Source organism: Hemitrygon akajei, chromosome 5, assembly GCF_048418815.1.
Source record: "Hemitrygon akajei chromosome 5, sHemAka1.3, whole genome shotgun sequence".
Taxonomy (NCBI): domain Eukaryota; kingdom Metazoa; phylum Chordata; class Chondrichthyes; order Myliobatiformes; family Dasyatidae; genus Hemitrygon; species Hemitrygon akajei.
Genome location: NC_133128.1, coordinates 138,262,141 through 138,838,856, shown reverse-complemented (window position 1 = coordinate 138,838,856; position 576,716 = coordinate 138,262,141). Strand labels below are relative to the sequence as shown.

General features: G+C 40.8%; 3 protein-coding genes across 7 annotated transcripts; 1 reads left to right on the top strand and 2 right to left on the bottom strand.

Annotated features, from left to right (window-relative positions):
- Positions 1-48,418: 48,418 nt before the first annotated feature.
- On the bottom strand, positions 48,419-102,280 carry ube2g2 (ubiquitin-conjugating enzyme E2G 2 (UBC7 homolog, yeast)). 3 transcript variants are annotated; one of them, XM_073046637.1, is made up of 6 exons: positions 102,169-102,280; positions 79,630-79,665; positions 74,578-74,623; positions 52,685-52,803; positions 52,358-52,498; positions 48,419-50,195 (listed from the first exon to the last, which is right to left on the bottom strand). In XM_073046637.1, the coding sequence occupies exons 1-6, from the start codon at positions 102,209-102,211 to the stop codon at positions 50,083-50,085; spliced, it is 498 nt and encodes a 165-aa protein (XP_072902738.1). In that variant the 5' UTR covers positions 102,212-102,280; the 3' UTR covers positions 48,419-50,082. The 3 variants fall into 3 exon arrangements, with proteins under 3 accessions (XP_072902738.1, XP_072902739.1, XP_072902740.1); XM_073046638.1 differs by lacking the exon at positions 102,169-102,280 and adding an exon at positions 92,150-92,238; XM_073046639.1 differs by lacking the exon at positions 102,169-102,280 and adding an exon at positions 73,029-73,084.
- On the top strand, positions 102,281-135,150 carry pofut2 (protein O-fucosyltransferase 2). Its single transcript, XM_073046636.1, has 9 exons — positions 102,281-102,496; positions 106,999-107,249; positions 108,090-108,234; positions 111,210-111,320; positions 115,955-116,021; positions 122,303-122,428; positions 129,423-129,603; positions 132,293-132,416; positions 133,413-135,150. Exons 1-9 carry the CDS (start codon positions 102,339-102,341, stop codon positions 133,564-133,566), a joined length of 1,317 nt encoding a protein of 438 aa, XP_072902737.1. The 5' UTR covers positions 102,281-102,338; the 3' UTR covers positions 133,567-135,150.
- Positions 135,151-218,073: 82,923 nt separating this feature from the next.
- On the bottom strand, positions 218,074-550,564 carry LOC140728217 (double-stranded RNA-specific editase 1-like). 3 transcript variants are annotated; one of them, XM_073046635.1, is made up of 12 exons: positions 550,460-550,484; positions 432,517-432,561; positions 337,965-338,050; positions 327,922-328,005; positions 315,077-316,017; positions 278,854-278,968; positions 266,345-266,513; positions 261,022-261,173; positions 258,428-258,596; positions 240,196-240,377; positions 225,992-226,170; positions 218,074-223,811 (listed from the first exon to the last, which is right to left on the bottom strand). In XM_073046635.1, the coding sequence occupies exons 4-12, from the start codon at positions 327,923-327,925 to the stop codon at positions 223,635-223,637; spliced, it is 2,088 nt and encodes a 695-aa protein (XP_072902736.1). In that variant the 5' UTR covers positions 327,926-328,005; positions 337,965-338,050; positions 432,517-432,561; positions 550,460-550,484; the 3' UTR covers positions 218,074-223,634. The 3 variants fall into 3 exon arrangements, with proteins under 3 accessions (XP_072902736.1, XP_072902734.1, XP_072902735.1); XM_073046633.1 differs by lacking the exon at positions 337,965-338,050 and having other exon boundaries at positions 550,460-550,564; XM_073046634.1 differs by lacking the exons at positions 337,965-338,050; positions 432,517-432,561 and having other exon boundaries at positions 550,460-550,525.
- Positions 550,565-576,716: the final 26,152 nt, after the last annotated feature.

Genomic DNA, 576,716 nt, shown 5'->3' with positions numbered 1-576,716 from the left:
GGATCAGTGTGCATGGATCAATTCCACACTTCAGGCCAGGGGATGTTCCACAATGGCACAGTGATCTGTGATGACCGCGACAACCGCAAGGCTGTAGGTTGAGTATCAGAGTTTTCCTTCTCCTAGACAGACTGCCTGGCAAGGCTAACGTGTCCCATCTACCCGGGTTTGGAATCGGAGTTGCCCTTCTCCAAGGCTGATGAGCCCAGCCTGTCTGCCCAGTTGTACCGCTGGACACTCAGTCGTACCATGACATAGCAAACTTCTAAGAACAGGGACGCCACATGAAGGTGTTGCTATGGGCACTGCAGTGTAGGAGAGGCCACATGCAAGTGACCTCCTGCATGGCAAGCTGAGCAGTGGTCCCGCAGCGATCATTACATCTGGGAAGGAGAGGTTATGGAAGACACTCCACCTTCCTTAGAAGAGCAGGGTGTCCAGCCCAGGAATCACCTGTCCTCATGAACACTCAAAAAGGTCCAGAGGCACATATAAAACAGTTTTGGAACTAACTTCAACACAAGAATTTCCGCAGATGCTGGAAATCTTGAGCAGATTTTCACCTAGGCTATCAATTTAGAAGCATTTCTTTGAATTGTATTCTGGTTGTTATGGAAGTTAATTTCCGTTTATAATATGGAAATTTTTAAAAATGTGTAATCTGATCATTCATAATGATGACTGTAAAAATAACAGGTATGTGGTAAACACACACAAAATGCTGAAGGAACTTAGCAAGTCAGGCAGCATCTATAGATGGGATTAAACAATTGATGTTTTGGACCCAAGGGTCTCAGTCTGAAACCCCTCCGTAGATGTACTTAGATGTACCTAGCTTGCTGCGTTCCTCCAACATTTTGTGTGTGTTGCTTTGGAATAAACCTGTCAATTTGAAGAGAGTAATCAAATAAATCTATGTCAGCCCCAGACGTCACGCGAATAAGCAGACACAAGGCAAATATTCAAAGAAAGATCTTATTAGCCTGTCACAGCCAATGTTGCCCATTTCCTAATTAATTATCTACTATAGATGGTATCTGCTCAAAGATCAAACACTTGTCATCATAAACTACCTGCATCTGAAGCTCCAGGCATTGGTGGATGTGACTATGTCAGATGATAGACATTAACCTTGTTATGAATATTGACTCCCTCACCTGTGACAGTCACAAGAGTTAATGAAAGAAAAACTGATTGTAAATTTAAAATTTTAAAAACTTGAGGGTTTCGGCCTGAAACGTCATTATTACCTCCTCCCATAGATGCTGTCTGGCCTGCTGAGATCTGCCAGCATTTTGTGTTTTTATTTATTTCCAGCATCTGCAGATTCACTGTTGCCACAATATGAAGTACATGGTTTTAATTTTTAATTGCTCCTTTCTCTGAAATTGAAATTAAATGTATACAGTGCCGTACCCAACCGTACTTTGCCAGCCAATAGAGATTGTTTGAAATGCCGTTACTATACTTTGTAATACAGGGATCGCAGCTGTTAATTTTAACAAAGCAAGATCTGACAAATAACAATGCGAATGAGGAGTTAGATGGAGACAGGAGAGACTGCAAATGGTAGAAATAAGGAGCAAAAACAAGGGGCTACTGGAGGAACCAGAGGGTCAGGCAGCATCTGCAGAAGAAAACAGACAGTTGATGCATTGAGTTGAAACCCTTCATTTGGGCTGACAGTAATTTGTTTCTTGCTGGAGTAGTTTTTGAAATGTAGTCACTGATTTACAATGTGAAAGGCATGAACTGTTTAGTCCAGAGCAAACTTTTCACTAATAGTTACTAGATAATCTGCATTGAAATGTTACAGGTAATGCTGGAAATACTCAGCAAGCCAGGCAGTATCCATGGAGGGAGAAACAGCTAACAATTCAGCCTGGTGACCTTTCCATTAAGGATTGTGCTCTGGGCTTGATAGATTTGGAAGCATTAATCGTCACTATATTTCACAACCGCTAACCGCTACACTGCCACCCTCAAGGCTCCCTCCCATAGATGCTGTCAGAATCATTGACTTCAGTTAATTGTTGAACAGCTGGTGTTAACATAGTATGCTCACAATGCCAGGAACTTGCTCTCAAAGCTGAGTTGGATCTACAGTCTGTAAAATCAGAGTCACAGCTGACATCTTGGATTATCTTTTACAATGACAGTACTATCCAAGTGGTTCCAAGGTTGTCAAGCCGAGGAGTGGTGGTGGGGACAAGCTCCCACAACCTAAAAGTGTTCCTCACGGCGTGCACCTCAAATAGGTTCTGACAACCAAGTCCAGCTCCTGGCCTTCTCGTGTGGCTTAGCCTCTAAGCCCGGCAGAACTGTTTTTACTGACAGGAGAAGGGGCAAAGACGGGTCCTGGCGTCTTAAAACCAGTGCTTCGGGTAGATGGAGCTTGTCAGCCTGGGAAGGCAGTCCATCTAAGAGAGGGAAAACTCTGATTTCAAACCTCTGCTGCCTTGCACCCATGGGAAAGGCTTCGGGAGTAAACCCTGAGGACAAATCCGGAGCTGGAGTCCCTAAGGCAGTCCGACGTTGTCTTCAACCTCGTTCTGGCAACTCCTGCGACGACACTGGTGCCAAGCTGTATCGACCCTTGCCCTTCCCTTGGACAACATCGGTGGCGTGGAGAGGGGAGACTCACTGCATGGGCAACTGCCAGTCTTCCATACAACCCTACCCAGGCCTGCGCCCTGGAGAGGACACTTCAAGAATCTCTGGGTGCAGATCCATGGTCTGGCAAGACTAATGGATGCCACACACACACTATCCAAGTGCAACCTTGTTATGACCTTGCACCTTATTGTCTACCTGCACTGTACTTCCAGAAACAGAATCAAATTTACTATCCACATATGTCGTGAAATTTGTTGTTTAGCAGCAGTAGTGCAGTGTAATACACATGCGATACCCATGGTTTAAGACCACGCTTTACAATATTTTATTAATATAGTTATGCTGTTGGGTACTTTATTTTCTGCCGGTTTTCTCAAAGTGCAATATGCTCCTTTAATTATATAATACAATCAAATAATTCAGTTGATTGATAAGTTAAGCTTGTTGAAATTGCCAGTTGGATTTGATTTATTAACATTTGGCCAATAAGATGCCCTGGAATATTCTGGAGGGATTGGGGGTATTCTGGAGAGAGAGTGTAGGAGTTTTGGAGGAAGGAGGAACATAACAGAAGAACACAAACTCGTTTGGAAGGACAGATACTGTTGTCAGAAAATCCTCATGCAGGTAACTTTTAGTTAGCTAGTTATTCTGAAAAGAGCAGGGAAATAATAGCTGGCATCCTGGCAATGTGTGAGTTTCACTTTGCTGATTGTGGAGCCTTCTTGCGTTCATATTGTCTGCTGCATTTCCTACATGATATGAAAAGTGCATTGTGGTGGCCTGAGCTGAGGAAAGGGAGGTACAAGTGTAACAACATCTGTCACCAGTATTTGGCATTCAAGGTGCTTGGAATCATTTATTCATCAGTTTCAGTGATTATTCAGTAGAAACTGAATAACTGTTCAAATCCCCTTCCCATTAATTTCTGCCTCCTCCTCCATTGATATGACACCCTTGTGCTTTGCCAACTATACAACACGGCACTAGACAGTGAATGCCCGCAAGATATTCATCTCTCGATATAATGGAGGGCATTGTAGGACTTTTAAAGTTGGCAATACCAAATAATGTTGTGATCTGCCTCCAGCACATCCTTAGGTTGTGTTGGTTGTTAATGTAAATGACACCTTCCATGGTATGTCTCTGTGGTGAACTACATATACCTGTCTGGACACGCCCCCCTGCTGACTGCTCCTGTGGCTCCTCCCACAGACCCCTGTATAAAGGCGATTGGAGGCACTGCTCCCCCCTCAGTCTCCAGGATGTTGTGTGATGGTCTCTTGCTGCTGACAGTGCTTTCTTCCAGCTAATAAAAGCCTATCTCTCGCCTCACGTCTCCGAGAGTTATTGATGGTGCATCAGTTTCTACGTACATGAATCTGAATCTAATAGTAAGGAACACTACCCATGCCTCTCCTTAGTTTGGGGTGACAGAAAACAGCTTTAGAATACTAGGTGTGAGTACAATAAAGATCCGTGAGGTTAACACAGACCACAAGTTAAACACAGGACCTTCCAAAGCATTTAACACTTACCCACTGCAACAACAGCAACTTACAATTACATAACATGAGAATAATCAGAGATTCTTATAGAGTGTGGGTGGAACAGACCTTGTACATGGCCACAAAATGACTTGATCGTGCTGCTTCAAAGGGATTTTTTTCCATCCCTGGGGCTAGATGGGGCCTCTGCTGAACACTACATCCAACAAAGCAGAGCTTCAGATTATGCAGCTTTCCTCAGAACGGCCTGGAGTGGTATCACAACAGCAACCTTGACTCAACGTCAGTGAGAGCAAGGAATTGTTTGTGGACTTCAGGAAGGGGAGGTCAATGGATCACACACCAGTCCTCATCGAAGTGGAATGGGTGAGTGGTTTCAAGTTCCTGGGTGTCAACATCTCTGAAGATCTATTACAAAGAAGGCATGTATGTCATCAGCTATATTTCATTAGGAATTTGAGGAGATTTAGTATGTCACCAAAGACTATGGTAGATTTTTATATTTATACAGTGGAGAACATTCTTACTGGTTGCATCACTGACTGATGTGGAGAGGCCACTGCACAGGATGGGAAAAGGCTGCAGAAGCTTATAAACTCAGCCAGCTCCATCATAGGCACTAGCCTCCCCACAGCTCCATCATAGGCACTGGCCTCCCCACAGCTCCATCATAGGCACTGGCCTCCCCACAGCTCCATCATTAAGGACCACCCACTACCCAGAACATGTCCTCTTCTCATTATTTCCATTAGGGAGGAGGTACAAGAGCCTAAAGACATACACTTAACATTTTAGGAACAGCTACTTCCTCTCCGATGGACAATAAACCCACGAACACTACCTCACTATTTTTGCTCTCTCTTTTCACTACTTTTTAAATTTTATATGTATGTAGTGAATTTAATATTTCAGTAATATTTGAGTAATCTTATATATACAGTGCCTCTTGGCAGTTTTCATGTTGTATTATTTTTCAACACTGAATCACAATGGATTTAATTTGGCTTTTTTTGACATTGATCAACAGAAAAGACTCTTGTGTCAAAGTGAAAACAGATCTCTACAAAGTGATCGAAATTAATTACAATTTTTTTTGTGTGCCATACTCTACCAGAGCCTCGGCGACCACTTATTTTTTCAAGTGGTTGTCTTGGAGGAAAGATTCTGTGAGTGGTCCCTCACGTCCTTCTCACAGCGCAGTGTTTGTTTTTAATGAGGCCGAGTTGCGAGCTCGACACTCAACCTGGCACGGATGGAAAGCGTGTCCGGGAGCGGCCCGACTGGGTTTGAACTCGGGAACCTTCGTTCCAGAGTCCGGTGCTGATGGCACTGCGCTACAAGTATAGAACACAAAATAATTGATCGCATAAGTATTCACCCAGTTTCAGTAACACACACCAGATCATCACTGGTGCAGCTAATTGGCTTTAGAAGTCATATAGTTAGTGAAATGGAGATCATCTGTGTGCAGTCAAGGTGTTTCAATTGTCTGTAGTAAAATACACCTGAATCTGGAAGGTCCAACTGCTGGTGAGTCAGTGTCCTGGTAAAAATTACACCATGAAGACAAAAGAACACTCCAAGAAACTCTGCAAAAAGCTTATTGAAAAGCACAAGTAGGGAGATGGAACAAGAAAGTTTCCAAGTCACTGAATATTCCTTGGAATACAGTTAAGTCAATCATCAAGAAATGGAAAGAATATGGCACCGCTGTAAATCTGCCTAGAGTAGGCCGCCCTCAAAAACTGATTGACCAGGCAAGGAGGGGACGAGTGAGGGAGGTGTGGTGAACTACATATACCTGTCTGGACACGCCCCCCCGCTGACTGCTCCTGTGGCTCCTCCCACTGACCCCGGTATAAAGGTGATTGGAGGCACTGCTCCTCCCTCAGTCTCCAGGATGTTGTGGGATGGTCTCTTGCTGCTAACGGTGCTTTCTTCCAGCTAATAAAAGCCTGTCTCGACTCACGTCTCCGAGAGTTATTGATGGTGCATCAATTTTATTAGCTGGAATTTTAAAACATGGAAAATATTTTACGTCCAGAAAAATTGGACATTGATCCTCAAGCCCCAGAAGCAGCTATTGCCGTTGAACTCTGGCTTGCATGCTTCCAATCATACTTGGAAGAGATTCCCATGACTGAGCCTGCTATCATGCACAAAATCCTCCTCTCCAAGGTCAGTCCGAAGGTATACTCCCTTATCAGGAACCTGCCGACCTACCAAGGGGCACTGGACGCCCTCAAAAGACAATAGCTGTGGCCGGTGAACACCGTCTACATAAGACATCGCTTAGCGATGCGGCGGCAGTGGGCCGGACAATCGAGCGCTGAGTTTGTCCGGGCCCTACAGACACTCGTGCGGGCCTGTGACTGCAGGGGACTGACGGTGGAACAGCATGCAGAGCTCCTGGTACGAGACGCCTTCGTTACGGGGATCAGGTCAGTGTACGTGCGCCAGCGTCTGCTGGAAAACACCGATCTTACCTTACGCTCGGCGATCGAGCTGGCTGACACGCTGGAGGCTGCTCTGCACAACACTGACGCTGTCCAGCCGCGCGATCTCCTCCCAGCCCCATGGACGCTGCAGACCCCGCCACCCGCTGGCGAATCAACCACAGCTGCTGCCACTCACAAGTCCGTGAACTCCCCGCAACCGTCCGGCGAATCGACCACAGCTGCTGCCAGTCGCGAGCCCGTGAAGTCCCCACAACCCTCCAGGGAATCGACCACAGCTGCTGCCATTCGCGAGCCCATGAAATCCCCGCAATCGACCACAGCTCTGCCAGTCGCAAGTCCGCGCAGTGTTACTTCTGCGGACTCGAAAAGCACCCCTGAAAACGCTGCCCAGCCTGAGAAGCTACCTGCTCCAGCTGCGGAAAGAAGGACCATTTCGCAAAGGCCTGTAAGTCCAAACTGTGAGTGGGGTCGAGCAGCGCTGCGTGCGAGGCATGGAGGGTCGCCACCATCTTGCCTGCCCGCCTCGTGCGAGGCATGGGGGCGGCCATCTTTGTCGGCGCCACCTCACCCTGCCTCCAACCCACGGGTGCTTACCGGGCACCAAGACGGCGATTCAACTCTGGCCTCCGTAATCCTTGACCAAAGCGCCCCACCCCAGCTCGCAAGGTCAATGATGGACATCCTGGTGGAGGGGCACAGGACTAGCTGCCTGTTTGACACGGGCAGCACTGAGAGTTTTATTGACCCGGACACGGTGCAACGCTGTGGATTCGTGACACGGCCGGTAAGCCAGAGGGTCACCATGGCTTCTGGATCGCATTCCACAGACATCCAGGGGGGTTGTGTAGCGACATTGGTGGTGCAGGGCACAGAATATCGGAACTTTGCGCTACTGGTCATGCCTCAACTGTGCGCACCTGTGCTATTGGGGCTGGACTTCCAGAGCCACCTCGAAAGTGTGACTATGGCATATGACGGGCCCCTCCCACCACTCACTGTCAGGAATCCTCAGTTTTGTGGGACTTCGTCATATACCCCGCTACTGACCACACACACACACCGACCCACACGTCCCACCCAGCACCATGCCAACAGCTGCGCTACTGACACCACTTGCAGCCTCTCCACCCTCAAGATCCCTCCCCCACCGCTGTTCGCCAACCTGACCCCCGACTGTAAACCTGTGGCAACTAAAAGCAGGAGGTACAGCGCAGGGGACAGGGCCTTCATTCAGTCGGAGGTGCAGCAGCTGCTCAGGGAGGGGATCATTGAGCCAAGCACAAGTCCTTGGAGGGCCCAGGTGGTTGTTGTTCGGACCGGGCAGAAAAATAGGATGGTCGTGGACTATAGCCAGACCATCAATAGGTTCACACAGCTTGACGCGTACCCCCTACCCCGCATCGCGGATATGGTCAACCAGATAGCTCAGTACAAGGTGTACTTGACCATAGATCTGAAATCCGCTTACCACCAGCTCCCCATCCGCCTGGAGGACCGCCCCTACACCGCCTTTGAGGCGGGCAGCAGGCTCTATCACTTCCTGCGCGTCCCCTTCGGTGTCACGAATGGTGTCTCTGTCTTCCAGAGGGAAATGGACCGGATGGTGGACCAGTGCCAACTGAAGGCCACATTTCCATATCTGGATAACATCACCATCTGTGGTCACGACTGGCCGGATCACAACACCAACCTCCAACGATTTTTCCAAGTGGCCAAAGCTCTGAACCTTACCTATAACAGGGACAAGTGTGTGTTCGGAACCACCCGACTCGCCATCCTTGGGTATGTCGTGGAGAACGGGGTCATTGGCCCTGATCCTGACCGTATACGCCCCCAGTTGGAACTCCCTCTTCCCACCACCCTCAGAGCCCTCAAACGGTGCCTGGGCTTCTTTTCCTATTACGCCCAATGGGTCCCTCACTACGCAGACAAGGCCCGCCCCCTGGTCAAGTCCACCGCATTTCCCCTCTCAGCCGAGGCCCACGCGGCCTTCAGCTGCATTAAAGGGGACATTGCCAAAGCAACGATGCATGCGGTGGACGAGACCATTCCCTTCCAAGTGGAGAGTGATGCCTCCGACTTCGCGCTGGCTGCTACCCTCAATCAGGCAGGCAGGCCAGTAGCATTCTTCTCTCATACCCTTCAAGGCCCTGAAATTCGGCACTCCGCGGTGGAGAAAGAAGCCCAGGCCATAGTGGAAGCTATTAGGCACTGGAGGCACTATCTCGCCAGCAAAAGGTTCACCTTGCTGACCGACCAGCGCTCAGTTGCGTTCATGTTCAGCAACCAACAGTGGGGCAAAATCAAAAATGATAAAATTTTGCGGTAAAATTTTGCGATAAAATTCTCCACCTACAACTATGATATCCTGTATTGGCCTGGAAGGCTCAATGAGCCCCCTGATGCCCTATCCCGGGGAGCATGTGCCAGCGCACAGCCTGACCAGCTATACGCTCTCCATGCAGATCTTTGCCACCCGGGGGTCACCCGATTTTACCATTTCGTGAAGGTCCGGAACCTGCCTTACTCCCTGGAGGACATCAGGACGATGACCAGGGACTGCCAAGTCTGCACTGAGTGCAAACCGCACTTCTACTGTCCTGAAAAGGCGCAACTTATCAAGGCCACCCGCCCCTTTGAGCGACTGAGTGTCGACTTTAAGGGCCCCCTTCCCTCCACCGACTGTAATGTCTACTTCCTCAACATTATTGACGAGTACTTGCAGTTCCCCTTTGCCATCCCCTGCCCCGACACCACTGCCACGTCCATCATAAAAGCCCTGTGCCAGCTCTTCACTCTGTTCGGATATCCCTGCTATATCCACAGTGATAGAGGGTCCTCCTTTATGAGTGACGAGCTGCGCCAGTACCTGCTGGCTAGGGGTATTGCTACTAGTAGGACCACGAGTTATAATCCCCGGGGAAATGGACAGGTGGAGAGGGAGAATGCCACAGTGTGGAAGGCCACACTTTTAGCCCTTAAGTCAAAAGGGTTGCTGGTCTCTCGATGGCAGGAGGTCCTCCCCGAGGCACTCCACTCTATCCGCTCCCTGTTATGTACATCCATCAATGCCACCCCTCACGATCGCCTATTCTCTTTTCCCAGGAAGTCTGCCACTGGGACCACCCTACCAGCTTGGCTGATGTCCCCAGGGCCAGTGCTGCTACGTAAACATGCGTGGAGCAATAAATACTCCCCGCTGGTCGAGAGGGTTAATCTACTACATGCAAACCCCCAGTATGCCTACGTGGTCTTACCTGATGGGCGGGAGGATACAGTCTCCATCCGCAACCTGGCGCCCGCAGGAGCAGCAGACCACTACCCCGAACACTCCACGGTAACTATGAACCCTGTACCCGAGGTGACACCGCGCACTCCGAGCCCTACACAGACTCCTCACGACACTCCCATACCAGGCACCTCGCACGCGCATGAGGGATCACTGACACCTAGTGGGCTGACACCTCCAGTCAGGCCGGAACCAGCACAACCACCATCTCCGGTGCAATCACCACCAGCACCTGTGCAATCACCACCACCGGCACCTGTGCAATCACCACCAGCACCTGTGCAATCACCACCACCGGCACCTGTGCAATCACCACCAGCACCTGTGCAATCACCACCGGCACCTGTGCAATCACCACCACCAACACCTGTGCAATCACCACCACCGGCACCTGTGCAATCACCACCAGCACCTGTGCAATCACTACTGGCACCTGTGCAATCACAGCCGGAGCTACGTAGATCGCAGTGACAGATTCGACCACCTGATAGACTTAACCTGTAAATATACTTGTAAGAAACTTCGCCCCATGTGGACTCTCTTTTAAAACAAAAGGGGGGGGGGGTGAATGTGGTGAACTACATATACCTGTCTGGACACGCCCCCCTGCTGACTGCTCCTGTGGCTCCTCCCACAGACCCCTGTATAAAGGCAATTGGAGGCACTGCTCCTCCCTCAGTCTCTAGGATGTTGTGTGATGGTCTCTTGCTGCTGACGGTGCTTTCTTCCAGCTAATAAAAGCCTATCTCGCCTCACGTCTCCGAGAGTTATTGATGGTGCATCAGGATGCCACCAAGAGACCTATGACAGCTCTGGAGGAGTTACAAGCTTCAGTGGCTGAGATGGGAGAGACTGTGCATACAACAACAGGAGCTTCACCAGTCACAGCTTTATGGGAGTGTGGCAAAGAGAAAGCCACTATGGGGGGGGGGGAGGAAACTCCCATGAAATCTCAGCTAGAGTTTGCCAGAAGGCATGTGGGAGACTCTGAAGTCAGCTGGAAGGAGGTTCTGTGGTCTGATCAAACCAAAATTGAGCTTCTTGGCCATCAGACTAAATGTGTGTTTGGCATAAGCCAAACAGTGCACATCATCAGAAACACACCATCCCTGCTGTGAACCGTGGTGGTGGCTGCATCGTGCTGGGGGGACAGTTCACTGCAACAGGCCCTGGAAGGCTTGCGAAGGTAGAGGGTAAAATGAATGCAGAAAAATACAGAGAAATCCTGGAGAAAAACCTGATGCAGTCTGCAAGAGAACTGCAACTTGGGAAAAGATTTGTTTTCCAGCAAGACAATTATCTCAAGCACAAAGACAAAGTCACACAGGAATGGCTTAAAAACAACAAAGTTAATGTGCTGGTGTGGCTAAGTCAGAGTCCAGACCTCAATTCAATTGAGAATTCACGGCTGGATTTGAAAAGGTCTAAATCCCATGCACTGTGACAGAGCTTCAGCAGTTTTGTAAATAACAATTGGAGAAAATTGCAATGTCCAGATGTTCAAAGCTGATAGAGACCTATCCACACAGACTCAAGGCTGAAATTGCTGCCAAAGGTTCATCTGCTAAATACTGTCTTGAAGAGGGTACGTAATTATGCAATCAATTATTTTGTGTTTATATTTGTAATTTATTTAAATCACTTTGTAGAGATCTGTTTTCACTTTGACATGAAAGATTCTTTTACTGTTGATCAGTGTCAAAAAAGCCAAATAAAATCCACTGTCATTCAATGTTGTAAAACAATAAAACATGAAAACTTCTGGAGGGAGGGGTGGGGATGAATATTTTTTATAGGCACTGTACCACTTTGGACCCTGTTGTAGGGGGGGTGACCTAGCAGGAGGAAGTCACAGCGGTCAGGTCTCTAGCTCTGAGACTCAGAAGGGAAGGGGTAGAAGAGGTGAGCTGTGCTGAAAGTGGACTCATTAGTTAGGGGAACAGAAAGGCGATTCTGTGGATGAAAATGAGATCCTGGATGGCATTTTGCCTCCCAGATGCCAGAGTCTGGGATATCTCGGATCGAGTCCTCAGCATTTGAAATTGGGAGGGTGAGCAGCCGGATCTCATGGTCCATGTAGGTACCATTGACATGAGTGACAAGGTTTTGCAAAGTCAGTGCAGGGAGTTAGGTGCTAAGTTAAAGGGTAAAACCTCCCCGGATTGCTACCTGTGCCACGTGCTAGTGAAGCCAGAAATAGAAAGATCATGCACATGGCATGGTGCAATGGATGTCCCAAGCTGCATATATTTCAATGTATGAAGTATTATAGTAAAGGCAAGTGAGCTCAGGGCATGGATCAACACATGGAATTATGATATTTTCTCTATCCATGACCATGATTGTTCTTGGCCAATTTTCTACAGAAGTGGTTTGTCATTGTCATCTTTTGGGCAGTGTCTTTAAAAGACAGGTGACTCCAGCCACTATCAGTACTAGAGTCATAGAAAGGTACAACACAGAAACAACCTCTTAAACTCATCTACCCATGCCAGACCAATTAAATTGCCTACTCCCATTGGTCACAGACATCCATAGGGGAGAGTCTGCTGCTGCACCCAGAGTATTACCCAGCTTTTTTCTGCATTCTGGGTTTGGCCTTTGGACTAAAGACTTTTTTTTCCGGTCTTGTAGTTTTTTTATATTCTGTGTTTTTTCACCCGCTCTTCTCATTTTTTTGTGCAGGAGGAGGGATTTGGGGGCAGGGTGCGATGTGCCTGATCCATTTTGTTCATTTTTTTTGTGAGGAGGAAGGGATTTGCTGTTCAATGTGCCTTTTTCATTTTTTTTCAGGGAGCTGGGATTTGGGAGGTGATGATCATGGTGCCTTTCTTTTCCTCCTTGGTTTCATGGCTACCCAGAGAAATAAAGAATTTCAGAGTTGTATACTTCGATAATAAATGAACCTTTGAACCTTTTGAATATCTGTAATTAATTTAGATCACTCTGTAGAGATCCGTTTTCACTTTGACATGAGTCTTATTCTGTTGGTTAGTGTCAAAAAAGCCAAATTAAGTCCACTGTGATTCAATATTGTAAAACAATAAAACATGAAAACTTCCAAGGGGGTCAGTACTTTTTATAGGCACTGTATCTCTGTTAGGGCACCAGCAATTTCTGCACTTGCCATTTGTCAGGCCCTGGTGATTTAACTACCCTAAATTGCCTCAAGAAGTAGATGCCTCCTCCTCCGTAATCTGTATTGAAACCATGAAGTTAATACCATTTTGCTTTACTTCCATAGATCCTGCGTAAATACAGATGCAAAAAATCCATTTAAGATCTCTTCCAACTCATTTGGCTCCAAGCATAGATTACCATTCTGATCTTCCCGAGGACCAATATTGTCTCTTGCAATCTTTCTGCTCTTAATATATCTGTTAGAATGCTTTGGGATTCTTCTTCATCTTGTCTATAAGGCAACTTCTAGCTTTATTTTAGCCCTCATGATACCTCTTGAGTATTATTTTGTATTTCTTATACTTCATATGTTCCTACCTGTTGATACACCTTTTTTATAACCTGGGCCTCAGTATGTCTTGAAACCAAGATTCCTTACACCTGTTATCTTTACTTTTTATTCTGACAGGCACATACAAGCTTTGTACTCTCAAAATATCACCTTTTGAAGGCCTCCCACTTGCTAAGTACACCTTTGCCAGAAAACAGCCTCTCCCAATCCACACTTGATACAATAAAAGCTGGCCTTTCTCCTATTTAAAATCCCAAACTGCAGAGCTGACCTATCTTTTTGCATATTTACTTTGTATTCACTAGATGCAAAGTGGTCACCCACACAAACCTCTGTCATCTGTCCTGTGTCATTCCCTAACAACAGACCAAGTATTGCACACCCTCACATTACAACTTCTATTTACAGATTAAGAAAAATTTCCTGAACCTATTTGACAAACTCTATCCTATCTAGTCCATTTATAGTATGGGAAAGTTCAATATGTGGAAAGTTCAAATCATCTACTATAACAACCTTAAGTTTATTGCAACAGTCTATGATCTCTCTCCAAATTTGAATCTCTAATCCCTCGGACTGTTGGGTGGTCTGTGATATAGCCCATTAACATGGTATTATTACTCAGTTCCACCCATAAAGCCTCACTAGATGAGCCCTCTAGTCTGTCCTGACTGAGCACTGCTGTGACACTTTCCTTGATTAGTAATGCTATCCCTCTTCCTTTAATCCCTCCCTCCCTGTCGCATCTAAAGCAATGGAACTCAGGTTGGAGGAACAACACCTTATATACCGGCTGGGTAGCCTCCAACCTGATGGCATGAACATTGACTTCTCTAACTTCCGTTAATGCCCCTCCTCCCCTTCTTACCTCATCCCTGACATATTTAGTTGTTTGTTTTTTTTCTCTCTCTCTCTGCTCATCACTCTGCCTGTCTTCCATCTCCCTTTGGTGCTCCCCCCCTCCCCCTTTCTTTCTCCCGAGGCCTCCCGTCCCATGATTCTTTCCCTTCTCCAGCTCTGTATCACTTTCACCAATCACCTTTCCAGCTCTTAGCTTCATCTCACCTCCTCCGGTCTTCTCCTATCATTTCGCATTTCCCCCTCCCCCCACTATACTTTCAAATTTCTTAGTATCTTTCCTTTCAGTTAGTCCTGACTAAGGGTCTCGGCCCAAAACATCAACAGTGCTTCTCCTTATAGATGCTGCCTGGCCTGCTGTGTTCCACCAGCATTTTGTGTGTGTTGTTGTTTGAATTTCCAGCATCTGCAGATTTCCTCGTGTTTGAATCCCAGAATATTGAGCTGTGAATCCAGTCCTTCCAAGTCTCAATAATGGTTACAATATCATAATTCCAGGTGTTGATTCATGTCCTGAGCTGATCTGCCTTTCCCACGATACTTCTTGCACTGAAATATAAACAGCTCAGGGCATTAGTCGCACCATGCTCAACTTTTGATTCCTGACTTTGTCTGAGGTCTTAACAACATCTGTCTCCACAACCTCTCCACTATCTGTTCACGTACTCTTGATCCCACCCCCTGCAACTCCAGTTTAAACAATGCCCCCCTGGTGCAGCACTAGTAAACCTCCCCACAGGGATATTAGTCCCTTATTATTATGATTATCATTATTTCTTTTTGTATTTGCATAATTTGTTGCTGTTGTCTGTTAGGTATGGTCCTTTGTTGATTAATTGTGTATCTTGTATTTACTGTGATTGTCCGTAAGAAAATGATTCTCAGGGTTGTTTATGGTGATATGTACTGTATGTGCTTTGATAATAAATTTACTTTGAACTTTTGAAAGGCTGAGCTGAATCACGTAAAAATATTAAACTTGTGTCACTCTGGTTAAGGATATTAAATTCCTGTCAACCTGCTAGGGGATATTAAAATCCTGTCAGTCTATGGATAATATCAATTTGTGTCTGTCACCTGGAGAGTTCTCTGCTTCTGCACTGAGAGGAAATGTCAAACTGCAAACAATCTTAGCAGAAAACTTGTCCATTCTGATGGACTGTCTTCGCCCTGTATCCTGATGGCAACTAACGAGACCCTGCTAATCAAGTGAGGAGAATATTACTTTCACAGACATGCAGCAATCTGATGTTCCTGGCAATCTAGTTGCCCCTGAAGGATTGGGCAAGTTTGAAAGATGCACATTCACAGCATTCTGCACGGTAAAACCATACAATTGCTGAAGCCATACTAAAAACATACATGCCCAATCCTGTTCTGCAAAGCTACTTTTTAAAGATAAAGACAGCTGTATTTCTCACATGTCCATTGAAACATACAGTGAAATGTGTCACATTCACATTTCAATAACAAACACAGTGTGTGGATTTTGCTGTGGCAGCCTACAAGTTATGAAGGACAATAGAATTGATCTTTGATCATGACAACATGGATACTGAGTTCATGTGAGAATTCCTCTAACTTGCGATGGTTACTTAGTTCTACGTTGAGCCTAAGGCCTGAATGCCTCTACTTTCTTAGAAGATTCAAACATTCAGCATGTCATCCAAATCTTCTATAGTTGTGTGGAGGACCGTATATTGACTGGTTGCATTATGGCCTAGTATAGAAATATCAATGCCTTGAAAGGAAAAGCCTACAAACAGTAGTGGACGTGGTCCAGTCCATCATAGATAAAGCACCCCCCCCCCCCCCCCCCCACCGCCATTGAGCACATCTCCTCCAAATGCTGTTGCAGAAAAGCAACAATCATCATCAAGGACCCCCACCATCCAGGACATGCTCTCTTCTCACTGTTGCCGTCAGGAAGAAGTTACAGTAGCCTCAGGACCCCCACCATCCAGGACATGCTCTCTTCTCACTGTTGCCGTCAGGAAGAAGTTACAGGAGCCTCAGGACCCCCACCATCCAGGACATGCTCTCTTCTCACTGTTGCCGTCAGGAAGAAGTTACAGGAGCCTCAGGACCCCCACCATCCAGGACATGCTCTCTTCTCACTGTTGCCGTCAGGAAGAAGTTACAGGAGCCTCAGGACCCCCACCATCCAGGACATGCTCTCTTCTCACTGTTGCCATCAAGAAGAAGTTACAGGAGACTCAGGACCCACACCTCCAGGTTTAGAAATGGTTATTACTCCTAAATCATCAGGCCCTTGAACCAGAGGGAATAACTTCACTCACCACCCCGTCACTGAACCGTTTGCACAACCAATCCCGGAATCCTTTCAAGGAGTCTTCATCTTGTTCTAGATATTTATTTATTATTATTCCTTTTTTATTTTTGTATTTGCACAGTTGTCATCCTTAACATATTGAATGTCCATCCTACTGGGACCAGCTTTCATTGATTCTTGTGTGTTTCTTGTATTTACTGTGAATGCCCACAAGAAAATTAATCTTGGGGTTGTGTATGGTGACATGTACTTTGATAATAAATTTACTTTGAACGTCGATGAAGCATTTCTTCTCGGAAAGAATTCTTAATGTTGTGAGTTGATTCACTTGGACTTAACGTTGGGCACCACAGTAGCGTAGTGGTTGGGTGTCGGAGTTCAAACCTGATATCCTCTTTAAGGAGCTTGTGTTTTCTCTGGGTGCTCTGGTTTCCTCCCACAGTCCAAAGACATACTGGTTAGTAGGTTAACTGGTCATTGTAAATTGTCCCGTAATTAGGCTAGGATTAAGTTGAGGGTTGTCGCAGGGTGGTGCAGCTTGATAGGTCAGAAAGGCCTATTCTGCACTGTATCTCTAAAATAAAATATCTGAATGCTACTGATGTGATGTTTTCCTTGGTGGGGGGGGGGAATGGCCGGAAATGTACCCTGCGTGTAGGAAGGTGGCTATGACTGCAGAACATCAATCATCCCAGCCCCTAGGCAACACTGCAGGAGTTCCCTGCGTCTTTGGACAAAACATCATCAGCTGCTTTATCAGTGACTTTCCTTCCATCATCAGAAGTGGAGAAGTTAACTGATAATTTATAATATTCAAATATAATTGCATAATATTCAGTTCCATTTGTAAGCACGTGTGTAATGAAATAGGTCAGGCAATGACCAGTGAGACCTAGACATCAATCAGGCTTGGATGTTATATGTCAAGTAATACTTGCACTACAAAATTGCCAGACAATGACCAGCTCTGCAAGAATGACTTTAACCATCCTTCCTTTATATTCAATGCAACCCCAATGCATTCTCATCATTGAGCCAACACTCACTCACCAGCAACATCCTGACAACTGCCACTGAAGAGAAACTCCCTTCCACACAAGTAACTAACTTCTTGCCCTCCCAAAACCTTTCCACTATCTACAGGCTACAAACCAGAAACACGGTGGAATATCCTCCATTCAAATGGGTGAGATAAGCTCTAACAACACTTGGGAAGCTCGACCCCCACCAGGGCAAAACAGCTTTGTGGTTTGCCATCAACCAAACAATGTTGGTACCTCAATCAGCATTGATCTTCACCACCAGCAGCACACCAGAACTGCAGCATGTACCATATGCAAAATTACTTGCCCTGCTGACTTTGGAAACACATCCCCCACTGTGGTGAACTACATATACCTGTCTGGACACGCCCCCCCGCTGACTGCTCCTGTGGCTCCTCCCACGGACCCCGGTATAAAGGCGATTGGGGACTCCGCCCCGGCCTCAGTCTCCAGGATGCAGTGTGGTGTTCAATTACTGCTTGTTCTTTCTTCCAGCCAATAAAAGCTGATATCTCGCCTCACGTCTGAGAGAGTTATTGATGGTGCATCACCCACCCCCTTACTACTTGGGTCCGTATTTTGGCCACTCAAGGAACTAAAGCATAAGGTGTTCGTTGACTGTCAAAAATAAGAGCCTGAAGAGGCAGTATACATCAGTCAGTTCATTTTTTTATCATTCTTCTTTTTCCCATTATTAAAGTTACCTACTCATAAACACTCTAAATGTTTTCCATTCCCTGACAGCTTCTGCTTTACTGTGATGGAACTCCCTGTCTTTGCTAATGATACCAATATCCCAAGTATGAGAAAGGCAGAAGATGATGCAATATATGTATAATGCTTCATCATAGTAAAGCACTCAGGATATTAACAGCAAAATTGCATTTCGTTCCTGCTGTTGCTCAACTGCTCAGTTACTACTTAATACATCTACTTGTCAGATTTAAAATTGAATGTCCTATTATGGTAAAATAATAATTAATGGTGACTTGTGCCAAAAAACAATATAGTCTGTGCACCCAAAGTATATTAAATTAAAACTTTATCTCCACTCATTAATTTTACCCATAAATTTTGACCTTCAAAGTAAATTGTTGTAAGGTATTTATTTTTAAACTAGGAAAAAAGAATACAAACATTATTTGAATTGTTAATGAACTTGGGTGAGACCATTCATTGTGCATTCCGGATGGCTGATTTTCTCTTAAATTAAAATGATGTCCAGGTAAAGTGCATGAAAAGAGTTCTCTGGCTGCTAAAGATACCAACGTAGATTCCCAAGCTATTTTTGAATGTCAATGTGCTCTCTGTTATCAGTGCTTCTCCTGCAGACTCTAAAATAGGACAGCATTGTCAAAGGTGTGAACTTTCAGATTCAACTTTAAGTTGAGGCCCACATGCCCTTTCTGATGGACGTAGAAGCTCCCGTGACAGTATTTTAGGCAGGCACATGAGCAAGCAGGGTATGTAGGGGTATGACCATGTGTCGGCAGATGGGATTAGTTTACTTTGGCATCATGGTCAACGTAGACATTGTGAGCTGAAGGACCTGTCACTGTGCTGTCCCAAGAGCAGGGAGGTTATTGCCAATCTCTCGGCTAGCATTAGTGCCAGCCAAAATAACTGACGTCAGATTTCACTGGCATTGTTTATTGCTGTTTGTGGGATCTTGGGTTGTGACTAGGCTGCTGTGTTTCATAGCAATGACTATATGTCATAAAGATATTCTATTGACAGGACAGCCCCCTACAGAGGTACAAATTCTGGTCATATCTCAAACAGATAAAAAAAGGCTGTGCTTGTATCCTGCATTTTTTTTAAACTTTAGCCGCATCTTCCTCCTTCATAAGCTCTCAAATGGGAACACGAAAGAGGCATAGCATTGCAACAATGGGCTGTGATATCCTGGATGGTTTTCAGATCTCTGGGGGTGTCACTCAGGCCCACGTGAAATGTTCTGTCCAGTTTTCAGATACCAGAAACTATCTGGGGACTCACAAGAGCCACTTTTGGCAGAAGACCTGCAGAGAGAGAGAGAGAGCGCGCGCACACACACACACACACACACGTAGTTCAAAAGTGGGCTCCTGAAGGGAAGCTAGGGATTGACAACAAATGCTGGATCTTCAGTGTATCTCCTATTTTGCAATCATCCCTTCAATGGACATCGCACAGCTTCTTCCATGCTCCGCATTCCTCAGTGCTTCCCTCACCTCCCAGTTCATGGATCCTCAGTTATAAACAAAAAAAAACTTTATGGTAGTGTAACAGTTAGCACGACACCATTACAGCTTGGGGCATCAGAGTCTGGAGTACGTCCTGGAGTACGTCTGGAGTCTGGAGTACGTCCTCCCAGTGAAATGTGTGGCTTTTCTCTGGGTGCTCCAATTTCCAATGACAGTCCAAAGACGTACCGATTAATAGGCTAACTGGTCATTGTAAATTGTCTCATGATTAGGTTGTGATTAAATCGGGAGAAGACCAACTGGGCTGAGCATGACTATCAAAAATATGCCACCAAAACTTTGAAATACTTTAATATAAATTCAAACATAATAAAAAAAAGTAGCATTATTTGTCACATCTACATCAAAACATACAGTGAAATGCACAGTTCATGCCAACAACCAAAGCAGTCAGAAGATACGCTGGGAGCAGCCTCCAAGTGCTGCCATGCGCTCAGCACCAATGTAGCACGCCCACAAATTATTAACCCGAACCCATTCATCTTTGGAATGTGGGAGGAAAACATAGCAGCTAGAGGAAGCCGACAGTGTCACAGGGAGTATGTGCAAACTCCTTACAGCAGCAGCAATTGAACCCGGGTCACTGTCACTGTAAACCATTATGCTAGCCACTACACTACTGAGCTACCTCATGGAAGTGAAATTTGGCCTGCTTATCTCTGTGAAATGAATTGCTCACACTAAATGTTGAACACGTACTGCAGCTGAACAAGAGATTGTCCACCATTGCTGCTTTCATTTGATGAAAACCTGGCACTCTGGGGCTTCGGATCATGGTTGGACCACCATTAAAATAAATCGGCTTTATCTGGATTCTAATTTCTAGCTACAATAATAAATATTTTAAAACAAAGCAGGCAAATCTTTTCAAAGCTTTATAGAGCAACGTCACTGAAAGGCACCAGAAGAAAATGAGGGTTTCAGGGACCGCTGAAGGGAATCTGTTGAAGACTCGCTCCTGTTTTACCATATTTTACTGTAAGAGAATTTACTCCATTATTAAATGGAAATAAAGCCACAGATCTCGGTTTAATACGTGACCACGGGGAGCCATTGTATTATGATTCCGCCAACGTCAGGTTACATCTTAAAATTATACAGTAAATTTTGGTCAATAGCCAACAGCTAAACATACTTGGTCAGCGATTTCAAGAAGCACTTGCTAGGTATCAGCCAGTCTATGAATGTTTCTGTGAGGTACACAAGATTGGAACTGCACGTTTACATTCAGATCCCCTTTTAGCCAGACAGACTCGGGCAAAGGTTAGCAATACCTCATTACTGGCGTGAGACAGACAAGCTGTAAGGTCAGTAATATCTGGTTGTTGGCATGACCTAATGTTAGCTAGCACAAGCAAGACCGTCTGTCTTTTATTCTGTCACCCTCATGACCCAAATCTTGAGCAATACTTAGCTAGTCAAGCTTGACAACAAAATTTAATTCAAAATTTAATTTTCTTCCACAGAGTCATAGTTAAAATTCCTCCTGTCACATTAAGACAAGTTGTTTTGTGAATAAATGAGAATTATTCTGATCAATTGCTCATAAATTAATCTTTAGCGGCCATCACATTACATCAAAGATTTTCTACATAATTATACGAAAGTTAAAAATAATTCAGAAGCTCCTCACTCTGCAATTTAACATGACAGTCTATGCAGAATCATTATATATGTAAACACAATATACACAGTGTTGTTTCTATATGTGATTCAGTCAGTAGGATATAGTTGTGAGATCTAAGATTGACTGGCAAGGTCACATTACAACACTGGAAGCTGTCTAGTGTAATGTAAAATTTCTGGGAGGAAGACAAGTGGTTTTTAGGGCTGGAACCTTCTAGATTTTGTCTCCAAGGCAAACGTGTAATTGCTCAGCCAAGACCTGATATAAGTGATAGGGCACAAAATACGTAAAGCCCTGCTTAGCCCAGACAATCTCCATTGGTGCACAAGCTGAAGTGATGTGGTTAGCTATTGTTACACAAGGAAAATATCAATCAGCATGTCTGATCCCAGTTGAGTACAGGATTGTGTGAATAACCAAGGTGACCATAGAATCAAAATAAACCCTAAAGGTTAAATAAATGCCATCACCGTCTACTTAGCTTAGAGAGTCGCTAACCTTGGTTCAGTAATGACGCTCTTCCCTCTGACTCACAAAATTCTGGTTCAAGCCTAAACCCAGATGCTGTTGGAAATCCTGAAGAAGCACTTTACTGTTATGCGTACATTTCAGATTCTGTGTTGAACTAATACTTTCTTTTCCCTCGCAGCTAGAAGGAAATAACCCATGAGGTCACTTCAAGTTGTTCTGGCTGACATTTATCCCTTGACCAGCATTGTTAGAACCAGATTAGCTGGTCATTATTACATTTCTATTTGAAGGGGCTGTCGCTATGTGAACTGTTTGCTGGAGTTCCTTCGAGACTGTACTGCTGTCATAACTCAATGGTTGTTAAAGCCTTAAAAGTGGGGAAACGTGTTAAGTAAATGCAATTAATTCTATAAGCACTTGGCACATTTGATAATTCATGTGATCAAGCATGTACTCAACAAGGCCTTCAAAGTCCAAGTAATTTGTTATATCATCAGCATAGGAGAAGTATTAGGTGTTAACAGCTTTAGGCAGACCACTGTTACTGAGAACATGTGCTCTGTTTGTCAGTCAAGCTATTACAACAAAATCTGAACAGTTCAAACAGAATAAAAATATAGAAATGACTTTCAGCTGTTTATACATCATTTACATCTTTTAATTCACCTACTAAAAACAAATGAACACCTATTATTACCGGTAAAAGAATACAAAATTCTTGTACTTAATTATTTAGAAGTACAAAATTACTTCTAAAATGACTTTTTATTTCAAGTAAAATACTTGGACATGTCCAGATCTGTCCTGAAATGCATTTTTTCCTATAAACTAAACAAGGCAAGTTTGTAACTGATGTTTATATTTCGTAAGGAATGTAGTTTATTCCAGTCATGCAGTTTCCTATTTGGTAACTGCAATCAGTTATGCAGATAGGACGCAAGTTAGAAATTTTGGGGTTTAATTCAGTTTCCAGCGCAGACAATTTAAGATGACTCTTAAGTGTAGCAGTGAGGGAGGGCAGCTCTTTCAGAAATTCCATCCTTTAGTCAAGATATTAATCTGAGTGTCAGTCTGTGCTCTCAGGTAGATGTAAACAATCTCATTTTCCCATTAAAGAAATGCAGGTGAGCTTTCCAAGGGCCATTCCCAAATGTATCTCCCAACCCATGTTATTAAGAGATTATTTCTTGTCAGTGGAAAGTAGTGGACACAGCCCAGTCCAGCACAGATAAAACCATCCCCGCCATTGAGCACAGTTACCAGGAGTACTGCACAAGGAAGCAGGATGGTCTTGATGAACCTTATCAAGAACCCCCAGCGTGCCCTCTTCTTGCTACCCCCATCAGGCAGGATGTACCTGAGCCTCGGCTCACATACCACCAGGTTCAGGAACAGTTACGTCCATCAGGTTCCTGAACCAACTTCACTCACCTGAATTCGGAACTGATTCCACAACCTATAGTCTCACTTTCAAGGACTCCACGGCCCCTGCTTTGCAGGATTAGTTATTCTCAATTTGTTGTCTTCCTTTGCACAGGTTGCTTCTCAGTCTTTGGTTTTCATAAATTCTATTGTATTTCTTTGTTTTCCTGAGAATGCCTGCAGGAAAATGAATCTCAGGGCAGTACTTAGTGACATATGCATACTTTGTTAGTAAATTTACTTTGATTTTGATCACATTTTCATTTGTGGAAACTTGCTGTGCACAAATTCACTACCACACTTTCTACTTTACAACAGTGACTGTACCTCAGAAGTACTTTATTAGTGTAGGGGAATTCCGACATATCATGAAACCAAAGCTCAAAATAAAATTTATTATCAGAGTACATACAAGCCACCATATATATCCCTGAGATTCTTTTCCTGCCGGCATACTTAGCAAATCTATAGAACAGTAACTGTAAACAGGACCAATGAACAACAAACTGAGCAAATGCAGATAAAAATAAAAAGCAATAAATAATGGGCATGAAATAACAAGATAAAAGAGTCCTTAAATGAGTGTAGTTATCCCCTTTTGTTCAAGAGCCTGATGGTTGAGGGGTAGTAACTATTCTCAAACCTGGTGGTGCGAGTCCTGAGGCTCTTGTACCATCTACCTGAGAGCAGCAGTGAGAAAAGAGCATGGTCAGGGGTGCGGATTTTTGATAAGGGATGCTGTTTTTCTGCGGCAATGTTCCATGTGGATATGCTCAATGGTTCAGAGGGCTTTACCCATGATGTACTGGGCCGAATCCATTACCTTAAGTAGGATTTTCCACTCAAAGGCATTGGTGTTCCTATAACAGACCATATGGTACCAGTCAGCACACTTTCCACCACACATCTATAGAGGTTTGCCAAGGTTTTTAATGACCTGCTGAATCCCACAGACTCCTGAGGAAGCAGAGGCTCTGTCGTGTACTCCCCACCATTATATTGGATGGATGGATCCAGGACAGGTCTGAGATAGTGATAACCCAGGAACTTAAAGTTATTGACCTTCCCCATCTCCGATCCTCCAATGATCCTCTGGTTTCCCTCTCCTGAAGTTCACTATCAGCTCCTTGGATCAGATGCTTTCCTTGGATTCACTCTCTTGACGGCAGCCTGTATTGTCACCTTCAGATACTGAGACCAAAGGATCACCAGGAGACATGGGGGTGCGTGTTCGTTCCTCATTATTCTGGTGATCAAAGAGAGTACAGAGGGCATTGAGCTCATCTGGAAGTGAAACTCTGCTGTCCCCTCCGTCAAAGATTTAACTTTGTAGGAGGTTATGGCATTCAAACCCTGCCATAACTGTCAAGCATCTCTCATTGATTTCAATCTAGTCCGGAATCTTTTGTTAATTCCAGTCTAGTCACTTCGCCAGTGATATGGTTTTCAGGAGGTCATATCTGCACCTCTTGTAGCATCCTATATGACTGCAACATTCTACATAAAATGAGTGAGAGGTTGCTGTTATCACACCATTCAACCAAATTTTCAATCTCCCTCCTGTATGCTGATTCATCGCCACCTTTGATACAGCCCACCACAGTAGTGTTACCAGCAAACTTGTGTATGGTATTGTATCTGTACTTACCACACAGTCACAGGTGGAAAGCGAACTGAGCAGGGGTCTAAGTATACATCCTCGCAGTGCTCCTGTGCTGGTAGAGATTGAGGAGGAGGTGTTTTTGCCAATCCGGACTAACTGGGGTCTAGAAGTGAAGAAATCGAAGGGATATGGAGGCCCTGGTTTTGGAGTTTAGTGATTGGTTTTGAAGGGATGATGATCTTAAATGTTGAGCTTAATTGATAAAGAGCATCCTGATGTATGCATCTTTGCTGACCAAATGTTCCAGGATTGTGTGAAGAGCCAATGAGATGGCATCTGTTGTGACCTCTTGCTTTGGTGGGCAAATTAGAGCAGATCCAAGTTGCGACTCAGGCCAGAGCTGATGTGTTTCAACACCAGCTTCTCAAAACACTTCATCACTGTGGATGTAAGTGCCACTTGGCAATTGTCACTGAGGCAGGTTACCACGTTCTTCTCGGGTGCCAGTATGATTGAAGCCTGCCTGAAGCAGGTGGGTACCACACACTGCTGGAGCGAGAGATTGAAGATATCCGTGAATATATCAGCCAGGTGCTCAGCTCAGTCTTCAGTACTCAGCCGGGTACTCCGTCCGGACTGGATGCTTTCCTTGGATTCACTTTCCCGAAGGTAGCCCGCACATCATCTTCAGATACTGAGACCAAAGGACCATCAGGAGACCTGGGGGTGCATGATGTTCAGGTGATCAAAGTAAGAATAGAAGGCATTGAGCTCATCTGGAAGCGAAGCTCTGCTGTCCCCTCTGTTGCAAGTTTTAACTTTGTAGGAGATTATAGCATCTCAAACCCTGTCACAACTGTCAAGCATCCCTCATTGATTCCAATCTAGACCAGAATCTCCACTTCGACCGTGAGATGGCTTTTCAGAGATCATACCTGCACATCTTGTAGCATTCTATGGAAACTCAGTATAGGAATTCGACATTCTATAAGAATTCAACATTCTCTTTGCATTGAACCTACTCTGTGAATTCAAGTTCTTTCTATCAACGTGGCCTAACCATTTCTCTATCAGCAAGTTAGATTAAGTGCTGACAGCTATTTTCAATTCTTGCTCAACAATACTGACCTTTCAAAGAGGTTCAAGATTAGCATGATTATTATGTGCCTAACCTCATGTGAATGTTTACCAGAATTGGCTGCCACAGACATCTTCTTCTCAATGACATTTCTGCTTCACGCTCCACAGGATGTGAGATCATTTCTACCTCCCCTCACTAAATTACATTTGTTCCAATACCATCTGTGAACAAACTGAAAAAAAATTCATGTCAGAAATGAACAAAAATTCAACCTGTACCAGGAAAGGGAAAGAAGTTTTAATTATTTATAACATATAAGAGCACAAGAAATGTGAGCAGAATTAGCCTCAGAATTGGGTACCATGGTGATGTAATGGTTAGCATGACACTATTACAGTTTCGGAGTTCAGGGTTCTATTCAGGTGCCATCTGTAAGGAGTCTGTACAACCTTTCCATGGAATACACACGTTTTCCCCAGGTGCTCCGCTTTCCTCCCACAGTCCAAGCACACAGTGGGTAGGTTAATTGGCCATTGTATATTGTCCCATGATTAGCTTAAAGCTTATCAGGTTTGTCAGGGGTTGCTGGGGCAGCATGACTTAAAGGGCAGGAAGGGCCTCCTCCGTGTTCTGTCACTAACTAAATAAATAAGGCTAATCTGCCTATCGAATCTGCTCCGTCATTTAATATTGGCTGATTTATTGTTCCTCTCAGTCCCGTTCTCGTGCCCTCTACCTGTAATCTTTGACACACTCACGAATCAAGAAATGATCAACTTATGTTTTAAAAATCCCCAATGACTTGGCCTCCACAGCTATTTATGGCAATGAATTCCACAGATTTGCCATCCTCTGGCTAAAGGAATTCCTCTTCATTTCCGTTTTAAAGCGACATCCTTATATTCTGAAGGTGTGCCCCCATTCCTAAACTCCAGTATTGGACACGGACTCTCCATGTCCACTCTATCTAGGCCTTTCATTATTCGACAGGTTTCAATGAGATGCCCCCCTCATTCGTTTAAACTCCAGTGGCTACAGATCCAGACCATCAAACGCTCCTGTACCATAATCCTTTCATTTCCAGGACCATTCTCCTGAACCTTCTGTAGGCCTTCTCCAATGCCAGCACATCTTTTCTTAGAACTGCTCACAATACTCCAAGACTTATAAAGACTCAGCATTACATCTTTGTTTCTATATTGGATAAAATGAATGCTAACATTGCACTTGTTTTCCTTACTACTGACTCAACCTGCAAGGTGAGCTTTATTGCTGGCACTCAGCAGCTTTGATCTGGTCAGAAGGGTACAGTAAGATTCCACTGCTTTGCACAGAGTATCAGCTGTTTGCATAATACAATCAAAATCAACAAGTCATCCACAGAATGAGATTCATGCAGAGCTTGTAAAGGAAATTTGAACAATATTTCCAAAATCACTTTCTCACAGGTTCATCAAGATTGAATTCAGTGCACATTGAAAAGGGCTGAGTTTTGTTTTAACCACTCATGCTAAGCCATGAAAGAAAACATACACTCAGTAAATTACAAGTTTTTAAACAGAACTGGAAAGAAAAACATGGTTTTAATTAGTAACATTTGCTGAGAGAGACAGAAAACTCAACTTAGACAAAATCTGTGCAGGGTTAACTGCATTCTATTCCAGTACTTGCAGCAATAGTCAAACAACTCTCCACATCACAACAATAACCATAAGATTACAACAGTTTTAGACTTCAGGGGAACATAGACAAACATGCAGTGAATGAACATTAGTAAACACAAGTGCAAAGTGATTTTCTAGGAAGAATGAGGACAAGTTATATAATCTCAAGTGCAGAGATCTAGAGAGTTTCAGACACAAGTTACATGAGCATAAAATATAGGACAAATTGGCAAAACATTTGGGGAAAAAAAATCAATGGGGTCCTGGGCATGAATAATAAAAGCAGAAAGATCAAGAGTAAGGAGCTTCTGTAAAGTTATCAGTTTGATGATGACTAGGGCATTTTTCATTATATCAGATATGAAAGCCTTAAAGGAGGTGCTGAAAAGATTTACTACAATGCTTGCAGGGAAGAGAGACTTCAGTTACTTTGATAAACCACAAAAGCTGTTCTCTTTACAGGAAGGTTAAGCGGAAATTTAATTCAAGTGTCCAAGATAATGGAGAACACGAACCAATGAACAAGAAGCTGTTTCATTGGTGGAAAGTTGGAGAACCAGAGATTGAAGATATATCAAAAAAGTACCAATGGAGACACAAAGAAAAGTAATTTTTAATGGAGTGAGTAGTTGTAATCTGGAATCCATTGCCTGAAATAGTAAAAGAAGATGCAAACGACATGTTCAGATAGAAATTAGATAAATTCTTAAAGGAAGAGAATTGGGAAGCCACATGCAAAGTACGGGGGAAGGGGATTGAATGATCCCAAATAAAGCTGACAGAAATATAATGGGTTGAAGGGATTTTTCTGTTCTGTAATAATTTTTTTAAATTTTGAGACTTCTAACTTTAAGTATGTTTCGAAGCTGACTGTAAGGAATGACGATGTTATGAGGGACCATGTAATAACTTCAAACATTTCTCTTCTCTTTCCAAACCAGCTAATAATAATGATATGGCTTCTTTCAGTTGTTGCAACTGATATGAATTTAGGCAGAGTTTTCAATCCAGTCCCATTTTTTTTGCCAAAACTACACACTCCTCCTATTCAGTTGAGTTCTTGGAACAGAGGATGAATAGCTTCTATTCCAATTCAGTGGGTTTCAAGGTGGCTGACTGGGTCCAGTGTGGAACCTGGAGAGTCTGCCTCAGGTATGGCGAGAGGCATTGGAACCAATTAAGTGTGAATTGAACCTCAATGGTGAGAATACTGGCTTTGCTCGTTCTCTTGTTCAGAATCAGAATCGAGTTTGTCACCAGCATGTGACATGAAATTCATTAACTTAGCGGCAGCAGTTCAATGTAATACATAATCTAGCAGAGAGAAAAAATAATAAATAAAATTTAAAAATAATAATAAATAGACAAGTAAATCAATTACATATATTGAATAGATTTCTAAAACGTGCAAAAACAGAAATACTGTATTTTTTTAAAAAGCGAGATAGTGTCCAAAGATTCAATGTCCATTTAGGAATCAGATGGCAGAGGAGAATAAGCTGTTCCTGAATCGCTGAGTGTGTGCCTTCAGGCTTCTGTACCTCCTACCTGATGGTAACAGTGAGAAAAGGGCATGCCCTGGGTGCTGGAGGTCCTTAATAATGGAGTTGCCTTTCTGAGATACTGCTTCCTAAAGATGTCCTGAGTACTTTGTAGGCTAGTGGCCAGGATGGAGCTGACTAGATTTACAACCTTCAGCAGCTTCTTTCAGTCCTGTGCAGTTGCCCCCTCCCCCCCCCCCCCCCCATACCAGACAGTGATGCAGCCTGTCAGAATGTTCTCCACGGTACAACTATAGAAGTTTTTGAGTGTATTTGTTGACATGCCAAATCTCTTCAAACTCCTAATAAAGTACAGCCGCTGTCTTGCCTTCTTTATAACTAGATTAATATGTTGGGACCAGGTTAGATCCTCAGAGATCTTGATGCCCAGGAACTTGAAGCTGCTCACTCTCTCCACTTCTCATTCCTCTATGAGGATTGGTATGTGTTCCTTCGTCTTACCCTTCCTGAAGTCCACAATCAGCTCTTTCATCTTACTGACGTTGAGTGCCAGATTGTTGCTGCAACACCACTCCACTAGTTGGCATATCTCACTCCTGTACGCCCTCTTGTCATCACCTGAGATTCTACCAACAATGGTTGTATTGTCAATAAATTTATAGATGGTATTTGATCTATGCCCAGCCTCACAGTCTGTGTATATAGAGAGTAGAGCAGTGGGCTAAGCACACATCCGAGGTGTTAATTGTCAGTGAGGAGGATATGTTATCACCAATCTGCACAGATTGTGGTCTTCCAGTTAGGAAGTCGAGGATCCAATTGCAGAGGGAGGTACAGAAGCCCAGGTTCTGCAAATTCTCAGTCAGGATTGTGGGAATGATGGTATTAAATGCTGAGCTACAGTCAATAAACAGCATCCTGACGTAGGTGTTTGTGTTGTTGAGATGGTCTAAAGCCTTGTGGAGAGCCGTTGAGACTGCATCTGCCATTGACCTATTGTGGCGATAGGCAAATTGCAATGGGTCCAGGTCCTTGCTGAGGCAGGAGTTCAGTCTAGTCATGACCGATCTCTCAAAGCATTTCATCACTGTTGATGTGTGCTACCAGGTGATAGTCATTAAGGCAGCTCACATTATTCTTCTTAGGCACTGTTGTTGCCCTTTTGAAGCAAGTGGGAACTTCTGCCCGTAGCAGTGAGAGGTTGAAAATGTCCTTGAATAGTCCCGCTGGTTGGTTGGCACAGGTTTTCAGAGCCTTTCCAGGTATTCCATCGGGAGCTTCCGCCTTGCGAGGGTTCACTTGTTTTGCTGGCACATCTCAGCAATTATAGTATCTGAAATCTTCAAGGGGGAAGGGTTCATTGCTGCCCTGTAGACTAGGAGCTTCATACTAAGTTTAACGTACTAATCTTCAAACTCTCTTTTCTTTAAAAGGCTAAAGGGTTTGCTCATGAGTCACTACTTACAACCTATTAAGTACCTTTGAAATATAGTTAGTTTTATAATTCTCAAAAACATAAAATGGTTACATAAGAAGCCAGAACCTTTAAAGAAACAGGAAAAGGGATTAGGGGATTAAGTGATCCTACATAAACCTGACAGGAATACATGTAGCCTTAAAATTATCTTCATTTAGTTCTACTTGCATTGAGTCAACCCCTGGAATATGGGAAGGGATCCATCCTTTTCAAGGTCTTGAGGACTTTTATTGTTGTTAGTTGGGGTTGTGTGGGTGGGGGGGGGGGGGCAGATCTGTACTTGTATCCCATCCAAAGATTCAAGGGTCCTTTCAAATGGAGGAGTGTCCTTGCATGTTGTTTTGATTTGGTATATACTGTAATTTGTGTTTTGGATGTGCTTTCATCTGCAATGGAGAAACCAAACACACACTGAATGACTGCTCTTCCCGCCACCTGTTACTTTAATCCCATTCTAACCTGCTGTTAAACTGTCATTGATAGTTTAATAAGCGCAATCAGAATAATTGCAAAAGCAATGAAAAATCTGTGAAGTATGCATGGATGTAGGATGCCCTGTTATAATAGGCTCAATGTAAAATGTCAGAACAATTCTTCAACTTCCATCTGAGCACTCAATCTTTAATTAAACAATTTCAGGTAATCTGATTTCTCTACATCAGGACTGCTTATTCTGCTGTGGGCTACCTATCTAACATTGACTCTGTTTCTCCTGTCTTCACTAGCATGATCTAACTTGTTGGGTATTTCCTATATCTACACATTTTTACATCTTTGTCATTCCCTTCACATTCTCTGCAACTACCTTCATTAACCTGTTAATCTGATGGTTTAATCAACACCTTATTATTGCAGGTAAGCCTCGCCTCACCTTTTTAGAGATATTCCCTTTGTTTCCATCCCTCTCTGAAGCTTCTGAAACCTGAATATAATGTTTTCTTGTTCCCAGTTCTAATTGTGAGTGTGCGTGTGTGTTCATTCATTATATTTTAATGTCAATTTCATTATCTTAACCCTTAAGGGGCTCCTGCAAGAGATTTCGCAAAGTTTTTCCATCTCCCTGGAAGGCTAACATTTAATTATACGAAGTTCAAAACATTGAGAGGTGTGGTTGATCTTTTTGGTTTTATAATTGGCTTTTCTGAGACCTATAAATACTTATGGCACATGTTTGACTTTTATAAATAAGTATAGGCCTGGATCATCACAATAACCTGAGAAATGAGCAAGATTAGCTTTTCAGTTGCAAGTTTTGATTGGTTTAACTAGTTATTGACAGAGGAAGAGGGGAGAAGAAAGTATGTCCATTATGGGAGGGGTGTTTGACTGTGCTGTTTTACTGTGGTAGTGAGAAGTGCAGACAGAGTCCTTGGAAGGGGGTTTGGTTTCCATGATGTACTGTGCTGCATCCACAACTCTCTGCAGTTTATTGCGGCTATAAGCAGAGTAGTTACCACATCAAGCTGTGATGAATCCAGAGAGGATGCTTTCTATAACGTTTTCTATAATGCAACGATAAAAATTGACAGGGACAACATGGCAAATTGCCTTAGCCTCCTGAGGAAGTAGAGGAACTAGTGAGTTTTCTTGACTGTATCATCAATGTGTTTGTACCAGACTACACAGTCATGAGTGTACAGGGAGTACAGTAGAGACTCGAGGACATAACCTTATGGAGCACCACTATTTAGAATAATGGTGGCAGGGTGCTGCTGCCAATCCATATTAATTGCAGTCTGTTGGTCAGAATGATGGCATACAGGTGAGTGAGAGCAGCCCTGAGAATTGTCAACACTGATTCCAGACCCCATTAAGTCTCATGGCATCAGGCCAAACGTGCACAAGGGAAGCTCCTCTACGTCCTGTTATTTCTCAGCCGAGGCATCACTGCTGCTCCACATTGAATAGGAAGTATTGATAGCAGAAGGGACGCAGAATGTACTCCAGATAGGGGTGTTCTGGGTATCTGAAAGCTTGACATCGATAATGAAATTCACAGTCGCTTTAGATGTATCCATTGAAAGAAAAGGATCAAGAAGATCAAGACCTCAAACTGTGGCAAAAAGCTCCTGGTCTACCAAGCTTGCAGTGACTACTGTCACTGTGTGTGCACCTGAGATTTGGAATACCCATGAGCTGGTGGAGATTTTACATAATTCTGAAGAGGCACTGAGATTTTCAAAGATGTTTGAGAACATACCTCCTCTGTCCATCTGATTTTCTTTCTCCCCCCCCCCCCCCACCCCCTGCCTGAGACTCAGGATAGAATCTCTTCAGAAGTCTGTGTAGGATATATGAATTAAATGCTCTACCTTATGGAATTAACTTAATTAGGGCCTCAGTGCTGAGGATGTTAGCCTGCCATATGACATTGATGTTGTTTTGCTTGTCCTGCCAGCAGGTATCAAGGCACTGGGAAGATACCACCAACACCGTCTGCAAAATTGGGTGCCGCAATAGCATAGCAGTTAGAGTGATGATATTGCTCCTCATGGGAGTTTTGGAGTTTGGAGTTCAATTCCAGCACTGTCCTATAAGGAGTTTATACGTTTGTCCTGTGGAATATCCAGGTGCCCCCACCTGCTCCGGGTTCCCCTCACAGTCCAAAGAAGTACCGGTTAGTAGGTTAATGGGTCATTCTAAATTGTCCCATGATTAGCTTAGGGTTAATCGGGTTTGTCGGGGTTTGCTGGGGGGGGGGGGGGGCATGGCTGGAAGGGCTGCACCATACTGTAACGCTAAAGAAATAAAATACAACTCTCTAAATTTGCTGGCCAAAGAGCATGTGCGTTTGAAAGCCTCTGGCTAGGATCAGGAGCACACAGAATTCCAGCACAAAGGGCAGGCAGAAGGACTGCATCACCAAAATAAACTTTCCCAGCAGTTTGTCCCCCAAACACCTCCTCTCCCACATGTGGAAGAATCTGCAAGTCCCTCACCAGCTTATGAATATTCCAGGTCTCAAAAGCCCACTTCAGAGCCCACAAAATCTGGGTAGAAGTCAAACTTGACCTGTGTAAAAGCAAAAGGATATTAGAAATACACCCAGATGCTTATGAAACGTGTTTATCTACTAGCACCTTACAGACTCAATTCCCACTTGTTACATACACCTGTTGGGTGCATTCTCCAGATACCTTTTGAGGTAACCGTAGCCTTCAGCCAGGAGCAGATACCACCAGGCGGTTCCCAATCTTCACAGAGTGTTTCAACCCTAAACTACGACATTCTCCAGTTGGTGGGCCGGCAGTGGTGGCCAAATCACTACCCATCTGCTCCTGGCTTCCAGCTTCCCTCCTCTCTCCTACTCCAAATCCAACAAGTTCTGCCTCTTCCCCCATCCTACGAGCTGCTTGTCTTTCACCCTGTTCATCCAGGCCCACAGCTGACAACAACCACCATGCTGATTTGGCTTGGAAACCTCTGCAGCCGATCTCCACAGGGAACAACCACATCTGTCATCCCTTGTCTTTGCACTCCTGCACTAAGGGCTGGTACTTCCCATCCCTCCTCCCACGGCACCGTCAGCTCAACCAGAATTATTTTCCGGTCTTCAGTTGACCACAATACAATGTCCGGATGGAGAGTTGTGTGCACCACCTCCGGGGACTGCGGCCTCCTTCCCACATTGGCCCTCATCTCCCAGGACCCGGCCGTTAGCAGCAGATTTGGCTTTGGTGGTTTGGTTACGAAAGGCCTGGCTCCCTCTTTGATGAAGGTGATGGCCTTCCTCAGATCTGTGCCAGCCGTCCTCTTCTTGCATCTCTCTCGCTCTAGTGTGTCAGCAAGAGCCAGCAGCACCTTATCACGGCGCCACCTATACCACACCTGGATTAGACCCGGACAGTATATGAGCCAGTGTCCCCTTTTGATGTAATGGCGAAGGAAGGGTGTCATACACGGATCGCAAGAGGAAGGAAATACGGAGGAGCTCCAGTCTCCATAACTCTGCCCATGAGATCTTGTGCTTGGGCAGATCCCATTTTGTCCAGGCACCCTGGGACACTTGTTCCACTGCCTTTGACATCCGCTTCTCTTCCTCAAGGATCCGTACTTCTGCCTGTACCATGTCTCACCTGTTCCTTGTGGTTGCATTTCCCCACTGCTGGAAGTGAACTGAGCCGAGGCCTTGCCGCCCGACACGGGGGTTGCCGATGATATCTCGCAGCTTCAGAGAACACACTGCCTGCTCTACTGCTGCATTGCCTGCCCACTTGTGCCCAGACCTGGTTGTAATGCCTGCTTGCTTTACCTAACTTCGAAACATCTGCTCTTTATTCCTCTCCATAGTTGCTGCCTGACCTGCTGAGTCCCTCCAGCACTCTGTGTGCTACTCTAACTCAACAAAGATCTTGCACTACTATTGAACCATTTCTTTTTAATCTGGCACCCTCAGGAAAATTTGGAAGGTACAAATTTGGAAACTGCAATCAAAAGCATCAGAAAACAATCAGTGACTTCATTGTTAATTAAAGAACATCATGTCACTGTATCGTTGACAGTTTCTTGGCCACTGGTTGAAAGGCTGATTCATACACAGCCCTGCCAACAATTACATTCAATCTAAGCTCTTAAATACATCAAATCTTAAATTTGAAAGGGAACGCAAGATTGCCACAGCCTGGAAACAGAATCACAAAATTCAATTTGGTGCAGGGGCAGATATACACGCGAGTAAAATAAGCCATTAATGGTGGCATTCCCTTAAAAGGGTCAGGACCTGGGACCACATTTTCACAAGGGGTAGTGCAACCTGTTGTCATGGCAACAATTTAGTTCCATTCTGAGCCAGGAAAACCTGTTATCAGATGCTGCCTGACCCACCGAGTTCCTCCAGCATCTGTGTTACTGCAGATTGTAGCATCTGCAGGGTCTTGTGTCTCCAAACTTATTACAGCTGTCCTAGTGACCAATTAGCTCAACAGTTACCACATTCATAGCTGTGAAAATCTGGCACTGTCATCAAGGCAACAACTCAAGATCTGTTGTTTCTATTCACACACAGCAATTGTCTGCAAGAGTCTCCATTGTACAAGCTACAAGGAAAGCAGAAATTCTCCAAATGTTCAGCTACCATGGGTGAAAATCTACAAGACAAGCAAAGTGAAATACTCCACTCAACTTCCAATTAGTTGAGGGCTGCACAGAACTCCTTGTTGTCTTCAGGAGAACTTGGACAACTCACACCCATATAACCATATAACAATTACAGCACGGAAACAGGCCATCTCAGCCCTTCTAGTCTGTACCGAATGCTTATTCTCACCCCTCTATGAATCAGCTTGCAATTTCCATTGCTGCACTGCCGATGTAAACACCTGGGAGTGCACATCTCACAAAACCTCTTATGGCCCTAGAACACATCCTACACAATTAAGACAGCTCACCAACACCTTTCCTTGCTGAGGAAGCTGAAGAGAGCTGGATTATGCACATCAATACTCACAACCTTTTACAGGTGTACAGCAGAAGCATCCTAACATGCTGCAACACTGCATGGTAGTCAAAACTGCCCAACACATCATCAGCAAAAGCCTACCTGCCATCAAGGACACATATATAGAAAGGTGCCAGAAAAGGCCAACAATATCATGAAAAATACCTCCCACCCTGCTCACGGACCTTGTCTCACTCCCATTAGAGAGAAGGCTATGTAACATCAACACCAGGAGCACTAGACTCAAAAACAGTAAGGCTGATCAACACCTCTACTCACTAACCCACCCCACTACACCCCCCCCCCCCCACCATTGCTTCAAAGTTCAATGCTCAAAGGAAATTTATTATCAAAGTACATATATGTCACCATTTACAATCATGAGATTCATTTTCTTGCGAGCATTCATAGTAAATGCAAAGCACAATAGAATCAATGAAAAAAATCTGCACAGAAGTTGGACAAACAATCCATGTGCAAAATACAACAAACTGTGCAAATACAAAACATAATAGAATAAGCAATAAACATCGAGAAGCTAAGATGAGGAGTCATTGAAATTGAGCCCATAGGGTATGGAAACAGCTCAGAGTTGGGGTGAGTGAAGTTATCCCCTCTGGTTCAAGAGTCTGATAATGGAAGGGTAATACGGGTCCTGAGCCTACTGACCTCCTTCCTGATGGCAGTAGTGAGAAGGGAGCATGGATGGTAGAGGTCCTTGATAATGAATGCTGCTTTCACATGACCCTGCTCCTTGTCGATGTGCTCAATGATGGGGAGGGTTTTGATGGGACTGAATTGTATCCATGATTGTAGGCTTTTCCATTCAAGGGCACTGGTGTTTCCATACCAGACCATAATGCAACCAGTCAGTATACATTCCACCTCACCTCTTTAGAAGTTTGTCAAGGTTTCAGATGACATGCCAAATCTTTGCGAACTTCTAAGAAAATGGATTGTTGCCATGCTTTCTTTGTAATGGCATTTATGTGCTGGACCCAAGACAAATCCTCTGAAATGGAAACATCAAGGAATTTAAAGTTGCTGACCCTCTCCACTTCTCATCCCCCTGTGAGGACTGGCTCATGAACCTCGGGTTTCCTCCTCCTGTATTCAATAATCAGCTCCTTGGTCTTGCTGACATTGAATGAGAGGATGGTGTTGTGGCACCGCAGTGGTGTCATTAGCAAACTTAAATATGGCATTGGAGCTGTGCTTTGCCTAACAGTCACAAGTATAAAGTGAGTAGACTGGGGCTAAGCACACAGCCTTGTGGTGCACCTGTCCCAATAGCGATTGTGGAGATGTTGTCGTCAATCTGAACCGACTGGGGTCTGCAAGTGAGGAAATCGAGGATCCAGTTGTACAAGGAGGTATTGGGGCTTATTGATTAGTTTTGAGGGGGTGACCATATAGAATGCAGAGCTGTAGTCAGTGAATAGCATCTTCGTCATTGCCTGTCACTTAAAATGCAACTAATTACAACTGAGATACTCTAATCCAGGCAATATGCCAGCGAGTCTCCTCTGCACCCTCTTCAGTGCAATCACAATGTTAGGTCACTGAAGTATATGAAACAGGAAGTAACTTAATGAACTTGGCAGCAGTTTCAGGATGCTGAACATGGGCCATTTGCTACAAGGACAGAATATCAAATATCCACAATGGGGTGGCAAGCTAAGTCACAAACTCACAAATGCATCTTCTCAAATATCTGCAGTGTCACCTGGTGGAAGAACAAGCTGGACCAGGATAACTTAGCATTAATCTACAGTCATCCCACTCAGGGACTTGAGGACTATATTTTTTTTCCTCTTTGTGACTGCATGTTTTTCTGAAATTATAACCATATGTTTTATTTGTGCTATGTTGGTAGTATGTTTTGCACCTTGGGCCTGGAAGAGCACTGTTTTATTTGGCCATATTCTTGTGGTGTTGAATGATAATTAATCTTGAACTTGGAAGATGTAAAAAACATAACTTGATTACGTTATAGAAGATACCTAGCAGAACTATATAAACTAGATTTACACCACGTGTACCATTTAGGGTTGAGGTCAAAAAGTTCCACTTTAGTCTCATCTAACCAGAATACCTACTTCCATATGTTTACAGTACCTTCTAAATGACATTTGTGAAGTTTCTATGGGCAAGGATATGCTTTTTTTAAAAAAAAATGCTACCTGTGGCGTAGACCTAATACTGCATATCAGTCAGGTGACACCATACCTACTGTAAAGTATGGTGGAGGTAGAATGCTATGGAAATGCTTTTCAGTTGCAGAGACTGGAAATCTGGTCGGGATTGATGGGGAGATGAATGCTGTTAAATACAGTGAGATCCTGGATAAAAACCAACTAGCCTCTGCCAGAAAGCTTAAACTAGGGAGGAAGTTCATCTTTCAGCAGGATAATGACCCAGCTCAATAAAAATTGAAGATAAGCAAATTTGCAGTACTTTGGGGAGTAAGGTGGGACCAGCTAGATTCCTCTACAGAGAGCTAGCATGGCCTCAGTAGGCAGAATGGCCTTCTTTTGAGCTGCAATGATTGCTATGATTCAATGCATTAGTGAAATCAGTGACAGTCCTTTCCTTTAGGTGGTATTTTGTTATTACACAGCAGAGACATCATCCTGGAGCTACCTCCAATTCCCCAGAGAAGTGCACTCCTCCCTAAGACATTGTTAAGCCAGAAATATTGTTGTTATTGTTCCTTATCCAGCTGTCATAAAGTGTGTGCCATCATATAATGGCAACAGTTCAGACAGCATCACCCTTGAATAACTTTAATAATGCAAACAATTCATAAAACCAGATTGAAATAACTTATTCAGCTGTCAAACTGCTCCTAAAAATGATCTTGCTCATTGTTACTGGCTGAGGAGTAGAGGTGTTGCCCAATTTTTATGTTTACTCTTTGAACTCTTTATCCAAACATCTTGTTTAAGGTCTGCTGGTTTCTACTTCCAACACTTTCAACTTCCTGCCCTTCAACCAGTAACAAGCCCTGAGGCTGGGGGAAGAACACAGGCAAAGAAACCTGTACAGGTGAAGAAATTAGATACGAACCTTACTTCATACTTCCATCCAATTTATGGATTACTTGTAAAGTATCCCTGCTACTTGCCTCATTTCCTCTCAGTTGTGGTCAGTGAAAAGGGCAGAAGAAAAAATTTGTAACTTTCATGATCATTCAAATTATTAGTGGTTTAAACCAATGAAGTTTAGTTATTAATATAATGTAGGAAAAATGAATGCTTATTTGTGCAATACAAGAACATGATTTGTAGAAAAGATGATTAGGAAAATATTCATCATGACACCACAGATAACTTGAAACAGAACAACAGAATCCTTTGCTGCCACACCAGAAGACTCATGCAAAGGATGCCACTTTCAACAACGCAACCCTCTCCCAGCACCGTAAAAGATTAGGTTCTGCTCAGGTTGCTGAAATGGACCTTGAATTCAGACTCTGATTCCCCAGGCAAGCACATCAACTGAGCGTCAAACATTGATACTCATCACGTGTTCGTTAGGATACCTGTGGTGATGGCAGATTAGACCAATCTGGGCTTCAAAGTTGCTTTCACAAAGACGACAGGTGAAGGGATATTGTAGCGTCAGCAATTCTTGATTTTAGAGATTCTCTTTTCCATCTTGCTTCATATAACAGACTATAGAACAAAATTGCGGCCAGATGATCAACAGGCTACAAAACTGCAGCTAGCAGGGTGAGTATCAGTGTGTTAGGTATGCAGACTCAAAAAAGGCAGCAAATGCAGTACTCAAAGTGTTATATCTCAATACATGGAATATAAAAAATAAAGTGGATGATCCTGTTGCACATTTACAAATTGTTGGATATGATGCTGTGGCCATCACTGAATCGTGAATAAAGGATGGTTATAGTTGGGAGCCGAATGTCCAAGATTACACATTAACCATATAACAATCACAGCACGGAAACAGGGCATCTCGGCCCTCCTAGTCCGTGCCGAACTCTTAATCTCACCTAGTCCCACCTACCCGCACTCAGCCCATAACCCTCCACTCCTTTCCTGTCCATATACCTTTCCAATTTTACCTTAAATGACACAACTGAACTGGCCTCTACTTCTTCTACAGGAAGCTCATTCCACACAGCTATCACTCTCTGAGTAAAGAAATACCCCCTCGTGTTTCCCTTAAACTTTTGCCCCCTAACTCTCAAATCATGTCATTAGATCGAAGGGATAGGAAAGTAGGCAGAGGGGGTGGTGTGGCTCTGCTGGTAAAGAATGGCATCAACTCATTAGAAAGCTGCGACATAGGATCAGATGTTGATTCCTTGTGGGTTGAGTTAAGAAACGGCAAGGATAAAAGAACTCTGATGCAGTTATACACAGGCCTCCAAACAGTAATTGGTATGTGGACTACAGACTACAGTGGGAAATAAAAAAAGGCGTGTCAAAAGGGCAATGTTATGTTACTGATGGGACATTTTAACATGGAGGTAGATTGGGAAAAATCAAGTTGGTAAAGAATTTCAAGAGAGTGAATTTGTTGGAATGCCTGTGAGGTGGCTTTTTAGAGCAGTTTGTCATTGAGCCTACCAGAGGATTGGGTATACAGGATTGGGTGTTATGTAATGAACCAAAGGAGATTAGGGAGCTTAAGATAAAGGAACATTTAGGAGAGAGGGATCACAATATGATTGAGCTGATGAAACAGTATTTCAGTGGAGTAAAGGAAACTACAGTGGTATGAGAGAGGAGTTGGCCAAAGTAAATTGGAAGGAGATGCTGGCAGCAGTGACAGCAGAGCAGCAATGGCTTGAGTTTCTGGGATAAATGAGGAAGGTGCAGGATGGATGTATTCTAAAAAATAAGAAATACTCAAATGACAAAATAGTACAACCACAGCTGATAAGGGAAGTCAAAGCTATTGTAAAAGCAAAAGAGAGGGCATACAACAAAGCAAAACTTAGCAGAAAGATAGAGGATTGAGAAACATTTAAAAACCTACAGAAAATAACAAAGAATCATGAGGAGGGAAAAGATGAAATATGAAAGCAAGCTAACAAACAATATCAAGGTGGATAGAAAAAGCTTTTTCAAGTATATAAAAAAATAAAAGAGAGATGAGAGTGGATATACCTCTAGAAAATGAGGCCAGAGAAATAACAACAGGGGACAAGGAGAAGGCAGATGAACTAAATGAGTATTTTTGCATCAGTCTTCACTGCAGAAGACACCAGCAGTGTAGCAGATGTTGAAGGGTGTGAGGGAAGAGAAGTAAGTGCAGTTACAACTTACAAGGGAGAAGGTGCTCAAAAGCTGAAAAATGTAAAAGTACCTAAGTCACACGGACCAGATGAACTGTACCCCAGGGTTCTGAAATAGGTAGCAGTAGAGATTGTGGAGGCATTAGTAATGATCTTTCAAGAACCATTGGACTGTGGCATGGTTCCGGAGGACTGAACAATTGAAAATGTCGCTCCACTCTTTAAGGAAGGATGGGAGGCAGCAGAAAGGAAATTATAGACCAGTTAGCCTGAACTCTGTGGTTGGGAGAAGTTGGTGTCAATTGTTAAGGATGAGGTTTATGGAGTACTTGGTGACACAGGACAAAATAGGACAAAGTCAGTATGGTTTCCTTGAGGGAAAATCTTGCCCAACAAACCTGTTGGGATTCTTTGAGGAGATTACAAGTAAGATAGATAAAGGGGATGCAATGGATATTTGGATTTTCAGAAGGCTTATGACAAGGTGCCACACATGAGGCTGCTTACCCAGTTAAAAGCCCAGGGTATTACAGAAAAATTACTAGCATGGTTAGAACATTAGCTGATTGGTAGGAAGCAGCAAATGGGAATAAAGAATCCTTTTTTGGTTGGCTGCCAGTGACTAGTGGTGTTCCACAGGGGTCAGTGTTGGGACCACTTCTTTTTGTGCTCTTTGTGAATGATTTTGATGATGGAATAGATGGCTTTATTGCCAAATTTGCAGATGATATCAAGATTGGTGAAAGGGCAGGTTGTGTTGAGGAAACAGGAAGGCTCTAGAAGGACTTAGACAGATTAGAAGAATGGACAAGGAAGTGGCAAGTGAAATACAATGTTGGAAAATGCATGGTCATGCACTTTAGTAGAAGAAATAAATGTGGAGATTATATTCTAAACTGAAAATCCATTTAAAACAGAGATTTGGAGAAATAGTCAGAGGGTGGTGAATTTGTGACCACAGGGAGTTGTGGAGGCCAGGTCGTTGGGTGTATTTAAGGTGGAGATTGATAAGTTCTTGACTGGCCACAACATCAAAGGTTATGGGGAGAAGGCCCTGGGGAGTGGGGCTGTGCAGGGGAAAAGAGCATCAGCCATGATTAAATGGTGGAGCAGACTCAACAGGCCAAATGGTCTAATCCTGTTCCTATGTCTTATGATCTAACATTCAGAGGGAAAACAGTGAACTGGATGAAAAGACGCTGGTTCCTCTAATTCACTAAATCACTGAGGCCTAGAGATAGTTCTGGCTTTTTAATAGAGGAATCTAGCAGCATTTCCCTGTTCCTCCCTTCTCCCCACAAACAAAACTATTTTTTTAACCCGCAAAAATTTTTCCCACCTGTTCATTTTTCTAGATCTGTGTGCTGCTGATAATGCCAGTATTTATTGCACTTCTCCGAATGCCCTTGATAAGGTGATGGTATGTCAGCACCTTGAGTTGCAGCAGTTCTTCTGGCCATGATACTCCCATCGTGCTCTTGGTTAGGGAGCTCCATGATTTACACCTGGCAATGATGAATGAATGGCAATATACTTACAAGTCAGGCTGGTGTGCAACTTAACAGGGAACATACTATTGGCGGTGTTCCCATGCAACCCAATACCTTGCTCTTTGTAGCAGTAGAGATCATGGGTGTGGGAAGTGCTGTTGAGGCAACTTAAACAAATGACTGCATTGCATTTATAAATTGTACACAGTACACCCAAGCAACACACACACACACACAGTGCTGGAGAAACTCAGCAGGCCAGGCAGCATCTATGGAAAAAAGTACAGTTGACATTTTTCCATAGATACTGCCTAGCCTGCTGAAGTTCCTCCAGCATCTTGTGTGTGCTGTTTGGATTTTCAGCATCCGCAGATTTTCTTTTGTTTGGCACTGCGCCCATTGTATGCTAGTTAGTAATGGTAACAAATATTTAGGATTATGAATAGGATATCAAGCATAATTCATACATCAGACAATAGAACAATAAGAACAAGTCAAGTCAACTCAAGTTTATTGTCATTTAACTATATACAGTACCTGTATACTGTCAAACCACATTTCTCTACCAGGATGTAAAGCACACATAACACATACAGTATACCACACAGTAACTTGGGAAAATAACCATTAAATCTACAAATTAATTATGCATAAACAAAGTAAAGTGCATTAATTAAATATTGTAGGGTACAGTATAAATTATCTGGTGATACTTCAAGTGTGACGTGGCGGGAATTCAGAAGCCTAATGGCCTGAGGGAGGAAACGGTTTCCCATTCTGACTAATCTTGTCTTAATGCATTGGAGTCTCCTGCATGATGGCAGTAAGTCAAAGACAATGCTCGATGGATGGGTGAGATCCTTAATGCTAAGAGTTCTGGGTATGCAGTGCTTCTGATAAATATCCCCTATGGATGGTAGAGAGACCCCTATGATCCTCTCTGTTGTTCTCACAGTCCTTTGTATGGTCTTCTCGTCTGATGCTCTGTTGCTCCCATACCAGATGGAGATGCAGTTTGTCAGGATGCTGTCAATGGTGCTACTGCAAAATTCCGTTAAGATGAGGAATGGGGGGGTGGGGTGGAAGAGATCTCACTTGCCTCAATCTCCTCAGGAAGTAGAGGTGCTACTGTGCCTTCTTATTCAGGGAGGTGATATTGAGGAACCAGGTGAGGTAGTCCGTGATGCCAACTCCCAGGAACTTGGTGCATTTAACTCTCTCATTTCCTTGGTTCAGACTGAGGTTGTTCCAGCTGCTCCACTTCCTCTCTGTATCCGACTCATAACCGTTATTGATGAGGCTTGCCACTGTTGGGTCATCTGCAAACTTGATGGTACGGCATGAGCTGACTCCTGCGACACAGTCATGCATCAGCGACAGGCTGAGCTCACAACCTGGGGAGCACCAATGCTCAGTATAATGCGACTAGAGACTTTGCTGGCCACACATTCTGACTGTGGCCTTTCTGTTAATAAGTCCAGGATCTAGTTACAGAGAGAGGCACTGACCTAGCGAGGACAATTTCCCCACCAGTTTCCGGGGTATGACGTTAAACACCGGACTTAAGTCTATGAACAGCAACCCGACATATGAGACCCCATTTTCGAGGTGGGACTAGACAGAGTGGAGGGCAAAGGCTATGGCATCATCAGTAGTTCGATCTGAGTGATAAGCAAACTGGTAGGGGTCCTACGTAGCCGAGGGAAAGGCTTTATTACACCCCATGACAAGCACTCAAAGCATTTCATAATAGTTGATGTTAATGCCACAGGACAATTGTCATTTAGGTAGGTTACTGTCACCTTCTCTGGCACTGCAATGATGGTCGCTGCCTTGTAAACCAAGGGGACAATCACCTGTTCTAGAGAGATGTTGAATATATCATCAGCACCTCAGTTAGCTGGGCTGCAGTTTTTCAGAACTCGATCTGGTATGTTATCGGACTCCATAGCTTTGCATGGGTTGATTGTGGCCAAGGTCTTCCTCACCTCAGTTTCAGCCAGCTGGATGGTCTGTCTGCTCCCCTGGGGGTGGGGGTGGGAAGGGGTGCCTTCCTCGCCAGCACTGTTCTGTGCATCAAACCGGGTGTCAGGGACATTCAGCCTGTTGGTGAGTGAGACACCCTGGTTGCTAACAGGCAGGGTAGACTTGTAGTCTGTAATCCTCTGAATTCTCTGCTATATGTGCCTTGTGTCTCTGATGTCGCAGAGACAGGACAATGGTTGTAAGTTCTCTGAGAATGCTCCCATTTTGCCTTCCTGATGGAGTGGGAAAACACAGTTCCTGCTTCCCTGAAACTTACTTGATATTAATAGCACTTTTACATAACATGGAATAACATCAAAACATTTTGATGTTATGTATTTCAAAGTTCAAAGTACACTTATTCATCAAAACACATGTGTCACCATATACTATGCTAATATTTAGTTTCTTGCAGGCATTCACAGTAAATACAAAGAAACACAATGGAATCAATGAAAAACTGCACACAAAGACGGACAACCAATGTGCGAAGAACAGCAAATTGTGTAAATACAAAAAGAAATAATAATAAACAAACAGATAAATAATACTTGAGAGGATGAGCTGTTGTGTTCTTGAAAGTGAGTCCACAGGTTGTGGACTCAGTTCAGTGTTGGGGTGAGTGAAGCTCTCCACTCTGGTTGGCCAGTGAATTTATTATTAATTTGTTTTGTGTGAGCTCGGCATTAAATAATTTTGCCTTTCTCCTGTTATTTCAGTAAATTTCGACTTTGGATGAATTTCTTCAGCAGTGCGTCATGATATAAAACATAGAACACTACAGCACATTACAGACCCTTTGAACCATGATTTTGTACCAACCTTTTAACAAACTCTAAGATCATTCTAATGCTTTCCTCCCTCATATCCCTCCATCTTTTCATCCATGTGTCTACCTAAGCGTCTCTCAAATGTGTCTCTATCCCCAACCCTGGCTGCACATTCCACACAACCACAAATCTGTGTAAAAAACTCTACCTCCAACACTCCCCCCTATGCTTTCCACCAATCTCCTTAAAATTATGCCCCCTTCATATAAGCCATTTCCATCTTGGGGAAAAAGTCTCTGTCTGTCCACTCTAACTATGCCTCTTACCATTTTATACATCTGTTTCAAGCCACTTCTCATCCTCCTTCACTCAAAGTTCAGAGTACAAAGTAAACTGTATTTATCAAAATACATAAATATCACCATATACAACCCTGAGATTTATTTTCTTATGGGCATACTCAACAAATCTACAGAATAGTAACTACAGGAAAACCAATGAAAGACCGCTGAACTTGAGCATTCAACCAGAGTCAAACTGTGGAAGTGTAAATATAAATAAATAGCAATAAATATCAATAACATGAAATGAAGGGTCCTTGAAAGTGGGAGCCTTTCAATGATGGTGCAAGTAAAGTTATTCCTTTTTGTTCAAGAGCCTGATGGTTGAAGGGTAGTAACTGTTCCTCAGCCTGGTAGTGCAAGTCCTGAGGCTCTTGTACCTTTGTCTCAATGGCAGCAGCGAGAAGAGAGCACGTCCTGTGTGGTGGGACCGCTGCTGATGGATGCTGCTTTCCTATGACAGCATTTCATGTAGATGTGCTCAATGGTTGACAGGGCTTTACCCATGACAAACTGTGCCGAAACCACTACTTTTTGTAGGATTTTCCAAAGAAAGTCAAACTTCAAGGCAGCAGAGTAAAGGGTTAATGGTAGGATTCTTAGCAGTTTGGGGGATCAGAATGATCTTGGGGTCCACATTCATAGATCCCTCAAAGTTGCCATACGAGTTGATATGGTGGTTACGTAGCTTATGGTGTTTTGGCCTTCATTAGTTAGGGAATTGAGTTCAAGACTTGCAAGATGATGCAGTGGAAGTTGGCCTGGGAAAGAATACAGAAGTTGATTTGCATATCCTTCTAGTGAATTTGAGAGGTTTTGGTAGAGACTTGGAGACACTGGAGGTAATTTTCCAGTGCCTTGACGTGTCTGCTATGCATAATCCACATCTCAGAAATACATAAGACATAAATCCTTGAGCTCACTGTACTGTGCATTTTGTGCCACATCTGAAGCCCTGGTCTTCAGATTTCCTTTTCCTGAAATCAACCAAAGGCTGTTGCCAATTTGAAGCAATGGTGAATTTAGATCTCTGACGTCCATTGTCATTGAAAGGTGGCTTCAGAGATATGGAAGTGGTCCACGTTTTCAGAGGACTTGTTTCTGTGAAACAAGAAGTCAAGCACGAAGGTAATAACATATAATGTAGCCCACTGAACACCTGGAATTTGTAGTGGAGAACCTTTTTTTGTTGGAACTATACAAAGCCAGCTTGCATCAATACTCTTTAATTCCATCAACTGACCTGAATAAAGGTTCCAGAATATATCAAGCATAACTGTAGAGATCCACTTATTAATCCTAAAAAAAACATTACAACTTGGATCAGTCACAGAACTATGGAGAGCAAAATGTAATCACAATCCTAAACCATTAAATCTGCAGATTCAAATGCCTGTTCCATCAATCTATGCTATGAATCTCAGTCTACAGGTTGCAGCTGTTAATGTTATTCCAAGTAATTATCAGCATCATTGAAGCTGAGCTGTAAATTGTGGTCATTCTATTACTTTCTGATACTGGAATTCCGACAATGATTGCCTGATATTTCAATCTCTGAATCGCATACCACTTGTGCATTCATTATTTTTCAACTGCTCAGCCAAGTAAGCCCAAGTGCTGCCTAAGTGGCCTCTGAAAATAAGAAAAGAGTAAAAGCTTTAAATGTCAGCACCGACACAAAATAATTATTGCTATGATGTTTTAGGTCATCAAGGGCACAGATTTCACTACCAGAGAAATAGAAGACATACAGATCTGAAATAATGAGACAGTTAAGTTGCAGAATGAAGCTCACTTCATTCAGGTTCAGCGTGCCTTAGGCCAACTGCAGAATGTCATGGCACACTAATTATAACAAGAATTTCCTTTATCCAAAATGGACAACATGCTATCTTATGCAGTTGAGAAGAGGAGCACAGTTGCATTTAATTAAGTTGTACATGAATTTGCAGGACATGATCATCAGAAGGCTATAGGGAGAGATGAAATATGAAGGGCCGCGATGTGTTAATGCTACAACCTACCTGTAATTCTATACAACTTGTGTTGGGAGTCAGATTGGGGATTGGAGAGTGGTCCCATACCTACCAGTCACTTGTACGTTAGATAATTCAGAACCAGCATCAGCACTGCCTGGAAGCTATTCCAAGCACATGACGGCATGCTTGTTGCCTTTGCTTTTAAAACAAAAGTCTTTTACCTCTAAAGACCCAGTGTTAGAGTAAAATAGTTACTCCATCTTTCTATTACAGGCTGCTCTAATGGAACAAATGGTACACTACCAAATGACCACAGTATACACATCAAATGGAAGAAACATACAGAAAAAATCTAGGTATTCAGAATTAGTTGTGGTTTGTGAAGAGAGTATCAAAACAATTTGCTATCGAATTGAGAAAGTGACAGTGAGGCACATCTTCTCAAAAATGAGATTCGGAATACAACCAACAACATTCAGTTATCCAATGAAACTTCTTTATTACGTAGTAAGGTAGGCATGTTGTTACTTCTAGGAGGAAGTGGGAAACAGCATTAAGCAATTTTCTAAAATGCATTTTTCACAATGTGGGCCTTAGTGGCAAGGCCATCATTCCCCTTGAGAAAGATTCATCTTCTCAACCATTGTAGTCCCTCTAGGCAAGATACTCCCACTATGTTGTTAGGGTAGAAATTCCAGTTTGACTCAGAGATGATGGAATGGCTTAATACTTCTGAGAGGACAGCGTGCAGTTTGGAGGGGAACCTGCAGGTGATGACATTCCTATGTGTCTGCTCCCATTGGTGGAGTACTATTGAGCAATTTGAATAAGCAACACAGCATTTTAAAGATGGTGTGTGTCATTGTGCACAACTAATGGAAGGAAGGAATGTTTGGGGTGGTGGACGCGGTGTGAATCTGTGGGCTGCTCTATCAAGCTACTTCAGCTTTGTAACTACCACCATCCAAGTAGAGTGCATTTCATCTTGGTTCCAAATTGCATCTTAAAGATGGCCAAAATAATTTGGGGTGTTGGCCAAGTCTATCAGTATAGGATATGAGCCTCTGACTTGTAGTCAGGATTTCAGTTCTAGTCCAGTGCAGTTTCTGGTTAATGGTCACTTCAGGATGTTGATGGTAGACATTCAGTAATGCCACACTGAATGGTTACATTCTCCGATTGTGTGGTACTTCTGTGACATGAATGGGACTTGCCTGAGTATTGTCTAAGTCTTGTCAAGGATATGAAGTAGAAGCACAGTTGTTTCATGCAGAGCATAATATTCATTAAACACATCAGAATGCATGTGTATGTGTGCGCACACACACGCACGCACTTACATCGTCCACACCCAGTGGAAGCAGATACCTCCACATCATCAGATTTCTCTGCTGGTAGTAAAAGAAGTACTAGAAATGGCATTGGTGTTTTTAGGGGATTTACACCAAATATTTGCTGTTTCATGTAGTTTCATGCGTTTAATTTCATAAAGCTCTCTTGCGCAAATATATTTTTCACCATGAAAAGATCCATCTTAAAAACCACTAGACGGTTTAACTTTTTGTGCAAATTCTGGATGGGAACAGGAGAATAGAATCATCACATGGGGTAAATTATATCCCATTGCTACTAATGTCAAACCATACCTCACTCATCACTAACAGGCAAGAGAAACTTGAAGTCTTCCTTCATATGAGGAAACAAATCCAGTTTGTTCCTACATCTGAAATTGCCTGCATTCAGATTAATCAAACAGTAGGAAGCAAATTGGTTCCCATCACTGTCTCCAGGATTGAGCAGAGGTGTCCAACAGAAATATCATACCTTCTCCATTTACAGCAATATTTAGGAGAAACAAAACTCATGTTACCAATTTTTTTTTTGCAGCAGTTATTTTTACCTCCAGTTCAAAGTAAATTCAAACTACCTGCATCCAAAATGGAAGACAAAACAACACTATTTCAGGAATAAAAGCTACTCAGTTTCGTGAAGTTTTAACAGGAGGCCAAGTAAGTCCTAACACCAAAGAAAAAAGGATGATCTTAACTTTATCCTCTGATATGCATAGCAGAAAATAAACTGCATTGTGCAAAGAACCATTAAATATTGCAGACGATCCCCAGACAATTGAAGGTCTTTCTAATCACAGTCCAAGGGATTTTCGCACAGTTTGCTGGGCAATTTTGCAGAACTGTACCCGGTCATCTCGCCACATCTTCGAAGCATCCACATTGGCCCCACTTTCATCATTCGGCTCTGTGTGGGTGGGGGGGGGGGGGGGGAAGAAAGGTTAGAAGTAATGTAAAATGAATAAAATTATAACAATTGCACATCTAGAAAGGTGACTGTATAGTATACAAAAAACAAAGAAACAAGTATATCTTTATACTGTCAATAGAGATCAAAGCTGAGGTGTTGCATTGTTTTGATCACCTGACTTTAGGAAAGATGACATAGCATGACATTGCATAGTGTAGGGGGGAGATCTAGTTGCAAAATGGCCATGAAGAGATTTAACAGACTTACTTAAACTCATTTTCAGGTTAAAAAAAAAGAATTTCAGGTTGTATATATTGTATAAACAAGCCGGATGAACTCAGCAGGTCGGACAGCATCCGTTGACTGCTCGCTTGTTTGTAAGTTCATCCAGCTTGTTTGTACGTGTTGATTTGACCACAGCATCTGCAGTGTAGTTTGTGTTTTGTATATTGTATACATTTCTCTGACATTAAATATACCTATTGAAACTCATGAATGGGTTTGATAGAGGGCACTAACAGTCTATGGAAGGGTTGGTAGTGAGCTAGTTGTGATCCGGAATATACTGATAACTGAAAGGATGAAAGAAGTAGGTTCAGTAATAACTTTGAATTGAAAATTGGATACATACTTGAAAAGTCAAGTTTGCATGGGTACTGGACAAACAGAGTGGAGAGGGAGGAAAAGGAGGAAAACAAACTTGGGACTAACAGTTCAAAGGGCCAGTGCAAGCATATCTGGACAGCAAATATGCATACATTAGGATGCTCTTTACTATCATCCTCTCAAAACTAATCAATAGGATCCAAAATCTTGACCTCAATACTTCCTTGTGCAATTGGATCTTCAATTTCCTCACATGCAGACCCCAGTCATTTTGGATTGGCAACAGCATCTCCTCCACAATCTCCATCAGCTCAGGCTATGTGCTAAGCACAGCTCCAATGGTTGGTCAAATTCAAGTCTGCTAATTTCACCACTGTCATAGGCCGAATCGAAGGGGGTGATGAATTTTAGCATATAGCAGGGAGATTGAAAATCAGGTGAGTGGTGCCATAACAATAACTTCTTACTCAATGTCAGTAAGACCAAGGAGCTGATTATTGACTTCAGGAGGAAGAAACCAGAGGTCTATGAGCCAGTCCTCATCAGAGGATCAGAGGTAGAGAGGGCCATCAACTTTAAATTCCACGGTATTATTTCAGAGAACTTGTTCTGGGCCCAGCATGCAAGTGCAATCACGAAGAAAGCATGACAGCACCTCTACTTCATTAGGATTTTGCAAAGATTCAGCATGATATCTAAAATTTTGACAAACTTCTATAGATACGTGGTGGAGAGTATATAGACTAGCTGCATCACAGCCTGGTACAGAAACACTAATGCCATCGAACGGAAAATCCTACAAAGAGTATTGGAAACAGCCCAGTCCATCACGGGTAAAATCCTCCCCGTCACTGAACATAGCTACACCAAATGCTGTCACAGAAAAGCAGCATACATCATCAAAGATCCTCACCACCCAGGTCATGCTCTCTCTCACTGCTGCCATCAAGGTGGTGGTACAGGAATCTCAGGACTCATGCCACCAGGCTCAGGAACAGTTATTACCTCAATCATCAGGATCTTAACCCAAAGGGGATAACTTCACTAGCCCCATCACTAAAACGTTCCCACAATAATGAACATGACTCTTCATCTCATGTTCATGATACTTATTGCTTATTTATTTATATATTATTTTTATTATTTCTTCATTTTTTTTGGTATTAGCAGAGTTTGTTGTCTTTTGCACATTGGTTGAACACCAATGTTGATGTAGTCTGCTATGGTTATTATTCTATTATGGATTTACTGAATATGCCCACATGAAAATGAATCTCAGGGTTGTATATGGTGACATGTATGTGTTTTGTTAATAAATTTAATTTGAACTTTATTCAAGGATTTGGGAGAGGTAATGGAGGACAGAGATGGCTGAAAGTTTCCAAGGAAAAAAGGCTGGCAAAGGACAGCTAAATTATAATGCTAGATATGAAGAAGAGATTGACATCTGAGGAGAAAATCATTTTATAAATTCAAAATCACATAAATTATCTAGAAACAACGTGTGATGCTCTCTCTGATCACGTTTAATACCGTAGCCACTAGAGCTCTACCTGCCAGCATGCTGACAACAGACAGGAGAATCTTCTCAACACTCTGAACAGGACTCCATCGCTCTGCACTGCTTTCATATCCCATAGGGTCGTCACCCGGCGCATGTAGAATTGAGATGCAAACTCTTCCATCGGGGTAAACTGTAGCAATAAATCAATGATCAAATATAAAAGGAAGCCTCTTTGAAAAAATCCACAGCATACATGAATGTCCTAATTTATTAAATCGTCCCATTGCATAGATTCCTGCTTAAACAAGAAAGAGTTCAGTGAACTTTTCCTAGTAATAAGCAGAAGCCATTGGATCATGTAAAAACAATTGCTTACCATTTGGATGAAACATTTCTCCTGTGAAACGCATTTTTGGTGGACTCAGTGGGTAATCATGTGGAAAACTTAGTATCGCTGGAAACACACCACCTTCGAAACATGTGTCCTCAGGACCCCTATTGAACAAATAGGCAGTCAGATTAATGGCATATGAATCATTCACGTGGATCATATCCATTCCTACTATTCCGCCCTTATTTAAAGCTACTGGGAGTCAACCACAATGGGATAACGTTTTAATAGAACAAGATCATGCTTAGTCTCCTTGAGGTTCAGAAGATCATTAGAGCAAAATGTCAAAAGAGTGACCCTATCTCTCAGAATTATTCAATTTAAGGACCTATACAATCTCTCACTCCTGTTTTAAGGAGAACATTGTCTTTTGTTTTTCATTTGAAATTGCCATTCACAAATTGTATTAATAACCTCAATGGTTTCCAACCCTCTTCCAGCTTGATCTAGATCCAGTTCTGAACCTGGAGTTACTTGGTTAAGTATTATAACTGAATGGTCTCCAGATCTTTTACTTTAGTAGGCTTGCAGGAGAGACCATGAAAGAATGGTGAAAACGCAAATTGTGATACTATATTCTGCATTCTGTTTTCTTTTTCCCTCATACTACCTCAATGTAATGATGTGATAAAAAAAAATCAGTATGGATGGCATTCAAAACAAAGTTTGTCACTGTACCTCAGTACATGTGATAATAAACAAATTTACCAAATTAAAGCACCTATACGTGAACAGAGAAGCAATGCACAGGACAGACAAAGGAAGAACACAAATAAAACTCAAGTATTTCATTTAACAGGACTAATAGAAAAGCACAAGTATTTCATTACAACCTTTCAAAATACCAAAATATCACTATTTAGTTAAGAATATCATGTTTTTGTCATTTTGAAGACAGAATATTAGCAAAATGCTGCGAAAACCAACAATCGTGTACAGTTACGTTCAAGCTTTGCATTAAAAAAATTCAGTCCAGAGAAATTTTCATTTCTTACAATATACAGCACAAAGGCATTTGACACCAATACTTCAAGGTGGTATTTATGATCAACAAACTTAACCCCATTCTTCAACTATTAGCACAACGCTGTCCTGCCTATCTAGATTCCTCTTCCATGTATCTACTCTAATTACTTCAACTTAATGATTTACATATTCTCATAACTTTATGGATAAATAAATTCCCTTGGACTCTCCTATTCTTGCTGATTATCAATCTAATTTTGTTCTTTCCCACAAATGGAAACTATATGCTCACAATGTTTTGATTTTTGAAAGATATCTATCTCTTAGCTTTCAGGTGAACGTTCATCCTTTCTTGATAAGTATTTCATTACAGTTGTGATATTTGTCAATCTTTTTTTGAATCACTCCATCATCGCAATAATTTCTATAAAGTATCAGTACTCCCAGGTGGTTGTATTCCCAATAAAGTATCAGTACTCCCAATTTTTTGCTCTCCCAATGGAAAATTTCATACTTTTACAATTATTTTTGCAACTAAACAGGGAGAGCCACTTAGATATCCTACTGTGGGGGCTATTACAGAGACTATGTCCACATTCAACACGTTGTCCAGTAGTAAGCCTCTAATTAGTTTCAGAAACAGAACCGCCACTGTAATGCCCATGATCCTCAGTATTAGTTTGAAGTAGCATTCTCAATGGAACTTCAAAGTACTGTAGTGTTGGAGAGGCAATTCTTATGAGATAATGAGTCATGATTAATATCCTTCCAAAAACTGAGAGGCAAAAACAGCATAATATTGTTCCGAGGGCATTGTAAGAAATTTTGGCATATTATATATTTACACCTCAAACATCATCAGAAGCTTATTTATCTAAAGTTCTGTTTGATCATAACTGTATTAACATTGACCACCATGATGGTCGAAGAAATGTGAATTTCTGAAGCACCCTTCACTGCCATGCCCAAGCAACCTACACCCAATGAAGCATTTGTTTGAAAACACGAGAGACTACAGATGCTGGAATCTGGAGCAAAAATCAAAATGCTTAAGGAACTCAGTGGATCTCATGGCACTTGTGGAGGGAAATGGGCTTCAGGTCGAAACCTTCATCTGGACTGACAGCATTTTGTTTTCTGCTCAAGCATTTTTAGAATGTAGTCACTGATTTACCAAAGGAGAGCAAAATCTATTTTGCTCACAGTGACATCTCAGGAGCAATAATTAATTGTTAGTATAGATTACACAAAATGCTGGAAATACTTAGCAAGTTCAGGCAGTCTAAAAAATACTGTGCATAAGTCTTAGGCACATATACATAGGTAGGGTGCCCAAGACTTGTGCACAGTACTGTAGTAATTTTATGTGATGCACTATGCTGTTGCCACAAAAAAATGAGTCTCTACTGTGGACAGAGAGTGGAAAGGAGGCAGGGAGAGGGGAGTAATGGTTGGGACAAGAGGAAGGGAAAGGGGAGAGAACGGGGAGCACCAGAGGGACATTTTGTAATGATCAATTAATCAATTGTTTGGAATTAAATGACCTTGCCTGGTGTCTTAGGGCTGGGTGAGTTTGCACCCATGCCACCCCCTTCCCCCACCCTGGCACTCCTCTGCCACCTTCCCACAACCTTCCCGTGGCACTCTATCCTTGCCATTCCCAATATTCTTTGCTCCTGCCAGGTAGGTGGGTGGGAGTGGGGAGAGGGGAGAAGGGAGAAGAAATGAGCAAGAGAAACCCAAAATAGCAGCTTGATGATCTTTCACTTCTGGATTGCACTCTGCAAGCCCCGGACTTGATAGATTTGAAAGCACAAATTGTCGCAACATTTCACAGCTAAACAATCTAGTCACATTGAGAATTACACTGGACGGGAAAGCAGTTACCTCCAAAGCCCTCCAATAGCAAGGATTGGTATGAGACCAGAGACCACCATCCCCCACCATTGACTTTAGTCATATTCTAGCTTAGAAGGCAAAAGGGAAACAAATTTTACTTCCAAATTATTTTGTTTTCATTTAACATTTATTAAGCTCCCTCATGTTTTTAATTAATCATAATTACTTTTTTTTAAAAGATATCTCCATATTCTCAGTTACTACTTCCTTAATAATGGATTCCAGTATTTTCCTAATGAAAGATCAGGCTAACTGGTCTATAATTTCTTGTTTTTAATCTCCTAATCTTTCTTCAAGTAAAACAAGATAGTTTTGTTATCTGCTGTGATTTACCAAAATCCAATGCACCTAATTTCTGTAGCCATTGATTTCAAGATCTTTGGGTGTAGATGATTAGGTCAAGGGAAAATGGCAAGATATTAGGAAAAAAGGGAAGTCTGGATTCACAGCTTGAATTAGCTTGCATTGTGTTAATGCAACACCGTCCTACAGCTTTCTAGAACAGCAGCAGCATGTTTATTTCCAATGGAAGAATTATTATTAATGAGGGTTGTATAAAATATAATTTGAACTTTTGTATTTAGAATGACTGCCAGGACAAATGATCAATTGCTAAGTAAACATCTGCCACAAGTATAAGTGAAGTACACAAATACTCCCGGCTAGTCCACATGTACACAGGCAAATGCAGTTCAATGCATGTACACCATTCAATTTACCCCTGCACTCCACAGGATTAAGAACATGGCATTCATTCTTTCACCCCTATTCTGCCTGTATTTATTTATAATGTGAACATTTGATAAAAAATCTGTGCATTTACACTGGCCTATATTTGGTGGCACATCTTTTCTACTCAAACATGGCCATTCAGCACAAGCCCCTCAATTAAATCATGGCTCACTGTATCTTAACCCCACCCACTAGTCTTCAAGGTCTCCATACTTTCACCCAGGAACACTCAATTAATTTCACTTGCAGAATTGTACAATGACCCCCAACAACAACAACTGTATTTTTGGAAAAAGTAAGTTAAGTTCTGTGAAGATATTTCCAGCCATCACCAGAGTAGCCAGCTCCCTTTTATAGTTATGCTTATTCTGGACTTACCCACAAGACAAAATAATTTCCATCAATCTTGCCATATCCTTTAAATGTGCAAAACATCCCATTCAGACTATCCAGGAAAAGTGCTTTCATAATTTAATCTTTAGGCTTTGGAGTAATTCTGGTCAATTTGCACTGAATTTCCTCCAACACACTATCCAGAAATGAGCACAGTATTCTAAATGGAGCCTAATCGGAGTTCATTACAGGAAAGCCTTCCCACTCTTACAGAGACACATACTTCAAACATCTCAAATTACTATTACTGTAAATAAAGCTCACTTTAAAAGCTAACCATGGGTTTAACAAGCTTAACCAGTGCCTTTGATATTCATTTTGTTTAAGAACCAAGTACACTCTCTTATTAACTGCATTCTTTCCACTCAGTCATCTCAGACACCCCTTTACTCCAATTGCAGACAACAGTTCTAATTTCAAGAATAACTGAAAACAGTTCTCTCCTATTCAAATTATTATGATTTTTTTTTGTTCATAGAAAGTCAAACCGAATTTCTTTTCAAGGAAATTCACCCATTTTAATTTTACCTCCCATTCCAATTTCGAACTGCGCCACATTGAGTTTGCACTGAAGACGCCCCAGGCAGGAGCGAGATATACCAGCTAGTTGAGTGGTGTCGCAGCAATAACCTTGCACCTAACGTCAGTAAAACCAAAGAACTGATTGTGGACTTCGGAAAGGATAGGATGAGGGAACATGAACTAATTTCAGAGAGGGATTAGAAGTGGAAAGAATGAGCAATTTCAAGCTCCTGGGCGTCAAGCTATCTGAGGATCTAACCTGGTCCCAACATATCGATTCAGCTATAAAGAAGGCAAGACAGCAGCTATGTCTCATTAAGAGCTTGAGAAGATTTGTTTGTCACCTAAAGCACTCAAAACACTTCTACAGATGTACTGTGGTGAATATTCTGATAAGCTACATCACCGTCTGGTATGGTGGTGGGGGGTTGCTATTGCACATGATCAAAAAGAAGCAACAGAATGTTGTAAAATTAGTCAGCTCCATCATGGATACTAGTCTCCATAATATCCAAGACATCTTCAAGGAGCAATGCCTCAGAAAGGCAGCATCCATTATTCAGGACCCCCATCACCCAGGACATGTCTTTTTCTCATTGTTACCATCAGGAAGGAGGTACAGAAGCCTGAAGGCTCACACTCAGCAATTCAGATATACAGGTATAGCTTCTTGCTCTCTGCCATTTGATTTCTAAATGGACATCAAACCCATGAACACTACCTCACTTTATCATTTCTGTTTTTGCACTATTTTTAACTATTCAGTATAGTGTGTGAGTGTATGTGTGTGTGTGTGTCTGTACACACATACACACACATGCACATACATACATACACACACACACACACACACACACACACACACACACACACACACACACACACACACACACACACACACACACACACACACACACACAGAGAATCAGGTTTAATATCACCATCTTATGTCATGAAATTTGTACATACCCACACTTACTGTAATTGATATACTTATTTTTCCCTATATTATCATGCATTGCATTGAACTACTGCTGCTAAGTTAACAAATTTCACGACGTATGCCGGTGATATGAAACCTGATTCTGATTCTGACATTTCAGTACATAGCTTCCTCCACTGCCACAGTGAGGACACACTCAGGTTGGGGGAGCAACACTTCATATTCCTTCAACATTCAACCTGATAGCAAGAACATCAATTTCTCCAGTTTCCAGTAATTTCTCTCCCCTCCCTCTTCTCTCTTTTACCATTCTAGCTCTGCTATTACCCCTTCTTTTCTCCCCACCTGTCCACCACCTCCCTCTGGTGCCCCTCCTCCTTCCCTTTATCCCATGGTCCACACTCCTGTCAGATTCTCCTTTCTTCAGCCCTTTAACTTTTCCACCTATCACCTCCCAGCTTCTTACTTCATCTCCCCTCCCCTGCCCACCCACATTCCCCCTTATCTGGTTTTACCTATCACCTGCCAGCATGTACTACTGCTCTGTTTATTCCTCTCAACAGATGCTGCCTGACCTGCTGAGTTCCTCCGGCATTTTGTGTCTTGCAAAAACTCAGCCTGGGTCACTCAAAGTAGCCAAGATCAACTGGAATGCTACTAGAGTTTCAAATTAGAACCTGGAATCAGACCAGGAACTCTAGATATTTGTCTAATTAAACACAAGGAAACCAAATTCGTAGAATCAGGTAAACAGCCTTTGACGAGGCTGCAGAATGGATAATTGCATATTCATCTACCTTAACCCCTCATTTATGTTTGTAATAACAGAGTTGAAAATTATTAATCATCCACAGTCTCAAATGTGAGCCAAATAGCTGGGGAATTCCACAAGTTCAATTCATTTTATGCATGTAAATTGCAGTATTATAACATTATATGAAGATAACTTGCTCCCTTTTACAACAGCACAAGGAAATAGTAAGCCACTAAGCCCTCAGTCATGCCCTACCATTCAATATGGTCACGGCTGATCTATGCTGGCCTCAACTACTCTTTTGTGCCAATTGCCCATAACTCTCCATTCATAGATCTTTCAAATATTTATCTAAACCCACTTTAAGTATAAGTTATGGCATGACTGGGGGAGGAGGGAATGGAGGTGAGGTGGGGCAGGTGAGAAAGGGAATTCTAGAAATTCACTATCTTTTGAGAAAAAAAAGACCAACCCCTTACTTGGTAGCCCGTTTCCTTTGATCGTGACTCTCCCAGCAGTGGAAATACCTCAGCATCTATTCTGTCAATCCCCTTGAGATTTTTTACATTTGAATAGGGTAATTTCTCATTCTTCTAAACTCCAAAAAATGCAGCCCTACACTGTCTAGTCTCTTTCAACAAGACAACACTCTCATCCTGGGATTTTTTCTTGTGAACTTCTTTTAGACTGCTTTCAATGCTGCTTCCTTTCCTTTGAATAGAAAAGACTAGATCTGTGTACAGTATTTCAGGTGTAATGTCACCAACACTCCACACAATTGTTATTAAAATTCCCTAGTTTTAAAATCTAACCCCTTTGCAATAAAGACCAAAATGCTGTTTGCCTTAACTACTTAATGAATTTGTCTTTTTGACATTCATGCACTTGAACACCGAAATCTCTCTGAACTTTGTAACCTTCTTTTTAATGCCTCTAATCAAAGCACAAAACCTCTCACTCCTCCATATTAAACTTAAATTGCCAGGTTTAGTTTAAACTTTTTTTATTTAATTGAGATAAAAGTACTTTAATTCAGATAAAATTAATTAGGATTAAACTTTAGTTTAATCACTCAAATTATCTATATCCTATTGTGCAAATTAATGCCCTGATCAGAACATGCGCTCCACTATTTCATAATATCAGCAGCACACTTGGAAACCTTACATTTTATTCCCCCCCACTAAGAAATTAAATTCAAAGTTCAAAGTAAATGTATTATTGAAGTATGTATACGTCACCACATACTACGGCTGAGATTCATTTTCTTTCAGGCATTAAACAATCGAGAGCCAAGAACTGATCCTTACACTTGTTACACCCTCCAGCAACTGTTTTTCGACCCATGCTAACACACTTCCTCCAATATCTTGGGCTTTTATGAATCAGCCTCTTGTCAAGTAACTTACATCACATCTACAGGTTTCCCTCCATCAAATATTCCTGCCTCATTCTTAAAGAATTTGAGCATATATTTCATAAAACCATATTGACAAGGTTGATTATATTGAGCTTTCCTATATGATTAGCAACTCCCTTTGATTGATGACTCTCTCATCTTGCTAACAAAAGACATTAAACTGGCCCCTCATTCCCCACCTTCTGTCTTCCTCTGTTTTTGAACAGGAGAATCCCACTGGCCATTTTCCAGTCTTCTGCAACCCTCCCAAAATTTCCACAAAGGGCCAATGGGATTTTCTTGTGTGTGTGTGTGTGTGGGGGGGTGGGGGGGGGGGGGTTGAGGGAAATAAAAGAGCACTGAAGTTTGGTAAAGATCAAAATGTCTGGTTTAGCCAGGCTGTGCCACCTGCCCATTCTTCATGCAATAAAACTTCCACAATGCTGAGGTGTCATATGACAATCAATTCTATTTTATAACAAATCAAAATAAATGATCAGAGAAAGTTTATGCCCTTAGGACAAATACAACGAACCACTAAATCTATCTAATCCAATTCATTCCATCTGCAAGCATACAAAAGAGAGATTTGCAGAACAATTTCAAACAAAATAAACCATTGCCTTTGGTCAGGCTTATTGGCACTGATCCTGTCTGCTTTGCAGAGTCTAACCTGAAGGTGATATATGGTTTATGACTTGTCTGCCTAAGTTGATGCTGAAACAAGTGAAACTCTAAAAGGGTAGTTCAAAATGGAAATGGAGGTAGTTTCTGATCAATTAAAGATGGGAGGAAAACAATTAGCATTTTTATATTTTTTAAATATAGGCTCAGATCACTCAAAATTATTTACATTCAAAAGGAAGGTTCCAGAAACAGCAACATGAAGTCAAGACAAGTTGCTTTTTATTGTTGTTTCGACCATAACTGCTGGTACAGTACACAGTAAAAACGAGACAATGTTTTTCAAGTCCGTGGTGCTACATGAACAATACAAAAACTACACTGAACCACGTAAACCAACACAAAAACTACACTAGACTACAGACCTACCCAGGACTGCATAAAGTACACAGAACAGTGCAGGCATTACAATAAATAATAAACGAAACAATAGGCACAGCAGAGGTCAGTAGGTTGGTAGTCCGATGGCTTGGGGGAAAATCTGTTACATAAATAATCAGCTGAATGGCGGCGCCCGGAATTCTGCCTGTTTCTGTACTACCACCGAGTATTTTGTTGTCACAGATGTAGTCCAATTTAATGTCCATTTGAGAGCAGAATGGATGGGAGGGCCGGCCGGCTAGGGCTTGATTTTTTTTCCTGGCATGGACTCCTGCCCGCTCGCCTCGCTTCCGCTTCCTAGCACACCATCCCCAACTCTGGCCACCCGTATCAAACGACTCCAAGGACTGCAGGCCCAATTCCCTCAGCAAGCCGAGGCCGTGTGATGTACCCAGCAGATTTTCATGAAGGTTTGTTTTTGGGCGAACTCTGTATTGTAGCAGTAGATAGTCACTCTGTTATCCATTGCCCTAAACCCTAATTGTGCCTTAAAATTAAATTTTAATTTAAGATTAAACTTAAAATACTAAATTAATGTAGCACCAGATCCGAAAAAGCCGCTGCTGTCGTGTGCCGCGCCGCCTACTGGAAGATGAGCAGATAATACTTTTTTAAAATAAATATTGACCAGAATACCAAGGTTAACTTCTTACGGCCACTAGAGAGATCACTTTGTGCCTTGGAGTCTGATTCTCTCTCTCCCTCTCGCCCCTTTAACATACTACTCTGACAAAATGTCAACATTAAGCATGCCTTTATAAATGAAAAGTTTACAAAAAGCCCAATTAGTAGAGCTACTGTCACACAGCTCCAGCAACAGTGGTTCAATACTGTTCGCTGGTGCTTTCTATGTGCAGTTTTCATCCTGTCCTTTGACTGGATGGAATTTATCTAGGTGCTCAGCTTTCTTCCTATAGTGTTGTACGTTCATCCCAAAGACATGTGTGTTAGGAGACAAACTGTCTCTAGTTTGTAGGTGAGCAATAGAATTGGGGAAGGGGTTAACCCCAAAGGAATGAGTATGAAACTCCTGAATCTGAGGGGAAAATGGAGAAAATAAAATGGGATTAACATAAATGGGTACTCAATAGTCAATGTGAGCCAATGACCAATCTGCAGGCTCTTTAGCACAGCTTTACTGCCATCTTGAGAGCTGGCAACTTGCTGGAAGCCACCAATATAAGGTAAGTGGCAGAACAGTGATTTGTTGAAAACATATTGTGAAGCGTTATGACTCACTATCTGAAGTGGAATCAGTTTCAATAAAACAAACATTTTCAGCAAAATCTTCAGGGATTGCAGAACAGCAAAGGAAAAAGGCAAAATACTAATTACTTTCCATATATGATTCCCAATAGCTTTCTTTTGCCAAACTAATCATGTAGGCTTCATATCTCATGTCACCATGATTCTCTTGACATGATTTTTGGTGAAACACTGCACCAAAGCACAAATGTTGCCAATGAATGGAAAAGATTCTGTGGCATTATTTGTAGATCGAAGGTGACTGGCACCTTGAAGATAAAGAAGGACAAAAGTTATCTCAAAAGGAATGAGTATTAAGCTCCTGTAATGTACCATCTGATACGGTTCAAAGTAAATGTATTATCGAAGTACAAATACGTCACTATATTAAAAACCTGAGATTGTTACAGATTATAAATGTCACTCCACTCTTCAAGAAGGGAGAGAGGCAGAAGAAAGGAAACTACAGGTCAATTAGTCTGACCTCAGTGGCTGGGAAGATGTTGGAGTTGATTATTAAGGATGAGGTCTCAGGGTACTTGGAGGCACATAATAAAATAAGCAATAGTCAGCATGGTTTTCTCAAGTGAAAATCTTGCCTGACATATCTGCTGGAATTCTTTGAAGAAGAAACAAGCAATATAGACAAAGGACAATCGGTTGAAGTGTACTTGGATTTTCAGAAGGCCTTTGACAAGGTGCCACACATGAAGCTACTTAACAAGCTCCAGGCCCATGGTGTTACAGGAAAGATTCTAGCATGGACAAAGCAGTGGCTGATTGGCAGGAGGCAGAGTGGGAATAAAGGGAGCCTTTTCTGACTGGCTGCCGGTGACTAGTGGTGTTGCACAGGGGTCTGTGTAGGGACTGATGGATTTAGATTAGGAGAATGGGCAAGGAAACAACAGATGGAATACAGTGTCAGAAAGTCTATGGTCATGCACTTTGGTAGAAGAAATTAAAGGGTTGACTATTCTCTAAATGGAGAGAAAATACAAAAATCTGAGATGCAAAGGGGACTTGGGAGTCCTTGTGCAGGATTCCCTAAAGGTTAATTTACAGGTTGAGTCTGTGGTGAGGAAGGCAAATGCAGTGTTAGCATTCATTCCAAGAAGAATGTCATATATAAGCAAGGATGTAATGTTGAGACTTTATAAAGCTCTAGTGAGTCCTCATTTGGAGTATTGCGAGCAACTTTGGGATATTTATCTTAGAAAGGATGTGCTGAAACTGGAGAGGGTTCAAAGGAGGTTCATGAAAGTGATTTCGGGATTGAATGGCTTGTCACATGAAGAGCGTTTGATGGCTCTGGACCTGTACTCACTGGAATTCAGAAGAATGAGGGGTGCCCTCACTGAAACCTATTGCATGTTGAAAGGCTTTGATAAAGTGGATGTGAAGAAAATGTTTCCTGAGGTGGGAGAGTGTAAGACTAGAGGACACAGCCTCAGAATAGAGGGGCACCCTTTAAGGACGGAGATGAGGAGGAATTTATTTAGTCAGAGAGTGGTGAACCTGTGGAGTTCTTTGCCACAGGCAGCTATGGGGACAAAGTCTTTATATATATTTAAAGCAGAGGTTGATAGATTCTTGATTGGTCAGGGCATGAAGGGACACAGGGAGAAGGCAGGAGATTGGGGCTGAGAGGAAAACTGGATCTGCTGTGATGAAATGGTGGAGCAGACCCAATGGGCCAGTATCTTATGGTCTTATTAATTTCCTTGGGGGAATAAAATCCAATAACCATAATAGGATCAATGTAAGACTGCACCAACTGAGTGTATAAAAGACAATAAATTGTGCAAGTAGAAAAAGTAAGAAATAATAATAATGATAATGATAAATAATGGGTGTTGAGGATCTATGATGGTATACACTGCTTTCCTACGACAGTATTTCATGTATATGTGCTCAATGATGGGGAGGGTTTAACCCGTAACAGACTGGGCCATATCCAATACTTTTTGTAGGATTTTCTTTTCAAGAGCATTGGTGTTTCCATACCAAGCTGTGATACAGCCGATCAACATACTCTCCACCAGTCAGCTACAGAAGTTTGTCTAAGTTTTAGGTACTGTATCATGTTGAATCTTCACAAACCCCTAAGGAAATAGAGGTGCTACCATGCTTTCTTTGTAATTGGTCATACGTACAGGGCATAGGACAGGACCTCTGAAATAACACCACCATGGAGGACCACCAAGTTATTGATCCTCTCCACCTCTGATACTCTGAGGAGTAGCCTCTGGACCACTGGATTCCTCCTCCTGAATAACCAGCTCCTTGTTCTTGCTGACCCCCTTACTCAATGTCAGCTGAGGCACTACTCAGCCAGATTTTCAATCTCCCTCCTATCTGCTGATTCGTTACCACCTTTTAATATCAACAAACACTGGAGCTGTGTTCAGCCACACAGTCATAAGTGTAAAGAGAGTAGAGAAGGGGGCTAAGTACACTGACTTCAGGTGCACCTGTACTGATGGAGATTGCAGAGATGTTGTTGTCAATTTGAAATGACTGGAGTCTGCAAGTGAAGAAATCAAGGATCAATTGCATAAGGAGGTATTGAGAAGCTTATTGATTAGTTTTGAGAAGACAATGGTGTCAAATGCTGTAGTCAATAAAGAGCATCCTGATTTATGCATCTTTGCTGTCCAGATGTTCCAAGGTTGAGTGAAGAACAAATGAGATGGCATCAGCTATTGAATTCTTGTGCTGGTAGGCAAATAGGAACAGATCAAAGTCACTTCTCAGGCAGGAATTGATATGCTTCATCACCAACCTCTCAAAACACTTCAACACTTCATCACAGTGCTACTGGATGATAGTCATTGGCTGGTTACCACCTTCTTCTTAGGCACCTGTCAGTATAATTGAAAGTTGCTTGAAGCAAGTGGGTGCCTCATACTGTCAAAGTGAGAGGTTAAAAGTCTCAGTAAACACTCCAGCCAGTTGATCAGCACAAGTCTTGAGGACTCAGCCAGGTACACCATCTGGGCCAGATGGCTTCTCGTGAGTTCACCCTCCTGAAGGATGCGTGCACGTCAGCCTCAGAGACTGAAATCACAGGATCATTGGGGGCAGAGGGAGCTTGTGATGATTCCTCCATGTTTTGACAGTCAATGCCAGCATTGAACTCATCTGGAAACGAAGCCCTGTCACAACTGTCGAGCATCCCTCACTGATTCAAGTTTAGTCCCGAATTGCCACATTGTCTGTGAGATGGCTTTCTGGAGATCATACCTGGACCTCCTGTAACTTTCTCAATCACCAGACTTGAGTGCCTCTGATCTGGCCCTCAGCAGATTGTGGATCTCTTGATTCATCCAGGGTTTCTGATTGGGGAAGACTCTGAATGATTTTGTGGGGACACACTTGTCTACAACTGTTTTTACAAAGTCCATTACAACTATAGTGTACTCAATCAGACCTGAGATGAGTCCTTGAATACCGCCCAGTCCACCGACTCAAAGCAAACCCGTAGCCACTCCTGTCTCCGCCAACCACCTCTTTATTGTCCTAATCTCTGGAGCTTTGCTCTTTAGCTTCCATTGTGTGCTGCGTCTGTGAGGCTGAGTCGGGCGGCGCCGTGGAAGTCCATAGCGGGGGTACTCCCTTCTGCCGCCGGCGTGGGATGGCGAGTCTGTCAGGACCCTGGGGACTTGTGGAAACTGTGGTGATTTCTTTTGAACTTGCAGTCCTTTAACATCTTGGACTATTTTTACTGTGCCCATAGTCTGTTTTTTTTTTATCAATTATGCTATTGTTTGCACTGTTGTAACTATTATGGTTTTGTGCAGATCTTGTAGCTTTAGTTTTTGGTCTTGTTTTTATCTGATGGATTTGGAGCTCCTTTTCGGGGAACACGCTAGACGGTAGCGCGATATTAATACGCAGCAGCCTCTCCGGACTCTGGATTGAGGATTGCCAAACGTTACGTTGATTTTCTGGTGTAGTCTGTTTTGTCATATGCTTTTGTGATATCATTCTGGGGAACATTGTCTCATTTTTTAACTGCATTGCATTTGTGGTTTCTAAATGACAATAAACTGAATCTGAATCTGATATGCAGGTAGGAGAAAGACAGCCAAGTGATCAGATTTCCCAAAATGTGGTTTGGGCATGGAATGGTAGGCATTCCTTATTTTAGTATGACAGTGGGACCTCTGGTGCTACAGATTCTATGCTGACTGTAATTGGGCATGGATTTCTTCAAACAAGTCTGATTGGAATCCCTGGGGATTGGAATCCTCGAAGCGGACTGTTTCTTGTTTGGTGACGGTATCATGCGGTATCTCAAGCACTTGATTATAGTTGGCCAATGGTGGTATGTACACTGCAGTCAGGATCATGAAGGAGAATCCCCTTGGTAAATAGAACCGATGACATTTGATCATTAGGTGTTCAAGGTCGGGGGAACAGGAGTTTGACAAAATGCCACAATGGAGCACCACAGAGAGGTTATTATGAAGCACACACCTTTTCCGAATCAGCAGTTTGGTCCATCCTATATATACTTAGGGGCAACTCGAGTAGCTGCAGTACCCTCAATGGATACGTTAAATATTCTCGTTTCAGCCTGATACAGCTAAAAAGCACAACTGCTTCCAAGGTCAGTACAGTCAACAAAGAAGTCTTCATGTGTTTAAATGAACTATCCCTGCTTAAAACTGATGGAAACAACTCTGATCGTGGATGGAAGCACCCATGGAGGAAGCATGTCTGTAGATCGGGGTTACAAGTGCGTTTAAGAGTTTTAAACTCCTGGCAAACGTGCAGTCTCTGATGAATAAAATCGATGATCTCAGAGCTAGGGTGCTGAATCAAAGGGACATTAGGACCATGTGTGTCCTTTGTTTCACGGAATCCTGGTTAACTCCTTCCGTACCAGATGCAGCGATTTAGAACTACAGGTTTACTATACACCATCAGGATAGATCTATAGAGTCGCTCAAAAGCAGAGGTGGAGGAGTATGCCTCATGATCAACTCTTCTTGGAGCACAAGTGTATCAGTGCTGTCCCAATTCTGCTCACCAGACTTGGAACATCTAGCAGTTAAGTGCCATTATTTTTACCTACCACAGGAGTTCTCCAGGGTTATTTTATTAGCAGTATACATTCCACCTTACGCCAATGTCAATCAGGCTTTAGATGATCTGAGCAATAGGATCAACATGCACGAAACAGCGCATCCTAACACCTTCACCATTGTTTTGGGAGATTTTAACCAGGCTAGTCTGAAAAAAATCACTAAGCAATTACCATCAACAGATCATTTGCAATACCCGAGGAAACAACACACTGAACCATTGCTATACCACCATCAAAAATGCCTACCGTGCTATTCCACGCCTCACTTCGGGAAGTCTGATCAGCTGGCTGTATTTCTACTCCCTGAGTATAGGCACAGACTAAAGACTGCAGCACCAAGAAGGTATTACAAGGGAAGCACAGGAGCGCCTACAGGACTGCTTTGAATCGGTGGACTGAACTGTATTCAGGGATCCATCTTTGAACCTGGATTAGTATGCTGCAGTTGTTACTGAATTCATTAAAACTTGTGTGGATGAGTGTGTGCCTACAAAAACTTACTGCACATTCTCAAACCAAAATCCGTGGATGAACCAGGAGGTACGTCATCTGTTGAAAGCTAGATCTGTGGCACTCAAGTCTGGCAACCCAGGCCTATACCAGAAAACCAGGTACGATTTGTGAAGGACTATTTCAAGGGCGAAGAGACAATTTCAAATGAGGTTGAGGCGACATCAGATGCACAAACATCACTTCCTACAAAGCAAAACCCAATAGCATGAATGGCAGTGATGATTCATTACCAGAGGAACTCAATGCCTTCTATGCTGCTTTGAAAGGGAGAATACAACTACAGTTGTGAAGATCCCTGCTGCATCTGATGACCCTATGATCTCTATCTCAGAGACCGATGTGAGGCCATCATTAAAGAGAGTGAGCCCTCACAAGGAGAAGGTCCCGACGGAGTACCTGGTAAGGGTCTGAAAACTTGTGCCAACCAACTGGTGTGAGTATTCAAGGACACTTCAACCTCTCACTGCTATGGGTGGAAGTTCCCACTTGCTTCAAAAAGGCGACAATTATACCAGTGCTTAAGAAGAATAATGTGAGCTGCCTTAATGACTATCACCTGGTAGCATTCACATCTACAGTGATGAAATGCTTTGACAGGTTGGTCATGACTAGACTGAATTCCTGCCTCAGCAAGGACCTGGACCCGTTGCAATTTGCCTATCACCACAATAGGTCAACAGTAGACGCAATCTCAAAGGCTCTCCACAAGGCTTTAGACCATCTCAACAACACAAACACCTACATCAACTATACACCAGCATTTAATACCATCATTCCCACAATCCTGATTGAGAAGTTGCAGAACCTGGGCCTCTGTACCTCCCTCTGCAATTCGATGCTTGACTTCCTAACCAGAAGAACACAATCTGTGTGGATTGATGATAACATCTCCTCCTCACTGACGATCAACACTGGTGCACCTCAGGGGTGTGTGATTAGCCCTTTGCTCTACTCTTTATATCCCCATGACTGTGTGGCTAGGCATAGCTCAAATACCATCTATAAATTTGCTGATGATACAACCATTGTTGGTAGAATCTCAGATGGTGACAAGAGGGCGTACAGGAGTGAGATATGCCAACTAGTGGAGTGGTGCCGCTGCAACAACCTGGCACTCAACATAAGATGAAAGAGCTGATTGATGGCTTCTGGAAGGGTAAGACGAAGGAACACATACCAATCATCATAAAGGGATCAGAAGTGGAGAGAGTAAGCAGCTTCAGGTTCCTGGGTGTCAAGATCACCGAGAATCTAACATGGTCCCAAAGTATCAATGCAGTTATAAAGAAGGCAAGACAGCAACTATATTTTATTAGGAGTTTGAAGAGATTTGGCATGTCAACAAATACATTTAAAAAGCTCTATAGATACACCGTGGAGAGCATTCTGACAGGCTGCATCACTGTGTGGTATAGGGAGGGGTGCTACTGCACTGGACCGGAAGAAGCTACAGAAGGTTGTAAATCTAGTCAGCTCTATCTTGGGTACTAACCAACAAAGTACCCAGGACATCTTCAAGGAGCGATGCCTCAGAAAGGCAGTGTCCATTATTAAGGACCTCCAGCACCCAGGGCATGCCCTTTTCTCACTGTTACCATCAGGTAGGAGGTACAGAAGCCTGAAGGCATACACTCAGCAATTCAGGAACAGCTTCTTCCACTCTGTCATCTGATTCCTAATTGGACATTGAACCCTTGGGCAGTACCTCATATTTTTAATATATATTATTTTAGTTTTAATCTTTTCAATATATGTATACTGTATAAAGTATACTGAATAAGATTTACTTGTTTATTTATTTATTTATTCTTCTGTATTATGTATTGCATTGAACTGCTGCTGCTAAGTTAACAAATTTCATGTCACATGCCGGTGGTAATAAACTTGATTCTGATTCTGAGAAGCCTTCAGGTCTGATGACCATATCTGGTGTGCTGGGAGTGAGTAAAACACAAAGCACAACAATTTCACATTTCACTTTGACACACTAATCTTGCCCTCAGGTCCTTGATGTTGTTCTCCAGCAACTGCACATATGCTAACAAGATGCTGGGTACAATAGTGTAGTGGTTAGCTCATTCCTGAGTTTCAGCCTGGCTTGGATTCCCCTGCTCTTGACTCGCTTCCAGCCATGACAATGAGCCCTCGTCCACTTAAAGTTGCAGTGCCAGTTTGCTTGTTTGTTAAGTCCGTCGAGTCTTTCTGAAGATCATGAAATCTGTAGTTCATTAAGTCAATTTAAAAGTACATTGGTTGAAGGGAAATTTCTTGCTGCAGGTTGCAGTGGGAGTAATTCAAAAAAAGAAGTATATTTAGAAGTATTGTAAGTAGCCCACAGAACATCGCTGTGGCTCACTGGCGCCATCTTGCACCAGAGTGGAAGGTTCATTTTCAATTGTGGTTTTCAAAATGGGTCATTAGAGCAGGACTTTAAAAAGGAAAAAAACTGAACACCTGGTGAAACAAACTACATTGCTTTTGCAAAGTAGAGACATAAACTCTATACAACAGTTCCATGCTACTGTATAAGTAGAAGTGGTAATCAGGCAGATCTAAGTGGCAGGGGCTTAAAGGTCACACAACCTAATCTAACTTTTTATTATGTGCACCAAAATAAGAAGTCAATATCTTACTCACAGAAATTCCTATTATTCTGTCTGTTCAGCTTTCTACATGCAGTCACTCAGCAGCTGAAGCTTTAAAAACATATCACATACATGTATTGTCAAACTTTATTTTACAATTTCATACTTGTGTACTTATTCCAATTTATTATGAAATGACATTGCACAAAGATTGGCGATCACTCTTGAACTATTTATTTATTTATTGAGATGCAGCGTGGAATAGGACCTTGTGGCACTTAGAGCCTCACTGCCCTGGCCTAATCACGAGACTATTTACAATGACCTATTTACCCATCAAACATACATCGCTGGACCGTGGGAAGAAACTGGATAACCCGGAGGAAACCCACGTGGTCACAGGGAAAGCATACAAACTCTTTACACAGCGGTGGGAGATGAACCCAGGTCGCTGGTACTGTAAAACGTTGTGCTAACCACTATGCTACTGAGCTGCACCTTTTCTACTCATCATACCACAGCCACTTCACCTGTTAGGAGATAGTTTTTTCTCACAGCACAGGTTGAATTCCATTTTTTCCAACATGTTCTATTCCATCTGGACAAGCTTGCTAAAATCGGCATCATTAGCAAACAGATTTGTTAAATCACGTATATATGAACATTCAATTAATTATAAACCGCATAAGATATGGATTTTCACTGTGAACTATAACAAAATTTGTAGAATAGATAAATCTGTCCATCAACCATACCAAATGGCAATGTAGAAAACATATTTGTTTTCTATCCAGTATACTAAATTTGTGTATAAGTAAAAAAAATTGTTTTTATAGCACAGCTGTTTCAGGATGTACCATGGTAATGTAAAGTCAGTTACATAGCAAGGAAAAAGGCCCTTCTGCCCAACTCATCCATGCAGACCAAAGTGCCTACCTTAGCTAGTCCCATTTGCCCCATATCCCCCTAAATCTTTCCTAACCATGTATCTGTCCAATTAAAAAAAAATTAAACACCGTAATTGTACCTGTCTCTACTACTTCCTCTGGTAACCCATTCAATATATCTATCATGTTTGGAAAAACTTGTTCCTGATGTCCTCTCATTTTTTCCCCTCTTAGCTTAAGCACATTCTTTTCATATAAACAAACATATGATAATGGCCAAATATCCTGATTTAGTGATGTTAATTGAGGAGTGATTAACATTAGATTTAATTGACTTCATTTTAAAATGCAGATCAATGGTTATGATTTTCTTTGAAGTTTTATTTAAGAAAAACATTTGTCTAATTTGTAACCACTGTTGAATGTGGGCACAATTTCAAGTCTTTTAGTTAAGTACAGCAATTTAATCTTGTCCCATGGCTTCTACAGCTATTAAATCATTTCTGTGAGACAGACAATTATAAGGGGCGTACACAATTAAAATCAATCTCTTCAAAATCTCATGCCAGGGGTCCCACTCAAGGACAAGAACGGGCTGTGAATGATAGCTGCAGGCAACAGTAATATCTTAAGAAACAATCAGCAGTGCACTAACTTCCAGCACAAAATATCAGGGGTGGCCTCATGTACTTTTTTCCCTCCTCAAATAGTTTCACTATTAAAAAGACAAGAGCAATTAAACACAAATTCAGCTGCACAGACTACATCTGTGAAGAGGTCAAAGATCTTTCATCAGAGTGCGAAATGTTAGAGCTAACTTTTAAGTAACAGATGAGATGGAGAGGCCTGAAAAGAATAAAATTGGAGGATCCTCATTGCAGTAATAGAAAGTGGACAATAGAGAATGAATACTATGTGATGATGGAGCAGGATGAAACAGAAATAGCAAACACCAATAAATAACAAAAATGGAGTAAAAAGCTGAATACAAATTGCATCAGAAATTACAAGGACAAAATGGACACTGAATGAGCTGGAAACGCAAGATACATACTAATTAAAGTTACTGAATTTACTTTTGAGTCATGATAGCTATAATGTGCCTAGCCAGAAAATGCTTTTATGCTTACAGTGAGCTTCATTGGAATGTCTTCTTACACAGTTCAAGATTGCTGTAAGACATCCACTCCAGTTCAGAGTGTTCAATGCATGGACTGAATTCTTAAGAGTGGGGTAATAATTGCATACAACCATCATTTTGACTAGATTCGATGGCAAAGCGGACTAAAATGATTTAAGACCAAGCTGTTATTCGCACATACAGATGCACAAACCTTCTTCTTGGCTCCTACTACAGGAACGCGTTTTGAAGTTGTAATTTTTCATCAATCTGCCATTAAACGAAAGATACTTAGTATTGTATCTGTTCATTTACAGAAATTGCAATTCCAACACCAGTTATTTTTAAGTTAAAGTCAGTTTTTTTTAAACAAGCACAATATTAAATACATACATTTTAGTGAGGCATTATTCCAGTCGCTAAGTACCAACCTTGCTCATTATTATTGTTATTTGCTCTCTAAATAAATAAGTACAAATCAAAGATTAATTCAATTGCATATGATTAAAAAGATTAAATCATTTATTGAGTAAAATGACAGCTTTTAGCAGCAGAAGCCCCAACTAGTTGGTTGAGAGAAAATAATAGTTTAGCATAGCTCTACCTTTTAAATAATTTAACCTAGGCACTTCAAAATCAGATGTAATAGCACCAATATATATATGTTTTTGGTGATGGAGGTACTTAATGATGGATGCTGCCTTTTTGACGCATAGCTCCTTGAAGATGTCCAAGGTGCTGGGGAGGCTCGTGCCCACGATGTAGCTGAGTTTACAACTTTCCGCAGCTTATGCTCTTCACAGTACATCTGCAGAAATCTGCAAGTGTCTTTGGTGACGCACCAAATCTCCTCAAACTCCTAATGAAATACAGCCACTGTTGTGCCTTCTTTGTAGTTGCATTATTATATTTGGTCCAGGAAAGATCCTCAGAGATGTTGTCACCCAGAAACTTGAGATTGCTCACTCTTTCCTCTTCTGATTCCCTCTATGAAGACTGGTATGTGTTCCCTCATCTTACCCTTCCTGAAGTCCATAATTAATTCTTTGGCCTTACTGACACTGAGTACAAGGTTGTTGCTGCAACACTACTCAACCAGCTGATCTATCTCGCTCTTGTGCGCCTTGTCACCATCTAAAATTCTGCCAACAATAGTGATGTTGTCAGCAAATTGATAAATAGCATTTGAGTTGTGCCTAGCCATGAAGTACTGTCAAACTTCATTTTACAAGTTCATACTTATCTATTTATTCCAATTTATTATTAAATTACACTGCACAAAGATTGGCAAATCACGGTTCCTCAGGTCCTCTAATTATTCCCCTCTTAGCTTAAGCACAGTCTTTTATGAGAAGTTCATATAAACAAAAATGTGATAATGGCCAAATACATGCACTAAATTGACTTATTACATTTGCTATATATGTGCCACTGAACAGAACACACTTTTGTACGGAATAACAACACATCAATAATCACCTAGCTGCATGTGTACGAATAAGGTAGTAAATGTCCAGATAAATGAATTAACTGAGTAGTAAATTCAGGATTAATTTAATCAGTTTGTGAGAAGATTGTGTGATTGGAGAGATCAATTTAGACCTGTGGTCAACAATGGCTTTGTACTGCTGGTTGCTAAGCCTGTTAGTTCCTGAAAGACATCATACGAGTTTCACATTGTTCATGCATACTTTTCAAGATGCTGCTTAAACCACCAACTGACATCCACAAAAATTGGGCATACTATAAACTTATAACCTTACATGATTAAGGCCTCCCATTCAAAAAAGTTCTCCTCGCTGATTGGTCCTGTGAACAGCAATAGAGAAAATTAAGATTAAACCCAACTTAAGTATACAAGATGCTTGAAAGATTTCTTAAGTGTACCTACACAGCTTAGATCTGTGCCAGGTACATCGAGATGTAGCTCCTTAGAGACCGTGTTAGGAAACTGGAGCTGCAGCTCGATGACCTTTGGCTTATTAGGGAAAGTGAAGCAGAGAGAGATGGGAGCTACAATGAGGTAGTCACCTCAAGGCTAAAGGAGACAGATAAATGGATGACTATCATGAGGGAAAGGAGTACGTCAGATAGAGAACACCCCTGTGGCCATTCCTCTCAACAATAAGTACTCCATTTTGAGTACTGTTTGGGGGGAATGACTTACATGGGGGAAGCAACAGCAGCCATGTCTCTGGCACTGAGTCTAGCTCAGAAAAGGTAGGGAACTGAAGAGGATGGCAGCAGTAATAGGGGACTCTATAGTTAGGGGAACAGATACGTGATTCTAGGCTTGTGAAAAGGAAACACGGATGGTAGTTTGCCTCCTAGGTGCCAGGGTCCATGATGTTTCTAGACTCCTCCACCATATCCTGAAAAGGGAGGGTGAGCAGCCAGAAGTTGTGGTACACATTGGTACCAATGACATAAGAAGAAAAAGGGAGGAGGTCCTGAAAAAAAAATACTGAAAGTTTGGAAGGAAGCTGAGAAGCAGGATCTCAAAGGTAGTAATCTGGGGAGTGCTACCTGTGTCACATGACAGTAAGGACAGGAATAAAAATGAAGTGGCAGATAAATGCTTGGCTGAAGAATTGGAGCAAGGGGCAGTGGGCTTCAGAGTGCTGGATAATTGAGACCTCTTCTGGGGTAGGTAGGACCTGTATTAAAGGGACAGGTTGCACTTGAATCTGAGGGGGACTGATATTCTTGCAGACAAATTTACTACAGCTGTTGAGAATGGAGAGTGGTTTAAGCAAACATGGCTTGGGATTGCAACCTGTATGATAGACCGAGGATGAGTCAGCAAGTTTACAAGTAGATGATGAGCGCAACATGAATGTAAGGAAGGATAAGCTAATGATTGGGTACAAGTGCCGACAGAGCAAAAAGCTAAATTGTACCACAGATACAAAATTCAAAATGGGTGAAGAATGCAGGACTGAAGGTGTTGCATTTAAATGCGTCTAGCATGCAGAATAAGGTGGACGAACTTGTGGCACAATTTGAGATTGGTCAGTATGATGCTATGGGCAACACCGAATCATGGCTGAAAGAAGGCCAGAGTTGGGAGCTTAAAATCAAAGGATATGCATTGTATCAAAAGGACAGGCAGGAAGGCATAGGGAGTGGTGTAGCTCTGTTGCTAAGAGATGGCATTACATCTTTAGAAAGAAGTGACATAGGGTCAGAGAATGTTGAATCTTTGTGGGTGGAGTTAAGAAATTGCAAGGGTAAGACAAAATTATGGGAATCATATATAGGCCTCCAGATAGTAGCCAAGATATGGGGTTGAGATTGCAAAGGGAGCTGGAAAAGGCATGTAATAAGGGAAATGGCACAATTGTAATGGGGGACTTCAATATGTAAGGGATTGGAAAAACCAGGTTGGTGTTGGGTTGCAAGACAGGAAATTTATTGAATGCCTACAATATGGCTTTTTAGAGCAGCTTGTGCCTGAGCCTACTTGGGGAAAGGCTATCTTAGATTGGGTATTGTGTAATAACCCAGATCTTATTTGGGAGCTTAATGTAAAGGAACCCTTAGGAGGCAGTGATCATAATATGATTGAATTCATAGAAATTTGAGAGGGAGAAGCATAACTCACATGTATCAGTATCAATGGAACAAAGTAAATTACAGAGGCATGAGAGAGAAGCTTGCCGAAGTGTATTGGAGGGGAATACTGGTGGTGGTGAGGGCACAGCAGATATGCCCCACAGAGGAAGATGTTCTCAGCTGGCAGGAGCAGGCAACTGTGACTGACAAGGGAAGTCATGGACTGCATAAAAGCCAAGGAAAGGGTATATAAGATAGCAAAAGTAAGTGGGAAGTTGGATGACTGGGAAGCTTTTAAAATTCAACAAAAGGCAACTAAAAATGCTAAAAGAAAGGAAAAGATGAAACATGAGGGGAGACTAGCCAATAAAATAAAGCAGGATACCAAAAGTTTTTTTCAGTCATATAAAGAGTAAAAAGGAGATGAGAGCTGATATTATACCACCGGAAAATGATGCTGGTGAGGTTGTAATGGGGGACTAAGAAATAGCAGGTGAACTTAATAGGGATTTTGCATCTGTCTTCTCTGTGGAAGACACTAGCAGTGTGCCAGAGTTCCATGAGTGTAAGGGAACAGGAGTGTGCCATTGCTATTACAAACGAAAAAGAGCCAAGTAAACTCAAAGGTCTTAATGTGGATTTCAGATGGACTACATCTCAGAGCCCTGAGAGAGTTTGCTGAAGAGATAATAGATGCATTGGTCATGATCTTTCAAGAATTACTTGATTCTTGTATGGTCCAGAAGACCATAAGACATAGGAGCAGAATTAGGCCATTCAGCCCATTGAGTCTGCTCCAGCATTCCATCATGGCTGATCCCGGATCCCACTCAACCCCATACACCTGCCTTCTCGCCATATCCTCTGATGTCCCAACCAATCAAGAAACGATCAACTTCCGCCTTAAATATATACACAGATTTGGCCTCCACCGCAGTCTGTGGCAGCACAGATTTACTGCTCTCTGGCTAAAAAAAATTCCTCCTTACCTCTGTTCTAAACGATCACCCCTCAATTTTGAGGCTGTGCCCTCTAATTCTGGATAGCCCCACCACAGGAAACATCCTCTCCACATCCACCTGATCTAGTCCTTTCAACATTCAGTAGGTTTCAATGAGATCTCCCCTGCATTTTTCTAACTTCCAATGAGTACAGGCCCAAAGCTGCCGAACGCTCCTCTGATGGTAACCCTTTCATTCCCAGAATCATCCTCATGAACCTCCTCTGGACTCTCTCCAATGAGAACACATCCTTAATGAGATAAGGGACTTAGATCTGTTGACAATACTCTTAAATACGGCCTGACTAGTGTCTTATAAAGGCTCAGCATTATCTCCTTGCTTTTATATTCTATTCCCCTTCAAATAAATGCCAACATTGCATTTGCTTTCTTTACCAGACTCAACCTATAAATTAACCTTCTGGGAGTCTTGCACAAGGACTCCTAAATCCCTCTGCACCTCTGATGTTTGAACCTTCTCCCCATTTAGATAATATTGTTATCCGCACTATTGTTGCTTTTACTAAAATGCATTATCATACATTTCCCAACACTGTATTCCATCTGCTACTTTTTTTCCCATTCTTCCAATTTGTCTAAGTCCTGCTGCAATCGCATTACTTCCTCAGCACTACCTACCCCTCCACTCATCTTCATATTATCCACAAACTTTGCCACAAAACCATTAATTCCATTATTTAAATCATTGACAAACAATGTGAAAAACAGTAGTCCCAATACTGACCACTGAGGAACACTACTGGTCACCAGCAGCCAACCAGAAAAGGCCCCTTTTATTCCCGCTCATTGCCTCCTGTCAGCCATCCCGCTCTCCATGCCAGTATCTTTCCTGTAACACCATAGGATTTTATCTTGTTAAGTAGCCTCATATGTGGCACCTTATCAAATGCCTTCTGAAAATCCAAGCAAATGAGATCCACTGCCTCTCCTTTGTCTACCCTGCTTTTTACTTCTTCAACAAATTCCGACAGATTTGTCAGAACAGGTTTTCCTTCACAGAAACCATGCTAACTTGGATCATTAGTCTCCAAGGACCTCAAAACTTTTTCCTTAATAATACTTTCCCAACCCTTGAGGTTAGGCCTTCCTTTCTTTAGCCTTCCTCCCTTCTTAAAGAGAGGAGTGACATTTACAATCTTCCAGTCCTCCAGGACTCCATACCTGAATCAAGTGATTCTTGAAAGATCATAACTAATGCATCTGTTATCTTTTCAGCAACCTCTCAAGACTCTGGGATGTAGTCCATCTGATAAGGAAAGGTATCAGCATGGATAGCAGAATGGGTGACAGGCAAAAGGCAGCGAGTGGGAATAAAAGGGACCTTTTCTGGTTGGCTGCTGGTGACCAGTAGTGTTCCTCAGAGGTCAGTATTGGGACTGCTACTTTTCAAATTATTTGTCAGTGATTTGGGTAATGGAATTGATGGTTTTGTGGCAAAGGCTGCAGACGATACAAAAATAGGTGGAGGGGTAGGTACTGTACAGGAATCTCACTGAAACCTACCAAAGGTTGAAAGGACTAGATAGGATAGATGTGGAGAGGATGTTTCCTACGGTGTGCCCAGAATTAGAGGGCACAGCCTCAAAATTGAGGGTCAAACATTTAGAACAGAGATAAGGAGGATGTTTTTTAGCCAGAGGGTAGTAAATCTGTGGAATGCTCTGCCACAGGCTGCAGTGGAGACCAAGTCCGTGCGTATATTTAAAGTGGAGTTTGATCATTTTCTGATTGGTTGGGACATTAAAGGATATGGCAAGAAGGCAGATGTATGGGATTGAGTGGGATCTGGATCAGCCATGATAGAATGGCGGAGAAGACTCAATGGGCTGAATGGACTAATTTTGCTCTTATGTCTCATGGTCTTATTCCATATGCTAGTCACCACTGGTCAGGAGCTTGACTGAAGAGGCTATATAAGTAACTTAGCTGAAGGATCAGATCAAGAGCTGGGTATCCTGCAGCAAGAGGCACATCTCTTGATACTGCAACACCTGGCTACTATTTACACAAGTCAGAAGAGTAATGGAATGCTCTCCACTTGTCTGGCACAGTATCTGCAGCGTGTCTATCCACAAAATGACATGCAGTTACTTATCCAGGCTTCTATAAAAGCACCCGTCAAAGCCACGACTTCTACTGTTGAGGAGGACAACAGTCAATTGATTTCCAAATATCTTTTTCATACTTATGGGGGGGGGGGAGGGGAATATTGAAAGCTGTATAATGTGGGATTACTTACCTGCAACAATTCCTTCAGGAGGATTCAGTGTTAATTCTGCAAAGAAACATAGATGGATTACTTATAGAATCACTGTGCTAACAAAGGTACTACACAATATTATAAGTTACACTCTGAGGACTAAAGAAAAATGAGAGACTAGGCACATTGCATAAAATAGAAGCCCATAAGCAGGTTCCCACCGTATTGCAAGTCAGAGGCTGAATGCAACGTACCACCTACAATATCTGCAAATGAAAAATTATTTTTATGTGGCATTTTCATCCAGTCTGAAGCTCATTACAAATCAGTGATGGTCTAACACTGTCACTGATGTTTTATTCGTTTTACAGGGAGGATGGGGGTAGAGACCTTCATTTATATCACAATGCATTTGTTTCATTCCGACACTATGAATGGTCTGAGTATGCTATTAACTTGCATAACAATCATTCTGCATCAATTTCCCAGTAAAGCTTTGTCATTTGTCACGTTGGTTGGAGGAGGAATGTCTATCAGGGGAGCCACCTGCTTTGCTTCAATATTCACTTATTTAGACAGTCAGTGTGGTTACAGGTCCTTCTGGCCCAAGTAGCCTGCACCTCCCAATTACAGCCAAGTGACCAATTAACCTACTAACCTAAAATCTTTGAAAGGAGGAAACCCACGCAGTCACGGGGAGAATGTACAAACTCCTCACCGACAGCTGTGGGAACTGAACTCAGGTTTCTGGCACTGTATCAACTTTACACCAACCACTATGCTACCATGCCATCTTCCTTTCAAACGTAAACTCCTTTGGAATGTCCTGGTGTAATGAAAGGTGCTATGAGCTGATTCTGAGGTCAAATCATTCCATCAGCATCCAACCAAACCATAGGAGACAAAAGAACACTGTTTTCTTCAAATCATCAACTTGAAACATGAACACTGCCTCTCTGCCCAAAGAAACTGCCTGCCCTGTTGAGCAGTACCAGCTTTTTGGTTTTTTTTAATTTTGGTATTTCCAGCATCTGCAAACTTTTTGATTTTCCAATAGATTGTCAGTTGTTCTTGCAGCAGTTGCCTGCAACTTTTGAGGCAAATACTTCCCACCACTTCTCAGCCAATACCTGAAAGGCATGGAAGAATTCATCTGTCCAATGTCCTGTGTATGTTACTAAAAAGGGCTTCTTTGGTTTGTTACGAGTAGGGATGTTTCTTTGTCTGTTAAATGTTTCTCTCGCCGTTGTTTCGCTTTAGAATGGCTGATATGGTAATTGTATTCATTTGTTAATCAATAGGGAATGTTATTGTGTTTTGTGAGGCTGGGAACTTGGGGGAGGGGTTGCGCGGGCTTGGGGGTGAGGGGAGTCGGGAGGGAGACGCCGAGGAAGGTGGACGTGCGCTCGGAAGACCATCGGGGAGTCCGAGGTGGAAGACGTGGAAGTCGGAGGCAAGCGACGAGGGGTCGAATGGTTCGCTGGTTGAGCTCCAATGAGTGCACTAACTGACTGAACTTTGATAAGTTGGCGCCTTTTGTTTTTTTCTTGTATATATATATTGTATTGCCTAATACTCTTAATTTTAGTAAACTCTTTAAAGTGTATTTCATACCGGTATTTGTTGTGGGTTTGATACTGTTGACGGGCGCGAGGCATAAATGCGATTCTCACAGCACCTGCGTGTACGGGAGGCGGAGTTGGTGAGTGGCTGGATCTCCTTTTCCCCTAGACATATACCAGCCTTTTGGGTAAGTGTTACACACCTATCATAAAGTTCTGATAAAAATTAATATTGTTCAATTACTAATGAAAATCCCCACTTCAGATATCATGATGCAAAGTCACCAGAGGAGCTGGGACGTCAGACATTCTACAATCACAACCATATTCTCACATGCCAGATATGACTCTAACTTTCAGAGTATTCTCTTCTGGTGTCCCACTGACTTTATTTTTACCAGGGCTTCTTATTGCCCTACACCCAATGAAATACGGCCTTTATGATACAGCAGTTATTCCCTGTCATTTGTGGAATACTGCCCTTTACATACTTATGGAATACTCTGCCATGGTAGAAGAGTAGTTAGCACAATGCTATTACAGCTTGGCGTGTTGGAGTTTAGAGCTCCTTTTTAATAGTTTAATTGCTCAATGATGTAATAGATCTTCAAAGTGTGCAAGGAACAACAGCCTTGACAACGAAAGCCTTGCAGCCCTGGTATTATTGATTGTGAAACCGGATTCATCTTAACCCACTCACATGAACATAGGACAAAGTCCACCATGGCACAGCACAGGAACAGGTCGTTTGGCCTTGTATGTGCCAAACATACCAATTTATATCACACATCTGCCTGTACGTGGTCCACATCCCCCCATTCCTCATCTGTTCACTTATCTGTCTAATTGTCACTTAAACATTGCTATTGTATCTATTTCCACCACTTCCCCCAGCAGCAAGTTCCACACATCTTCCACTCTGTGCTTACTTATGTGAACATGATTTCAACTGTACTTCCTACATAACAGATCCAACCATAGAACACTACAGCACAGTACAGGCCCTTCAGCCCTCCATGTTGTACCGACCCATATAATCCTTAAAAAAAGTACTAAACCCACACTACACCATAACCCTCCATTTTGCTTTCATCCATGTGCCTGTCCGAGAGGCTCTTAAATACCCTTAATGTTTTAGCCTCCACCACCATCCCTGGCAAGTCATTCCAGGCATTCACAACCCTCTGTGTAAAAAACTTACCCCTGATGTCTCCCCTAAACTTCCCTCCCTTAATTTTGTACATATGCCTTCTGGTGTTTGCTATTGGTGCTCTGGGAAACAGGTACTGACTATCCACCCTATCTATGCCTCTCATAATCTTGTAGACCTCTATCAAGTCCCCTCTCATTCTTTTGCACTCCAAAGAGAAAAGTCCCAGCTCTGCTAACCTTGCTTCATATGACTTGTTCTCCAAACCAGGCAACATCCTGGTAAATTTCCTCTGCACCCTCTCCATAGCTTTCACATCCTTCCTATAATGAGGTGACCAGAATTGAACACAATACTCTAGGTGTAGTCTCACCAGAGATTTGTAGAGTTGCAACATGACCTCTCTACTCTTGAACTCAATCCTCATTAATGAAGCCTAGCATCCCATAGGCCTTCTTAACTACCCTATCAACCTGTGCAGCAACCTTGAGGGACGTATGGATTTGAACCCCAAGGTCCCTTTGTTCATCCACACTCTTAAGTAACTGACCATTAATCCTGTACTCAGTCTTCTGGTTTGTCCTTCCAAAATGCGTCACCTCACACTTGTCCGGATTGAACTCCATCTGCCATTTTTCTGCCCAACTCTACAGCCTGTCTATATCCTCTTGTAACCTTCAACAACCTACATCTCCATCCACAACTCCTCCAATTTTTGTGTCATCTGCAAACTTACTCACCCATCCTTCTGCCTCTAAGGTCATTTATAAAAATCACAAATAGCAGGGGTCCCAGGACAGATCCCTGCGGCACTCCACTAGTCACTGACCTCCAGGCAGAATACTTTCCTTCCACAACTACCCTCTGCTTTCTTCCTTTAAGCCAATTTTTTATCCAAACAGCCAAGGTTCCACTGATCCCATGCCTCATGACTTTCCAGATGAGTCTCTCATGAGGGACCTTGTCAAATGCTTTGCTAAAGTCCATGTAGACCACATCCACTGCCTTACCCTCATCAATTTCTTTTGTTACCTCTTCAAAAAACTCAATCAGGCTCGTGAGGCACGATCTTCCCTTCACAAAACCATGTTGACTATCCATGAGTAGACTGTACTTCTCCAAATGCTTGTAGATGCTATCCTTAAGAATCCTTTCCAGTAGTTTGCAGACCACCGACGTAAGACTCGCCGGTCTATAGTTCCCAGGTTTCTCCCTATTACCTTTTTTAAACAAGAAAACTACATTTGCCATTCTCCAGTCCTCCGGCACTTCCCCTGCAGCCAAAGAGGATTCAAAGATCATAGCTAATACTCCTGTGATCTCTTCTCTCAATTCCCACAACAACCTGGGGTGTATCATATCCGGTCCTGGGGATTTATCAATCTTAATGCTTTTAAGAAGATCCAGCACTTCTTCTTCCTTAATTTCCACACTGACCAGCACAATGTGATCCTACAGCAAAACCATTTTGCAACTTCTGTACGTAGCTTAAGAGGTTACTTTTCTATTTGGACAAAGTAATGGCTACTTTATGAAGTTCCAGCGAGCTAAGCTGCAGTGAAATAAGGCAAGAATGGAAACAAGATTAGAAAGACAGTTCAGAATCAGATTTACTATCACTGGCATATGTCGGGAGATTCATTGCTTTGCGATACATAATAGAAAAAACTACAAATTAAAATACAGGTGCACCCGTTTTTCGAACGTTCGCTTTACGTCAACTCGCTGTTACGAAAGACCTACATTAGTTACCTGTTTTCACTAACAGAAGGTGTTTTCACTGTTATGAAAAAAGGCAGCACACGCTGAGCAGCCAAACTCTTCCCCAGGAACTGCATGCCTGTCAGCATCTGTGCTTTATGTTGATTTATTTTGTGCATCCGTTAGCAAGATGAGTTCTAAGGTATCGGAAAAGCCTAAAAGAGCGCATAAGGGTGTTACACTTAGCGTAAAACTAGACATAATTAAGCGTTTCAATCGTGGTGAACAAAGTAAGGACATAGTGAGTTTGGCTAAGGGTTTGTGGAAGTTGACGAAGATGATGTTGAAGAGGTTTCAGCATCCCATGACCAAGAACTGAGAGATGAAGAGCTGATGAAGAGGAAAGGATAACAATTCAAGCTGAACGCAGTAGCGAATGGCCCAAAAGTGAAGTCGTCCAGGAACTGAACGGGAAGCAATTGCGTGAGATTTTCGCTGCGATTGACAACACTGCAATGATTGCAGAAAAGTATGACTTTAATTTTGAAAGGGTACACAGGTTTAGGGCATATTTGCAGGATGGTTTGAGTGCTTACAAAGAACTGTATGATAGAAAAATGCATGAGGCTAAGCAGTCAAGCATACTGTCGTTTTTCAAGCCATCCACATCAGATGACAAAACTCGACCTTCAACATCGAGGCAGGCAGACATAGAAGGTGACCTGCCTGCCCTGATGGAAACAGACAACGATGAGAAGACACCCCAGTATCCTCTACCTCCCACCACCCCAGCCTCCGACCACTCAGCCTAACACACCATCATCAGTGTCCTCACTGTCTTCACGATTCCGGTAAGTGAAACTACACTGGGTGTACATTATTTCTACTTTATATAGGCTGTGTATTTTTATGTGTTATTTGGTAGCTTCATAGCTTAAAGGTTACGGGAAAGAGTGCTTCTGCCGGGAGCGCTTGTGCCGTGTGTTTCTGCCGGGAGCGCTTGCGCCATGTGTTTCTGTCAGGAACGCTTGCGCCATGTGTTTCTGCCAGGAGCGCTTGTGCCGTGTGTTTCTGCCGGGAGCGCTTGCACCGTGTGTTTCTGCCCGGAGCGCTTGTGCCGTGTGTTTCTGCCAGGAGCGCTTGCGCCATGTGTTTCTGCCGGGAGTGCTTGCGTGAGATTTTCGCTGGAGTGGACAGTGCTGCAATAATTGCAGAGAAGTATTCCTACTTTATATAGGCTGTGTATTTATCACATCATTCCTGCTTTTACTATATGTTACTGTTATTTTAGGTTTTATGTGTTATTTGGCATGATTTGGTAGGTTATTTTTTGGGTCTGCGAACGCTCACAAATTGTTCCCATATAAATAAATGGTAACTGCTTCTTCACTTTATGACATTCCGGCTTATGAACCATTTCATAGGTACGCTGTACCATCGAATAGCGGGGGAAACCTGTATATATATCTTACTGTAATTTGTAGATATATACAAATACATACACACACACAGATTATAGTGCTATAAAAAGAGAATGAAAAGAAAAAGAAAAAAAAAGAAAAAAAAGTCAATCAGTACAGGCTTTGTTGGGTGCCACAGTGTTTTTTTGGTTCTAGATAAACTGGGAGCTGGTTCTACTAGATCTATTTCTTGCACCTTTTTCAAGTTCTCAAGTTCAAGTATATCAAAAGGTTAAACAAAAATCATTGTACACACTATGCACAATTAATAAGAGGGGAATAAGAGATTAACATTTCAGTTTGATAACCTTTCAACAGAATTTGGAAGAGATAAGTAACAAGATGCAGAGAACAGAAGAGGGAGGAAAGAATAAATGAGAAAAGGAGTGATGAACGTCAAAGCAAGTGGCAAAGGCATCTATGAACAATAGATGGCAGGTCAAGGAAATGTAACGTACAAGGAATTGTGAGTACAAATACTAGAACTGACAGCACATGGAATACAAAGTGGCCATGCAGCCCCTCATGCTTGTTCTGCTCTTCAATAAGACTATGCTATATATTTCAGAGCCACTTTCATGCACTGAACCCATATCACTAGATTCCCTTCATATCTGAACAGCTTTTGACTTCAGTCCCAATTATACTGAACGATGGAACTTACACAGCTCTCCTGACCAGAGAATTACAATGATTCACTATTCTCCCATGGGAAGGAGTAATAAAAACCACAGGAGGAACTTGGGGGACAAAACTGCATCTATAGATGGAAAAGGAGAGCAATGCTTCATTCATGTCAAGGCACTTCATCTCAGTCCAGAGATGACTCCCTTTCAGATTTCCAGGATTTATAATACTTTGTTTTTGGATATCAAATCATAAATATTGTACTCAGAACTTATGAATTTTAAGGCACCCTTCTCAAAACAAACTCAATTTACAATGCAATCAAAAAGATATTGATGAGAAAAGATGACCTGTGCTTAATATTTTCACAATTTCAAAATACTAAAACCATCATAATCAATAGAAACTTTATATCTTTTCACTTTGTGAGGCATAACTCTCTGCAACCTTCAAGGCACTTTAAGCTGATGCGTAACTGTTGACCTGGTCACAGGTAAAATGGTCTGGGAATTAACGGAAATGGTTATTGGAAGAGGGTGATGGAGGCAGAAAGTAAGTTCTTTCTGACAAAATTGCTGCTAGAAGATTACTATCCAGCCTGTTTAAGCAAGTACCTCTGGCGTAGGAGAGAGGAGGTCAGGCCAGATGTCTAATATTGTTAAAAATTCAAAGGGAAGAAATATACCAGGTCCCAGAACATGTATAGACGACTCACGTGCAACTATTCCAAAGTATGGAGAGAAAGAGAGAGATACAGTGAAATCTGCAAATTCTCACATGGTTTGCCAATTCATACCTCTCTGCTGTTTCTTGGGAACAGCATCTCACCTTCTTCTCCATTAGTTCCAAAAGACTGCTTATTTCATACTGTAATTATTAATTAATCTCACTACAAGAGGGCTAGGATCAATATTTAACAATGCAAGAATCTATTTAATAATGAGATTTAAGTTCTTTTTAAGCCATTTTCTTGCTCTGCCCAGAAGGGAAAAAAATTAAAATGCTGGAGCTTTGTCACTACAGGCAGCAAGTTATTCTTAAATTAAGTCACATCATTTCTTCACTTTAAAGGATGGGAGAGAAATAACTAACCTGTTACGTACACGTTCCGGAAAACTCTGATTATTATTACTTTTCACATGCAAATGGAATAGGAAATAAATGGAATTGTGAAAACCAGATGAGAAATTTTTCAGTATATAGTTACAACAAAAAGTTTGAGAACCCTTTACAATTACCTGGTTTTCTGCATTAATTACTCATAAAACCTGGTCTGATTTGTCACAATAATCTGCCTAAACTAATAACAAACAAACAATTGTACTTCTTCTCATCAATACTGAGTACATCATTTTAACAATCACAGTCTGGGTTCAAAAAAGTATGTGAACCGCTTGGGTAATGCCTTCGACAAAAGCTATTTGGAGTCAGGTGTTCCAGTCAATGGAGATGTGGGCTGTAGAGACAACGTCAGGTTACTGACAGAGCTTGCTCTTCAAGAAAAATCTGTTTTATGTTTATGTCTATGTTGATCAAAACAACTTTCAGAGGACCTTAGAAGAAATGTAGATGAATGAAGCTGGAAAAGGTTACAAAAGCATTTCTGAAGATCTGAGTGTTCATCAGTCCACAGTAAGAGAAATTGTCTACAAATCGAGGAAATTCAGTACTGTTGCTACTCTCCTGAGGAGTGGACATCCTGCAAAAATCACACTAACAGCACCAAGTGCAATGCTGAAGGTGGTGAAAAAGACCCCAAGGATAAAAGTAAAAGACCTGCAGAAATCTCTAAAACTTGCTAAAGTTTCTGTTCATGTGTCCACTATATTAAAAAAAACCTGAACAAGAATAGTGTTCATGGAAGGACACCACGGAGGAAACATTGCTCTCCAAAAAAAAATTGCTGCACATCTTAAGTTTTTGAAAGGTCACCTGGATGTTCCACAACACTTCTAGACAATGTTCTGCAGAGATTAGACAAAAGTTGAACTTTTTTGGCAGAAATGCACAGCACTATGTTTGGAGGAAAAAGGGCAATGCACACCAACACCAAAACCTCATCCCAACTGTGAGCATGGTGGAAGGAGCATCATGGTTTGGGGCTGCTTTGCTGCCTCAGGACCTGGTCAGTTTGCAATCGAGGGAATAATGAGTTCAAAAATTGTATCAAGATATTTTACAGGTTAATGTCAGGGTAGCCAGAAGCTTAATAGAAGTTGGATGTTACAAGGCAATGATCCGAAACACAAGAGTAAATAGACAACAGAATAGCTTTAAAAGAAGAAAATGTGTGTTTTGGAATGACCAAGACAGAGCCCACACCTTAACCCAACTGAGATGCTGTAACATGACCTGAAGAGGCCTGTTCACGCACATATCCCAGAAATATTGATGAACTGAAACAATTTTTTATGGAGTAATGATCTAAAATTCCTACTCGTCATTGTGCAAGTCTGATCAGAAGCCACAGGAAACATTTAGTGGAGATTATTGCTGCTAAAGGAAGTTCTTCCAGTTATTAAAGATAAGAGTTCACATACTTTTTCCAGCCTGGATGATAAATGATTAAACAATGTGTTGATATAAGACAAGAAAAGTACAAGTGTTTGTGTATTATTAGTTTAGGCAGGTTGTGTTTGCCTATTATTGTGACTTAGATGAAGTTCAGACCACCTTTAATGAGTAATTAATGCAGAAAATCAGATAATTGCAAAGGGGTCACAATTTATTTTTCTTACAACTGTATATCCTTCAAAATACAGTAAGCTGACAGTGCCTGAATCTTCAGTAAGGTCTGTGCAGACTGTGAACAACCTATTCAACTTCCAGTCCCAAGTTATAATGATAGTCAATCGAAAACAAAATGTGTCATTAAATTGCTCCATCCATTTTCAGATGCACAACATCCTTTTCAGTTACTTAATTTTATCATAAAGTCAAAAGGGGAAAGAGTACATAAATAGCTGTCACAATGAGGATTTGATGAATCCGGGACAGAGGAACAATTTGTCCAGTTGGAAAACATTCAAACCATTGAATGCAGAATGTATTGTGTTGCAGAGCTCCGAATGTACACATTTCAACTATTCTAGAAAATGAAGATTTTTCCAGTATAATTTATTTAAAAATTGTTAATTATTCAACCAATCTAGAAAGTACTAAAAACTCATTATGCCACTCCGATCATTTCAATTTCCAGTATATTTCACTTCAAATTAACAAAAATACAGAAAAGATAAATGAAGTAATAATGATCAAGTCTGGCATCTCTTATAGCTCACAAGTACCACAAATTTAGACAAACACGCAAATTTACACAAGATTGTAAATCATCTGTAATGAATAAAAATCAACAGAAACCTGAAATAAAACAGAAAATGCTGAAAGTATACAGCAGGTTAGGCAGCTTATATGGAGTGAGAAGGTGAGTTTAATTGCTTCACACCCATAACCTTTCATTCAGAACCCAGAGAAGCTAGGAAGTGGTATGTTACATTGCAGGGAAAGATGAAAGATAGAAAGAACAAAGGGAACTTTGTGGCTATCAAGAGAACAGATTACACAAACAGGTCAATTAGAACAGTGACAGGGGCAAAGAAAGATCAGAGTGGGAGTGGGATGGAGAACTGAAATGATAGTCAACTGGAAACTCAAGATTACCCTTGCAGAGGTGTCACACAACCTGCATCAGGTTTCTTCACGGTAGAGCAGCATTGCTGCTTCACCTGTAAGAAATGTTTGGGACTTTTCTATTTACATCTCCTTGAGGCAATTAACAAACCTTCTCCATTTTCTCTCAGCTAATACCAGCAGTTTGTATTCATCTCCATCCAACTAACTGCAAACTTGCTCGCTTTCTAACCTTTCCTTGATGTGTTGAAAGATTACTGATGTGAAACGTTAACTGTTTTTCTCTCTATGATTTAAGCACCTGGTCTATAATGTATATCAAGAATCTTCTCAAAGGAAATAAATTTAGTATGAAATTAATGACATTACTGATGTTTATGCAAATTGATTACAATCAATCATTCTCTATGTTTAAGCAACGACAATATCTGTATTAAATCCAGTGTTTTAAGCAATGTCAATGCTGGCAAAATATTTCTAACTATACGGTGTTTTTCTCACAGCCATAACTTGGAACCGGTATTCCATTACCACAAGATCTTTTGCAAAACCGAAGCCTATGACTACTGGAGACTGTATGGTTCTCAGGAGTTCCAAGAAGCAATCTGTCAGCATTCACAGCGAAGATGAAACTTTATCTGAGCAATCAGTATAATAGCTAAACTAGCAGTGTGGGATTGGGAATCAAACTCCAGTCTCAAATTGTGGTATTGCTCATTAAATGGTTGCTAAAATATAGGCAGGCCACACTGTGGGAAAAAGCAAGTCAGCTGGTCTATTGCCAACTAAGTCAAGGAATTCTGCCATGATAGCAAAAAATATAATGCTCCGAACACAAACGTTTGAAGCACAGATGCTGCACTGAAATCTCACACGATTCCTTCGTTGCTGTTGTTCAAACAATGTAATTTGTTACCTATCAGCAACATAGAAGCAAGTTCAGAATAGCACCTCAACCGCATCTACCTCTGACATCTCCCCTAACCTTTCTCCCACTCACTTTAAACACGTCCTCTGGTATTGACCATTACCACCCTGGGAAAATGGTGCTGGCTGTCCACTCTATCTTTTGTAGATATGCCTTTTGTAATTGTATACACCCTCTCAATTTGCCCTCATCCTTCTTCACTCCAAACAGAAGAGCTCTTGCTGGCTCAACCTTTCCTCATAAGACATGTTCTTTAATTCAGGCAGTGTCCTGGTAAATCTCTGTACCCTCTCTAAAGCTTCCACATCCTTTCATGAGGTGCATGAACACCATACTCCAAGTACTATCTAACTGAGTTTTACAGAGCAGCAAAACTACGAGGCTCTTGAACTCAGTCCCCCTTCTAATGACAGCTAATGCAACATACACCTATCACTCCACCCTATCAACATGAGCAGCAACTTTGAGATCTATGGACTTGGTCTCCACACTGTTCCTCCATACTGCCAAGAATCTTGCCATTAACCTTGTGCTCTGCCTTCCAGTTCAATCTGCCAAAGTTTATCAGTTCACACTTTTCCAGATGGAACTCCATCTGTCACTTCTCTGCTCAACTCTGTATCCTGTCTACATCCTTTTGTAAACTACAACAACCTTCTACACTGTCCACAACACCTCCGACCTTTTGTGATAACTGAAAACTTACTGACCTGCCTTCCACTTTACCCAAGTCATTTATAAAATTTACAACGAGCAGGGGTACCAGAACTGATCCCTGTAGAACACCACTGGTCACCAATCTCCAGGCAGAATAACATCCATCTACTACTACCCTGTTTTCTGTGGGCAAGCCAATTCTAAATCCATGCAGCCAAGTTTCCATGGACCCCATGCCTCATGACTTTCTGGATGAGCTTTCAATGGCAAACCTCATCAAACACAAACCAAGGCAGCTAGGCCAACCTTGACACTTATGACCTGCTCCTTTCAACAACAGCTGTGAGAGATAGGGAAGGATGTCTTACTCTCTCACATTTGCAAGTTTAATATAATTTCTATCTGATAGCAAGTAACTTTACAGGCCCAGCTGCCTCAATAATAAGAAGCACAATTGGTTAGAATTTAAAAGAAGGATAGTGCAACATGTTACAAATGGGTTTCACCTAAAGGAAAATACAAAAGATGCTTTATATCAATAGCAACCTTGACATGGTAAGCACCATACCAAAATAAGTACAACACCACCCTCTGGTGATAGAAAGTTCTTACCACAAGAATGACATGCACTAGGATTATCCACTCCATCTTCCACATAAACTGATCATTCCTGTTCTTTGCTTGACACAGTTTCTGCAGGGCAGATTCCCATAGGAAATAAACTAATCACACAGTACAGGTTGAGAGGCAGCTGGTGGCGTAGTGGCATCAGCGCTGGAGGTCCTGAGTTCAAATCCAGCTGGCTCCCGTTAAGAGCTGGTGATCTCTTTAAAAAAACACTCACCCAGCAGAAGGCAATGGCAAACCACTGCTGTAACTTGCCTAGTACGCGATTTCCCACTACATCAGAGCGGCGTGTAAGGAAATCACATCTGATAGTTCTGAGAAGTGACCTAACGAAAAATAGAAAATCACTGCATAAAATGAAAAATGAAGCTCTTGATCATGTATTGAAAGAGCGGATTCATCAGCATCACAGTGAACATATATCGCTTAATGGTATGTTGATCATGAAAAAAGCAAAGGTCTATCACAACAACCTGAAAATTGAAGGTAATTGCTCTGTGCAGAAAATTATTAAAATATAGAAAACTGTAGAAAATATAGAAAAGGAGTAAGGATCTGGATGGTTTAGGTTGATTATTAGTTGAAATGGCAGGGCAAGTTAAGAGAATATGGAATCCTGGGATTTATATACAGAAGAAAGAACACAAGGAAGTCATGACAAACCTATATAAAACTCTGGTTCTGCCATAACTGGATTATTGTCCAGTTCTAGCCTCACACATTTGGAAACACACAAAAAACTTTAGAGAGCATACAGAAAATATTTGCTCAACCAATTCTATCGATGGGGGACACCAGTTACAAGGATGTCATGGAGAAGCCAAGGCTACTCTTCTGGAGTAGAAAAGTTGGCAAAGAGATCTGATGGAGTACTTATTAATGGAAGGTTTAGACAGTAGTTTAAGTGAAGCTGTTCCCATTGGTAACAGGGCGACACTGAATGAAGATGATTGACCAAAGACCATTTTTATACACAAATAGTGAGTGGTTGGGTCTGGAATGCGTTGCCAGGTGAATATGGCAGATTTAGGCATATTCACAAGAGAGATGGATGATTATATGAAGGGAAAGATATTCAAAGCTGTGGAAAGGAGATGAGTGGGAGTAGTTTGCTTTTACATAGAGCTACAGCACCAATATGTCAAATGCCCTCTTATGCAATAACCATTTTTATCTTTCCTCATCTAAATTTATTAGTTTAATTCTGGTCCCTTCTCCTTCACTGCAGCCCATCCTTCCTTTAAATGCAACTGTACTATTTATTTATTTCGCTCACACTGGCAAGAATGTGGAACTTGCTATGGCACTCTTGGGTTCTATAAACATCTTCAAAATTCTTTTCAATATAATCATTAATGATAGCCTCTGATCCCCTCAAATGGAACATGCTCTCTGCATTCATTGACAAAACATTTAACTTAAGACATTCAAAGACATTTAATAGACCAACTATTAGCCTTCATTTGTCAAGGGTAAAACGTCCCAATCTGTTCACGCTTCCTGATATGCATATTCCAGCATTTCTAGTATCATCTTCCCTATACAGGTGTCCCCCATATTTCGAATGTTCACTCTACAACTCACTGTTACAAAAGACCTACATTAGTTATCTGTTTTCGCTAACAGGAGGTGTTTTCACTGTTACGAAAAAAGGCAGCGCGTGAAAAAGGTAGCATGCACGCCGAGCAGCCAAGCTCCTCCCCCGGAACTGCATTCCAGCCGCCATTGCTTAAACACATGCCTGTGAGCATCTGTGCTTTATGTCGATTTATTCTGTGCATCCGTTAGCAAGATGAGTTCTAAGATATCGGAAAAGCCTAAAAGAGCACTTAAGGGTGTTACATTTAGCGTAAAACTAGACATAATAAAGCGTTTCAATTGTGGTGAACAAAGTAAGGATATAGTGAGTTTGGCGTTTGGCTAAGGAGGTGGTTTGTGGAAGTTGACGAAGATGATGTTGAAGAGGTTTCGGCATCCCATGACCAAGAACTGAGAGATGGAGAGCTGATGAAGAGGAAAGGATAACAATGAAACCGAACGCAGTAGTGAACAGCCCGAAAGTGAAGTCGTCCAGGAACTGAATGGGAAGTAATTGCGTGAGATTTTCGCTGCGAATGACAATGTTTCAATGATTGCAGAAAAGTATGACTTTAATTTTGAAAGGGTACATAGGTTTAGGGCATATTTGCAGGATGGTTTGAGTGTTTACAGAGAACTGTATGATAGAAAAATGCGCGAGGCTAAGCAGTCAAGCATACTCTCGTTTTTCAAGTCTTCCACATCAGCCACAGCAGACGATGAAACTCGACCTTCGACATCGAGGCAAGCAGACATAGAGAAGGTGACCTGCCTGCCCTGATGGAAACAGACGACAATGAGATGACACCCCAGTCTCCTCTACCTCCCACCACCCCAACCTCTGACCACTCAGCCTAACACACCATCATCAGTGTCCGGACTGTCTTCCCGATTCCAGAAGTGAAACTACACAGTATGTACATTATTTCTACTTTATATAGGCTGTGTATTTTTATGTGTTATTTGGTAGCTTCATAGCTTAAAGGTTACTGGAAAGAGTGCTTCTGCCGGGAGTGCTGCCAAGAGCGCTTGCGTGAGATTTTCGCTGCAATGGTGGACAGTGCTGCAATGATTGCAGAAAAGCATTCCTACTTTATATAAGCTGTGTATTTATCAGACCATTCCTGCTTTTACTATATGTTACTGTTATTTTAGGTTTTATGTGTTATTTGGCATGATTTAGTAGGTTATTTTTTGGGTCTGCGAACAGTCACAAATTTTTCCCATATAAATAAATGGTAATTGCTTCTTCACTTTATGACATTCCAGCTTACGAACTGTTTCATAGGAACGCTGTACCTTCGAATAGTGGGGGAACCTGTACTCCTTTGATAGCCTTAGTATTCCTTTATAATTAATACAATTTCTCAGATTATCCCTATATTCTACAAAGCTTTTTTCTCCCAAAATTTATTTTCATTAATTTTCTAAATGTCACACAATTGAGTTTGCTTCAATCACCCTTTCAGCAAGTGAATTTATCATGAAACATTCTGACCGAGCTGACCACCTCACTAGTCATCCTCAATAATATTCAAAATAACATTATCTCTCATTGTGAGTGATATTTCATACAGTCACCAGGTCACGTAAGAGGGCTCTGATCATAAGAACTGTTCGTAAGACAATTCCACTGCAAATGAGAAATGTTTTTTTCTAGTGACCCACATCACATTGCTCTATATATTTTGACAAAATTCTTTCATTTCAGTTAATAACCCCCAAAACTACACATAAGTAAACCAATGGAATAATATATTGCATCAAGTCATAAATTAACAGCATGAAACCTTTTACCCAGAAATACACTTAAAAATATGGGTGAACTTGCATAAAGTTGGATTTTCCACAAGTCAGGTCACCAATAACCTACAAAGTCCCTGTAGATACCAGTTTCCATCTTGCACTCTGGCAGGTTGAGCACTTATTCCACCTCACCAACTAACAATGTACAGTTTTTCAAGTACAATATTATAATCTGCAGTGCCAGTTTTACAAGCAGTAGCCAAGTCAGAAATGCTTCATTTGAGACTAAAGTAGATAATCCAGATAGTTAGTTCATCATTTAACCAAAATAGTTTAACTTGTAGTCCCATTTAAGAAAATAAAAAGGAAATTTCCAGTGTAGAGAATTCTTCACTACGTCATGGCCAGACCATTCTTCTCATTAATTGATGCACCGATCCAGCACATGATGCTGAAAGCTCGAAACCAGGCATCTATGAGCTGTCAGGAATACTATCTTTTTGCAGTAGGAGCAGCTTGCTACGTTACACAATGAGAACAAACACAAATTAACATAAACTTAAATTAACATACATTAGACATAACTTATACAGGTTTCAGACTTTAGATGACCATTTCTTTGAGGTTGCTGACCCACTGAGTGTTTCCAACATTTCCCTTTTTTTTAAATTTCAGGTAGTAAATTGGATTAGACTGGTGCTAGGTATACATGGTGAGGTAGTAAATTGGATTAGACATTGGCTCAATGGGAGAAGTCAGAGTGGTAGTGGAGGATTGCTTCTCTGAGTGGAGGCCTGTGACTAGTGGTATGCCACTGGGATCAGTGCTGGGTCCATTGTTATTTGTCATCTGTATCAATGATCTGGATGATAATGTGATAAATTGGATCAGCAAATTTGCTGATGATACAAAGATTGGAGGTGTAGTGGACAGAGAGGAAGGTTTTCAAAGCTTGCAGAGGGATCTGGACCAGCTGGAAAAATGGGCTGAAAAATGGCAGATGGAGTTTAATACAGACAAGTGTGAGGTATTGCACTTTGGACGGACAAACCAAGGTAGAACATACAAGGTAAATGGTAGGGCACTGAGGAGTGCAGTAGAACAGAGGGATCTAGGAATACAGATACAAAATTCCCTAAAAGTGATGTCACAGGTAGATAGGGTAGTAAAGAGAACTTTTGGTACATTGGCCTTTATAAATCAAAGTACTGAGTATAAGAGTTGGAATGTTATGGTGAGGTTGTATAAGGCATTGGTGAGGCCGAATTTGGAGTATTGTGTACAGTTTTGGTCACTGAATTACAGAAAGGATATTAATAAGGTTGAAAGAGTGCAGAGAAGATTTACAAGGATGTTGCCAGGACTTGAGAAACTGAGTTACAGAGAAAGGTTGAATAGGTTAGGACTTTATTCCATGGAGCATAGAAGAATGAGGGGAGACTTGATAGAGGTATATAAAATTATGATGGGTATAGATAGAGTGAATGCAAGCAGGCTTTTTCCACTGAGGCTAGGGGAGAAAAAAGTTTGGAATGAGCTGCCAGATGAAGTTGTAAATGCAGGCTCCTTTTTAACATTTAAGAAAAACTTGGACAGGTACATGGATGAGAAGTGTATGGAGGGATATGGTCCAGGTGCAGGTCAGTGGGACTTAGCAGAAAAATGGTTCGGCACAGCCATGGGCCAAAAGGCCTGTTTCTGTGCTGTAATGTTCTATGGTTCTATTGAGCCCAATAAAACCCTATGAATCAGACTTCCAGCAACAATGCTACAGTTGATTATTATCCTGTATTACTGCCACTGAACCAATTTTGGATTCAATTTGTTGCTGTCCTTTATATTCCAAAGGCTTTCAAGAGGGTTACTCACCACTCTGACACATGGAATCTTGTCAAAGATTCAAAATCAATTGCACTATCAAGGACACACTTCAAAATATACTCAATCATTAGTCATGCAATATCTTTGTAGTTGGCCATGCTGATTGTCCTTAATGAGTTTTTCCAAAAGATCTGTACTGACCCTGAGAATTGTTAATAATAATTTTCCCACCATTGATGTTAGTGTTGATGTCTCTGCCTATCCCTTTTTCTCTGTTTCAACAGCATGCAAAATTTGTGACCTTCCAAGTCCTCAGAGAATGGTCAAAACCATATATAAACCATATAACCATATAACAATTACAGCACGGAAACAGGCCATCTCGGCCCTTCTAGTCCATGCTGAATGCTTACTCTCACCTAGTCCCACTGGCCCGCACTTAGCCCATAACCCTCCATTCCTTTCCTGTCCATATACCTATCCAATTTTACTTTAAATGACAATACTGAACCTGTCTCCACCACTTCTACTGGAAGCTCATTCCACACAGCTACCACTCTCTGAGTAAAGAAATTCCCCCTCGTGTTACCCTTAAACTTTTGCCCCCTAACTCTCAACTCAAAACCTTTGCTATTTCCTTCTGTTGCTTCCTCTTAACAACTTGGGTTGAATTCTATCCTAGCCCTGGAACCTACTTTTAAACATGCTAAACCCCTTAGTATCTTCTCGCTCGCAAAATTTCTCCAATCCAATATCTGACACATCCTCCTTAACTATCACGTTTGCATCAACTTTTTGAGTTTGATTATCGTATATTTGATAATTTTCTTTGGTTATTTTCTTGATTTTTACACATTTGTAAAACAATTCAGGGTATTTTTTCATCCTTTTTTTCAAGCAGTCTTTCAACTTTTCCAGTCTCCATCTTACTTTCATTTCTGCACTTTCTATACACTATTTCTGCATTAATGAACTCTAGATATTGCACATATCCAATATTTTTTCTTATTTTCCATTTAACCTCCACAAACATGGTTAGGGTTTTAGATTCAGAAATAACATGCTTCTTTCTTGTGATGAGATATTTTGGTCAAAATCTCAATATGCCTACAGCACTTTTATGTCTGTCTAACCTTATAACTGCATTTTAGCTCAGTAAAACTGGACAATTTTAAGACTCTTTATCCATTTCTATGCATAATTTAATTTCTGAACACTACTACCAAAATGCTCTCCCAATAGTATTCTGGTTTTATTCCTTAAAACCGGAACTGCACACCAACAAACAAAACCCACAATCATCAATTTACTAAAAGGAATTATGTGGATACTGTCATCGGTAAGATCACCTTCAATTTCACTTTACAGCAAACTAGTTATTCAGCCTTGACATCACTCCCTACAAAAGGAAATCACAAAGGCTAAAGGCCAATTACGAAACAGCAAGGCCTTGGGAAAAGATAGTATGACTGCTGAAATTCTCAAACTTGGTGTTGAGGTGCTTCAGTCACAAATTCACAAGCTTATTTTTTGTATCTGCAAGTTGTACATGCCAAGGGACTACAACCATTGCAATTTTCTCTGGACTCATTAAGATCACAACTTGCAGTACTTGAGTGTTCCACACTCCCTCTTGAATGAAGGAGTTAAAAGGTTTCAGAAGGTTTGAAAAAGACGTACATCCTGAATTTCTCAAGCTGATGCCCGATGAAAATCATGATCATTGTGACTAGGGGAGCAGCTAGAAAGCATTCGTGAAGCACCCTAGTAATGACTTTCCCAGTACCTGATAATAAGGTGACCCGTCTGTAGTTACCAGAGTTGTATTTGTCTCCTTCCTTGATGATGGTCATGATTATAGTCCACTGGCAAAATCCTCTACCAACCTACATTCAGCATCTACGCCGTCCTCCAAAAGAAAAGTGGACAGCAACCAGCTGTTGGTAGCCATCTCTTGGAAGATTTTACTGACGAAATTCTCCTTCAAAGTTCCCAAACAGCCTTTGGCTGACTGAGTAAAATGGCATTTGAAATCAAGCTCTTAAATACAGCAGTGATCCCTATCATCTTTTATGCTTTCTGGCCTCAGGCACTGGAAACATGGTCTCCATAAAATCCTAATTCACTGGAAGGACACATTAAGCCAATAGTGTCTCGAAAGCCAATATCCCTGGCATCAATCAACTTTGTTATACGGGACATGTTGTTCACATGCCCAACACCTAGCACCTGACTCCTGAAACTTTTTCAAGCATGTCATGGGAAGAGATCAAAGGAAAAGATTCCATAATGGTCTCAAAGCTCCCTTGTAAAAGATAACACACATCTCTATAGTGAATACTATAGAGAGAATGGCATGGCAGTGAGGAAATCCACCACCCCTACAAATGACCAGGTGTTGTGTCTCACCGTGGCCAATGTGAGAAGAACCCTGTGCAGGGTCAACCCACGGAAGGCTGCTGGACCAGACAACATTCCTGGTAGAGTGCTCAGAGGATGTGCAGACCAGCTAGCAGATGTTCTCACTGACATCTTCAACATCTCCCTGAGCAGCACCACCGTTCCAGCGGGCTTCAAGGCCGCCACCATCGTCCCCGTGCCAAAGAAGTCTTCAGTGTCCTACCGAAATGACCACCGTCCCGTTGCACTCACATCCATCATCATGAAGTATTTCAAGAGGCTCGTCATGAGGCATATCAAGACCCTGCTGCCCCCCTAACTGGATCCCCTGCAGTTTGCGTACCGTCCCAACCGCTCAACAGACGATGCCATTGCAATCACCCTCCACCTGGCCCTAACCCACCTGGACAAAAAAGACACATACGTTCGGATGCTGTTCATAGACTTCAGTTCAGCATTCAACACAATCACCCCTCAGAAACTGATTGGAAAGCTGAGCCTACTGGGCCTGAACACCTCCCTCTGCAACTGGATCCTAGACTTCCTGACTGGGAGACCTCAGTCAGTTCGGATCGGGAGCAGCATCTCCAACACCATCACACTGAGCACGGGGGCTCCCCAGGGTTGCGTGCTCAGTCCACTGCTGTTCACTCTGCTGACCCACGACTGTGCTGCAACACACAGCTTGAACCACATCATCAAGTTCGCTGATGACACGACTGTGGTGGGTCTCATCAGCAAGAATGACGAGTCAGCTTACAGAGAGGAGGTGCAGCGGCTAACGGACTGGTGCAGAGCCAACAACTTGTCTCTGAATGTGAACAAAAGAGATGGTTGTTGACTTCAGGAGGGCACCGAGCAACCACTCTCCACTGAACATCAACAACTCCTCGGTAGAGATCGTTAAGAGCACCAAATTTCTTGGTGTTCACCTGGCGGAGAATCTCACCTGGTCCCTCAACACCAGCTCCATAGCAAAGAAAGCCCAGCAGCGTCTCATCTTTCTGCGAAGGTTGAGGAAAGTCCATCTCCCACCTCCCCATCCTCATCACATTCTACAGGGGTTGTATTGAGAGCATCCTGACCAGCTGCATCACTGCCTGGTTCGGAAATTGCACCATCTCGGATCGCAAGACCCTGCAGCGGATAGTGAGAGCAGCTGAGAAGATCACTGGGGTCTCTCTACCGGCCATTACAGACATGTACACCACACGCTGTATCTGCAAAGCAAACAGCATTATGAAGGACCCCAGGGACCCCTCATACAAACTCTTCTCCCTACTGCCATCTGGGAAAAGACACCGAAGCATTCAACCTCTCACAACCAGACTTTGTAACAGTTTCTTCCCCCAAGCCATCAGACTCCTCAATACCCAGAGTCTGGACTGACACCAACTTACTGCCCTCTACTGTGCCTATTGTCTTGTTTATTATTTATTGTAATGTCTGCACTGTTTTGTGCACTTTATGCAGTCCTGGGTAGGTCTGTAGTCTAGTGTAGTTTTTGTGTTGCTTTACGTAGTTCAGTGTAGTTTTTGTATTGTTTTATGTAGCACCATGGTCCTGAAAAACATTGTCTCATTTTTACTGTGTACTGTACCAGCAGTTATGGTCGAAATGACAATAAAAAGTGACTTGACTTGACTTGAGTGCAGAGAACATTTACAAGGATGTTGCCTGGATTGGAGGGTGCACCTTATGAGAATAGGTTGAATGTACTTGGCCTTTTCTCCTTGGAGCAATGGAGGATGACAGGTGGCTTGATCGAGGTGTATAAGATAATGAGGGGCACTGATCATGTGCATAGCCAGAGGCTTTTTTCCCCAGGGCTGAAATGGCTAACACGAGGGGGCATAGTTTTAAGGTGCTTGGAAATAGGTACTGAGGGAATGTCAGGTGTAAGTTTTTCACACAGAGAGTGGTGAGTGTGTGGAATGGGCTGCCGGTAACAGTGGTGGAAGCGGATACAATACAGTATTCTAAGAGCCTCTTAGATAGGTACATGGGAGCTTAGAAAAATAGAGGGCTGTGTGGTAGGGAAATTCTAGGCAGTCTCTAGAGAAGGATACATGGTCGGCACAACATTGTGGGCCAAATGGCCTGTAATGTGCTGTAAATTTCTATGTTCTCTACTGAGACGTGGGAATTCCCAGTATAGGCGCACCACTTGGTGTGGTATTGAGAACCTCATTCTCATGAATTGGATGTATATACAAGCCCCAGCAAAAACAGTAAACAACTCACAAAAATACCCATCTGCCCATCTAATCTCTTACGAAACCCGTCACAGCGTTTTTAGGTATGACGTTAACTTCAACTGTCATCTCAGGACCGGAGTGGAAACGAGCTACACTTGACCCATCGGGGGAAAAAAATTGTTGGATCTTGTGTGCAAATCAACAGCCACGTCTCCTAGTCTGTCTCAGCTAAATACTGTACAACACCAAGAACCCAAAACACATCCAGTACCAGGACTTGAAAGAGTAGGAGAAACCGTGAAGTAACGAGGCAGAGGTAGGGATGCGGATGGTTGGGGCTTCCGCACCGCAGCGATGGGCCCGAGTCAGGCCCTAGCAACATTACCCCTCAACTACTAAAGCCTCGCCTCTGGCAACGGAGCTTTGAATGGTGGTGGCCTATGCCTGTGTGCATTTCCCACTCACTATCCTAACACCTTCTTTCACTACTCACGCTTGTACTCGGCCATCAGCCGCTTCAGCGCTGTTCCTGCCATCACCAACAACGGTCCCTTACTGCGCCACAGTGGGGACCAATTACACCGACACACCGTTGCCACTTCCGGTTTGGGCGCCGCTGGGGAGGATGATCAATGGTGCACAGCTGAGTCCCTCATCACCACAATGGCGGGACTGCTGCTGTTGCTTTCCTCTCGTCACATCTGGCTCATCTGTTTACTGGGTGTTGCGCTGCTTGGTCGTGCTCAACTGGCGGAGGATGGAGGAGTCTTCAACCCCGGACAGACAGCTCCTGGAGACGTGTCTGCAGCCCAGCAGCGCAGGTAATAGAGGAGATGCAGGTCCCCCAGGCCCGGCTGTAGCTTCTTGTTGCTCAATTGAAACAGTGCGGAACAATCCGAAAGAATTTGTCTAATTCCCTCGTAGTTGCACTTTCTCCTCTTCTGAGCTTTGTCTCAATCCCCCTAGCATTTCTCTGACCTCCCTCTGCTCTGAGTCTCTGGCCCCAAGATTTTCAACCCGTAAGTTGCCCCCGTCATCCAAACTTGTAGGTTTTGTTAGCTTTTCTACTACGATCGGAATCATTAAGCGTTTCTGATAGTTATCTTGATTCGTTCTCCTCCCCACGCATTCTCTTCGACTTTTTTTTCTTGTGTCTTAGAAAAATTGTCAACTTTAAAACTGCAATCAGGCTCAACATGATGTTTTTGTAACTACAGATCTGCAAAATCAACAAAATTCAACAAAATGAGTGTAGGATTAGTGTAAGTAGGGCTCAATGGTTAGCACAGACTTATTGTGCCAAAGGGTCTGCTTTTGTGCTGAATTTTTCTGTGAGTGTAAGAAATGGGAACACAAGTAGAAAAAAATTACCCCTCAAATCTGTTCGACCATTTAAAATCATTTCGTTTGATCTGATCTTGACTGATTTATATACCCTTTAACATTCCATTTCATGGTACAAATTATGTTGAGCTCAATCTTAAAGATGTTCAATAATGCAGCATTCCAAAGATTTGTGATTGAGAGAATAAACTCGTATGTTATCTGTCTCAATTTAAATTGGCAATTTAAACTGATAGGCACTTGAATTACAACAAAAGTCAAGAGACATGGAGGTAGAGCAGGAAGGTAGAGTTGAGGCCAAGATTAGGTCAGCCATGATGCTTTGAAGTGGGGAGAGAATACTCAAGGAGCCAATGGCTTACTTCTATTTTTGAAAATATACCCTTGAGTCTTAGATTCCTGCCTGAGGGAAATACCCTGTTAAGCCTTCTCAGTATCTTATTTGTTTCATTCAGATCACACCTCATGTTCCCAAAATCGAATGAATATCAATGCAAATTGCCCATCTTTTTGTCATAAGCCAACTGTCTCATCCCTGATATCCAAGACAATTGTATCCCTCTCGAAACAAGGAGGCCAAAACTATACTCTAGATCAAATAAACAGCATTTTTTAAATTTTTGACCCAAACTCCTTTAGTGTTCTTGTCTCTAAAACCACTGTCCCTCTTCCCCCTCCTCACATGTCACCTGCCTGTTTTTGTCACAGAACGCTTCCTATCCCCACTCTCTCATGTCCAAGGTATGCAAATTTGAATGATTTGCAATACATTTGTAAACCATCATTTCCCAGATTTGGATGGACCATAGGATCAGTGTTTTTTTATTATCCACTGCTAAAACTATTAGTTAAGGTTGTCCAGGAATGTAAGGCTCTAATCGTCTTCTCTTCACCATAAGGAGTTTTATGGTGAATCTGTTTGTACATGTACTTGTGCATATGATAATAAACCTGACTTTGACTTTAAATTGGTATCTTGCCTCTTCCACCAAATACGATGTGCTCATATTAACCAGAAAGATTGAGCCCTGGACTTTCTACCCATCACTGGACTTGGTTACCTAGAACTATTTCCTGCTGCCTTGGTCCTGGACATTTTCTCAAAACTACATCACTTCTCTTGCCTTGTTTTCTCTAATCTCATTTTGTCCAAATCCATCTCCTCTTTGTTTCATTCTACTTTGACCACTTAGATTTTAACAAGCCACTTGTTAGATATTTTCACCTTCAGACTCGAGCTTACAAATCTCTCCTGACCAACCTTCCATCTTCTACACAGAAATGTACTTCTTCAAACTTTGATATTGCTAAGAGCAATATCACACAGTTTGATGAAAATAATAGCGATCTGCATCCTTAGAAATGTGCAAACTGTTTGCTACTATCAAATTTGCAAAGTAAGTCTTTTGATTTTGATGAAAATTTTTTCAGTGTTAGATTGAGAAGTTAAATTCAATGGGCTGATCCATACTGACTGCTATTTTGTGAATTCTTCAGTTTTCACAACCCTTTTAAGTTTTTCTTCTACCCCCAACCCTAATCTCTGCAGAAACCTCTAATTATTCCATCTTTCAGTGTCTCAGTAGTCTATCGTTTTATCTCGCACTTTTGAAATCTTCATTGCTTCATGTTTTGTGGCTGTAGCTTCATCTTCTTTGATTGTAAGCTTTCAAGTTCCTTCCTTGAATCCTTCTACCATGTTCTCACCCTCTAGATACATCAACCTCTTATCAGTGTTTTGGTGTCTATATTTGTTCAAATTTTGAGCATTTTCTTTAAGACCCGTGGGATATTTTGTTGGTTTTGACAGCCTCATTTTTCCTTGCAGGATTTTACGTTGTCATTTCAGGCCATACCAGCTTCTGCTGTAATAATTTATAGGTGTCTAACCTGCCAAGTTTATACAGTGGCATGCAAAAGTTTGGGCACCCTGGCCAAAATTTATGTTACTGTGTATAGGTAAGCGAGTAAAAGATTACCTGATTTCCAAAAGGCATAAAGTTAAAGGTGACACATTTCTTTAATATTTTAAGCAAGATTACTTTTTTTATTTCCATCTTTCAAAGTAGCAAAAAAGGAAAAAGGCGTGAAGCAAAAGTTTGGGCACACTGCATTGTCAATACTTAGTAACATCCCCTTTGGCAAATATCACAGTTTGTAAACGCTTTCTGTAGCCAGCTAAGAGTCCTTCAATTCTTGTTTGGGGGATTTTCACCCATTCTTCCTTGCAAAAGGCTTCCAGTTCTGTGAGATTCTTGGGCCGTCTTGCATGCACTGCTCTTTTGAGGTCTATCCACAGATTTTCAATGATGTTTAGGTCGGGGGACCGTGAGGGCCATGGCAAAACCTTCAGCTTGTGCCTCTTGAGGTAGTCCATTGTGGATTTAGAGGTGTGTTTACGATCATTATCCTGTTGTAGAAGCCATCCTCTTTTCATCTTCAGCTTTTTTACAGACGGTGTGATGTTTGCTTCCAGAATTTGCTGATATTTAATTGAATTCATTCTTCTCTCTACCAGTAAATATTCCCCATGCCACTGGCTGCAACACAAGCCCAAAGCATGATCGATCCCCCCCCCCCCCCCCATGCTTAACAGTTGGTGAGGTGTTCGTTTCATGAAATTCTGCTCCCTTTTTTCTCCAAACATACCTTTGCTCATTGCAGCCAAAAAGTTCTATTATAACTTAATCAGTCCACAGGGCTTGTTTAGATGTTCCTTTGCAAACTTCTGATGCTGAATTTTGTGGTGAGGATGCAGGAAAGGTTTTCTTCTGATGACTCTTCCATGAAGGTCATATTTGTGCAGGTGTCACTGCACAGTAGAACAGTGCACCACCACTCCAGAGTCTACTAAATCTTCCTGAAGGTCTTTTGCAATCAAACAGGAGTTTCAATTTGCCTTTCTAGCAATCCTACGAGCAGTTCTCTCGGAAAGTTTTCTTGGTCTTCCAGACCTCAACTTGACCGCCACCGTTCCTGTTAGCTGCCATTTTTAATTACTTTACAAACTGAGGAAATGACTACCTGAAAATGCTTTGCTATCTTCTTATAGCCTTCTCCTGCTTTTCAGAGTGCTAGGCAGCTACTTAGAGGAGCCCATGGCTGCTGACCAGTGGGACAAGGTTTGAGGAGTCAGGGTATTTGTAAAGCTTTGAAATTTGCATCACTTGGCCTTTCCTAACGATGACTGAACAAGCCATAGCCCTAACACGTAATTAAGGTCTGAGACCTTGGTAAAAGTTATCTGAGAGCTCAAATCTCTTGGGGTGCCCAAATTTTGCATGGTGCTCCTTTCCTTTTTTTCACTCAAATTGCACAAAACAAAAATAATACATTAATCTTGTATATAAAATATTATCTTGTATATAAATATAAAAGAAATGTGTCATCTTTAGATTTATGATTTTGGGAGATCAGTTTATCTTGTACTCACTTAACTATTCACAGTAACAGAAATTTTGACCAGGGGTGCCCAAACTTTTGCATGCCACTGTACTCCCAAGTCATCTGGGACCACCTGCTTTAAGAGCCACCAACCCATCTCAGCAAAACAATCAGAGACCAACAACATGTGTTATCCAGTTGTGATATTGGAAAGGAAAGCTGTAAAAAGAAATGACACAAACTTGTGGTAACTTTCACTACTTTGGATGCCTCAGATAGTTTTACAGTCAATGTAGAATTTTATTTGTGACAAAGGAAATGCAGCAACCGATTTGCCCACACGTTCCACAAATAGCAATGTAATAGTGACCAGATATCTGTTAGACCAATGAATATTACCCAGTACAGGGGGGCTGTGCCTCGAGGTAATGCCCTAAGATCTTTTGCATCCAACCAAGTAGCAGGCGGGACCTTGGTTAGTATCTCAATGGGATGAAGTCAGTTTTATTCTTTTTTGCCCTTGCACCCATTTTCAGAGAGTGGGTACAAAAAAGTATGGAGTGCAGAATGTCATAGAAACATTTTGTGTCCCTAGGTATTTGTTATATGATGTGAATCCACCTGAAGGATTTAATCTTCGACGAGACGTTTATCTACGCATGGCATCCTTGATGAAGAGTCTGCTAAAGAGTGAAGCTTGGGTACTGGTTCTTCCTCCCTGGGGGCATCTCTACCATTGGCAAAGCACAGATCTTGAACAAGTCCGCATTCCATGGAGTGCATTCTTTGATGTGCCTAGCCTAAGCAAGAACATCCCTGTTATTGAATATGAAGAGTTCATTGCAGGTATCTGGAATCTTAATGAATCTCAAGGAATTCTACTTGTCTATTGGTTTGGTTCTAAACACACACAAGGAACATAATTTCACTTAAATGAGAGCTTTCTAATCCATTCTTGGCTTGTTTTATTCAATAAGAGCCTTCGGGTAGCCTAAATTATGATGCACTGTCATCTTTATTAACACTTCTCTATTTTTTTAAAGACTTCAGTTTGATCACTTTTTCGTTTCAATCATTCATTCATTCATTCTTGACAAAGAAAAATTCTCAGTTCTAAACTAATACTTAGAAATTCTTGTCACATCCACTCAACTTCAAGATCTTTTTCAAGATAAAGTAACAAAATCTCTAAAACATCCTCTCAAGTAAAGCCTAACTAATTTTGACACAATTTCCCTACCTGCCAATTTTCCCCTTCTATAAATGAAGCTCAATGTCATGGTCTGTTAAAATCTATCACCACTTTATTCCTTATTTATTTGTGCACCCTTTATTCTTCCTGTCCACTCAAATTCTTATTTCTGACTACTTTTTTCCAATGGCTTTTTGTTTGCTAAAATAGAATAGTGCTTACATGTGTAGAAGTTCATTGTCAATTATTTTTCCATTTTGCAAATTTAATAATATATTGTAATTGATGCAAACCACACATCAGATTGGAATAATCCTGTCAAATTTGTTGTCATAAATGAAATTATTTTAATTAAGAAAACAAGAAATAGTGGATTTTCTTTTATTACACTCACATCTGTGATATGTTTTTAATTAAAAGCATGCAAAAGTCCTAGATTACTAATTTTAAAAGTTGAATTTCTCTTTAATAATTAATCTCTCTGTTGCTCACAGAGTCAGGAGGACCATTTATACAGCAGATTTACGTTCTGCAAGGATATGCAGAAGGCTGGACAGAGGGCCAATGGGAAGAAAAGGTGGATGAGCGGCCTTGTATTGAATCTCTTACATATGTGAACGACAAACAAGGATTTTATAGGTATTTGATTGGCATACTTGTAACTTGTATTTAAAGTTGTGTTTCCTTTTTATTAGAAGTAATGTTGTAAAAGAGCTACCTTGCTGTGCTTAATAGGGCTTATAATATTAATGCACAGATAGAGACCGTCCACCCAATTGCACCTGTACCAGATGGAGCCATAGAAGAAGACTCTTTGGCTCACCACAACTATCCCACCTGTATTTGTTCTGTATCCCTCTAAGCCTTGTTCATCCAGATTCCTCTTAAATGTTGTTACTTCTCCTGGCTCCCTCACCTGATAACAGTGAAAATTATATCCCTCAGATCCCTTTTAAACCTTCTCTCTGTCATCTTTAACCCATACTCTCCAGTTTGAGACGTCCCTACCATGGGAAACAAACACAAGTTAGATATAGATCTTTGCAAGAGTTAACCAATAAGTTCTACCTCCATTCTCTTGCTTTATAGTTTTCTCCTCAGGACTGTAACAAACTCCATTTTGAAATGTTCAAAAGAGCTAAATGAAATTGAAGAAGAGAATAGAAGCAGTTCAATTCCATTTGGCTAGTCTTCTATGGAAGCTACTTATGTTGTTTGTTGACTATTTGTTGGCATCCATTTCTGGAATGTTTACACTTGGATAATTTCTCATCATAGTAAGCACATTTAAAAATGAGAGGACTGGGTCACATCTGTTACAATAAGTGCCTTGGGAGAAGGAAATATGACCTTCAGGTATCATCAAGGTTTGCAGCCAACTTGGCCATTCCCTTTTATCTCTCCTACATCACAGGAGACGATACAAGAGCTTGGAACCCTGGCTGACCAGACTCAATATCTGTTTCTTTCCCACTGCTCTCAGACATATGAACCAATTGCGTCTTTCTCGTCCCCTTCCCTGCAGTGCTGCCACGTTCTCAACCTTTAGTACTACCTCTTCTGTGTCTGTCATTTCAGCAGATAGCACTACCCTGCACCATTCCGTTGTTCTGCGCTTGATGCTGTACTTGTTGCATTTATTGCCATGTATACTATTTATTTTGTGAGCTACACATGAACATGAAATTTCATATGACAGTAAGACACTAATCGAATCAAGATTGCACCACCATTTGATAAAATCATAGTTATTCGTCTTCATCAGCTTCACTTTGTTGCCTGATTTCCCCAGAACTCCAATTAAGTGGTCTCATCCTTGACTCACTGACCGACCATCCACAATTTTCTGGTAGAAGTTTCAACAAATTTCACAGCCTGAAGAAGTGTGAAGATATTTTTCTTGACTTGAATCCTCAATGTTTGACTCCTTGTCACTAAAAGCTGTTGATTACCAAATCCATGTAGGTAAAAAGCATTCTTAATTATTGTAATAATCAATTATCAGCATAAACTGTTAACTTAATATTTTCTGGGTTTTTTTAGTTTCACATTTGCAGTGTTTTGCTTTGTTTTGTAATTAATCATTAGACTGTTTTTGCGAAGTAGATGGAGCTGATAGACAGACAGTGATTATTCGTCCTCATTTTTGAAACCAGTTTTTTAAATTTATTGCCCAAATAAATAAGGTTCTTGTTCAATGAACTTAAAGTATCAAAGATTTATTAATTATATAGTACATGTAATAGTGCACAATTATATTTATAGTCAGACCAGAAGATAGTTTGAAAACCAAAATGGGATACAGTTCAGAGCTTTTATTTTGTTCTGTTCTTGTACATTTCTCATACCACCTCTGTATGGCAGTCCATGCAGTTCCACATTATATAGCTGTATAAAAAAAGATCAAAATAGGGAAATTTTAATAAACATCACATATAATCTTAATTTTATCATGTTATTCTTGTGATTGGGTTTATATTAATTTGAGATTTGATTGATTAAGTTTCATTGTTTAGAATTTATATTCTATCATGAAATTTTTAGTTGCATTTGAGTCTTTATTTAATAATAGTTTGTACCAGGTTTTTCTCTTATTTTCTGGGCTTGATAGAAAATTTATACACTGAATAGCTATTTTGACTATTTTGGACACTGAGAGCAGAAATTAATAAAACTGCATAATTAAATCATTTTATTACTTCCTCTCTGCTCAGATTGTTTTAAATAATATTATTCTTCACATTTCAGTACATCTCTCTTAGTCTAGTCAAAAGACAGCATCCTCGCTTACTAGAAACTACTTAGAAAATTTCAGCCCCCTTAGGGGAACGCCAAGTAATTACAGTTCGGCTCACAGATTTTTATGGCACCATTTGGATGTTCCTAGTTTGCACCACTATTGATCTCATTTTATGCCATAATAATTCTAACGTTTAGCCTTTGCAGGTTAAGCTGGAAAGATGGACAATTAATATCTCTGTCCCTCCATCCATGGCAGAGTTAGTCATTTAAGTAGACTTCCATAAAACACATGCCAAGGTGTACCATTGGCTCTTGTTTTTTTTTTTCACTCCCTCAACACATCTTTATAGCTGAAGAAGTACTTTTAAAATGTAGCCTGTTGCAATGTAGGAATTGTGACAGCCTATTTGCAATGTAGAAAAGTTCCACTAATACCAATGTTAAAATGAATGGATTTTCTATTAAAGATTTGAGCATGTGACCTGCTGAGGCATTGTGACATACTGAGGCAAGGTTGGTAACAATAACAATCCAGTGTGGTCTCTGCCCATTACTTACAAATATTAGAGAATGTTACAACAATGGGATTTTGAGTTTAAAATGTTTAATGCTATTTAACTAAGAGTTATATGAAACTTGCTGCATTTCAATTAATATAACAGTGGCCACACTTCTAAATATATCAATACCCACAATCAGCTTTGGGGTCCCTTGAAGAGTATTGCCTAAGTTCTAGCCATTCTTTCTCCCTGCTCATCTGTAAGATACGGAACCAGTCACTAAAGAAATCTGTGTGGATAAAGAGATCAGCAACTGTGGAAAGTGAGCATTTTGTGTGTTCCTAACTGATGTACATTTCCTTTCTGTGACAGAGGTTGGTTTTGGGGTTACAAGGAGACAAGAGGCCTCAGTGTCGCCTGTGTGTCTGTTCAAGGTTCAGCCTCCATCATGGTACCAGTTTTGCTGCAAAACACCACAGCACAGTGAGTGAGTGACCTGAACATAAGAATTGCATGATATATCTTTGCATTCGTGATTTTCACAATGTAAGAAAATTGACATGTTGCCATAGGATAATTTGCCTGCTAAATAATTGGGGGACCGCTTCGTCGAGCACCTACGCGTCCGTCACTATAGACAGGACCTCCCGGTTGCCACCCACTTCAACTCTGCCTCTCATTCCCATCTAGATATGTCCATACATGGCCTCCTCTACTGCCATGATGAGGCCAAACTCAGGTTGGAGGAGCAACACCTCATCTACCGTCTAGGTAGCCTCCAGCCTGGTGGCATGAACATTGAATTCTCCAATTTCTGGTAATTCCCCCCCCCCCCCCCCCCCCGCCTTCCCCCTATCCCAGGTCCCTCTCTGCCTCTCTCCCCTTTCAACTTTCTGCTTCTTTATCTCTACAGTTCTTTCATGCTTATCCCCTCCCCCTCCCCCCTTTATCTTTCCTCTGATTGGTTTTTCACCTGGCGCCTCTAGGCCCTACCCCCTCCCCTATCTCTATTACTGGGCTTCGGCCCTCTCTTCCCCCCCCCACCCCCCCCATTCCTGATGAAGGGTCTCGGCCCAAAACGTTGGCTACTCTTTTCTCACGGATGCTGCCTGACCTGCTGAGTTCTTCCAGTGTTGTGTACGTATTCTCAAATAATATCCTCTCCTTCAGGTAAAACTTGTGTACAATATGGGATCTGATAGAAAAAGAAGCAATAGTAGCTATGGAGCCAATCAAAGAGGCTGCTTTAGATTAGATAATGCTTCATAAGACTGAATTAATTACCAATCCTGTTTTTAAAAAAAGAAAGAATCCTCTGTGGAAGAGTGATAATCACATGATAGAATTTTCCATTTTGTTTGAGAGTTTATTACTTATTATTTCCACATCTTTGCTAACTCCTTTAAACTTTCTAAGCCTCTCTAGATTTTTTGTGCCCTATTCAGAGTTTGCATGCCAATTTGTATCAGGATACATTCATCCAATTCATTAATATAGGTTCAAATACGTGAGGCCTCACATTTGATCATTGTAAAGTCCACATAATAGCTCGCCCACCTGTAAATGACCCGGTTATTCATAAGATTTCTGTCATTTAATCTAAATTATATCTCTACAAATATATTACTCCCAGTCCTGTAAGCCCTTATTGTATGTAGCCATCTTGCCTGTAAAACTACATAAAATGCCTTTTTTCAAAAAATGGTTCAGAGACAAAATTACTTTCTGTGGAATATCAACATTAGTATTGGTTCTTTGTAATCCACCAATCCTATGGAGCACTATTCTGCTTTATCCTTCTTCCATCTTTGTGTAGGCTTCAACATAGTTAATCTTACTGTCCTCATCCTTTATATCACTTCCATTGTCCATCTGGTTAGGATATCTGGTGGTCATATGCAATGTCTTTTTTTCCCCATTATTTCTGGTCATCCCAAAGGATCCATGCTTAACTCCACATTTTTTCTCAGTTAAATGTTGGCCTTTGATGATGTCTCCTGAAAACATAAATCTCAGGTACTTTGTGTATGTTGCCAGTCCTGACTTGTAACCCTCCTTTATTTTATCTCACTGCTTGCTTGATATTTTGTATTAGTTGAGTGCAAAGTCTTCTATTTAAAATGAGGACAAAGGTCCAATTTATTTTTCTGAGTTATTGCAGATATAGATTGTATCTTTGCTACATTGCCTTTCTATTATTATTTTGACATCACTGTTGTAGAGACATGCAAAATGTCTCAAACAGCAGTGGTCATGTCAATTTTGATGGCTCTGCTTCTTTGCTCTTTGTGTATCTATGTCTCTTCAGGTGTCTTTCTATTTTCTAGATCTGCAACAAGGGCCTTAGTTTAGTTTATCCATTCCCGCAATTTTCACTGTTATTTAATTCCCTGGAAAGCAATCCCCCTACAAGAGTTGAAAGCCTGATCTGTGGTACAGCACTGTATGTAGTTTATTGTGTGACAGAATTATCCTGCTTTTGACTTCAAAACTCAATGGATTGAATTTTAAAAGTATTTTATCCTATTTTTATTAATTACTGTAGATACTCTACTGCTGAAAACCTTTTCATCAATTTCAATGTGTTTTGCACATTTTCCTCATTTGTATTCAAATTGCATCTCCTCATGCATTCTCAGTCTTGCTGCAGCTCTCAATGTCAGAAACTTTGGCCTGTTTCAGCAATTCATTTTACAGTCTGTCAAACCTAATTACTTTTTCTTGGTTAACTTCTGTTTTAATTTTACTCTCATAAACCAGAACTCAGAACCAATGAGATGAGGATGGAGTTTCTGCCATCACTTTCCACCACACTATGAATCTCCAATCTCAAATAATTGCTGACAAAGGGAGAAATGTGAGATAATTCTTGGGAAAGTTGCTCTTAGGCTCTAGAAGTCATTAGTATCTCTCTTACCTGAATCATCATCACACTTAATATTTGTTCCCATAACCACAACACACTGTGGCAGAAGTGTGCGTCATCTTTAAAGACATTTCAGTAACTCAGACAGGCTATTAGGCTCCTTCTTAACTCTAGGCTTCTACCTTCAAGAACAAAAGGAGTAGACACATGGGGAAATCACTAAGTGTTGTTTCTGCACCAAGTTACTCTCCATCATGATTTGAAAATATATTGCCAGTTCTGTTTTCTCCTAATTCGTAGAGTGGTGTATTTTTACCAGCAGCTCAAGAAAGTAGTTCATTGACACTTTCTCAAGAACATTTAATGTTAGGCAATAAATTGTGGCCTTGCTAGCAACATGTATGTTCTAGAAAATAAAATGTATTTTTTAAAAAGTAACACAAAATGCTAGAGGAACTCAGCAGGTCAGACAACATCTACATAAATGAATAAACAGTTGATGTTTTGTGCCGAGACCCTTCTTTAGAATTGGAAAGGAAGGGGGAAGACGCCAGAATGAAAAGGTGGAGGCTGGGGAAGGAGGATAGCTAGCTGATGAAAGATGAAGCCAGGTGGATAGGAAAAGTAAAGGGTCGTAGAGGAAAGAATCTGGTAAGAGAGGAGAGTGCAACATGGGAGAAGGGAAGAAAGAGGGCCACCCAGGTGAGATGATAGGCAGGTGGGTTAAAGTAAGAGGCCAGTGAGAATAGAAGAGGGAAGGAGAAGGGGAAAATAATTATCATAAGGCAAAATTGATATTTATGCCATTAGGTTGGAAACTATCCAGATGGAATAAGAGGTGTTGCTCCTCCACCCTGTGAGTCTTCATCACGGACTGACATGTCGGAACGGGAATGGAAATAAAAGTTGTTGGCCACCAGGAAATTCCACTTTTGGTAGATGGAGCAGAGGCACTCAACAAAGTAGTCCCCCAATTTATGACTGGTCTCACCAATGTAGAGGAGGCCTCATTGGGAGCACCAGATACAATAGATGACCCCAACAGATCTGCAGGTGAGGTGTTACCTCACCTAGAAGAACAGTTTGTGGCTCTGAATGGAGGTGAGGGAGGAGGTGAAAGGGCAGGTGTAGCACTTAGGCCATTTGCAAGGTTAAGTGCCAGGTAGAGTATTAATGGGAAAGGATGAATGGACAAGGGAATCAAGGAGGGAGTAATTCCTATGGAATGCAGAGAGTGGGTGGGATGAAGATGTGTTTGTTGGTAGGATCTCTTTAGAGATGGTGGAAGTTGCAGAAAATAATGTGTTGGATGCAGTGTCTCATGGGATAGTAGGTTAGGACAAAAGGAACCCTATCCCTGTTAAGGCAACAGGAAAATCAGGTGAATATGGATGTCCGGAAAATGGATGAAATACGGGTAAGGGCAGCATGGTGGAAGAAGGGAAATCCCTGTTCTTTGAAGGATGAAGACATCTCTGATGCTCTGAAAATGAAAGCCTCATCCTTGGAACAGGTACGGTGGAGTTGAAGGAACTGAGAAAAGGGATTAACATTTTTACAGGAGACAGGGTGGGAAGAGATATAGTCAAATTAGCCTTGGGAATTGGTAGGTTTATATTTTTTTTTAAAAAGTCAATGTCTAGTTGTGGACTTAACTCTTAAACCTAAACTCTTAAACTCCAGTGCGGTAATGAAGGTGTATTGGAATGTAGAAGATGTTGTCCTCAACTGAGATGTTAAACACAAGCTCATTTCTCCTTTCTTTAGAATTTAAAATTCTTTTAGCATTATTCAAAGAAGCTTCAATGTTGTCTTTTTTTTCCTTGACAACATCTAACGGCAAATCATCTGGTCATTTATTTCATTGCTGTATGTGGGGACTTGCTGTGCTACAATTTCCACGTTCCCACACTCTGAATAATTCAGATGAGTTACATTGGCTGGAATCAAGTTGGGATGTCCTGAGATTGGGAAAGATACTTTCCGAATTCTGGTGTTCTTTAAATGTATCAATCTGCTAAATTTGGGCATGATGACTTTGAAGTGGGGCCATCTGAGTGCAACATTCATTGTGCTGGAGGAACACAGCAGGTTGAGCAGTATCTTTGCTTGGGGGGAGAGGGGGAATTTTTTTCTGAGTTCTTCCAGCATTTTGTTTATTGTTCAAGACTTAAGCATCTGCAATGTCTAATGTCACTGTTGGATTTTTTGTGGTCAAGGATTCCTGAAGAAGTTTCCGATTTTGTCCTAGGTCTGTAATGATAGACAGAGCTGAGAACCTGCTTCATGACCACTATGCAGGGAAAAGTTACTGGGATGTGAGTACTATATTGATTGAGAACATAGAATAGTACAATGTTTGGGCAATGTTATGCCAATCTTAATGCCAATTTGTACTAATTGTCCTATAGTACTGTCCTGTGTGTCATCTATATCCTTTTGTATTCATGTGTCTGTCTAAAAGTCTCTTAAATTTCACCAAAGTGCCTGTTTCTACTACTACCCCAGTAACCCATTCTGGGCACCAAACACGGTATAAAAAATACTTGCCCTTCATGCCATCTTTAAACTCCCTGCACCCCTCTAACCTTAAAAGTATGTCCTGTGGCATTTAAGATTTTTACCCTAGGGAAAAGATTTTGACTGTCAACCTTATCTATGCCTCTCAATTTTAAAAACCTCTATCAAGGCTCCCTTCAGCCTCCAACACTAGGAAATTGGAACAACACAAGTTTGTCCAACCTTTCTTTATACTGTAGTTTATACCCTCTAATCGAGGCAGTGTCATGGTAAACCTTTTATGCACTTTCTTTATAGTCTCCACATCTGTCTTATAATGGGACAACCAGAACTGCACGCAGTACTGAGTGTGGTGTGACTAAAGTTTTTTATATAGTTGTTGCATGATTTTCTTACTCTTGTACTCAACGCCCCTGACATTGAAGGCAAGCTCACAAACAAGAGGCCTCAGCACCAATCCCTGTGGAACACTACTGGATACAGCCATCTGCCCCTACACTTTTCTATGGACAAGCCAGGGTTGAATCAAAACTTGCAATTCACTCTGGAACCCATACATCTTTATCTTCTAAATCAACCAACCATGAAGGATTGTTTTTATTGAAAGGCATACTAAAGTCCATGGAGATAACAAGCACGACTTTCTCCACATGAAGCTCCATCAAGTTTGTGCAGCATGAGCTCTCCCACGCAAAGCCATGCCATTCAAAATGCACATAAACCCTATCTCCAAGCTGCCTCTCCAGTAGCTTCCCTACCACTGACATGAAGCTCACTGGCCTATAATTACCTAGATTATCCCTATTTCCTTTCATGAACAAGGGCACAACATTTGCTGCTCTACAATCCTCTGAGACCTCACTTGTTGCTAGTGAGCATCCAACTGTCTTGGTAATCTCTTCACTTGCTTCTTTCAATATTCTGGGAGATATGGTTAATCCCTGGGGACTTATACACCTTGCTTCTTTTTATTAGCAAAGGCCAATAAAAAAAAGTTCAAAGTAAACTTAAGATCAAAGTACATATATGTCACCATACACAACCCTGAGATTCATTTTCTTGCAGGCAATCACAGTAAATATAAGAAACAGAATAGAATCGATGAAAGACCACACCTAACAGGACAGACAAACGATCAATGTGCAAAAGGTAACTAACAGAGCAAATGTAAAAGGAAAAAAGGTAAATAAATAAGCAATAAATAGCGAGAACATGAGATGAAGAGTCCTCAGAAGTGAATCCATAGGTTGTGGGAACAGTTCAGTACTGGGATGAGTGAAGTTATCCCCTCTGATTCAGGTGTCTAGTGATTAATTACTGTTCCTGAACCTGGCAGGGTGGATCCAAGGCTCCTGTTCCAGCTTCCTGAGAGAAAAGAACATGGCCTGGATGGTGGGGGTCTTTGACGATGGATGCTGCTTTCCAGCGACAGCGCTGTGTGTAGATGTGCTCAATGGTGGGGAGGGCTTTACCCATAATGGACTGTGCCATATCCACTATTTTTTTGTAGGCTTTTTTTGTTCAAGGGCATTGGAATTTCCATCCCAGGCCGTGATGCAACCAATCAGTTATACTCTCCACCACATAAATATAGAAGTTTCTCAAAGTTTTAGATGATATGTCAGATCTTCGCAAACTTCTAAGAAAGTAGAGATGTTGCCATGCTTTCTTCATAATGGCATTTACATGCTAGACCCAGGACAGATCCTCTGAAATGATAACATTGAGGAATGTAATGTTGCTGAATCTCTCCAGCTCTGATCTCCCAGTGAGGACTGGCTCATGGACCTCTGGTTTCCTCCTTCTGAACTTTGTAATCAGCTGCTTGGTCTTGCTGGCATTGAGTGAGAGGTTGATGTTGTGGCACCACTCAGCCAAGTTTTCAATCTCCCTCCTATATGCTGATTCATCACCGCTTTTGATTCGGCCAACAACAGTGGTGCCATCTGCAAACTTAAGAATGGCATTGAAGCCACACAGTCATAAGCATAAAGCTAGTAGAGCAGGGGGCTAAGCACACACAGCCTTGTGATGCACCTGTGCTGATGAAGATTGTTGGGGGGGAGATGCTGTTGCCAATCTGAATTGACTGAGGACTGCAAGTGAGGAAATCGAAGATCCAATTGCACAAGGAGGTATTGAGGCCAAGATCTTGAAGCTTATTTATAATTTTTGAGGGGATGATAGTATTGAATGATAAGCTGTAGTTGATGAAGGTCACCCTGATGCATGCACGTTTGCTGTCCAGATGTTCCAGGGATAAGTTTAGAGCCAATGAAATGGCATTTGCTGTTGACCTGTTGTGAAGGTAGGCAAATTAAAGTGGATCCATGTCGTTCCTCAGGCAGGAGTTGATGTCTTTCATCACCTGCCTCTCAAAGCACTTCATCATAGTTGACATAAGTGCTACTGGATGATAGTCATTGAGACTGGTCACCAATTTCTTCGTAGGCAATGGTATAAGTGAAGTCTGCTTGAAGCAGGTAAGTACCTCAGACTGCCTAAGTGAGAGATTAAGGTTATTGGTGAACACTCCAGCTAGTTGATCAGCACAGGTCTTTAGTACTCAGCCAGGTACCTCTTCTGGGCCAAATACTTTCCGTGGGTTCATCCTCCTGAAGGATGGTCATACATCTGCCTCAGACTGAAATCACAGTCATCAGGGGGAGTTTGAAGGTGTCTCCATGTGTTGATGGTCAAAGTGAGCTTAAAAGGCATTGAGCTCATCTGTGTGCAAAGCCTTGTTGTCACCTCTATCAATTGGTTTCACTTTGTAAGACATGATAGCATTTAATCCCTGTTACAGCTGTTTAGTCTGGAATTGCCACTTTGCATGTCAGATGGCTTTCCAGAGATCGTACCTGGGCCCCTTGTATTTCACTTGGTCACCTGACCTGAATGCCACTGATCTGGCCCTTGGTAGATTGCAAATCTCATGGTTCGTCCAGGGCGTCTGGTTGGGGATGGCTGAATGATTTTGTGGGGGGACATTTGTCTGTGACTGTTTTTATAAAGTCTGACAACCGTGGTGTATCCCACAACAACCTCTTTTTTTGTCCTTATCTCTGGAGTTTCACTCTCTAGCCTCTGCTAAAGTGGTGTACTTAGTACTGAGGGGGAACAGCCACAGGGGTGCGCTGAGGGGGGGACTCCAAGCCAAGCACAGACAAAAGGACATGAAACTTCCTCTACCCTCATCCTGTTAGCAAATGTACAGGAATATGCAGCCAGTGCAGAGTACCCCTGTGGCTGTTCCCCTCAATACGTAGGTATACCGCTTTGAATACCGTTAGTAGGGGCGAGAAGGATGCCACAGAAGCCGAGTCTCAAGCACTGAGTCTGGCTCTGTGCTCAGGGGGGAGAAGAGGAGTCCAGTAGAGATAGAAGATTCATTTGTTTGAAGAGCAGACAGGAGGTTCTGTGGACATGAAAAAGACACCCAGATGGTATGTTACCTCCTAGATACCAGGTCAGGGCTGTCTTGGATCAAATACACGGCATTCTAAAGGGAGAGGGTGAGCAGCCAGGAGTCATGGTACATATTGGTACCACTGACATAGGTTTTTTTTAAAAAGGGAGGAGGTCCTGAAGAGAGAATATAGGGAGTTGAGTAGAAAGCTGAAAAGCAGGATCTCCATGGTTGTAATATCTGGATTGCTGCCTGTGCCACATGTCACTAAGGAAAAAAATGGGATGATTTGGAGAGAAATACGAGGTTGAGGAATTGTTTGCAGAGAGCAGGGTTTCAGATTTCTGGATCATTTCTGGGATGGGGTAGGTAGCATGGGGTACACCTGAATCCAAGTGGGACCAATATTCATACAGGCAGTTTGTTCAGGCTGGCTGGGGAAGAGGATGGAATCGAAGTGATAGGGCTGAGGATGGGGCAGTTGGTATACAAGTAGATGCAGGGTGTAATGAGACTTTGACAGATGACAGGCCGATGATAGGGTGACATTGCTGTCAGTGGGATGAGCTAAAGAGTAAAATGGGGGCAAAATCAAAAACGGTGATGAATACAGGACTGAAGGTGTTATATTTCAATGCACACAGTATATGGAATAAGACAGATGATCTTGTAGCGCAGTTAGAAATTGGCAGGTATGATGTAGTGGGCATCACTGAGTCATGACCAAGTTTGCAGATGGTACAAAGACAGGTGGAGAGGCATGTTGTGTTGAGGAAGCAGGGAGTCTGCAGAAGGATTTAGACAAACTAGGAGAACGGTCAAAGAAGTGGCATCTCAATATAGTATAGGGAAGTGCACGGTCCTGTACTTTGGTAGAAGGAATAAAGGCATACACTGTTTTCTAAATATAGAGAAAATTCAAAAATTTGAGGTTCAAAGGGATTTGGAAATCCTCGTGCAGGGTTCCTTAAAGGTTAACTTGTAGGTTGAGTTGGTGGTGGGGAAGGCAAATGCAGTGTTAGTATTCACTTTGAGAGGACTAGAATTTAAAAGCAAGGATGTAATTCTGTGGCTTTATAAGGCATTCAGCAAACTGCACTTGGGAGTATTGTGAGCAGTTTTGGGCCCCTTATCTAAGAAAAGATGTGCTGGCGTTGGAGAGGGTCCAGAGGAGGTTCACAAGAATGATTCCAGGAATGAAAGGTAAACAATATGAGCATTTGATCTCTCTGGGGTTGTACTCAGTAGAGCTTATAAGAATGAGGGGGATTTCTTGAAAACTAATGAATATTGAAAGGCCTAGATAGAGTGGAAGTGGAGAGGATGTTTCCTATAGTAGGGGAGTATAGGACACAGGCTCATAATAGAGCGACATCCATTTAGAACGGAGATGAGGAGTTTCTTTAGCCAGAGGTAGTGAATCTGTGGAATTCATTACCACAGATGGCTGTGGAGGCCAAGTCATTGGGTATATTTAAAGTGCACGCTGATAGGTTCTTTATTAGTCCGAACATCAAAGCTTACAGGGAGAAGGCAGGAGAATAGGGTTGTGAAAGAGAATACATCAGCCATGATGGAATGGCAGAGCATACTAAATGGACCAAATTGCCCGATTCTCCTCCCATGTCTTACGGTCTTAGTGCTTTTCAAAAGACCCAGCAGTACCTTCTATTTATTCTCAAGGTGTTCTAGCATATTAGCAGGCTCCATTCTCTTTCACTATCCTTCAGATTCTCCTCCTTGACACAATGGTGCAATCAACTTAGCCACTTGCTGACTCCAAAGGTAACTGCCTTCCTCTGGCCTTGAGTTGGGCTATCCTTTCCTTATCCTCTTTTTCATAATATAAGCACTTGCTTACTATCTTTATCATTCCACAAGGGCCCTGTTTGACTTCAGCTTCCTGACTAAATTTACGACCTCTCAGGTCATCCCAAGATTTCCTTACCTTAGTGGAACATGCTGACCCTGAACTCTGATCAGTTGGTCTTTAAAAAACTTCCACATGTTAGATGTGGGCTTGTCTAACAGCAGCTGATTCCAGTCAACACCAAATTGTTCATAATTTGCTCTCTCCCAATTTCATACCTTTCTGCAAGATATGATTTTCTCCATAAATGTCTTAAAACATACGAGTTTTGGTCACTATTCCCAATGTGTTCATCCCTATCAGGTCTGTTACCTGGCTGGTGCATGAACTTAAAAATGTCTGTGTACACCCTTGATTATTTCACTCCCCAGTGAGAGGTGTCATCAGCAGCATTGAGTTTGCAATTACAACTGCTCCGCGATCCTCTGCTGGGTTTTCTCCTTCAGTACATTTTTTAATAAGGATCCCCTTCACCTTTCCTAATATGCTCAGTCTAAAACATTATCCAGCATGCTTCTTTGGGGTGCCTTTTACTCTATTAAAGATGATGTGTAAAAAGTATATTGCTCTTGTTTCAAAATGATTTAAAGCCTCTGATCCATACCACTTACCCTATCAACTCCTACCCCACCTCGGGTGTTCCATTGTCTCCACAAATATATTGCCATCAGAAAGCTACATAATAATATTTTACATATTTTTGTAAAAAATGTAAAATAATAATATTTTACATATCTTTGTAAAAAATTGTAAAAGGAGCTTCGTGGATATAAGTTTTCTATTTTTCCTGCCATTCACAGGCTCGGAGAAGCATGGTTTTTGCCAAACATCTACGTGTAGTTGGGGATGAATTCAGGGCTAAGTATCTAAACTCTACAGATGAATTGGACAACACTGTGTACAATGAGGATTGGACTAAGATGAAGGTAGGTTGTGACCAGCTACAGAGAGAAGTATATGAATGTAGAATGATATTTGCATTATTTTTTTTATCTCTGAGATCAGTGGATGTCAGTTTTAAAAAGGAGTGGAGGTGCTTACATAGAGCATTATGGCATAGTACTACCCCTTTGGCCCATGGTGCATGACACCATGGTATGAGAGGGAAAGCAACCAGAAGTTATGATACATGTAGGTACCAACGACATAGGCAGGAAGAGTGATGAGGTCCTGAAGTGTGAGTTTCGGGAACTAGGCAGAAGGCTGAAGAACAGGACCTCAAGGGTGGCATTGTCAGGATTGCTGCCAGTGCTACGTGATAGTTATGGTAAGAATTGGAGGAGATGGCAGTTGAATGCATGGCTGAGGAGTTGGTGCAGGGGGCAGGATTTTAGATTTTTGGATCATTGGGATCTCTTCCGGGGAAGGTGGGATCTGTACAGATTGGATGGGTTGCACCTGAACTCGAGGGGGAGCAATATCCTTGCAGGTAGGTTTGCTAGCATGGTTCAGGAGGGTTTAAACTGATTTGCAAGGGGGATGGGACCCGGAGCGATAGAGCAGTGAAAGAAGTGCATGGAGTAAAGCCAGATCTAACATATGGAGAGGCTTTGAGGAAAGAGAAGCAGAATAAAAGGTGTAAAGGTAGTAAGGTAGAAGGGCTAAAGTGTGTGTACTTCAATGCAAGAAGCATCAGGAACAAAGGTGATGAACTGAGAGCTTGGATACATACATGGAATTATGATGTAGTGGCCATTACAGAGTCTTGGCTGGCACCAGGGCAGGAATGGATTCACAATATTCCTGGATTTCAGTGCTTTAAAAGGGATAGAGAGGGGGGAAAAAGGGGGAGGAGGGGTGGCATTACTGGTCAGGGATACTATTACAGCTACAGAAAGGGTGGGTAATGTAGCAGGATCCTCTTTTGAGTCAGTATGGGTGGAAGTCAGGAACAGGAAGGGAGCAGTTACTCTATTGGGGGTATTCTATAGGCCCCAGGTAGCAGCAGAGATACCGAGAAGCAGATTGGGAGGTGGATTTTGGAAAGGTGCAAAAATAACAGGGTTGTTATCATGGGTGACTTTTTAACTTCCCTAATATTGACTGGCACCTGATTAGTTCCAAGGGTTTGGATGGGGCAGAGTTTAAGTGTGTCCAGGATGGATTCCTGTCACAGTATGTTGACAGGCCGACTGGGGGAATGCCATACTAGATCTAGTATTAGGTAATGAACCAGGTCAGGTCACAGATCTGTCAGTGGGTGAGCATCTGGGGGACAGTGATCACTGCTCCCTGGCCTTTAGCATTATCATGGAAAAGGTAGAATCAGAGAGGACAGGAAAATTTTTAATTGGGAAGGGCATATTATGAGGCTATAAGGCTAGAACTTGCGGGTGTGAATTGGGATGATGTTTTTGCAGGGAAATGTACTATGGACACGTGGTCGATGTTTAAGGATCTCTTGCAGGATATTAGGGATAAATTTGTCCCGGTGAGGAAGATAAAGAATGGTAGGGTGAAGGAACCATGGGTGACAAGTGAGGTGGAAAATCTAGTCAGGTGGAAGAAGGCAGCATACATGAGGTTTAGGAAGCAAGGATCAGATGGGTCTATTGAGGAATATCGGGTAGCAAGCAAGAAAGGAGCTTAAGAAGTGGCTGGGAAGAGCAAGAAGGGGGCATGAGAAGGTCCTGGTGAGTAGGGTAAAGGAAAACCCCAAGGCATTCTTCAATTATGTAAAGAACAAAAGGATGACAGGAGTGAAGGTAGGACCGATTAGAGATAAAAGTAGGAAGATGTGGAAGTGAGCGAGGTCCTCAATGAATACTTCTCTTCGGTATTCACCAATGAGAGGGAACTTGATGATGGTGAGGACAATATGAGTGAGGTTGATGTTCTGGAGCATGTTGATATTAAGGAGGTGTTGGAGTTGTTAAAATACATTAGCACGGATAAGTCCCTGGGGCCTGACGGAATATTCCCCAGGCTGCTCCACGAGGCAAGGGAAGAGATTGCTGAGCCTCTGGCTAGGATCTTTATGTCCTCGTTGTCCACGGGAATGGTACTGGAGGATTGGAGGGAGGCGAATGTTGCCCCCTTTTTCAAAAAAAGGTAGTAGGGATAGTCCGGGTAATTATAGACCAGTGAGCCTTATGTCTGTGGTGGGAAAGCTGTTGGAAAAGATTCTTAGAGATAGGATCTATGGGCATTTAGAGAATCATGGACTGATCAGGGACTGTCAGCATGGCTTTGTGAAGGGCAGATCATGTCTAACAAGCCTGATAGAGTTCTTTGAGGAGGTGACCAGGCATATAGATGAGGGTAGTGCAGTGGATGTGACCTACATGGATTTTAGTAAGGCATTTGACAAGGTTCCACACGGTAGGCTTATTCAGAAAGGCAGAAGGCATGGGATCCAGGGAAGTTTGGCCAGGTGGATTCAGAATTGGCTTGCCTGCAGACGACAGAGGGTCATGGTAGAGGGAGTACATTCAGATTTGAGGGTTGTGACTAGTGGTGTCCCACAAGGATCTGTTCTGGGGCCTCTACTTTTCGTGATTTTTATTAACAACCTGGATGTGGGGGTAGAAGAGTGGGTTGGCAAGTTTGCAGACGACACAAAGGTTGGTGGTGTTGTAGATAGTGTAGAGGATTGTCAAAGATTGCAGAGAGACATTGATAGGATGCAGAAGTGGGCTGAGAAGTGGCAGATGGAGTTCAACCCAGAGAAGTGTGAGGTGGTACACTTTGGAAGGACAAACTCCAAGGCAGAATACAAAGTAAATGGCAGGATACTTGGTAGTGTGGAGGAGCAGAGGGATCTGGGGGTACATGTCCACAGATCCCTGAAAGTTGCCTCACAGGTAGATAGGGTAGTTAAGAAAGCATATGGGGTGTTAGCTTTCATAAGTCGAGGGATAGACTTTAAGAGTTGCGATGTAATGATGCAGCTCTATAAAACTCTGGTTAGGCCTCACTTGGAGTACTGTGTCCAGTTCTGGTCGCATCACTATAGGAAGGATGTGGAAGCATTGGAAAGGGTACAGAGGAGATTTACCAGGATACTGCCTGGTTTAGAGAGTATGCATTATGATCAGAGATTAAGGGAGCTAGGGCTTTATTCTTTGGAGAGAAGGAGGATGAGAGGAAACATGATAGAGGTGTACAAGATATTAAGAGGAATAGATAGAGTGGATAGCCAGCGCCTCTTCCCCAGGGCACCACTGCTCAGTACAAGAGGACATGGCTTTAAGGTAAGGGGAGGGAAGTTCAAGGGGGATATTAGAGGAAGGTTTTTTACTCAGAGAGTGGTTGGTGCGTGGAATGCACTGCCTGAGTCAGTGGTGGAGGTAGATACACTAGTGAAGTTTAAGAGACTACTGGACAGGTATATGGAGGAATTTAAGGTGGAGGGTTATATGTGAGGCAGGGTTTGAGGGTTGGCACAACATTGTGTGCCGAAGGGCCTGTAATGTGCTGTACTATTCTATGTTCTATGGTGTTGTGTCAACTTTTTAACCTACTATAAGATCAATCAATCTAACCCTTCCCTCCTTTGTAGCCCTTCATTTATCTATCTAAGTTTCTTAAATATCCCTAATGAATCTCTGACAATACCACCATCTTTGGCAGGGTATTCCATGCACTCACCATTCTCTGTGTTTAAAAATACCTCACCTCTGCCATTCCCCCCTAAGTTTCTCCCTGCTCTTTCAGGCGCATTGGGCAGCAACCTTGCCATTTTTTTAGCGTTTGTCTGTTTTAAGAAGCCAAGATACCAGCTTGACACTCAACCTGGCATAGGGTGTATTTGTGCAAGCAGCCAGCCGGATTCAAACCCAGGACCTCTTGCTCCAAAGTCTGGGTGCGGATACCACTACACCACTAGCACAGACGATCCCCCCAAACTCTCCTCCAATTACCTTAAAATTATGCCCTCTTGTATTGGCCAATTTTGCCCTGGGAAAATACAAATACATACCAAACAATTTATTTCATTTCAGGACCTTTGCTAAATTTCTTGCATTATGTCTTTCCCAATGGTTCAGTTGGTTCCTCATTGCCTGTCAGTATCCTTTTTTATTTGTTGCGGAAGTCATTATACAATGCAAGGCTTTTATTTTAAAGTATTGTGTTTAAGAACCAGAGACTTCTGCAGTTCAAGTTGAGATCAATGCCTTCTATGCTCACTTTGACTGTCAAGGTATGAAGGAACCATTACAAACTCACATAGCCCTTGATGATCCTATGATTTAAATCTCTTGAGGCCAGTGTGCAAATAGCCTTCAGGAGGGTGAACCCATGAAAACCGTCCAGCCCAGACAGTGTACGCTAGCCAAGTACTAAAGACCTGTGCTGATCAACTGGCTGGAGTGTTCACTGAGATATTTAACCTCTCATTTCAGCAGTCTGAGGTTCAATTATACCACTACCTAAGAAGAACGTGGTAACCTGCTCAATTATCATCCTGAAGCATTTGCATCCACAATGAAGAAGTGTAATGTTTTGAGAGGTTGGTGATGAAACCTATCACAACTGCTGATAAGCAACTTGGATCTGCTCCAATTTGCCTACCAGAGTCACAGGTCTACCACATGTACCATCTCATCGGCTCTTCACACACCCTGGAACATCTGGACAGTAAAGATACATCAAGATATTCTTTATTGACTGTAGCTCAGCATTCAGTACCATCATCCCCTCAAAACTAATCAATAAGCTCATAGACCTTGGCCTCAATATCTCCTTGTGCAATCGAATGTTCAATTTCCTTACTTGCTAACCCCAGTCAGTTTGGATTAGCAACATCTCCTCCATGATCTCCATCAACACAGGTGCACCACAAGGTTGGGTGCTTAACCCTCTGCTCTAATCACCTTATACTTAATGATTGTGTGGCTAAGCACAGATCCAATGTCATATTCAAGTTTGCTGATGACACCACTGTCATACGCCGAATCACAAATAAACATATGGAGCAAGATTGAAAATCTGGCTTAGTAGTGCCATATCAACAACCTCTTCCTCAATGTCAGCAAGAACAAGGAGCTGATTATTGACTTCAGGAGGAGGAAGCCAGAGGGCCATGAGTCAGTCCTCATTGGAGGATCAGAGGTGGAGAGGGTCAGCAGCTTTAAATCCCTCAGTGTTATCATTTGAGAGGACCTGGCCTGGGCTCAGCATGTAAATGCAGTTACGAAGAAAGCATGTCAGTGCCTCTACTTCCTTAGGAGTTTGTGAAGATTTGGCATGACATCTTAATCTTTGACAAACTTTTTTCGATGTGTAGTGAAGAGTATATTGACTGGCTGCACTACAGCTTGGTGTGGAAACACCAATCCCCTTGAATGGAAAATTTTGCAATAAACAGTGGATACAGCCCAGTCCATCATGGGTAAAGCCCAAAACATCTACACAAAATGTTGTTACAGGAAAGTAACATCCATCATCAGGGACTGCCATCACCCCAAACATGCTCGCTTCTCGCTGCTGCCAAACATTACCCCTCAACCATCAGGCTCTTGAACTGAAAGGGATAATTTCACTGAACTTCACTTGCCCTATCAATGAAATGATCCCACAACCTGTGGCCTCACTTTCAAGGACTCTTCATTTCATGTTCTTCATATTCATTGCATATCTATTTATCATTATTATTGTTATTTATTTCTTTCTGTATTTGCGCAGTTTATTGTCTTTTGCACACTGGTTGAACGCCCAAGTTTGTGCGGTCTTACATTGCTTCGACTTCAGTTGTTATTCTAGTATGGATTTATTGATTATGCCCACAAGAAAATGAATCTTGGGGTTGTATATGGTAGTATAATGTACTTTGATAATAAATTTACTTTGAACTTTTTGAGATACAAGGGTTGGCAGATGCTGGAATTTAGAGCTCTATATGAAAAGCTGGTGAAAATGAGTGTGAAAGAAATTTTGTTACTAGCTAGATAAGAGGTTTTTTTTTTACAGCAGCCTTAAACTGCTCCTGCAGGACTGCTGTAAAGGACTAACTAGCTTATTAGAGGTAATCAAAGCATTATCCCATCATGTTCTGTTTTTTCTATAGTTGAACTGTGTAATTGTCCTTGCTTCAAGGCTGCAGGCAGAAGTAGCTTCAAATAGATAAAGAAAATAGTAACCTGATTATATATTTTTTTACTGTGCTAAGACATGATTATTGAGCAAAGGAATTACCTGCTTGCATGTTGTATTTCACAGACATGCTTGGAAGCTTTTGGTAACATACACTATGTCTATATAATGAGAAAAGTCTGTGTACTCGGGGAGAGTCTCAAGAATTCTTCTATAAGAGGTTGAACTCTCCATGATATGTATCATGTTATAGTAAAGACTTTCAAAAGCGATCTCCCTTCGTGTCCATGTAATACCTTTTCTGCAACAATGAGTAGGTCAGGAAACATCTCTGGAGAGAAATGGACAGTTGATGTTTCGGGTGATAGAGACTTCTAGCACAGAAACAGGCCCATCTAGTCTGTGCCAAACTATTATTCTGCTAAGTCCCATCAACCTACACCTGGACCATAGCCCTCTGCGCCCCTCAGTTGAGACCCTTCATCCAGACTGGAAACAGCCAGTATAAAAAGCTAGAGGGAAGGAGTGGAGCAAGAGATGACAGACGGTAGGTGGATCAAGGTGAGGTGGGGGAAGAATAGGCAGATGGGGGAGGGACAAGAATGGGAATAGCAGTAGAAGTGGGAGGCAATCAGTGGTAGTGACAAAGGGCTGAAGTTGATGGAATCTAGTGGGAGAGGGAAGGTGGAGAATGGACCCAAAGGAGGGAGGTGGGGAGAACAGGTAGGAACCCCCCACTACTCCTATCTGCCCTTCCAATCGCCCTCCCTCTGGATACTGCCTGACCCACTGATTTATCCCAGGTTTGTGTGTGCTGACGGTCTAACTGCCTGCTGTATAGTATTTTCATGATATATCTTACCACATTTGATCCTTCTGCTACAGGTGAAGTTGGGCACTGCCAAAGGAGGCCCCTACTTGGCTGTGCATTTGAGGAGGAAGGACTTTATCTGGGGCCACAGAAAGGATGTCCCAAGCATCAAAGGAGCTGCGAAGAAGATCCACAGCCTAATGAAAGAACTAAAGCTGGACAATGTGTTTGTAGCCACAGATGCTGCTGAGGAAGGTAATAATTCCTGTACAGTCCCATGTGATCTGGTCTGCAACAGTCAAAAATTTCCTGTTCAAAGATCTATCTACTCCAGATGCATAGAGGAGCACCAACATTCAGTACAAGTCCTGCCCAGGTTACGAGCACCCAAATTATGTACAGTCCATATATACAAATTTAGCTTAGATAAACATGAGATTTTATAAACTAGGTTTAAATATGCATTCAAACAAACGTTTAGGATACCAGCAGAATGGATTCTTTGGTGGCTGCAGGGATCTTGTGCCACATGGGTGCTTAGGTTTGTTGTCCTGGGTTGGCCAATGTTTTTATTGAACTGTATTGCTGGGCAACTACACTTCTGACTTGTGAACTGTTTGGGTTGCAAATGGTTCTCAGGAACAGAAATGTGTTTTAACCCGGAGATGACATGTAGTTTGTAATGGATCTGTACCTTCACTTTTTGCTGTCTTGTTTCTATGTCCTTGTCATAGTCTAACCTTCTCATCTCAGGAATCAATCTGGTGAGCCTCCTTTGCACTGCCTCCAAAACCAGTATATCCTTCCTCAAGTAAGGAGACCAGAACTGCACAGAGTACTCCAGATGCAGCCTCACCAGTACCCTATATAGTTGCAGCATATCCTCCCTGCTCTTAAATTCAATCCCTCTAGCACTGAAGGCCAACATTCTATTTGCCTTCTTGATAGCCTGCTGCACCTGCAAACCAACCTTTTGTGATTCATGCACTAGCACTCCCAACTCCTTCTGCACAGCAGCATGCTGCAATTTTAACATTTAAATAATAATCTGGTTTTCCATTTTTCTTTCCAAAGAGGATGTCCTCACATTAACCAACATCTGCCAGACCCTTGCCCCCTCACTTAGCCAATCTATATCTCTTTACGTACTCACAGTATCCTCTGCACAATTTGCTTTTCCACCCAGTTTACCCCCAGGTTGAGTCGGTTGTGAAGAAGGCGAATGCAATGTTGGCATTCATTTCTAGAGGTATAGAATATAAGAGCAGGGATGTGATGTTGAGGCTCTATAAGGCACTCATGAGACCACACTTGGAGTATTATGTGCAGTTTTGGGCTCCTTATTTTAGAAAGGATATACTGACATTGGAGAGGATTCAGAGAAGATTCACAAGAATGATTCCAGGAATGAAAGGGTTACCATATGAGGAACCTCTGGCAGCTCTTTGGCTGTATTCCCTGGAGTTCAGGAGAATGAGCGTCTCATAGAAACGTTCCTAATGTTAAAAGGCCTGAACAGATTAGATATAGGAAAGTTATTTCCCATGGTAGGGGATTCTAGGACTAGAGGGCATGATTTCAGAATTGAAGGACGTTCATTTAGAACAGAGAAGCAGAGAAATTACTTTAGTCAGAGGGTGGTAGATCTGTGGAATTTGTTGCCACAAGTGGCTGTGGAGGCCGTCATTGGATGCATTTAAGGCAGAGATAGATAGGTTCTTGATTAGCCAGGACATCAAAGGGTATGGGGAGAAGGCAGGGGAGTGGGGATTACTGGAAGAATTGGAGCAGCCATGATTTAGTGGTGGAGCAGACTCAGTGGGCTGAATCGCCTACTTCTGCTCCTATATCTTATGGTCTAATTTAGTGTCATCATCAAACTTAGATACACTATATTCAGTCCCCTCTTCCAGATCGTTAATGTATAGTTGTGAGCCCAGCGGCACACCACTCACCACTGATTGCCAACCAGAGAAACACCCATATATCCCAACTCTCTGCTTTCTATTGGTTAACCAATTCTCTCTCCATGCTAATACATCACCCCCAACTCTATGCATCCTTATCTAATGGATAATTCTTTTATTGAATGCCTTCTGGAAATCCAAGTAAATAATGTCCATCTGTTCCCCTCAATCCACTGAACTGGTTATATCCTCAAAGAACTCCAGTAAGTTTGTCAAACAGGACTTGCCTTTGTTGAATCCATGCTGCATCTGCCTGCTGGATCCATTTCTTTCCAGCTGCCTTGCTATTTCTTCTCTAATGATAGCTTCAAGCATTTTCCCAACTACAGATGTTAAACTAACTGGCCTATTTTTATCTACCTTTTGTCTATATCCTTTTTTGTACAGTGGTGTGGCATTCATTTTCTCCCAAACTACTGGGACCTGCCCAGAGTCCAAGAGAATTTTGGTAAAGTTATCACCAAAGCCTCAACTACAACCTCTGCCATTTCTTTCAGTACCCTGGGATGCATTAATAGAGTGGTTCATTCCATATTTGATATATTCTGTCTTTTACACTAATTCCATTTTGCCTCCATTCTATTGGGTGAAACAATTCAGCAACATAATGGTGAAGAGGAGAGGGATGACAGAAAATAATAAAGCAGGCAAATTACTTTATGAGAGTGGCAAACTAAAGCATTTATTGAGGAACTCAAGAGATTCTACAGATACTGGAATTCTCAAGGAACTCGATAGTTCAGGCAGCATCAATAGAAAGAAATAAAGAATCGACACTTCAGGCTGAGATGCTTCTACGGGACTAGAAAGTAAAGGGGAAGAACTTTTATTGTTGTTTTGCAAAGAAAAGCCAGTTTGAGATGTCACAAACTGATTTTGTCCACTTGGACAAACATTGGATGGAGTACAAATACCTTTTTTAAAAATATATAAATGGTTTTAACCAAGTTTACATTTTTTGTATATTTTTCTTTTAGAGTTGATGGAGCTGAAAAGCTTTCTCCCAAAGATGATTCGGTTTGAACCAACACAAGCAGAGCTTCAATTATACAAAGATGGAGGCGTGGCCATCATTGACCAGTGGATCTGTGCTCATGCCAGGTAGAAACAGGGGTTGACTAGAAATAACAAGAACAGAAAGTTGGGAAAACTCAACCAAGTTAAGCAGCTGATTTAAGGATTAACTTTATTTGTCACATACATCAAAACAAACAGTGAACTGCATTATTTGTGTCAAATCAGATCAGCGAAGATCTGATGCCATGGGAGCAGCCTACAAGTGAAGCCACTTTTCCTGCATCAGTGTAGTATGCCCACACTTTACTAACCCTAACCCATACATCTTTGAAATGTGGCAGGAAACCAGATCACAAAGGAAACCCACTTGGTCAAGGAGAGATTATACAAACCCACAGGCAGCAGTAGGAGTTGAACCCCAGTCTTACAGCTAGCACTGTAATAGTGTTACACTGACTGCTACATTATTGTACTGCGACCATTAATGCAGGAAAGGGGAAGAAGTGACTGGTGAAAAGGGGGGGGTGAAATAGCAGGGGAACTCCCTTTGGAAAGAGCAAATGGGCGGTTGAGAGCTGCATCTGTTATGGCAGAGGGGAAGCCATGTACTGGCAAGGAGGAATTTAAGAAGCACCAAAGCAGAACTCATTATTGGAACAAATGCAGCAGAGATGAAGAACCTGAAAGCAGGAATGGTGTTCTTATGGGAGACTAGATCTGAGGGTATATAGACAAGGTAGGTGCAGAAATCTAAGAGTTTGAAAAAGATATTGGTGGCTAGTTTACCCTTTGAAATGGGCCTTTGAAATATGAGAGCGGAGTGGAATTTTTATTCCTTCGCTGATGTTAACAAAGGCTTGGGGGAGCTAGCTACTGAACTGGAAGCTCCCAGATATCATGTACACCATATCTGCTCAAGCATCAAGGAGCTGTGAGGTGAGTTCCTCCAGCATTTTGTGTGTATCACCATCCCTCATTTGCTCTTCACTTTCAATAGAGTATCTTTTATTGGAAGTTGTGGTTCTAAAAGTTCCCTTCACCTGAACACCCACCTAATTTGGCTTTCTGCTTTCCTTACAGATTTTTCATTGGAACTTCAGTGTCAACCTTTTCCTTCCGTATCCATGAGGAGCGCGAGATTCTGGGCTTTCAGCCAAAAACTACTTACAACAGGCTGTGTGGTGACCAAGAGAAGGAATGTGAGCAGCCAACGCATTGGAAGATAGTCTACTGAATGGGATAATGTTGTAATGCCACTCAATTACCTCAACTGATCCAAATTATCCAGTTACAGGAGAATCAGGCACATTGTTTACAAGAGGCCTTTTACATCATTTGCACGCAGCCTTCTGGTAATGTTAACCCAACTCTGTTCATGGCATCAATCCCTTTTGTGGTCCACTGAGTCACCAGGAGAAATCTCTTGCCAAGCAGTTCTGGGTAATTCCACACGCATGCAGAAGCAGCTTGATGTCTCCTCTCTTCAGATCCTGTGTAAAGATTGTGTAAATCAATCATGATTTTCATTGGAGCATTAATTATTGCCAGCTTGCACTTTACCTGTAAGAAAATGCCTTCCAACTCATTATCATTCCATCTCTAAGTAGTTAAAAAAATCTTTAACTCTGCTTTACATAATTTAGGTTCACAAGTAGGCTGTAAAGATGTAAAGGAGATATTTACAAATATCAGCCTAGCTGCATAATATTAAGATCTCTGAAAGTTCCTACTAATGTAATTTGCTTGAAAACACTTAAGATTGAGTAATGAAATTCAAACCTCAAGTGCCTGCTCTGATTTTATCAGAATCTACCAGTCTCCAAAGCCTAATTGTGTAAACGCTAATCAGGAAACAGCAACATCTAAGCATTTGATTAATCAGTCAATGTTGTCCCAAGGAAAACAGAGTTCCCATTGTTCAAGTTTGAATACGTTACAGATGCTAGAACAATTTCTCCATGAATTCCTCTCTAGCACATTCCTAAATCAGTTCCATTTCATGCTCATATTGTTATTTATCTCAAACATTGAATTCAGAACATTAACAACAGAGCATGAAGAAGTTAGCTATTTCTGAGTGGAGGTAAACCTGGGTGACAGAGGACTCATTTCTTGGAACAGTTGAACTAAAGATCTGCAGACAATCACCAGAAAGAATTGAAGTTCAGATCTGCCAAAATCTAAACTGGATAACCTGGCCTATATAGTTGTTAAACCTAAAGTATTATATACTTTCATCTGTGAATCATAGGACATTATACCATTTTATATTGTAGAATTAATATAAAATTTGCAGTCCTTCATTAGAGTTTTAGGTGAATTCCACTCATTTGTATTGAACCAACTTTTAGATGTTTCATGAAACCTTGAGATAGCTGAGGTTGCAACATGTTCTGTGGAGAAGTTTTATTGTAGGTACAAACACCATTGAAACATGTTTTTAGAGTCCAGCTAGATAACTGGATCTCTCCCTTTGAAATATCAGTATTCACTTGGCTGCTTTAAAACTCAAACACATCATACACTAATACGTACTTCAGATGATCTGTTCATCTCTTACTTTCTTCTTGGACATCTCTATCTTTTGTTTCATGTCTTGGTTTATCACATTTGGTCAATTTACATTTGATTCCTCACCAGTGTTCACATCAAGAACTGTAAGCTTTGAAACCGTTCCAATTCACAAGAAGCTTAAAAGTTCTCAGTGCATTGAGCAGTTTGACTTGACTCTTGATTTAGTATTGATCGCCAACTATTTATTAAAAGCAGTTTGTATACTATTTTTGAAATAAAAAGCTCCACAATCTAATTATTTCAATTACGGCTTGCTAATTGCAACAGAGTTTTCAGGGACCACGTGAAGAAACCTCCACTTCAGCACTGGTCAGTTATCTTGCATGGAACTTCTGTTACTAGTCATATCATCATCTTTGAGTTCTACTCATTAGCAAATTCAACTTTGGAAGGCCTGCTTCTGCAAAAAAAATTGGAGACAGTGACTTCTTTCTCTGAAAAGGAGGCAGTAGAGGTGACCTGGTGTTCAATGCAATTTCAAGTCAATTTTGTTGTCATACAAGGGAAAAAAATGCTTGCAGCAGTAAGACAAGCACAATGAAATGGACAAAACAATATAAATTATACAAGACAGTTAAGGGACAGAAGGAAAAATGGTGCAAAAGTAAGATCTTGGTGCAAAAAAAAGACAAGTTCAAGATACACAATCAGAGAACATAGTTTACACAGCGTTGTTGGAATGTGGAAGTGGCTATACCACAGCTAACCAGTAAAACAAATTGATGCATTTACCAGGAAGCTGGGTAAGCACAAGGAAGAGAGCTGAAGTGAATGGATGACCAAAGACCACATGGAAAATAGACCAAAAGGCCATGTAATTGCCTGCACAAACTATTGAAATCACATAATTGGTTCTCCAAAATGATGTGGTGGAATAGATTTCCAAAAATTGACCCAAATAAAAGAGAGGAAATGACATAAGTTTTTCTTTTTTTTTGGTGCCTTTTAGGATCAGACTTAACCACTTGCTGCAGTGGAAAGTCCACCTGATGCTCTCTGGTAGAAGTTTGCCCACCACCAACCAGTGTGCTGAGCAGAAAGATTCTGACAATAATCACCACAACACTGATTTGACACCAGCACTGTCTTATTCTTAATATCGCCTTTGCACTTCTCAGCTTGATTAAGTTGAATGCAGTGACACAACGAATGAATTCCAATTTCTTCTCATGGACCATGCTTTTAGGTTGACTTGGTTTTCATACTGATGGTTCACATGTTAATCTGTTTGCACTAACCTAAACTTTTAGTACTGTCCTGCACATTGTAGAGTAGGGGAGCTGTGGGGGGGGAGAGAGAGAGATTGCCTTTTTAGAAAGCAGGCCACATCACAATTTTCCATTACAAAAATGTTATCTGCACACATCAAAGTTAAAAAAGAAAATTTGCACTGATATGTTTTTGACATAATTTTTTTTGAGGAATTTTCTTCAGTATCTGAAGTTTTTGGGTAGTAAGTTGTGAATTCTATAGGGGTGAATTTCCCTAATCCAAAAGGCCATAATGTGGCAGAGGCCTGAACTAAAATATTTTTGTTAATTTCAAAGCTGTACTGAGGCGTTCTTTTTGGTTATGAGTGGGTTGATTAAACACCAGGAATTAAGCATAACTAGGCAAATAAAGAGGGAGATATTTAGAGAATTGCAAACATCAAGGAAGTGTGGGGTAGGGAAGCCACATTCATTGAATGATTTGCTCGTGTCTACAGCAAGGGTAAGTGCTCAGGACACCAGAGCTGCGATGAGATCGTGAATGAAATCTGCCAACTCTCGGAAGCACCAACAACAGCACTTCATAGACTGCACAATCCACGGCTGTCAATGGATGTTCTTATGTCGTGTCTAACGATCTTTTGCTGGAAATAAAACCGACATGACACCACAGGAAGTTCATGTAGGAGATTGCCCATTATCCCAGCAGCAGCAACCCGCCTTCATTAAACCACCGAAGCAAGTCCGAGTCGCGTTGTAGGACAACCATTTCAATCCAAGACATGCCTCATTGTTCCGGAAATGGAGCTTTTGCCCACAGTGAAACCCATGCTGCCACAAAGAGCATTGCTGAAGACTGAAGTGGTGAAGCAAAGCAGTGCTCCCACAAACAGGAAGAGCCTTGCATGAGGTAAAAAGAGCTCGGCAATTGATGGTGCAGCTTGGGGGGAGTGACAGGCGCAGAGTACAAGAGTTAGCAGGAGGAGGATAGTTTCTACTAGCAAGAATACAGTACTTCAGCCTGGGCTCCACCGAGGCTGGGTGATGTACTGCTGAGCAATCATGACCGTCTCCCACTCAATCCCTTCCAATCTCTTAAACCACACCACCTCTCTACACCTTAACCATTCTGAACTATCAGCAGGGAAGGTTCAGATCTTAAGTTAGCTGTGGGACTCTCGATCCTGAGATTGGAGTTAATCTTCACTGGGGGCGTGCTGGTCATGGGTCAGTTTGGTTAGACATTGCCCCTGTAGTTTAGTCCTGTCACCTATCAAGGACACAAAAGAGATTTACAATGGTAATCACGATCTGGATCATGTTACTTTGCAGAAGGAAAATCCTGCAATATTTCAAGAGTTAAATCTTAAAACATCAAACTTCGTTAAGTTTGAATTGCCTGTTATTGCTTGGCTGAAACACCAGGTGGCACCCCATGTCAACGAGATGGGACTCTCACCCAGGACTGCTGTTAGGTCCTAAATGAACCAAAACAAGGCTCCCACAAGCAGGAAGAGGCTTGCTTGAGATATCTGACAGGCACATCCATATCATGTCCACACAACCATGTCACTATCCACTATCTTTAATTGTTGAAATAAATCAGAAGTTTATAAAATTATGATTTCCTTAAATACTTATTTCATTGGCTTTTTTCAGGCCACAGAATATTTTAACAGTTAGAATATAAGATTAGCGAATAAAGATCCTTATTTGTCACACGTACATTGAAATGCACTGTTTGTATCAATGACCAACAGTCCAAGGAGCTGCTTCAGGCACCAACATAGCAAAGTTCAGAGCAACTTTATTATCAAAGTATATATATCCTGCTAAAGACAACAAACTGTGCAAATACAAAAAAGGAGAAATAATAAATAAATAAACAAACAATAAATATCAAGAGCACGAGATGAATAGTTCTTGATATTGAGTCCATAGATTATGGGAACAGTTCAGTGATGAGCCTGATGGTTGAGGGGTAATATCTGTTCCTGAACCTGGTGGTGTGGGTCCTGACGCTCCTGTACCTTCTTCCTGATGGCAGAAGTGAGAAGAGGGCACGTCCTGGGGGCTGCTGATCCTCGATGATGGATGCTGCTTTCCTGCCACAGCACTCCACTCAGAGGTGGAGAGGGCTTTACCCGAGATGGAATGGGCTGCATCCACTGCTTTTTCTTGGCTTTCCCATTCAAGGACATGCCTAAAATTTATTAACTATCACTAACCCATACATCTTTGGAATGTGAGAGGAAGCAGGTGCACGCAGAGGAAACCCACATCATCACAGGGAGAATGTACCTTACAGTCAGAGGTGGGATTTGAACCCTGAATGCTGGTACTGTTATGTGCTATGCTAGATACTATGCTATTGTGCTGTACCATATAACATTCTTGTATTGCCCTCTCTTATTTTCTCATAGCCTGACTGCTGTCCTACCATTTAAAATCTGGGGCAAACCAGTAGCTGAAACATATGCAGGACTCTTTCCACTGGCAATATGGGTGAAGAGAGGTATCTCTAGATCTCAAGTAATAAAATGATTGGTAATTGTTTTATCATTGCTACATGTACCAAGATACAGTGAAAAAGTTTGTTGTGCGTGCCATTCAGACAAATCATTCCAAACACAAGTACATCGAGGGAGCATAAAAGGAATGCAGAATATAGAAGCGGAGTAGAATAGAGAGGGTACACAGGAGATTTAACAGGATGCTGCCGGGATTAGAGATCATGTCTTATGAGGGTAGGTTGAGTGAGCTAGGGCTTTTCTCTTTGGAATGAAGGAGGGTGACTTGATAGAGGTGTACAAGATGGAAAAGTTCAAAGTAAATTTATTATCAAAGTATTTATATGTCACTACATACAGCCCTGAGATTAATTTTCTTTCGGGCATATTCAACAAACCCAATAACCGTAATAGAACCTTTGAAAGACCTCACCGACAGCAGACAACCAGTGTGCAAAGACAAGAAACTGCAAATACAAGCAAGAGAAAAAAATAAATAATAATAAATAAACAGTAAATACTGAGAACATGAGTTGGAGTCCTTGAAAGTCAGCTCATAGGTTGTGTGAACAACTCTGTGATGGTGCAAGGGAAGCTGAGTGAAGCTATCCCCTCTGATTCAGGACCCTGATGGTTCCAAGAGACATAGATTGAGTGGATAGGCAGAGGCTTTTTTCAAGGTGGAAATAGCTAATTACCAATTTTAAGGTGATTGGAGAAAAATATAGGGTGGGGGGAATGTCAGTGATGTGCTTTTTTTTTGCACGGTGAGCGGTAGGTGCGTGGAACACGCTACGAGCAATGGTGGTAGAGGCAGAAATATAGAATAATAGAAAACCTACAGCACGATACAGGCCCTTCGGCCCACAAAGCTGTGCCGAGCATATCCTTATCTTAGAAATTACCTAGGCTTACCCATAGCCCTCTATTTTTCTGAGCTCCATGTACCTCTCCAGGAGTCTCTTAAAAGACCCTATTGTGTCCGCCTCCACCACCGTCGCCGGCAGCCTATTGCACGCATTCACCACTCCGTGTAAAAAACTTACCCCTGACATCTCCTCTGTACCTATTTCCAAGCACCTTAAAACAATGCCCTCTCGTGCTAGCCACTGCAACCCTGGGGAAAAGCCTTTGACTATCCACATGATCAACACCTCTCATCATCTTGTACACCTCTATCAGGTCACCTCGCATCCGCCATTGCTCCAAGGAGAAAAGGCCGAGTTCACTCAACCTATTCTCATAAGGCATGCTCCCCGATCCAGGCAACATCCTGGTAAATCTCCTCTGCACCCTTTCTATGGTTTCTGTGTGGGGAGAGTTAAGAAAATCTTAGATAGGCACATGGATGATAGAAAAATACAGTGTTATGTAGGAGGGAAGGGTTTGATTGATCTTCAAGAAGATTAAAAGGTCGGCACAACATCATGGGCCAGAGGGCCTGTATTGTGTGGTAATCTATGGTTTTAGAATAGTGCTACTGCTACAGCAAAAGAGCGGTGCCATTAGATAAATAGTTAGCAAGGGCTGTGACAAGGTAGATTGAGAAATCAACAGTTCATTTTTTTCCCCCATACAAGATGTCCATTTAAGATCCTTATGACAAGCTGGTCCATGAGCCTGCTTGTGTATGTTTCCAAATAGATCAAAGCAGTGACATACTGTAAATGTGAGAGGCTATCTTGATTCTAGTGATCAAAAGGAACATGGAAATGTTAGTGCAAGAGCAGATGGCACTTTGGATTAGGACAGGTTTCAGAAGTTGCCTAGTGTCAGAAAGGGCACCGCCATCCATGCTCATAGTGTCCAACACACCGTCAAGAAACTCTGTTGTGATCAGAGCCCAAAACACTTAGTGACATATTACAGAATTTCTCTTCTGTAACACCCATTAAAACAGCTGTAGATGAGTGTGTCTGCACAAAATCGTTCGGGGTTCATAACCAGGACATTACGCAGGGTTTTGTGAATAGCCAGTGAGATGGCATCTGCTGTAGACCTGTTGCTTTCGTGAGCAAAATGGAGAGGATCTGAGTCGCCACTAAGACAGGAGCTGATATGCTTCAACACAAGCTTCTCAAAACACTTCATCACTGTGGATGCAAGTGCCACTGGGTGGAAGTTATTGAGACAGTACTCTTCTTGGGCACCGGTACGATTGAAGCCTGTTTGAAGCAGGTGGGTACCACGCACTGCTGGAGCAAGAAGTTGAAGTTATTTGTGAACGCACCAGCCAGTTGGTCAGCTCAGTCTTCAGTACTCAGCCAGATACTCTGGCCGGACCGGATGCTTTCCTTGGATTCACTCTCCTGAAGGCATGTCATTTTCAGATACTGAGACCAAAGGATCACTGGGAGACATGGGGGTGCGCGAAGTTCCCTCCCATTCTGGTGATCGAAGTAAGCATCAAAGGTATTGTGCACATCTGGAAGCGAAGTAGGAGGTTGTGGCATTCAAACCCCGCCACAGCTGTCCAGCATCCCTTGTAGATTCCAGTCCAGACAGAATCTCCTCTTTGCCTGTGAGATGGCTTTTCAGAGATCATACCAACACCTCTTGTAGCTTTCTTGATCTCCTGACTCAAATGCCTCTGATCTGGCTCTCAGCAAATTCCGGATTTCATGGTTCATCCAGGGCTTCTGATTGGGTAAACCCTGAACCCTTAAAACATAATTTTAAGGTGATTGGAGAAAAATATAGGGTGGGGGGAATGTCAGTGATGTGCTTTTTTTTTGCACGGTGAGCGGTAGGTGCGTGGAACACGCTACGAGCAATGGTGGTAGAGGCAGATATATAGGATAATAGAAAACCTACAGCACGATACAGGCCCTTCAGCCCACAAAGCTGTGCTGAGCATATCCTTATCTTAGAAATTACCTAGACTTACCCATAGCCCTCTATTTTTCTGAGCTCCATGTACTTGTTCAGGAGTCTCTTAAAAGACCCTATTGTGTCCGCCTCCACCACCGTCGCCGGCAGCCTATTGCACACACTCACCACTCCGAGTAAAAAAAATTTATCCCTGACATCTCCTCTGTACCTATTTCCAAGCACCTTAAAACAATGTCCTCTCATGCTAGCCACTGCAACCCTGGGGAAAAGCCTTTGACTATCCACATGATCAACACCTCTCATCATCTTGTACACCTCTATCAGGTCACCTCGCATCCGCCATTGCTCCAAGGAGAAAAAGCCAAGTTCACTCAACCTATTCTCATAAGGCATACTCCCCAATCCAGGCAACATCCTGGTAAATCTCCTCTGCACCCTTTCTATGGTTTCTGCGTTGGGGAGAGTTAAGAAAATCTTAGATAGGCACATGGATGATAGAAAAATACAGTGTTACGTAGGAGGGAAGGGTTTGATTGATCTTCAAGAAGATTAAAAGGTCGGCACAACATCATGGGCCAGAGGGCCTGTATTGTGTGGTAATGTTCTATGGTTTTAGAAGAGTGCTACTGCTACAGCAAAAGAGCGGTGCCATTAGATAAATAGTTAGCAAGGACTGTGACAAGGTAGATTGAGAAACCAACCCTGGCAAACTTCAATAGAGGTGTTGTGGGAAGTGTGCTGACTGGCTGCATTATGGCCTGGTCTGGGAACTCCAATCCTATAAAAGGTAGTGGATTCAGCCCAGCACATCCTGGGTAAAACCCTCCCAATCATTGAGCACATCTACATGAAACTTCACCATAGAAAACCAGTATCCTTCATGAAAGATCCTCACCACCCAGACCATTCTCTTTACTCACTGCTGCCATCAGGTAGGAGGTACAGGTGTCTCAGGGCTCGCACCACCAGGTTCCATGACAGTTACTACCCCTCAACCATCAGGCTCTTGAACAACGGAGGATGACTACACTCATTCATTTTCCGTGTTCCCACAACTGATGGTCTCACTTTAAGGATTATTTACCTTATTTCACGTTCTTGTTGTTTATTGCTATTAATTCATATTTGCATTTGCACAGTTTGTTGTTCGTTGATCCTGTTCTATAAATTTGCTAAGTTTGCCGGTAGGAAAAGAATCTGAGTTGCATGTAGTGACATATATGTACTCTGATAATAAACTTTACTTTGAACTCTGAAATAGTGTATATTCACCTTAAAAAGGTTGCTGGGCATGGGTGAGAGAGCACAGGTTAGGGTATTTTTAGCTTTCTTAAGGGGTACAGGGGCTTTTTTTATAGGATATGCTGGATAAACAGGAATAGGGTACTAAGATGGCCAAAGATAGGTGGATAACGTGTAGATTGGGTGAAGAGATTTAGAATGTGAGTCTATTGCACACTCCAGAGCAGAAGGTGGCGGTAATCCACCATTAAGCTGGGTGCCAACCACCGTAAAACAAGACATAGAGAGAGATAGTGTATAAATTTACACAAAACATCTACATAAAGGAGCAAATTTGCAAGGAGATAGCAGATATTTGTAGTAAGCACAGGGTTCTGATTGTGGGAGATTTTTAATTTTCCACACATAGACTGGGAAGCCCATTCTGTAAAAGGGATGGATGGTTTGGAGTTTGTAAAATGTGTGCAGGATAGTTTTTTGCAGCAATACATAGAGGTACCAACTAGAGAAGGGGCAGTGTTGGATCTTCTGTTAGGAAATGAAATAGGTCAGATGACGGAGGTATGTGTTGGGGAGCACTTCGGGTCCAGTGATCACAATGCCATTAGTTTCAATATAATTATGGAGCAGGACAGGACTGGACCCAGGGTTGAGATTTTTGATTGGAGAAAGGCTAACTTTGAGGCGATGTGAAAGGATTTAGAAGGAGTGGATTGGGACAATTTGTTTTATGGGAAGGATGTAATAGAGAAATGGCGGTCATTTAAAGGTGAAATTTTGAGGGTACAGAATCTTTATGTTCCTGTTAGGTTGAAAGGAAAGGTTAAAAGTTTGAGAGAGCCATGGTTTTCAAGGGATATTGGAAACTTGGTTAGGAAAAAGAGAGACATCTACAATAAATATAGGTAGCATGGAGCAAATGAGGTGCTCGAGGAATATAAAGAATGTAAGAAGAATCTTAAGAAATTAGAAAAGCTAAAAGAAGTTACAAGGTTGCTTTGGCAGGTAAGGTGAAAATAAATCCAAAGGGTTTCTACAGTTATATTAATAGCAAAAGGATAATGAGGGATAAAATTGGTCCCTTAGTGAATCAGAATGGACAGCTATGTGTGGAGCCGAAAGAGATGGGGGAGATTTTGAACAATTTCTTTTCTTCGGTATTCACTAAGGAGAAGGATATTAAATTGTGTAAGGTAAGGAAAACAAGTAGGGAAGTTATGGAAACTATGACAATTAAAGAGGAGGAAGTACTGGTGCATTTAAGGAATATAAAAGTGGATAAATCTCCGGGTCCTGACAAGATATTCCCTAGGACCTTGAGGGAGGTTGGTGTAGAAATAGCAGGGGCTCTGACAGAAATATTTCAAATGTCATTAGAAACAGGGATGGTACCGGAGGATTGGCGTATTGCTCATGTGGTTCCATTGTTTAAAAAGGGTTCTAAGAGTAAACCTAGCAATTATAGGCCTGTCAGTTTGATGTCAGTGGTGGGTAAATTAATGGAAGGTATTCCTAGAGTTAATATATATAATTATCTGGATAGACAGGGTCTGATTAGGAACAGTCAACATGGATTTGTGCATGGAAGGTCACATTTGACAAATCTTATTGAATGTATTGAAGAGGTTACGAGGAAAGTTGACGAGGGTAAAGAAATTGATGTTGTCTATATGGACTTCAATAAGGTCTTTGACAAGGTTCCACACGGAAGGTTAGTTAGGAAGGTTCAGTCATTAGGTATTAATATTGAAGTAGTAAAATGGATTCAACAGTGGCTGGATGGGAGATGCCAGAGAGTAGTGGTGGATAACTGTTTGTCAGGTTGGAGGCCGGTGACTAGTGGTGTGCCTCAGGGATCTGTACTGGGTCCAATATTGTTTGTCATATACATTAATGATCTGGATGATGGGGTGGTAAATTGGATTAGTAAATATGCAGATGATACTAAGATAGGTGGCGTTGTGGATAATGAAGTAGGTTTTCAAAGTTTGCAGAGAGATTTAGGCCAGTTAGAAGAGTGGGCTGAGCGATGGCAGATGGAGTTTAATGCTGATAAGTGTGAGGTGCTACATTTTGGTAGGAATAATCCAAATAGGACATACATGGTAAATGGTAGGGCATTGAAGAATGCAGTAGAACAGAGTGATCTAGGAATAATGGTGCATAGTTCTCTGAAGGTGGAATCTCATGTGGATAGGGTGGTAAAGAAAGCTTTTGGTATGTTGGCCTTTATAAATCAGAGCATTGAGTATAGGAGTTGGGATGTAATGTTAAAATTGTACAAGGTATTGGTAAGGCTGAATTTGGAGTATTGTGTACAGTTCTGGTCACCGAATTATAGGAAAGATATCAACAAAATAGAGTACAGAGAAGATTTACTAGAATGTTACCTGGGTTTCAGCACCTAAATTACAGAGAAAGGCTGAACAAGTTAAGTCTTTATTCTTTGGAGTGTAGAAGGTTGAGGGGGGACTTGATAGAGGTATTTAAAATTATGAGGGGGATAGATAGGGTTGACGTGGATAGGCTTTTTCCATTGAGAGTAGGGGAGATTCAAACAAGAGGACATGAGTTGAGACTTAGGGGGCAAAAGTTTAAGGGTAACACGAGGGGGAATTTCTTTACTCAGAGAGTGATAGCTGTGTGGAATGAGCTTCCAGCAGAAGTGGTAGAGGCAGGTTCCTTTCTGTCATTTAAAGCAAAATTGGATAGGTATATGGACAGGAAAGGAATGGAGGGTTATGGGCTGAGTGCGGGTCGGTGGGACTAGGTGAGAGTAAGCATTCGGCACGGACTAGAAGGGCCGAGATGGTCTGTTTCCGTGCTGTAATTGTTAAATGGTTATAAAGATCTACTGAGCTGGACAGAATCGTGAGGAGGTTTGTCTCACCCGGTTGACCTTGGCAAGTACAGACAGAGTGAAGATGTACTGGAATGATGCAGACTTTCCAGCCCAAGCTGTTTTGCTGTTAAGGATCAAGCTGATGCAACATCAATAACTCTCGGAGACGTGAGGCGAGATATAGGCTTTTATTGGCTGGAAGAAAGAACAAGCAGCAAGTGACCACCACACAACATCCTGGAGACTGAGGCCGGGGTTGTGTCTCCAATCGCCTTTATACCAGGGTCCGTGGGAGGAGCCACAGGAGCAGTCAGCAGGGGGGCGTGTCCAGACAGGTATATGTAGTTCAGCACATTCACCCCCCCCCCTTTGTTTTAAAAGAGAGTCCCCATGGGGCGAAGTTTCTTACAAGTATATTTACAGGTTAAGTCTATCAGGTGGTCGAATCTGATAGACATTGCCAAAGCAACGATGCATGCGGTGGACGAGACCATTCCCTTCCAAGTAGAGAGTGACGCCTCCGATTTCGCGCTGGCTGCTACCCTCAATCAGGCAGGAAGGCCGGTAGCATTCTTCTCTCGTACCCTTCAAGGCCCTGAAATTCGGCACTCCGTGGTAGAGAAAGAAGCCCAGGCCATAGTGGAAGCTATTAGGCATTGGAGGCACTATCTCGCCGGCAAAAGGTTCACCTTGCTGACCGACCAGCGCTCAGTTGCGTTCATGTTCAGCAACCAACAGCGGGGCAAAATCAAAAATGATAAAATTTTGCGGTGGAGAATAGAACTCTCCACCTACAACTATGATATCCTGTACCGGCCTGGAAGGCTCAATGAGCCCCCTGATGCCCTATCCCGGGGAGCATGTGCCAGCACGCAGCTCGACCAGCTATACGACCTCCATGCAGATCTTTGCCACCCGGGGGTCACCCGATTTTACCATTTTGTGAAAGCCCGGAACCTGCCTTACTCCCTTGAGGACATCAGGACGATGGCCAGGGACTGCCAAGTCTGCGCTGAGTGCAAACCGCACTTCTGCCGTCCTGAAAAGGCGCAACTTATCAAGGTCACCCACCCCTTTGAGCGACTGAATGTTGACTTTAAGGGCCCCCTTCCCTCCACCAACCGCAATGTCTACTTTCTCAACATTATCGACAAGTACTCGCGGTTCCCCTTTGCCATCCCCTGCCCCGACACCACTGCACGTCCGTCATAAAAGCCCTGCGCCAGCTCTTCACTCTGTTCGGATATCCCTGCTATATCCACAGTGATAGAGGGTCCTCCTTTATGAGTGACGAGCTGCGCCAGTACCTGCTGGCTAGGGGTATTGCTACTAGTCGGACCACGAGTTATAATCCCCGGGGAAATGGACAGGTGGAGAGAGAGAATGCCACAGGAGCAGTCAGCGGGGGGCGTGTCCAGACAGGTATATGTAGTTCACTACACATGCAGAGGTTGAAGATCACGGTGGAGTGGTACCCAGGCTGGGGACTAGTAGCAGGCTCAGAAGCTCAGCCAAGATGGGTGGATTTGAGACCATAAGGGTTTGGGTTAGGGAGAGTGACGGGAACATCATCAGCTGGTGATGGTGGGCGGGGGAAGCAAAAGAAGACCAAAAGCGAAGGTTAAATGTAGACCCTGAAGGAAAGCTGCCCAGAGGTGGTTTCAGACAGCACTCTCAACATCCTTGTACCTTGATATCCGGCCAAAACCAGCCTCCTGCACGGAGGATGCCTTCTCCTGTCCAAGTGGACCGCACCAGCTGTGCCTCTGTAGCAGTCGAAAAGCTGCTGCCCTTGTGTGAGCGATACCACACATACCCAGGTGTGCAAGCACCTCACACAGCCAGCAATGTGCCGCTATTCCAGAACCACACCATGAGGAGCTGATCCCTGAGTCGTTTCCCGATTGGAATATCCTGGCCAAATCTCCGTAAGCATTGTGGTTGTCTGGGCTGAGGAGTTAATAGAGGTGGAAGCAGAGACTGGTCATCAATAATCTTCAGTAGATTGTAAAATTACAGAATACTACAAAAAATTCCACATCAAATTTCAAGTTATCATAAGTGAAAACCAGCTAAGAGGAATTATGGAATGCAAAAAAACAAAATTCTCAACACTCCCTGGAGTCCTGGTCACTATTTATCACCCAAACAACATCACTAAGGAAGAGTTCTTTATGCAAAACTTGGCTCCCACATTTGGTAATCGCTGGTTGCGATGGTAACCACTCCTTATTGACTGTAAAGGAAATGCTTAAGCTGTGGAAGAGCTGTACAAATCCAAGCCCTTTTGCACAAAGCCTTTGTTCCTCAGCACGCTGTGCAACTTTTATTTTCTGAAGCAAGCCCGTGCTAGCAACATTCTTGGATGAAGAATCAAATAAATAGCAATTACGGACATTATCGCCTTCAGCCAAACAGTTTAATTTCATAAAATTTTAGCTCCAAAATCAAACCACCACCTAGGTACTGAACTCCTAAGTTCACTGTCAACGTCATGTATCTATGCTTTACAGTTCCGAGATCCTGACTAAAAAATGTCATTGGATTTAACCCCATTATCTCCGCCCTTCGGACAAAGGGTGGTACTTACCTCTGACCGTGTACCTCAGGGCCATCATACAAAATGCAAAGTAAATTTATTATCAAAGTACATGTACGTCACTATGTACAACCCTGAAATCCATTTTCTTGCGGGCATACTCAATAATAGAACAACAACTGTAATAGTATCGATGAAAATCTATACTAACTTGGGCTTACGACCCGTGTATAAAAACAAACTCTGCAAATTCAAAAAGTAATAATAATAATAATAATAATAATAATAATAATAATAATAATAATAATAAATAAATAAGCAAGGTATTGAGAACGTGAGATGAAGGATCCTTGAAAGTGAGTTCATAGGTCATGGGAACAGTTCAATGATGGGAGAAGTGAAGTTGAGTGACGTTTTCCCCTTTGGTTCAAAAATCTGATGGTTGAGGGGTAATAACTGTTCCTGAACTTGGTGGTGAGTCCTGAGGATCCTGTGCTTCTTCATATAGCTGTGCTCAATGGTGGGGAGGGCTTTGCCTGTGATGGACTGGGCCGTATCCACTACAATACGACAGATCACAGCATGAAGTACAATCCAGAACGTGCAAAATTTCTACTTTTCGTGATTTTTATTAACAACCTGGATGTGGGGGTAGAAGAGTGGGTTGGCAAGTTTGCAGATGACACAAAGGTTGGTGGTGTTGTAGATAGTGTAGAGGATTGTCAAAGATTGCAGAGAGACATTGATAGGATGCAGAAGTGGGCTGAGAAGTGGCAGATGGAGTTCAACCCAGAGAAGTGTGAGGTGGTACACTTTGGAAGGACAAACTCCAAGGCAGAGTACAAAGTAAATGGCAGGATACTTGGTAGTGTGGAGGAGCAGAGGGATCCGGGGGTACATGTCCACAGATCCCTGAAAGTTGCTTCATAGGTAGATAGGGTAGTTAAGAAAGCTTATGAGGTGTTAGCTTTCATAAGTCGGATAGAGTTTAAGAGTCGCGAGGTAATGATGCAGCTCTATAAAACTCTAGTTAGGCCACACTTGGAGTACTGTGTCCAGTTCTGGTCGCCTCAGTATAGGAAGGATGTGGAAGCATTGGAAAGGGTACAGAGGAGATTTACCAGGGTGCTGCCTGGTTTAGAGAGTATGCATTATGATCAGAGATTAAGGGAGCTAGGGCTTTACTCTTTGGAGAGAAGGAGGATGAGAGGAGACATGATAGAGGTGTACAAGATATTAAGAAGAATAGACAGAGTGGACAGTCAGCACCTCTTCCCCAGGGCACCACTGCTCAGTGCAAGAGGACATGGCTTTAAGGTAAGGGGAGAGAAGTTCAAGGGGAATATTAAAGGAAGGTTTTTCACTCAGAGAGTGGTTGATGCGTGGAATGCACTGCCTGAGTCAGTGGTGGAGGCAGATACACTAGTGAAGTTTAAGAGACTACTGGACAGGTATATGGAGGAATTTAAGGTGGAGGGTTATATGTGAGGCAGGGTTTGAGGGTCGGCACAACATTGTGGGCCAAAAGGCCTGTAATGTGCTGTACTATTCTATGTTCTATGTTTAAAATGACTATAGTCCAGACACAGAACTAAGGGCAATAAGAAATAAATTAATAAACTGACTAAGTAACAGTTTAGCCACATTAAGCAGCAATATGATGTCATATATTTCTCTCCACAGTCTAACAAAGGGTATAATCTGTATTAAAAATATTATGAGAAATTACACTTATTTCAGACAATTTCTCATTACAAAAACACAAACTATACCTACAGTCCAAATAATAAATGTATCTGAGTAGCTCCTTGCTGGGGCCCCTATCTGGCTAATAACACTTTCTCTTAATCGAGGTTTATCAAGATTGACAGTTGCTAATCCAGTCCCTGATACCTGCCACAAAATGGATTTAACATTGGAATTAATCAACCAGCTGAAATATTCACTTGTTTAAAAGATGAATCGATGCTCTTCAGCAAATCAAGCAGAGCAGAATTTAACCCAGAAAATGAGACAAAACTTTGGATTTCTCCATCAAGGGAAATAACTGAGTTCCAAGTAAATTCAGGAAAGGCTGGTGAAACACAGCAGGTACACACAACTGAGAGAATGGATGATAAGCTTTGTCTCAGGGAGACGACAAGCCTGCTGGTCTGACTCCTTACTTCATAGTTTTGCTCATATCCTGTATTTCTATGCAACATTAAATGAGGCTATTCAGCCCTTCATCTATAGCAGCTCACAGCACAATCTCATTCCCCTGAATTTTGTCTGTAATCCATCGTTGTCATATTTCTATCAATTCTGCCCTTTACCCACATCCAAGGTATTTTCTGAACAAATGTATCACTTCTAAATTTTCAAACTTTGCAAAAGAAGGGAAGCATTTGGGAGACCAAGAGCCTTGATTAAAAATGCATCCAGCAAGTAATGCTGAGATACTTCCCTTCGGCAGATTGGCAAAATCTATTCGTCTTGTCTTGTGCCTGCAGTTACTGAGGCACCTTTATCAAACCACAAAACAAATAGGTGTAAAGGAAAGAATAAACACTAGGGAAAAAAAATTTAAAACCAGAAAACAACAACACTTCCAGTAAGCGATGCTTTACCTGGATGGTAGTGAGCCCGGAGTTACAGCTCTGCACACCCAGGTAGTCTGAGTGCAAGTGCCTCCACTATAGCTGGGACATGCAAGGGACAGGACTGCAAGCAGGAGCCCACACTCAGTTAATAGAGTGACCTCGCAGAGCAGAACACACAGAGGCATTTTATAAACACCTTGAATTTGGACTTCTTGATCTAACAGTGCTATTATACTTCTAATAAAATCTTATCTTCAGTGCTGTTTGATTATATTTTTTAATCATCTCTAAAAATATATGAAGTTCCAAAACAATTACTTGCTGGTTTTGATTATCACTTTAAAATATTTTTTAAAAAAACATTTTTCTGATAAACTATTCATTAGTCAATTTTGTTTTCTCCAAAATAGACATTTTGGTAATATTACTGTTAATTTTTTAAAATATTCTTGGTTGCTGGCTAGTTAAATGCTCAGAGATATTTAAAGAACTCTTTGACTCCCCCATACCTTTTTCTTAAACTGAGGCCTTCATTTAATTAAAAAAATCTCTGACCCAATATTTAAGAATAGATGGTGTCATGCTTTGGTGGAAAGGGATGCAGAAAACAAATACATTGACAGAGACAGACAGCTGGTTAAGTTTTGAAATAGAAAATGTAAGGATAGAAAATTATTCTGCTACAGAAGCAGTAATTCAGGTAGAGCAAACACGAGGAAATCTGCAGATGCTGGAAATTCAAACAACCACACACACAAAATGCAGGACTAATGCAGTCCTGACGAAGGGTCTCGGCCCGAAACGTCGACGGTGCTTCTCCTTATAGATGCTGCCTGGCCTGCTGCGTTCCACCAGCATTTTGTATGTGTTGTAGTAATTCAGGTAGAGCTGGTTTAAGGTTAACTTCTCAGAATTCCTGTCTTTTTCCCCTAAATTACATAGATTTCAGGAAGAATTTTTAAATTGTAAGAAAATTGTATCGCAGAAAGAAAAAAATAATAAATATAAATAACAGATTACAATCACAATGTGGCAGAAAGGTAGGACAGCGGTCAGCATAACACTGTTACAGAGTTCAGTTCCACTGTTGTCTGTAAGGAATTTGTATGTTCTCCCCGGTTCGCATGTGCTTCCTCCTCCATTTAATGGGTTAATGGTCACGTGGGTGGTGTGGCTTATTGGGCCAGAAGGAATTATCCAGCAAATGCACTTCTCTCCTGTAAGCAAAGCTCAAACCAGAACAAAATCTAAGCACTGAGTAAAGTCTGCGCTGGGTTACTGCTGATTTCAGTAGGAAGATGTGGCAACAGCTTAAAACATCACTGACTGAGGTTCTGTAGCTCTCCCCGATTGTTACAGTCCGTGCTCAGCAGTCAGCAGCTCCCAATTGTGCCTGTACCTCTCAAACCTTTCTGCCAGGAATGATTAATGCTCCTTCTGTGGCAGAAGCAAAGAAAAATTAGCCCTTTATAAACGTTCAATGTCAGCATGTGAATGCCAGCTACTATAATTACCATGGAAAAGCAGCCCCCGATATCCGTGGCCAGTTGTCCTGTTCATAAGACAACAACAGTCCATACACGTGGCCTCGGGGAGCTTTGGATCACATCTGAGACTGAGTGGGCAGCGGCTGGAGCCAAAGTCCACTTTGCTAATTAATGCGTACTGCTCACGTTCATTGTAAGTGCTTGCATCTCATAAAGAAAGCAATTACTTATGATACAAACACGAGGAAATCTGCTGATGCTGGAAATTCAAACAACAACACACACAAAATGCTGGTGGAACACAGCAGGCCAGGCAGCACCTATAGGGAGAAGCGCTGTCGATGTTTCGGGCCGATACCCTTCGTCAGGACTACTTATGATAAGCATTTTTTTTTAATATCAGATTGGTGTCCAAGCAGTACTTGTGTCCATGTTGCATGCATTCTGAACCAGCCACTTAACACTGACAAATGCAGGGTTCAGCAATACTTAGGTAAACTAAATAGAAAGGAGGTAAACTACAAAAGAATTGTGGAGCCACAGCACCTCCAGACCCAGAATCATCGGCCATTGTTCAAAATCAGTGGCCACCTACCCTTAGGCCGTGTATTTTGCTCCAGCGTGGTTCCCAGCACTCCGATACGATAAACGTCACCCCCACACTGAGAGCACCTTTGACATTCGGGATGGGAGAATCATCCCAAAGGTATGCAACTCAGTAGGGCTAAACAGCCCCAAATGTGCAGGTGAGAATGTGGGCAAGACAGCAGTGTGGCAGTTAACGTAACACTATTTCAGCACCAACAACCCAGGTTCGATTCCAGCCACTGTCTGGAAGGAGTTTGCATGTTCTCCCCATTGGCTTCGGCTGGGGGCTCTGGTTTCCTCCCACAAACATGTAGCTTACAACGGGCAAGTTCAGTGGACAGATGGGCGTAAGTGGGCGGCGTGGGCTCGTTTAGGGCCTGACACTGTGCTGTTAATCTAAAAAAATAAGCAGTGATCAATGCGAGTGGGTGGCTGATGACTGGTGCAGACACTGAGGAGCTGAAACCTCTGTTACGACTCTGTCACCCTTTGGTGCCGAAAAACTATGTAAAAACTTCCTTTCCATATTTATTTTGTTTCCTTTTAAAATGTTTTGAACACTAGTTGGGCCACACTTTGTATGTCATTCCAGTCAGCACATCAACAGCAGAAGATGTGGTTGCATCAGAAAAAAATGCAGTCAAGATTCACCAGGGTATGACCTGGAGTGGAGGGATTTTAGTTATGGAGGACATTGGAAAGGTCAGGCCTGGTTTCCCTGCAGCAATGGAGGCCGAAGCAGTAGACGCACATTGTGAGAGACAGTAAATAGGGTACAAAGTCAAAATGGTTTCCCTGTGATGGGGGTATCAAAAATAAGAGGACTAAGGAAAAAGGAAGGAGTCATGGAGTGAATCTGAAGAGTAAGTACTCTTTAGGACAGAATGGTTGATAAGTGGAAATGCACTGACATGAGACAGCAGACCAGATATAATCATTACCACGAAACAGCAAACAGGCACTTAAATCAGCAAAGGCCTGTTACTGAAGGTCAATTGGACGTCCCAAAATCGAGGTCCAATGGTCAGCAAGTCTGCTGGGGAAGACAGAGGTCTGATGTCTGCCAGACCAAGTCCATTGGAGGCCTGAAGACAGCCTGTCCTGTGGTTAGAGGGCGTGTGCGTGTGTGAGAGAGCAAGAGCATGTGTTTGTGGGTCACTTGTGGGCTGCTTCCAGCACATCTTAGGTTGTGTTGGTTTTAACGCCAAAAGGGCACGTCACTGTGTGTTTCGATGTACATGTGATAAATTAACAGACTGAATATGAGAGGCGCAGAAGGATATGGCAAATGGAATTAGTGTAGACAGGCAAAAACATCAGCATGGATGTGGTGAGCTAGGGGACCTATTTCTGTCCATACAACTCTGTGACTAAAGGCTTTGGACAGAAAACATTGAATCTGAACTGGCGCAGGATCTGTGGTGCTTACACCAGGTCTGACCTGGGCCAGACTCGGTTTCCACGGGAGCGGAGCTGAGTGATGGAGGTAAGTGGACAGAATGGGTGCCTGATGGTCAGTGTGGGCTCACAGCCGGAAGGGCCCGTTTCTGTGCTATGGCGACTATTGCATGCTGCACGGAGCAGGAAATTCTTCCAGTGAGCTGAGCAATCGGCATATCATCAACTTCAGCTCATTTTCCTTTAGAAGACACAAGCCCTTCGGTCCATGATGTTGCACCAACCTATATAAATCTACTCCACAATCAGTCTAACCCCTCCTATACAGCCTATAACCCTCCATTCTTCTTTCACCTATGTACCTATCGAAGTATTGTGTGAATGTCCCTAATGTATCCGCCTCTACCACAACCCCCCACCCCCAGCAGTGTTCCAGGCACCTGCCACTCTGTGTAAAAAAACAATCTCTGATACCCCCACTCCCCTTAAAAAGATGTCCTCTCAATGGCTTCTAACCCAGTTTCTGTGAATGCTGTGGGGTATTCCGGGGCCGGGAAGTGAATTTGTTCAACTCAAGACCCACACTTAACGTTTTAGGAACAACTTCTTCCAGTTCGCTGTCAGATTTTCAAACGGTCCATGAACTCCACCTCACTTTATGTCTCTGCTTGCATTTCTTATTATTTTATATTATTGTAACTTTTAATTTCATTGTAGTTATTCAGAGACACAGCGCAGTAATAGGCCAATCCCGCCAACAGGCCACCCACGTGACCGGTTAACTAGTACATCTTTGGACTGTGGGAGGAAACCAGAGCACCCGGAGGAGATCTGTGCGGTGACGGGGAGAACGTACAGACAGCGGCAGGAATTGAACCCCCGATCGCTGGCGCTGTAATCACATCACATGAACTGCTATCCACCTTACAGTAATTGTGTCAGGATCACTCTGTACTGCTGCGGCAAAGCAACAAATCTCAGTGACAAGAAACCTGATTCTGATCCCAATTAATTTTGTTTTTCCTCCCTGGATGGCCATGTGGGGAAATAGAAATGGCAATACTTCTGTAAGTAAAGCACAGGGGTTACAGTCTCTGAGGCTGACGCAGGATCTTTGCCTACGCTGCCCTCTCCCCCTTTAAAACTGAGTACATGCGTGATGGGGTATCTACAGTGTGTTTGCTTCCCCCCCCCTCCCCAGTTGTCAAACCACTGCCCGGTCCACACTCACATCGGGGCCTCGTCACCTCCAGTAAGGAACAGCTAACTTGACCTTTCAGAGTTTCAATCGGATCGATCAACAGCAGAAACCTTGGAGCCTGTATTTATACACTCCTTACAAGTTACCAAGTGACTAAAACATAGTTACAGAGCAGAATCTGCCTCAGGTGACCCAAGCAATGTTACTCAGACACTCCATTAGCTGTCACAGATTATAAGTATGATAAGGACGACAGAATCAATGGGAACTATTGACTGACTTGCTCTAGGAAATATACTGCCCTCCCTGCTGTCGTCTCTCACGTTTATGAATATATGTGACAACCTGCTGGCGGAGGAGCAACACCTCATATTCTGTCTGGGTAGTCTCCAACCTAATGGTATGAATATCAATTTCTTCTCCTAATAAAAAAAGATTCCCTTCCCTTCCCCCCTTCTTCTATTCCTGACTCTGGCCTCTTACCTCTTCTGACCTGCCTATGACTTCCCCGATGCCCCTCCTCCTTCCCTTCCCCCTATGGTCCACTCTCCTCTCCTATCAGATTCCTTCCTCTCCAGCCTTTGTCTTTCCAACCCCCCTGGCTTCACCTATCACCTTCTAGCCATCCTCCACCCTCTCCCTACCTTTTCAGTCTGGAGTCTTCCCCCTTCCTTTCCAGTCCTGAAGGAGGTTCTTGGACTGAAACGTCGACTGTTTATTCATTTCCATAGACACTGTCTGACCTGCTGAGTTCCTCCAGCATTTTGTGGGTGTTACTCTGACCATAGACACTGTCTGACCTGCTGAGTTCCTCCAGCATTTTGTGGGTGTTGCTTTGTATTTCCAGCGTCTGCAGACTTTGTGTTCATGATTTGCTACCCCATCAGCATCCAAGTCCTACAAAACAATTTGGAAAGTATTACAACGGGATTGTAACCATTGTGAGGAATGAAACCTGCTGATAACGGGGACTAAGAGGGTAAAAAAAAGTCAAAAAAGTGACTTGCAGTGTTTTGTGTTGCTCTGGATTCCAGCATGGGTAGAATCTCGTTTCTAATTTGCTGCTTCACTGCAGTCTCTGCAAGGTATGCCTACCCTGGTGAAGTCTTCACTTCCACGGGAGTCCAGTGAGGCCCTCTCTCGCTTCCCCGTCATTTCTACTGCTCACCAACTCCTCCCCCTTATTCTGATGTCTTCACCCTTCCTTTCCAGTACCGAAGAAGAGTGTTGGCACAAAACGTCAACTGCTTATACCCTTCCATAGGTGCTGCCTGACTTGCTGAGCTCTTCCAGCATTTTGTTCATTACTCTGGATTTCCAGCATCTGCAGAACCTACAGTCGGATCGCCCAGCACATCAAATTCCCACCAAAATGAATTTTAGCTGGAACATCAGATTCTACCACTGAGCTACACACGAAGGGTAATTTACAGCATCCAGTTTACCTGCCCATGTGAGGATTTGGAACATGAGGGGGACCCACAAGGTCATAAGGTGAATGCACAAACTCCACACTCAGACAGGAGCGGAGGTCAGGACTGAACCCAGATTCCCCGGCTGCATCTCTGAGAACCTGTTTCCCTGCCACCTGCTCCCTCCCCCACCAGCCACCGGAACCAGGGACCGGCATCAGCAGCACTACCCATAATGTTGTCCTCTAGAACTACGTGACCAAGAGACTGGACACACAGGCTCCTCTGCCAAGAATGTACATCATTACTTCCTTCCTTCAAGCTGATTACAAAGCCAGGCTTAATCATAAATCAGACACAGGACATACAACACTACAGCACAGAACAGGCCCTTCGACCCACAATGTTGTCCCAAGATCAGTCTAACCCTTCCCTCCTACATTGCCCTCCATGTGCCTACCAAAGAGTCTCTGAAGTGTCTGCCTCTACCAGCACGTTCCATACACCTGCCACTTTGTGTAAAAGACTTAACTCTGACATCCCCCCCAAACTTTCCTTCAATCTCCTTAGAATGATGCCCCTTTATATGAGCTATCTCTGCCCTAGTAAGAAGTCTCTGGCTCTCCACTCTATCTGTGCCTCTTATCGCCTCTATTAATTCACCTTTCATCCTCCTCCACTACAATAAGAAAAGGCCTGGTTACTCAGCCTTTCCTCATAAGGCATGTCCTCCAGACCAGGCAGTATCTTGGTGAATCTCCTCTGCACGCACTCTAAAGCTTCCACATCCTTCCTATAATGACTCAACCAGAACGGAACTTGTATCATAAATTTCCATAAGTTTTAGCCATGGTCTAAGTTGTGGATAGACCAAGCTTGAGGAGCTAAAAGGACAACTTTGTCCTTCTATGTTTTTGCCTCCCATGCTACAGAAACAGACAAAAACAAGTGAGAGAGAGAAAACGGGTGGGGAGTTGCAAATGCAGACAGTAAGGAAAAGGATGTCAAAACTAAACTAAAGGCAGCCTAAAAAGCAGACAGGTGAAGCTGAGGACCATGCTGATACCCCAAAAATATATATTTTTTGGCTGAATAAAGAAAGGAAAGGCACCCGATGTGATAATGAAACTCCACCATCGGAGAGCTTTCAGCAGACACCATTACTGCGCTCCACAACGTCGCTGGAGCTGGCCAACACGGACTGCTTCAGCAGTTTCCTTGTAGCACTTGCACAGAAAGAAATTGGATACTAATAAAAACGACATTACCCTGAAAAATGAGCGCAGCCAAGCCATACATTCAGAAACCGCACTCCATTATCGCAGGATGTGTTCTGTCATGTGGAGTCCTCAGCTGAAGATTTATGGAAGGTCCTGACCAGTGCTGAACTAATTGTAATATGTTATGGATGGTTTGCAGCAAATGGGTCACACTGTTGATATTGCTGCTGTTCATATATTTTTGAGGGGTATAAATTGAAGCTCCATCACATTCACTTCTGCTATAGTGACAGACCGGTTTGGACTAACATGCTCAGCATTGCCATCAGGGAATCTATTATTTTAGAAAATATTCCAATGACTTCAAACACATTGTGAATTCACAAATCATCGCCACCACGTCCAAACTAAGGTCTTCACAGACACTTTACTGAAATAACCAGGAGGGTCTCAACTGGCAATCACCCAGTTAGTAGTCCTGAGCAAATTGTTGGAGTCAAGCACTAAAAAGTCGTTAGGACCTGATTGCCTTCATCCCAGGCTGCTAGAAAAAATAGTGGTGAGATGACTGATGCATTGCCTTTCAATTTTTCCAAAAATTCCCCAAGTTCCATTAGATTAGAAAACAACATTTTATTTTATGTATTTTTTACTTTGAGATATAACACGTTAACAGGCTCTTCCAGCCCAACAGGATCTCAGCCTGAAACATTGACTCCCTGTTCCTCTCCATAGATGCTGCCTGACCTGCTGAGTTGTGTGCGTTACGCTGGATTTCTTGCATCTGCAGAATCTCTGGTGTTCAATGAGCTGTTTACTGGTTAGCAAGATGGAATGATATGAGGTGCTGGGACATCAGCTTCACACGGCCGATATTAATGACGTGGACGAGAACATGGAGGTAGAAGTGTGAAAGTTGGGAAGTAAGTCTGGAAGTAAGGAAGAAGGTTATGGAGGGATAGGAACAGTCTAGATGAAAGGTCTCGACCCAGAACATGGACTGTTCATTTCTCTCCACTAGTGCTGAGTTCCACCAGCTCCAGATTCCAGCATCCATAGTCTTGTGTGCTCTGTAAAGGGATAGAGACAGTGGCGGTATAGAGGGAGTGGTCTGCCAGTGGAGTATATGAGGAAAAACCTGAAATAGTCCATTCAGGTGGGAGAAATCTCAATGGGGGGGGGGGGGGTGGTGATTGCAGAGCTCTGAGATACATAAGAATTTGGATGGCCCAGTGATGCATGATACATAAACATACACTTCACTTCCCATACCATCCACCTGCGGCAGAGTCTGCAGTCATTGGCTACCTCTAGAGCCCACACCTCAGACCAACCTTAGTCTGCCTCACCAAAGAAACCTCCCCTTCAATTCGACCATCCTAATTGGATAGCACACATTGCTCCTCATCTCTTATCTTCAACAATGACCCAAACTTATGCTGAAAACAAGCAGCTCTCACAGAACTGCCATCATGAAGTACATAGAGCATAACAGTAAAAATATGAACCAGGCCATTACACAGCGAATTGTATGATACACCAGAGTACAGAGCCAAACCAGCAGACAACGTTATAAAACACATTGTATTAGACATCACACACAAAATGCTGGTGGAACACAGCAGGCCAGGCAGACGAAGGATCTCGGCCCGAAGTGTCGACAGTGCTTCTCCTTATAGACGCTGCCTGGCCTGCTGTGTTCCACCAGCATTTTGAGTGTGTTGCTTGAATTTCCAGCATCTGCAGATTTCCTCGTGTTGCTCTTGTATTAGACATTCTTACTTCACCATTTCATACATAATCAAACGATGAGCTAAAAAGATCAAAGAAGTACTGAAGAAACAAATAGTTTAACAATAATGAACGTATTTTTTGCACTTTGCACCATAGGTTAAACCCCTGCTGAGGTAGAGTTCTCATGAACAGAATGCAGGTGTCCCCCACTTTACGAATGTTCGCTTTACATCACTTCGCTTTTACAAAAGACCTTCATTAGTGACCTGTTTTCGCATTACAAAGAGGATTTTCACTTTTAAGAAAATTTTTCCCATATAAATTAATGGTTCTTCACTTTACGCCATTTCGACTTAAGAAATTTGTAAGGGGGGGGGGGGGAAGCACCTGTATTCACAACACAGTTGAGCCAAGTTCAGGCAACATGAGGGGAAAGTGTAAGGCAAGATATAAGGCAGAAACATGATTATGGAACATTACAGCACAAGAACAATGTTGTGCCAAACCAGCTAAAAAAGCAGATTAAAAGCACCCAAACACCTACACAATGTCCATCTCCCTCCATCTTCTTTACATCCATGTGCCCTTCCAAACATCTATTAAAAGCTTCTAATCTATTTGCCTCTACAACCATACCAAGCAGAACTTTCCAGGTATCCATAAGTCTGAGTAAAAAAAAGTCACCCCTCACATCCCCTTTGAACCTACACCCTCTCATGCTCAATGCATGCCCTCTGGTATTAGACATCACGATTCAAGCAGCGGAGAGAAACGTTAGACAATTCGATTGAGGTTGTACGTTAGCACCACCTAATAAATATGTGGAAACGCGACACTGGAGTGAAAGTTGAAGTTTGTGAGTGGAAGATAAATCTTGTGAAAATGGGAGATAGAAGTAGAAGGGTGCATGCAAGTCACTTAATTCTTACAAAGCAGCTACAAGAGGACATGGAAGAACTTTGTGACCATCAGGAGATGGAAGTGTAATGCCCTGCTTCATATTTTTGACTGTTATGCTGTATGTATTTCATTTTGTGTAGCTCTGTAAGTGCTGTTTGTTCTGCTTTGGGTTGTTGTTGAAGATGAGGGATGATTGGAACGTGTGCCATCCAATTAGCGGGAGGTTTTTCTTGGTGAGGGAGAATAAGGTTGGTCTTGGGATTTTGTTTGAGAGGAGATGAAGAGAGAAGACACTGGGGAGAACCGGTCGTAGCATACAATCCAGTGGGAGACCCATTTGTTCGAGATGGATTGTGAGGGATGTTCGGAATGTGGTGTGTGCTTTCACGTTGACCGAGGGCCCAGTGTGTGAGTGACAGAGAAGTTCAAGATGAGCTCCAACTTGTGCACATTTGACTGTTTAATTAGAATGGGCCCTTTTCTTTTTGTTGTTCTTTACTAACCCTTTAGTTAAGATTCATAAATATAATTCCTTTAATCGTATGCAGTGTACTGTCTGTTATTTTGTGACATTAATTTGTAACAGCGTAGTAAATGACACAGCATCCATCCACACAAACCGGGGTTTGGGGTGGGATCCAGTGTGCCTCAATCTCATGGGTTTGGCAGGGCCAGATGTTGTCTTCCCTAGGCCTATGTAGCCAAGGAAACGCAGTGTTTCAGAAGTAACAATACAAAAATTCTATTGCACTGAATCAAGAAGTGAGATCTTCTCCATTCACGTAGTAGATATTCCAATGACACAAGTTCCTTTGACAATGTCTGTCATTGGGAATGGACCCAAATGCAAGACACAGACAATGAAGTACTAGGGACAGGACTAGGTACGTCCAGAAAGCAAGGGAAGTGGGGAAGAAACGACGCTGCACAAGACACAGGCCCTGGACGAGACTAGGATACAGGGCCTGGGCTAGGACTAGACTAGGAAAGCAGGACCTGGACAAGGAACTAGGAACTTGGAACCTGAACAAGGACTCCGAGCCAGAGCCTGGACCGGGACCCAGAACCTGGGTCTTGACTCAGGCACAGACTCCGGATCCAGGTGAGGACAAGGCGTGGCAAGGCAACAGGACTGGATGTGGGGGCAGGACACAGGACTCCTGGACTGGATGCAGGACCAGAGCTGGATGAGGACATAAAGCTCAGACTAGGTCTCGGAAGACAAGAATGCGGAGCGCGGAGCCTCGGTCTCAGGAGACAGGAACGCGGAGCACAGAGCCAGGACCCCTCCTTGGGAACAGGACGTAGGGCCGGGACTCATACACAGAAAGCTGACCACAAGACAGTTCCCAACACTAGGTAGCAGCAAACGGTTAGCGAAGGCGAGGACACCAAAAGACAGTTCCTTATCTGGACACAGCAAGGCTCTGGTCTTGCTCCGGCCGGTAGAACCTGACGGCGAGGACACAGGCGAGGCTCCAGCTAAGGGCTACAGAAAGAAGGGGAAAGGAAGGGAACAGTCCAGCCTCCGGATAACAGCAAAGACAGCCTGGCTTACCCAACAGAGGCAAGGACAGGATACTGACAAGACAAACCAGCACCCACACTCGATCCCAGGGCCACTTTATTCCAGCCTCAAATGAGCATCAGGTGCCTGTGATTAAGCCCAACTGAAACAAGGGACAGCCGGAAGACCCGGAGTCCACGGACCGGACCGTGAACCGGAACGTGGATATCACGGACCGGACCGGACCATGACAAATGTCACCTTGTCTCCAGTGAGATCTTCTCTAGTCAAGTAGTAAAAAAATCAATGACACAAGTTCCTTTGAGGAGATCTCAATTCTTGTAGGATGGATGGCTAAATCAGTAAATAACATTTATTAGCCACTTGTCTTGAAAAAGGGGAAAGCAAGAGATAACTGAGTGATGTTCCGAGGTCAATGCTTCTACTCACATAGAACATAGAACAGTATAGCACTGTACAGGCCCTTCAGCCCACAACATTGTGCTAACCCTTTAACCTACATCAAGATTAGTCTAACCCTTCCATCCAACAGAGCCCTCCATTTTTCCGTCTTTCAGGTGCCTATCTAAGAGTCTGTTAAATGTCCCTAATGCATCTGCCTGTACCACCACCCCTGGCCTCTGTATAAAGAGCCTGCCTCTAACGCCCACCTAATACTTTCTTCCCAAAACCATGAAGTTATCCCCCCTTGTATTAGCCATTTCCACCCTGGGAAAAAGTCTCTGACTGTCCAGTCAATCTACGCCTTTTATCATTTTGTACATGTCAATCAAGTCACCTCTCATTCTCCTTCGATCCAGAGAAGAAAGCCCTACCTCACTCAACCCATCCTCAGAAGACAAGCTCTTTGATCCAGGCATCATCTGGTGAATCTCCTCTGCACCCTCTCTAAAGCTTCCACATCCTTCCCATAATGAATTGACCAGCACAGGACACAATACTCCAAGTCTGGTCGAACCAGACTGCAACGTTAGCCAAACTGAATCCATGCAACCAAATTTTCCCGAATTGATTGCCTCCTGACTTTCTCAATGAGCTTACCGTGGGGACCCTTGTCAAAACCCTATACACTAAAACCCTATACACTAAAACCCCATACACTAAAACCCCATACACTACATACATTGCTCTTCCTATCTAGTGTGGAACAAACAAAATGCAAGTGTTTAAGCAGTTCTCTATATCTCTTAGTTTATCATTATGTTCCTGGATCACACCTATGCAGGTTCTTAATTCAGTTTAACTTCTACTGTGAAATATTTGTCACTTTTTTTGGAGTCGTATTCTTACAGATTCCAAATGGTTAGGAATCTATCAGGTTGCCTGCAATTTGCAGGCAGCTCCACCGCCAATCCTTCTGCTAACTTGGCCTGAGACAGAAATTGCAGACTTTTTAAACAATTCTTACCCTTTTCCTGATTCTTGCTAAAATTGGTCCACAGTGGATATCTGCCTACATTTCAGATGGGACAAAATTGAAATGAGAGAAGGCAGGCAAAACAGAATAGGAACTACCGTAAGAGGGGCTGGCAGACTTCAGCAGAGAGCACAAAGCACCATGCAAGAGGACACCCAAGGTTCTTGTCAGAGAATAAGATCGAAGGTGAAAATGGTAGACTTCTGTTAAAAGACAGACAGATAAGGATAGCAAATGAAACAAGAGGCTGTAAAGTTGGAGATGAAGGACAGAAACGACACAGTACCACGGATTGGAGGCAAACTAGCAAATCGCAGTGTCAAGTACGGAATGCATGACTTAGCATAAACATGAAATGTTAACTCAGCTTCTCTTTCCATAAATGCAGTTTGACCTGCTGAACTTCTGCTTTTATTGAGGGATTTAATATCAGCTTACCAAAGAAAATAGGATCGATTTTTAAAGGGGAGAATTTTTGCAGTTTAATGGGGAAGTCAAGGCAGTTGGACAAATCAGAAAAGCCTACCAAAGGGCTAGCATAGACACAATGGACTGAATGACCTCCCTCTGTTCTGTAAGGTTCAATGAATTTCTTCTAGCTTATCATGTAGGGAAACTATCTAAATCAACTGGCAGCTGATGATGACGTTATCTAGCTCTCATGCTAATCGTCGAGCATGTCCATGCATACCAGACAGAGATCTAATCAGCCTGAGTGACAAGTGACCTTCTCCCTGACATTTTCCAATATAGTTAGTTAAAAAATACTTTCCAACACTCTTATGAGTCTCTCAGAACAGTTAATTTAAATAAGTTTCACAATGTAGTACATTCAATAATTTGAGAAAAATCCCTGGTTTAGAATGATTCCTCTGTACTTGTCCCCTTAAAGAACTCTGCACGTCCTTTAATGGGAAACAACCTTTCGAATGTGACATGAAAAGCAATCCTCAGTTTCCGTGATTAGCTCCTGAGGTAAAGAATAGTCTTCAGCATTGTCTTTGACCAGTTTAGAATGAATTCAGCCTTGCCAAACACAGAGTCATTGAGATCATGCCACAGAAACTGTGCACACCAACCATCACGCACCCATTTTTACCCTTGTCCCACCATATTCTCCACACTGTCAGTGTTCAGTGGTTGTCAGCTATGGCTGTGATGATGGGTCACTGAGTCAGGAGCCTGTGGGTTCAAAGACCACTCCATGGCTCTTCTATGAAGCCAGATAATTGAGTGCAGTAGAGAGAGAGAGTGCTGCACTATTGGAGCTTCAGAATGAAACAAGCTGTCTTCCCTTTCAACTGAGCATTTTGGGAGCATCATCGTTGGGACTAGACAAACACACCTACAAGTAAAATTACTAAAACAGAAGGTACCACCAAAGCAGTGTGTTAGGATTAAGGTGCTGAATGCTTACAGCAAAAGGGAGGCAAAGAGTGTTAGAAACATTAAGACTGGAAGCAACAAAGGCAAAGATGAGTTTTCAGCAGCAGTTGAACAGAGGCAGAGGTGGAATCTATGTGGAAATAGATGGTCTTACTGTTGGTATGGATACCAAGTCCCAAATTTATTTGTTGTCTAACAAGACATCTGATGCACCATCAATAACTCATGCTGAGACTTAGGAAGTGAGATATCGGTTTTTATTGACTGAAGAACAACACTACATCCTGGGAAAATGAGGGAGAGCAGCAGACCACAGTCGCCTTTATACAGGGGTCTGTGGGAGGAGCCACAGGAGCAGTCAGACAGGTATATCTAGTTCACCACAACATCAGAGGTGTGAACAATCTGATTTACCCTCACAAAGAAGCCAGCGGGTATTCACTGATAAAGAACAGGGTCTGCTAGGGATTAAAGAAGCAGTTGAACAGGAGTCATTTGAATTCCTTTGCTAAACCACAATGTTGCTTCCAATGCCTTCACAATCCCTTCATATCTGAATTGCTGATTGTTTTTCATCTAAATTACCAGTGAGGCTTCCCACTAAAGTATATCATCCCATGTTATCGTTGTTAGTTGATTTCACACTTACCTGTGTTTTTTTTATTAATAACTTCCTTAACATTACAATTTTTTAGAATGGCCACCTGCAAAGCTAAGCATTCGGATTTACCTAATTCCTTGCAAGTTGTGAATAGTCTTTCAATGGGTAGCACGGTTGTGTCGTGTTAGTGCAGTCATTCTACTGTGCCAATGGTCAGAGCCAAGTTCAATTCCTACCACTGTCTGTAAGGAATCTGTATGTTCGCTGTGAGTTTCCTCTGGGTGCTCCGGTTTCCTCCCACAGTTCGGGTTAGGAGCAGTGAGTGGAGGGACTACTACACTGGTGCTGGGTGAATGGTCACACTTGTGGGCTGCCCAGCACAACCTTTGAACTCAGTGGTCATTGACCGAAACAATGCAATTCACTGTACGTGTGACAAATAAAGCTAGTTTTTTATCTTTACAACATTCTCTGCAACCCTGTTTGATTGTGGATGTAGATGTGATCACCTGACGTGGGTAAAACTCCATATTCCTGAAGTTCTATGGATGCGAACTGTGCTCTGCCATTGGTGAAGAGCCCTTTCTACCACTCACCTACACTCCAGAGGAAATTCACAGGGCTCAATTAACCTACCCACCAGCATGGCTTTGGAATGTAGGGGGAAGCTGGAACACCCAGAAGAAGGCCACACTGTCCCAGGGAGACTGTGTAAACCCCAGAGGTCAGGATCGAACCTGGGTCCTCTAATTCGGCTGTGATAGCTCCAATAACCTCCATTTCTGCAATAATCCTGTGGCAGCGTTTCCATCCCACATTTTGAGAGCTTGTACTGGTGACTAAAGAACCTGACATTGAAATGCTCACGTAAGGCATGTGGACTCAGCACAAAAACAAATCAAAACCTGTTCTATTTTTATTGCAGTTTGCTCAGACTTGAGAAGAAGTCTAGTCTAACTAATGGAAAATGACATTCAGACATAAGGGATCACTGGGTTCAGCCAACTAAATGACAAAACAATATAGGGCCGGCTAAATTTTCCCACAACTTTCAAAGCAAACGGCTCCTGGCTCTTCACAAAATTAAAGTGAATATTGCTTTAAATGATCAGGTTCACCCAGTGCTTTTGCAGTAACAACTCTACTGAAGAAAAACTGGCCATTATATATGTACAAGCTCAATGCACTGTTGCAATGAATGGGTTGCAAGACGTTTTTCACTGTTCCTCGTTACATGTGATAACAATAAACCAATTTATCACTTTTACCAAGTAAGTACCCTTGAAGAACTCAAATGATGCGTATTGAAAATTCTGACAATCCAGCTCTCTCAGGAATTTGGTGGTGACAGATTTGCAGATTTTCCAGACTATTGGATGTTATTTTTTAATAATACCCCAAAGACATCTTCAATTGACTTTTTTTTAAAAGATTCTCTACAGTATTACTTTAAACTTCTAGGAGAACCTGGTAAGTTGAAAGGAAACTTGGACAGGACCCTGATCATTTTAAAGAGAAGGCAGGAACTGAGTCCCAAGATGGAAAGGGCAATGGGAACTGGGTCCCAGTGATGGAGGCGAGGAAACAGACCCGGAAATGAAATGGGAAATTGGAAATGGGTCCCAAAAATGGAAAGGTCAATAGAAACTGTGTTCCTGTGCTGGAAAGGACAACGGAGTTGGGTCCCAGAGCTGGAAAGGACAACAGGAACTGGGTCCAAGAGATACCGGAGAGGGATCTGGGTCCCGGAGATGGCAGAGAGGGATCTGGGTTCCGGAGATAGCAGAGAGGGATCGGGGTCCTGATAGCAGAGAGGGATCTGGGTACTGGAGATAGCAGAGAGGGATCTGGGTTCCGGAGATGGCAGAGAGGGATCTGGGTACTGGAGATGGCAGAGAGGGATCTGGATCCCGGAGATGGCAGAGAGGGATCTGGGTTCCAGAGATGGCAGAGAGGGATCTGGGTCCCGGAGATGGCAGAGAGGGATCTGGGTCCCGGAGATGGCAGAGAGGGATCTGGGTTCCAGAGATGGCAGAGAGGGATCTGGATCCCGGAGATAGCAGAGAGGGATCTGGGTTCCGGAGATGGCAGAGAGGGATCTGGGTCCCGGAGATGGCAGAGAGGGATCTGGATCCCGGAGATAGCAGAGAGGGATCTGGGTCCCGGAGATGGCAGAGAGGGATCTGGATCCCGGAGATGGCAGAGAGGGATCTGGGTTCCAGAGATGGCAGAGAGGGATCTGGGTCCCGGAGATGGCAGAGAGGGATCTGGGTTCCGGAGATGGCAGAGAGGGATCTGGGTCCCGGAGATGGCAGAGAGGGATCTGGATCCCGGAGATAGCAGAGAGGGATCTGGGTCCCAGAGATGGCAGAGAGGGATCTGGGTCCCGGAGATGGCAGAGAGGGATCTGGGTCCCGGAGATGGCAGAGAGGGATCTGGGTTCCAGAGATGGCAGAGAGGGATCTGGATCCCGGAGATAGCAGAGAGGGATCTGGGTTCCGGAGATGGCAGAGAGGGATCTGGGTCCCGGAGATGGCAGAGAGGGATCTGGATCCCGGAGATAGCAGAGAGGGATCTGGGTTCCGGAGATGGCAGAGAGGGATCTGGATCCCGGAGATAGCAGAGAGGGATCTGGGTTCCAGAGATGGCAGAGAGGGATCTGGGTCCCGGAGATGGCAGAGAGGGATCTGGGTTCCAGAGATGACAGAGAGGGATCTGGGTCCCGGAGATGGCAGAGAGGGATCTGGATCCCGGAGATAGCAGAGAGGGATCTGGGTTCCGGAGATGGCAGAGAGGGATCTGGATCCCGGAGATGGCAGAGAGGGATCTGGGTCCCGGAGATGGCAGAGAGGGATCTGGGTCCCGGAGATGGCAGAGAGGGATCTGGGTTCCGGAGATAGCAGAGAGGGATCGGGGTCCTGATAGCAGAGAGGGATCTGGGTACTGGAGATAGCAGAGAGGGATCTGGGTACTGGAGATAGCAGAGAGGGATCTGGGTACTGGAGATGGCAGAGAGGGATCTGGATCCCGGAGATAGCAGAGAGGGATCTGGGTTCCAGAGATGGCAGAGAGGGATCTGGGTCCCGGAGATGGCAGAGAGGGATCTGGGTCCCGGAGATGGCAGAGAGGGATCTGGCTTCCAGAGATGGCAGAGAGGGATCTGGATCCCGGAGATAGCAGAGAGGGATCTGGGTTCCGGAGATGGCAGAGAGGGATCTGGGTCCCGGAGATGGCAGAGAGGGATCTGGATCCCGGAGATAGCAGAGAGGGATCTGGGTCCCGGAGATGGCAGAGAGGGATCTGGATCCCGGAGATAGCAGAGAGGGATCTGGGTTCCAGAGATGGCAGAGAGGGATCTGGGTCCCGGAGATGGCAGAGAGGGATCTGGGTTCCGGAGATGGCAGAGAGGGATCTGGGTCCCGGAGATGGCAGAGAGGGATCTGGATCCCGGAGATAGCAGAGAGGGATCTGGGTTCCGGAGATGGCAGAGAGGGATCTGGATCCCGGAGATGGCAGAGAGGGATCTGGGTCCCGGAGATGGCAGAGAGGGATCTGGGTTCCGGAGATAGCAGAGAGGGATCGGGGTCCTGATAGCAGGGAGAGATCTGGGTACTGGAGATAGCAGAGAGGGATCTGGGTACTGGAGATGGCAGAGAGGGATCTGGGTTCCGGAGATGGCAGAGAGGGATCTGGGTACTGGAGATAGCAGAGAGGGATCTGGGTTCCGGAGATGGCAGAGAGGGATCTGGGTCCTGGAGATGGCAGAGAGGGATCTGGGTCCCGGAGATAGCAGAGAGGGATCTGGTTTCCGGAGATGGCAGAGAGGGATCTGGGTCCTGGAGATGGCAGAAAGGGATCTGGGTTCCGGAGATAGCAGAGAGGGATCTGGGTTCCGGAGATGGCAGAGAGGGATCTGGGTCCTGGAGATGGCAGAGAGGGATCTGGGTTCCGGAGATAGCAGAGAGGGATCGGGGTCCTGATAGCAGAGAGGGATCTGGGTCCCGGAGATAGCAGAGAGGGATCTGGGTTCCGGAGATAGCAGAGAGGGATCTGGGTCCTGGAGATGGCAGAGAGGGATCTGGATCCCAGAGACAGCAGAGATTGATCTGGGTCCCGGAGACGGAAGAGAAAGAATTACGTTCCGGTGATGAAAGGGAAGGAACTGGGTTCTGGTGATAGGAGTTATGAGAGAGAAGCTCGTTGACCTGAAAGGGAGTCGGATTGCAGGAAACTTCAGCTGGTGAGCCAGATGACAAAATATTGCCCAGTGGCTGGATAGTGGATTATCAGTTTCAGAGTGATTTGCAGCTTCCTCTGGTAGGAACCTCATGATTTTTGGATATTCCTGTTGCTGCTCCCAACATGAATGAGGATAGATCCCCTTGTTTGGTAGCAATGATAGAGTGAGGGATCTGCCGGGCCTTTAGATTGCCGACTCTGTTGGGATATATTTTGCTGATGATGTTGACGGCACACATCTTTTTGATGCCCAGACCTGAGCTGCCGGCTCCGTTCTGAGCCTCTGATATTGAGCACATTTAAAGGCTCGTACAACATATTGGAAGGTGTGTTTGGTGCGATGGCAGGACTGTGGGATGGTCACTCCTACCACTGCCCCTGTGGACAGATGCAGCACCCATGGGTAGAATAGTGAGGACAAGGTATGTAGGTTCACTCCTCACATCTTCACCAGTTACCTGCAACACATCCCATCTGTCAGCTTTGGTCAGCACCGAATCACTGGTGACAACAGAGAGGGAGGCTCCCTACAATCTGGGATGTGCACTCACAACTCTGGGAAAATAGGTCACCGTTGTACTCGCCCCTCCAACTCGCATCCTTTTCCAAAGGCTCTCTGTCCGGAATAGAGCACTGCCCGTGAGCTGCTCTCCCGGTAACTTTGCCGTGACCGTGGATCTTAGCTTTTGAACACAAAGTGCAATGTGTGCCTCTCCGCTGATTGTTTATTTAGCCTCCCACGCTGAAACAAGCCTGTGCAGAAGCACCTGATGGATATCAAACGAGCTCCCTCCACCCCTCTCGCTCTTTCTCAGTACGTGTGAGTCAGCGGAGTAAAAGAGACGAGCAAAAATCTGGGGTGGCACTGCTTTCACTACTCTCAGGCTCAGAAGATCCGGAAAGTCTGAGACACTGACCATTTCCTTCAACCGGCCTTCCTTAACGTTGTACATGGTGACCTCCGTACTTTTGCTTTGAACTTTCAACATTGTGACATGGAGTTTCTGGAGACCGACAGGCCAAGAGCCGTTGTTTCAGACATGCACTGATTTGCCTGCTCAAAGAACACCGATGGATATGCCCAGGTGTTGGCAACTACTTACCAGATGTACAAAGCTCTCATGACACACAGTTTCACCCTGAATCACTAAAAGAAAACACTTGTACATTATTTTAAAAAAATAACACAACATCCCCAGGAGAAGATAACATGTAATCTGCTTGAATTGGATGAACTAGATTTTTTCCACTCCGAACTTTGTAACCATGAGACTGACGAAAATGAGAAAATTGTCCTTGTGAAGACAAAAACTACGTACTGTGCACCGGATTATCAAATGAAGGAGACAAAGGAGGATCCGCCTCATTCCATCAGCTGAGGTGCCCGGAATTAGGCGGCCTGATAGAATTGCAGAGAGTACATGCCCGGGCAGGAAAGCCTCCCGTGCCACACTCCAGCAGAGCAGCTCACCAAGGGTAGCACATCACCCGAAAACAAGCTGAGATCAGGATCGGAGCCTGGTATCAGATGTATCAACAATTGTGGTTTAAAATAAAGATGTAGAATTACTTGTCTGAATTCAAGCAAGCGGCTAAAAGGACATAGAAGATTTTGGGAGTAGAAAAATGAAAATGGGGAAGAATGTGAGAGATCAGCAACAGAACTGTCAGTTATTATGACTTGTGTCCACTTCTGTACTTCACAAAACGTCTGGACTTATCCAACAAGTTCACAGGAAACAAAATATCTAGAAAGACTTGCAAGTCAATATCTCTATTCAGAGGCTGAGGACTTTGTGACCATTATATATAGAATTATATACTTTAAAAAGGCCACATCGCAAGCTCCAAACATAATAGACCAGGTTGGAGGAGGTGCACGTGAAACTCTTCCTCAACTGGATGAGTGGTTTAGGTCCCTGGGAGGGAGGGTAGAGAAGAGACAAGTGTTGCACCCCCACCCCCCTCCGTGGTTGCAGGGGAAGTGTCAGGGGGTAGGGAGGGATGGACCAGGGAATGGCAGAATGGTTCCCGTAGAGAGCAGGTGGTGTGACTGGCAGCGGAATCCTATTGGACTGGGAGAAATGGTGGAGGATGATATGCTGCATATGGAGTTAAGGTGAAGACTAGGGATTCTAACTCTGGGAAGGGTGGGGGAGTGCAAACATGCTGGAAGTAGAGATAACATTTTTAACTTCTTGGGCAAATCAATGTCTGGAGGCCTTTCATGCTCAGGTCACAGATTAACCTATCTAAACAAACACCCTCCAGCATTACAGCAATTTCCCAGTCCTCTCCATAACAAAATGAGAAATTGCAAATAGTAGCCAATGTAACATCTAGGGAAAGCTACAAACAGGAGCTTACCCATACCATTAAGACTACAGTTACACTGAAACTTTCTTCATTTTGCAGACTTCAGCAGAGTGGCTATTGATTGCCCTGCAGCAACCCCACACATGGCAGAGAGCACGAGGAGCAAGGCTACCCTTGTCCCCTGCAATTCCACAGAACCAACCAGTGGCATGTGCCCTGGGCGCCACTTGAAGGGGGGGGGGGGTGCCACTGAGCAGTATCTATTAAAGTTAGACAAGCCATCCTCAAATAGTGAAAAAAGAATTTTCTTCAGATGTATGATCTGTCTTTGATTATCATGGGTGAGAAGCACTAGGATGGCCTTATTTTGGAGTGTTGTGTAAGAAGACCATGAAACGTTTCTTCACAAAGAAGAAGGAAAGTGGAGCTGAAGGACGGAAGAGACGGAAGTTGGAGGTGGAGGAAGCCAAGAAGTCGAGCAAGTTCTTCATGCCCTTCTTTGAAAATCCCGAAACAAGTAGTTGGACACGTTCCATGGAGTCGCCTGCACCTGCTACAAGTTTGTTAGAATCCGAAGGTGGATCAAGTACAAATGCATCACAAGCCAAGGAGGAAGTCAAGTCAGATAAATCCAAGTATGACGCGATTAAGAGTGAGGCTGCCACAGAGAATGTGGACATGACAGGGGGGGAAGACGATGGTGGTGATGGTGATGTTGAGTTTATTGACAAGACTGAACCTGACGACACTGAACCTAGAGCACTGGATGGTGTCAAAGAGCCTTGAACTGTTATACCAGAAGTGATCAAACAGCATGACTTTGGACTTCTGAAGTTTGACAAGGATACTGAAAAAGCAATTCTGCCTGACACATTGAGAACAGAAATAATAAAGCTGGGTTTGAAGTATTTCCAGAACAGTGAGGGGCCTTTCCTACCAACAAATAACCGTTCAATGAAGAAAACTTGGTTCAAGAGGAAATTGGGAAATGGTCATAGTGAGGAAATGACTCACTCATGACTGGTCTATTCCCCTTCTAAAAAGTCTGCATTTTGTATCTGTTGTCTTCTCTATTCCCATCCATCAATCCTGATTGGAGCAGGGAAGTGAATTCAACCTGTGGAAAGCACCTGAAAGGATTAGTGTTCATGAAAATGCCAAGAATCATCGGGAATGCTTCACACAGCGGAAAGAAATGGGAAGAAATTTAGCTGGAAACAGAGGAGTTATTGACGTGGTATTTCAGTCACAGATTGAGAAGGAAAAGCATAAGTGGTGTGATATCTTGACGAGAAGCCTTCATTGCATAACATTCCTTGCGACTCAGAACCTGGCTTTGCGAGGACACAGGGAGTCACTTCAGCTAGACGATGACTCCAATGTGGGAAATTTCCTTGGCTTACTGAAACTACTGGCCATCTTTGTCCCTGTCTTAAAAGAACACCTCACTCATTTGGAAAGTCATCCTGGATCCACATCTTATCTTTCACCGGGTGTCCAGAACGAATTCATCCACATGATGGCATCCACTGTTCACCAGAGTTTACTGAGAAGCATTCGTAAAGCCAAGTACTATGGTCTCATGTTCGACTAAACTCCTGATCAGGCACAGTAGTGCGGTATGTGGAAGTTGATTTTGAGAGGAAGTCAGTCCATCTTAGAGAGTCCTTCCTTTGGTTTCATCCAGATAAGCCAGACGGATGCTGAGAGCTTGGTTGAAGACATCTTGAAACAGCTAGAGAAGGACGAAATGGAGCTACAAGATTGTCAGTCACAGTGCTATGGCAACGCTGCTGTGATGGCTGGACACGGAAGTGGTGTTCATCAAAGAATAAGTGAGAAAAACAACTTGGCAGTCAGTCACTCACTCAACTGGGTGGGTGTACATGCAGCCAAGCAGGACACAATGATGGTCACGTTTTTTGGAACCATCGAAGCTCTCTACATGTTTTTCTCTCGTTCTACACAGCGCTGGGAAAAACTCAAAAACGCCGTGCCTGTGGCTGTTAGGTCGGAGTCCGAAACCAGGTGGAGTGCAAGGACAGAAGCTGTGAAGCCCATCAACAAGTACCTTGAGGAGATACTTCAAGTTTTCCAGGACATGATAGACAATGAAAACGACACCAGTGAAACAAGAAGTGACGCAAGGCAGCTGTACAACTGCGTGTTGAGTTACGATTTTCTGATTTTGCTAGGATTTTGGAACAAAGTACTCATTCGCATTGACCGTATTCAAAAGAGGCTGCAGGATCCTAGCGTGAACTTCCATGATGCTGCCCTGGATTTGAAAGCCCTCCGAGATCATTTTTATGATGAAAGAGGTGTTGGTCAGTGAGTCTCTCGAAGAAGGAGTCGGTCTCTGTCAAGAATGGAATATTGAAGTTGAAAGACATCACCTAGATGGGGCCAGTTGTGCTGTGAGGATTACATTCCTTGACTTCTCTAGTGCCTTTAACGCCATCCAGCCCAAGATCTTAAGGCACAAACTAACGGAGATGGGAGTAGACTCTCACATGGTGGATTGGATAGTGGACTACTTGACAGATAGACCTCAGTATGTGCGGTTGGGAGACTGTAGGTCTGACACGGTGGTCAGCAGCACAGGAGCGCCGCAGGGAACCGTACTCTCTCCGGTCCTGTTCACCCTGTACACATCAGACTTCCAATATAACTCGGAGTCCTGCCATGTGCAGAAGTTCGCTGATGACACGGCCATAGTGGGGTGTGTCAGGAATGGACAGGAGGAGGAGTATAGGAAACTGATACAGGACTTTGTGATATGGTGCAACTCAAACTACCTGCGTCTCAGTATCACCAAGACCAAGGAGATGGTGGTGGACTTTAGGAGATCTAGGCCTCATATGGAGCCAGTGATCATTAATGGAGAATGTGTGGAGCAGGTTAAGACCTACAAGTATCTGGGAGTACAGTTAGACAAGAAGCTAGACTGGACTGCCAACACAGATGCCTTGTGCAGGAAGGCACAGAGTCGACTGTACTTCCTTAGAAGGTTGGCGTCATTCAATGTCTGTAGTGAGATGCTGAAGATGTTCTATAGGTCAGTTGTGGAGAGCGCCCTCTTCTTCGTGGTGGCGTGTTGGGGAGGAAGCATTAAGAAGAGGGACGCCTCACGTCTTAATAAGCTGGTAAGGAAGGCGGGCTCTGTCGTGGGCAAAGTACTGGAGAGTTTAACATCGGTAGCTGAGCGAAGGGCGCTGAGTAGGCTACGGTCAATTATGGAAAACTCTGAACATCCTGTACATAGCACCATCCAGAGACAGAGAAGCAGTTTCAGCGACAGGTTACTATCGATGCAATGCTCCTCAGACGGGATGAAGAGGTCAATACTCCCCAATGCCATTAGGCTTTACAATTCAACCGCCAGGACTTAAGAACTTTTTAAAAGCTATTATTAATGCTTTTTGAGATAGTGATTTAGATGCATATCATATTTTTTTACTGAGTTAAGTATTGTATGTTATTAGTTTTGCTACAACAAGTGTATGGGACATTGGAAAAAAAAAAGTTGAATTTCCCCATGGGGATGAATAAAGTATCTATCTATCTATCTATCTATCTATCTATCAGAGACGAAAGAAACAAATGGCCGATGAGAACTCGAGAGATGCTGGGTTAACAGCTAAGGAGGAAATGGAAAGAGTCATGAAGGAAACACTCGACCATCTTCACAGAGAAATGGACGAAAGTTTTGCTCGTTCGCAGGACACTGACGCCAAGTTTGGGTTCCTTCTCGATGTCGAGGGACTGTGTTACAGCGCCAACAGTAACGACCTAAAGAAGTGTGAAAATTTGGGCGAATTGTACAGCTCTGATGTTGATGGACAGCAGATTTATGAAGAAATTTTGGATTGCAGAATGTTGCTATCAAGGCGGGTCAACGTGAAAATATCAAGACCTGAAGAGTTTCTTGAATTTATTGTTCAGTGTGGAGATGAGAGCATCTTCCCCAATCTTCACATTGCTATTCAGATAATGCTAACCATCGCAGTTTCTATCACCAGCTGTGAGAGATCATTCAGCAAGTTAAAACTAATACTTTGGTATTTGAGAGCCTCCATGGGTCAAGGCAGACTCTGTGATCTTGCTCTGCTGAGTGTAGAAAGAGAAGAAAGTGAAAAAACTGACTTTGATCACATCATAGACCAATTTGCATCAGTGAAAACAAGAAAGGTGCAGTTATAATTTTCATGTGTGCCATAATTTGCTAATTAAAAGATTAACGAGCTTGACTTGTATTTTTGAGCTGATATTATGGTAAGGTTATCTAAAAAATGGGTGTCAGATGTTTGGACAGGGGCGCAATTTCAGTGCTTGCCATAGGCGCTATTTTCTGTAGATACGCCCCTGGAACCAACACAGTTCCTGGCCCTGCGGGGCAATGCCATGCATGTTATGCAGAGCTACAGCTCTGTGTGTACTCCAGCAGCTCTGACCCTGCCTTCATATACTCTACTCACAAAGACTGTCCCTAAATTGTTTAAATAAATCTTGGCCATCTTTTACATATGGATTAATTTGGATTAGTGTTTAATCGTTGGTCAGCGGGCTTCATTTGACATTCACCACATGATTTTCTATTCTTTCCTATTTTTGTTCTGTCGATACCCAGCATCATCACTGTTTGATTTCTAGCTAAACGGTGGTTCCCTTTGAGATTCAGCTAAGTGCTGGAAACAATTATTCAGGTTGAGTCAATACTGCACAAAGGAACCACATTTCCAGTAATACTGATGACTCTGATTCAACGAGTACAGTTCATACTGTCCCCATGCAGAGCTGTCTTCCCACGTCTGACCTTCACAGTGACTCCCTGTAACTGGATTCAGGAACGGTGTCTTTCACATAGATTCATCCACTCGGTTAACAATGAGCATCCAATTAACGGCAGCAGTGGTGACAAAGCCATTTGCATGCATGCTTTTTACGTACCATAGAAGTGCGAAGGCAATTTAAGTAACAAAAATTATTTGATCAAAAAATGATCACAAGGATGTAACAAAGGCGTTTCAAGATGCAATTCAGGAACATTTAATTAAGGTTCAAATATCTCATTTATTGAATTGGAATTAAATCTACTGTAACAAGTTTATGTTCTGGCTTTAGAGATCTCTTGGATAAAACTGCTATTTTCAGGGTTGTGCGTTATATTTAGGGGTGTATAGGGGCTCAGAAGCTTCAGGAGCCCATTCAGCCACCAGAGGTGAAAACCAGAGCAAACACCCCTTTGGAAACACTGTCATAGGGAACTACAGCTCAGAAACAGGCCCTTCAGCCCATCTAGTCCATGCCGAACTATTATTCTGCCTAGTCCCATTGACCTGTATCTGGAGCATAGGCCTGCATACCCCTCCCATCCAGGTACAGATCCAAACTTCTCTTAATTGGACTCGCATTCGCCACTCCTGCAGAGCCCGGTGAAAGCTGTTACAGAGACAAACGACACATGATAAGTGGGAGGCACTTTCGAAGGAGCGATGGTAAGGGTAAGAAGCAAAATTGATAAGACTGGACAAATCCTGCCCTTTGCACTCCATGTACCCAAAACATGCTTTTATCTCTCCCCTTACTCTCCATCTGCTCCCTCCTCCCTGATAAATATCGACGGGAGTTTTCATTTAGCAACCCGTTCATTTCCTCCAGCTGATGCTCGGCACAGTATTGTGGGCCGAAGGGGCCCAAATTGTGCTGTAGGTTTTCTATGTTTCTAATCAATCAGAAATAAGACAGAAGCATTGGTCAGATATAGGAATTTGCTATTGAGCAAGTCCCTGGAGGTTTGTAGGGGGATGTGTGAGAAACTTTGAGGAAGAGAATGGAGGCGGATATGAAATAGCCATGGCAAGCAGGATGAAGGAGAATCCCAAAACCTTGTGTGAATGCATTGGAAGCACGTGGCCGTTGGGAGTGTCTGGGGAGGACTCCTCTGGTTAAGGGGCTCGTCATCCATTCTGGCACAGTTCACTTATCTTTTGTCCCCTTCAGACACTCAGCTCTCGCCAGTGGCTCCAAGTTGCCGTTGACATGCGACAGTTGCCACAGCCCAGTGCCCTGTTGTGATGGGCGTGCTAAACCAGGTGTGGGTAGCCAGCGGGCCTCGTACCCTGGTGAGATAGGAGCATTCCTGACCTAGCACCCAAAGTCAGTTCTGGCCTTCCTCACCACTTTTAGAGGATTCCAAGACCACACCAACTGCCGGGCTTGGAGCTGAATGGCCTCCTCCCACTCTCTGCATTGCCTCGTTTGTTCACCTCCTTCACCCTGGCAAGACTCACAATACTTCGTTCATTTCGCGTTACAGTGCGGAGCTGGCCTTTTGTGCCAGACTGCCCCAGCAACCCCCCACAACCCTGATTAACCCTGGGACAATTTATAATGGCCAATGACCCTACCCGATACTTCTTTGGACAGTGGGAGGAAACCGGAGCACCCGGACAAACCCATGCATTCCACGGGGACGACATACACAGACTGCTTGCAGGACGTGTCCGAATTGAACTCCAAACTCCGGAATGCCCCACCCTGGAATGGCATCGTGCTAACTGCAGCACTACTGTGGCTTGGGCCATGAAGGACCTGGAATGTAACCAAATAAACGCCAGAAAATATACACATTTTGGGATAAATCTTTACAGGTCTGCAGGGAAGCTAATTTAGTGCAGAAGCAAAAAGCAACACAGATTGAAGCTCTAGTCTGGCACTCTTGAGAGATGATTGGTGCCAGATCACAAAAAAATCCAGACTGGGAATCAGACCCCCGATCATCTTCAGTGTTGAGAAGAATAATAAATTGCTCATGATGGACTGGTGGAGCAAACCTGATGGACCGAATGGCCTAATTCTGCTCCCATGTCTTAAAGAACTGTTCTTTAAGTAAGACGCTCCCCGGGTCATAGAATGCACCTGTGAACTCACTAAGACGTAACTACTGTCGGCTACGATTGCAGTGTTGCACTGGTGGGTTCATTGGTTATAGGATGGTACAGATCTTAGTTTAATTTTTAGAACTCAAGAGTTAGATAATTAGTACAGATCTGAACGACAGATTCAAAACGTGTTAGAGTCCAAGAGCTGTCTGACCACAAGATGTCAGATGAGAGAGTTTTAACCTCTGTAGAAGGGTACACTGTCAGGACAAAGTGCAGGGGCAGGAAGAGGAGGGCAGGAATGTCAGACGAGAGAGTTTTAACCTCTGTAGAAGGGTACACTGTCAGGACAAAGTGCAGGGGCAGGAAGAGGAGGGCAGGAATGTCAGACGAGAGAGTTTTAACCTCTGTAGAAGGGTACACTGTCAGGACAAAGTGCAGGGGCAGGAAGAGGAGAAGCCAGAATTACCGAAGTACGATTCTTACTGTAAAGTAGATAATGACAGGTCAGGCCATATCTGTGGGAGGAGAAAGAAAAGTTAACATTTCAGATCAAAGACCAATCATCAGATCAGGGAAATAGAAGAAAAAACAAGTTTTTTAAGCTGCAGGGAGAATGGAGGAGGGGGGACATCTCTGATAGGTGACCAAGGAAATAAGCTACAAACAAGGTTATCTGGTCAATGGGTGAATGGTGTAGTTTGGGGGAGGGGCGGTGTTGGGTAATGTGAGAGAGTCAGGGTGACAAAAGAATGTAGACAAACTGCTAAAGATTTCCAGCTTCTACAATTTCTTTGATTTCTAAATCTCATCATGACACCACGGAATTAAAATGTAATTAATTTGTGAGTGGCCAGCTAGAAACCTGGCGTCTGTAATGAAGTTGAAGCCACCTTTGAAAAAAGCAGCTGATGACGTCAGTGTCCTTTAGAGAAGGAAATGCACCATCTCTCCCCGTTGGCCTCTGTGAAACCAGGCACAGAACAATGCAGGTGCTTTCGCTTCCCTTTGAAACGGATCAGGGAAGGTAACTGCAGCCGCTGGAGTATTGTGTGCCGTTCCAGCTCTAAGAAGCATGCAACTAAGCTGGAGAGGGTGCAGAAAAGATTCACAAGGATGTTTCCTGGAATGGAGGGATGAGTTGTAAGGGGAGATTGGATATGCAGTGCCTGTTTTTCCCAGAGCTAAGGAAGCTGAGAGCTGACACCATAGAGGTAAATAAAATTAAGAGGCAGTCCAGAATTTAGTTCAAAGTCAAATTTATTATCGAGGTACCTTCTACTACCTTGAGATACATTTTCTTGCAGGCTTTTAGAGAAAAATAAATATACAATATTATATATAGTTTGACAAATAACGAATGTGCAAAAGAAGACAAATTGTGAGATAAAAAGACCAAGAACGTAAGTTGTGAAGAGCCTTGAAAGTGAGTCTGCAGGTTGTAGAACCACTTGGGAGCTGTGGAGAGTGAAGTTTTCCGTGCCAGTCCAGGGTAATAATGGTTCCTGAACCTGGTGGTGTGGGTCTACCTGCCCGTTAGTAGTAATGATAAGAGAGCATTTTCTGCAGTAGGGATGTTGAAAACTAGAGGGCACAAGTTTAAGGTGAGAGGGGGAGTGTTTAAAGGGGTTCTGAGCAATAAAGTTTTCGCACAAAGAGTAGTGGGCATCTGGAATGAGTTGCTAGAGAAGGTGGGGGAGGCAGGAACAGTAGAAATAGTTAAGAGGACTGGTTCTTGATTGAGCAGGGCATGGAGGGAGATGGAATTACTGCAGGCAATGGGATGGTGTAGGTAGGCATTATGGTCACCAGGGACCTGGTGGGCTGAAGGGCTTGTTTCTGTTCTGTACTCCTGTGCTTTTATCTTTTGGTAACCATGCCCGTGTCCTGAGAATGCATGGAACAGAAGCACGGACCGACTGCTTCCACTCGCAGTTAGTTTCATTATTTAGAACTATTGCACATAAGCAATGCTGGAAGAGTCCAGTGTTGCAAAGCATGCCGGGTTTCTAGAACACATGGTACACGTGAAGGTAACGACAAAAACACGCCCATTTGCAAGAGGCTCACTGTTGAGACAGTGCTGCCCCTGAGCATCCGAAACTTTCAAAGACAGGCAGTCAATGTCAGAAGATGAACTGGAAGAGGAAAGACAAACTTGATTGTCTGCAGCTACTTTTGTCTCACATGGTAAAGATGTGGGATATGAAGAAAGACATGCTTTAAGCAGAGCTAATATTCCAGAACTCCACCTTAGTGGAACTCTGGGGACTTCTGCTAAATGAAACTTCATGGGGACTAGAACAAACTGAATAAAAAGACAGGTATGCTTGATGAATTCACATCACATCAGAACGGACCCACATCAGTCCTCTGAAGAATTCCTGGAATACTGTTTGAGGTAATTGGCTATGTCTTATGTGCTGGAACAAATTGACCCATTTAATTGCAGGAAATGTTTGAAGTTCCTTGCCTGTAAAAAATCTGAACTGTCAGAAAGGCATCAAAATGAAAGCATTTATCTAGTTCTCAGAGGCAGACAGCAGCAGGCCTAATGGAATAATTAGAGCATTAACATTTCTCCTTGTTCACCAGCACATAATAAAGAGACAATTTGATTTTTGACCTTTTGAATTCAATAGGGACCCTGCATTATTTCAAAGACATGCATAGCATAGGTGACAAGAACAGGACAATGCTCTCCAATCAAAGATAAAACCATCACAAGAAGTTTGTAAAAATAAAGGGCACTGCATCACGAAAGAAAGGTTCATCAACAAAATGGAATGGAAACCCTTAATTGGACAGAATTTTTCAAACCAATCCCCTCACTTAAGGCATTCTTCCTCCATTTGCAAAATACCACAAGATATTATCCATTATAAGCACATTTTCTCTCAGTAAGTCATTTCGTACATGCATAATCACTGGTTACCACAAGAAAGACAGACCCTTTAGGGATCACAATGTGTCTGAAGTCAAAGTCAAGCTTATTACCATAGGCACAGGTACAGATATGCCCAGGTGTAATGGGAAAAACTATTTTCAGTAGCTTCAGGATTCTACATTCAAAATCATGGAACGTAATTTCTAATGCACAAATGTAAAGGAGAATGAAATAATTGTTACTCCAGCATTAAAACATCACTACAAGATAACACGGTCATTAAAAAACATGATAAATATAAATACATAAGATAGCTTCTGTAACTTAGATTGATCGTATAAATGCAAAAGGGGCGAGGCCTCTCTCATTCATATGTACTGGTTTTGTCCTAGCTTGGAGAAATTTTGGAAAGATGTCTTCATAACATTATCGTATATTCTGAATCACCACCTAGAAACTAACCCTTTAATTGCTTTGTTCGGTTTCTGGCGTGAGACAGATTTACGTCTGAGTTCAACTAAGTGTCGAATATTATCTTTTGCCTCTCTCCTGGCTAGACGTTTAATCCTCCTTAGATGGAGAGATGTTGCCCCGCCCACTCATGCTCAATGGCTTAATGATATTATGGCCTGCTTAGACCTTGAAAAAATTCATTATTCAGTTCTTAATTCGGATTTAAAGTTCCATAAGGTCTGGGGACCTTTTATTGAGTACTTTCATAACCTTCCTCTTAACTAAGGTTTTTTTTCGGTCCCTTGCTTTCAGCTCCTTTTTTGTTGGTAGTAGGCATTAATATCTTCTGTTGCTAAGTGTATTTACAGTTTTGGGGGTTTGATTGTCCTGATTTATATTCCCTATATTGTGTTGTGGTTGGTCTGGAGTTTTGTTTTGTTTGTTGTGGGGCTTGGGGAGGATACTAATTTTACATGTCCTCAATTTGGGTGCTTTCTCAATTATCTTTCTTTGTATCATATTATTATTGTCTGTTTATTTTTGCACTGTATCAATGTTCTTCATTTTGATCTGGGGTTTTTTAATCTGTAGCTATGTAGAAAATGTATAAAAAAACTAATTAAAAAAACAATTAAAAATCTACCATTAGAATCTGAAAAAAAAAGATTGATCGTATGTCCATTAAGTGATGCTAGGCATTGGAGTGTCTGTACTGACAGGAAATGGTAAAGTATTGGTGGCTGGGGGTGTGGAGGGGTGGGTTAGTGGGTGGAGGTGTTGATCAGCCTTACTGCTTGGGGAGAATAACTGTCTTTGAGTTTGGTGGTCCTGGTGTGGATGCTACGTAACTTCCTCCCTGATGGGAGTGGGACAAACAGTCTATGAGCAGGGTGGGTGGCATCCTTCGTGATACCATCGGCCCTTTTCCAGTACCTTTCTGTATGTACATATTTGATGGTGGGTAGGCTGGTGTTGGTGATGCATTGGGCAGTTTTGACTGCCCGTTGTAGAGCCATCCTGTCCTGCAGTGGAGGCTCTGTACCAAGTGGGTAAGGATGCTCTCTACTGTGCTTCTGTAGAATGGCCTGGTACAGAGTGCACAGCCCAGTTCACTTCAGCCTCCTCAGACTTTGGTGAGCTTTCCTGATTGAGGAACATCACATCAGATAAGTTACATCCACAAGAAAAACATAAATTAACCATAAATTATTCAAAATAATACATGAAAGAACCTAATTATAACATTAAAAACAAAGTGGCCATGGTGTAACGATGCTGATGGGTGATTAGGGTTGTGCAGACTGGTTCAAGAACCAAATGGTTGAAGGGAGGTTGCTGTTCTTGAACCAGGTGGTGTGGAACTTCAGGCTTCTGTACCTCCTGCCTGATGGTAACTATGAAAAGATGGCATGGCCCAAATAGTGGGGACCTCTGACGAAGCATCTCTTGTAGATACTACCAGTGGTGTGGAGGGATGTAACAGTGATGTATTAGGCAGAGACTGCTCTCCACAGATTCTTATGTTCCTATGTATTCATATTGCCAAATCATGGTGCAAACAGTCACAATATTTCAAAACTATTTCTGTAGAAAATGGTTAGAGTGTTTATTGGCATGCTGAACCCCTGTTCCCTCCTGGAACAAGTAAACACACTAGACCACCTTCTCATGATTGTATCTACATGCTGGGCCCAGGATAGGTCATCCAATTTATCAATAGCCAGGAACTTAAAGCTGCTGGCTCTCTCCACTGCCAACACATCATGTAGGTTGATGTATATACGCCCTCCTTCCCCTTCCTGAAGTCAACAGTCAGCTGTTCAGTTTTAGTGATGTTGAGTGAGAGGATTTGGTTAAGCACCACTCAATCTGATTGGACGGACAGACAGGGGTATATACACCTCTGAAATAGACATGCCTAGGCATCATCCCTGATGAAGATGGCGAAGTTTGTCATCGAAACATCAGTTAAAATTGATACCTGTACCCAGCTGGAAATCCGAGAAGAGTTTATTCGTCATATACGCCGGGAAAGCACTGGATCTTTTCTCACCAAGGTGTGCTGAAGAGGAAGGCAGGTATCCAGTTGCAGCGGGAAGTGAAGAGGCCCAGGTCATAAAGCTCGATGAGGAGTTTGGATAAGGTGATTGTGTTGAATGCTGAGCTGTAGTCAAGGAACCGGAGTGTGGCATACAAATTCCTGTTGCCCAGATCAATGGCTCTTAATGTGGGCCATATGACCCCAGAGAGGGCCACAGGTAAAAAACAAGAAACCGGGGGCCACGGGAGTTTCTGAATGGGCCACAATACGTTTCTATTTTAATGAAATATTACTAAAATATATAAATAAAAATGAATATATGTAATTTAATTGGGAACTCAATGAAATGAATGGGAAAATATAGTAGATGATGCAAATGAGGCAGCAAAACAGGTGTGAGTGAGTGAGTGTGAGAGAGAGAGTGAGAGATAGCGAGAAAGAGAGAGAGTGAGAGTGAGAGAGAGAGAGTGAGAGTGAGAGAGAGAGTGAGTGAGTGTGAGAGAGAGAGTGAGAGATAGCGAGAAAGAGAGAGAGTGAGAGTGAGAGAGAGAGAGTGAGTGAGAGAGAGAGTGAGAGTGAGAGATAGCGAGAGAGAGAGTGAGAGAGAGAAATAGAGAGTGAGAGTGAGAGAGAGTGAGAGAGAGAGAGAGAGAGAGAGAGAGAGAGAGAGAGAGAGAGAGAGAGAGAGAGAGAGAGAGAGAGAGAGAGAGAGAGTGAGAGAGAGATATCAGTCATTATCTTTGCTCCTGCTTGGTCACTCAGGGTGGCCCGCTGACACCCACTCCCCCAAATTACAAACTGCAGGGGCTGTCTGTAGCCAGGGCAACCAGTGAGTACGCAGCTGGAGGCTGGTTCTCTTTGCCTTCCACTGGCCCCTGCATGTTATAACACTTACAAAACGTGACATGAAGGCTGCAGTTACTGTAGTGGGGTCAGCTGCCAGAAACAGCTAAACTACAGAGGGGCGAGAACTCTTGACGTCTACCACTGCATCACTATCTACCACTGCTACTTCCATTAAACTCCTGATACCTGGCATATTTTGAAAGGAGGTTCAATTCACTTTTATTGGTGAGTACCTGCCCCTTATTGCCACATAGAATTTGAATACATAATAGCATTCAAAACATTTTGCCTAAAAATTAAATTCAGATTGGGTGGCTACCTCTGAGGCAGGATTTGATTTGTGACAAAACTGACCTCTTGAAGCACTTCATTACAGTTGGCGTAAGACCTGAGGCAGGTCACCGTGCTCTTCCTGGGCATCTGTAAATTAGATGCCTTTTGGAAGCAGGTGGGAACCTGATCGCCGGAGCGGGAGGTCGAATATGTAAGTAATCCAACAGGCTGGTCTGCACGGATTCTGTCTGGACCAAAGACCTTCCATGGATTCAGCCTTTTGATGCAGCTTCGGAGAGCAGGGTTCATCGGAGATGCAGAAGCTCTTTTGGGCGCACCCTGGTTCTCCCCAGAGAATCGTGCAGAAAGTCATTGAGCTTGCCTGGCACCAATAGGCCAGTCCCATTAATGCCAATAAATCTCATCTTAGAGCAGGTAATACTGTGCCAGCCTGTTGCAACTGTTGAGTGTCCGTCAACAGTTCCAATCTAACCCAAAAGAGCCTCTTTGTGCTTGCAATAGCCTTCCAGAGATCATTCCCGTGAGGTGAGAGTGGGATAATGTGTCCTTCAGAGCGTGACGCACTTTACAGTTTATATGCATGAGAGAAGGCGAGTTGTTCCCTGTCTTTTGCGAGCATCACTTCACATAATTGGGAAATCCTGTTCTGCATGGTAATTCACAGAGGAAGCTTGGATCTCTGAGGTCACAACAAGTATAGGACATCAGATAAAGGATCATTAGATAGAACACAGAGTCAGTTGTTTGTGTAATGCCCTGGTTCATATTTTTACTGTTACGCTGTATGTATTTCATTTAGCAGTTCTGTGAGAGCAGTCTGCTCTGTTTTCATGAGTTTGGCGGGACTGGAGAGTGTGTTCCCTAGACCTACACAGCCAAGTAAACCAGCTGGTTTCATCTACATGCACAACACGTGGAAAAGTATTAAATCAGCAAGGATTTTGCTGGGCCATGTCATCGTGCTTCTGACGCTATCGTAGCATGCCCACAATTCACTAACCCTCACCCCTCAAGTCTTTGGAATGCGGGAGGAAACCCACGTGGTGACAGGGAGAGAACATACAAACTCCTCACAGACCAGAGCAGGAATCGAACCCCAGTTTTACAGGCAGCACTGAGAAGTGATTGTGCTAACCACTACGCTTCCAAGCACAGGAGGAAAGAGCAGTGGTGAAGTAGAAAACCTTAATAAAGGCCCTGAAGTATAGGGCCTTGTCAGCCTCCAAAAGCAGAGTGATTAAGATCAGGTATATACAAGAACTGGAGTTCTAAGTGTCCTTAACGTTTCTCTTTCCACAGAGACTACCATCAGGGAGGAGGTACAGGAGCCTGAGGTTATCATTGTCTGAACCCTTAGTGCCTATAGGTGGCACATGGGGCCTCACAGGAGTCTGAAGACCCATCCTCAATGTTTTAAGAGCAGTTTCTTCCTCTCTGCCATCGGATTTCTGAATAGTCCATCAACACTGCCAGGTTATTCATCTTTTGCGCTAATTGTTTACCTTTGCAACTAATTTTTGTCTTGCATTGTACCAGTGATGCAAAGCATCAAATTTCCTGACATACGCCAGTGATAATAAACCTGATTCTGACTCTGAGACCTGTCTGACCAGTTGAGTGCTTCCAGCATTTCCTGTTTTTATTTCGGGTTTCCAACATCTGCTGTTTTGTTTTTGATTTTCATTTTCTCTCTGGAGCCTGATTGACTGTATAAACCTCTTCTCCATTCTTCCCCTCTCTTCCTCCCAGTGTCTCAGCATGTACCCCATACACCCATTTGCCTCCAGCACCACATGACCACAGAAATCTACAAAGTTATCTTGCTCCTTTTAGAAAGACTGATTTCACCTCAGTCGAGCCCTTTGGCAATGTAAAATAATTTATTCATTCACAATAAATAACAGGAATCGGCAGAGATTTTGGAAATTGAGCAAAAGAGGTATGAAATTCTCAGTGTGTGCCAGCCCAAATCAGTCTCACTAAAATCGAATCAATCTCTATGCTACGCTTATGCACCTTGACATATTCCCATCTCTTCAATTCATCTTCCAGATCAAACTCAACAAGAACAACTTCCAATTTTGCTTGGAAGAATCTAGCTAAATTTGCCCACTTGGCTCCCTGTGTTGTTAAGAACTTCAGGTCTACCAGAACTGCATTCTGTGCCGTGGTTACACAGGGTCAGCGTACAGGTGGATGGGACTAAACGGAAGAACAGGCTGGCACGGACTAGGTGAGCCAAAGGACCAGTTTCTGTTCTACAGCTCTGTCTCTAAGGCGCCTTTCTAGATCCCAGCATGTATCAAAGTATTTCACAGACAATAATATACTTTTGAATAGCCATTGACAACCAAGTCCAGCTCCTGGTCTTCACGTGTGGCTTAGCGACTAAGCCTGGCGGAACCATTTCTACTGACAAGAAAAGGGGCAAAGGTGGGTTACTGGCACCTTAAAATCAGCCGCTTTGGGCAGATGGGGCTTGTTAGCCATGGTTAGCAGTTCATCTACGGGAAAAAAACTCTGATCTCAAACCTCTGCTGCCTTGCGGCTATACCCACTCACGGGGAAGGCTTCGGGAGTGAACCCTGAGGGAAAAATCTGGAGTTGGAGACCCTGAGGCAGCTCTGGGTTGACTGGCATCTCCTGCGACACTGATGGTGCCAAACTGTATCTGTCTCTGCCGCTCCTTTGGTTGATCAGGTTCGTGGACGGGGGAGCCTGCTACATGAGCAACAGCTTGCCCTCCATATCGTACTGCCCCGGCTTGCGTGTGTAGACAGCTAGGGCGCAATATCCATGGTCAACTCTGACCGATGAAGCTCTCAACAACTCAACGTAGCTGAACATTTGTATGTAGCAAGTTTCCAAAATTAGTAATCCAAAAGCGAAGAAGTGTTTGTTCCTGCCGTGCTAGCTGAGGAACAAATAAGGGTAGATATTAGGGAGGTGGAAAAACCTGTGCTGTTCCTGAAAATATTGTCTTGAGATCGTGTTGGACCATTCAGGCTGACAGGCAGCTCCTGATGACCAGTGCAACTCTCCTCCACTAGCTATGCCAGCCTTCATTTTGAGCTCCAGTGTCCGGAGTGGGACCTGAGCCCGTGACTTTGCGTGTCAGAGGAAAGAACGTAAATGCCAGTTGACATATAAGGTAACGAGGTTATAATCCAGAACTCAACAAACCCCAGTCCTCCCACCACACTCTCATATACTTTATTTTTATTTATTAAGAGATACAGAGAGGTTGCCCAACCTCCAGGCCCAATGAACTCATGCCACACGGCTACATGCATGTGACCAATTAACCCCCCCAGCACCTACATCTTTGGGATGTGGAAGGATACCAAAGCACCCAGAGGAAACGCGTGCGATCACAGGGGGAAAGTACAAACTGCTTTACAGACAGAGGCGGAATTGAACCGGGGTTGCTCGAGCTGAGGTAACATCAGGCCAGCTGCGACACTGCTGTCCAGCCCAAGTCAGTGGCAGACGTGAGCTTGGGTTGCTGGTACTGTAACAGTGATACAATTGCTACTGGAAGCTAAAAAGCCAGGCAGTCAGACGGCGTTGCTGATCAGCAACTCATGCAACTTGGAGAGCCTTTTCCTTTAACTGTCAGGCCTGGGGTGCGGGATGTGCCGGAATACTTAATTCAGATGTGGAAGTAGCAATTTGGAAGGAGGACGGATATTAATGGGAAGTGATTGCATGGTAATCTTGTGCAGTCTCTCAGGGCTTGCTTGATACCGAGCGTCACTCGCTTGACACACTTTCCAGACCGAATGCTAAAAGCGGCCTGTTTAGTTTCTGGTCTCAGGGTATTTTCTACTCGGCTGGCTAGGGGCAGAAGGATCTATTTGAGCAGGTTCCTGGACAGTGCGCCATTGTAATCACATAAACATGTACTCACAAATGCTGCAATGTTTGCTCTGCTCCAGAAATTAAAAATCGAGGTTTGCCCTCAAGCTATTCACCTGACTCCAAATCGAAGTCCTGTTTTTCTCCGAGTTCCAACATTTTCACATTCAAGCTCCATTTGGGGATTACAATGCTCACATTTCTACATTATCTGAAATTGAAACATGTTCTGTACTTTTAAAGCTGAAGTATACTTTGAATTCTGAGGAACAGAATTTTCATAATCCAAAAATGCACAATAAAAGTAGAGACCTTGGCTGCAGACAGGATCTGATGAGTGATGAAGACTGGCTGTGGACTGAAGCTCAGCTTGAACAGTGTGGGCAAACAATGCCAGTGGACAATCACTGCACATTTGGAACTGTCAGATCAATTGTGAGCCTTTCCTGCGCATTTTTACCCCCGCTATCTGCCTCTGTGTGTGTATGTCAGCCTCCTGAAGTGCTTTACTGCCCCTCCACCCTTTGTGTCTCCCAGAAATTTTGAAATAGGCTCAGGTGGACAGAGTGTCACGGTACAAATGTCAAGAAAAGCAGTGTCCATGTACTGACCTCTGGGAAACCACTTTACACCTAATCTTAATCTCACCATTAAGCTCGCAGATAAAGGGGGTGATGTAGTAGTAGTCTGACTCATAGACCTTGCTGAGGCCTGGCGACAGCTCTCAGACACCTCCTCTTATTTACCCCTCGAACAGGATCCCACTAAGGAGCACCAGGCCATTGTCTCCCGCACCATCACCAATCTTATTATCTCTGGAGATCTCCCATCCACTGCCACCAACCTCATAATTCCCGCACCTCCCATTTCTACCTCCTACCCATTTGTCCCGGTAGACCCATTGTTTCAGCTTATTCTTACCCCACTGAACTCATATCTGCAAATCTTGACTCTGTTTTATCGCCCCTATTTCAGTCCCTTCCTACCCATATCCGTGACACTTCACACGCTCTGGATCATTCAATTTCTCTGTCCCTCATTATCTTATTTTCACTATGGATGTCTAGTCCCTATACACCTCTTTTTTAAAAAATCGTCCTGCCAAAGGATCTCGGTTGGAAACGTCGACTGTACTTTTTTTCCATAAATGCTGCCTGGCCTGCTGAGTTCCTCCAGCACTGTGTGTTACCTCCTTACATCTTCCCCCTTTCCAAAAAACACCTCTGCTCCTGCGAGTATGTTTCTATCCCTGAGCCAATCTGCTGGTGCTTCAGACTTCAATTATCTTAGCAAACTTGTGAAGTATGAATTTATCAAATGCCCCTTTGGTCATTCATACAGATTAATCAAAAAGCTAATTCAACAGTTAAAGATGATTTTCCACAAGCTAACCAATGATCATTAAATAAACTTGTTCAAGCGATGGTTAATTTTGTTCTGGAGTTAATTATTCCCTGCATCTTTTCCAGTGCATTTGCTGAGAACATCTTTATTAAAGATTGTGGGGATTAGAAGTAGGGAGAAAGGCCATTTGGTCCTTCAGCCATGATTTGCCATTTGTCTAAATCTGATTGACCTCAGTACCATTTTTTCTCACCCTTCTCTATTTCATACAATTCTCTTAACATCCATAAATGTTTTGAATGAGGTTCCACAGCCCTCTGGGTTGGGGATTGGGTTTTCTAAAGTTTCTCCATGTTCAACATAAAAAAAATCTCCTGAATTCAGGCCTAAATTGACAACTTCTCATTCTGAAATTGTGACTCCTGAGTTGAGGGCAATATCTTCCCTGAATCCAGTCTGTAAAGAGCTTTACAATTTCTGGTCCACTGGCACCATACCCCACCCTCCCCCTCTGCAGACCCATATCCAAGGAAGATCCAGGTAGATTAGGAAGGATATCTTGGTTGTACTATGTAACAAGCCATCTGCTGGAAGAAGTCAGCAGGCCAAGAAGCATCTGTGGGAGAAAAGGGGTGGTCCTGTTGCAGGGTTCTGACCTGAAAAATTGGCGTCATTCCTTTCCTTCCACAGATTCTGCCTGACCCGTTGAGTTCTTCCAGCAGATTGTTTGTGCTCCGGATTCCAGCATTTGCAATCATGTCTCCCCATTGCGGTTGGGGAGAAGCTCAGACAGTTAAATTCCCATTTCTGAAATAGATAAGTAAGTCACAATACAAAGTTTCAATACAATTTTGGTTGAGAGAGAAGGTGGGGAGTGGTGAGGAGAGGGAGAGAGAGGGGAAGTTTGGAAGAGGGAGGGGAGGAGGGAGAAGGAGAGGGAGGAAGGGCAGGGCAGGGAGGGAGAGTTAATTGTTACATATAGGGAGCAGCAAAGTGGCACACCTGGTAGAGCCACTACCTCAATGCTCCAGAGAAACAGGTTCAGTCCCGACCTCGGATGTTGTCTGTGTGGAGGGTACACATTCTCCCTATGAATTGTAGGTTTCCCCTCACATCCCAATGACACGCTGACGGGTAGGTTAATTGGCTTCTGCAAGCCGCGTCTCATGTAGGTGTGTAGTGGAATTGATTGGAGTACAGGAGAGTATGTTACTGAGAAATCTAGTGGGGGAATTGGATTGCTCTTTGAGCTGGCATACACTGGGCTTAGTCAGGTTGAAGATGAAGTATTATCTCTAAGTGCCGATATGTTTGGTGACTGAACCCAGTTGAGCTCAGCTACACTATTAACCACATTGTTTGACAGAGGTTTGGCTCTGGAGAGGTGTTGAGTTTCTACTGAGCTGTAGGGTTTCATCAAGCTATTCTTAACTGGTCCAACATCAGACAATATCTTTGATGGCACAGGTACAGTAGGTGGTCACGGTCTTTTTCCCAGATAGAGGAGTTCAAATCTAGAGGGATTTAAGGCAAGAGGGAAAAGATTCAAAGGGGATCCATGACTCTATATAGTAAACAGCAGCCATCTTGGGCAACGTAACTCTTTGAAATGTCCCTGCATACAGCTGGGATGTAGACGTGTTGAAGTGACTGAACTTCCCTGGTTGAGACCGAGGGACAGAAGGCTCTGGCCTCACAAGTGAACTTGTTCTGTCCGGGTTCTCTTCCAGTCCCTGGCTTCCACTGACGCATGGAGAGTCACACTAGGACGTAGCTCTTCATGTACACATCCAAGTTCTGCTTTCATTTCAGGCAGTGGCTGCATGAAAACATTCTCCTCATCTCCCATCCAATCAATCACTTTACATCTCTGGCTTTACACCCCTCTGCTAATGGGAACGAGCCTTGCCTTTTTGGTTCTCTTTATTTATTTCTCTTCGCTCACCACAGTTACGTGTTTTGTTCCTCTGCCAAGTTTATTTGGGAAATCTCTGTTCTGCTGCCTCTTAATGAAAATGGCTTCCTTTAATTGGTTACATATTCTTTGTAATAGTTTATGCTCATTAACTAACCAATGAAGTCACAACAGCTAACGGCCCAGAGACAGATGATACTCTGGTAGATGCTGAAAACCACTCTTGGGGAAACTATTATCTGTTTGCTGATCAAGTTACAGACACTATTCTTTTACATTCCTTAGTACTTAACTCTTTGCTCTTTGTTTCTTGAACATATCCTCCTATTTTGAGTTACAAACTTGCCATCCCCTGAAGACATGAAGAATCATGAAGGTCATGATTCTATTGGTGTGTCAGGTCACAATATATCTTTTATTTCCATTTATTTATTTGCTTATTGGTTAGAGATACAGCATGGAATAGACCCTTCTGACCCTTTAAGCCATACTGCCCAGCAACCCCTACAAAACCTGATTTAACCCTAACCTAGTCACGGGACAATTTGCAATGACCAATTAACCTACACAGTACATCTTTGGGCTGTGGTAGGAAATGGAGGACCTGAGAAAAATCCATGTATTACATTGGGGAGGACGTACAGAGACTCCTCACAGAGGGTGCTGAGATTGAACTCTGAACTCTGATGCCCGAGCTGTAAAGGCATCACGCTAACCACTACGCTACAGTGGCACCAACGTCCTCATATAGGACGCGGTGACTCTTGCAGAAATGGCTGCTCTAAGTTACAGGAAGGCTTACTTTTCCAAAGTTGCTCTTCCTGACTTCTCAGAGCACTTGGAGGCAACAAGGAAGCACTTACTGCAATGGAGCATCTCCAGGTGCTCACAGTTCAGTACTACAAACAACAATGAGATTATCTGTTAAAAATTACATCCATTAACTTTGAGCAACATCTACAATATTACAAGTGTTTTTTTTGCCATTAGTTAATCATCTTAGAACCACAACATATCAATAATGGAGGAAGGTAAAGAATGGTTTTAAAAAGGAGCTGCTGTTACACGCTCCTGACGCCATAAAGAATCACTGGAAGCTGACGTGCATTGACAGTGAGACACCAGACTTGCACGGTGGCTGCGTTGTGTTGGCACCGGAATGTGTGGTGGAACTTGCACTCCCTTGGTTGCTGATGCTGACAGTGCATTTCACCATATGCTTCAACGTACTTGCGATAAATAGTCTGGAATCATAGATGTACTGACCCTCAGTGTTAAAGTTCTCCTTGCCAGTTCATATTTGAATGGCCGCCTTTGACGAATTGCGTGACAGCATTCAGCATTCACCCAGTGACATCATAGCCCATAGATGAGAAGGAAAATGAGAATGAATTTGGGTAAAGTTGATTTCCAAGGTCTGTAAATAAATTCATTGCAAGCCTTAAAATCATAAAGAATCATAGAGAAATACAGCATGAAACAGGCCCTTTAGCCCACAAGGTCAATGCTAACTATCAACCACCTCTTTACACTAACCCAAAGTTCAAAGTAAATTTATGTCACCAACTACAACCCCGAGATTCACTTATTCCAATATTTATTCCAGTTTTTATATTTTCCCCTCATTTGCATCTACCACTGACTCATACGTTAAAGGCAATTTGCTGTGGAGGATTGGCCGACAGTCTGCACACCTTTGGGACCAGAGAGGAAACAAGAGCTCCTGGAGGAAACGCCACACAACAGGTTTAAATCCAGCTCACTGCTGCTGTGAGGCTCTTCAGAAGTGGGAGTTGGGTCACCGATTTGGGAAAATACCATTCCCACTTTCATGCTCCTTTCTCTTTCAAAACAAAACTTGATGAACCTTTGATTAATGCTTCAACATCCAGCTGATAAACGATCACAAACCTCGCATCTTTATCTTGTTCAACAGGAATTGATCTGAACAGCCCAGCTGGAGAAATTCAGGAAGTCAAGCAGCATCTGTGGGGCAAAGTAATGGTCAAAGTTTTGGATTAAGTTCTGCACTTGTCCTTCAGTTTGAGCAGCTTCAAGTTCTTGGGTGACACCATCTCAGAGGATCTGTTCTGGGCCCCAACACATTGATGCAATCATAAAGAAAGCACATGCCAGCTGAACTCCGTTAGGAGTTTGAGGAGATTTGGTATGTTGCCAAATTCCTGCAGATGTACCATGGAGAACATTCTGACCGGTTGCATCACAGCCAGGGATGGAGCCTCCATTGTACAGGATCACAGGAGACCGCAGATGGTTGTAGACTCAGTCAACTCCATCACAGGCACAACCCTCCCCATCATCGAGGACATCTTCGAGAGGCCGTCCTTCAAAAAGGCTGCATCCATTATTAGAATTCTTGCTATCCAGGACATGCCCTCTTCTCATTACCATCAGGGAGAATGTAAAGGTGCTCAAACAATGTTTTAAGATCAGTCTTCCCTTCCAACATCAGAGTTCTGAATGATTCCTGAACCCCTAAACACCTCCTTGTTATTCATCTTTTGTAGGATTTATTTATTTTGTAATTTTTATGTCTTGCACTGTACTGCTGCTGTGAAACAATAAATTTCACGACTTACATCAGTGATAATAAACCCGATTCTGACTGACCCACTGAGCTCCTCCAGCAGGTTCTTTTTTGAACTGGTGAATTCCTTTAACATTGAGGCAGTTACTTTATTTGCAAATTAGCACTCGCTTTTACAGACGGTAGCAAAATACCAGCACAGAAGCCTGTCGTAGATAGGCACAGACCTTCTTTAGTTTTGGATTAACCTTTTTCAAAAAAATCATCATTCAAATAATCCTAAAGCTACACCACATTAAAAAGACAAGAGATTTTCTCCCTAATGATTTCAGTTATGCATTTTGGCTTAGTCTGCCACCCTCTAGCAGGACAACATTTATGTAAGCATCATTCTTGAAACTCTGTTTCAATTGTTTCACTCCATTCACATTGTTGGTATCTCATCACAGACATGATGTACCTTTCCTTTCACTGTCAACTTCGGCTCAGTGGGTAGTAGTGGCAGGAGATCTCATGCACCCTCACTCCAGAATGTGGGCATGTACTGAAGGTTATTTTCTCAGTGTGCTAATGTCACCAAAGTCTTACTCTGCAAAAACAAAACAAGTTAGTCAAATGCCTCAGCCTTTACTGCCTCACAGTCTTCGCTTGAGATTATTACCTACATTTAAATGGTTTCATGGTCAGCAGGAAACTTGGAGCTTACAAAGTTTCTGGTAACTTGATCTTTTGATGAAAGCCAACGATGTGGAAAGGTGACAAAGGAAATCTGAAGTCTAGGCCTTCGCTCTGCACTTGAAGGCCAACGGTGCGTATGGGTGAATTTGCGGATGATACAAAGATAGGTGGAAGGTGGCAGATGGAATATAGTGTAAGAAGGTGAAAAGTCATGCACTTTGGTGGATGGAATAAAAGCATAGACTGTTTTCAAAATAGGGAGAAAATCCAAAAATCAGAGGTGCCAGGGGAGTCGGGAGTCCTCATGTGAGATTCCCTAAAGGGTAGTTTGCAGATTGAGTTGGTGGTGAGGAAGGCAAATACAATGTTTGTTAGCATTCATTTTGGGAAGACTAGAATATAAAAAGCAAGGGTATAATGCTGAGACATTGGAGCATTGTGAGCAGTTTGAGCCCCTTTTCTCAGAAAAGATGCATTGGCATTGGAGAGAGTTCAGACGAGGTCCATGAGGATGATTCTGGAAATGAAAATGGTTAACATATGAGGAGTGTTTGATGGCTCTCGGCCAGTAACTGGAGTTTATAAAAATGGTGGTGGGGGGCGGGGGGTGGAGGATCTCATTGAAATCGACTGAATATTCAAAGGCCTAGGTAGAGTGGATGTGTTTCGTAGGAGGACACAGCCTCAGAATAGAGGGGCGTCCATTTAGAACAGAGATGAGGGGAATTTCTTTAGTCAAAGGGTGATGAATTGGTGGAATTCATTACCACAGATGGTTGTGGAGGCTAAGTCATTGGGTATACTTAAAACAGAGGCTGATAGGTTCGTAATTAGTTAGGGTGTTAAAAATTATGGGGAGAAGGGAGGGGAATGGGGTTGAGAGGGATGATAAGTCGAGCCATGATGGAATGCTGGAGCAAACTCAATGGGCTGAATAACCCAATTCTGCTCCTATGACTTATGCATTATGGACAGTCTATGTGTGGGTGGGTGGAAGGCCAAAGACGAGCTTATTTGCTGCTTTTCTTTTGAAGTTGGTTGTTCTCTCTTTTTAGTGTTCTGTGTTGTTCTGCCAAGCACAGTGGGTGTGCTATGTTGGCAGTGGAATGTGTGGTGACACTTGCAGGATGCCCCAGCACACACTTGGGTGTGTTGGTTGTTAACACAATCAATGCACTTCACCATATGTTTCAATGTACATGTGATAATTAAAACTTGACCCTGAACTTGCAGCTCGTCTCCCCCACTCCACTCCTTGCCCCATCGTTTGCTGTTGCCTTTCCAGTTGCCCAGGCCCCACGTTCTGGCATTCCTTACTTAACCATGCCCAGCTCCCTCCCTTCCCCTCCTGCACTGGCTCTCCAGTGAGTTTTACCTTGATTGCACCTTTCCGCAGCTTTTCGGCATTAAGATTGTGAATGCAGTTACTTCAGTGCAACTTCACACTTCTAACTTCTGTTCCCATATCTCAAAGTGTCAATGTAGTAACTGCCATCTGTTCAGCCCCAAGATGAACACCTGGCTAAGTGTGCAAACATTCCCTCTATCAATTAAACAGATTATAAAATATTTGGCAATTTACTTTATGTCTGTTTCAGGATTAATTTAATCTCATCAAGCCTTTCTCCACAGATAAGAAGCCTGAGGCTGTGAGATAGAATTTCATCTCCCAATCACATAGCTCCTTGACTTTGTAAAATGGAAATTCCTGATTGGCAAATGACTAACTTCATGTCTTTTCTTGATCCTTAATTCCCAGTAAACGGCAATCACCTTAAAACCACATGTTTGTCGCATGAGCTGAGAATTCTGTGGGCCTTTGCATTACATCTTACTTATCAGGAAGCTGGTAGCAGACCATGTCCTCTGGTCTCAGAGATTCTGGGACCTGGCGGGGAAGAATCCTTTCTGAAACAAAGGGCTTCCAACCCAGGGAGTGCCTATCAACATATTTAATTAAATAGAAAATGTGTGCAGAAATTGGTCATTATAAATTGTCAGGTGATGAGGCCAGGGTTACATAGACTGGTTGTTGGGTGCAGTGGCCCACTGGGCCGGAATGGCCTGTTCTGCACGGTATCGCAAAATAAATAACTAATAAAACAAATTAGAAAGGAAATGAAAGATGGGATTGAAGGAAAGAGGGCACATTAAGAGAGACAGAAAGTAAAAGTACAGAAGATTTTATATTTAATATTTTATTTCTGTTAAAATTGCAACACCAATTAAAACCTGAAGGAGTAAGAGCTTATATTTGTAAATTATCAGTAACAAAGAGGTTGTCAAGCTACTTAAAACTTGGTTTTTGTAAACTTAGAGTTGAATGTACATGCCTGACTTTTCCTGGTGTGCTTGGCACATCATGATCACTGATTCTCTGACTGAACCATTGTTAAATCAAAGGCTGAGAAGGAACAGTGAACTAGGTTAAGATTAACATAACACTAAATTGAGAGGCAAGTAAGGAAATAAAAATAACAAAAGCAACAGGAGATGTAGAGTCAGTATGGATAGAACTGAGAATTTGTAAGGGCAAAAAGACCCTAATGGGAGTTATCTACAGGCCCCCAAACAGTAGCCTGGATATAGCGTACAAGTTGAATCAAGAGTTAAAATTGGCATGTCGCAAAGGTAATGCTACAGTTGTCATGGGGGATTTCAACATGCAGGTAGACTGGGAGAATCAGGTTGGTACTGGACCCCAAGAAAGGGAGTTTGTGGAGTGCCTCCGAGATGGATTCTTAGAACAGTTTGTACTGGAGCCTACCAAAGAGAAGGCAATTCTGGATTTAGTGTTGTGCAATGAACCGGATTTGATAAGGGTATTCGAGGTAAAGGAGCCATTAGGAAGTAGTGACCATAATATGATAAGTTTTAATCTACAATTTGAGAGGGAGAAGGGAAAATCGGAAGTGTCAGTATTACAGTTGAACAAAGGGGACTATGGAGCCATGAGGGAGAAGCTGGCCAAAGTTGACTAGAAAGATACCCTAGTAGGGATGACAGTGGAACAACAGTGGCAGGTATTTCTGGGAATAATACAGAAGGTGCAGTATCAGTTCATTTCAAAGAGGAAGAAAGATTCTAAGGGGAGAAGGGGACGTCCGTGGCTGACAAGGGAAGTCAAGGACAGTATAAAAATAAAAGAGAAGTATAATATAGCAAAGATGAGTGGGAAGCCAGAGGATTGGGAAACTTTTAAAGAGCAACAGAAGACAACTAAAAAGGCAATACGGGGAGAAAAGATGAGATACGAATGTAAGCTAGTCAAGAACATAAAGGAGGATAGTAAAAGCTTCTTTAGGTATGTGAAGAGGAAAAAATTAGTTAAGACCAAAGAAGGGCCCTTGAAGACAGAAACGGCTGAATTTATTATGGGGAACAAGGAAATGGCAGACGAGTTGAACAGGTACTTTGGATCTGTCTTCTCTAGGGAAGACACAAACAATCTCGCAGATGTAATAGTGGCCAGAGGACCTAGGGTAACGGAGGAACTGAAGGAAATTCACGTTAGGCAGAGAATGGTGTTGGGTAGACTGATGGGACTGAAAGCTGATAAATCCCCAGGGCCTGATGGTCTGCATCCCAGGGTACTTAAGGAGGTGGCTCTAGAAATCGTGGACGCATTGGTAATCATTTTCCAATGTTCTATAGATTCAGGATCAGTTCCTGTGGATTGGAGGGTAGCTAATGTTATCCCACTTTTTAAGAAAGGAGGGAAGAGAGAAAACAGGGAACTATAGACCATTTAAAAACACAAAATGCTGGCAGAACTCAGCAGGCCAGACAGCATCTATGGGAGGAGGTAGTGACGATGTTTCGGGCCGAAACCCTTCATCGGGAGTGAAGTGACCATTTAGCCTGACATCAGTGATGGGGAAGATGCTGGAGTCAATTATAAAAGATGAAAAACGTTACTGCTAAACATTTGGTTAGCAGTAACAGGATTGGTCCGAGTCAGCATGGATTTACGAAGGGAAAATCATGCTTGATTAACCTTCTGGAATTTTTTGAGGATGTAACTATGAAAATGGACAAGGGAGAGCCAGTAGATGTAGTGTACCTGGACTTTCAGAAAGCCTTTGATAAGGTTCCATATAGGAGATTAGTGGGCAAAATTAGAGCACATGGTATTGGGGGTAGGGTAGTGATATGGATAGAAAATTGGTTGGCAGACAGGAAACGAGGAGTAGGGATTAACAGGTCCCTTTCAGAATGGCAGGCTGTGACCAGTGGGGTACCGCAAGGTTCGGTGCTGGGACTGCAGCTATTTACAATATACATTAATGATTTAGCTGAAGGGATTAAAAGTAACATTAGCAAATTTGCAGATGACACAAAGCTGGGTAGTAGTGTGAAATATGAGGAGGATGTTATGAGAATGCAGGATGACTTGGACAAGAGTGGGCAGATGCAGTTTAATGTGGATAACTGTGAGGTTATCCACTTTGGTGGCAAGAACAGGAAGCCAGATTACTATCTGAATGGAGTCAAGTTGGGAAAAGGGGAAGTACAATGAGATCTAGGTGTCCTTGTTCATCAGTCACTGAAAAGTAAGCATGCAGGTACAGCAGGCAGTGAAGAAAGCTAATGGCATGTTGGCCTTCATAACAAGGGGAGTTGAGTATAGGAGTAAAGAGGTCTTTCTGCAGTTCTACAGGGCCCTGGTGAGACCACATCTACAGTATTGTGTGCAGTTTTGGTCTCCAAATTTGAGGAAGGACATTCTTGCTATTGAGGGAGTGCAGCGTAGGTTCATGAGGTTAATTCCAGGGTTGGCGGGACTGTCATATGTTGAAAGATTGGAGTGATTGGGCTTGTATACACTGGAATTTAGAAGGATGAGAGGGGATCTGATTGAAGCATATAAGATTATTAAGAGATTGGACATGCTAGAGGCAGGAAACATGTTCCCGATGTTGGGTGAGTCCAGAACCAGAGGCCACAGTTTAAGAATAAGGGGTAGGCCATTTAGAACGGAGTTGAAGAAGAAGTTTTTCACCCAGAGAGTTGTGGATCTGTGGAATGATCTGCCCCAGATGGCAGTGGAGGCCAAGTCTCTGGATGCTTTCAAGAAAGAGTTAGATAGAGCTCTTATAGATAGCAGAGTCGAGAGATATGGGGAGAAGGCAGGAAAGGGGTACTGATTGTGGATGATCGGCCATGATCACAGTGAATGGTGGTGCTGGCTCGAAGGGTTGAATGGCCTACTCCTGCACCTATTGTCTATTGTCAACAGCTATGGTAGGAAGTGGAAAAGGAAAAAATCATTGAAGCCAAAATACTGAACTGATAATTACTGCACCACACCAAAGGATAAGATTCTGAGCTATCTCAGCACGGTAGTATATTGGTTAGCACAACGTGTTACAGTACCAGCGACCCGGGTTCAATTTTGCTGTTTGTAAGGAACCAGTATATTCTCCCCGAGGTTGCATGGGTTTCCTCTGAAAGGTCCAGTTTCCTCCCACATTGCAAAGATTTAGAGGTGAGTAGTTTAATTGGTCACATGGGTGTAAATGGGCAGCAACGACTCAAAGGGCTGGAAAGGTCTGTTACCATGCTGCTTTCATAAAATTTCAAACATTGATTTCTGGATGATGGGTAAAGGTTAAGAATATCAAATGATCATAGTAGAATTAATAAGGTTAAAGAACACGGACCAGAGTTAACAAAGTCTTAGATATGAACCACCCAGGGATGTGTACAGTACGATGATATAATCTCAAACAGTAGGTACCAGAGCAGAACTGTAATTACTGCTTGTAATGCAATGACTGGTGACTACAGACAAACAAGTGGAGTGGTACAGTATGTATCACACTGCTGTGGTTGTCCGTATGGTAAGATGTGCTTCCCTGGGGTACCGGCCAGTTTCTCATAGTCATGTAGCATAGAAGCATGCCCTTTGGCCCATCAAATCTGTACTGATCATTAGGCACCAATCTCATTTTATTTCTCCCCACATTCTTGTCAACTCCCACCAACCTTCCCCCTCCCCAGATTCTGCCAGTCAAGGGGAAATATAGAGGGGGCAATAAACCTAACACCTTACACGTCTTTGGGATGTTTGAGAAAACTGGAACAGCCAACAGAAATTCACACTGTCACAGGGAGAGCAACTAACCTTCACAGATAGGTCAGGATTGTGGAGCTGTGTGGTAGCAACTCTACCAGCGTCACTGTACTGCCTGCTTTACCTTGCAGCTGGTGAACAGTTAAAACTCCTTGATGTTTGATTAAGAGTTGTTGAGTTGACAATGGTGTAGAATACTCCACCACACAGGACAAATTCCATATTTAATTCCACACACAGGGACTCTGAGATATGCCATATATAATAATGATGACTGTCGATTCCTCTACCTTCATCAATATGTAAACTTTGGACCATATATTAACGTGCACAACTTCTGTACAGGGTATTAGTGTGGTCTGAGCTCACCAATTGTTTACATCCACCTTGCTGTTCAGTATGGGAAGGGTTAAAAATTGTCCAGCCAGTCAAACTTTGTGATGAGGATCATATGATAAAACTTGGTAAAGTCAAATATGTGACCAAATAAGTAGGATTAAACGAAAGTGGGAAAACTCTGAAATTAGCACTTCAAGCCAAAAGGAGACGTGTTGAAACCAAATTCTGTCCAAAGCTTGCAGGTCCATATTAATGCTTGTTTAATAACAGATCTGGAAGACTTCTAAACTATTCATGCAATGTTGCATTAAGTGTACATGGCCTCGATATGTTGGAAACAAGTTAACCAGCACCAGCATCTCAGTCAGAATTTATTACAGATTCTGCTTCATATTTTGACTAAATTTAAATATCCTGGAAGCTGAACAATTCAAAGTATAGCATTTCAAAATAATTTGGAGGCTGTCTCAAGGAAATAACCTTCTAGTAAGTAGGCTGCTAAATTACATGGTATGTACAATAACCTTGGATTTGTTTTTAAAACAGGGCAATTAAGACTGGAAGTTCAGCGATGTACAATCAACCTCACTCATAGATTTCTAATACAGAATGATCACATGGTGAAGACTTACAGGATTATACAGATTCAGATAGTTAAATTATTTTAAAGTTAGTGAATTGTATGCATGCTAAGTTGTCACTGGAAGTGTGGTGACGCTTGTGGGCTGCCCAACAAAATCCTCGCTGATTTGATTTTATGCAAATAATGTCTTTCACAGAATACTTTTATGTGCATGTGACAAATAAAACTAATCCTTATCCCTTTATCTTTATTTCATTCAATATTTGAGAAAAATATGTCAATGAACTAAAAGAGGTGAGGCACATCTTTTTAGAGTTCCAATTATTCAGTAGTTTGTTCAATTAACATTTTTCTCTCTGTATCATGCACATCAGTTTATTTATCCATTATGATGAGACGGTTCAGGATGCAGCAGGTAGGCCTATTAAGCTTGATGACATTGGTGAGGAAAGGATGGGTAACTGCTGAAAGATTGCAGGTCAGTCAATAGACAGTAAACCATTGTCACAGTCACATAGGAGGTCAACCTTTGTTTAACCATCACTCCTGTGAAGCACTTTGGAACATTTTGTGACATTGTTGATGCTACAAACACTTACTTATTCAGATTGTGGTGATCATAACCCCAAAATTCTGTGGATAAATTCCAGCTGATCCCAGAGCCCTCAGCAGTGCCTTCTGGGCTCCCCTGTCTACACAATGAAGTGCAGAATGTGCTGGAGGTCAGAAACAGGCAGAACAGAACATTTGACATCTTACTCCCACTACGCCCCTGGACTTAGCACCAAGTCACAGTGATTTACTGAGCCAAAGACTACGATGCTCTTCACGTCTGTCACCTGACAATCACACTGAGCTCCCTCCACTGATACACTGAATTATGCTCCACCCCGGTGAGTGAGATGCCAGCCTTCAATAATCAGTTCGGAATCAGAATCAGGCATATTATCACTGACATATGTCCTGAAATTTGTTGCTCTGGGAATAAGTAATTTTGTCAGTGCAGTGTAATACATAAGATGATAAATCATAATATTATATACATATATTAAATTAAAAAAATATATGCATAAAATAAGTAGTGCAAAAAGAGCAAAAGTAATGAAGTAATGTTCATGGGTTCATAGTCAATTCAGAAATCTGATGGTGGATGAAAGAAGCTGTTCCTAAACTGTCAAGTGTGTCTCTTCAGACTCTTGTAGCCCCTTCCAGATAGTAGCTATGATTATAGTAATGGGTAATCCTTGCATTATAAGGGTAAATTTGTTGATATTTGGTATAAACAATGCATTTCACTGTTTTTTGATGTACATGTGACAAATAAAAGTTATTGTTATCTTTTAAAATCTTTATTTGAGCAGACCTCTGCATGCTTGCTGCTATAACCTCAATGCATATGAATGTACAGGGGCCAGCTGTTTAATAATCTTGCCTTTGCAAATCAAATAAATAAATCTGCAGATGCTGGAAACCTAAAATTAAAAAAAGAAAAAAATTCTGGAAAAGTTCAGCAGGTCTGGCAACATCGGTGGAGAGAGAAGCAGTTCACCTTTCTGGTTAAAAACTTTGCATCACAACTGAGAAAGATATAGAACAAGCTAGGCAGCAAAAAGGGTCGGGTATGGCAATGTATAGGACAGAGGATGCAATATGGAGCCATTCATTGGGCAATGAAGTTTTTTGCCCATTAACGTGTTGCTAATATTGTTCTGAGTTCAAATACACTTGCCTGTGTTTAGTACAAGTGTCGAACCATAAATTTCTTCCCTTATTGTTATTTTTTTAAAAAATTTTATTTATTAAATTTTAGAAATTACAAAGAATAAATGTGATAATAAAATAGTAAGAAAAATAATGTTGACCCTCCCCCTCCCCTTAACCCTTATCTAAAGAAAGGGAAAACAAAGAAAGAAGAAAAAGATTGCCTGGATATCGGAGGACCCCCACATGCTCCATGGAGTTCAAAATAATTTTAATATTTATTTTTACTTTCCCCAGTTACTATGATTTTATCTTCAAAGGACCTGTGTTTTTAATCCTATCTTTTGTAAGTATGGGAGCCAAATTTTCAAAAATATATCATATTCATTTCTTAGATTATACGTAATTTTTTCAAATGGAATACAACTATGTATTTCATTATTCCAATGATCCATAGTTAAATATAAGTTAGATTTCCAACTAACTGTGATAACTTTTTTGGCTACTGCCAATGCAATTTTTATAAATTTTTTCTGATACTTGTTCAATTTAAGTTTTGGTATTGTCCCCTCAATGTCTCCTAGTAAAAATAATAATGGACTCTGTGGGAGTTGTACTCCAATAATTTGTTCCAATAAAAGTCTTAAATTTATCCAAAATGTTGAATTTTAAAACAGGACCAGGTAGAATGTAAAAAAGTACCAATTTCTTGACCACATCGAAAACATTGGTCAGACATATTTAAATTAAATCTATTTATTTTCTGTGGTGTTATATATAATTGATGTAAAAATTATATTGTATTAATCTAAGTCGAACATTTATTGTATTTCTCATACTGTCAAAACATAGTCTTGACCAATTTTTTCCATCAATTTTAACATTCAGATCAGATTCCCATTTTTGTCTTGATTTATGAATTCCTAACTTAATTGTTTGCTTTTGAATCAAATTATACATACAAGATATAAATTTTTTAATTTTTCCTTTCTGAATTAATATTTCTACTTCACCAGGTTTTGGCATCAACATTGTTTGTCCCAGCTTTTCTCATAAATAGGCTTTTAATTGAAAATAACAAAAAAGAGTATTATTTGATATTTTATATTTATTTTTTAATTGATCAAATGACATCAATATACCTCCTTCAAAATAATCACCTATATATTTAATCCCCTTTTGGAACCAATTATGTAAAAGTTTATTATCCATTGTAAAAGGAATAAGCCTATTTTGAATTAAAGTTCTTTTTGCTAATAAAGATTTCTTTATCTCATCGTCCATATTTACCTTATTCCATAAATCAATCAAGTGTCTTAATATAGGAGATTCTTTTTTTTCCCGTATCCATTTGGATTCCCATTTATATATAAAATCCTCTGGTATATTTTCTCCTATCTTATCTAATTCTATTTTAATCCATGCCCTTATTGTTATTTTCTGACCTGTGAAGACAGCATTTTGAACTACAGCACTGGATGAAATGCAATTTGAAACAATGCACTGAGATTGGTATATATTGGCACAACTTTATTGGTGGTTAGTAATAATTATTGTTTCATTTCAACCTACTAAACAATCCCAATAACAATTAAGAATGCTTGGGACTGGAGAGTTACATATCAAAAGGAAATTCATAACCCTGTAATTATTCCCTTTAAAAAATCCAACATTATATTAAACCCTTTTAAATGGAAATTTCCTATCTTAGGGGTTCTGGCATTTTCCTCAATACGTTGTTAAATGTCCTCCTATTAAAACCTATCAAACAGATTTGGAAAATAATGATGGAGAAAACAGTGTAGATTAGGCAGGTATATTTGTGTAGCAGACATTTGTTTCCAGGCGTTCTATTAAGTGTTATCTGGACAACCCCTTTGTTTCTTTTTCCGGGCTGCATTTGTGATATGACAGTCCATCATATCAGCTCACAACACCTGGTCGGTCTGAAAAGCAGCAATAATCAAAGAGCAGATCACCAGTTCCAACTTCTATCAGACACCGGAGAAACTGTCATCTGCAAAACGACATGTCAGCAACAAAGGTCCACTCAGTTGATGGCTTCATCTCCAGCTGCCTATCTCTATTCAATAAATCCATTGACTGAGGTCCCTTCCTTCCCCAGCCTGCCTCAACATTGCATTAACCTAATTTTTGAATCTGCTGCTCAAGATTCCATGCTGCTGAGGAGTCACAACAAGGTCAGGGGAGATTAGCCAAGAGCTCAGCGTGTTTGGGTCTGCTGCCTGCTCTTTTTTGTTAAGAATGCAGACACACAGTGCAGTATTTTTTTTTTTGAAATGTGCTTTTTCATTATTTCCTAACTTGCAACTCTTTCAGGGAAAAATAATGTACTATTCTAAACCAGACACTGCTTCAAAGCAGCCATTGTAACGCATGCTCCACTGGTAAATACTTCCAACTGATACAATTATCTGTAAAACAGGCTAAAGCTTAGTACAACACACAAAAAGAGAGCAGTTCTTGGCTGCATGAACACCCATCATTTAATTATAAAATGCAAGCAAGAACAGACATCAAAGAGTATTGGTCCTAGTTCCCTCTTGGCTCACAAATTTCCTGAATAACTATGCCACATCAATTCTGTTAGTGGCAGGAATAATGAAGCTTGCTGGCGGAGGGATCGGGGACAGGACAGGGGAATGTAGATGGGAACTAGCTTCAGGCTGGGGGTTAGATCGTGTACAACAGAACTACGAAGTTCTGGATCAGGTTGGGTCTGGGTTGAGGGGTGGGGATAGCCATTCAAGATTGGCCTCTTCAGTTTGGTTTGGGTAACCTCCAGGTGTGGGGGCTTGGTTGAAGGGTAGGCTGGTGATTGAACAGGGTAGTGGCTGTGGGGTGCCCAAATCTGTTGTGCTAATAAGATCATAATGTTCTGCTCTGCATGAGAAATGGTCCAAGAATAATGTTGCTCAACTTCTTGAAACAGGATCAAGTCTTGTTTCCATAAGCTACACACTCATTTTCAAGAACTCTACAACACATGTTTTCAGTTTTTAATTTGCATAATTTGTCTTCTGTTGCACATTGGTCATTATGCTTGTACAGAAATATGATAACATACATATTTTGATAATATAATTAATCTGTCTTTGACATGCAGAAATCACATCTGAGTGACCAACACAAGGAACACCCATGCAAATTTTGGGGTGATACAAAAATGACGTGAAAATGATCCTGTTAGTATTTCACTCTCCTCCAAGACCACGATCTTGTCGTGGTTTGGAGACTTGTGTGCCTCAAAGATCCAGAAAGCTATGCTGGCTGGAGACAGGGCTTTATGCTTTGACTCTTGGTAGGGTCACCCATGCCAAACAGGTCAAAGGATAGAGGACAGAGTAAGAGTGGTCCTCCAGATTCAGTTCAGGGCTAACAACCCTGACTGGTAAAACAAAATTGTTATAGAAAAGGCAATGAAGAATCCTTCTACATCTGACCTCGATGGTATTTCTGAGAATTCACTTGGGACTGAGTGAAAACTGAGAGGAAGCTACTGACATGATGAAGGAAGCCCTGAATACTGCTAGAGATGGAGTACCTTCATTGCTGCTCTAATCACCAGCAATGTAATGGGCACTAAGTATTTCACTCCGGATAAATAAAAACTAGCAATTTTCGATTGAATAGCATTGAAATAAAATGCGCAATTTAATTTCTCTGCAAATAAATTCTACCTTAACTTAACATTTCTACATACTACTCAAGTGAGTGCTTTCTTCAGGAATTCAGGGGAGAGAAGAGGAAATTGTTGTTAAGGTGGTGAGAACTCTATTCTTTTCCAGATCAGACCATCAAATTAAAATCCACACTGTCTCAAGGAGGAGGGGATTTTGCAGGCAAGTGTGTTTGAAATTCAGAGTACCTATTGACAACTCAAAGATAGCTGCTGAAGCTAAGGCAGAATGTTTGACTGAGCAATGCAGAAAACAATGTTCTCAGAAAACAGTGTTTAGATACTACAACTTCTGAGAAAAAAATGTAGCAATTTCTCCAATAAAAGCTAATTCATCCAAAAAAAGTGTGGAAGCTAATTACAGGAAAAAACACGTTGACAAAATCATCTCCTTCACTAACAGCTATTAGGTTCCAAACTGATGGACAAGATATACACTGTCTTCTCCATTTTGGCCAGGTGTAGTGACACAGCTAACTTGACCCAGTGGATATGAAAAGTAAAAAACTCACTTCTCATTTATAGGAAAAAATGACTACAAGGAAATCTTCAACTTATTTTGCAAGAGCTTCTGTCGAAAGGCATAGAAATATGCAGGCAGAAAGCCATTCAACCCCATGCTGCATCTTTGAAAGAACTATGTAATTAGTCCAACTCTACTCTGTTTTCTTAAACAATTACACTGACACAGCATTACTACTGTGTCAAAGTCCCCTATGAAAGTAGCTAACGTTCAACCACACTTTTAGGCTGTGGATTCCATGCCGCAACATAATACTTGCAAGGACATTTCTCATCATCCTGTGCTGATTACTGTACCCTATATGTTATTAACTTCTCTGGCAGCAGAAATGTATTTACATCATTGGTGTGCAACCACCTCATCGTTTGAACACTTGAATTAAGCCTCTCCTAATTTTCACCGGCTCTAAAGAAAACAGCCCAAGTCTCTCTGTCACCACCAAACTTATGTTATTGATCCTGAAAGCATTATAGTACACTTTCTGCACAGAAAGTTCCTACTTCAAAGCTTTGATGATTTTCCTGAACTGTGATGCTCAGAACTGGACAGCAAATTCGAACTGAGGCTTAACTAGTGATTTATAGAAGTTTAGCATAATACCTGTGTTCTTCCACTCACTATATCTATTGATAATCTTAAAGGTAACAAATCTTTTTTAAAAAGGTATAAACTCGTCCTGTGACCTTCAGATTTATTTCTATCAATACCATAGCAATTTAGCATCTTTTTTCTCAAGTCTTCCTTCCAAAATTAATCATGTCACATTCTATGCTGCTCTGCATTAAAAGTTCTTCTGTAAATTGCTTTCTTAATATGGCTGTAATTCCTAATCAGAAATAAATACCTATATATTATCAATATATCCATCATATGGACAAATCACATTTCAACTTTCTATTTTTCCAAGTTAACACTGTCTCTTTAATCCTATGGATAATATCCTTTTTATTTAAATACATCAAGCACATTTAAGAACTCCTTTGCCTCACCCTCAGCAAACCTCTCTATAACAAAACAATCTGATCTTGTTTCTTTGCCACAATTTGCCTTTAATAAATTTGTTCAACTAGTGATCCAATGTGATGATCATTAGGCTGCAATAGATTTAAAATATATATCAGACCTTAAGGAATCAAGAAGTATGTGTTTAGTGCAGGAAAGTGGCTGTAAGGTTAAGTATAAATTATTAAATGGCAAAATGCCTCCTTCTGCCTTTCGTTTTCCTTGAAATGTTCCTCGCCTAGAATTCCATTCAGTCAGCCCCTTGGCTAGGAGCTCGTATTAATATTAGTTTTTCAGAACACGAATCTAAGTGGCTTTATTAAACTTAAAAGTTAAAACTAAACCCAGAGAATGATAAAAGTTTACAAGGTAATGGCACTAAAAAAAGGAGCAAAGTATTATTTAAATCCAGTGGTCTGGTAGATCATGAAACCTGTGTTACACAAGCCTTAAACCCTCTCTCTAGATTGACATGTCATTGCCCAATGGGTTCATGAATACATTTTTTTCTTCTTCATGTACCTCTTCAATAATTTACCCACGTAGGCACTGAATCAAATAATTTTGCTCAAATCTTTATTCTTGACTTCCAAATTGTAACCTTGTACCTTTTGCTATTTGAAATCTGTCAAGATAAATAATGTGCCTGAGCCATTCTCATTAATGTTCCTTGATCGTAATATTTAAAATTAGATCACCTTGAAATCTATATTCTGTAAGTGTGAACCAGTTTTTTCAGTTTAAACTCCAGATTAACAAGGATGAGTTTGGTCTGGTGGGACAGGCTTGAGGGGTCTGGTTACCTGCAAGTGCTCCAGTTTTCTTGTGTTTTATTAATGTTATGATCAGGTACACAAAGCGTCACGTACCTGACCATAACTGCATTGAAAGCAGCATCACAGGTAGACAGAGTTGAGAAAAAGGTGCTTAGCACACTGGCCTTCATCAGTCAGAACACTGAGTATTGGAGTTCAGGCATTATATTGCAGTTGTTCAAGTCGTTCATCAGGCTTCACTTGGAGAACTGTGTATAGTTTTGGTCACTCTGTTATAGGAATGTGCATAAACTGAGGGCAGAAAAGATTACAAAGATGATGCCAGGACTGCAAAGCCTGAGTTAAAGACCAGGCTCGGTCTTTACTCCTTGGAATGTAGGAGAATGATGGGTGATGTTTAAAAATGAGCAGTGAGTTGGTTGGTGGTGGATGTGAGTTGATGTAGAAGATTGGAAGTGGCATTGTGGGGAGAGATGGCAGCAGGCAGAGTGTGAGGGTTCGGGATCCATGGTCACCTCCTCGCTTCACTATCAGGATAGGCACTGGTATAACTACTGGTGAAACTTCCCTGCTGTCTGACTGAGAAAGACCACCTCTCACCATCAGTGCCAATAATCTGGGCACTGTGTCAAACAAGGACGCTGTTCCTGCACACCTTCAGCAAAACTGCATGCTAGAAAACTTAGAGAAATTATATTATGTTTAGTAATATCACTTCAGTCTTTTGGCCTCAGGCCAGCTCAGTTCTACAGAGTGATGGCTTGAGAGTCAGTGGAGGCCACTCACTGTAAAACCATATTTGACAGTCTCCCTAAGCTTTACCTACAAGTACTGACACTTTTCCCGTAGTTCCTTTCTCTGGATACTGACAATGGCTGGAACAGGTGCTTAATGAAAATCTGATATTGTAAATACTGACACTCTCCTCCCCAACCCTGCCTACAGTCCTTACTGCAGATACCAACACCAAATATTCTCAGCCTCTTCCCCCCACCCCATAGTCCTTACTATAAAGACAAGTGCAAGTTGGATGGTTCCTAAAGGTACTGAAAACACAAGTGGGTTTATATGGCAATATAGGAAAACAAAAATTAACAGTCCCCTTTTCCATTTCTTAAATCCTGCTGTTTTTCTACTTGCTTATAAATGACCATATTTATGAAAGAATTGCAAAAGTACACTTAGTTACTGCAATCCATTGAATGACCAGAGTGTGACAAGCCTTTTGGGGACATTTCCATGATAAACATTTGCAGCTGGAGTCTCTAAGGCAGTTCTATGTTGAGTTCAATGCTGGCAACTCCTGCAATGCCACTGGTGCCAAACTGTATCAGTCTCTAATGTTCCTTTAGATTCATTACCCTCAGGGGGAGCCTGCTTCATGGGAACAGCTTGCCCTCCACATCATATTGCCCTGGCTTGCATTTCGATTAAACATAGACAAGTAGGAGGGAACATTAATGGTTGACCCCAACCAACAGACAGCCTCAAGCCATAATATTAAATGACAAAATTGACCTGTCCTGAACTGTACATTAAGTGGCAAGGATACACCTTTAACAATGCGTTAATATAGAAGATGAATGGTCTTGACCTGAAACAGCGACTGCATTCTCTTCCATAAATGCTGCCTGGTCTGCTGAGTTCCTCCAGCATTTTGTGCGTTGCTTGGATTTCCAGCATCTGCAGATCTTCTCTTGCTTGTTAATACAGAAGATGGTCACTTAATGTCCTCTCTGATCTCATCTCAAAGTTTTCAATGAGCACCAATTGATATGAACGTTCATCTGAACCAACACATTAAAAATGCTGGAAGAACTCAGCAGGTCAGGCAGTCATCTGTAGAGGGAAACAGTGAATGTTTCAGGTCAAGACCCTTTATCAGAACTGGAAAGGAAGAAGGGGAAAGAGAATAAAAGGTGAAGGCAAGTTGGTGGGTGAATTCAGGTAATTAGAGGAAGGTGGGGAAGGAGAGAGAAGTGGAAGTGATGAGAGAAGCTGGGAAGTCACAGGCAAAGGGCTGAAGAGAAAGGAATCTGATTGGAGAGCAGACCATGGAATAAAAGGAAGGATGTGGGGAACCAGAGGGAGGAAGGTCAAGAGTATGGGGGAGGGGAGAGGGTAAAGGAGCCACAGAGATAAAGGAAATCAAAGATAGGGTAGGACAGAAGTCTGGTTACTGGAAGTTAGCGAAAACAATGTTGATGCCATCATTCATCAATTGTCTTTCCCTGTGTAGTTTAAATGGTACAGTCAGAGAATGTCCCACACCCAATGATTAGTTTCAGTAGCCTTAAAGTATCAGTTGAAATAAATTTGTGAACAGAGTTTTTATTTCCTGAAGACTAGTTCTGTAGTTTCGTGTCTTCATTTTAATTAATATTTCTTATCTATAATTTCATAACTTCAGAATAATCTCTGCAGCCTGTTCAAGATGAATTGTTCTGTTCTGATCAAAGATCTTGCAAGGGAGAGATGAAACATTTGGCAAACACCTTTCCCTCTAAAATGGAACCAGGCATAAATGAAGGTTTGGGATGTAAGTAAGATATGGTCTAGAAATTTTAAAGGCCAAATGAATCCTCAGGGTTTGAAGTTATTCCAGATCACGTGGAAGAGGTTTGCAGAGTACAGACTTTCATTACTAAAGACATGCACCAATAGATTAGAAAAGAACTAATGTGCTGCCTGTTTAAACAGTTACAAAAGACAACGATAATTCAATGTAAACTAATTCAGTTAATAGGAGATAGAATTTACAGAACAGTTGTCAAAAAGGCATTAGGTAAAGAAGATGCTGCATGACTAAACTCCTTGATTTGGGGAAATGATAATCAAAATATTGTAATTTCCATAAACTGTGTTCTTGGGCATTTAGTGAGGTTCTACAAAAAACAGTAGTAATGAATGTCAAAGTCTGGAGATTCAGATCAAATAGAAGGAATGGTTTAGTGATGAAAATACAAAAGGTGTTGGATAGAAAAATATTGTCAAAAATTATATGGAATCGATAACCTTACTGTTCACAGCTGGGATCACCATCATTTCAAATTTGTGGATATAACTTGGGATTCTGAAAACACATGAAATCTGGTTAAACTGATAATTTAACACTGAACTTTTGGTCTTAGAAAGGAACACTAAACTTGTTATTACTTCATAAATTGCATTGGAAAGCTAAAGGTAAATTTCAAAACAGAACAGCTTTAGCTGACTCAGTAAAGGCATTTGTCAAAGCCCACTGAGTATTTTAAGTTGACTGTCAAAACAGAACACATCAAAAATTATGATCAATTGGAACAAAACACATTTGGATAGTCAGTCTGGCTGTTGAGAAATGGAGGAGCTAATCAGCTGCTGATGGTGAAGAGCAGCAGAGATCCAAAACATCAGAGATCTGGGTTATGAGGCAAGTTTGGGACAATCAATCTTTCATCCTGAAATGAACCTGAATGATAATAGCATGAATAATGTTAATCCCAAATATTATTTTTAAACACTAGAGAGGAAGAGGTTCAAAATTGTAATTGACAAATTGAGGACTCATTAATCCTCTTCGCATAGAGTTACAAACATTTGGAATAGCCTTCCAGGCATTATGTGGCCTCAATGTATAATTTTGAAGAGAGAGTTCTCCTTATTGCCTTTATCTATCCTTTTATTAACATTTAGCTGATGCGTATTTTGAGTTAAAACATGACTGCATTTATAAAGTATTCACTTGTCTGTCAAATAATTTGGGAGGTTCCTAGATTATTTGGGGATCTCAAATTATTTTGTATACCATTAATCAAAAGTATTACTTAGCTAGTTCTTTCTTGTGCTGGAATGAGTAAGTGGCCACTGATCAGGGTAGTCTTTTGAGAACTTAAGCACTATTTCTTATTTATAAATAGATTGTCATCACACCAAGTGTAGAAGAATGGGCAACAAAAGTCTGTAAGTGCTGAAAAGGGGATCTGAGTAATAGAAAACAGAATACTTCCAAAAAGTATAGTTATACAGGTCAAGTGTGATGGAACGTTCAACTGTTCATACCACTTCCTGTGCCTGTATACTTGCTGACACTTAACTTTTGAAAACAGTCTATTTGGACATCAAAGAATATTTACTAACTAGTGTGGGAATACCAGATTGAGGACTTCAGTTTCTTCTAGTTAGTATACTGCAGAGTTTCTTTGCATGTAAAGCCCACATACAGCACATATAGCCTGTAGATTTATGTACTACACAATAAACAAAAATACAGAACATACACACACAAAACAGAATGCAATACATTAACCCAAGCTTTAAAGGCATGCAGAATGTCAATAAACACAACTACTGGTGTTTAATGCAACAAGCTTTATACAGTATGTGTGCAACATTCCCTAAAAACGACACCAAACATTTATGCTAAAAGTCAGATGTAAATTTATTTTTATTTCATTTCTACATGTAACAGAGAATCATGCTGGGATTGTTAATGTGAAGTGGTACAGTATTAGTGCTGGCATTCATGCAGTGATTACAGTAGAACCTGCTCATTACACAGTGGAACGTTATCATAAAGTCTTAAGGTGAACAATCTCCTAAACACAACTTGTACAGTTTTGATCATCTCTACCATTTCTTTTGTCACCTCCCTCTTTTCCTGTATGCCACAGAATATTTTACGAAAATGATGCTTCATTTTAGTTACTTATATCCAAATAAAAAAGTTATAATTTTCCCTCCATAGCTTTGCCTTGGTTTACTTTTTATCGCTATATTATGGAGGACCGTTTGATTATAAAATTCACAAAAACTATCAAATGAGAAAGCTGGATGTTGACCTGTTCAACTTCAGGTAGTGTCAATCAGTTCAATTTTAAAAAGGATGGATAGCTACATAATCACAATGGGATGTGAACACTGACTTAAAATTGAACTCTCATATAAGCCTGGACAATTCTTTCAAACTTCAGGACTGTACATGGATTTTCAATGTTGTCTACTGTTGGTCAACATTGCCATAATGGAGTATTGTCCATAAGGAGGATGATATATGAAAAATATCCATGCCAAATTCAATGTTTCGCTACTTGTGGAATTTACAATTACTGAAATAAATACCTCTGCCCAAGTACCCACTACTCTTTCAGATGTTGCTAAATGGAACCGTTGCTTTTGACAATAGACAGAATTCAACTCATTTGCAGACAGGATAAAACATGGAGTCCCAAATTTCAGTCAATTTAAGGAACAATGTACAAGGAAAGCAGAATTAGACAAAAGCAATATTATGAAAATCCAAAAATCATATTCAAAACTTTTAGCATTTTCCTCATGATTCATAACATCTGTAAGATGGAGACTATACACTAAATGCAGATAGGAAAAGTTATACATCTTCACATATCATCTTATTTACTTAGTTCTTTACCCCAATGCATTGCTATAAAAGGTTAAAATAACAGTATTTCCAATTTTAATCATACTTACAAATATGATTCAGAACATAGCTGCATTATCAGATCAGAATATTAAATAATCCTTTCATATGTCTAAATCAGATATTCAACCCAACTTCCTTTTTTGATCCATCCATGCCTCAAGATAATATATTGCTTGTCTGCCAAAGAATGCAGAGTGACTGGAAATTTTCCGTAATTGCACATTAAATTGATAAAACTGCCTTCTATCACTTGTATATACTCATTATCCTCATCCCTCAGCCCTGACTACTTTGAAATAGAATCCAACTATCACGATTTTGGTGTCATATCAGTAACTCTGTCATCACAATTTCAGCTTTTCTTATCATGTGCTTAACTTATCTGTTGCTAGAAATCTTATTAATATGAGTGCTCCAGCACAGACTATTTCTTAAGTGACCTAGCTCTACAATTTTTGCTCTCTTGATCACCATCATATGTAATTGCTCCACTACTGGTTATGAAGGTTTTAATTGTGGAATACTCTTTCTCCCTAAACTCTTCATTTCTCTTTGTCTTTTAAGGTATTCCTTAAAACTCCTTTTTGGACCAAATTCATCTCCCATAATGTTTCCTCAAGTGACCTGCATGCATTTTTGCTTGACAGTGTTCTTGTCAATCATTTTGGATGCTTTCTCATGTTAACCGAGTTGATTGCTAGTAGTTCACATTCAAAACATATATTGCACTTCTAATTTGGATGCCTGATATAGCAAGAAATTTTGCAGCAAATATTAAAATTTATAACACCATACAAATATTATTTATAACATTAGCTCCAATTATTCCTGCTTGCACCCTGAGAGTGTCAAATGCTGAGATATAATAATGCAAGCTGAGGAAGGTTACAACAGTTAGATGCTCAATTCAATGAGCTATCTATTAATGTAAAAATAGCACATTTTGGCCAGTTATTCCTGGAAGTACTGCAATGTTCAACTTGAAGATCACATCACTATTTTTCTCCTTTAGCTGCCTTATAGCCTCTCACTGTTCATATTCTCTACCTTCATCAGCAATTAATGCATTTTAAAAACTTAATTCACCACATGAAGGTTCAGAAGTTTTGATGAAATCATCAAAGAATGCTTTGTTTTCAAAATCATCTGTATAATAAAGTTGGGCCAGATGGCAGAAAACCATAAAATGTAACAGCAGATCACCATTCATGACTGCACAGCTTGGAGAAATGATTCTCCATTAATCTTCTCTGACCCTACTGCTGATTTTAAAATGGCACAAACAGGCCAGATTTGGACTGCACTTTCACCATCCTGGAATGGAACAGTATTTTGTGAGGGGCATCTTTCATTCTTTAGAGAGTTGGACCCTGAAGAATTGGACATTATTCTGGTATACATTTTCTTTCAAACTCTTTTATATTATACTCTGAACGACATCTATGGATTTCCAACCCATAGGTTACTTTTGATATGATCTGCAGAGAAAGAAGTGCCAGGACACAATGCTTCCATGAGTATTTTGTCATTAAGCTAAAACGTTGATGCTAATTTCCCAACAAAATGTGTTTACAAGGTCTAATGGCCAAACTACTAAATTTGCTTAATAATAGATTTTTCTTTCCAAACACATTTGATTATATATTGTAGATGTCTTCCTTGAAGTTAATTGGAACTCTATCCATTGATTAACATGTTCTTTCCTGTTCACTTTCTTTCCAGTGGTGTTGATCTTCCCTTTCCCCTAACACAGACAGCTGGCTAGACTCAAAAATACTGACAGGGAGTAAGAACTGAGACTCAACAATTGTCAAATCTAGCAGTGCATTCTGGATCTTTAAATATTGTGAATGTCTCTTACGTTCACAAATATTCAATAGCAATAGGACCCAAAACAAAGATATATTAAAATTAGTAGAGAAAACATTACATTTAAAGAAATAAATTTAAAATCTCAGCACACACTGAATATCAAATGAAATAATTAAACCTAAAATGAACAATAAAAACACAACTATTACAACACGATGGAGGAACTCAGCAGTCGAGCAGCATCCGTGGAAACGTGTAGTCAACGTTTCGGACCTAGACCCTTTGTCAGGACTTGGCCCAAAACATTGACTGCTTGTTTCCACGGATGCTGCTCGACCTGCTGAGTTCCTCCAGCGTGTTGTACGTGTTGGTTTGACCACAGCATCTGCAGTGTACTTTGTGTTTAATAAAAACACAACTATTTATCTTCCTCTTGGGAATTGATGTCTTCTATTCATTTGAATAGGGAGAACTGTGAACCAGGGTCAAGCTGACGCAGGTTTGATGCAATTGTTTTTGCCTCTGAGTGCAAAGTCTTCAGGGGATTCAACTGCTTTGGTAGACTCCATAAGACAGGATAACAAGGAACATGAGGGTGGAAAACCCCCTCCCTGATTTAGACCAGAACCACAAGCTGAGGTGTCTTTAGGGTTAGTCACAATACTAGTGTTTTTTTCCAGGTGTTAGATCTGATCCAATGCTTCTCCCCCACAATGGATTACATGATTGACACTGAACAAATGGCTGACTATGCGCCAACCAAAAAAACGCTCAGTTTCTTTTCACTAATCTGTAAGCATGGTGTAAATTATACTGTAGCAAAAACTGGTGAACTGATAAATGTATCAAAAAGTTCCTGAGATGACGAAATGGAAATGTAAGTAGAAAGCACAGCCATAAGGTATCACCTCTCCTAAAGTGAACAGGCCAAAATATCCAGCAAAAGTTATTAGTGCTTTAACTATTTTATCCAACTGCCACTTTGACAACATGTACTACAGCAATTTGAACACCTGCACACACTAAAAAATCCAATCTTTTTATAGCCGTCAAGTTTTATTTAGCATTTTTTATCTTTGCAATGTTATTGATTATTAAAAGGTATAAAAACTAAATGGGATTCACTTATTAAATACAAGGTGCATTAAACATTGTATTCACTGATGTGCTTCCAAAGCCCAAGTACAAATTATATTACACAAGACAGTGAAAGTTGTGTTTAAGCGATTGTTCCTTTTAAATATAAAAGTAACAAATGTATGCTTACAAAAAAGGACATTTACACTATAATTCCTTGTTGAAGCAATGAAGAACAAGTCACCCTTCCATTACCACTGATGTGCAAGGGTTAGATACTTGACAATACATTCCCATAGTGCAAGATAATTCATCACCTTAATAATAATAAGATATTACAGTACTGAATAGCTATGATGACAAAGTACATAGTTGATGATACCCTTAGTGTGGATAGGGTTCACCACGGGATAACAGATCTATTGCAAGAGACAACACAAAAATACTGCTTTTCTACTATTGGAGATAAATATTCTAGCTAATTACAGTAAATTACAATGCAAATACTGCCTTTTCTTGAATGTATTGATGCATTTTTGCTAACTATATGGTACTAAGTTCCACATTTTCAATTCTCTCTAGGTAGTTTCTCAATTTGTCATCAGAATTATTAATTACAGATCCTAATTTGATTTGTGACCTCTGGTTTTTCAACTCTACAAAAGTGGTAAATGAAGTAAATGAATTTGCAACTCAAGAAACTAATGTGGTATTGCACACAAAGGCACATGAGTTGGGATGCCAGTGGAACAGTGAATTGCTGCAGGTTTGAAATTCCTTGCTATTTCAAAAAGTGCAGCAAAGTTCTTTTTAGCTGAAATTAGCAGGTTATAGCAGGAGATTCCTATCAGATACCTATTTATTTATCAAAATAATCTAAGCATTAAAATTAATGTTACATCCTCTAACATTGGAATATTGCCTTTACTACTTAAAATTATTTCACAGTCAAATCCATCCATTATTCTTTTGTTCTTTCTTTTCTAAGGCAAGACAAAAATATTATCAAGTCCACCAACACCACTGTACAATTTAGTTAATGTAAGTCAAAATCTGCATTTCTACCTGTGGACAAGGTTAAATAGAAAATTGATGTGGTAACCCTTTGTTCATCCAAGATCAAATGTTGGATGGGTTCAAGTGTCAAAGGTCATAGAAAGATTCTCAATTCCTGCAGACCTGCTGTTCTGTTCTTCAGCTGGGTGGGATCGTCACTGCCTTTCTAGCTACCCTGAAAGAATCAAGTTCATTATCCAATTCATGAAGTATATCCTACATTTGCTTATAAGGTTAAACACATCAAACATAAATTTCATTAAAATTTAATATCCATCTTTAACTTTGGTTTGGAGAGCTAATTACTTAGTTATTTCAGTTCCTTACTCATTTATATATGCCTAAAAATATTATCAATAAAAAGATAGATGAAATCTGAGCTGGTTTGCCCCATCTTCCACTCCGCATTTTTTTTTCATGGAATAATCTGCATGGATTAAATTTTTAAAATCAATCTAGAAAAAGAGGGTGGAAATCCAGTGTGAGGGATCTCATTGTGTGGGTTATCAATATTGCCTTTATCAATACCGCCTTTATCATAAGCAAGCTGATGGAACTTTTAGTCATTTCTTCACTGTGTTATAACTACCGGTAGATAGGCACAATTTCTTGGGATACAGGGCACCAATTCTAATGATAAAAAACTACAGTTAGCTAAGTAAGAAGGTACTCAACATATACGACCTGAAGTACATAATCTTTCATCTAAGAAGAAACCCTCATAATTTAAGGGACATTTGTACAAGTATTTGGGTAGAAAATGTTTAAAGTGGTACAGGCCGAATAGGACTAACTTAGGTGGGTACCTTGGTTAGCATTGACAAATTGGGCCAAAGGACCTGTTTCCATGCTGTATTGCTTTATGACTCAATAAACAAAAATATTTCAATAAACAGCTAGCTAGATACTGTTGAATTGTTGGTTTCAGCAGGATTAACTGAATATATTAAGCAGTGTGTTAATAAGCAAGTGACTGGTTATGTTATGAGTGAACATGTGGGCAAGTATCAGACAAGGCATTGAACAATTCTGCACCTCATGAAATGACTTTGGATGATCTAGTTTTAATCGTTGCGCCAAACGTGACTGATGAGATAGTTCTTGGCTGACTTCAAAATAATTAGAATAGGGTCTCTTATTGCAGCAATGGTGCCTCCAGTTAAGCAAAGCTCTAAGTTAAAATCATGTAAGGAAAAACAATTTGAGCTTGTCTGAGTACTGTCAATAATGGACAGACACATCATATCTCTGCAGAGAATTCATTCAAAAAGACTTAAACTTCAGAAATCCCACAGAACAGAAACTTTACATTACCTTGGGTCTTACAGACTGGTGTTGACGTAAACATATTCTATTCTGGCGGCTAAGCACAAAGCCAATTTCACATGTCAACATGCTAATCTACTTGGGTATTTCAACCAAATTTTACATGCCCGAACTGACATGATAACAGTATTTATCAGTGTAATACAGACTACAATTAGAATCCACTATTTAAACAAAAAGAAAGGTTTGAAATCTGACATGATTTAAAACACTTGTGGATGTACAGAAGGATGGGCATTCCCCTTAAGCTGGACCACAATATATATACAAAGATTATATGATAACCCCTCTTCTACATCTGATTTATTCAGGTAAAAGGCTCAAGATATATGTTCAAGATATTCTCTGTGTATCACCAGCAGAATTTTCTAATTGTGCAACTGCCTTGGAATGAAAACATACCCATTTATTAAACTTATAACCAGGATTTTTAAACAGTGGAAACAACAAACATAAAGCTTTCAAAAACAGGTTAAAGACCTTGAATGCTCAAAAACCATGCCAGTTCCAGAATTGAAGCATATAATTAAGAATAATCTTACTTGCAATTCAGTACATTTTCAATGATTTAATCACTGCTACATGCATTCCCCTTTTTTCTGCAATGCATGAAGTCATTTCATGGGATAAAATTAACTGCTGTACTGTTAAGTAAAAATGTGACCCTTTACACTCATGATTACTTTCATTCAGTTGCAATGTTTAACATAAGGAACATTTGCAGTAAAACATAAGCTATTCCAGTTTACACAGAAGAAAATAAGCACATTAATGGCCGTGCATGAAGAATGAGCAGGAAAAAGCAGCAGGCACAGATATAGACAATTTTCATTCCTTTCCTGGCCAGGCTAGGTTGTAATTTAAATTTTGCTGAAAAGTACTTGAATCTTCAACTAAAATTTCAGAACAATTTATTTTTTTGGATTTTGATCTTTTATGCTGATACTTACAGAACAATAAATAAAATACAGATGTGCTAAATTTACCAAAATCCAATCAAAAATTACCTCAGTTGAATGAATTGCATCCCTTTGGATAAGATGGACTTGTGAGAACAGTGTACTCATGTTCATAAATAAAAATTACAGTGTTTTATTTTGAATACAAACAAATGCTGCAGCTCATTGAATTAATGATATTTCCAAATCTGGTGAATAATTGCAGTAGGTGACTGTATAGAATCGGTAATACTTCTGTTTTACAGAATTTTCATATTTTTCTAGTCTAAGGAGGTGAGTAGATTTTCTCCTTCATTTGAATTTTATGGGAACTCCCATTAAATTAGAGATTTAATCTATTAACTTTTTAATAAAGAAAACACCGTGGGAAAAATTAATCATTTAATGTTACTGATGCCAAGCTTCATAAAATGATAGTAGATTGTGCTACAGATATACATACAAAATTTCAGCTGGACGATAACCAGAGTATTGCGAATAGCTCTGGACACGAGTGCAGCTTGGATTTACCAGAGTTACTGTATGTTTCAATCCCAAGGGCTGGATAATGAGGAGAGATTATACTAATTTGAGCTGCTTTCCCTAAAATTTAGGTTAAGGGTGGGGGTGGTGTTGATTTAGTTATCAAGGTGTGAAGGAAACTGGTGGGGAGACAGAAGGAAATAATTTCTGCAGGTTGGAGAGTTTTAGAAAGAGGATAAAATTAGAACCAGGTATTTAAGCGTGGTTAAAGAAAAGATACTGCACAGGAGAAAATTGGAATTCCCTTTCTCAACTGGCAATTAATGTAAGGTCAGGTCATTTTAAATCATTGTTGATATATTTTTGATAAGCATGGCTATTGTGGTGTAAAGCAAAACAGATGAACCATCATTTTACTGATGGGCAGATAAATGCTCAAGGGTAAAAGGTTTTTCAATGATTCTATGCCTAGGTTAGCATATCCAATCTGTAACTTGATTTGTCTGAGCACACCATATATTAGGACAGTAACTCTTGTATCTGAATTCACAAAATATGCTCCATTGCTTTTTAGGATACCATGTGCAAGGAGAGCTAAATTTGACAAAAACGACCAATTAAAACAAATACAAAATGCTAAAATTTATGGGAACTGCTTTCTGCATAGTTTTTTTTTACAGAAACTGAAGTAAACACTAGTCTTCAAAAAACTTGTATATTTGATTTTAAAAAAGTGTACTGCACAATTAAATGAAGATATAATTGCTGACATCACCTTTCAGTACAGAAGCCAATTAGAAGTATTCTGTATATAATCTTTTGTGCTACTTCAAAAATCTAGCCAGTAGCCAAGAAAAGGGACATGTCCTTATTTTAGAAATACAAAATAAAAACATTAGTTTAAAGTTACAAGTTAATAAATACATCTGACATATGGAATTCCAGCAGCTTTCAATTCCTAAAAATCCCAACACTTCTCTGGGTTCAGACAGACAGAACAAATTGATCCTGTTCAATGGGCTTCTTCACCCACATGCCTAATCCACTCTTCTGGAACTCTTTGATCAGGCTCTCCTTGGCAGCTTGATATTCAACAGCAGCCTGCTTTGCTTCATAGTAAGAACTGGACTTCTCGTGCTTGGATTGAAGCAAGCATGGCAACTATAGAAATAGGAAAAAAATATGTTGAGTGAGGAACGGGAGAAGAATGGGTTACATCCATCAATGGATATAAATGAAAATAGTGTTGAAATAAAGTAATTCAGAATAAAATCTTCATTACATATTTTCCCATGAGACATTGCTCATTGTAGGAAATGGAAGTAACATAAAATATCAGGATTGCAAGTGAATTTTTTGCCATTTATATTCTGCTACTCTAATAGTGAATGTTTCTTTCATTGGCAATTAATGCCTCTTCAAAAATACCTAAATGCAGCTGTGGTAGTTGCTATACCGACTGCAGAGTTTAACAAGTTATCATTCAATCCAATTAGCTAACAAAATAACATCATCTAGTGAAGGGAACTCAACATTCCTATACCTAGATAGTTTTATATGGGATTCTAACCTAATGACTTCTGAAATAGCCTAACCACTCCATTTACAAATAACAATAAATAGTACTCAACCTTAGCTTTTCATTTGTAGAAGTGATCGATGTGAAGGAAGTGTGAATATTATCTTCATATCAGAGGTAATTTCACTGTATCATGTAGCATATAACTGCTGTGCTATATGGGTGAAATGAAGGACAGATCTTGAAGAACAAAAATGTATAAACCCTTTTGCGATTTCAACACTGTTCAGAATACTAGGGCTAACTCATGAGCTGCTTAGAAGCTATTATTTACAGGTCCACTTGCATATCTATATTAGTTCATGTACCTCTTGCTGAGCCGGTTCCCAAATGAACAGAAACAATTAAGTTTCCAATACTATATACCATCAGAATACAAATAACATGACTTGACGTAAACCACACAAATTCATGAACATGCCATATTCCTTTTGAAAGTCTTTACTCATCCTTTCATTTCAGACAGGACATTCCAGATCATCATTTCCACACAAAACCAATCTCTTTAGATTTAGCAGGCTCCTGATGAAGGGTTTCCGCCCGAAACGTAGTTATTACCTCCTCCCATAGATGCTGTCTGGCCTGCTGAGTTCTGCCAGCATTTTGTGTTTTTCCTCTCTAGATAATATTAACTCTAGAACATAGAAAACCTACAGCACAATACAGGCCCTTCGGCCCACAAAGCTGTGCCAAACATGTCCTTACCTTAGAATTTACCTAGACTTACCCATAACCCTCTACTTTTCTAAGCTCCGTATACCTATCCAGGAGTCTCTTAAAAGACCCTACCATTTTCGCCTCCGTTGCTGCTGCTGGCCACCCATTCCACACACTCACCACTCTCTGCATAAAAAACTTAACCCTGACATTTCCTCTGTACCTACTTCCAAGCACCTTAAAACTATGCCCTCTCATACTAGCCATTTCAGCCCTGGGAAAAAGCCTCTGACTATCCACACGATCAACACCTCTCATTATCTTATACAACTCTATCAGGTCACCTCTCATCCTCCGTTGCTCCAAGGAGAAAAGGCCGAGTTCACTCAACCTGTTCTCATAAGAGATGCTCACTAATCCAGGCAACATCCTTGTAAATCTCCTCTGCACCCTTTCTATGGTATGAATGTGTTTCATATTTATTAATTCTTCCCATTCCACACAATTTTTGAGTGCAATATTTTAGCTTGTGAATCATTTGTTACAAGTTATTATGTACTGTAGTTCAAAGGCAAACACACTTGTGTAAACCACTGAATGGATGACACTAACAGCTAATGGACACATAACTGCTGTTTTGAGCATTATTTTCCAAAAAGAACCAACAGCTTCACAGGAAATAATGTATAGAATGTACTAAAAATCTAGAAGCAGTAAGAATGGGCAATCAAACAGCTTAAGCTCCAGCTGCCTCTTATACACAATTTACAGAATATATACAACTAATGCATCAATCTCCATGTAATGACTTAAAGGTTTTGAAGTAATATCAGTTTGGCTAGGTTTGGGACTATTCACGTGAGTAAGAATCAAGGGCAGAAATGTCTAGCAGAACAGGCTTAAGGTGGCTGTGTGGGAAACTGAGTTTTAATATGCAGCTGACCAGGGAGTATTTAACAGAACATAAAAGAAGTTTACTATATCAGACTCTTAGAAGATGCGGTTTTGAATGCCTTAGAGAAAGTTAAAATGGTAAATCTGCTGGAATGAAAAACTATTCAGAAATTTTAAGCTGTTTGAGAGAGAAATTCTTCCTTGATCTTACCTTGGCATGCAAGCGCAACCAGCGACTGTACAGAGCATGTTTACACAGCCGAGAAGGTCGCCCCATGTCATCTTTTCCTGTCATGGCATTAATGATTTCCAAGGCAGAATCCTCTACAGCCCAATTGACGCTGAAATTCGGTGCTTTGCCTGGCTGACGTGATTCAGTGTTACTTATACCTGAAAACAAACAAGTTCAGCAAAGATCTATAGTCAGATGTTGAAACAATGAAATGGAGTGTAGTATCACAAATCTCTTTGAAGGGAATAAAATAGAATTTTTATATTTTCATGTATGTAGTTCAGCTTATGGCCTGGCAATATCTGTGGAATGACTGAAAGTTAGGAGAAAAATGGCATCACTATTGCAATGAGTTTTAAGGCCTGCTAAATTTATTTCTACTTGGTGTGGATCCAAGGGCAACATTGTAGTTATGCAATTTGATTGTAACCAATTTTTGACACTTCATATCAGAGCCGGGATATTGAACAGATTGGCCTCATTGGTTAGGAAACATGGGCTCAATTGAAAATCTTTAGCATTGATTGGCATCATTTTTAATATTCTTCCAAAGGTAAAATTTAACCTTCATAAGCTCTAATTCTGCATGAATGAAATGTATAGTCTTTTTAGGCTGTAGCTTCTAGGTACCATATCTGAGTGAACACGGTTAGGATTTAGACAATAGACAATAGGTGCAGAAGTAGACCATTCGGCCCTTCGAGCCTGCACTGCCATTTTGAGATCATGGCTGATCAATTACTATCAATACCCGGTTCCTGCCTTGTCCCCATATCCCTTGATTCCCCTATCCATAAGATAGCTATCTAGCTCCTTCTTGAAAGCATCCAGAGAATTGGCCTCCACTACCTTCCGAGGCAGTGCATTCCAGACCCCCACAACTCTCTGGGAGAAGAAGTTTTTCCTTAACTCTGTCCTAAATGACCTACCCCTTATTCTCAAACCATGCCCTCTGGTACTGGACTCTCCCAGCATCTGGAACATATTTCCTGCCTCTATCTTGTCCAATCCCTTAATAATCTTATATGTTTCAATCAGATCCCCTCTCAAATAATTCCAGCGTGTACAAGCCCAGTCTCTCTAACCTCTCTGCGTAAGACAGTCCAGACATCCCAGGAATTAACCTCGTGAATCTACGCTGCACTTCCTCTACAGCCAGGATGTCCTTCCTTAACCCTGGAGACCAAAACTGTACACAATACTCCAGGTGTGGTCTCACCAGGGCTCTGTACAAATGCAAGAGGATTTCCTTGCTCTTGGACTCAATTCCCTTTGTAATAAAGGCCAACATTCCATTAGCCTTCTTCACTGCCTGCTGCACCTGCTCATTCACCTTCAGTGACTGATGAACAAGGACTCCTAGATCTCTTTGTATTTCTCCCTTACCCAACTCTACACCGTTCAGATAATAATCTGCCTTCCTGTTCTTACTCCCAAAGTGGATAACCTCACACTTATTCACATTAAACGCCATCTGCCAAGTATCTGCCCACTCACCCAGCCTATCCAAGTCACCCTGAATTCTCCTAACATCCTCATCACATGTCACACTGCCACCCAGCTTAGTATCATCAGCAAATTTGCTGATGTTATTTTCTATGACTTCATCCAAATCGTTAACGTAAATGGTAAACAGCTGTGGTCCCAAGACCAAGCCCTGTGGCACCCCACTAGTCACCACCTGCCATTCCGAGAAACACCCATTCACCGCTACCCTTTGCTTTCTATCTGCCAACCAGTTTTCTATCCATGTCAATGCCTTCCCCCCGATGCCCTGAGCTTTGATTTTACCCACCAATCTTCTATGTGGGACCTTATCAAATGCCTTCTGAAAATCAAGGTACACTACATCCACTGGATCTCCCCTGTCTAACTTCCTGGTTACATCCTCGAAAAAGTCCAACAGATTAGTCAAGCATGATTTACCCTTGGTAAATCCATGCTGGCTCAGCCCAATCCTATCACTGTTATCTAGATATAACACTATTTCATCCTTAATAATGGACTCTAGCATCTTTCCCACCACTGATGTCAGGCTGACAGGTTGATAGTTCTCTGTTTTCTCCCTCCCTCCTTTCTTAAAAAGTGGTATAACATTAGCCATTCTCCAATCCTCAGGAACTGATCCTGAATCTAAGGATCACTTTTGGTTCTCTCCACTCCCCACTTCCATCAGGCAGAAAATACAAAAGCTTGAAAACATATACCAGGCTTAATGATAGCTTGTATCCTAATTTTAAGAGTCTTGAATGAACCACTTGTATGATAAGATATACTCTTGATCTGTTTACCTCGTCATGGCTCTTACACCAAAATAAGGTCTTCTTACACTTTCTCTGCAACTGTAATGTTTCATATTCTACACTGTTTCTTTTCCCTTTGCAGTTCACTGATCCACTTACTGTATGTTTGGAGTAGCATGTCTGAATGGAATGCCAACCGAAGTTTGTCACGTCACTATCTCAGAATGTGACAATAATAAACCAATTACCAACTAATTGCACCTATGAAATAATTCAATAACACACTTTGTGTAATTCAAATTAATTTGGAATCTTTTAGTTATTATGACCTGGGCCCTTTACAACTTTTCAGGTATGTAGTATCAATAACCATGTGAAATATTAATCATCCTTGCCTCCAAATCAGAAGGCTGTGGATTCGAGTACCATTCCACTAATGTGCACAATAATCAGCACAGAGGAACTCCTGCAGAGGTACTATATTCATAACGAGACAATAAACTGAACCGCATTTTCCCTAAGTGGATGGAAAAGATCCTAGGACAATCTTAAAGGAGGAGGATGCTTATGCAGTGTCAAGGCCAGTGCCTTTCTCCTCATCCAGTGTCAACAAAAACAAATCTGCATCAGACCAACAACTTGCATTTATACAGCTTTTTGTAAATCAATGAAACACCAAGATACTTGGTAGCAGTACTATCATACAAAACTTCACAGTAAATGTTTGATCAAGGTGTGAGGATTTAAGAACTTTTAGAGGAGGAAGAAGGGACAGACATCTGTTCCAGAAAAGGAAAGAAATTAGGACATGAACATTGAGAGTACCTTTGGTGTACTGATCAAAACCATAGGTATGCAAGAGCTTGGCAAAAGCTGCATTGATTGAATGAAGGAGAAAATGATGGAGTGCACAGAGCTAATTGAAAACAAGGGCGAAGATTTCAAAACTGACTAATTCTTAGGATGGGAGACAGTTCAGGTCTATTACCACAGTGCAGCATAATGAGTAAATGACATGTTTTCTTACCCAATCCTTCCTGCCTGTACCTTTTAACACAGACACACAAGACCATAGACACTGGAGCAGAATTAGGCCAATTAATCCATTGAAACTGTTCCGCCATTCCATCTTGGCTGATTTATTATCTCTTTCAACTCCATTCTCCTGCTTTCTCTCAGTAATTTTTGATATCCTTATTAATCAAGAGCCTATCAACCTCCACTCTAAATATACCCAATGATTTGACTTCCACAGCCATCTATAGCAATGAATTCCATAGATTCACTACTACCAGGCTAAACAAAATTTCTCCTCATCTCTGTTCTAAAAGGACATCTTTCTATTCTGAAGCTGTGCCCTCAGGTCCTAGACACCTCCACTATAGGAAATATCCTCTCCATGTCTACTCTATCTAAGACTTTCAATATTTGATAGGTTTCAATGAGACCCCCCCATTTTTCTAAACAACAGCAAACAAAGGCCCACAGCCATTGAACACCCTTCATATATTAATCCTTTTAATATCCCAGGATCATTCCTATGAACATCCTCTGGACAATCTCCAATGCCAGCACACCCTTTCTTATACAAACCCCATTTCCAGAAAAGTTGGGATATTTTCCAAAATGCAATAAAAACGAAAATCTGTGATATGTTAATTCACGTGAACCTTTATTTAACTGACAAAAGTACAAAGAAAAGATTTTCAATAGTTTTACTGACCAACTTAATTGTATTTTGTAAATATACACAAATTTAGAATTTGATGGCTGCAACACACAACAAAAGTTGGGACAGAGGCATGTTTACCATTGTGTTACAAAACCTTTCCTTTTAATAACACTTTTTAATCGTTTTGGAACTGAGGATACTAATTGTAGTAGTTTTGCAATTGGAAATTTTGTCCATTCTTGCTTGATATAAGACTTCAGCTGCTCAAGAGTCCGTGGTCTCCGTTGTCTGATTCTCCTCTTCATGATGTGCCATACATTTTCAATAGGAGATAGATCTGGACTGGCAGTAGGCCAGTCAAGCACACGCACTCTGTGTCTACAAAGCCACGCTGTTGTAGCCCGTGCAGAATGTGGTCTGGCATTGTCCTGCTGAAATAAGCATGGACGTCCCGGGAAGAGATGTCGCCTTGATGGCAACATATGTCTCTCTAAAATCCTAATATACGCCTCAGAGTCAATGGTACCTTCACATACATGCAACTCACCCATGCACTGATGCACTAATGCACCCCCATACCATCACAGATGCTGGCTTTTGTACCTTTCACTGATAACAATCAGGATGGTCGTTTTCATCTTTGGCACGGAGAACTCGATGCCCGTTTTTTCCAAAAACTAGCTGAAATGTGGACTCATCTGACCACAGCACACGGTTCCACAGTCTTTCGGTCCATCTCAGATGAGCTCGGGCCCAGAGAACTCACCGGTGTTTTTGCATAGAGTTGATGTATGGCTTCCTCCTTGCGTAATACAGTTTCAAGCTGCATGTCTGGATGCAGTGACGGACTGTGTTAAGTGACAATGGTTTTCTGAAGTACTCCCGAGCCCAGGTGGCTGTAATTGTCACAGTAGCATGACGGTTTCTTAGGCAGTGCTGCCTGATGGCTCAAAGATCACACGCATTCAACATTTCCGATCTTGCCCTTTACGCACTGAGATGTCTCTGAATTCTCTGAACCTTTTCACAATATTATGCACTGTAGATGTTGAAAGACCTAAATTCTCTGCAATCTTACGTTGAGAAATGTTCCTTTTGAACTGACTAACAATTCTCTCACGAATTTTGGCACAAAGGGGTAAGCCACGACCCATCCTTGCTTGCAAAGACTGAGCCTTTGATGGATGCTACTTTTATACCCAGTCATGATCTCTCACCTGCTACCAATTAGCCTGCTTAATGCGGAGTCTTCCAAACGGGTGTTACTTGAATATTCTGTGCACTTTTCAATCTTATTTTAACTCTGTCCCGACTTTTGTTGAGTGTGTTGCAGCCATCAAATTCTAAATTTGTGTATATTTACAAAATACAATTAAGTTGGTCAATAAAACTATTGAAAATCTTTTCTTTGTACTTTTGTCAGTTAAATAAAGGTTCATGTGAATTAACATATCACAGATTTTTGTTTTTATTGCGTTTTGGAAAATATCTCAACTTTTCTGGAAATGGGGTTTGTATAAGGAGCCCAAAACTGCTCACAATACTCCAAGTGCAATCGGAAACTTGTCTCATATTGCCTCAGCATTACATCCTTGCTCTTATATTCTACTCTCGAAATGAATGTTAACCATACATTTGCTTTCCTCCAACGCAACCTGCAAATTAATCTTCAGGAAATGCTGCACAAAGACCTCCCTTTGCACCTGATTTCAGAATTTTCTCCCTTATTTAGAAAATAGCTTATGCCTTTATTCCTTCTACCAAAATGCATGACCATTCTCTTCCTTAAACCATATTCCATCTGCCACTTCTTTGTCTATTCTCCTAATCTGTCTAAGTCCTCTGCAGACTCCTTGAGTTCCTCAACACTACTTGCTCCTCCAGCTATCTTAGTATCTTCTGCAAATTTGGCCACAAAACCAACAATTTTGTCATCCAAATAACTGACTTATAATACAGGCAGGAGGAATTGGATATGTAAAACTTTTAGTTGGGTAGAACCTTGAAGGCTAACTAGGGAGGATTAGAATTGTCAAATACACAGGTAACAGACAAGGGAAAAAGTTTAGTAACACATTAGCTGAAGCAAAGGGGGGGGCAGAACAGAGGGGCAGTTTTATTAGTATTAAAAATATGTAGACAAAAAACCAGCATTGTCAAATAAAAAAGCAAGATTTCATTATGTTATTTCTGTATGTCTGTTTGAGGAAGATTACTTTGCACAGTTTTCCCATCGCCTTTCTAAATTACCATGGTGCCTACATCCATTTCAAAGCTACCTTAGAGGCTGTAAAGCATGCTGAAATGACCAGAAGGTGAGAAATACAAATGTTCTTATTTTCTAAATTATCCTATCGAAGGTCCAATCCATTATCGCAAACAAATAGCAGTTCTAGGTTGTCAAGGATTTCAAAAGACTGGTTAGAAGGGCACAATAGTGGCAGATGGAACTCAGTTGAGAGAAATACAAGGTAAAACATTTGAGGAGGTCAAACAGATTAGTGATACAGAAAGATCTTGTAGTGCATGTGCACTAAGCCTGAGGTTCTTAGTACAAGTAGATGTGGTCAGAGGAATTCAGGATATTTTCTTTTGTCAAATGAAGCACTTAAAATACATAAAAGGTCATGCTAAAACTGTACAGAAGGTTACCAAACTATGCAAGGCTGTTACAGTATTAGAAAAACATCTGAAGATGTTGCTAGGGCCAACATGTAGATACTCCTAAATTTCTGATGCTGTTCATTTCTAAGGGATAGAAGTCAAATCTGAGTTACTTCAGTGCATTAAAGATGTTAAACATTGCAGTAATGGTGTTTACCTCCTGGATGACAGTGCTGGCACTGCACTTATCCTAGCAAGTAAACAATGCAGATGCTATAAAACCATGACCAGAAGCAGAGTAACCTGTCACAATATCCAGTGAAAAGTGTTTACCTTCATTTCCAATTACCCCATATCTTACTGACCATACTTGACTAAATATAACAAATCACAGAGTGTGAGTCTGATTCCCAAAGAATATTACCAAGGTAGCTCTCTCTCTTGTTCTGCACGACTATCTCAGGAACTTGAAGTCCAGCTAGCTGAATACAAGATACACAGCTGTAAGGTTGTGGATCTGTCATGGTTAAAATACCCGAGTTCCTTATCTAATTATCACAGGCTTTGATAACTTCTTCAATCAATTCCATCAAAATAGCAGTTCCCTATGGGCAGCTGATTCAAACACTGATGCTCCTATCCAGTGGAATACTCTGAGCACATACAATCTGCGCACATTGGATTTCTCTCCCAGAGGTTATAATTTTGAAAGTCTGGGTAAATTGTTTGTAACCTCTTAACATCTGAATGAACAATGAGCAAGTTCAGTAAGTGTTTGACATTCCTGAAGATATAGCAAGTAGAAGTTAAATCAATTAGTATGGAAGTTATGAAATGAAATAAATCTCCTCTTCCTAAATCTTACCTTATCGTATTCATTGTTAGATTGTTGTCAACTTTTATAGATTATATGTAGTAGCAATCATTTCAAAGCTAACATTTTAGTTTATACACGGTCGAAAATAAAAGATTTGAGTCGCAAAACTGTACACATACGAACAAAAACACAGAAACTGCAAAACATGAGAAAACTTATTCCAGAAAGTGTTCCACAAAAATTTGATACTGTACATTTTCCACAAAATATGGACAGACCTCTTCCCTATGCAGACATTTAGTGAATTGTTTACATTGTTACACTGCTTCCAACCCCAATAAAAAGAGTGGAAATAAAGGAGAAATATGGGTGTGGAAAATCTAAAACAAGAAAAGCTGGAAACTTCAAAATACTTTTGAAAACATATATGGCTTCTTTTTAATCATTTTGACAACAACTGTCAAATAAAATTATCACTGTTTAATTTCTGAGAAACTTCCACACTTCCCACATTCTACTTCTAAGAAGAAATGTTAACAGTAGTAAGAGAAATATAACCAATTTCTGAACTGGCTCCTGGCTAACATATATAATTTAATTCAACACCTTCAAACTCCATATTTTTGTCCAATGTAGCAAGTTTCTTTTCAAATTGTCAGTCTTCTTGTTTGGTATTCTTGTCACACCTTATGAGCTGACAAATCAGACTATTTTCAGACATGATATTTGACCTATCTGCAAAATCTGGCTTTTATATTCTGAGAAAGATGGATTATCTTTTCCAATCTCTCATTATCTAACCATGCAGATTAAATAAATCTTATTTCTGACCACAGAAAAGTTCAAGGGTCATTACTTCACAAGTATTATACTCCAAATGGAACAGAGTAAAAATATTAAGCTTTAGATAAAAGTTCAGAACAAAGAACAGTTTAAATAGGACAAGGCAAATCAATTCTTATACAAAGTCAAATAGAAAATTTATTGCCTCAATATCAGAATCCTTGTTCAGTCCAAGTATGGTAACAGTTTCCAAAGAATACACTCCACTTGCAACACAAATTGACATATTTTGGACAGTTATGTAATATCATCTATTGCTACATTCACCGCACTACTTGTGACGTAAAATAAAAATTATAAATATGCAAGGTCAGACAGACTTATTATAGCACATTCATTCTTCTTAGTCTTTGAATTAGTGTTTAAAAGTGAATGATTAGTCAAGACTCTGGGAGTAGAGGTGACTGGAGTTCGAAATGGTGGCAATTCAACGGACAAGGCTTGCAATTTAACCAGCTAATTTTTTCCCGGTTACAACTAATTAACCCAGTTAGAATTAAAAAGATTTAAACTAGTTTTATTCATCAGCAAAGAGTGGTTAAGAAACAGGATCATCCTCACGGGACTGTTCGTTTCTTGACAACTATTAAAAGCTGCTTCTTATCTCAATGCTTCATTCCTTTGATAAATGTGACACATCTGAATAAAATTTGGTTGGAATTATAGGTGCATTGAATAGCAAGTTTTCAGATAACACAAAAATTTTAGAGTTGTGGATACAGAGGAAGGTTGTTGGAAGGACTCAGAAGGTTGAAGGCCAGTTGGAAATGTGAGCAAGGATATGGCGGATGGAGTTTAATATGAATAATTTTGAAATGGTGCACTTTGATATGTCAAACGTAACAGTAAATGGCAGGATTTTCAGGGGCATTGATATACAGAGGGATATTGGCATATAAGTCTACAGGTTTCTGAAAGTGGCAACACCAGTAGATAGGGTGGTAAAGATGGTGCACAACATGCTTGCCTGCATCACTCAGTGACAAGTATAAAAGTTGGGAAGTCACGTTTCAGCTGTATAAAACTTCAGTTTGGCCACTCCTGGAAGTATTATATTTAGTTACTATGTTGAAGATGTGGAAGCTTTGAAGAGAATTCATAAGAGGTTAATTGGGATGTTGCTTTGATTACAGAGTGTTATAGAGGAAAGGTGGACAATGCCCTTAGATGGAAAACCCTACAAAGAGCAGAGGATAAAGCCCAGTCCATAATGGATAAAGCCCTCTCCACCACTGAGCTCATCTGCAAGGAGTGCTGTCACAGGAAAGCAGCATCCACCAAAATGGACCCCACCATCCAGGATGTGCTCTCTTCTTGCTGTTGCCATAAGGAAGCAGGTAATAGGAGCCTCAGGAACCACAACATGAAGCTCAGGAACAGTTATTACCCTTCAACTATTAGGTTCTTGAATCTGAGGGAATAACTTCACTCAGCCCAACACTGAACTGTTCCCACAACCTATGGACTAATTTTCAAGGACTCTTCATTTCATGTTTGATATATATTGCCTATTTGTTTATTATTATTATTTTTGCTTTTTTGTATTTGCGCAGGTTTTTTGCACATTGGTCGCTTGTCCATCTTACTTGTGGTTTTTCATTGATTCCATTGCATTTTGTTGTATTTACTGTGAATGCCCCCAAGAAGATGAATGGCAGGGTAGTATAGAGCGACATACATGTACTTTGATAATAACTTTACTTTGAACAAACTTAGATTGTTTTCTCTGGAGCTTCAGAAAAAAAGGATCATGTGATTCAAAATAAAAATTCTCAGATAAACTGCTCAAAATACCTGGTTGTAATACTCATTTATGTGAACAAAAGAGATGGGAAGCTGAATACTTTCACAAGGCACTGTAGGATGATCATGAAATAAAACACTGTATATATCTGTAAGGCTCTATCTCTGAGGGTTGTAGGGGCAGAGTACATTGAAAAGGAGGAATGGTACCTTGGAGCATTTGAAAACTAGGATAAGAATGCTTCAGCAGGAGTCAATATGTCAGTGAGCATCAGTGTGAAGGGTGATAGGTTCTAAGCAGCAGAGGAATACCTCATGGCATTCGAATGTAAAATGTGGCACTTGGACCATGTTTGTCTGGGATCAATCATCTAAGGGTAACAATGCCATGGATGAGAGTTTCAGGGAGGGATTCGCTTCCAGATGAGCTCAATGCCTTCTAAGCTCATTTCAACCACCAAAACATGGAGGAACCATCAAAAACTCCCACAGCTATCAATAATTCTGTGATTTCAGACTCTGAGGCTGACATGCAAACCGCCTTCAGGAGGGTGAACCTACGAAAAGCATCCGGCCCAGACTATGCTGATTAACTAGCTGGAGTGTTCACTGAGATCTTTAACCTCTTGCTTCAGCGGTCTGAGGACAAACATCTTAACATTTACACAAATGTCCACTTTCTTCTTCCATTCAAGTCATGTAACAGTGATCTAGGCCAGAGGTTACTAGCAATTAGTCCAGTACAGAGTGATCTATACCACTGCTCTTTGTTAAGAAATCAAATCAGTCATGAAGCTTCTGGAGCAGAAGCTCCTCAAACCTTTGCTTTCTGCAGAAGAGGGATCTTATCATGGACCTGTCCAGACAGCTGGTTGAGGTCTTGAAGTGTCTGGAAAGACTTGGATGACTCTTCCCACGATCCATGAGTTTTAAGGCACTGAATCATCAACGATAAGCACAATGTCTCCTGGGAAACTGCATTTCATACCTACCATTTCCGACATCCCTGCAACTGTGACCCATCACTTCCAAAACAAGTTTGATATGTATAGGACCTGCTTCCAACTACAATGAGCATAAATGTCTTCCTTTTAGAACTCTCCTAGTGGTAAGGATGCTGAGGTCTTCAGAAACAACAGATGGTTCGGGTGTTAGTACTTCCAAATCATTAGGATTGGAGAATGCTTGAGTAATTGTATGACCATAGCCTCTATTTCACAAAAGACTGTGTGGAAATCCTCGTTGTCAATATTCTGTACCTTCATGGTGGAACTGATGAACTTTTGTACAGGCCTGATCAATCTCTCCCATGTTCCTTCATTTAAAAAAACACTTAATTCCTTTTTGAAGAAGCACATTACTAGTCTGTGAATGATTCCACTTCTCAATGGCTTCTTGGAACTCACACTCAGCTCCAACAAAGTTTTTCACATTATCAGAGAACAGTTCACAAACCTGTCCTTACCTTGCTATAAAGCATCAAAGTCCATCAACAAAGTAATCTGTCTAAAGAATATAACATTTCAATGTGAACTCCTTGTACAGCTAGACAGGTAAATATGACCCCATACCTCATTGTATTCCTTCTGCTCTTCACTTTAGAAGGTCCAAAGTAGTCCACTCCTATATGTGTAAACAGATGTTCATCTGGAGAGACCCTGTCCAGAGGTAGATCTGCCATGCACTGGCATTCTGGAGCTGGTTGCAACCGTTGACAAACAACACACTTAGACAGGATTCTTCTTAAAACTGCTAGCACTGTTTTGGCACTACCTGGATAAAGTGTGGTTACAGCCACCATGTCCCTCTTTGATGTACATGCCTCAGAATGATGTTTGAGATATGAAGATCCTTCACCAGTACAACAGGATGCTTAAACTCTTTGGGCATGGCTGCCTGACAAAGATGTCCACCAACTCTCAAGACACCATCTTCAAGTACTGGACTGAGTTTGAAAATATGGGAGTGGTGCAAACAGCCCAGCACATCTATAGATGTGAACTTCCCACTATTCAGGACATTTGCAGAGGTGTGAAAAAAGATCATTTTCTCAATGAAGGATCATTTGAGACCCGAGTCACCCCAACCACAAACTGTTCCAGCTGCTACCATCCGGGAAACCGCATCACAGCATAAACGCCAGGACTAACAGGCTCCAGGACAGCTTCTTCCACCAGGCCATCAGACTGCTTAATTCACGCTGACGCAACTGTATTTCTATGTTATATCGACTACTGTGTTGTACATAATATTTATTATAAATTACTGTAATTGCACATTTAGATGGAGGCATAATGTAAAGATGTTTACTCCTCATGTATACGAAGGATATAAGTAATAAAGTCAAATCAGTTCAATTCAATTGTGTCTGTAAAATGGTGTAACTGTGTAGAAGTAACTTCTCTAAGATACGGGGGTTTCAGACATCTAACAACCTTGAAGTCTTCCAACTGGCAGAGTTTTTCAGCCAGCTTGTTCACTCATGAGCAGTGATGTTGGTATAAAATCATCCCAGCCAAGCCCTTTCTTACATAGATCTTGTAGGATTTTCTTAGTAGATAGCACCTCTGAGCTGAAGATCCCTAAAGGATCATAAATGGAACTGACTGTGGAGAAGGTCCCCCTTCTGCTGAGTGGTCTATCTTGGATCGTGATCTTAAGCTTGAAAGCATCAGACTGAATGTACCATTGCACATCCAGTACTCTGTCCACTGAAGGTGTATCTTGATTCAAATCCAAATCGTTCATGCCTTTAGCTCTTTGCCCTTCTGGTATTACAGCTAACACACCATATCTGTTGCTTATCCTCTTTGTGAATCATAAGCTGTCTCTAGCACAAGTGGATTCAAGGTCATGAGAGAAAGAGACACTGCTTATTCCTCAAGGCAATCATCAACATTAGAAGCAATACAGAAGCTTAATCACAGTCTCAGAGCTGAACTGTTCTTTGATGTTTTCTACACATTTCTTGCCCCAACTCACCCTCCCTCAAATAGACTAACTAACTAAACGTGAATACATAACTATACTTATTTGCTTCTACCATGTCCCAACTCATGAGACATATTGCCATAATAAACATGCCACAAAATACAATATAGGCAGAAAATAAATAGATTTTCAATAGCTCCAATGGACAGAAAATAAGATACATGGCTCCTACATCATCATCCCCTCAAAACTAATCAATAAGCTTCAAAACTTTGGTCTCAATACCTTCTTGTGCAATTGGATCCTCGATGTCCTTACTTGCAGATTCCAGTCAGTTTGGATTGGCAATATACCTTTCACTATTTCTATGAGGACAGGTGCACCACAAGGCTGTATGCTTAGTCCCCTACTCTATTTGCTTTACACTATGACTGTGTAGCTAAGCACAACTCCAATGCTTTATTCAAGTTGCTGACGGCACCACTGTTGTAGGCTGTATCAAAGGTGGTGACAAATCAGCATATAGGAGAGTGATTGAAAATTTGGCTGAGCAGGCTAGAACAACAGTGCTTACTCAAGACAATGCTTACAATGTCCCCAAGAACTGTAAATGTTTTAGGTTGAAACTCAATCACGTAGATGCTGCTTGACTCGCTGAATTCCTCCAGAAGTTTGTTTGTGGCTCTTTATTCAGTTACCTGCAATCTCTTGATTCTCTCAAATATCTATTAGCTTTGTTTAAATGTGAGTACAACTAAAATATTAGCTTCTGTATTCTTCAGTCATTGGAAGTTCCTAATTGCTTCCGAATGAATAAATACTCTTCATCTTGCAATTAGATATTCAGTACTAACTTTCAGAAGTTTATGTAGGCTAAAATGCTGTTTCATCTTGTTCTAGGCAGGAATACTTTATCTGTATATAAAACATTTGCAAATTTGACCATGACCAATATTTTCTCACAGTTGAGAGACAAATCATTCAGCAGATCTATTGGGCTAGCAACTGTAGCACTCAAGCAGAAATTCCTCAGTTTTATAACTGCTGCTACCATCTGTGAAAGGAAAACGGGCCATTCTATTTTAAACATTATTATATCATCTCATCTACTCTTAATCCTGTGACAGATTCACAAAAATTGCTTATAGGAAGATTACATAAGCTGTAACATATTCTTTGAAGGGAAACTAGACAGTGAAACAAACTTGATGCTCGCAATATGCCACATAATTTCCCATAAATATGAATTAGGTACTCAAAGGTCAGTCTTAATCCCATAAGAATGATTAGATCAGCTCTGTCAATACTATGAAAAAAAGAATGAACTTACCACTAAGCAGAGGCCTGTTAAGAGTATAAATGCTTGGGAGGTTTTCAATATCAGTAAGTCGCTGGTAGACTGCACGAGATAAGTGATCAGCATGGTATAAACTACCCAGGATAATGCTTGCAAAATAGATAGGCTCCATAAAGTGGCTCAACAGAGCTCCTTGCACTCCAAGCACATTCCATCTGAAATTAGAGAACATTATTGTGTCATGAAATAAGCAGGAATCTATCATCAAGCTACATCAGCACAAATACTGAAAACCTTTTCTCCATGAGTAATACATTATACACTGCTGTTCTAAACTAGAGTTCCTGGATAACTTGATATAACCACAGATAGCTTAAATAGAGACACTGAGCAATAGATTTAAATTTTCATGGACAATATGAATGGCACATTTCTTGTATTTTTCTTTCACTCTTATAGCACAATATTAGTTTCAGTGCAGTTGCAAAATGTGCATACTGGGTCTGCACAGCTCTGCTTAGGATTGCAGATGGTACATCAAATTAGGCAAGTAAAACAACCTTGAGCAGTAAAAAAAAATGGCTAAGCAATTTAAAGAACCTTGACATATTAAATTATACCTTTAACAGCAAAAGCAGCTTGTGTCCATAACTGTAACCACACCACAACCCACCTCAGAAAGAAATCCACAGTGGCATCTACTATTAAATCATGAATTATATTAAAACTAAACTGAAAATGTGAAAATTAAAACAATTTTATACAAATTAAATTCAAAAAATAAATACACTGTCAGATGTGGATTAATTCACAAGATGTAGTACCACAATGGTAGAATTTGGCTTCCATTATCATCTAGTCAGAGATGAATTTATTAAGCACCTTATTTTTAATTTTAACTTATAATTTCTCCAATCACATCCACATTACTCATATTGCACATATCATTTGTTTACCTAAGCAACATATGCTCAGTTGACCTAAAAGGATCAAATCAGGTTTACTATCTCTGGCATATGTCGTGAAATGTGTTGTTTTGCAGCAGCAATACAGTGCAAGATATAAAGTTACAAAAAACCTGCAAAGATGAATATAAAGGTAGTATTCATGGTCCATCTAGAAATCTGATGGCAGCAGGGAAGAAGCTGTTCTTAAAACACTGAGTGCCCATCTTCAGACTCCTGCATCTCCTCCCCAATGGTAGTAACATGAAGAGGGCATGTCCCAGCTGGTGAGGTAATTTTATGATGGATGTTGCCTTCTTGAGGCATCACTCCAGTAAGATGTTCTCGATGGCCAGGAGGGTAGGGCCCAGGATGGAAAAGGGTAGTCTACAAACCTCTGCAACCTTTTGCGATCCTGTGCATTGGAGGCTCTGTACCAGGCTGTGATACACACAGTCAAAATGTTCACCACTATACATCTTTAAAATTTGCTAGAGTTTTTGATGGCATATAAATCTCCTCAGCAGAGCCACTGGTGTGCCTTCCTCATGATTGACATCTGAGAAATCCTACTGACTCCATAAACAGAAAGGAAGGCAAAAGCACTACATGTTTAACATTCTTCCAATCATGGTGACAGTAAATTGATCCAATAACAGCATTCAGGTCAGTAGCTATCTGTACTAGTTTTTCTAAACCATGAGCAAAGCCCACACACCTTGACACAACCAGTACAGGCTTGCCTGACAATGAGTGAACCATATTGACCAGTCAAAAACTCCATTCCTTCAGCTGGCTATGAACCTGTCAAAGTGCAGCAAACAACGTTGATAGATGGCTCTAATTTGATCACAAAAGTTAAATAACAAGACTGAACACTTGGTCTCATTAAAGTTTGTTTTATCAATAAGATTAATCTTGAGGAAACACATTAAAGAGAACTACCAATCTGAGCAATCAGCTCTAACAGTGCTAAATGCAGCAAGAAGACATGAAATAACTTCTTCAGTTCAGCATCAACAAATTCAGTAACTATTATGTGTGAACACAGGACCATTTGTGATTAGTGAAGATTCTCGTCAGTTTTTTGGATTAAATTGCAGAATATGGCAATGTCTCCTCATCTTTTTCACCTGGCAAGCAAATTCAGGCATGCCATATTTGGAAACAAGTTAATTTCAGCCTCAAGTACATAGCCAAGACTCTGAGGCTACATAGAATGCTGAATCAGGGTTATAATGAGATCAGTAACAATCTTATTAAATGGAGGAGCTAGCTTAAGGGTTTGAGTGGTCTACTCCTGCATTTCATCATCAATGAGTCCTCAGAGAGATCTAAACTGAAGGATTTCTACAAGAATTAATGCTACCTCTTTCTAAGGGTGATCCTGGGGATATTTCTACAACTGCATTATTATATGCTGGTATAGTGGGGGAGAAAGAGTGGAAGTTTGTGGGACCTATATGCCTCTCCCCTATCTTCCATAATGTGGCTCACCCAGTTGACACATCCAGTCCACATAATCCTTGTCTTCTCCACCATGCAAAAGTTGATAGTTACTTCTCTGTCATACTTGACCAGCAATTTCAACAGGTGGGAATCCAGCCTTATTATTTGGGAGCACACACAAAATGCTGGAGGAACTCAGCAGGCCAGGCAGCATCTATGGAAAAGAGTACAGTCTACGTTTCAGGCTGAGACCCTCCAACAGAACTGGAGAGAAAAAGATGAGGAGTAAACACAAGATGATAGATGAAACCAGGAGGGAGTGAAGTGAAGTATAGTGTTGGGAAGTTAATTGGTGAAAGAGATACAGGGCAGAAGAAGGGGGAATCTGATAGGAGAAGACAGAAGGCCATGGAAGAAAGAAAAAGGGGGAAGGAGCACCAGAGGGAGGCAATAGTCAGGCAAGGAGATACGGTGAGAGGGGGAAAAGGGAAAGTGGAATGGTGAAGTGGGGGGGGGGGGGGGGGCCATTATCAGAAATTTGAGAAATCCATGTTCATACCATCAGGTAGGAAACTACTCAGACGGAATACAAGGTGCTGTTCCCTTTTCCCTCTCTCACTGTATTTCCTTGCCTGCCCATCGCCTCCCTCTGGTGCTCCTCCCCCTTTTTCTTTCCTATTATATTCTCCCTTCTTCAGCCCTGTATTTCTTCCACCAATCAACTTCCCAGTTCTTTATTTCACCCCTCACCCTCCCAATTTCACCTATCACTTTGTGTTTCTCCCTCCCTGCCACCTTTTGACTCTACTGCCGATTTTCTTGTTTTCCAGTCCTGTTGAAGGGTCTCAGCCTGAAACGTAGACTGTACTCTTCTCCATAGACACTGCCTGGTCTGCTGAGTTCCTCCAGCATTTTGTGTGTTACTTGGATTTCCAGCATCTGCAGATTTTCTTGTTTCTGTTTATCTGGGAGTTTATTTTTGAGCAGTCTTGCAATGACAAATAACTCAACTGGAATTCTGGCTTGCTAACCTGAGCATCAGATGCCTTCTTGTCAACATCCCTGTTCAAACCGGTTTGATTGCAGACAATGTCTACCTTCCTTCTAATTCATTACTCAGTTACAGAAATCTGGCCCCTGCATGTTTCTAGTCTAAACTCTAGGCATAAAACTACACACTGGCAACCTGTGCTAAGTTACACGTATATTGAATATAGTTTGGTAACTGAACATAAACAGGTGACAACTAAAGTCAAAGTAATCATAAAAACTTCAGTGACAGCAGGACTACTGTTCTTCATCAAAAGTGATTACTCACACTTTTTCAAGGGGGTAAAACAGTAAATGTCCTTAAAATTCAATAACAAATAGCTTTGGCTCTAGCTAGAAATGGCAACATCATGGTTTGAGTGGCGACAGTCTGGGAAGGCAGTCTTAGCAGTACATGCAAGGGTACTGTCAGAGGGCCAGTGGTTGATGGGCAGCTGCTGACAACCTGAGAGGGTGCAGAACATACATCCATTTGTACTCTCCCAGGATGGGTATCTAACAAGTTGCAATCTGCCATTAAATTATATTACATCACTGTGACTAACACACATTAAAAATGCCCCAGCTTCAATTTTCTGCCTATTCCCTATAAATATTAACTATCCTTTAAGGCAAAAAGCTCCTGGACCAGCTTCATTTCCCTCAGCACCGAACTGACTCCATAGCTTGTGTGGACTCAGTAGCTCATGTTCTATGTGTTAACTGTTTACTTTTTAAAAATTATTTGCTTGATGTGCCCTCTTTTGCAGATTGGATGTTTGTTGGTTGTTGTTATGTGTCTTTATTTTAGTGCATTCTAATGTGTTTCTTTGTTTTGTAGGTATCTGCAAGAAGACGAATCTCAAGGTTGTATATGGTTGATAATACATTTGAACGTTGAACTAAGAAATTTGAAAACAGGACCATCTTGTTCATGAATATATCCAATGATTCAGTCCAATATGTCCCTCGAGTAGAGAATTCAAAAGATTAACAACTCTCAGAGAGGAAATTCCTCCTCATCACCATCTTAAATAGGAAACCCCTTATCCAGACTTTGAGACTCTCCAATAAGGGAAACAACCTTTCAGCACTTATCACGCCAGAATAAGAATCCAGATATCATCAGAAAACGTCTCATTCTTCTAAACTTCATGGAACAGAGACTTAACTTAGCCAAACGTTCCCTTGTAAAACAACTCTTCCAAATGCTACCAAAGCTAGTATATCCCTCCTGCAATAAGGAGAACACCGCTGAAAGCACTGCTCTGGATGTGGTATCACCAACATCCTGTATAGATGCAGAAAAATTCCATACTTGCGTTTGCATCCCTTTTATAAAAGGGTTGATATTGTATTTGTCATCTAACTGCTGAATCTGGCATCATATTCCTGTGTTTCATGTGCAAAGAAAATCCAGATCTCTCTGCTTTAGTGATCAGTTAGCTTCCAATGGCCACCTGATTAATGAGTGCAAGATGAAGTCCACATATACCTGGTGTTCATTTAATGAAAAGCAATTACTGGATGATATTAGGTAAAACAAAGTATTCAAGGTTCAAAGAAAATATTTTATTATCAAAGTACATACATGTCAATATGCAAACCTGAGATCCTTTTTCCTGCAGGCAAATCTATAGAACAGTAACTGTAAACAAGATCAATGAACAACAGAACTGTGCAAATGCAAATATAAATAAATACCAATAAATAATGAGTATGAAATAACAAGATAAAGAGTACTTAAAGAAAGACCATCGGTTGTAGGAACGCTAGAAACAGGAGTGCAGTTATCCCCTTTTGTTCAAGAGTGTGATGGTTGAGGGGTAATAACTGTTCTTGAACCTGGTGGTGTGAAATTAACATTCTAACATTCCTATGCCCTTCAAAATGGTTTCGAAAGTTACAACAAAAATATAAAAAAGTGTTATGGATTTGCAACGGGATCACATATGAAAACCCAGAGCCAGCAACATTGGAATGGGATGGCATAATGCTGCATGGTTCAAGTGACTTATGTTCAAGTTAGACTTTAGATGCTGTCTGTATTGTATCCCTCTGATTGCTCCTAGATGTTCTAGTTTCCTTTCACAACATAAAGATATGTTGATAGATTTAATGGCTGCTGTAAACTGCCCTAGTACATGGATGGCAGAAGAATCAGGGAAAAGTTGATGAACACCTGAGGGAAATTGGGTTTATTACTGGGAATAAGACTGATGGGAATGCTGAATGCTGGCATAAACTCAATTGGCCAAATGCTTCCTAGTTCTTAAAAAATGTGAGAAGCATGACATCTGAGAAACTGGTGCACGTAACTCATACACTTTCAGTTTTTTTAAATGAAGAGTTTGCTACAATATTCAATAAGATATTGTTTTGCTGTTGGAATAGAGCTATATGCTACAATGATTTGGAACATTAAAAACAGCCGTTTTATAACAATAAAATTGTTCAAATGACGATAGATTAATATCAACAATGCAAAATTAGCTCTATAATGTAACCATTTATATGTTCACCTATTTTTAAGTTCAACATTGTCAAATTACTACCTATTATACCAATTCTGTCATTTCATTTTAAACAGAATTACAATTTAATTTATATTTTTGTTGTACCCTCTGAAACCATTTTGAAGGGCATAAGAACATTAGAACATTCAGCCCCTACAGGCTGTTCCCATGTTCAATTAAATCATGTTTGATCTGTACCTCAAATCATCCAACCTGTCTATCCCAAATCTCTTGATATCCTTAGTCAACAAAAATCTATTAACCTACAAGAAATTAATTGACCCATCAGCCATTTTTTTTGGGAGGGTAAGAATTCTAGATTTCCAGTACATGGCGTGGAAAATCTACTCCACGGCTTTACTCCTATGTGGAGCAACTGTAAATTTAGATAACACTTATTAGTTCTGGACTTCTGCAGCAGAGCAATCAGTCCTTGAACCAACAGCCTCAGATTGCATGTAGTTGGTTTTATATTTTCAACCAAATCAGCATTCAAGAGTCTCATGATTTATACTGTAATGTCATTGGCACCCCAATAAAACTGGGGTGAAGTTGCATGCAGAAAATCTTCTGCTGATTGAGAAAATGAAATCTAACTTAACATCTGATCTGCTGAAATTCAATAAATGAATTGAAATGCCTAATTTTACTAGGGTCAAAATACCAACACATTCAACACAGATGCACCTCAAGAATACGTGCTTAGTCCACTGCTCTAACTCTCTCTATACTCATAACTGTGTGACTAGGCAAACCTCAAATGTCATTTATAAATTTGCAGATAACATCACTATTCTTGCCAAAATCTCAGATGTATAGAAATGATGTATATTGGCTGGTTGAGTGGTGTCTCAACAATCTGGCACTCAATAGCAGCAAGAAAACTGATGATGGTCTTAAGGAAAGGTAAGTTAAGAGAACATACACCAATCCTCAGTGAGAGGTCAGCAGCGGAAAGAGTAAGCAGCTCGAAGTTCCAGGGTGTCAATATTTCAGAGGATCTACCTCGAATCCAACATTGATGCAGTCATGAAGAAGAACACAAACCAGTGGTTCTAGTTCATTAGGGGATTGAGAGACATTTGGTATGTCACCAAAGGCTCTTACAAATTTCTACAGATGTACAGTGGACAGCATTCTGACTGGTCGCATCACTGGCTGGTACACATAGAGACTCCAATACACAGAATCCCAAAAGGATACAGAGGGTTGCTGTCCCAGCCAGCCCCATCATAGGCCTAACCATCCCACCATTGAGGACTTCAAGAGCTGGTGTCTCAAGAAGGCAGTATCCATCATTGAGGGCCCTCTTGTATAAGCAGAGAACGTTAAGATACAAACACTGTATAAGCAAAACAGATTAGTTTACTTAAGAATCTAATTCTAGTTTAATTAGTTTTTGCAAAACATTGTGGGTTAAGGGACATTTTCCTGTGCTGCTTTCAAAAGAATAAAAATAACCTAGATTGCAATCTAGTTATCAGAGAAGACTATGAAACAACTAGATGATTAAAAATGACTTAAGAAGATTTGGCAAAGGAAATCTACTATTCTTATCCGGTAATAACCTATGTGAATCTTGACCCAAGTAGAAATATTAATGACTCGGAACTCTCTTGTATAATTCCTCAGTGAGCTACAATGTTCAAGAATAAATAGAAAAGCCAGCTCTGATGGTAATGCCATCTTACTGTGAATGAACAAAAAGCAAAAAGAACTCGCTATCAAAATTTTATCAATAGCTCACGAGACAAGATCATTAGGTTAAACAATGCTTTCCTGCCATAGTCCAGAAATTGTGTTCACTGTGACATCGGAACAACATCAAATAACTTTTATGTTATGTTAAAAATTTACATTTTTTTCACTGATTTCTTTTCTACCACATTCATACATGTTCCTGCCAACACTGGTTATTTGTCACATCTCCAGATATGATTAAAGATATCTATCATATTCCTTGTTTACCATGCAGGTAATCTATGAGTTTTGAATATGAATTTGCTCTTCTCCTTACTCTTAACTTCAGTCTCTAATTCACCCTGCCCTCCTTTTAGATCAGTGGTGCTCAACCTGGGATCTATGGACCCCTTAGTTAATAGTATTGGTCCATGGCATAATAAAGGTAGGTAACCCCTCCTTAAGATTAATCTAGTGACAATGGACTGTCAACTTAGATATTACCAAGTATATTATGACTGAGCCCTCACCTGGTACTCACATTTTATACAGCTTCCAGCAAGAGTAACCATATACTCAATCACACATTAGAAATACATCAATTCACTCAATACAGATGAATTACCAAGTTTGCTTTACATCTGTATAGAGCAAACATTCAGAGAAAAACTGAAAATCATAAGATATGCTTTAACAGAATTTTATAACTTAAAAATACTTTAAATTTATATAATGTGTTCTGTTTAGGTACCAGAATATAAACTGAAAAAACTGATTGAGGATTCAACAACACAGAACTCCACACGGTCCGATGAAATAAATCTGATGACAATTCCATGTTGAGTTGTTCTATCCATCTTTGTTCCAGCATACAGAGGGAAAGAAGTGCAGAAGATTGCCAAGATGGCAACAATAAGGGACTACTCTTTGCATGCAGCTCCAAAAGGAATAATCAAATATTCCCATGTAGGACTACGACAGCTAAAATCCACAGTCACAACCGTGAATACTTCAGTAAGCAACTTCATTTAAGATGTTTAAAAAGTCTGTCAATATTGAAAATCAGTGGACCTGGAACTGTGCACTCAGGTTGTGAGTGCAGTTCCCCTTTGAGAAAATGGAAGCGCAGAAGCCAAGTTGGTCTACAGGTAGAGGCTTTAGACTCCCATTCCTGACTCTCCTGCTGACAAATGTACAGTCTCTGGAAAATAAAACTAAAGACCCCAGAGCAAGATAGCTATACCAGAAGGCATCAGGGACTGCTGCATACTTTTCTTCATGGAAACATGGCTGTCCCCTGCCATTTCAGATGCAGCCTGATGGCTTCACCATTCACTGCAAAGCAAGGACAGCTCAGTGTTTTAAAGGCACAGGAGGTGAAGTATACTTTACAATTAACTCAATCATCTTGCACAGACACGGTGGTTCTCTCTCAGTCCTGCTCAACTGACTTGGAAAATCTAGTGGTCAAATGTTGTCCTTTTTATCTGCAGAGGGAGTTTTCTGGCATCATCCTGGTAGTCATGTACATTCCACCTCAGACCAATATCAGGTAGGCTATTGATGAGCTGAACACAACAGGCACCAAACTGTGCACCCTGATGCGTTCCCTATCATTGTGAAAGATTTTAATCAGGTCAGTGAGAAGTTGTCTCTGAACAACTATCACTGAAATATCATCTGTGCAACCACAGGAGTAAACAACTTGATCACCATCAAGAATGCTTACTGTGTCAACCGTGCTCACACTTTGGAAAGTCCAATCACCTGGCTGTACTTCTACTCCCAGTGCTCAGGCAGAGACTAAAGACAACATTACCAGTGGTGAGGATCAAGAAGGCATGGTCCAGGGAGGCAGAGCTTACTGGACAGCTTTGAGTTGGTGGACTGGACAATATTCAGGAATTCATCTTTGATTCTAGATGATTATTCACCAACTTCAGACTGTGTGAGGAGTGTATGCCTTTGAGAACATACCAGACATACCCAAAACAAAAGCTGTGTATGAACCAAGAGATTCATAGTCTGCTGACGACTAGATCTGTGACATTCAAGATCACGGTATGACCTACCAAAGGCTATTTTAAGAGCAAAGACAACTTTAAGAACAATTAAAAGACTGAATCAGATAGATATCGCTCTGGGAGTGTTTGCAGGTCATTACTTCCTTAAAAGGTAAAATCTAACATCATGAATGGCAGTGATGCTTCACTCTCAGATGAGATCAACTTCTTCCATGAACACTTTGAAAGGGAGAATAAAACTACACTTGTGCGAATCCCTGCAATATCTTGTGACTCTGTGATTTCTGGCTCAGAAGCTAACATCAGAATATCTTTCAAGAGGGTCAGGGTCAGGGTCAGGCCCTTATGGTGTATCTGGTAAGGCTCTGAAAACCTATGGCAACCAACTGGTGCGTGTTGAAGGACATCTTCAATTTCTCACTGCTCCAGTCAGAGGTGCCCATCTGCTTCAAAAGGGCAACAATCATACCAGTGCCCAAAAAGAGCAGGGTGAGCTACCTCAATGACTATCATCCAATGGCACTCACATCTACTGTGATGAAGATGGACATGGCTAGAATCAACTCCTGCCAAAGCAAGGACCTAGACTTGATGTAATTTGTCTTTTGCCACAATAGGTCCACAGTGGATGTAATCCCGCTGGCTCTCCATTTGGCCTTGGATCGCCCAAATTCCACACCTATCAGAGAAGACAGTGAAGAGCTTTGGCAAGGTGTTTAACAGCTCACTGAAGGACACAGCATCCAAGCATCCATCAAAGCAGCCGGGGAAGAGCTGCAGCAATGGTTGACTGCTGTGGACGAGTCAGGGCTGTCGGGTAAATTCAAGGTTTGGATTTGCCAGCATGGTATTCTCCCTCGGATCCTGTAGCCTCTGATAGTCTATGATGTCCCACTGTCAGCAGTTGAGACTATTGAGTGAAAAATCAGCCAATGCCTATGGAGGTGGCTGGGTCTACCTAAGAGCCTAAGCAGCATCACCTTGTATGGGAAGGAAAACAGAATGAAACTCCACATCAGCAGTGTGAGTGAGGAGTTCATGGTCACCCATGCAAGAGAAGTGCTGAAATACAGAGAATCCAGTGACCCAAAGGTCTCACACGCAGGCATTCAGGTGAAGACAGGCAGGAGATGAAGGGCACAGGATACAGTTGAACAAGCCAAAGCACGGCTGTGCCATAGTGTGCTGGTGGGCTCAGTGGCATCGAGATGGGCAGGCTTGGCTTGCTTCCCAACAGTTTGCTACAATAAGGTGCTAGGAAGAGCGAAGTGCCAGTTGGTCCAGCATGAGGTGTGAGCTGCTGCAGAGGAGCTATGTGCCAGCAAGATTGCTGGCATACGGCAACAAGGCGCGTTGACAAGATGGGACCAGGCAATGGAGTGTGACGTCTCGTGGGGGAAGGTTTGGCAAACTGAATCCCACCACATCAGGTTCTTGATCCAGTCAGTCTATGATGTCTTGTCAAGCCCAGAGAATCTCTACTGCTGGGGCAAGGCTGAAACACCGGCATGCTCCCTGTATTGAGGGAAGGGGCCACCGGAGCACATCCTCAGCTGCTGCCAAAAGCCTTGGGGGAGGAACATTATCATTGGTGCCACGACCAGGTGCTGAAGACAGTGGCTGACACCTTGTGCACAGCCATTGCCCGCAAAGCAAGCAATTGCTTTTATCAAGGCAGGGAAGAAAGCTCAAATCCAATCCAAGGAGCATGCCGGCCTCCTAGAAACAGCAAAGGCCTGGCAATTGAGAATCAATCTGGGGTAACAACTCAGATTCCCCAAGCATATCTCCTCGACCATGCTTAGGCCAAACATAATGCTACTGTCAGAATCATCTAGACAGGTGGTCATGTTGGAGCTGACCGTTTCCTGGGAAGACTGGATGGAGGAGGCCCATGAAAGGAAAAAGAAAGTACCAAGACTTAGTGTAGGAGTGCTACAACAAGGGGTGGCGGGCACAATGTATGCCCACAATGTATGCCCACAGAGGGTGCAGAGGGTTTGCTGGCTAATCCCTCTCCCAAACCTACAGCTTATGAGCATCTCAGGAGCCTAGAAGAGGAAAGCCAACAGGAACATCATAAAGGCAGCGGAGAAAGCCTCAAGATGACTGTGGATCAGGAGGAGTAATCCATGGCAAAATGTTACTCAGGCACAAATTGGGGCCTGATCAACCCCGTCTGGGTCCCCTGGGTGAGGGTGTCTGATGTTGAAAGACCTGAAACACCCTGTGAGCCTGGGGTTATAGGGTTATATCACTGATGATGTGTCTGAGTGCATCGTAAGATGTGTTATATACCCCCAGGGTTCATTTTTTTTCTGTGGACTGTCACTTTAAAACGCTGAGGATGAGACTGACTTTTTGGACACTGCTGGATTTCTACTGATTATAAAATTGCTGGGTTGCTATGGTGTGCAGCTCATGTTTAGACTTATACAAGGACACTACAGAACTGCTGTCGACTTTTGGGTTACTGTGGTGAGAGAGGTAGTTATTTGGTGGACAATGAATGCTTACATTTTTTTTGCGGCTTGTTTTGAATAAGCAAGGTCAGATGATCCTCTCACAGACAGACACATGTTCAGAGTCAAGATGGATTCAGTCAATGGAAGACACCAGTGAGTCGGTTGCTGGTTTAAACTTTCAGTAGCCCAAAAGGGGTGAGTTGAGATCAATCCAGAGTATTGATAAATGACTCTCACAAGTGCTGCAACTAGAAGAACTTTGCAGAATGGAGAGGAGAGGAAGGTTTGAAACAGAAGAAACCTCCTGACAAAGAGATCACTGTTTGGAAGCTCTCTCCAAGTAGCCCGTGAGGGTGAGTTTGTTTCCATTTGAATACGAAAGTGTGATTGTCACATAGTTAATCCACAGGAGTGGGTTCTCTGGTGAGGGGAAAACCTTTGTGAATACTACGTGTGTGTTTACCCTTTGTCTGGGTGTGGTAGTTCACTGAAGAAAGGCACCCCTGTGGCAAATCACTGTTGGAGTTTTTTCCTATGTCATGGAACTGGATAAGTGGCTATCACGTTGTGTGTGATTGGGGTAACCTTGTGGAATCTACCGGTGTGTCGACCCTTGCCTGGGTGGTGGTTCCCCTGAAGACTGTCCCCTTTGTGATAAGCTACTGGTGGTGATATTTCATGTGAAGATTCGAAGGACAACGGGAAGATTGACGACACCTGTTTGTTTGGATTACAAGCATCTCTCTCTCACTTCAAATTCCGTGTATTGAACTGAACAGAACTTTCTTACATACCATCGTAAGACTGTAACTCTTGCCACCTAAGCTTGAATAAGTTTGTGAACTTTATTTTTACACCTATATATGCATAACACTGTTAACTCTTGGTTTATCTGGTTTAATTTACTATATTACATAGTTACTAATAAAATAGTGGTTGTTAACAGCAAAACCAGACTCCAGGTGCGTTCTATTGCTGCTGAAACTTTTACAGTGTTGCGTTCACATAAGAGGTACTTTCCCCAGGGTTGCGTGTACGTAACAGATGAATCATTCTTCTTCGGTACTAGCCTACAAAGTACTCAGGACATCTTCAGGGAGCGGTGTCTCAGAAAGGCAGCATCCATTATTAAGGATCTCCAGCACCCAGGGCATGCCCTTTTCTCACTGTTACCATCAGGTAGGAGGTACAGAATCCTGAAGGCACACACTCAGTGATTCAGGAACAGTTTCTTCCCCTCTGCCATCTGATTCCTAAATGGATATTTAACCTTTGGACACTGCCACTTTTTTAATATACTTTTTTCTTCTACATTACGTACTGCATTGAACTGCTGCTGCTAAGTTAATAAATTTCACGTCACATGCCAATGATAATAAACCTGATTCTGATTCTATTAGGAGAATACCTATGTCAGGCTTCTGTTTGATTACAGCTCAGCATTCAACACAATCATACCTCAAGTTCAGATCAGTAAGTTCCAAAGCCTGGACCTCTGTACCTCCCTCTGTAACTGGATCCTTGACTTCCTCACTGGGAGAACATATCCTCTTCACTGATGATCAACAAAGGCACACTTCAGGGATGCATGCTTAGCCCACCACTCTCTCTACACCCATGACTGTGTTACTAGACACTGCTTAAATGCCATCTATAAAGTTGCCCCTGACACAACTATTGTTGGCAGAATTTCAGATGGTGATGAGCAGTCATACAGGAGTGAGACAGATCTGCTGGTTGACTGGTGTTGCAACAACAACCTTGCACTCAACGTCAGTAAAACTGTGGAACCGTGGACTACAGGGAAAGGGGAAATTGTGAGATTTCAGGTAAGATTGAGCAGTTTCAAAATCCTGGGAGTCAACATCTCTGAAGATCTATCCTGGGCCCAACATATTCATGCAGTTACAAAGAAGGCATGACAGCACCTATATTTGATTAGGAATTTGAGGAAGTGTTGCCAATGACACTTGCAAATTTCTACAAATATACCATGGAGAGCATTTTAACTGGTTGCATCACTATATGGTATGGGGGGGGGGGGGGCATTGCACGGGATTGAAAAAAGATGCAGAAAGTTGTAAAATCAGCCAGCTCTATCATGGGCACTAGCCTCCCCAGCATTGAGGACACCTTCAAAAGGCGATGCCTCTAAAAGGCAGCATCCATCATTAAGGACCCCCCCAACCTCACCCAAGATACACACTTTTTTCATTGCTACCATCAATGAGGATGAACAGGAACCTGAAGACACACACTCAATGTTTCAGGAACAGCTTCTTCCCCTATGCCATCAAATTTCTGAATGGACAATGAACTCATGAACACCACGACACTATATTTTCCCTCTCTTTTTGCACTACTTATTTAATTTTTTAGATATATTTCTTATTGCAGTTTATAGATTAAAAAAAATTATTCTGTATTGCAATGTACTGCTGCCAAAAAACAACTAATTTCACAACATATGACAGTGATGGTAAACCTGATTCTGAATTGGTAAACTAAGCAAAACCTTTCAAAGAGATGCAGAGGAACTTTCTATTAAACTGGATGAAAATGTGGTGATTATTCATCAAAGTGTTTCCCATTGTGTTTAAGTTAGCAGTTTAAGAAACTAACAAGGAAATGTCAGCTATCCAAATGCAATCTATTTTTAAAAAAAACTCAAAATTAGGGAACAAAATTCTCAAACAAGACCAGGTTGGCAACTGAGAAGCAATCCCTTTTGTTCCAGGGAAATCTCATGGTGCTAATTTAACACAGCCGTTGTAATCAAGTGGTCTTAATTTTTAATCTGAATGTCTAATACCTTGACCAGTGCTTTTCACTGGTGTGGAAGTAATCACTGATGTATGAACAGCAAGCCTTCCCACAGTGGCTGCAGGTCCAGTTGCCAGATGGAAGATGGTGTGTGGCTTGGTAAGGATGGTGACCACCCCAGTCTGACCTTGCTTCTGTACAAGAAGGCAGTGCTTCCTGTTACCAGCAGGAATGTCTAATTTCCTGAAGCATTGTCTGATTTTTGTCAAGCAGTCCTTGCATTAGACAATGAGCACAATCTTTAGCAGATGAACTTGAGGCATATGCTTCACTTAACTCAGTTAGTATTTGATTTGATCTTCACTTCTGTTTAAAGTGCATGGCCAGCTTTTAAAGCTGTAAAGAAGGGAACTGAGAACACTATCCTGATAAAAAGACACCTTTGTATTCAGGCTTAGCAGCTGCTGTTATTATAGTTATGCAACTTAAATTTGTCACAAGAAATAATAGGTCTAATTGGTTTTTGCCTCATTGTCCTTTTAAGCTAAGCAACAATTAGAGATGAGCTGAGCTAGCAGACACGATCCATGATGTTTACAATTTTCACGTTACAAGATTCTAATACCCCACCCAAAACCAATATTAAAAATGTGCTGCATGATATAGATCATGTTTTATGTTTAGCAGAGAGAAGATTGTAAACACTTCAGCAGAATAGATGCTGCAAGCACTGATAACAAAAGGATTTTTCAGAAAGAGGTTGTAAAATCCTGATTGATATATTTAAATACAAAACATGAAGAATTAATCTGACTGTAAACCAATTCTGTTCCTTCTTTTTAAAGAAAGGGGCATCTGAAACAATTAGATTGCTGATTGTTCAATTTGTTAAAAAGAAGAAGATAGATGACTACTAGTCACTAGGTTTTTTCTGACGGCATGTTGGACACTTAATGAAATTTGATCCAGGTCCTCCTTGTGAATGGTATGGGCCAATGGAGGTTGCTAGGCAAGTACAACCTGTCACAAATGGTAAAATCTAACTGAGCAACTGAAGCCCTCCAGATGGGAGATCGTTCAAATAAAAGGAGATCTGCCTGCAGTATTGTTTATAGAGGAACAACACACCTCATATGCTGCCTTAAAGTTTGAGATATTTTTAAATTCACAGATAAATCCTCTTAAATTCTTTCTATGACACTCACCCCACTACTCCCTTTTCCAATCACCCTTCTTGAGTATTTTGCCATCCACCCAATCCATCCCCTCCCCTCAATCTAATGCTGTATCTTGTCAGATACCACCCACATACCTCTCCCAGGTTTCAGTCTAAATACTGTCCCCCTCATCCATCAATACTACTTGCCTTTCTCTTACCTGCCTCACCCACTTCCTTCAACACTTGATCATGCATGCCCCATCATCCTGCCAGTACCAGTCCCAATCCTCTCCACTGTTTTGCATGCTATTCCAGGCCAACATGAATTGCTCGCACACACATGGCTTGAGTTTTGTGCAAATTGAACTTCAATACCAAGGTGGTGGGTAAAGGAGGTGGTGTTGAATTGAATTGAATTTATTTTACATCCTTCACATACATGAGGAGTAAAAATCTTTACGTTACTCTCCAACTAAATGTGCAATCATAGTAATTTATAATAAATAGAACAGTCAATGTAACATAGAAATATACTCAAATCAGTAGGAGTTAATCAGCCTGATGGCCTAGTGGAAGAAGCTGTCCTGGAGCCTGTTGGTTCTGGCTTTTATGCTGCAATACCATTTCTGGGATGGTAGCAGCTGGAATAGATTGTGGCTGGGGTGACTCGGGTCCCCAATGATCCTTTGGCCCTTTTTTCACACCTGTCTGTGAATGTCCTGAATCATGGTAAGTTCACAACTACAGATGCACTTGGCTGTCCGTACCACTCTCTACAGAATCTTGAGATTAAGGGAGGTGCAGTTCCCATACCAGGCAGTGATGCAGCCAGTCAGGATGCTCTCAATTGTGCCCCTGTAGAAAGTTCTTAGGTTTGGGGGCCCATACCGAACTTACTCAACCGTCTGAGGTGAAAGAGGCGCTGCTGTGCCTTTTTCACCACACAGCTGGTGTGTACAGACCACGTACGGTCCTCTGTGATGTGTATGCCGAGGAACTTAAAGCTGTTCACCCTCTCAACCCCAGATCCATTGATGTCAATAGGGGTTAGCCTGTCTCCATTCCTCCTGTAGTCCACAACCAACTCCTTTGCTTTTGCGACATTGAGGGAGAGGTTGTTTTCGCTTCACCACTGGTCAGACAGATGACTTCTTCCACTGTGTCAAAGGGGTAGAGGTGAGGGAGCCCACTCTTATCGCCTGCTGGTGATCTGACAGGAAGCCCAGAATCCAGCTGCACTAGGCAGGGTCAAGGCCAACGTCTTTGAGCTTCCTGACAAGCCTGGATGGAATTAAGGTGTTGAATGCTGAACTGTAGTCCAAGGACAGCATTCTCACATAAGCATCCTTCTTCATCAGATGCTTAAGGACGGGATGTAGAGCTGCGGCTATTGCGCTGTCAATCGGTTGTGTTGGTCAGTGAATTGTAGGGGGCCCAGTTTGGGTGGTAGAATGCTGCAGATATAATCCTTGACCAGCTTCTCAAAGCACTTGGTTATTACTGAGACAAGTGCAACAGGGTGCTAGTCATTCAGGCATGTTACATTGGTCTTTTTTGGTACAGGGACAATGGTGGATAACTTGAAGCAGGAGGATGCTCTACACTGGGAGAGTGAGAGATTAAAATGTCTATAAACACACCTGCCAGTTGTGCTGTGCACATCCTGAGTATTTGCCCTGGGATGCCGTCCGGTCCCACAACTGTCCACCTGTTTGAAACATCTACGTACTTCAACCTCAGAGATGACCAGGTTGCAGGTTGTAGATTTGGGTTTCCTTGGAGGCTCAGAGTTAGTGACATCAAATAGAGTTTTAAAGTGATTGAGCTTATATGGGAGAGAATTAGTAATGTTGGTGGCACCACTACGTTTGGCTTTGAAGTCTGCGTTGGTATGCAACCCTCGCCACAAGTCACGTGTGCTATTTGTTGTGAATCTTGACTCAATCTTGTCCCTGTATTGTTGTTTCACAACCTTGATAGCTGTGCGCAGATCGCAGCTGCTTTTCTTGAGCTCCTGATTGCCAGCAGCGTAAGCTTTTTGTCGTGTGGTAAGTGCTGCTTGCACGGAACTACTGATCCAGGGTTTCTGGTTCGGGAAGATCTTTATGCCCTCTTTGTTTCCATGCATCGAAAAATTTCCAGCTCTATTTACTTGATTCAATCAATCATCAAATCACAGATTGGCCAGTTCCTTAATGGACATACAAAATGAAACATTGCAAATTATGTTACTGACCTGGCTATTTTATCACTACATGACATGGTAAGCAAACGTTCTCCTTGTAACACGCCATCCCACGTCTGAATTGTGTTGCTGGATCTCACCGGAATTGTCCCTTCACCTGATTCAATTTTTGTCCTGAGTTGACCTCGTGCCTTCCGATTTGGATGTTTGTCTCCTTGATCTAACATTTCAGGAATAAAATGCAATAATAGCAACAGTTCAATGTACATTAGTAGATTTAGATATGACATTAATAACCAGTGAAAAATATTTTAAAAAACATTTCCTTCAATTCATGTCATATATATTAAGCAATTTCAGTTACATTGGAAAAAGTTTATGATAAATGCTGCCAAGCTTTTTAAGATTTTTCGGAGCTCCATTTATTCAGTCAAGTGGAAAGAATTCCATGCTGTTCCTAAACTTTGGCTTGTAGATGCTTGAAGTATTCAGGGTATCAGGAAATGAGTCACACGCCAAAGGATATCCAGCCCCTGACCTGTTCTTTTAGAGTATAGCAATGTTGTGGCTGGGACACAAATTCAAATCCCATCAAAGTCACAAAAAGTCATTTAAATTCAAGAAATTAAATAAATATGGAATTAAAAAAAGTTTCATTAGCAGTAACAACAAAGATATTGGGCTGCCCAAAAAACCTGCCTTCCTTATCAGTCTGGCCGAAACAAGAATCAAGGAAGTTATCAAGGACCAACTTTATCTACCATGTACATGCATTAGGAACACACAAGTAGTAGATTCCTAACAGCACTGGGATGCATAATAAATACTAGTATCACCAGCAATATCTACATTCTGTGAACAAATAAAACACTACTTTATTTTCATGACTGGTCCAATTGAATTTTTGGATGTTAATGGTAGGAGTATGGCAATGGCAATAATTATCAAGAATAGGTGACCAGTCATTTTTGTTGGAGATTGTCATCGCCTGACACATTGTGATGTGAAGTGATTTATCAGGCCCACACCAGCATATTGTGTAGGTCACACCAAATAGAGATATGGACTGCTGTCTTTGCTAAGGAGTTGTGAATAGAACTAAACGCTATTCACTGATTACAACACATCACCATTTCTGACCTCATGATGGAATGAAAGTCACTGAAGATAGATGGGCATAAGACACCCATGAGCCCCTGCTATAATGTCATGAAGCTGTGATGATTAACCTCTAACGATATGGTGTAGGGGTTAGCATGACAGTTCAGTTCCAGCACTGTTTGTAAGGAGTTTGTTTGTTCTCTCCTTGAATCATGTGGGTTTCCACCGAGTGCTCCAGTTTCCTTCTACAGTCTAAAGATGTACCGGTTAGTAGGTTAATTGGTCATTATAAATTGCCCTGTGATTCGGCTAGAGTTAAGTAGGTGGTTTGCCAAGCGGACGGCTCATTGTGCTGGGAGGGCATATTCCAGTTATATCTCTAAATAAATTTCAAAAAATCATCTTCCTTTGTGTTATAACTGCCCTGAAACAATCATTTTTGATTTGTGGTAATAGCTGTCTGTTGTGGCAAGGAAATTTTCAAAAATATTTATTTTATTGGTCCTATCTTAGAGAGAACAAAATCCATGTATCCACAAAATATTGCTTAGGTCAGAAATGCCAAATGAAATGCAGCAGGAAATAATTAAGCTGCATATGATATTATCGAAGATACTATATATTACTCATACTGCAGTACAACTTCGATAATTCAGCAGTTTTGGAACTCTGGTGGTGCCACACCAGCAAAATTTTCTTGATGATTTGATGTTTACTCCTATTAATACCCAAGCACACTTTCATTTCTTTTGCATGTGACACAGTACTATCATAAATTTTCCACTGAGCCTGGTGTGCTTAAACGGAGTGGAAAGGTATAAGCACTCCAGATCATGTTCCTGGTATTCCAGATCCAACCCCAGTTTGATCATGGCCCATGATCTAGATCCCGGTTTCAGCCACACTCTGGACCTCAGGCCCTGACCATATGCTCCCTGCTTGCACTCCAGACATATGGCTTTCATTCCAGTTGTGAGCTATGTGCTGAATTATCAGGGTTTCCAAATAATCAGATGTCAGATTATTGGAGTCTTACTGCAGTTCTCAGTGTGGGATCACCAATCTGAAAAAGTAATTTTTATCCACTTTCCTTAACATTACCTTTCTAGTTGAACATTTTTCTCTATGTTCCTGACACAATAGTTAAAGTTGAAGTCTGTCCCAAGCCTTATAGGCTAATAGTGCTGGTGCTTATGCCAGTTTCCATGGCGTGAAGCGACTGAGAGTACAAGACTCCCCCCCCGGATAGGACAGCAGTCTATCACGAGGTTAACATTTTGCTGGTACCCATTTTCAGCTGGGTGGACTGGAGCAGTGTGTGGTTAAGTGCCTTGCTCAAGGACACACCACAATAACCCTAGCCAAATTGCCATCATTTCAAGTTTCTGAAATGATTAGCCAGTGAATAAAAGATAAGGTTAAAAAATATCTAAAATTTGTTGAGGTGACCATCTTCATTCACAAAAGTCAGGAAGTGACTAAAATTGTGGATGACTTCTTCCCTTGTTATATTTCTGCTAAAGAAATGGACAAAAAATCCTTACCCTCTACTGCTGCCTCATGTGGGGAGAATATACGGGCATCTCCACACGGTGATGTACTGATATAAAGGTGGAACTGCACATTTTCTTTCATTTTGAAACCACCACCTTCGCACCGAATAAAAATGGATTTATGATGGTCTTCTGTTTTGATGCTTTAAAAGAGAACAAAGTATTATTTGTACAACTTTATATACTTTAGATATATCATTGCAATTTTGTGTGCCAGGCTACATGCAAAGAAAGTACATTTAAATATATTACTCAAGGTTACTTTAGACTTAAGTATAACAGATTCAAGTATTTTTCCAACACACTTACCAAATGCATTGGAATACTTGGGAAGAGGGAAATGGTATATTCCTGAAGAGCATTATGAGATTGATAAAACAATGGATAGAACTGAACTTCCTTTATCCAGAAAAGTTGAAATCTACTTGTCATCTCATTTTAGTGGCACAAGGGATCACACATTAGTATCCCTATTACAATTTCTTGGCTGCATCTAGAAGCTGCAAGAACAGAAGCACCTGGAACTTCTCTTCCAAGTCATACACTATCCTTATATGGACCCATTTCACATTCCTTCCCTATCACTACTAGAACTCCTTACCCAAAATTCTCAAAATCTGCAGGTGATTAGATAGTGGATAAATAGTATTTTGTCAAAAACACTTAGGGATGAGTTCCAGTTTATCCAGATCCTGGAAATGAATTTACAGAAAGTTGGAATATATATGAATATTTTCATTCCTTCTCAGTATCTATTACAACAACATGCATTTACAAAGCAGAATGCAGAATGTTGGAAGCACTCAGTGGGTAAAACAACATTTATGGAGGCAAAAGGTGTATGTCGACATTTTGGGCCGAGAACCTGCATCAGGACTGAGAGAGTGTAAAAGAAAGGTTGACAGTGCATAGCAATATCAGTTATTGGTGGAACAGAGGCTGATGGGGAATAGTTCAGCATGGACTAGATGGAATGAAGGGCCTATTTGTGCACTGTAGTGTTCTACACTATGACTATGAAATCATTTGTGGAGGGGATGAAGGAAAGATGGAACAATAGGGGAAGTGGGAGAGGATGGGAAATGTAAACAAAGAAGAAAACTAGGTGGACAGCTAAATACGCGTGGGAGATCAACAACCAGTGCGTGGGTTAACTGAAATCAGAAAATTGAATGTTTGAAACATTTGATTGTAAGATACCAAAGTGGAATACGAGATATTATTCTTCCCACTGGTGCTTGACGTCACAGTAGCAAAGGAGAAGACCAAGGGTAAACAGGTCAGTGTAGGAGTGGGAAAGAGAGTAAAGATGACATGCAAATGGATACTTGAGATGGATGTCGGAGATGGAGTGCAAGTACCTAGTTGACTAGTCAATGCTTGGTTTCTACAATGTACAGGAGGGCATACCATAATCACCAAATGCAGAAGATTGGGTTGGAAGAGGTGTAGGTGAACCTATCTATCATGTGAATGTAGCAGGAAGCAGCATTTGCAGCCTCGTTTGCCTTCATAGATTTATAAAGCAAATTAAATGCATTATTAATCTAAGGTGATTCACTGAGGCTCGAAAACAAAAAGAAGACAGAGAAGCAAAAAATGATAATAGAGCTGGCCAAAATTAGGATTTAAGGAAGACATTAAAGCGGAGCAAAGAGGTGGCAATGTCAAAGAAGTCAAGAAGGAAATCAAAGGTTGGTCAGAGGAAGTAAATGTTTAGAAAGAGTTAAAAAGAAAAAGCATTATGCAGGGTATCAAACATGAGAATAAGTATTTTCAACTTGAGAATAACAGAACTGAGAGATCACGTAGGCGATCCCAGTCCAGATGAAGGGGCCCTCAGTTAAGTTTGCCTGACCTGCTAAATTCCTCCAGCGCTTTCTGTATTGCTCCAGATTCTGGTATCTGCAGTCTCGTGTCAAACCATGACATTGGATTACAAACACAGCACTTTGGACCAACTGAAGTCTCTGGGGGTTGAAGAAAAGGTGAGCAAGGAGAGAGAGTGCAGTTGATGTTAAGCAAAGAAAGGAGGGGGTTGGTTTTGGGATGATCCCACAACATATGAATTTGCTTTCAAGGACTCTACAACTCATGTTCTCAATATTATTCATTTTCTATGTATTTATTTCATTTTTGTATTTGCAGAGTTTGTCTTTTGCATATCGGTCAGTCTTTCTGTGTAGTTTTCATTGATCCCAATGTTTTTCTTTGTTCTACTGTCAATACTTGCAAGAAAAAGAATCTCAGGATAATATATGGTGACATATATTTACTTTAGTAATAAGTTTACTTTGAACTTTGAATGTTCAGAAATTAAGGAATGGACTAGAGTCCATGTTAAAGGCCACACTGAGATTAAAGCTGTCATAGATAGCATAATTTGTTACTTTGAGGGTGCTGATTATGGGTGAAATTCTGTCTGAGTAGTTAAAACAATGTGTTGTAGAAATAACCTACTCAGTTTTGGAAAGTATGTTAAAAAGCCAAATACAATCTTCTCAGACTTCCAGCCAGGCACAGGTATCAGGTTTAACCTATGTTAAAATGACAAGCTCTGCCATCTTCATCAGGAATGATGCCTGGGCATGCCTAAGCCTATGGTATTTATACCCCCTGTCATCCATCCCTCCTGACTGGTTAGTCCTCATCCAATTAGGTTTCCACTATCCCACCTTGTTTACAATTGAATTTCAGTTCTTACTTAGAGCAAGACCGTCATCTTTGTTAAAATTCTTTTCCTCTACTTTTACTTCAATGGCTTCCTTCACCAGGTAGTCCCAAAAAACACTGCCGTGACACAGTAGTTTTGTGCTATTGAGGTCAATCCTATGGTCATTGTGAACGCAATCTTCTGCTACTACCAATTTCTCTGGGTAACCCAAATGGGATACACCTCCTGTGCTCCTTGATGCGGAGTTCTATCATGCATCCCATCTGGCCGACATATGCTGCTTCTCATTCATGGGGAATCTTGTAAATGCCAGTCGTCCTGAGGTCCCAGCTCATCTCTGATTTGCGTAAGCTGCGATTTGAGCCTCCTTGGGTTTGTGGATGGTATTAATCCAGTACAGGTCCACAATCCCTTATCCAAAATCCTTGGGGCCAGTTGCATTTTGGAATTCAGAATTTTTCAGATTTCAGAATCCCTCCTAATTGGTTCTGGGACACCCCCCCACCCTCGTATAATTTAAATCATCTCTAGATTACTTATAATACCTAATACAATGTAATGCTATGTAAATAGTTGTTATACTGTATTGTTTAGGGAATAATGACAAGAAAAATATTTTATTTCCAACAAAAACATTCAATAAAAAAATAAAAATATACAGCTTCAAACGAACTGAATCAAACACATGGTAAATGACTTATTGGAATAAATGTAGAACGTCACTGTCACTATAAAACTTCAGTAACTTGTCTTTCTGTTTCTTTAAATCATATACAGTGGTAGTTCCAACACCATATTCTTCAGTAAGATGCCGCACAGACACACCACGATCAAGCTTCTGCAGTAACACTTTCTGCGTTATTGATAATGATAGATGCTTCCTTCTCTTTTTCTCATTGTTACCCATAGGGGTACCTGCAGCTCTTTTTGACATTTTCACAGTGAAATTAAACACAAAGTCAACAGTGAACACAAAATATCAGAGAACAGCAAATGCATATGTAACCAGTATGAGTGCTGAGCCACAACTGATGTCTGGCAGCCTCTGCTAGTGCTGCCATGTCACACCAGTGATGTCAGCTGTTGGCAAAAAAAACTTCGGTTTTCAGAGCCTTTTGGATTTCAGAATTTCGGATAAGGGATTGTGGACCTGTATTACTTCAGGATCCTGGCGATCCCTCCAGAAACTGTGCAAATATAGGGAAGACAGGCAGTTGTGACTGGTTTCTCCTTGTTGTTAGGTTTCCTCGTTTTTTTCTTTGGCCCTCTTAAGGGCCCAAGTGACTTCCTTCACCTTATAGCCATTCTGTGCATAATTGTTTTATTTCCTCATAGAGTCCAAGATAGTGTCTGCACGGTCAATCAAAGTAGAAAGAAACATTCTATGCTGGAAGGTGTGATGGTAGCTGTTACTGGCGAGGTACAAGCCTGCATGAGTGGGTTTCCGACAGAGGTCATATCCAAAGCTACCGTCCAGATCCGTTGAATAAGTGTCCAGGAATGGGAAACAATCATTCTTCTCCATCTCTATCGTAAATTGAATACTTGGCTGTTCAGATGGTTGTGGAGCTGTTGGAGTGCCTGGAGTCCAAGAGGCCACACTATTTACACAGGTCAAAAATGAACTGGAACTCAGGACAGCTAGCATTTACAGAATTCCCTGTGAATACGGAGCAGCATATATCAGCCAGCATGTTAGAAACCTGCATCAAAGAGCACAGGAGTTGTATCCGTTTGGGTTACCCGTAGAAATTGGTGGTAACAGAACATTGTGTTTGCAATGGCCATAGGATTGACTTCGACAGCTCAAAACTACTGTGTTGCGCCACTGGCTTTAGGGAGCACCTGGTGAAGGAAGCTATTGAAATAAAACGAGAGGAAAAGTGCTTTAATAAAGACAAAGGTCTTGCTGTAAATAAGAACTGGAATTTGATTATAAACAAGGTGAGACAGTGGAAATCTGTTAGGATGAGGACTAACCAAACAGAAAAGATGAACAACAGGGTTATAAATACCACTGGACTAGACATGTCCAGGCATCATCCCTGACCAAGATGGCAGAGTTTGTCATTAAAACGTTGGTGAAATTGGTAACTGTAGCCAGCTGAAAGCTTGAGAAGATTCTATTTGTCAAATACACCGGGAAGGCACTAGATTCTATGTTAAAAAGAGCTGGAGACAAGCTTGACTACTCAATTACTTTTACAACTACTCAGTTCTTCTGTCAATGAAACAAAAGAAAATAAAAATACGGAAGTAGCTACAATGTCTGCTGGCATGGGGGTCAGGCTATCTACAATTTACTGCAAATTAGATTTAGAAAGGCAGATCAGGTCAACTTGGAAATTAATGGATACATCATTTATAGCCTGATGGGGTCCAGGGTTTGAAGTGAAGTGTGGGATTTATGTGCAGGAGGCACGGAAGGAACAAAGCACCAAAGCATCTTGTATATTGTTAAAAGTGTGAATGAAGAAGAGAGGGGGAAGTGATTTAAGACAACAGCTGATGGAAGAGCAAAAAGATACCTGCAACCCATAAATCACAACAGCACATAACTTCTATGTAAGATTATAAACTGCAGTGTAATAGAGCAGTTATAAACTGTGAGAGAGCACAAGATTCTTTAATTCCACCCACCTTAAATGACACTCCATTTGGGAATAGAGAAACCGGATGAGAGATCGGCGTGCAACAATTTCCGCATGACAATCATTCAGAGCCAAGCCCCGGTCACTCATATATTCGCCATTGATGCATTTAGTTCCAGTGGCAACGCATATAACCATTGCATCTTTGACATCAGTTCCTGATTTCCAAAGTAGGGATGAGGGAGAGGAGGAGGGAAAGAATGAGCGGAGGATCAAAGGCAGGAAACAATAGTCAATAAAATACATTTTGAGAAATGAAACACATTTATGCCAAAGACAACCAATTGGCTAATTGTTAACTGCATCAATGTTACAGTAATAGTAAAAGAATTTCAGTGCCCTATTTTCTCTCCAAGTCATACATTATCTGCTATAAATACCGATGCCCATTTTTCCTTCAATAGATGCAATTGCTCCTTTCCTGAGGCAAACTATTAGATGCTTTTACTCTGCACTCCTCTTATCAGTCTTTAATTGATACATTTACTCATACATCCTCATCACTGATGCCTAAACCAGAATCAGGTTTATTATCACTAGTATGTGATGTGAAATTTGTAAACTTAGTAGAAGCAGTTCAATGCAATACATAATATATAAGAAAATATAAAATAATAATAATAAGTAAATCTTATTCAGTATACTTTATACAGTATACATATATTGACTAGATTAAAATAGCGCAAAAAACAGAAATACTATATATTTTTAAAAAGTGAGGTAGTGTCCAAGAGTTCAATGTCCGTTTAGGAATCGGATGGCAGAGGGAAAGAAGCTGTTCCTGAATCGCTGAGTGTGTGCCTTCAGGCTTCTGTACCTCCTATCTGATGGTAACAGTGAGCAAAGGGTATGCCTTGGGTACTGAGGTCCTTAATAATGGACGCTGCCTTTCTGAGACACCGCCTCTTGAAGATGTCCTGTAAGCTAGTACCCAAGATGGAGCTGACTAAATTTACAACCCTCTGCAGCTTCTTTTGGTTCTGTGCAGTAGCCCCCCTCCCCCCCAATACCAGATAGTGATGCAACCACTGTACATTGGTACATCTATGGAAGTTTTTGAGTGTATTTGTTGACATATCAAATCTCTTCAAACTCCTAATAAAGTATAGTTGCTGTCTTGCCTTCTTTATAACTACATCAGTATGTTGGGACCACAGAGAATAGTCAATGAAATGGCCATAACTTTGAACAATGAAGATCATTCCCAATGCTTCCTACTATAATTTGTTTATTTTAATTTATGTATGGGATAAGAAATACAGTGATACCTCGGAGAATACCTGAAAATCAATGTAAAGATATGAAATGAGAGCCCCTCACAAGTCCAAATTAAAACAAATCTTATAACTTTAAGAAATGTGCTCTGCCTTCATCCTCTGGCATCATCTCTTTAACACTCAACACTCTTAATTGTTTGTTCATCAAAATGAGAAATTTTACAAACAATAAGAACTTCAGCAAATAACTTTGTGAAAAACTTGTCCAGTTATCATTACCATCTTTCAAAGTTCAAAGAACTTCCGGCTTAAGGTGATGCTGGTAAAGCATAACAACTACTTGCTGGTGGCCAATGAAACAAAGAAAGCAACTTTTTACTTTTTTCTGGTAAACGATTGCTGCAAACAGTGGCCAGTGGATTCCCTGTCAGAGTTGAGCTGAATTGCCTGCATGACCTAGCATTTTCGCTGTGTGTGCTGGAGTCTTGCTGGCATGGGACAGCTGCAGCACATCCAGGCCGGAGCGGTCTGAGATTCAATTCAATGTGGCAAAGCCAAGGAGAGGTGAGGAAAGATCCAAGGTTTGATTTTTTCAAGAACTGAGCTGAATTGGAAAAGTCGGGAACTGGCCGCATCGACACAGCAAAACCTAAGCCCAAGTGCGTATTGAAGTGACACAGCCTGAGCCCAAGAGTGAGGAATGGTCCAAGGTTAGGATGATTTAAGCACAGAGCCAGACTGAAGTGGAGGTGAGAAAGGAGCCAGTTCAGCTCGCTGCTCTTTGGGGTTTGCTTATCTCTGTGCTGGACTGAGGTTGCAGCCTGCAACCATTGATCTTCTGGATTAGCTGCAGCTTGGCGTTGTGAACTTCAGTTCTGAAACAAACAAAAAGCTTGTTTCCTTGCTTTTATCGTCTACAAGGTTTGTTGTTTTCTCTCTCTGCACACTGGGAGCTTGGACAGTCTTCTTTTGTTTATAAGGGATTCTGCTGGGGTTCTTTGTTTCTTGGCTGCCTGTAAGGAGACGAATCTCAAGATTGTATAAAGTATACATACTTTAATAATAAAATGTACTTTGAACTTCGTACTTTTGAACTTTGAAATTAGAACATTAGGAGGTTTTCGACAAGTTCAGGCTATTCTGCCCAACAAAGCATGCCAAATTCCTATTCACACAGTGTGTTGAAAAACTATCCAGTTTAGATTTGAAAGTATCTTAAAGTACTACTCTCAACTACACAACCAGGTAATTTGTTCCACGTGCCTATAACTCGCTGTGTAAAGAAAAGCTTCCTGATGTTAGTCTGAAATTTCCCTTTAACCAGTCTCCAGCTATGGCGCAGTGCCCTCGTTAATGGGTTAATTCTGAAGTAGTAGCTGGCATCCACCTTCCTTATACCCCTAATGATTTTGAATACTTCTGTCATGTCTCCTCTCATTCTATGTCTACTTAGGCTAAAAGGATTAAATTCTTTCAATCTTTCTTCACAGCTCATACCCCACAGACCTGGAATGAGTCTTGTCGTCCTTCTCTGAGCTCTCTCCAGTGCCTTCACATCCCTCACAAAATATGAAGACCTAAACTGTACATAGTACTCAAGGTGTGGCCTCACAAGTGCATTATACAACTTAAGGAGAACATCGCTGGACTTGAACTCCACTGAATGTATTATATAGCTCAACATTCTATTAGCATTCTTAACCACTTCTGTGAGTTGTCTAGATGTTGACAGTGCACTTTCTAATTCAAGAGCCCCCATTATATATTTATATCTAATATTTCTATTTCCTCTATGTAATATTTTACATTTACTTGCATTAAATTTCATCTGCCATTTATCTGCCAACATCTGGATTTTGTTTAGATCTAACTGCATTGATTCTGGTGCCTGAATGTTATCAGCCTGTCCCCCTAATTTTGTGTCATCGGCAAACTTTACTAGTTTATTTGTTATGTACTTATCCAAAGTTATCAACGTAAATTAAAAACAGCAGTGGCCCCACAACTGATCTCTGAGGAACCCCACTTTTAACAGCTCCTAGGTGTGAAAATGATTCTCTCACTACAACTTGTTGTTTCCTGTTTTTGAGCTAATTCTACATGCATTCTCACACATTACCCTGAATCCCTACCGCCTGTAATTTGGTTATTAACCTTTAAGTACCTTTGGATATATGCTGTTCAGCCCTGGAGATTTTGAAAAGTAGAGGGGGGAGGGGAAAATGCGAAATGATAGGAGTAGACCGGAGGGGGTGGGATGAAGCTAAGAGCTGGAAAGGTGATTGGCGAAAGTGATACAGAGCTGGAGAAGGGAAAGGATCATGGGACGGGAGGTCTCAGGAGAAAGAAAGGGGGGGGGGAGCACCAGAGGGAAATGGAGAACAGGCAAACAACTAAATATGTCAGGGATGGGGTAAGAAGGGGAGGAGGGGCATTAACGGAAGTTAGAGAAGTCAATGTTCATGCTATCAGTTTGGAGGCTACCCAGCCGGTATATAAGGTGCTGTTCCTCCAACCTGAGTTTGGATTCATTTTGACAATAGAGGAGGCCATGGATAGACATATCAGAATGGGAATGGGACATGGAATTAAAATGTGTGGCCACTGGGAGATCCTGCTTTTTCTGGCAGACCGAGCGTAGGTGTTCCACGAAACAGTCTCCCAGTCTGCGTCGGGTCTCGCCAATATATAAAAGGCCACACCGGGAGCACCGGACACAGTATACCACACCAGCCGACTCACAGGTGAAGTGTCGCCTCACCTGGAAGGACTGTCTGGGGCCCTGAATGGTGGTGAGGGAGGAAGTGTAAGGGCAGGTGTAGCACTTGTTCCGTTTACAAGGATAAGTGCCAGGAGGGAGATCAATGGGAAGGGATGGGGGGGACGAGTGGACAAGGGAGTCTCGTAGGGAGCGATCCCTGCAAAAAGCAGGAAGAGGGGGGGAGGGAAAAATGTGTTTGGTAGTGGGATCCCGTTGGAGGTGGCGGAAGTTATGGAGAATTATATGTTGGACCTGGAGGCTGGTGGGGTGGTAGGTAAGGACAAGGGGAACCCTATCCCGAGTGGGGTGAGGGCAGATGTGCGGGAAATGGGAGAGATGCGTTTGAGAGCAGAGTTGATGGTGGACGAAGGGAAGCCCCTTTGCTTAAAAAAGGAAGACATCTTCTTCGTCCTGGAAAGAAAAGCCTCATCCTGAGAGCAGATGCGGCGGAGACGGAGGAATTGTGAGAAGGGGATAGCCTTTTTGCGAGAGACAGGGTGGGAAGAGGAATAGTCCAGGTAGCTGTGAGAGTCTGTAGGTTTCTCCTTCTCAATCTGCTTTTTGTTAACCTGAAGTTAATGTATATCTTTATTCATCCATGTAGATGATCTATAGTTTTTATTGCTTCACCTAACCTTGGGAACACTTCCTGCACCATGTGTATTACCTCTTTAAATCGACCTTATTGTTCTTAAACTGACTTAATGTCAAGCAGTTCCTTCCAGTTTACCTTCTGAAGTCTTTGCCGCATCTGCTCAAACTTTGGTTTTCCAAAATTCAAGTTAATGGCTTTGGTTTTTAACTGATATACTCTCAAAAAAGCCTCAAGACTAACAATGTTATCATGGCTAGTTCCTAGACTCAACTTCTGTACTCAAAATTCTATCCTGATTGTCACGGAATATCAAATCTAGACAGGCCTCCCCTCTTGTTGGTGCATTAACATACTAGGTCAAAAAACAATCATTCATTAACTCAATGAATTCACTTTCCTGTAATCCATTAGTCACTGGGTTCTCCCACTCAATATTTGGGAAATTAAAATCTTCTATAACTATAACATCACCCTCAGAATTTGCTTTCCTAATATTCTGATAGTTGTTTATTTAAATCACTATCAGCATTAGGGATCTATAACATCTACCCAATCCTTTATCCTTATAGCTTTCAATTCTCACCCAGATATCTTTACTGTCTTGATTCATCTCCTGTCATAAGCTGCATCATGCTTAAATTCTCTCTTATGTACATGGCTACTCCTCCTCCTTTCTAATCTTGCCTATCTTTCCTCAGTAAAGTATATCCTTTAATACCATTTTCATCACCATCCTTCGAGGTCTGCCAGGTTTCAGCTAGCTATTATATGAAACTTATACACACTTGCATATAACTCCAGCTCATTTATTTCATTCTTAATACTTCTTGCATTTATACGGGTCATCCTTAGTCTATTACTGATGTTTTTCATCCTATTCCAACCTATTTTTAAATATTTGAAGCCTATTATCGGATTTTGTCCTAGTATGTTATTCTTCATTATGGTGTTTAAACAGTTGTGGGGGTCTTCACTCTGTTCTTCACCCCCACACCCATTTCCTAGTTTAAACAGTCATCAACTAACTGAAGCATACACCTGCACAGTACAATAGTGCCCCTCTGGTTCAAATGCAACCCATCCCGGCAGTACAGGTTCCATCTGCCCCAAAAGGCACCCCAATGTTCCAAAAACCTAAGCCCCTACAGCATGATTTGAGCCACACATTAGATCTTCCAATCTCCTCCATCTCACCTGGACTAGTGCATGGCACAGGCAGAACTTCCCAGAAGACCACCTGGTCAGTTCTGTCCCTAAGCTTCCCACCTAACTCTTTAAATTTGTCTTGCAGAACTGACAGCCTGCCCTTACCCATGTCATTTGTTCTGATGTAGACAATGACTACTGGATCCACCCCACCTCTGGCCAGGAGCTTATCTACTCATCTTGGGAAATCTCCTACTCATGCTCCTAGTAGGCAACACACCATGCGAGACTCCTTGTCAGTATACACCTGATTCTCAACTCCCCCGATAATTGAGTCCCCTACTAGCACTACTTCCTTTTTATGGACTTTTGACTTAGGTTTAGAGAAGGTCCTGTGCAACTCCTCTGTCCCGCCTACCGCCTCAGAGGTTTCATGGTCATTACTGAGCATCATTAGATGTTCAAAATGGTTGGACACTTCCATCTCTGGGTTTGATGCCCCTGAACAGTGCGCACCTCTTACCCTGTGCTTCCTTCCCACGGTCACCCAACTGACTCTTTCTTTCTGGTCTGAAGTCTCAATCAGTGGTTCTCTTGGAGTGCACACCAACTCAGTAAAGGACATCTGGAGTACATCTGCCAATTCTCTACAACTTAAGGAGGATGATGGCACCTAATGGTAACTCCTTTGCTTGCATCTTTGGAAACAGCTTTATTTCTATCTTTGATACCTCCTTTTTTTTCCCTTTCAAGGTTATTTTGAAGACCCTGACCTGGAGTTACACGCTGACTTCAGTTCTTTGCAATGGCAATGGCAGGTATTCTTGGGAATAATGCACAAGGTGCAAAATCAGTTCATCCCCCAGAGAAGGAAGGATTCAAAGGGGGGAAAGGGGCCACAGTGGTTGACAAAGGAAGTCAGAGATTGCAAAGCATTAAAAAAAAAAGGAAGTATGACAGAGCTAAGGTGAGTGGGAGGACAGATGATTGGGAAATTTTTAAGGAACAACAGAACTTAACTGAAAAGGCAGTACGGGGAGAAAAAATGAGGTACGAACGCAAGCTAGCCAGGAACATAAAGGAGGATAGCAAAAGCTTTTTTAGGTATGTGAAGAGAAAGAAGATAGTTAAGAACAATGTTGGGCCCTTGAAGAATGAATTGGGTGAAATTGTTATGGGAAACAGAGAAATGGCAGAAGAATTTAATAAGTACTTTAGATCTGTCTTCACTAAGGAAGACACAAGCAATCTCCCAGATGTATGGATGGGCCAAGGACATAGGGTAACAGAGGAACTGAAACAGATTGACATTAGGAAGGAAACGGTGATGAGTAGATTGATGGGACTGAAGGCGGACAAATCCCCAGGTCCAGATGGTCTGCATCCTAGGGTACTAAAGGAGGTGGCCCTGGAAATTGCGGATGCATTGGTAATCATTTTCCAATGTTCCTTAGATTCAGGATCAGTTCCTGAGGATTGGAGAATGGCTAATGTTATTCCACTTTTTAAGAAAGGAGGGAGGGAGAAAACAGAACTATCGACCTGTCAGCCTAACATCAGTAGTGGGGAAGATGCTAGAGTCCATTATTAAAGATGAAATAGTGGCATATCTAGATAGCAGTGATAGGATTGGGCCGAGCCAGCATGGATTTACCAAGGGTAAATCATGCTTGACTAATCTATTGGAGTTTTTCGAGGATGTAACCAGGAAGTTAGACAAGGGAGATCCAGTGGATGTAGTGTACCTCGATTTTCAGAAGGCATTTGATAAGGTCCCACATAGGAGATTGGTGGGTAAAGTCAAAGCTCATGGCATTGGGGGGGGAAGACATTGACATGGATAGAAAACTGGTTGGCAGATAGAAAGCAAAGGGTAGCGGTGAATGGATGTTTCTTGGAATGGCAGGTGATGACTAGTGGGGTGCCACAGGGCTTGGTATTGGGATCACAGCTGTTTACGATTTACGTCAACGATTTCGATGAAGGCATTGAGAATAACATCAGCAAGTTTGCTGATGATACTAAGCTGGGTGGCAGTGTGACATGTGATGAGGATGTTAGGAGAATTCAGGGTGACTTGGATAGGCTGGGTGAGTGGGCAGATACTTGGCAGATGACGTTTAATGTGAATAAGTGTGAGGTTATCCACTTTGGGAGTAAGAACAGGAAGGCAGATTATTATCTGAATGGTGTAAAGTTAGGTAAGGGAGAAATACAGAAGAGATCTAGGAGTCCTTGTTCATCAGTCACTGAAGGTGAATGAGCAAGTGCAGCAGGCAGTGAAGAAGGCTAATGGAATGTTGGCCTTTATTACAAAGGGAATTGAGTCCAAGAGCAAGGAAATCCTCTTGCATTTGTACAGGGCCCTGGTGAGACCACACCTGGAGTATTGTGTACAGTTTTGGTCTCCAGGGTTAAGGAAGGACATCCTGGCTGTAGAGGAAGTGCAGCGTAGATTCACGAGGTTAATTCCTGGGATGTCCGGACTGTCTTACGCAGAGAGGTTAGAGAGACTGGGCTTGTACACGCTGGAATTAAGGAGATTGAGAGGGGATCTGATTGCAACATATAAGATTATTAAGGGATTGGACAAGATAGAGGCAGGAAATATGTTCCAGATGCTGGGAGAGTCCAGTATCAGAGGACATGGTTTGAGAATAAGGGGTAGGTCATTTAGGACAGAGTTAAGGAAAAACTTCTTCTCCCAGAGAGTTGTGGGGGTCTGGAATGCACTGCCTTGGAAGGCAGTGGAGGCCAATTCTCTGGATGCTTTCAAGAAGGAGCTAGATAGGTATCTTATGGATAGGGGAATCAAGGGATATGGGGACAAGGCAGGAACCGGGTATTAATAGTAGATGATCAGCCATGATCTCAAAATGGCAGTGCAGGCTCCAAGGGCCTCATGGTCTACTTCTGCACCTATTGTCTATAAATGGGACCTGCTCTCAGGGCCTCATGACTGACCGCTTTTCGATATGCCAAGGATGCGGCCTGGAAGACAAGTGCACCGTCAAGGTGCTGGATTTTCGTGGCTCTGGAGATGGGCTGATTCGGGGTCGGTGCTGACACCTGATGAGTTGTAGGAGTACAAAGATGATCAAAAGCAGTGAGCTGGTTGCTGGCTGAGTGCCCAGGGACCGGAGTTCTTTGGGCACAGAGTTTGGAAAAAACTACACAACAGACTTTTAACACCATAAACCAGCAAGTTGTCTCGTTATGTCTCCCCTCTCACTGTGAAATGGGGACACCTCTTTTTCCCTTAGTAGGGAGAGAGAGAGAGCCTGGTATGTCGAATACCGGGTGACGAGTAGTCTTTGGGGCACTGCAAGTCTGTATCTCTACTGATGTTTTGCACCACACTTGAGTGCTCGGTGGGGGGGTGCCGATGCATTTTTGCTGGTGGGGAAGGGAGGGCTGTTGCTTTGCTACTGCTTATGCATGGAAGGGGCTTTGGGGTTCTAACATTTAACTGTCATTCATTTTTTGGAGCACTCCTCTGTTTTTGTGGATGTTTGCGAAGAAAAAGAATTTCAGGACTTATATTGTATACATTTCTCTGACATTAAATGTACCTATTGAAACATTGCAGGTCAGCTATATCCTCCTCGTTCCGGAAGTGCTGGATTAGCTGACATTTCTCTCATATGAACTCTCTAGGGGAACAAGTTTCTGTAAATTTGACATTATTATACTTTTAGGGATGAAGAACTACTGAAGAACTATTAAGTGATTTATTTACTTATATTCTTAAAAATAAACTGCTATTTATATTACTTTTTCTACTTTGTTCCCGATAGCACCTAACACCGAATGTGTGCTTGGACCTTCTCTGCAATTTCTAGATTTGCGTTCCCTAATTGATTTGTTTTCTCCATTGGTCAACTATACTGCGAAGTGATTATTGATCCCGCCTTGTTAGGACGACAGCAACTTCACCACTCTGCTTGCTTTTCCGTTGAAAGCATGCTAAGCTTCTCTATTATTGCTAGCACTTATGCAAACTGCTTATGCAAAGGTGAAAACAACTGGCCACCCAAAACAAGGGATAGGCTGGAAAAAAATCCCTTTGTAGCCACCGCAAAGCGACCAAACACTAGTTATATAAGCAGCTGCATCCAAAATGTATAACAGAACAAAAGAGCACTACAGACCAGACCAAACTAAATCACACTCTCCCAAACAGTACACAGAGTAGGGTTGGAATCCCAAGTTAGTGCTAGTTTGTCTCACTTATTCCATAATACATTTCTAAACATACAAATTTTCCACACATGACATTGTGTTGGTATCTTTTGATGAACAAAATTAAACTAAAAACATCTCTGTATCATGTCAGTAATATAAACACTCCAACAATGTTACAAAGTACCTGAGCTATAATGAGGCACTGCACTTTTGGAAAACTCTCAAGTCTTCAAGAGGATGTTAACTAGAATGGGGGATTTCAAATGTGTGGAGAGGAGAAAAGTTTGGTCTTGTTCTCATTGAAGCTGAGAAGATTAAAGGGAGATTTGATAGAGATGTTCAAAAACATCAAAGATTTTTCTGGAACAAAATGAGTTGCTTCTGGTGGCAATAGAGTTGGTAACCAAACTCTTGGTTGCTAATCAAAATTTAGAATAATTGGGAGAACATCAGACAATACAAGGGAGGAAGAATTCACACAGGGAACTTTTATTTTCTAGAATGCACTACTTGAAAGGATGTCTGAAGTAGGCTCAATAATAATTTCTAAAAGCAAATTGGATAAATACTTGAAAAGAAAAGAAAATTGCAGGTCTATGATTAAAGTACAGTGACCAGACCAAATAGCTCTTACAAAGAGTTTCTCTCCTTCCTTCACAGCAAGGAAGTTAAGGTGTGTTTCGCACATGACAAGAATCGGTAAATCATCAGTTTCCTATTTTTTATGCAGCTTATAAATCTGTTTAGGTGAGATAAAGTATCATTTTTCATGTTAATTTACTTAAATATTTTATGTTACATAAAATTCTTCTCATTAAAGGGTGATTGATAAGACATTTACAAATCAAAACTTTTCCTTTGAAGCAAATAGCCTCTGGTGCCCATTGCATAAGAGCTACATGGATGTCTGTTTTTGTAGGATAAACGTTTTGTTCGATAGCTCTCTTTGCACTATTTAGAAATGAGGGAATTCTTACACTACTTAAAATCAAGTCAACTATAAAGCTGAGGTGAAGTTTGTATGCTTAGAGGGCAAGTATAGAAAACCACGAATGTTAATACAATTCACAGCAAGTCAGTCAAATTAAATTTAAATATTTATTCACAGAAAGATTACACAAGGAAAGTGGTCATTCAGACCATCAAGTTCATTGATTGGACACAATTCTCCAGTTTGGCCAAATGGACTTCTTCAAGGACTCATCGTGATTTCTTTGCTTTTATATTCCATTGGAATTAAGAATAAAATAGGCAGGAGAGGAGAGAGCAACAGTACAGAATATGCAAGGTGCCCATGAACATGAGAGGCTGGGGGTGAGGGGAATAACAGTGGCAGCAGGGACAGTAGGGACAAGAAGTGGATGAGGTGGAAACCTCAATTTTTAAAAAATACAAGCAGCTGGTTTCAAATGAAAATTATTGAAACACACATATATATTTGGTTAGAAAATTTATATCTGATTGTAATAGCTGCACCACATAACTGTAAGGCCAGTCTTGTAAACTCCTAAATCACCTTTTATTATTTAAAAAATTTTTCAGATAATCCTTCCCTTTGCAACAGAAACATGAACCACAATGAACACAAAACAAATTCCACTCTAGACCAACAAATTAAAATCAGCGGCATTTGGAAGTCAAGAAGGGAAAGAGTAACCTTTTTTCTGTTTCTTTTTCCTGACTACCTGATCATGCATGAACCACTGGTTTCAGTTTTCTTCTCTCTTCAGAATGTCTCTGTAGCAGAAAAATCTCACTTTAAAGCCTTCCCACTATTCACTTACATTTTTGCCTGCCAAGCTTTGATTCCAGTTTATCTGGGCCAAATCTGTGCACTTCCCATTGAAACCGGTCTATCTTTAACCAACAATTTTTACTCAAAGACAGTTGATCCCTTTTATTAGAACTGTTTTAAGCCTCACGATATTAATGATTACTGTTTCCTAGATGTATTTGTTCATCCAGGTTCCTTCCTTGTATTTGTTCCACAGGACGTGTCTTAGTTTTAGAAACAAATTTGGCAATGTCACCTTTCTTGTTGCATCAGAGGCTGCCATGAAAGTTCTCCCAAATGTTGAAATAGATACATCTCCCCAACAAAATTTTATATTACAGTTATATTTATATTAGTTAACTCAGTTTATATTTAGATAAAGCCCCCAATTACTACTGCTCTTCTATATTTGTATATATTTACAAATTCTCTGTAAATTTATTTGTTCCTCATTATCCTTCCAAGTAGTTAGTAATCTGCAGAACAGCTCCAGTAGTCTGAGGTTTCAGGGAGAACAGAGAACTTTACAGCACTGAAACAGCAAATTTAAGTCAAATGGTCTATGTCAGCATTCATGTTCTACATACGACTATCTATTGATAATATTTTACTAATAGCAGAAGTCTCTGTTCTTATCTTTCTTACATATTATCATCACACTAATTGTTCCATGTGATTGATGAGTCTATAATTTCATCAATCTATTATCATAAACTTTAATTAAAAAAATTCAACAGATTGTAAATATTTATTTATGGAATCTGCTTTGCTCCAAAGAAACCAGCATAAAAGTGCATAAGTGAAACAAATTGTAAAATACCTGTAGTCATGACAACACCAGCAAGAACTTTCCTCCTTGCATGAGGTGAAGTGAAGTTGTCAGTCAGTTCACTGAATTTATCCACCACTAATCGAGCCACAGCATCTGCCAGCACCTGATCAGAGCAATGAGGTCAGACATTTAGGTCAAATCATTACAATACATTGTTCCCAACCACATTTTCTCTCGGTGTACTGTTTAATTTACTCAGAACTACATACGAATTACCAAACTAAGGATACATTTAAAAATTGAATAGCATTGACGTGTCAAACACAGAATTCTTCGAAAATGGTCAAATATCTTTTGCAATTACCATAAAATATGATTTGGCAATCACATACCTATATTCTGCTTGCTTTTTCAGATCAACAATATGCTTCGTCAGTTCTGTTTATAAATCTCACCTCTGTATTCAGTCACAAGATACACATGCGAGGTAACTAGCATTTCACCACTTGGATCGTTTTTATTTTCAGCCCAGAATAATGAGAGAAATATTCTCTATTGATTGCTGGCTCCAAAGAAAAATACATCTGAACCATCGTAATGCAATTGCTCAATGATATGGTTTGACACCACAAAATCAAACAAATTTAGCACTAACTGGCCATCTCATTTAGCAGGATCACAGCATGGTGTAAGAAACTGGAAGCATTTGGGGATGTTTGGTGTTTATGAGGGGAAATGCTAAGTAGAATTCTGAGGGCTTTTCTATGCATCTGACTGAGCTGTTACCGGCCCAGGCATGCTGGCAATTAATGGGAAGAGTTCATTCTCCTGCAATGGCAGCACTCCCCAATGAATATTATAACAAAAATGGAAAGCATGCTTACAGATTTTATGGAGCACCAAATATCTGCTTCATGTTTTCCATGATAGACTGAGTTTTAACCATGTATTACTGTGAACTTTAGTTTTTCTTTGTGTTCATATTCTACAAAAATCATTACTTTTCTTTGCTTGTTACACCAGATTAACGTAATTTTTCCTGTATGTTCCCAATGAAGTATACGACAGGTCCTCGATTCTTCATGTCGGTGTTGTTTTCTTAAACCCTTCCTCATCTCAGACACCAGACAGGAAGAACTCATGTCATCAAGGTTAGCAACAATTGCACAACTGTATCTGCCATTTCCATCTTTTCTTTTAAAATTAAGTTTTCACAAGGTTTATCCTTACTCTGGCCCTGAATTTATATCAGATTCTAATTTCTCTGCAAGCTCTCTGCATCATTTTCTCATGCATCTTGTCTAGAAGATCTAATGCCAGTTCACTATGTTTACACATGAACATCACCTCTAACTATTGTCCCCTTGCACTGCCACATGCTATTACCCAGCATTACCTCACAACCACCTCAATCTCTGTTGTCAACTGAAAAAGTCCTTCAATTAAACACTGGAATCTATGAACTCTGGCTTACACTGTCACTGTCATTCCCACTGCATTGAATTATTCCGTTCATTGATATGGAGAGGCTGCCTGCAAGGACTACTGTTTTTTGGCCACTCAGTGATGAGATATGGGGTCAAGTCTACACCTTGGATAACACAATGAGAGTAGGTCATTGCTAGGGTCTTCGCAGTGGTTTTTACTGACAGATCCCAACACCTTTTTTCCTCATTCATTGGATTTGACAGAAATACTGCCTACCTTCTCTTTGTTTCACTGCACAACTTTCCTCAGCCCAGATATTTCTATATAGTAGTGAGCTCAACAGCCAGCAATTACCAGTAAGCTCAGAATGAGCAGATGTCTTTTTTCAAAGCATTGGGCTTTACATCCCATGATTGTTCAGACTGGATATTCTTACAAATTAGCACTTTGCAAATTAGTGCTCAATGCAGTTCCAGTGTACTTGAACTTCTCTTATATATCGCTGCTTCACCTAAGGATGCGTAGTCTCTTTACTGGCAATTACCCTGATGTTTTAATAAGGTAAACACTTTATAATTTTTGAATGGCACTTGACATTCCTGAAGAATTTACAAGTTTATACCTCAGTGTGTACATGTTGGAAAGCAAATGTGTGAGAATATGAAAATCTGATTATCTGATTAAGGAGTGTGGGATAGAAGAAATTCTTTCAGCCAACAGGCTTTTTCCTTACAATTGACATAAAAGTGAGGATTAGTGAATAACTGGTTCAACCCAACCTTAAATGGAAACTTATTTTCAGTTACACAGCACAGCACATAATATGCATGCGCCCACAATATTATAGCAGTGGTGCAAATATATTTTACAATCGTCAGTTGCCTAAATTTTACAGCGTGAACTGTGAGTCATTATTAAAACAAAAGCTGCAAACTGCAGCTACCACTTGGAGTTAGAAAACCAGTCAAATTTGATAATCCACTACAGTTGGAGATAAGGCAGGTGTGCACTAATTGCATAATGTGTGGAAAGTAATAAAACTGTTGCAATAAAATCAAGCCATGAATTTAATCATTTTAGACTCCAAATAACTGAAGATGAACCAGGCACACATTTCATGGTAAATTAAATAAATATTTGATAACCTAGAATTAATTAGACAATTAACCAGCTGCTGTTCACATCAAATCATTTCCTTGTGGTGAAAGATTTCTCTTGATTAAAGGAATTAGGTGATCCAAATAAAATGCTTTGACGTGCATTTAGTGTGCATTTCTACTGCCACAACATTCATAAATATTGTAGCTAGAATATAAATATTGTAACACAGAATGTATCATAATTTTTGTAATTAATTCAGAATCTGGTTTACTATCACTAGCATATGACATGAAATTTGTTAAATTTGTAATGCCACTCTTGTTTATAATTATAACAAATTCTAGAAAAATTTATAAACTCTACAATGTCTGTGCTGAAAGGAGAGTCTGATTTTTGCCAAAATTACATCCCTTACACATTAAATACGGTAAATTTATGCAAGGGAGAATCAGCATATAGGAGCAAGATTGAAAATTTGGCTGAGAACATTACAATAACTCCTCACTCGATGTCAACAAGACCAAAGAACTAATTATAGATTTCAGGAAAGGGAAACCAGGGGTCAATGAGCCAGTCCTCAACGGAGGATCAGAGATGGAGAGGGCTAGTAACTTTAAATTCACTGGGTGTCACTATTTTAGAGGACCTGTCCTGGACCCAGCAAGTGCAATTGGAGGAAAGCATGGCAGCATCTCGACTTCCTTAGGAGCTTGAGGAGATTTGGTTTGACATCTAAAACTTTGACAAACTTTTATAGATATGTGGTAGACAGCATATTTATTGACTGGCTGCATCACAGTCTGATATGGAAACACCAATGCCTCTGAATGGAAAATTCCACAAAAAAGGTGGATTTTGCCCAGTATACCATTGAGCAAATCTACATGAAATGCTGTTGTAGGAAAGCAGCATCCATCATCAGAGATCCCCACCACCTAGGCCATCCTTTCTTCTCGTTGCTGCCATCAGGTAGAAGGCATGTGCCTCAGGACTTGCACCACTAGGTTTAAGAACAGTTACTACCCCTCAACCATCCGGCTCTTGAATATAAGGATAAAAGTGAATAACTACACTCAACTTTACATACCCCATCATTGAAATGTTCCCACAACTATTGATCTCATGTTCAAAAACTCTTTATCTTATGTTCTCATTATTTGTTGCTATTTATTTATATTGCACTTGCATAGTTTCTTGTCTTCTGCACTCTGATTTATGTTTCATCTGTTATAGTTACCATTCTATAAATTTTCTGAATATGCCCACAAGAAAATAAATCTCAGGGTTGTACAGAATATGGTGATATATATGTACTTTGATAATAAAATTTACTTTGAACTTTGATCCTACAAATGGAAGAAAGTGAATTCAAATACAAAGTGCAGGAGCCGTGCAGCCCCAAAAGTCCACTCTATCCTAGAATGACAATTGCTAATCGAAGATTTTAGCTCAACTACACTTTACTGCCTGTTCCATTTAACCCTTGATTTCTCCCATTGTCCATGTCCATCTAACTTAATATTCCACAACCACAGTCCTTTTGGGCAGAAAATTCCAAAGATCACAGCTCTGTCAAGCCTCCTGAATATCTTGTAAATTTCAATCATTTTCACCACTCATTATCCTAAACTGCAAAAAAAATATTGAGCCCGTAGGACTGAGTTTTGCCTCCATATCCTAAAAATCAATCTGGGGAACCTCTAAGGCAAATACATCCATCCTTAAATGAGGTGGCCAAAACTGTGTGGAGTTTCTACAAGTTTTCCTCATCCTTCCATTCCAACCAGCTTATGTTAAGGGCCCTTATTCCATTTTTCTTGCTGATTACACTGCATGTGACCTGTACACCTCTTCTACAAAGATACTGAGAATTGTCAAGGCATAATAATCAGATGCAATTTATACGATAGTGCTTTTATCTAAATGGGTACCTCAAATAATAGTCCATCTACCAACACTGTAAAAATTTATTTAACTTGTTCATATCTCTTTCCAGATTTTTGTATCCTACCCTTAACTCTTATTCCTGTGCATTCTGAACAATATTAGTGTCTGTATTACATTTACACTCTAGGCCTTTTTACTGATTTATAATTTTTTTCTTCATCTGATCTTATATATTTAATGCCAAACACCATCTCTCTCCATTTCAGCAATTTCCCTTGCTCACTAAATTACTGCCCTTTGAAATCTATAGATACTGCATTCTGTTTAGAACTATACTCTGATTTACACTGTGAATTAACCGAATCTACTTATATTCAAATGATCAAACACCCAAATTTTGACCTGGTTAACAGTAATTAACTTTATTTTCATGTTATTTACTGGGCTAATGTGCAACTGATGGTGTGATATTAGCAGTATGCTGGCACCACTGCCAAAAATAATATTAAACCGTGCATTTTTAGAGTATCAGTAAAAATTATTTGAGAAAGGGGTGTGCATTTCAATGCTTAATTGTATTTTGTGATCCTTTGAAATACGTTTTTTAAATGATGAGAAAAGGGGATGTGACAAACAAGCTGCCACTGGTTTATTGTGATCTTGGTCAGCAAAGTAACACTTGACCAAAGCACAGTAATGTAGATGTTGGAATCTGAAATAAAAACAGAAAATGCAGGAAATACATACCTGTGGGATGCTGCTAACCTAATTAGCATTTCTAACATTCTGTTTTTATTAGGAAAGAATTACTAAACATCCTAACCTACAATACACTCATAACTATTAAGAATATTAAAATAAAACAGAAACAGGAGACCTTTCTGCCCTTCATGCTCGCTCTGCCATCAATAACATTTTAGCTGACATTTACCTCTAAGGCATGTTCTTGCACTAACCCCACAAACTTTGATTCCTTTAAAATCTAAAGTGCTATCATGCTCTTGAATATATTTGGTGCCTGAGCCTATTAGTTCTCTTGGGTTGAGAATTCCAAAGATTCACTACCCCAGCTATTCCTTATTGTCTGTGTCCTGAATAGCCAACACTTTATTTTTGAAACTGTCACTAATTCTACACACCCATGCCAAAAAATAGCAACATTTCCACATTAACTATCAAGCCCTGTAAGAATTTTATACATTATACCAAGCTCACTTTTCATTCTCCTAAACTCGAGATCAAGTTCAAGTTTAAATGTCATTCAACCACACAGAGGTATACAGCTGAATGAAACAGTGTTCCGCCATGGCCAAGGTGCAAAACACAGTGCATACAGTCACACCAAACACACAGCACATATAGTTAAGGTAGCACATCAAGTGACAAAATGATATTAGCACAAGTCCCTGAATGGCATCGTCTGGAGACTGAATGTTCATGGGATGTTGTCCTGCAGCAACATTTCTTCAAGAACAACCGCACAGCAGTTCCTCATCTCAAACTTGGTTAGCTGCAGATGAAGGCAATCCAGCTCATCTTCCAGGGAACAAACATGGAGAGAAGCACCGACAGGACAGCCAGCCTCCAAACCAGCATGCCTGCCACACCTCTATTTTCTCTCAAACTGCCTATGGTACCTCCTATCCTGGCTGGCTATAAGAAATGTTACCATGGCATGAGGGCTTGGTCCACGCAACAATGGAAGCCACACAGCTCTCCCGGCGTTGGTCTTGCCAATGAACCAATGAACTGAATTTATAGTATTTTGTATTATCAATACCAAACTCAGGAGAGTGTGGCCCAGTCTGCTTAATTTCTTCTCAAATCACAATCCGCCACCCCAGGAATTAACCTGATGAACCTTTGCTGCACTTCTTCAAAGATAAGTTTAACCTCCTGCAGCTAACATAGTTTGCCTTCCTGATTGCTTGCTGCATCAAACATGTTATTTTCCAGGGATTTACGTACAAAGGTCCCCAGGCCCCTTTCAAATTCTTGTTATTCAAGAATACTTCATGTTTTTCTTTCCCCCCATCAAACCGGTGACCTCAACTTCCCAGATTACATTCCATCTACCAAACTTTTGCCCATTAACTTCATCTTGACATATCCTCAGGAGGTCTGCTCTCCACAGGCAGAATTAGGTCATTTGGCCCATTGAGTCTGCTCCACCATTCCATCATGGCTGATTTATTATCCCTCTCAACCCCATTCTCTTGCCTTCTCCTCATAGACTATGATAGCCTGAAAATCAAGAATCTATCAACCTCTGCTTTACATATTCTCAATGACTTGGCCTTGTTAGGGTTAATGTTAGGGTTAATTCGAGACTGCCATTACAGGTCAGGAGTGGCTCACGTAATATTAGGAGGCCGGAATGCGAGGGAGGGGGGAAGCGAAACTGGGAATTCCGCTACACCGAAACTACCAGTGTCACGCGATTCAGTAAACAAAAGAAACAGGTAACTTGTGAATGTATGGCATCGGGCCAATAAGATGGACACAAGTGCCCGATATTACCTAATATGTAGCGGGGGGCTGTGCTGGGGGGAAAAGGGATATAAATAAGAGCAGATTGTAAGGGGAAGTTGGAACGCGCCTTCTCCAGCGACTCCGTCGATTCGCTGTGCCAGTTACGAATTCTGCAATAAACCCAAGTTTTGTAATATTCCGGTGTTGGTTGTCTCTCTTCCTAAACGAACACAGGGCAGAATTTCAAGCCCAACATTTGGTGACCCCGACGTGGGGAGGGAGAGACAACACAGGCTGGCGGGTCCGACAGCAGACAACTTGCGGCTGCAAGCTCGACTAAGGTCAGGAAGTGCCTGTTATATCGAAGACTTCCACTAGATAGTTAAATCACTGAGTTAGATCTTGTCTGCTGACGGATCCTCACCAACCCCAAATTACCCTGGGAGAGATCATTCCCGGTGCAGAATCGTGACTGGTAAGTACTAACTCTTATCTGTTTTTAGGAAGATCCTCCGCCCGTGGAAAAGTCTTCTGAGTGAGGGTACCCGCCGCCCACGATGGGCATAAAAGTCTCAGGAGTGAGGAGCAGAGAAAAGTGTCGCGGTACACCGTAGTACACAGGGATACTGACGGCGCCTACCTTAGACTGGTTGTTAAGAGGAGAAATCTCCCACGCGAACATCAGGTTTTGAAAGGCGACCGTCCCACATTTGATCCTCTCTGTGTACTAGGGAGCCATGGAGCACTTCAATTTCGAGTTACCAAAACTCAGACATTTGTGTGTTGAGTAACAGAGTATGTGAGAGTTTTTAGAAATATGGTAAAATTGATAACTGTGCGAGTTCAATAATCTAACAGTGAGCAGCCGCAGGGGTCTGACACAATCAAGGTAGGAGTGGAAGTGTTCCTCCGAGGCCCGGGGAAGCTCACCTGGAACGGAAAACGGTGGCATGGTCCATACCCTGTCACCGAGGTCTCCAACAGGGCATTAAAAGGTAAGAAGGGAGGGGGACAATAACTGGCATCATTTTCTACTGGCTGAATAAGACCTTTGGTAAGTGGGGAGCGTTCCTGGGACAGTCGGCTCTAGGACTGTCTATTTCAATTGCTATCTTTATTACGTGTGGTTGTTGTTGCGGGACTATAGATCGAGCCTTGACCGGAAAGGATGGACCTCCACCGGCGTACCAGGCACCCTTGTTCCCGGTGGAAGGGGAGGACACGGCCCTCCCGGAAAGCGGACGTGCTATGGGAGGACACGGACTGAAATGGACCATGGCAAGGGGGGGATTGTGAATTTGTTCTTGAATAAGTTTTCTGAAATGTTGCATGCTACTTGTAAAAATTGCGGATGTTTAGGGAACCCCTACCCATATTTTGTGACCCTAGGTCGGACAAATCAGGATAAGCAAATAGGGAGGACACGCCAAAGAGTGCCGGGGGACGCTCACCTCCCTGCCTGATCCCGGCAGCCGTGGAAAAGATTGTAAGGGATGTGGCCTCTGGGAGGCCAAGGGAGGGAGTGTTAGGGTTAATGTTAGGGTTAATTTGAGACTGCCATTACAGGTCAGGAGTGGCTCACGTAATATTAGGAGGCCGGAATGCGAGGGAGGGGGGAAGCGAAACTGGGGATTCCGCTACACCGAAACTACCAGTGTCACGCGATTCAGGAGCCCAAAACTGCTCACAATATGCCAAGTGCAATCTTACCAATGCCTTATAAAATCTCAGCATTACATCCTTGCTCTTGAATTCTCATTCTCTTGAAATGAATGTTAACACTAAATTTGGCTTCCTTACCACCAACTCAATCTGCAAGTTAACTTTTACGAAGTCCTGCACAAGGACTCCCAAGTCCCTTTGCACCTGTATGTTAAATTTTCTCCACATTTAGAAAAAAGTCCACACTTTATTCCATTTGCTACTTATTTGCCCATTTTCTTAACTTGTCCAAGTCATTCTGCAGACTCTTTGCTTCCTCAACATTACTTATCCTTCCACCTCTCTTTGTATCGCCCACAAACTTGGCCACAAAGCCATCAATTCCAACTGCTGTAGAACACCACAAGTCACCAGCACTCAACCTGAAAAGGCCTCGTTTATTCCCACTCTTTGCCTCCTATCAGTTAACCAATACTTTATCCATGCTAGAATCTTTCCTGTATTACCATGGGCTCTTATCTTGTTAAGCAGCCTCATGTGCCGCACGTTATCAAAAGCCTTTTGAAAATCCAAATAAAAAACATCCACTGAATCTCCTTTGTCCAGCTTGTGTGTTATTCCTCTAAGAATTGAAACAAATTTGTCAGGCAAGAGTTTCCTTTAAGGAAACCACGCTGAGTTTGCCCTATTTTATCGTGTGCCTCCAAGTACCCCAAAACGTCATCCTTAATAATGTCTTCAATATCTTCCCAAACACTGAAGTCAGGCCAACTGGCCTATAATTTCCTTTCTTCTGTTTCTTTCCTTGCTTAAAATAATGGAGAGACACTTGCAATTTTCCTGTCCTCTGGAACCATTTCAGAATTTAGTGGTTCTTGAAAGATCATTGCTAATGCCTCCATAATTCCTTCAGCTAACACTTTCAGAACCCTGGGATATATTCCATCTGCCCCAAGTGGCCTATCTACCTTTCTTCCTTCCAAGGACATTCTTTAGTTATAGCAGCAACATTCACATCTTCCCCCGACACTGTCAAATTTCTGGCATTCCGCTAGTGTTTTCCACAGTGAAGACTGAAAGAAAATACTTATTAAGTTCCTCCACCATTTCTTTGTCCCCTAGTTTTACCTTTCTAGTATCATTTTCCAGCAGTCCAATATCTACTCTTGCCTCTCTTTTTCTCTTCATATATTTGAAAAAATCTTTTGGTATACTTTTTTTACACTATTGGCTAATTGCCCTTCATATTTCATCATATCTCTCCATACGGCTTTTTAGTTGCCTTCTGTTGGTTTTTAAAAGCTTCTCAATCCTCTAACTTCCCACTATTTTTTGGCTATATTGTATACCCTCTCCTTTGCTTTTATGCTGTCTTTGACTTCCCTCGTCAGCCACAGTAACCCTATTCCTCACCATCCCCCTTGGTACACATCAACTGGCTCTCTCATCTATTCTGTTTGTTTCTGTTTCACAAAATCTTCAGACAAATATGTCAAATGATATGATTATCTTATCCTATTCTCCAAATGTCCTAAAGCCATTTAGTTAATAAAGGTTCCAGCTTATGTCTTCTACTAATATCAGCATAACTGGTCTACATGTTTGAGATTCAAAATGTGACCTATGCTAGAAATCAGAAATTTAAGAAAATGGAAAATGCTGGAAACATATTATAGAAACAGGGTTATATTTCAGGTCAAAGACTCAGTCAGAATTAGGAAACAAGTCTGTTTTAAATTATGGAGAAGGTGAGGAGAAAAGGATACAGCAGAACTGACATGGGTTGAAGCTGTAAAGGTCATCCTATAACGTTCACCTGGTCTACAAGTGCAATTTAAGACAGAATAAATGGACCAAGAGGACAACAAATTGCCACTGCTGCGAAAATCATTGCCTGACAAAGCCAGAGAAACATGTCCAATCCTGACTTTGGATGCTGTATCTGTGAAGTTCACACATTCTCCCTGTAACTCCATGGGTTTCCTCTGGGTGGCTCCAATTTCTTCCCAAATCCCAAAGACGTGTGTGCCGCACTAACTCGTATGCTAATGAATGGTGTAATTTGGGGGAGAATGAAAAGGAGATTAATGTCGATTTAGTGCAAATAAGCATCCAACCTGATGGCATGAATATCGACTTCTTCTAGTTAAAAACATTCCCTTCCCTCCCTTCCTTCTATTCCCCACTCTGGCCCCTTACCTCTTCTCATCTGCATATCACCTCTTCCATACCTTTCTCCCATGGTCCACTCTTCTTTCTGATCAGATTCTTTCATCTCCAGCCCTTTATCTTTCTCACCCACCTGGCTTCACCTATCACCTTCTAGCTATCATTCTTCCCCGCCCCTCACTTTTTTATTCTGGCACCTTCTCCCTTCCTTTTTAGTCCCGAAGAAGGCTCTCAGTCTAAAGCATTGGCTGTTCGTTCATTTTCATGGATGCTGCCTGATCTGCTGAGTTCATCCAGCAATTTTTGTCTGTGTTGCTCTGGATTTCCAGCTTCTGTAGTATCTCCCATGTAGATGAAAGATAAGATGCCTTCCTCAAAATTCCATGCGCTTCATTTTAACAATGCAGGCTTCTACAGGGCAGGATGGGAGTGATATGAATAATCATGTGCCAAGTCCCAGGATCCCAGGGATTGAATGCAGGTACTGCACAAAGTGGTCACTGAATCTGCATTCTCCACTAGTGCAAGTGAACTGCAACTTCACTTGGAAAGACTGCTTGTGTCCTTAGATGGTGAGAAAGGAGAAGAAGTAAAAAGATAGATGCAGCATGTCCTGCAGTTTAATGGGAAATCACTGTAAGAAGGGACGCAATTCTGACAAGGGGTCTTTGACTTAAAATGCTAACTTTGTTTTCATTTGATGCTCCCTGGCCTGCTGAGTGTTACTGGCACTCTGTTTTATTAAAGCCTATTTTTTTTGTACAGGGGTCTGAGGAAATACAGAGACTAATTTGAACAGTTCTACTGAGGAACCAGCAGCTGAATGTGGAACTTAATGGTCTCCATTTATGCAATATTAGTCTATGATTCCCAGCACCTAATGTTGATTAATTAAACCCTAATGCATTAAAACCGCTGATGCTCCATTTTCTTGCCTTAACTGGAAAGGAATTATTGACATTTATAAAGGAACCTGCCAAATTTCATGGTAGAATCCCTTTATACTTTTAAGATAATTATTAGCTTTCTTATGACAGAGCTGGTAGATATTATAGGTCCTTGCATTATTTTTGATGTTTTCTGTTTGAGATATGAAGTCATCAGTCATAGCAATCTAACAAGTTTTGCAAAACAATGTATCACATGTAGAGGGGATAACAGTATGGTATATGTGAGGTACATAAGGAAGATTGAAAAAGAAATGAGAAAGAAAATTAGTGGCACTGATGTCCCTAAAAGAACAAAGACAGTCAAAGCAAAGATGTAGGTCAACAGTCTGGCAGTTTCTAACACTGGGAAAAAAAATTCCCATCTCAGAATTGGATCAATTGAGGGTGTAAATACAATCACTTATCAGTACATTCTGTACAAGTGCTGCTCACATTGAACAATGGAAAAGTTAATGAAAAAATAAAGATCAATTAGGAGGGATGGCAGGCAAGAGTGAGAAGGAAACAAATATTAAGTCCATTATGTGCAATTGATCAACTTCAGAGATATTTGTGAAGAGACCAAAAAGATTACAACATTCAAGATTTAACCAGACCAGGGCATGGGGTAGTCGAGTTTCTAATTTTTACTTAGGTGTCCTTACTATAATAATATGATTTCTCTATAATCTTGTAATACTAATCATGAACTATTAATGCTTTTGTGAAATATAACCTCTAGTTCATTTTCCTTTGACATAGCCTCAGGCATACACAGGATAGTCACATGCCATCTTATTTCCCTTAGTAAATCCATATCCGACTGTACTCTATTTCTGAATTTTGCTTAAATATTCCTTTCCATTATTTACTGATGACTTCACTTAGCCATACAGACTGGATTGCAAAGTATGTCAAGACTTACCATGACAATGCAGGAGGAGAAATATCAAATATGAACAAAGATTTTTTAAAAAGGCTGTCTTGGGAAGGATGGGATTTTAGACAAACATAATAATGAGAGATATTTATAACTGCGTATGTCACGTTGCAAGCCTAATAGATATCAGAGAAATAAAACAATTCCATTTGTACAGTTAAGGCAACCATAGTCACTATGCATAAGGAAAAACACAGTGTATTACACATTTGCTAAGTAGTTGTCCAGATTAGATGAAATATAGAAATTAAATAATGGATTTAAACATAATGATAACTTGAGGGGAAAGAGTAACATAGCTTGAAATGGAGGTAATAGCAACAAGAAATGTTTCTACGAAGATGAAGTGACTGAGACAGAAGTTACCCAATGAAATAGAAACAAATGATGCAGTAATATACAAGGTCAGTCAAGATGCAGAAAACAAGCATTCAGTCTTACAGCACAGGAAATTGGTAACATAGCAGTTATGGGAAGGAACCAAAAATAAATTAAGAAATGGATTAAACAGAGGTTAAAAAAATATGGAACTTTGGAAAGATGGATCTCTTTGGCCTGTCCAGTTATACTCCAGGTTCTAAAAGAAATGATGGAAATGTAGGCTGTAAACTTTCATAGGTCTTTGGGATTTGGCAATTGTGCTATTAGGTTGTAATGTCACCTTACTATTAAAAAATCACCTGATATTAAAAACCTAATATTAGTAATTCCTGAATTAACTCTTCTCGGGCTTCCATCCGGGTATAGATATCAATTTTAATTGACATTTTGATGACAAACTCTGCCATATTTATCAGGGATGATACCTGGGCATCAATACAAGTACCCCCGTCATCCATCCCTCCAGATTGATTAGTCCTCATCAAATCAAGTTTCTACTGTCCCACCTTGTTTACAATCAAAATCCAGTTCCTACTAAGAATGAGACCTTTGTCTTTGTTAAAATACCTTTTCTCTAGTTTTATTTCAATGGCTTCCTTCACCAGGTGGTCCTAAAGCCATTGGTGTGGCACAGTAATTCTGTGCCATCAAAGTCAATCATATGGCCACTGTGAATGCAATGTTCTGCTACTGCCGATTTCTCTGGGTACCCAAAATGGATATATCTCCTGTGCTCCTCGATGCAGGTTTCCACCTTGCACCCCATCTAGCTGATATATGCTGCTCCAACATTCACAAGGAATTCTGTAAATACCAACTGTCCCGATGTCCAAGTCAGGTGGCAAGAGAACCAACAAGAGAAACAAACAACCTGGACTCATCCTCACCTGTCTTCACATCAGTCTATGACGTTGTTGGTGGACCAGTGTCACTGTACAATCAATGCTAAGAAAAATCACAAAGAGGAGGGAATGTGAAAGAAAATGTAAAACAATGAGAATGTCTTGATAGGATGAATTGAAATGACTTAATGGGGACAGTTATCAACACTTAAGCTACTAGGCCTATGTAATGAGTTGTTAATGTAAAGAATTGGGCGACAGACAGATATGTACACGAAAACAAAATGGAAGATTGTGGAAAAATAGGGTAGAGGCTGGGCAGCATCTATGGAAAGAGAAACAGTTAATATTTCAACTGAGGGACTTTTAATCAGATCTGAGAAAGAGAGAAACAAGTTGTCAGGATAACAGCGAAATGTGGGTGAAACCAGGTAACTTCTCTAATAGAGTGAATGTGAGACAGATGGAAAATCTTGTGGTGCAATTTGTGGTTCATGTAGCTCAGCCATAATGGCACATGTTCAGTAGGCCAGACTATACACAGTAGAGAGGAAAAAGAGAAGAGTACATAGAAATGGTTCAGATAAAGGCAGAAAGAAAGATCATATAATCTTTTGTTACAGAATTTAATGTTAAGTTCAGAACACTGCAATATTCCCAAATGGAGACAAGGTATTGTTCCCCATGGTCGATCTTGGTCTCATTGCAACAGAGCTGGTCACAGACAGAGAGGTTAGACTGAGAGTGACATGGTGAATTAGCATAAAGGCAACCTGAAGCTCACAATCCTCCTGCCTGCAGGTACAGGTGCTCCATAAACACTCAATCTGTATTTTAGTGTCTCCACTATAGAGGAAGCCACATTGTGAAAAGTGAATGTGCAGACCCAATGAAAAAAAGCAAACTGTGACTTCATCTGGAAAAAACAATTGGGCCCCTGGGTGGTGAAAAGAGATGAAGTAAAAGGACATGTTGCACCTCATGTGGTTGCATCAAAGACTACCACAGGGACTGGGTAGGTAGGGATTGAAGAGCACACATAGGAATCATAAAGAAGGTGTTCCCTACAAAATGCTGAGCAGGGAGGGAAGAGGAATACATGTTTGTGGTGAAATCTCATTAGAACTGGTGCTAATTGCAAAGGGTGTTATAATGAAATCAGATGGTGGTGGGGTAGAAGACAAGGATCATGGAACTCTGTTCCTGTTCTATCTTGGGGGAAAAAAGGTGTGAACAGAGGTACAGGAAACAGATGAGACTGGAGTGAAGATTCTTCAACATCTGATCAGAGAAGGCCCTTCATTCAAATATTCCTTCCTCTTTCAATGGTCCTGAATTACGCCGATCATCTTATTTTCTCCGTTTGTGGTTGGTGTCAAATTTTGCTTGAGGATACTTAGTGAAACACTTTGTGATCAGATGCAATGTTAAAAATGCAGGTGACATTGCTTATTTCAACAGCAACTGTATATACAAGTCAAATTACTTCTGTTTTTTTGTAGCATACCATCAATGCAACAGCAGAATGCCCACTGCAAGACTTATTTTTGAAGCTGCATTTAGAAATATTTGCATCGCTGGCAAGCACTGACACAAGTATACAAATGTACCAGAAGTTATTCCGACAAGTGGTAGAATCTACGGTTCTTACTTGTTTATTAACCATCAACAGATCACCTTAAGTTAAAGCTGAAAATTGAAATGATTAATTTTATATGGTGGTAGGAGGACTTATCTAATCATTCCTAACAATACACTGTAAATTTAATGTATCCTATTTTGAAACAATTTTTATTGCTTAGATCTGGAAGATCTGTTCAAGCTGCTCAGAGTACAAGACTTGTAAAATTTGAAAGCCCACGCTAACAATAGGAAGTAATGTTTTCAAAGTTTTCCATACATAAATGATTTTGACAGTAATAGCACGGATCAACACTCACCATTAATCGACAGATCGCTACTGCACACCATTGCGGTGCTGTGCCAGAACACCATGAAACATCCATACTCAGCAATGCTGCAACCATAAAACATTCTTACTGAGCTTTAGAACTCTGCTTATTTCTTGTTATTTTCAAGTATTGGCTGCCGTATGAAAATAGAAGAATTAGCTCTGAACTTGAATCAAAAGAAAATTATGCTCTTCAAAGAAATAATTGACATTTAGCCCTTCAAAGTTCTTCCCTCAATTAATGTGAATTGTGACCAATGCCCAACCCATTGCTTTCTTCCTCCTTTCTCAATATTCTGAAATACATTTGATGATATAATAGAACAATGACAAAAGACTGCCCAGTCTCAGAATTTAAAATTAACAAATGTTGCAGCTTCAATTGTCATTTGTTGAACAGAGATTTAAAGATCAGCTTTTTTTCACATGTACATCAAAACATACAGTGAAATGCGCCAACACAGTCTGATGACGTGCTGTGGGCAGCCCAAAAGTGTTTCCATGCTTCCAGCACCAACACAGCATACTCACAACTTACCAGCCCTAGCCCATATGTCTTTAGAAAGTGGGAAGAATCCAGAGTACCCAGAGGAAATCCTTGTGGTCATGGGGAAGATTGTGCAAACTCCTTACAGACAGCCATGGGAATTGAACTCCAATCTTCCAATCGTGGGACCGTAAAGGGTTATACTAACTGCTACACTACCTTGTCATACAAGGTTCCAAATTTTTACACTTCTTGAAGAAGCTAAAAACAGTAGATATCTACTCTAGCAGAGTGACTATCTGTGGCTTTTAAAAATCAAAACTGTCAAATCACCTGCAATGTTTGAAATTCTAGGAACAAAATCACCTATTGCTGTCATCCCCCATCATAACTTGACAAGGCCAGGTCTCCAGTAAATTACACTACATTTCTTTCAAGGCCACTAATCCTTCCAAGGGTGGGCACGTGTCTTCCGAACCTGTTATATGTTTCTGATTTATTATACCTGCCTGTAGCGGTGTGCTACACACAGTGCTGGAATAACGACACGCAGACGGTGAGTTGCAGTTGCATTAAAGCTTTATTCAAACTTCGCGGCCTCGCTTTTAAGCCTTCCCATTTCCGCCCTCCCCGGGTGGGAATGCTATAGGGGGAGCATATTCACAGTCCCTTCCCGCGCTCGGGCTTTTCCCCTTGCTGGTGAAGAAGGCTTGGTGCCCTTTTTGGGGCCGGCCTCCCTGCCGTCGTGCACCGTTTTGTGAGCTGGTTCAAGTGCGCTGGAAAGTGGGCCGCCACATAACCCCCCCCCCCCAGAACCGGTGATACACCCCCCAATGTCCACAGTCTGAGTCGGTCTCTGTTTGGGAGGTCTGCCTCTGTGCCGCGGTGCTGGAGCCCCGACCGGTTTAGGGGTGCCCGATGTCTGCCCCGGCGTACAAAAACAAACTTACAGTTCTGCAGGTCTTTGGGTACGCAGGTTGGGCTCTGTCCATGCTGTGAAGTGTGTATGGGGGCCAGGTTACCGAGCCTCTCATGTAGTCTGTCCAGGACTGCTGCGGGTTCTTCTTCCTGCCCCCTTGGGGCCAGTATGAACTCTCCTGGGATGACCAGGGGTGCGCCGTACACCAACTTGACCGACGAGGTGTGCAGATCCTCTTTGGGCGCCGTGTGGATTCCGAGCAGGACCCAGGGAAGTTCGTCCGCCCAGTTAGCTCCTCGCAGGCGGGCCATGAGAGCCGACTTCAGGTGACGGTGTGAACGCTCCACTAGCCCATTCGATTGTGGGTGGTAGGCAGTTGTGTGGTGCAGCTGTGTTCCCAAAAGGCTGGCCATAGCTGACCACAGGCTGGAGGTGAACTGGGCGCCTCTGTCGGAGGTAATGTGGGCCGGCACACCAAAGCGAGATACCCAGGTTGCAATCAGTGCTCGGGTGCAGGATTCGGAGGTGGTGTCGGTGAGCGGGACTGCCTCCGGCCATCTTGTGAACCTGTCTATGATAGTTAGGAGATGCCGCACTCCTCGCGACACTGGCAGGAGGCCCACGATATCCACATGAATGTGGTCGAAACGCCGGCGGGTGGGGGGGAACTGCTGCGGCAGGGCTTTGATGTGCCGCTGCACCTTGGCTGTTTGGCAGTGCATGCACGTTTTGGCCCATTCACTGACCTGCTTGCAGAGTATGTGCCAAACGAACCTGTTGGAGACCATCCAGACGGTTGTCCTGATGGAGGGGTGCGCTAAGTTGTGAATGGAGTTGAAAACTCGCCGCCGCCAGGCTGCCGGGACGATGGGGCGAGGTTAGCCGGTAGCTACGTCACACAATAGGGTCCTCTCACCTGGGCCTACAGGGAAGTCTTGGAGCCGCAAACCGGAGACTGCAGTCCTGTAACTAGGGACCTCATTGTCTGCCTGCTGCGCCTCCGCCAGTGCTGCATAGTCCACCCCCTGGGACAGGGCCTGGATGGTAGGTCTGGATAGTGCGTCTGCCACGACGTTGTCCTTTCCCGAGACATGCCGGACGGCTGTCGTGTATTCGGAGATGTAGGACAGATGTCGCTGCTGGCGGGACAACCAGGGATTGGACGCCTTCGTGAACACAAAGGTGAGTGGTTTGTGGTCCGTGAATGCGGTGAAGGGCCTACCTTCCAAGAAGTACTGGAAATGCCGGATTGCCAGGTATAGTGCCAACAGCTCCCGGTCGAAAGCACTGTATTTGAGTTCGGGTGGTCGTAGGTGTTTGCTGAAGAATGCCAGGGGTTGCAGCGACCCTTGATGAGTTGTTCCAGCACTCCACCGACTGCTGTGTTGGATGCGCCCACTGTGAGGGCGGTAGGGACGTCCGTTCTGGGGTGCACTAGCATCGCGGCGTTTGCCAAGGCTTCTTTGGTTTAAATGAAAGCGGCTGCGGCCTCCTCATCCCAGGTAATGTCCTTCATGAATTCCTGCAGGCCTTTGAGTGTGTTGGGTCGGGGGATGTGGCGGACCGCGTCTACCTTGGCGGGCAGAGGGGTTGCCCCGTCTTTAGTAATTCCGTGGCCCAGGAAGTTGATGGCGTCGAGTCTGAACTGGCACTTGGCCAAGATTGTTAGACAGTATTCACTCAGTCAGACGTAGAGTTGACGGAGGTGGGACAAATACTCCTGATGACCACTGCTAGCTATGAGGATGTCGTCCAAATAGATGAATGTAAAGTTCAGGTCACGTCCCACTGCATCCATGAGCCGCTGGAATGTCTGAGCGGCATTCTTCAGGCCGAACGGCATTCGGAGGAATTCGAAAAGGCCGAATGGAGTGCTGAGCACGGGCGTGGAGGGGTGGTCCCTGGGTCGGGATGTGGTGTTGTACCCCGTGTCTGGGCATGGCTGCCATGAACTGCGGTGCCAGAACTAATGGGAAATCCACCAGGACTCTGGTGAATTCGTTGTCGGACAGCATAAGTCCAGGTGTGGGACTGGCAACTTGGCTTCACCCAGGGAGAACGTTTGAAAAGTCTTGGCGTGGACTAGTCTCTTCCCTTGCAGGTCGACCAGCAGGCTGTGAGCTCGCAAAAAATCTGCTCCCAGGAGTGGTTGGGCCATGGCGGCCAGTGTGAAGTCCCACATGAACCGGCCGGAGCCGAACTGTAGCCGCACCGTATGCGTGCCGTAGGTCTGTATTGCACTGCCATTTGCAGGGTGGGTCCCGGTTCTCTGTTGTTGGTGTCGTAACTCGTCGGAGGTAAGACGCTGATCTCGGCCCTGGTGTCGACCAAAAAGCGGCGTCCCGACTGTTTGTCCCAGACATACAGGAGGGCTATCCTGATGGACAGCCGCCGTAGCCATCAGCGGCGGTTGGCCCTGGCGTTTCCCAGGAAGTTGCAGGGCGGGCTACAGCAGTGGGCTTCTGTGTCCCACCGCTGGTGGTAGAAGCACCATTGTTCATTGGCCTCTGCACTCCTGCCTCTGGGTTTTGTGGGCTCTGCTGCCGGGCCTGGTCTGATCTGCTGTTGGGCGTGTGGCTTGGTGATCTGTGCGATGAATGCCCCACTCTCCTTCTTGGCTTTCCACAGCACATCTGCCTGGGCTGCCACCTTCCGGGGGTCGCTGAAATCCACGTCAGACAGCCGGCGTATGTCCTCGGGCAGCTGCTCTAGGAACGCCTGCTCAAACATGAGGCAGGGCTTGTGTCCTCCAGCCAGGGCCAGCATCTCGTTCATTAATGCCGACGGCGGCCTGTCTCCCAAACCATCCAGATGCAGTAACCGGGCAGCTCACTCACGCCGTGAGAGTCCGAAAGTCCTTATGAGCAGGGCTTTGAATTCTGTGTATTTGCTGTCCTCTGGGGGTGACTGTATGAACTCCTCAACCTGGGCGGCTGTCTCCTGGTCGAGGGAGCTCACCACATAGTAGTAATGTGTGGAATCCTAGGTTATCTGCCGAATGTGCAATTGGGCTTCTGCTTGTTGGAACCATAGGTGAGGTCGCAGCGTCCAGAAGCTTGGCAGTTTTAATAAAACTGCATGAACAAATACGGCGTTGTTCATCTTCGGTCCAAATATCGTTTGGGCCGTCGGGGTCACCAATTGTGGCGGTGTGCTACACAAAGCGCTGGAATAACGACACGCAGACGGTGAGTTGCAGTCGATTTATTCAAACTTCGCGGCCTCGCTTTTAAGCCTTCCCGTTTTCGCCCTCCCCGGGCATATTCACAGTCCCTTCCCACGCGTGGGCTTTTCCCCTTGCTGGTGAAGAAGGCCTGGCGCCCTTTTTGGGGCCGGCCTCTCTGCCGGCGCTCGCCATCTTGTGAGCCGGTTCGAGTGCGCTGGAAAGTGGGTCACCACACGCCTATGAAATGTTCATGATTCATTCACAGGGATTCACAAAAGTCATTTTAGATCTTCAATGCATATTTTCTGCCATTCAGTACTGTAAGTACTCTTCCCTTTTGTCTCCTACTCATTGAAATTTATTTGTCAAAGTTTTGCCCAATTATTTAATCTATTAATGGGCTAGAATTTCCTCCCAGTAGTAGGCTGCCCACACTTGTCATTGTTTACAGATTGTCATTTGACACTTGTCATTTATTGTTTATAGATCAAGTGTTCACTTGTTGCTCTGTATCAGCCCAATCCTCAATTTGGATGATTATTTCAAAATCTCAGAACCAAGCCCCACCTATAAAACAGTTTAAAAATTTCAATAAACAGCTAAGTCACCTCTTTACCATCAAATCTACTACAATCTCAGAACACCACTGTAGCGTGGCAGTTAGCGTGATGCTATTACAACTTCTGGAGTTTGGAGCTCAGTTCCGGCGCCATCTATAAGAAGTTTGTACATTCTTCCTGTGAATCGCAGGATTTCATCCAGGTACTCTGGTTTCCTACCACAGTCCAAAGAAATATCAGTTAGTAGGTTAATTGGTCATTGTAAATTGTCCTTTGATTAGGTTCATGCTAAATAAGTGAGTTGTTGGGCGATGAGGCTCGTTGTGCTGAACCATGGGGGAAGGGAAGGAGGAGTGGCACCAGAGAGAGGTGATAGACAGGTGAGGAGAAGATAAGGGGTAAGAGAGGAGCCATCAAGATGGAGGCTACCCAGACAAAATATGAAATGTTGCTCCTCCAACCTGAGAGTGACTTCATCATAGCAGAAGAGGAAGCCATGGGCTGACATTTTGGAATGGGAATGGGGAGTGGGAATAAAATCGTTGGTGACCAGGAAAGGAGTGAAGGTGCTTGACAAAATACTCCCCTAATTTATGTCAGATCTCATCAATGCAATGGAGAGCGCACCAGGAACACTAGATAAAGCAGATGACTCCGAATGACTTACAGGTGAAGTACTGCCTCACCTGGAAGAACTGTTTGGGGCCATGAATGGTGGTGAGGGAGGAAGTGAATAAGCAGGTGTAGCATCAACAAATAGAGCTAAGCAATCTCAGAAGCAACAGGTCAGAGCAACGTACCACTATGAACGGCAGGTGGACAAATAATTAGGGAATGGGGACGGGGGACGGAATGGTTGCATACATACTCGCATTCTCAATGGTGTTAGTGCCAAGTACATGAATTAAACACTCACATCTATGTTCAACTGGGTGTCATGGTGGCAAGAGTTAAACACCATGGGCCCTTCACCCCAAATCAGCCATGTCAACCAAGCTGCCCAATTTGCCTGTGTTTTGTCTCGAATAGTTCTTCTGGTTATATCCCGAGATCCTCATCATCAAACACCAGACTTCACTCAACTTGATTCATTCCACATCACTTCAAGTTAAAAGTTGAGAGATGAGAACACTGAACACAACAAAGAAAACAGGGCCAGACAACATCCCAGTTTTAGAACTGAAGGGCTATGTGCTAGAAATAGCACACCTCTAACCAAGCTGTCCGCATACAATTAACACATGGGCATCTAATTAACAATGTGAAAAAATGTCCAGCTATGGCCTGCTTAGAAATCTTATCTGATTAACTGCATTCAATCTACTTCTATACAGCACAAAAATAATGGAAGGTAATAGCAACAATGCTTTTTTGTGGCACTTGTTTTATGATAACTTTCTCTGCTGAAACTTATTTTGAGTTTCACCACACCATTTAGCTCCAGATCTTCATCACAGCCCAAACATAAAGAGCTTGATGAGAGTGGCTGCCTGTGATATCAAGATAAAATTTGATTGAGTATGGCATCAAGGTGAAAACACTCCAATTATAGAAAATTAATGACAATGGAGACCATATGGCTTATTGTGTCTGTGTCAGTCAAAAAACCACCAGGCCTAATCTTAACTTGCCTTTCAATGTCCATAGCTCTTGAAACAAATTTCATGCAAAGGTAAGCATATTTTAAATGTGACAAAGCTTTCTGCCTCTTCCTGAATTGATTTTGGACACTAAAATCCCTTTCAAGAAGTGATTCTAGCCACTAAAATTCTCAGTTTAAATATTTCCTCATTTACTCTTTTATTCTTTTACAAATTACTTTCAACCTATGCCAATCAGTTCTTGACCTATCTATTTAGGGAACGGCAATAGGTTACAGTTAATTGGGTCATCGATTAATCGGGGTTGCTGCTTAATCGGGATAACTCTTAAAGAACGCAAACTAATCAAGTTCATAACTAGGATTCTCTTCAGTTATTTGGGATACTATGCCGCTTAGTTGGGACAGGAGACTGTTCCTGAACAGTTTCTAATTAGTGTCAGTTGTGTGCATTTGTTTGACTGTTAGACAAAACACCATGCTCAGAGTGAACAGTTTTAAAATAGCATCAGTTGCATTTCTGTCACTGATATTTGGTGAGAAATAAGCAGTAAGACAATTCCAAACTGTTTTGCTCACTGCAATTTCAAGCATTGGGGCTTGCAGATGCCAGAAACAGCTGGGAGTGAAAATAAAACTATTTCACTACTTCAACAAGTTAGGACCTATGAAGAATTTGAAATAATCATCTTGAATGTTACAATGAAAGTGATGATTTGGAGGATGCAATCATCAAAAGCATTGTATGAAGGCAGTCTACTCATTATCTGCACCAGGTGTCTGCATTAACTGTTTTTCATTTAGTCAATCAAAATAGTATGGTAGAGCATATACTGGATGGTTTTATTCATCAATAACTACTAGGAACTATTACACAGTTTTATAGTACTGTAAGTAGTATTGGTAGTGTTCTAATTTGTTCTGTATTTCATTTAAATACATAATTTGTTACTCAGTTCATTGATAGTTTGACTTATCAACTATTTTCATAACACTTCAGTTAATTGGGGCATCTACTTAATTGGGACAAAATGTACTGGTCCTGATGTGCTCCAATTAACTTCAGTCTACTGTATACCCTTTCTATATTCACAATGATATACACTTCAATCAGATCTCTTTCACCCTCATTTCTTTCAATCCCATTTTAACCAATCTTTATTTAAAATCTACAATTTTCCAGACTTGGCGACAATATTATGAATCTCAACACCTTCTCTAACTCCACTCAACTTTTCTTTAACATACATAATAATCAAACTGTGACTGTGTACATAGTTCTCACATAACCTCCCTGATATTACACGCCATGCCTCAGATAATAAAGGTGTCTTTTTAAGTACCTTACTGACCTTCCCTGTTCATCTTCAATTTCTGACTGCTGCAGTTGGAGGTTCCCACCTGCTTCAAAAGGGTGCTAATCATACCAGTGCCCAAGAAGAGCAGGGTGAGCTACCTCAATGACTGTTGTCCAGTGGCACTCACATCTAATGTGATGAAGTGCTTTGAGAGTTTGGTCATGACTAGAATTAATTCCTGCCTAAGCAAGGAGCTGGACCCACTACAATTTGTCTAATCACCACAATAGGTCTATAGTGGATGCAATGTCACTGGCTCTTCACTTGGCCTTGGATCAATTGTACAATAACAATACCTATGTTAGGCAACTGTTTATCAACTACAGCTCAGTTCTAATCAGCAAGCTCCAAATGCTGGGCCTTTGTACCTCCCTCTGTAACTTGATCCTTGACTTTCTCGTTGAGAGACTACAACCTGTGCGAATTGAAAATAACATCTCTTCCTTGCTGACAGTTACCAATAGCACACCTCAATAATGCGTGCTTAGCCCACTGCTCTACTCTCCACACCCATGATTCTGTGGTTGGGCACAGCTCAAATGCTATCTATAAATATGCTGATAACCACAATTACTGTTGGCAGAACTTCAGATGGTGATGAGGAAGTGTACAGAGGTGAGACAGATCAGCTGGTTGATCAGTGCTCAATAACAACCTTGCACTCAATACCAGAAAGACCAATGAATTGACTGTAGACTTCAGGAAGAGGAAGTTAAGGGAACACACACCAGTCCTCATCGATGGATCAGAAGTGGAAAGGGTGAGAAGTTTCAAGTTCCTGGGTGTCACTATCTCAGAGGATCTATCCTGCACCCAACATATTGAGAAATTACCAAGAAGGTAAAATAGTAGATATGTGTCATTAAGAACTTGAGGAGAATTGGCATGTCACCTGCAAATTTCTACAGGAGGTTCTCTGGAGAGCATTCTAATTGGTTGCATCACTGTCAGATACTGTATAGAGGAGCCACTGGACAGGATTGGAAAAAACTGCAGAAGGTTGTAAACTCAGCTAGCTCCATCATGGGCACCGGCCTCCCCAGCATCCAGGATAGCTTCAAAAGGCAATGCCTCAGAAAGGCAGCATCCATCATTAAGGACTGGCATCTCCCAGGACATGCCCTCTTCTCACTGCTACCATCAAGGAGGTACAGAAGCCTGAAGACACACACTCAATGTTTCAGGAACAGCCTCTTTCTGAATGGACAATGAATCCTTGAACATTACCTCACTTATTATTTCCTCTCATTTTGCACTAATTATTTTTGTTATATATACTTATTGTAATTTTTAGCTTATATTGTTATGCATTGTAATATACTACTGCCACAAAACAACTAATTTCAATACATATGCTAGCGATATTAAACCTGATTCTGAATATACTCTCCCAGTTTCCTTTGTTCCTCCACACTGCAAAAGATATTGCTACTTGCTGTATATTCCTTTGTTGCATCTGCACAAATACACTACTTCTCACTTTAATTCATTAAAATTCTTTTCTGTCCAGCTGTCCATCTACATTTTCCAGCAGTCAGAAGTTTTCCTCACAACACCCCCCCCAACAAAAAACCATATTTTTGCATTTCATCATTTTTGGGGGTCACAATCCCTATGTTCATCCAAATACTATATATAAATTAAAATTTCAAAGGGGAGGGGGTCAGGCAATGAGATGGATAAGAATGGCTGAAGTTAGACCTTGCACCTCAAAGGAAAGTGGTTGTGATTGTCAATGGTCAACCATCCATGCCCAAGGACATCTTCATCATTGACCACCTTGCCAACAGAAGTCAAAGCGGGGATTGTTCACTGATGATTATGTTCAGCTCCATTGAGAACACGTCAGAAATTGAAACAGTTTGTGCCTGTGTACAACAAAACGTAGGTGACATTGAACCATAGCTAATAAATGGCATAAATACTACAAATGTTCCAGATAAATGCTACCTGAACCAGGACAGAGTGTAACTGTATATCTCTGATATTCAGTGGCATCGCCATCACTGAGTCGTCCACTATCAACAAGCTTTTTGGAGTTGGACTGCGACCAATCACTGAGCAAGATTCATTAGAAAGGACGAAGAAAAATAATGCCAGCACAAGTGGAGTAGCCATTCTTGGTGCAGCCATTGTTGTGAGTGAGCCAGTGTTTAGAGTGGCTTTGGCTTTGGACAGTACTACAGTGAAAGTGGCTCCAGGGGTAGTATTTTGTACTGTGTGTGACATGTGGGAATTCTGGAAGATCTCTCTAGGCGCACTCAATGACCTACACCCATCAAGGGGAATGAGGAGGTGATGAGATAGGAACTCTAGGGAGGTAGTTACCCCTAGGTTGCGGGAGGCAGGTAACTGGGTGTCAGGATAAGAAAGGGAAATGCACACCCAGTGCAGAGTACTCCTGTGGCCATTCCCTTCAATAATAAGTATACCATTTTAGATACTGTTGAAGGGGACAACCTATCAGGGGAGAGCCACAGTGACCGGGTCTCTGGCACTGTGGCTCAAAAGAGAAGAGATGAAGAGGACTGCAGTGGGGATAGGAGATTCCACAGTCAGAGGAACAAAGACAAGATTCTGTGGGCACAATAGAGACATCAAGATGGTATGCTGCCTCCCAGGTGCCAGGATCAGGGATGTCTTGGATTGGGTCCATGGCATTCTAAAGGAGGAGGGTGAGCAGCCAGAAGTCTTAGTACATATTGGCACCAATGACATTGGTAGGAAAGGTGAGATGGTCCTGAAGAGAGTTTAGGGAGCTAGGTAGAAAGCTGAAAAACAGGACCTCTAGGGTAGTAATCTCTTGATAGCTGCCAGTGCCATGCACCAGTGAGGGTAAGAAAGGACAGGAAGGTAGACAGAGGGGGTGGTGTGGCTCTGTTGGTAAACATGAAATCAAATTATTAAAATGACATGACACAGGATCAGAAGGTGTTAAATTATTGTGTGTAGACCTAAGGAACTGCAAGGTTAAAAAGACCCTGATGGGAGTTGCATACAGACCCCCAAACAGTAGCAAGGATGTGGTATACAAATTACGAGAGATAGAAAATGCAGGTCAAAAGGACAATGTTACAATGGTCATGGAGGATTTCAAAATACAGGAAGATTGGGAAAATCAGGTTGGTGCTGGATCCCATGAGGGGGAATTTCTAGAATGCTGATGAAATGGCTTTTTAGAGCAGCTCATGGTTGAGTCCACTAGGGGATCAGCTATGCTGGATAAGGTGAGAAGGAGAAGCTAAATTCAGATACATCAGTTTTACAGTGGGGTAAAGGGAATTACAGAGGTATTAGAGAGAAGCTAGCCAAAATTGATTGGAAAAGAACACTGGCAGGGATGATGGCAAAGCAACAATGGCTGGAAGTTCTGGGAGCAATTCGGAAGATGCAGGATAGATACATCCCAAGGAAGAAGTAGCTTTCTAAAGGCGAATGACACAATTGTGGCTGACAAAAGTCAAAGCCATCGTAAAAGCCAAAGAGAGGGCATACAATAGAGCAAAAATTAGTGGGAAGTTAGAAGATCGGGAAGCTTTTAAAAACCAACAAAAGGAAACTAAAAGAAGTTATAAATAAAGAAAAGGTGGAATCCAAAGGTAAGTGAGCTAATAATATTAAAGAAGATACCAAATGTTTCTTCAGATACATAAAGTGTAAAAGAGAGGTAAGAGTAGATATTGGACTGCTGGAAAATTATGCTGCAAAATTAGTAATGGGGGACAAAGAAATGATGGAGAATAGAGTAAGTATTTTGCATTGGTCTTCACCGTGGAAGACATTAGCAGAATGCTGAAAATTCAAGAGTGTCCGAAGGCAGAAGTATGTGAAGTTGTCATTGCTATGGAGAAGGCTCTTGGAAAATTGAAAGGTCTGAAGGTAGATAAAGTCACCTGAACCAGATGGTGTACTCCCAAGGTTCTGAAAGATGTGGCTGAAGAGATTGTGGAGGCATTAGTAATAATCTTTCAAAATTAATTGATTGTGATATGGTTCTGGAGAAATGGAAAATTGCGAATTTCACTCCACTTTTCAAGAAGGGAGAGAGGCAGGAGAAAGGAAACCATAGGCCAATTACCGTAGATTCCGGACTACAGAGCGCACCTGATTAAAAGCCGCTGGCTCTAATTTTAGAAATAAAATCAATTTTTTAATTGTAAAGGCCGCACCGGATTTTCGGCCACAGGTGTCCCACGTTGTAATATGAGATATTTACACAGAAAGATATTACACGTGAGGATTTTTTAACTTTTAATTAAATCCATATGGTAACAAAAACAAATACATATTGCAAATGCTTTTTTTCGAACCGTGCCCGTAACGCGGCTACTTTTAAATATACGTTGCGTATACTTTTTTACTGAACAACATTCCAATATCTCCTAACGACTGGTAAAAAATATATATACTGCAGCCTACCAGGAAAAGTTATTGATCACCTTTAACTTAAAAGCAGCGTTCGCTCAGATCCAAAGCCGCTCGCGTAATGCGCTCCCTCCCTCCGTCCCGTTTCATCGCAAACCGGCATTTTCCCACAAGACACCGCGAAACCGGATGTGACGTCATAGCATCCCGCGATGTAGTACAGAAAACAAATATAGTTAAAACTCTTCTAACTTTAACTAGAAAATGAATTACTAAGCAAAAATATTATAAACTAAGTAACTGCCATAAGGCAGCACAATGCTTTGAGTGTTTTCCATGTTGATGAGGGTGAGTACAAATGACTGATTTACAATAATTTAATTGTGAAAGTGCGCTTGATTTATCGTACAATTTCATTGGACCTCTGTGAACTACTCATCAATTTTATTGGTCTACTGTTATGAGGCAAAATGTTTATGAGGCGGCATGAAAAAAATCATGTATTAGCCGCTCCGGATTAAAGGCCGCAAAGTTCAAAGCTGTTCAAAATGTGGGAAAAAAGTAGCGGCTTAAAATCCGGAATCTACGGTAGTCTGATCTTAGTGGTGGTAAGATCTTGGAGTCAATTATTAAGGATATGGTTTTGGGATATTTGGAGGCATGTTGTGAAATAGGCCGTAGTCAGCAGTGTTTTCTTAAAGGCAATTCTTGTCTGACAAACCTGTTGGAATTCTTCAAAGAAATAACAACCAGGATAGACAAAGGAGAATCTTTTGCACTTAGATTTTCAGAAGGCCCTTGTTAAGGTGTCACATATTAGGCTATTTTAACAAGAGCCCATGGTATTACAGGAAGCATACTAGCATGGATAAAGCTTGACTGACTGACAGGAGGCAAGGAGTGAGAATTAAGGGATTCTTTTCTGGTAACTGATGGTATTCCACAGGGTCAGTGCTGGGTCCACATCTTTTTACATTAGATGTCAATGACTTGGATGATAGAATTGATGGCTTTGTGAAAAAAAATGTGGACAATATGAAGACAGGTGGAGGGGCAGGTAGCTTTGAGGAAGTAGAGAGACTACTAAAGGACTTGGACAGATTAGGAGAATGGGCAAAGAAACAGCAGATGGAATAGAGTATTGGGAAGTGTATGGTCAAGCACTTTAGTAGAAGAAATAAAAGGGTGGACCACTTTCTAAGAGAAAATTCAAAAATATGAGGTGCAAAGGGACTTTGGAGTCCTCATGCAGGATGCCCTAAAGGTTAATTTGCAGGGTGAATCTGTGGTGAGGAAGGCAAATGTGATATTAGCATTCATTTCAAGAGGACTAGAATATAAAAGCAAGCAGATAATGTTGAGGCCTCATTTGGAGTATTGTGAACAGTTCTGGGCCCCTTATCTATGAAAGGACATGCTGACATTGGAGAGGGTTCAAAGGAGGTTCATGAAAATGATTCCGGGATTGAAAAGCCTGTCATATGAAGAGCACTTGATGACACTGTGCCTCTACTCACTGGATTTCAGAACAGAGGGGGTGTCCTTTTAGAACAGAGATGAAGAAGAATGATTTTGGCCAGAGGGTGGTGTATCTGTGGAATTTGTTGCCATAGGCAGCTGTGGAGGCCACATCACTGAGCAGAGGTTGATAGATTCTGGATTAGTCAGGGCATGAAGGGATACAGGGAGAAGGCAGGAGATTAGGACTGAGGGGAAAAATGAATGAGTTATGATGAAATGGCAGATGGGCTAAATGGCTCCTGTATTTTTCTCCTATATCTTATGGTCTTAACCAGTAATATAATGGACAAGTTACACAATTATTGCTCAGGCTGGGAACCCTATTGCAAGGAACTCACTTCCTGACCTCCCATAGTTACTTGACCATCTACGAGGCACAAGTCAGAAAGAGTTGCAGCTTCAATAACACTAGGAAAACTTAATAGCATACAAAACAAAGTAGCCCAATTAATTGACTTTGTTTGTACCCACTATCCTAAACATTCATTCTCTAAACTACAACAATCCACTTTAGCTAATTTGTCTGTATCTTCCAAATCCATGAATTAGACCACCCAGAAAGGACAGACATATCAGATGCAAAAGATCACCAGAAATTGCAGGGTCCCCCTCAAACCCATTCCTTTATTGGCAATGGGCTTAAGCCATTGAACATAATACCTCATGATATTGTGATAATAGATGTACAGTATTCTTCTCGCAAGATAGCCAGTGTGTTCAGACACAGCGGCCTCTCCAGGGCCAACCAAAGGAGTTTTTGTCTTGGATGTTTTTCTTGTGATCACAAAACCCTGTTGGATATTGGGATCGTAGAGTACTGCAAGTCTAGTTCACTGGTTTACTGGTGAAACCGACAGCAGGAGATCTGCGTGGCCTCTATTGAGGCTCGGACTAGCCCTCATGCTGCAGCATCACCTGCTGCATCTGCCAGGAGTGGAGATGCCAGAAGTGGTGTGGTGTCCATGCTGGATTGGGAGCAGGTCCTCCAATTGGTGCTGCTTTCCAGTGTTCGTTTGCTGGAGGACATGCTAGATTACGTGCATGCGTTCTTTCGACTGCAGACTGCAGAGGGCTTGTTCTTGCTGACAACATTCAGGCTTCATTGATCTACAGGACATGTCACTGAGGGACTTCGTCTATATTATACTTTTTTGTGTGACTCTATGTTGAACACAATCTTATATGCGCTATACTACATGTGCCTTGTACAGTGTATGACTGTTGGTACTGTGTTCTACACCTTGATCCCTGAAGCACACTGTTTCATTTGGCTGTATTCATAGGTATTCATGTATGGTTGAATGATAATTAAACTTGAACTTGAAAGTCAAGAGAAGGTCTGCAATGTTTCCTGAAGGTGGCTCACTACCATATTCTCAAGGGCCACTAGGGATGGGTTGAATTATTGACTGAAATGTGTTGCAATATTGCTACATCCACACCAGGTCAGTAGACTCAACTAGGAACCTAACTAACAGAAGCAATGGGAAACTAAGTTCTGTGTGGAAGTGCCAACATTACCCTGAAGTAAGGCTCTTTACCACTTTGTCATTTAATGTTGTTATTCCATCACTAGTAAAATAGTCCATCTTTCTGCCATCTGCAAATTTTGATATGTGGTTTACTATCCAGGTTACATACACTCAGTGTAAAGTTGCATAATTAACTCCAACCTTTGTGGGAACCAGCTCTTCACAGTTTCTCATTATGTGAACCTGCTCATTTCCTTCCACATGTTGCTTGCCCTCTTGCCTAGCTAGTTTAGCAAATAACATAAAACAGTGCAACACAGCCATAAGGCTCTACAGCCCACCATATTTACAGTGGTGATTATGTCAATTTAAACAAATCCCATCTGCCTGTACATAGTCCAATCCCTCATTTCAATGCCTGTTCTCCGGCTTCTTAAATGTTGCTATTGTATCTGTTTCCATCAACAGCCTTAGCTACGCATACCAGGCATCTACCACTCCCTGCATTAAAAAGAATTGCCCTACACATCTCCTTTAAACTTCCCTCCCCCTCACTTTCAAACAATGTTTCTAGTATTTGAAATTTCCACCTTGGGGACTCCAACTATCCACTCTATACTTTCTCTCATGATTTTATAAATTTATATCATCTTGAGCTTTGCTAGTCTGTATTCATTGCTTCAGAAAGTTTAATCAGGATCATCATACAAGGCATTCTTTTTATAAATCTATGCTGGTTTAGACCTCCACTTATACAAGTAACTTCTCATTAGCTTGGCTAATGAGACCTATATTTCCACATATTCTCTCTCTCACCTTTATTTTAGATAGTAGAGGTTGAAAAATAGACAAAACTTAGAGAAATTATAGTACTTAGAGTGGAAATGGTCTGCTTCTAAAAATGTCACACCTTCATGGACTTCCTTCCTTCAATACCTTGCTTATAAAATTTGGCAATACACTATTTAACTGACCAGTAATTCTTTGGTGATGTTATCCTTTCTCTCATTGATAAATGCTAATGACAGGTAATCATTCAACATGCTCATCCTTTTCTTATTTTCATGGACAATATCACATCAATCTGTTTCTAAGAGCCTGACAAAGCTAAGAATTTGCTCAGCAAACAATAAAAAATGTATGCTGATTTTGGTATTCTTTGTAATATGTCTTTACAAACTCATTTAAAAATGGTTTGTCACCTTTTGCAATTTTTTAAATCTCTATCAATAGCCACCATTGTACTAGTTTTAGTTGTTGTATACTTTTTGTTCAGTTTTCCCTTGTCTCTAGCTTTAGATGACTTTTCCTTGGCAACTGCGACTCCTGCCACTTAATTCCTTTTCCAACATTTCTCGTTGTGTGAGAAGTAAATTTGCCTGGTTTCTTGTGGGTATTTTCTGCTTCATTGAATGAAAGTCAGTATCATATAAATTGAGAATATCCAGCACTGTTTTCATGTTTCTCCTCATTCAGAAACTCAATCATGCTGTAATTTCATCCTTAATTACTGAAGTTAAGGTTGTTATAGCTGGGAACCTATTAAATGCTCCAAATGGCGTGCGTCCCAAATAGTCTCTGACATCCAAGTTCCCGGCCCTCACGTGTGGCTTAGCTACTAAGCCCAGCGGAACCATTTCTACTGACAGGACAAGAGGCAAGGGCAAGTTACCGGTCACTTCGGGCAGATGGGGCTTGTCAGCCGTGGCTTACAGCTTATCTTGGAGAAGGAGAACTCTGATATCAATCCTCTGCTGCCTTATGTCTATACCCATTCACGGGGAAAGCTTCTGGAGTAAACCCTGAGTGAAAAATCCAAGGCAGTCCTACTTTGAGTTCAGTGCTGACTGGCTAATCCCGCAACAATGATGGTGCCAAACTGTATCGGTCTCTGCCATTCCTTTGGGTTCATCAGATATGTAGAGGGGGGAGCTTGCTACATAGGCAACAGGTTGCTCTCCATATCGCACTGCCCAGGCTTGCATATCTTGACAGCTAGGACACTATATCCATGGTCAACTCTGACAGATGGAGGCCTTCATTCACTCACTATTATTCACCAAAAATGTTATTTTCCATGCAAACCTTATAGTGTGTAGAATATAGTACTGTACCTTATAGTACGATCCTACTTTTCAAATATCCAACCAGATATTTAAACTTGGGAATGGATTTCAATTTCTTATTCACACAGGAAATAAGCACTGTTTTATAAGATCAGTTTCTACAGATCCCTATTCTCTATCACGTTTGGATTCTCCCTCATTCTTCACAATATCTGTTATTCAAATTTTCCATTTGAATCTCCCCTATATTTTCTTCCCAGTTAAACTCATTAATCTGCAATTAGCACCAATTCATTGCACAAAACTGTTAAAATTTTATTGCCCCAGTCTCTGCAAAGCAATTACAAGTGGAATCACTTTTGGTTTCTTTGGTATCAAATTTCAACTCTGACAAATTTTCTATTTCACACTCTGTTCGGGAAGCCCTTTCTCCCCCCAGGAGGGATTTGGGAATTTATGCTCCAAAAAACATAAGGCAAAAAACATAAAAAACATAATATTCTTGAGTGAATATCTCACTGAAATACAAATATGAAGTATTTTAGAAGCCTTCAGCTGCTTTAAACAGAACAATGATTCTGGGATGATTTGACAGAGAATTTTGTAATTGGGAAGGGATGGGAGAGAACTAAGACAGAACTTGTTTCAAGTGATTGATTGGTGCAGTGCAAAGGGACATAGATCATACAACATAAGAGGCAGCCATATGTGACTGGGTCTGCTCTGAAAGTTCTCCAATTAGTGAAGTAATTGAAAAGGAATGGACAAAGCAAACAAAAATGTTAATAGCAACAGGTGGCAACTGTTTGAAATTCAACAATGTGTGTCAGAAGCAAACATCTCAATGATTTGTCATTATTTCTGAGCACTCAAGGAATAGTTTCTAACATAAATCAGTAAACTCAGAATTATTTACTCATTTGAAAATTTAAAAACCTTCTTACCTGGAACGATATTAAACTGCACATTTGTCAAGAGCAAATAATGCCTTTATATATTAGTTCAAAGGCAATGATAACAAGCACAAAAAAGGCAAAATGGAATTTCTGCTCCAACCTTGCCAATGACAATAAGAATTACGAATAAGAATTACGGAGAACTAACTAGGTAATATGATATGCCTCTGGAAAGCATCCAATTAGCATGACACAACACCATACCCTCTTTCAATAAAAACAGAAAATGCTGGAAACACACAATAAATCAGGAATCATCAACAGAAAGCAATAGTTAATGTTACCAGTTGAAGATCCATTTTCAGAACTGGGAAAGAAAGAAAGCCATCACTTTAAGTTTCAGGTAAAGTGTGGGTGAGAAGGCTGGATAGGACAAAGAATGTATGTCTGATAGGGACACATCAGTTCTGTAGATATCAGAAATATTGAGCAACATACACATACGCTGGACAATATCATCAGGTCAAGCAGCATCTATGAAGGGAAATGAACAGTCAATATTTCAGGTGGAGACTCTTCATTGTAAGTACTGGTGAAAGGTCCTGGGCTGAAACACCAACTGTTCATATCCCTGCATAGATGCTGCCTGACCTGTTGAGTTCCTCCAGCATTTTGTACGTAGGGTTGTTATGTAGATAGCATGGATAAAATGTACAGGTTAGGTTAATGGGGCAGTTAGATGGTGGTAATACAAAGGTGAAAGCGCTGCAAAATGCAGGGTTTTTGGACATACCCCATAAGTCAGACTCTGTTAATGGAGGGAGAAAAACAGACAATATCACATATGGTTGACTAATAGCAAAAATGCCCAGTTTTGATAGAGCCAGATAAGGCACATTATTTGACTAAATGGAACTATACCTCAAGGACTGCAGTAGTTCAAGAAGGCAACTTACCTTCTTGAAATAAAAGTAAAGTCAGTGGAAGTTCAGGGTTGTTCCTGTGGGCTAAATACAGATGCTCCACAAGCAATCTACATTCAGTTTCTTCAGTGTAGAGGAGGCACATTGTGAATTCCAAATGTAGTGCACTGGATTAGAAGAAATACAAGTCAATTGCCATTTCACCTCAAAAGATTGTTTACTTCCCTGGATGGTGGGGAAAGATGAGGTGATAGGTGTTACATCTTCTCCAATCACATGGACAAGCTTCGTAAGAGGAGGCATAGTTGGTGGGGCAGAAGAGTGGACCAGGAAGACCCAGATGGAATGGTCCCTACGAAATGTTGAAAGGGGAGAGAAGGAGAATATTTCTGATAGTGGAATCATTTGGAATTGGCAGGTATTACAATGAATTATCTCTTAAATGTATGGAAGGATGATCAGGGAAATTCTCTTGGCTCTGTCCAAGAGGTAGTGTTGAGAGCAGAGGTGCAGGAAGTAAATGAGATGTGGTCAAGAGCTCCATCAACTATTGTAGAAGGAAAGAAGGAAGACATTTCAGAGTTGAAGCTCAACATATTGCAACATTTTACATTATTTGTATTATCACCTTTTTAACTGCCTCAAACTTAATAACTGGAGGATCTCTATAACATCTACCCAAAGAACCTTGGCCTTATCCTGTCATAACTATTTCCTTTGTGCTATCCCTTCTCTCACTCATTCACCTACTCTACAACTTTAAACCAACATGATTTTTATTCTTTTCCAGTTCTGGAGAAGGGTCTTTGATCTGAAACATTAACTGTTTCCTGACTTGCTGAGTGTTTCCAATTCTTATTTCAGATTTCTAGCAAAAGCTATGTTTTAATGTTTTAGTCCTCTTTTATTTTGAAAATGGGTATGGCTGGCTGCTACATAGAACATATTTAAAATTTCTGCTTGTGTCAAGTCCTTGTTTATACATTACCAGACATACGGAACTCAGCAGGTCAGGCATATCCATGGAGAGAAATAAACATTTTATGTGTGTTATTCTGGATTTCAGGTATCTGCAGCATCTATTGGGTTTATACATTACCATGTTAAGTTTGAGACTTTTATCACATAAAACTTATTTCTATCAGCACATGCTATGTTTAAAAACGATGTTCCTACCTGAGGCAGGTGAAGCTGAAGACCTTCACTAAGAATAGGTTGCCGTGATGGAGTTGAGTCCAGTTGCATATTAAACAAAGTCTGAAGAGTTGCTTGAGCAGCTCGAGCCTTTGCCAACTTCTTGTTTCTCCCCGACCCTTCAAATGTCTGCCCATCTACTGTCACTGCCATTATGAAATTTTTGGCATGGCTCTCTCCACTCTCAGAAATGAACTCATATTTAAGTCCTGGGCGCAGTTCATTCAGTATCATGACTGGGTTCTTTCCGCTGGTTATGGCAAAAGGAGATGGAGCGGTCATTGCTGATTGACCTACAGTACTTCTTCCGGTACCACAAGAAGCACCAAAAGAATTATAGTTGCCTGAGTTGAAGGAACCATCTCCATTGGACCCTAAGAGATAAGGTTCATCACCTTGAGCTGGGGTTTCAAATCCATTAAAGAGAGTATCTGGGAAATCAGAATGATCTGATGTAAAATCTGTATTAACATTCAGCATTCGACCCATAGCCAGGTGGGCCTCAGAGGCATTTGGAAACTGGACAAAGGACCTCAAGGCTTTCTCAGCTACATGCAATTTGGCTTTTTTCTTGGTGGGCCCAGATCCTTCAAAGTTTTGTCCATTGACCTCAACAGCCATGATAAACACAGGAGCATGGACTGGGCCAGACTGTGATAGTAACTTGTACTGGAGGCCTGGTTTAATTTCATTTAATTGCATAAGTGCATTCTTTGGCAAAATGGGACCCGGAGTTTTCTTCCTCTTCTTAGCACGAAACTTTGGATGTGAGTGCCCGTTACTGCCTTCTTCCAGTGGTCGTTTTCTGTTAATGGAGGAATTGCTGCCATTTGAAAGCTGTGCCTCACCAGGAGTTTGATTGCTTTCCTTAAGAGAGACGTTCTCCAGATTACGGTTCTCTTTTACGTCAGTGCTGCTTGAACCTGCAGTGCCCAGAAAGAGCAACTTACAACACCTTCGTTGCAGGATCTTGTAAATGTAAAATTCAAAGATTCCTCATCTTTCTTTGTAACAGAATGAGTGATGTGTCTAAGATTCATCTTGGAATGGGAGAGTTTAGATTTAGGCCCATAACAAATGTAAGAAAAAGGATTTAACAATAAAAAGAAAATAAACAACCTAAAGGAGTCCAAAATGGTAATGAATTCCCCCCCAAAAATTATAAGATTATTATTTGGAGGAAATGGGGTGGGGTGCTTGGAAAGAGGAGGGATATTAATATTCAATATTATGAAACAGGGCCCCAACTCGATTATTATGTACAGATCACAAGGTAAAATACTAAACTACTGCATGACAATAAGCAATTAACATCTACTTAATTTTACATGTAATTGACATACTTGTAACACTAAATAAACTTGGAACATTATAGTTACTTTTTATTTAGTTATATGTAACTAAATTATAAATTGAAGATAGAACTCTTGCCTTTTGATTTCACTCCATTTCTTCCAAGATGCCACCTAACATTTTCAAGTACAAAGGACTGGGAGGTCTCCTGTTTCCTTGACAAGTCACTCCATGAATGATTGCTAGAATCTCAATGCAAATACAGTGGACCAGTTAATTGGGCCATCAGTTATCGGGGCAGCTGCTTATTTGGGACAACTCTCAAAGAACAAAAAGTAATAGAGAAAATTTCCGGGTTTCCTTTGTTTATTTGGAACACTCTGCTGCTTAATTGGAAAAGGAGACTGCTGCTAAACAGTTTCTAACTCACATCAGCCGTGTGCACTTGTCTGGCTGTTATACTACACCGTACTTAGAACAAATAGTTTTTAAATAGCGTCAGTTGCATGTGTTTTTTTTTGTTCAAAAAGCAGTGATTTTCGTCACTGGTAGTTGGCGGGAAATAAGCAGTAAGACAATTCCGAACCGTTTTGCTCACAGTGGTTTCAAGCACTCAAGCTTGGAGATGCCAGAAGTGGCTGGGAAAGAAAATGAAACAATTACACTATTTCAACAACTTAGGATCTACGAAGAATTTCAGGGCATCGACAATCATCTTGAATGTTACAATGAAAATGAAGATTTAGAGGTTGCAATCATCGAAAGCATTGTATGATGGCACTCCATATCTACAAAAGATGTCTGTACTGCCTTTGTTCATTTACAATCAAAACAATGCGCAAGGCAGCAAAATTCCTCCATCAATAACTATCAGGGACTAATACATTTCTGTTCTGCAGTTAAATTAAATACATAATTTGGTACTCAGTTCATTGGTAATTTGTCTTTTTAACTATTTCTGTGAAACTTCAGCTAATTGGGGCAGCCAACTAATTAGGCCAAAATGTTCTGATCCTGGTGTCCCAATTAACCGGAATCCACTGTACTTTGTATTGATTCACTGCCTTCTTTTCTTCATCTTCTTACATGAAAGTGCATAATCATACAGGGAATGATCAAGCTGTGTTCCAGAACATCAATAGCCAATGACATCAGTGTCCTAAAAAGACTTTCTTCAGACTTTTAAAAAAAAAGTAAAAGTTCTGTAACTATAGGTATTTAAAAAAAAAATTAACCCTAACGTAGGAATTATGGACAATTCTTTACAGAATTAACAGAATTTACTTCAGCTCCCTATTTTTTCAGATGAAAATTTTTATCCCTGCAGTATATTTCATTGTCACCACAGTAAACTGAAGAGTTATAACCATTGATGTCTTTATTTTATTTAGATCTGAATCTTTGTGTCTCTTCCATTAGCACAACACGATGTGTGCAAGATTATATCATAGATAAAAAATAGGAAATCATACCAATCAGTGCATCTTTGGATTAAACTCTGCTTCGTTATCCATGAGGTACATTACACAACTACAAGAATTATTCAATATCACACATACTGTATGCTTTGTTTGATTTACAATCAGATATCAGGTAGTACTTATTGTTCAAGCATGCCCATACATCTGAGATTAAGAGTGATGTGGGACAAATTGATAAGACTAAAGGGTTCCCTCATACACATCTCCTCATTCCATTCACAAAGCTGATAGAATATCAGTCAAATTTTCATTTATAACATCCTTCAGCAAAAGGTCCATAGGTTACTCCTTTGGAGCTCAGAAAAATATCTGTAATGCCAGAGTGGGAATTCCTAATACCAGACAAAGGAAGACAAGAAGGGCGAAAACAGATGGACAAGCATTACGTAAAAAACATTGAATCATATTCAGTTACAATGGCAATTTGGTCACCAAGACAACATGACTCCAATTTTCCTGTATTTACATGCACACCTTGGCATATCTGATTGTTGCTGATGATAATGTGGTCACGATTATACTGGGTTGTTAAAAAGATACTGTCAATACAAAAGAGAGAGGATGTAACAATAATCAATTTTGCCTTAGTTTTCTAAAAGTATTAATTGTGCCAATATTAGAAAGCATATATTTTATATATTGATATTAAGTATTTGGGTACATGATATAAATGCAGATATAAAACATTTGCAGCAAGAATAAAGTAGTAATTTGCATGCATACTTGTATCTGAAGTAAGAATAGGTATCAGCTCATCATGCAGATTCTCACCTACTGATCAGTAATATATTTAGGCGATACACAGCTAATTTTCAAGACCATGTGTTAAACATCAAAGTTTAAGTAAACAATAGGATTTAATACTTGTGATTAATCACAACAACTAAAATCGTAATACCAAAGCTGCAAAATTAGAATGAGACTGGCAATTCACATTAAACTGTTCACCGTTTAATAATAGCAAATGAATATAATTTACTTCAGAAAGCATGTTCACATAAGTAGATAGTAACAAGTAAGAATTATGTTGAAAAAATTTAAATCTGCATTCAAACTTTGTTTGCAATTGAATGCATCTTCCAATGCAATTTACTTTCAACAGGAGAGAAAATATAACCCACATGTGATCATACAGCTGAACTTGCAAGTTTGATATTTTCTAGAAGTGTTTTGGTCCCTACATTTACTGCAGTTCAAGTATCAAAGATTGAACTAAAAGAGTATGACAGCTTGAACACAAAAAAAAACTACCGGTAAATGAACCTTTGGGAGAAAACTGAAGTGAAAATGAGAAAAATGAAAAGATGAAGAGAAGATTACATATACAATTACATGAAATTTAAAAATGCATTAATGAGTTTTCATTACAAAACACATTCTTATGGTGTATTTTCCTATGCCTTTCCCCACCTTCAGCTCTGTTACAGGATTGTTCCTTGTTAGGCTTCCATCCAAACCAACAAACATATAACAATGACCAAAGCGACAATATATTTACCACAATGCAATTTCCTGTACTCTGTGATCTTTGCACGCCACAGAAATAATTTATTTGTATTTTTATTTTGATATACAGCGCAGAACAGGCCCTTCCGGCCCAACAAGCCGAATCTAATCACAGGAAAATTTACGATGACCAATTAATGTCAACCAGCATGTCTTTGGAATGTGGGACAAAACCCATGCATTCTTGGGAAGGATGTACAAACTTCTTGCAGAAGATGCCGGAATTGAAATCTGATGCCATGAGCTGTAATAGCGTAGCACTAACCACTACACTACTGTGGCACCCAATTTACTTAGAAAATATCTTTTGGCTTTTAGCAGAGAATTAAACTTATTTATTCTGGTAAAACTGTTTTACTTCAAATCATTGTATTCGGTTTAATATATTTTAAAAAATTATTTGATTAAATAGCTACAGATTTCAAGTACAACGCTAATGATTGGAAGAAAACACGGTATTTGTGCATTCATGCTTACTGAAGGTCAGATGTGTGAAAGCTACAGAGAGAAATGGCTACTGCAAGAAAGCTTCACAAATATTAATACTCAGTACTTTGGCATTGTGTTAAAAGAAATAACATCTTGACATGGAAGAATAGCTTTGATCAAATTAATAACCTTCTCTAAAAGAAACAAAGCAAGTTTAAAAATGTAACTCAATAGATATATTACAAGCATTTGTTTGAAAAATGTGTTGCAGGCAAGTTACTACACCAAATCACCATTGCAAATGGGTCACCACATTTAGTCAAATACAAACCTCATTTCCAGAAAAGTTAGGATTTTTTCCAAAATGCAATAAAAACAAAAATCTGTGATATGTTAATTCACGTGAACCTTTATTGAACTGACAAAAGTACAAAGAAAAGATTTTCAATAGTTTTACTGACCAACTTAATTGTATTTTGTAAATATACACAAATTTAGAATTTGATGGCTGCAACACACTCAACAAAGTTGGGACAGAGGCATGTTTACCATTGCGTTACATCACCTTTCCTTTTAATAACACTTTTTAATCGTTTTGGAACTGAGGATACTAATTGTAGTAGACTTGCAATTGGAAATTTTGTCCATTCTTGCTTGATATAAGACTTCAGCTGCTCAAGAGTCCGTGGTCTCCGTTGTCTGATTCTCTTCTTCATGATGCGCCATACATTTTCAATAGGAGATAGATCTGGACTGGCAGCAGGCCAGTCAAGCACACTCACTCTGTGTCTACAAAGCCACGCTGTTGTAGCCCGTGCAGAATGTGGTCTGGCATTGTCCTAATGAAATAAGCATGGACGTCCCGGGAAGAGACGTTGCCTTGATGGCAACATATGTCTCTCTAAAATCCTAATACATGCCTCACAGTCAATGGTACCTTCACATACATGCAACTCACCCATGCCGTGGGCACTGATGCTCCCCCATACCATCACAGATGCTGGCTTTTGCACCTTTCACTGATAACAATCAGGATGGTCGTTTTCATCTTTGGCACGGACAACTCGACACCCGTTTTTTCCGAAAACTAGCTGAAATGTGGACTCATTTGACCACAGCACATGGTTCACAGTCTTTCGGTCCATCTGAGATGAGCTCGGGCCCAGAGAACTCACCGGTGTTTCTGCATAGAGTTGATGTATGGCTTCCTCCTTGCGTAATACAGTTTCAAGTTGTATTTCTGGATGCAGCGACGGACTGTGTTAAATGATAATGGTTTTCCGAAGTAATCCCGAGCCCAGGTGGCTATAATTGTCACAGTAGCATGACGGTTTCTTAGGCAGTGCCACCTGAGGGCTCGAAGATCACACGCGTTCAACAGTGGTTTCCGACCTTGCCCTTTACGCACTGAGATGTCTCTGAATCTTTTCACAATATTATGCACTGTAGATGTTGAAAGACCTAAATTCTCTGCAATCTTGCATTGGGAAATGTTCCTTTTGAAATGACTAACAATTCTCTCACGAATTTTGGCACAAAGGGGTGAGCCACGACCCATCCTTGCTTGCAAAGACTGAGCCTTTGATGGATGCTACTTTTATACCCAGTCATGATACCTCACCTACTACCAATTAGCCTGCTTAATGTGGAGTCTTCCAAACTGGTGTTACTTGAATATTCTGTGCACTTTTCAATCTTATTTTAACTCTGTCCCAACTTTTGTTGACTGTGTTGCAGCCATCAAATTCTAAATTTGTGTATATTTACAAAATACAATTAAGTTGGTCAGTAAAACTATTGAAAATCCTTTCTTTGTACTCTTGTCAGTTAAATAAAGGTTCACGTGAATTAACATATCACAGATTTTTGTTTTTATTGCATTTTGGAAAATATCCCAACTTTTCTGGAAATGGGGTTTGTATATTCTAAGCAATGTGGCAAGTTTTTGTGCAAAGACCAAACAATGGTGCAGCTTGTTTAGCTTCTATGATACTCTCAATGGTTTACTATACAGTACACTTTGATGTTAATTGTCCAAATTGTTAAGAACATAAATAATTTAAAAAATGAAGCTTTTTTGTTGATCCTACTCACCTCCTGCTATAGTGCAATGCTGAGATAGGGATTGCTCATGGGTGGGAACCTGTGTTTACTAAATACACTTGGAGCTAAATTCACAAAATAAAGGGGAGTTTAAAAAAAGTTGGTAGACAAGTAGAATACATAGCTAAGTACAGATCATAAGATTGTCCTAGTCTCTGACCCAATGATATCCAGAGATGACGTCTAGAACATTAGTTCATAAAGGGCTGGAAAATGGGAACATTATTTTTTAAGCTTCAGCCACATTAGGTAACCCACTATAAAGGAACCCACATAAAAACACACTTAAATGTTGACATAAAGCAGGTGAGAAACTCATAACAGGTGAGAACTGAATAAGGAAGAAATGAGACCTCTGGTTACACTGAACTAAATGATGATTTGCAAAATGTGAAACAGAGAGAAAACAAATACATCAATAAACTGTTGGTTAAAATCATTGACCCAGAACTTCTGTTCCCATGTCTGCCTGGATGGCAGGACGATGTTCCCTTGAAGAAATATGTGTGCCTAAGACAGCAGTGGCATTTTCTACTCTCCTGCCCCAGTCAATTCCTCTTGTAGTCCAACAAGGCAACACAAACTTCTGCAGACTTTCCAGTTCTAAGCATAAAATCTCTGTACAGAGTTCATGCCTGGTCAATTGTATTGAAAACAGAGAAATCTCCAATTAAATGAGGGAACAGCAGTTGGAAAATTAAAAAAAAAAAATCCCTGAAACTTTTTCAGCGATTACCTATGTTTATTTATAGTTTAAAATATAGCACAAATAAATATTATTATTTTTGTTTAATGTACGTTTGTGGTTGTCAAACTTGTTCATAAACATTCAGTGGTCCCCAGTAAGCCCAAATACAGGCTCCACTGACTGTCAAGAGACATTCTTTGAATACAGATGGCTGACACAGATCCTATGTCACATTTAGCCAAGTTCCTACCTCGTGACTGTGCCTGGAGCCGTAATGGAACATACAGCATAGTTCAAAATTTGGTGGACAATGATCACTGACTCTCTAAATTTTCACAATTTACAAGAATATGCCAGAACAACTTTAGCCAATTTTAACCAGAAAATTTCCAAGATAAAAAAATATTCCACCCAAGGGTCAAGCATGCCCAGATAAGAATCAAATTCACATATAACTACACTAGATTGCTAGAACACACACAAAATGCTGGTAGAACACAAATCTCTTACTATCTTTCCTTTCGGTTAGTCCTGACGAAGGGTCTCGGCACGAAACGTCGACAGCGCTTCTCCCTATAGATGCTGCCTGGCCTGCTGTGTTCTACCAGCATTTTGTGTGTGTTGTTGTTTGAATTTCCAGCATCTGCAGATTTCCTCGTGTTTGCTCTCTAGATTGCTAGATGTTACTTGAGAAACTGGATAACGGCAACCTGTGGAGTGGCTGATACTTCACCTGGCTGCTATCAATTCTAGGTTGGTATGTTCTAGTTGATGGGACAATACAAAATTCACCTGCATTGCAAGTTACAGGCTTTTAATAATAATGACATACGTTTCTATCTAATTTCCAATGAGGGCTTAAGTCAACTAATACATATTAAGAATAGAGTACACATTTTAACAAAAAGAGATCTTTTTACACATCCAAGAAAATTGCATATGGCATGAAGATTCTTATGAAGTGATTAACCAAAATAAAAAGATCATTAAAATAGGAGATGTGGAGGTTGCTAAAATCTGCAAAGGAAATTAAAAGAAAAGGAAAAGATTATCAATTCTAACATCTTTGAAAAAGCATCCTTTTATGCCATTGAACTGTGGGTAAAGAAAGTCATAATACTCACAGCTGAACAAATGGGTGTTATGACATTCACCAATTGATTAAACTTGGCAAATACAGAATCTACTATCTCAACAATATGCTATGAAAAGAGCCAGGTTGGGTAAAGGCAAGTTCTTTCTGAAATATACCGTTTAATCTTTTAGCTAAATATTCAATAGGTTATTTATTAGAAAACTGTGGGGGGAAAAAAAGCAAATATATTGATGACAACATCTGATTTTCTCTTTGATCCTCAACAAAGCACCCAATTTTGCCATTTATCCTGATATTTTAAGCAATCTACACTCAGTGGCCATTTTATTAGATACATCTGCTCATTATTTTGCTTATTTTATTTACCAATACAGTATGGAGTAGGCCCCTCTGGCCATTCAAGGCACATCACCCCAGCAAACCCATAACCCCAATTAACCCTAACCTAATCACAGGACAACTTACAATGACCAATTAACCTACTTGGTACATCTTTGGATTGAGAAAGGAAAGTGAAGCACCCAGGGGAAATCCACACATTCCAAAGGGAAGTCGTACAGAGACTCCTTGCAGAACTGCGCCAGAATTGAACTGTGAACTCTGGAACATCGTGAGCTGTGATATGGCGCCCATTGCAAATATCTAATCAGCCAATCAATGTAGCACCAACTCAATGTTTAAAAGCAAGCAGACGTAGTCAAGAGGTTCAGTTGTTATTCAGACTGAACATCAGAATGGGGAAGAAATGTGATCTCAGTGACTTTGACTATGGAATGAGCATTGGTGCCAAACAGGATGCTTTGGGTATCACAGAAGCTAATGCTCTGGGATTTTCATACACAACGGTCTCTAGAGTTTACAGAGAATGGTGTGAAAAACAAAAAAAATAGAACGGCAGTTGTGGGTGAAAATGCCTTGTTAATGAGAGAGAAGAATGACCAGACAGGTTCAAACTGACAGGAAGGCAACAGTAACTCAATTAACCACACATTACACCAATTGTGTGCAGACGACTATCTCTGAATGCACAACATGTCAAACGTTGAAATGGATGGGCTATAGCAATAGAGACTTCACCGAGTTCCATTCCTGTACCTAATAAAGTAGCGGCTGAGTGTATATTGAATATAATCATAAGATTACCGCAGAAAATCTAAAGAGTGTTGTTAGTTCAATTTTACTAGTAAATTGTAGCTTTAATTTAGAAATTTACTTCCTATTATATTTAAAAAGATGGAACAATAGAAGCAGAAATGCGTTGTTGCATTTATACTGAAAAATGTTTATGAGTTAATGTTAAGGTTTAACTGTAAATATGGGATTAAAAATTAGCCACACTTGAATATTGTACATACTGGGGATCCTGGGTTACAAGTCACCTGACTTACAGAAATGTGAAAATTCTCCCACATATTTTTAAAGCCTCTTTCAAGCTGGTAATAATGTTTCATGATATTCATAAATGATTGAATACAGTATATATTCCATTTGTTTTAATATGGGTAGTGCTCAGGCGATCATTGAATGAAATGGAACAATTATAACAAGTGCATTCAGTGCAGTATGAAATACTACATAAAAACAGACATTTCTGATTCTTGGAGAAATCAGCTTATTAACAATTCCCAGGAACAGAATTTACATTTATATACATTATGTATGCATTCTAAGTAGCATCATTTGTCTTAACCTATTCAGATTTAGTAGTTCACTTTGATAATGAAATGGAGCAGCTTCCAGGGCAATTTAGAATTTCAATGAAGAAATTCCTCTGTGTTATTACTTTGGAGGACCTGTCCCGGGCCCAGCACATTAAGTGCAATTACGAAGAAAGCACTGCAGCACCTCTACTTTCTTAGGAGTTCATTCGTTAAGGTTTGGCATACATCTAAAACTTTGACAAACTTCTACAGCTGAATGATGGAGAGTGTATTGATTGGCTGCATCATTTCCTGATATGGGAACACCAATGCCCTTGAATGGAAAATCCTACAAAAATATTCCGCCCTGTCCATCATGGGTAAAACCCTCCCCAGCATTGAACACATCTACACAAAGTGCTGTCACAGGAAGCAGCATCCATCCCTCAGGACTCATACCACCAGGTACAGAAACAGTCATTACCTCTCAACCATCAGGCTCTTGAACCAAAGGCGATAACTTCACTCAACTTCACTTGCTTCATCATTGAAATGTTCCCACAACCTATAGACTCACTTTCAAGGACTCTTTTATCTAATGTTATTGACATTTATTGCTTATTTAATATTATTATTCTTTCTTTCCATAGTTTCAGTTTGTTTTTGCATACTGGTTGAGTGCACAAGTTGGTGTGGTCTTTCATTGATTCTCTTATGAGTATTATTCAATTATGGATTTATTGAGTATGCCCACAAGAAAATGAATCTCAGTGTTGTATATGGTGACACAAATGTACTTTGATAATAAATTTACTTGGAACAGCAGTTTATTTTAAAATTTTGCAACAGATACACATATTTTCCTCCTTCCGGAGGACCAGAAGACTACTAAATTTGAATTGCCACAACCAGTGACATCCTTTAATTAGCCTGAATTGTCCAGAGAAATGCCAGCAATTCCATATGGAACTAATGGCAATTTCCAGGTAAACATGAGGGCTGCTCACATAAATATGGAAGTCCCAAAATGATGGGAAATGCTTATTGGCAGTTTGCTAACAATGCTCCACCAATGGACTCCTCATGACTTCTGCAAGAGAAAGCTAATTAATCACAACTGTTCAGCAACTCTGTGCATTTCAGCAGAGAGTACTACCTCTAAGTTCCAGAGTTAAGTATTAAGCAGTTAACATTTGCTGGATTAATTGATTTTACTAAACTTTTGAAAAGTTTAAACATTTTAACATCTTTAAATGTTTTTGCTACTTTATAGTTTCAGTATTTTTAATAGATACTCAGACCATTCACAAGCTTGTGGTATGATTTAAGATAGTTTTTCTCTGCATTCCCATTGGTGATGTCTTGCTCGGGCTCTGCTGCATCACGTCATTTATATCTCAAATGTGGAGTCACCACCCAGCCTCATTAAGATAGCTTTGTTAAGGAGATGCCTCTAAAAATCCTCTGAAGGTGAGTGTGGGACTGAGTGGGTAAATGAATAGGAAATGTGGGTGTCTTGCCATTGCCTGCAAATTCTCAGCCAAATTTACGTAGGCTTAGAACATTACCTTTCAACACCTTCAGTCCTTTATAATACAACTAATGGGCACACTAACCACTGAAATTACACCCGGCCATTTCAATTCATTGTCCATTCTCTTGGATTTCTTCTGTTTCATTTCAACCATGCAGCCTTTTGCTACTTTCCAATTTTCACCTATCTCCACTCATTCCTCCCACACCCTCTAATGGACCTACTTTTTGTTCATGTTGACATTTTCTCCTCTTGATTATCATGCACACTTCACCCATTAATAAAGCAGATACTCCCTTCAAAAACACACCCCAAAATTTACTACAGATATCCTGCTGTTCAAAATCTTACAGCCACTGCTTGGATTCTTTTTTCACTTTCTTGAATGAACCTATTAATCTTCTTATCTTCAATTCAACTGAGAATTTTAAACTTTGCAATCTCCAATCTTAGTAAGTGATTAGATCTGGATACTTTAACTAACGGAAATTTCCTTCTGACAAAGGCTCTTCTCTTCCCACCGATGTGGACTGAACAGATGAATATTTCAAATATTGTCTGTTTTCATATTGAACATTTGGTATTACCCACTAATCTAATCTTTCTTGGATACTATATCCTATTATCAATAGGATTGAAGTAAATGCCTGATCTTTGAGAATTTAGACACAAAGTCCACACCAGTGTTCAATTCAACAGCTAGGAGAGATGCTGAGGGATAAGAGACTGATTCACTGCACTTCTGGTCACAAATTGCACCCCAAAACAAACTGACTCTGTTAAAAATATGTATAGCCTCCACTTTTCTTTCTGCTTTTACCATACAAAACCCAAGTATGTTTGAAAAAATATAGAATAAGACTGCTTAATTTGCTGATAAGTAGATGTGAAATCTAAAAAGGTGAGAAGGGATTAGTTCATCAAAGCACAAAATAGGTCTGGTATAAAATAAATTATTAATGGATTTTCAATTAAAAAACGAACAAAGGTTTGTTTTGTAGGAATAGAGGTCAGCAGTAGATTCTTGTTCACAAACTGAAATAGTCAGCATTCTTACTCATGTTTTCACCATCCTCATCATCCACATCCAAAGTACAGTATTTCTGCTGGTTTCTTGACTGCTGGTACCCAAGTGATCTATCTGCAAGATAATGGAAGTTAAATGAAGCATTTTGTTCTTCTTATAGTACAGTCACATATTATATGGTGTTTAAAAAAAGAGAAAGTAAAGCAAAATGGATGAAAATATACTACAGAATACAAAAAAGATTAAAAAATCAAATTTATTTATAAATGCATTGAACTGAAGTAAATTAATTAGAAAAAATATTAATTCAAATAAGAAAACCTCAAAACACCATGTTAGTGAAGATTGGCAAAGGTGGCACACTTTACCCAATGTAAAGCTGTAAGGTCAGCTATTAGGTGAATCTATCCCTTTGGTCAGTATATTACAGAATACCCTTGAACCTAGTGATGTGTCCAGGGGTGGACCCAAAGATCAGGTGCACGTCAGCCTGACGTCCAGCTTGCTCCTCAATTCCACAGTGCCCTCTGAAGTGTGGAAGACTACACTATGCTGATGCACACCGTGCTCTTGGCTGGTAGTTCTTAACAAAACTGATAAGTTAGCTGCTAACATGATCCAACCCTGTGTACTCCCACATCCTGTCGGTGGGGAGAGGTCCGTAAAATGATAGAAATAATCAAAGCAAAGCATGACTGGTATTAACAAAGGTCCATGGTGCAAAGTTTCTATTCCAATGTAGTGTTCTGTCCAATAGTGTCTGCTGAAATAAAGTTCTTACAGTTATTATACTGACATAAAGGAAAACTTTACAATAATATAAAACTGAAGACATTAGTCAAACTGAAGTTGAAATGAAATTCCTGTCGTTCAGGCCAAAATTGCAGCTGCAAAGAAAAATCACCTTCAAAGCAGCTGCACAAGATAACAGACAAATAAAGCAAGAATCTTCAAAGTCAGAAACATGAAGCAACCAATATCCATCATCCCATCACTCTGCACTAATCAAGTTTTTCCACATCAAATGACTGTTTAAATAGAATGGAAGATAAATATTCTCTGCAAATAGCATGTATTGATCTAGCTGGCACAGGACACACTTCCAAAACTTTGATGCTCAATAAAAGCTAATGTTAATAGTGGTACCTTCATGTGCAACATTTGTAGCTACGTCCGAAAAGAGAAAAAAAATTGGAGGATAGCAGAATTGCTTTGGTATACAAATACATTTTTAAGATAGCAATTTAGTGGAAATTAGCATAACATGAGAGGAATTGGGTTCTTACATGGTCTATGAACAAGTTCTCCACTAATTCTGAGTAAACACTAATTCTGAGTAAACAAACATTATGCAATTAAAACAGTACTTCAGTTAACCCCGGAAAACATGCATACCATCTTGCCATTGAGCTTTATACTACCCTATTCCATCACACAAATGCAAGTTCTACAACTATACCTACCATACAAAATGTGAGGCATTTTGTGTTACAATTCCTTAATCTTTCCCATCATATGATATTACTCTTCTCTTTACCAATAACATTTAGATCTTTTCATCACCCCATTCCCCAAAAATGCAAGTTGGTGTTGGAACTTAACAGGAATGATAGTAATTAAACGTTGATATTAAGTCTTGTAAGGAAAGGTAGGGCAGCTGAGCAAAAGACTGATCAAGTAGCATGGGAGAGAAGTACAAGTGGGGGTGGGGGGAGCAGGGGAAAGTAGGGAGCAGATGGAGGAGGAGAGCAGGGGGAGGGGGCCAACAAAGTCTCAATCTTAGAGTCAAAGGAGTTTATATTTTTGATGTATACTGATTTCCAGTAATCTTTTATACTTGGTCTATATTCCTTGGTCTGATCCCCTCCCCAACCTCTCTGGAACTTAAAACAAACTTGTTTTATTTCTTTTCTAGTTCACACAGCATCTTTGACCTGAAATGTCAACTCTTCCGTGGATGCAGTATGACTGCTGAGCATTTCCAGTATTTCCTGATTATATTTCAAATTTCTAACACCTAATCCACAAGTTTGGGATGGGTGCAACTTCCAAACGGACCCATAGTCACAGATTTGACACCACTGGTTAGAAGCCATCATTTCCAAACTTGAGATAGCTCTCTATCTGTTCTTATGGGTAGGAAACAGAATTAAGTGCTGATAAGAAGTTGTATAAATGGCATTTTTTCTTAAAGTCCAATAACAGAATGGAGTGCTATGAAATAAATTTCTGTAATGGGTGACCAATGATTTGGCATACTGAAAATATGTTCTCCAAGCAACATATCAAATGAACAGTAAACAAAGTCATCACTCAATGCACATCCACAGTAAAGCAATCAGAAATGCCCAGTTAAATTTCTGGTCTAACACGAATGTAACCAAATAGCTCGATTTTATATTCTTTTCAATTAACAGCAACCAATGTAAAAAGAGTCGTGCTTTTTCAACCAGCTTCCAGGCAAACAGAAAACTGTTAAGACTAAAAAAAACACTATTAAAAAATAAACTGTAGCTCATATCCGGGTAACAAACATGTGACTGATGGGAAGTTTGCCAAAGAACCTGGGGCTCTTTTCATGATCTGATGATCTGACTTCCTGCCAATCGCTTTAATATGTGAATCCAGGTACTAGCCCTTTTTGCCAAAAGTTCACAGTTCAGACCATAGCGTTCAAATCTGTTCTGAAAGGAGCAGAAATAGTCTGTTAAAAATAGTGTTGATGATTGCAGCTTACTTACTAGAGAATTTTGGTTGTGGATTTAAAATGCTTACCAGTGAGTTAGAGGTTTATAAGATTATAGTTACAACCAGCTGTATATAACGAGTTGTTGCATTACTGATGGTCACAAGGGAGGCAAGAATGTCAACAATACTACTTTTCAGTGAAATTTCAGTTGAGACAGTATTAACTACTGGTGGAATCAAAGATATTTATAACTTCTGTTTCCTCTCTGTGAACTACTTCTTGATCTTTAGATTTCCTTACTACTGATCTCCACTGTCCAGTCCACTTTGCCTGCATAAGTTGTCCAACTTCTCATAGCAGTTATTGCTATGAAACCATCAACCAAGATATCTAACTGTAGGGGGCAAACATAATGAAGGTCATAATAATTATTTTTCCTAATCATTGTAATCAAAATAATAAAAGGTCGAGCCTGAAAGAATGTCTCCAAACAGACTTTACATTTAGTGTTGCAGTTTATTATGTTTCTAAATAGTCCATATTTTTAGAATGTCTAATGTCCTGAATGCAATGTAATAAGTAATGAAAGAGAACAGAAAGGTAACACTATTAACACAATTTTAGAAAATGCTTGAAAGAGACAAAAATTTGGAACAAATAGAAAGCAAATGTGACTTTTTGTAAGCATTGACAAGTGATACAAGTATATTCAGTAACCCTCTGAAGAACCACTGAGTTGATAGGTGTATGGAGTGATGACAGCTTCACCACTGATCAGATAATACAATGCTAGATGAAAAGATAAATACAAAATACTGCTTTTCAGTATCATTATACCATGTGATCACAACGATGAGTAAGTAAATCTGTTATGATTATAAGCATGCCTACACCTCACACAAATTCAATCAACTGCCTTAATAGTCTATCTTGATCTGATTCTGCTGAATATATACTGTCAGGAATTATAAGGACAAATATTTTTATCACAACCCACTGCCTTTTAAAGCAATGTGAAAGACAGCAAACTGAAACATTACTGTACTATAAAGTTTATTCAATGTTTAAATCAAGATTCTTGCTTATATAGATGTAATTAAATGATTGAAGAAAAATACTACACTGGATGATTTTAGAAAAGCCTACAGGAAATCAGCAAACATAAGCTGAAAACAAGAAAATTTACCAACTAACATTTAGGAATGATAACTAATTTTAAGTTTCAGTGAACAAAATTGAGAAAAAATAAAACCAGGATTTCTAGGAGCGGATGCAAACTTTTAAACAAAAGTACTGGAACTAATGATAGAAAATTAATATTTTTTTATGAAGTAAAGTCTAAACTATTTCCATACCCAATCTCCAACTACAAATTTTAATACATGTATATCACAGCTAAAACCAACCATGTTTATTTGTAACTGCAGTCGAAGGCCAGCAATGTGAGTCATCTGAAGTCTGGACTTCCGTTCTGCGCTTGAAGTCCTGCCATGTGTTACATGGGAACGAAGGACATCTGGAGTCTGGGCTTCTGCTCCGTGCTCGAAGACCTGTGATGTGGACATGGGGCATCTGGAGCCTAGCCTCTGCTGCATGCTTGAAGACCTGCAATGTGGACATGGGATTTCAGGACATCCCGAGTCTACGACTCCACTCCATGATTGAAGGCCAGCAACGTGAATGGATGACAAAGGACATCAGTGGATGTTGGGCTGCCCCAGGTCAGAGAGTCCCAGGATCAGATGTCTGTGTAAGCAGGAGGCACAGAGAGACATGAGAACCAGTAAGTCAGCGAGCCTGAAGTTCAAGGTCCAATCATCAGCTACTTCAGGAGTTAATACTGAAGACTGAAGTCAATCATTTTGAAGTCTGGAAGTCAAATGAAGCCTAGAGACTGGAGGCCTGTTCTGGTATTGGAATACTGTCTGTGTGTGTGTGGATGGGTAGGAGGGAGGGTAGTGGGATGAAAGGGGCTTGTTTTACTGTTGTTGCTCATCTTCTGTGTTGCCAAGCAATGTGGACATGCTACATTGGTGCTGGAACGTTTGGCAAAACTTGTGGGCTGCTCCCAGCTGGTTGCTAATGCAATCATTGCATTTCACTGTGTGTTTCCTTGCATATGTGATAAAAAAATCTGAACAATTTCACTCTCCTTTGGTAATTCAACTAGAATTCAAAACCAAATAATTCACCTTTGCCTTTCAATCTGCACAATTGCTGCAGGATCAGGAAGATTTGATACAATAATGCATTCCACCTTTAAATCATAATATAAATATACACTTTGTCAAATAGAGGGACAGTCACAAAATAACTTTTTCAAATAAGCCAGAATGCATATTTTGGGTTAGACTGTAGTGTGAAAATAGACCAAGTAAGGCCAAAATTTGACAGCAATTTCTAACAACTACAAATTTGCAGTTAACTGCAGAAATGCTGTAGCAACTGTCTGAGGTTGTCCAACCTCCGGAAGCTGCATCATCTTGGTACTTCATCAGAAGATGTGAATCACAAATACATGGGCCAGTGGAAAGCAGTGATATTTACGTGATAAATACCTCCAGGCTGTGAATATTCTTACAGGCATCTCAGACACCAGAAACAAACCTTTTAAAAAAGTGGGATGTTATTCCTCTAGATTATAATTGTTCTTGGAGATTTTTAAAAAATCGACTTTTTTCAGGAAACTACTGCATGTCCTTCTATTTCTTTGTTGGCAATCTCAATTTAAACTACCGTATTTTAACTTCTGTACATAATTTGACATTAAATTAACTGTTCTGACAACTACAGGTTCAGACCCTCTCATAATATAAAGCTTTAATCGATTTGGTTAATAAGACATGCCATGATTTGCCCTGTTTACAGATCCTTGTGTATAATTATTACTAAAATGGATAATCCCACATTATACTCCAGCTATCTTTCTGGTCATGCAGTTAATCTTTTATTACATTCCTTTGCAAACTTCTATGTGTTCTCACTCCTTTCTTTTTCATCTATCTTTGTGTTATTGACAAACTTGGATGCAACATCCTTGTGTCTGCTCATCAGATTCAAAAATACTAGCTGTAATATAAAAAATCAGTTCTTTGAACTTGTCTGCAAAAAATATTCAGTTATAATCCATATAAACATTCTTTGCCAGTATAAGAAAATTGATATATTGTTGAAACATTTTATTCTGCAATCCAGAAATGCCATTTTCTGCTCCACAGAATTATAGTTTCTAGATTTGCGGTGTGATAAGTAGCAATGCAGTACTCAAATCATTTAAGGCATAAATTCTTTATTTTGATCTGTTATCATCAAAACGGAAGACAAAGATTATAGATGCTGGAACAGAGAGGTGGTGTAATTTAAGTCTTTTGCTCCTGAAGGATACATTAAAATGTTAAACATTGAAACTAAGTCATTTTATTAAATATGCCTGAGGGATGTATGCTTGATCAACTTTCACGTCCGTGTCATGAGCACAGAAAGCCACAAAATAGAAAATATCACTCAAATGGACAAAATTCCTTGATAATAGCTTGAGCCATGAAAAACTGATCATCTTCAAAGGTCTATATTTTTTTACGGAGTCTCTCTTTTGGCAGAAGGTTGCACTGATGTCTGCAGATGCTGTGATAAGTTGGATTGGACAGTACTTCAAATATAGTTCATCAAAAAACTGTCAGTTTGCATGCCATTTACAGCACTGAACAAGAAAATAATGGTGCGGTTGGACACACATCAGCAATTCATTCAATACAGGGATGTTTTAAAAACGGACATAAGTTGAACAGAAGCCATACTGTCTAAACATTAAATTGCCTGCATCTCCAATCTGCCCTTAGCAGTCACAAAACATATTCCATATGCAAATCTTAATGTTCAATATATGGTTTAAATTACAGAACATATAATGGTACTGGATCTCAAGCAGTGATTATATCATACAAACTGATGCAATAACCTCAGTTCCCTCTTCAGCAAGTCCAATCCTACAGTTCCAGCTCTTATAATAGTTAGGATTGATTTTAAGAGCCAGCCACTCTATTTGTTTTCCAAAAGCACCCATGTCTTCCAATTTCATCTATTAAAACTATATTTTTAAGTTTTTAAAATCCTTTTCTTCAAGCATATTTGTGGCACATCATATTCATCAGTCAATGGGTTTGTTCCCATCTGTAGACAAATAAGCCTAACTGGGTATGAGGAATGATGCCAACTACAATGGGAAACACATTATACTGGCTTTAAAAATTATGATCAAAATCAAATGTATGCAAGGCGCTTGCTTAAGACTTTTTACAGGACTGAAGCAGACTGCAAATTGTGTCCATCTTGGCCTTATACTTCAAGGGTTCCATCCTAAAGCTGTTCTTTGAATCAAAGAGTATGCAAAGTCAGTTGAAATCTTTCAGTGGTTACAATGGTACAAAATTTTCTAATGGTATTACACCTATTCTACCAGGTACATGAAGAATGGCGAGGATTAGGGACAGCTGCATGATTATTTATCTTGTTTCATATTTGTCAGGTCCCAAATGCAACAATGAAAATCTATATTTAGCAATATATTTCAAACATAGTTTCACATTCAGAGTGCTTAAACAGATGGAATGCTTGTTCTACCACAAAAACCGTGTTGTACAGGCAGTCCCCAGGTTACGTACAAGTTCCATTCCTGAGTCCATCTTTAAGTTGGATTTGCACGTAAGTCGGAACAAGTACATCTGGTATTATTTAGCGTCAGTTAGTCAAACATTTATCTTAGTATATAGTATATATTTTACCTTTCTATACCATCAAGATGGCGGCGCGACGACGCAGGGCGCAGCGGCCACTCCAGTAAGGAATATCCGTTATCTGTAAGTAGGGGCCGTGCACAATCCTGATTTGATTGAGACGGATGTGTGAAGCACGGAGGAACATCTGGCGAAACTTCTGACATGCCTGTGCTGCTGACGCTGCTACTGAGCGATCGGAGAGATCTCCAGAGAGGAAGGCCCCGAATCCTCGGCTTTGCCTGTTGCTTGGTGGCCGGAGCCGGGGTTGAAGCACTCGGCAGAGATGGTGCTCGGTGCTCGGTGTCGGAGGGCTGGTCGGAGGCACGAAGTTGTCGGAAGTTTTCGGACGGACTCACAGTTGCCACGTTGGAGGTTTCTTCCTTCTGCCATCTGCGTGAGATGATGGGCTATCTGGGACTTTGAGACTTTTTTTTACCGTGCCCATGGTCTGCTCTTATCAAATTATGGTATTGCTTTGCACTGTTGTAACTGTATGTTATAATTATGTGGTTTTTTTGGTCAGTTAGTCTTGGTCTGTCTTGTGTTTATGTGATATCATACTGGAGGAACATTGAATTTCCCCTTGGGGATGAATAAAGTATCTATCTATCTATCTATCTATCTAAAACACTTAAGAAAGGTATATTCCAATAATTAAACCACTGTGTTGCTTAGTAATAATTGTAGCTTTCATTGGAGCAGGGCCTTTCACATGCTCCATTATTCTCACTTTATCCATTATCCTTTAAAATTGTTCCGATGGTTGACCGACTGTAGCCTAACACTTTTCCAATGACCGATGGCATTTCACCTCTTTCCAAACACTTTATTATTTCCACTTTATTTTCAATCACGATCGCTTCCCATCAATGGAACAGAAACACTGTGAGCAGCGGGTTCCAAGCTCCGCCGGCTCCCGAGGTCCGCTGGGTCCTAAGGACCACCGCACTGAGACTGGCTAAATGAGACAAGTGGGGGCTGTACTGGGTTTGGGTATTTGATCATCCACAATATTCCGCGTGGGAATTTAAACTGGAGGTGGCAGTGTTTTTTTTTAAACGAGGTCAAGTTGCGAGCTCGACTTTAACCCAGCACGGGAGTGGTCTGTCACTAGATTGAACTTGGAAACCTCCGTTCTTGAGCCTGGCGCTGATCTCACTGCGCCACCAGCCGACGGGGGATGGGGTCAGGGTGAATCGTACTAAGAAAAATTTAAGCCAAATACAAAGTTAAACGCTCAACACAGTGTCAACGGCAACGACTTAAAATGGCAGACGGCGTTGCGATCTGACTTAAAATGGCGGACGGCGCTCTCCTTCCTCGGTTCGTAAGTACGAGTTGTCCGTAAGTCAGACGTTCATAACTCGGGGACTACCTGTACTTTCATTGTTTACCTTCTCTCCCCAGACCAAGAAAGTGTTTCCTTTGTCCTCACTTTCTGCCCACCAGGTTTCTGTTCTGACCTGAAATGTTCATTGTTATTCGCCTTACAGAGAATAGTGCTTAAAGTCAAAGGCAAGTAATGAAAGTAGTCATTCTTCCTTTATTCTTAATGTCTCTAAATTATCATTTTTAATATATAAACAGAAAATGATGCTGGCAAGTTATCCGCGGGCCATATATCATTTATGGAGCAAGGAACAGAGCTTTAAGATCAGTGACATTTAGTCAGATTGGGAAAAATGTTTTAAAGCTCTAGAGAAATCAGGAAGGGAGGAGAGAACATAAGGCACGTAAAAGGTTGAAAGTCAGGAAAGATTAAATGCCAAACAGGATGATGGTGAAATGCCGAAGAGGCGATGGGATAAGTAGGGAAACAAAAAGTTAGTCCAGAAGAAACCCAAATGAGAATAGCAGAATTATTACCTGCAACATTACATTTTGGAAGCTGTAATGCACATAGTTGTGATGACGAGGTGCTGACTTTTGAGATTACATACCTAAAAACTTTATCATCTTCATTGTTCAGTTTCAGTAACCAAAACACATCAATGCACCTCTTCCAAAAAAGACACTGATAGTGACAGAACTATAACATTTTTATGCTTTGTTGTATTTTTATTAATTTAAGTCATACACTGAACAATCAAATTAATTTTAAGAACACAATGCAAAAAAAAGTCTGGAATCCTCTGGGAAAGTCTATTGATCTTGAATACAGATTACTTATCTAAGAATTTTCAAAGCGGATATTTTTTAAAGGTTTCGTATAAATGGATTGCAATCAAATTTTCTGACAGTGGGATGTCACTAATTTATTGAAACATCAATTCACAAATAATGAATCAAAAATAATGAAGTTAACAAATTTCTATCTTCAGTTATAATCACTTGGGCTTGGTAAAGTATCACTACAAAGTACATAAAAAGAACTCTACAGTCTACAGCTATATAGGCAAACCATCTGACTGATCTGTTTTGTTCATAGATCCTAATTTATTCATTCCTCTGGTAACTTAAATAAATAATTCTACATTCTACTGGAGAAAGGATTTTACTTCCCTTCTCCACCTCACCCCTACACCACCAATTTTGACAAGGACAAGTCAAATTGAAATGCTTAGACTACATTAGTGGTCACCAACCTTTCGAAGCCCAAAATCCCCTACCTGGGCCTTAGTGAAAGGCAAGATCGACTCCAAATCGATTAGTTACGCGCATGCACACTGGGGCAGAAAAGACCGGAAGTAAAACCCTGCAACCCAGAAGCAGAAATAATGTATGAACACCAGGGGTCACCATCCTTGTTTTGCACCGCGGACCGTTTTAAGATTGACAATATTCTATAACGTCTAGTCCGACGGTGGGGGGGGGAGTGGGTGGTTAAACACGACCGGAATACAGCAATACTTGAAGCAGGTTCCTTATTGTCCAGTCTATTCTGCAATTTAGTTTACGTGGCTCTCGGCACTTACCTGCTGTCCCGCTTGCTCACGTTTTTAACGCTGGAAGAAAACTCAGTGGGTTTGTATTTAAGTGCAGGGTGCTTGGACTCAGGGTACCAAAGCAGTTTTGAGGGCTTCACTGCCTCATTAGACAGCCCCCTGCCTGACCGCCCGCCACCTTAGCCAGGTGCGTCTGTTCCCGTACCGGGGCCGCGGCGGTCGCAGTCCGGAGAGGGCGACCCAGCGAGCGAGGAGTGCGACAAGCCCATGCTTGCCCCCCTTGTAGGATCTATTGGCCGACAAAAGTTTGTTTCAGTAGATCGCAGTGCAGTAGCTGCTCTGCTACTTATGGAACCCTAAGCCCGAATTAGGTCATCTGCAAATATTTTAGCACCAGGTTCCCCACGAACATTCGGTGTGGTAAACAGTTTCAGATGCAGCGCCCATCTGTTTGCGCTCTAGGCCAGTAGCAATGGTACTTCTTGCCGGCCGCACAAAGCGGCCGGTTACCCGAGACCAACCAGTGATCCCTGACGCGCTTGCGTAATGACCTCGCGTGGGTTCAAGTTCAACAGTGGGAGTGACAGGGAATGAGGAAAGGTGCAGCTGACTCATATTGCTTCTTTGCAGCCCAGTGGTTGGGGCCAGCGCGTGGCAGGGGAGCTACACGCATGCACACTGGGCAGAAAGAACGGAACTAAAACCCCGCAACCCGGAAACAATCTCTCAACAATATCTGTGTATTTATTTTTCTGTTTTTTTTTTCCAGGATCTACTGGGAAAGTCTCAAAGATCGACGGGTTGGTGACCACTAGACTACATCATGTTCAGAGAGCTACTTTGATTCTTCAGCCTCTTGGTATTAATAAACATACAGTACTACAGAAGAAATAAATAGGTATTACAGCTCTGTAGCTATTAGAGTTTCTTTTTGCAGTGGTAATTAATAGTCCTATGCCACTCATTTAGCCATTCCCACATGGGAGGAGTCCACATACTGAACAAGCAGGATTGTCAATAAGGATCAGTTCAGTACCCTGCATGCTGACATCCTGCTGTGCTCTGCACTATCCCTCAATAATGAACACAACACTTTTAGAGATGCATTGAGGTGCTTTGGTAACTGAAACTGAACTGTCATGGTGATAAAGCATTCAGGTATGTAAGCTCAAAAAACAGCACAACTTCACAACTTGGAACTCCTGAACTTTGTGCTGAATTCAATAATCACAGATAATGATTCTGCTATTTTTATTTTGGCTTCCTCCTAATGTTTTCTTTATCTCCCTATCCTATTAATTTTAGGTTTTTATTCTAGTTAAATAGTTTTAGTAGTACTGATATTTGTTATAGAACTTACATACATTTTTACATTTACTGAATGTGGTCTTTGGAAAATGAGATGACTGTAGGCAAAATAGCGAAAATACAGAGAATCAATATGTTCACGAACACATTGGGAACAAAGAATGTGAAATGCACTAACAATCTTTTTCTCCAAGGTGATCTTTTTAATGTGATTTACTCAACTTACCTTTGATTATGCCCTGCAGCAAAAGTATTGAAATAATTCAATTAAGTACAAAAATAAGAAATCTACATATATACAAATTAGATATAAGTAAACTGCTTAGAAAACAACATACTATTTCATACCTCTTTATAACTCATACTATAAAGCTAAAAGGTCAAATTAATCAATATTAACAAAATATCAATTTCTCTGTGACTGTGCTAGAAATTGACTATATTCATTCCAGTTATGACTGGTAGTTTTGAACATTGGCCGGTATGGAATCTATTAAATTTTTGTTACATACTGATTTCCACAGGTTAACATCAAAAATTCCATTGATACACCATATTATATACATGGCTCATTAACTCACATCTGAGAGAAAAACAGTTCAGCATGCAATCAGACTGTCAAAAGTAAACGCATATAATAGCATTGAGTGTAAAGTGGTTTTGATATGGCATATAAAGCAAAGGATAAAAAATGTTTTTAAAAGCACATGAGAGTATTAAATAGCAAAGACTTGTCCATATAAGAGTGCCCAATCTTTATATTAACTACAAATGTCAAACCCTGATTTGAAATTGCTGAGGTGATACACACTCTGATATGACTTCAAGAACTTTCATATCCAGAACGTAGAAAATGCAGATAAGATCCTGATATTCTTAACAAGCTGAAAAATAAAAACTTCAACCAGAAAATAACCTTATGCAAATAATAAAAGACCAGTCCTGTGTTTCAAAACCAGCAATTTAGATAAACAAGGAAACGTTGCAGCATTACACTAGAAATATTCAACAAGCTGGTCAAGCAGCATCAGTGCAGAACTAGACATAGTTAATTTTCTAGGTCATTAGACCAACCATGAGAACTGTAAATTTGTTTTATTGCCAGCATTTTTCTAAATAACAATGGTGTAGGGGAGGAAAGTGTAGGTGGGAATATAAGTTATTGGGTGAAAGGCAGACAAGATACAAAAATTTACAAAATCTAATTAGTCTGGAGGGAATGGAAAAGGAAAATATCAATGATGTGGGGGGAAATTGCTTATTCAGATGATGAGATGTTCCTCTGAATTTCATTAGAGCGGTGCAAGAAACTGAGAACATTCAACATGGAAATACAATGGAAAGTTAAATTGACAGATCAGAAAACTGAAGTGAAAAGAGTGACCACCATTTCTATGACTTCTGCAGAGACTTCACTGTGAATAGCACACAATAAATTGAAAATACAAATAAATTGCTGTTGTTCTGAAAGGAATATTTAGAAACCTGAATAGTGAAAGGAAAGATGTTAAAGGATGGCATTTCATCTCCTGGTATTTAAATGATAGGGTCTCCTTTGACCTTCCCTTCTATTCCATCAGTTTCACTTTAAACAGATCTTTCACCATTTCCTGAAAACATGAGGTTAACGTGACAAAACTACATCACAGCTGTATACATGCTAAGCACCAGAAGCAACGTGCCATAGATTGCTAAGTGTTATCACAACCAACTGATCAAATCAAGTGTTCCACAGCCATGCCCCATCCGATTGTGAATGTTGGAGAACAACAAAAGAACTAACAGGAGGATGCTCAATGAACAATCCCATCCTTGATGGAGCCATAGTTCCCAATCACAGTGCAAAAGACTCTTTGGCAATTACTCTTAGTGCTGGATATATGAGGACATCTGACCTCCTCCTGTGACGATCACAGAAGCTATTCTTCAACCAATTAAATCTACTTCATCTAAATCAAGAAATGGCAAAATGCTCTGAATAAATAGATTCTGGAAAGCAGAAGCGGAGATCTGGAGCGGCATGGTAACATAGTGGTTAGTGTAACGCTTTACAGCGCTTGCGACACAGGTTCAATTCCTGCTATCTGTAAAGAGTGTCTATGTCCTCCTCGTGGCTGTGTGAGTTTCTTCCAGGTGCTTTGCTTGCCTCCCAACATTCCAAAGGCATGTGGGTTAGTAGGTTAATTGGATATTTTTTCTCTCACAGAGAAGGTAGTGATAAATTTTGAAGGCCTAAACAAACACAAACTCATAATTAACTAAATTGGGCTGTGATAGGAACCAATGAGAAATAATTATAAAGTTTGACTGGAGTTTTTTTTATTTGTTTCCTTGAACTGAGGCTTTTGATGTTTCTGATCACAAAGTACTGCAGATCTGGAAATATAACATGGAAAAAGAAAATGGAAGATTTACTCAACAGACCATCAGCATTTGTGGAGAAAATATTTCCCAGTTGCAGATCAACAGGGCATTTTTTCCAAAAACATTTTCAAGGAGAAAAGAATTGTTTTAAATATGAATTCCATCCGTACCCAGAAATGCTCAATACACAATTTGAAATAGACATAATACTGCAGATATTTCAGTAAAAGCTTGGACTTGAACAAAGTTCATGTAATGTGTATTTAGCCATCTATCTGTTTCAATTTCAGTCTGTCACATTGCTCTCAATGTAAATATATTTACGGCCAAGACTATTTTCTTCCAAGACTATGGAGCACATAAGATACTCATTTGTGGAAATGTCTCCTACATTTATATTTAGAGTGGTAATGTACTTTAAACACTAAAACAACAAAATGAAATTGTAAAAATTTCAAGAACTAAAAGCGATCTGACCAGTAGTTATTTAATAGTTCATACATCATGCTAAAGTACACCTCATTATTAATGATAACTATCGATGCCTGAAGGCTTGCAAGTGGGCTGACTGCCTGGTGTAGCTATCAATGTAAATCGTCCTTTACATCTTCAGTTGCAGAAACCTGTTACTTGGAACCTCATCTGTTACCCTTTAATAAAAATCACATCTTCTTTTGTGTTGCTATATTTTCTTTCTGCCATTGGTTATTCTGAAGTTTGATTTCTGAAGGGCTGACAGCCTTATCAAATATTTTTTTGCCCTTTAATGAAGTGCCCAAGGCAATCCACCAATTCATGTGGAAATATGCTAGAAATACATGGCTGAGTGCAGAGGGCGCACCAGCCCTTGGCAGAGATAAATCACTTACACCAAGATGTGATTAATGGCAGGCTGCTCCTCATGAACATCAACAATCCAACAATGCACAGTTGCAAGTTCTTTAATTCAATGTTTTCAAATTTACAATCTTTTCTTTCCTGAATATTTTTTAAAACTTGGAAACTGGTCAAACATGGTTCTTGAACAATACCTATTAAACAATGTTTTAAAAAAATAACCAAAAAAAACTAGACTTTTTTTTAAGTGGCTTCTGATTGGGAAATTTGGTGGCATCTAAGCATGATGCCATCAAGACCGATGCATTTACAAATCATATTAAGATCTGTTAGCCGGAGTGAGACTACGTAATCACAAAGTGCTAACTGCATCAAGAAATTTGAGGACAAGAAGGGCACGGGAAATGTAAAATAAATAACTAGTATCAGCAAATACATTCAAAGGATTTCAGCTGTGGCTCACAGCAGCAAGATTTCAAACACTCCCTTAAGTATTTTAATAATTCTCCTTTGAATAGTTCAATAGATTACAGTGAATTAAAAGGGTTTTAATTTTCCAAAAAAATGTGTTCTATTATATGTTCTGAAGAGCACAGCATTTTGTTGGAAATCAGGCCTACTTCTTACATTCCATATACGTTATCAGCCAATTCCTGAAAGCTGTCTGTCTTGCGACATGCAGGAAGAGACTGCATCATTTTCTGAGCACAACTTGATTAGTTTGACTGCTGCAATACCAAGGAGCCCCATTTAATTTTTAAAGTTATCCATAACCTCATTACATGGAGTGAATGATGAAACTCACACGCTTCTTAAATGTCACTGGAATTAAGAAGTCAAAACACAGAAAATGCTGCTGAGTGAAACCCTTCATCTATTAGTCTTTTATGCAGAATTTGAAAGTACAGTTTTCATCTTCAGAATGATCTGTTAGAGAAAATTAAATTTAAATTGTAAGGTGACTGTGTTTATCTTAAAATGTTTAAACCGAACAAACTACATTCATTGGTGAAAATGGGCAACTTCAAGACAGCTGGCTAAGACAGAATGTCACATATTAATAAAGACCTCAGAACTGCTTTGTACACTGGTTTTCTACTGTGATATCAAAACAAAACATATAAAATTCCTAAGTACTGAGATGTAACTTCAAATATACCAAAGAAATATTTCAGTTGTTTCCATCATGAGCATTACCCTTTGCATTTCTAGGACCAGAATAAAATATTGCAAACACATTGCAATATTATTGTATATTGTATATTAAATGTATATTGCATGTACAGGGATCTGGAGCAACAAATAATACACTGGAGCAACTCAGCTGGTCAAGCAGCATCCATGGGGAAAACAATTTGGGTTGAAATCCTGTATCGGGATATGAGAGAGAGAGAGAGAGCAAGAGAGAGAGAGAGAGAGAACATAGTGTGAAAAGGGGAGGGGAAGTGGTACATCTATTCCTGAGCCTTAGCTTGAATCATATCCAGTACCTTTCTGGTCTACCACTGTCTGAATCTACAATATAAATAAAACTACAACTGTTCAACACGTGCTGAAATTTCACTATATTTTCCATAGGCTACTGCTATTCTAGTTTCAACTGTTTTCATATTTTTGTGCAATTTTATAGTTAAAAAAGGAATATCTTTTGAATTAATCTCAACAGGTACTTACAGCTCTGAAATATTATTTTAAAGAGCCAGAATGTGATTGTAATGTCGTAACTCCATTATCACTCTTGGAATCTGATCTTGCCAAACTACAAAATACTTAAACTTCTATCAAATAAATTTCCTAATTTATTTTCATTAGTTGATGTACATATTTCAAATCTAGTCCGACCTTAGGTGAAAGGGATGGCACAATTTTATACAGACGATGATCATTTCTATCCCGTCAATGAGCAAATACCTGTATGACTCAATCTTAATTTCATTAACTTTCTTTCAGCTCTTTTCTTCCACCTTTACAAGAAAAAATTCATGTCAGAATGACAGCTTTCAAATATTTAAATTCCAATTGAGTATCATTAAGTGTTTACAAACTGTCAAAAGTAAAGCTCTCATTACACCACAGAATTGCAGCAATAATTAATAAAAAGTTGGCAATTAACATAATTTTCTTTTCCACAGACCACTTCATTCAAATTATTGTAGTGGGCTCACTGAACCACAAGAGCCCCATGACTGGTCAGTTTGGAACATACTACACAGATTAATGGACTTTTAGGTTTGTTTTAAAAATAAACTTGGTTCTTTTACATTTCCTTCATTCCTTAATTTCAAACAATAATTACACTGAAACCTTTTCGTTTCAGCGAATCACAGTGATAACTTTAAATAAAATGTTTATGTTTTTAAACTATGATCACACTCTCTGCAGGGCTTCTCCCATTCCTTCAACAGCAGGATATGAAACAAAAAGTACAAATGAAAATCAAAAAACAGTAGATGCTGGAAATCTAAAGTGAAAATAAATGTGCTTAAATATCTCAGCATGTCAGGCAGGATCTATGGAAAGAGAGAGATCTGACCTACAAGGCTTTTCCAGCACTTGTTTCCATTTCAGAAAATACCTAGGTTTTGTGCAGAACTTCCTGGCAACTACAAGAAAAATGTTTCCTGAAAGGCAAACGTAACTGAGGAAAGTTGCTTTCAACACCATTATCTCGTCACTACTAAATTAATAATTATCAAAACCAGGGCATCCGTATCTCCCTCTGCAATTGTATCCTTGACTTGCTCATTGAGAGACCAGTCAGTGCAAATTGGTAATAACATGCCCTCCTCATCGAGGACAAGTACAGGCATACCTCAAGAATGCATGCTTAGCCCATTGTTCTACTCTTTCTACACTCAAGACTGTGTGAATTGCATACAGCTCAAACACCATCTATATATTTGCCAATGACACTACTATTATTGGCAGAATCTCAGCGGCAAGAAAACATACAGGAGTGAAACATCAGTTGGTTGATTGGTATCACAACAACCACCTTGTGGTCAATGTCAGCAAGAACAAGGAAATGATTGTGGATTTCAGGAAAGGTAAGTCAGGATAACACATACACATCTCATTGAAGAGTCAGCTGTGAAAAGAGTGAGCAGCTTCCAGCTCCTGGACATCAACCTCTAGGAAGATCAATGTACCCAACATACAGAAGCAATCATGAACAAGGCACACCAGTGGCTATACTTCAGGAATTTGAAGAGATTTGGTATAATAGGAGCAGAATTGGGCCATTCAGTCCATTGAGTCTACTCTGCCATTCGATCTCGATTGATTTTATTTCCATCTCTTTTATATATCACCAATGACTCCAGCAAATTTCTAGTTGTACGGCGGAGAGCATTCTGACTGGCTGCATAGTGTTGTAGACACTGCCAGCTACATCACAGCCACAACCTTTCCCATCATCATGGCATACATCATTAAGGATCCTCACCATCCAAGACATGCTCTCTTCTCATGAGTATCATCAATGAGGAGGTTCAAGTCCCACATTCAATGTTTTAAGAGCTTCTTTCCCACCACCATCAGATTTTTGAACAATGTACAAATACTACCTTGCTATTCCTCTTTTGCCATTTTCTTTTGCAAATTATGCTGAATTTATGTCTAGCACTGTACTGCTGGCTCAAAACAAATTTCACAACATACAGTACATCAGTGATAATAAAGCTACTTCTGATTAAAATATGTGAGATGAAATGGAAAAGTAACTATTAGTGTGGAAACCTGATGTTAAATCCATATTGGCAGTCCTGGAAATGTGCATGTATACATAGAATCAATAAGCAAGCAAAAGAACAGATAAATGGATTCTTACAATAATTAACACTGATCAAATACTTGTGTACATCTTTTATCTCATGGGGCTCATCCAACTGATAATCATATCATTCACCAGTCTTTTGGAATATTTTGTCATTACTCAGTGAAATGGGTTTATGGAACCTGCAGCACAAGGGAGTAAAAGTGTTATTCAGTAAGAATTCTCAATTTATTCATGGCTTCAAGTCTTCCCCCACAGTTACCTTCATTGTTGCAAACTTATGAGCTCTGCCTATTCACAGATTATCTTCAAGATCTACCATCAGGCTATAATCTTTTGATTGATCATGAAATAGATCTATTACTACAGGCATTTTACAAACAAGAATAATGAGTAGTGACTCAAAAAGTGGACTGCCCCTCAATATGAAAGCATCAGTATCAAGTAAGGGACTCAAAAATTAATAATCGTCCTCACATAATGAAATCACATACAACATTTTAAGAAGAAAAACTGGACCGCCAACTCTCACCTCCTTCCCATAATACATAAAATTGGGTTCAATAGAGTATTTTCATAACACAGCATTTTTGTAAAACTTATACAAAATAATTAGCTAGAGTCAAGGTTCAACACAAGACGAGGGCTTGAAGCTATTGAATAGTTTTGAGGGGATAATAGTATTGAATGTCGAGCTATAATCAATGAAGAGCATCCTGATGTATGCATTTTTACAGGCCAGATGTTCCAGGGGAGAGCAAAGAACCAATGAAATGGCATCTTCTGTTGATCTGCTGTGATGTAGGCAAATTGGAGCGGATCCAAGTCACTTCTCAGTCAGGTGTTGATGTTTCATCACCAACCTCTTAAAGCACCATCATAGTGCATGTAAGTGCTACTGAAAGATAGTCATTGAGGTAGGTTACCATGTTCAACTTAAGCACCAGTATAACTGAAACAGGTGGGTACCTCAGACTGCCAAAGTAAGAGGTTACAGACAGGTGAACACTCTAGCTAAATGATCAGCACAAGCCTTTAGCATTCAGCCAGCTATCCCAACTGGGCAGGATGCTCCCACGGTTCAGCCTCTTGAAGGATGCCCCCACATCAACCTCCTCAGAATCTAGAACTCACAGGGTCATCAGGAGCTGTGGGAGTTCATGAAGGTGCCTCCGTGTTTTGACTTTTAAAGCGAGCATAAAAAGCATTGAGCTCATCTGGGAGTGAAGCCTTGTTGTCCTCTATGTCACTTGGTTTCACTTTCTAGAAGGTGAAAGGATTCAAGCTCTGCCACAACCGTCACATATTCTTCAGTGATTTAAGCTTAGTCCAGAATTGCCACTCCGCGCATGAGATTGCTTTTCTGAGGTTGTACCTGGACTTCGTGCATTTTACTTTATCGTCAGGCCTGAATGCCACTGATCTAACCCTCAGCAAGAGGCAGATTTCATAATTCATCCAGGGCTTCTGGTTGGGGAAGAATCTGAATGATTTTGTGGGGACACATTTGTCTATTACTGTTTAAAGTCCACTACAACTGTGATGTTCTCATTCAGATCCTCTGATGAGTCCTTGAACACAGCCCAGTTCACCAACTTAAAGCAATTCCATAGTTGATCTTCTACCTCCCACTATCACCTCTTTGTTGATCTTACCTCTAAGTGCCTTGCTCTTTAGCCTCTGCCTGTATGGAGGTAGGAGGAGGATAGCCAAGTGGCATGAACATGGTGACACTGAATCAAAAATTTTAAGAGATGTATATAAAATTATGGGGGCATAAATAAGGGGAATGATTTGTCTCTTCCAGTATAAGGGAGTTTAAAACTATTGTGCATTGATTAGAGTGAGAGGGCCAACCTTTTCACACAAAGGACTGTGAGCATACGGACCAGATGCCAGAGGAAGTGCAGTATATTAAATTCGAATTGACTTTATTACTTATATCCATCATATACATGAGAAGGAAAAATCTTTATGTTACGTCTCCATCTAAATGTGAAGGTGCAATTTATAGTAATTTATAATAACTATTATGTACAACAGGATAGTCAATATAACAGAAATACAGTTGTGTCAGCATGAATTAATCAGTCTGATGGCCTGCAGGAAGAAGCTGTCCCGGGAGCCTGTTGGTCCTGGCTTTTATGCTGTGGTACAGTTTCCCAGATGGTAGCAGCTGGAACAGTTGGTGGTTGGGGTGACTCAGTCCCCAATGATCTTTCGGGCCCTTTTTACACACCTGTCTTTGTAAATGTCTTGAATAGTGGGAAGTTCACACTTACAGATGTGCTGGGCTGTCCGCCCCACTCTCTGTAGAGTCCTGTGATTGAGGGAGGTACAGTTCCCATACCAGACAGTGATGCAGCCAGTCAGGATGCTCTCAATCATGCCCCTGTAGAAAGTTCTTAGAATTTGGGAGCCCATACCAAATGACTTCAACCGTCTGAGCTGGAAGAGGTACTGTTGTGCCATTTTCACCACACAGCTGGTATGTATAGACCACGTGAGCTCCTCGGTGATGTTTATGCCGAGGAACTTAAAGCTGTTCATCCTCTCAACCCCAGATCCATTGATGTCAATTGGGGCTAGCCTGTCTCCATTCCTCCTGTAATCCACAACCACTCCTTTGATTTTGCGATATTGAGGGAGAGGTTGTTTTCTTGACACCACTTGTCAGGGTGACTTCCTTGTTGGCTGCCTCATTATTATTTGAGATTAGGCCAATCAGTGTAGTATCTTCAGCAAATTTAATTAGCAGATTGAAGCTGTGGGTGATGACATAGAAAGTAAAGGAGGAGGCTTAGGACACAGCCCTGAGGGGCATGTGTGTTGAGGGTCAGAGGGGCAGAGGTGAGGAAGCCCACTCTTACCACCTGCCGCCAATCTGACGGCAAGTCCAGGATCCAGCTGCACAAGTCAGGGTGAAGGCCGAGGCTTCTAAGCTTCTTGTCGAGCCTGGAGGAATTATGGTGTTGAATGCTGAACTGTAGTCCAAGAACAGCATTCCCACATAAGCAGCCCTCTTCTCCAGATGTTTAAGGACAGTGCGTAGAGCTATGACTATTGTGTCATCTGTCAATCGGTTGTGTTGGTAGGTGAGTTGTAGGGGGTCCAGTGTGGGTGGTAGCATGCTGCAGATGTAGTCCTTGATTAGCCTCTCAAAGCATTTGCTTATTATTGAGATGAGTTCGACAGGACACCAGTCGTTCAGATACGTTACCTTGGTCTTTTTAGGTACTGGAACAATGGTGGATGTTTTGAACTAGGATGGCACTCTACACTAGGAGAGAGAGAGATTAAAAATGCTGTAAACACACCTGTCCGTAGTGCTGCACACATCCCGAGTACTCGCCCTGGGATGCCGTCCGGTCCCACTGCCTTGCGACTCTCCACTCACTGGAAACTCCTGTATACTTCGGCCTCAGCAATGAACAAGCTGCCAGTATTGGCAACATTGAATTGAGCATAAAAATGATTTAGTTCGTCTGGGAGAGAGGCAGCGGTGCTGGAAACTCCACTGTGTTCAGCTTTGAAGTCTGCAATGGTGTGTAGAGCTTGCCATAAGGTATGTGTGTTGTTGGTGGAAAGTTGAGTCTCAATCTTGTCTCTGTATTGTTGTTTTACTTCCTTGATGACTCTGAGCAATCGCAACTAAACTTCTTGAGTTCTAGTTGGTTACCGGCAACATAAGCTCTGTGTCGTGCAGTAAGTGCTGCTCGCACGGAACTGCTGATCCAGGGTTTCTGGTTTGGATAGACCCTGACTGATTTCTGGGGGACAACATCCTCAATGCACTTCCAGATGAAACTTGTGAACCCATCCATGAACTTGGAGACATCTTCATCATGGAAGACATTCCCAGTTGATGTCATCAAAGCAGTCCTGTAGTGTGCAGGCCGATTAGTTGGACCAACAGTGGATGGTTTTGACGACGGCCGCCTCTTGTTTCAGCTTCTGCCTATACCGTGGCAGCAACAAGATGGAGGAGTAACCTGATTTTCCAAATGGGGGCATGGGGGGAGCACTTTGTAAGCCTTGTGGAAGGGAGAGTAGTAGTAATCGAGTATGCTATCTCCCCATGTGCTCACCTGGATGTGTTGGCAAAACTTTGGAGAGACTTTAGTCAGCCACACTCTATTAAAGTCACCGGCGACAATGAAGACAGCCTCTGGGTGTGTAGTTGACAGGGTACTGATGGTCTTGTACTGTTGCTTGAGAGCCAAGTCAGTATCAGCCCATGGCGGAATATACACAGCTGTGATAATAACAGTCCTGAATTCCCTGGGCAGCCAGAAAGCTCTACACAGCAGCACCAGGTACTCTAGATCTGGGGAACAAAAGGATTTGAAGGCATGCACGTTCCAGGGGTCGCACCAGGCATTATTGACCATGACGCATACCCGACCTCCTTTACTCTTCCCAGAGAAGGTTTTGACTTGTCCGTCCGGAACAGGGAGAATTTAGAAGGCTCTACTGCATGATCCAGTTATCTCATCCGCCAGCCAGCTCTCCACAAAGCACAAAACGTTATATTCCTTTGTTTCCCACTGGTAGGAGATTTTGGCTCTCAGTTTGCTCAGCTTGTTTTTCAGGGACTGAACGTTAGCCAGAAGTATGCTAGGGAGCAGTGGTCAATTAGCACGCCATCTCAACCTTACCAGGACACTGGCCCATTTCCCTTGCCTCCGATGCTGCATCTGAGGCAGCGGCAGTGTAGTAGGTGAGCCTCACATTGATTGAGCAAGCAGGGGTTCCCAGCGTAGAAAGTAAATGCTGTCTTCCCAGTGTTCAGAAGAGTCAGTCTATCATATCTCATGTGACTATCAGCTACTTGAACAAGAAATGTGAAGGAAATCGCGGAAATTAAAAGTATACTGTAAAGTTGGAATGGAGCTCGAAGCACGGCTGCTGTATGCAATGTCATCTTGGACTATCATCTACCATCTTGGAAGCAGGTACAACTGCAACACCTAGAAGATATTTGGACCGGTACATGGATAGGAATGGTTTAGAGGGGGATGTGGGCCAAATGCAGTGAACTGGAATGAGTTCTGGTAGGAAACTTGGTCAATTTGGACAAGTTGGACTGAAGGGCCTGTCCCATGCTGTATAACTCTATGATTCTTTAAATAAATTTGGAGCTTTTGATTAGTTTTCTGGATGCCTGCCATATAACTGTTGCACAATACTTGTGCATTATACAGTAATTAATGGAGATGAAACTCACTGCTTTTCAGAAATTTGTCAAAATTAATTCAATTGTCAAGTACAATGATTAATTCCATATATAAAATAGCTTTTACTTTAACACATAAATATGTACCTTTTGCAATTTCACTGTCACCCAATTCAAATCATTTTCAAATATACAGAAAATGTGTGTTTTTATCTATTTATTTAGAGATACAGCGTGGAGTAGGCCCTTCCAGCCCTTCGAGCCATGTTGCCCCAATTCAACCCTAGCCCAATCACAATGACCAATTAACCTACCAATCAGTACGTCCTTGGACTGTGGGAGGAAAGCACAGCATCTGGGGAAAACCCATGCATTCCATAGGGAGGACGTACAGACTCCTTAAAGGAACTGAACTCCGACATCCCAAGAGTTAATAGAGTCACTCTAACTGCTACGCTCCAACCGTGCACTGATACAATTAGACTTCAATGCAGAGGGATACATGTGCACACGTTAAAGGGAAACAAGGATTGCAAAAAGTGAATAATTATTTTTATCTAACATGCTTGAAGCAGCTCTCTTCCTCCCTTGCACCAACCCCGACTCAGTTTCAAACACTGTCAAAATAAATGTAATTAGAACCAAACTACTGAACACATTCCACCTTATTTGAAATCAATTTGGAAAAAAATAACCAAAACTTTGTCAACAACTGAAGAGAAGCATCATATCAGTTACACTAAATACTACAGATGTGAAACTAAATACTACAGGTTCTATGGAGAATCTGCTTTCCCTACAAATAAGTTTCCGTAAAGTGTCATTTGAATCTTCCAGCCTAAATGGAGATTAATTTCATTAGACAAGGAAAGATAAACCATGCAATTTGTGCTTCAATGCAGTTCCCAGACAAGCAACAACAAATTGTCTTTGCAGTAGATTCAGGAAATGTGCAGACAAGTTGTTTTGTGGGTGGGGAGGCTATTTGTGTTGGCTACTATTAGTGATTGAATATGATCAGTAAATGAAAGTAAAAAGCATTGCAGTTAATCAAAAACTGATATTACATTTCTTAACAATTAGTATGATATCACTTCCACAATGGAACTACTCAACTGTTGAACTGGTCATTTGAGCAACAAGGGTCTCAATCTGAAGTGTTGACTGTCCATTTCCCTCCCTATCTGTTGCCTGACCTACTGAGTTCTTCTTGCATCTTGTGCTTGTTGCTCCAGATTCCACCATCTGAAGTTTCTTGTTCCAGCACAAAAATCACAAGCTTCAAATTAATATTGTTTGCCTTTCATAACTTCAAATAGGAATGCTTCATTGGATGTTGTGAGCAAAAGAAGTCATTTGAAGGGAATCTGCAATTTAGAATGCTCCACATTCCCAGTTGGAAAAGGGAACCTGAAAATATAAATCTACAAAACTAGTAGCAGTAATAGTCGTGCAATCACTCAAACTGATTATGATGTTCTTCTAAGGAGTTGTCTATTGGTAGATCCTGTAGAGGCCAATCCAAGATCAAAATCTGGAATGTTAGAGTGGATTACCTTAATGGAGAAAACCTTTGTTCAACTTGGGGAAACTGAAAAATGGGCAGCCACCACAGGGTCCTTGGGTTCAGAGCCAAGTGGCATGGAATTTAAGACGACTGGGGACCCTCACTACTGCAGCCTCCCTCTATCTTCACTGCTGTGATGTGACATCATCATCTGCCAGCTCTACTGTTGAGGTCTTGGTAGGATCATTCTTTGTTTGGAACCTCCACCTTGACCTTACCGCCATGGGCAACCCTACCAGGAGCTAAGCACCAGATGACTAAACTCCAGACAGTATCACTCTCAGGATCTCAAGTATTCACTTGTTTGTCTACAATAAGGTGATGATCCTCAGAGAAGCTCCAAAACTATGCACGGTGCTACACAAGTTTGTTTTCCCAAGAATATCTGCGCAGTCACTCAATCATAATTGCAGATTTTACTGATACCAAGATTTTGATTTGTTAAATTCCACTTGCCCGTGATTTTTAAAACTGAACAGAGGACTGCTTAAATGGTCAGTCCATTGTCTACCTGGTTGTGGTAGGAAAATTGTGCTTACTACAGCATGAAGTATTAGCTACATTGATGCATAGTTTAGAAATGATAATGATTTGCAGAACTGTGTAGGCTTTGAAATGGGTGCAGAAGAGCTTCACCAGGATGTGGCCTGGACTGGACTATTTTAGACATAAGGAGAGGTTGGACAATATGGATTTCTTTGGGATACTGGAGTCTAAGGGAAAAGCTGCAATGAATATATAAGAATATAAACAGCTTAGACAGATATTCAGTCCTCCCAGAGTGGAAACATGATATACTGGAGGGCAGATTTAAGGTGTGTGTGGGGGGGGGGGGGGGTGAATTAAAACAAAATATGCAAGGCAATTTTTGTTTTACACAGTAACAGCACCACCAAGGGGAGTGATAGAAGCAAATTTGAGAGTAATATTTAAGTATTATAGAGACACAAACACAGGCAAGAAATGGAGAAAGATGCCCCATGTGCAGGCAAGTGGGATTAGTTTAATCTTGCATCATGGCTAATACAAACATGATGGGGGGGGGGGAAACGACCTGCCTTTGTGTTCTAATATATTATCTGATTTAATTTTCCTGCTTGTGGAATGATTTCACAAAAATTAAATTCTTCACCAGAATCATTGCTGGGGGGGGGGGAGGGGGGGAGCAATTCTGCCTCTTCTACTCCAATGGAAAATATCTAACATCACAACAAATTAGAAGGGGTGGTCAATTCAAATTCAGAATTGCCCAAAAAAACTGCTTTGGATTAGACAGATTCAGAGTTGCATCTTCAGCACTGTGAATCTGGTTGATTCACAGCAACCAGAAAGCACTCATAGGGATTCAGATTTGTTAGTATTAGAAATCTCAACAAACCTTCCCAATATTCTAAATGGTTTGACATTTTCAAGTGCAATCAAGAGATTTTTAAGCATGGTCAACAGATTTTTAAGTATGATCAAGAATTTTTTAAATAAGATGAAGGGATAATTAAATGTGATCAACTGAAGCTGAAACAAATTACGCTTGAAACCAAGTTCTGGCAATTCATTCTGACCCTAAATGTGCTATTTAGCAGCTTGAGAATCCCCCCATTAATCTTGTAGCATTTTACAACATTTAGCAGTCATAAAAGCCTGTGAGCGAGAGCAAGAGAGGGAGAGTGAGAGACTGAATTTGGCAAAGGTTATCATCATTTTTGTGGTTTAAAGGCAGGTGTATGCAGAGGAAATACTGTGCATCACAAAATAGGAACCTTTCCCAATCCAAAGCTACCTCAGTGAACTCTGTCCCTTTCTTGACTCTGAGGAGCTACAGCAAGTTGGAGGACGTATTAAGGCACAACTTGCTTCAGATGTATCTCATCCAATTGTCATGCTGGGTGAGCATGGCGTCACCAGTCTGCTCATCAGACTTAACACGAGCGAGTCTGTAATCAAAGACAACGTTTTCGAAGCAAGCTTGGTTAAAGACTACAGTGAAACCATTTCAAGATCAGTCTCTGAGATTGTCCTTATTTTGCCAAAGAGCTAATGAAACGATCACTTGACTTTTAGTTTTAGTAATTAAGGTTGACATCCTGTGGATGTCAGGTGGGGAATGTCCTGCCTCTAGAGGCACTGTTTGTTTCGTATGCAGTTTGTTTTGTACAAACATCACTTCCTGTTCATAAGCTTTTTTTACATCATTTCTTGCACAGGTTAATTTGAATTTCAACATAGAGCAAACATGGTAGGAAGACATCCATCTCCATCCACTCTTTATTTGCCCTTGAATTTAAGGCAGATTAGGAAAATGGTCAAAGAAATGGTAGGCAGAATACAGAGTCAGGAAGTGTATGGTCATGCAGTTTGGTTGAAGAACTGAAAGGGTTTCTGAATGGAGAGAAAATATGAAAATCTGAGATAAAAAGGGTTTTGGGAGACCTTGTACAGGATTCCCTAAAGGTTAAGTTGCAGGTTGAGTCTGTGGTTAGGAAGGCAAATGCGATGGTAGCTTTCATTTCAAGAGGACCAGAATATAAAAGCAAGGATGTAATGTTGAATGTTGAGACTTTGTAAAGCACTGGTAAGGCCTCACTTGGAGTATTGTGAGCAGTTTTGTGCCCTTTATCTTAGAAAGGATGAGCAGGAACTGGAGAGAATTCAAAGGAGGTTCACAAGAAGATTCCAAGATTAAACAACTTGTCATATCATGAGCGTTTGATGGCTCTGGGCTTGTATTCACTAGAATTCAGAAGAATGAGGTGTGACCTCATTGAAACCTATGGAATGGTGAAAGGCCTTGATAGAGTGGATATGGAGAGGATGTTTCATATGGTGGGAGTGTAGAAGACCAAAGGGGTCAGCCTCAGAATAGAGGAATGTCCTTTTAGAATGGAGATGAGGAAGAATTTCTTTACAGAGAGTAGTGAAACTGTGGGATTCATTACCATAGCTAGGTCTTTATGTATGTTTAAGGCAGAGGTTGATAGATTCTTGATTGGTCAGGGCAAGAAGGGATATGGGGAGAAGGTAGGAGATTGGGGCTGAGAGGAAAAATGGATCAGCCATGATAAAGTGACTCAATGGCCCAAATGGCCTAATTCTGCTCCTAAATCTTATGGTCTTAGGGAAACAGCAATATTTGTGAGATTAAGCTATCTTAATATTGGTAAACACTTGGTAGATGTACTTTGAAGGAAGCATTAAGTTTGTCATTCATCGCTATTAAGCTATCGTTGATTCACAAGTTCACTCTAGTACATGGCATAGCTACAAAATGTTGCATGTATGTATTACCTTGTTTAATGCTGATCGTGAGAATAACTGATAATATCAGTATATTCAGGCACATGATGATTCTGTATTGAATCTAATACATGTTTTACTTAGCTTTCTGCAGTGTCACAAAGTTTTCTCATTAAAAACCCTGAAGAAAGTTTCTGGCTTGGGTGATTTTTGAGGTGGTGTTTAATTCCCTACCTAGATTTGTACAGAGTACAATGTGAGGCCAGTAGATTGAATGTTGTTTAAGACACCTGCATGCTGGTATGATAGCTTCATTTACTGATGAGTTGCAAATGGAATTGAATATTGTGCTGATAAACATCACCACATACTCCCTTCTGATTGCAACAAGATTACTAATGAAACAATTGACGATAGTTGTACCTAGGACACTGCCCTAAGAAAATACCTGCAGTTATGTCCTGGGGCTGGAATTATTTACCAACAACCACAACTATCTCCCTTTGCACAAAATATGCCTCCAATAAGTGACTCTAGTTTCACCACGGCTCCTGATGCCACATTCAATCAAATGTTGCCTTGATGTAAAAAGGGTACTCCTCTCCCATCATCTCTGTATTTCAGATGTTTGGATCAAGGCTGCAATGAGACCCAGAGTTTTACGGTTCTGGTGAAATGCAACAAGGAGAATGATGAGCTGTTACAGGAGTGTAAGTGCCATCTTGTAGCACCATCAATTACATTTTGATCATTTTGCCGCAAACAGATAGGATGATAAGTGGCAATAACATAGTGCTACACATTTCCAACAAGAAGAAATCCAATCATTTCTCCATGGCATTCAACAGCACTCCCAATTTCAAATGTCTCGCTATTAACATCCTGGGGGCCAACAATGATCAGAAACTTAACTGAATAGACATATAAATAAACATATTATCAGTTATTCTCACGAACAGCGTTAAACAAGGTAACCACTAAATAAAAAGGTCACAAGGGTGATTTATCCCTTGAGGGCAAATCTTACCCATCATCTACAAGGCATTGTAGAATATGTTCCAAGGCAGTGCATCTCCAAAACAACTGAGAAGTTTAACAACATTCAGACAAAACATCCTGTTTAATTGGGATCCTGCACCACATCTTAAAAAATATACCTGTGACAACTTTGTGATTACAGACAACCCTATGTTACAGCTGCTCAGGTAATGGAATTCACCCTTACAGAATTCACAAGTCACTACACCCTATCCTCATTATATGCATCATCAGACAATGCCGATTCACATGCGAGGAACCTATTTCTACCAATGTCTCCTTATATGCGTCCAAAACTCAACAGTTATGCGAGGAGCACTGCTTTCTGGTGTGCGCGCCTCACAATCTCACTCCCGCCAGTCTCGCAATGGTTTTGGCAAGGTGTGGATGTGCGATTTTGCGCTCTTAAACTCTTGTTGGTTTTACCTATGGTGCAGTGATTTTGTGCTTGAAATATTTAACTAAACCTCCTAAGCGTCTGATGTCCTGTCCTGGGCCATCAGCCGAGCAGCAGAGAACCGCTTTAACACTTGAAATAAAGTTGGAAATTATAAACAGCACGGCATCAGGTGAAGGTAACACAGCTCTGGGACGCTACTGCCGGGAACAGAATCTTGCCTTTGAAGTTCTTTTGTTGCTTGCCAACCCATCCTAAACATTTGGACAGCATTCATTCTAACATAACAGTGCATTTCCTGCCACCTAACAAAACATCGCTGATTCAACCACTCGACCAAGGTGTGATCCACATTCAAGGCGTATTTTTTTTTATGGCTAACTATCTCTCAGATGCTGCAAGCAACAGACAACTTTGAAAATTCCGTGGGTTTACCAATGGTGAGGGAATGGTGGAAGTCGGAACACTTGGCACAAATGGCGATGGACATGGACCCAAGCTGACCCAAGTCAGCTTTTAGCCATTCCCTACCATCAACCCTTCTTCCCTACAAGCAAATTTATGCTGAATAACAAAATGCTGTCAAGCAAACAACCCTCACCACTTTCTTCAAACCGGTGTCATCTCCTGCTGCCGGCAGTTCTAAGAGTTCTGTGAGTCTTCCTTGACCCCTTACTGTGCTTGATATGATCCTGACGACCACAACCATCCACCTTTTCCATGTAAAGCTGCCCAACACCACAACCACTCATCTTCTAGAGCAAACACACCTGCCACTGTTGGTGAGTACTGTACACCCTAGTAATTTAACTTTCTATGACTTATTACATTGAATATTACCTTAAATTGATGAAATATAACACGAATGTTGCCTTGTGGTACTGCTTTTGTGTTGTATTGGTATGAAAAGGTTTATAAATTACAGATAAAACATACTTAGGAAGCCCTCTGGAACACATCCCTATTTTCTCCATTTACATAATTATTCACATTATGCGATTTCACATTATGTGTTAACTGCGAGGAACGTATCCCCTGCATTTAACGAGGATAGGGTGTATCCAAAGATTTGAGATGCAGAGTAAAATTCACAGTCACAGAATATGTGCAAAATATGAATACACAAACATAATTTTTTTTCAACTCACCCTTCTTGATACATGCACCAAAGATATGATGTCATTTTAAATCTCCTCTCCCACCCCAGAAAGGGTCACATATAACTTGCAGAGCTGTGGCCTAAACCAGAAAAGGCTAAGACATTAAGCAATGGAACAAAATTATCTTGAATCTGGAGGAATTGGCTAAGAAGAAAAAATGATCTGATGAATAAAGAATGAGGAAAATAAAAGTTTAAAAAATGGAATCAAAAATGTTGTGGTGATAGTTAATACATGGTATCATTTCTGAATATAAACATAAATAATTGAAACCCATAAAATGCACAATCTTATCCTCAGAACAAATTCCAAGGTGCTTATTTATATATATATATCTTTTATTATTTTTGAGTGAGAGAGAGAGAGAGAGAGAGAGAGAGACACACACACACACACACAGAGTACAACCCAAATGTGCTCTAATGGCAAAAGGAAACCCATATAACTGGCTTATTTATATAACAGTATGAATATGCCATTCTTGCTAAGCAAAAATACAGAACAATTACCGGTACTTCTCAACTGAACATCTGTAATGTTATAGAAGTAGGCTATATTGTCCTCTTTGGAAATAGCTGCATTAGGTGTGTCAGTGAGAGATGATCACATAAATTCTCACTCGAGAGGTCTTGCAATGTCAATTTTTAAGAAGCGACTATGAACATTGGAAGTCCATACCACTAGGTTCTATTCGTACGTCTATTTTGCAGGATAATAATTTCTGCAGCTTTCTGGACATACATTACAAACTGGTTTGGAATTTTAATCAGAAAGATATATCCAGACCTATCTAAACCTCTTCTGCTGGTATGTCAAGGCATATTAAGTCCTCATTCAATTATCACCCCTTATACTCAATTATCTACAATGACTGCATGTCCAGCAACAGTACAAATTTAAATTTCATGTTAATCTGTTCAAAACCTTCCATTGTCTTTTTCCCTCTACAGCCTAAAACCTTCAAGATACATGTAATTTGTTAAAATCACTGTCAATGGATTTACTTTGCTCTGCCATGGTTGGATGTGCCTTATAATGCGGCACTCCGTCCCTCAAACTTCCTTATTCTTCCTTTCAGATGAACCTTAAAACTGTACTTCCTTGACCATCTGACCTAATATATCCAGATCCAAACTATGCTTGATAATGTCACAACTGCACACCTTGCTAGGTTTCAATATGTTAAAGAAGCTATAATTGCAAGTTAAATTGATCAAGAAATTTCCGATCCATAGTTATCCTAGTATCTGTAACTAAAGACAATATAATTTAGGGAAACAGAAATGTTTATTAAATTGTGTGCATTTTGTTAGCCTAATCCTTGGATCATTAGTGAAACAATTTTATCCTTGCAGTAGCACATTGATAAAAAGGAACATTTGGATTGAGTAGTCTCTCTTCAATAACCTTGCAACTTACACGAAGCTTACAGAGGTTAGCCAAAGAACATATCTAGACTGAAAATCCTCATAACAAAAGTCCCTCCAATTAACTATCTGCCTTTTTATTAAACATTCCACCAAAGATAATGATCACTTAATATTATGCATATTTTAGAGTATTAGATAGAGTGATTCATCAACTCGTTAAGTGAGAGCACTCCCATTTGTGTGCTGTGAAATTTAAAATGTCAATTAATTGTGACAGTTTGCCAGGCAGCAGTACTGACAGTGCCAGAAAGCCTTCATTCATCTGTACTGTTAAGTCTACCCAAAGTTCTATTTCACAATGATTAAACATACTGTTGTGGTCTTAACTTAGACTCTTACAAACTTTGTATGTTGGGTTGTCAGAGAGAAAGAGCAGGTCACTAGATAATGAAGGTAATGAACCCTTCAAAGACAAAGAAACAAACCCCACTAGAGGACACAAAAAGAGGAAGAACTTTCCAAGGCACAACCAACTAACCTGAAGGCAACTTTTGACTTTAATGTGGGAAACATGTTGAAATCCTTCATAGAGACACATTGTAAACACAGTCAAAGAAGCAAACAGATGGACTGGTGACCAAAATTTGAATAATTTTTTTAAACAAGCGAACTCACAGATTGGAGAGGTAAGAATTTCGATGAGGGACAGTCATACAAGGGGTGATTGATAAGTTCGTGGCCTAAGGTAGAAGGAGATGAGATTATACAGCTCCCTTTACATGCATGTGCAGTTCAACTCTTTCAGTGATTATGTAGAAAGTTTGAATTTAATAACTTCTGTGGTATTTCTGTTTCAGATAATTGAAAATTGCAAGTAAGCACTGTCTGAGAAAATGAACAACATCGGCTTTCGTGTAGTCATCTGCTACAGAGTCGACTGTACTTCCTTAGAAGGTTGGCGTCATTCAATGTCTGTAGTGAGATGCTGAAGATGTTCTATAGGTCAGTTGTGGAGAGCGCCCTCTTCTTCGTGGTGGCGTGTTGGGGAGGAAGCATTAAGAAGAGGGACGCCTCACGTCTTAATAAGCTGGTAAGGAAGGCGGGCTCTGTCGTGGGCAAAGTACTGGAGAGTTTAACATCGGTAGCTGAGCGAAGGGCGCTGAGTAGGCTACGGTCAATTATGGAAAACTCTGAACATCCTCTACATAGCACCATCCAGAGACAGAGAAGCAGTTTCAGCGACAGGTTACTATCGATGCAATGCTCCTCAGACAGGATGAAGAGGTCAATACTCCCCAATGCCATTAGGCTTTACAATTCAACCGCCAGGACTTAAGAACTTTTTAAAAGCTATTATTAATGCTTTTTGAGATAGTGATTTAGATGCATATCATATTTTTTTACTGAGTTAAGTATTGTATGTAATTAGTTTTGCTACAACAAGTGTATGGGACATTGGAAAAAAAGTTGAATTTCCCCATGGGGATGAATAAAGTATCTATCTATCTATCTACCTCGGTCTCAAGGGCTGATCACCCAAAGAGGTCCACGAGGACATGGTGGCAACACTAGGGGAGGGTGCCCCTTCTTACAGCATGGTGAAGAAGTGGGCTGCTGAATTCAAATGTGGCAGAGACAGCCTGGAAGATGACCCCCGTCCTGGAAGGTCTATCACCATCATCACACAGGAGACCACTGACAAGATCCATGGCATGATCTTGACAGATTGACGAATAACACAGCAGCACATTGCCACAGAGCTGGGTATCTCCCAGGAACACGTCCATGCAGTTATCCACAACGAACTCCAAATGACCAAGGTGTCAGCTCGCTGGGTCCTGAAACTCCTTGGGTCTGATGAGAAGCAGATTCAGCACAACATGTCAAGGGACAACCTAGCCATTTCTGAGGCAGATCCCGAGAGATTTCTCCAGCAATTCGTAATCATGGATGAGACTTGGATCCACTACTTCCAACCAGAGACGAAACAACAATCAAAACAGTGGAAACACCCAGGATCTCTGGCTCCCAACGAAGCCAAGTCGGTGATGTCCGCAGACAGGGTATGGCCTCTGTTTTCTGGGATGCAAAGGGAGTGCTGCTGGTGGACTATCTGGAAGAGGGTCACACTATTACATGGGCCTACTATGCTGATCTCTTGAGACAGCTATGGGAGAAAATCAAGATGATTTGGCGTGGAAAGTTGACAAGAGGAGTGCTCTTCCACCAGGACAACACTCCAGCCCACAAGTCCACAGTGGTGATGGTTGCCATCCAGAAATGCAGATTCAAACTCATCGAACACCCACCCTATTCACCTGATTTTGCACCCTCGGATTACTACCTGCTCCCCAAGATGAAGAAGGTGCTCAATGGTCGCCATTTTGACACAGATGATGATGTCATTGCTGCTGTGGACCACTTTCTGGAGGTCCAAGACACTGACTTCTACAAAGAAGGGATCCATAGGCTCCACGACCACTAGACTAAGTGTGTAAATGTAGGAGGGGACTATGTTGAAAAATAAATGTGCTAGCTTTTCTAAAATTGACTCCTTCTACCCTGGGCCATGAATTTATCAATCACCCTCGTATTATGGAGCTTCGATCATGAAAGACAAATGTAAACAACAGGGATTGAATAACAGAACAGATTTTACAGCAGTTTTGCAGACGGAACACAAGTGATGAGAGGCCATGACAAGTGTCACAAGTTAAAAAGAACTGGGGAAAATCTTAAATGAGTTGTGCTTACAAAGGTACAAGGTGAAATTTATGAGTATGGATGAATTTAGAGGTGCCGAAGAAATAATAAGGATTTCAATTAAAGATTGACTGAACAAGGTGACAAATGCAGACAATGACAGGAAATTGGAGGAAAGTAAATCTCTGTTTTCGAAACATGGTTTAGTTTAAGAAGAGTTCATGGTCCAATAAGGCTGCCAGGTTGCCTTATTTGACAAGTGGTCAAGCTATAATTGACTCCTAAAGGTCAGACTTTGAAACATGAATTAAAAGCAATTGTTTCAGTCTTGGTGTTTAATGTATCTACATCCAGTCTGATCATTTATTAACAAATGTTTTGCCAGAGGGAATTCCAGCTCATTTGGGAAAATGTCAGACAAACTTTGAAGGGGCAGGATGGAGAATGTATGAAAAACTGCATAAGTCTGTTGGAAATATGGATAAAACAAATTGCCTGAAAAGAATATAAAGTTGCTTGCAACAAATATTTGCAACACCAAACTTGAGGAGAAAATTTCTGTTCACAAAACTACACCAGGCTGGAAAGCAAGATCCTGAATGGCTCTGAAGTAAATCAGGCTATAACCATCGATGCAGGCAAAAACGTGACAGATTTGGGGCTTGGAAGTAGGTACAGAGGAGGTGTCAGGGCAAGTTTTTTTTTTAAAAACACAGAGAGTGATGAGTGCGTGGAATGGGCTGCTGGCGACCATGGTGGAGGTGGATAAGATAGGGTCTTTTAAGAGACTCCTGGATAGGTACATGGAACTTAGAAAAATAGAGGGCTATGGGTAACCCTAGGTTCGGCTCAGCATTGTGGGCTGAAGGGCCTGTATTGTGCTGTAGGTTTTCTATGTTTCTATTTACAGGTAACCTTATGCCATGCCACCTTCTTTCACAGCAATAAATTCTCTATCTATATGCATCTTCATATGTCTATTGACCATTCAAAATACATCATCATACAGTGCAGATGATCATGCTCGTACTTTTAGCTCTAAAATCTCCTTCACAGAAATATCTGGCCTAAAACTGGATATGAAAGTAAATGATGCAGGCACAACCCAATTTTTTTTTTACATCACCACTTGGACTTTGAGCTTACAACTGGGATCCTTAAATGAATCTACTGGCAAGCAAATTCCATGAACTGCCTCAATCTTGCTAACAAAGTTCAAGGTAAAGTGTAATATACATATACTGTATGTAAAATACATATGTCACCACATACAACCCTCATTTTGCTGTAGGCATACTCAGCAAATCTACAGAATAGTAATTATAACAGGATCAATGACAGATCAAATAGAGTGTAGAAGACAACAAACTGCGTTAAAGCAAATATAAAAAAACGAATAAATAATAAGGACATGAAATAACAAGATCAAGAGTCATTAAAGTGAGATCATTGGTGGTATGAACATCCCAATGCAGGGGCAAGTGAGGGTAGTTATCTCCTTTTGTTTAAGAGCCTGATGTTCAGGAGGTAGTAAGCATTCTTGAACCTGGTGGTGGGAGACCTGAGGCTCTTGTACATTCTACCTGATGGCAGCAGTGAGAAAAGAGCATGGTCTGGGCTGGATTCTGCTTTTGTATGACAGCATTTCATGTGTAGATGTGCTCAGTGGTTGGGAGGGCTTTACTCATTATGTACTGGGCCAAATCCACTACCTTTTGGAGGATTTTCCATTCAAAGGCATTGATGTTCCCATATCAGGCCATGATGCAGCCATTACACTCTCCATTACACATATTAGAAGTTTGTCAAGGTCTTTGATATCATGCTGAACCTCCTCAGACTCCTAAGGAAGTGGAGGCACTGCCTTCATTGCTGGAGCATCTGCAAAAAAGACACCTGCGTTATCACCAAACTCCAGAACATGGGAGTCAATGTCTCCCTCTGCAACTGGATCCTTGACTTCCTGATGAACAGGCCACAATCAATAAGGGCAGGCAGCAACACTTCCACCATAATTATTCTAAACATTCCTGTTCCACAAAGTTGTGTCCTCAGCCCCCTACTCTATTCCCTGTACACTCATGACTGCATTGCCAGATTCTGCTCTAACTCTGCAATCTTGGAGTTGATACCACCATTGTGGGTCACATCTCAAATAATAATGAGTTGGAATATATGAAGAAAGCAGAGAGGCTAGAACATGATATCATAATAACCTTTCCCTCCATGTCAACAAAAGAACTGGTTATTGACTTCAGAATAGGGGGTAGTGCACATGCTCCTGCCTAATCCAATGGTGTTGAGATTGAGAGCTTCAAGTTTCTACATGTGAGGACCATCAAAAGCCTAGCCTGGTTCAACCATACTGATGTCACAGCAAAGAAAGGTCACTAATACCTTTACTTCCTCAGGAAGCTAAGGAAATCCGGCATGTCCCTGTTGACTCTTACCAATTTTTATTGATGCACCATAGAAAGCATTCTGTCTGGATGCATTAATGGCTTGGTACAGCAACTGCTCTGCATGTGATCACAAGAACCTGCAGATTTGTGGACAAGCTTAGCACATCACAGAAACCACCATCCTCACTGAGTCTGCTTGCTCCACCATTTCATTATGGTTGATTCTCTGCTCTCAGCACCATTTTCCAGTCCTCTCCCTGTAACCTTTGACACCTAATCAGGAACCTATCAACCTCCACTTTAAATATACTCAATGACTTGACCTCCAGCGCCTGTTACAATGAATTTCACAGACTCGCCATCCTCTGACTGAAAAAATTTCTCAACTCTGTTCTAAAGGACATTTTTGTATTATGAGGCTGTGCCTTCTGGTCCTAGACTCTTTCACTACAGGAAACATCCACTCTATCCAGGTGTTTCAATATTTGATAGGTTACCATCCACCTTATCTATGCCTCTCATAATTGAAAAAAAATTCTATAAGATCACCCCCCATTTTCCTACATTCCAATCAATAAAGACCTAGCGTGACCAATGTTTCCCTACAACTCTGGCCCTCTAGTCCTGACAACATCCTCATAAATCCTTTTTGTACTCTTTCCAGTTTAACTAAATCTTTCCTATAACACGGTCACCAAAACTGTACACAGTACTTCTGCTGCAGCCTCATCAATAACTTATATAATATTTCACTAAAATTCAGAAGAATGAGGGTGACCTCATTGCAACCTATTGGATGGTGAAAGGTCTTGCTAGAGTGGATGTGGAGAGGATGTTTCCAATGATGGGAGAGTCTATGACCAGAGGACAGCCTCAGAATAGAGGGGCATTCTTTCAGAATGGAGATGAGAAGGAATTTATTTAGCCAGACTGGTGAACTTATGGTCACCTTTGCCACAGCTGTGGAGGTCAAGCCTTTATATATATTTAAGGCAGAGGTTGATAGATTCATGATTGGTCAGGGCATCAAAGTATATGGGGAGAAGTCAGGAGATTGGGGTTGAGAGGAAAATTGTATCGGTCATTATGAAATGGCACAGCAGACTCAATGGGCCCAATGGCCTAATTCTGCTCCTATATCTTATGGTCTTAATTGCAATATAATGCTCCAACTCCCATATGCAATGCATCATCTAAAACTTATCTGTATTGAAATCCGTTTGTCACTCCTTGGTCCACTTCACGAACTGATCAAGATCCCCTTGTAATCTATGATAATTTTTTTTTCACTATCTATCTCTCCTAATACAGTGTCATCTGCAAACTTGCTGATCAAGCCATGTGTATTTGTATCCAAATCATTTATATAAATAACAAGAGTCCCAACAATGACCTCTGAGGCATACTAATCACTGGTCTCCATTCCAAAAAACAACTTTCAACCCACCATCCTCTGCTTCCTACCTTTGAGCAAATTTTGAATCCATTCAACTAACTCCCTTTGAATTCCATGGCACTTAATCTTCCATCCCATCCTGCCAGTTGGGATCTTGTCCAAAAGCCTTGCTAATGTCCAAACAGGCAACATCCACTGTCCTACCCTCATCCATCTTTTTGATAAACCCTTCAAAGAACTCTAAAAAATTCATCAAATATGACTTCCCACACACAAAACCAAGCTTATTTCTCTCAATGAAATTCTACCAATCCAAATGCTGGTAGATCCAACCCTTTAGAATTCCCTACCAGTGATGTCAGGCTGACCAGCCTGTAGTTCCCTGGTTTGCCCTTGCTACCTTTCTTGAGAAATGGAACAACGGTTGCCTTACAGTCATCAGGAATTTTATCAGTGAAGAATGAAACAAATATCTCTGTCAGTTCTTTGAGCCTCTCACAAAGTCTGAGGATGTACACAGTCAAATCTAAGGAATTTATTCCTCCTCAAGTGCTGTAAGGCTGCAAATACCTTCTGCTGGTGATGTGAATGTACTCCAAAACATTTCCACTTGTTTCCATTATTCCCTTGAACTACTATGCTTTTCCCCTCAGTAAACAGAAAGGTTATACTTGTAAACTCCTACCCATCTCCTGTGGCTTGAGACTCTGCTGATCTCCATGGGGACCCACATTCTCCCTCGCCACCCTTTTACTCTTAGCTATAGAACCCCCTGAGACTTTTCTTAATCTTACCAACCCACATGTAGGCGCCACAGTATCCTAGCAGTTAGTGTGATGCTATTACAACTTGAACTGTCAAAGTTTGGTGTGCAATTCTGGCACCATCTGCAAGGAGTCCGTACTGTAAGTTTTCCCCATGACCCCGTGAGTTTCTTCCAGATGCTCCAGTTTCCTCTTCCTACAGCCCAAAGACATACTGGTTAGCAAGTTAATTGGTCATTCTAAACTGACCTGTGATTAGGCTAGGGTTAAATAAATTAGGGAAGGGTTGCTGGGCGGCATGACTTATTTAGCCAGAAGAGCCTGTTCTGCACCGTACCACCAGGTAAGTAAAATACTCTCTTTACCCTCCTGATTTTCCTCTTATGTAGTCTTAATCTTTTTTTTATTTCATCATCAAGGGATTCACCCAACACTGACCTCCTAAGTCAATGTATGCTTTGTTTTTCTTGACCAGAGCCTCAACATCTCTCATCAGCTAGGATTCCCTAACTTCCAGGTTTACCCTTCACACTAAGAGGAATATGTTGCTTCTGGACACTTGATATCGCACAAAAGTTTCCCATTTTTCATGCATTCCTTTCTATTCAACCAGGCTATCACAATTGATCCCTGCTGGATCCTGCCAATTCCCTCAAAATTGGCTTCGCTACAGTTTAGCACTTTGGCCCAATAGACCTGTCTTATCCTTTTTGATCACCATTTTAAAACTAACTAACTCCTTCTCGCTTACCTGTACTTTCGTCATGCTTGTGGCATCTGTACCCCGAACACTGAGCTGCTAGGTCTTGCCCTTCACTCAGCCATGTCTCTTATGGCTAAAGAATTCCAGTTCCCAGAGCCAATCCATGCTCTGTTAAGCTTTGTGCATCATAGTATAGGTCTCCAAGATCTTGCTGTAAGCCTTTACAGAAAAAGAACAAGTCAGTGAAGGACTTTCTTCTTCCAGATATTGAGTGCAAGGCTCATCTTCTCAGATACTGTACTTCAATGAAATCTTTGTCAGCAGCTTTCAATTCAGCCTCTTAACATGAGCAAATGCAAGAGTAATCTATTGCAGCTCATTCACTGAAGCTTGAACATCTGCCGGTAAATTCTGAAGATCATCTCAACTCCTTCTGAAAGTTTTTTTTTGTGAGATACAACACCATAGCAAGAAAGACTGAAGAAGTATTGGATTAATTGTAAGGTATGGATTTATTTCTTTAGAGTAATGACCCCCCCCCCCTTTAGCACTATGTATTGTCTGCGCATGCTGTTGTCTATGCATGCACATTGTTCTCTCTCTCCTGCTGCAATGTGAATACATGCATTAAAGCATAGATAAACTGATTGAAGATGGCCAAAAACTGTTTGGGATACCAAAATGTACCCCCACAGGCATTATTACACCGTGGGAGTGGCCATCGTCACTATGGCAAAGAGTACATATTGATTTTGCTGGGCCATTCATGGACTCTGTGTTTCTGACTGCCGTGGATGCTGAACTGTGGAATTACTGGACCACACCCATTGTCCCGGTGATCAAGAAAGGAAAGCCAGAGCCACTCACAGATGTGGGGATTTCAACTTGAGCATCAACCGCTGCTGCATACTGTGCAGTATTCTGACATGAAAAGAAGACATTTTTGCATCTTTGGCAGGCAGGGAGAGGTTTTCAAAGATTGACTTATCACAAACCCATGTGCAAATGGAGATTGAGGAGTCAAGCAGCAAGTTCCTCACAATCAACACTCACAAGGGACTGTTCCAGTATAATCATCTCATCTTTGGTGTCGTACCAGCTTGAGCAATTTGGGAAAGAGCAATGGACCAAGTGCTCCGAGATATTCACAATCCAATGAACACAATGTTACCTTGATGACATCATCATGACTGGCAAGAATGATGAACAGCACCTCCAGATCCTTGGTAAAGTGCTTACCAGGCTGAATGAGTATCATCTGCACACAACAAGAGACAAATCTGAGTTTTTCCAAGAATGAAATGTCATATTCTGAATGTGTGATTGACAAGCATGGCTTCTGAAAGTCACAAGAGAAGATTGAAGCAGTGCTACAGGCACCCAAACTGGAAAATGTGTCACAACTCAGGTCATACTTGGATCTTGTAAACTACTACCACCAGTTTCTCCCCAACATTGCTACAATGCTGCATCCATTGAACAAACAGTTACAGACAGGAGCAAAGTGGGAACGGTCAGAAAAATGTGAAAAAGCATTCAAGGAAATAAAGAGATTAATAACATCCGATGAACTGCACACCCATTATGGCCCATCCCTGGAGTGCAATGCATCCCGTTAAGGCACTGGAGCCATTTGTCGCACACCATGAAAGATGGATCTGAACGCCCGATTGCGTTTGCTTCAAGATCACTGCTAAGTACAGAACATGACTACACACAGATCGACTGAGAGGCCCTTAGTCTTGTATGGGAAATAAAGAGGTTCCACCACTCCTTCTATGGTCAAAAGTTTATGTTAGTGACAGATCACCAGCCCCTTGTGTCCATTTTCGATCCCAGCAAGAGAACACCAGTGATGACTGCTACTCGGTTACAACTCGGTTATTCCTAGGAGCCCATTCTTATGGCATAGAGCTCAAGGGTACCAAACAACACAGTGATGCTGATGGCTTGTCATAACTTTTCATCTTCAGTTGCTGATAATGGAAGACTTTATATTGTGACCCAGGATCAGTTGCTGGTAACAAATACCGAAATACAAAGAGAAGCAAGAAGTGACCCGACACCGTCAAAAGTCTATGAAATCGGCATGCAAGGATGGCCAGCTCATGGTAACCCTATGTTTCCAGAGTTCTCAGGAAGACAAGACCAACTGTTGGTAGGTCAAAGTAAAGTGATGTGTGGATCTCATGTTGCCGTTCCCTCTAAACTGTGAAGCAGAGTGTTAGAAAATCTGCATGAAAGACACCTGGAACAGTCAAGATAAAGCCTGGAGCTATGTGTGGTGGTCGGGAATAGATAAACCGATTGAAGACTTGGTCAAAAGCTATTTGAGATGCTAAAAAGTTCAAAACACACCACCACAGGTACAGTTACACCCATGGGAGTAGCTGTCATCACCATGGCAAAGAGTACATATTGATTTTGCTGGTCATTCATGGACTCCATGTTCCTGATTGCTATGGATGCTCGTTCGAAGTAACTGGAGTTACCACCTCAGCAAAGCCAGTCTTAGCCAGAAACAGCTTACCAGAGCAAATTTTGAATGACAACGGACCACAATACACGTCAGAAAAATTCTAACTGTTCATGAAGAAAAATAGCATCAGACATTTCAAGTCAGCTCCTCACCACCCATCAATGAATGGGTTATCTGAAAGGTTTAACCAAACCTTCAAGAAATCCATTAAAGCAATAAGGAGGAGATTTCTCTACAGCACAAGGTGGACAACTTCCTTTGTGTGTATTGAAACTCTGTTCATATGAAAACAAATCAAACACTTGCAATGCTGTTCATGAACAGGAATCTGAGATTTTGCATAGACCTCCTGAAACCAGACCTACGGAGGAAAGTGCAGAATAAACATTTCAGCCAGTAGCCAAGTGAATTAGCATGGAGCTTCGAGATTGGACAGGAAGTACTAGCGTGTGACTACCGAAAAGACAAATGGACACCTGGTAGGATAGTTATAAGAATTGGACCACTGATGTACACAGTGGATATTGGAGATCAGAAATGGAGATGTCAATGTGGACTAGATACCAGATGCTCAACTGAAGAACACACCAGAGTAGACAGCATTCAACAAGACGGGCAAGCTACACTCACTGGACTTACCTCTCATCAGTGATGATGTCATTGACAGCAATGTGACACCAGAAACTGAGAACGTTGTCTTAGACAAGATATTTGCCAAACAGGATGCCACTCCACAGGTCCAGAAGCGCTATCCTGAAAGAAACAGAGCACCACCCAAAAGACTGAACCTTTACAACTGTGAAGTTAGTTATGGATTGCTATTGTGAAAACATCTTTATTTGGAATATGGGTTTATGAAAGAGAGATTGAATGTTTTGTACATATACAGTTTATACTTGATTGAGGGAACTGTACTTCCCTCAATCACAGGGCTCTGCAGAGAGTGGTGTGGACAGCCCAGCGCATCTACGGATGTGAACTTCCCACTATTCAGGACATTCACAGCAACAGGTGCGTAAAAAGGGCCTGAAGGATCATTGGTGACACAAGTCACCCCAACCACAAACTGGTTCAGGGATTACCATCCAGGAAATGGTACCACAGAATTAAAGCCCGGACCAACAGGCTCCGAGACAGCTTCTTCCATCAGGCCATCGGACTGATTAACTCATGCTGACACAATTTCATGTCTAAGCTATATTGACTTTTCTGTTGTATATCTTACTGTACATACTACTTATTACAAATTACTATAATTTGCCCATCGCACATTCAGACGGAGACGTAATGTAAAGATTTTTATTCCTCGTATGTGAAGGATATAATAAAGTTAATTCAATTCAAAGTTGTATTATTCTAAAGGGGGATAAAGTGTAACATATGGATCTATTTCTTTTAGAGTAATGACACTCCCCCTCTTAGCATCTTTTATTGATCTATTGTCTGCACATGTACATAGTTCTCTTTCTCTTGCTGCAATGTGGATACACTGGTTAAAGTCATCTCCCACATCTGTACTTTTATTTAATTGATATGTAGCTGTGCAAAGACACAATAATCATGATAGTCTTGATCAGTCTTCACTTATAATAGCTATCATCAGATATCTGAAATTGTCAATGACCCCATAACCCACTATATTTACTCTTTTTGCACTATTAATTTAATAACATATACTGTATAATCTTATTGCAATTTAGTTTTTTTATGTATTGTATGCACTGCTGCCTCAAAACAACAAATTTCATGACATATTATTGATAATATACCTAATTCTTTCTGTTGTAGACAGAATGATGAATATCACAGCTCGTATGATATCATGCAACAGGCATAAGACAGAAATGAAATTCTGTCATCAGCCAAAGTCAAGAAGGTTCCACAGTCCTACCTGACTAAAGAAGTCAGGGGCTTCAGTGATGTTGGGAAGAAAACCTTTTTCTTTAAGTGGTCACAAACATGCATACACAAGTCATATCTTGATGAGAAAATTCGAGAGAATTCTGCAGCATCACAGACTATTCACACTTACTAAATCAAATTTCGTAAATTCCAAGGAAATCTCATTGATCTATCAGAGACCTATCAATAAGTTTCAACAAGGAAACCAAATTGTAGAAATGAAACAATTAAATGCTATTCACATTTTGGGATTCGTTCTGCCTTTCTTTTAGAGCCAGGTGCTGTAAAATCATTTTGACAAGTCTAATTTATACCAAAGTCCCTGAGCTTCTCTCCTCTCTGTAACCATAATATCAATTCCATTTTGCTGCCAGTGCTGTATCATGGAAACAGGCAGAGGTTAAGCACTTCCCACTGGGGGATGAAGAAACTGTGCAATTCAGCACATTAGCTAACAATTAACAAACTAGAAAGCATTTAAAGAGACACATTCCTGATACCTCTACATTCATGCAAATGTGCTAAAAATTCACACGAAACCAACAGGAAACTATGATTTTGAGTTCTAAAAATTCTTTATTGCCATAAATATGAGAAACATGTAACATTATTGCCTTTAGAAATATTGTAAGTCAATAACAGAGAAGGTGAAATTATTATTCCTTCCCATTTTTAAACTACGTGTATATTCGGTTGCAAATAACGCCTCTCATCATCTTATACACCTCTATCAGATCACCTCTCATTCTCTGTCGCTCCAAGGAGAAAAGGCCGAATTCACTCAACCTATTCTCATTAGACATGCTCCCCAATCCAGGCAACATCTTGTAAATCTCCTCTGCACCCTTTCTATGGTTTCCACATCCTTCCTGTAGAGAGATGGCCAGAATTGCACACAGTACTCCAAGTGGGGTCTGACCAGGGTTCTATATAGTTACCTCTCGGCTTTTAAACTCAAACCCACGGTTGATGAAGACCAATGCACTGTATGTCTTCTTAACCACAGAGCCAATCTGTGTAGCATCTTTGAGTGTCCTATGGACCTGGACCCCAAGATCCCTCTGATCCTCCACACTGCCAAGAGTCTTACCATTAATGCTATATTCTGCCATATTTGACCTACCAAAATGAACCACCTCACACTTGGAAATTTTCTTGTATCCATCTCCTGACTTGAGCTTTCAATAACCTTTTCGTGGAGTTGGTTTGAGTCCTCTTTTGTCTTCATGGTGTAGTTTTTGCCAGGATACTGACTCACCAGCAGTTGGACCTTCTAGATACAGGTGCATTTTTACTACAATCAATTGAAACACCTTGATGCACACAGGTCTCCAAAAACAGATCTCCATTTAACTACATAATTATGTGACTTCAAAAACAAATTGGCTGCACCAGTGATGATGTGGTGTGTCATATTAAAGGGGGATAAATGCTTATGCAATCAATTCTTTCATGTTTTATATTTGTAATTAATTTAGATTACGGTACTTTGTAGAGATCTGCTTTCACTTTAACACGGAAGAGTCTTTTTCTGTTGATCAGTGTTAAGAAAAGCCAGATTCAATCCACTGTGATTCAGTGCTGTAAAACAGTAAAACATGAAAACTTCCAAGGGGAGAGGAATACTTTTTATAAGCACTGTATGCTCTTACACTATACTACTGCTACAAAACAACAAATTTCACTTCATATAAGGTAGTGACAATAAACCAGATACTGATTGTCTCCACTTCATAAGAGGAATGAATTGTTTATACATGCTGTGATATCCTAGTTAAATCTGCCTAGATTCAAATCACAAAATGCAGTTAATAAAAGTTGTAGATACATAAACAGGCATAGTAGCTCTAAGAACAACAGAAAAAAGCAGAATAAGGCACGTAAGTTCTCAGACCTGAACTAGCATTCAAAAATATTGCGGCTCCTATTCTATCCCATTTTCCCCACTCTATCCCAATATCATTGCATCTAAATTTTATTATACAATATCATATCTAAATTTTATTGTACAATATCATTGTATCTAAAAGAATCTAAATTTTTATTTAAAAAAGCAAAATAGGTAATAAGAATTACAAAGCATTCTGGTGAGAAAGACGACAAAAATAAAAGGGTAAACAAAATATTCAGAATAAATTCAACTGACTAGAAGGAACAATTATTTTGCTAATTATTAGCATAATATAGACATCCCATTTATTCTGTTGGACAAATTTCAGTAGAAGATGATGTCTCTAAAACATTACAGTACTTCTCATTTAATTATATAAATACACAAAAGCAGAAGAAAGTAACTGACAGTCACATAGGATGAAATAATTTGTACACAGAAAGCTAACATTGCGTAGTTCTGTATTTTTCCCCTTTAAATACTTTACATCAAAATCACAATCAACAATGTCAGGTGGGGAATAACAAAGACCAAATTAAATCTTTAAGGACATAACTGTCAATCACTGACAATGGCTCAGAGTCAGTACAACCTTAAAAGATTTTGATTCTACTGTTGCAAAGACAAACAAATACAATCTTAATGGAAATGCAGTCATCTATTATGACTTGGCAGAAAAATAAAAGTTCGAATTAAAAATTAGAATCAAATGTTAATAACCTTAAATTCCATTGCAATTGTACGAGGATTATATAAAAAACAGATCTGATGTTCGAAATACATTCAAGACCAAAAACATATTAATTACTCTCAGGTTGAAAATAGTTATCATTGGTCAGTGATGTTCAAAACTTTTAATGGAAATGTACAGGTTGTGCATCCCTTATCCAAAATGCTTGGGGCTGGAAGGGTTTCGGATTTTGGATTTTTTCTTAAAGGATTTTTGAAATATTTGCATCCAGGTAATCTATATAATGAGATAACTAGGGGAAGGAACCCAAGTGTTCACAAACACAAGTGTATATTGTAAATCCATTTACATTACATATACAATTTATGTATAGCTGGTGCAAAACTTAGTTGGAACACACTCTGATGTGATGGGTCCACCACAGATTGATGAAGCTGGAAGAGTGCCACTGGCCGTGTCTATTACAGGGTTCCAGTGCTGCTGTTGGCTTTGTACCTGCCATTGACTTCAAACAACTTCCCATTCCACAGTCTTTGCCCACGGGAGGTGAGCGAGGCAGTTTTAGATGATATTTTTACTAATTTTCTGCATGGAACAATTACCTTCAATTTTCAGTTTGTTGTGATAGATCTTTGTTTAATTCATGAGCAGCATAACAGTAGGCAGCACATGTTCACTCTGATGCTGACAAATCCACTCTTAATACACGATCGAGATCTTCACTTTTCACTTTTTGCAGTGTGTTTCTACTTTTCACTAACTTTTGTTCATTGTGTATGTCAGATCACTTTACAGAACTGTCTGTGATATGCAGAGACCTGTGCACCATCTGGGAATCTTCCCAGCACCTTGTGGAACTTCCATTGAGATGTCATGTCAGCACTCAAATTAAAAAAATTTGGATTTTGGAGGTTTCAAACTTTTTGAATTTCTGATAAGGGGTACTCAAGTAGCAATATCAGGTTTGTTCAACAAGATACAGCATTCAGATATAATAAGAAATAAATAATGCAAAGTCAAACAGATCAAGAAGTTCAAAGGACAACCTACCAAGAAATACCACAAAGCTCATGTCTTAACTTTGTGATACACATCACTAAGTTATCATATTTGGTTTGTGTCCAGAGGGGTGGGGAAACGGGGTGAAGTAAAGAGTTGGGAAGTTGATTGGAGAAAGAATACAGGGCTGGAGAAGGGGGTATCTGACAGGATAGGACAGAAGGCCATGGAAGAAAGAAAAGGGGGAAGAGCACCAGAGGGAGGTGATGAACAGATAAGGAGATAAATGAGAAAGGGAAAAAGAAATGGAAAAGGTGAAAAGTGGGGGGTGGGGCATTTTTAGAAGTTTGAGAAATTGATGTTCATGCCACCAGGTTGGAAGCTACGCAGATGGAATACAAGGTTTTGCTCCTCCAACCTAAGCGCAGCCTCATAGCGACAGTAGAGTAGGCCATAGACTAACATGTCGGAATGGAATTAAAATGGATGGCACTGGGAGATCCCACAGAAAGTGTGTTGGGAGGGGGAGGAGAGATGCACTTGGTGGGATCCCGTTGCCTTTATCCTTGCACACATCTTTCCCTCCCTCCCACTTTGTTTTCTGCAAGAATCGCTCCCTACGCAACTTCCTTGTCCATTAGCCCCTCCCCACTGATCCTTCTCCTGGCACTTATCCTCGCAAGCGGAACAAGTGCTACACCTGCCCCTGCACCTTCTCCCTCACAACCTTCCAGGTGAGGCGACACTGCTGAGTCTGTTGGGGTCATCTACTGTATCTGGTGCTCCCAGTGTGGTTTCCTATATATCGGTCAGACCCAACATAGATTGGGACACTGCTTCGCTAAGCACCTATGCTCCATCTGCCAGAAAAAGCAGGATCTCCCAGTGGCCACATTTTTTTTTCTCCAGTCCCGAGGAAGTGTTTCGGCCCAAAACGGCAACAATATTCTTTTCCATGTATGCTGCCTGGCCTGCTGAATTCCTGCAGCACTTTGTGTGTGTTGCCTGGATTTCCAACATCTGCAGATTTTCTCTTGTTTGTGATTGGACTACATTAACTCAGCAGATTTTTGACATCAGCTTTGTTTCCCTTTGTATTTGAAAATTTTGTGACAATATTTATGAAGTCACTTTTGAAATCAATTTCCAATAATAAAAATGTTGAATAATTCTGGCACAAATGAGTGTCCACAATTAACAAAACATGAAGATTTTTTTTTCTGTGAACCTGTTTTGAGATCTCAACTTCTCATCATATTTGGATCATATACTGTGTAAATTTTGAGCAACTATAAATTGTGGGTAAATATGATTATTTGGAAGTTCAATACAATTATCACTAAAAGCTCACAAGGAAGGAGAAAAAAACAATCATAAGGATGAAAAAGACAGGCACTCTCACAAAGCAATGTAAGTTATACCTCAGTTGTGCAAAGCCTTGTTCAGAGAACAAGGCATCATCTGGCAGGAATATAAGGCTTTAAGTGTGCAATGGAATGTAGTCACCAGATGATATTCAGAGTAAATAAGTTTATGAGGACAAATTGCACAAAATTTAACTGAATAACACAAAAGATGCTGGAAACACTCAACAAGTAGCATCTGTACAAAATTTTACATCTGAGATTCTGGTCTGGGAAAGTTAAACAACACCATTTGAATTGTATGTCTTCACAACATAAAAGACCATGTAGTACTCTGATCACAGCTCTTAAAACATTAACCCCATTTAATTGGGGAATTTTCAATGAGACCTTCAGCATTCACCGACAGGACACTGTCCAATTGATAACAAAATCAATATTCCCTCACATGCAAGAAGAAACCCAAACTTCCCTATCAGCCAAATGCAGTGGAATACAGAATGGGTGAAGAAATTTAGATAAAATATTCTGCAAACACATTCAGAATTGAGCACAAGGTCAAAGGAATTGCAACTGTCGCTTGTTTGAGTGGAGTGGAGTGACTATATGAGTTTCAGGTAATTATATGTTATTTTAAAAATGTTTATCTAAATTATTAGATTAAAATATTTTACTAAATCTCCACTTAAAACTGACGGAAGCAACACTGATTGTGGTCAGAAGTGCCCACATAGGACACCACAGAGGAAGCGCAGGCGCAGAGCAGGGTTACAAGTACATTTAAGGAAACAGGATTTTAAACTTACTATACCGATTATCTTGCTGGCAAATCTGCAGTCAATGGTGAATAAAATCGATTATCTCAGAGCTAGGGTGCTGAATCAGAGGGACATAAGAACCATGTGTGTCCTTTGTTTCACAGAATCCTGGTTAACCCCTTCCATACTGGATGCATCAATTCGGATCGACTGGATTACTATATACCATCAGGATAGATCTATAGAGTCTCTCAAAAGCAGAGGTGGAGGAGTATGCCTCATGATCAACTCTTCTTCGTGCACAAATATATCAGTGCTGCCCCAATTCTGCTCACCAGACCTGGAATATCTAGCAGTTAAGTGCCGTCCTTTATACCTACCATGGGAATTCTCCGGGGTCATTTTGGTAGCAGTATACATTCCAACTCAGGCCAATGTCAATCAGGCTTCAGATGATCTAAGCAATGGGATCAACATGCACGAAACAGTGTACCCTATTGCCTTCACCATCGTTTTGGGAGATTTTAACCAGGCCAGTCTGAAAAACAATAATCACTAAGCAATTACCATCAAGAGATCACTTGCAATACTAGAAGAAACAACAAACTGGACCATTGCTACACCACCATCAAGAATGCCTACTGTGCTATTCCATGTGCTCACTTCAGGAAGTCTGATCACCTGGCTGTATTTCTACTACCCAAGTATAGGCAGAGACTGAAGACTGCAGCACCAGTAGTGAGGACCAAGAAGTCATGGACAAGGGAAACACAGGAGCACCTGCAGGACTTCTTTGAATTGGTGGACTGGACTGTATTGAGGGATTCATCTTCGAACCTGGATGAGTATGCTGCAGTTGTTAACTTCATTAAAACCTGTATGGATGAGTGTGTGCCTACAAAGACTTACTGTACATTCCCAAACCAAAAGCCGTGGATGAACCAGGAGGTACGTCATCTGTTGAAGGCTAGATCTGTGGCATTCACGTCTGGCAACCCAGGCCTGTACCAGAAAACCAGGTATGATTTGTGGAGGGCTAATCCAAAGATGAAGAGACAATTTCAAATAAGGTTGGAGGCGACATTGGTTGCACGGCAACTCTGGCAGGGTTTGCAGGACTTTACTTCCTACAAAGCGAAACCCAATAGCATGAATGGCAGTGATGCTTCACTACCAGATGAACTCAATGCCTTCTATGCCCACTTTGAAAGGGAGAACACAACTACAGCTGTGAAGATCCCTGCTGCACCTGATGACCCTGTGATCTCTGTCTCAGAGGCCGATGTTAGGCTGTCTTTAAAGAGAGTGAATCCTCGCAAGGCAAATGGTCCATATGGAGTACCTGGTAAGGCTCTGAAAACCTGTGCCAACCAACTAGCGGGAGTATTCAAGGACATTTGCAACCTCTCACTGCTACAGGTGGAAGTTCTCACTTGCTTTAAAAAGGCAACAATTATACCAGTGCCCAAGAAGAATGTGAGCTGCCTTAATGACCATCACCCAGTAGCACTCACATTGATAGTGATGAAATGCTTTGAGAGGTTGGTCATGACTAGACTGAACTCCTGCCTCAGCAAGGACCTGGACCCATTGCAATTTGCCTATTGCCACAATAGGTCAACGACGGACGCAATCTCAATGGTTCTCTACACAGCTCTAGACCACTTGGATAACACAAACACACATGTCAGGATGCTGTTCATCAACTATAGCTCAGCATTTAATACCATCGTTCCCACAACCCTAATTGAGAAGTTGCAGAACCTGGGCCTCTGTACCTCCCTCTGCAATTCAATCCTCAACTTCCTAACCAGAAGACCACAATCTATGCAGAATGGTGCTAACACATCCTCTTCGCTAATGAAGAACACTGGCGCACCTCAGGGGTGTGTGCTTAGCCTACTGCTCTACTCTCTATATACACGACTGTGTTGCTGGGCATAGCTCAAATACCATCTATAAATTTGCTGACAACTATTGTTGGTAGAATCTCAGATGGTGATGAGAGGGTGTTCAGGAGTGAGATATATCAACTACTGGAGTGGTGTTGCAGCAACAACCTGGCACTCTACGTCAGTAAGATGAAAGAGCTGATTGTGGACTTCAGGAAGGGTGAGACAAAGGAACACATACCAATCCTCATTGAGGGATCAGAAGCAGAGACAGCAGTTTCAAGATCCTGGGTGTCAAGATCTCTGAGGATCTAACCTGGTCCCAACATATCAATGTAGTTATAAAGAAAGCAAGACAGAGGCTATACTACATTAGGAGTTTGAAGAGATTTGGTATGTCAAGAAATACACTCAAAAACTTCTATAGATGTACCGTGGAGAGCATTCTGCAGGCTCCATCACTGTCTGATATGAAGGGGGGCTACCGCACAGGATCAAAAGAAGCTGCAGAGAGTTGTAAATTTAGTCAGCTCCATCTTGGGTACTAGCCTACAAAGTACCCAGGACATTTTTAGGAAGTGGTGTCTCAGAAAGGCAGCGTCCATTATTAAGGACCTCCAGCACCCAGGGCATGCCCTTTTCTCACTGTTACAATCAGGTAGGAGGTACAGAAGCCTGAAGGCACACATTCAGCGATTCCGAAACAGCTTCTTCTCCTCTGCCATCCTATTCCTAAATGGATATTAAATCCTTGGACACTACCTCATGTTTTTGTTAAATATACAGTATCTCTAATTTTTGTACATTTTAAATCTATTCAATATACATATACTGTAACTGACTTACTTGTTTATTATTATTGGGTTTTTTTTCTCTTCTATATTATGTATTGCATTGAACTGCTGCTGCTAAGTTAACAAATTTCATGTCACATGCTGGTGATAATAAACTTGATTCTGGTTCTTGGTTTTTAATTAAGAGTTTTATAGAGTTTGTGTTTCTTCAGGGCTTAAGAGTTTTTAAAACACATGTCCCTTTTTGTCTTTTATTATTTTTGGTGTTGAGTGTTAACTCAGTCAACCATCATTTATCTTCTCCCTTTTCTAGATTTGTTCAAATTGTACTCACCCTCCAATGTACTCATCCTGACTTGTACCTCATGGAAAGTGGAAGGGCTTTAAGGTGTCAAAAACTGACACCTTAAAAAGTAAACAACACACACAAAATGCTGGTGGAACACAGCAGGCCAGACAGCATCTATAGGGAGAAGCGGTGTCGATGTTCCGGGCCGAGACCCTTGGTCAGGACTAACTGAAAGGAAAGATACTAAGAGATTTGAAAGTAGTGGGGGGAGGGGGAAATGCAAAATGGTAGGAGAAGACCGGAGGGGATGGGATGAAGCTAAGAGCTGGAAAGGTGATTGGCAAAAGTGATACAGAGCTGGAGAAGAGCATAGATGTTCAGCGAAACGGTCTCCCAGTCTCCCTATAGATGCTGCCTGGCCTGCTGTGTTCCACCAGCATTTTGTGTGTGTTGTTTGAATTTCCAGCATCTGCAAATTTCCTTGTGTTTGCACCTTAAAAAGTGAGTCAGTTTATCAGAGAATATCCAGTCCACGTCTGTAGTCACAGTAATTACATGGCAAGTCCAGTTGAGGTTCTGGTCAAGTGGTCCCAAGGATGTCAGTGGTAAGGGACCTGATGATGGTAAAGCTATTGAATGTTAAAAGTTGGTGACAATATTTATTTAAGATGGTTAAAGTGTTTGATTTTTTTGATGAAGTAAATTTCTTTTGATGGAAATTGGGTTTCAGTAATAGAAGGATCTAACTGTTTAACTGTCTGAAACCATTCATGACCTGAAATACCAACATTTCAGATTTTTGTCAGCCATTATTGCAGGCTACTTTATTGCACAGTGCATGCAGTCTTATGCTGCTTTTTTTTTTTATAAACCAGGCCTTCACTTCATTTTTAAGACCTCTCAACATGCCCTTGGCAGTTATTACTTAACCAGAGCTTTCCTCTGGCTTCATTGTAATGTTAGCAGTACCCACCATGTCACAAGATTATAGGTGATAGTGATTGTGCTAATGTTGATGGTCCATGGCACCTTTCAGGTGCCCAATTTCGAGCAACGAGTTTAGCACATGATAGACCTAGGCACATAAATAAGGAGACATGGAGGCACAGCAGTTAGCATGACACTATGACAGCTCAGGGCGGAGTTCAGAGTTCATTTCCAATGTCCTCTGTAAGGAGTTTGCATGTCCTTTCCATGACCGCCAGGTGCTCTAGTATCCGCCCACAGTCCAAAGACGTACCGATTATTAGGTTAATAGATCATTTTAAGTTGTTCTGTGATTAGGCTAGGGTTAAATAGCTGTGTTGTTGGGTAATGCTACTGGTGGGCTGGAAAGGCCTGCTCTGCACTGTAACTCTAAAGATCCTTACAGTAAAAATACAAACATACTGTATTATCACAAGGAGAAAATGGTGCTAATATGTGCAATAGGTAAATCAGTATGTTCAAAGCTAATTTGGTTACTGTTTGCCAAACATTTTGTCTGGCAGTAATGACTTTCAAGATGGGTCAGAGGTATGTCTATCAAGCCATTTTGCTGATGGATTCACAGTTTTTCCCAAACAGACTTGGCAACTTTCAGCTCCTCCATATGGACCATTATTTACTTAAACAGATGATACAGGATGGCAGTTGGTAATAGGAAATACACCAAAGTTCAACTCACCATCATTAGCTACCATTTTTTTTATTGTGACTTTTATTTTAAGTTTATGCGTTAAAAAGTCATCACATCAAATCGGTAACTATTTTCTAATATGGACAACTAGAAAATTTCTTAGCAAGGTACCATCTGAAGCCAATAATACTTTAAATTAGACTGTCCATTGAATAATTAATCATTTTAGAGCCAGAAAATTGACATGCCTAGCTGATCTACAAGGAAAGGGGTTGGGGCAACTAGATTTAGAAAACTGTTTCCAGGGAGCCATTTTAATATTTCTGCTTCACTCAGTATTGAGTTAACAACCTCGGCTATGATGACATAAGTGAACAGGACTGACAGCTCTACTGATCCCAAAGTGAAGAAAGACCTCACTCAAATGTGTGAGGGAAAAGAAGGCAACCCATATATCAAACAATATTCCAACACATGAATATAAGGCTTTCAGATGTTGGGAGGAGAGAAAATGAGTAATAAGAAAAATATAAAATATGCTCCAACAATAAAAAATCCACTTTCCCCAAATTTTATAAATATGCTCAACTTAGTTAGATACACTTCAAAATTATCTTAAAAATAGGATGTATAGGCACACTCCATGTCATTTGGGTAACAGAAATTCACCCTTACAGATTTCATATATCACTTCCCAAAAATTTTATGAATGGAATAAAATTTGCTCTCATTTGTGAAAAAGTAAACAATTCAACACAATATCTTTTAAACTTCTATTTCATGATGCACATGCAAATATTACAGCTTTGTACCACAGAAAATTGCAATTTGACCCAGTTTCAAGAAAAGCAACTCCCTTTCCCCAGTATTATAGTTGTTGCCTGTACAATTAAAGGACAGGAAACTGGGCAAACTACCAAACCCAAAGTAAGATGTGAATTATCATCACAATGCTAACTTGACATATTAGTACATTTGAAACATTACAAATATGTAATGTGGTGCTGAGTGTTCATTCATGTCTGATTCACAAATAACATGTTCATCTTTGGCTGCATTATTATAGTGTGTATGTGTGTATATATACATGTGTACACATGCTTGGAGTAGAGGGGACGGGGCTGTGGTTATTCATTTATTTTTATTTACAGATACAGCACGGAACAGGCCCTTCCAGCCCAGCAATCTGCACCACCCAAGTAACCCACTGATATAATTCTCGCTTAATCACAGGGCAATTCACAATGACAGATTAATGCATTAACTGGAACAATTTTGAACAGTGGGAGGAAACCAGAGCATCTGGAGGAAATCCATGCAATCACTGGGAGAATGTATAAATATCTTAAAGACAGCGCCAAAATTGAACTCTGTAATGTATTGTGACACCTTTGTTAGAAGTATAAAAACACTTGCTTTTTTTTAATAACCCAATTCACAATCTTCCAAGGTCTCACATACCTTACAAACAAATAAAGTATTTCATGCAGCTGCCATGAGAGAAAGTTCAAGAATAGCCATTTCTTTTCAACCATTTGGTTCCTGAATCAACCAGTACAACCCTAATCACTAGCTTAGCAACACTTTGATCATGTTGCATTAAAATGGACTTTTTGTTCTCATTGTATTTTCTTTTACAAATTGCAAATGCTTACATGCTTGCATTACTGCTGCAAGTAAGATTTTCCAATTCATCTGTGAAGACATGCACTTGCACAATTGACAATGAACGCAGCTTTGACTTTGTCATGTACATAGGACTACGAAGTGTATTTGAGCAAAAACAAATTCCAATCTTGAAAAGCAACAGACCCAAGGTGCAATTGTTTATTTTCCATACATAAAATGAAACCAGGGTGGCTATTCCACAGGTGTGAGCTTTGATCTGTCAGAGGATTTAAAATATTGTACTATAAAGGCTGAATTATACTGAACTATACTTCACACCTCAGGAACACACCAAATTTGTATTCTGTTTGCTACTTTGATATGGCAAAGTTCCCAACTCTTTTGATTCAAAATTACTGGAGACAAATTGTTCTGGCACATTTTTCATGATGTGAAATCCAACCTCAGGGTTTTTCAATAATGTAAAATTTAGAGCAAGTTTATGTTAGGTCACATTGCCCAAGGGAGTAGTCAGTTATAGGCCCATTCCATATTTCCTCTTGGCATTTTGTAGACGCAAATACATTTTTATGCACTGCTTCAGATTTGGGACATGAGAGAAAGCCAGAGCTTGTGAAAGAAACATACATGGTCACAGGAAGAACATACAAATTCTGCAGGCAACACCCATGGTCAGGATTGATTTTAGGTTGTGCCAGCTCTGAAGTGGCAGCATTACACACTATACCATCATGCCACCTACAGTACACTCAGTGTTTACTTTATTAGGTACCTCCTATACCAAATGAAGAGGCCACTAAGTATATGTAGGTGGTCTGCTGCTGCCGTAGCCGATCCACTTCAAAGTTTGATACTACTGTTGCCTTCCTATCAGCTTGAACCTATGACCTTTGTCATTAACAAAGTGTTTTCATGCACAGAACTGCTGCTCATTCATTTTTTTTCTTTTTTGCATAATTCTCTGTAAACTCTATAGAGACTGTTGTGCATGAAAATCCCAGGAGATCAGCCGTTTCTCAGATATTCAAACCACTCTGTCCGGCAGCAATGATCATTCCACAATCAAAGTCACTTAGATCACATTTCTTCCCCATTCTGATGTTTGGTCTGAACAACAAGTGAACTCCTTGAACAAGGCTATATGCTTTTATATACTGAATTTTTGCCAAGTGGCAGCAGAAACAGGGAGAAAATTCAAAAATCAGAGGTGCAAAGGGACTTGGGAATCGTTGGGCAGGATCCCCTAAAGGTTAGCTTGCAAGTTGATTTGGTGATAAGGAAGGCAAATGCAATGTTAGCATTCATTTCGAGAGAATTAGAATATGAGAACAAGAAGAAAGCATTGATCAAGACCGCACTTGGTGTATTATGAGTAGTTTCTAAGAAAAGATCTGCTGGCATTTGAGGGGATCCAAAGGGGGTTTACAAGAATTATTCAGGGAATGAAAGGGTTAATATATTAGGAGTGTTTGATGGCTTTGGGCCTGTACTCACTGCAGTTTAGAAAGAGGAGGGGGGGATCTCATTGAAAGCTATCGAATATTGAAAGTCTTGACAGAGTGGATGTGGAGAGGATGTTTCCTGTTGTGGGTGTGTCTGGGGCGCAGCCTCAGAATACAAGGACAACACTTTGGAACAGATATGAAAATAAATTTCTTTAGCCAGAAGGTGGTGAATCTGTGGATTCACAGATGTCCATGGAAGACAATCATTGGGTATATATAACATAGAAATTTTTGTACCCTATTCTGGTTCCCTTCCCACCCCTTCTCTTCACTTGCCCATCACCATCCTCCAGATCCCCTCCTCTTTCCCTTTCTTCCTTGGTCCACTGTCTTCTTCGATCCCAGTTCTTCTTCAGCTTTTCCACCATCACCCTCACCCACCCACCTACCTGGTTTTACCAATCTCCTGCTAACTTGTACTCCTCCTCCCCCCCGCCCCCACCCCCCGCAACTTGCTTATTCTGGCTTCTGTGCTCTTTCTTGCCTGTCCTGATGGATGGTCTCAGCCCAAAATGTCAACCATTTATTTCCCTCCATAGATGCTGCTTCACTTGCTGAGTTCTTCCAGTATTTTCTGTGTGGTGATCGAGATTTCTACAATCTGCATATTCTCTTGTCTTAATAGTCCCAAGTTGCTCTTCTTTTCCTTTTTTGAAACTTGATAATGATTCAGGTAGCAAAGGAGCTCATTTACAGTGTATGAGCAATGAGTATAAGCACCCTTCAAAAGAATATCCTACAAAATATTATCAGAATTTTCCCAATTTAGAGTCAGAAAACTACAGCACAGAAATAGGTCCTTCAGCCCATCTAGTCCATGCCAAATCATTAATCTGCCCCATCCCATCAACCTGCATCCAGACCACAGCCCTATGTGCCCCACATTCAACCCATGATCTCCAGTTGTTTCAGTGGGAAAAGCCTGTTTGCATTTACCCTATCAACACCCCTCAAAATTTTGTATACTCCCATCAGAACACCCCTCAATCTTCTACAGCATGGGGAATAATGTCCTAACTCTTTCAACCTTTCATAATAACTCAGAAACTCATGCCAGTGCTGATCTTCTGTCATCCCTGCCAGCATCTCCTTCCAATTTACTTTAGCCAACTCCTCTCATACCACTGTAATTTCCTTTACTCCACTAAAATACTGATACACCAGACTACTTTCTCTCAGTCCACTCTTTTCAGATCTTTTCTGATGTCATCAAAATTGGCCTTTCTCCAATTTAGAATCTCAATGAGGACCAGACTTCTCCTATTCCATAATTATCTTGAAACTAATGGCATTGTGATTACTAGATGCAAAGTGTCACCTGCTCTGTTTCATTCCCTAATAGGTCTAGTATTGCACTCTCTCCAGTTGGGACTGCAATGTATTGATTAAGGAAACTTTCCTGAACATATTTAACAAATCTTTCCTATCCAGCCCTTTTACCATATGGGAGTCCTAGTCAACACATGGTAAGTTAAAATCACCTATTACCTTATGTTTCTTCCAATAGTCTGCGACCTCTCTAAAAATTTGCTCCTCTAAACCCTGCAGACTGTTGGGTGGTCTATAATATAATCCCAATAACGTGGCTATATCTTTCTTATTCCTCAGTTCTACACATAAAGTCTCATTGGATGAGCTCTCCAGATTGTTCTGGCTGGGCACTACAATGACATTTTCCCTGACTAGTAATGCCACCCTTCCCCCTTTAATCCCTCCTGCTCTATGACTTCTGAAGCAATGGAACCCTAGAATATTGAGCTCCACTGTTTTGCTCTGGTGCTCTGGCCCCTAACTCCCTGTAACTCTAGCTTAAAATTTCCCCACCCCTGTGCAGCAAGAGCAAAATTCCCTTTCAGTTCAGGTGCAAGCTGTCCATTCTGTACAAGTCACACCTTCCCTGGAAGTGAGTCCTATCATTCAAAATATCTGAAACCCTCCCTGCTGCACCAACTCCTTTGCCACGTGTTAAAATGTATGATCTTCCTACTTTGACTTCACTAGTACGTGGCATAGGTTGCAATCCTGAGATCATAACCTTGGATGTCCTGTTCTTTAACTTAACACCTAACTCCCTGAACTCACTTTGCAGGACCTCATCAGCAATCCTACCCATGTCATTGACACCAATATGTAATTACAACCTCTGGCTGCTTAACCTTCCACTTCAGAATGCTGTGGATTCGATGCCCTGGCATCCGGGAGATTTGTTAAAGATATTTGTGTTTGACCTATATTTCTGTCATAAAGAATGCATATAGTTAAGTTGCAGCATCTGTTAGTCCTACATGGCTGTGCAATATGGTTTTAAGCAGATGTACCCCACCTCTGTTCTCTGGCTTCTTTGGGAATTGAAGAGAATTATTACCCTTCTACTTAATAGATATTTACAGAGAGAGAAATATATAGTGTATATTTCACTGATTTCCACACACTTTTAGCAAATGACAAAATAATAATCTGAAAGGTGTTCATCATAACTCTGAAGTTTAAATGTCAAAAGTAAAAGTTCTAAGGTAAAAACCCGTGCTACATTTAAACGGTATCACTGATGAGCTATAAACTGTGGAGCCACATATTTAATACAAGAAAGTTGGTTAAATTGAGTAATGTTTTTAAACTAGCACAGATTTAATTGTTTCTGTTTCTTGTAATTGTTAAATTTATGACTTATAAATCAACAACTTAGTAGAAAAGACTCCACTTCTTGAGCAATAAATTGTTTTGCCATCATTTCTTTACAATAGCTTAAATTAATTCTTTTAAACTCTACTTAATTTAAAGGCTTGCTGCCTTTACCTAAATACATAGTTTCTCCTCAGTTTTACAAAATCACACATCATTCCACAACCAATACAGCCAAGATAAAATATGCTCACAGACTAACTAGATGGTTCAGACGTGCTATAATTCTGTGAAACTTCAAGTCAGGACTATAGTGAGCCAGAAGCCATGGCTTTAAAAGTCCATAATTTCAGAAAACAAAGCAAAAAGAAGCCATTCATCAAAAGAAACTACTAAAATATTTCAAGAACTAAAGAATCATGTATTAAATAATATAAGAAACTAGAAGCTAAAAACAGGACGACTGCCAAAGACAACAGTGTGATTTTAAAGACAGCTTCAAAAATTATAATTATCTGGAAACCTACTTTATAATTCCCAGTATTGAAATTACATCTTGTGAATTTTAACTGTGATTTTCATGGTGCTCCAATGCTACCATTATGGAAAGCTAAAATTAATTATCATTATGCTTTTGTCTATAACATTTCCAAATGTTTAAAAATCATTAAGACTGTAAAAACAAAGACACTAGTATTGAGCAAATAAATCATCTCATTGTGCTCATGATAGGCAGCTCCTCAACCTAGACAGCCATAATTTCAGAAGCATCATTTACCCAAAAGAGATATTCTTTCATGGTATCTGACCTGCTACTTAGTCTTAAGCAATCCATTCTAGTCCTTATTTAGAGAACTCTGCTGCATTTTTCAAACAAAACATCCTCAAAGAAAACCTCATCACCCTTCCATAATAATCTCTAAGTGAACCATTGTAGCCAAATCCTGTAAGATGCTTTAAATCTTATGATCAGGTCAATTCCTCACTGAAAGTTTGAGATTCTCCTAATCAATATTTAGAAGGTCAAAAAAGTCATTCCTTAATTGGACAAGCTTAAGTATGAATATAAATTAAAATACAATCTGATTTCAACAAAATACTATGAGCAGGATCACTAATTATCTCAAGATTCTTACCCATTAGAACGATTAAATATTTGAAAATTAATTTTACTGCACAACTACACACAGAAAAATATGATATACAAGAACATTTCATTCTCATTCAAAATCAGTCCTAATGTTATAAACATTGAATAGTTGCTAAGCAGACACATTCAAGTGGAACAAACAATAGCACTGCCACTAATTTTGCAAGTTTAATTTAATAACCATAGATGGGTAGAAACATACTTCAGCTAAATGCTGTTTGGTTTCAAAAAAACAGGTTAATATTTGGAAAAAAGCAAACAACTGAACTCCTCCTCAGACAGATATGCAAAGTACAAAAGGAACAAAATTATTTGGTACATGTCTTTCTTTGTTCAAGCAGTAACTCTCACTTTGCTGATATATTAAACAGAGAAATTCCAATCTACCTTTTCTTTCTGACCGTTTCTTCCGACGCCTTTTAAACTTGCGCCTAACCAGATGAATAAAAGTGCCCATGTTGTGTGTCGCAGCCAGCAGTGAAGCCATACAGCACTGAGCTAGCTGTGCAGCTTGTACAGGTCAGTGGTGTGCTAAATCTCCGTCTGACTTAAAGTATATTAATACAGCAACTCATTTAAGCTATCACGCATCTGCAGAGGTGACAGTTAACTCTCTTCTAGCTCTTTCACAGACCAAGCTTCTTCAAACTCACTTAGCGTCTGAACACTCTCCATGACCAAAATAAGTGAGCATCCAAATTAAAAAGGGTAATTGCCCTCAAATATAATCTGACATATTTTGCACAACTGAGAAATTAAAAGCAGCTAGGTTTATTTACCCACAAGCCACCCCCACCTCGACGATCAATACTGCCCTCCCATAAAAAGCACCCATAAAAATCAATAGCTGGATCCAATCATAGTTGCTTCTTTCTTATGACATCATGTGCCCCACCTCTGGTGTGCTTTGGAACATAAACTGCTTGCAGATAGATGGTAAAGTTAACTAGCTTATGTATAATATATGAAAAATATTTAAACACAGGTATACATTCAGTTAGTTCCCAGCAAACCACTAACCGGTTTGCAGCATAGTTGCTAAGATTACTAAAAAAGAGATAAGCATCCAAATTACTTTAACATTTTAATATTACATCTTCATAGTTCATTTGCACATTATCACCTTAACCATTTACTTTTAAAGGAGTAGAACAAACATTTCAAAATTAACTCAAAGTAGGGTCAGCATCTTCCAGAATGTAGCATAACTTGGATTATTAACATGGCAAATTTACAAATTCCTAATACAATCAAGTAACAATTTGCAACTTTATTTAGTTTGTTTCTACTATATTGTTTCAGAATTTCCAACAAACACACACAGAAGAAAATTTTCAATTTAAAAACTGATACCGCCATCTTGTCATGACCACTAAATTGGAAACATAATCATTATAGTGCTTAACAAGAAGTACTTAACAGATAATCTCACTTCAATTCAAAAATTGGTTTCTACATTTCCAACACATTAAGAAACATATCACAGAAATGGTGATTTTAAATCAGTTTACCACAATGAATATTTGAAATTCTATTTTAATAGTTGGCAGAATCAATGTTTTCACTGTTTCAAACAGGCAAATTTTTAATTAACATCTTTTTGCCATCATCTAAATAGCTATTTTACAAAGTTCAACTTTAAGTATTTTTGGAGGAATTTTTCTTCACGCATATTCTTATTTTCACCTTTTCTAAGTCCCATTCACATCACTCCTGTAAATTCCTGTAAAAGTTACTCCTTATTACATGCATTGTTCATTAAGAAATAGTGCAACACTAGACGGTCCATCCAGTGTTAAAAATAGGCTACATCCCAAAATAACAAATTGGAATTCTTTTCCTTGACTTTGAAAGAAGAAAGTAAATTTAACCAAAATATCTGACCTTCTGTTACAGGAGATCGTCTCAATTAAAGTAATCTCCCCAAATAGCTATCCTCCCAACATGATCCATAAATGGCTGTTAGTTTGAAGCTCAATCAATGAAAGGAATAGGATTAACATTTTAATTACTGGATACTATTGTTATCATCCAAAATGATTCATTACAGTGAGGGCAGTTAAACATTACAGAATGGGAAGAACACAGCACAGACTTTGCATACACAAACTCTTTGAAAATACTATTTATTCTCACACTTCAGCTTTTATTGTTTTATCACAATTCTGAAAAGTTATCCGCTTCAAATATCAGTTTAATTGCAATTTGAAATTTCCAGTGCAGTTTTATTCTACTGTTCTCTCAGTTGTGTTACTGATCTTAATCATGATGCCAGAAAATTGTCCTGTGATTCTCTAGCCAATTATTTTAAGTCTATGTCCTCTAGTTATGAATCCTTATGCTCGAGGAATCCACTTCTCTCTTCTTTCCTTATTGCTATTTTGAACACTGGGTTGAATGACCGAAACTTTAATTTGGATATAATTGCGAATTGAGGAAACAGTTGGCTGACTATCCACCACAAGGACACTTGAGGTATGGACTCCAGACATTTGTTCAATAATGTGATTTTGATTAGCATCTCATATTTATTAGGAAAATTTGGATTCACATTGCTCAGCACCAAATATTTGCTCTGTTGAATTCGGACACATCCTTATAGTCTCTATCCTCAACCCTGAAAAATGTAAATTCCCTTCAAGGTAAAATACCTATAAAGACTATCGTTAAGGACTTGCTTTGGCTTTCAAAAGAGAGGATGGGGGGGGTGAGGGTTGAAGTAAAGAGGTGAGAAGTTGATTGGTGAAAGTGATACAGGGCTGGGGAAGGAGAAATCTGGCAGGAGAGGACAGAAGGCCGTGGAAGGAAGAAAAGGGGAGGAGCACCAGAGGGAGGTGATGGGCAGGTAAGGAAATAAGGTAAGAGGGGGAAATGGGAATGAAAATGGTGGGGTGGGGGGGATTATCAGAAATTCCAGAAATCGATGTTCATGCCATCAGGTCGGAGGCTATCCAGACGAACTATAAGGTGCTGTTCCTCCAATCTGAATGTGGCCTCATCGCACAGTAGAAGAGGCCACGGACTGACATGTCGGAATGGGAAGTGGAATTAAAATGGGTAGCTACTGAGAGCATCCGCTTTTTCTGGCGGACAGAGAGTAGGTGCTTGGTGAAGTGGTCTCCCAATCTGCGTCAGGCATCCAGTGGTCCCCATGTGGCTCCCTGCATATCGGTGAGACCCGAGTTCCTCCAAGCATTCTGTGTGTAGTCTTGAATGAAGCCTAATTTAAGGAATTTCATTGAATATAGTCACTCAATGAATAAATATGCTTACCATTCAAAAGAATAAGGCTCCATTGTTCTATAACACAGCAACATTCAGTATTGAGAAATGCAAAGTGTTACATTTTGGCAGAAAGAATGAGACACAGCAATGAAAATAAGAGGCACAATTCTGATAGAATACAACAAGTGTGTATGCGCACACCATTTATCAAATGTGTCAGAATAGGATGAGAAATACATTAAAATTACACACAGAATCTTGTTCTCCTAATATAGAAGTATAGAATACAAGAAGGCATGGTGGTCAAAATGAACCTTTACACTTCAGGAAAAGCAAAGGTGTTAAGAGTGCAGAACAGATTGGCTTCAATGACAACAGGGATGCGGGACTTAAGCTACAGACTGAGATAAACTATTCACATTGGCAGAAGGCTCCAGAACCACTCAACGCAGAAAAAAACTTGTTAGCAATGCCACGGTCAGTAGCAGAGGCAGATTCAATCAGAACATTCAAAAAAAGGGAGGTAGACACATATTCCAGTTACTAAACAGCTTACTTGGAATTTCAAAGAGAACCTCTATGTTTTTGCAAGTAGTATTCTTGACTCTGAGAAGATTCTGTGTACAAGTTTCCTGTAACTTGAAAATAAAAATTCAAGCTAGTTTTGCAGTACAGGACTAAAGTTTGCCTTTTGAATAAGATGCTAAGCTGATAACCAATTGCTCCCATGGTTCCAAAGTTTCATTTAAATGGGTACAAAACATCTCATAGCTTAGCTTTAAGAAAGATTTGAGGAACTTCATTGAGTGGCTTGGCCAATAATGATCTCTTACTTTTGGAATACATCATCTGATCACTGATCACTGTCACTTTGTTTTTACACTGACTATATTTCAAAAGTAGTTAATTATCTGTAATATGCTGTGAGAAGTTCTGACAAACAACATGAAATGCACTTTATATAAATCCAAATTCTTTCACTTTCTATTCAATCAATGTGGACTGGCTTAATCTTAGCTGCATGGAGTATCCAATACCATATTTCTAAATAAAAGTCTGCTTTTAAAGTCAAACTGCTATTGGATCCAACTGTTTAATTCTTAGTTTAGACTACTGAATTGATATCTTCTTTGCTGTTTATCAATATCTGCTTGTATTTTATATAAGTACTTATATATAAGAAACAGTCTGATATGTTTCCAAGTGGTAATAATATGCCTCCAGTGGTTATATATAGTTCTGGGAAGCTCTGGAAGCTTCTTTGTACTGCACTATTTTGAATAGGTGCTCTCTCATTAGTTGAATCTTATCCACAAATTTGAATGGAATTTTCCTTATGGCAGCACCATCTTTTCTTAGATTTCTCTCATCAATTAGTAGACCTCTATCACAACAATGGTCTTGCTTCTTTTGTTCTATCAATTCTTAAGCAACAAGTTTTGCGCCTCTTTCCCATCTCCTGAAAGCTTCCTGGATTTACACAAAACAATCCAGCACTACTCAGACAAATCCAAAGAAATTAAATATACAAGTACCTAGGAGTGCATCTGGATGACAGACTTGAGTGTAGCACCAACACAGAGGCTATATACAAGAACGGCCTGAGTCACCTCTACTTTCTTAGAAGGCTGAGGTCCTTTGGAGCATGCAGGCATCTCCTTCACGTGTTGTACCAGTCTCGTCACCAATACAATTTTCTATGCGGTGGTGTGCTGGCTCAATGGCATCAACACAGGTGATGTCAACTGGCTCAATAAACTGATTAAAAAGGCTGGCTCTGTTATAGGAGTCAAAATGGACACAATGGAGGCTGTTGTAGAACGAAGGACCTTACAGAAAATCCTGGCAATTCTGGACAATATTTTTCACCCTCTGCATGCCATCTTGGCTGAACAGAGGAGCACTTTTAGCATTGACTAAGACAACTGCACTGCCCCAAAGAGCATTATACGAGGTCATTCATAACCTTTCACCATTAGGCTCTATAATGAGGCAACCACTAGCCAGGGAAGTGATGATCTTCCCTCTTATTAGACTGTTGGAGGTAACTCATTTTTTAATTCTTTATTATCTCTCTTCTAATGTTGTATATTTGTATATCTGTACTTCCCTCTGCAATTGGATCTTCTACTTCCTAACCGGAAGACCACAGTCTGTGCTGGTTGGTGATAACATATCCTTCTCGCTGACAATCAACACTGGCGCTCCTCAGGGGTGTGTGCTTAGCCCACTGCTCTATTCTCTGTATACACATGACTGTGTGGCTAGGCATAGCTCAAATATCATCTACAAATTTGCTGATTATACAACCATTGTTGGTAGAATTTCAGATGGTGAAGAGGACAGGAGTGAAATATGCCAACTAGTGAAATGGTGCTGCAGCAACAACCTGGCACTCAATGTCAGTAAGATGAAAGAGCTGATTGTGGACTTCAGGAAGGGTAAGATGAAGGAATACACACCAAATCCTCATCGAGGGATCAGAAGTGGAGAGAGTGAGCAGCTTCAAGTTCCTGTGTGTCAAGATCTCTGAGGATCTAACCTGCACCCAATATATCGATGTAGTTATAAAGAAGGCAAGACAGCGGCTATACTTTATTAGGAGTTTGAAGCGATTTGGCATGTCAACAAATACACTCAAAAACTTCTATAGTTGCACCATGGAGAACATTCTGACAGGCTGCATCACAGTCTGGTATGGAGGGGCACAGGACTGAAAGAAGCTGCAGACGGTTGTAAATCTAGTCAGTTCCATCTTGGGCACTAGCTTACAAACTACCCAGGACATCTTTAGGGAGCAGTGTCTCAGAAAGGCAGTGTCCATTATTAATGTCCTCCAGCACCCAGGGCATGCCCTTTTCAAACTGTTAGCATCAGGTAGGAGGTAAAGAAGCCTGAAAGCACACACTCAGCGATTCAGGAACAGCTTCTTCCCCTCGGCCATCTGATTCCTAAATGGACATTTAACCTTTAGACACTACCTCACCTTTTTTAAATACAGGTGTCCCCCTCTTTACAAAGATAGAGTGTTCCTATGAAATCTTTCTTAAGCCGAAATGGCGTAAAGCGAAGAACCATTAACTTATATGGGAAAAATTTTCGTAAAAGCAAAAATCCTCTTTGTAATGCAAAACAGGTTACTAATGTAGGTCTTTTGTAAAAGCGAAGTGGCATAAAGCGAACATTCGTAAAGCGGGGGACACCTGTATACAGTATTTCTCTTTGCATATTTAAAAAAATCTATTCAATACACATAATTGATCTACTTGTTTATTTATTATGTTTTATTTTTTTTTTCCTCCCTCTGCTAGGTTATGTATTGCATTGAACTGCTGCAGCTAAGTCAACAAATTTCAGGTCACATGCCGGTGATAATAAACCTGATTCTGATTCTGTGCACTTGTAATGCTACTGTGATACTGTAATTTCCTTTGGGATCAATAAAGTATCAATCTATCTCTATAATGACACGATGAACACTGTAATGTTAATTTCAATAAAGAACAGTCTGGCAGTTCAACTAAAGAGTGCTGTTTAAGTGCTTGAATTTGTAAGCCATCAACTATGCAGTCTGGCAAACACTTAGTTCCTAGGTTGCATGGTAATTTATTTTGAAGAATAACATTGTGATCAGCCCAGTTGGTAAAGGATTCACACTACACTGCACGTACACTTTAGTATGAAGTTTAAATATGTATTTTATTTACAGATACAGCATGGTAACACAGCTTTCCAGCCAAACAAGCCCCTGCTATGTGATCTTTGTGTCTCTGGAATGTGGGAGGAAACCAGAGCACTCAGAAGAAACCCACATAGTCACAGGGAGAATAGACAAACTCCTTACAGGCAGCTGCGGAATTGAACCCAGGTCACTGGTGCTGTAATAGCATTATGCTAACCGCTACACCTCTGTGCCACCCCCAAAAATTCATAAGAATCACCTTGAAGCAACAAGAGTCATAGAACACTACAGCACAGAAACAGGCCTTTTTGCCCACCTTGTCCGTGCAGTACCATTAATCTGCCTAGTCCCATTGACCTGTACAGGGACCATAGCCTTCCACACCCCTCTCATCCATGTATCTATCTAAATTCCTCTTAAATTTTGAAATTGACTCCACATCCACTACTTGCACTGGCAACTCATTCCACACCCTCACCACCCTCTGCATGAAGAGATCTTCATGTTCCCCTTAAACATCTAACCTTTCACCTTTAACCTCTAGTTGTTGTCTCACCCAACCTCAGTGGAAAAAGCTTGCATTTACCCAATATATACCCCTCATCATTTTGTATACCTCTATCAAATTTCCCCTCATTTTTCAATAACCTACGGAATAATGTCCTAACCTATTCAACTTTTCCCAAAAACACTAATTCTCAAGTCCCAGAAATATTCTTTCAAATCTGCACTCTTTCAAATCTTATTTACATCCTTCCTGTACATAGGAAACCAAAATTGTAGCAATACTCCAAATTAGGCCTCACCAACATCATACAATTTCAACATCCCAACTCCTGTACCGATTCATGAAAGCCAATATGCCAAAAATTGCTTTTTTTTTTTACAAACCTATCTGCCTGGGATGCCACTTACAAGAAATTATGGATCTGTATTCCCAGAATCTGTACTACTCAGTGCCCTAATGCTCACCGTGTAAGACCTACCTTGGTTGATCCTTCTAAAGTGCAACACCTCACACTTGTCTGCATTAAATTCCATCTGCCATTCTTCAAAGTTCTAGTTCAAAGTAAGTTATCAAAGTATACAAACTTGACTCATTTTCTTTTGGGTATACTCAATAAATCCATAGAATAATAACCATAACAGTATCAAATAAAAACCACACCAACTTGGGCATTCAATTAGACTGAAAAAGACAACAAACTGTGAAAATACAAAAACAAAGAAACAACAATAATAAATAAATAAACAATATTGAGAATATTAAATGAAGAGTCCTTGAAAGTGAGTCCATTGGATGTGGAAACATTTCCATGATGGGGCAAGTGAAGTCAAATGAAGTTATCCCCTTTGATTCAAGAGCCTTATGGTTAAGGGGTAGTAACTGCTTCTGACTTGGTGGCGTGAGTCCTGAGGCTCCTGTATCTTCTTCCTGATGACAAAGTGAGAAGAGAGCATGGCTTGGGTGTTTGGGGTCCCTGATGATGGACATTGAGTAAAAGGTCGTTGTTATGGTACCACTCAGCCAGAGTCCCAGTCAATATGTGGAAAGTTAAAATCACCTTATTATCGTAACCTTATACTTCTTGCAACAATCTGCGATCTTTCTCCAAATTTGCTCCTCTAAATTCCATGGACTGTTGGGTGGTCTGTAATATAGCCCCATTAATATGTGGCCATACTTTTCTCCTAATGCTCTACTGATGGTACAGTAGATCCCTGCTTACAATTTACTGGTCATTAGGGGACAATTCATCATTGAGAGCTTCTCACATGATCATGTTGACTGGAGACTGCCGGTACTTTTGTGGGCATAGTCATGGCATACACTGGGGAGAACAGAGATTAGATAGAGTGCACTCAAAGGGAGAATGGGATAAGGTTAGTGGGATGTTGTTGGAAACTGAAGGAGAAAAGTTAACACACATGGGAGCTTAAGGGTGAATAAAAGCACAGCCAGTAAGGTGGGGGTGGATGCAGTTTGAGGCAGTAAGATAAGGCATCTGCACCTCACTTCACCCATATGTGCATAAGAATAAATGCGTGCATGTGTATACGTACTTGCTGTTAATCTGTATTATGTAAACACATGAATCAGAATTGTTACCTTCATTGGTTGGGTTTTGTTATCAAGAATGAGGTGGCGTGGTGCTTCAGTGGATGACAACCCCCTCCTACCTCAGAATAAGTAAACATCTCGTTGCCCTTCATCTCACTCTACCAAACAATCTGATTTTGTGATCACTGTCTTAACCACAAGCAACCCTCCACCCCCCACCCAAACGTTGCTTGTTATTAAGGCCCACCAGGGGAAAAATAAATTCTGGATTGCTTGTTGTGTAATGAACCAGACTGGTTCATTAATCAGCACAGCTGGAGTTTCTGGTGGCAATATGGAAGGCGCAAGATGGATAGAAGGCGCAAGATGGATACATTCCAAAGGGAGGCTGAGGCAACAATGGCTGATAAAGGAAGCCAAATACAATATATGAGCAAAAGAGATGGCATATAATAAAGGAAAAGTTAGAGGATTGGTAACCTTTTATAAAAAAGCAACAAAAAACAACTAATAAAACCATAAGGAGAGAAAAGATTAAATAACTAACATAGGCAACAATGTCAAAGAGAATACCAAGAGTATTTTTCAGATCGATAAAGAGTAAAATAGAAGCGAGAGTGAATGTCAGACCACTGCAAAATGATGCTGGAGAGGTAGCGATGGGGGACAAAGGAATGGCAGACAAATGGTATAATTATTTTGCCACTCATCACTGAGGAAGACACTAGCAATATGCCAGAAATTCATGAGTGTCAGGGACATAAGTGTAGTTGCTAAGTTACCAAGGAAGTGCTTGGGAAGCTGAAAGGTAGATAAGCCACCTGGACCAGATGGTCTACACCCCAGGGTTCTAAAAGAAGTAGCTCAAGAGATTGTGGAGGCATTAGTTATGATCTTTCAAGAATCACTAGATTGTGGAATGGTTCTGGAGGACCGGAAAATTGCAAATGTCACCCCACTTTTTAAGAAGGGAAAGAGGTAGAAGAAAGGAAATTATAGGCCAGTTAACCTGACTTCAGTGATTGGGAAGACACTGGAGTCCATTATGAAAGCTGAGGTTTTGGAGTACTTGGAGGTATGATGAAATAGGCCAAAGTCAGCGTGGTTTCCGTAAGGGGAAATCTTGCCTGACAAATCTGTTGCAATTTGAGGAAATAATAGGCAAGGTAGGCAAAGGAGAGTCAGAAGATTTTGTTTACTTGGATTTTGAGAAAGTGTCTGACAAAGTGCCACACATAAGGCTGCTTAACAAGATAAGAACCTATGGTATTACAAAAGAGATCAAAACATCAACAGAAAATTGGCTGACTGGCAGGAGGCAAAGGGTAGGGATTAAAGGGTCTTTTCTGGTTGGCCACTGGTAATTAGTAGTGTTCCGCAGGGGGTCAGTGTTGGGACCGCTTCTTTTCATGTTATATGTCAATAATTTGGATAACAGAATTGATGGCTTTATGGACAAGTTTGCAGATAATACAAAGATAAGCGAGGGGCAAGTACTGTTGAGGAAGCAGGGGGCCTGCAGAAGAACTTGGATAGATTGGGAGAATGGGCAACGTGACAGATGGAATACAGTGTAGGGAAATGTATGGCCACGCAGTTTGCTAGAAGGAATAAAGGCATAGATTGTTTTCTCAATGGGGAGAAAATTCAAAAATCAGAGGTGCAAAGGGACTTGGGAGCCCTTGTGCAGAATTTCCTACAGTCTGCTGACCCACGACTGTGCTGCAACACACAGCTCGAACCATATCATCAAGTTCGCCGATGACACGACCATGGTGGGTCTCATCAGCAAGAACGGCGAGTCAGCTTACAGAGAGGAGGTGTAGCAGCTAATGGACTGGTGCAGAGCCAACAACCTGTCTCTTAATGTGAACAAAACAAAAAAGATGGTTGTTGACTTCAGGAGGGCACGGAGCGACCACTCCCCGCTGAACATCGATGGCTCCTCGGCAGAGATCGTAAAGAGCACCAAATTTCTTGGTGTTCACCTGACGGACAATCTCACCTGGTCCCTCAACACCAGCTCCATAGCAAAGAAAGCCCAGCAGCGTCTCTACTTTTTGCAAAGGCTGAGGAAAGTCCATCTCCCACCCCCCATCCTCATCACATTCTACAGGGGTTGTATTGAGAGCATCCTGAGTAGCTGCATCACTACATGGTTCAAAAATTGCATCATCTCGGATCACAAGACCCTGCAGCGGATAGTGAGGTCAGCTAAGAAGATCATCGGGGTCTCTCTTCCCGCCATCATGAACATTTACATTACACGCTGCATCTGCAAAGGAAACAGCTTTATGAAGGACCCCATGCACCCCTCATACAATCTCTTCTCCCTCCTGCTGTCTGGGAAAAGGCTCCGAAGCATTTGGGCTCTCACGACCAGACTATGTAACAGTTTCTTCCCCCAAGCTATCAGACTCCTCAATACCCGAAACCTAGACAGACACCTTGCCCTACTGTCCTGTTTATTATTTATTGTAATGCCTGCACTGTTTTTGTGCACTTTATGCAGTCCAGTGCAGGTCTGTAGTCTAGCGTAGCTTTCTCTGTGTCGTGTTGCTTTTTTAATTAAGTAGTTCAGTCTAGTTTTTTGTACTGTGTCATGTAACACCATGGTCCTGAAAAACATTGTCTCATTTTTACTATGCACTGTACCAGCAGTTATGGTCGAAATGACAATAAAAGTTGACTTGACTTGACTTGCCAATTGAGTCAGTGGTACGGAAGGCAAATGCAATGTTGGAATTCATTTCAAGAGGACTAGAATATAAGAGTAAGGATGTGATGCTGAGGCTTTATCAGACATTGGTCAGATTGCACTTGGAGTATTGTGAGCTAGAGGAGATTCATGAGAATTATTCAGGGAATGAAAGAGTTAATGCATGAGAAACATTTGATGCCTCTGAACCTGTACTCAGAGGAGTTTAGAAGGATGAGGGCAATCTCATTGAAACCCCTCTCTTTCATCTTTCAACTTTCCAGCTCTTTATTCACCCCTCCCCTTGTATTGATTTGACCTATCATTTACCACCTTGTCCTTCTTCTTCCCCTCCCCCCACCTTCTTGCTCTAACTTCTCATCCAGTCGTGATAAAGGGTCTCAGCCATGAACGTCAACTGTTTACTCTTATCCATAGATTCTGCCTGGTCTGCTGACTTCCTCCTGAAACACAGTTTTGTCATAACTAAACCATGTTTTATCAGAGTCAAGAAAAAAGACATCTCGAGAACACTCCTCTCCAGGCACTGATTAAATTAGATTCAACTTTTATTGTCATTGTGCCGAGTACAGATACAAAGCCAATGAAATGCAGTTAGCATCTAACCAGAAAGAAGTGCAAAAGAATATATTATTTACAAAATAACTGCAAATAATAAGTGCTACAGCACACAAATATAAAAATACTGAGACAGTCCAAAATGGGTGCAATACTGCTTAGTGCTGTGATGTGAGGTCCAGCAGGGTCACAGCCATGGGGAAGAAGCTCTTCCTGTGCTTGCTGGTTGGGATCGGAGGCTCCTACTGGATGGGAGTAGAGTAAAAAATCCATGGTTAGGGTGAGATGCATCCTTGATAATATTTTTTACCCTGCCCAGGCAGCATTTATGGTAGATGTTCTCAATGGTTGGCAATTGGGTGCCGGTAATCCGCTGGGCAGTTTTCACCACCCGCTGGAGTGGTTTGCAGTCCGATATGGGACAATTGCCATCCCACACTGAGATGCAGTTGGTGAGTATGCTCTCAATGGTACAGCGGTAAAAGTCAGTCAGTATCCTAGGACAGAGGTGAGCTTTTTTGATGCTCCTCAGGAAATAAAGGCGCTGTTGCGCCTTTTTGATCAGGATGGAGGAGTTCACGGACCAGGTGAGATCATCAGAAATGTGGACACCAAGGAATTTGAAGCTTGATACACGCTCCACTACAGCTCTGTTGATGTAGATGGGGACATGAGTGTGGCTCCTAGCATGCCTGAAGTCCACAATAATCTCCTTGGTCTGTTAGATGCATCTTGGTCTGATAACTGTTAGATTATGTGATCTCAGGAAGGATATTGCATTGCCCACATCATGGAAGGTATGAACAGCCATTGGGAATAGCCAACAGCTCTTCCACACTTTTTTCTAAGAAGACTAGCCCCTAACAACAGCGATGAAAACAAAACAATGTTTCATGTCTCACGGACAATATAAAGAAAGTTCTCTTCCAACAGTGCTTCACAAATAATACTCCCAATCCACAGGGGACATGAGTGCTCTTAGCCTCTGGATCATAAAGTACAGGGAAAGGATTAAAACCATAGAACAACCTTGCTCTTGAAGTCAGCAGAATCTCAGGGTAGCATACGGCAAAATACTGTACATGTACTTTGATAATAAATTTACTTTGAACTTGAAATTTGATTAGTTTAATTCAGGAGTATGCTCTCAAACTTGTAGAGATACACCACAGAAAGCATCCTAACAGGTTACATTCAGCCTGATATGGCAACTGCTCTGCTCTGTATCACATGAACCGACAGGGAGAGGTAAACACAGCACAGTCCATCACAAACTCATCACTTCTTTCCATCCAATCCATCTTCATAGTTCACTGGTTCAGGAAAGGTAACAGTATCATTCAGGATACCTGTCACCTTGGATATTCCTTATTCTCACTTCTACCTTCTGGAAGAAGATACATGAACTTGAAAGCCCTGACATCTAGACTTAAGAACAGTTTCTTCTCCACTGCATGCGCACTCCCCAGAATATATTTTATATCCCCTTCATAGCAGTGCTGTTATATTCATTTACTCTTAATTCTAACTCTCTGTTATTCATTATCATTTTAGCCTCCTTTTTGCACAACTGCAGATATGCACTACATTCTTTTCACCATTTGCTGTTTGTGGCCATTATTGTATTTATTGTTGTATTTATATGAAGGTTTTCATTGCACCATGGTGTATGCGACAATAAACTAAACAGATGTAGTTGACTTCTGGAGGCAGAGCGAAGTCAAGATGACACTAAACGGCAACTCCTTTGCTTGCATCTTCAGAAACAGCTCTATTTCTATCTTTGATAATCTCTTTCCCTTTCAAGGTTCTTTTGAAGACCCTGACTTGGTTATACTCTGACTTCAGTTCTTTGCAGGAATAGGTCCCACTCTCAGTGCCTCATAACCGGCCACTTTTTGATATCCCAAGGACGCGGCCTGGAAGGCAAGCCCACCTTCAGGGTTCCAAATTTTCATAGCTCTGAAGACGAGCTGATTCTAGGCTGGTGGCCCGAACTGAAGTGTCACACAAGAACATGGAACATTGGGAGCAGCAGGTTAGCTGTCAGGGATTGTGTGTCAAGTTTATTGTCATTTCGACCATAAACTACTGGTACAGTACACAGTAAAAACAGAACAACGTTCCTCCAGGACCCTGGTGCTACATGAAATAACACAAAACTACACTAGACTATGTGAGACAGCATAAGGCTACACTAGACTACATAAGATAACATAAAAACTGCACTAGACTACAGACCTGCACAGGACTACATAAAGTGCACAAAACAGTGCAGGGCAGTACAATAATTAATAAACAAGACAATAGGCACAGTAGAAGACATATTACAATATAATAGTAAATGATGTAGATGTCAGTCTAGACTCTGAGTATTGAGGAGTCTGATGGCTTGGAGGGAAGAAACTGTTGCACTGTCTGGTTGGGAGAGGCCAAATACTTCAGTACCTTTTGCCAGATGGCAGGAGGGAGAAGAGTTTGTGTGAGGGGTGCGTGGGGTCCTTCACAATACTGTTAGCTTTGCAGGTGCAGCGTGTGGTATAAATGTCTGTAATGGTGGGAAGAGAGATCCCAATGATCTTCTCAGCTGACCTCACTATCCACTGCAGAGTCTTACGATCCGAGATGGTGCAATTCCCAAACCAGGCAGTGATGCAGCTGCTCAAGATGCTCTCAATACATCCTCTGTAGAATGTGGTGAGGACAGGGGGGGTGGGAGATGGACTTTTCCCAGCCTTCACAGAAAGTAGAGATGCTGCTGGGCTTTCTTGGCTATGGAGCTGGTGTTGAGGGACCAGGTGAGATTCTCTGCCAGTTGAACACCAAGAAATTTGGTGCTCTTAACACTCTCAACGGAGGAGCTGTCGATGTTCAGTGGAGAGCAGTCGCTCCATGCTCTCCTAAAGTCAACAACCATCTCTTTTGTTTTGCTCACATTCAGAGACAGGTTGTTGGCTCTGCACCAGTCTGTTAGCCGCTGCACCTCCAATCTGTATGCTGACTTGTCATTCTTGCTGATGTAACAGTCATGTCATCGGCGAACTTGATGATGTGATGCGAGCTGCATAGTCATGGGTCAGCAGAGTGAACAGCAGTGGACTGAGCATACAGCTCCAGGGGCCCCCATACTCAGTGTGATGGTGTTGGAGGTGCTGCTCCCAATCTGGACTGATTGAGGTCTCCCAGTCAGGAAGTATAGGATCCAGTTGCAGAGGGAGGTGTTCAGGCCCAGCAGTTTTAGGTTGAATACTGATCTGAAGTCTATGAACAGTATTCAAACGTATGTGTCTTTTTTGTCCAGGTGCGTTCAGAGAGCTGCGCCTTTCTGGTGCCGGCTCTCAGTGTGCAGAGCCCAGAAAAAATGACACAACAGACTTTTAACGTCATAAACCAGTGAGTTGTTTGTTTTATCTCCCCTCTTGCTGTGAAACAGAGACACCTCTTTTCCCCTTTTTTCCTTTTGGGGGGGAGAAGGAGAGGGAGAGGGAGAGGGAGAGGGAGAGGGAGAGGGAGAGGGAGAGGGAGAGGGAGAGGGAGAGGGAGAGGGAGAGGGAGAGGGAGAGGGAGAGGGAGAGGGAGAGGGAGAGGGAGAGGGAGAGGGAGAGGGAGAGGGAGAGGGAGAGGGAGAGGGAGAGGGAGAGGGAGAGGGAGAGGGAGAGGGAGAGGGAGAGGGAGAGGGAGAGGGAGAGGGAGAGGGAGAGGGAGAGGGAGAGGGAGAGGGAGAGGGAGAGGGAGAGGGAGAGGGAGAGGGAGAGGGAGAGGGAGAGGGAGAGGGAGAGGGAGAGGGAGAGGGAGAGGGAGAGGGAGAGGGAGAGGGAGAGGGAGAGGGAGAGGGAGAGGGAGAGGGAGAGGGAGAGGGAGAGGGAGAGGGAGAGGGAGAGGGAGAGGGAGAGGGAGAGGGAGAGGGAGAGGGAGAGGGAGAGGGAGAGGGAGAGGGAGAGGGAGAGGGAGAGGGAGAGGGAGAGGGAGAGGGAGAGGGAGAGGGAGAGGGAGAGGGAGAGGGAGAGGGAGAGGGAGAGGGAGAGGGAGAGACAGACTGTGGTATGTTGAACAAATAGTTTTTGGGGTGCTGCAAGCCTGTGGCTTTATTGATGCTTGCTGCATCAATTGGTGGAGGATGCTGATGCTTTTTTGCGGTGAGGTGGGTTCGTTACCTTGCTGCTGTTTGTGCATACGGGGGGGGGGAGCTGGGGGAGGCTTTGGGGTTCTAACATTTTAACAGTCATTCTTTGGGGCACTCCTGTTTTCATGGATGTTTGCAAAGAAAAAGAATTTCGGGATGTATATTGTACACATTTCACTAACATTAAATGCACCTATTGAAACCTACTGAAACAATGTACTGGCCCTCTACTGCCTTTCAAACCTGTCACTTCTTCCCCATCTGCTAAATTATACCACATCTTTTGGAAGTTACACATTTGATTGAGAGAGTTCTCCTTTTGTTATTCATAAAAGTTACCAGTGCAGTAAGTTTTATGTAACAAACACCAAATTGTTCTAAATGAAAACAAACTAATTGCAGATTCTGCTCAGCAAAGATACTCTTTATCAGAAGCAGTACTTTACAAGAGGTGCTTTACCGCCCTCTGCTGATACAGTTACTCATAACAACTGCACTACACCCACAGAATCAATTGAAAGGACATCATTTCTCTCCCCCCTCCTCCAGTTTCACCTTGTTCTTCTATCTTCCTCTCCCTCCACTTTCTTACTCTGACTCTTCCCCTTCCTTTCCGCTCCTGAAGAAGGGTCTCGGCCTGAAACGTTTACTGGTTATGCATTTCCATAAATTTTGCCTAACCTGCTGAGTTACTCCAGTTTTTTGTAAGTGTTACAAAGGACCGTGCTTAGTTGCTTTCACATACAACAATGCATATATCCTTACTTAACTAGAAAGGAAGAAATCTGCTGAAATTGACAAAAATAATCACAAACGTGACTGCGTTGATCTCAAAATAGAGCAGCAAAGCACATACTCTCAAAACAACATATGGAAAACTGCATGCCACTATTTCTTATCAAAACAAATCAAATTCCTGGATGCAAAGGCAGGCCAGTTATACTTGAATATAAAACATATAATCAATGAGCAAAAACATTTGAACTTTCAGAAAAGCAAAGGAAATGAATGAGACTACTGCATAAATATGAAACTCAAGAAAACAATTCCCGTAACAAAGTTATTTAGTGTGCAGTAATTTTGATCCATAAAATTAGAGATTTCAGAGCAGAATTAGGCCATTCAGCCCATCAAGTTGGCTCTGCTATTCAATCACGGCTGATTTATTTTTCTCTCCAAACCCCATTCTCCTACCTTCTCTCCATAACCTTTGACTCTCTGATTAATTAAGAAGCCATCAACCTCCACTTTAAATAAATCCAAATACTTGGCCTCCAGAGCAGTCAGTTGGCAATGAATTTCAGTGATTCACCACCATCTGGCCAATGAAATACCTCCTGATCTCTGGTATAAAGGAACATCCTTTTATTCTGAGGCTGTGTCCCCTTTGAACAATAATACGCACACTACAGGTCTTGTTCAGCTTTTTCTCAATACAACACAAACATGTTGCAACTGTTTTTAAATTCACTAATATGATTAACATAAATCTTGCATTGGAAGATAATTGATGAGGTTTTCAGATTATCCTGCAAATATTTTCACAATTACTTGGATATTATGACAGCAATCTAAAATACACACCTACAATGGTTAAAAATAATCCAGAAGTTTTGAGACACTCATACCGCTTATACAGATCTGCCATCAAGCAGTAAAGAATCAATTAAAAGAGGACAGCACAAGTATATAATGTGGTTAGGAAGGTAAACAGGAAGCACTGAATACAAAAGCAGACAAGTTGCACTCCAACTTTAAAAATAAAGCATTAGTTAGATTTTATCTGTATGCAGTTATTGTCTCCCACTGCAGGAAAGACGTGATATCACAAGACAGCGTAGAGAGGAAATTCCGGATGTAACCTGTGATAGAACACTTCTATTATGTTGGAGAGACTGGAGGAGGCCTTCATCACACCATGCCCATCATCCCCGGCCCTTGGGATAGAGCAGTTCAGTTATGAACAGAAGAGTGAAGAGGCTTTCACCATGCCCTCTCCATACTCCACCCTGTCCCTGGGATAGGGCAGTTCCAATTATGGGGGAGAGAGTGAAGAGGCTTTCACCACATCCTCCCTCCCAGCCCTGGGATAGAGTAGTTCAATTATGAAGGAGAGACTGAAGAGGCTTTCACCACAACCCCCTCCCCCTCTGACCCTGACCTTGGGATAGAGCCATTCAATTATGGAGAAGAAACTGAAGAGGCTTCCCTTGTCCCACCCTGGAAAGTAGGATGTTAAAAGGGGACTTTAATAAGGTATATATTATGTGGGTATAATTAGAATATACAGCTGGAAGCTTTTTTCCTATTAGAGGTCGATAAATGTAGAGAAGATGTAGAGAGCTAAAATAAGGGGTAAGAAATTTAGAGAGCGATCTGTAGGGACCATTTTCACTCAGAGTAAAGGGCACCTGGAATACATTGCCTTCAAGCTGGAGTTCCCATCAAGGGGTCCATGGCATAAAAAAGGTTGGGAATCCCTGTCTCAATGGGAAGAAGATACAGAGTTACTGACAGCATTTAAGAAGCATCTAGATGAGCACATGAATCACCCAGGCACAACAGGCTGTGGGCCAGATGCTGGAAGGTGAGATTAGTATGGATAGATAACTACTGGTCAGCATGGACATAGTCTGCTTTTCTGCTTTAGTGGTATATAATTTTGTGAAATGTTTCAAGGTGCTTCACAATGGAGTAACAAAATTTGTATCAAGAGACACAAGAAAATATTCAGTTAGGTTAACGAACATGAAGGGGAAAGAGTGGAGGGGTGCAAAGAAAATTGGAATGTGCAAACAGCCATTAGCTGACAAAAGTAAAATTGTTGTAGACATTGGAAATTCTAAATATGAATGTTCATGTGAAACAAGAGCCATTTATTTCTCTCCACAGATATTACCTGCCTTGTTGAGTACTTAAAAAAATGTACTACAGTCTGCCCTCCTTATCCGCGGGGGTTTGGTTCCGGGACCCCCCGCGGACACTAAAAAATGCGGATGCTCAAGTCCCTTATTTAACCCGTCTCAGTACAGTGGTCTTTAGGACCCAGTGGAACCCCAAACCTAATTTAACCTGTCTCAGTGCGGTGGACATTAGGACCCGGCGGCACAGCTGTGAATCTGCAGTGTTTATGTTCATAAAAATAATGACAATCACGATTGAAAATAAAGTGGAGGTAATAAAGCGATCAGAAAGAGGTGAAACGCCATTGGTCATTGGAAAAGCGTTAGGCTACAGTCGGTCAACAATCAGAACAATTTTAATGGAGCATATGAAAGGCCCTGCCCCGATGAAAGCTACAATTATTACTAAGCAATGCAGTGGTTTAATTATTGAAATACATATGTTTCTTAAGTGTTTTATATACATAGAAAGGCAAAATATATACTATATACTAAGACAAATGTTTGACTAACTGACGCTAAATAATATGGGATATACTTGTTCTGACTTCAAATCTGACTTAAAGACGGACTCAGGAATGGTACTCGTTCATAACCCGGGGACTGCTTGTACTTTAAAATAATCTCTCAATTACTTATAATACCCAATACAATGTAAATGCTATGTAAATAGTTGCTATACTGTACTGTTTAGGGAATAATGACAAGAAAAAATAGTCTGTACACACTCAAACAACGAGTGCCGGAGAGAGAACTTCTGGGTTTTCCCGATCTGCAGTTGGTTGAATCCGCGCATGCGGAATCCGCGGATAAGGAGGGCCGACTGTATTATCAATTATTTAAATATATTATTATATAAGTTAGTGCTGCTGTCTCTTGGTCCCAGAGACTTAAACTTAGTTCTGACTTTAGATGCTGTGTAGTTTGCACATTTTCTGCGACCTTATCACCTTTCACCAACTGCTTCCTAAACATATATGAGGTTGATTGGCCACTGTAAATGATTTTTTCTTCCAGAGACAATGGCAAAAAAAAGGAAATTGATAGGCACACATGAGAAAGAATGAATTATAGGGAACTGAAAAGAAAGGCATGGCACTAATGGTGATGATGCTGGAACCTGGAGCAACAATCTTGTCATCTCCTCTCTTAGTCAAGGCGGTGATCTGAAACGTCAACAATTCCATTCCCGCCTGACTTCACAGCCCCTCTCCATTGATGCTACTAACCTGTGAGTGTCTCCGGCAAGTTTTGTTAAATGGGATTAATGGTGTTGCTTTCCTGTGAACCAGCACAGACCTAACAGACTGAAATTGCTTTCTTCTGTATTATTGTAAATGCAAGATGTATCAACTTATTGTATAGCTGAAATGGGCATGAAATGGCTTCCACACATCAAACACAACAAGGATCGGGTGGACTACACAATGGTAAGCTACAGATTCTTACAGATTGTTATTGCTCTGAGTGAAGTAATTTATACCCTACTGTTTAAATTAAGGCAAGTCTTCTTTTCTGTTGCAAGTAAATAAGAAAACATATGATTTCATGCAAAGATGTAAAAAAGCAAAAATCAATGAAAATGCAAGTAACTGGGAAATTTCCATACCTTCACATCACTTGAAATAGCAAATGCAGCAAGGCAACAGACAAGGCAGGATAACCTTATCTACCACCATTATCTTGGATAGAATAGTAATTCGCAAACTTGAGGCAGCATTAGCAACACAAAAATATTACCAGACACAAAGCCTACCCATTTCAAAACAGAAAATAAATCAAAGAGACCACAAAATGGTAAAGCATCAAGGATTATTAAGTCTGAATAAAAGAGACAAGGACAAGTACCTCAGGACTTCTGGATTTGCACAAGGAGCAGTCATAAGTCTTCCAGATTGCCAATTTGACTTCCTTGTATTTTGGGGTATCTCTGTTTTGCATAGGTAAAAATATTATTTTAAGAACCTGAGGCAGATCTGCCCTCCAATTATGCGAATCAGTTAATACCACGTAATTCTAGTTCTATGTGTGATAAATGAATATACCACACAAACATTTTGATCTGCTCACCAACAAGGTTAGTTCTCAACACAATAATGTAGTTAGTGTTTGCATTAATAGAATATCCATCTGTTCCCCTGGCGTAAAGAATCAGCCTGAAGTAATAGTCTAATGCAGTGCTGCCTTCAATTTGAAAAGAATCCTAACTAACAACTCTATAATTAAAGGTTAAATACCTTGTTATGGTTACAGACCACCTTTATTATTCTCTGGAAACCATAATACCAGAGCTGCGCTAGTATTATGGTCTACAGAGATCCTGAAGCCGATTATTATCATACAGTGTGCAAGGGAATAAGCAAAATGCCAACTCCTCATAAATTTCTAAAAACAGATCATTCGAATGAACAAATAATGACATATGCAAAATCAGGCAAAGCACTATATTATCCTTGCTGCCTTAAGACATCATGTGATTCAAGATGGATTTGAGAACTCAGAACCTTAAGTAATGCAGAAATAATTTTAAGGTTAATAATTACTCGACAAATAATCTCCTTGCTTTGAATAACAAACACTAGTTACATGCTTCCAAAATGCAACAAATAAGTCACATGCAGCCAACTACTACAATTTGAAAATTATTTCATAAATTTAATTTACCATTTTAGATTTGCTCTTAAGTGAAATCACCTATGGCAAAAATAAACATTGATAGAACAAATTAAATTGAATGAAAGTAATTTTACCAAGTAGCCAAAAGTGTACAGATGCAATATTTCATTCCAAATATCACAGCAGAATGCAATTGTACTAAATGTGGTTTGCTTCAAGTATCCTACTAAGTAGCACTGACCTTAAACAGGAAAACATAACCTTTGTTGCAAACTGATAATTATGTTCACACATTGTACACTGCTCACATTGCTAAATCAGCAAAGAGAAATAAAGGCAAATTATTTACATTCTGCATTCTTGCACTACCTGAACCAAAAATTAAATTTAAATCATCACCTGTTATAAATTTTGAATTGAATTTATTTCTTACATCCTTCACATACACGAGGAGTAAAATTCTTTACGTTACGTTTCCATCTAAATGTGCTTTGTGCAATGATAGTAATTTATAATAAATAGAACAGTCAATGTAATATAGAGTACACTCAAATCAGTGTGAATTCATCAGTCTGATGGCCTGGTGGAAGAAGCTGTTGGAGCTTGTTGGTCCTGGCTTTCTTGCTGCGGTACCGCTTCCTGGATGGTAGCAGCTGGAATAGATTGTGTTTGGGGTTATTTGGGTTCCTAATGATTCTACAGGCCCTTTTTACACACCTGTCCTTATAAATGTCCTGAATTATGGGAACTAAATGTGCGCTGGACTATCTGCACCACTCTCTGCAGAGACCTGCGATTAAGGGGGGTACAGTTCCCATACCAGGCATTGATGCAGCCAGTCAGGATGCTCTCAATTGTGCCCCTGCAGAAAGTTCTTTGGATTTGGGGACCCATACCAAACTGCCTCAACCATCTGAGGTGAAAGAGGTGCTGATGTGCCTTTTTCACCACACAGCTGGTGTGTACAGATCATGTGAGGTCCTCAGTGATGTGGATGCCAAAGAACTTAAAGCTGTTCACCCTCTCAACCCCAGATCCATTCATGACAATAGGACTTAGCCTGTCTCCATTCCTCCTGTAATCCACAACCAGCTCCTTTGTTTTTGCGACATTGAGGGAGAGGTTGTTTTCTAGACATCACAGTGTCAGAGAGATGACTTCTTCCCTGTAGGCCACTTCGTTATTGGCCAATCAATGTAGTATCATCAGCAAATTTAATTAGCAAATTGGAGCTGTGGTGGCGATACAGTCATGGGCATACAGGGTGTAAAGGAGGGGACTCAGTACGCAGCCCTGAGGGGCTACTGTATTGAGAGTCAGAGGGTTGGAGGTGAGGGAGCCCACTGTCGCAACCTGCTGGCAATTGACAGGAAGTCCAGGATCCAGCTGCACAAGGCAAAATCAAGGCCAAGGTCTCTGAGCTTCTTGTCGAGCCTGGATGGAACTATGGCATTGAATGCTGAACTGATTCAACAGTATTAACTGATTTATTCACTGATGCACAGTGACTGGGAGAAATGGTGGCAATTATTAGCTCATGAAGACTTCTTTTAATACCTGCTTTTTCAAAGAAACATAGTTGTATGCTGAGACTTTATAAAGCATTAGTAAAACAGCATTTGGAATATTTGAGCAATTTTGGTCCCATATCCAAGAAAAGATGAGCTGGCCCAGGAGAATGTCCAGAGGAAGTTCACAGAATGATCCCAGGAATGAAAGTCTTAATGTATGAGGAGTGTCTGATGAAGTTCAGAAGAATGAGAAGGGGATCTTATTGAAACCAGCTGATTACTAAAAGGGCTGGATACTGTTTTCAATAGAAGGCAAAGCTAGGCTCCAAAGGCACACTTCAGACTAAAAGGACATCCCTCTAAAATTGAGATGAGGAGGAATTTCTTCAGCCAGAAGGTGATTAATCTGTGAAATTCATTGCCATAGAGGACAATGCACACCATATAAATAGGTGTATTTAAAGGAGAGATTGATAGGTTCTAGATTGGTTAAGATATTATGGGAAGAAGGCTGGAGAAAGGGGCTGAAAAAAATTAGCCACGATTGAATGGTGGAATCCACTGTATGAGCTGAGTGGCCTAATTCTGCTCCTACATCTTATGGTTTTATTGCATAGAATAAAAACTATAGTGACCTCATGTACAAAAACAACTGTTAATTACCTAACACTGCAGTTTTATTTTGGGTTTCTCTTCCATGTTTCTACACTCTTGTACAAAGTGATTCAGATATCTGCTCCTTTTATTGACCAGCAGTTTTCTCTCAAGAGTTTCTGAACTGCGATTAAAAACAGGCACTTTTAGCCTGCTTTCATCACCATAAATTGGAGAGCTGCAACTAACTGCCACTTTATTAGTTAACTGCAGAATTCAGTATCTTAAACCATAGGAGAATGATTACATTCAATTACAAACAGCATAAAATCATCTTGACACTTACTATGGAGATCAGGAGTGGGTGTTTGTTACAAATGAGGAGGAAATTATATTAACAAATTCAAAACAACAGCTGAAAACAACCCAGCCCACTACTGTTGGCTCTGTGTATGCCAGACTCCTTTCCCAAATCAATACCACCTCTGCAAAAGGATTCTGGAACAGGCAGCCACTTCTAATGGTTAGGGTATAAATTCATTTGTGGGTAAAGTGAGAGATTCCATTATGTAATATCCGATCAAAAACAAAGAGTAATGCTGGTTCAGTTCCGTACTCAGCACTAATTTCCTTTGCCTTGCCATGGATGCAAAAATTAATGATACACTAGAACAGCACAGTTATTGGGTTGTGTCCTTCCCAAGTTTACAGTGGCTCAGGAAAACAATTCAGTTAATCGCACTCATGTTTATTTTGCACATCACAAAACTGTTGTTAATGAAGTACCTTAACCAGTTGTCTTTTGAATGCTGTATATGACTACTTCACCAAACCTGGCATTACATTTCATCTTTTCTGCTCCTGATTCTTTTGCAAAACATCTTAATGCATGCCAAGATTTAACAAGAGAACAAAGCAACTTTTGTAATAAAATACATACAGCAAATGTGTCAGCTGTGGCTTCATTGGTGCAATACGTATATCCACTGCAGTTGTATTTAAGCCCACTGTAGAAATACCAGCATAAACTCTGGGCTCACATATCAACGCAGACCTGAAGGAGTTTGCAATGTCTCAAGTTTTTTCTTCACCTACCACTATTCTTTCAACCTTTTCACTTTACCAGCTATGACATACTGCTTGTACAATATCCAATCCTGCATGAACTGAAAGTTCTTCAACTTTAGCATTAAAACTATTTCATTAATTCCATAGCAAAATCTCTATTTTTTTTCCTGCCACCGGCTACCTCCATTCCTCTGACCATCATCTGAGGCTGAATCAAATTGCTCTGGAACATAGGGTCCCATTTCAGTTTAATTACTCTCCAATCTTAAAAATATCAACTCTATTGCTGTCTACTATTTCCCCAACTCCAATCCCTTCTCAGCTCATCCAGTAGCTTCTCTGGGTTTCCTGATCTCAACCAGATCATTTCAGTACTATATAGGTCCATGTGCTTACTCCAGTCAGGCAGTGCTTTGGTAACCAATATATTTATCCTTGATCTTAAAAGCCCTGTATAGACTTGCCTTGCATTATTTGTGTGGCTATCCTGAGGCCTGACACTCCCCAGAACATTAGTGCTTCCTTAATTCTGATTTTTTGCTTAGTCCGGTTTTAATTTTCAGTACCAAGGGTCCATAGCTGTTTATCTCCTGCACATTTCAGACCTTTGTGTTAAGCTTTGTTTGATAAAAATCAGATCCATTGTTGAGAGGTTGGCTTTTCTTGTCTCAAAGGTGTTCTCAGCACGATGTTGACATTTAATATTGTGGCCTATATTTTTTTTCAATGACATTAAAACATATGGCCTCATCATCATCAGATTTCAATTAGTGCATGCAAATATACTTCCATGTTTGCTACATTTCAGTGGTGACTACACTTTAATATTGGCTGTAAACACTTCAGGGTTAATGACAAATGCAAGCATCTGAAGGATTGTAAGGATTTCAATGTTGATCCAAATGATTACATGCAGTGAAACATCTTAAGGAAGGAGAGAAAAAACTGTATTTGAATCTGTTATAATGTATACCAAAACAGCAATCTGTGAAAGAAAATGTTTTGGCTGTTGAAAATTTTCCTCAACCAGCAATTCAAGGCAACAGCTGATCGCTATCTTGTTTAACTTGACAGCAGCAAATTCTGGCCTTGCCGGAATTGCCACCATTGTGGGAGTTAATTTTAAAAAATTAAAATGCTGGGACAATATAGAAAAAGGCAGTCAAATTTTAGGGGAATTAATTCTTCTAATACAGGTATCCCCCGCTTTACGAAAGTTCGCTTTCCGCCAGTTCCCTTTACGAAAGACCTACATTAGTACAGGTGTCCCCCGTTTTTCAAACGATCGCTTTACGACACCTCACTGTTACGAAAGACCTACATTAGTTACCTGCTTTCGCTAACAGAAAGTGTTTTCACTGTTAAAGGCAGCATACAAAAAAGGCAGAGCGCGCGCTGAGCAGCCAAGCTCCTCCCCCGGAACGGCACTTTAGCCGGTATTGCTTAAACAGGTGCCTGTGAGCATCTGTGCTTTATGTCGATTTATTTTGTACATCCGTTAGCAAGATGAGCTCTAAGGTATCGGAAGAGCCTACAAGAGTGTGTAAGGGTGTTACACTTAGCATAAAACTAGACATAATAAAGCGTTTCGATCGTGGTGAACAAAGTAAGGATATAGTGAATTTGGCTAAGGGTTTGTGGAAGTTGACGAAGATGATGCTGAAAAGGTTTCGGCATCCCATGATCAAGAAGTGAGAGATGAAGAGCTGATGAAGAGGAAAGGATAACAATTGAAACCGAACGCAGTAGCGAATGGCCCGCAAGTGAAGACATCCAGGAACTGAACGGGAAGCAATTGCATGAGATTTTCGCTGCAATTGACAACGCTGCAATAATTGCAGAAAAGTATTCCTACTTTATATAGGCTGTATATTTATCAGATCATTCCTGCTTTTACCATATGTTACTGTTATTTTAGCTTTTATGTGTTATTTGGCATGATTTGGTAGGTTATTTTTTGGGTCTGTAAACACTCACAAATTTTTCCCATATAAATAAATGGTAATTGCTTCTTCACTTTACTACATTCCGGCTTACGAATCATTTCATAGGAACACTCTACCTTCAAATAGCGGGGGAAACCTGTACCTGTTTTCACTAACCGAAAGAAATCCGAAGAGGATTTTAATTTTTATGAAAAAAGGCTTTAAAACTTGCGTTTACCCTGAGAAAGACTACCATGATCGTGAAGCCTTGCACGGGCAGGTGTGTGCACAGGCACACGCACAGATCTTTTTTCTGCCACCAGCTACCTTCATTCCTCTGGCCATCATCTGAGGCTGAATCAAATTGCTCTGGACCACAGGGTCCTGTAGGGTGACAGATTTTTTTTCTATAAGTCGGTTTTGGCTAAATCTTCCCAATTCTAGTAAGTGAAATTACATATATTATTTCTACTTTATATAGGCTGTGTATTTATCATATCATTCCTGCTTTTACTATATGTTAGTGTTATTTTAGGTTTTATGTGCTATTTGGTATGATTTGGTCGGTTATTTTTTGGGTCTGGGAACGCTCAAAAATTTTTCCTATATAAATTAATGGCAATTGCTTCTTCGCTTTACGCCATTTCGGCTTACGAAAGGTTTCATAGGAACGCTCTACTTTTGAAATAGCAGGGGAAACCTGTATCTATGAAACCATAAGACATAGGAGTAGAATTAGGCTTTTTGACCCATCAAGTCTGTTTTAGCATTCAATCATGCTGCATTATTAAACCTTTCATCCCCATTTTCCAGCTTTCTTCCTGTAACCTTTGACATCATTGCTAATAAAGAACCTATCTATCTCTGCTTTAAATATACAGTACTCAATTACTTTATTTTTTATTACCGACTTGCCTGTATTTAGCCCTAGCCTAATCACACGACAATTTACATTGACCAATTAACCCACTACCCTGTACATCTATATAATGTGTTAGAAAACGTGGAGCACCTAGGAGAAAACCCACATGTTCACAGGGAGGGTATACAAACTCCTTACAGACAGTGTTGGACTTGAACTTCAGAGTCCGATGCCGAGCTATGATAGCATCGCACTAACTGCTACACTACCCTGGCACCAATTGTAAGGGGTAAACAACAAAATTTAGTTATTTATTCCCATTTATTAATACTGGTAGCACCTGGCTACCACTGGAGCAACAAACAGTTGGGGAGTCCGCACAAGAACCCATTTCTGGTTCTGACCACAAGTATGGGCCACACTCCTGGTCTCCAATATATTTACTAAAGCACAGGCAATTATAGGAATTGGGAAAGATCATGCAAGGTAGTTGTAATTACACATATATGCGAAGAATAAACATGGTAACTGACAAAAAAAAATCAAAAAGGCCCAGGATCCCAACCCTGGCTCTGATCATACACTAACTACTGACATATTACAATTTGCCAGCACTAGGCATTAAATAAGACGCACCTGCATTGATGAGAATGAACTGAAAATTTTGAGTATTGATCAGAAAAAATAGTAGAGTAGTTGCATTTTTACCAGCAGGTGGTGCAATAACATACTGCATTCTGCCTCTGAACATCTTTGAGCACATTAATACTCTGGGATAAGCTAATTTGAAAATAAAAGCAGATGTTTGCACAGATCTTCAGAATAACAACTGCAAGGAATGTCCATCATTTATTCTAAAACTAAAACAGGGGAAGCTAGAAATATTTACTTGATCAGGGCACATCAGTTCCAGCAAGTACCAAGCGAAGGCAAGAAAGGGATAATAGAGCAAAGAAGTACATACAGTGGCATGCATAAGTTTGGGCGCCCCTGGACAAAATTTCTGTTACTGTGAATAGTTAAGTGAGTAGAAGATGAAATGATCTCCAAAAGTCAAAGTTAAAAATGAAACATTCTTTTCAACATTTTAAGGAAGATTAGTGTATTATTGTTGTTTTGAACAATTTTAGAGTGAAAAAAGGAAAGGAGCACCATACAATACTTTGGGCACCCCAAGAGATTTGAGCTCTCAGATAATTTTTACCAAGGTCTTAGACCTTAAATAGCTTGTTAGGGCTATGGCTTGTTCACAACCATCATTAGGAAAGGCCAGGTGATGCAAATTTCAAAGCTTTATAAATACCCTGACTCCTCAAACCTTGTCTCAACAATCAGCAGCCATGGGCTCCTCTAAGTAGCTGCCTAGCACTCTGAAAATTAAAATAAATGATGCCCACAAAGCTGAAGAAGGCTATATGAAGATAGCAAAGCATTTTCAGATGGCAGTTTCCTCAGTTTGAATGATGGAGGTCAAGTTGAGGTCTGGAAGACCAAGAAAACTTCCCGAGAGAACTGCTCGTAGGATTGCTAGAAAGGCAAATCAAAACCCCTGTTTGACTGCAAAAGACCTTCAGCAAGATTTAGCAGACTCTGGAGTGGAGGTGCACTGTTCTACTGTGCAGTGACACCTGCACAAATATGACCTTCACAGAAGAGTCATCAGAAGAAAACCTTTCCTGCATCCTCACCACAAAATTCAGCATCAGAAGTTTGCAAAGGAACATCATAACAAGCCTGATGCATTTTGGAAACAAGTCCTGTGGACTGATGAAGTTAAAATAGAACATTTAGGCCGCAATGAGCAAAGGTATATTTGGAGAAAAAAGGGTGAAGAATTTCATGAAAAGAACACTTCTCCAACTGTTAAGCACGGGGGTGGATCGATCATGCTTTGGGCTTGTGTTGCAGCCAGTGGCACGGGGAACTTTTCACTGGTACAGGGAAGAATGAATTCAATTATAACCCAGCAAATTCTGGAAGCAAACATCACACCATCTGTAAAAAAGCTGAAGATGAAAAGAGGATAGCTTCTACAACAGGATAATGATCTTAAACACACCTCAAAATCCACAATGGACTACCTCAAGGGGCGCAAGCTGAAGGTTTTGCCATGGGCCTCAGAGTCACCCAACCTAAACATCATTGAAAATCTGTGGATAGACCTCAAAAGAGCAGTGCATGCAAGACGGCCCAAGAATCTCACAGAACTAGAAGACTTTTTCAAGGAAGAATGGGTGAAAATCTCCCAAACAAGAATTGAAAGACTCTTAGCTGGCTACCGAAAGCGTTTACAAGCTGTGATACTTGCCAAAGGGGGTGTTATTAAGTACTGACCATACAGGGTGCCCAAACTTTTGCTTCGGGCCCTTTTCCGTTTTTGTTATTTTGAAACTGTAAAAGATGGAAATTAAAAAGTAATCTTGCTTAAAATATTAAAGAAATGTGTCATCTTTAACTTTATGCCTTTTGGAAATCAGGTCATCTCTTACTTGCTTAGCTATTTCACAGTAACAGAAATTTTGACCAGGGGTGCCCAAACTTTTGCATGCCGCTGTATTTGGATTAAGTAATTAAACAATGAGTCAATGCTGAAAGACACATAGGGCTGATAATGGGAATAATTTTAAACAAAAGTGATCAAGGAGAGCTATTAACAACTGAGCTATTGGCTGCATTTGTTATTCAGAAAAACAATAGATTCATGGTTGATTTTCCTTTTCAATATCTAATATGTTAAGAAGAATTAAAGTCAGGAATATATTGTAAATATAATTGCAGTAATGAAGTTACTTTACAGTGATTTTATGCGTATTTTTTTTCGATCTGCAAAAAATCCAGGAGTACCACACATAAGGTTGCTAAACATAATAAAAACCTGTGGTATTATAGGAAAGATACTAGCATGGACAGAAGATTAATTGGCTGGCAGAAAGCACGGTATATTAGCGGTTAGCACAAATGCTTTATAGCACCAGCAGTCACCGTGGGGTTCAATTCATGCCGATCTGCAAAGTTTATACTTTCTCCTCATGGTCTCATGGGCTTCCTCCAGGTGCTCCAGTTCCCTCCTACATACCAAAAACGTACAGTTAGGGTTAGTGAATTACAGGCATGCTATGTTGGTGATGTTAAGTGTGGCAACGCTGTACATTTCGATGTACATGTGACAAATAAAGCTAATTTATCTATATTCCTTCCTGGTTGGCTGCCAGTGACCAGTGGTGTTCCATAGGGGTCAGTTAGTACTGGGTCCACTACTTTTCACATTATATGGTAATGATGATCTAGATGACAGAATTGATAGCTTTGCGGCCAAGTTTTCAGTTGATACAAAAAGAGGTGGAGGGGAAGCTAGTATTGAGAAAGAAGGGAGTCTGACAAAGGACTTGGAAAGATTAGAACAATGGGCAAAGAAGAGGCAAGTGGAATATATTGCAGGAAATTGTATGGCCAAGCACTTTGGTAGAAGGACCAAAACATAGACTGTTTTTTAAATGGGGAGCAAATTCAGAAATCGGAACTGTAAAGGGACTTGGGAGTTCTAGTACAGGATTTCCTAAAGGTTAACTTGCAGGCTGAGTTGATAGTAAGGAAGGCAAATGTAATGTTAACATTAACATTCACTTCGAGAGGACTACAATATAAAAGCAAGGAGGTCATGTTGAGGCTTTTATAAGGTACTGGTCAGACTACATTTGGAGTATTATGAGTAGTTTTGGGCCTGATATCTAATAAAGAATGTAAGAACATTGGAGAGGGTCTAGAGGAAATTTAAAAGAATGATCTCGGGAATGAAAGGGTTAGTGTATGAAGAATGTTTGATGGCTCTGGGCCTGTACTCACTGCAGTTTAGAAGAATGAAGAGAATCTCAGTGAAACCTACCAAATATTGAAAGGCCTGGATAGAATAGACCAGGAGAGTACGTTTCAAATAGTTGTATAGTCTCGGACCGGGGGTACAGGCTCAGAATAGATGGATATCCCTTTAGAACAGAGATGAGGAGGAAGTCCTTTAGCCAGAGGGTGTGAAACTATGGAATTCACAGCCACAAACAGCTGTGGAGGCCAAGTCCACACAGTACTTGTGACATAGTAGTGTAGCAATCCTAATCAAGTAAACGCATTCCTCTAAGATAACCCTTTAGCCTTCAAGCTAAACTAGTTGGCTGCTGTGAAATCCAAAGTAATTATTAAAATTGTTGTAGCATTGGAACAGACATTGGGCATAAATACTCAAATGAAGACAGAAGTTAAAAAAATTGCTATTTTCAATCATTTACATAATTGCAGAAAATATGAGTCTACTATTCCAAATAAGAACAAATATAGGTGAGCCCTGTATCATGGGGATTGAGGTAACTGAAATTTGCCAATATGGACTTCAAAAATTGCAACCATAAATTTGAAATATAGAATAAAATTAGTGTTACAATTATAGAACTTTTATTTTGTGTCCAGTGCAGCCGATAGGTCTGCTTGACTCGTAGTCACCCTGAAATAATGAATGGAAAACATACCAATCGTCATAGAGGAATCAGAAGTGGAGAGTGTGAGCAGCTTCAAGTTCCTGGGTGTCAAGATCTCTGATGACCTAATCTGATCCCAACATATCAATGTAGTTACAAATGTAACCCCCGGTAAGCCTCAGGCTCGCTCAGCTCGCTTCCGTCTAGGGGAAGCAGCCTTTGGCCCCGTCAAACTGGGTAATCAGCTTGTGCAGACATTGTGTAATGTCCCCACCATGCCAAGTAACAGACAGTACACCGTATGTGATTAAATGATTACACTTTATAGATCTTACTGGAACTATGTACTTAATAGAGATACAATATAAAAGGAAAAGTAAAAGGCGCCAAACTTACCAAAGTCCAACCACTTCGTACACAACTGTTGGGGCTCAGTTAACGACGTCTTCTTACCACCATTCGATCCCCTCCGACCTCCTCGACCCGCTGCCTGGGACCAACAACGGTGGTCTACCAGACGCTCCACACAAATCTGACCTCGTCTCCTCTCCTCGCCAAAATCCTGGGCCTTGGACCCCCACTTGGGGTCCGTTCCATCATCCGACTTACAGCATCACGTCTCCTCTCTCTCTAACCCCCTCGCGCCGTCTCCCCAAAAGCCCGCGAGACAATAGCTTACAGAAAGAATAACATCTATCCCAATTGGTTAACAAATGAATACAATTCTCGTTATCAGTAATAATAACCCAAACAAGCTGCAAGAGAAAGCTCTCTCTCTCTCTCTGCAGTTAACATAACAAAGAAGCCATTTTATTAGCCTTAGCAGTAACATAAAAGAAGAAATCCCTTACACTCTCCCCCCACCAAATTTAGTCATGTCCTCATGACTTCTAAATTACTCGCCAACCCTTCCTGCAGACACAAAAACTCAATCAAACAGTGACATTGCTCCCCAAACAGTAGACCTCACGCCCTGGTCCTCAGGCACTACATAGGCCAACCTATCTGGGAGTTTCCTAACCCTCTGAGACCTCCGTACCCCCTCACCTAAACCCTTCAGGCTCGGACACAACTGGGGATACCTCGGGTCTGCTTGCCAACTCCTCTCTCAACCTCTCACTCATGCCCCTACTGTAACTCGGAGCCCCCGTCCCATGACCAGGGCCCCGCTTCTTTTCCTTCAGGATCCTGCAGTAACCCAGGCTGCCCACAGCTAGCCCTCTCCACTACACCTGACTCAGTGGAAGAAGGGCCAAAGGTCTCTTCCTCAATCAAGGGGAAGTTAGCAAAAGGCAGCATGTACCACACATCCAGCACATCATCCTTCAAATCTGTATTCTTCCTCATTTCCGTGATCGGTAGCTGCAGTTTGATTTTCTCCAAACTGAAGCACTTGGCCTGGGCTGCCTCTGCAGCCTCCTGCAATCGAGACTTCAGCTTCTCCTCTGTCTCCTTCAACTCTCGCCACAGTCTCAGCAGTTCTGACTCATGTTTCATGTTCATCTCCATCTGGGACACAGTTACTCCACCAGCTTCTTGCACCCTGACCTGAAAAGCAGCCGTTAAAGATTGGTCAGCCTCCAGTTTAGTGTTCACTGAACGTATCTCCAGCTTTTTCTTCCTAATGACTTCTTCCAGGGCTACTTTCAGGTTTTCCACTTCATTAATTCTTTGTCGCCCGGGCTCAGACACTCGCCTCGCATCATAGCCCCCCAAGGCGAATCCAAACCGTAGACGATCATCCACATACGCCAAAACTCCAAACACCTCCACATCCCCCATGGTCTTCCCCATGCCCCGCGGGAAAGTTGCAAGGGCTCCGGATATGTCCTGTGGCATCTTTTCGGACCGGAAGAATCCCAGGGAACCTATAACAGCCGTCTTCTCCTTGTCGACCTCACTCATCGGGATCTGGCAACATCCACTCCTCAGATCCAGCACCTTAAACCACTTCGCACCAAGCAGACAGGCCATCGCCTCTTCGGCCCTCAGGACCGTATTCTGATCAATGACAGTGCGCCTGTTCAGAGTCCTATAATCCACACACACACTGCCTACGTCTTCCATGGCTGCAGGGGCCAGTCGCCGCGACCTCTCTCTCACCAAGGTGTCTTCAGCGGTCAACTCCCCTCCCTCATGGTATTTCGGAGCGTCCACTAAGAGGGTCTCACCCTCAGATACTTCCCCCAGACCATACCACCACCAGCTCTCGTTTGAATTTGGTACCGGCCCAATGCTGCTACACACGTCCTCACAAGCAGCTTGAAACACTGGGTGCACAGACAATGCCTCCAAACAGCTCTCACCCGCCTCCTCCTGGCAGGCCCCCATGCGCCTCCTCCAGAATCGAAACGCTGCCTGTCTCAACAATGTCCGGACACATTAGCATTAACAATTCACGAACCTCAGTCACCCCCACAGTGGCCTCCAAGAACTCCAGTTTCACTGACCAATAGCCGTCGTCTGGATAATCACCGGCACTGGTACCCCAAATCTCCAGTGCCCTCAATGTTGTCAAGGGTAAATGCTTCCAATACCGGTTGTAAAATGAACTGTACAGCAACTTGACCTGCGCCCCAGTGTCGAGGATGGCTTTAGCGTGGCTTCCATCTATCCGTAACGACACCCGAGTGCATGGTCCCTCTAAGCCTTCAGGAATAGGGGCTGTTCCTCTCGGGAGTTCCTTGGTACATTGCTGGGAATGTGCTCTCCCAGAGACCCCAAGCCGATCCCCCATTGGGCCTCCTCTAAGTTTCCTGACACCTCTCTGGTCAGCTGAACAACTGAGGGAGGGGCTGATCCCCTTGACTGATCCCCCTAGCACCGCAAACAATTTATCTCCCCCCAGCCAAAGAAGATACCCTGAAAACTTTCCACCAAACTCCTGACACAGATATGGTAAGCCCCCCAGCTGTGGCATTTGACCTCCAGTCGAACCAAATGTATTTTCCCCTGTTTTCCAATAACTGGCAGCTGTCACTTTGAGGTAATTGGACCAGACAGTTCTAACAACGTCACCAGCTCGCCTACTCAAACTTCCAACCAATCCCTGTCGCTTTCCCTCAACCGAGCACTGCCACTCACCTAACAACTGAGAGGTCCGCTCCACCCCTTTAGGGCTGGACATTATTCCAACAACTGGGCAGAGCCTACCATAGCTGTAACATTCGACCAGTCTTTCCTCTGTCTCCCAACAGTATGGACAGCCCATGGTCCCACCACCATTTCGTCAGTGCTAGTCTGAACTCGAACAACGACCTCCAGGGTACCAACAGCCACCCCACCCAACACGCATGCAGTGATAACCAGCAATCACACAGAGACACACCAGATTTCCGTCCCCGTAGCATGCATAATTTAAAGAGGGCGATCATACAGAATTCCACAGAATCCAATCCCGGACGAGCCCCCACAATGTAACCCCCTGGTAAGCCCTCAGGCTAGCTCAACTTGCTTCCGTCTAGGGGGAGCAGCCTTCGGCCCCGCCAAACTGGGTGATCAGCTTGTGTAGACGCTGTGTGATGTCCCCACCATGCCAAATAACAGACATTACACCATATGCGATTAAATGATTACACTTTATAGATCTTACTGGAACTATGTACTTTAAATAAAGATACAATATAAAAGGAAAAGGCACCAAACTTATCAAAGTCCAACCACTTCGTGCACAACCATTGGAGCTCAGTTAACGAAGTCTTCTTGCCACCATTCGATCCCCTCCGACCTCCTCGACCCGCGGCCTGGGACCAACCACAGTGGTTGACCAGACTCTCCACACAAATCTGTCCTCGTCTCCTCTCCTCGCCGAAAACCCTGGGCCTTGGACCCCCGCTCAGGGTCTGTTCTGTCACTCAGCTTACAACATCGCATCTTCTCCCTCTAACCCCCTTGCACCGTCTCCCCAAAAGCCTGCACAACACTAGCTTACAGACCCACAAGAAAGAATAACATCTGTCCCAATTGGTTAACAAATAAAACAATTCTCGTTATCAGTAATTATAACCCAAACAAGCTGCGAGAGAAAGCTCTCTATCTCTGCAGTTAACATAAAGAAGCATTTTTACTTTTAACATAACAAAGAAGCCATTTTATTAGCCTTAGCAGTAACATAAAAGAAGAAACCCCTTACACAAAGAAGGCAAGACAGCGGCTATAGTTCATTAGGAGATTGAAGAAATTTGGCATGTCAATAAATACACTCAAAAACCTCTATAGTTGTACCGTGGAGAGCATTCTGACAGGCTGAATCACTGTCTGGTATGGTGGGGGGGTGGGGGGGCTACTGCACAGGAAAAAAAGCTGCAGAATGTTGTAAATCTAGTCAGCTCCATCTTGGGTACTAGCCTACAAAGTACCCAGGACATCTTCAGGGAGCGGTGTCGCAGAAAGGCAGCGTTCATTATTAGGGACCTCCAGCACCCAGGGCATGCCCTTTTCTCACTGTTACCATCAGGTAGGAGGTACAAAAGCCTGAAGGCACACATTCAGCATTTCAGGAACAGTTTCTTCCCCTCTGCCACCCGCTTCCTAAATGCACATTGAATCTTTGGACACTACCTAACTTTTTTTTTAAATATACAGTATTTCTGTTTCTGCACCTTTTTAAAATCTATTCAACACACATAATTGATTTACTTGTTTATTTACTATTATTACATTTATAATTACTTTTTTCTCTCTGCTAGATTATGTATTGCATTGAACTGCTGCTGCTCAAGTTTACAAATTTCATGTCACATGCCAGTGATAATAAACCTGATTCTGAAAAAAAATTGACAAATCCTGTGATAGCATTTGACAGACCAATAAACAGTTACCCAGTGGATAAGGCATCCCTCCACCCGTAAATTTTTAGGCGAAACCAGCTTGATAATATCCCACCATTTTCCCAGTCCAGTCTCATCGGCGCAATCCAGAAACCCCAGGATCGAGTGCTGGTCCGAATTCAGTGCTTTCAACCGGGGATTCCTCTTTGGTAGGTTGCAGAGCTAACCTGTCTTGTTCACTAGCTTGTCCTGGAATAAGAGATTCACATAGTCGTTTCCAGAGGTGGTCTAGCTGTCGGCAGCATACATTACATTCTCAAGTGCTGAAGTAACTCATTGGCCCTCTTTCACCACAACTTCTCCTTTCATCCACCTTCAGCTCTCAGGGTTTAGGTGGACATAAACTGGATCTCCCATCTCAAAGTTCCGATGTTTCATATTTGAATCGTATCACACTTTCATTGCTTGTTACCTATCTTCTTACTCGGTTTTTCTGGCTTTGGGCGCAATAAATCGAATTGGAAACTCAACCCGTGGCTCATCAATAGCTCAGATGGAGAGAAACCTGTGATAGTTTGTGGGGTTATTTAGTACTCAAACAACAACTGGTTGATCCTGGTGTGTATGTCCCGATTTAACTTTTGTATCCCCTGCTTGACAGTCTGAACAGCTCTTTCAGCCATTTTGTTTGATGATGGGTGATCAGAGGGGCATATGTTGCAATTGAACTCCAATGTCTTGTAAAAATATTTTGAATTCCTTACTTGTAAATACAGGACAACTATCCCAGACTGCAGTATCGGGGATTCAATGCAGACAAAATAGCGTGTGTACAATGTTTTTATCATCATCTAACTGGTTAAAATCTTCACTGCTTTAGCCTCGATCCATTTAGAATGCATATTGACAAATGCCAATAGCATGTGACCTTCCAATGGACCTGCGTAGTCTACGAGTAAACCTCCAGGGCTTGGTGGGCCAGTGCCATGGAACCATAAGTATGGGAGTGTTTAAAGGTCAAGATCATTAGCAAGGGTCACATGCACGAACAATGAGCTCAACAGCTTCAATTTTTGGCCACCAAATGTAATTGCAGGCTCACGGCTTTATATGTGATATTCCTGGGTATCTACAATGCAAGACTTCCAGGATATGGGATCGTAATCTTGTGGAAACGTCCTCACAGTAGAAAACCAACATATATGTTAAGCTCGTTTTGACATCTGATATAGGATAGCACAGTTTCAGGCACATTAGTTGGCCATTCACTTTCTTCCTACCTTTTTACTTGTGCCAATATTATATCTTGCACTGTTTCTTCTTTTACCTGAGAAGCGGTGATCAGAGGTGCGTTGACCCAGTCCATCAGTAGCACCAATTCTCCTGGAAGTTCTGACTCGCAAGGATATTCACATAACAGAAGACACCTTAAGAGATCTGTGATGTAGTTGTTTCTACTGGGAACGTAAGGTATCGTGAACTGATGAGCAGACAGGTATAGGGCCCATTGTTGCATACTTGGTGACACCATCTGCAGCACTGCCTTGCTCTCACCAAGCAATCCCACCAACAGCTTGAGGTCCATATAAATCTCAAAATGTCGGATGTATAGGTAATGGTGAAAACACATGATCCCAAAACAACTGCCAGTGCTTCCTTGTCCAACTATGAGTAATTTTGTTCAGTTGGGTCACAGGTGTGTGATGCAAAAATGACAGGTTTTTCTATACCGTCTATATCCTTCTGGGTTAACACCACACCAACACCACACAGGGAGGCATCACAGTACAAAATTATTGACACCTGGGTCAGAAGTGCCTTGATGCTTGGGATTGAGTCAGCATTTGTTTGGCTCTCTAAAAGGCAGATTTCTCTGTTTAATCCCAATGCCACCTCATATTTTGTTTTCAATAGGGCATTAAGCGGAACCAGAAATGTGGTCGTGTGAGGCAAAAATCTGGCATAATGATTAAATGTGCCTAAAAAGGAGTGAAGTTAATGGATAGTCCTTGGTGCTGAGGCTTCAAGAATGGGACAAAACTTTTCTTTGATTGAATGTACGCCTTTGGAATCCAAGAAAAATCCCATGTATTCTGCATGAGCTACCAGAAGTGTTTATTTCTCACACTTCAGTCGGACAGCAAGTTGCATCAGTCAGGAGAAGGTTTTAACAAGATTATTCAGATGATCTTCCAAGGTTAACCCGATAATCAGAACATCATATAAGTAAGCTACTGTATCAGACAGGACTCAGTGGTACATTGGAATATTGCTGGAGATGAATTTATGCCAAATGGGAGCCTCGTATACTGGAACAAGCCTTCTTTGTGTGGTGCAATAGCAGTGAGGCTCTTAGACTCTTAGACTTTGACTACTAGGGGTTCACATTGTGAAAAATCTCTCAGGTTCAATGATTCTTGTACTCATGTAAGCTCTACCTCAACTACGTATGGCAGGGAACATCATGCACATCAACAACCAATGATGCTGGAAATCTGAGCAACACATAGAAAATGCTGGAGAAACTCAGCAGGCCAGGCAGCATCTAGGAAAAGAGTACAGTTGACATTTTGCGTCGAAAACCTTTGGCAGGACCCGTATCATATCTTCTCGAACAGCTCCAAAGTCACAAAATTCATTAAGTTTTCTTAATTCAGCAACAAACATTGCTGATTCATTTTCTAATTGAATACGAGTGTTAAATCTAAAGTGTTGCACAATAATTGATGGTTTAGGATTGTAATGAGACTCAATTAATCTCACAAGTTCCTCATAAGATTTCGAAGAGGGCAAATGGGGACGATGTTGTATGCTTTCAGACCGCATACACTAAGTAGGATGCTGGCTTTTTTACTGGGCTTAGTGATATAATTTGCTGTGGAAAAAATAGTCCAAATGTTCAACATAAACATTCCAGTGTTATTGTGAATCACAGTATTCATCAAGTTTCCTAATTATGCCCATTGTTCAAATGTGAACATGTATTCCAAAAGAGTGTCACAGACTTCATCCTTGTTGCCACTGTCACTATAAAAGAAATTTTAATTGTGTCCAATGCAGCCGAGTAGGTCTGCTTGACTCAGTCATCCAGAAACAATGAACATGTTCACACGCACAGAATTAGTAGTTCAAATATTAGTTGATAGATGGACAAGCCCGCGAAATCGTCCAATCCCGTGATGTCACATGACAGACCAATAAACAGTCACACAGTGAATAGGGCAATTAGCTCTTAGAGAATTTATACAAAAGGAAATAAATAAACAACTTTTTTTCAACTCACATTTCTTGATGCATGTGCAGATCATGTGAATGTGCATTACAGAAAATTGGTAACATTCTAGGAACACAACTACCTGTCCCTTGCACACCTGCAGGGGATCACTGTGATGAGCAGAGGAAGGCAGTATTATGCCAAAGTGCAAAATTAACTAAAGAGAACAAATATGCACGGAGAGTATTTAAATAAAGAAAGAAAGAAAGAAAGAAACATGGAAATAGAGGCATTCCATGCTCTATACACGTTATATTACTGGTGCAGCAGATGGAATGCAGAATGTCTAAAATGATGAATTTGCAGATTAAGTTATGAAGTTAATGCATTAATTTGGTATTGAGAATGTTGAAACGTGAAAGAAAAAAAACTTACATTGCTATTCAATTTATACTGCACTTGCATTTGGCATGTTTACCTTGCAGCCTGACCAATGAAGGCAAATATACCCAACGCAATGCAATGACACAATAAGAACAAGAGATGAGACATCACATTATAGCTGAGGCCAGACATGGAGAACTGGGTGCAGTTCTGGTCACTTATCTATAGGAAAGGTGCCACTAAACTGGAAAGGGTACAGAATAGATCACAAGGATATTAACAAGACTTGAAGGGCATGGAATTGTAGGGAGAGATTGGACACAATAGGGCTACTTCCTTGGAGCTAAAGGGTGGCCTTATAGAGATTTATAAGATCATGAGAATCATAGATAAGGTGAATGGTCTCAGTCTTTTTCCCAGGGTAGAGGGAAAAGTATAGGGCAGAGGTTTAAGCTGAGATGGCAAAGATTTTAAAGGGACTTGAAGGACAAATTTTTCCACACAGATGATAGTAAGTATTGCCAAGGAAGTGACAATTACAATGTGTAAAGAACACTTGGACAGGAATATGATTAGGAAATGTTTAGGGGGTATGGCCTAAATGCAGGCAAATGGCACTAGTTCAGGAAAGCAGCTTTATCAGCTTGGATGAATTGGGCTGCAGAACCTGTATAATTTCATACCTTTTTACTCTTCAGGATTTCCCAAAGCAGTAAATCAGTTTCTTTAAAGTGCACTCATTTTTGTGACAATTGTCTTGTAATCAATTTTAGTGACATTGACAGAGGGTTAAATAAATCCTTCTTCAAAGTATTGTACAATTTGTTTCACACTCACCTAAGATAAAGAGGGCTCTGTGTAACAACTCATGAAAGACAGCTCCTCATCAATGCAGATAGTCAGCCTCAACTTGAACCCACAACTTTCTGATTCAGGCGAGAGTTACTAACTGAGTTTTAGCAAACAAACAGCAGCCTAAGTGAGATGCCCAAGTTCTAGTATTGCTGCCACATATCCAAAGCAGGACATGCTGTTGAATATGGTACTGGAATCCATTCAATTGTTAAAAAAGTTCAAAATTCATCATTGAAGATGTGAAATTAAATACTACTGACAAAAAAATGAATTCTGAACAATGACTTTAAGAGCTTCTAGATTGTTGCAAAAACCCAAACTGTTCACTAATGTGCTTTAATAATGAACTCCAGCCACTCTTAATATCTCTCGTAAACACACATCGCCTGCTTCACAGTGGACATGGCATTATTTCACCTTGTTATTGTGTATGCAACCCAAGAATCTGTTCGCTTTTCAATCTAGATGGTGAATGCGCTGGGGACAGGTCAGTTAGTTACACTACCAATTCCTGCATCTGAAACCAAATGAAACCTCATGACCAAAGCCTATTGTTTCTATCAACAACTTCCGTTTGAAATGTGAACACTAATTACTCTGATCTGAATGTTCAATGCTCAACCGAAATTTAAATTAATTGTGCAATATAGCTTAGTCATCTCCAGAATCCTTGGTGTTAATAATGATTTATTTGACATGTTTAACCAGAACGATCAAGTGCATATATCCATTTGTCAGATTCACAGGGTGATTGAGATTAAAACTGATGCCAATATTAACATAACTAAATAATAAAATACCTTTGATTTAAAAAAATCCAAAGACCACAAAAGAATGGTATTAAATGTCTAACAGTGCTGTCTAAATAAACCAAATTTATAACACTGCCAAAATCCCTTCCAAAACATCCAACAGATGTTTCTGTTCAAAAATTGGCATCTGAACGGTCTCAACTACTTTGAGTACCTGCTTGATCGCATTTCCTTCCAAACATTTCTTGGGTCCAATAATCTGTAAAGAGAGAGAATAATTGTTTCACAAAATTTGGTCCTATAGCAATAGTTTCTACATGGCAACATCAAGTATGTTTTAAGCTCAAGTTTATAAAGACAAAGTAATTTATACCAGAGATGTATTTATTCTCAAAGCTGATCAATAATAAAAACACTTGAATATAAATACTTTTAATAGAATAGGATATTTCAATGCATTCTTTGAGCTGCAGGGGCAGACAAGGGCGATTTTTCAGATGTGGAAATATGCAGTATTGATAGCACCACACTCATCTCAGGATCAAATATTGCAAACAATCCCATTTTAGATCATCTCCTGGAGAATTAAATCAATGTCTTGGTCACAGAGTACATGGCAGGGAACAAGCCTTTGTGCCTGCAGTATTTTGTTGGAAGGACATTTTTGTTTCTCTGGCAGCAGATTTGGGGGTAAAAAAACATTCAGCCAATTTAGGTTAAAGAAGATGTAAATGAATAAGAGCTGGCTGTTGTCGGTAAACCTATGGAAACTGATACTGTGTCTGATAGCTAGAAAAGTATTAAGAAGAGACTTCTGGTAAACATCAAAGTTAACAGTGCTTATGTGGAAGAGAAAATGAACACTGTAACTGATTCTCCAACTACGTTTGAATACAAAAGAAAGGAACCGTCTTCAAATTCTCCCACATAGCTAAATGATCATGGAAAAGCCCTGGTAAGAGTTATGGTGTGATCATTTGTGTCAGAAACCACTAACATGCAGCAGTAAACCTGAATGAATTGGATTATAAAAACTAACACAAGTGACAGAATGTGGGAGACCAGACTGCCTTGTTGAAAGAAATTGGTATTGCAATGCTTACCTGAATAGAAATTGTGAATTTTAAAACCCAGAGACATAGAGCACAAAAGCAAAGTTATGTAGTACCTTAACGATGATCACAACTGTAACTGTCAGCCTAATTCTGTCACCAACCTCAGGAATGATACGTTGCATCTAATGAGGAACTATACAGAAGTGTTTTTAGTATTGAGAAGTGTCTCACAAAATATGGAACATGGCCAACCTTTCCATGATCTTGTCATCATTGACTGTTGATATCCAAGAACGTCTTGGTATCTGAGAGTGAAGCCCATTAGCTTTGTTGATATTTAGTGCAAGGCACTTCACATGTTTCACAGAATGAATCAACATAAACTTCGAGCTTCGGGTCTCTGAATGAGCACGTGGGTAGCCATGGCCCGCATATAGCTGAGATGTGCAATTTTAACAGCTTCCCATTCTGCCTTTAGCTCCACTCCAGTAGAAATCAGTTCAAGATGAGATAGAAATAAATTTGAGAGAAGTGCTGAGCAAATGACACAGCCTTGCTCAACTCTGGTCTATATCAAGACTGGGTATGTTGTACATCTGTGGATTAAAAATATAGCTGTGTGGCATGATGAAGCTCTCAATGAAGGCAGACACTGATAAGGAAATTCAACATTGGCCTCAGTGCACCACCACAAACCTTTGACTGTGAAAAAAAGGTGCTTGAAGATCCAAGACCTCAAAACTGCAAAAGCTTGATTGGCTAAGAGGCAGCAGTGATCCCTGTTCTCCTATACTCCTGAATCTTAGACTATCTCAAAGTATTATAGAGATACCACTAATGCAGAATCTGCAAAATCCTTCAAATCAACTGATTTTTTACATTAGATGCTACAACATGAATACTGTATTAATAAACAAATCAAAGGCTGGCCAAGCAAACCAAAATCTGTGCCAACTTCCAGGCCAACATTCCCAGCACTGTGGACTCAATTACATTCAGTAATTTGCAAGGTAGCTTCTATTCCAAATTCCAACACAGTATCACCAGGCGATTAAAGGCAAAAAAAATATTCAAGGCTCTCCTGGAAACATACTTGAAAAAGTATGATATCCCCACCAACTTATAAAATTCTTGGACAAAGGCTGCTCAAAGTAGAGATGGGGATTTTAGGATGGCAAAGGGAATGGCAAGTCCATTTTCTAAGCACATAGAAACTCACAATAAATGGAAGTAATGCACCAGCTACCAAGCTACCCAGCCACCCAGAGAAATCTTGGATAGAAGCCTAGACACAAGAGAATTTGCAGATGCTGAAAATCTTGAGCAACACACACAAGGTACTGAAGAAACTCAGCAAGTCAGGCAACATCTCTGGTGGGAAATGAACCGTTGGCATCTCAGACCAAGACCCTTCATCAGAACAGTCTCAGCCTCAAAAATTGACTGTTCATTGCTCTACAGAGATGCTGCCTGATCTGCTGAATTCCTCTAGCATTTTAAATACATTGGGTTAGAAACACAATATTTAATGTAGAGAAACTGCCTGAAAGAGTATTTTTTCAATATTCAGAATACTATATTCTGCACAATCATGCTGTTGTTTGATCATTCTTTTCCTCATAAGGAAATTCATCTTAGAAGATAGTTCTCCACAGAGCCTCAAAATAACAGCAATCTAGCTTCATGAAGTTTAATGGCCCTGTCATTAACATGCATACTGAACATAGGAAGAAACAAATTAGAAAACACAAATTACTGGAAATCTGATAACTGCCTAAATAGAACTGCCTTTGTGTCAACTAGGCATCCTGAATAACAGGAAAACATGAACATTTAACCTTTGAGTCCTGCAGGAAGAAAAACAACAAAATAACCCCAAGAACTGAAGCTTGCCAGAAGCCAGCTAAAGTATAATTAAAACAGCCATGTCTACATCTGAACTAGCATGAGGAAACAGATGCAGAGACCGAGACAAACAACATCACACAGCAAAATAAAGGAGGGAGAAACAGAGTGTTACAGGCAGTACAACAATGCCAACATTTTCAAAAGGACGTTAGTGCAAACAATTATTTCAAGACACCAAATGAAAGGATAATGGACACACAGCCAAAGGACTTCTCTCGAGGAAAGCACTGAATACTTCTGGCCTACAGTTGGTTTATCCATTCATCACCAGAAATGACTTCATCAAATCCTTTGCCAGATTCATGTATATTGTCAGGATTATCCAGGTAAACAAAAAAAACAATCCCTGCCAATAAAAATCAGTACATATTTAATCTTTTGAAAATGTTTTTGTATGTGTTTATCAAATTACAAGTTTGATTACAAATACACATTAAAATATAAAAATGGAAATCATTTAAATAATCTGCAAAATAGCCACCACTAGTTTAGCTTTTCAAAAACCCATTTTCAAATTATGCAACATGATTGGCAACCATAAGAGCCTACAGACAGAATGAAAGAAACAATAATTTTTTACACACATTAGTCATAAACAGCAAACCAATAAACAAAGACTAGGAAAAGTAGGTAGAGAAAGCAAGAGCAAAGGCTAGAGTTGGATGGGAAAAATAGCTGGATAAATATTCTTAGTCATAGATAAACATATCTGCAAGATTAGGCTTCGGAAATAGTTCTTGTAATCAAGGGAGTACGAAGCAAGTTTTAAATACTTTAAATATTGTTCAACCATTTTGAACATTATACAAATTTCTGTAATTAAATAAACAGATGAGGAAAATCCTTTCCCCCCCCCCCCCCCCCCCCCGGTCAACAATTACAAACTCAAAGAGATTAGATGCAGTATTTTTGTTACATATGCAGACATCCCACCCTGCAAAAACTCATTTCAGGGAGGTAGCACTATCAATTTGCGGGAAACTCCCAGGAGAGGTGGGATGTCTGCAATTGAGTAGCTCCTTAGCAGCTAGCCAGCTAGTTTAAATAATGTTAGTTATGCTAATGAACAAATGACACCTGTTAAACTCACCTCAACATGTCTTTTACATTTTAACCCACCATGGGCAATAGAAAAGTCACTGTTGCAAACAGTGCAGCAAGCAACGCTGTATTTTTGACCCCTATTAGGTAGGGCTACACTTTAGTGCAGTCTGGGGTGAAGTCTGTTTTATATTTTCTTTTTTCTTGGAACACTCTGCCATGGTGCGCTCTTTCGCGCTCTCTCTCTCCCTCTCCCTCCCGAGCTTTCTCTTTCTCATCGCTCTCGTGCTCTCTCGCTCCCTCTCTCTCGAGCTCTTTCCCCTCTCTCTATTCTCACTCTCTCTTCTCGCTCGCGCTCTCTCTCCCTTCTCTTTTGCTCTCTCTCTCTCTCTACTCTCGCTCCCGCCTCTCACCCTCTCTCTTGCCCTCTCCCACTCACTCTCTCTCAAGCTCTCGTTCTCTCCCTTTCTCTCTCGCGCTCTCTCCCTCCTGCTCTCCCTTACTCTCGCTCCCTCTCTCTCTCGAGCTCTCTCTCTTCTCGCTCTCTCTTGCTCTCACTCCCTCTCTTCTCTCTCGAGCTCTCTCGCTCTCTCTCCCCCTCTCTTCGCTCTCATCTCTCTCTCGAGCTCTCTCACTCTCTCCCCCTCTCGCTCTCCCTCTCGAGCTCTCTCATTCTCTCTTCTCGCTCTCTCTCTCTTTCTCGCTTGCTCTCTCACAAAAAAAAAAATCGATTTCCGGGATATTGTATATAATTTGCGGGCGTCAGGGAGCCGCAATCGATATGCGGGAGACTACTGGAACTTCCAAGAGAGGTGGAATGTCTGCACATGCTTACCTGAAAAATTATCACAAAAACAATTGAAAGTGCTCCATTTCCACAATAAGTATGATGCTAAAGGCACACAGAGGTGAAATGGTTTGCAGTTAAAGCCACCGTAACATTAAATTAGACTTATTCATATGCATGTAAGAAGTCAAACACTGGTGCCAAGCAGCTATTGGTAAAACTTGCTTGTGCCACTGGAATCATACTGTTGTTGATCTGACTGCAAATACTGCAGAGATCATCATAACTGCAATGTCTTTGTTACGTAATTGCAGAGGAGGACTTCAGACCCCAAAAGACCTGTCTGCAAAACAACCACAATAGCATACAAGGCCACCATACTGCTGCTGGAACACAAAAAAAGAGGAAAGGGGCAAGTCAGGGTGTACTGCATTCTTTAGCTGCACCCCCTTACAGAACATAGAGTTTCTATTCCAACTGAAGACCCATACTCAACAATTCAGGGTAATTATTAATACTGGACAGCAACCCTGAAAAAGGCTAAACAGCGTGCAGAGCTAAACAATCTCACAAGGGGTCAGACTGAACCTCCTACTGTCCTGTCAAACCTAGTGGACAGTTGAACAGCTGATGTGAAGAGGCAGCTCCAAGGACGTTCCAATCACATTCAGTCAGTGTTCAGTTCATGATCTCTCTCAGCTTCCACATCAGATCCCTACCATTAAAGAAGCCAGTCTCCAGTCAATTCTAGAATATCAGGAACTAGCAACGCCAGACATCATCCCAGATGCAGTATTGAAGACCTAGCTCCGAGATCAGCTACACCTCCAAAATAGCCATTCGAGCATAGTCACAACATTAACAAATACCTAATCACATATTCTATTCACAGATAGTAGAACAAACATGTAAGATGGCGGCGCGACGCAACACGCAGCGGCCACTTTGGAATGAATATCTGTAATCTGTCATGTAGGATGCCGTGTACAATCCTGATTTGATGGAGACGGACGTGTGAAACACGGAGGAACATCTGGTGAAACTTTTGAAATGCCTGTTTCTCTGCTGCTGCTACTGTGCGAACGGAAAAATCTCCAGGAGGAAGGCCCCAAATCCTCGGCTTTGCCTGTTGTTTGGCGGCTGGCGCTGGGGTCGAACTGCTCAGCAGAGATGGTGCTCGGTGTCGGAGGGCTGGTCGGAGGCTCGAAGTTTGCGGATGGACTCGGAGTTGGCTGTGGTCGGGGCTCCCAGAATGCTGTATCAGCAAGCTGCGGCGCTGGAGGTTCATGGCAGGAAGAGTTTTTCTTCCTTCTACCGTCTGCGTGAGATGATGGGCTGTCGGGACTTTGAGACTTTCTTTTAAACCATGCCATGGACTGCTCTTTATCAGATTATGGCATTGCTTTGCACTGTTGAAACTATGTGTTATAATTATGTGGTCTTTGTCAGCTAGTCTTTTATCAATTATGGTATTGTCTGCACTGTTGAAACTATATGTTAACTATAACTATATGTAACTATGTGGTTTTGTGTAGATCTTGTAGCTTTAGGTTTGTCTGATGGGTTTGTAGTTCCTTTCTGGGGAACATGCTAAGACGGTAGCGCGATATTGATACGCAGCAGCCTCTCCGGACTCTGGACAGGAGATTACCAAACGTTATGTGGTTTTTCTTGTGTGGTCTGTTTTGTGCTTTTTTGTGATATCATTCTGGAGAATGTTGTCTCATTTTTTAACTGCATTGTATTTGTGGTTTATAAATGACAGTAAACTGAATCTGAATCTAACCTGACTTAACTTGACGAAAGGCAACACTGACCGTACCATCAAGCTGCACTTGCTCAATGATAACCCTCAGTTCCAGCTGACATCACAAGCTTTGTCCAAACATGGCCCAAAAAGTTGAATTTCAAAGCTGAGGGGAGAGTGGATCCATTGACATCAAGGCAACATTTAACTATGTATGGCATTACCCACAAAATACTAAAATCAATGGGAATCAAAGAGGTAAATAGTCCAATGGCTAGTCACAACTTACTTAAAAACTGTGGGTTTTTAACATCCTGGTTTATCATAGATCTGCATCTAAAATGGATCAGTGACACAAAAATTGTAGCTACAAGTATCTCTGATAGGCCACAGCCTTTCCACCATTCAGAAACAGAGTGTATTTAAATACCCTTCAACTGCCTGAATAGGCAGAGCCCAAAAGACATTCAAGAAATCCCCACCATTCAGGAAAAAAAAAATCACCTGCTTTTTGGTATTCCATCCACATTTATTTTCCCCATGACTAACATATGTAATTTAAACCAACTACAAAATGCTGTTGCTCATTTAAGGTTCTCTGTCATCACTCCTAAATACTCGACTTGTATCACTAAAGAGTAAGAGCTTCGGTGACTGCCTATATGTTCTCCTTCAAGAATGCACACCATCTGACTTAGAAATCTATATCACTGTTCTTTCATTGTAACGGGGCCTAAATCCTGGATTTCCCTCAACAAGACTGAAAAGGTACTTTAACCAGAAAGACTATAGCTGTTCAAAAAAGAGCAGGTCACCTGACCAGGAAGGAACATAAAGAAGACGAAGATGCACTACACCAACACTGTGACTGAAAAGAAGCTCATTGGAATGCTGCACAGAAGTTAGATTCATCAGTGCAGGTGATCAGATTGAAAGTGTCCGGTCAAATTTCATGAAAATCATGATTTTTTTTTCGACTAAGTTCTCAGTTCTCATATTTACAGAACTACCACGTGGCGCTCCTCTTTTCTGTCACTAGGTGGCACTGCTTCATACAGTTACAACCACACTGCAAAAACACTTGCAGTCTAAAAAACAGCAATTAAACAACAATTAACTTAAGTTTTAGTTTCACCAAATGTTTGGACCTATCCATCATACAGGCCACCATTATTTGGAATCAGGTTTTTACTTCCCTGTATTAATGCTAGATAAGCAAATGGTAAGTCAGGAGCTCACCACAGCCAAAAGTTTTTGGCCTAATATTTTGGAGAAAGCCTCATGAGCAGAATACTGTGATATTTGGAATTAAGACTAATTTATTTTCAAATCTTAAACCAAAATAATAAATTGAGTTACTGTTCCACATTGTCAAAGAAAAGCATCAGCAGAAATCTAAATAATTTTGTTAACACAATTGTATAAGGATAACTGACCATAATCATTTGACAATAATTTGATTTGAAAATCATTGTAAAATAAAAGTCATCATTTCTTATATGCAAGTGTCAAATGCAAGACATAATGAAGCTATTAATATTAGTTATTCAAACCAAATTTATCACTAGCCTGTTCAATTTTTAAGGAAACCTCAGGTCTTACAATCAAATAGGTACAAATGTGGAAGTGTCTTTATGAGAGTTTTGTAATTAATAAATTGAATGAATAGTTCCATTTTTATACTAAGATTCAGACAGGACATCAGCTTGGTCTGCCTTCTCTCATCATCATTCCTCTCATCATCATTCCCATGAAGATATACACTGAGATCTCCAAGAATCTATCCTTAGTACCCTTCTATTTCTCAAATGCCAATGATATCATTTGAAGGCAGAAAATTAGGCTCAATGTGTACACTGAAGATATTCCACAATCTCTATCAAATACTTCTGTGAACTCTTCCACTCCCTCAGCTTTGTCATCTTGCATACATCATACCCAAAATTAGATCAGAAGAAATTTCCCAAATATGGAGCAGCTTGATATCAACACTGTTGCCAAAACCTTGGCACTTAGGAAATTCATTAGAATTAGTAATGTATATGGGTAAATTCCAATAATCTGGTGCAGCCACAAAACAAAAAATTTCATGACATTGAAATTTGTTCTGACTCGGAATTTTGGGAGCATTGGATTGGCAAATTTTCCAGACTATTGTACATCGCTACTGCAAATAACCGTTCTATTTCACTCTTTTTAAAATGGTGTTACATGTCAGTGTAATAAATATTCTAATAAATCTGCTGCTTTAAGGAAACAGTAAACACACAAGCAATCCTGACCCAACTTCAATCACAATCCTATCAATATTTATGACCTGATCAGTTCCAGACTTAAGCCAGCTTCAGCTGTACACCAGTCCTCTAGCTTTGCCTATACACCCAGTTTGAACCTTGGACCATAATCTCATATTCTGGACTAATGAGGACATCCCAAAGCCAGACCATCAGAATTTCTGAACAGTCAGATATTTGATCAGTTTTAGTATATAAACAAAACTTGGCAAAGGTCAGCTACAAGAAAACAAAAACATGTTTTGTAACACATAATTTGCGACATCAGAAAACAAGGATTGGTTTCATCACTGTCAGGTCAGGAGAATCTGAATTTGCAACTTTACCCACATTGTTAGCAGATTGTTAACACTGTTGCTCAAGTAACCGTATGACCATAAGATATAAGAGCATAATTAGGTCATTTGGCTCATCGAGTCTGCTCCTCCATTTCATCATGGCTGATCCATTTCCCTGTCAGCCCCAATTTCCTGCCTTCTCCTCATGTCCATTCATGCCCTGACCAATCAAAAATCTATCAACCTCTGCCTTAAATATACCTAATGATGTGGCCTCCACAGCTGGCTATGGCAACGAATTCATAGGTTCACCATTCTCTGGCTAAAGAAATTTCTCCCTCATCTCTGTTCCAAATGGACTCATTATAATGAAGCTGGTGCATCTAGTCCTAGATGCCTGCACCATAGGAAACAACCTCTCCACATGCACTCCACTGAGGTCTTTCAACGTGAGATCTCCTCAGGCCCATAGCAAACAAACACTCCTCATAAGATAAGCTTTTCAATCCCAGAATTATTTTTGGGAACCTCCTTTGAATCCTCTCCAATGTTGGCACATCCTTTCTTAGATAAGAGGTCCAAAACTGCTAGTACTACAAGTGAGGCCTCACCAGTGCCTTACAAAGCCTCAATGTTATATCCTTGCTAGTCCTCTCAAAGTGAATGCTCACAATGCATTTGCGTTCATCACCACCGACTCAACCTGGAAATTAACCTTAAGGGAATCCTGCACAAGGGCCCTCAAGTCAATTTGCACCATAGGTGTTTTTTTTTAAATTTTCTCACCATTTAGAAAAGAGTCTATGCTTTTATTTTTTCTACCAAAGTGCATGACCATGCAATTCCCAATACTGCATTCCATCTGCCTCTTCTTTGCCCATTCTATTAATCTGTCCAAGTCCTTCTGTACCCTCTCTGCTTCTTCAACACTACCTACTCCTTCACGTAACTTCGTAGTGTCTGCAAACTTGGCCACAAAGCCATCAATTCCATCATCCAAATCCTTAGCATATAATGTAAAAAGCAGTCACCACTAGTCACCAGCAGCCATCCAAAAAGGGCTTCCCAACTACTGAGGTCAGACTAACTGGTCTACAGTTTCCTTTCCTCAAGAACGGAGAGAGGCAGAAGAGTAGAGTGACATTTGCAATTTTCCAGTCCTCAGAAACCATGCCAGAATCCATTGATTCTTGAAAGACCATTACTAATGGTTTCACAATGTCTTCAGCCATCTATTTCAGAACCCTGGGGTGTAGACCTTCTGTTCCAGTGACTTATCTATCTTTATCTGCAGACCTTTCTGTTTTCCAAGCACCTCTACCCTAGTAAAGGCAACTTCACTGACTTCTGCCGTCACTCTTGAATTTCAGGCAAACTGCTAGTGTCTTCCACAGAGAAAACAGAGCAAAATACTTATTTTCGTGTCTCCCATTGCTACCTCTCCAGCATCATTTTCCAGCAGTCCAATATCTATTCTTGCCTCTCTTTTACACTTTATATATCTGAAGAAGCCTTTGGTATCCTCTTTAATATCACCATCCATTTTACCTTCATATTTCATCTTTTCCTTCTTCATGACCTTTTTAGTTGCCTTATGTGGTTTATAAAAGCTTCCCAATTAATTTCCCACTAATTTTTGCTCTATTATATGCCCTCTCTGGCTTTTATGATGGCTTTAACTTTTCTTGTCAGCAACAGTTACATCATCCTGCAATTTCTTCCTTTCTTTTTCAATATTAATTTCTACATAGAAGAATACAGAGTTCAAGAAAATACACATCATAAAACAAAAGATATAATAATACCAAATACATCATATTTGAATCACATTAACAAACTCCTTACCCTATAATTCATGTAGATTAGATTAATTTGTATGTTGAGAATATGAATAACTACCAAAGCCAAAGCTGCTTGGTAAGAGAAAAAAAAGGGGGAAAAAAACTTATCAGATAGTGAAATATGCTATTAACCAGCATCTGTACTTTAATGGGAAATCAAAGGTTTTGAAAATAATTCAAAAACGGTCCCCACAAATTTTGAAAATCTTGGTTAGATTCAGAAATTGAAAACAAATCTTTTCTAAATTTAAGCACACCATAACGTCCCATAACCACTGAACGTGATTAGATGGAGCAGCATCCTTCCATTTAAGCAAGAGCACCTTCCTAGCCATAAAAGAGACAGCAACTTCTTCCTTAGGATCTATCTATCCTGTACCTTCCAAATTGCTCCCAGAAACTTCAGCCACTGGTACTCTGCCATCATCCCTGCTAGTGTTTCCTTTCAATCAATTTTGGCCAGCGCCTCTCTCACATCTTACTCCACTGTAATATTGATAAATCTGACTTAGCTTTTCTTTCTCAACTTTCAGGGTGAATTCTATTGTATTATGATCACTGTCCCCAAGGGTTCCTTTACCTTAAGCTCTCTAATTAATTCTGGTTCATTGAGTAACAGCCAATTCTGAATAGTTCTCCTAGTGGGCTCTACCACAAGCTGCTCGCCATCTCATAGGCATTCTACAAATTTCTCCTCTTGGGATTCAGCAACAATCTGATTTTCCCCAATCTGCCTACATATTAGAAATCCCCCACGACTAACATAACATTGCCCTTTTTTTAATGCATTTTTTAAAAAAAATCACCCACTGTTTTTCTATATCTGTAATTCCCAAGTTGGAGATCTGTATACAACTCCTATCAGGGTCTTTTTACCCTTGTAGTTTCTTAGCACTCCCCACAATAAATCTATTTTTTCTGATCCTTTGTCACCTCTAATGATTTGATTCCATTTTTTATCAATAGAGCCATCCCACACCCTCTGCCTACCTGCCTGTCCTTTTGATACAATGTGTATCCTTGGACATTAAGCTTCCTGCTATAATCTTCCGTCAGCCACAATTTGGTGATGCGCACAACGTCATACATGGCAACCTGTGGTACAAGTTCATCAACTTTATACTGCATACTATAACACCTTCAGTCCTGTATTCAGTCTTTTTGATTCTGTCCCCTTTTTACATTGCAACTCATTCCGTTGACTGCAATTTTGCCCCATCATCAGCCTCTCCTTGCTAGCAGTCTCACAACACACTGCCTGTTTGTAAACCAACTGCCCCATCCTCAGCCCTATCACTCTGGTTCTCATCCCCCTGCTAAATTAGTTTAAATCCCCCCTCAAACAGCTCTAGAGGGGATATCTGTCCCCCTCAGGTTCAGGTGTACCATATAGATACCGTACTGTACATTCAGCTGTCCCTTTTGTACAGGTCATACCTTTCCCACAAGAGATCCCAATGTTCCAGAAATCTGAAAACCTATCCCCTACACCAGTTCCTCAGCCTCGAATTTATCTGCCAAGTCATCCTATTCTTCCCCTACTGGCGAGTGGCAGAGATTACTACCTTGGGAGTCCTGCAATTCAGCTTTCTACCTAGCTCCTTAAAATCTCTCTTCAGGACCTGCTCTCCTTCCCTACTTACATCATTGAAAACAATATCTAACAAGACTTCTGGCTGCTCACCCACCCCTTTAGAATGCCATGGACCTGATCCGAGACATCCCTGACCCTGGCACCTAGGAGGCAACATATGATCTGGGTATCTCTACTGGGTCCAAAGAATCTCATAGCTATTCCTCTAACTATGGAATTTCCTGTAACTGCTGCAGTCCTCATCACCTCACTTCTCTTTGGAGCAACAATACCAGAGACCCAGTTTCCCCCACCCCCCTCCCCCAGGTAGGTCATCCACCTCAACAATAGTCCCCACTCCAGAAATCATGTGCTGAAAGGCCTGGTCCTGTGCTCTCTGATGTTCTGAGAGAGATGTGCAGATTCACTTGTGCTGTATCTGCAAGAAAGATCTACATTAAATAAATCAAAGAATGTAGGGTAAGCACACCAAAGTATTGCATAGGTAGAAGATCTACTAATAATTGAGATCTTTCAGTGTTCTTAATCTGCAAAAACTGGATCCTTAATACTAATGCTCAAGAATTTTAACATGCAATTTGCTGAAATCTTGCACATCTTCAATCTAGAAATAATTATAATTTTCTATTTTATTTAATAATACTACTTAAATATAATTTTTGTTGTGCAAGAGACTTCTAGAAAAGGTGAATGTCTCCCAGCCCAAAAACTGAAGAGCACTGGAGAGATGGGTGTGGCATTACTACCTTTTCTGCTGGTTGGTGAATTAATGTTCGAGTTGTCTCTTTATGTTTGAGAATCAGATAAAAAAGACCAAATAATAAATTCTGCTTTATGCTTCATAACAAACTGTTATCATCCCAATATATAAATCTATTGGATCTTCTAAAATAAGATCAGAGAGATTTAAATTTTGCTCTTAGTACATATTCTACAGTGGAAATCACTCAGCCATACACATGTACAAAAGTCATGCACACAATCGTTTATTGTCATTTAACTATATCGAAGTATATAATCAGTTAATGCACATAGAAACGAGACGTTTCTCCAAAATGGGATGTAAATCACAGTAGTACACATAGCACACAATAACTTGCGAAAGTAAGGATAAAATCTACAGATTAATCACACATAAATTAAATACTGTAAGGTATGGAACAGATTAGCCAGTGACACTTTAACTATGATGCAGCAGGGAGTTCAGAAGCCAAATGGCCTGAGAGAAGAAACTTACCCATCCTGACTATTCTAGTTTTTTTAACATTGGAGTCTCTTGTCTGATGGTAGAAAATCAAAGAGGATGCTGGATGGATGGGTGGGATCCTTAATAATACTAAGGGCCCTGCATATGCAGCGCTCCTGATAAACACATCACTGGATTCACAGATTATTTGCTTTGAAGTATGAACTATTTGGCACAAACACTAAAGGATACTTCATTTGTTATCTGAAATCATCATACATTCCCACCAGATAATTACTATGCAAATGAAATTCAAAGTCATTAACTCACGAACTAAATTTGCCCAAAAGATCCAGACCCCAGACTTTGTAGACTTATATTTTTAATTTATTGCTAGTCATGAAGAACTAAACCACATTCACAATATTTTTCAAATCACTGCTAATTAACAGATGCTAGTTGTTAAATTTGGGTTTAACAACAATACAAGGGTTTTGATCTTTCTATATAACCAAGCCTCAAAATTCAAACAGAACAAATTACACATAAATGCAACTGAAAACTGAATTAGTTAACTGAAGTTTAATAACTGCTTAAAGGTGTGTCCAGTAAGATGTCTCCAGCAGTGTGTAAGTGGCTCTACCAGAGAGAGAACAACACTCAGACTCCTCTTGGGAAAGGAGGCTGTGCAATTCACTGAAGTGAGATTGGAGGAACACTTTGGGACCAACAACCATAATTCCATTAGTTTTAAAATAGGCACTAAAATGAGATAGGATTGGTTCACAAGTTAATGTCCTAAAGTGAAGCATGACTAATTTTAATGACATCGGACAGAAATTTGCAGAAGTTAATTCGGACACTCTGTTTGCAGGTACAGGGTCATCTGCCAAGTGGACAGCTTTTAAAAGTGATATAGGAAAGTTCTTGATCAACATGTTCCTGTTAAGAGGGAGGGCAAGTGAGGCAGAATTAGAGATCCCTGGGCAATGAAAGGTAAAGGTTTGAGTCACGAAAAAGGAAGTATACGTCAAGCAGAGATGGCTGTGATCCACTCAACTGCTTAAAGATCTTTCTTGGGCACATGAGGTATTGGGAAACTGGCTAATACGGTGCCAAAAGGCTGTCAGGGCAAACTAGGGAATGATAGAATTTCCTGGACACATACAGTGGCATGCAAAAGTTTGAGCACCCCTGGTCAAAATTTCTGTTACTGTGAATAGCTAAGCAAATAAAATATGACCTGAGTTCCAAAAGGCATAAAGAGATAGATAGATCGATAGATCGATAGATCGATAGATCGATCGATCGATCGATCGATCGATAGATAGATAGATAGATAGATAGATAGATAGATAGATAGATAGATAGATAGATAGATACTTTATTCATCCCCATGGGGAAATTCAACTTTTTTTTTCCAATGTCCCATACACTTGTTGTAGCAAAACTAATTACATACAATACTTAACTCAGTAAAAAATATGATATGCATCTAAATCACTATCTCAAAAAGCATTAATAATAGCTTTAAAAAGTTCTTAAGTCCTGGCGGTTGAATTGTAAAGCCTAATGGCATTGGGGAGTATTGACCTCTTCATCCTGTCTGAGGAGCATTGCATCGATAGTAACCTGTCACTGAAACTGCTTCTCTGTCTCTGGATGGTGCTATGTAGAGGATGTTCAGAGTTTTCCATAATTGACCGTAGCCGCCTTCCTTACCAGCTTATTAAGACGTGAGGCGTCCCTCTTCTTAATGCTTCCTCCCCAACACGCCACCACAAAGAAGAGGGCGCTCTCCACAACTGACCTATAGAACATCTTCAGCATCTCACTACAGACACTTTTCTTTAATATTTTAAGCAAGATTACTTTTTTTATTTCCATCTTTTATAGTTTCAAAATAACAAAAACGGAAAAGGACCCGAAGCAAAAGTTTGGGCACCCTGCATGGTCAGTACTTAATAACACCCCCTTTGGCAAGCATCACAGCTTGTAAACGCTTTCTGTAGCCAGCTAAGAGTCTTTCAATTCTTGTTTGGGAGATTTTCACCTATTCTTCCTTGCAAAAGGCTTCTAGTTCTGTGAGATTTTTGGGCCGTCTTGCATGCACTGCTCTTTTGAGGTCTATTCACAGATTTTTGATGATGTTTAGGTTGATGGACTGTGAGGTCCATGGCAAAACCTTCAGCTTGCGCCTCTTGAGGTAGTCCATTGTGCATTTGAAGGTGTGAGGGTCATGTTTTTTGACTTCTCCAGTGCGTTCAACACCATCTGCCCTGCTCTGCTGAGTGAGAAGCTGACAGTGATGCAGGTGGATGCTTCCCTGGTGTCATGGATTACTGATTACCTGACTGGCAGACCACAGTACGAGCGCTTGCAACACTGTGTGTCACACTCACTGTGTGAGTGGTCAGCAGCACTGGGGCTCCACAGAGGACTGTCCTGTCTCCCTTTCTCTTCACCTTGGACTTCAACTACTGCACAGAGTCTTGCCACCTTCATAAGTTTTCTGATGACTCTACCACAGTTGGATGCATCAGCAAGGGAGATGAGGCTGAGTACAGGGCTACGGTGGGAAACTTTGTCACATGGTGTGAGCAGAATCATCTGCAGCTTAATGTGAAAAAGACTAAGGAGCTGGTGGTGGACCTGAGGAGGGCTAAGGCACCGGTGACCCGTTTCCATCCAAGGGGTCAGTGTGGACATAGTGGAGGATTACAAATACCTGGGGATACGAATTAACAATAAACTGGACTGGTCAAAGAACACTGAAGCTCTCTACAAGAAGGGGCAGAGTCGTCTCTATTTCCTGAGGAGACTGAGGTCCTTTAACATCTGCCGGACGATGCTGAAGATGTTCTATGAGGCTGTGGTGGCCAGTGCTATCATGTTTGCTGTTGTGTGCTAGGGCAGCAGGCTGAGGGTAGCAGACACCAACAGAATCAACAAACTCATTCGTAAGGCCAGTGATGTTGTGGGTGTGGAACTGGACTCTCTGACGGTGGTGTCTGAAAAGAGGATGATGTCCAAGTTGCATGCCATCTTGGACAATGACTCCCATCCACTCCATAATGTACTGGTTAGGCACAGGAATACATTCAGCTAGAGACTCATTCCACCGAGATGCAACACTGAGCGTCATAGGAAGTCATTCCTGCCTGTGGCCACCAAACTTTACAACTCCTCCCTCGGAGTGTCAGACATGCTGAGCCAATAGGCTGGTCCTGGACTTATTTCCACTTGGCATGATTAACTTATTATTATTTAATTATTTATGGTTTTATATTGCTATATTTCTACACTATTCTTGGTTGGTGCGGCTGTAACAAAACCCCATTTCCCTCGGGATCAATAAAGTATGTCTGTCTGTGTTTAGGATCATTATCCTGTTGCAGAAGCCAATCTCCAGCATTATTTTTTTTTAAGAGACGGTGTGATGTTTGCTTCCAGAATTTGCTGGGTTATAATTGAATTCATTTTTCCCTCTACCAGTGAAATGTTCCCCGTGCCACTGGCTGCAACATAAGCCCAAAGCATGATCGATCTACCCCTGTGCTTAACAGTTGGAGAGGTGTTCTTTTCATGAAATTCTGCATCCTTTTTTCTCCAAACATACCTTTGCTCATTGCGGCCAAAATGTTCTATTCTAACTTCATCAGTCCACAGGACTTGTTTCCAAAATGCATCAGACTTGTTTAGATGTTCCTTCGTAAACTTCTGATGCTGAATTTTATGGTGAGTTCACAGGAAAGGTTTTCGTCTGATGACTCTTCCATGAAGGTCATATTTGTGCAGGTGTCACTGCACAGTAGAACAGTGCACCACCACTCCAGAGTCTACTAAATATTCCTGAAGGTCTTGTGCAATCAAACAGGGGTTCTGATTTGCCTTTCTAACAATCCTACAAGCAGTTCTCTCAGAAAGTTTTCTTGGTCTTCCAGACCTCAACTTGACCTCCACCATTCCTGTTAACTGCCATTTCTTAATTATATTATGAACTAAGGAAACGGCTACCTGAAAATGCTTTGTTATCTTCTTATAGCCTCCTCCAACTTTGTGGGCATCATTTAATTTTCAGAGTGCTAGGCAGCTGCTTAGAGGAGCCCATGGTTGCTGATTGTTGGGACAAGGTTTGAGGAGTCAGGGTATTTATAAAGCTTTGAAACTTGCATCACCTGGCCTTTCCTAACAATGACTGTGAATAAGCCTTAGCCCTAACAAGCTAATTAAGGTCTGAGACCTTGGTAAAAGTTATCTGAGAGCTCAAATTTCTTTGGGTGCCTGAACTTCTGCATGGTGCTCCTTTCCTTTTTTTTCCACTATAAAATTGTACAAAACAAAAAAAATACACTAATCTTGCTTAAAATGTTGAAAAGAATGTTTCATCGTTAACTTTATGACTTTTGGAGATCAGTTCATCTTCTATTCACTTAACTATTCACAGTAACTGAAATTTTGATCAGGGGTGCCCAAACTTTTGAATGCCACTGTATTTAACACCTGTGGTGGGCAAGTGGTGAGAGATAAAAATTGCATGCATTTAGAAAGTCAGTGGCTGATTAGGAATAGTGAAGCAAGTTTCTGTGCTCATGAAATCATATCTCTTGGGATTTTTTTTAAAAAGGTTAACAAATGGACTTCAGCAAGATTTTGACAAGGTCCCAGAAGGCAAGATCACATTCAACATGAGTTAGAAATTTGGATAAAAAGCTGTTCGATGGAGGAAGTGAGAAAATGTTTTTTCAGATTGGAAGCCTTTGAGCAGTGGCATGTCTCAGGGTTCATGCTGGGTCCACTGATGTGTGGCATATATATTATCTATATGGATGAGAATGACGGTTACACAGTTAGTAAGTTTGCAGATGTTACCAAAATTTGTCATGTAGTGGACAGTGGAGAAGCTTGTCTCAGGCTACAAAACAATCTGGAACAACTGGGAAAGAAGGTAAAGCAATGGCAGATGGAATTTAAATCACACAATTGCATTTTGGCCAAGTTAAACCAGGACAAGACTTGCACAGTGAATAGGGAGTGTTACAGAACAGGGAGACCTAGGGGTATATGAATACAGTTCCTTGAACTAATAACACATGTAGAAACAGGGTTTAAAAAAAGACATATGGCACACTTGCCTTCATTAGATGGGGCATTGCATACAAGAGCTTGGGGCATAATGTATGTTTGTGAAAAAAGACGAAGTATTTTGTGCAGTTCTGGTCACCATATTATAGGAAGAATTTGATTAAGCTAGAGAGAGTACTATTAAGATTTGCAGAGATTTAATGTCATAAGGAGAGACTGCAGAGGTTGGGACCGTTTTCTGCAGAGTAAAGGAGGCTGAGGGGAATATAAAATCATAAGGAGCAAAGATGGCTGGGCAGTCTTTTTCCAAAGGTAAGGCATTCAATAACTAGAGGGCATAGGTTTAAGCTGAAAAGGAAAAGGTTTAAAGGAGACTGCGGAGAAAGATTTAGACAGTGTAGTGGGTATATGGAATGACCTGTCAGAGGAAGTAAGAGGGGAAATACAATTGCAATGTTTAATTGTAATTGTATTTCCCCTCCATATTTCCATTTGACAGTTGATCAGGTGCTTGGATAGGAAAAGTTTAGAGGAAAATAGACAAAATGCAGGCAAATGAGACTAACTCAGAAGGCACCTTTGTCGACAAAGATGAATTGGGCCAAAGCTCCCAGCTCCCAGATTCCATGCTGCATAACAATGACTCTGCCAGAAAACTACTCAAACATTCTGTTTCCATTTCAGAAAGAACATTCATGACCCACTCAGAAGAAAAGCTTTGCCTTAAGTAAATGGTCCTGCACAACTGCCATCAAGCCACCTCATCTTGTGTTTTGAATTCCTTAGTTTATGTGCATACATTTTGGTTATGTAATGGAGAAAAAAATACTAGCAGAAGTATGTATCTTGTTTAATGATTACCAACAATACTGCACTGTTAAACTCGTCAAGACTTATATACAACGGATTCTGGTTAAATGAACCATTGGCAGCTGCTATTTGGGACAACTCTTAAAGAACAAAAACTAAACAAAAACAGCTGGGGTTCCCTTCATTTATTTGGGACACTATGCCACTTAATTGGGACATGAGACTATTGCCATACAGTTTCTAACTAGCATCAGTCGTGTGCACTTATGTGGCTGCTAGACACTACACCGTGCTAAGCAAACCATTTTAAAATTGCTCCAGTTGAGTATGCTTGTGTTGAAAAAGCATTGATTTTTGTCACTGATAGCGAGAAATAAGCAGTAAGACAATTCAGAACCGTTTTGCTCACTGTGGTTTCACGCATTCAGGCTTAGAGATGCCAGAAACAGCTGGGTATGAAAACAAAATGATTTCATTGCTTAAGTAAGTTTGGAATTTCAAAAAATTTGAAGGTATTGACAACTATCTTGAACGTTACAATGAAAATGAAGATTTGGAGGATGCAATCATGAAAATCATCATATGAAGGTAGTCTGCGCTGATTTTGTTCATTTATAGTCAATCAAAAGAGCATGCAGTGTATACTGGATGAATTCCTCCATCGACAACTATAACACCGTAGGAGTATCGGTAATGTTAACTATTTCCATGAAACTTCAGATGATTGGAACAATCACTTAATTGGGCCAAAATATACTGGTTCCATTGTGTTCCTATTTAGCGGAATCCACTATAATTCTTTCGTTAATGTTAAACTTGTTTATGATAAAACTATCAGTCCTAGAAGTTCATTTCTTTTCATAAGTCAAATACTTAAATTTTCAATTCAGTGTGTAGAATAAAATGAATAGTATGCATTGTGGATCAAGTATTTCAAAAGGAAAATGGATAACGCAGTATCGTTCACTGAAGGGTCCAACTAAAGTTCATATAATCCAATACTATCAAAGGGCAAATTAAAGTCATTCAGCCCTTCGTATTTGTCTGGCTTCATTGGATGACAGTCAAATTTGGTCCCATTTTCCATCTTTCCCACCCCTCCCCCCACCCCATGATCTTACATACTGCAAGTCCCTTAATAAAACATGTGCCTTTGACATCAATGACTTGGGGACTAAAGCAAGGTATAGAAAACCACTGCCTTTGATCAAAGTTCAAAGTAAAATTTAATATCAGAGTACATAACATGTCTCCGCATACAGGCCGCAGATTTTTTTTCTGTGGGCATACTTAGCAAATCTATAGAACAGTAACTGTAAACAGGATCAATGCACAACAAATTGTGGAAATGTAGATATAAATAAAAAGCAATAAATAACTAGCATGAAATAACAAGAAAAAAAAAGAGTCCTTAAGAAAGTGTAGTTATCCCCTTTTGTTTAAGAGCCCGATGGTTGAGGGGTAGTAACTGTTCTTGAACCTGGTGGTGGCACTTGTACCTTCTACCATATGGCAGCAGTGAAAAAAAGGGCATGGCCTGAGTTAACCCAGATCAATCATTGTTGCGTGCCAATTATTCATCTCCGGTGATCAAGTAAAACTGGCATAACAGGTACCAAACCTACTCATTCATATGCATTTAAAACAAAACACAATACACATCTCTTTCCAGATAATCCAAGCAGAAAGAGCACAAGTGAGTTAGACCAATAAAGGAAACAAGGAGAATAAGCTCAAAAATAGCTGCAAGAAGTGAATATTCAAATACTGTATAAACAATATTATGATCAAGTGAAGACAGAACAATGGAAAATTTTACACAGGCTTTGTGAAAACTCCATTTTGCCTCCTGTCAAAACAAAATATAGGCTCTTCTTTTCATTATTTCCCTAAATTTGTCTCATGTTGCAACATTTTTAAGCACGCTCAGTGTAGGGTATGTCCTGAGGTACTTCAGAAGATCATCAGCAGGTAAAATTTGACAGCCAACCACCCAAGCTTATACTAGGACAAACGTCAAACAGGCAGATTTTTTTCAGTGTCTTAAGCAGAGCAGAAGTTTTGAGAGGGAACAACTAAATCCATGGAGCACAGCCCAAATTACAACCATGTCTATAACTTCATCATTGCAAAATTCAGGAATAGGAAGGGAATAGAAAGCAATAATATTTTAAAAGCTATTGCTTAATTAGGAGCCAGTGTTTAACAATCAAACAAGTTCACACAAGTTAGGACAGGGATACCAAATTTAGGATGCCCTTAAATTTACAAGGAAGGCAAAAAGAGCAGTTTTATATCAATTAAGCATGGATGTAGCAAAGGTATAGACTACAGGTTCAGGAGGCAGTGGCTCAAGGCAGGGTCAAAATGATCCGAGAGGTACAGTCGCAAGAAAAAGATTATGAACCCTTTGCAATTCCCCGGTTGTCTGAATTCATTACTTATAAATGTGGTCTGATCTTCATTTAAATCACAATAATAGACAAACACAGTCTGCTTTAACTAGTAACACACAAACAGTTGTACTTCTTGTCAATACCGTGTACACTATTTAAACAATAATAATACTTTATTGATCCAGAGTGGAAAATTCTTTCATTAAAGCAGCAACACTTAAAAACACATTAAAAAAAAAAACACACTTACCAGTGTGATCACAGTCAGTTCAAAAAAGTATGTGAACCTCTGGGGTAATGCCTTCTACAAAAACTATTTGGAGTCAGGTGTTCCAATCAATGAGATGACATTGGAGATGTAGGTTGTTGAGGTGCCCTGCTCTATAAAAAGGACAAAGTCAGGTTACTGACAGAGCCTGCTCTTCTCAAGGAAGTTCTGTTTATGTGCACATGCCTCGATCAAAACAACTTTCAGAGGACTTAGAAGAATTATAGAAATGCATGAAGCTGGAAAAGGCTACAAAAGCATTTCAAATGACCTGAGTGTTCATTGGTCCACAATAAGAGAAACTATCTGCAACTGGAAGAAAAATCAGAACTGTTGCTACTCTCCCAAGGAGTGGGCATCCTGCAAAGATCACACAAAGAGCACGATGTGCAATGCTGAGGAGTTGAAGAAGAACCCAAGGGCAACAACAAAAGACCCACAGAAATCTTTTGAACTTGCTAAAGTCTCTGTTCAAGTGCCCATTATAAGAAAAACACTGAACAAGAATGGTGTTCATGGAAGGACACCACAGAGGGAATCACTGCTTTCCGAAAAAAACACTGCTGCACATCTCAAGTTTACAAATGACCACCTGCATGTTCCACAATGCTTCTTGGAACAGGTGAGACAAAAGTTGAACTTTTTGGCAGAAATGCATACCACTATGTTTGGAGGAAACCAACAGCACACCAACACTAAAACCACATTCCAACTGTGAAGTACAGTGGAAGGAGTATCATGGTTTGGGGCTGCTTTGCCTCTTCATTTTACAGGAGAATGTCAGGGTAGTGGTCCATCACCTGAAGTTCAATAAAAGTTGAATGATGCAACAAGCCAATGGTCTGAAACACAAAAGTATATCAACAACAGAATAGATTAAAAAGAAGAAAATTTGTGTTTTGGAATTGCCAAGTCAGAATCCAGAACCCAATTGAGATGCTGTGGCATCATCTGAAGAGAGCTGTTCATGCAAGATATCCCAGAAATTTCGATGAACTGAAACAGTTTTGTATGGAAGAATAGTCTAAAGTTCCTCCTCACCATTATGCATGTCTGGTCAGCAGCTACAGGAAATATTTGGTGGAGGTTATTGCTACTAAAGGAGTTATTAAATACAAGGATTCATACAATTTTTCCAGCCTGGACTATGAATGATTACCGTAGATGTCGGATTATAAGCCGCTACTTTTTCCCCACATTTTGAACAGCTTTGAACACTGCGGCCTTTACTACGGTGCGGCTAATGCATGATTTTTTTTCATGCCGCCAAAAACATTTTGCCTCGTAACAGTAGACCAATAAAATTGATGAGTAGTTCACAGAGGTCCAATGAAATTGTACGATAAATCAAGCGCACTTTCACAATTAAATTATTGTAAATCAGTCATTTGTACTCACCCTCATCAACATGGAAAACACTCGAAGAAAAGCATTGTGCTGCCTTTATGGCAGTTATTTAGTTTATAATATTTTCGCTTAGTAATTCATTTGTTAGTATTTTCTAGTTGAATAAAGTATCTATCTATTTGTTTTCTGTACATCCCGGGATACTATGACATCACATCCGGTTTCGACGCGTCTTGTGGGAAATACCGGTTTGCGATAAACGGGAAGGTGGGGGGGAGCACATTAGCCGAGCACTTAGACCCGAGCGAAAACGCTGCTTTTAAGTTAAAGGCGATCAATAACTTTTCCTGGTAGGCTGCAGTATATATTTTTTTACGTCGTTAGGAGATATTGGAATGTTGTTCGTGCACTGTTCAGTAAAAAAGTATATGCAACGTAATTTGTGTGTTACCGATACGTATGTATATTTAAAAGTAGCCGTGTTAGAGGCACGGTTCGAAAAAAAGCATTTGCAATATGTATTTGTTTATGTTACCATACGGATTTAATTAAAAGTTAAAAAATCCTCACGTGTAATATCTTTCTGTGTAAATATCTCATATTACAACGTGGGACACCTGCGGCCTAAAATCCGGTGCGGCTTGTACAAGCACAAAATTGATTTTCTTTCTAAAATTAGAGCCAGCGGCTTTTAATCAGGTGCGCTCTGTAGTGCGAAATCTACAGTAGATAAAATGTTCAATAAAGACATGAAAAGTACAATTTTTTGTGTGTTATTAGTTTAGGCAAATTGTCTTTGTCTATTATTGTAACAGATAAAGATCAGTCCACATTTTATGAGAAATTAATGTACAAAACCAGGTAACTGCATGGGTTCACAAACCTTTTCTTGCAATTGTATGCAAAAGAAATGTGCGATAGAAATTGTGCTTTAAAAACAAAGAGGAGTTAACAAGGAAAGAGAAAAAAAGCCATTGAAAATTAGGACATTCGTTCCACAGGATTAAATGGTGTTATATGGATAAAAGTATATTAAATAAAATCTAATAAAAATAGATTAACAGCATTCTAAATATTTAATTACAGTAATAACTTTTATATAGTTCTTCTAACAAAAGATGCACCTAATCCTACTCTGATTTACTATTTAGGAGCGACAAGTTAATGAAGCACTTTGTGCAACTGATTTATAGTGCCAGCTATCAGTGATCAGTTTGATTCCTGCGTCCATAAGGAGTTTGTACATTCTCCCCATGATTACATGGATTTCCTGCAGGTGGTCCAGTTTCCACCCACATTCAAAAGACATACTGTTTGGGTTAGTGAATTGTAGACATGCTACGTTGGTGCTGGAGGTGTGGCGACACTTAATGGAGTGCCACTAGTACAACCCTTGGACCGTATTGATCATTGATGCAAAACAATGCACTTCACTAGATGTTTTGATGTGACAAATAAAGCTAGTCTTTATTTTCTGTGTCACCTAGACCAACATAATTTCAGATAATCAAATTTCAATACATCTTATATGATTCCATAGTCATGGTTTTGGAAAGGAATGAACTAATCAGTTCTAGACCAAATAAACTAAATTAGAGTGTTGGGACTCCCACAGACATTGAATTTGCAATTAAAATGATGCTGCAAATAAAATAAGTGTATATATAGTCACTTATTAAACTATGTTTAACATGATAACTCAAATAAAACAAAGTTAAGGAGATGAATTAAATTGTTTGATGTAAACAGATTCTTAAAATACCTGAACATCCATGACATTAGAAATCATCCAAACAGCTGGGAAAAGATAGGCTGAATTTTATATTATCCAAATTTCTTAATACCTGGACATAGAAGTACTTATTTCTGGGACAGCAGCAGATTCAAAAGTATTTGCTTTTACGAGCTGAATATTGCAGGCATTGCTTCTGGAATGGCAGTTCACATCATGACTATACGCAAATCAGCTGAAATGAGACAATCTAAAATGATTCATCTGTCTGATTCATACAAATGCCAACAGCCTGATACTACGGGACCAAATATGAAATAAGACAAACTTAATGTTCACTCATGAATGTTCAGTTTTTGCTTATCTCTCCTGTATTTGATCATACTAATATCGGCCTGTGTCTTTGAACAAAGAATAAATTAAGCTACGGTACAAATCACTCCACATTAAGATTAAAGTATGCATGCAAAAATGTGAAGCTCTCAAAAGGAACTAGACTACAAAGCTATCTTTATACTGAAAGGAAAACTAAGTGCAAGAAAATCATTTTTGATTTTCTCTGTAAGAATCAACACCAATAACTTGGTACTTTCAAGTTTAAAAAGGCACAGCTACAGTAATTAATATTTCACAGAATAAAAAGCATACAGACAGGAAGAATATACTTTGCATCTTTATGTCATATTCAATGCCACAGTCTAAAACACACTCATTTGCAAAGATAACAGATTAAATGAACTAATCTTTATACTATCCTGGCTCATGAAGTATTTCTGGTTTTAAGCACTTGCTTCTGCATAGAAAAGCAATCCTTTCAACATGTAGGACAAAACTCAATGCTTAATTGAAGTGCACTTACAAACACAATTTAATACATTTTCCTTCCACTTAAATTTACAAAGAACCATCATACAATCAACTTTGCGACACTGCCTGCAATACCATTACTATCTCTTCAGAAAACAAAAACCAGCACAGTACTAAATAATCACGTCCCAGAGTCAAGGGACTAGAACACTAAGCAGAAAGATTGAAGATTACATAATATCCAGGATGCAGAAAGAACATGCAATGGAAAATATTCTTTTTTGTCACCAGGAGCAATACTATAATAGAGTGAATGTTACAAAGATTCACTGACTACAAGGTTGAGGGAATGAGATAACAAGCCAGAAGTCAGTGTGGGATGATGCAATTAACATTGGTGCATGGTTAAGCAGCAAAATATAAAACAGTTTCTCTCCATATAACTATCCAGCAAATACCATAAGACAAAGGAACAGAAGTCGGCCATTCTGCCCATCGAGTCTGCTCCGCCATTTCATCATGAGCTGATCCAATCTCCCCTTTAGTCCCATTCCCCCACCTTCTCACCATAACCTTTGATGCCCTGACTACTCAAATACCTATCAATCTCTGCCTTAAATACACCCAATGACTTGGCCTCCACTGCCTCCCGTGTCAATAAATTCCATAGATTCACCACCATCTGGCTAAAAAAATTTTTTCGCATCTCTATTCTGAATGGGCGCCCTGCAATCCTCAAGTCATGTCCTCTCGTACTGGACTCTGCCATCATGGGAAACAACTTTGCCACATCCACTCTGTTTATGCCTTTCAACATTCGAAATGTTTCTATGAGGTCCCCCCTCATTCTTCTAAACTCCAAGGAGTACAGTCCAAGAGCGGTCAAACGTTCCTCATATGTTAACCCTTTCATTCCCAGAATCATTCTAGTGAATCTTCTCTGAACCCTCTCCAATGTCAGCACATCCTTTCTTAAATAAGGAGCCCAAAACTGCACACAGTATTCCAAGTGAGGTCTTACTAGTGCCTTATAGAGCCTCAACATCACATCCCTGCTCTTATACTCTATTCCTCTAGAAATGAAAGCCAACATTGCATTCGCCTTCTTCACCACCGACTCAACTTGGAGGTTAACCTTAAGGGTATCTTGTACGAGGACTCTCAAGTCCCATTGCATCTCAGAACTTTGAATTCTCTCCCCATTTAAATAATAGTCTGCCCATTTATTTCTTCTACCAAAGTGCATGACCGTACACTTTCCAACATTGTAATTCATTTGCCACTTGTTTGCCTATTCCCCCAATCTATCCAAGACTCTCTGCAGACTCTGTTTCCTCAGCACTGCTGGCCCCTCCACCTATCTTTGTATCATCAGCAAACTTAGCCACAAAGCCATCTATTCCATAATCCAAATCGTTGATATACAACGTAAAAAGAAGCGGCCCCAACATGGACCCCTGTGGAACACCACTGGTAACCGGCAGCCAACCAGAATGGGATCCCTTTATTCCCACTCTTTGTTTCCTGCCAATCAGCCAACGCTCTATCCACGTATGTAACTTTCCTGTAATTCCATGGGCTCTTATCTTGTTTAGCAGCCTCATGTGCGGCACCTTGTCAAAGGACTTCTGAAAATCCAAATACACAACATCCACTGCATCTCCCTTGTCTAGCCTACTTGTAATTTCCTCAAACAATTGCACTAGGTTTGTCAGGCAGGATTTTCCTTTAAGGAAACCATGCTGAGTTCTGCCTATCTTGTCATATGCCTCCAGGTACTCCGTAACATCATCCTTGACAATTGACTCCAACAACTTCCCAACCACTGATGTCAAGCTAACAGGTCTATAATATCCTTTTTGCTTCCTTGCCCCCTTCTTAAATAGCGAGGTGACATTTGCAATCTTCCAGTTCTCCGGAACCAGGCCAGAATCTATCAACTTTTGAAAGATCATTGCTAATGCCTCCGCAATCTCCACTGCTACTTCCTTCAGAACATAAGGGTGCATTCCATCTGGTCCAGGAGATTTATCTACCCCTAGACTATTCGGCTTCCTGAGTACTTTCTCTGTTGTAATTGTGACTGCGCATATTTCTCTTCCCTGACACCCTTGAATGCACGGTATATTGCTGAAGTCTTCCTTAGTAAAGAGTGATGCAAAATACTCGTTCAGTTCCTCCACCATCTCCTTATCTCCCATTACAACTTCTCCCTGAATCATTTTCTATCAGTCCTATATCTACTCTCACCTGTCTTTTACTCTTTATATACTTGAAAAAGCTTTTAGTATCCTCTTTGATACTATTTGCTAGCTTCCTTTCATAGTTTATCTTTACCCTCTTAATGACCTTCTTGGTTTCCTTTTGTAAGCTTTTAAAAACTTCCCAATCCTCTGTCTTCCCACTAATTTTTGCTTCCTTGTATGCCCTCTCCTTTGCTTTTACTTTGGCTTTGACTTCTCTTGTCAGCCACGGTTGCATCCTTTTTCCATTCGAAAATTTCTCCTTCTTTGGAATATACCTGTCTTACACCTTCCTCACTTCTCGCATAAACTCCAGCCACTGCTGCTCTGCCGGTCCTTCCCGCTAGTGTCCCTTTCCAGTCAACCTTGGCCAGTTCCTCTCTCATGCCACTGTAATTTCCTTTACTCCACTGAAATACTGACACATCGGATTTCGGCTTCTCTTTCTCAAATTTCACAGTGAACTCAATCATGTTGTGATCACTCCCTCCTAAGGGTTCCTTCACTTCCATCTCTCTAATCACCTCTGGTTCATTACACAATACCCAATCCAGTACAGCTGATCCCCTAGTGGGCTCAACAACAAGCTGTTCTAAAAAGCCATCTTGTAGACATTCTACAAATTCTCTCTCTTGAGATCCAGTGCCGACCTGATTTTCCCAATCCACTCGCATGTTAAAATCCCCTACAATTATCATAACACTGCCTTTCTGGCAAGCCTTTTCTATTTTCTGTTGTAATTTGTAGTCCACATCACTGCAGCTGTTTGGAGGCCTGTAGATAACTGCTATCAGGGTCCTTTTACCCCTGCGATTTCTTAGCTCAACCCATAAACATTCTGCACCTTCCAATCCTATGTCAACTCTTTCTAATGATTTAATATAATTTCTTACCATTAAAGCCACGCCACCCCCTCTACCTACCTGCCTATCCTTCCGATACACCGTGTATCCTTCGACGTTCAGCTCCCAGAGACATGCATCCTTTAGCCACGTCTCAGTGATGGCCACAATATCATACCTGCCAATCTGTAACTGTACAAGATCATCCACCTTATTCCTTATGCTGCGTGCATTTAAGTATAACACCTTAAGTCCGGTATTTGGTACTTTTTGCATTGATTGCACTGCAACTCATCCCAATGGCTGCAAATTTGCTCCATCACCTGCCTGTCCTTCCTGACATCCTTACTGCTCATTACCTTAGATCTACTTCTGTTTTCCTTGTCCTCCACTCCATCATTCCGGTTCCCATCCCCCTGCCAAATTAGTTTAAACCCTCCCTATCAAGTCCACAAAAAGAATAGTTAGAAACAAAGTTCACTTATGATGCTCAAAGCTTCAGTCATAGAAATACACCAAAGAACAAAAGGCAGGAAGAAATAAATAAAAGATCACAAGCAGCATATCAGGAAAATTAACTTATAAAGGCAAAGGGAAACAACATTTTAGAAATTTCAAACAAAACATCCATAGGTGCTGCATCACAGCTCCAGCAAACCAACTTCAATTCTGACTTCATGCTAGTGTTAGTGTTGAGTCTGCACATTTTCCTTGTCACCACATGCGTTTCCCCTGGGTACTCTGGTTTCCTCAACATCCTAAAGATCTAAGTTAATTGGCCACTGCAAACCGCTCCCAGCATATAGGCAACTGATCAAATCTGGGTAGAATCTATGAGAATGTATAGAGAATAAAATGGAATTAGAATAGGATTAGTATGTTTGAGTGCTTAATGGACCTTGCAAGAATAGTGGGCCTAAAGCACTCTCAAGAGAAACTAAACAAATACGTTTACTTTGTTCAAAGAAGACAGTCAACATTTTTATTAAGAAATATAGTGAAAATCCTGTTGGAATTCTTTGAGATTATAAGTAGGATGGATAAAAGGGGATGCAGTGGATGTTGCATATTTGGACTTTCAGAAGGCCTTTGACAAGGTACCACACGAGGCTGCTTACCAAGTTAAAATCCCATGGTATTACAGGAAAGTTACTGGCATGGTCAGAGTATTGGCTGATTGGTAGGAGGCAGTGAGTAGGAATAAAAGGATCCTTTTCTGTTTGGCTGCTAGTGGTATCCGCAGGGGTTGGTGTTGGGACTACTTCTTTTTATGCTGTGTATCAACGATTTAGATGATGGAATTATATGGCTTTGTTGCCAAGTTTGCAGATGATACAAAAATTCATGGAGGGACAGGTAGTAAGACTGTAAGATATAGGAGCAGAAGTAGGCCATTCACCCATTAAGTCTGCTCTGTCATTCAAACATGGCTGACCCAATCCTTCCAGTCATCCCAATGTGACAGCGAGTACAGAAATAGAATGAGGCGGAGGATAAATAAGTGGCTGAGAGATTGGAGCAGGGGGCAGTGATTCAGATTTCTGGATCATTGGGACCTCTTTTGGGGCAGGTGTGACCTGTACAAAAAAGGACAGGTTGCACTTGAATCTGAGGGGGACAAAATCCTGGCGGGAAGGTTTGCTAAGGCTACTGGGGAGAGTTTACACTGGAATTCCTGGGGCGGTGGGAACCGAAGTGAAGTGATGAAGGAAAGGGACGTTGGCTCACAAATAGAGTAGGTTTGGAGACAGTGCAAAAGGGAGGATAGGCAGGTGATAGAGAAGGAACACACTCAATCTGATAGTTTGAGATGTGTCTATTTTAAAGCGATAAGTATCATGAGCTTAGAGTGTGGATCAGCACTTGGAGCTATGATGTTGGATGGTACAGGGGCAGGAATGGCTACTTCAAGTGCAAGGCTTTAGATGTTTCAGAAAGGAGAGGGAGGGAGGCAAAAGAGGTGGGGGCGTGGCACTATTGATCAGAGATAGTGTCATGGCTGCAGAAAAGGAGGAAGACATGGAGAGATTGTCTACAGAGTCTCTGTGGGTGGAAGTTAGGAACATGAAGGGGTCAATAACTCTACTGGGTGTTTTTAATAGACCACCCAATAGTAACAGAGACATCGAGGAGCAGATAAGGAGACAGACTCCGGAAAGGAGTAATAATAACAAGGTTGTTGTGGTGGGTGATTTTAATTACCCAAATATTGATTGGCATCTCCCTAGAGCCAGAGGTTTAGATGGGATGGAGTTTGTTAGGTGTGTTCAGGAAGGTTTCTCGACACAATATGTAGAAAAGCCTACAAGAGGAGAGGCTCTACTTGATCTGGTATTGGGAAATGAACCTGGTCAGGTGTCAGGTCTCTCAGTGGGAGAGCATTTTGGAGATAGTGAATATAGCATTGGAGAGGGATAGGAACAGACAAGTTAGGGAAACATTTAATTGGAGTAAGGGAAAATATGAGGCTATCAGGCTGGAACTTGGAAGCATAAATTGGAAACAGATGTTCTCAGGGAAACGTACCGAAGAAATATGGCAAATGTTCAGGGGATATTTGCATGGGGTTTTGAGTAGGTACGTTCCAATGAGACATGGAAAGGATGGTACAGTACAAGATCAGTGGTGCACAAAGGCTGTTGTAAATCTAGTCAAGAAGAAAAGAAGAGCTTACGAAAGGTTCAAAAAAGTAGGTAATGATGTGAATCCAGAAGATTATAAGGCTTGCAGTAAGGAGTTTAAAAATGTAAGGAGTTTAAAAATGAAATTAGGAAAGCCAGAAGGGGCCATGAGAAGGCCTTGGCAGACAGGATTAAGGAAAACCCCAAGGCATTCTATAAGTATGTGAAAAGCAAGAGGATAAGACGTCAGAGAATAGTAACAACCAAGTGTGACAATGGAAAAGTGTGTATGGAACCAGAGGAAATAGTGGAGGTACTTAATGAATACTTTGCTTCAGTATGCACTACGGCAAAGAATCTTGGCAATTGTAGGGATAACTTGCAGTCGACTGAAAAGCTTGAGAATGCAGATATTAAGAAAGAGGATGTGCTGGAGCTTTTGAAAAGCATCAAGTTGGATAAGTCACCGGGACCAGACAGGATGTACCCCAGGCTACTATGGGAAGCGAGGGAAGAGATTGCTGAGCCTCTGGCAATGATCTTTGCATCATCAATGAGGGCAGGAGAGAATCCGGAGGATTGGAGGGTTGCAGATGTTGTTCCCTTATTCAAGAAGGGGAGTAGAGGTATCCCAGGAAATGAAAGGCCAGTGAGTCTTACTTCAGTGGTTGGTAAGCTGATGGAGAAGATACTGAGAGGCAGGATTTATGAACATTTGAAGGGGCATAATATGATTAGGAATAGTCAGCATGGCTTTGTCAAAGGCAGGTCGTGCCTTACGAGCCTGATTGAATTTTTTGAGGATGTGACTGAACACATTGATAAAGGTAGAGCCATAGATGTAGTGTATATGGATTTCAGCAAGGCATTTGATAAGGTACCCCATGCAAGGCTTATTGAGAAAGCAAGGAGGCATGGGATCCAAGGGGACATTGCTTTGTAGATCCAGAACTGGCTTGCCCACAGAAGGCAAAGAGTGGTTGTAGACAGGTCATATTCTGCATGGAGGCTGGTGACCACTGGTGTGCCTCAGGGATCTGTTCTGGGACCCCTACTCTTTGTGATTTTAATAAATGACTTGGATGAGGAAGTGGAGGGTTGGGTTAGTAAATTTGCTGATGACACAAAGGTTGGGTGTTTTGTGGGTAGTGTGGAGGGCTGTCAGAGGTTACAACGGGACATTGATAGGATGCAAAACTGGGCTGAGAAGTGGCAGATGGAGTTCAACCCAGATAAGTATGAGATGCAAACACGAGGAAATCTGCAGATGCTCGAAATTCAAACAACAACACACAAAATGCTGGTGGAAATGCTGACGAAGGGTCTCGGCCCGAAACATCGACAGTGCTTCTCCTTATAGATGCTGCCTGGCCTGCTGTGTTCCACCAGCATTTTGTGTGTGTTGTTGTAAGTATGAGGTGGTTCATTTTGGTTGGTCAAATATGATGGCAGAATATAGTATTAACGCTAAGACTTAGCAGTGTGGAGGATCAGAGGGATCTTGGGGCTTGCCAAATTGTTATAAACTTCTTTATGCTTATCTTGCAGGTGCCATAAGGAATACAAGGCACAATATGTTTCTCACACCAAGGCTGCTGTCACCCGCTCAGCTTATCTTATGGGAAAGCATTTGTGCATTTATACTCTTTTTCTCAAGCTCATAGCTGTTATGACCTTTAAAAAAAATAGCCAGGGTCACAAGCAGCCTACGAGATGCTAACTTCTTAATATTACAATAGGATGCTCAAAGCAGCTGCGCAGGTTGACTCAGTGGTTAAGAAGACATACAGTGCATTGGCCTTCATCAGTTGAGCGATTGAGTTTAAGAGCCGAGAGGTAACGTTGCAGCTACATGGGACCCTGGTCAGACCCCACTTGGAGTACTGTACTCAATTCTGGTCGCCTCACTATAGGAAGGATGTGGAAGCCATAGAAAGGGTGCAGAGGAGACAAGGCTGTTGCCTGGATTGGTGAGCATGCCTTATGAGAATAGGTTGAGTGAATTCGGCTTTTTCCTCCTTGGAGCAACAAAGGATGAGAGGTCACTTGATAGAGATGTACAAAATAATGAGAAGCATTGATAGATAGATAGATAGATAGTCAAAGGCTTTTCCCCAGGGCTGAATTGGCTAGCACAAGAGAGCATAGTTTTAAGGTGCTTGGAAGCAGGTACAGAGGAGATGTCGGGGTAAGTTGTTGTTTTTTTAAAAAAAAAACGCAGAGAGTGATGAGTGCATGGAACGCAAACACGAGGAAATCTGCAGATGCTGGAAATTCAAACAACACACACAAAATGCTGGTGGAACACAGCAGGCCAGGCAGCATCTATAAGGAGAAGCACTGTCGACGTTTCGGGCCAAGACCCTTCGTCAGGACTAACTGAAAGGAGAGATACTAAGAGATTTGAAAGTAGTGGGGGGAGGGGGAAATGCGAAATGATAGGAGAAGACTGGAGGGGGTGGGATGAAGCTAAGAGCTGGAAAGGTGATTGGCGAAGGGATCAGCTAAGAGCTGGAGAAGGGAAAGGATCATGGGACGGGAGGCCTCGGGAGAAAGTGGGGGGGGGGGGGGGGGGGAAGCACCAGAGGGAGATGGAGAACAGGCAGAGAGAGAGAAAAAAACTAAATATGTCAGCGATGGGGTAAGAAGGGGAGGAGGGGCATTAACGGAAATTAGAGAAGTCAATGTTCATGCCATCAGGTTGGAGGCTACCCAGCTGGTATATAAGGTGTTGATCCTCCAACCTCCAGTTTAAATTCCCACACAGAATATTGAGGAGGATCAAATACCCAAACTCAGCACAGCCCCCACTTATCCCATTTAACCCGTCTCAGTGCGGTGGACTTTAGGACTCGGGGTATTCAGTACTGTGGTCCTTAGGACCCAGCAGAGCTCGGGAGCCAGCAGAGGTCAGGACCCACCGCCCACAGTGTTTCTGTTCCATTGACAGGAAGCAATCACGATTGAAAATAAAGTGGAAATAATAAAGCGTTTGGAAAGAGCTGAAACGTCATCGGTCATTGGAAAAGCGTTAGGCTGCAGTCGGTCAACGATCGGAACAATTTTAAAGGATAAAGTGAGAATAATGGAGCATGTGAAAGGCCCTGCCCCGATGAAAGCTACAATTATTACTAAGCAACGCAGTGGTTTAATAATTGTAATACATAAGTTTCTTAAGTATTTTATATGCATAGAAAGGTAAAATATATACTATATATTAAGACAAACGTTTGTCTAACTGACGCTAAATACTGTCACATCGGATATACTTGTTCCGTCTTACGTACAAATCCAACTTAAAGATGGACTCAGGAACGGAACTCGTTCATAACCCGGGGACTGCCTGTATTCATTGATTTTAATCCTAGCAGTAGGGTTGTCATATAGTGCCTGTATAGTTTTAATAATTGTGTCACAGAAACCAAATCCATGTAAAACTCTGTAAAGAAAATTCCAATTAACCAAATCAAATACCTTTTCAGCGTCCACGCTTATCACAATTGCTTCGATTTTATTTTTTTGTATATGATCCATAATGTGAAGTGTCCTTCGTATATTGTCTTGTTGGTGGTATTGTATAAAACCTGTCTGATCGTTATGTATCAGTATGGATAGAAACTCTTCTAATCGTTTGGCCATGATGGAGGTAAATAATCTACAATCTACAATTAAGAACAGATATTGGTCTAGATGTCCCACATTCCATTTTATCCTTGCCTTCTTTCAGTCTAGCTGAGATTATCGCTTCCTTCCAGTTGGGTGGCATTTGTGCCTTTTTTAGAGCCCAGTTCAGTGTGGGAAGTAAGACAGGAATTAACTCATTTTCATTTTCAAATTCTTTGTACCACTCTGCGGTATACCCATCTGATCCTGGTGACTTGCTTAATTTAAGCCTACTAATTGCAGCTTTTCGTTCAGCTTTAGTTATGTCAGCAGTCATCATTCTATTTTGTTCTTTGCTTAAAGTGGGTAACTCTAGAGAATTCAGGAAGGTGTCAATTTGGGTTATGCTTCCCCCTGGAATTTTGGAATATAGAGTTTTGTAAAACACTTCAAAAGCTTCTTGAATTTCACTTAGCTTATTTTTAAAAAAATCATTTTTGTTCTTGGATCCCTAATTCTATGAACGTATTTTCTACTATCTTTTTTTTCCCCCAGTTTCCATGCCAGTATTTTCATAGCCTTAGATCCACTTTTTTTTTTTTTTTTTTCTAAATTTTATTTAATTAAATTTTTAAATGATTACAAGTGAAGAAAAAAAGGATATGTGACCCTTCCCCCCTCCCCTTAATCCCTCCCCCCTAACTTCCCTATATAAAAAAAAAATTAAGAAAGAAAGAAAAGAAAGAAAGAAAGAGTGCCTGGTTGTTGGAAGGTCTCCACATGCTCCATGGAGTTCTTAATAACTTTAGTATATATATTTATTTCTTTCCCCAAGTAGCCATTAATTTTCTCTTCAGAGCACCTATATATTTAATCCTGTCTTTTGTAAATAAGGGCCCCAGATTTTCAAAAATGTTTCATATTTATCTCTTAAGTTATAAGTAATTTTTTCTAATGGAATACAGCCATAGATTTCTTTTTTCCAACAATCTATACTTAAATATGTATCTGATTTCCAAGTAATTGCAATAGCCTTTTTGGCTACAGCCAGCGCAATTTTTATAAATTCTTTCTGATATTTATTAAGTTTGAGTTTTGGTTTTGTCCCTTCAATATCACCTAGTAAAAGTAATATTGGATTATGAGGAAGTTTTATTCCCGTAATTTGTTCCAATAAAAGTCTTAAATTTGTCCAAAAAGGTTGAATTTTAGAGCAAGACCATGTAGAATGTAAAAATGTACCAGTTTCTTGGTTACATCGGAAACACTGATCAGATAAACTTGGATTTAATTTATTTATTTTTTGTGGTGTAATATATAATTGATGTAAAAAATTATATTGCACTAATCTTAACCGAACATTTATTGTATTTGTCATACTGTCAAGACACAGTCTTGACCAATTTGTTTCTTCAATTTTAATATTCAAATCACTTTCCCATTTTTGTCTTGACTTATGGACTCCTTGTTTAGTTGCCTGGTTTTGAATCAAATTATACATACAAGATATAAATTTTTTAATATTTCCTTTTTGAATTAAAATTTCTATTTCTTTAGATTTCGGCAATAACATTGTTTGACCTAGTTTTTCTCTTATATAAGCCCTTAATTGAAAGTAACAAAATAAAGTGTTATTTGATATTTTATATTTATTCTTTAGTTGATCAAATGACATTAATATACCTCCTTCAAAACAATCTCCTATATATTTAATCCCTTGTTGAAACCAATTATATAAAAGTTGATTGTCCATTGTAAAAGGAATAAGTCTATTTTGAATTAAAGATCTCTTTGCTAATAAAGATTTTTTTGTCTCATCATCAACATTTATCTTATTCCATAAATCAATCAAATGTTTTAATATAGGAGATTCTTTCTTTTCCCGTATCCATTTAGATTCCCATTTATATATAAAATCTTCTGGTACGCTTTCTCCTATTTTGTCCAGTTCTATTCTAATCCATGCCGGTTTATCTTTCTCAAAAAAAGATGCAATAAATCTAAGTTGATTTGCTTTATAATAGTTCTTAAAATTTGGAAGTTGTAACCCTCCTAGATCAAATTTCCATGTCAATTTTTCCAACGATATTCTTGACATCTTACCTTTCCAAAGAAACTTCCTCACATATTTATTTATCTCTTGAAAAAACTTCTGGGGTAATTGTATTGGTAATGATTGAAATAAATATTGTAGTCTAGGGAATATATTCATTTTTATAGTATTTACTCTACCTACTAATGTTATTGGTAATGCCATCCATTTATCAAGATCCTCCTGAATTTTTTTTAAAAGTGGTAAATAGTTTAATTTATATAAGTTTTTTGTGTCATTATCAATTCTTATACCTAAATATTTTATACCATTTGCCGGCCATCTAAATTGAGTTATTAATCGACATTGACTATAGTCTCCATTAGTAAGAGGTAAAATTTCGCTTTTATCCCAATTTACTTTATAACCTGATATTTTCCCATATTCTTCTAGTCTATAAGATAATTTACCCAATGAGTGTAATGGATCTGTTAAATAAAGTAGAACATCATCAGCAAATAAATTAATCTTATATTCTTCCTGATTAACTCTAAAACCCTTAATATCTGGATCCATTCTAATTAATTCAGCTAATGGCTCTATTGCCAACACAAACAAAGCAGGTGATAATGGACAACCTTGCCTAGTTGATCTTGTTAACTGAAATGGTGTCGAAATTTGACCATTCGTCACTACTTTAGCTTTGGGATTAGTATTCAAGGCATTAATCCATCTTATAAATGGTGTTCCTAATCCATATTTTTCCAATACCTTGAATAAAAAATCCCATTCCAATCTATCAAACGCTTTTTCTGCATCTAAAGCAACTGCCACACTCATTTCCTCCCTCTTTTGCGCTAAATGGATTATACTAATTAATCGGGTTACATTATCTGCCGATTGTCTATTTTTGATAAATCCTGTTTGATCCATATGCACTAATTTTGGTAAACATTTAGATAATCTATTAGATAAGATTTTTGCTATTATTTTATAATCAGTATTTAATAAAGAAATAGGTCTATATGATGCTGGTTTTAGAAGATCTCTATCTTTTTTTGGCAACACTATTAAAACAGCTGTTGAAAAAGATTCTGGAAGTCTATGTGTTCTTTCCGCTTGATGTATTAACTCCATAAAAGGAGAAATTAATAAATCTTTAAACTTTTTATAAAATTCAGGCGGAAAACCATCTTCTCCTGGGGATTTATTACTTTGAAGTGATCCTAGAGCTTCTTCAACTTCCTTCACTGTAAAAGGCATACCTAATCCCTTCTGTTCTTCCATATCTAATTTTGGAAGAGTTATTTGTGCTAAAAATCTTTCTATCTTAGCATCATCGTTTTTTGATTCTGATTTATACAACTCAGAATAAAAGTTCTTAAAAGCCTCATTAATTTCTAGAGGCTTATAAGTAACCTCATTCACTTTTATTCGGATTGCATTTATTGTTTTGGAAACCTGATCTGTTTTTAATTGCCATGCAAGGACCTTATGTGATCTTTCACCTAGTTCATAATATCTCTGTTTAGTTCTCATAATTGCTTTTTCTGTTCGATATGTCTGGAGTGTATTGTATTTTAACTTCTTATTGATAAGTTGTCTTCGTTTTTCTTCTGTCATATTTCTTTGAGATTCTTTTTCTAATTTTATAATCTCTTTTTCCAATTGATCTATTTCTATCATATATTCCTTCTTAATTTTAGAAGTATAACTTATTATCTGACCTCTCAAATATGCCTTCATTGTTTCCCACAGTATGAATTTATCATCAACTGAATGTAAATTTGTATCTAAAAAGAACTGAATCTGTTTTTTCATAAAATCACAAAAATCCTGTCGTTTTAGTAAAATTGAATTAAATCTCCATCTATAAATTGATTCCTCTTTATCTATCATAATCATTGTCATTATTAAAGGAGAGTGATCAGACAATATTCTTGCTTTATATTCCACATTTTTCACTCTATCTTGAATATTCGTTGATAATAAGAAAAAATCTATCCTTGAATATGTTTTATGTCTATTTGAATAAAATGAATAATCTCTTTCTTTTGGATTGATTCTTCTCCATATATCAATCAAATTTAGATCTTTCATCAATGATAGAGTTAGTTTTACTACTTTTGATTTTGTAGTAGCCTTTATTGATCTAAGATCCACTTTCATAGCCTTAGATCCACTTTCATAATGGTTCTGTTTCAGAAACATTGAATTTTTCCTGATTTCTTGCATAGCCAAACTATTAATTTCATTCCTAGTTTTCAAAATTTCTGATATATCTTGTGCCAAATTCGATTTGTGTTTTTTTTCTAGTTCCTTCAACCTATTTTGTAATTCCTCTAATGTTTTATTCCTTATTTTTTTCTTATATGAAGATATCGCTATAATTTTCCCTCTTAAAACAGCCTTCAGAGTATCCCATAGAATGGGAGGTGAAACCTCTCCATTATCATTGAATTCTAAGTAAAGACCAATTTCTTATTTAATTTGTTCCTTAAAGTAGGGATCACTGAGAAGACTTGAATTTAGTTTCCAAGTAGTATATTTTGGTTGTAGGTCAAAATCAACAGATAAATATATAGATGCATGGTCACTTACATCTATTGTCCCAATTCCACAGGTGTTTATTTTGTCTTTGTCTTTTCCAAATGTTATGAAATAGTCTACTCTTGTATATACAGAATGGGGGGCAGAATAATGAGTGTAATCTCTTCTATTGGGGAAAAGGTCCCTCCATATATCAATTAGACCAACATCCTCAAAAAAGTGTATTGACTTTCTTATGTAAGAATTTTGTTTCACAGGTTTTTCTATTGGAAGAGTCTAACTTTGGTTGTAATTGTAAATTTAAGTCTTCCCCACATAGTATGGTAACGGAAATAGAAGGTCTCCTGATATTAGTAATTTTCTGAAAGAAACTAATACCACTTCCAGGGGGTGCATATACATTCAATAGAGTAACTGAATTTCCGTCTATATTCCCCTTTACCAGAATATATCTGCCCTCCTTATCCCCCATTTCGAATACTTTTTCACAATTTAGCTTGCTTGAGATAAGAATAGCAACTCCTCTCCTATGTCCTGATTTATATGAGGAGAAAAACAAATTAGTGAAGCCCATTCTCTTTAGTTTTCCATGCTCATCATCACTTAAGTGAGTTTCCTGTAAATATACTACATGGGCTTGTTCTTTTCCCATTTTGGATAGAATTTTACTTCGTTTAATTGTATTTAACAGCCCATTGACGTTAAAAGAAATAAATTTTACTTTGTCCTTAGCCATGTGTATTTATCTGTCAATATATCATTGAAAGTAGCAGAATAAAACTTAATCGATCTACTCCCAGAACAAATAACCAAGAAATGCGAATAATTTTTTAAAAAGGCAACAAAGGTGTGATTCCAAGGCTGAGGTCTTTAGTAGATGACCCTGGGTTGAGCTAGAGGAAACGTCTAGCTGTGGGGGATAGCCCCTCTTACCTGTGAGTTGAGGGCCCCCATTGCAGTACCCATAAAAGTGAACAAATCTATGTCCATTACACAGAAAATATTTCCCTGTGTATTCCTCTCATATATATATATATTCTCATTTAGGTGGGGAAAGAGGAGTGAATGAAAGAATAAAAAAAGAGTAACTGAGTAATATAAAATCCACATTATAATAAGTATTTCTTCAGATAGGTATATCACCGTCTATTTTTGCTTCTGTTTAGCTTATCAACATTTTAAAAGTTAGCCAAACCTTATGGCTCTTCTGGAGGGGGTGAGGGCTGTCTTCGGAAAACTCATTCTCTTCCTGATATACTTCTCTCGCCCTCCTCCCGTCCCCTGCTTTCTCAATTCTCTCACCATTTCCCAAGCAGAGCGGGACAACTGCTCAGCCAAGTTTTCCCTCAGTTTGACCACGCTGACAGGCAGCCCTCTGGCCTTCATGTCTGTACTCGCGTCTTCCACTGTCTGATACAGTTGGATCCCATCTTCATAAAACACTCGCAGTTTTCCAGTCATCATTGTTAAAGCCTCCAAAATCTCTCCAGCTACTTCCTTCAGAACCTGAGGCTGTATTCCATCAGGTCCAGGAGATTTCTCCACCCCCAGATCATTAAGTTTCCTGAGCACCTTCTCAGTCGTAATTTTCGCTGCACATACTTCACTTCCCTGCACCAACTCTTCAATGTCTGGTATACAACAGATGTCTTCCACTGTGAAGGCTGATGCAAAATATGAATTCAGTTCCTCTGCCATCTCTACGTCTCTCATTACAATATCTCCAGTGTTATTTTCTATTGGTCCTATACTTACCCTTAACCCTCTTTTACCCTTTATATACCGTAGATGTCGGATTATAAGCCGCTACTTTTTTTCCCACATTTTGAACAGCTTTGAACACTGCGGCCTTTACTACGGTGCGGCTAATGCATGATTTTTTTTCATGCCGCCAAAAACATTTTGCCTCGTAACAGTAGACCAATAAAATTGATGAGTAGTTCACAGAGGTCCAATGAAATTGTACGATAAATCAAGCGCACTTTCACAATTAAATTATTGTAAATCAGTCATTTGTACTCACCCTCATCAACATGGAAAACACTCGAAGAAAAGCATTGTGCTGCCGTTATGGCAGTTATTTAGTTTATAATATTTTCGCTTAGTAATTCATTTGTTAGTATTTTCTAGTTAAAGTTAGAAGTGTTTTAAGTATATTTGTTTTCTGTACTACATCCCGGGATGCTATGATGTCACATCCGGTTTCGCCGCGTCTTGTGGGAAATACCGGTTTGCGATAAACGGGAAGGTGGGGGGCGAGCGGCATTAGACCCGAGCGAAACGCTGCTTTTAAGTTAAAGGCGATCAATAACTTTTCCTGGTAGGCTGCAGTATATATATTTTTTACCAGTCGTTAGGAGATATTGGAATGTTGTTCAGTAAAAAAGTATACGCAACGTAATTTATGTGTTACCGATACGTATGTATATTTAAAAGTAGCCGCGTTACAGGCACGGTTCGAAAAAAAGCATTTGCAATATGTATTTGTTTATGTTACCATATGGATTTAATTAAAAGTTAAAAAATCCTCACGTGTAATATCTTTCTGTGTAAATATCTCATATTACAACGTGGGACACCTACGGCCTAAAATCCGGTGCGGCCTAAAATCCGGTGCGGCTTGTACAAGTACAAAATTGATTTTCTTTCTAAAATTAGAGCCAGCAGCTTTTAATCAGGTGCGCTCTGTAGTGCGAAATCTACGGTACTTAAAAAAGCTTTTAGCATCTTCTTTGATGTTAGTCACCAGCTTCCTTTCATGATCTATCTTTTCCTTCCTAATGACCTACTCAGTTTCCTTCTGCAAGTTTTTAAAAGCTTCCCAATCCTCTATCTTGCCACTAGCTTTCGCTTCATTTTATGCCCTCTATTTTGCTTTTACTTTGGCTCTGACTTCACTTGTTAGCCATAGTAGTGTCCTTCTTCCTTTCAAAATTTCTTCTTATTTGGAATATATCTGTCTTGTACTTCCCTCATTTTTTGCAGAAGCTCCAGCCATTTCTCCTCTACTGTCCTTCCTGCTAGTGTTCCTTTCCAGTCAACCTTGGCCAGTTCTCCCCTCATGCCATTGTAATTTCCTTTATTCCACTGAAATACCGACACATTGGAACTTAGTTTCTCCTTCTCAAATTTCAAAGTGAACTCGATCTTATTGTGATCACTGTCCCTAAGGGTCCCTTAACCTTAAGCTCTCTTATCACCTCTGGATCATTGCACAACACCCAATCCAGCACAGCTGATCCCTTAGTGGGCTCAACAGTGTTGAGGAAATAGGTAGGCTGCAGAAGGACTTAGATTTGGAGAATGGGCAAGAGAGTGGCAAATGAAATACAATGTTGGAAAATGCATGGCCATGCACTTTGTTAAAAGAAATAAATGTGTAGACTATTTTCTAAACAGAAAATCCAAAAATCTGAGATGCAAAGGGACTTGGGAGTCTTTTTGCAGAACACCCTGAAGGTTAACTTGCCGGTAGAGTCAGTTGTCAGGAAAGCAAATGCAATGTTAGTATTCATTTCAAGAGGTCTAGAATACAAGAGCAGTGTGGGGGCTGGGGATTGTGAGTGAGGGGATTTGTGAGGCTTTATAAAACACTGGTGAGGTCTCACCTTGAGTATTGTGAACAGTTTTGGGCTCCTCATCTAAGAAAAGATATGCTGGTATTGGAGAGGGTTTGGAGGAGGTTCACAAGGATGAGTCCGGGAATAAAAGGATTATCAAATGAGAAATATTTGATAGCGCTGGGTCTGTACTCCCTGGAATTTAAACAGATGAGTGGGGATCTCATTGAAACGCCAAGACAGTAGATGTGGAAAGGATGTTTCCCATGTAGGGGAGTCTTAGACAAGAGGGCACAGCCTTGGGATATCAGGATACAGGAGCGTCCATTTAGGAGACACAGAAAAATTTCTTTAGCCACAGGGTGGTGAATTTGTGGAATTTATTACCACAGGCAGCTGTGGAGGCCAGGTTGTTGGGTGTATTTAAGGCAGAGCTTGACAGGCTCTTGCAACACGTACAAACAAGCTGGAGGAACTCATCAGGTTGGGCAGCATCCGTGGAAACGAGCAGTCAATGTTTCAGGCCGAGACCCTTCGAAGGGTCTCGGGCCGAAATGTTAACTGCTCGTTTCTACAGATGCTGCCCGACCTGCTGAGTTCCTCCAGCTTGTTTGTTCGTGTTGCTTTGATCACAGCATCTGCAGTGTACTTTGTGTTTGATAGGTTCTTGATTGGACACAGCATCAAAGGTTACGGGAAGAAGACTGGGGAGTGGGGCTGAGGAGGGGAAAAATGGATCAGCCATGATTGAATAGCAGAGCAGACTCGATGGACCAAATGGCTTAATTTTGCTCCTATGTCTTATAGTCTTACAATGAAACTAATTATTATGCAACTTTGGACGAGGTAAACAGCTATCACTGAATTATTTCCTTTCTAAAGAATTTTAAGTATTTAAAACCTCTCTTCATACATCAGCATGTTACAAATAGCAACAATGAGTGCTCCATACTCAGAATCAGTACCTATAGTCTAGTCTTATCTCATCTCAATGTAGACTTGGTATCTTGCTGGCCTGAAGTATTCCAACCATCAGAAGCATTTCTGAGCACAGCCAAGAGGCAATAACAGCCTCGAGAACTGAGAAACAGCTTAAATATCGCTGACACTAATACACTTCAAAATTAACATTCAGGCTAATATTAGATAATATAACAGTATCTAAAAGTAAAAATAATTAAAAGCATTAAGCTAAGCTGAAACAAAAAAAGTATTGCCCTACAACTGCAGCTCAATAATCCCTATTGAAGTCACTTAGGAGTTAGAATTCGCACCATGTCCCATCTGAAACAGGATCAGAGACACGTCCCTTTTCTAATTGCTGATGAAAATGAAGCTCTTCCACCAAATCCACAGAAAGTCCATTAATAGAGTAACTGATAAATGCACTGTCATCAATCATTGAGCTCAGAACTACATCATTTAATGACGCACATGCAGAAGCCCTTAACGCCCTGCTAAATGCCAGGAAATCTGCTCAGAAAATGGCACTTTCTCATGAGACCTGACCCAATGCTTTCGATTTTTTTTAAACTGCACATTCAATTTATTTGCTCTACCATCTAATTCTTTTAAGAATAAGTACCACTGAAGGATTTGTTTGCTTAGAGATGATATCCTTAAGCATTAGAAGCTGAAAGAAAAAGACTATTTACTTTTCTAAAAATCATGATATTACATAGTAGACAGACTTAATTTCCCACAAATATTGAATAGCTCAATACAACTGATCTCCAACGTTCTTCAAGATGTTGCAAGAAAACAGAAAGTCACAGCCACCTTTTAAATTATCAGTATATTGTAAAATGACTTTGTTAGTTACAGAATAAAATGAAACCTTCAATACAAAGCAATACATTTGTAGTACTGTATACCTATTCTCAGTCTAAAAGAATTCTGCAGAATTGACCTTACCTTGTATCCTTCATCCCTTGTATATGTACTGTGCCACAACTATGATCATGAATTATTATCACTAAATGATGAATGGTTGGCATGTCATTTTCTGCTACATTTCCTCCTTTGTTGTCTCGTTCTTCAGCAATGCCCATACACTTGCAAAAAATAAAATGGAGCTAGCACAGCTCCACCAATGACATCTCCTCAATTATCCCTGTCTTTAAAATACAGGAGCAAATACATTATATGCCTACTTACCCAGATAGCGATCCCAGCTTATCTGGCCCAGTCCTCAACTCCTTTTTGGTGCTAATTTCTCAAAACCCTCAATTCACCAATCATTCCTATTTAAACACTGCCAGTGTTCTAGCTGCCACAAGCCTCCAAGGTAGAAAATGTTCCAAATTCCCCAGCCTTTACAAGGCAGAGTTCCTTTGTACTTGCATTTTAAAAGACCATATTCTTAATTTATAACTGTCCCATCTAGTCAAAACAGCCCAAAAGGTAAAGGTTCATTTTACTGTCAAAGTATGCATGTACAATACAACTCTGATATTTGTCTACTCCAGATAGCCAGTAACTACAGAAAGACCATAGGTGATGATGAAAAATAATCAATTCCATCCCCCCTCCTGGTACAAAAAAGAAACAAAACTCACAGACCCCAAAATCCCCCTTACCCAGCAGCAAAAAAATATCAACAGTAACAGTCCCCAACCCCCTCACTTGCAGAAAAAAACAGCAACAGTAACACTAAACCCCCAACCCACACAAAAAATTAACCAATCACCCACCCACCCATCGGCCACAAGAAAGAAAATGCCGAAAACTGAAGGAGACCAATATAAAGTGCAGTCCAATAATCACATAAATCTCAGAACATCAGAAGCATCTTTTTGAGCAGCCTAGCTTGTCATGCTTCATTCAGTTCTTATTTGTTTCAGTAAGATCACCCCTCGTTCTTCTCAATTACAAAGAAAACAATTCACTTTTTTACCCAATGTGTGTCTTGGGGAAACACTTTCATCCCAGAGATCTCTTATGAATCTTTTCTGGACTACCCTCAATATTTGCATTTTTTTCAATAAATGAACGAAGACTTGACATAGTAGTCTAATTGCAGCCTCATGAATATCCTATACAACTGAAAGAATACTTCTCCATATTTAAACTCTAACCATCTTGCATTGAAAGTCAATATGTCATTTGTAACTGGTGTGCCATTTAGAAATCCATCTACATTACACCTACAGGTTCCCCTCAAGCAACTCATTTTGTTACATCCTTGTAGAACTTCAGCAAAGTTTGACAAAGACAATTTTCCTTTCATAAAAGTAAGTTGACCTATTAATTGGCCATAGGTCTGCTACTGTCTCTCTGCTTCCTTGAAGGAAGTCATATTTACAATTTTTCTATCTACAGGTACCCAAAAAGAAATCAGCAGGTTTTGAAGACTTTTTGTGTCTCTACTATTTCCACAGCCTTTTCTTTTAAACCCCTTGGATTTAATGCAGGCCAAACAGTCTGCCATACCATTAGTTCCTTCCACTCCCCAGTCTTAGGCTGTAGATTTGTTCTTGATCAAAGGGCATAGACAATTTTCCCCTTCCTTGAAATCCTATTATCACTGATGTCATTCCCCAGCTACAAACCACTGCAATCCCCACTTTCAGCCATTCATACAAAATGCACAAAACTTGCCAGTATTTTGATTTGCTTCATACTTCACATTCCTTCCATTACTTCTCTATCACTTGTGCACATTTTTGTTATTTGCAAATCATCTGAAGACACATTTTTTATTCTAAAAAATAGAAAGTGCTGGATATACTCAGCATGTCAAACAGTACTTGCAGAGAAAACTGCATCAGTACTTCAAGTCAATCCACAAATAATCCCAATTTGTACTTGAATACTCATTTATGTACAGTACAATATCTAGAGTTTGAAAACTGCATTCTTGAAACAAATTGAAAGCAAGCGCACTGAAACAATACACTCCAAGAAAACTTATGGGAGCAAATAAATGTCAGTGTTTTTCAATTATTATTGTGCAAATCAACAATAAATTAAAAGTCTCAGCCACTTGCTAGCAAAACTGTGCCCTGGTATGTACCTGTGCCCTTGTTAATACATTCCAATTATATGACTCTGAAATGACTTATAATTACTCCTAACACACTGATTAAATTACAGTTAACTGAATTATTACTCAAAGAAACTTCATTTTAAAGAGGGAGTACATGCAAGTGAGAAAGGGATGCACAGCTAAGACTGTGCGACATTTATTAATGCTGTGATGCTCAGACTGAAGAATGATACAATTAATTTTCTACTAAAGAAATTAACCACTTCAATAACATTTAATTTCTGCCATATCTACTGTTTATTTGGACCACATCAAGACAACTCACAGTTTCCAGTTTAAACAGTCTTCAGATTTACTGGTCAATCAGATTCAAGATTGTTTAATGCCATTTCCAGAACACAAGTGTCAAGGAGAACAAAATAACTGTTACTCCTAATATGATGCAGCATATAAAAATACACTAAGGAACATAAAAAATTTTTAAAAAATAAATATAAATACATGAGATAGCTTAAATAGGTAGATTAAAACTCTCCATTGGGTCGGGTCAACCATGGATGTTGCATGCTAGCTGTCTATATTGAAGTCGATACACAAGCCAGGGCAGTAAGATATGGAAAGCATGCTGTTGCCCATACAACAGGCTTCCTTTCCACACAGCTAAATTCACAGGAATGATAGAGATCGCTATACTTAGCATCAGCAGCATCGCAGAGGTTGCCAGTCAGCTTTGAACTCAAGGACTCCAGCTCCAGATTTTTCCTGAGTTTCTTCCCGAAGCCTTTCCCATGAGTGGGTATAGCAAGTCAGTGAAGGATTGAGATGAGAATTTTACTTTGCTAGATGAGCTGCCATCTGCCCATAGCGACTGGTTTTAAAGTGTCAGTAACCCGCCTTTGACCCTTCTCCTGTCAGTAGAAATGTTTCCACCAGGTTTAGAAACTAAGATACACATGAAGATCAGGAGCAGAACTCAGTTGTCAGAGGCTATTTGAGACACACACCATTGGGAGCATTTAATAGTTAGCGGGAGCTTATCCTACCCTCAAGTATAACAGCCTTAGGGACCATAGAGTGAATATATGTCCATATAGTGACACCAGGTACAGGAATGTTTGCAGATAAGGTGATTGACAGGAAATGATAAAGTAGTGTTGGTGGTGGGAGGGCAGTGCACAAGCATTCCTAATTATATCCACTCAGGATATATTAATTGTGTCGACAGTTTATTTTTTTCAATAAAATATATCAAGACAATAAAGCTGCTACAGAAACAAGATGTATGAAAAACCTGCTTCCACAATTATTATATTATTTAAGACAGTGCATGTACTTACACAATCACACAATGATGTTTTATCCTTGAAAATATACTCTGGGACATTTGCGTTTAGACACATCAAGGAGAAAAGGCTGAAAAATGAATAGTTCTGTTTCTGAAATATGAACCACAGAACCACAAGTTTTTTGGTCTGGGCAAACCCAAATAATAATAGATCTTCGGGTTCTAATAAAATTGAGCATTACAACAACAGTGTGGGTCAGTGGGACTAGGTGAGAGTAAGCGTTCGGCACGGACTAGAAGGGCTGAGATGGCCTGCTTCCATGCTGTAATTGTTATATGGTTATAATATTCACATAATTAACCTAGTATTTACGATCTTGTATGCAGAATTGCTTTAATAAATTTTCGTCTTCTACCTACATTTTAAAAAAGTTTTCTCCTACCAGCATTGGGTACAGAATGAAACTTTGGGGGTAAAATAGAAACTTTTTTTGGAAAAGATAGAATTTCATGGTACATACATGTCACCAACAATGCTCAAATTTATTGCCTACCCCAAATTGCTCCCAAATTCAGGAGAGAGTTAAAGAGGTAACTGAACGGATGGCATCAGGTGTTGCATGTAGGTGAGTAAAGGCAGCAGACTGACTTCCCTTAAGGACATTGGCAATTGCAAAAGAACTGTACCATTCAGTTACTTCATGGTCATCATTACTGAGATGACAAATTTATATAGAAAAGCTAGAATTGAATTATTAAATTTTCGTTCATTTCGATTACCCAGCTACCATGGAAGCATTTAAACTCATGTCAATTACAACAGTGTCACGGAATTTTAGCTGCTTTCATTTAACATTTAGTTTACCATTCCCATGAAGTGGTAATGCATAAATCAGTCAAACGTATTAATACGCATCTCAGGGTACCCAAATACTACTGGTGCTCGAAATCTGAAACCAACAGCCACCAAAAACAAATTCTGTGACTAAAATGTTCGAATTGCAGCAGCATTTTGATTTTAAGAAAATATAGTTGAATGTACTTCCATAGTCTTGAGCCACGCATAGTTGACTACCTATAATCAAATGTGTGCACACATTCTACCACCTCCCCCCCCCCCCCCCCACCGCCACCCAACCCACAGCAGACTCAATGCGCCGGATGGCCTAATTCTGTCTAATTATGTCTCATGGTTTAACATCACTGTCATACATTTAAAATAAAACACACCCAGGATCAAATATCCCTACTGCTGAGCACCAAAGTGTATCAGTCATTCCATCAACCATGACTAAAACTCAGTAAGCACAAATTCCAGTGCAAGTTTGGACAAAGACATCAATATTTTGATTTTGGACTAGATCCATGGCAACTTTGCTGTTGATATGGCAATCCAGTCATATTACCCAACAGGATTGACTTAAATCCAACAGACTTGTTAAGGATCTGTTTCAAACATGAAGTGTTAACAAATAAGGACAATTAAATCAATTGAAAATGAAGATGAACAGTGTTTTGCCTTGACTTCACAGTGTCAGCACTTTTTTTAAAACTAGCAAACATGAATGAAGAGTCTTCTTCACCAATAACTGACTGGCAAATCAAGCCATCTACCCTACTTGTACATTCCACATGGCACTACATAAGCCAGTTTAGTATAGATCACAACTTGCTAAATAGCCAAGATCTAAAAGAATTTTAGAGAATAAAAACAAGCTATTGGGCTAACTTGTTTACTCCGTATATTTAGTAGTCTTGCTTCATACCAGTACAGCTTTCAATCCTTTTTTCATAATACTATTTTCTCAAACAATGTATCAGTTTGAAATTGTCACAAAATAAAATCAATAGGAAGCAGTAATATTTGGATAGCAGATTGTTTTAATACCATCAGAAAGAAATGCATCTTCAGACTTCAAAGATTTTTCAAAGAATACTGAATCAATTTGAAGTTTAGGTTACTAAATTCATCTAAATAATAAATGAACATACTAATCACTACTCTTACTTCTTTTCATAAATGCATTTCAGGATTTGTGCATTGGCTGTTCTGAATCATGAACTGGTATGCTCAATTCCTGGTCTCATTATAGTTTCTGCAGTCAGCTAAGAGTCTTTCAATTCTTGTTTGGGGGATTTTCGCCCATTCTCCCTTGAAACAGGCTTCTGGTTCTGTGAGATTCTTGGGCCGTCTTGCATGCATTGCTCTTTTGAGGTCTATCCATAGATTTTCGATAATGTTTAGGTCGGGGGCTGTGAGGGCCAAGGCAAAACCTTCAGCTTGCGCCTCTTGAGGTAGTCCATTGTGGATTTTGAGGTGTGTTTAGGATCATTATCCTGTTGTAAAAGCTATCCTCTTTTCATCTTCAGCTTTTTTTACAGATGGTGTGATGTTTGCTTCCAGAATTTGCTGGTATTTAATTGAATTCATTCTTCCCTCCACCAGTGAAATGCTCCCCGTGCCATTGGCTGCAACACAAGCCCAAAGCGTGATCGATCCACCCCCATGCTTAACAGTTGGAGAGATGCTCTTTTCATGAAGTTCTGCACCCTTTTTTCTCCAAACATACCTTTGCTCATTGCAGCCAAAAAGTTATATTTTAACTTTGTCCACAGGACTTGTTTCCAAAATGCATGAGACTTGTTTAGGTGTTCCTTTGCAAACTTCTGACACCGAATTTTGTGGTGGGGATGCAGGAAAGGTTTTCTTCTGATGACTCTTCCATGAAGGTCATATTTGTTCCAGTGTCGCTGCACAGTAGAACAGTGCACCACCACTCCAGAATCTACTAAATCTTCCTGAAGGTCTTTTGCAGTCAAACAGGGGTTTTGATTTGCCTTTCTAGCAATCCTACGAGCAGTTCTCTCGTAAAGTTTTCTTGGTCTTCCAGACCTCAACTTGACCACCGTTCCTGTTAACTGCCACTTCTTAATTATATTATAAACTGAGGAAACGACTACCTGAAAACGCTTTGCTATCTCCTTATAGCCTTCTCCGGCTTTGTGGACATCATTTATTTTAATTTTCAGAGTGCTAGGCAGCTGCTTAGAGGCGCCCATAGCTGCTGATTGTTGGGACAAGGTTTGAGGAGTCAGGGTATTTACAAAGCTTTGAAATTTGCATCACTTGGCCTTTCCTAATGTTGACTGTGAACAAGCCACAACCCTAACAAGCTAATTAAGGTCTGAGACTTTGGTAAAAGTTATGAGAGCTCAAATCTCTTGGGGTGCCCAAACTTCCGCATGGTGCTCCTTTCTTTTTTTCACTCTAAAATTGTACAAAACAAAAATAATACACTAATCTTGCTTAAAAGTTGAAAAGAATGTTTCATCTTTAACTGTATGACTTTTGGAGATCAGTTCATCTTCTAGTCACTTAACTATTTACAGTAACAGAAATTTTGACCAGGGTGCCCAAACTTTTGCATGCCGCTGTAGGCTGTGTATTTTTATGTGTTATTTGGTATGATTTATGATTTGGCAGCTTCATAACTTAAAGGTTACTGGAGAGAGTGCTTCTCCCGAGACAGCTTCCGCTGAGACTGCTTCCGCTACGCTAGTAGCACTATGTAGTGAGATGATATGCTATGTAGTGAGATTTTCGCTATGCTAGATAGTGCTGCAATGATTGTAGAAAAGTATTTTCACTTTATATAGGCTGTGTATTTATCAGATCATTCCTACTTTTACCATATGTTATTGTTATTTTAGGTTTTATGTGTTATTTGGCATGATTTTGTAGGTTATTTTTTGGGTCTCGGAACGTTCACAAATTTTTCCCATATTAATAAATGGTAATTGCTTCTTCACTTTATGACATTCCGGCTTACGAACCATTTCATAGGAACGCTGTACCTTCGGCTAGTGGGAGAAACCTGTCATATGTACATTGAAACATACAGTGAAATGCATTGTTTGTTATGTGCTGGAGACAATGCAAGTATCAGCATGCTTCCAATTAGACCTGAAGCAATAAAACATTTCACTGTACGTTTCAATAGACATGTGACAAACAAAGGTAATCTTAATGTAATCATTTCAAAAAGAAAATTAACAACATGGCAGGCCCAGAATTTACAAACTCCAACTAATACTCATTTTTTTGGAACGTGGGAGGAAACTGGAGCACCCAGAAGAAATCCATGGGGTCACGGAGAGAATGTACTAACTCCTTACAAACAGCAGAAGGAACTGAACGCCATTTTGCTAGTGCTATAATAGCATTACACTAACTACTAAGTCAAGAACTTAAAAAGAAGTGGCAAGTGAAACAACATACACAAAATGATGGAGGATCTCAGCAGGGAACATCTATGGAAAACAGTACAGTCAACATTTCGGGCCAAGACCCTTCATCAGGATTGGAGTAAAAAAGATGAGGCATCAGAGTAAGAAGGTGGGGGAGCGGAGGAAGAAACACAAGGTGATAAGTGAAACCAGGAGGCAGGGGAGGGACGAAGTAAAGGACTGGAGAAGGGAAAATCTGATAGAGGACAGAAGGCTGTGGAAGAATGAAAAGAGAGAGGAGCACTAGTTAGGTGATGGCAGGTAAGGATATAAGATGAAAGGGAAATGGGAAAGGGGAATGGTGAATGAGCACACAAAATGCTGGAGGAACTTCAAACAGTTGAGGTGTAAGATTTAGAACATAGTAGTTACAGCTAAGGAACATACCCTTCAATCCATGATGTCACACACTGAATTTAACTAATACACACAAAATGCTGGAGGAACTCAGCAAGCCAGGCTGCATCTACAGAAGAGTAAACAGTCAACATTTCAGGCCAAGACTTTTCATCAGAACTGAGAAAAAAAAGTACCGTAGATTCCGGACTACAGAGCGCACCTGATTAAAAGCCGCTGGCTCTAATTTTAGAAATAAAATCAATTTTTTACTTGTAAAGGCCGCACCGGATTTTCGGCCGCAGGTGTCCCACGTTGTAATATGATATATTTACACAGAAAGATATTACACGTGAGGATTTTTTAACTTTTAATTAAATCCATATGGTAACAAAAACAAATACATATTGCAAATGCTTTTTTTCGAACCGTGCCCGTAACGCGGCTACTTTTAAATATACGTTGCGTATACTTCTTTACTGAACAACATTCCAATATCTCCTAACGACTGGTAAAAAATATATATACTGCAGCCTACCAGGAAAAGTTATTGATCGCCTTTAACTTAAAAGCAGCGTTTTCGCTCCGCCGCTCGACCCCCGTCGTCCCGTTTATCGCAAACGGCATTTAAAAGCAGCGTTCGCTCAGATCCAATGCCGCTCGCGTAATGCGCTCCCCCCCTCCTTTCCGTTTATCGCAAACGGCATTTTTCCCACAAGACGCGGCGAAACCGGGTGTGACGTCATAGCATCCCGCGATGTAGTACAGAAAACAAATATAGTTAAAACTCTTCTAACTTTAACTAGAAAATGAATTACTAAGCGAAAATATTATAAACTAAATAACTGCCATAAAGGCAGCACAATGCTTTTCTTCGAGTGTTTTCCATGTTGATGAGGGTGAGTACAAATGACTGATTTACAATAATTTAATTGTGAAAGTGCGCTTGATTTATCGTACAATTTCATTGGACCTCTGTGAACTACTCATCAATTTTATTGGTCTACTGTTATGAGGCAAAATGTTTACGAGGCGGCATGAAAAAAATCATGTATTAGCCGCTCCGTTTTAAAGGCCGCAAAGTTCAAAGCTGTTCAAAATGTGGGAAAAAAGTAGCGGCTTAAAATCTGGAATCTACGGTAATAAGATAAATTAGTTGGTAAGTTCCTCCAGCATTATGGACACTGACCTTCATTGGTCAGAGCACTGAATATAGAAATAAGGTTATGCTCTAACTTTACAAAACCTTGGTCAGACCTCAATTTGTCCAATTCTGATCACCACTAAACAAAGGATACTATTGTGTTGGTGAGAATGCAGAGGATATTCACAAGAACATTACCTAGGATGGATCAATTGAATTGTAAGAGATTAGAGAAGTTCAGTCCCCTGGCTGATTGAGGTGTAAATGAGTGCACCAGAACCATGGATTGTGCCAGGAACAGAGTATCACAGACCAGTCAGAGTTAAAGTAGACTTTCTAACCAGCGGAATGGCACAAGACTCATTGTTTAACCTTTAGTTAAAGGTTTTGCTAAATATTTTTCTTAGTTATAATTACTTAGTGATTATTTTAAACTTGATATCCTCCCAAATCTAAAACAACATCCAAATCAGAACAAATACACAATTTCTAACTTCACTAGCTACCAACCATGCACCTCTTCCCCCATAGATATAAATTGGAGCTTGTTTACAACCAGACCTTTGCTCAGCATTCATAGAACAACAAACTGTAAATCATACTCCTTTGTTGCATTTCTGTGAATTTCAAAGGACAGTCAATTCAAAACTTTCCAAAGTTCAGAATGTGGTTACATTACGAGGAAATGCTCTTCAGATGCTCATAACATACAAAGCTGTAGAATACCATGTGGCCCTTCATGTCAGATCCATATTCAGTAAGATTGTGGCAGATAACTAGCAGTTATCAATTCAGAACGTTTACAGGTGAGGCACAGCAGGGTCTGCAGCAATGTTAACAGCTGTCACACCAATGTTACTTATCTTCATTTAATTGAGCAAATAAAGAAAAATGCTTTTCAACAGTGTGTATTTTACAGCCTCAGTAGGTCACCTGACAGAAACTTGCAATCTCTACCATCCAAAAACCGCTGCACATGGAGCTCTGTGGAGGGAGAGGCAGCAGGGAAGAGATAATGACAGCCATAATTTTATGTTACTAGCTGCCTACATGAAAGAGGGCATATAAACAGGGCAAATGACAATTATGTTAAGTAGGACACTGCAAATCACACAGCTCCCACTTTAATAGATTTCTGCATAAACAAGCCTACTGTCTTTTGAAAAGACACATTTTAGCTAATTTTACTTGTTTTTGATAGGAAAAGCAACTAGGCCCAAGAATAATACTCAATATTGGTTTAGCACACCAAAAAGAGGTAAAGGCCAAGTACTAGAGAATCTAGAGTAACTATTACATTATCTGAGTACGCCAAAAGGACAGAAAAATAAGACATTCTGCAGACACTGGAAATCTTAAAGCAACAGATGATAAATGCTAGAGGAACTCAGCAGATCAGGCATATTATTTTTAATGACTTGTTGAGTTCCTCCAACATTCTGTTGTTTCTTTAAGAAATAACAATTCATTTTGAAATACTTCCTAGCATAAAGTCTGCACAAATTATAATGTATTTTCAATTGCCTTGAAAATACAGTACTGTGCAAAATTCTTAGACACATGCAAAAAAAATTCTGTAAAGCAAAGATGCTTTCAAAAAATACTGAAATGAAAAGTTTATAAATATCAAAGATATTATGAGCAGTAAAACAGTAAACAATAAATCAAATTAATATGTGGTGTGACCATGCTTTGCCTTTAAAACTGCCTCAATTCTCTTAGGTACACTGTCATGCAGTTTTATAAGAAAATCGGCTGGTAGGTTGTTCCAAGCATCTTGTCACAGTTCTTCTGCAGACTTTGGCTGTCTTCCTTGCTTCAGTCTCTCCAGGTAATCCCAGAGAGCCTTGATGATGTTGAGATCAGTGCTCTGTGGAGGTCATACCATCTGCTGCAGAACTCCTTGTTCTACTTTTCGCTAAAGATAGTTCTTTATGGCCTTGGCCATATGTTTGGGGTCACTGTCCTGCTGCAGAATGAAGTTGTGCGATGGATGCAAATCTGCTTATACTTCTCAGCATTGAGAAATCCATTAATTCTAACTAGATCGATACCTCCATTTGCAAAAATGCAGCCCCAAATCTGCAAGGAACCTCCACTGTGCTTCAGTATTGGCTACAGACACTCGTCCATGTAACATTATCCAGCTCTTCTACATACAAACTGCCTCCCATTTGAGTGAAAAATTTCAAATTTTGACTCACCAGTCCAGACCACATGCCGTCATTGTTCAGCACCCCAGTCTTTGTATTTTTCCGCATAGGTGAGTCATTTGGCTTTGTTTCCACATTGGAGGAACGGCTTTTTGACAGCATCTCTCCCATGAAGAATATTTCTGACTTGGAAATTTTTGGTAAATCAAGGAAAGGCTGGTACCAGTATTTTATACTTTAAAAAAACTGTCTCTAGCATCACCTCTAATCACTCTGAAATCAACAACACATTCAGGAACTTTTACTCCTGACCTTACACCTCTGAATCCCCAAATGATAACATTTTGGTTGAGAATTTTTTAAAATAGCTTAACTATCCCTACGCTCTCTCCTGATCTCAAAATGAGACTGAATGAGCGAATATCATTAGAGGAAATATCCTCAGCCATCTCGTCACTGCAGACTGGTAAACCTCCAGGACCCGATGCTGTACAATTCTTTAAATCTTTTTCATCATTGCTCTCACCTCAACTAACATTGGTTTTATCTGATTTGTTTAAACAAGGTAAACTGCTAGCATCATTTAATGAGGCATGCATCATTCTAGTGAAGAGAGGCAAAGATCCAACAGAGTGCTCCTCATACAGGCCAATCTGTTAAATGTTGTTGTTAAAATCTTAGCTAAAATTCTGGCCCATAGATTGGAGAACATCCTACCCTCTATTATTTCTGTAGACTAAACCTGTCTTGTCATAAACCGCCTCCCCTTTTTTAACATATGCTGTCTTTTAAATATCTTATACTCACCTTCAGTTGGGATTCCTGAATATGTTATCTCATTAGATGCAGAGAAAGTGTTCAACCATGTGGAATGGAATTACCTCTTTCTGTTTCAGAAAAATTTGATTTTGGACCAAGATTCATCACATGGATTAAATTGTTACATTTGTGTCCCACTGCTTCTGTTTTGACCAACTCTCAGCAATCCCAACCTTTCAATCTCGAACGTGGAACCCACCAAGGGGTACCCCTTAAGCCCGTAACTTTTTGATCTGGCCACAGAGTCACTGGTGATTGCATTCCGCATTTGAGCAGATCTGATGGGGATTTGGAGGGAGGAAGTTGAGCATGAAGTCTCCCTTTATGCTGATGAACTTTTACTTTTTATATCAAACCCGATCACCTCCTTACCCTCATGTTCTCACTCCTTAACAAATTTAGCCTTAATTTACACAAGGGCAAACTTTTTCCAATAAACGGAGAAGCACAAGCGTCAGAGTTCCATAACCTCCCTTTTAAGGTAGTGAATAACCAATTTACTTACCTTGGCGTCATGGTAACAATGAATTATAAGCGTCTATTTGGAGAAAATTTCACTAATTTGTTAAACCATACAAAACAGAGCCCAGCACTGTGGTCACCCCTGTCCCTGATGGGCCAAATTAATGTTGTCAAAATGAACATCCTTCCTCAGTTCTTATACCTTTTTCAATCCATTCCAATTTTCATTCCTAAAGTCTTCTTTAACTCCCTAGACTCAGTCATATCATCCTACCTATGGAAGGGCAAGGGTCCCCAACTGAATAAAATCCATCTTCAAAAATATAAAAGTGTTGGGGGCATGGCTCTGCCCAATTTCCGCTTATATTACTGGGCAGCTAACATATGCTATCTCATCCTTTGGTCTCATTTCCACAACCAATCTGACTGCTCAATATGGGTAGCAATGGAACTCTATTAAGAATTTCTCCATTTCCGCACTTCTTGGATCCACACTCCCTTTGCTTACGCCTAAACCAATTGCTAATCCTGTTATCAGGCATACCCTGAGAGTATGGGTTCAGTTCAGAAAGTATAGTGGTCTCTATGGCTTCTCTCTTTCAAGTCCTATTCTACATAATCACCTCTTCCAACCTTCTATACATGATCCAACATTTCAAGACTGGTATAGAAAGGGCATCAGGCGCTTTAAAGATCTTTTTATGGACAACTGCTTTGCATCATATCAACAATTGTCTGCAAAGTTCAACCTTCCCAACACTCATTTCTTCGGATATTTGCAAATTAAACATTTTATCAGCCCCTTGTTATCAAACCTCCCTGAGGCATCCGACACAAACGTCGTTGATATGTTTCTCTGCATGAATCCATTGCTCAAAGGTCTAATATCTACTATATGTGACAAGTTAGTGGTTCTGAGGCGAGCCCCCCACCCCCCCCCCCCCCCGACAAAATTAAAACTGCCTGGGAGCAAGATTTAAATTTTTCACGCAACACACACAAGATGCCGGTGGAACGCAGCAGGCTAGGCAGCATCTATAGGTTGAAGCACTGTCGACGTTTCAGGTCGAGACCCTTCGTCAGGACTAACTGAAAGGAAAGATACTAAGAGATTGAAAGTAGGAGGTGGAAGGGAAAATACGAAATGATAGGAGAAGACCGGAGGGGGTGAGGTAAAGCTGAGAGCCAGAAAGGTGATTGGCAAAAGGGATACAGAGCTGGAGAAGGGAAAGGATCATGGGACAGGAGGCCTAGGAAGAAAGAAAGAGGGAGGGGAGCACCAGAGGGAGATGGAGAACAGGCAGAGTGATGGGCAGAAAGAGAGAAAAAAAAGGGGGGAGAAAAGCTAAATATATCAGAGATGGGGTAAGAAGGGGAGGAGGGGCACTAACGGAAGTTAGAGAAGTCAATGTTCATGCCATCAGGTTGGAGGCTACTTAGCCAGTATATAAGGTGTTGTTCCTCCAATCTGAGTGTGGCTTCATCTTGACAGTAGAGGAGGCCATGGATAGACATATCAGAATGGAAATGGGACATGGAATTAAAATGTGTGGCCACTGGGAGATCCTGCTTTCTCTGGCGGACAGAGGACAGGTGTTCAGTGAAATGGTCTCCCAGTCTGCGTCAGGTCTCACCAATATATAAAAGGCCACATCAGGAGCACCGGACGCAGTATACCACACCAGCCGACTCACAGGTGAAGTGTCACCTCACCTGGAAGGACTGTCTGGGGCCCTGAATAGTCATGAGGGAGGAAATGTAAGGGCAGGTTTAGTACTTGTTCCACTTACAAGGATAAGTGCCAGGAGGGAGATCAGTGGGAAGAGATGGGGGGGGGGGGGCACTTATGGACAACGGAGTCACGTAGGGAGCAATCCCTGCGAAAAGCAGAAAGGGGGGTGAGGGAAAAAATTTTCATTGTCAGACGATGTATGGGTTTCAGTTCTCAAGTTAGTTAACTCAATCCTTTTATGTGCCTGCCACTGCCTGTTACAGTTCAAGGTCATACACAGGACCCATATGTCTAAAACTAAATTGTCTCACATTTACCCAGATGTTAATCCCTGCTGCGACAAATGCAAAAGGGGCTGCCCTTATTCACATGTACTGGACATGCTCTATCCTGGAAAAATACTGGATAGATGTTTTCCAAACTCTATCCCAAATACTTAATTACAATCTGGAACCTAACTCTTTGATTGCTCTTTTCTGCACCTCTGGAGAGGGAGACACACACCTAAGTCCGACCAAACATCGCACACTGTCTTTTGCCTCGCTTTTGGCCAGGTGTGCAGTCCTGTTCAGGTGGAGGGATGCTGCCCCGCCCACCCATGCTCAGTGGCTCAGGGACATCAAGTCCAGTCTATACCTTGAGAAGATCCACTTTTCAACTCTCAATTTGGACATAAAGTTCCAAAAGGCGTGGGGACCCTTTCTTGAATATTTTCAGAATTCCCAGCCAAACTAAAGGTTCATCTCTTCTTCCTTTCCTCTGCACATAACTCCCTGACTTTCAGCATTCTCCGGTAAAACTCTACAAACTCAGACATGTAAACATACAGTTTGCGTGTTAGGAAAATACACCTTCTCCATACCAATGCAGCTCTGTGGGGATAAAGGTTCTGTTTAACCCTTTTTGCTAATGCAATGATGGCTTGGAGATGGGAATTGCGAGGGGTAGGTCGGGGCAGGGAGGCAACAAAAGCATGATTGTACTATGGGTGCATCTCTTTCATAGATGTGAATCGTACATTTGTTATGTACTTCACAAACCTCCTTTGTATTATGCTTTCTTGATTTAAAAAATAATAAAAGTATTGCTGAGAAAAAAAACTGTTTCTGTTCTTCTGAATTAATGGGATGTCACAGGAATCAGCACTAGGACCTAACCAATTCACACTTACCAGTTTAAGTGAAAGACTGTATTATGTCTAAATACGTCTGTAAGGTCATTCACTGAGCCCGAAGGTTAGATTACAAATGTTTCGTCACCAGTCAAGGTGATATCATCAGTGCACAATTGAATGTTGTTTCTGCCAAGTGATCTCCGCTGGTCCGTATCCCTGGTTATCGGTCGTTGTGACCATTGGTTCCTTGGGTGTCTGCAGCAGAGATCACTCAGCTATCCAGTTGACCAGGACCCAGAAGAGACTAGTGGTCAATACAACAGTCAGCCAATCAGAACAACAGTCAGATCAATATAGATGTGAGCACTCAGCAGAAACAACACTCAATTAAGCACTAATAATGTCACATCAAATGGTGTCAAAATTTTTATGACTTAATCTCCAGGCTCGGCAAACAACACTACAAACAAGCAGCCAACCCAAGTTACCAATCTTCTCTTTAATTTCATGTCTGAATATGTTCATGATATGAAACTGGATGGGAAAGTAGGCAATGAGGTAGATGGACAGAATCAGCAAAGGGTTACAAATAGATCTAATTAGATGGGGAGATGACACATGGAATATTTTATAGGAAATATCTTATTCATTTTCTTAAGAAAACTTTTTTAAAAATGATGAGCAACAAGACAATGCTAGTAGTAGCCATTCCGAGTTTTTTGTTAGACTACCAAATCAAAGAAATACACCCCAATGAGTCAAAATTCAGAAATTAAAGATGATCTTGTAAATAAACAAACATATCTTTAATACTTCCCTCGTGAGATGCAGAAGGTAAAAATCTAAATGGCAATTAAGTTAAAATTGTAAACACATCTTTATTTGAGAGATGCTAAGTGCAAGACAATTATGTGGAATTTGTGCAATTATGTGGAATTGCAATTATGTGGAATTTGGTTGGGATCACAACTGAGGTTGTGTGTGCAGTTTCCATGTCTGAGATTGCTGAGGTTTCCATGTCTGAGATTTGCCTTGAGGTTGCTGTCAGAGAGTCTAAATTGATTAATTTCTGTGATGAGTGTGTTATCTTGTGACTTGCATTTAAGCAACATTGTCCTGGACTCAATTGGAATTTAAAACAATGAGAGAAACTCATTATAAGTAAGGTTCAGAATGACCACTGGGGTAGATACCAAAGGAATACTTTGGTACTGGACAAACTAGATTTGATCACACAACAAAAAAAATTCCAAAAAGATGAGATTTTTTATTCAAGAAGCCTTTAAATCATTAGATTTCTCTATCTAGGATGCTTAAATGCTTAATTACAGAGAACAATCAAGACCAAGATTAATGGACTTTTGGGTCACAAATGGAATTAAAACAACAAGGAGATTGTGTATAAAAATGGAACTCAAACAGATTACCACTTGCAATCTTACTGAATGGAGCAGCAGGTCTGAGAGATCACACGGCCTGCTCCGACTTCCATCTCTTGTTCTAATGTTCGAAAACCTAATGCTTTGGTACTATATGGAGACATTAACTAAAGAATGATTGAAAACACTCATTATAGCTGCAAACATTAAAAAAAAACTGCAAAGCAATAGACGAAAATGTTTACTAATAAACCTCTTATGGCTTAATAATGAAAATATCTGTGCCTATTATTTCTCATTTTGTTCACAAGAAATTCTTAACAATCAGCTTCTGGAAATATATTATGCTTGCCAAAGCACATTCAGCTATCAAGCCAAGGATATTATATTTGAATGTCTATTTATTATTGAAGGTGTTGTGAAAAATTCTTTCACAAGGGATCATAATTTGCTTCAGAAATTAATGCCTCTGTTTCTTTCAATTGACACCCAGTAAAAGACGCTAAGAATGTGAATATAGCATCACACAATTACAATATTTCTTTCACTTTTATAATAAGAGTGGTCAGCACTTTATGCAATAGAACTTTAATTTTCCTTGGGTTCCAAAGGAAATTATTGCAAAAGCAAAATAAATGTTGATGCAAGAAATCAGAAATAAAACATAGAATGCTGCAGCGATTCAGATCGGGCAGCATCTATGAAATGAAAGCAGAGTTAGTATTTAATTTCAATAACATTTCATTAGAAATGAGAAATGTTAAAACTACAATAAACCAAGTTCTAGAGAAGTGTTGGGATTGGCAGGCAGAATAAAAGGAAGGTCTGTGACAGGTGGAGATAAATATGACTATCACAGTCAATCCCTTTTATCCACTCCATTCTTCATCCTTTCACTTAAATTATGCTTCCAATTTTGCTCAGTTTTGATGAAAACTCGTGGGCCTGCAATACTCACCATATTCTCTGCATATGCCGCCTGACCTACTCAACATGAACACAATGTAGTTCAACATTAAGAGCTTGCCAAAGACCCTCTATTTCTCAGTTCTTTTAATCATGCAGAATCAACAGTCCTCAACATTTTCATTCCAGCTCCCAAACATGTATTCTCTCCAAATATTGATTGTACTAGGGCCACATGATGCACAATACCAAAAGAAAGACACTGATTTATAAAGCAACTTGTGTTTATAGAGCCACACAAGTACATCTGAAGTGCTGTCACAGGTACAGACAAATTGCTCTTATTGAATATCGTGCTTTACTGGGAAGTGTTTAGTTTAAAGTTACATAGCACAACTGGATTTAATCCTGAATGGCATCTTATCCAGATTTATGCCTGAAAACTATTTCTTCATATCATTACAGGTCTTTCTCACTTAAGCTCAAGTAATTCCCACTGTAAACAATGATTACACGTTTCGTATTTCTAAGGCATGGTATCCAGGGCATTAGAGGATTAGCATTACTTTCACAAATTTACACTGTATAATCTTTAGAAAGCTTACACTGCAGTTATATATACAAAATAAATCTAGCTAGCTCCTGGCTCTTGTGCACAAAATTCCTCATCTGGTGCATGGTCTTCTTTTAAATAGACAACATACCATATCAAATCAATTGTGAGAATATGACAAATGCGCATGCGGCCTATCTATCGCACGGTGCATCAACTGGGCCTCCTACGTGCAGGAGGCACTTTCTTGGGGCGCAGGCCTTCATGTGCACATCTTTCATGCTGGTGGGCCCAGTTCTTTGCTCCCACACTGCAAGTTTCCTAGTGTGTACCATTACAAACGTGACTCAGTAAGAACATTTAATTATATTACTCCATTGTCATTATGCTCCATGCATACATAACATTTTGGCAACAAAGATGGGATTTGAACCCACGCATGTATACATAAAAATTAACAAGTGAACAGTCATGAAAAGAATCAGATAAAACTACACTTCAAAATACCTTGGAAGCTCACATGGCCCTTTGCTTCTCTTTCAATCTTGAGAAGCTGAGTATCAATCCAGGTGAGAAAATAAAGGTTCATTTTCACTTCACAAGCCTTCAGAATACGAATCATTTTGTAATGCTAACTTTAGCACTTCCTTAAAAATCAAGAAAGTTTATTTGAGATATTAAATTCCAAAAAAACTGAAATTACTCTATTTATAAGCATGTAAAAATATGAATATGGAAAAAATAAAGTTAGTTGAATGATAGTGTTTAATTTGAATTATACTTCAATGAAGTAATGATAATTCCAAAAGAACCGTCAATGTACATAATTTTATGAAAACAGCCCTTTAATATCAAATCACAAAATGAAATCTGGCCCTTGCTTAGAAGCTGAAGTGTCACTGTACACAGATTTAAATAAAACTAGTTTGGAAAAAAAGTAATCCAAGAACAAATATATTTAAATAATTGATAATACAGTCGGCCCTCATCCGCGGGTTCCGCATGCGCGGATTCAACCAACCATGGATCAGGAAAACCCGGAAGTTCTCTCTCCAGCACTCGTTGTTCGAGCATGTACAGACTTTTTTTCTTGTCATTTTTCCCTAAACAATACAGTATAACAACCATTTACATTGTATTAGGTATTATAAGTAATCTAGAGATGATTTAAAAGTACAGGCAGTCCCCAGGCTATGAACCAGTTCCGTTCCTGAGTCCGTTTTTAAAACGGATTTAAAGTCGGAACAGGTACATCCGGTATTATGTAGCCTCAGTTAGTAAAACATTTGTCTTAGTATATAGTATATACTTTTGCCTTTCTATGCATATAAAACACTTATGAAACATAAGTATTTCAATAATTAAACCACTGCATTGCTTAGTAATAATTGTACCTTTCATCAGGGCAGGGCCTTTCAAAAGCTCCATTAAAATTGTTACGATCATTTACCGACTGTAGTCTAATGCTTTTCCAATGACCACTGGCGTTTCACCACTTTCTGATCGCTTTATTACTTCCACTTTATTTTCAATCGTGATCGTGATTATTTTCATGAACAGAAACATTGCAGATTCAGAGCTGCGCCAGGTCCTAAAGTCCATCGCACTAATACAGGTTAAATAAGGCCTAGGGTTCCAGTGGGTCCTAAAGACCACTGCAGCGAGACAGGTTAAATAAGGGACTTGAGCATCCACGTTTTTTGGTATCCACCGGGGGGGGGGGGGGGATCCTGGAACCAATCCCCTGCAGATAAGGAGGGCCGACTGTATCCTTTAAATATTTCCTCTATCTGGTCATCTTTTCTCATGACAGAGCTCCAAATTGTATGTGTGTGTGTTTTGTGAGTCCCCTGTCAAATTTGCCAATAACGTGGCCAACTGAGAGTAATCAGGGCCTCAAAGGCTGGTTATATTGATGGGAGAATATGCCAATGTCAGATTGCTTATCTTTACATTAGATTTTGCAGAGATGACACTGTAGTGCTTCTTTTGAGCTTTGAGGAATTTACTGTATAAGGATTGCAAAAAAAACGTTAAATTTCAAGACTTTATTCTTCAGTACAAGTGGAAGGAGAATGTGAAAGGATTGTTAGAAAATTGCTAGACATCATATAATATATTGTAAATGACTGAGCAGTGAGAATTATGATACAGTAACAAATTTAGAGAGAAGAAATTAATAGAAATGTTGCATTACGACTTTAGCAAAAAGCACTTTTAAGAAAATTAAGGCCAACGTGTTGAAACTATTTGCCACCTCCATGTGTACTTCTTTGTTCAAGAAAGCTTATCCTATCCTGCAGGCACTTCTCCCATCATCAAACTTGCTGATGAGGGTGGAGCAATAGTAGTTTCGCAAACTAAGCTCAGTTTTGTAACACTTGGGATGCCCTCTGGCAATCTCAATATTTTCCAATTTGCTGGTCCTAATAACTTGATTTTCACCATGGCTATACAATCCTACATCTCAAGGTTCAAGGACTACAAATTATCAAAATATGTGCGCAGTAGACAACTGAGATCTGTCCTCTCCAGGCAGCCATGAAACAAAGAATACCACAGAGGCCAGTCAAAAGAAAAACATCAAATCCCAAAATTGTGCACAAAAAAATTTGCACAAATGGCAACAAGAACATCAACCCCCCCCCCCCAACCACCTATATGCAAAAAAAGATAAATAACACAAATGGCAAGAAAAAATAAGCAAAAATACAGAATATAAAAACATAAAACTGAAAATAGTCCATCAATCTACAGTCCAAATCATAAAACTTGGATCCAGAACTTCAGTACCATTGTCTGACAGCATTGAGGGAGAGAGACCATTTGAACACAGAGGCTTCTCCTCAGGAGCAGCAAGCGAGAGACCATCACACACAGACACCTTCCTCTAGCAGCAATGAGTGGGAGACTGGTAGACAGCACTGAACACTCACTTACCTTCCACTCTTCCCTTGATGTTTCAATCTTCCTCAGTGCTTTAACCAGCTAGATCAGCAAAACCTGGAGTTGATCATGGACTCAGCCCCATCCCTAACTTCTAGACATTGAGGCTGCTTGCCTTCTGCCCAATCTCAATCTAAAAAGTCACTGTTATTATTCCCCCAAAAACAATGGTCAAACTAGTGTGCGTCCTGAAATGAGTCCAAACTATGCTCCTCTCTTCATGAGATACATGGAACAGTCTTTGTTTCAAATCTACTCAGGCCTACTCTCCAGTACATTGAGAAATGTAATGGTATTACTTCCTGCACTCATTCAGATGTTGGGAATTTCATTCCTTTTGCTGCCAATTTCCACCCTGTTCATATCTTCAAATAGCCCATCTTTGGCTTGTTGTTTCCCTTTCTGGATCTTTTCCACCTCCACTGTAAGGGATAAGCTAGCCACCAACATCCATTGCAAGCTTACTGACTCCGCATATTATGCGTCCTCCCACCCTGCATCTTTCATTCTCTCAGTTCCTCTGCCTATCACATTTGTCCTGATGAGAATTCTGCATAAGTGCCTATCAAATCTCTTGCTTCTTCCTGTCCCCTTACCATAGTGAGCAGTGCCCTTGATCCTATCTTATTTATTTCTCACACTTCTCTCACTCTTTCTCCTCCTGAACTGTACAAATATAGAGTTCCACCTACCTCCACATTCAGCAGATCAACCTTCAAAATTTCCTCAGTTCTAGCGGGACTACGCCACTAGAAACACAGCTCCTTCCCCTTTCATCGGAGTGAAGGGATCACTCTTTGCTACTTCCTGGTTCTTCTGCATGCTCACCTACCACTTCCTGTCATATGGCATTTACACGTGCAACTGAAGGAGGTGCAAAATCTGTCCTTTCAATCCTTCCCTCACTACCATCCATGGACCAAAACAGTTTCTCCGAGTGAAGCAGTAATTCCCCAGCACTTCCTCCAATCTTGTGCATTATATTGTCTGCAGGAGTGACCCTGAGCTTTCTCCTTCCTGTCACTTTAATTCAACAATCCATTTCCACTGTGGCCTTTGTCTGTGGTCTCATGCAAGATCAAGAAACAATATCTTATCTCCAATCAGTAGGACTCAATGTCAAATTCTTCAACTTTATCAAACTCATTATTTCTTTCTATTTGTATCAGAACTCACTATTCTTTGCCTACTGTCATTCTGGCCCAGTATTTCTGTCTTATTTTGTATAATTTTGCTTGCTGGGCAAGTCTCCACATTAGTAACAAGTTACCAAGAAAAGCAAAGGATTAATCTGATCTTAACTGTCCATTAGCTATACCAGTCTCATCCTATCAAAGATATTCTCATTGTTCATCCAACATCCCACCACCTTCTCTGCTAGATTCACCAATGTTTCTCGCTCTCCCAGAATCTGAGAAACCTATTGTAGTGTCTAACTTACTGCTCATCAAAAGCCACTCTCCCACAGGAGGTGGGGTTTGAGCCATGTAAAGAGCATCGCAGCCCCTCCCACTATCTGTAACTAAGCAGATAACGTCACAGCACTGGTGGAGTTAAAATCCAGTATGCAGTAACCACTCGACCTCTTTTAGCTCCTGGCAGTCAAAGGTGCTATGGAAACTGTGAATACTACAGGTGTGCTACAGTAAGAAGGGTCCAGGTACACACCAAATAAGCATTCACCACTTTGTTTAAGTTTTGTCACCACTGTGTCTGTTTTGTCCTGCCAAACGTGAACCTGATTTCACACAACAGACCCAGAGTATTAACCCTTTCTCCTTACATTAATGCTGCCTGAGCTCTTCAGCATTTCCAGCATCTTTTGTTTTTATTTAATGATATCTAAAGAAAAATAATGTGATGCCAGAAGTCTGCAATTAGACTTCTGAAAGATGTTGTGGGATGGTAAAAATTCAGCAAAATCCAATTACTACTTCACAAAAAAAATGACACTACTCTATCTGCTTTAAAGACAAACAAATTAATGCAATAGGGCACCTGACAAATTCAAATCTGAAAGAACCAGTAGTACTAAAAACAATTATGTCATAATTTTCCAAATGTAATTTGAAATAAATATAGCTGACTGTAATTTCATATTTGCAACACTTCTGATAAAAAAAAGTTCAGATATTTCTCATTTGAGGTCATGAAATATTTCTATGAAGTCTAGCTGGAAATTTGACCACAAGGAATATATTGAGGTGATATTAAATGTATTCAAATGTAATTGCTCTAGACAGATTATAATTCAATAAAGTAAAATTGGAAAACCTGCCAATTTTAATGAACTGTAGTGCGCTAGCTTCAATAATGAAGCAGTGCATAAGTAGCTGTATTGTGACTGTAACATCTCATATCTACTCAACTTAGCAACTTTATCAAATTCTTAACTGCGCTAAAGCCAAATACAGTATATATAACATTGAAAGAAGATTTCTGTTTATGGTATCACACAATACAGTTGAGGAAAATGATACACTGCTGTTCACCAACTGAATGCACATAAATAGCTTGAAGGCAAGCTTTGTAAAACATGCATCAATTAAAAGCTAAGTACAGTAATACTTCCTATCAATGAGACAAAATATATAGGTATTAAATTTCAGATCCCTTGCACATAAGCTGATGAAACAGCAATTAGCTTGCAACACACAAAATGCAGAAGGAACTCTGCAGGTCAGGCAGCATCGATGGAAATGAAAAAATAGTCGACCTTTCATCAGGAAGATGGCAGAATAAAAAGGTGGGGCAAGGGGAAAAGAGGATAGCTAGAAGGTGATAGCTGAAGTTAGGTGGGTGGGAAAAGTAAAGGGCTGGAGAAGGAGGAATCTGATAAGAGAGGTGACTGGACTATTAGAGAAAGGGATGGAGGGGGACCCCAGGGGAAGTGATAGCCAGGTGAGAAGAGTTAAGAGGCCAGAGTGGGCAATAGAAGAAGAGGGGATGGAGAGGGAATTTTTTTTTTAAACCGAAAGAAAATGATATTAATGCCATCAAGTTGGAGGCTACTCAAACAGAATACAAGGTGTTACTCCTCCACCCTGAGGGTGGCCTCATACTGGCACAGGAGGAGGCCATGGACCGACACGTCAGGACATGAATGGGAATCGGAATTAAAATGTTTGATCACCGGGAAGTTCCACTTTTGACAGACGGAGCAAAAGTGCTCAATGAAGCGATCCCCAAGGATAACGGGTCTCAGCCACGTAGAGGAGGGTGTATCAGGAACATCGGACACAATAGACAACCCCAGTAGATTTGAAGATGAAGTGTTGCCTCACCTGAAAGACTGGGGCCTTGGATGGAGGTGAGGGAGGAGGTGAACGGGCAGGTGTAGCACTTCAGCCACTTACAGGGATAAATGGGAGGAGAGGGTAACAAATGGAAAATGGAATCATGAAGGGAACAATAGTGGGGGGGGGGGGAGGTAAATGACGCATTTAGTGGAGAAGTTGGAAGTTGCAGAGGATCGCGTGTTAGATGCAGAGTTCATGAGGTGGTAGGTAAGAACAAGAGGAAGGCAGTGGGAAGATGGGGTAAGTGCAAAGGTTGGGGGAATGGAGGAGATGCAGGTGAGGGCAACATCAAAGGTGGAAGAAAAGGTACTCTGTTCTTTGAAGGAGGACAACATCTCTGATGTCCTGGAAAAGAAAGATGCATTATGGGAACAGATGTGGCAGAGAAGAAGGAACTGACAAAGGGAATAGTTTTTCTTACAGGAGATAGGGTGGGAAGAGGTATAGTCAAGATAACTGAGGAAATCAGGAGCTTTATAAAAGATGTCAGTTGGCAGTTTGTCTCCAGAGATGGAGACAGAGATCAGGAAAGGGAAGGGAGGTGTCAGAAATGGACCAAGTGAAGTTATGGGGAAGGTGGAAGTTAGAAGCAAAGCTGATGAAATTGATGAGCTCAGCATGGCTGCATGAAGCAGCCATCAATGTAGCATTGTAAGAGTTAGGGAGAACATGGACTATTTTACAGAGCCAATGAAGAGACAGGCATAGCTGTGGACCAAGCAGGTGCCTATGGCTGCCCTTCCAGTCTGGAGAAAGTGGGAGGAGCCGAAGGAAAAATTGTTGAGGGTGATGACCAATTCTGCCAGACAGAAGAGGATAATGATGGAGAGGAACTGGCTGGTTCTTTTATTAAGAAAGAAGTAGAGCGCTTTGAAGCCTTCTTGATGGGTGACAGAAATGTACAGGGACTGAACATCCAGGGTGAAATTGAGGTGGTCACTGCCAGGGAATTGAAATTTACTGAGAAGATCGAGAGCATGAGAAGTGTTGCAGATGTAGGTGGGAAAAGACTAAACCAAGGGAGATAGAATGAAGTCAAGGTATGAGGACATGAGTTCAGTGGGGCAAGAGTGGTCAGAGACAATAGGCCTACCCAGATAGTCAGGTTTGTGGATCCTGGGTAGGAGACAGAAGTGAGCAATGTGGGGTACAGGTTTGGTAGCAGTGGATGGGAGCTCTCCAGAGTTGTTGAGGTCAGTGATGATGCCGGAGTTAGTTTTCTGATGGCCCAGAGAGGAGTCCTCTTCCAGGCATATGCCCAATGAGCTGTCTGGCCTTAGCAAGGTAGAGGTCAGTGCACCACACTACCACACCACAGCACCCCTTGTCTGCAAGTCTGATAGCTAGATTGGGATTGGTTCAGAAAGAAATGAGGGCAGTGCGTTCAGAGGGGTAAGCTTCAAGGAGGAGAGAGGAGTGCTGAAGTGGAGACAATTGATGTCTTATCAACATTTTGAGATGAAAAGATCCAGAGCAGCCAGAGAATCAGAATGGGGGCCCAAGAAGTGGAACACAGTTAGAGAAAGAAGGGGTCATCAGTGTGGGGTGTGGAATTCTTGCCCAAGAAGTACACTCAGAGACAGAGGAAGAGCATGGCATTGTGATGAGCGCTGGACTCACTGAGGTCTGGGCAAAGTGGGACGAAGACAAGGCCCTTGCTGAGCACAGAACATTGTGCTTCAGAGAGGGAAGGTTGAAGACAACAGTGCAGACTTGGCAAGGATTACATCTGGGATCGGGGGAGTGGGAAGAGAGTTGGTGGTTCCAGAGGAGAGGGGGTTGGGGTTCTCCCTTTAAGAAGGGAGACAGACAAAAGAAAGGAAATTATAGGCCAGTTAGCCTGACTTCAGTGGTTGGGAAAATATTATTAAGGATAAGGTTTAGGGGTACATGAAGTCACATGAAAAAGCTGGCCAAAGTCAGCATGATTTTATTAAGGGAAAATATTGCCTGACAAATCTGTTGGAATTCTTTGAGAAAATAACAGGGAGGATCGACAAAGGAGAGTCGGTGGATGTTGTTTACTTGGATTATCAGATGGCCTCAAGACTGCTTAACAAGCTAAAAGATCATGGTATTACTAGCATAGATAGAAGACTGGCTGACTGGCAGGAAGCACAGAATGGTAATAAATATTGTGGGTGAGTCTACAACCAGAAGTCACAGCCTCACAATAGACGGACATCCATTTACAACAGAGATAAGGAGGAATTTTTTTTAGCCAGAGGGTGGTGAACCTGTGGATAGCTGTTGAGTATATTTCAAGCAAAGATTGATAGGTTCTTCATTAGTCGAACTGTCAAAGGTTACGTAGAGAAAGCAGGAGAATGGAGTTGAGAGGTATAATAAATCAGCCATGATGAAATACCAGAACAGGCACGATAGACCAAGCTCGGCTTGCCTCCTATGTCTAAGGGAGTTCTAAGTGGCAAGTTTTACACACAGAGAGTGTTGATTATCTGGAACAAGCAGTCAGAGGAGGTGTTGAGCTTTCTACAATAACAATGTTTAAAAGGCATTTTGGTAGCTACTTAGATGGGAAATGAGTAGACTGATATGGGTCTAACATTGCCAAATGGGATTAGTACAGTTAGGCATCACAGTCACCTGGATAAGGTGGACCATAAGGCCAATTTTTACACTGAACATTACGAAGATCCCAACAATGCCAATGCCCTAAATGTAATCTTCCTCATTTTCTTGATGCAGGTACAACTCACTCATGTTGTAAAATTGTCTAAGCTGCTCTGATGTTTACAAAGATGGTAAGAGCAAAACAGTAAATGTGTTAAAAATTAACACTCGACAGAAAATTAAGTCTGTAATAAAGAATGTTAGCAAATACCTTGAATTTGCCCACTTTTAAACCTGCTCAGTGTTGATCAGGTTGAAGGGATTTTTGTTGCACTTTGATCATAAAGCAAATTTTAAATCTCAATCATCTTAACTTAGAGACACAGAATAACATTTAATAAATCAAACTTGATTCCACTGTCATTTTTCCAGCTTATATTAGTATGTTCAAATGTAAAAAAGATAAAAACCAACACCACAAAATAATCTAGTCCAGAATCAATATGGAAAGTGAGAAAACAAGTCAATTTTAAGTTGCAGAAGGAACACACACAAAAAGCTGGAGGAACTTAGTAAGACAAGCAGCATCTAAGGAGAGAAATAAACAGTCAACATTTCAGATCAAGCCCCTTCATCAGGACATGAGATTGCTCAAGATTTCCAGCATCTGTAGAATCTCACGTCTTTGCGGAAGGAACAAGTTGCCTTGTTCACACTCAATGGCCTGTTTTCTTTCTGGTCTTTGATAAGGTGTTGACCAAACTCAGTTCCACAACCGTATCTCATTTCTTACTAAGTGTTTCCAGTTACAATTCATCCCATCAGGATTCCGGCAGAAATTCTACCCTTATTCTTCTGAAAATACTCAAGATAATAGATACCCCCCCCCCCCCCAATGACTTGAAACTCATTTTTTCCACACCTTTTTCAACCTGAAATGTTAACTGCATCTCTCACAAGATACTGCTAGACCTGCTTAATTTTTTTCTAGCATTTTCTATTATTTTTCATATTTTCAGCATTTGCATTTTTAAAAATCTCCATTTCATATGAAGAGCTCCAACCAGAACAGAAGAACAGGTTGATAGAGGGCAAATGATTTGGAGTTTAGTAACAAAGAGATAGCTAGCCAAGAATAAATAACATTGGCCTTAACTACAATTAATTTTCTCTAATGAACACACTAGTTCATAAATGAATCAGTGGTCATGAGCCATTAAGTGAAACCAGAATTCCAAAGCTGATTTATTAGAGCATCATGAAGCTACTAACTTGATAGGGCTGGATGAGCAACAAGCAAAAAGCTACTTCTGGCATTTATTAATCCCATATTTAGTGAAAAGATTGGGAATTAAAAAGTAAGTTTATAACCAAGCTTCTCGTTACAATCTTTCTTATGTAACATGGCCATATTATAGATCAAAGCAAAAATGCTACATGGATCCAATAACTACTTCGAACTGGACAGAGGCAATTTATTGCTAAGTTACAATTTTATGTACACTGGAAAATGTCAGGAATTACATTTTGGTGTACAACGGATCCTTGTCATCAGAATGCAGAAAATTTAAGGATGTACTACTCTTTGAAAACCTAAAACAGCTGTATATGAGCAGAAACATTAGAGGCATTTACACATTATGGTTTGATGGTCTAACCAATGAAAGCACCTGATACAGAATCAAATTTGTCAGAAAATGTATAATATTTTATTATATATGGACATTACTGGAAACAATGGAATTTGTTTATCCTGAATGCCCTTGACCCGAGGATACAGCTAAGTGTCAACTACTTTCATGATACTTGAATTTACAGGCAGGTCAGAACAGACAAGGATAGGATATTTCTCTCAGATAAGGACAAAAAGTGAACTGGATGGATTTATCCAATAGGTTGAGATAAGCTTTCTTTTCAAATCCTTGACTTTCTATTGTCAAATTACCATGGTGGATGTTAACTCTCTTAATCAACTGATCAGAACAGTCGCTGGTCCATTTCACCACAGTATCCATTTATGGAATAATTTGGAGCATTCAGGTTCAATATTCCAGTTACACTTCTAGTCATATATCTTGGATACTCCAATAGCCCCTCCCAAAACTAAGTCCTCCACCACCAAGAACTAGGGCAGCAGACACATGGGAGCAATACTACCAGGTTGCTTCCATCCTGACTGACTTGGAAGTATATTGTTATTCATCATCGTCATCAGCAGCAAGACAACCCAAACAAACAGCAGAATATTTGCAGTAGTTCCTGATGCTGTTTCTGTTCCAGATTTTAATAGTGATTAAGCATACACAATCTCCCCCTCTCCCTCTCCCTCCCTGGACTGGGTCTGCCTTTCTGAGTCTGCCTCTCTACGTCTGCTTCTCTGGGTCTGCCTTGGTATCTGCCTCTCCCTCTCGGGTCTACCTCTCTCTCTCTCTCTCTGGACTGGGTCTGCCTTTCTGAGTCTGCCTCTCTGCGTCTGCCTCTATCACTTTGTCTGTTATAATCATTAGTAAAGCAAATATAAATTGTTCATGAACACAATAGATTCTGCAGATGCTGGAAATCCAGAGCAACACAAACAAAATACTGGAGGAACTCATGAATTGTTCATCTCTGTTGCATTGATTTAAGAATGGAAGCTGTTGTGTTCATTTGCACCAGGAGTAACAGTGATGTGATATAAATACAGCATTTGATTGAGCTCCCACTGAGAGGCTGACCTACTTTTAACTGAATGTTCTCGAGATTTTTATAGGGAAAATGGCACTTTGTCTGCATGCCATCAATATTGTTATGCATGGTTTGATTTACGTTGCTGGTTTTTCAAACCTTGCAATGCAGCCAGTGGCAGCCTGTTCAGGCTCTTTTTAAAGTGCTGTCAAATTAGTTCCAGTTTACTGATTATTCCCTGTAATCCTACGGTTCAACTACTTATTCTGTTGTAAATAGCCATTATTTGACCTTTCTGTTGACTTGGTTCTGGAGGTAGAATTGTTAAAAATACACAATTAAAGAATGAGGAACCAAAGGGTAATCTGTTGGAAGTGATTCCTTAGTAAAAGTGTAACACTGGTCAATTTCTTGCAGTGATGGGGTATTAGCAAAGCTACTTTATGTTCGTATTTTAAATTGATTTATTTTTATGCCCGATATGTTGTTTTAATTTGGAATGCACTGGACTAAACATCGAGGACTTAATTTTCTTTGAAAATATCCTGATAGGATTATATATATATATATATAAAATGCCAGAGGTTAAGATAATAAGGTAACAAATTTAAAAAAAGACGTTGCATACATGTAATATAGTGGTTCCTTTCTGGGTTTACATGTTTGCCCATTTATTTAGTTTACTGATATTCCTCATTATTAGAGGAATATAATCCTACTTTGAAATATACAGCATTAAGAAAGAAACCTCTGAAATGAAAAATAAACTTAATGTTCAGGTTGATGCTACTTTATTTAATTTTTTTTCTTGGTCACTGGAGGAAAATAAATGATTGAATATGTGTGTGTTCAGTTGGTATTATCATTATCAATTATCATTCACCAACATACACTTTTGATTTAGAGCTACCTGGCTAACAACAAAATTAGCACTGTGGCAATGCTGCTTGCCTGCAGTAGCAGGTATGTATGTCTTGGTTCTCTGAAAATCTAGAAGTCTCATGATCTGTTTTGAATAAACTCAGCAGTGGAACCACTGCAAGCTTCTAAGTAGTGAATTCCAGAGGTTCACTACCTCCTGATGAAGTTTCTTCTTTCCGCTTTTAATGGCTAATGCTTCACTATGACTCTTGGTTCTAGACATAATAGTTGGGGAAACATCAATTCAGCTTCTACTCAGTCAAGCTAAATAAGAATAACCTCTATGTCATAAACTTTTTATGGTTTTATTAAATAATACTATAATATGTATAGAATTAAGCATCCTTACTTCCAGAAATTTCTTTTTTTCTTCATTTATTGAGATGTTGGCAATATCAGCTATTCAACTATTTGTAGAAGTGCTCATGGGTGGGGAGGACTTTTACCTTGATGGACTGGGCTATATCTACCATTTGTGTGTTTGGCTTCTCACATTTGAAAGGATGTACCTGGATGAATGGCACAACATATATTTACCAGAATGAGTGGGGCTAGTCCTCTAAAATTTTAGGCGAATGAAAGATGGCATGAAGGAAATGAACAAAATTCTTACTCAACTTGTCAGGGTAGCAGGAAAGACATTTCCCAAGACTGTGTCTAGAACTAAGGACCATGTCCCAAAAAAGCAGTAGGCCATTTAGTTCTGTTGAGAATTTCTTTTTTGTCAAAGGATAATGAAATGTTTGGAATTTATAGTCTTAGTAATTGATTACATTCAAAACAAAGCCTCATAAATATGTGGAGAAAGCAGGATAATGGTATTTGAGGTAGATCCCTAATCTAATTGAATGACAGAGAAGGCCAATTTGGGAACGTGGAGAGGGCTCTCGTTTAACATTTCATTAGAAAACTTCTCAGCAATGCAGTGACTTGAACAACACCATTTATTTTCAAATCAAATTGCATTAGCAACTTGGTGCAATGGTCTCAGCAGGATGCTTAATCATGAAAGAAATATTTTGTTTAATGTGGTACAAGCCATGATACTGGATTTTACATTTGAATTATACACTAATAATAGCACAGTGTGATGTGGCTTTCTTCATTCAATATCCATTCCCATTTTGCTTCTGCTACCTCAGAAATGAAAAGTGAGACTATTTCATCCAGAAACATGCATCTTTCAATTCAGAGCTGTAACACTACATACAACCTTAAACAATGTAAACAATCCCACTTTTGATAAAGCTTGCAGACTCAAGGAATCCGACAGTGAAAATAATTAAACCTTGTCTTTCTTGACTTAGAATTGCCAGGTTGTATGTTGCCTGCAAAAATTATGAAAAAGTAAGATTGCAGATGAGAAGTCATGGTACCAGATTCAGCCAAAGGGATTACTATTTTTACACTATTTTCATGAATATGTACAAATTTCAAAAATTATAGCTAAATCAAAATAAGACACGCAATTACGAAAGCAGACTACATTGCACCATCTGGAAAAAAAGATCAAAAATACTGAACAAAAGCCAACAAATTTGTAATATCAAAAAGGTATGGAAACAAATAATCCTGAACCAAATAGATAAGATGGTAAATATTTAAAGTTCACCTTTTATCTCACCAATTGGAAAAATAGGCTGTTTACTACTTTGTACAAGCAACACACTATTCAAAAAAGACCTGAAATTACTCAGCACACTTACTCACATACATATAGGTAACTGAATAATGGAAATAAAGAAGCACTCACTCACGGGCATGTAAACACACACAAAATGGTGGATATAAAGGACTTTCTTTGAGAGCATTTGGCATCTTCCTTGACATCTCAAACTACAAAAGGGCTTCCTTTATTATCCCAATATATTTCTAATACTTCTTAAGAATATAATTTCAAAATAACTCCAATAGAAATTACACCTTGTGACTAGAGAAAATAACATCAAGACCTGAGAATTTATTTGCTGCATTGGGACAAGATTTATAGCAGTTCATTTTCAAAACTAATATACTCATCTTTTAAATCAATAAAAACAAATCATTTTTGAATTAATTAATTTAAACCATAAGACCCTAAGATCATAAGGAACAGCTTGCAATATTTCATCTTATGGAATGGGGCAGTCACTTCTCATGTTATGAGTGAATGCCCCATGCCCTTTACATCACATTCCTGTACCGTTACAGAGAAAAAATATGCATACATTGACAGAGAGGCTTTGAATCTGACTTGGGGTGTAAAAAATTTCAACCAGTATTTGTATAGGAGAGTTTACCCTCATTACTGATCACTAGTGTCCACTTTCAATCCACAGTACGGTGTTCCAATAACAGCAGATTCCTGAAGAACACAATTACAAGATCAAGTTCAAGAGGGTGACTAATCTTTGAAATTTTGATGGATTGTCCCATTTACCCTTGGAAAAAATACCATAAAAAATCTACAAAAAAGGGCACTCCTCTTGACGTATTCTCCCTAGCACAAACTGAAAGTCTCCCTATTATGGCAGAGATGATCCAAAGGAAAACCAGAAAAGACCCCCACATTGTCTCAAGTCAACATGACCAACCAAAATGGCTGGAATGTGCATCAGAAACTCCATTTGCCCCATTTTTAACCAGTGCCAAGATGAATGCCCTTGATGGAGGTTGTCTTCTGTGGGATTGAGAGTTGTACCATTCAAACTGAGAGCTGAAGCTTTGGAGGAGCTACATGCCAGTCATCTAGGTGTGGTGAAAATTATAGCATTGGCTCGAAGCTTTGTCTGGTGACCTGAGACAGATAAGATTGAACAGCTTGTCATGCATTGTGCAGAATGCCAATACATCCAGTAGATGCAAAGAGCAGCACCTCTCCGTCCTTGGGAATGGCCTGCATTGCTCTGCCAGAGGACACATTAAGGCAACTATCAACTGCTGCTGAAGAACTAGCACTTCAATGAAAAATGCTCTCTTCTGTGCCTGAGACATATTTATCTTAAGAATGAAATGAGTTTTCTGTCCAAATTTTGCAAACTGGCATGCTCTGAGAGATGTGAAGCTCAATGCAGCTATTCCAAAGGCTTTATGAAGAAATGTTGCAATTGAGGCTCACAACACTGTACAGAGTTGGAATTGGTTTGTGGGTTTATAAAGAATCTTACTCAATAGATACTAATGTTAATTAATTGACTGTTGTGACTTGCAATCTAAACACATTGTACACATTTGAGATTTTTATGAAGTATATTTGTTATGTTTTATAACTCCAAGACACAAATCTAATTGCATGAAAAATACAGTAGACAAAGAGATGCAAGTCTAATTTTGTGTTACTTTAAGGTTCGCACATATCAGATGCGTCATGATGCATGCAATTCACATATTTTTACATATAACCCATAATGAATTATTTAAACAAACAAGAATGCTTAATCAAACAGTATATTTACAATATTACTCAAATACCACTGAAACATTAAATACACTACAATCTAACTTGCCTAGCTATAAACTCCAATTTTGAATGCACCTCCACTATATACATAGTATACTATATAGTACAACTATTATAAAAACATTCACAGCAGAGTAAATTTTAGATTGTTCCATTCAGGCCTAAAGATTCAATTGCTGTGGAGGATTTCTTACTCATGTAAGAAATCTTACTTTCCTGAGAAGGGAGTTCACTATGCTTAGCAAGTGAGACTTGTGGTTGTGAAACACTCTCAGGTTCTGGGGACTCCTCCATGATGGTTGTAGGAGTTGACTCTTGACACTGCAGGAAGTATTTCTGACAATGATAGCCACTTTTCTTCTCTCCACCACACATCTGTAGAAGTTTGTCTACAGAACTTGTATGTTGAGTTATAGTCAATAAAGAATATCCTAATGTATGCATCTTTGGCTCTTCACTCAACACTGGAACATCTGGACAGCAATGAAAGGGACCTGTTGTGCTGGTAGGCAAATTGGAGCAGATTCAAGTCGCTTCTCAGGCAGGAGTTGATACGTTTCATCACCAACCTCTCAAAACACTTCATCATAGTGGATGAAAGTACCACTGGGCAATAGTCATTGAGGCAAGTTACCATGTTCTTCTTAGGCACCAGTGTAACTGAAGCCTTTTTGAAGCACGTGTGTACCTCAGACTGTCGAAGCAAGAGGTTAAAGATCTCAGTGATCACTCCAGCTAGTTGATTAAAACAGATCTTCAGTATTCGGCTAGTACCCCATCTAGGCCAGATGCTTTTCATGGGTTCACCATCCTGAAAGATGCACTCACATCGGCCTCACAGGGTCACAGGGGGCTGTGTGAGTTTGTGATCCTTTCTCCATGTTTTTACAGTCAAAGCAAACAAGAAGGTATTAAGCTCATCTGGAAGTGAAGCCCTGTTGTCACCTATGTCTCTTGGTTTCATTTTGTCAGAGGTGATAGCATTCAAGCCCTGCCACAGCTGTTGAATCTTCAGTGATTCGAGTTTAGCCCGGAATTGCCACTTCACCCATGAGATAGCTTTCCAGAGATGACACCTGGACCTCTTTTAACTTTCTCAGTTGCCTGACTTGAAAGCCTCTGATTTGGCCCTCAGCAGATTACAGATCTCATGATTCATCCAGGGTTTCTGGTTGGGGAAGACTTTGAATAAATTTTGTGGGGACACACTCATCTATGAGTGTTCTTATGAAGTCCATATGTTTGTATCAGTGCTTCATAGCTGGATTTTAGATCCCAGATCTCTGTGAACTAAATGGAAATCAATACAGTCAACTTTAATCTGCTTTGCATTCCTGCAATTGAGTCAGAATGCAGGTTGTGAACTAATTATTTTAAATATTTGAGAAATTCACTTATCCGTGGATGGACTATTGCTAGAAACATGAAAAAAGTTGCAAACAATCTTTAGAATCATTTTAGATTTGTATATTCTCTGGGCTGACCGTAATAACAAAGAAGCTGTGATGCAGTGTGCTTCAAAAAGGAAAAAGCAACATGTGGCAAGTGAAAAATGCCTATGTTTGAGTCTGTAGACTGTAGAAATAAGACAGCTTAGAACCATTTAGTTTGTTGCTGCAGCCAAAATAATTACAATTATTTTACCTCCAGATACACACCAAAGAGTTCTTCCTCATTTCCAGAACCCCTTATCAAGTCAAGTCAAGTCACTTTTTATTGTCATTTTGACCATAAACTGCTGGTACAGTACACAGTAAAAACGAAACAACATTCCTCCAGGACCATGGCACTACATGAAACACAAAACTACACTAGACTATGTGAGACAACTCAAGGCTACACTGGACTACGTAAAACAACACAAAAACTACACAAAATACTCTGCAGATGCTGGGGTCAAAACAACACACACAACACGCTGGAGGAACTCTGCAGGTCCGGCAGCATCCATGGAAACGAACAGTCAACGTTTCGAGCCGAGACCCTTCAAAGGGACTGAAGAGGGAGGAAGCAGGGGCCCTATAAAGAAGGACAAGGCTGGTAGGTGCCAGGTGAAAAACCAGTAAGGGGAAAGATCAAGGGGTGGGGGAAGGGAAGCAGGGAGGGGGTAGGCAGGAAAGGTGAAGAAGACACCTGGCACTTATCCCTGCAAGTGTAAGTGCTACATCTGTCCCTACACCTCCTCTCTTACCACCATTCAGGGCCCCAAACAGTCCTTCCAGGTGAGGCAACACTTCACTTGTGAGTCTGTTGGGGTCATCTATTGCATCCGGTGCTCCCGGTGCAGACTCCTCTACATTGGGGAGACCCGACGCAGATTGGGGGACCGCTTCGTTGAGCACCTCCACTCCATCTGCCACAACAGACAGGATCTCCCGGATGCCACCCACTTCAACTCTGCTTCACATTCCCATTCGGATATGTCCATACATAGCTTCCTCTACTGACATGAGGAGGGCAAACTCAGGTTGGAGAAGCAACACCTCATATACTGTACGGGTAGTCTCCAGCCCCTTGGCATTAACATTGAATTCTCCAACTTCTGGTAATTCCCTCCCCCTCCCCTCACCCATCCCAGTTTCACTCTGCCTCCTCCTCCAGCTGCCTATCACTTCCCTCATGGTTCTGCCTCCTTCTACTACCCGTAGTGCTTTCCCCTTACATTGCTTCTTCACCTTTCCTGCCTATCTGCTCCCTGCTTCCCCTCCCCCACCCCTTGATCTTTCCCCTTACTGGTTTTTCACCTGGTACCTACCAGCCTTGTCCTTCCCACCCTCCCCCCACAAGAAGGGTCTTGGCCCGAAACGTTGACTGTTCATTTCCACGGATGCTGCCCAACCTGCTGTGTTCCTCCAGCGTGTTGTGCGTGTTACAAAAAATACACTAGACTACAGACCTACACAGGACTACATAAAGTGCACAAAACAGTGCAGGGCAGTACAATAATTAATAAACAAGACAATAGGCACAGTAGAGGACAAATTTCAATATAATAATAAGTGATGTAGTTGTCAGTCTAGACTCTGGGTATTGAGGAGTCTAGTGGCTTGGGGGAAGAAACTGTTGCACAGTCTGGTCGTGAAAGCCCAAATATTTTGGTACCTTTTGCCAGATGGCAGAAGGGAGAAGAGTTTCTATGAGGGGTGCGTGGGGTCCTTCACAATGCTGTCAGCTTTGCGGGTGCAGCGTGTGGTGTAAATGTCTATAATGGTGGGAAGAGAGATCCCAATGATCTTCTCAGCTGACCTCACTATCCGCTGCAGAGTCTGACTATCTGAGACGGTGCAATTCCTGAACTGGGCAGTGATGCAGCTGCTCAAGATGCTCTCAATACATCCTCTGTAGAATGTGGTGAGGATGTGGGGTGGGAGATGGACTTTTCTCAACCTTCACAGAAAGTAGAGACACTGCTGGGCTTTCCTGGCTATGGAGCTGGTGTTGAGGGACCAGGTGAGGTTCTCCGCTAGGTGAACACCAAGAAATTTGGTGCTCTTAACGATCTCAACGGAAGAGCCGTCAATGCTCAGCAGAGTATACAAACAATGCAAACGCAAAAAAAAAATCAGAAAAAGGGAACAAGTATAACACTTCTGTTTAAAAAGTGCCAAGTGCCAAAAAAAGCCTCAATCAATACAATTCTTTAAATGCTCCTCTCCACTGTTGTCCTACACTGTTGGACTGGATTCACTTGGTTCTGCTCTTAATTGCCCAAAATGAACAATTTCCAGGAATATAACCGGTAAAGCTGCTGCCTTACACATCACTAGAACCACGATTCAATCCTGTCTTCAGGTGCTGTCTGTGTGGAGTTTGCATATTCTCCATGACTGTATAGGTTTCCTCCAGGTGATCCAGTTTCCTCTCACATCCAAAAGACATGCGAATCAGGAAGTAGCCATTATAAACCAGCCTTAATGCATAGGCAAGCGACACAATCGAGTGGGGGGGGGGGGGGGGATGATATTAACAGAATGTAGGGAGAAGGGATTAATGTAGTGTAAATAGATGGTTTGTAGTCCATGCGCAATCGGTGAGCTGGAAGACCTGTTTCCATGCTGTAATTCTTTCTCCAAGTCAATGGCTTCACGAGACTGTAAAAGATCCCTACTTAGCATTCCCCGCTCCTTAGTAGTAAAAAATTTTGAGGCAAGATCATTTGAAGTACTGAAACTGGTTTCCATGTGTATACAATGGTCAATCAAGCCAAGTTTCTACCTCATAACATACCCATCACATAGATAATTTCAACACGAGTGAATCTGCAGATGCTGGAAATAAATAAAAAACACAAAATGCTGGCAGATCTCAGCAGGCCAGACAGCATCTATGGGAGGAGGTAATAACGAAGTTTCGGGCTGAAACCCTTCATCAGGAGCGAAGTAACATGAGATGGTCCAGGGGGGATAAGAAGTGGGGTGACGGATAAAGTAGAGAGCTGGGAAGTGATAGGCTGGAGGGAAATGGGCTAGGGGGAAGATGGAGAATTATGGGAAATAAAAGAGAAAGAAAGGTAGGGCTGGGGGGAGAGATTATAGTGAGGGGGGAAAAAGAGAAAGAGAACAAGACTAAAATAATAGATAGGGATGGGGGTAAGGGTGGGGGGCAGGGGTATCAATGGAGGTCAGTGAGTTGGATGTTCATGCCGGCAGGAAGGAGGCAACCTAGGCGGGAGATAAGATATTGCTCCATTGACCTGTGCGCAGCCTCATCTTGACTGTAGAGGAGGCCATGGACAGACATATCGCAGTGGGAGTGGTCTGTGGAATTGAAGTGTGTGGCCACAGGGAGATCCCGCCACTGCTGGAGGACCAAGCACCGGTGTTCGGCGAAACGGTCTCCCAGTCTGCGGCGGGTCTCCCCAATGTATAAATGGCCACATCGGGAGCACCAGATACAGTATATCACCCCAGTTGACTCGCAGGTGAAGTGGTGCCTCACCTGAAAGGACTGTCTGGGGCCTGGGATGGTGGTGAGGGAAGAAGTGTGGGGGCAGGTGTAGCACTTCTTCCGTTTGCAGGGATGAGTGCCCGGAGGGAGGTCCATGGGGAGGGATGGGGGGATGAATGGACAAGGGAGTCGCGTAGGGAGCGATCCCTGCGGAAAGTTGAGGGGGGGAGGGGAAGATGTGGTTGGTGTTGGGATCATGTAGGAGGTGGCGGAAGTTATGGAGGATAATTTCCATCTTTTTATCATTACTCCCACAACCTACCAACCAAGCAGAACTGCTGGTGAAACACAAGTCATGTCACTATAAAGTCCAGACTCCATTATTTGAAATAGACTATTTCCTACTCATGATCTTATTGTTCCTATCAAAATATTCAGCCACTCAACTCTTCATTGCATCAAAATATTTGCACTCACAATTCTAACTTTAAATCTTGGACAACATTTAATCAAAAGCCTCTCATAAATTGACTTGTACAATATTCATCATGTTTTCATTTTGTATGTGCTCCATTGTTTCCTCAAAAGAATCCCATTACATTTGTCGGGCACAATGCCTGTAAATCTAATTAATCTTGCCTTTTACACAACTATTAATTTTAATTCTACATAATGTTTGTGAGATTATCCATTCATACTATGGTGCCCTGCTTTTATGAACCTAAACTATCCCTCTGTTGAAAATAAAAAGTCATGTCTTTGGTTTAATTTTGTATTTTTTGATTGCACAAGTCTCTTCCCTTAAGTTTTTTCCCCAAATCTTAGATTTCAAAGTACATCTAAAATCACCAGTAGCAAGAGTACTCTTTCCTTTCTGAAATACATCCTTGATCATGACACATTCCTCATCTGGCCTACATCTGATTCTGTTTCTTGTGTTGACAGTTAATTACAAAGATGGTGGGAACAGAATTTCTGAAGGAAACTAAGCTCACTTCAGGAAAGAGGGGAAAATATGCACGTTAGGCATATTTCAAGAAAGACGTGACAATGCAATGATGCGTGTTTGGAGTCCACCACTGGGAAAATAATTGCAAGAATCCTCTTTGACATCTCCTCTCAGCAGTCACCAAACTTGTCTCAGAAGGCAGACATAGATTACTCAATGCAAATTCTGATCATCAAAAAGCACAAGGCCTTCATCAGAGAAATTCAACAAGAGTGCTGGAAGCACCCTCAATCACTGCACATGGTCTTCTTGGACCTCAAAAAAAAGTCTAAAGTTCGAAGAAACAAAACTATTAAAATAAAATTATAGACAGAGATTCCCAAATCACACAGATAGAATTAAAATATGTATCACATGTCATATTTTAAAAGTAATTAGATACAAATATTCTAAGTAGCTTCATATAAAGCAATGACAAAAATCAGTTACTGGGAATAAAGTTACTGCACAATATTAACTTGGAGTAGCAATTGACTGCATGAAGAAAGTCTTACCCAACCAGCTTTCGACGATTTATTTTTGATAATTGATATACCAACAAAATCCTATAAAATCCTACAATGTAGGATAGCAGGAATTATAAACTTCACTAAACAAACTTTCTAAACAAAAGTCTGATTCTATCAACAAAAGATACAGAAGCCTGATGTCCCATGCCACTGAGTTCATGAACAGCTACTTTCCTACAACCAACAAGTTCATGAAACTATCTGCACAACCCTACCCATATCTAAGCAACAGAACACTATGGACCACCTCTTGCACTATCATGTACTTGTCTTCAATTGTGATTTTATTTTTTCTCCCCCTTGCACCGTCTTGTCTTTTGCAGGCTTTTTCTCCACCTCCACACCACATGACATAACTTATGTTTTAATCTATACTGTATTGTTTTCTCTACACATGTACCCATTGCAAGTAACCATTGATCTGCACCTCATCATACTTACACAACAGTAAACTACATTTTAATTAGACTTGAATATGCATGGTACTCTTAAAACAATGGAGATATTAAATGATAATAAAACAATTTGCTAGAAGTGAAAATTCTGCACTTGCTCAATTTTTAAATAAAACAAATTACCCTACATAACAAGCAGATTAGCCAGCATTTTCAGAGTGCATTCTTCTTCACAGATGCTAACCCACTAAGCATCTAGAGTACTTTCCTTTCCATTTGTAATAGCAATAATGTCAAAAAAGGAAAAATGCAGTTAAATACTGAAAGCTAATCATATGCATTTGTAATTTACAACAACGGTTTGAAATGATTTTGGATGCAATTATCATTGAAGGAGAAAACAAAGATCTACATTTAAGATTGTCAGGGTGTTCTCATATAGACTGGAAAACTTTAGTCTCAATTAAGAAACAGGTAGATATAACAGGCAGGACAAAATATTTCAGGAAGCACTGTTCAGCAATCCAGATGAGGAAACATCCATGATATTAAATTAGTCAACAACAGGAGGAAAGTAAAAGGGAAAGAATATACATGAATAGTTCCAGACCATGGATCATACCACCTCCAAATCTGGTTCCAGATGGCCTGGACGCTGCTGGACTGCAGATTACGTGGCTTCCAGCTCTGACTTTGGCTACCGCCACCTTTCTCACTGCCAGTGGGCCCCATGGCTCCCCCTCCCTGACCACTCCTCTTCACCAACCCCAGATCTCCCGGCTATCCCTCATTACCTCTTCATTCCTCCAAGCCTCAATTTTCCTCCCACCTTACTTTCACTGAACATCCCAATACTCCCCTCTCCTCCGACTCCATCAGCTCTCTTCTCCTTCCTGAGCCCCAGCTTGCCATGTTTTCACAGTTCTTCCAACCTTCCTGAGGCAGAAATGTGTTGTCCTCAGCAAAGACCTTATCCTTGCGGTAATATGGGCTCCATTAAGTGGTAACTCTTAGCATACAGCTCCAATGGGAATCATCAAATATTCCTGCTTAGGACTGCTCCAGCTGAATCTAGTCACAGCCACAGGTACTTCAGTAAGCAGCATTGTTTTAAGTTGTTTAAAAAAACTACTGATACTCAAAATCAACAAACCTTGGATGGCAGAATCTGGTCACAAGTGCAGTTCCCCTTTAAGAAAAAGGAAGCAGGGTTGCTGCATCAGTCTACAGGTACGATTAAAACATAGAGGCCTTAGACTTCCACTCCCAACTATCCTGCTGGTAAATGTACTCTCTGGAAAATAAAATTGAAGACCTCAGAGTAAGATTGTTGTATCAGAGGGACATCGGAGATTGCTGTGTATTCTGTTTTACGGAAACACAGCCCACATCCGCAATCTCAGACGCAGCACTGCAGCCTGATAGCTTCACCATTCTAGGACAGCTCAGTCTTTCAAAAGTAGAGGAGAGGGAGTATGCTTTATGATTAAGTCATCATGGTACACAAATGAGTTGGCTCTGTCTCAGTCCTGCTCACCTGACCTGAAACAACTAGTAGTCAAAAGTCATCCATTTTTATCTGCGAGGGAGTTTTGCAATGTCATCCTGGTGGCAGTGTCTATTCCACCTCAGGCCAATGTCAGGCAAGCACCAGAGGAACTAAGCAACATAATCAGTAGGCACGAAAATGCGCACCCTGAGACCTTCTCTATCATTTGCAGATTTCAAGCAGGGCAGCTTGAAGAAGTCTCTAAACAGCTACCACTAACATATCACCTGTGGAACCAGAGCAGCCAACACACTTGACCACTGTTACATCACCACCAAGAACGTTTGCTGTGCCAACACACAACCACGCTTTGGTAAGGCTGATCTCCTGGTTGTTGTTCTACTCTCAGCTTATAGGCCAAGATTAAAAACTACAACGACAGTGGTGAGGACCAAGAAGATATGGTCAAGCGTGTGCCTTTGAGAACATGCTGGACATACCTAAACCAAAAGCTGTGAATGACCAGGAGATTGGCTGCCTGTTGAGGGCTAGATCTGTGGCATTCAAGACCGATGATCCAGAACTATACAAAAAGTCCGGATGCAACCTACTTACAGAAGGCTATTTTATGAGTGAAAAAACAATTCCAATTGAGGTTCGAGGCAGAATCAGTTGCATGTTAGCTCTAGGAAGGCTTGCAGGCCACTATTTCCTACAAGCAAAATGTAACATCATGAATGGCTGCAATGCTTCACTCCCAGATGAGCACAATACCTTTTATGCATGCTTTGAGAAGAAAAAAACTACAGCAGTGCGAAACGTTGTCGCATCTGGTGATCCTGTGATATCTGTCTTGGAGAATAACATTAAAACATCTTTCTAAGGTTGAAGAGCTCTGAAAGCCTGTACCAATCAACTGGCGGGAGTGTTCATGCACATCTTCATCTCACGGCTAGAGTCTAATGTTCCCACCTACTTCACAAGGGCGACAATCATACCAATGTCCAAGAAGAGCAGAGTGAACTGTCTCAATGACTATCGCCCAGTTGCACTCTCACCTACTGTGATGAAGTGTTTTGAGAGGTTGGTTATGGCCAGAATCAACTGTTGCCTAAGCAAGGACCTAGACCTGTTGCAATTTGCCTACCACCACAATAGGTCTACAATAAATGCAATCTCACTGGCTCTCCCCTTGACACTGGATCATGTAGACAATAGTAATACTTAGATCAGGCTGATTTTATTGATTACAATGCAGTGTTCAACACAGTCATACCCTCAGTACTAATCAACAAACTCCAAAAGCTGGACCTCCGTAAGTACCTCCCTTTGCATCTGGATCTTTGACTTCCTCACCGTGACACCACAGTATGTGCAGATTAGAAATATCATCTCCTTGCTGACAATCAACACTGGCACACCAGAAGAATGCCTGCTTAGCCCACTGCTCTACTCTCCCTACTCCCACATTTGTGTGGCTCGGCACAGCCAAAAAGCTATCTATAAATTTGCAAATGACACAACTATTGTTGGCAGAATTTCAGATGATGAGGAGGCATACAGGAGTAAGATAGATCAACTGGTTGAGTGGTGTCGCAACAACAACCTTACACTCAACATCAGTAAGACCAAGGAATTAATTGTGGATTTCACAAAGAGGAAGTCAAAGGAACACACAATAATCTTCATCTAGGGATCAGAAGTGGAAAAGATAATTAGTTTCAAGTTCCTGAGAATCAACATCTCTGAGGATCTATTCTGGGCCCAACATACTGATGCAATTATAAAGAAGGAATGACAGCATCTATACTTCATTGGGAGTTTAAGGAGAGTTGGCATGTCACCAAAGACACAAACTTCTACAGATGTATTGCGGAGAACACCCGAACAGGTTGCATCACTGCCTGGCATGGAGGAGACGCTGCACAGGATCAGAAAGAAACTGCAAGAAGTTGCAGACTCAGGCAGTTCCCTCAAATTCGCCCTCCCTAGCATCCAGCACAACTTCAAAGGCAAAGGCTCAAGAAGGGAGCATCCATCACCATCTGGCCTATGCCTCCTTCTTATTACTACCATCAGGGAAGAGGTACAGGAGCCTGAAGACACACTCAATATTTTAAGAACAGCTTCTTCCTCTCTACCATCAGATTTCTGAATGGTCAGTGAATCCATGAACAATACCTCACTATTTTTCCCTCTCTTTTTGCACTACTTACAATAATTTACCTTTTTAATATATACTTACTGTAATTTATAGTTTTTATTATAATTTATTGCAATGTACTGCTATCACAAAAACAACAAATTTTATGACATATGCCAGTGATACTGAACTTTATTCTGATAGCTTTGTCCACTGCACCTCAAGGAGTTCTGCACCTGCCTTGACAGCAAGCTTTTCTTCCACTGTCTCCACCTCAGAGCCTACTTCTTTGGCGATCACTTTACACTCTGCACCGATGACCGCTTCTCCCACCTCCAACCCTCCTCTTTTTGTTGGACACCCCACTCTGGTCTTCTGCCTGCTCTGGATCATTTAATCTCTAACTGCCAACAAGATATCTAGTATCTTGACTTAAGCACTACTCTCATTTATTTGAATCTTTCCCCCCTATGAATGCATTGCCCTCCACATCAACCAAAATCTCATCAAACCTGCAGACAAGAGGCTAGGCAGCAACTATCTGACATCTCCTCTTAATTACACCTTGAAGAGGACCCCACTCAGGAGTATCAGTTAATATCTCATCAACTATGGAAATCTCCCATACACTGCCACCAACCTCGAAGTTCCGTTACCCCACAATGCTTGTTTCAGTATGGCCACGTACCCCAACTCCACTTTATCCTTTTGTTCAGTCCCTTCTCACATACATCCACAATACTTCACACCCCTTGATCTCTTCAACAATTTTCAGTTCTCTGGTTCTGATTGCTTCATTTTCACTATGGATGTCCAGTCTGTACACATCAATCAGCCTTAAATGTCTGACTTTTTCTAGGCAACAGACCCGACCAGTTTCTTCCACCATCCTGCACTGTCTGGTGGAACTGATCATCACTCACCAATTTCTCCTTCAGCTCCTCCTACTTTTCCCCAAACTCAAGATGCAGCCATGGGGTCATACATGGGTCCCAGCCGTGACTGCCTTTCTATTAACTCTGTGGAACAGTCCTTATTCCAAGCCTTGACTGGTAATGCTGCCCAATTCTTTCTTTGATACATTGACAAGTGCATTGATGCCGCTTCATGCACCCATGCTGAGATTGTCAATTTCATCAGCTTTGCCTCCAATTTTCAACTGCCCTTAAATTCACTTGTCTACTTCTGACACCTCTCTCCTCTTTCTCAATCTCCCATCTCTGTCTCTGGAGAGATGTCTCAGCTCCTCCATCTTTGCCACATCTGTTCTCAGGATGAGGCTTTCCTTTCTAGAACAGAAATGTCATCCTTCTTCAAAGAACAGGGTTTCCCTTCCTCTACCATAGATGCTGCCATCACCCTTATCCATTTCCCAGATATCCACCATCACCCTGTTTTCCCGCTGCTTTAAGGTAGAGTTTCTCTTGTCATTACCTACCACCTCATAAGTCTCTCACCCAGCACATCATTTTCCACATCCTCAACGGGATCCTACCAGACACATCTTTACCTGCTCTCTCCACACCCTCATGTTCTGCTTTTCACAGGGATTTCTTCGTCCATTCATCTCTCCCCACTGATCTCCATCCTGGCACTATCACTGCAAGTGGAACAAGTGCTACACCTGCCCATTCACTTCCCTCACCACCATTCAGGGTGAAGCAACACTTTACATGCAAGTCACTCAGGTCATCTACTGTATATGGTGTTCCTGGTGCAGCTCCCTCTACATCAGAGAGACCCAACATAAATCAGGGGACCGCTCTGCGAAGCACCTTCGCCCCATCCGCAACAGAGAGGATTTCCCAGTGGCCAACAATTTTAATTCCACTCCCCATTCCAATTCTGACATGTTAGCCAATAGCTTCCTCAACTGCCATAATGAGGCCACTCTCAGGTTGGAGCAGCAACACCTCACATTCTATTTGAGTTGCCTCCATCTTGGCAACATGAACATCAATTACTCTAACTTCCAGTAATTTCTTCCCCCTCTCCCCTCTATCCTTTTCCATTCCATGTTGTAGTTTCCCTCTTACACCTATTCCCTTCTTTACTTATTTGCCTATCATCTCCCTTGATGCCCCTTCCTCCTTCCCTTTCTCCTATGGTCCACTCTCTATCAGATTCCTCCCTCTTCAGCCCTTTAACTCTTCCATCTATCTGACTCTATCACCTCCCAGCTTCTCACTTCATTTCGCAACCCCCCCAACCACCTAACTTTCCCCTCACTTGGCTTGACCCATCACCTTCCTCCTTGTACTCGTTTCCCTCCCCACACCTTCTTATTCTGGCTTCTTCCCCTGTCCTCTCCAGTCCTGATACAAGGTCTTGGCCTGAAATCTTGACTCTTTATTCTCCTCCACAGATTCTACCTGACCTGCTGAGTTCCTCCAGTACAGGTGGCCCCCGTTTTTCGAAGTTCGTTTTATGACACCTCGCTGTTACGAAAGACCTACATTAGTTACCTGTTTTTGCTAACAGGTGTTTTCACTGTTATGAAAAATGACAGCGCACACCCCGAGCAGCCAAGCTCCTCCCCTGGAACTGCATTCTAGCCGCCATTGCTTAACACATGCCTGAGAGCATCTGTGCTTTATGTCGATTTATTTTGTGTATCCGTTAGCAAGATGAGTTTTAAGGTATCGGAAAAGCCTAAAAGAGCTCCTAAGGGTGTTACACTTAGTGTAAAACTAGACAAAATTAAGTGATCGTGGTGAATGAAGTAAGGACATAGTGAGTTTGGCCAAGGAGGCTGGGTTTGTGGAAGTTAACGAAGATGATGTTGAAGAGCTTTTGGCATCCCATGACCAAGAACTGACAGATGGAGAGCTGATGCAATTGCAAGAGGAAAGGATAACAACCGAAATCGAATGCAGTAGCGAATAGCCCGAAAGTGAAGTCATCCAGGAACTGAATGTGAAGCAATTGTGTGAGATTTTTGCTGCGGTTGACAATGCTGCAACGATTGCAGAAAAGTATAACTTTAATTTTGAAAGGGTACATAGGTTTAGGGCATATTTGCAGGATGGTTTGGGTGCTTACAAAGAACTGTATGATAGAAAAATGCGCGAGGCTAAGCAGTCAAGCATACTGTCATTTTTCAAGCCTTCCGCATCAGCCTCAGCAGACGACGAACCTCAACCTTCGACATCGAAGCAGGCAGACGTAGAGAAGGTGACCTGCCTGCCTTGATGGAAACAGACGACGATGAGATGACACCCCAGTCTCCCACCACCCCAACCTCCGACCGCTCAGCCTAACACACCATCATCAGTGTGCTCCCTGTCTTCCCGATTCCGGTAAGTGAAACTACACCGTACATACATTATTTCTACTTTATATAGGCTATGTATTTTTATGTGTTATTTGGTTTGGTTTGGCATCTTCATAGCTTAAAGGTTACTGGAAAGAGTGCTTCTGCCAAGAGCACTTGCGCCAAGTGTTTTTGCCACAAGTGCTGCCGAGAGCGCTTTTCTGCCAAGAGCGCTTGTGTGAGATTTTCCCTATGGTGGACAGTGCTGCAATGATTGCAGGAAAGTATTTCTACTTTATATAGGCTGTGTATTTATCACATCATTCCTGCTTTTACTATATGTTACTGTTATTTTAGGTTTTATGTGTTATTTGGCATGATTTGTTAGGTTATTTTTTGGGTCTGCGAACGCTCACAAATTGTTCCCATATAAATAAATGGTAATTGCTTCTTCACTTCTCGACATTCCGGCTTATGAGCCATTTCATAGGAACACTCTTCGGATAGCACAGGAAACCCGTATTCAGTGTGCATGAATATATGTCAATTTTCTGGCCTTGCAATGTAAAAAAAAAATCTGATCCATATTAAAGCAACACATCTTAAAATGCAGCAAAAGTTCAAACCAAAATATAGCACTCTCACACAAAATCTTCCATCACTACCTATCATCACAACTGTTGCGAGTCGTTGGTAGTCTTTGCCATCTCATTTCTAACCTAATTGAGAAATGTCTAAGTTTCAGCCATTCCCTTTTAACTGTGTCACCTTGCAGTTTCTAACCATTAAAACATAGGTGATAGAAATAATGCACACAGAAAATACTTAACTTCTGGCATTTCTAATTTGCGTTCATTACAGCCAAAATCACAATGTAGAATTAAAAATTGTTCAGCAGGATGGGGAAAAAAAATGGCTCAGGACTGCATACATAGATTTCAAGTACAGCCAATTAAAAAAAAAATAGTTAAATGTTTAAAATGGCACAGGGCAGAAAGACATCATTCAAATCACTCAGTTCACATTTAAGAAAATCAGAGGAATAATCAAATGCATGCAGAGGTGCACACATTTGTTGCCCTTGCTTTATCAATTCAAACAAGATTCACATTACATTCCCCTTAGAAAGCTCTTGTACAAGTGCAATTTAGTCAGTGCCAGGTTTTAAGTCATCCTTAGAAAAGCTTGGTTTAAATTGTGTGTATTTAAAAAGGAAACTAGGTCAAAATGAAATTACACCAAGTACTCTTGAAAGAAAACAACTTATACATTTATTCAGTTTGGTACAGAGGAGACTAATAATTTATTTCAAAACAGCATGCACTGTTAACTTACATTTTTTTAAGTGAAAAATAGAACCACTTGTTTCAAAAGCCAGATCTCTGTATGGTCAATAATGCAGAAAATCTACCTCTTAGAAAGAGAACTGATTTGTAGTTCAATGCATTCCAGTCATTGCTACACTGCATTTGGGTCAAGTTTTAATACCTGGATTTTTTTTTTGTTTACCTAGTCATTGGAGAGGAGTAGAGGACCTTTGATAGTGAGCCCAAAATGCTAAGTGCAAAAATCTAACTGCTTCAGCTTCATGTACAGGAAACAATGAAGTTAAAAAGGAGCATTAAAGATTAAAATATGGAAAGAGAACACATTTATAGATCACATATGCGGCAATTCTGGACCATAAGTGGGTGGAAAAATTGGTATCAGTTTTAAGAACACTGTGCACATCCATGCAAAGAGTGGCCTACAGGAAACAGGACATGTTACAGCAGTAAGATTGGGATGGGCAAGAAAAGTGTCTTTGGAAGATAAAATATGAAAAAGACTAAATCAGATGTCATACTTTATACTGAAAATGTTCAGTAATTTGTAGGTATCACCCAGAGAAAAGCTGTGCTAGCAAAAATAAAGACATCTACTCGCAACACAACTCTTAGCTGCATCAACGTAACATATCAGATAATAGCTACAGTGTATATTGTTCGAGGAGGTGTACAATAACAAAATTGCACTAATTCAATAAGCAATTCGCAGAGCAACACTTCCACCAGGTAAAATTATTTAGAATTAAATTCAATCTCAATACCACCTCATTTCATTTACAACGAGATCTGCTAGCACTCCAATATCTTAAAAGATGAAGACAACCCAGAAATCTGTCAATTGAAGTAAGCTGTATAAAACTTGCTGTTCATTCATTTAGGATGGAGTAACATCACAGAACCAAATGTGCACTACTGGGGGGAAGGGGGAGGAGAGTGGGATTCAAAACTGCTTTGGACTACAAGAGACAGTTCAGCTTCAAGTTTAATTACCACTCCATTACCGACAATCTACAGCAAAGAGCACAAATGGTTGTGATTTCCGTAAAAACATCATCACAAAGATGAAAAAAAATAACATAGCCCTGAGTGGTATGACTGCAGATTGTCCTGGTCCAGCTTGTTCTTCCACTAAGAGGGCAGCACCAACATCATGGAATTGTGCTGTTGCAGCTAGCCCCCAAACCAGTGTTTCCAGCACGCCCAGCACAGGCCCCTGCTCCCTCCTGTGAGTGGCTACAACAGGCCACTGCACCCAAGGCAACTCATGCCTGAGGCTTAGACTGTGCCACAGCCAAACTCATCTGCCAGTCTTGCAGTATTGTATGTTATCAATGTCCAACAGGATCTTACGATCCCAATAAAAAAAATCCACTCACCCGCTCTGTCTGCTGGATCTTGTAGTGTCTCAGCTTAACTACGTGCAATGTCCAGGCCACAACACAATAGAAGTAAAAAGTCCAGCTCCATTGCTATCGAGCAACTTGCTGATGGGATAGTCTTTCAGTATTTGATGTTTTTAGCATCCAACACTTGCGATCGCAAAAAGGACTTACAAGACAAACAAATGCATCTTTAATTGGACTGCAAATGGCCACTGCGTCATCCTATTGATAGAGAGACAGGGGTAGTTGCAAAGGTGTTGTCCTGACTGGAGCTGTCTAATCAGTGGTGTTCCACAAAGATCAGTTTTGGGACCTCTAGGGTTGGTGATACTTCAGTGATTTGAACAAAAATGTAGGTGGACTGATAGTAAGTTTGCAGATGATAACACATAAACTGGCAAGAGTTGTGAATGATAAGGAAGGTTGTCAAAAGATTCAACAGGATACAAACAGTTGCAAAACTGAGCAGAGTAATAGCCGATGAGGCATTGCACTTTGTCAGATTTAAGAGGAGCCTTAATATAAAGAGGGACCTTGGGCTTCAAGTCCACAGATCTTTTGAATTAGGAGCTTAAGGAGATGGAACAGTACAAAAGACACATTAAAAGATAAAAGATACAAGTGTGAGGTATTGCACTTTGGAAGGAAAATCCAAGGTAGAACATACAAGGTAAATGGTAGGGCACTGAGGAGTGTAGTTGAACAGAGGGATCTAGGAATACAGATACAAAATTCCCTAAAAGTGGCGTCACAGGTAGATAGGGTAGTAAAGAGAGCTTTTGGTACATTGGCCTTTATAAATCAAAGTATTGACTATAAGAGTTGGAATGTTATGGTGAGGTTGTATAAGGCACTGGTGAAGCCGGATTTGGAGTATTGTCTGTAGTTTTGGTCACCGAATCACAGGAAGGATATTAATAAGGTTGAAAGAGTGCAGAGAAGGTTTACAAGCCGGGACTTGAGAAACTGAGTTACAGAGAAAGGTTGAATAGGTTAGGACTTTATTCCCTGGAGCATAGAAGAATGAGGGGAGATTTAATAGAGGTATATAAAATTATGATTGGTATAGATAGAGTGAATGCAAGCAGGCTTTTTCCACTGAGGCTAGGGGAGAAAAACAACCAGAAGACATGGGTTAAGGGTGAAGGGGGAAAAAGTTTGAGGGAATATTAGTGGGGGCTTCTTCACACAGAGAGTGGTGGGAGTGTGGAATGAGCTGCCAGATGAAGTAGTAAATGCGGGCTCACTTTTAACTTTTAAGAAAAACTTGGACAGGTACATGGATGAAAGGTGTATGGAGGGATATGGGCCAGGTGCATGTCAGTGGGAATAGGCAGAAAAATGGTTCGGCACAGCCAAGAAGGGCCAAAGGCCTGTTTCTGTGCTGTAATGTTCTATGGTTCTATTCTAAAAGCATATGGCATACTTCCTTCATTTGTTGGGAGTATGGAGTATAAAAGTGGGAAGTCATATTGCAGCTATACAAAACTTCAATTAGGACCCATTAGGAGTACTATGTGCAGTTTGGGTTGTCACATTACACGAAGGGTGTGGAGGCTTTGCAGAGGGCACAGAAGATGTTCACCAAGATGTTGCATGGATAAGAGATTATGAGCTATAAGGACAGGTCGGATAAACTTGGATTGTTTCCTTTGGGGTAGAGGTTGATCAAAATATACAAAATTATGAGGCATATGTAGGGCAGAAATGTCAAATTCTAGAGGCCTTACACTTAAACTTAACAGGGAAAATTAAAGATTTACGTGGCAAGTTTTTGTTTTGTAAATAGAGTGGAAAGTACCTGGAACGTTCCACCACGAGATGTGATGGAAACAAGTATGATAGTAGCAGTTAAGAGCATTCAGATAGTCACATCAACAGGTGTGGAACTGAGGAATACAGACCATATGTAAGCAAATGGGATTAGTTAGAACCGGAACTGTCGGCACTAACATTGTAGGCAAAAAGCTCTGACTTCTGCTGTGCTGTTCGATATTCTATGGAGTATTATGTTCAATTTTGGACACTGCACCTCAGTGAAGATATATTAGCCTCATGGGAGGCACAACAATGCAGATTCAAAAAGATGATACCAGCGCTTGCTCAGAATGTTTACCTATGTCGACAGACATCATAAACAAACCTACTATTCCCTAGAGCAAAAGATAGTGATCTGACTGAATATTAAAAGTTGATACAACAGCCACAGAAAATCTACTTTCACTGATGGGAAAAACAAATCAATAACACAGACATAATGTTTCATGTTAGACCTATGCTGTTAAAGGGAAGGGAGTACTGTCAGTTAGCTCTTTATGTAAAGGGCAGGAGAAATGCAGAACACTTTTCTCCAAAGACGTTTAGGCGTGCAGAACTTTCAAGATGCAGATTTTTTTAAAAACAGCATTAGTGAATATAGAGCCATGTCAGGAAAATAAAATTCTACAGATAAGCCAAAATCTAGCTGAATTTAAATAGTTTTGAAATGCCACACTCATTTCAGTAAGTTAACTTTGTAAACAGCATGACTGCAAAATATAACAAACCAGTTTTTAAAAGTGGCAGAAAATAGATTATATGAACATGGTGTTTCTCTGCTCTCTGCGCAAGCAGTTTCATGATTATTGTACCACTCACCAACAATACAGTCGTGTCCCACATGCTTCTCCAAGTTTCAGAACATTTCAAATGAGTTTGAAGTTTTCATCTTTTTATATGGTCTACATTTACCATATTTTCATTTGAAACCAAGTTGCAAATCAAATTTACTGCTAACTTTATTCAATGGTAAATTAAAAGCTGTAATTTTCAAAAATCATGATAATTATAAACTACTTAGTTGATACCTGGACCAAACTGTATGTCATATTGGACAAGCACTTTAACAGTTTTGTTATCCTTACAACCAAAAACACAACAGAAAGATGAAAATATCCATATAAAAAAAGCTCGCAAGGCTATGAAATTCTGTATAACTCAGTGGTAGAGTATACCAATAGTTCTCAAGTGATAATCTTATTCCTTAAGCTTGAAGAAAATAATAAATGACTCACCACCAAAACAGTTAACAAGACATCAAACATAGTACTACAGCGAACTCAAATAGCTAAGAAAACTGAAGTCTATTTAGATGATTCTGGAACTGAACTAGAGGCCATGACATGGATCACTTCCCCAATTTTCATCCAGCTACAAGGAAAACAATTGTTTGTTCACACAGCTTAGTATTTTGATGGGGAAAATATTAAATATGTTTGATAATTAATCTATTTCATTCTATCTCTTAAAAGACACTTACACCTAAAACTGGAGAAAAATGAGCTGATAAATTACCCTCAAAATTTTCAGCCATCCTTCAGACCTCCTCAGAAACAAAGCCCTACTGGGCTCAAAATGGGCACAAACTCTGTCGCCAATTCAATGCATTGAACAGTACATTTAATTTCTTTCATGGGTTCATCAAGATTAAATTCAATCACTTGGCACTTCAGAAATTCAAGAAGAGATAAATTCAAACCAGATATCTCCAAAGTGTGTTGCCTGGATCTCTCAAGTTTAGATTATTTCTCACAAATATAACTCACTTATCAAATGTTTAATGCTGTGGTCTCAGACAGGCTTAATTTCTCAAATATTCAATTTCTGCTGCCCCTGTGCCAACTTGCACATTTCTTCACGAGTTAGTTTCAAGCTATGAGTTACTTTCAGGACCACTTCAGGAATTCTACATTACATTATGCATGCACGGAAATGTCATGGTTGTCCTCAGTTTCACAGTATTTATAGCAGTAAATACTCTCAGCTTCATGGCCACTATTACTGCAAAATTTTGGCTAGTTTCAACAGATTACATGCTGCAAGTTGTTAAAACTATCTTACTATTTCTCTTTTTTTGCAACCTGTGTCAAACATGTCATTGGCTGACATTCTTGGGACTAGCTAGCAATGCTGTTCAGGGGATGATTATTTAAACTGCAATTTTAATCTTGCCTTTTCAATTATGCAATGTAAACCAAAGCTGGTGAGTTACAAAGGTACTTCCACAGGTTACCCCAAATAACTATCACACAAGCTCATAGCTACAGCTCCATGTATCCCATTTAATTTAAGGTTTGCACAAAGGCCATTTTCACTGCCTCATCCTTCAGCTCTTGCTCCAACCTCAAATCACTTTGTGTTGGTTAGTCAAAAAGAAACTCAAGTTTCTCCAGACAGTCACCAACTTATAATCTTTATGTTGACCATATTTGCAATCTTAAGTCCTTTCTGCGTCATAAATTTGTTTCTGGCCTCTGGTTAAGCACTTCCCAGCATTACTGACATTTGTCTGATGTCAATTCCAATTTTCTCACCATAACATTTCCTTTTACCAGGAACAGTGTAGGACTTCATTTGTGGAAGTATTTAGATCACATCATGCACTTAAATTGAAAAGGCCATTCCACCATATAACTACTACTATATCCCACCCCTCTCATTCTCACCTAAAAAGTGTGCCATTGCAAATAGTAGCAAAAAATTGCTAATTTTAAATATTTACAGTTATTAAACAATGAATTCTACCAATAAATATCTACTGTTCAAAAGTGTAAGTTCTAGTAGCCAAAAGACCATTTCATACATTATAGGCATTTTCCAGTTGGAGGAAAAATTGCTGCAACTTCTCCACAAGAACACCACAATTTGGTTTAAAGCATTAATTAAAAAATAATTTTGAAAATATGCTCATGGTTGAAACAAATTCCAAAGATTTGCATCAAGGAAAATATCAAAAAATAATCTTGTCTAGAATAAACGCAATCTGAAGATGCAGATAACTAAAATTAATAAATGTTACATGGGCAGTACGAAATAAGTTAATGAAGCTTTTCTTTGATTAATGAACGGAAGAAGTATGCCTTTGGGAATATCAGTGATGCAGTGCCTATTCAAATGGTACAAAATTCCAACCTCAATACTGTTTCCCATTGAACTTAGTCATTTGTCAAGCACCTCATGTCAGCCAGACAGAACAATATATTTTATTGCTTAACCTTAATAGCAATTTGGACATTAAGAATCAATCACATCATACAAAACTTGAATCACCTGTGGACCAGGTATGAAAAGTTCCCTTCCCTTAGTTTTTCTGGTAGCAATCCAGATTCAAAAAAATTAATTTCAAGCTTTCCAGGTAAAATCTGAGCCAGATTCAGCTATATATAACCATATAACAATTACAGCATGGAAACACCACCTCAGCCCTTCTAGGCCATGTCGAACGCTTACTCACACCTAGTCCCACCGACCTGCACTCAGCCCATAACCCTCCATTCCTTTCCTGTTCATATTTTTTTTTAATGACAAAATTGAACGTGCCTCTACCACTTCTACTGGAAGCTCGTTCCACACAGCTACCACTCTCTGAGTAAAGAAGTTCCCCCTTGTGTTACCCCTAAACTTTTGCCCCTTAACTCTCAACTCACGTACTCTTGTTTGAATCTCCTCTACTCTCAATGGAAAAAGCCTATACACGTCAACTCTATCTATCCCCCTCATAATTTTAAATACCTCTATCAAGTACCCCCTTAACCTTCTACGCTCCAAAGAATAAAGACCTAACTTGTTCAACCTTTCTCTGTAACTTAGGTGCTGAAATCCAGGTAATGTTCGAGTAATTCAATACCGGAATTTTATCAGCCAGTTACCCTAATGTTTGCGAAAAGGAAACACAATGTATAGATATCTGATATACTCCTAAGCTCAGGAGCAGCACAAATAATTAAAATCTAAAATGATTTGCACAACTTAGCCTTTTGCAATTGACTTTAATGCTTTTATTCTTTTTTTCAGCTCACTGTAGGAGAAAGGATAGAATTCAAAAAATCAAAGTCAAATTCACTCTCATACACCCAAGTACACAACTGCACAAGGATAATGAAAATTTTACTTACTTACAGAACTAGTGAACCAAATATCCATTAGATTTTATGTTTGATGTGACTTCCTTATTAACTTCAAGGATTTTAATGGCAATAAACCCAAATACTAACAGTGATCCAGATTATCTTAGTTTTAAGCAACATGGTTTGATTGGACTCGGGCTGAGAAACACCGAACATTCAATAGAGAGGATTCTGATTTATATATGAATAACATTTTGTTAAAGAATACTAGGAATGCAGGTTCCAGCAAACAGGATTGAAAGAGGCTGCAAAAGGTTACAGACTCAGCCTGCTCCATCATGGGCATAACCCTCCCTACCAACAAGTATATCTTCAAAAGGGGATGCCTCAAAATGATGGCACCCATCGTTAAGGACCTTCACCACCAGGACATGCCCTCTTCTCATTACTACCAGTGGGTAGGTACAGGAGCTCGAAGATAGATACTTAACATTTTAAGTACAACACCTTCCCCACCACCAATCAGACTTTTGAACAATTGATGACCCCACAAACACTACATCGCCATTCCTATTCCTAATGCACTAATTGTTAAGTTATTTATAGTAATTTTTAATGCCTTTCATTGCACTGCAACATGACACATTTCATGTCCAGTTGAAGGATCTCAACCCGAAACATCGACTGTTTATTCATCTCCACAAATGTTGTGTGATCTGCTTAGTTCTTCCAAGATTGTGTGCACATTACTCTGGATTTCCAGCATCTGCAGAATCTCGTGTTTCTATTTCATGACAAATATCAGTGATAATAAACCTTATCCTGAGTTGATCTGCTGACCAGTGGACACATGTCAGTCTTGGCTCAATATCAACACTTTCACCTTCGAGTTAAAAGGTTGTGTTCATGCCCATGAGCAGGTAATCTAGATGACATGACAGTGCTGGAAATGAGGTAATCATATTTGGAAATATGCAATTAAATTTACTTGAATAAGATTCTAAGGCAATACCTAAACAGTAGGAGATAACCTAGTGAATATTTATCCCTCAATCATACCAAACCTAATAAAAAGAACCAGTCATTTAGCTTAATGGTGTTTATGGAATCTTGGTGTTACAAATTGACTAACTATATGATGCTTTGGCATCACAAGCTATTCAAAGTGAATGCAGAAATTGAGAAGAATGAGGCAATGAAGAAATCACAGCAAATGATAAATTTAAGGAGAGAAACTAAGCAAATAATGCATACATTTTAAAGTTTTTGATATTGTTTCAACTTCCACATAAGGAGAACCAATATGCAAATTACATCAAAAATATTTATTAAACTTCTAAATGGTTCAGTCTTTAAAACAAATGAGGTTTTCATTTAGAGTTCTATAGTTCTTAATTGTATGAAAATGGTCCAATATTTTCTTTACCTTGATAAACCTTAATCAAGCAAAAGAATTCTTAAAATAGAATTTCATGAATGCAGAGTTTGTAAAAAGTATTAATACTACAACATGCAATTATATACAACACATATCACAACAATGACCGCCCAATGGAGAGTCCACAAGTCCATGTTCAGGAAAACATGTGGAATAATAAACATATGGAATCAAGACAACCCCCTATAGCAGAATGAGGAACTGTGTTCCTGAACTTGCTTCAGAAATACAAAATGGTATTGTAGATAACTCATTAGATATGCAAAATTGAAGCTCTCCTCATGCCAGTCCAGTTATCCCTCCTACCTAATAATAGCAGGATGGTCCTAAGCATCAGTTGTAAGTTTACCAGAGAGGAGTTCAGAAAAACACACAGAAAGGAGTAGAGCTGAGGACACAATGGAGCTTGCCAGGTAGACCTTGGAAGATAAGAGCAGTGCCCAAGGCTGACAGTGCAAAGTGATGAGGTCACGAAGAAGGCTGAAGCAGACACCTCTGCAGATAGAAATTAGATAATGGAGAGGATATGGTATTTGCAAGCTCAGCTCCAGGTTGAAACAGGACACCAAAACGCATGCCGTCAGGCTCAGCATGAACAAACAACTGCAAAAGGAAATGATCACAGAAGCTAAACAAAAACAAACTTTCTACTTTCTCATAATATTATTTCTCTCAATATTATATATTACTGTTTTGCTTTTCTTATTTGTTGTCTTTTGCATAGTGGTTGTTTGAAGCTTTGCATTGATTCTATTGTGTTTCTTTGTACTTATCATGAATACCCACAAGAAAATGAATCTCAGGGTCGTATATGGTGATACCTGATGTGTAGTCCATCTGATCCAGGTTAGTTATCTACTTTCAGACATTTCAGCTTCCCAAACACCTACCCTTTAGTAATAATGACTACACTCTCTTTTGCTCCTTGACACTCTCAAATTTCTGGTATATTGATGGTGTTTTCCAAAGTGAAGACTGATGCAAAATACTTAAAGCTCATAAAGAAGATTACCCCTCCACGTCATTTTCCAGGGGTCCAATATCCACTCTCATCTCTCTAACTCTTTACGTATTTAAAAACTTTGTCACTATCCTCTTTTATATTAGGAGTTAGTTTACCTTAATATTTTATCAATTAACTCCTTCTGTTGGTTTTTAAAAGTTTCCTAATCCTCTAGTGGCCCACTACTTTTTGCAACATTGAATGCTCTCTCTTCTGCTTTTATGTTGTCTTTGACTTCCCTTGTCAGCCATAGTTGTGTCATCCTCCCTTTAGAATACAACTACTTTAGGATGAATCTGTCCCGTGTCTTCTGAATTTCTCCCAAAAACTCGAGCCACTGCTGTTCTACCCTCATACCTGCTAGTGTCCTCTTACAATCAACTCTAGCCTGCTGCTTCCTCATGCCTCTGTGGTTCCCCTTGCACCATAGTAATACTGATACATCAAATTTAAGCATCTCCGTCTCAAACTGCAGAGTGAATTAAATCATATTCATTACTCTTCCAAGCCAGTTGAATAGCAGAGGTCTTCAGTACCCGACAGGTACACCAATGGGCCTGATGCTTTCTGTGGGTTCACTCTCCTGAAGGATGCTCTGTCAGCCTCAGAGAATGAAAGCACAGGGTATTTGGTGGCTGTAGGAGTTTGTCAAGGTACCTCCATGTTTTGACAGCCAAAACAAGCATAAAAGGCATCGAGTTCATCTGGGAGCAAAAACTTGTCACAGGTGCTGCTTGGTTTCATTTTGTAGGAGGTGATAATATTCAAGCCCTGTCACAGCTGTTGAGCATCCTTCTGTGATTCAAGTTTGATCTGCAATTGCCACTTTACATGTGAAATGGCTTTCTGGAGGTAGTTTCTGGACCTCTTTTTTTTACTTGGGTGCCAGACTTGAACACCTCTGGCCCTTGGTAATTAACTCTCCTGGTAATTAAATCCCTAAAATAATGGCTTGACCGTTTATAACAAAAGGAAATGAAAATCTAAGTGATCTATTGCAGAAAGTGACTCATACACTGCTCCAACAAAACCCAGCATATGCTCTAGAAACAGCACCTCAATCTTCACTTCAGCATGTTGCAGCTCTTCAGATTAAATACTGGATTTGCTTTTAGGTAACCCGCCGACGTGTCAGATATAAGGTTATCTACTTTTAACGGCTAAATAGATCTTATTTTTCCACAGAAATTACCTGATTTGAATATTCAGATCTTCCCTTTTTCATATTACTAGCAACTGCTTTATTCTGCATTTGACAGATCAAACTATTTTTTTTTAAACTTTGTCATTATTTTTCTTCTGTGTATACACTTTCTGATAGAACATCTAACATTCATTTTCCTGTTAATCTCGCATTATCACAGATATTCCCTTTATACATCTCCCCTCTCTACAACCTTAAATGCACTTTCCTTATTTATTCCCAGTTCTAACGAAGGGTCATTGACCTGAAATCTTAACGCTCTTTTTTCACATACTGCCTAATGTATTGCATTTTACTTTCCATGATAGAATAAGATTGCTCAACTGCAGCAAAAACATAAATTCATAAATTCTTTAAAAATTAAATATCATCCTTTTAGTTGTAAATACAGTGGATTCCAGTTAATTGGGATACATTGGGACCAGCACATTTTGGGCCAATTAGGCAGCTGCCCCAATTAACCGAAGTTTCATGGAAATATTTTAAAAAGGTTTGAAAAAAAAAGAAACTACTGTTTAACTGAGAGACAAATTATGTATTTAAATGAAATACAGAACAAATTATAACACTACCAATACTACCACAGTACCATAAAACTGTACTATTCCCTAATAGTTATTGATGGAGGAATTCATCCAGTGAATGCTGCCGTTTTCTTTGGTTGACTTTATGTAAACAAAATCAGCAGAGACAACTAGTGCAGATAATGGACTGCCTTCATAGAATCCTCTTGACGATTGCATCCTCCAGATCTTAATTTTCATTGTAACATTCCAGATGATTGTCGATATCTTCAAATTCTTTTTAATTCCTAACTTATTTAAATATAAGCAGTCCCCAGGTTACAAACGAGTTCCGTTCCTGAGTCCGTCTTTAAGTCGGATTTGTACGTAAGTCGGAACAGGTACATCCGGTATTATTTAATGTCAGTTAGTCAAACGTTTGTCTTAGGATACAGTATATATTTTACCTTTCTATGCATATAAAACACATAAGAAACGTATTCAATAATTAAACCACTGCGTTGCTTAGTAATAATTGTCGCTTTCATCAGGGCAGGGCCTTCACATGCTTCATTATTCTCACTTTATCCTTTAAAATTGTTCCGATTGTTGACCGACTGTAGCCTAATGCTTTTCCAATGACCGATGGTATTTCACTTCTTTCCAATTGCTTTATTATTTCCACTTTATTTTCAATCATAATCGTTTTCTGTCAATGGAACAGAAAACTGCGGATTTTATGTTCTATCACTGAGCAGCAGTGAACCGTCTGATTGGCCTATCAGAGTTCTCTTTAGGAACTAGCTGATTTGATCAGCATTTCTGATCTGGCTATTGTTCACGATCGCACTTAATGAAAAAAATACAGCAGCAGCCACGGGCAGCGGATCTTGTGCTGCTCCGGGTCCTAAAGTCCACCTGCACTGAGACAGGGTAAATGGGACGAGTAGAGACGGTGCTGACTGGAAAAAGGGAATCAGGGTGAATCTTGCTAAGAAATATTTAAGCCAAATACAAAGTTACACACTCAACACAGTGTTAACGGCAACAACTTAAAATGGCAGACGGTGTTCTCCTCCCTCCGTTCGTAAGTACGAGTTATCCATAAGTCAAACATTCGTAACTTGGGGACTGCTTGTAGTGAAATCATTTCATTTCAACTCTCACCCATTTCTGGCATCTCCAAGCCTGAATGCCTGAAACCTCAGTGAGAGAAACAGTTTGGAATAGTCTTGCTGCTTATTTCTTGTCAACTATCAGTGACAAAAATCACTGCTTTTTGAACACAATTACACACAACTGACGCTACTTAAAAACTGTTCACTTGAAGTGCGGTGTAGTGTCTAGCCGGGCACACAAGTGCACATGATGCTAGCTGGAAACTGTTTGGTAATAATCACCTATCCCAATTAAACAGTATAGTGTCCAAAATAAACAAAGGGAAATTCTGACTATTTTCTTGATTAGTTTTTGTTCTTTAAGACTTGCCACAAACAAACGGCTACCCCAATTAACCAATGGCCCAAATAAAAATTTACTGTACTTATTTTAAGCTTAAAACTCAGCAATTAAACATTAAGTACATTTTACCTTTTATGTATCTTACAAAGCTATCTGTTGTGTATTTTTTTGTTTGAAATCATCTAATTGGAGGAAAATGTATCACTGCATGTGAAACAAAATATAATCTCTCCTCAAAACTATTTTTACATCTTCAACAAATATCTAATCAGTTCTCAGTTTTATTAGCAACTCCAGTGGTTGTGTAAATGATTTGGTGCTTAGGATATATTTTTTGTCACTTTCAGCATTTGAAATAATTTTTTTGGGATGCTCGGCAACTTTAGTTCAATTTTCAAATATTTGAAGAGTTGTACATTAGCTATATGTTAGGATATTGAGTGAGGCAAGTAAGTACAGTAATTTTGCAGGATATTAGTGACAATTGCTCCTTTGTAAAACTCTAAATTCATAAATTATTCATGTGTTTTTCTGTGCATCATGTAGATTTTGTTTTTGGTAGTGTACCTGGAAACAAAAAACAAGTAATACTGGTTTCCTCTTAACATTGTCATACATCTAAGTCTTGTAATATTGTGCCACAATGATTTACTACAAGACTGAAGATTCAAGCACTGATTCCAATAATGTCTAAAGAATAGTGTAAACTTATTTATTTGTATAGAAAGTATGTACCCCAAAGAAATATAAACTATCAAACCATTAGACAGGAGCAGAATTAGGCCATATGGCCCATCAGGATTGCACTGCTATTCAATCATGGTCAATTCATTTTCCCTCTCAACCCCATTCCCTTGCCTTCTTCCTGTAACCTTGGGCACCCTTCCTACATACTGCAAGGATCCTATCGACCTCCAGTTTAAATATACCCAATAACTTGACCTCCAAAACCATCTGTGGCAATGAATTCCATAGATTTCCTACCCTTTGGCTAAAGAAATTCCTCATCTTTGTCCTAAAGGGACCTCCTTGTATTCTGAGGCTGCGCCCTCTGGTTTTAGATAGAAAGCATCATCTCCATGTCCACTCTATCAAAGCCTTTCAATATTTAATAGGTTCCTTTCTTTTAAACTCCAGTGAGTACAGGCCCAAAGCTACCAAATGTTCCTCATATGTTAACCATTTCATTTCCAGGATTATTCTCGTGAACCACTTCAGGACCCTCTTCAATATCAACACATTCTGTCCTACATATGGGGCCCAAAACTGCTTACAATATTCCAAAGATGCTCTGACCAATGTTAAGCCTCAACATTACATTCTTGTTTTTAAATTCTAGTTCTCTTGAAATGAATGTTAACATTATATTTACCTTCGTTACTGCTTCCCAAACCAAAAGCCACAGATGAACCAGGAGGTACGCCGTCTGCTGAAAGCTAGATCTGTAGCACTCCAGTCTGATGACCCAGGCCTATACCAGAAAACCAGGTATGGTTTGCAGAGGGCTATTTCAAGGGCAGAGAGGCATTTTTGAATGAGGTTGGAGGCAACATTGGATGCAAGGCAACTCTGGCAGGGTTTGCAAGACATTACTTCCTACAAAGCGAAACCCAACAGCATGAACGGCAGCAATGCTACACTACCAGATGAACTCAATGCCTTCTATGCTGCTTTGAAAGGGAGAACACAACTACAGCTGTGAAGATCCCTGCTGCACCTGATGACCCTGTGATCTCTGTCTCAGAGGCCGATGTTAGGCTGTTTTAAAGAGAGTGAACCCTCGCAAGGCGGAAGATCCCAATGAAGTACCTGGTAAGGCTCTGAAAGCTTGTGCCAACCAACTACTGTGAGTATTCAAGGACATTTTCAACCTCTCACTGCTGCGGGTGTAAGTTCCCACTTGCTTCAAAAAGGCAACAATTATACCAGTGCCTAAGAAGAATAATGCGGGCTGTCTTAATGACTATCGCCCGGTAGCACTCACATCTACAGTGATGAAATACATAGAGAGGTTGGTCATGACTAGACTGAACTCCTGCCTCAGCAAGGACCCAGACCCATTGCAATTTGCCTAATGCCACAATAGTTCAATGGCAGACGCAATCTCAATGGTTCTCCACATGGCTTTAGACCACCTGGACAACACAAACTCCTATGTCAGAAAGCTGTTCATCGACTATAGCTCAGCATTTAATACCATCAGTTTAACATCTGTTTAATACCATGCAGAACCTGGGTCTCTGTACCTCCCTCTGTAATTTTATCCTCGACTTCCTAACCAGAAGGCCACAATCTGTGTGGATTGGTGATAATATATCCTCCTCACTGACAATCAACGCTGGCACCCATCAGGGGTGTGTGCTTAGCCCACTGCTCTACTCTCTACATACACATGACTGTGTGGCTAGGCATAACTCAAACACCATCTATAAATTTGCTGATGATACAATCATTGATAGAATATCAGGTGGTGATGAGAGGGCATACAGGAGTGAGATATGCCAACTAGTGGAGTGGTGCCACAGCAACAACCTGGCACTCAACTTCAGTAAGACGAAATAGCCGATTGTGGACTTCAGGAAGGGTAGGACGAAGGATCACATACCAATCCTCAGAGGAATCAGAAGTGTAGAGAGTGAGCAATTTCAAGTTCCTGGGTGTCAAGATCTCTGAGGATAGAAGTACTGTGGAGAGCATTCTGAGAGGCTGCATCACTGTCTGGTACGGGGGGAGGGGGGCTACTGCACAGGACCGAAAAAAGCTGCAGAAGGTTGTAAATCTAGTCAGTTCCATCTTGGGTACTAGCCTACTAAGTAGAAACATAGAAAACCTACAGCACAATATGAGAATGTGAAGAGGGTAAGGGGTACGTGTAGAAGGGTTGGGCGAGGGGTAAGTGTAGCAAAATATTTAGACAGGACCAGGGAGAGGATACGTCATTGGGGAAGTGTAGGACAGGGAAGAGGTAGCTAAAATAAGATGCCAGACAGCATGTGGCAACCACAAAGAAGAGGAACCTTGCGACCACAAGACAATGTGTTCAGCAAAGTATTTTGAGCTATGTACCTATTTTGAGTGTTTTGCTTGCGTCCATACCCATTCCAAGTATTACGCTTGTGTCTATGCTTATTCCGAGTATTTCGCGTGCTTAGCTATGAAATAGCCAATCAATTGATGAATCTGAATCGGTAACCATATTTGCGAATGTAGTACCCTGCTTTTGGGTATAAGTATGACCTTTGTAAACCGACAAATTGGGAGTTGGCTACCTTACACCCGAAGTGCGTGGGGCTGCAAACTCCTCTCTGAATAAAAACTGTTTCAGAAGTAATTTCGTGTCTCTGGTGTTTTTCCTCAACTGAGCAGGTTAATAATTTCAGGTTGACAAATACAGGCCCTTCGGCCCACAAAGCTGTGACGAACATGTCCCTACCTTAGAACTACCTAGGCTTACCCATAGCCCTCTATTTTTCTAAGCTCCATGTATCCATCCAGGAGTCTCTTAAAAGACCCTATCGTTTCCACCTCCACTACCGCTGCCAGCAGCCCATTCCACGCACTCACCACTCTCTGCGTAAAAGATTAACCTGACATCTCCTCTGAACCTACTTCCAAGCACCTTAGAACTATGCCCTCTTGTGCCAGCCATTTCAGCCCTGGGAAAAAGCCTCTAACTATCCACATGATCAATGCCTTTCATTATCTTGTACACCTCTATCAGGTTACCTCTCATTCTCCATCACTCCAAGGAAAAAAGGCCAGGTTCCCTCAACCTATTCTCATAAGGCATGCTCCCCAATCCAGGCAACATCCTTGTAAACCTCCTCTGCACCCTTTCTATGGCTTACACAGCCTTCCTAGTGAGGCGACCAGAACTGAGCACAGTACAGGCAGTCCCCGGATTATGAACGAGTTCCATTCCTGAGTCCATCTTTAAGTCAGATTTGTACGTAAGTCAGAACAAATACATCTGGTATTATTTAGCGTCAGTTAGTCAAACGTTTGTCTTAGTATATAGCACATATTTTACCTTTCTATGCATATAAAACACTTAAGAAACGTATGTATTCCAATAATTAAACCACTGCGTTGCTGAGTAATAATTGTAGCTTTCATCGGGGCAGGGCCTTTCACATGCTCCATTATTCTCACTTTATCCTTTAAAATTGTTCCAATCGTTGACTGACTGCAGCCTAACGCTTTTTCAATGACCGAGGGCATTTCACCTCTTTCCAAACGCTTTATTATTTCCACTTTATTTTCAATCGTGTTGTTTTCCATCAATGGAACAGAAACACTGCGGACGGCGGGTCCCGACCTCCGCTGGCTCCCGAGGTCCGCTGGGTCCTAAGAACCACCACACTGAATTCCCCGGGTCCTAAAGTCCACCGTACTGAGAGAGGTTAAACGGGACATGAGGGGGCTTTGCTGGATTTAGGTATTTGATCCTCCTCAATATTCCGTGTGGGAATTTAAACTGGAGGTGGCAGCGTGTTTTTTTTTTACTAGGTCGAGTTGCGAGCTCGACATCAACCTGGCGTGTTCGGGAGCAGTCTGTCACTGGATCAAACTCGGGAACCTCCGTTCTCGAACCCGGCGCTGATTTCACTGAGCCACCAGCTGACTGGAAAAGGGGTGGGGAGGGGATCAGGGTGACTCTTACTAAGAAAAATGTAAGCCAAATACAAAGTACACACTCAACACAGTGTCAACGGCAACAACTTAAAATGGCAGAAGGCGTCGCGATCCAACTTAAAATGGCGGACAGCATCGCAATCCGACTTAAAATGGCGGACGGTGTTCTCCTTCCTCGGTTCGTAAGTACAAGATGCTCGTAAGTCGGACGTTCGTAACTTGGGAACTGCCTGTACTCCAAGTGGAAACCATATATCTTTCTTGGGTACTAGCCTGCAAAGTACCCAGGACATCTTCAGAGAGCAGTGTCTCAGAAAGGCAGTATCCATTATTAAGAACATCCAGCACCAAGGGCATGCCATTTTCTCACTGTTACCATCAGGCAGGAGGTACAGAAGCCTGAAGGCACACATTCAGTGATTCAGGCAACAGCTTCTTCCCCTCTGCCTTCTGATTCCTAAATGGACATTGAACCCTTTGACACTACCTCACTTTGTTTGATATATAATATTTCTGATTTTTGCATGTTTTTAATCTATTCAATATAGGTATACTGCAATTGATCTATTTACTTATTTATTTTTTCTCTTCTATATTATCTATTGCATTGAACTGCTGCTGCTGCTAAGAAATTTCATGTCATGTGCCACTGATTCTGATTTCTTTTCAAAGCATAAGAACAGGAAACTATTTGAAAGCTGAAAAAGGGGTTTCTTGGCTTAATCCCACCTACTCGTAAATGGTTCATAGCCCTGCAGATATCTGCTCCTCAATCACACATCAAAGTTCTGGGAAGGATTCTGCCATGACTACCCTTTCAACTGATTTTGGGTCCTTGGCTGAAATCTCAGTGAAAACATTTTCTTTACCTCCTCTGAATACCTTCTACTGGTATCTTTCAAATCCCTTGATTTAGGGAAGTAAACACTTTCAATTTACCTTGCCCTTTTATAATTTTATACACCCATCTTAAGAGTCCCCCTCAATATCCTCCGTTCCAATGAAGACCACATTCCAAATTTGTTGAGTCTTTGCTCATAGTTTCAATTTTCCAGCCCTGGCACCATCTGTGAATCCTTTCGCACTCTCTACGGTACACCATATCTTACCTGTAATGTACTTACCAGAACTGTAAGCAGTACTCATGACATGGACTAACAAGTATTGGTTCGTGCATAACTTCAGGCTCTTAAATTTATATCTTTAGTAAAGCCATCAGAGGTAGCCTTAGACTAGGCAAGCTATGCTCTCTAACTCCAGCAATTTGCAGGTTGAAAGGCATAGGAGCAGAATTAGGCCATTTAGCCCATCAAATCGGCTCTGCCATTCTATCAATCCTCACATTATCCTTCTCATGCCATATCCCCTTACATTTTGATGCCTTACTGATCAAGAACCTATCAGTTTCCACTTTAAATATACCCAATGACTTGGCCTCCACTGCCATTCATGGCAATTAATTCCACAGATTCACCATCCTCTGCTAAAGAAACTCTTCTTCATCTCAGTTCTAAAGGGTATGCTCTCTGGTCCCAGACTCCTCCCACTATTGGAAACTCCTCTCCACAACCATCTATCTAGGCCTTTCAGTGTTCAATGGATCCATCTCCCTTATTTTCAATGGGATCTCCTTTCACCGAGCAGTTGGATGGACTATTTCAGTATTTAAATTTATTAATGGTATAGCAAGACCTTTCTTGGTTAATCTGGAGGGCAACATGCAAGTCACGACATTCCCAGGCATCTTTTTTTATTGTTGTTCTTGGTTATGGAGTTTTGTAAGTTTGTAATGTCCAACTGGCAAGCACTTGGTGAGATGTTACAGTGAAATATGTAGATATGCACCCTGTGGCCATTATGCTTGTGACAAAAGTGATGTTTAGACTGGAGAATTTATTGAACAGTCAGGTGCTTTGCCTAGGATTCCTTTGACCTTAGTAGCTTTTGAGCTATATTGGTCCAAATGTGGGATAAGTGCTTCACTACACTCAGCATTTTTGTCCTGTCGGTGGTAAAAAAAAAAGACCACCAATTTGGGGAATCAGGAAGTGAGTCACTTTGTGCCAGTTGCCCAGATTCTAACCTGTTACTTCAGGTTCTTTGGTTATTGAGGATCCTACAGGATGTTGATGGTGTTGAATTTTTCAATAGTTGTGTTGTTGAATGTTGAGGGGAGATGGTTAGACCTTTCATAGTTGTCGATAGTCATTTATATTAATGTCAATAAAATGTTACTTGACAATTACCAACCCAAGGCTGAATGTTGTCAAAGTCTTGAAAATGAGCAGAGAAGGTTACTGCTTCAAAGTAAGTATTGAACACTCCACTGAATCACTAAACATGCTTAAATCAAAAATTATCAGCTGTCCTGGGCCCTCATCATGCAGATATTGGATCATTTTTAGTCCTTTTAAAGTTGTTTTGTAAGGAACAACATCTGACTTTTTTTTCCTACTTCCCCAGTGATGAAGTTTTATTTTTATTTTCCACTTTTAGCCTTTTGTATTAGAAGTAATAAACAAGCCAGGTCTTTCTTCAAATTACATTCATTATCAAAACACTGCAACTGAGTTAAACGGTAGTTTATCTTTTTTTAATATACCTTTTTAACTCTTTCCATGAAACTTCAGCTACTTGGGTCAGCTGTATACTTGAGTCAAAATGTACTGGTCCCAATTAACCAGAATCCACTGTACTTGTGTTTATACCCAAAATGTACTCCTTCAGTTTAGGTGTTGAGTGACAGCTCCCTGAATATACAACTAACCAGAAGGTTAAGTGACAAAAACAACCTGTCCTGAACTAGCTAGGATACATGTTTAAAATGAACACATTTCATCCCCTGAGTTGTTTCAATTGGACAGAATCAAAATGCCCCATTAAATTGTGTACAGGTTCTAGAAGACTGGTTCTTATTTTACTTAATCCATAATTATAGCTTCCATTATGTCATAACTCCAGAATGAAGGTGCAAACCAGTTCAGGCCAGTTCAAGCCAACTAAATACTTCATGAGTCTCAGCTCCAATTAAATTGTTTAGATTCTCTATTTTCCCATTTGACCTGTCTTTTTAATTTATTCAAGTTAAAATAACTGACATAATCACCATTCACTTTGTGATGTGTCATGCTGATGCCAAGGTTAGTTTGCAAATTTCTCTATCCTCCATTGACACTCAATCATTGACTAACCAGCTTTCACAGGCTTCTTTTTAAAACACTCAAATGTCAGGTTATGGATTCAAGCCCATAAACAGTAAAAACCTAGACAAATAATTTGATGCAATGCCAAAGATGTGCCGCTCTATCAGAGGTACATTCCAAATATGATTAAACCAAGGAATCAAACTAAAGCAGTTACAGCTTTGACATACCTTGTTTCATAACGGCATGCAAATTAATTTTGCAGCTGTTTCTTCTATGAAATGCAACAAAATAATGTTCCTCTACTAAGCCCATGAACATATTTTATTCCACTAATTAAGAAACTTAGAACTTAAGGCACGAGCTATTACACAGAATTATCAATTCCACAACCTCCCTGTTTCCAGCAAAACCAAGGGGAAAGTCATCTGCACACTAAAAAAGCTGCAAGGAAATATCAATAAACACCTCCCAAATTGTCTTTCACGCCTCTTGCTCTCCCTAAACTACTATGACTCTTGCTATCAGTCACTGTTCCAACTGAGTTATTTCTCCTTCAACATCTGGTACACTTATCAGAAAGAACACCCCCTAAGAAATCTGAATAACTATCTACCAGCTAAGGTTCAAAGTAAAATTCAAATGTAATACACTGTAGTTTAGTCAACATCTCAGGGGACTCAACCACATCTTAAAAACTTCTACATGGAGCAAAGCAGCATACCAAGATTTTACACGATAAACATCAGTTTATATGCTTCATAACAGATCTCTGCATACAAGATGGTAAAAATAACACAGAAATAAGCATAAAACTAGTAACCCATATTTTAACAAAGATCTATACATCAGGGATATTGAGAGAATAGAAAATACCCTAAGAATCTACAGATTAAGGTGAAGATAACTTAAAATTGCCCAATCACTATGCCAAACATTGCAGGTCACGTCCGTGGCATACAGAATACAAAATGGAAAAAAATGGGAAATCGCCAACTCCACTAGAAGAAAAACAGAAAAACTATATATTATTTTAAAAGTAAAGAGATTGACAAGCACAAATAAAAGGAACTTGGCTGCCCTTCTCCATGAATACTTAAGGATAAAATGCAAAAACACACATAAATTGAAGGAAAATAAAATGCTGACTTTTACTGCAAGATGATTCAAATGAGAGTAAATACATTTTTGTACAATTGTATCGGCCCTACTGAAACAACTCCTGAAATACTCTGCGCTGGTCCAGTTACCCTGCTGAAGGACAATGTGCAATGGAGGTGTACCAGCATGAATTCTGGAATGGAAGGTATCCTGAGACAAGATTCACCAGACTGTGCCCACACTATACAAAATTCAGCAGAATGAGGTGATCCATTCTTATGTGGAAGGGTTGATATGGTAGTTGCAGGGATAACGATTCTCCTTGCTAGCAGATCTCAAACCAAAGGTTAAAATCTCAAAATAAGGACACAGCATTCAGGTCAGAATTTATTTCTGCAGCCAAAAAGACAGTGAATCTTTAGAAATTCTCCACCCATAGAGAATCTCTGCTGATTACATTGAAGAAAAAGACTGACTGAATCAAGATATTAAGGCAATCAAGGGGCACAGGGCTAGTGTCAGATAAGTGTTGTTAAAAGATCCACAATTTAACTAATGCCTCCAGTAGCTCCTACGGATTTTCTTATGAAAATGTGGTTTCACATGTATTTAATCAGCAAATGAATTAGGAAGTAGGTAAAACATGTTCATTAAGGGTTGTGGAAGAGAAGTGACAACATGACAAGGCCTGACTGTCAACTCATCTGACTACACTGGTTTTAACCAATAGTATCAAAAAGGAAAGGGAATTATCTCGAGTATCTGTCATGATACGTTGATGTAAGTGTGAAAACAGAGACAGATGGAGGGGGCGTGGTACAGGAGAGACCCCAAGGTGAATAAAGGGAAAAATAGAATTCATCTTGACCACCTGAAGAATGACAGAAAGCAAAATAAATTGAAGATAAAGTGAAAGACTGGGGGAGGGGGGGGGAAGAGAGGGAGAAGGTTGCTCGTCCTGCCAAAACCTGCTTCACTGATGTCTGATGGCTGCTTTCCTATATACACGAAGCACCAGAATTAAACGTTTAATGTCTTTGCAACGATTAGGATTGTGAATTATCCCCTTATTGGTGAGAGCAGAGAAAGATGGAAGCATGAGTGAATTCGGTTGTCCTGACACCCCCGCCGAGTCTGCCTACACTAATCACGAATAATAAGTGCGGTGCATCAGCACCAAATTCCTCCATGAGCGTCACTGCCTTTTTTATTAATAATGGAGCGAAGCGATGGCGAAGACATTGAGCTTGATCCGAGCACTTGGTGCTTCCCCCCCATCGCCCTCCGCAGCTGCCACTCTGGGAGCTGACAAACATTGAAATGCGTACCAAAAAAAAACTTTGTGCATCCCCTCTCTTCCTCTTTCCACAAGCTGCACAATGTTATTAACCTGCAAATCACGCCGGCCGGCTTTAAAAAGACACCAAGAGCGACTCGGGAGAAGAGCGCTGCTGTCGCCATCTGCGCTTCACTCCGTGCACATGCATGAGTGCACCGGGCTGCCTCTTCTGCATTGCATGCACAGGTGCATGGCACAACCACTCACCATACACCTTTAATAATGTTTCGTACTGGTTGTTTTCACATAGTATATATACATATGGGGCGCGCGATGCTCTAGCCGGCAACGGCTCCGGCGCGCGTTCTCGCTCGCACTTTAAACCCGGCGGGAAAGAAACCGCCGACCGCCTTTTCCATCCTTTGTTTTCACAGAGATGTGAAGGCGGCTCGTACGTCCGAGGACCCCGTTCGTCTCACCTCGTCGGTCGGACTCGCTGTCCCCACTCCGCTTTCGCACAGCGCGCTGCTCCGCCATCTTATCGCGGCAAGGTAGCGTCAACAACAGGACCCGCCTTCCATTGGTCAACGCCGTGACAGGGCCCCACTCCTCATTGGAAGAGAGGCCCCTGATTTTCATTCGTTAGAGCGATGCACCTGTCATTTTTTCCATTGGCCGAAATAGGTCTCGCCCCATTCGCCATTGGATGTGTGAAAGGTCGAGCTCGTCCTGTGATTGGACATTCGTGGAATTAGTACGTCTGGAGCCAAACAAAGGGACCAGCTTCCTTTCATTGGATAGACAAAGCACTTACTGTATCCCCATCACCAAGCATTCAAAGCCCTGGATTTGCAAGCATATATGTCAAGGGTTTAAATTGGCTCTCTGTGAATTTGTAAGTCAGGAGCAACTGTGGAGAATATGACAAAAGCAAAAGTTCAGGTTACACAAGAATCGGGGCAGGTTTTGATGTTCATGCCATTGTAGCCTGCTACATCACTAAGAACCAGCTGATCTACTTTAATGAACTTCAGTTCACACACTTAAAGCATTCACTCTGTCTGAGCCAGTGCAGAGTTCCAGCATTTGCAGTTTTATTTTTGATAGTGGTATTAGCTTATTATTGTCACATGTACCAAGATACAATGACGGGTGTCATGGTAGCATAATGGTTAACTCAATCCTATTACAACTTGGGATGTCACAGTTTGGAGTTCAGTTCCAGCGTCCTCTGTAAGTTTGTATGTTCTTCCCTTAAGTGCATGGGTTTCCTCACACAGTCCAAAGATATACCAGCTAGTTGGTTAATTAGCCATTATAAATTCTCCTGTGATTATGCTAGTGTTAATAGGTGGGTTGCTGGTCCATGCAGCTTGTTGGGCAGAAGGTCCTGTTCTGCACTGTATTGCTAAACAAATAAATAAGTTTGTCTTGCATACTGTTCATACAGATCAAATCATTAAACAGTGCACTGAAGAGGAACAAGGTAAACCAATAGTAATACAGAATAATAAACCCAAGAGATTATTCAGATAACACACACACAAAATGCTGGTGGAACACAGCAGGCCAGGCAGCATCTATAGGGAGAAGCACTGTCGACGCTTCGGGCCAAGATCCTTCGTCAGGATTATTCAGATGCTAGGAATCCAGAGTAAAACACACAAAATGCTAGAGGAACTCAGCAGATCAGGCGGCTTCTGTGGAGAGGAATAAAGAGCCAATACTTTGGGCCGAGACCCTTCCTTAGGCTGATGATAGGTCTTGGCCTGAAAATGTTGGCTCTTTCATTCTTCTCCAAAGATGCTGACTGACCTGTTGAGTTCCTCCAGCACTTCTTGTGTGTTACTCTGCAATGCAGAATAAAGTGTAAAAGCTATAGAGAAGGGCAGTGCAGGTAATCAATAAAGTGCAAGATCATGATGAGGTAGATTGTGAAGTCAAGAGTCTGTCTTATCGTACAAGAGGCCTGTTGGAAGCTGTCCTTGAGCCTGGTGGTACATACTTGCAGGCTTTTGTATCTTCTGCCTGATGAGAGTAGTGAGAAGAGAGAATGTCTGAGGTGGGTGGGGCCTTGAAAATGCTGGAAGCTTTACTGAGGCAGCGAGATGCATGAGCAAAATCCATAGAAGGGAGGCTGGTTTTCATGATGTTCTGAGCTGCATCCTCACATTTCTGCAGTTTCCTGCAGTCATGGCCAGAGCAGTTGTCATACCAAGCCATGATAGATCCAAATAGACATGATGCTTTCTATGGTACATCGATAAAAATTGTCAAAGGTCGACAGGGGCATGTCATGTTTCTTTAGCCTCCTGAGGAAGAAGAGGTATTAATGTGCTTGCTTGGCTGTGACATTAACGTGGTTGGACCAGGACAGTGTATTGGTGATGTTCACTCCTAGGAATCTGAAGCTCTCAACCTCGGCACCATTGATTTAGACAGCAGCAAGTGCATCACACCTACCCCACACCGCCCGCCCCCCTTCCTGATTTCAACAACCAGCTCTTTTGTTTTGGTAACATTGAGGGAAAGGTTATTATGATGATGCCTCCATTAAGCTCTCCATCTCCTTCCTGTATTCATTGCCCTTTGAGATATGGCCACTACTTTGGTCAAAGGAGTTAGAGAAAATATAGTCAAGCAGTCATGAGTATACAGGGAGCAGAGGACACAACCTTGTGGAGCACCACTGTTCAGAATAATTGTGGCAGAGGTGTTGCTGACTATCCTAACTGATTGCAGTGTGTTGTTCGGGAAGTCAAAGTTCCGGCTGCAGAAGGAGGCATTGACTCCCAAGGTCTGGAGTTTGATGATGCATTTGCTTGGAATTATAGTATTGAAGCTGGCGCTCTCATCAATAAACAATAGACTGACAGAGGCGTGTTTATTGTCCAGATGCTTCAGACATTAGTATCAAGGAAATTATGTCCACCATAGATTTGTTTCAGTAGTAGGCACAAAGCAGTGTCAAGGTTGTTTGAGAGGCCGGAGTTGATGGATGCCATTACCAGCCTCTCAAAGCACTCCATGATCATAAATGTCAGAGCCACTGATTGGTAGTCAAATTTCCAGCAATGTTTTGTCCCATGCAAAAAAAAAACTTCCTTGAGGTCTGGGCAGAGGGGAAAAAATAGAACAGGGCACAGAGATACTGAAATGAAAGTTCATTCAGCCAATATCCAAGTCCACTGTCACCAGTTATTTACGATATATTTAGACAATCATTTCAAATGCCACAGCATTGAAGGTTACAGGCCGAATGTTAGGAAATGGGATTAGTGTGGACAAATACTTGACAGCCAGCCTCGACACTGGGCCAAAGGACCTGTTTCATTTGTTGTATGGCTGTATGACTTAACATCAACTTTGCAAGTGCAGCATCTGAACAGAAGAAGCCATGCTGCTCCTACTAAATCTATAGAGGAATAAAATTAATTCTCATCTTTAATGGACAGTCCTAGTTAACCAATCTTCTCCCCTGCCTTCACTTAGCAAGAGCAGCTCAGTGGATCCCCAAATGCCAAGGTTTCTAAGTGAAATAGGAACCTGGTTTAAAGAGCCCCGAAGAGCAATCTAAAATTAGAATTGGTTCAAAATCAACTAACATGGACCTTTTTAACTAGTCTGTGCAAAACTTTAAAATTATCCCTTGTGAGTTTTAACACTCATATCGATGCAACTGATAAACTTCCACAATGAAGTTTGTGATTTCCACTCACGGATAGGAGTAGGAAGAAGAATTGTAGGATAATGAAGAAAATGTGTTGAATAGTTTAATGCAAAGGGACAGTGAAGTCAAGAGAGGCTCTTTTAGGATTGCATCCTTTGATGCTAGGTTTAAAATTCAGATTGGACAAGCAAAGATCTTTTAACACAATAGGGCTATTCAGCCCAAAATACCCAATGCCAAACACAGAAAGAGTTTTTTATGCTGTCAATCCATTACATCATAGTGCCATTCAGACATCATTTAAATGCAGAGGGTTTCTGCCTTAAGCATCCTTTCAGACACTAAATCTGAGATCCTCAAATTCTGATTTGATCTACTCCTTCTGCGTTAACTCTCTGTCCTTTATTTATACATCTGAGGGAAATGGGTCCTTCATTGACTTAGTCTCTCAATTTTATTTTTCAATTAACCTGATGCTCAGTTTCCTGCATTCCAAACAACCTTAGCTTGGTCACTGTCCTCATTGCTGTCATTCTTCAGCCTTGACAGAAGCCTCCTATCCCTCTGCACTATTGCTTGAATCATTGCAGTAGTGTGGTGACTGAACTGTACACAGTACTTAATTTGTGTTTTAGACAGATATAGTATGACATCTCTACCCATTTATTATTGCCCTCAACTAATACACAGAGGTATCCTCTAAATCTTCCTAATTTCCTTTCCAATCCAACCTATTATCTTCAGGATTCTGTGACCAAGATTCCTCCACTTCATTGCATTGTTTGTAATGCTATCATTTTCCCCACACTATAGCATAATGGTTAACATAGCACTCTACGGTGTTAGCAATTACCATTCTGGTTCAGTTCCCACTACTGTCTGTAAGAAGTTGGTACGTTCTCCCCATCACCTTATGGGTTTCTTCCAGGTGTTTTGGTTTCCTCCCACATTCTAAAGGTGTATGAGTGAATTGCAGATGTGCAATATTTCCTTGCCAGAGGCATGGTGACATTGGCGAGCTGCGCCCAGCACATCACTGGACTGTTGGTCACTGATACAAATAATGGATTTCACTGCTTGTTTCAATGTACATGTGACAAATAAAGCTATTCCTCATCTTTATTTTTAAATTACCCATTACTTGATATTTCTTTGGATTTAATTCTATTTGCCACTTTTGTGTCCAGTTGTCTTGTCCATCAATAACTTACAGCAGGCGATAGGGATCATCTGCAAACTTCTTAATACAGCCCCCATTTATAAATCCATATAAAATTAAGAGCCTCAATACTGAATCCTCCAGAAGTTTCTGCATACAGTCTTGCAATAACTGAAATTTTGACTCATCACAGAGCATGAAGTAAGAATTATTTGCATGTTGGTTACAGGATTAATCTCACTGAATATGGAGGAGGAGAGTCACAGGTGAACAAGATTCCACACAGGCCTGGTGTTTGGGCACTGCAGTACTTACCGTAGATGTCGGATTATAAGCCGCTACTTTTTTCCCACATTTTGAACAGCTTTGAACTCTGCGGCCTTTAATACGGTGCGGCTAATGCATGGTTTTTTTCATGCCGCCAAAAACATTTTGCCTCGTAACAGTAGACCAATAAAATTGATGAGTAGTTCACAGAGGTCCAATGAAATTGTACGATAAATCAAATCAAGCGCACTTTCACAATTAAATTATTGTAAATCAGTCATTTGTACTCACCCTCATCAACATGGAAAACACTCGAAGAAAAGCATTGTGCTGCCTTTATGGCAGCTATTTAGTTTATAATATTTTCGCTTAGTAATTCATTTTCTAGTTAAAGTTAGAAGTGTTTTAACTATATTTGTTTTCTGTACTACATCGCGGGATGCTATGACGTCACACCCGGTTTCGCCGCGTCTTGTGGGAAAAATGCCAGTTTGCGATAAACGGGAAGGGGGGGGGAGCGCATTACGCGAGCGGCATTGGATCTGAGCGAACGCTGCTTTTAAGTTAAAGGCGATCAATAACTTTTCCTGGTAGGCTGCAGTATATATATTTTTTACCAGTCGTTAGGAGATATTGGAATGTTGTTCAGTAAAAAAGTATACGCAACGTATATTTAAAAGTAGCCGCGTTACAGGCACGGTTCGAAAAAAAGCATTTGCAATATGTATTTGTTTATGTTACCATATGGATTTAATTAAAAGTTAAAAAATCCTCACGTGTAATATCTTTCTGTGTAAATATCTCATATTACAACGTGGGACACCTGCGGCCGAAAATCCGGTGCGGCCTGTACAAGTAAAAAATTGATTTTCTTTCTAAAATTAGAGCCAGCGGCTTTTAATCAGGTGCGCTCTGTAGTCTGGAATCTACGGTAATTTTCACTGAATTTCATAAACTGATAAATTAAAAAAGTAATGAAATGCACATGAGAAAAAACAATAAATGGTTTTGAAAAAAATATTTTACTGAGTTAGACAAATGAGAACAGTTCAAAGAAATTGAAGTAATTTTATGTCTAATAAAAAAATGAATTCACCAATAATGAGTGATTATCACTTGGGATTGATTACTAGACCCAGTAGTGGAAGCAAAAGCCTCAAAGTCACTGAAAGACAAAATGATTAGAACAATGTGTATTGGTAGGTTTGTCCTGGATGAATAGCAAAATGGATCAAGGGTCTCCTTTGTTATGTTATTTTGTCATCGGGTACTAGCTGTTGCATTGCACGTATGGCAGTGCAGGCAACTATTATATAGCTAAAACTGTCTTTTAAGACCAAAGTAACGAGTTCTAATCTTATTCCAGGGATCTGAGAATAAAATTCTGGGTTGACGACAATGCAAACAGAAAAAGGGCTAATTCTCTGATGTCTGGGGTAATTCATATCTTGAAATCAATGTCGAACAACCAAATTATTTGTTCTTTTCCTGTACTATTTGTGGAATCTTACTAAATACAAATTGGCTGTCACATTTCCTGAGTTTTATAGTGATGCGAGACATTTTACGATCAGGAAGGTCACACAATTATGCAATTTATTTTTTCTTGTTGATCTATACTAATGTTATACCATTAACTAAGAACCACAAAATGCCAATTACTCACTCACTCCCACAACTGCCTATTTTGTATAATCATTCGTAACTCTTAATAGATCAGTTTATATTCCAAAACAAAGTAGTAACAGTGGAAGGAAATACATCTGGTGATAATTTATAGGTTTGGCTGGCTCAAATAAATATCACAAATCTTACTGAATTGCAGGCTATGTACACATTGTCTGTCATGGATGCAGAGACTCCAAATACCTTCCGTTCATTATTATATTAGCATGATAAGAAACATGGCTTCTTTTGTTCTGGAAGATAAAATACAATAAACATGACAGTTCTATACAAAAGCAGAGATGGCAATATCAGAGACTTGACAGTGACAGACCAGCCACAAGAAGTAAACACGAGGATCATTCTGTTAACCTTGTCAGTTCAGCACAGTGATCGATCCTAATTTCTGCACATAACTTATTGTACGTCACTGCAGTAATTGAGACGTTGTTGGGCAGCCAGATCAATGACCCAACTGCTGATAATTGCTTAAGTTTTCTTCCTTTAACATGAATAAAATGATAATCTGTATAACCCAATGGCCAACACATAAAACCGCTTTGTCAAGATCTACTGTGTTCAGTACTCCTGGTGCAGCCTTTTCTACATCGGTCAGACCCGATGTAGATTGTGGAACGACTTCATCAAACACCTTTGCTCCATCCACAACAAGCAGGTTCTCCTGGTGGTCAACTATTTTAAATCCAGTCCCCATCCCCATTCCAACATGTTGTTACATGGCCTCCTCAATTGCCAAGGTGAGTCTACTCTCAGGTTGGAGGAGCAACACCACATATACCATCTGTGTAGCCTCCAACCTGATGCCATGAACATTGATTTCTTCAACTTCCAGTAACTTCTCCCACCTCCCCCTTCTCTCTTCTCTGTTCCCCATATTTGCTCCCCCCCTCACCTCTTCTCTTCTCCTTACCTGTCTATCAACTCCTTCTGGTGCCCCTCCTCCTTCCCTTTCTCATATGCTCTACTCTCTTTTCCTATCAGAATCCTCCTCCTTCAGCTCATTACATTTTCCACCTATCATTTCAACCCCTCCTCCACCCACCAACCTTCCCCCTCACCAGGCTACACCTATCACCTGCTAGCTTGTAATCTTTCCCCTCTCCCCACGTTCATATTCTGGCTTCTTCACCCTTTCTTTCCAGTCCTGATAGTAGGTCTCGGTCCAAAATGTCAACTCTTTCTTCCTTTCCATTCATAGTGCCAGACCTGCTGAGTTCCTTCAGCATTTCGTGTATGTTATTCTATATATAAATAAATGTTTTTTTTTCTGTTGCGATTATATTAGAAACATAGAAAACCTACAGCACAATACAGGCCCTTCGGCCCACAAAGTTGAGCCGAACACATCCCTACCTTAGAAATTACTAGGCTTACCCATAGCCCTCTATTTTACTAAGCTCCGTGTACCTATCTAAAAGTCTCTTAAAAGACCCTATCGTACCCACCTCCACCACCGTTGCAGGCAGCCCATTTCACGCACTCACCACTCTCTGAGTAAAAAACTTACCCCGACATCTCCTCTGTACCTACTCCCCAGCACCTTAAACCTGTGTCCTCTTGTGGCAACCATTTCAGCCCTGAGAAAAAGCCTCTGACTATCCACACGATCAATGTCTCTCATCATCTTATACACCACTATCAGGTCACCTCTCATCCTCTGTCGCTCCAAGGAGAAAAGGCCGAGTTCACTCAACCTATTCTCATAAGACATGCTCACCAATCCAGGAAACATCCTTGTAAATCTCCTCTGCACCCTTTCTATGGCTTCCATATCCTTCCTGTAGTGAGGCGACCAGAACTGAGCACAGTACTCCAAGTGGGGTCTGACCAGGGTCCTATATAGCTGCAACATTACCTCTCGGTTCCTAAATTCAATCCCACGATTGATGAAGGCCAATGCACCGTACGCCTTCTTAACCACAGAGTCAACCTGCGCAGCAGCTTTGTGTGTCATGTGGACTCGGACCCCAAGGTCCATCTGATCCTCCACACTGCCAAGAGACTCACCATTAATACTATATTCTGTCATGATATTTGACCTACTGAAATGAACCACCTCACACTTATCTGGGTTGAACTCCATCTGTCACTTCTCAGCCCAGTTTTGCATCCTATCAAAGTCCTGCTGTAACTTCTGACATCCCTCCACACTATCCACAACATCCCCAACCTTTGTGTCATCAGCAGACTTATTAACCCATCCCTCCACTTTCTCATCCAGGTCATTTATAATATATATTATTAATATTAAACAAATCTCTGTATTTTGAAATTATTAGTTAAGGAATTTTAAAAAAACTAGCTGGAAATTGAACTTATATTGCTATATACAATAGGTTTCAGAGATCTTGTTCATACCTCTCTCTTTCTTGTCTTTTTGTGTACTAAGTGCAATGGTGAACTTACATCACAAATGCTTTGGGTTACTGGAAATCAAAAGGTTCAATTCTCATTTCAAATTCCAATGATTTATCTAAATAAAGAATACATATGGTTCACCTACCCGTGTGTCTATTGTACTTCACATTGCATGCATCTTAAAGCAAGTTAGTGCTCCAATGCTATTTGTTCAGTTTATGCCATGCAAAGATTCAAAATCAAAGTAGAGCCCTGGATTCAGCTGTGTGAAGCATTTTTTTTTTCATGTATAAACTGAAGCAATTTATTCTGGAGATAATTACATTTCATGTGGTGCAAAAAAATTGATTTAAAAATCAGTCAATATTCTGAGTAAGGTTCATAACACATCAAGCAACAGTCCAGAATTTTCTAATTCTAGCTGCTACCAAATATATTTAATCAAAATTAAACATTTTGAGACAAACTCTATTACTGCATCATGTGACGTTATGATCACCTATAACATATCATGGGGCAGCATGCTAGCATAGCGATCAGCATAACATTTTTACAGTACCAGTGACTTAGGTTTAATTCCTGACGCAGTCTGTAAGGAGTCTGTACGTTCTCCCGTAATCATATGGATTTCCTCCAGGTGCTCCAGTTTCCTCCCACCTTCCAAAAATGTATGGCATGGGCTCGTTGGGCCAGAAGGAGCTGTTATCATGCTGTATCTCTAAATAAATTTTTAAAAATAAATAAATTGAACAGTACAGCACTGCAGTTTTTTACAATGGGACTACACAACAAATGTGACAGCTCTCCAACAATGTGATTCAGTTTACAGAGCTGAATCAAGATGACATGTGCCCTTCTGCACACTGACATTTTTTCCCTGGATTCCCAATGTCCTTGAAAATCATTTAAAACGATCTCTGCACTTTTTACAAAAGGGGAAGAAAGCATGTGGAATGAGCAGCTCCTTGTAATGAAGGGCAGTTTCAGATTAAAAAACAGCCCTTGAAAAGCACCATCAAAATGAGATCATCAGCACCTTAATCCATTAAACAAGGTTTTCACTGCAAAATGTTAATCAGATAATACCGTTCATCAAATTCAATCTATTTCCCATGCCTATCTAATTTGGGGAAATTTGTGTCGGGACAATGAGAAAAAAGGTGACTACCTCCTTATATATCCCCTTATCAAAATGAAGATACATGCCAGTAATTACAAATGATTGCTTTCTTTTACAAGGAACTGAACTTTACCACTAACCTGAATTGAATTGACTTTATTTCTTACATCTTTCATATACATGAGTAAAAATCTTTACATTATGTCTCCATCTAAATGTGCAATGTGCAATCTTAGTGATTTACAATAAATAGAACAGTCAATGTAACATCAAAATACACTCAAATCAGCATGAGTTAATCAGTCTGAAGACCTGGTGGAAGAAGCTGTCCCGGAGCCCGCTGGTTCTGGCTTTTATGCTGCGGTACCATTTCCTGGATGGTAGCAGCTGGAATAGATTGTGGTTGGGGTGTCTCAGGTCCCCAATGATCGTTTAGGCCCTTTTTACACACCTGTCTTTATAAGTGTCCTGAATCATGGGAAGTTCACAACTACAGATGTGCTGGGCTGTCCGTACCACTCTCTACAGAGTCTTGTGATTAAGGAAGGTACAGTTCCCGTACCAGGTGGTGAAGCAGCCAGTCAGGATGCTCTTAATTGTGCCCCTGTAGAAAGTTCTTAGTACTTGGGGGGCCATAACAAACTTCCTCAACTGTCTGAGGTGAAATAGACGCTGTTGTGCCTTTTTCACCACACAGCTGGTGTGTACAGACCACATGAGGTCCTTGGTGATGCGCATGCTGAGGAATTTAAAGCTGGAGCTCTCAACCCCAGATCCATTGACGTCAGTAGAGGTTAGCCCGTCTGCATTCCTTCTGTAATCCACAACCAACTCCTTCCAATGGTTCTTCATCTTGGAGTACCATCACTTACATTTCCTTTTGTTCTTTAATGCATTTGGTGAAGATATTCATACTGATCATCCAAAGTGAAATAAATCAGAAGATGAAAATAATCTTCAGAACAATTTAGTTATAAATTAACCAAGCCCCACATCCTGCCCCAGAATATAGTCCAAAAATCTTCTACATCGTGCTCCAATTCCCAACTGTGCTTCAATCAGCTCCATTTACACATCATTACATTGTCTCTCATTATAATACTTATGTTCTACTTTCATCCTGTTTCTTTAAAATGCCTCACTAACCAACAGTACTCATACACCTTACCACCTGATCTGTCTCCATGTAGACTTTAATCTTATGTGTTGGGGCGAGATGGTAGTGTAGCGATTAGTGTAATGCTTTACAGCGCCAACAGTCAGGGTTCAATTCCCACCACTGTAAGAACATTGTATGTTCCCCTGTGATTGCATAGGTTTCCTTTGAGTGCTCCAGTTTCCTCCCACATTCCAAAGATGTACAGTTGGGTTAGTGAGTTATGGGCATGCTGTGTTGGTGCTGGAAGCTTGGTAACACTTACAGTTGCTCCCAGCACTTCTTCAGATGGGGCTGGTCATTCAAATAAATGACATACTTCACTGTATGCTTCAACATTTATGTGACAAACAAAGCTTATCTGTTTGGAAAAGTTTAAACTCTCCACTCTCCCTCTATTTCCACAGAATGGTCCCAGATGTAACACTTTGATTGGTTGCTCTTTTGACAAATGCTGCTCGACTTGCTCAATTCTTCCAGCATTTCCAGCTTTGTTTTGGTTTGGACAATATTTGGAAAACAAGGAGCTAAAACAGTTACAGGTAAACTCAGTCTCAGTAAGTTAATATTGGAATTGCTGCCAATGACTTTTCAAAATTATAATTTGTAACATGTTTGTTACTCAATTGAGAGTGTCACTCAATCAGCAGACAAGGCATTCTGGCATGCTCACTATCATTTTTTCAGGGATCAAAGGTAGTAATATGGGTCAGTGGCTGCTGTTGGATGGATTTTTAAATAGTATTATTTAGGGAAAGAAAAGATCAAATAGCAGATAGAGGTTCATTAGAAAATGTGCATATTATTTCCCTGATTCTACTTTCAAAATTCTGTAGAATAGAAAGATCCTCAATTTGTAATGAGTGTCTTTGAAATGAAAATTATTTTGAAGTCAGGCACTGCTCCTGTTTTTCAATTTGATCCTCATTTCAGTTATAGTAAATGTTACACAAGTGCAATGCAAAATAACTTCAGGGCAGAGGTATGCAAGAAAGAAAAGCTGTCTAGTGATTCAGATAAAAATTTTAAGATTCAAGATTGTTTATTGTCATTCTTCAGTGTAAAGGAGGACAAAATGAATGCAACTCCAGATCCAATAAAAAGCACAATAAGCTTAGTATCTTCTTCCTTCAAGAAATTTACTAAATCCGGAGTGGCTGCACAAAATCCGCTTCAGCCTATTATCCATGAACTAATTCTTAAAAGTCTGCCCTTTTTTTTGGTTTAAAGCCACCAAACCCTTTAAATCAGGGGTTCCCATCCTGGGATCTGTGGACCTCTTGGGTAATGGTAGGGGTCCATGGCATAAAAAAGGTTGGGAACCCCTGCTCTAAATCAACCCAACTCAAAAGTTGTTAATTTCATTAGAAATTTAGTCACCACGCCTCAACTGTGGTGTCCAGATATTAACTATCTTGTGTAGGATGAAATATTATTTTAACCCCATACCCATGTCTTTTAATCTGGCACTCTCATTGTACTTGGTAGAGGAAATTATCTTTCAAGTGCTTCATTAAGCTCATTAGTTTTAAATATTCGACAGGCCACCCTTAAGCCTTTTCTGATTTGAGACTAATCTTATTTTCTGCAGCTTATTTGCACAACTGATTGATTTCTTGCATTTTATCACCATGCCCTTAGCATTCTGCCAAACAATCCTTCCAGAATTTCATACAATTTTCCACATACCTGATCTTTAAAAGATCTCAATTTGTACTCTGGTCAAAAAAAAATCCATTCATTAATTTCTCAGACTCCAATTCTTTTGTCAACTGGATATGCATTAGAATCAGAATCAGGTTTAATATCACTGGCATATGTCGTGAAATTTGTTGTTTTGCAGTAACAGTGCAATGGAATAGATAATAATAAAAAACCTACAAATTTCATTAATATATATATTTGTAGACATTAAATTAAATACATAGTGCAAAAAGAGAGCAGATGTACAAGGGCTCACTGTCCATTCAGAAACCTAATGGTGGAGGGGTTCCTAAAACATTGAGTGTTTTAAGGTCCTTGATGGTAGCAATGATGAGAGGACATGTCCTGGGAGATGGGGGTTTTGAAGATGTCCTCAATGCTGGGGAGGTTAGTGCCCATGATGGAGCTCGCCAAGCTCGCAACCCTTTTCCTGATACTGTGCAGTGGCCCCAGCTAGAATGCTCCCCACAGTAGATCTGTAGAAATTTGCGAGTGTCTTTGGTGACATACCAAGTCTCCTCAAATACCTAATGGAATATAGTCGCAGTCATGCCTTCTTTATAATTGCATCAGTATTATGGACTCAGGATAGACCTCAGAGATATTGACACCCAGGAACTTGAAACTGCTCATCCTTTCCACTATTGATCCCGTGGTGTGAACAGGTTGACTTCCTCTTCCTGAAGTCCACTATCAATTTTTTGATCTTCCTGATGTTGAGTACATCGTTGTTGGTGCAATACCACTCAACTGGCTGATCCATCTCATTCAAGTACGCCTCCTCGCCACCATCTGAAATTCTGCCAACGATGGCAAATGTATTGATGGCGACTGAGCTGTGCCTAGCCACATAGTTCTCGGTGCAGAGAGATTAGTACAATGGGCTAAGCACGCATCCTTGAGGTCCACCAGTGTTGATTGTTGTGAGGAGTTGTTATATCTGATCCACGCTGATTGTGGTCTCTTCATGCTTTCAAGATCATATACTCCTATTTTTGAAATGTATGTTATGTGATACATGACAATGATTTTTACATACATACAAATCATTTTCCCACCGTGTTCAATAACGTAACAGATTTTGGATTTAAAAAAACAAGTTAGTGAGACTTTATTCCATCTATTCATCAGTCCAATTCCCAAGTGAAATTTAGTTGTGACAGAGATGAAGATTTCTAGATATCCACGATATTTAAAACACACCTTTTGTTTCTTTGTCTGAATTGATTCATTCTTTGAATCCCCACGTATGTTATCATTGTGTAGAAAAGTTTCCAATTGCATGCCTCCTTGGACCAACATATTAATCCTTGGGCTGGGGTACCAAAAGACAATGGATCAACAAACAGATGAGCTATAGATAAGCTATTCAACAGCCTTTGAAATAAAACCCATTCAGCATTTAGATATTAGGAAAAAGACAATTGTCTTTAGCTTTTATCATTTTATCAGATATCTGCTACAAGAAATAGCCAGTTGTATTCTACATGTCATAGCCAAAAATGGAGGCTCTTCCTATGTCCCTCAGAAATACCTTGGAGTCAATATTATCTAAAACCTCACTCTTGCAATGTTTAAAGCAGGCTTCTGTACAATAAGTAGTTTATCACAACCATATGTGGAATCCTGCACTTTGACCATGTCAATGTTATTTTCAACATTCCTTGCATCAATAAGCATGCATTTTGATACACAAGTCAGCTTTAATTTTCCCAGCCATGTGATTCTTCTTTTTTTCCCTACACAATATTTGAAGTCCCAGAGTACTATAGCATAGAGACAGGCGCTTTGGGCCATCTAGCCCATGCCAATCTGATCTTCTGCCGCGTCACATCTGCCTGCACCCAGACAATAACCCTCCAAACCCCTGCCCATCCATACACCCATTCCATCTTTCTTAATTGATACAATTGAACCCACACTTACTACATCTGCTGGCAGTTTGTTTCACAGTCACACCATCTTTAAACTGAAGAATTTTCCCCTCAAATTCCTTTTAAATACATGAATTTGCACCCTAAACCTATGACCTCTAGCTGTGGTCTCATCCAGCTTGAGGAGAAAAATCCTGCATGCATTCATCCTATCTATACTCCTCATAGTATCGTAAACTCTGTAGATCTCCTTCATTCTCCTGTGCTCCAGGGAATAAAGTCCTAACCTACTGAATCTTTCCCTATATCTCAGTTTAAGTCCCGGCAATATCCTTGTAAATTTCTGCATTCTGTTATGCTTAGGTAGGTAGGTGACCAGAACTACACACAGTGCTCCAAATTTGGCCTCACCAATAGCTTGACCAACTTCAACATTATATCTCAATTCCTGTGCTCGGCACTTTGATTTATGAAAGCCAACATGCCAAAAGCTTTCTTTATGACCCTATCTACCTATCATGCTCCCTTCCTGTGTTGTGGTTTGCTCTGATTCAGCCAGTATTCAACAACCCTAGAAACCTAATGCATAATCCACCTCTTAGTGTTCCTGGGCTTAGCCCACTCCTCTCTCCCTAATGACCACATAGCTCTAGTTTGAGTGCTTCCGTAAAATGTGGTATTCATGAAGTTCTCATCTTATCGCAGGCACTGTAGGGTCACCAGCTACCCCTCAGCTGCTGCCTATTTCTGGAAGACATTAAGTGTTCTCATGGAGCATAGGATGTGCTGGTGACATGCTTCAGTAGCTCTCTCAAGTCAGCTATCAGACATTTCAGGCTATTTGCTCAGCTCAAAGGCTACTTATTGGTTCAGCTAAAATCAAAACAGCAACCATTTAGAAAAATCTAAGCAACTAAAACACAAGCGAATAAACAAGATATTTAACTGTAGAGTGTCCCTGTAGCTCATGCTTCTGCCACACTGTTACTGACTATTTTGTCAGCTTCATTGTTCTGCTCCACTTTATACCACAGTGGGCTGGCAAGTCTGTCATAAGCTGCAACTCCACTATCAAACTGCTTCACACAGATAAACACCTCAAATGTAACTTAATCCAGAGGGAAAATCATTCTCATCAATTACAAATGCTGAAGTCAGGATAATTTTGTACACTTCTTGGAAACAGCATGCCAGGGAAAATCCAAACCACTGCAATTTATTTTATTTTAGCAGCAGTTGAATATCAGATGTGTTAACTTATCTGTTGTTGATCACATGACTCATAAAAAATACAGGATAATCATTCCTAGGTCTTATCACACTTTCAGAAACTGCCAATAACTTATTTGTCCTTTTATACAGTTGTTTTACTTTATTAAAACCAAAATACTCCCATTTCAAACCACTAATCTTGACACCAATGATGTCAACACCTGTGAGAGACCATGAATGCCATAGTCTATGTTTAAATAATTAATAAATCCAAACTAGTTTCACCATCCCAACATCCAACTAAAATACATTCCATGGAGAGGCCCATTTCTAACAAGTTCAGGATCTTGCCACTTGTCATATTAATGGCATAGAAATTATAATGAGAATTTATCACAAATCTACAAATTATAAATTACTGTACTTACATCACATAAAAAGTAAGAAGTAACATCACATTATTTTTATCCTCCCTCTGAGTCTCTTGATTTTACTCAGCCCACACAATCTAAAGTATTAGAAGCAATAAGGGATAAAGATGAATCACAAATTCAAACATTATTTATCTAACACTATTCCAACTGTGTGAACATAATTTTTTAAAACTCATTAAGAACATCTGATAAGATCATGGTGATTTTTCCACCTCAACTTCCTTTCCCAGCCAATCTCCGTATTGCGATTCCTTTGGATTCTAAAAATCCACTCAACCACTGAGCACCCGCAGGGTTCTGGGGTGGAAAATTAAATAGCTTCTGAGTGAAACTATAAAAGTTTTAAGCAATATTACACTACTAATTCTTTCATAGCTTTCTTTGCACTCTTCGGTAGTTTCTTCTGGTCATTCTTTTATGCCTTAAGAGCCACCTGCTCTCAAACTTGCATTCAGTGCAGCCAAGATGATTTAGACATCTTGTCCATTCTTATTACCTAGCGTACTTTTAACTTGGTTTACTTCTTCAAACTAAATACATGTGGTTTACCTGAAGGCTTAGGAAGTGGAAGATATTATGTACAGGAAGAATGAGCAGGAATCAATTAGTGGCCCAAATTTTCTGATGAGAAGTTTCTTATGGTACTGACAACTTTCCATTTATAAGTTGATAGCAAGTTCAGGATTCGATGGATATGTTTATGAACACACAAGTCCTGAATTTCTTGACAGTTGAGCACCTTTGTTATTTCTGCTGTGCTCATGTGCTCAACTCTTCATGAAATTCAGTGAGTGTGGAGATCTTGATTTCTTACCATTTTGCAATGGGGAAGCTGGCAACAGAACTTGCAATTGGTTGAACCTAACACAAGAACAGTTGCCTCCTTTGATTTCAAATGGAGAGGAATAGTTGTTTAGGATGAGGTAATATTTAATTTATATTTATTTTGGAATTGAATTATTAAACATAAAAACAATTTTGATTTTTGTTAATTTTAATAGATTGATTTATATCACTAGCTTTGGACCATTTTCACATCCAGCTAGTGGCTCAGACTGTCTGAGCACAGAAGCTTGCCAATGGGGTTGGCACTGCTTACGTGGTAAAAGCAACTACTCTGTAAAGATTTAAGTACAGATGGAGTAGGCATATCAGCACCATGTGCAGTGAGTCCATCAAAAAAATTTTTTTAGACCATTCTGCATTTTCACATGCTAAAAACCTTACCTTAGTGGTCAAAAACACTTTCATGCCCTATCTGGAAGATAAAAGAGGGTGTAGATGGTGGGATCTGCAACAATAAACAAAAGGCTGGAAGAACTCAGCAGGTCAATCAGTAGCTATAGAGGCAAAAGGTGTAAATAAACATTTTACATAGACCTTGCATTAGGATTAATACCCTTTCTCGTTCATTTTCTAGTGTCTGTTTTTCATGTGAAAACCATTCTTAAAAGTCCGATACCACCAACACTTGAGGTTAGATGTCACTCTGCTAATTCTAGATCAAATTATCACAAAAAATCTTTGATGATGGTTAACCAGCCAATCCTTGGTTAGTAGTACTTTTACTTAATGTATGTTTATGCATTTTCTAAGACACAAATGCTGATATATTTCCATTGGTTCAAATGAGAACAAAGTGCTAATTGATCAGAATTTGTTTCTGCCAGATTTCAGAACATTCTTTAGGAATGTAGATAGAATGGAATAGTTAATTTCCAAATTTATACAGCATAAAATATACGTATATTGAAGTTGTATTAATTTTAAATATTCTATAATTATTTGATATGTAAGGCTACATGTTTATCTGCTATTTTAAAATCATTCTGCTCTTCAGAAAAAAAATTCAAAGCACTATCTCAAAAAGACATAATCCCACTAACTTCCAGACACTCACTAAATACACAGATCATTTTGATGAACTGTTTTATCAGGGATCAACTATCAAAGGAAAAGTTCAGTAAAACAGAAGCACAAATTGTAAAACTAGAGCAAAATTGTTAGCCCTGCTTCTGGAAGTTGATAAAGGATCTTTCTCAAAAATTGAGATCCATACAAAGGTCTGGAAACTTCATGAAATAAACATCCAAATACAATGATATTGAACTATTAAATAGAAATCCTATGATGCCCAAGTGTGTGCATGAGATTTCCTTGATCTCTAACAAAAAGGAACAAACAAAGCTACACAACACACACAAAATGCTGGTGGAACGCAGCAGGCCAGGCAGCATCTATAGGGAGAAGCACTGCCGACGTTTCGGGCCGAGACCCTTCGTCAGGACTAACTGAAAGGAAAGATACTAAGAGATTTGAAAGTTGGAGGGGGAGGGGAAAATGCGAAATGGTAGGAGAAGACCGGAGGGGGTGGGGTGAAGCTGGAGCCAGAAAGGTGATTGGCAAAAGGGATACAGAGCTAGAGAAGGGAAAGGATCATGGGACAGGAGGCCCAGGGAGAAAGAAAGGGGGAGGGGAGCACCAGAGGGAGATGGAGAACAGGCAGAGTGATGGGCAGAGAGAGAAAGCAAAAAAAGGGAGGGGGATAAAAACTAAATATATCAGGGATGGGGTAAGAAGGGGAGGAGGGGCATTAACAGAAGTTAGAAAAGTCAATGTTTATGCCATCAGGTTGAAGGCTACCCAGCCGGTATATAAGGTGTTGTTCTTCCAACCTGAGTGTGGCTTCATCTTGACAGTAGAGGAGGCCATGAATAGACATATCAGAATGGGAATGGGACGCGGAATTAAAACGTGTGGCCACTGGGAGATCCTGCTTTCTCTGGCGGACAGAGCGTAGGTGTTCAGCGAAACGGTCTCCAAGTCTGCATCGGGTCTCACCAATATATGGAAGGCCGCACTGGGAGCACCAGACGCAGTATACCACACCAGCCGACTCACAGGTGAAGTGTCGCCTCACCTGGAAGGACTGTCTGGGGCCCTGAATGGTGGTGAGGGAGGAAGTGTAAGGGCAGGTGTAGCACATGTTCCGCTTGCAAAGATAGGTGCCGGGAGGGAGATTGGTGGGAAGGGATGGGGGGATGAACGGACAAGGGAGTTGCGTAGGGAGCGAAAAGCAGAAAGAGGGGGGGAGGGAAAGATGTGCTTGGTAGTGGGATCCCATTGGAGGTGGCAGAAGTTACAGAGAATCATACATTGGATCCGGAGGCTGGTGGGCCTTTATCAGAATGCTGCCTGGTTTAGAGAGGATGTCTTAGAAGGATAGCTTGAGAAAGCTAGGGCTGTTCTCTTTGGAGAGGAGGAGGATGAGAGTTGACTTGATAATGTTGTAAAAGATCGAATGGAGTAGGTAAGAAGTATAGATACTTTGTGTTAGGGTAGAAATAACCAACACAATGGGGCATATTTTAAGATGATCGGATGAAAGTACAGGGGCAGGTGAGAAGTAAGTTTGTTTTTTTTTACACAGAACATGGTGAGTGTGTGGAATGCTGTGCCACAGGTGGTGGTAGATACAGATGCATTAGGAGCATTAAAAAAAAACTCTTCATGTAGGCACATAGAAAAATGGAGAGCTTTGTAGGAGAGAAGGTTTAGATTAATCTTAGAGTAGGTTGTATGGTTGGCACAATATTGTGGGCTGAATGGCTTCCACTGTGGTGCAGTGTTTTATGTTCTAAGGCCAAATTATTTTCCAGCAGATAATTTTGTCCTTCCAACCGCCTATGGCTTGGGTTTGAGCTTAATAAATGCATTCATTTGAAAGATACTAGGTTCATGTTTCTGAAATGATAGAGTGAAATAATAATATGCAAGTGGATGGACTATCTGTTATAAAAACTAAAAATATTAGAAACACTCAGTAGAGCAGGTGGCATCTGTCTTGAAATTGAAGTACATTTATTTTTGGTTTAAACATTAAAAGCTTAATATTTGATGCATTAATAAAGCAATAACAATTTTAAGTAGGAATATTCAAAAGGTAGAGGTTGAGCCTCTTGGTCAACAGCAGCATTTTTAGGAAATTGGAGAAGCAAATATAAGAATTTAGATTAGTGGGACATTTAGTCTCTACTACTTTCCCCACCATTCTATATGAGCATGGCAGATCTTGTAAATCAGTGTCACTTTCCTACATTTACTGCATATCCCTGAAATCCTTCAATATCCACAAATCTACCAACATGTCAATAAGCTTGGAGCCTAGTGTCCAAGGTTAAACATTGTATTGAAAAGACAGGCAGGAAGACAGAGGAGGTAGTATTGCTCTGTTGGTAAAAAAAAAATCAAATTGTTAGAAAGAGGCGACATTGGGTTGGAAGGTGTTGAATCATTGTGGATAGAGCTAAGGAACTGTAAAGATAAAAAAAAGACCCTGATGGGATTTAGATACAGACCCCCAAACAATATTAATGATCTCAACAATTACAAAGGAAATGGGAAATGGATACCAAGACGGCAATGTTAGTATAGTCATGCGTGATTTCAATATGCAGGTGGATTTGGAAAATTAGGTTGGTGCTAGATTCCAGGAGGGGGAATTTCTAAAATGCCTATGAGATGGCATTTTAGAGCAGCTTGTGGTTAAGCCCACTTGGGGATCAGCTACGCTAGATTGGGTGTTGTGCAATTATCCTGAATTGATTAGAGAGTTTAAGGTAAAAGAACCCTTAGGGCATATATGTCAAACTCAAGGCCTGCGGGCCAAATCCGGCCCGCGGTGGAATTATCTTTGGCCCGCGAGATAATATCTAATTACTATTAAAGCTGGCCCCAGTAATCGAAGCGCCTATGGCGTATAATATGGCTAATGCTGAGTTTATTCAGGTACCAGGTTTTCAGGGTTTTTAGTGTTTATTCGGCAGTCTTCTTCATAAGAAACGGAATTTGTAAAGTGAAACACTTTGTAGTTATAGCAGAGACTGAGACACATGAGAGCAGGCTGAAAAAACGGAGGCAACGAAAGCTGCGTTCGCACGCGTCCGACTGATCCAGCCCGCATGAAGCTGCATTTTGCTCAATTCGGCCCGTGACCTAAAATGAGTTTGACACCCCTGCCTTAGGGGAAGTAATCATACTATGATCAAATTCACCCTGAATTTTGAGAAGGAGAAACTACTACAATGAATAAAGGGAATTATAGAGCCTTGAGAGAGAGCTGCCCAGAATTGATTGGAAAAGAACATTGGCAAGGATGACAGCAGAGCAGCAATGGCTGGAAATCGCTGAAAGCAATTCAGAAGGAACTGAGTATATACATCCCAAAGAGGAAGAATTATTGTACAGGCAAGATGACACAACTGTGGCTGACAAGAGAAGTCAAAGCCAACGTAAAAACCAAAGAAAGGGCACATAATAGAGCGAAAATTAGTGGGAAGTTAGAGGATTGGAAAGCTTTAAAACACCAACAGAAGGCAACTAAAAAGTCATTAAGAAGGTAAAGGTGGAATACAAAAGTAAGCTAGCCAATAATTTTAAAGAGGATACCAAAAGTTTCTGCAGATACATAAAGTGTAAAAGAGAGGTGAGTGTGGATATCGTACCACCGGAAACAACGCTGGAGAAGTAATGAGGGACAACAAAATGGCGGATGAACTGAATAAGTAGCTGGCATCAGTCTTCACTGTGGAAGACACCAGGAGTATAGTGGAAGTTCCAGCTGTCAGTGGTCATAAAACATGTGAAGTTACCAGTACTTGGGAGAAAGTTCTTGGGAAACTGCAAGGTCTTAAGGTAGATAGGTCACCTCAACCAAATGGTATATACCCCAAGGTTCTGAAATAGGTGGCTGAAGAGATTGTGGAGGCAATTGGATTCTAGAACGGTTCTGATAGACGGTAAAATTGCAAATGTCACTCCACTCTTCCAGAAGGGAGAGAGGCAGCAGAAAGGACATTATAGGCCAGTTAGTCTGACCTCAGTGGTTGGAAAGATGTTGGAGTTGATTGTTAAGGATGTGGTTTTGGGGTACTTGGAGGTACATGATAAAAAAGGCCAAAGTCAGCATGGTTTCCTCAAGGGAAAATCTTGCCTGACAAATCTGTTGGAATTTTTTGAAGAAATAACAAGGATAGACAAACGAGAATAAGTTGATCTTGTGCACTTGTATTTTCAGAAGGCCTTTAACAAAGTGCCACACATGAGGCTGCTTAACAAGTTATGAGCCCATGGTATTACAGGTAAGATTCTAGCATGAATAAAGCAGTGGCCAATTGGCTGGAGGAAAAGAGTGGGAATAAAGGGAGCCTTTTCTGGTTTGCTACCAGTGCCTAGTGGTGTTCCACAGGGGTCCATGTTGGGACCAGTTCTTTTTATGTCATATTTTGAATGATTTGGACATCAGAATTGATGGCTTTGTTGCAAAGTTTGCAGACAACACAAAGATAGGTGGAAGGGCAGGTAGTTTTGAGGAAGTAGAGAGGCTACAGAAGGACTTAAGACAGATTTGGAGAATGGCAAAGAAATGGCAGATAGAATACAACACTGGAAAATGTATGGTCATACAATTTGTTTGAAGAATTGAAAGGGTTGATCATTTTCTAAATGGAGAGAAAGTACAAAAACTGAGGCATGAAGGGACTTGGGTGTGCTGGTGCAGGATTTCCCTAAAGATTAACTTGCAGGTTGAGTACGTGGTGAGGAAGGCAAATGCGATGTTTGATTCTTTTCAAGAGGACTAGAATATAAAAGCAAGGATGTAATGTTGAGACTTTATAGAGCACCAGTGAGGCCCCACTTGGAGTATTGTGAGCAGCTATGGACCCCTTACCTTAGAAAGGATGTGCTGAAACCATAAAGAGTTCAAAAGAGGTCCATGAAAATGATTCCAGGTTTGAATGGCTTGTCATACGAAGAGCGTTTGATGGCTCTAGGCCTATATTCACTGGAATTCAGTGGAATGAGGAACCTACTGAATGTTGAAAAGCTTTGAAAGAGTGGATGTGGAGAGGATGTTTCCAATGGTGGGGGAAGTCTAAGACCAGAGGACACAGCACTCAAAATAGAGGGTTGACCTTTTATAATGGAGATTAGTAAGAATTTCTTTAGCCAGAGAGTGGTGAATCATTGGAATTCATTGCCACTTTGGCTGTGGAGGCCAAGTCATTGGGCATATTGAAGGTAGAGATTGATAGATTCTTGATTAGTCAGGACATATGGGATATGGGGAGAATGCAGGAGATTGGAGCTGACAGGAAAAATGGAAATGCCATGATGAAATGACAGAGCGGACTCAATGGGCCAAATGGCTTAATTCTGTTCTAAAAACAGTGGTGGAGCTTTCACAATCCTCATAAGTACAGAATTCTAAAATCCGAATTGCCTCTGGGTGAATAAAGATAATCCTATCTCTACCCTGAATGGACAATTCCCTACTTTGAAGATCTTTAACCCCTGGTTTCAGATATGCCAACTAGGAGAAATAATATCCGTACATTTACCATGTCACACCCTACAAAATGTTTCTGCTTCAATGAAATTACATTAGTGTGTATACCAAGCCTGTAATCACTCATCAAACAATCCTTCCTACACCATAGATCAAGGAAGTGAGCCTTTGTTTCATTTTCCTTACTACAAGTGCAAGCTTCCCTTTCTTTTAAAGGGAGACTAGACTCGTACATTAGCCAGTTGTGGTCTTCTGAAGCTCAACGTAATTTTGACAAGCTGTCTTTACACTCAAACTATCTTACAATGAAGGCTAGCATTTTATTTGCCTTCCTAATTGCTTGCTATGCCTGCATGCTCACACACTAGATTACCCAGATCCTTTAGAAAACATCTGTTCAATAGTTTACAGTTGAAAATAACACATTCATAACTTTTCAACCAAACTGGATGACCTCACATTTTCCCACATTATATCCCATCAGCTATGTCTCACCATTTGCTTAGCCTATCCATATCCCTTTAAAGTACCTCTGCATTCTCCTTACAACTGCCACTGTATTATCAGGAAACTTGGATATGTTACATTTGATCCCCTCATAAAATTATTAACACCGAGTGCAAACTACTGGAGACCCAGCATCAACTCCAGTGGAAGACAAGGATTTTGCTAAGTGATTGAGTTCAGTTAAAAGTAGAGCAAGTCTGATGGTCTTTGCTTTTTTTTTGAGTAAATAAGAGAAATCATCAAACAAGGGCCATTTAGGATTTACGGTATACTTTGATAATTAATGAGATTGTATTGAGATACGTCTAAATACAGCAAACACGAGGCAGGTGATACGCTTTGTAAACATCCAATGTCAAAAGTTTCACAACAGGGATACAAATTTACAAATGGAAGATAAATCTATCAGAAAAGTTCTAATGATAGACGCTAAAAGCCTAGAGGAACACTTCAGGTGAGAGTAGCTTCTGATTTAAACTTGCATTAAAAGTAGCCTGGCAGGAGCTGTCATGGGTGAGCAGCGGGGTGACATTCTGCTGTCACTATAATCAGCATCAATTCCGAATATTTCCTCATTTTGCATCCTCCAGTTGGTGACCTTACTCTGCATCTTTTGGACCTGGAGACTTTGTTGTTTTGCAAAAAGCAAAGAATTATTCCACTCCTAAAGAAACACATTAGCCACACATACACATCCAGAAAAAATAAACTGAGGGTATTTAAGAAACCAGTGTGAATTATCAGTTTACAATTTCCTTACAAATAAAAAAAATGCTGTTGTTCATTTAATTCACACGCAAATAATTGAGAATTAAATTGGTAACATTAGATAACTTTATAATTTCACTAATTAGTTAACAGATGAGCGAGGCATAATGATTTGCATATTCCCTCTAGCAAATGCTAGTCTTGAAAGGTCACATTCAATCTAATTTTGCTGCATTGACTGCAGATACATTTTGTGTTTTTGCAATTCTCACTGCTTTTGTTCAACATGTAGGAGAACTGATTTATCAGGCAAGGGAGGTCATAAGGAGGTTTCCTTACTTTTATGTTTGATGAGATTACATAACTCTTAAGATTTGGAGTTGAGAGAAAAGTGTCAATCCCCACCCCATCTTTATTTCATCACCTCTCCTGGTGCTGAACAAGACATAACCAAAAATTGTTAAGGAAAGTCTAGTACTCTGTTTCCAAAATATCCTGTGAATACCACTGTTCCAACAATCCATAGAACAACTCTTTCACTTTAGACACCAGTTCCAGATGCTAATAATATTTTGTATGGTTAATTTAGTGCCAAGGTCAAAGCCAGATAATCTGCCCAGTTTACTTGATTGTGAGGTTTGACAAAATTGACCACTTGCTACATCATGAGCAGTTGAGAATCAACCATATTGCTAAAATTCTGGTTAGGCAACAAATCTTTCCAGAATAAGCCAGGTGAGATTTTACAAAAATTTGGTAGCTTTGTCATCATAGTTTTGGAGAGCAGCCAGATTTACTCACATTATTTAAACTTACTTTTCATAGTCGTCAAGTTGTCTAAGCAAAGTTGGTCCAGGCTCTTGAACTATTGAAGATAGTAATACTGTACATTCTTGTATCTCACATAACACTAGTTATTTGGAAAAATGAAGACGTAATCCCTTTCTATATTTACAATTTGGTATCATTTTAAGCTAGCCAATTTTGGTATCAGATTGGCTGTCCATCTCACCACAAACAAACATTGTTTTTAAACTTGGTGTTATCTTTAATTATAATTAATTCTAAAAGGACATGGGAGAAGTGTGGTTGAGCAATTCATTTAGATTGACATTGGGTGGAATAAGTTACAATACCTGGATGTCTCTTTTTACATCAATCTCTCAATCTGGCATTTGATTTCATCCAGATACAACGCCACATAGCATAATTAAATGTATGGTTTCAATTGAACATGCATTCAAACACAAGAACTTGCTTACTACAATAATAAACATGGTGAAATGGGAAACCCTATAGGTTTAGCAATAGATATAGTTCTAGCGTTGGCACCTTTGCTTTCCCTCTATAGTGAATATCTCCAAGCTAAGAATAATTGACAATATGCTCTTAAGAGATTAGTGATGGACTTTTCAATATGATGATAGATTATAACCAACCCAACTTGTTCATTTAGTACTTAAAAAATGTGTTGTGAAAATATCTCTGAGTGAATCATGAGCCATAAATTTGCCACAAAAACAAGTTTCCAAC

Bases quoted from the DNA above. Each gene is read 5' to 3' on its own strand.
- ube2g2 (XM_073046637.1), bottom strand. From the start codon at position 102,211: ATGGCAGGAACAGCGCTGAAGCGGCTGATGGCCGAGTACAAGC. The intron at 79,666-102,168 runs GTGAGTAGTGAA...GTTTCTTTGCAG, and splicing joins GCTGATGGCCGAGTACAAGC to AATTAACACTGAATCCTCCT. The intron at 52,499-52,684 runs GTAAGCAATTGT...TTATTGCTACAG, and splicing joins AGAAATGTTTCATCCAAATG to TTTACCCCGATGGAAGAGTT.
- pofut2 (XM_073046636.1), top strand. From the start codon at position 102,339: ATGGCGGGACTGCTGCTGTTGCTTTCCTCTCGTCACATCTGGCTCATC. The intron at 108,235-111,209 runs GTATTTGATTGG...TTTCTGTGACAG, and splicing joins GACAAACAAGGATTTTATAG to AGGTTGGTTTTGGGGTTACA. The intron at 132,417-133,412 runs GTAGAAACAGGG...CTTTCCTTACAG, and splicing joins TGGATCTGTGCTCATGCCAG to ATTTTTCATTGGAACTTCAG.
- LOC140728217 (XM_073046633.1), bottom strand. From the start codon at position 550,517: ATGGCGGAGCAGCGCGCTGTGCGAAAGCGGAGTGGGGACAGCGAGTCC. The intron at 278,969-315,076 runs GTAGGAACATCG...TGCTCTGATCAG, and splicing joins TTCAGCTTCACCTGCCTCAG to GTGCTGGCAGATGCTGTGGC. The intron at 258,597-261,021 runs GTAAGGATTTTT...CTGAAATGTTAG, and splicing joins ACATGAGGCAGCAGTAGAGG to ATCAAGGAGACAAACATCCA.